The sequence below is a fragment of the Athene noctua genome, chromosome 5 (genome assembly GCF_965140245.1).
Source record: "Athene noctua chromosome 5, bAthNoc1.hap1.1, whole genome shotgun sequence".
Classification (NCBI taxonomy): Eukaryota; Metazoa; Chordata; class Aves; order Strigiformes; family Strigidae; genus Athene; species Athene noctua.
In genome coordinates this window covers 38,798,074-39,374,789 of record NC_134041.1, presented here as the reverse complement: position 1 = coordinate 39,374,789, position 576,716 = coordinate 38,798,074, and the positions used below count along the sequence as shown (strand labels likewise).

Genomic DNA, 576,716 nt, shown 5'->3' with positions numbered 1-576,716 from the left:
TCTTGAAGATGATGATTTTATTAATTGTATGTGGTATTCTTTTTATCATTCTTTTTGTTTTTATTATTATGATCTCTACTTCTGACCACACAAATCAATGTGAAATGGCTTGGTACATATATAGGGCAGCTGTTAACTTCACATTGTTTTGAATGTGCGTGTACATTGTTGGCATATCCACATAGTACTCATCCAAGTCAGAAAGATGCTTTTTGGTTCACTTGAGCACCTTAAGGCTTTGTGCCATGATATTGTGATTTTTTTGAATAACAATATCAGTACTATTCCACATTGTGTCTCTAGAGTAATGTAATCTGTACCAGTGGTGTGTTCTCCACTTTACGTTTAGGAATCCAAAATCAGATGTCTGCTCTGTATTTAAATATTTAATTTTTAACCAAACTGTGACCTGGACACTATGAACATATTGCATTGAGTACCACATTTAACCTATTTGAATATTATATTTTTCTGCTAAGAATAAGGGCATTTCAAAAAGTTTTTTACCTGCATCACAGAAAATAGCTTCCTTTAATTGACATTTAAAAATAAAAAATAATAGAATAGAAAGCAGTTTCACTTTTTCTTTAATGTACTATGATCCTGACAAATAGACTGTTGACTACCATAATTAAAGAGAAATCAAATAACTATTCAGCTTCCAATATAAATAGGCCACAATTATCTAGTAAGTTTATGAGATCTGACAATTAATATTAAAGCAAATGTTCTGGATCTGTGGTTTGTAGTTCTGAGGTTGTAATGTTAGTGTCGATTAAAATTGTCTTGATCTTTAAGTGATTAAGGATTGGTTTTATAAGTCTAAGCTTTCAAATATGCCTTACAAATAGCAGAGTAGGAAGAAAGAAGGATAAGCTAATGAGATTTCAAAATCTAGTTTAAAAGTATTGTAGATGATGAAATGTGAAGGTAAAGTAACAGCTTGTAACTGTTTCAGCTCTGCACTGACTCTGTTCTATTACACGGCTTCTGGAAACTTTTAAATTTTAAGACTGACTCTGATCATGATTAGTGTTCACCTGCGGACAGATGCATTACCTCTCTTTGCATGTTTCTGTCTATGAACAGTGAGGATGCAGACTTGGAAGTTGGGAGGCACAGTATGGTTACCATGTGGAAAAAGAAATGCCCACCTCTCCCCTACAGTTTTGTCCATGCATACCACCACCAAGCACTGCTCTCAGTAAAATACGGGTGGTTTTCTCGGTCTTTTATTTTCTTTAGTAGTTACTGCTTGGGCAGATACTTATTAGAATGTTTAATATATTGCCACTCTTAATCCCTGTTTCTAAGGCCAGCTTTAAGTGAGAAAGGATGAGTCTCAATCTCCCAGTGACCTCAGCCTGTACTCTACAGAAATCATTCCCATTTGTCAGAGCATGGTACTTGGATATGGGCATTTTCCAGATTCCCTGGTATTCCTTTCCCACCCGATTCATGGTTTGGAAATTACCTTTGCTACTTATCAGAGCTTATTGGCAATTTTGAGAGAGAATTGAAAAAAGACATAAACTCAAATCCAGCAGAATGAATGGAAGGATTTGTATTGCCTTTGATAGAATTCTGGGTGAAACTGCAAGTTGCTGCAAATCAACCTTATCTGTCCCCCCACAAGACAGGGAGCAACATACATGCTGGTTTTCTCTGATGAGGACAACACACCTCACTCTGCACTGTGCCATTTTACCAGGGAACCTGAAAATGAAAGCAGAGACTGAGAGCTGCCAATCACCTTCCTGTTCTCCCACATCACTGTGTCATGACTTAAAGAATAAAGTGCAGAACAAAGCAGCTCTTGAGAGTTTCCAGCAAGGTGCCAGAGTTACTGCAAGCAGCATGCAGCTCCACGTGCAGTAAATCCACTTGCACGTGCCCCTGTCTGCAGCAGTCAGCCTGCTCCTGGGGGCCCAGCTGACAGCTCCACCTTATGCACATCTATAAATTATTCCAGAAACAATTTCCAAGTCACCTCCATTTTCATTTGGGACATACTGACTATTCAAAATGTTGTTTATTTGATATTTTTCTCTTCCATCTTGTTCACTTTGCATATATAAAGGTAAATTAAGAAGTTTCAGCTCTAGCTAGCCTAAAGCATGTAGTTTTCCATTTGAGGCGCTGCCTGTGATGAGTGAAATCCAGATTGCTTGTTGGTACTGAAGCTTGAACTTCAGAGGAAACAGTTACCCTTGTTAAAAGAACTCTGTTTAATGTACAGTGCATAATGAGAGGACAACAGGGAGGATCATTTCACCACTTAATGAACTACAATTAAACTTAATGCCAACTTTTGTCCTCACTTCAACCATTGTAACACAGGATGGGATTTTCCTCTTACAAGTGAACGAAATGTGAAAGGTACAGTTCTGCAGCTGCTTTATTTTCACGAAAGGTTTCCTGACAGTGAACTACTATGCAAGAAGCAGCTGCAGAATCAGGCCCCTTGTGCACATGCGCTTGCAGTAATCTTAAAAGAAATAGAATGGGACCAGCAAAATGGCACTTCAGCTCAAAGAAAAATCCCGCGTCTTCCATCTGTTCCCTGCTCTTGCAGCTGCAGTGAATTATGATGTGCTGTCACATTTATAGGGTGATTTAATCAACTGATTTATTTAATTAATTTAGATTTAACATTGTACAAAGGGTGATAAAGTGGTGTAACTCTTTCCTCAGCCACTGCACCAGCCAAGATTTATTTTAAGTGTCCTCTGCCTCACTGTGTCCTCCCTTGTTCTTCTCAAGCAGCAGCTAAGAGGGAGTTTGAAATAGCTGATCAGACTTAAAGCTTCTTAACTAACGGTGCTGCCATGGAGCAATTCTGGCAACTTTAATCTTGTGTTATGATGCTAGAGTTAAAATAGCCATATATTCTCTCCACCAAAAAAATGTCTCTTATACTGATGCATCCCTAGTGACTCTTGAATCTGTACAATGCTTCATGTAGAAGTATAGATGCACCTGTGGTCAGATTTTTACCTGGGGTGTTAACAATTTTAAGAATATGAATGTTGAATAACCTTTTTGGATGTGATCTTGAAACAGCATAGAACACACTCTTTTATGTGGTTTGTGTGGAACAATGAAGTCTATGGGTGCTAATAAATAAAATCAGTAGCAGTACAAATCCACACTTATCTTGTGATTTGGTGTCATGCTGGTTGCAAAAATATGGGATTCTTTCCAGGTGATGCTTTCAATAATAATAGTACATTTATAATATGTTAATATATAGTGCTGAAACAGGAAAATTAGGGCACAGTTTTTGGTGACAGCTATATGGAGACAGGAAGTAATGATTTCTGTGCTGAAAAACTTCATATAAAAGAGGTAAGGGAAGTTAATAGAACAGAAGTATTCCAAATTTAATATATTCTGATATGCCTATATATGTGTGCACATGAGAAAGAAACCAAGAGAAAGATGTTTAGTTATGCTTCTTGGGTAGACATAACTCTCAGAATCCAGGGGAAGTTGCAGCTGCAAAATTTTTTCTCTTAATGTATCTCTAGTGCTTGCTTAAAATGGGGGAAAGGGTTATGCTGAGTAAATCCCAGTAAAATACCAAACTAATTAAATGTAAAATAGCTACATTTATAACACTTATTTTGTAGTATTGGTCATGCTGCAGTGGTGAGCTATAAGAATTTGATTATTCTCATTGATGAGGAAATATAAACAATTACTTTTGGGGAAGAGAGAATGCAAGCAGTCAGATTTATTACAATGAGCACATAGAAGTGGTCTGAGCATCTTTTCTGTGCCCCTGAATAATGGACTAGGCTTTAAGATGGTGGAAATATTTTCTGTTTCATTTTCATTTGTCTTGCTGTGTTTTTCATAGTCCTGAAAGACATTCAATCTTCTGAACTGTATTTTGTTGATTTATTTTTCCATAAATCAATATTTGCTAAAATCACAGCATATTTCTACAGAGCAAGACCACAGAAATAAAAGGTTTTTCAAGAGTAGCAAAGCTGTATAATAAAAGCTCTGTTAAAAATAGTATGTGCTTCATCTGAAAAGCTTCAATGTTCTTTATTGTTGGCTGTTCTGATTTCACAATATTGGGTAAAATCCGTACAAAGGGAAAAAGTTATTACAAAAGCTAGGTTTGTTTGCAGAGTGCTAGAATTATGATTGTGTCCCTATAATTCTGGGCACCATACAAAAAATAAAACTGAAGCAAAACCTGATGATTTAATGTGTTAGATAATCATAAAAGGAGTCATCACATGGTAGTTTGGAAAAAAAATGAGTCAAAAAAGTGTAGGAACTGGATTTTAATTTTAGAAGCGACCTGGGTAATTAGGAGTTTAAAATGTCATTGAAATACAGACTTGCTTAGTCTCTTTGGAAGTTTCTTAATTTCATAATCAAAAGGTAGAGATGAAAGGGAAAAACAGCCTAGACTGTTCAGTAGTACAGAATCATGAGCTAAGATTAAATTACACAGAAGACCTATTTTTGTAATAATACCCATTTCTAAATATTTTTTTACCTAATGTCTACAGCTAAATGTACATACTTGTGCCACATCAAATTAGATTTGCTTTCTATATCAGTGTAGTTGTTTATCTGAGTTAATAAAATTCCCCCCCATAAAGAGTTTTTGTAATTCTCCTGTTGCAAAAGAACCATGTCTAAAACCAGAGATGCTTCCCTGTCACTACTTCATAGGTTAACTGCTGTTTTTATTGAGCAATTCACCTTTTGATTATCCAATCAATAAGAACACTTACTGCTTGGTATGGATGCTAATGCCTTCCTTCTTCTCTCACTTTCTCTCATTTTCTGTAATTTCTTCACTAGATATTGCTTGTCATGGACCCATGTCCTGGTTTTTCTCTCTAAGGGGATTATTTTGGCTGCCCTAGCTGAGTGCATGTGAAGCCAAGTATTTAGTCTTGCCAAAAAAAAGTCTCTGGTAAGTGCTTTCAAATCTAAAGCAGCATGCAAGTTGATAGTTAAGGAGAAATATAGTAGAAAATATTATGTTTAGCCAGAAATTGTATCTACTAGTGTTGAATGGGGGGTTAATTCTATCACGTTTGGCAGATCCCTTCAGGGCTGCGTTTAGTCTTTTTACAGTTTCACTCTTTTTTCTTCTCTTCTTCCTGCTAATGTTAAAGTTGAAAACTAGCACCACGCACATCACTTCCAGATCAAACTGTGATTTGCCTAGGAAGTGAAAATGAAATCCTTCTGAATCAGAAGTCTGATCTCCATATGGATTCTCTCAACATTACTAAGAAGTTCACAAAAAATTATCCCTTCCTGTCAAACTCAGAATGTTTGACTTTCATATCCACTTTTTAACTAGAGAAACATGTATGAACCTGTGAGATCAAGCAATTCATAGAATTCAAGCTAATCCATCAGAAGTTAACCTTTCAAAATAGTCTCAATGTTATCCTTTAGTCCTTAACAAACATTGTATTATTGTTACTTTATTATTAATGTGCTTTTACTAGTAGCAATAGTAGTCATCTGAGATGTTTTCATCAAAGTGGACATGATTTGGTTATTAAAGTAATGGTTGGAAATATATTATTGCCCCTAGACAGCAGAAGAGAGAAATGGATAAGAAAAAATGGATTTACTTATCTTTACTTACAATGTACAAAATGATCATGAGACATTTTTGTGAACAAATCAAAATGTTCTCTGTTAGACATGTTTACAGATTCCAATCTTTTTACACTAAACCACTGGAGGAGCTTATGGAGAAAAAAACACCTCCTTCGAAGTTTTCTCTATAAGGTTCATTACTTTGCTCTTTGATGGGAAAGGAATAGTAAATTGCTTCCACTTCAAGCCAGAATATTAGTGTAGCCGTTCCAGCAGAAGACTATACATATACATAGGTAAGAAAAATATCTAGAATCACTGCAGTGAATATCACTGTCAACCAGAACATATTTGAAACCATGGCTCATTCATGAGAACTAGCACTTAAATAGGTGGCAAATTAAGACCTTGGTCACAGTAAGATCTTCTAAATTGAAGTAATGATGTGGTGTGTGCCTACTATGCAAATTCTTGCCAGCCTCCTCTAAACTGCACTTTGAAGACAAGGTTGTTGTGGATCACTGTTTGAGCCCTCTAGTTTGCCCTTTCCAGCAGTACATATCTCTTTATAGTCATCATTTGTGATCATCCTCACCAACTCAGGTTAGACTCCTTTTTCTACTCCTAGAATTTTCCTACCTCATATACTCTTTGATTGTCTTTCTACTCCTCCTGCATTTTATGCCCTATAGACTCTTCAGTGTTTGCCTCTGCTCTGTGTAATCACTCCATTTTCTTTCTGCCCTCAGAAATCTCATCTCCTGTGTCATGTGTTTTAATTCCATGGCTCGTTATGTATCACAGTGAAGGGGCCATCATCTTCCCTGAAAAAAAGTACAGCTTTAATGCTCTGTAGCCATCTGAAATAGTAATGCCCTTCTGTGCTCTTGTCTAGGCTGCAAGCACGCTGCACTTAAGCAGAAGGAGTCTGTGCATCACATTGATAACAGAAGCATTCAGTGACTGTTTTGGTCATTTGAAGCAGATGAACAGGAGACCATGAGCTAAAACACCCTCTAACCAAAATCAAGAGTAAATGCCATGAAAATTGCAAACTACATAGTATTGGCAAGTCTTGAGTATTCCAGCTGTGTAAATCCTTCTACTTGTTTATCAAGAAAGGCAAAAATACCCCTTTGTTTCCAGAGTTTCATACAGTCTTTTGTCTCTTTTTACTTTCCCTGGATTTCCTTTGACTTTCATGTTTGAACCTTTGGAAGAGTACAGAACAAAAGTCATCCAAAATTACTAAGATTTGCCTGGTTTCACATTAAATGATACAAAACCTCTGAGTTCAGCATCATTTCCACCCCAAATCATAAATCTGCTCACAGTCACTCAGCCTGGGATCATGGAGAAAGTTTTTAAAGGACCCAAATGTAGGTTTCATAATAAAACCTGTCAGCAGGTTTGGATATCATTACAAACAATTTGTACAGTGCTTTTTCAAAAGCATGCACAAAACTGAGGAACTAACCAAAAGTCAAATCACAACTGAATCATGCACTCACCAGAATAAGGACCTGAATTTTGCTTACTGATCATGGAATAAAATGCTGGTAATGTTCAACACTGGTCTTTTTTTGTACAGAGCAAGTCATATTGCGGTGTTCAAGATTAGAATTTTGGCAGTCTATATAGTCTACCAACACAAAAAAAGGAGCCAGATTAAAAGCATTCAGAAAGTTACGAAACACAGCATGTATCTCATAATGTAGAAAGGTGCCTAGTCTACCAGAAGGCAATAAATGCACCATAAGATACCAAATCAGGAGCAGTTGTCTGATAACTGAAAGAAGACAGTAGTTTAATGTTGTATGTTGGAGAAATGCTCACCTATAGAATTTTCAGAAGCCATAAAGGCTGGAATTCATCTGTACAAATGTTCATGTCTTTTTGATCAGTATTAGGATGAATATTAAAGAAAACATTTCTGTCTAAAGATTTCTGTCTGGTAAAAGCCATGCTGCCATTTAAAAAAATTAACTTTTTAATAAAATGACAGGATTCTGAAGGCCAAAATAGCTGATATCTTTTTAAAATGGGGAAATTATTAAACCCATGAATAGAATTTGAGAAACTGTCATGAAACTACAGCATTCTTGCAGACATATTGTCCATGCTCAAGATATATGACAGGACTCTGGGCACCTATGTGTAATATATCTTAACTGACTTGATAGAAAGGTCTTTCTAAAAACACTGCTGTCTGTCTTCATAATTGAATGGTTCTAATATGTGCCTTTTAAAAATCTTATGTCTAGAAATTGTAGTAAGGATACCGTAGAAGTTCTAGAAGTTCCTTAAATGTGAAAAAAAAATTTCAACTATTTTTATGTGATATTGATTAGAACATGGTATATTAATTCACAATGTCCTTCTGAATTTTAACTTCTTCAGTGAGTAAAGGGGATTTCATTTAAGAAATTGAATTAATTTTATATTCTTCATGAAACACAAAGAAATGCATTTCTCTCAATGGAGAGTTAAGACTCCAGTCTTAAAGACTTCACAAGTTTCTTTGAAAAACTGTGTGTCTATCTACTATCTTCCAATCCTTTACACTGGGTGTTTAAGAAAAATACTAGAAGAAACCATGGTGGTTTTAAAGGAGAAGCAAAAATCAATAGGCATCTACTTAGAGTATTGCAGTATGCAGATAAGCAGCTTTGCTAAGTCTGAACTTTACACAGCAACATCAATACAACTTGTAGAACAATGAACTTCAATATGAATGCTGTGGAGGGAGAGAGGAAAAATGCCTCTTATAAACAAAGCAGTAAAAGGTCTTAATGCATGTTGACAAGAGCCTGCTTGAGTTATTTACTGTGTTCAAATACTTTGTGAACGAATTCCAAGCAATAACTGCTTTAGAGAAAAAGGCATGGAATTGATGTGGCCTATTTGGGTGAAATGCAGCCTTCTACCAGTACAAAACTAATATGTTGAGAAAGGCTTAATTTTCACAGGCTGTATGCAGAGAATAATAGATGTATTTCTTTTTAATTGCATGGAATTTAAATGTCTGTATACAAAGAAGCATTTTACATGTGATAAATAATATTTCAATGAGAAAGATTTGAAATATTTTGTGAATCATAGCTTCTTAAGTGTATGCTATAAGGATTATATTGGCATGTGTCCTGGATAACTGCATTACACTTATGAATGGTGAAGGCATGAATAAGTTATTGGTTATATTAAAGAAAGGATGTGGTGAGGCATAAGAGTTTTAAGTACCCACTCTTTATGCCTCATGAAAATAATTCATTGCATACCTGGCTATTTATTCAGCTTTTAAAAATGGAGTAGTGACAATGGTGTAGCCTTTCCAAGCACTGAGTGGGGCTGAAATAGTAATTCCAGATGTAAAAGACAAAAGCCTCTGTGAAAATTCTAGCTTTGCTGGGAAGGCTGGCTTCAAGGAAGTTCTTAGGCAATCCTTTGAAGAACTTCAAGGGATCATCTGTCCTTATGCCCGTGTCTGGAAGGTCTAATAGTCTGCCAAACTTCTGGTTTCTTATTTTTGGGGAGCATCTGATAGCTGTCTTACTGAATTCCTCCTGTCTCTTAATATGTATACTGGAATGAATGTAATGCTAGAAACTGTCTGGTTTGAGTTAGTCAAAACAGTTATTAACATAACCACTGGCCTCTGAACTAGTTGTTAGAAATTGCTATCAGAAAGTTCTCGGGGTCCTTGTAGCTGCTTGCCCCACTTCTCTGTAACTTAAACTCCATGTATGTTGTTAGGTGGGTGATTGCTCTTTCCCTGCCCCTGCACACCCAAGCCTGTGAACCTTGGTCCCATGGATCCCACTCCACACTGGATCTAGCCGTGGCCCCACTGCCGGAGTTGTTGGTTTGATCTTCCTTAATGTGTACATTGAGGATTTCTAAAAATTGTTTTGTTTATTGTAAAAGTTGCTTACAAAGGTTTAGGTCCAGAAACTGAATCATCTCCACTGTTTTCGGCTAGCTGCCTGAATTTTGGTACTTATGCTTGCCTCACACATAAGAAGGCTTGACTGGTTCTTTGTTAATGGCACAGGTTAAAGCTAACAGCATATTTCTTCCTAAAGCTGAAGCATTCAGTTCCAAAGAAAACTCCTTAGCAAGTGTGATAACACAACTCTATTTACTTAACTGCAGCAATGGTACCTCTGCTTGAAGATCCAAGTCCATGCACTTTTTTGATCTTTTTAACATCAGTGCAATGAGATATTGCTACTGTGTGCTTTGATGGTTTTCCACACTTTTTTCTCCTGCAGTGGGAAAAGTAAATCTAAATTTTCAGTGTAAAGGGTGGTGGCTTATCAGCATTCTCTGCTTTCAATCTGATGTGGTTTTTTTGTTTGTCACATCTCTGCCCTCTGTGACTACAATGATTTGTTTCTTTTCTGTCCTTCTGAGACTGATGTTATGTGATGCTGATTTGAAAAACTGGTAGAGTGGCCAGCCTTTCATTTATCTCGTGGAGGACGCTGGAACTAAATCATTGCTCTGTTGCTGAAGTAAAGGGAATTATGCAGGAGTTGTTCAGCAGTGAGGACCCTAAGCTTGTTCCCAGAACAGCTTGACTTACTGAAAAATAAGTGCTGTGTGAATAAACCCCTGTTCCTCATCTAATATGCCACAATATCCATCCAAATAACTGAAAGGGCTGTTCTTTGATGTATTTTAAGTGCTTATTAATGTGAACCACTTAGAAAATAGGGTCTGTACTTCCAAGGGAAGTCAGGGATAAATCACGCATCATTTTTTGCTTAATCCAAAATCTCCTCTGGACACATTTGGAAAAACTCAGCTGTGTATTTTTTCAGGGATATCAGTTTGTAATTTATGAAGCTGTGATACCGAATGTATTGTTTCTGCAGTAGGTCATAATTCAACACTCCAAATACACAGCAGCATACTCTTGGTGCTCAGCCCCAAGAGGGGGGTGGGCAAAACATTTGAAAATCTGATTTCCAGGACTGATTTCAACAGAGAAATTTAAATAATCTACCAGTTTTCATGTCTTTCACAACAAGAATTTCTTCCGTTTTAATTCCTATTTTTTTATATGAGCTATTGCTGCATGCCATCCTTCCATGTTTTAAATTACAAGATTTTTTTCTTTCAGATTTTTCATATATGAAGTTTGTATATGAAAGATTATTTAATGCTAAGGAAGAGCAAAGTGGTTGATTTTCATAGTTTTAAGGTATGAATGCTGTCATTTCAGGGCATCTACCTCCCTTTTGACTAGAAAACGAAATTTCCAAACTTTACATGCGCAGCTTTTCTTTTCAAACCTACCAGGCCCATCTCTGTCAGATGCAGTTATATTTTGAAGAACTACTTCTTCCTATGTAGAAGAATAAACAGCACATAGCCAATGATTTATTTTGTCTCTTAGATTTCAGTGTTTGAAAACATTTGTTATATGGAAACAATGACTCAGGTAATGTAACAGGAATTTTTACCTGTTAAGCTCTTTTTAGTCCATATTAATAAGAAATCAAATGACCTATAAGGCCTTTAAAAAGATATATAAACACAAGTTTAATGCTCTAAACTTCATGATGAGTAGCCATTCACATTTGACATATGAGGAAAACAGTGAAACTGGGGTTTCCAGTGTCAGAAGATTAAAAATACTGCTTTTAATAATGGAATATCACCTCGACAGTTTGGAACATGGAAATGTAAATATATTAAACATATTTAAAAGATGTGGTTGGCAAAGTTTTATAATGAAATACAAACTGAATTCACAAACCTGGTTTACCAATATTGTTTTTTGCATGTATTAGCAAGCTGAGTCAGATTTTTGAGAGATTTAACTAATTTATGCTTACTTATTTGAGGTTTTGAGGGATGGTTTGAAGGAAAGAGTCAGAATATACTATCTGTTTATGTTTTTTAAATGTGGTCTGAATACTTTATTTTTTTTTTAGGGTATAGGGCAAGTGATTTTAATTTTACTGTCCAGATTGCACTAAATAGCCTTTTCCATACTCTATTTGCTACACAAACTATCTTTGATAAACGTAAGCAATGTGGAATGGAAAAATGCTCCGAATTTGAAACCCCTTCTGCAATGATTTCCCACTCAATTACCATTAAGTTTTTTTGTGAACTGTCTCTGAAATTGAACTCCCTATGTAGACAGTCACTTATATCCATTACTGACTCATATGTTACTTGATTTCTGTGAGTTTTCTGAGATAAGCAATTGGGGAACGGACATTGCTGCTTGAATATTATTCAAACTAATCAATCAGGATGGAAAATGAAAGCATTGTTAACATTCAAACTTCATTTTTCACTTCCCACAGAGATGTTTTTTATCATTATGTCTAACTGTGTCAGCATTCAGACTAGACATAGACTCATTGTCAATTAATATAAAAAATCTTTTCTTTCATTTACTAGGAGAGACTGAGGGGACAGAATTGTTTTATTTTATTTCATGCATTTCCTTTCCCCAGGCTTCACCTGATTGAGGTATTGGCTCTCTGTGGGTCAGTGTACTTTAAAGTTATTAATTACTTCACTTCAATCTGTAATACTTAATTAAAGCTTGAAACAAAAATAAATTGGTTATGTTTGGTGAAAATGTTGTCAGTCAGATGGGATTTTAGCAATATAATAGAGCTGATAGGTTTGTTTTGTTTATAGCGATACTGGATGACCTTGAAGTGTCCATCTGGCCAATGTGGACTCTTTAAGATAAGAACCCAATTTCTTTTCTTCTCTTTACCTGGGTTAGGATTAACAGTTTGCATTATCAAAGGGATATTAGTACATGACAAGCCTACAGATATTTCATATGTTATTTTGCTTGCTGTCACTTGGAGCCAGCATGAAGGCACTGTGAGCAGAACTCATATATGTTTGACTGCAGCTCTGACTGTACAGAGAAGAAAGTAGCTTTAATATTCACCTCCAAGATTTGCTATTGCATTTCTTAAAGTCTCATTTTGTGATTGAGCAGAAGAATGCTGTTGTTTTGTTGCTATGAGAGACAGAATTTAGAAATGGAAAAGTTCTTAGATTTAAACAGCCATTTCCCTGCATCCTTGGAACAGAGAGTGACTGCAGTTAGGTATTAAACTCTTCTAACCCTTCTCTCTTTTGCTGGGATGATTAAAGCCCAAAGCACTTTGTATTTGGTATCATGTAAAACAGATTGGGCAAGAAAAGCCTTTTCAAAATGCCACACAATATATATACATCAGTGATAGCTGCTCTGCTATTTCTATACTTTTGAATTGCCAGTCAGGACTAGCAGCACATGTTCTTTCCATAATAAAAACAAAAACCTTTTCAGTAATCATCTTTATTAAACTCTTACATTTTTTTATCCCAAATTCAATATGTATGCAAGATACCATGATGCCCTAGTTTACATGCAGCTATTTCTTTAAGATTAATTCTTTGTGAAAAGAATGTGCAGCTGATATTCTAGAGATATTTTATACCTTTTAAATGACATAGAAACTCTTTTGTTTCGAATAACAACTATGGCTCCATGAGCTGCTTCCATCTTCTTCCCTTCTGCAGTACAATGCACTCCTTCAAAGGCAGTATCTGCGCCAAAGTTTTCTCCCAGTTATATAAAAACAAATGTTAAAAAGGAATTTTTAAAAGGTCATTGTATAGGCTATGAGTGCCAATCTGATATGGATGTTACTCAAAACTGAATATAGGCAAGTGCTCTTTTGGCTAAGATCAAGTTTAGCTCTGGTTTAATACCTGATATATCTAGCATTTTCAAGGGTCATGCTTTAAAAAAAATGGTATGTAATATCCACTAACATTTTTTTCCTATTGTATGCCCTTAAAGATCTGTCATCCAGCGTTTGAAATGTCTTTAAGTGTGCGTATTCACTGGAAGTTGAACACTTTTACAATATATTTAAAAATTTGGCCCCCAACTAGTCCAGCACTCACTAGTCTGTAAACAAGTGCATGATAATATAGGTTACTATCCTGCTGATCCTGAAAGGTAAACCTTCTCCTTCTACCCTGCTATTTTCAGTGTGTATAATCTTCACACTTGGAATGCTGTGAAGATTTGGATTCTCAATATGTACCTTGCTGGTTGGAAAATGCTGTCTCCTGCCTCCTGGGACTACTAACACTCAGGAAGCAGGCTGAGCTGAGGTGCTAACAGACACAGAGGAAATAAAAGGAAATAACAGGAGTTTAAAGAGAAAATGTACAGAGACAGAAAATTCATTAAAATCTCTTCTCACCCTCCAAGTCTTATCTTTCTGTCATGTGGAGCCTTTGCTGTGTGGATTTGGCAGGTCCTTTAGTGGAACCCCTAACTATTGGGCAAGAGTAGGGGCATAATGTCAATTTATCTGAGCCAGAGTTTACTGAAGCATGTTACTGAAGCATATTCCCATTGCATAAGAGAGATTTTCACAGAGATTTTCTCTACAAACAGTACTACATTCAGCAGAGATTCTTAACACAAAAAAAACTTACACAAGGTATGCAAGTCCATGCCTTCCTTTAATACCTGGCTAAGTTACTGAGTATTAACTCTTGTGTGTGTACTAGGAAGCACTGAGAGAAGATGCACAGAGGAACATAAACCTAGGTACATATTTTTTACATCTGCAAATTTTTCTTTGTGTCTGAGTATGTAGTCAGCTTCATTCTTCTAGAAAACACAAAGTTGGGAAATGATATAAATATCATACATGAGTGAAAGGCAAACAGCATGCATCCATACCAGAAAAATTAAAGTCCTGACTGTGATAATTTTTTAAAATGGTGAGATATTGGTGGTGGTTTAGTCTGTGCAATATAGGTTAGTAAATCAAAAAGTTGTTGTTCAGACAAAGCTTAATCACTTAAGGTTCGCATTTGTCTTTTGACCCAATAATTACATAACTCTGAATCCTTTCTACCTGTCACATCCTCTTACAATTACTTTATTTCCTTTTAGTTTCAATATGTCATATCTTAAATTAGTTGAAAATGACTTTGGTAGTGTCGTATCTTGCATTTTATAATTGGTTACCAATTTTGCATCTCGAGTGTGGACCTTATGGTACTGTGTAATGTTAATAAATTCACTTTGAATTTAGAATCTCTAAGTGTTTAATACTTGGCTTAGATAAAAGAGGAATTACTGATCTATTGGTTGTTTACGAGTGTAACCTGAGTCATCAGGCAACAGGAAAACACACACTGAAGCTGTAAAAAAGTTGGTTTCATTAAACATCTTAGACATCATTGGGTTGTTTTTTTTATTTTGTTATTTGGGGTTTGTTGTGGTGTTTTTGGTTTTTTTTTTTTTTTTTTTTATTGGATGCAAGATCCTTCTGACAGCTTACTTTAAAATGTGCATAGGTAAATTTTCTTAGTTATATTCATTTCTCCATGCCCACGCAGACAGTGTTTTAACTTTTAAAGACTCCTAAACCGGGGAAAGAATGATCAGCTTGGGAAGAATACTATCCTCAGCACATCTGAGAGAGTCACATGCAGAGGGCTTTAGTTATTTTAAGCCAAAATTTTTGTCTAGAAATAGCAAACCTACTGTGAGAAAGTTGATTATTATAGCAACTGGATGCTGGCACAGTGGACGGCAATGTGGATAAAGGTGTCCAGCAGAGCTGCACAGTCATTTTTTTCCTGCATGCCCAGAGCCTAGTAGCAGTGCTACAGCTGACCAAAGGCTCTGGCTAACACTCTGATGTTACTCATATTCTTATTCCTGGTGTTATAAATCACACTGTATTGACAGAGGGGTCAGTCCTCTGAAGCTGTTGTCATATGATAGGGGATGCTGATATTACCAGTGTTCCCCTAGCAGAAGGCAATATGTGGGTGTGAAGTAGGCTCACAGAACATAAGCTTTGTACAAACATTGTGCTCTTTCTGCAGGTTAATCAGGTCTTTTAATAAAAGACCATGGAAATGTCAGCAGTCTGAACAAATAAACCAGAATTGTAACTGAATGTTCATTCAAACGAAATATAAACCCCTTTTTTATTAATGTTCTTCACACAGAGTGAAGATGGATTAGAATTATAATTAGGAAATATATATTTTCTAAATATTATCTATAAACTTCAGTACATACTTGAATATGCATTACACATTAATCTTACAGACATGATCACACTTTAAGGCCTGCAGTCCAAATTTTTGTAATGAAAAATGTTGCTTGCTAAATGGATTAAATAAATTGAAGAATTAACTAATTAAGCAACCCTTTGTATTGGGTTTATTAAGAGATGATAATGATAGGAGGAAAGAAAAGGTAGTTTTTGTATCAAGGCAAAAAGCCAATCAAGGTAAAAAGTCAATCACATATCTTGTTGGCCAGTGATATAAAATGCTCTTTAGCCAACCTTTGCTTGCAGGTAGTGCTCTTAAAATACTACAGTAAATTTTTCTCTTCTTTGTTTACCTGAAAAATAAGGTCAAAATAATGACATATCTCCTAACCAGTGGAATGTAGATAGAAAGACAGGAAAACTATACTTTTTGTCTACTGCGGATAGATAGGAATCCAGTTGGTAAAGCAAGATAGATTAAATTGCAGCAAGGAAATTTTACATTTGGTATAAGGAAAAATATTTTCTATGCTCTAATATTGAGGGTATAAAGCATTGGAACAAAAAGCTTAGTCAGGCTCCTGGATTTGCATTTTTTTAAAGAAATAGACAAATAGGAATGACAGCCATCTTTGATCTTTCTCTGGAACAGGGGTTAGACTGTGTAACCTTTGTAGAAGAATGAGGGTAGAAGGAATCATGCATTACCTGTCTAAAAAGACTGATGAGAAAGTCAGTATGCACCTCATCATTTTTCACCATATGGAATGGTTTCTGCTTTTTTTTTTTTTTTTTTCTCTTTCTTCTCATAGTTCCCAGATTAAATGGAATAGGTTTACCTAAAAGCATACCATGGACCTTGCTGAAGTTTGATCATACCTCCAGAACCATGACCATAGCCTCTGGATCCTCCCTGTATGCAGATTTGTCTCTGTTTGTGTTGCCCAGCTGGAGAGAAGGTTAAAATGAAGATTTATACTTAACGATGCAAGGTAAATCCTAACTGACATTTAGTTTTGGTGAGGCTTCTCCTTTTTTATATGTTGAGCTCTAAACTCTGATGTTTGGGCAGTTTTTGACACAGATGTGGTGTAGTCCCATCGTGTGGATTCAAGATGGGCAGAGGCAAGAGACAGGCTTGATAGATAAAAGTAGGTGTGGGGCAGCTGTGCAGATAGTTTGAATCATCACAGCCAAAGAAATCAAAGTCTTATTCTAGATGATCAGGTTCTGAATAGCCAGTCTTCCAACATTTCTTGGATACTGTGCATCATTTAATCCAGTAAATTGCAGAAGCAGTAAAAATATTTAATTGTCTTCCAGAATTTGTTTATCACAAGCAACACAATACATAACATTTTTTGACAGTATCCTTCTCCTTTTTTTCTTGTGTATCTATCATGCCTATTGCAAAAGTCAATGCAAGTTGGTCTGCTTGCAAGAAATTTTTTGGTCTAACCATAATAGCCACCTAAAGTCAGTAGCATAGATAGTGTTGATGATGTCAGGACAGTAGAATCCAGAACAAGACAGCAAAAAGAGATACACAGAACAGACTGTAGTATGAATACAGATATAGTAGTAGACTATAAATTGTATATACGGAAGCAACTAAGGCTGAAATGGGGCTTTTCAAGGAATCTTCCAAACCAGATCGTATTTTGGAGATGCTGTTAAAGAGAAATACATAGATGAGATCACCAAGTGGGATGTGAATTAAAATATGATGTGATGCATTGTGTTGCAATTGGCTGTGGAAGACAAATGCTTTATTGTTTGCTATGTATAGAATAGTATTGCATACTCTGAAACTTTGTAATGAGTTAAAATAATAGTCTGGAATTCATGCAATAACAGATTAAAAACTTGCAATGGTTACATTGTTAGCTGGGTATTCTGCTATTGGGTATCTATCTAACTTACTGTTTTTAGGCCAAAGCTTGTTGAGCAGCATAAGAAAGTTTTCATCATCATTAGTCTTTGCAGAAAGGTGCCTAAGTGTCTAACAGTTCCTGTTGGGTACTGTCCAGTCACTGAACGTATTATCCAGATATTAATGTGGATAGCTTTGCCAGTGTGTTTATGAGAAAGGCCAAAATCTGAAGACACCCAGACTAAACTAAATACTTCCTTCCTTTCTTTTCAAGGTCTTGATACTATACGTGGACAGAAAACCTAATATTACCTCTGCAGTGCCTGTCTCATGGATTAATAGCAGAATTTAGTCTCTCTGCATGTTAACATGCACTACTCTCTCAGCAGCAATAAATTCACACAAAAGTACCAGCAGTTCACCAAAAACATTGAGTCCTGTGCTCTTTTGATTCACCTCAGATGCACTATGCCTGAGATTTCATATGAGTGAGTCTTCTTGATGACTAGTTCATGAGAAGAACCATATTACTGCTTTAATTACTTATAATGAAGTATCATGGGATGATGATGTCATCATTTTAAGACTTGCTATGTCTAAGTGTACTGCTGGGAAAAGGAAAGATGAATGATGATTTATGTACCTTGGACAAAATTCAGATAAAAACCACTTCAAAATATTAATTATTTGAGATCATTTTCTATTACATAGGATCTGTTGTTTAGAATTTCTTACAGGTTAATAGAGATGATTCAGGAGTGTTCAGCCTGGGTTGGTTTGACGACAAAAAGCAGCAACTGTGTGGGGGAGGGAAAAGAAAAGAGACAAAGGGTGTGATTTATCGATGTGCACTTTGCTGTTTGTGACTAACAAAGAGATAGTTCACAAATGTCTCAGACTCAAAGCTGTGATCGGTCAGAATTGCTGAGCTGGGGAAATACTACTACTAAGTAAAAATAGATTAGTCGGCAGTTGCAGACTTATCTGTAAGCAGGCCACCCCATACTATCTATATGCGCAGCAGGCAGATCATTTTGCTGGGTTAGAAGTAAGAAAACTTTGTTCCAGTGTTGTCTGTTATCAGTCAAAGGTTTTAATTAGTTATGTGATTGACTAATAAAAATCATCACTGTTTTTTTTTTTTTTTTTGATCTGGCTAACACTTGCTTTATTATGAGGTGATTTTTTATTTGAACTAAATACTTTATTACTAAAATACAATTTTTTTTATCATTTCTGAGGGAGTGAACAAGTAAAATGATGCAGAGGGGAAAGAATACTAACATCTGTCAGGAAAAAAAAGATATTAAAGCTGCTACTGATCAGTGTTAGTCTGACGAAAATTATTTGGAGGCTCTGTGAAATAGTTGTGAGGGTCCAAACATACTTTTTTGAAATCTACTGCCATTGCCACAAACCTACATTCTGTAATGATAATAGTATTATAACACTTCTGTGTTTTGTAATAATGCTGATTGCATCATCATCTGTGGATACTCTTATATTTACTAAATAGCAATTCTAATCTTATTTACAGTTTTCTTAGTACTTCAACTCAAAGACAGATATATATATATATACATACACAAACTATCTGCCTGCTCTGAATAGACAAGCTGTGTTACAGTGGGTAGTTACACAAATGTGAATTTGCTCATAAATCTAAGGCAGGCTTTGCTGCAGCAAGCAGGACCTATCACAGTAAACAAGTGATGACATTGACTTGGCTCATAAGATCCTAATTCTCCACACATGTATGTCATTATATCTTGTGGTAGTATCTATGGAGTGGCAAATATCTTATACATATCCCAGAAATGCATTTGCAGGCTGCCTGGAAGTACTGAAAGAGTAACAACCCATTTTGCACCAAGCAGTTAAGTTGCATTAGCAACCTAAATGCATAGTTGGAAAGTAAGCTGTTCAACTAAGTCTTCCAGGGGAAATGGGCTGAGCTATACTACATGTAGGGTTGTAGCACTTTTGGATGCTAGCTTTAAAGTGTGAGTCTTGCATAAAGCAGAGTATAAGCAAAGCAGTTTTTCATGGTGTATGGAACAGGATTCAATTTTATTTTTCTTCATCTCATTGGCTTATGCTGTTCTAGCATTGAATACCTTTTTATTGTATGTTTCAGTAACCGTCACTGACCACGTTGGCTGTTTCTCTTGATTAAGAAAATGTTCGTGCTTACTTATTTCTGTCTTGAGACATGCATTTTATTAGACTAGTGACCCAGAACATTAACACAGTAATGTGATTGAAGTCCTCCAAAGACTACTGTCAGTTCATCCACAGGCCTAGAGATCTGACTAACCCCTGCAGGATCAGAATGAATTACACCTTTATAATTTTCAAGGGATGGAGGCTTAAGGAGAAAACATCAAACTGACTCAAGATGAAGCAGCCTGGTAACTGATTTTCAATCATGTTAAGTAGTGGGTGCTTTGTGAGCACTGTAAATCACAGGGAATGAGGAATGTACACAGCAAAGCTTACCTGGGGCTCCCTGTCAGCTTCCAGCAGTCAGCTGAAACTTTCCTTTGTCTCCTTCTCCCTGCCAAATACTGTGGTCCACTGAACAGGTCTGTAGATATTGGCTCTGACCTCTGTTCCTAGCTATGCTACTGACTCTGGGCAACTCACTTTATATCACAGTCCACCTCTGTGGTCTGTAGTGGTAAATGTGTTTTTCATTTAATCGCTTTGGAGACAGGAAATATAATTCTGAGAAAACAGAGCATGTGGTTAATGTTCATGCAACACTAAAAGCAATGGACACATGAATTATTTCCATGAACAGTGTTGTAATTTTTGTTACAGAGAGATAAATTATAAGCTTTTTTGCACAGTAGTAACAAAAGCAAAACATGTTCTGTTACTCGCAGGGAGGCCTTTTTATGTCATCTAGATAGGATAGTAGTAATATCATTGCCACAGCAACTATATAAATGAGAAATACTCCACCCCTGCTAAGGCATAGTAGCTCTTTTCCACCTGGTGGTTTAAATGCCTGTTGTTAGCTGTAGTTTCTCAAGCCATTCAGCTATTTTGGGTAGCTAATCAATGAGCTGCTTTCTGCAAACGAAGAGTATTACTGTAATTACATTGCACGTGTAATATTTCCAGCTACAAGTGTTTGCTAAGCTTTAGATCACCCTTATGCAAAAGCAGTGAAGCAGATAATGTGCAAAAGGGTTACGCCAGATCCAGTATTTCAGAGCGTGTCCACTCACACAGCAGAGATGCAGTGCAGCTGCTTCAGCCAGGCTCTGAGTCTCAATTGGCTGGCAACAAACTCACTGGGTTTATTCACTAGAGCCCAGTGCAGCTGGTGAAGCTGCCCTACTCCTAGCTGTGGAGTCAAGGTCTCTGTGCTGTGCTGGGGGATAAACATGTGAACAGGTGAAACATCCTGTTTGGGAAAGAAATTTCCTGACTCTGTTTCCTTTGCCTTTAAACTCGATCATCACTCTTGTCCCAAGTGTTGCAGGCTTTAACAGCTGGGCCTAGCTTTAGATGCTGACTATGTAGATTGCAGACTGATGTGAGCCATATGTGAGCTGCTTGCCAATTTGTACTGGGTCAGGGGTGGCAGCAAAACCACTTTTCCAGGCTTGCTGAGAAGCTTGGAGCAACAAGGATACTCTTTTGAGCTCTGTCAGTGGGCTCTGGGACATTTTACCATTGCTCTGTGACTTGCAGCTGGCCAGCAGCCACCTAGTACCAAAGTCTAGGAGATAACCAGGACCAGGGACCCTAACTTCATCAGGAAGCTGATCCTCATGGGCCCTCTACAGGTAACAAGTCTTAAGTCAGTTCCTGATGTTTTACTCAATATTGGTGCTTGGAAGGTGGCTGTTGGACAGGACATTGACAAGGACTGAGCTTGTCCTGCCTGAGGGTGTCCTGCTGGATGACATTCACTGCTCCATTATGCAACGATACATGTCTTTAGTTCAGGTCCCTTCACGGTGCTTCATATTAGCCTTAATGGCCTTGTGTCTGTAGCAGACAATCTTTAGGGAAGCACCTGAACAGTTAGCAGAAGACTCCTATAGCAGAGAGAGGAGTTATATAGAGAAGTACAATAGAATGTAGATGAGCAGAAAGAGTACCTCAGAGGTCACGGAGGAAGCTGGAAGTACAAACAAGAAAAGTTCAGGGGACAAATTTTTAGTGTGATCACACAGTGGAGATATTTTGAATTCCTATTCATGTAGTATTTTGTAGCAACGTTAGGTCACCTTGTCTAAGCTAAGCTCTGAATCATTTTTATGAAATCCCTGCAGGTTTCTTATGGCAATAATCAATAGAAACTTCTTTTCAGCCTTATTTCAAGCATTTCCTGGAGGAAAAACTATTCTCAGGCATTCTATTTTATGGGTAATCACAGGAAGTTTAAAGGGATAGATGTGTTGCTGACCCAGGTACAATGGCATTTCAGGATATATTTAGAAAGACTGGATTGTATTCACAGTGAACACAGAGCAAAATAATGTTGAAAACATCCAGCAAATAGTTTGATTCATATTTTAGAGCAAGACTCCTAACCTAACACCATCAAATTCAGAATCAGTGGGACACTTAGGTGATGTTACAGCCTTGAAATCCAAGATGGAAGATGTTGAAGGCAGTAGGTCCTTTAAGATGTTTTCTAGGTTGTGATTTTCATTTTTATTTAATATCTTAAAAGAAGTTATTAAACAGAAACTTAGCAGCACTTGAATATTATGGACTTCATGCTCTAATAGTGTGGTTTCTGTTGGTTTGGGCTAGATCCTCTCATCATTTCCTATCTATTTAAACTTCAAGTCCCCAGTGACTTGGAAATTAGTTCTGACAGAGCAGGTAATTTTTTCTGTGTGTCATCAATACATATTTTTTTGGTTGTTTAATTTGGTTTAACATTAAGCAACTGTTAAATGTAGACGTAGAGCACTCCTTGAAAAAAGCAAGTACAACACTTCTACAGTATTTTTCCAATAGAGCTGGGATTATGATCGGCAGAGTGCAATTAAAATTCTCTCCAGAATAATATATAAATAGTTACTATTATATAGGGAGTCAAACTGTATTATACAGGGCATCCTTATCAGTTCAGGCTGCTTCTGTGGCCCCACCACATCTTGGGGCACCTTCAGGAGAACCAGCTTGCCAGCGTGACAGGGGACTGCAATCCTTGCCTGCTGAAGTCAACATCTTTTATGTCAACATCCCTACAACTCTGTGCTGTAGGATTTTATGTCTTACAGTCTCCATCATCAGTAGTTTAAGGGATTGCAGCTTTTTTACAAACCAGACATCCCTTTCACTCAGAGATGCCTTATGCAAAGCATTTGCTGAAGAACCAACATAAAAAAATAAGACAAAACCACCCTCCCCATGGGAGCACTTCCTTGGTGCATGTTGATGAGACATGTCATGACTCTCTAAATTGACTTCTTAGGTTCACTGCACAGTTTCTCTTTCGATCACAATCTTTTGTCCTGTCTGTGCCTTACTTGTATATATTTTGTGACTCTGTCAACAGCTGATTTATTGGTGGAGAGACCAGCTGTGCCTAGTTTATATGAGATGTATTATAGGAGGGCTGAAAAGGTCTGGTTTAACTTAGAAATATTTGAGCTGTAAAAATGTTAATTGCAAGCTGATAGAGCATTGATTTACCTGATTTCTGTTTACCTGGATCAGTCAAACCATTTTCTCCCAGGTGTTAAGTGAGTAATGCTCCAGTGTAGTAAGTGTAATGAAGAAAAAGATAATTTTGGGTTGTATCTCATGAATTTGGTTTGTCAGAGTCTAAGGGACAACATCCAACATTACAAAACTTTCTCTTCCAAATAATGAGCAGTGTACCTGCTCTGTAACTATTGCCCCTCATCAAACACAACCTGTGTGGCCTTGCTTGTATTCACTGAGCTCTTAGTTTTGGTTAAATGTTGCCGTACCTGCTAACAAAACTAAACAGCTGTGTTGAATTGCTTTGAGTTACTGTGTAGCTGCAAGTTCGAAACAAGAAACTGTTTTCTTCATATATGCTGCTTCAGAAAAATTCCAAGCAAGACAAATTTCCCTGAGCTAAAATGTAGGATGCTCCACAGCCCAGACAAATAGAAATAGGCTGTAAATAGCTGAACTGTTTGTGCTAACATAAAGGGACACTGCCTAGCCATTGATAATAGGAGACATATATGTGACTGTCATCTTGTCTTGTAATGTGCATAAATTAAAAATATGACAGTAACCTACTTTTGGTTATCTGCTTTAGGCATTTAAAGTTCCTCTTGTCTTTCTCCCCTGTGCTCTGCTTCCTACTCTTTAAGTTCATGGCAGTCAAGACACAAAGGAATAGTAGAATGAACTTCTAAGGGCTTATATTCTTTCAATGCATGAGTGTAAAGGTAGGCATAATTTCACTAAAACTATTTTCTTCTATCTGAAAACATGAAGAATAAACGTGAAACTGTCCTCAGGGTGATCTGATTTGCAACACCAAGACTAAAAATACTTATTTTTATAATATATGTGTTACAGGCAGAGTCTAGTTTAAAGTTATCTCATCCTGTTGTTGCTGTTTGTACTACAGAAACTGCAGTCAGAGCCTTGTTGTGCAAAATAATGGGTAACTGTGACAAAGCCTGTCTCCTCTCCCCAAAATACAATTTCTACAGTATTTTGCACTTTATATAGGTAAGTGTATCTTCTAAGAGAAATGGTAGGAAATGCACTTTAAATGTATACTTTGAAAACCTGTCATGACCTGTCATTTTGAACAGGGACCTAAGAGAGGACTGGGTTTTACCCATGTCCTTGAAAATCAACCCACATCTGCCTGTGTGTTAAGCTTCTAACTAAAGGAACTTGCACACCTAGCACTTTCTGAAGACTTTCTGCTAAAATCCCTGAGTGGTCCATTCGTCTGTAATGTGTTCTCCGCTCTACAGAGCCTCAGGGGCATGAAAGATATTAAAGGGTCAGGGACCTCTTGTCTTGGGGAGAATCTCTATGGGGCTGGCCATGACTTAGCATCCATTTCTCCTTTTACTGGTCATGATGATTCTGAGAAATTTCTAGTTCTTGTCAAGCTCAAATTATGACCAGATTCCAAAGTTAAGGGACAGACATGAATCATGGCACTTCTTTGTTTGTTTTATGGTGGTGGTTGTTGGTTTGGATTTTGTTTTGTTTTTAAGGAAAGACAGGTTATACTAATATGCTTGGAATCTTGTATATAATATATCGAGTCGACCTGCAGTAACTGGTCCAACAGACTGCTCTTTTCCATTGAAATGGTTGGTTTCAGCCATTTAAACTCTTGTGGTAATGTATGCAGCACTCAGTGTGGCTGCATATGATGCAGTCCTGAAATTTTGATTATAAAAAAGATGTTAGGAAATGGCATACTTAAAAAGCTTACATTCAAGAACAGTGTTATAGTATCAAGCACTCAAAATAGGAACAAAATTTAACTTTCAATCCGAGTGTCACGTCCTGCCTGCCCCCCGCCCCCCTCCCCGTGACATGTGCAGAGTATTTTTTAGAGTATATGTAATTGTATATTCTTGCATTTACAGGACTCAGGCCTTACTCGATGGACAGGAAGAACAAAGCAGAGTCCTCTGTTAGTGCCAGGTATGTTATTTTGAGGTTAGATCATTGAGTTGGACCCCAGGAATTTACAGGTTCTGACACTAGTTCTGACACTGACTTCTCACTGTTCCTGAGTGAGATGTAGAAGACATATTAACAAGCAAATAAAAAATGTATGGGGTGATCTCCCTTCTCACATTTCTTCATAGGCAAGCTCTTGATTTCATTTTTAATGTAATGTTCTTTAAATGTAGAGACTGTGTGCATGTATAATAGAAAAAACACATCCTATTAGATTGATAGAATGCAGGGGCAAATGTGCCTCTATAAACCATAGTGTGAATGAAGATGTGTGACATGACTGAGTGCTTTCTTTTATGACCATGATACCATATATTTAAAGATACATTTTAGTGTGAATCTAGATCTCTTGAATGAGCCTAGAATCATATTTTGTGGTTTCTAATGATTACAATTCAGTAACATATGGTGCTGAAAGTAAATCAGATTATGTAGATCATTTAACCCAATACAGGTTAACTTAGAGGTGAAGTCCCTTATAAGTCCTGAATCTGATATTTTTATACTAATTCCTATAGTGACAAAATTAATTGTTATTCCACTGAATGTGATCTTCATTAACTTTAGTGTGCCTTCATGCTTATGTTCATAACTGCAAAATGCTCACGATTTCGTCAGCTCTTCCCTGGCAGAATTTGACCTGATGATTTAGGAGATTGAAAACTACCAGATCACTGTTTCTCCTTATGGTATTGGGGCAAATCCTCCAGTAGCATAAGTTAATGTACCTCTGTTCTGAACCTCAAAGTTTACAATAACTGAGGACCCTACCTCTTTTACTATAAAGTTACAAAGAAGGTACAGAAAATGTGTCTTTTTTGTTATTTAATTCTGGTACTAGATCATACATAAGAGTAGCAGGGTCTAGCACTTCTACTTCCAGTGGCTTCTTTTATGGCTGACAGAATGATTTGAGAGTTCATGCCCAGCACCCTTGGCCTTGGACTCTGCAGAAACTCTGTCATGGATTTTGTTTGATCTGTATGGGAACTCTGTAAGGTGGTGACTCAGCAGCTATTATGCTTTTCCAACCACCTGGTTCCTACCACAGTATCCCATTAGAACTGAAGACTGCTGACTCTGGTAGAACCCCACCTGTGATTCTGGGTGATGTTGCCAATGGCTCTATGGCATGTACTGAATGGATTGCACGAAGTGTAGCATGGCTGGAAAGTCTCTCTTAGCTCCCCTCATACAGAAACGTCTGTGCAAGGAGAGTGAGACCACTTCCCAGTAACAATGTGGCAAAGGAAAAGCTGAAAAGATTTCAGAGCTTAGCTGCTGAGCTTAAAGTGACTCAGATTTTATACTGCTGAAAGAAGATACAGCTTTGTCAGTCCAGTTTCATTATGTTTCATATTGAACCCCAAGCATTTGTATATATTTTTTGAGTTAGCTTCTCTACATTTTTTTTTTTTTTTTTTATTATCGTATTTGAAACTCCTTAGATTTGCTCTTCAGGTATGAAACCTCTAGGGTATGCTGTGGTCATGTTTTCAAGTTCTCTGCAGCCAAGAGTACTATTCAAGGAAGAAATAAAATGAAAGTTGAGATTCACAGACATTTGCTGGGCATTTAGAGAGTACCCCAGCTTTATCTGGTTGTTAGTATTTTTAGTAGAGTTAGTAAGGGAGCATTTTTAGGGTCATCTACATACTTAAAAAATGGCTTTGAGTTATAAAACATGGTGGGTAGATCTGACTGAACAGAATCACTCTCTAACAAACTCGCCTCCTGCAGGTCACTGTAGGGGTACTTTAGACAGGCAGTGAGCAGGAAGCTTGCCATGGCCATAGCCTGGTCTGTAAGTACTTTATGAATAAGGAGGGAATTGAGTTTCCACATCTCTCAGGTGGGCTGTTTTATTTGATACCAGATCTTAAGAAACAAGGATGACAATAACCTTTTTATCGTTATGATCATAGTAGCACATTATCTACTAGAAACAGACCTGTAGAAGAGTCAACAAAGAATGTTTTATGTTTTGTTAGCTGTTTTTAGTTTATTAGCTGCAAGTTTCAATATATTTCTCTAACTACTTGTCCTGTAACTTCTGGAAAAATATCTACCCTCTACCATTCAAATTCTGATGGGAGATGTGTGTGTTCATAATGTTTCCAGACAGATTCGAAATGTTTGTTTAAAAGGTAGAAAAATCCGGTCTTCAAAGTTTGGAAGAACTTTACTGCTTATACTGCTTATGATGTGGAGAGATTTATCATACTAATGTCTGTTAATACCTCAGGGAAATTAATGCCTCTTGAGTAATGGAATCAATGTTGCGCCTCAATGCCAAGGTGCCTGTGGGTTACAACTATTGGGATTATGTTATAGTATGGTTCCGGGCAAAAAGGATCGTCTGTGCAAATGAGATAATTGCGAGTCATCAGCCTCTTGCTGTCCCTGATACTAGCTGGGGTATATTCCTGTGGCAATGGAATGGCAGCCGCTGGTGCAGCTCTGCTGGGTGCCCTGCGACATGCGCATCAGCCTTGCGACAATGCTGTGGGCTCTCTTGAATGGGGAGGGCACATCACTGCAGCGAGAAGCTTACATCCTCTTTTAATCACACTCTGGTAATCCTGCTGGTCCACAACAGTATACAAAATGCAGATCTGGATTTGACTCTGAGTTTTGAAACTTATGCTACTGAAAGCACTGCAGTTGAGTGTTGGTGTGCATCACACTCTGTATGCCTTTTAATTGATTTAAGAGGTAGCATTCGTGGCAATCCCAGGAATATTCTTAGAACAATGGTATGAAAACTGAGCTATAGTTTTCTGTAAATTTTCAGGGCTAAATTGACCAGATAAGTGCAAGACAAGGTGAGATTCTTAGTGGAAATAAAACAAGAAAACACCTGTTGTTTGCAAGTATTGGGAGGACTTGTTTCCTCTTTGCATGGAAACATTCTAGCATAGTCCATCCTGTGCTTCACATAAACCTGCAGCAATAAAGTCAAGCAGGTGAAAATTGCAGATAAATCAATGGTTTGAGAACTGTTTTAACTATTGACTTCTGATGGCATCAGGCACTGAGGTCTGTTTTTCCCAAGAAAACAGATGGCTATGGTTTATGATTTCATGATGGTTTTGATAGTTAAATTCATGCTTTTGGTGAAACAATCAGACATTGTTGTGAATTCAGTATTTTCAAAAGCTCTATATTGTATTTACAGTGACACAAACTACCCTTTGTTGGAGGAATTTACAATCTTACTCCTTTCTCTGGGTGATGTGATGGAGACATCCCTTAGAATAGGTCTGCTGGTTTCTCATGGTGTTTCTGACCATTTCATAGCACTTTTGGGTGTGTAGTCTGTGAAAACATGCTGCTCTTAGCTCTTGCAGTGATTTCAGATGGTCAAAAATTAAATAGAAGGTGTGGATATTGTGTAGTTTAAATGTCAGCTGTATATAACAAGTGGGGAAGAAAGGGCTAGCCAGAAGGATGAGAAAATAAAGCCCAGGGATTGTGGAAAAACATGTGTATAACAACTTGAATTAACTATGCCATGTAGATAAATTCTTTGTCAATGTTAGGATCAAAATTTGTTAGCTGTTTTTAGTTTATCAGCTGCAAGTTTCAATATATTTCTCTAACTACTTGTCCTGTAACTTCTGGAAAAATATCTACCCTCTACCATTCAAATTCTGATGGGAAGAACACCTGTTCAGTGCCATCCTAGTTGTAGCTGTATGACAAATTTGATGGTTTGATCACAAAGTAGTGTTAAGTGTTAATAAGTAATTTTTATAATTTTTTTTTTTTTCTAACATGATCAACAATAGCACTTCAGACTCTGAGACTCCACAACAACCAGCCTCATAACATGGGGAAAAAAAGTGTTTAAATCCTGAACTGATCAAGAACTGGATTTCAGACACAGCATTCTTGGAGATTTGTCTGTGAAAATATTTTGGTTTACATGTATGAATGTTTGGGAAACATGGAAAGGTGAAACAGTCTCAAGTATCCTGTCCTAATGCTAAACAAGTATGACCTAAGACTTCTGATGAATCCAAGAAACAGTTATCAATTAGCATCAGTTTCAGGAAACATTATCATATCAAGACATCTCAGGGTGCCTTTATAAAAGAAAAAAACCAATAATTTAATAGCAGCTTAGTCTTCTGTGCCAAATGAATGACTCAAAGCAGGGGGGGTGTGTGTGGGGGTGTGTGTTGTGTAAAAAAAAAAAAAAAAAAAAAAAAAAAAAAAGAGCATGAGCCACAGTTTCACAATTGCACCAGCCCGCAGGAAAGTGTTAATTTATTTCCAAAGAGTTTTTGCTAGGAGAGTAATGGAATATATCACTATAAAGCTTGAGCTTCTCTGGAGAGTTGAGAACACCTAGCTTTTTATTCCCCATTTACTAGCACTGATTTTAGTTCAGTTTTCAAAAGGCCTTCAGACAAAGAAACCCAGTGAATGACATGAATGTGTATTTTATGCATATCAGAGCAGAAGTTAGCTTTTGGAAGGAGATGGTTGTTTTAAGCTTGTATTCCTCTAGTAAACTCAAGGGCAGATGCTTCATCGTCTGTGTTTGGCCTCTTTAGCAGTGTGGAAACAAGGCTGGGCAGGCAGGGTTCCGGATTTTGCCCCTAAATTTTGAATTCTGAGTGAAAATTCAAAATGCCTCCATTTTGATAGGCTTTTGCAGGGTTTCGTGAGATTCTGCAGTGAAGATATTTTTGTCTTCCGTATGGTAGGCTATGTTTCCTGGATGAACTACATTTCCTCAATATACCATCACTTTTCCTTGTTGAAGGTTTGCAGTGTACTGGAGACCATAAAGGAGAACAACTTCCAGAAGGATGGTGACTACATTAACATTGGAGCAATGATCACAGTAGCTGGAACACCAAAGATACCAGCATTTAGCCCCTTTCTCATCCAACTTGGCAACCTTTCCCCATGTGTGCTGTGCATAAGCTATGATCCTCTGAAAACGTATAAATCTGCTTAACTTAAAAGATTGGAAATCAAATTAAAGAATTATTCTGGTGACCTTACTTCTACTCCTTGTATGATGAACACAATGGCATCTAAAACCAGTTTTAATGCTCTGGAGCAGAGCCTGAAGTTGGCAGAAGAGTACAGCTTTGGCTTCAGTTGCTGAGATGCCAGAAGAGATTGGAAGTCCTTGAAATTCTTCCAAGAAGTCACTTTGTCCTGGATGGAAACTGGCATTTATCAGTGCAGATGATAGTGGTGTATTTTAGATGGCATCAATATTGATTTGTATACTGCATGAGCTTTTAAATATGATTCAAGATAAAGCTCAGCTTAACGTAAGACATTTCTCCACAAGCATTGATTTAATGTTAATGTTTTCTATGTTGATTTCTTTGCTATAGCCTTTCCCTTGGTTGATGGAGACATCCCAAATATGTTTTTCAGTTCCCCCTTTCAGGCCTTTGAGAAAGCCTCACAGACGCTTGCACATGTGAGTATTCAAAAGTTGAATATATGTTATCTGCCAGGTAGCTTCAAATGCAGTTAATTTATGGTGGTCACTAGCGTTGATCTCAGATTCATTACTACCCCTTCAGGCACTTGCACTTGGCCTATTGTTCTCCCAAGCCTGGTGAAGACCATGGGAATGCTTGATGAAGGTCTAACAGAAAAGTTTAAAAAGGCTCATTCTTTCTCAGTTCTAGAGGGTAACTTGCATTTTTCCTCTGGGTATTTTAAGCAGAGTCCTTCCTAGGCTAGAGAGCGCATTTCTCATTCGATCTGTATTTAAGTAGCCTATAGCAGTTCTTGCTAGGTGAAGTGGCACAAGTATCATTCTACTGTGTGCGTCTCCATGCTCTTGCTTGGGCGTCTGGAAGTGTGAAGGCTGGGAAAGATCAGAGCTGCAGCTGCTGAGATCTGGGTCTGAATCCCGACGTCCAGATCTCTAGAGCAGCGCGGCTGTGTCGAGGCAACGGGGAGAGGGGGCAGAAAATATTTCCCCAGCAGGCTGAAATGGCCTGGGAGAAGTGTTGGGGAAGGGGAAGGTTTTTCCTTCAGACTAGAGATCGACGTGGTCCCTCCGGGCGGGCGGGGGCTGCTGGTTGGCGCAGGGGAGCGCGGAGCCTGCGTGGGCGCGGTGGCGGCGGCCGGTGCGGGTCTGTACCCGTCCCGTCTCGGGGCTTCCCGGCGGGCCCGCGGCGAGCGGCGGGGCTTCTGCCGGGCAGAGGCAGGTGGAGCGGCGGTGCGCGTTACCGGCAGCTGTGCCGGGCTGCTTTCCTCGGGCCGCCCGCCCTGTTAAAGCGTATTTCTGGCCCGGCTTGGTTAGGTCGGGTTTTCTGGTTTGGGGGGTTTTGTTTTGGTTTTGTGTGGGGTTTTTTGTCCCCCCCCCCGCGCGCGCTTGCAGTTAAAAAGTGGCGTTTCGCCGCTAAGCGGGATGCTGGCGTTCCGTGTTACTTTGGTTGCCTGCCAGGTAGAGCTCAGCTCTTGCAGCATCCTCCGACCATCAAGCAAAAACTGTCTCCTCTCCCAAGGATTAATTATTCAACACGTTTAATGTGCTCGGGGCGGGAGGGAGGCGGCCGCTGGGATCCATCCTGGTGCCGCAGCGCCTGTCCCCGCTTTGTCTCGCACCTGGTGTGTTTGCGCGGCTCGCGAGTCTGTCTTCCCCCGACTGCCCCCCCTTCATCTTCCTCCTCCTGCCCGCGCCCCGCTACCCCCCCCCCCCCCCGCGAGGGCCGGTGCACCGGGAGCCCGCGGGGGCAGCCCCGAGCCGCCCCGGCCCCCAGCACCTTGCCCGCGGGGATGCTCGGGGCGGAGCCGCCGCCGCGCCCTCGCCGCTGCCCTTCGCGGCGGCTTCGCGGGCGGGGCGGGGCGGCGCGGAGCGGCGCGGAGAGGAGAGGGGGCTGCCCGTCGGGCTGGGCGGCCGGGGGCGGCCCGGGTAGCGCGGCTCGGGCGCGGAGGAGGGGCCAGGGGCTGTCCGAACCGGGCGGTGCCGCCGCCCGGGCAGCGCGGGCGGCTCAGCGGCAGGCGCGGCGGAGCGGGGCTTCGCCGGTGACTTCGGCTTCTCCCCACAGAGCCCGAGAGGCGCCGGCGCCGCTGAGGGGACGCGGGCGCTTTTTCCCGGCCGGTGGCCGCTGGGCGGGCCCTAGGAGGACCGAGGGAAGGAGCCGGCAGAGAGGCATCGCGGAGAAGCGTCCCGGCGCCGTCCGCCCCGTCCCTGCCCGGCTTGGTGCGTCCTATCGCGGCCCGCTGCCGCCGCCCCGGGCCATGGGCCGGCCCGACTGAGGGCCCGCAGGGACCCGCCCGGTGCTGCCCGGAGCGCCGCGGCCGAGGCGGGGTCGCAGGAGTCCTGGCGCGGGGGAAGATGCCCTCCGCCGGGCGGACGGCGGGCTGCCGCTGCCTTCTCCTCTTCCTCCTCCTCTGCGGGGGTAAGTACCGCGGAGCCCGGCCCCGCGGGAAGTTTGCGGGGCGTGGGTGATCGATGCCACCGGCGGCTGGGTCCGGCTCCGAAAATCTTTCCCAAAAGACGCACAAGATATAAATAACCCTAATACATTTTCTTTGCTTTTTAAGCTCGAAGGCTAAGTTAGAACAGATGTGAGTTTCCTTGTTCTTTAAATTTATGATGTGAAAGGGAAGAATATTCAAGTGTATTCCTATTTTAAGTTTCTAAAACGTTATTCCTTCTCTGTTGTTCCCCTGTTGGAGCTTTTTGTATCATCAGATTAGATGGGGTTTGGACTGATAAATGAAAATGACCAAAATATCAAAAGTTATTGGATCATAACTTAGATGGTGCTATCCACAGATATCAAGTTTCTAAAGCAAACAGAAAATCCATTATATCTCTCTTTCTTCCATATGGCTTTGTTTGCTGATGCATTTCTGATGTTTACATGAATAAATCAAAGTTGTTGTTTGCTGGAGAATGCAGTACAACCTTGCACACCAAAAATGCATTTATGAAAAAAAGCGAACCCCCAACCAGCCTAGTAGTTTACTAGGTGGCATCACAGAGAGTAAAGTGGAATATTAATTCTATATTTGTGATTCTCTGTGAAATGTACATCTTGTTCCTTCTCGCTATTGTTTAAAATTAATTGTATTAGTTCACACCATCTTAAACCATTCTCTGTAACTTGCAGAGATTATAAAGCCTCTACTTGATTGCATTTTTTCATTAGTATGCTAAAATACTTCATGTTGCCCTTACTCTTTCTCTTCTTAGTACATTGTTGTTAAGGCCTGATCTTCATAAAAACTCAGTGGTACTCTCAAACCTAGGACATGGTGTATGCCACGTATAAACGCTTATTTAAAAAAAATAAAATGGGTTGTATCCCAAGTCATTTCACTACCAGGAAGAATAAGCCATACTTGTATTGCTAATGGATGATCTATCGCGCCTACTTTGCTTTTATCTTTGTCAGATCCATTTTCTTTAATGTTTTTGGCAGGAATAGAAGAAATGTAATTTACCTAAATTCTTCAATTTGAGGGGTATGTTTTCATTAGCCAAAATGAGTCAGATGCATTTGCTTGACAATCATTTTCAATGATTTCTGTTTAAACTGGACAGATGAACTTGCTCCTATTCATGCTGTGATGCCCCAGAATATTGTACATACTGAACTAACTGGTGCTTGGAATTCCCAAGTTGCTTTTTTGTACAGGGTCCTTTTTTCCTTTGTTGTTTTCCTCTCAGTTGGACTGTCATTTGATTTTACTTTCAGATGTATAACTTCAAATTAATTTCATCTGAAAGTCACAGGTGGGAAAGGGAGTTGTCTCTGTGTGCTCTCCCCACTCAAGACAGGTATCTACACCCTCATTTTTTAAGTATCAGATCTAAGCAGCTGGAAATCAGTTTGAAATATTAAATGTGACCATAAATTGTTAACTCTTGGATCTGTTCATAACTTGGAGGAATATTATGTGAGTTAATTTATTAAGCAGGACAGACTGCCAAGTAGAGTCTTTTTTTTTTTTTTAATAACCACTTGCTTATACTTGCAATTGCAAATATTAATTTTGTTTATGCTCTTAGTTTTGACTTGTGAGGCTTAATACTTGATTCCCCTTAATTTTTACTAAAACTATGGGGAAGAAAAGTTATATACATTTAGGATCACACTTTAGGGTAATTGTATTCATAGTTATTTCAAGAAGTCTGGCATATTAGCAACATTCGTATGGGTGTCTGGTGCTGAAGAAGCACTGTTTTACATTGTTTAGATGTGTGATGCTAATTCCTATTTATATAATAAAAGATGAGTTGACAAAAGGGGTAAAATGAGTGGTTATGTCTTGGAGGTATTTGCAAAATCCCTGTGTGCATAGAGTTTAGAAACAGAGCTGTCTTGCTGTGATGCTGCGGTTCCCTGGCAGGAGGAGGAATGCAGTGAAACCAGTGGGATCCATCGTAGGGGAAAGTCAGAGATTCTCCACTCATTCTGTGAGGGAATTCCTCTCACCTGGGCAAGACATAGTCATAGAGGATTCTCACCCAAAGTTAAGGTGCATCCACACCCTTGTACTCATGTCCTGTTGGTACACATTTGGTTTATCTAACTGTGGGGTTTTGGAAAGCTTAAAACTGCAGTAGTTCTTGAAATATGTGTTCACAACTAACCCAAAGGTTTCCTCTAACTTGGAACAAGATTGCATTTTACCAAGTGAGCTGAATTAATCAGTTTGCTGAGCATGCTGTTAGTTGAAAGGATTACATCGGGTTCTTTTGTATTAGCGGGCTTTAAAAAGCACACTGGACCATTTGTTCTGAAGCAGAAAGGATGCAGCCTTGCTGCTTTTGCACCATAAGCAATGCGTGAGTCTCCTGCTGGCACTGGTATTAACATGCAGCAGCCTAGCAATAGAGAAAATAAAAGAAATGTTTCTTCTCAGATTAAAACTTTTGTCTCTTTCATCAGTATCAATTTAAAAAAATGCAGATTTTTATTATGGAGTGTGCATGTGTATTTTTCAAGTTTTGCATCTTGTCAGTTGTAGGACTTCAGGGTATTTACTTGCACACAGTGCTGTGTTGCTGTTTGGCACTGGAGTTTTGATTCAATTCTGAAAGTTCATTGATATAAGAGAAGGACCTTGTTCAGTTAAGTGTAGAAAAGAGTGCCTGTGGGAAAGACTTGGTAGGATTGTCTTGCCTGGAAAGTAATTTTTGTTATTAAAGGGAATACTTCTGAAGAGATAATGAATTTTCAGTGAATGAAATAAAGTTTATAAGCATTACACCATGCAAGTTTTGTAAAATTGGAAGGGAAACCTGCTTCTACATGAAAATAATAGAGATGCTACTTCAACAAATGTGCTCTTGAATACAGATTATTCAAACTTTTTTCTATTTTTTTGTCTGTGATATGAAACCACTGATGAATGTATTCTGATATTCATTTAAGCACTGTACAGGATCGATTCTTACAGTGCATTTTTATGCTGTTAGGGTTGCTGTTAATGTTTTATTTTGACTGGTTACAACTTACAAGTCCTGGCTCAACTCAGGCATCCAGATCAAGGACAGACTTTAGAAACCAGTTGTGCAACTATTGACATTCTTTTCCCAAAGGATCCAAAGTTTAGAGATTTTGTGTAATATTTGTATTTCATGATAGAAAACGGATGTTTTCCCTAGGAAAAGAACACCTGTGTGATTCTTAAAAAAAAAATTAAAATTGCCTGTGCACTAACATATTTAGATCAAAACAGCGCTAATCACATCAAATGGTGGAGCACAGACCATTGACTTGAGTCAGGGGCCAGGCTAAAGAGAGACACAAATTTGGTTGTGTGCCTGTCACTTCTGCAGTGATCTGGTCAGACAATATGTGATTTTTTTATTTTACTTTGTTTAAATTATAACCCTGACTGTAGGGCAGGGCAAAGGGAATCTGTGGAGAAAACTGAGAGGTACTTCGTTAGATCTTACATGTCTTACTTGCAGAGGGTCTAAGAGTTATGAGGAAATTTCAAACCTTGCTGCTCTTTTTGATAGGAAAAAGAGTATAAATTATGATACTTTTCTTCATTCCTACTTTGTCATTTTCCTCTGCCAAGAGGTTCAGCATCCCATACGCTGGCTCTTCCCCAGGCACCTCACAGCCCGCTGGTGGGGCCAGCGCTTCCCCTCACTCCCGTCACCTGCTTCTGCCCACATGGGCCCTGACACTGCTGCTTCACTCACACAGGACTGATGGTAGGGCTCATTCCAGTGCTCCTGTTAATTTCCAGGGAAGGCGCCTGGGCCCTCTGTGGCCCTCTAGGCTTAGTCTCTCCCCTTACTTTATCCCTATTTCCAGGTCCTTCACCTTCCCCAAATGAAATTTTGCACTGAAGCACACAACCTGCAGCATTCTCCATTTCACAAAAAGTAACGTATTGGGGTTTTTTTGCTCATGCTAATAGGATCCATATTTGTGCTATATTTAATTCTCTTTACTTCTCACTGTTATTTCTGCTGTACCTTCTGTCCCTTAGATGGCTGTTATTTGCCTATCTGCCTGGCTTCTCAGGGTGCATGTCAGGGCAACATGCAGGATTGGCTTGACTAGTTCTGTCAGACAGTTTGTTGGAGTCTTGGTCTTTGGGTGCATTCATGGGTTTTGTTACTACCATAAAGACAGTATAAAGGAAATTAATATGAAGATTATTAAAAGTCAACATTTTAATGCTAAAAACCTTATTCTTTAGGCTTTGAATAGCAGACAAGATTTCCTGTAGTAACATAGGCAGTTTGTATGACAATGTTCAAGCACCTGAACACAAGATGCGCATTCAGTAGCATACCACGTTCAGTTTTCCACTCATATGTCATTATAGTATTTTAAAATTTGTATTTTTATTATTTATTTTACCAAAACAACATAAATGACTGGTGAGAAAACATTTATTTTGTTAATCTCCATTTCTTCCACTTTCCACTTTGGCCCCTGGCAGGAGAGAAAGGATTTGTTCACTTGTTGCTGTACTTGCATTCTTGGCACCGAGGTTGGTAATGAGGCAAGTACTATTTCTAGTCTTTTTAGGATTTGAACTGAGGTAACTGGTTTGAGGGAAACAAATAGTAGCCCTTGTTTGGCAACTGTACTCTTTTATGCATACTGTGTATTTAAAGGACACTTACTAAGAGTAAACAAGAATTCATAGCTTTTGCTCCTCCTGAGCTGCCATCTCCCCCATAAGGCAAATTAGTGAACACAAATATGCCATGGCTTGAAAAAAATCCATGCTATAGGAGCTCGGTATTTTCTAGAGAGCCTTTTTGTATAAAGGTCTGTCTGCGATGAGGTTTGCTTTATTCACACATTGGCATCCTTCAGCTTTCCAGCAGAGCCAAAAGTGGTGACAGCTGGTTATTGACTGGAATTGTCTCTTAGTTTTGAAAAGTAACAAATTGCCTGATACTGCTTATTGGGTGCGAGTGTGTGTAATATTAGTAACGTTGCAAAACTTACTCTAACACAGATGGTGATTCCCTACGTGAGCAAGGAGTTATGTTAAGAGCAGGCGCTTTCAGGGTTGAGGCACGTTCATTGTGCACAGTCTATTCTTAGCTCTTACTTTCTACTTTGGTTTGGCAGAAGGAGAGCTTAAAAATTCACCAAATTATTCAGAAGAAACTGTGGGATTGTTTATTCTTCAAATGTTTTGGTTTTTAACTCTCTTATATTTTGGAAAGCAAACAACTGAAGCACTGCAAGGATAAATAAAGCAAATACTGTAGGAGAAGGACAGATTTGAGGTTTGTATATTAGTTTGTCTAGATCAGGATTCAAGTTCAGTTAACAGCTGTGCTACAGATTTGCTCATCATCTCACACTCTCTCTTAGTTTTCTGTAAAATACCACCATTAATAACTTCTCCTTTGCATGTCAGATGCATAGTTGATTGCCTGTCACATAGCCCCATACTGGGCCATACTGGAGCTGACACAAACTACAGAAAATACACTGGAAAACTTGACAGAATCTCTAGTGATCGTGCATCAATAAAAAACATCATCAGAGAAGCTGTAGGATAAAATCTGTTCAGAGGTCTTATTTTTACAATGGGATCTTGTCTTTAATCAGTGAGATATGTTGGCCACTTCCATAATGTTTTGGTGAAGTCATCATGAGCCTTTTGACAAGTTTTCTTGTAGATATGTTGCTAGTTAATAAAGTTAAGAAAGTTTTTTGTTAAGAAAATAGTAATTCAGCGAAGGTGGCTTTTGCTTCTTTTGTAGCTCAGGGGTTTTTTGGTATCTAGAGCTATCTTATTCAGATATTTTGGGGGTTTTTCCCCACAATAAGGAGAATACAAAACTGTTTTTTTTTTTAAAGATTACTTCATAAAAATAGCTGAATAGTTTCAGATTTCTGGATCTTGAAATGGAACCATAAACATACCAGGCACATCTTTACCTAGAAGAGATGCTTTGTAAATTTGCTGGAAGAAAGATGATCATCAGCGCTTTAGAGCTTAAAGAAAAATTGTTGCGATTGCAGTCAAAAAAAGGGAATTGGAGACTTTACTGGGATAATAGTACCAAAAATGTTGCTTGGTTGAATTACTTAAGAAGTTTGGCTAACAAAAATCAGGTGATTGTAAAAAGAAAATGGATATATTATGCCTAATGGCTGTCTAATGGGTTTTCAGTGTATGCATTTAGAAAACTAATTAAACATTATGTTTAACTGAAAAAGTTGCTTGTGTTGCTGTAATGGGTGGGGGTTTTTTTTAGTGTCCACTTTGGCTTTCTTCCAACTGAGACAGATTTCACTCCCAGGTAATAAAATTAAATCTAGGTTTTTATCCTAGTTCAGAGACACCAAATTTTCTGTTACGGACAATTCCATTATCTGCTCTTTTCAGGTGCAAAATGGCAAAATTCATCCTGACATCAATAGACCAGAATTCCACATATCTCTGAAGCCCCTTAAAGACTAGTTTTGCCACTGAATTGGAGCAGGCAACCATTAGTCCTGTCAGTGCCATCCAAAGCTGACTTGGAGATGAGACTTAAATCTCCCAGTGGCTTAAAGACACAGAGAAGTTTCTCTGGTTTTGTGAAGAGTAGATGCATGATTTTGATAGTTCTTTACCACACTGTTCCTATATCAAGAGCTGAGACTTTCAGATTGGATTCTAACAAGGAATTGCAGAGCAGCTCCCTTTGACTCCCTTAAGAGGATACTTCTACACTGCTTGGCTTCTGGAGTTTTTTGCCTTTAGTGTAATGTGGCCTTTCTATATCCTATTATCTAAAGCAGACACTGAGAAATATTTCTGTGCAGAGTAATGAGGATGTAAGAAATATGAATGGTTTACAATATGTTAGTAAGAATAGATTTGATTCTCTAGGTTACCTTCTCCAACCCCTGCCACTGTGTTCCTCAAAAATTACCCATCAGGCTGAAGTCTTTGTGTTGCTGTTGTGCTTTTGGGAGGAAGATACTGACCACCAGTGTTCCTGCTGTTTTTCATGGAATGGGGAGAGGGGAGAAAGAATTCAGATTAATACAAATCAAATGGAATATAACGTCAAAGAAAAATTATGTCTTACTGAAATTTAGCCTGAAACAGTCATCTATGGCTTTAAACAGCTGATTTTTATATATATATAAAATGATTTGTGTCTATTTGGATGGGAATACCCAGTATAGAATGATCAATACATACATTTATGATATTCAGTCATCTCGAAGTAGGAAAGGGTTTGAAGTGTGCATGTACTCTAGGGCTACAATCAGACTTTCTTTTACAAAAAATAAAACCAGACACTGGCAAATTATATGAAAATATTTCTAAATTATATTGCCATTGCTTTGTGGTCTGCAAGACTGTAAGAGAGAAGTTAATGAAATCTAAATAGCAGGGAGGGGAAAGGAAAGGATACAGAAACTCTCATCAGGAAAAGGCTTAACGTTTTGATTTTACTAGGAAAATAAGTTGTTTATTTTCAAAAAAAAAAATTAAAATTGGGAGTAGAGGAATGAGAATGGATTTGGGTAGAGGGCGTTGGCTGTTTTGATACTGTCATGTGAAATTGCACGGTGATAACTGGGGAGTTCTGACAGGACATTTGGAGAAATGCTCATTATTAAAAACAAAACCAAAGTGCTGCTCTAGCACCTGCAGTATGATGAACAACATTTGTAAAACACTTAAGCAGAGCCTTCTCACATCTCTGAAGTACTTAGGCATATGCTTAGGTTTATCCTATATCAGTAAAGCATTTTAGACTGGGACTGCTGAATCAAAGCCTGTTGAAGAATTGCACAGAAGTTCCCAAAGTTAAAACTGTGGTGGTATATTCAGGTGCCAAATTTCTCTTTGCTACCATTTGCTGTAAAGTTCACCTCTCCTGGTGTGTACTTAGACTAATAATTGTGAAATACAGGTTTTTCCTGTTGTGTGAGTTAACACATTACAAGTAAATGTAACATCCCAAACTTCTTTTGCGACCTGCAGAATACAAAGATCCAGCTAGTTTGGAAGCAGCACATGTTATTACTCAGGAGCATAGGTGAGGTCAGCTTGCACTGACCTCCATGTTGCCTTTGTTTACAGTATCTAGGGTAGTATGTTTAGAGATACTTTGGGTGTCTTTGTCATACCTTGTCATCCGAGGGTTAGATACCAGTGCTCCTGACCACTTTCTCAAGGTGACTAAAATACACATTTGAGATACTTTTCACTGACAGCATAAATAAAGTTCTCTCTATGCTTTTATTTATTTAGTTAGTTAACTGGATAGTTTTTCTGAGTAGCCTTCTAATAGTCTAACCTCCCTGAGTTAGACCAGGTAACATCTGTACTCAAACCTTTCTATATGCCTTTTGTTTTCTTGAGCTGTAGAGATTTGGCAATGGTTTCTGTTGCTCTGCTACCTGAGATCATTTGTGCTGCTTTTGAACTGTAATGTACTAGGTACCCCATTTGTATTTTGATAACCACAGTGTCTTTGGAAAGAAATACAGAAACAAATAAAAAGAAATCATGATTGCCTGTTACTGCTTTTGAGCAATTCAGGGTAGAGGTTTCTCTAGTTGAGCCTGTGTATGTCATTGAAATTAAAAGGACAGAGGGAGATGGTTTCTGTACAATGGCTTATCCTAATTCCAATTATGAAACAAAGCAGTGGGAGCGTTTGAATTTTAGGTTTGAACATATAAATTTTAAAGTAATGAGAGGGGAACAATATGGCTGTAATATAAATTTTATTGCACATTTCAATTCAGCTTTGCTGACATGCTCTGAATGAGAAAGCATTCTAAACAGTTTTATGGCTTTGATAAACTTTTGCCTTTGTGAAGATCAGAAGAGTTTTCCTCAATTGCTTTGCTAAGGACTTTCTGGATAGCAAGAGAGTTTATAACATACACTTTCCAGATTCTTAGTATTTTTAAAAAAGAGAGAAAGAGACACAATAACACAAACATTTAAAACTTAGTTTCTGTAAATTCAACAACAAGCAGAATTATTTTAAGAAACCACGATAGATTACCCACAAAACCTCTGTAAAAAAGGGAAATGTTTATAAAATTACTTTCTTCGTATAATATTGAGGCATTTAAGTGAGCCTGTTGGGGAAAGGGCCTTTATTTAACTCTTCTTAAATTTTAGTCTAATAATATTTGAAATGGACCAAAAGTTTCTGGGCAGTTAATGCCTAAAGAAGATAAGTAAGATAGAAAGCCCAAGGTTCTATTTCTTGCTTTTTTTTGCCCCACCTTTTTTTTTTTTTTTTTTCTAAATCTGGCTGCCACAGACTCTGTATTTTTATAATTTTTCCAATAATGTATTAAAGCCTTGTCTCCTGGCATCATGCAGTTAGGTGGGAGTTATTCACTTTATCGAAAAAATTCTGTTCTTCAACTCTGCACAGGAAATCTTGCCTCATGGCACACACTTCCTGACAATTAGAAAGCAAATTAGAAGAATCTATAAAGTCTCTACTTTATCCTTTCAGAATTTGTCCGCAACACAACTTCTAGGAGACAATAAAGGAAGGGCATGTTATTTAAGTATTTAGGTTGGTAATCACAAACACAGTTTAGATTGAATATAGTAGTTACATGTGTCAGAGTAATAAGGAGACTGGTAACAACTTTCACTTATTCTTATAAAATATTCTATTGCTAAAAAATCCCTCTGACAGCAGATTCCCCCCCCCACCTCCCCCGCCCCTCCCGTTAATCCTTGCTGGTGGTGATAATGTGAGAATTACCACATGGAGTCAGACTAAAACTCCATCTGTCCCATTAGCCTATTTCCTGATGATGGCTGGCAGTATCCAGTCTTGAATATTTTGGCCTTCATACTACTTGGAATGCGAAGGGTACTAAGTAGTTTAGGAAATACTGGTTTTGAAGAAAAATAGCAAAGATTAGTAATATTTATTCACAAAGACAACTGAGAAAGCACAGAGGTCAAATTCTTCAATTTATGCAGACATATTATAAAGATGGATGAGTTTATATCATACCAAGATTCAGGAAGTATTTTGGTCATGGAGAGCTACAGGAATCAGTTGTCCACAGTCACTGTGGGATTTCTATCACTGGGAGTATCTTAAGAACAGGTGGGACAGCAATATGTTGACGTTTATGTATAATTGGTCCTACCTTGGGTGAGTTAGATGACCTCTGTTGGAAACTTCTGGTTTTGTGCTTAGGGTGTAAGAAATAGGACAAATGCAGCCTTTGTATGTCTGCTGAAGTTAATGCCTGGTGTTTGATTGATCAAGGATCTTTTAGAGATCATGATAACTTGAATCTGTGCTCAGTGCAATTTGAGAGTTGATATCAAAATACATCGTTAATCATCAGCAGCTGAACAGACAGGTGCCTTTGATGTCAAGATGAGCTTCTGGAGTTTCTGATTTGCAGAATATCCCCAGGGATATATTTGATACGTGGTGGTCTTTTTTCTTTTTAAAAATCAAATTATAATACCATGCTCAGGGTTCTCAAATCCCGGGCAATGAGTTGGGGACCTCACTCTGGCACTAAGCATTTCCAATTAGGGCCTTAAAAAAGTCTATATTTGTGTGGCCTAACCTTGTCACCCAGAAGAATAGAGAGAGTGATGTTTTCTTCAGACAGAAAGCAAATGTATTGGAGTGATAATATTTGTTGAGGCTCCATTTTCTTAAGAGTTAAACTGGATTTATGGTTTGGTAGGCAGTTCTTATTAAATGAGAATTTAATGGTAGCAGAAAGACTATGAAAAAATCAGCACTGGGATTATAACTCTGCTGTCAATATTTTCCACTCTGAATCCTAAATTGCAACTGCCAGGACCATTTATCTGTCTTTGACTTCAGCTGATGAGAACTCTCTTATAGTTTTCTGGTTTATCAATGCAGTGCTTTGCTAGATTTTAATCTTTGAAGAACCGCAGCTTGTATTTTTCTATTGTTGGTTCTGTTTCACAGTTAGTATTTTTCACTGCATTGTAATTCCACAACATTTTCAAATTAGGTGTTTTTGTTTAAATGTGCTGAATTTAAATTGGGGTTTGGGGCAAGAGATACTTAATTGCTGTTGATTGCCTATACTGGCCTTATGGAAGGAACTGATAAGGTGTTTTACAAAATAAAACTATGGGGAAATATGGTGCAATCCTATAATGTTATCCTATTTCCCATTTTGGGAAGATTGTTGTTTATCCTGTATGTGCCAGCATGGCATAACAATAGGTTGTATCCAATTCTGAATGCAAGATAGAGGCAAGAAATCACTGTGAAGAAAGGAGAGATTATTTCTTCTTTCCAAGGACTGAATTCAATCCTAATTAGTCTTGATTTAAAGCAGAATTTTTACCTTGTCCCCTTTTCTGGCATTTGGACAGAAATCTACAAATGTGTGGCACTGCTGTTGAAAATGAAATTGCACTGGTCTATCTGATTACCTTTCAAAATGTCCTGATAAAGAGTGCAGACACTGTCACACCATCTGATTTTTTAGATGTGTGATTTTTGTCTGGGAGGAATGTTTTGTTTGGATTTTTTTGTTTTTTTATATCTAACTTTTGAGTAGCTTGTGAGTATCATCAGTCTCACAATAGAATGAGCCTTAACTCTTTTTTCTTTAATTAAAAAGATAAGAAGGGGCATTATTTTCAGAGTTGACTTGGCAAAACTGTGTACACCTAATTTTCCCCTTTTCACAACAGACACCTCCTTTTAGCAACTTTATTTACAACTGCCCTTAGATATCACTAGATAATAGATGCAGATACACCTATGTATCATGGAGTATGATGCCTAAACTGATAACAACACTGAAGTTTTTTGTGCAAAGACCTGCCTGTATCTTTTTTTTTGTTAGAAGTACATATGTAGTTATGGTTAACCAGAGCCCCAAAATGTAGCCCTGCTTAGAAAGAATGAGCTTAAAAAAAAGATGTCAATGAGAGAAGAAAATAAAAAAACCCACAACAAATTAATTCAGGTACTACACTCCAGCTTCTGTGCCTATCTTACTTGCTTAGGGAAATTCCAGCAAAGCTGTGTTAAAATGCATGTTTCTTTTCTGTTGCTAACATCAGATCTGTTTAACAAGGGAAAATAAATCAAAGTGTAGGTGAAATCAGGAAACTGTCAATGCAGAAAGTACTGTCAAAAGCGGAATGGGCAAGATTTTTATAAAATGGTTTGCTGGTGGGCTCATAGTCTTTTCTAGCTTCACCTAATGAAGGTTGGGTTTTCTCCTAGATTTCGATTTTAAAGATGCTATACTTTCTTCTGGAGAGCACATTGAGACTCGTTTCCATTCCTTCTGCCACGGTAACTTTTCCCAACATGAAGTAATGAAAGCCAAATTTAGTTTCAACTTCCATAATTTGCAAATTACTTTGGAATAAAAGCTGTAAAAGGGTTAGATTGCTCCATTTATCTCAATGAGGCATCAACACTGAAGTCTTACAAAGTCATTCAAATATGGCTATTAGCAACATTCTCATTGATGATCATTTTAGTAGAGCTGTCTGGATAAACAAGTTATCCATTTGGATTCCTGTGGGAACCAAATGGTCAGTGATGGACATCATGATCTCTGCCAGAGTTAGGTGAATATTTAACAAGGTTATCAAGCCCTTGGCAAAGACCATCTAGAAATCCTACCGATGGAGTAAGATACAGAGATTTTGCAGTGGCTCTCTATTTTAAATTATCTCCAGACATAAAATTAATATCCTAGAAATTAAATATGCCATATAGACTGTTTTGCTGATTTTATCCCAATAAATAATGTTATTGTTTTGAAAATGCTGGAGGAGAATCAGGTGCATTTAAGGTGCTTTGCATTTGCAGGAGTCTGGATTTCTCATTATAAAATTAAGACTCAATGTGTCAAGCAGATAAATATGTGCAAGTCTTATTTGGTTTTACTCTCTCTGGAGTGGTGGTACTGAAATTATGGTTTAGTTCAATATGTCGTCCAGAGATACTGGTGGTCTTTCCCTCAATGTCAGTGTTTCTGTATTGTGCCTCTGGCAGCTGACTGTCCATGGGAAAATGTATTATATTTTGATCACTAGTTCTTGAAGTGTGGGCTTCATACTACTAATGGTCTGTCAGCCGTAGAAAAGAACGGAGAAGCCATATTAAACAGATATTTCAATAGTGCTTGTAGTTAAAACCTTGATGATAAACATGAATATTGTCATAAAAGGATGAGGATTGAGGGACATATAGTGATATAAAATTCTGGGAACCCCTGTTGTGACAATGTGACAATATTTCATAGCAAAATTTTTGTTAAACAATTTTGAATATACAGCTGACCCTCCTCTTTTTCTTTGGGAGGGGGTTGGTTTTGTGTGGAAAAAACTTAAGTGCACATATGTATAAGAATAACAAGCTGATCAAAGAAAAAAGTCAAAGCAGACAAAAACTTTTGTCAAATGACTTGAGGGCATTTGTTTGCTGCTATCCTTAAGGCACTCAAAAATTACTGTAAAGTAACTTTATGAATCAACGGGCATTTTCATTATAGGAGGCTTAAGAATATGTTTTAAAAAATTTAGAATCAAGCCTTCTTCTGAATACTTAAAGTTTGTCTGGTCTGTCTGCAGCTATCAGGTTACTTGGTTTGTTTAAATAAAAAAATCTGTAAAGTAATGATTCATCTGCTTGATCTGTAAGGTAAGGATTCCCTCTTCATATACATACACCTGTCAGATCTGGTCCTGGACAGTTCTGGGCACTGATGTCATACTTTATATTTTAGCAACATTTGATTAACACCTATTCCTGTCAGCAAAGCTGGAAACATTTGTCGAGTGAGAAACCACCATTTCTTGTCATACTGTCACATCTCCCAAAGTTCTGGTATTAAGCCCTGCTTCCCTCACACTCAGTATGCAGAATGAATAAGGGTGTTTTAGTATGACTTCTGGTTTTATAGTTAACTAAGCTTTGAAATTGTCTCCTAAATCATTCTTGCCAACAGCATTAACTACCCGTTTGCTGGTAGTCAGAGACTATTCTACAGTAAGTTAAAGGGTAACTCATCTTCTTTTGTGATGACATTAAACATGGAGGGATGTAAAAGATAATGGCTAATTCAAAGCAGATCTCTCTGCTTCTGGAAATCTATCAACTCCAAACAGAGATCTGAAATTTTGCAACAAACTTTGAGAGCCCTTTCCCTTTGGATTCTTCAGTAAAATGTTATCTGGGGGAGGATGATGCAGATGTGCTTGAATTATGATGCCTTTCATTACAAAGGGGTGAATTGCACATTAGCCTGGCATTCAGAAGCCTGAAGAACTCAACCATTGTGTGTTTGCTGCTTCAAAAAAGGTAAGAGAGAGAGATGCAAAGTAGATAAGTGATGTGGTATTAAAGTAAGGTCTTTATCCTTCCCTCTCCTTTTGCAGAAACAAACCCCTGAAAATACATCACTTAAAAATGTACTTATGCAGAGATGAGTCATCCCAGCTGTACGGCTGGACCAGGTAGTGAGGCAACAGGAGCAGATGGAGCAGTGGAACAGCAGGTGAACTGATTCTTGAGTAAACATCTGTGTTTGTTTTTTTAAAATTTTCTTTTTAAAGACAGCTGCAGCAAAGGAACAACAAAATTCAATGTAATAACAAGCCATAGAAGGATATTTCAGAGAGGTAATTTTTTTTTAGAAACAGGCCGTATCTAGCTCTCTTCATATGGCAATTCCATTCATACTTCCTTGTTCATCACCTGGTGTTGCTTCTGATAGGCAAAAGCTAGTTATTTTGTTTGACAGCCAAATTGTTGCTGCTGTCATTAGCTGCTTCATAGAAATGTTGTTATTTGCTGTGGATGTGGGGGTGGGATCAAGAAAACATTCTTACTAAGTTTGCCTTGGTCTAGATCAAGAGCATTACTCCTTGATTTAATGTATTCATCTGGAGCAAGGCATCTTGCAAGACCTCAAGCTAAGCACATGAAAATTCAGGATCAGACTGCTTACTTATGAGGAAACTGGACAGTAAAAAGACTGGTTTGAGACTGGAGCAACCCACTCTTTAAACAGTCCAAAAACCCATAGAAAACACTGTGTCCAGGACAAATTTAGACAGCCACCTGTTCTGAGAGGCTCTCTTTGAAGATGGGGGCAAAGACCAGATTCTTCTGTTATAGACGCTCTTAAGCTTTGAGTGGAGAAGTAATTTACTTAGGCAGTATTTAGGTATGACAGTCACAAACACAATAAAAAGTTATATAGTAGATTGGTTTTGCCAGGCTACGATTATAATTACTCACAACTCTTGATGACTATCATGTACTGTGAACCATTTTTAATTTCCTGAGAACAATGTCTAACCTAAGATACCTTTCTTCATCAGGCTGTTTGATTTATTAGAAAACTGCTAGATCCATGTATTGAAAACCCTGTTAATGACTGTTGTGTATCATTCCTACTGTGGAAAAGTGAGAAACATGCTAACTTGTGTGTATTAAAATGTGAACATACATTTTAACATGCTATACATCTCTATATAAACTCTGTCAAAGATAAATAAAACACATATTCAATGGCATTCCTCCACAGTCATTGTAAAGCAGAGTAGGAGTTGCCTTATTCAAGTGGTCTGTCTTTCTATGCTACCACATACAAAAGAGGTTTTCTGAAAATAGAGAAAAAAAGATTATAAAGTAAACAGATTTACAGTGAAAACCATTATCACAGTATAGCTACACTGTTTAACAAACCCTTTACAGAAAACAATACAATATGCCAGCAAGGCTGCTTTTATTTCCCAGTATTTCTAATTGGCAGTGTGCAAAATTAATCTTATGACAGATGTATTTTCATTACAAGTAAATTTTACTGAGTTAATTTGTTTCACTTACTCCTTAAAAAGTCAATATGTTACTTGAGAATCAAGCAATTCTTTGATGCTAGTATATTAAATAATTAAGGAAGAAAAAAAGTAAGGAAGTAAATGAACTATTAGGGAAATAATAGCCATCCATCAAAAAGAGTTTAAGTTTTTTCCAAACATTGTGACAAGTTTTGCTGCCTTCAGAGGGCTTGGATCAATCCTTATGACACACTCTAAAAAAAAAAATAAAAAAATCCTAGATGTTTCCATCCACAAACTTATTATCGATGATAAATCAGGGAAGAATATTTTGCACAAAGTTGGCAATTGTCTGAAAAGTTTTATAGCTGTTTAATAAAACAAGGAATTGGTTTATTTTTTGTTGGAAAGGTGTACTTGTGTTTTCCAGATAATATGCCTGCATGCTTCTGACTTGTAGTATGGTTCAGATATTTTTTATTGGCATCTTTCATGATTGATGGTTTGCTGGTGACATTTTATTTCTTATTCAATGTAACAGCTCAGATTCTTCAATTAATCACTTTTGTAAGTAAAACTGATGCACTGGATATTTGTAGAGGAATTTTCAGGCCAGGGTCTTTGAGATATTAAAATTACCAAGAAAACCATGTGGACAAACACAACTTGGTGTGTGCAGATATATATGAGTTGGAGGAGATTAAAGGAGGCAGTAGCTGTAATGTCTAGACTAGCATTTGTGACTTGTAATACACTGCTAATATGTTTTTTCAAAGGGAGCTTAAGGTCTATTATGAATTTTCCTCTTGTGATAGAAGTGAAATAACTTTGGATAGGATCTAGCTTTGTGGATTTCAGCTGCAAAACTCTCATTAAATTCAATTTCACCTTTTGTGTTGGTTTTGAGACCCTGTCAGAATTTCATTTGGCACAGAGAGCAGTAAATTCACTGAGGAAATAGAGTTTTAAAAACCATGATTGCTTTTATAGTCCTGTGGTATGTAACCTGGCAGGACAAGGGTCTATGCCCAAAGTTACTGAAGTTCATATCACTGTGTTCATGCTTAGATTTAATTTCTTAATAAAAATACTGTGTGGTTTAGGAAAAACACTGCAGTGTCAAATGATTAGTGGTGGAATGAAAAGATGCTCTTACCGGAAATCAAGTGCTTCCCTCTGATTTTTAAGGCATACAATGATGAATATGATGCTGCTAATGTGCATATTTTGCTCTTAGAAGTAGAAGAAAACTTAAGAGCCATGTGAATATAAATGCCTTAAAAGAAAACTCATGTACGTGTCTGAAGGGAAAAAAGTAAACAGGGAAAATAATAAGAACTTGAACAAACAGGTTATTTTCACAGCTTTTGCATATCAGGATTCTTTATGTGGAAAAGAATAACCAACATGATCTCCTGGGATTGTGACTGCTGAGAGGGCATCGCACTGGCTTGTCAAGAAGTGCTTGACAGGCTGCAGAGGACAAAATGTCACATGAGGAGTTAGGAAAAATGGTTTCCTTGTCATTTCATTTATTGGCCAAATCTCTTTCATTTCACCCTTTATTTCCTCCTCCAGTTTATGGCAGTGGAGGTCCAATATTGTAAAAGCTCTTTGTGGTCTGTGAATGGAAAAGTACTCTCGGTTCTAGTAACTAAATATTACAGTTTTCTTGTTTGCTATATTCAAGCATTGCTGTAATATTTTAACCATTTCAGTATACAGTTTAGTGGAAAAACTTGTCTTTATTTGTTTCTCTTCTAGAGATGTTTCTTATTAATTCATCACAGGAGACACTGCAACATTGTGGCAAATGTGGATAAATGCTGTGAATTTACTCTTTTGGTGGTTTAAGTAGGATTCTCTCTTGGGTATTTCTTCTATTTGGAAGAATCAGTCAGGACTTGTGCCTGTTGTAATATAGTGTTTGTTTAGAGGCAGAATTCCAAATTCATTTGCTGGCTTTTCTCCTGAAACATGACTGTAACAGGGACATGGATACCTTAGAGAGCTAAATATCCTGCAGTCTGGTTTGCTACTGATGTGCATACATAATTTCCACTGACAGTAATGGGAGTTACATGTGTATAGAAAGTAAAACAGACCCTTACAAAATGTTGGTTAAGTAATAAAAGGTAGTCTAAAGAGAGTGTGGAAGTAGGGAGGGGGAGGGTGACTTTGTTTTTTTCTTGTCTTCCCTTTAACTTATCCTCACTCCACGAATGTTAGCTTAATATTAATTTTATGGATCCACTCCTGATTTATTATGTCATGAGAGGTAAGATGAGATCCATGTGGAATAGGTAAGCAGAAGATGACTTTAAAATATACTTACTCTAAAGAGAATGAGAGAGAAAACTGAAGAGGCTGAAAAGGTTTCCCCTTCCCTGCTCCCAAAAGAATTAGAAGTTTTCCCATGTAGCAGTTGTATGGTTGAAGAGTCTGCCATACCGATGTGCTGCTAAATATCTTTTGCACAGTAGCAAATAGCAGTGCTGAGCCTGTACGGCCAAGGCTCTGAGCGTAGCTGCCCCCCCTGCAGTACTGGCTGGGCTGCATGGAACCCCCGTGCAACAGAGCTGCCACACCAGTGTGTGGCGTGTGGACCACAGGGCAAGAGATTGGGCATCCTTATCTCTGCCATGACCCGGGACTGGGCTTTGTGCCTGCTCCAGGCCAGGGCACTGCTCTGCCTGTGTAAGATGCAGATGAAAACTTAAAAATTCTCTTCAGCAAAACAAGCAGTCCTGCATCCAAAATGTAAAACTGTCTATTGCAGTGTATTTATTGGGAACTTTACTGTCCTTTGTACAATATGGGTTATTTTGAACTCTAAAAATTAAGAAACTTAACTGCTTTGGATGCCATCAGGATTTTGAGTGTTTTCCTCGAGCTTCAAATGAGAAGGGAGAAGCAAATTCCTGGATAGTTAGACCTGGCAATCTGTAGTCTATCCCCTAATTAAATTCTCTGCAACCACTGTGTTTTCATTGTTAATCAATGGACATTTGTCCTCAGAAGAAACTAACTCTGGGGAGTGTAAGAAAGGATAAAACTGTTAAGAAATCCAAATATTACACAAAAGGCATAAAAATTAAATTGTCCTTTTTCAAAATAGCTGAATATCGTGGCATCTTAATAAAGGGAGTGCTAGAATATGTTCTAATAAACCTCGGTAAAAACTCTAAAAATAACTACACAGATATATTCTAAGTTGATTAGCAGTAATTGGACTGACTTAATGTAGTTGGATGATGTCATGTATAATATTCCTCTAAAGTAATTTCTGTAGACAAGCCATTTGAAGTCCTCCTGCAGCCAGCATAAACATCTTCATGTTGCGAAACTGAGCACTCAGACTAAAGCACTCAGTGGGAGAGCTCTGACATCTGACTGTTTTATCTTGTTTGTTTGAGCTACTGTGGCTTCCCTGTTAGAAGCAGCTTTGAAATGACAAACATCCTTGTTTTAGTGAAAATGTGGAAACTATACAATTATGTAACAATTCAGACCTCTTAGTTGTAGAATAATAATAGATTAATAAACGTTAAAGATGGAAAGAACCTTTGAAAGTGTCTGGTTTCAAAGTTTCCCTGCAGTATGCATTTCCAGTATTCTGTCCAACTTGGTTCAATCTGTCCCAAGCAATGGGGACTGTTCCATGCTGTAATTCATCTCACTAGAAGGAAGTTTGGAAAACAATTTTCCTATATTTTAGTCTTGTTTTTGCATCTTCTTATACATCTCCTGTATAACTGCTCTTCTATTTTTACAGCCTTTAAAAGCTTCTAGTTGGTTAATACAGGTGGAATCTTCTTACAAAATTTTTGGAGCTGGGATTGTTGGGTTTGTGGAGATGGTTTCGTAGGGTTGTGTGGGTTCGTATTTGTTTTGTTTTGTTTTCTGAGGGCCAAGGCACCCATAACTGATTTAAGTATTCAGAGTGTGGTACAGGGTGTAAATGTGGTTTCTACAGAAAGAAATTGCTGTGTCATTGCTCTGAGATTTTCCTGTTTACTGACCTAGATCGCTTTAATCTAGAAGCACTTCTAAGTTTTTCTTCATCAGCTCTCCGTGATATCGACAGTTTCCTTTTTTGTGCCATGGGGTACTGGGGTATCAGTCATTCTTGAACGGTTTCTGATTGGGTCACCACTATATCAATTACTGAATATTCATTTTGCTGATACAGTGGAGAAATTCACCTGTCCAAGATTTGCAGCTGCTGCCCTGCTTTTTACCACTTCTAAAGGTCAGGAGCAATACCTTGTGAGAAAATTACATAATTTTACTGATTTATTTCTGAAACCACAGGATTTTATTTTTTTTTCTCCAGAATGGTTGTTCATTGATTCAGTAAAGCACTGATGTGCAAATCCTGTCAGAAATTTTCACTAATCTCCTGAAACTGTCAAAGTGCCAAAGGCACTGTTAGTTACAATGCTGCCCTTAATCAAGAGGCCCGGCAAGGCCAGGACTGTAGCTTCTGTTCCTGTATTATTAAATATCAACAGCTAATAGCATGCTTAGTTAGTACTAGTTAATTCTTTAAATGATAGATTATTGGGGGAGAACACATCCTGTGGACAAGTCATTAACTTCCTTTTGGAGTAATGACATTTAGGAGCAGGCTTCAACATGCCCATATTTTGCCCCTTTCTCTGTTAGCCTTTGAGATTTCCTCTTTCTCTGATGCATTTTGCCAACTGTACTGGATTGCCTGCCTGGAGCATTTAGCAGTTCAGTTTTCCCAGAGGGCTTACAACATGATTTTCTGGCTCCTGCTGGAGCATGGACCTAACTGACTGAACTGGTATCATCTTTAAAATCTCTGTTCTCTCTTCACTTAAGTGACATGTCAATTGTGACCTGCAGAATCAGATGCATGTCTTACAGGTTTGAGAGTTGCTGGTGAAAACTTACTGTCTTCCTAGGAGTGGAATGCCAGTAGGACAAGGACTGACAGATTTTTGGAGTCTTTCTGTCTCTAAAAGACAAGTCTTAGTCAGTCAAATCAGTGTTGAACCTATAGTGTTTTCAGAGAGGCTGACTGCCATTTTTATGTGCAACAGTGCACTCTCTATTCATCAAGGAAATGACCACATAAATGTGTACCCAGCTGTCTCCATATCAGTAGCATCTATGCATAGCAGCTGCTGATGTTTGTGATGATCATTTCCTATTAGACCCTTCTTATTTTGGTGGATAAGCATTAAAAAAATTAGTTAAAATCTTGTAACTCAAGAACACCTAAGAGCCAAATTCAAAACTACTTTAGTACCACCATTGTTGTGTTTCCTTAATCCATTAAAGCCAACATCGGATGATGTTCCCTGTATGATAGGGAGATGTGCAGTGTGCTCTGCAGTCCTTGTCCTTGAATATCCCCTGGTGCAGCCCTGGTCTCAGGTCACTTAGACCAGAGGAGCCTCTGGGGCCCTGCAGCACCCTGCAGACTCCAGGTTACTTCCACAGGCTGTGTGGGAGCAGGATGCTCACAATTCTTCCAGCTGCTCAGGAGATGCCTGAGGTGCTCACTGCAGAGCGTGCCTTGGCCGTTAGCAGATATCATCTGCTACGGCTTTGATTTTTTGTTGTTATTTTTAAATCTTTGTATCTGCTTTCATAAAGAGACTTTTCTTTAAAAAAAAATTTGAAAGTCCTTTTTGTACCATTTACAAGAATCACAGCAAGAGATGAGATGATATAATGGCCAGGGCTTTAATCTATTATTTATTAGACCTCAGTTAAATGAGGTGCCTGTGACAAAGCAGGGTGTGTGGTTTTGGTTAAGTCCCCTGGGTCTGCTGGTATGCAGTGTATTAGGACTATCAGTGCAAAGCACTGAGACTAACTTTGTATTTGGATCATAACACACACACCCCACACACCCCCCTACACCCCCTACTTCCAACTCATCTTTGCAAAGGAAATTATGTCCTTAAAGGCACAGATTGTAGATGGATTAGGTCTGTACTGAAGACATATTTGTGTTAGAGATTTTTACCCCGTGGACATAGTTTTGCCAGCAAAACCCATTTAGATGTGGTCCTTAACCTTTTTGTGCCCCAGTTCTCTGGGTGTAAAATAGGGATAAGATTCTTGACAACTCAAAGAGGAAGTGGGAATACATTAAAACATGGTGAGGCCACTTAGTGCTACAGTGTTGGGGAGGGATTCTGTAACGAGGAGGTATTATTTCACATTTATGTTTTTAAGAGCTTGGGAACTCTAATCCACACCATGTAATTTGTGTTCATTATTCTATGAAAATGCTTTGCAAGGAGGAAACCTTTCACATCTTAGCATAGTTTATAGCTGTTGTAGAACTGCAATTCAAACTGTCCTGTGCTTTTCTGATTGGGCGGGTAAATATTTATCAACCTACTTGTTGGAAATGCTTTTTCTTCTCCTAGGTCAGATATTGTGAAAAGAGCATAAGATCTGTGAAAAGGGATGAAAGCAATACATTGGGGATTAAAAAAACTTTGTTTATACTACCAAACAAAGATGAATATGTAAACAAACATGACTACTTTTTTTGTTACTGTTCATATGTTGTTAAACCATATTACTCATCCAGTCAGCATGAAAAATATTCAATCATTTTATGCTGTTGGGATTTGGGCAGGAAGAAGTGTAGACTGGGAGACCTTGGACAGTGAGAATCTCTGTGTGTATTTTTGTTTTCAAAGTAGCAGTACCCCATCAGACACATATCAGAAACCTTATTTTTTCAGTAACCTTAAAGCCATCTTTCAATAAATGTTACATTTTTGAGAACAGAAGTAACATACTCAATACTTACAGGGGATTCTCAGGGCAGGACCAGCATTTAAGCTCAGATTTGTCCTTTTTCCAACCACGTGACAATGTATACAACTAAAGGAAACTGAAATATCTAGCCAACAGTGCAGGATGATCCAGGGGGCCACTCTAAGCAGGTATTTTTTCAAGCAGGTGTTAAAGCTCCTAGTCCAGGCTTTGCTTCCCCCAAACTATTGAAGCCTTCTGTGTTAGATCAGTGACTTGGAACAGTGATCAGTGCAGTGGGCTTCTCATCTGCACTGTTTCCTGACAGGAATGAGACTTCCTTTATTTCTAAGTGCCGATAAAATCAGGACTCAGTTGCTATGCTCCCAGCCTACATCCGTGTCAGCTGTGTATTAGGATACCTTCATTTTCTATGGTGTCTAGGCTGATACTAGAATGTCTCCAGCGCACTTCACATATCTTCTTGACAAAAATTCTAATGAACTCATTTACTTTGACCCTCTTTTTTTCTATTAACAATATCTAACCAATAGCAACAAATTATCTTCAGTTTCACTGTTGATTGGTTTTGTTGTTTTGTTTTGATGTTTTCTCCCCCAGTTGTGTGAACAGCGGTAGAGTTGTCCTTATATGGAGCACTGGAAAAGTTGTAGTTATTACAAATGATCAAAACCTAAAAAAGGAGAAGAGTTCAGCAGTATGCTTCCTGTGTTTTTAAGAATGTATAGGAAAATACTGACAGAAAATTTGGGAAACAGTTATACTGAAGTAGTGTATGCTGGTTAGACACAGAGACACTTTTCTATTAAGGCATATTAATTGACGATTTGTATTTGTGGTCATGCAGAACACAGTGCTTGCCTGCTCAATCTGGTGTTGTAGTATCAATTAAGATGGATTTAATAGTATTTTCCTCATAAGAAGTGTTCAGGAAAGCAATTTTCCATTTTTTCCTAGTATGTTGTCCAGGAAAACAAAATTGGAATGAATTCTGTTAAAGTTATTGGAAAAAATCATGGCTGCTCTCCTCCTGGAAAGAATAATGGCAAATTTCATTGGGACATCTGTTTGCTTATTTGGAAAAAAAAAAAAAAAAAAAAAGTCATAAGCTTAACTTGATTCTTTTTCACAGTAGTTATTTAAAATATTATTTGATTGAAAATAAATATTTTTGATTTAATTAAAAGCACATCCAGTGCTTTTCTGGATGTATGTGTTTAGACACATGTAGGATAATAAAAGGTTATTGTTGTCTTACTTAGCTGCTCCTTTGTGCCACAGTTTTATTCCATTCATGGGAGAATAAATAGAGAAAATGTAATAATATATCAAACTTTATTGTGGTTAATGCCTTAAACATTGGAAATCATCTGGAATCCGTGATCAAATTACCAAACGACTATTATCATATTTTTAGTACCCATGCTGTTTCCATGTAAATAATGATGAACAATATGGAACCGCTATGTTACTTAGCACGTTTATTAGCAATTTTTCCTTTTGCTGGGACTAAATAAAAAATGAGGTGGGGAGGAGCTGAGTGTCTGGAGGTAATACTGAGTTGGATTAAGTTAATAATGTTATTTCCATTTGGAATGTTCGGAGGAGTGAAGTACAGACCTGAATTAAGCTATATGTTAATTAAGCCTTTTAAGGCTGAAGCAAAACAGGGGTTAAGATTCATGTTTTTCTCTTGAATTGTGGTAATTTAATGAAATTTCTCTGCAGCTGGTCTGGGCAAGAAACCAAACCTTTCAGTCTGAAGTCTGATCCAGATCTGTAACTCTGACAGCAAATTTGTATACATGGAACTTGGTATCACCTCTTCACTCATTCAAAAAATTTTTAATTAAGGCATATTTCTTAGCTCGCTTGTAATTTCAGAAGCTTATTCCCACTAGTTTGCTAATCTGCCTGTCTTTTGCCTTTACCACACTTATGTAGCAAATTACAATCAATATAAAAATACATTAAATCATTTGAAGCATTATAAATTGCACATGATCTGACCAGCCAGAATAATTTTTAGATGCTTAGAACATGTTTTCAAAGACTACTTTACAAAAATAACCTAACAATCTCCAAACTCACTTTCAGGAGGAGGTCTCTGTATATTGTGGAGTCAATGTTATTGGGCTATAATGTAGATAAATCATTGGAAATTTTAAGAGGGCAGTCAGCCTACTAAAATATTCTCTGTATTCCTCCTTGGATGTTTGCTGAATGCTTCTACTCTAAGGTGAGAAAGGTGCACAGTAGCTGTGTACCCTGACCTTTGAACAGCCCGTGGTTGCAGTTTCCCTGAATGAACTTCTGCTTTTCAAGGTCTGCTGTCGTGGTTGAGTTTGTTTTAGAACAGCTAGTTTAGATGTTAAAAAAGTCATGATGGAGAATCTGCATTATATCCAGATGTTTGCCGTTGTTATTTTTGTGCTAAAAACTTTACTCCTATGTCTCTAGCTGTGCACACCCAGTTGTTAGAAGTTCTTAATCTTTATTAGTTTCTAGTATCTTGTTTTACTAGTTCACTAGTTTCCAGTATCTTGTTTTGTCTTGTAGCTTCTGATAGTTTCTGTTATCCATTAATACATCTTTGACATAAAAGTACATTCATAGTTTTTAGTGCAACTGCACAATTAAATATTGCATTTCTACCATGTGCTATTTTGTAGGTATCCAAACAGACTTTAGAGAGTTTTGATGTTTTGTCTGTTGTTTGAAGTACAAAAGCTGTAGTTCGTTCATTAGGAGCATGGGGATCAGGGCTGCAGATTAACCAGCTGCACTGCCTGCATTCATGTGGTCACAACCTTCCAAATTTACCCCATCATGAGAGGAAGAATTAATTATAGTCCTAATTGACTGTTTCCTTGGATATAAGCAGGAAGGAACTGCTAGGAGGCAAAGTGATTAATCAGTTAAGCTAGTTTCATCATTCAAATGTGTGAGAAAGTTCATCCCAAAGGCAGAGTAAAGTAATGTCAAAATACAAGAGCCATCAACTCTTTCATTGGGCTTTCTGCTGTGTTTCTTTTGTCAGTTTTCAGAGGCATTGCAAAAAATAAAAATAAAAATACATGCAGTTGAGCCAGTCTGTGCTTGACAATCTGTCTGGATTATCATGGAAGAGATAATACAGCAATCTGTTCTCTTATCAGACATTGCATGCAGTCCTCATTAAAAGACCTTAGCATATGTTTTTCATGCAGATGGACAAGTCACATGTATCTCCCAAACAAATAACTCGGTGCTGCTATCTCATCAATCCTGTCAGTTGTGCCAATGAACTGGAGTTGCTTGGTTGCAGCCTCGGTGAATTACTACCCAGAGAGTAGTGAAATCATAAAGTTTTAGCTAGCAACGGACAGTGCCTTGTAGTGCTCCCCCTACTTCCCCCAGCTGCTGGCCCTTCCTCTACCAGGGAACGTGGGAGGGCAAGTGAAAAACTTCTGGAAAAAACCCTGAACTGTGATTATCTTCAGCTCAGGACATTCTGGCTTATTGTAGTAGACTGGCATGTAAACAGCAGCTTTTACAGAACAGTTAAGTTTTCCTAGCTTTGGCTGGCAATGTCTGTCAGAGAGAAAGAGAGAAGAGAAAGGATGAGTAACTCTTTTCACTTGCACTGGAGTACCTTTGTACAGGACTAGGCACCACAGATCTGGGTTGTCCATACAACTGTTCTGGGCAGAGCTGATTTAAACCCAGCTTGCTGCTTTAGTCATGCACAGTTCTGCAATGTGTTGGCACAGCTGAGGTGGCGGTGCAGGAGCGGAAAAGGTGAAATGTAGGTGAGAAGTGCTTTTGCTGGTATTGCCAATAATGGCAAAGGTCTGTGGCACTAATGTCCCAGAGCCTTGAGGCACAAGCTCAACACAGAGCGTATGAGTAACTTCCTTTGCTTCAGGGGAAGCACTCATGTGCTTATATTTAGCCTCATGAACTATGTTTCCAGGACTGGAAACTTCATTGTGGTATGTTATTTTAGGAAACAGTCCAGTTTCACTCACTTTTATCTGTCGATAACTAGAAGTCCATTCCAGATAGAAATAGAAGACTTTGTTTGCCTGAGCTCTGGAGTGCTGAAGGTGTCAGTCTTGTGACAAATGAAAGAAAACTTGGGAAATAAATCTGTGCAGGAGGTTAGGAGGTGTGTGAAACTATAGGAAAAATATAAGTTCTGTAAAGTTAACATTAGAAAAACTAATAACAATTTTATAAGATCAACTGGATGTAGTCATGTGTTCAGATTTGTACACACTAACTGAATACGAGCAATTATGCTAAGCAGTTCTTGATTAGGGTACAAAGTCTGTTTGTGTGTATCTGTATTACTACTTTTGTTTGATTTTCCCAGATGTGTATTCATGCTTATGAATGAGCATGTACTAATACATTGTCTAGTCTGTGGATAACCAATATAAAAATTGTGTTGAGTTGTAAATTGTTTAAATCAGAATAGAAATATGAGCAGTATTAATATTGTCCTTGCTTTGTTTCTGTATTTTTAACATTGGACTCTCTAATGATGATATGCTGAATGTTAGCTAGCAGCTTCACGTTTGAGCTTTCCAGGGTAAATTAATTGTTTTAGAAAACAGGGTATTCCGCATACTTAAGAAGAGACACATTTAATCCAAATTGCTCCAGAAGAAACATGATTACAGTTTAAAGATGCAATTAAATTTTTTTCTGATTATAATTAAGAGCTATGCAGTGTACTTTGTATTAGTATATATATTTAAGTGTGGATTTTATTTATATATGCCTGCTTTTATAAATATTAAATCCATAGCTTTCATTCAAAATTTGCCACTTTTATTCTTTTAGCATGATGTTATATCTTTGGCAGATGATTCTCATTTTGTAAAACGAAACATTTTTAGCAAGGTCATCTTTAATTTGTGTATAACTTTATTTTCTTGAATCAGAGATAAAATCTAGGAAATAATATTGGGACATAATAGTGTGATCAAAATGTCTTTTGGACAGCATTCTTTTGGGCTCAGCGTAAAAGGGGTTGTCTCAAGTAGTAGGGCAAGTGGCTCTAGGTGGCCTTGCTTGAGTAGGGGCACCTCCAGAGGTGCTTGCCAACCTCAGGCATTTAGTGATTCTGTGATGTGCTGGTTTTAATAAGTCTATAGCACAAGACAATGGTTTCTGAACAAATGCCATCTGTTTGTGCATTCTCAATTTTCCTTTAATAAAAGTGGAAAAGATATTGATATCTGGATATGCTTGAGAGATAGACAAGGTCTCTCAAAAATAAACCAACCTACCAGGAATAGGGTAATGCTGGAAAAACAGAAGTACAGTCTGCAGGTGAGCAAGATGCTTTACTCTGGATCCGAGCCATATTGCCATGGAGGTTGCTCATTCTATTCTGGACCTCAGCCTTATGACTATGGAGGTCTGCTGTATAACTCTACTCTCTGTCTCTTGCTCCAGAAGAGAGTTATATTTTGCTCATACAGTTGTATAAATTGATTTACTCTGCTTTTATTCAGAGAAAAGTGAATTAAACCCATAATGAATAAATCTAATTTTAAAATTACATCGTTGATCATCACTGCAGCAACATGCAAGATACTTTTCTGAGGTTCACCAATAAAATGTATAAAGTACCATGCAAAATAAAATATATGCAGCTAGGCATTCCCATTTTGAGAGTCAGAGCAACGTGATCTTTGTAAAAAGTGGTATTTTAGCAAAACTGGGTCAGCCAAAGAGCTTTGAGTTGAGTAGATCCACAAAGGCCTTATAGTGTCCAATAAAAAGTAGTGGGTTTGATGATATGTAGACTGACTGACTCCACTGGTTTTTTTGGTAAAGTAACGCTCATTCAGATGGATGGGGATCACTGAAGAATTACAATCAATGTGCTATATTAATTTTGGTTTAAAAGGGAATATTGTCAACTTGAAAACCAAAATATTACTTTTGGTAATAGAAGAGAAAGACATTAGACATATTAAGCTCTTAGAATAATGCAAATAGTCCAAATACCATTTTGAACCTAAATTCTAGACAAAATGATTTAAAACAACATATATCGTTACCCAGGGAGTGGGAGCTGAGACTTTTATGTTTTCCTTAGCACAAGTTCTTGAAACAGAATTTTCTCATTCTTTTTGAATGAACATTTTTATGCAACAGTTCCCAGGCATGCATCTTTCACTCCTTAGGTGTAACCCATACTATCACACATTTATGTCATTGTGGATACTCTAAACTTTCAAGTATGTACAAAGTGTTGCCTGTAGTCTCAAACCTGGTGAAGTATATAGGGTTCTTGACCTCTGCAAGTTTGGATGAGGCCAGTGATTGTATTAAAAATAGAAATTTTCATTAGGTGTGCCTGTACTGTCATTTGATCTGAGTCTGTAATCTGGGACAGGCTCAGCATTATTTACACAGTAGCATGAATTCACATGTGCATTGAACCTGTGGTCTCAGAGGAGGAGACCTGAAGTGCTGTATGTCCAGGCTCTCCTTTGTGAAGTTTGGACAGGCTTGGCATGGTAGTTCCAACTGTGATATCTACCGGCCAGTTAGCTTCCACCTCCCACTCAGCTCTCCTCAAACTATTTCCAATCTAAGAGCCAAGACTGTTGATGAAAAACACCTGATCCTTAAAACATGAAGCATTTAAGTTAGGAAACTTTTGAGCCCACTGTGCATCCTTTAAATGGAGACATAGTTGTCAGTCTGTGGTTTTCAAGATTCTGCTCTTCCAGCGAGACCAGGCAGATGGTGAGCTTGAAAATTAGTCAAAAATGTTGGCAAAAAATAGGTCTACTCCTGTGAATCTCACCCTTATATATTGCTACCCAAATTTCCATCCTGAGTTCAGCACTAACTATAATACATGTAACTAAGCATCTGATGCCTATTAGTTTTCCATCTTTCTGAAGCACTCAGTTTTGTATGTAAGTGCATGTGGAAGTCAGTCAGTCACACAGTCAGTAAGGGAGATATATTGTGTTTGCATCACAGGAAATGGGACTACAGGCTGAGTGCTTTGAGTGCTCTTGACATTTTTTTTTTTTTATACTATATAAATGTTGTGTGAGTGATGTTATCCCTAAAAATGTTAGTGAGGAGGACACCTTTGCAGGGATCAGATACTTTCATCTTAATTGCTTCCCACAATTGTCTCATCTCTCAGTGGACTAGTGTATGTGCAGCTTTAAATGGAACTGGTATGCTGAAGTACTTGGAGACGGATGCAGAGTACTTCCAGAGGAATGGGCAGAGTGGTGTGAGGGTGCCAGTCTTCACTGGGCAGTTCCTCTGTACCAGGAACCAAGGGGTTTTTTAATTCTACACTGTATACAAAATTCACAAGTTAATTGGGTTAGCTAGCTGAGCAAAGTCTTCTCCACTGTACGGAAAAATATGGGAGGTCAGACCTTTCTCATAACATATAAAAACTAGGGAATAGTCATTGTCAACAGCAGTGCCTTTGGACAAATTCATGCAAGCCTAAAGCCAGAATCTTACTTCTTCATTGAAATCAATGTTTTTTAAATTGGTAATTGCTTTAAAAGTGGAGAAATATGCAAGAAACTGACACATACTTATTTATTTTCCTTCTGACTGCTTTTATCTTTGCCAGCCGGTGTGTGGGAACTCCCAGCTAGTGCCAGCAGAACTTGTCAATGTTCATTCCAGAGTAGAGCAACAGGAAAGCCACAAAATTCCTTTAAACAACTCTGCCATCATCTTCCTCACAGCGAAGTCTCATTAGAAAAGTGAGCAGTTGTCCAGCACATTTTGCTGTCCTTCATTCAGAAAAATATTAGCCCATCAGCAAAAGAAATGTGCACCAAATATATATATAACACCTGTGGTTGGTTAATGCTCTGGGAAATAGAATTAATCGGGGAACCTCTGAGACATGAAGATTATACACTGGACCTTTTATTCTGCAGCCTGAAACCAGGAGAATATTATTCAAGAATGTTCCTAGGTATCTGCCTGAGTTGACTGTTGTATGAATTTTGCATCATACATGGAGAGGTAGTGTTTAGAATCAGTGTGGATCCACATTAAAACCGAAATGGAGTTTCTTATTTTCAGTAAGGCCTGGGTTACCAAACAATGCTTTTGGTCAATTTTTTTTCCCCAGAAGAATCACCTCTGGTGTTCTGCTCAAGTTTTGAATAAAAAGAAATACAGATAATATTTTGTTATGAATATTTCATTATGTTACAAAGATCATGGTGTATTTTGTTCTTCCTTATCTCCATTTTTTTTTAATCGCAGATGCAAATTAGACCTTTGATCTGAAAGTTCCCATTCCAGCATTTTTAAATCCCATGTAGCCTAAAAATCCCAGGAGTTTAGTCCAGAAGGTTGTTTTTTTCCCATTTCTTTTCTTTCTGTCACACTGACTTCACAAATTTTAGGAAAGTTTAGCTTCAGTCTTGAGCCCTGAATCTGTCAACAGAGCAGATTTATGAAAGGAAGAGTACGCTGCAAGCATTTTATTGATAGCTGTAGCATAGAAAGAAATCTGAAAGTTATAAAGGTTTGTATGTTGAGGTCTCTTTTTGGCATGAAATGTAGTAGTTTATAGTTAATTATAAAATAGGAATAAATAAGTGTATGCCCTAAGTTTGAGCTCTTTTAAGTTTTTACAACAAAAAGCATCAAGCCAAGCAGCTATTTATTTCTGATCCAGGGAAACTCTGTTTCATAAACAAGCATTCACGGAAAAGCCAATGCACTTGAGTCTTAGCCACTACATAAAATCCTGCTTGGTTTGTTGATGCCAATGTGTCTGTGGTGGTGCTTTTTATTTAAGGCACAGGTCAGACTATCTGAACAGAGAGACTAAACCTGCAATTTTGAATTTACATTTCTGTGGTATTCAGTTGAAATCTGAACTTCTACTTTCATTACGTATTATGTCTTTTGGCCTGTGAATATTACTGCTTTGATAAGGAAAGAGGGGAGGGCAGAGGAAATGAGGATTTTTGCTGACACTTAAATTTAAAACATGAGCTTTGCTGAAATGGTGCAGCAAGCATCTTTGCAGAGTTGAAAAATCAAAATGCCTTGGTGAGATGTGCATGGAGATACTGTGCTGGAACAAGACCTAGTTACTTCTTTGTAACTGGAGATGCTTTCAGCTCATAAACAGAGCAGAAAACATCAATTTCGCCACCTGAGAAAAATGTAAATGTATAAACTTTGTGCTTCAATATTCTTTTTGGGATAGGTTGCCCAGGGGGCTAGTCGCTGAACAACAAGAGTACTTCCTTTGACTCTGGGACTGTCACACTTTTTTTATACATCAGAATGACTGCTCTGGTAGTCTTACAGTTCAGAATAAATGTCAGCATCAAGGACTATCTATGTGCATCAGTGCAACCCAGGACTCGGTACAGACCTCGATGTAGTAGAAATCGCTTATAATTAAAGACAGTAAGGGATCAGAAATTATGCAGGAGAAATGCTGCTGCTTTCTGCGTAGAGAAATCTTTATCAAAAGTGACTGTATGAGAAATATAAAGGAATTACCTTCACTTCTATTGGCACTGGAGGATTAGGATACATACATAGAGTAAAAATTTAACTTTATAGTAAAAAACCTTTTTTAAGTAAAAAAAGCATTGAAATAGCTATGAAATACAGTAAGTAAATTCAGTCTTTAATAATCAGAGGAGGATTGTTTTGTATCTGTGATTGTTTGGCAGTCTGTGGTTGTCATGCCCTGTAGCAAGGGACTGGGCTAGAACCCAGAAGTTCACTTAAAGGAAAATAAAGCTTTTGTAAACTCCTGGAAAGGCCCCTGCTATTCCGGGTTTTACTGCTGCCTTTATTACTGTTTCTTTTAGTCTTCTATAGTTGATTGCTATAACTTGTCAGGAATACAATGTAGTTCTTATCTGTCTTAAAGCTAGTTGAGAAGAGCTGTCTAGAAAAGCCATTGGTGTCAAATGCATATCATTACTGTTATGTCAGCCCACTTCCAAGCCTTGTCAATACAATTTCTGCCCTTTGCTGACAACACTTATGCTTTAAGACAACAGCATAATGACTAGCTACTGTGCAGTAATGACTAAAAGTCCCCAAAGGAAAAATTATTCTGTTTAATACAACAGTGATGTTCACAGCTGGGATGGGGGGGGGTTTCTTGTCTTTTTTTTTTTTTTTAATGATAGCAGGTATAATATTTATTTTTATGAAACTATTTTAAAAGCAAGTCTCTATTGTAAGAGCACTTAAGAAAATGTATTCTCTGCCAGAGTGTCTTAAGGATTTAGAGGATCAAATGCATCTTTGTCATAACAGTATTTTAGGTCTTCTCATATTTTTGTTTGAAGCATATATGTATATTTCTTAGAAGGAGAAAATATAAATTAAAAATCTAAAAATTCCAAAATGACAAGACCTTATCTTCTGCACTTCATCCCATAGATCACCGAAAATATAATAATCTAAACCAAAATGCTCTGTTAATTCATGACAAAACTTTAAATAAATAAATAAGATCACCATTGCACTGAGATTTCACTTCCTGGATTGAAAAATTGAATTGCAGGCTCATAGCTCCCTTGAGTGTTTGGAAAGAGAATAGCAGCTCTTAATAACAGAGCACTTTCCTATGAGAGGTGGATGTTCATGTCATTACCATTTTTCTGGCAAATTTTCAACCACCAAGCAGCAAAAGTTTTCAATGATTGCCTCCTACTGTAATGCAGTAATGATAATGCTGTCTCTTTCTTTCATGAACTGCAGGAATTGGAGAAAATGAGGGAAGGTAGAGATATTAGATATGGATAAAAACCAATTCAAGGTGAGCTATTTCCTATATCACTACATAAGGTCTAGCAGGCTAATTTTTACACATCTACACTAATAAAAAGCTGGGTTTCCAATGCAAAAATCAATCAAAGTGCTACAAAGTCATCCATTCCCTAGAAAACGAGAAGGTGCCACATGCACCTTTCCTCTGAAAAACAGACCCCTCTTGCCATGACTTGGGTAGAAGGGCCACTGTTGTTGATCAAGAAGAATTAGACATTGTGCAATTATCCTAAACTAATACTGTTACCATTTGATCAAGAGTTACCATTTTGTTAATTGTTGCAATCCAGTGACAGTGTGAGGGAGAATACTATTTGTGAGAAATATTGGTACATATTTCACTTGAGTGTATTTGCCCTATGAAGATGGCTTACGCATAAGAAAGAGATGGAGGTGTTTGTGGTCATTAGCATCAGAATTGCACTGAGCTGTCAGAAAGTGATCCCTGATGTCTGACTGTCTATTTATAACTGTCAGGAAGACTCATGTTCATTTTGATGATGCAGAATCAAGTGCAGCTGGAGGAAAGGAAATGGGGAAACTTGAGCTATAGTAGTAATGGAACGCAGGAGTTTGTGCATGTACAAATCTTTGTCATATATCAACAGTTAATTGTTTTTCATTCATTTTCATGACTTGCTATAATGAAAATTTAGTACTCTATTAAGGAAGCAGGACAGTGATCTAAATCTGTATCTTAACTTAGGAAATGCATTGTGATACTGATGTTTTTTTGACTAAGATAATGAATTTAAGCTTATTTGTCTTTACCTTTAAGGATCTTTTAATCTTATCAAGTATGCTGAACAATTTTCACAGATAAGAGTATCTTGTGATTTTTTTGTGAAAAAAAATATATTTAGTTGTTTAGTTGTCAGTACATTGTTCTCCAGATCACTGCTATAATGTTTACCTTGCTTAGCACTGGTGAAATAAATATATGTGAAAGCTAATTAAAGCATAACAAGAGTTTAGGGCTCTTGCATGTCGCTACATTATTAATTGAGGATTTTATGGGTTTGAGATTTACAACTGGTGTGTCAGTTTTAGCACAGAACAGTGATACATCACTGGTCTTCTCTAGCTTCTCATTGTCACAATCTCTGTATATACATAATACATAAACACATTCTAAAAGGCATATAGTGTGAACAGCGGGTGAATAGAAAAACAGGTCTTTATTTTAAAAATAAAACAGCAAATTGAGTCCACCTTCTTGTTTTTGGCATCTCTTGTCATATAATGCAGAGTGATTCCACTTGCCAGAAATATCAGCAACATGAATGATCCCCATATGTGTTAGGTTGTCAGGGTTAATTGAAACTGATGAAAACAAAATAAAATTGCTAAAAAGAAGTGGTAGATAAGGGTGACCTAGTGGTAACAGAGCAGGGAGCTTTATAAAGGTGGTATTAAAATACTTTCAGTTTTGCCTTCTTGATAATCTCATCCCCTTTCTGCAAACCAACATAATGCAGAAAAGAGAGGTCCATTTAAAATATTAAATGAATCTTTGATTGCTTGTATCTCTTATATGTATGTCTTGAGCAGTGCTAGGTTAACCCCTAGACCTATCCAGTTCCTGCTGGGGACGAATATGTTGAGAGAATGAACCATTATTATTCCAATTTATATTTAACAAAAAAGGGTACATAGGATTGTACAAGATGTTTCCAGTGATAGGGAAGTAATTACAGCAATCACAGTAGAGATGCTTCCTGGTTTCTGATGCTGAAACTGCTGAAACCTTTGTCTACCTCCAAAGATTGAACTACTATTTTTTAAAAGTAATTTCTTTTCTTAGCGTTCCTCTTTAGACAGATTCACACTGAATAAGGTGCTATTTGGTTACAAAAATATGACTTGTATTTTCTCATGCAAAAATGAAAGAAACATTGTTTAGAATATTCCCAATTAACCTTCCATATTAAAGTTGGAAAAGGATATATAGTTTGTGCACAGGGGCACAATTTGAACCTATCATTAATCCTGTTTCTTTTATTGTTTGTATACTTGTTAGACACAGATACTACTTCAGCATCAGGTAATACAAGAAATAATTTTTTGACATTGTGGATTAATATTTCTTTTCTGTTTACCACCATGGGCTTTATGATCCTGCAGATCACCGTTGAGCTGAAATGTATGGAAAGCCTCTTATATGGACGTTGTAGTGTAATTGTTTCCTTTTGCTTCTGTATAAACAGACTGAGACACCTCCAAGTAGCCCTCCCTGATGGTTGTTTTAGCTAAAGAAAACAAACGGTTGAAAATAAAGCTCTAAGTACATATGCATGTATATTTTCACAAATTCTTAATCCAACTAATATTTTTTAGGATCTTATTTTAATCTTGATACATACATAACTATGTACATGTACACACACGTTCTACCTTCACGTTTCAAGTAAAGATTTTTACCTGTCATTTACTTTAAGCAAGACCAAACAAACCCTCAAGCTTTACAGCTTTTAGCATGGGCTCTCTTTGTGAGAGCATTTCTCTGATGCTTGTAAGCTCAGGATTAGTTATCCAAGAGAAATACAGAGACGTCCTTGGAAATACAGAAATATGGAATGTGATAAATCGAGTCCATATAGAGCTGAATTAGAGTGGTATAAAAATGAAATATGTCATAGAATCATAGAATACCAGGTTGGAAGGGACCGCAAGTATCATCTGGTCAAATCTTTCTTGGCAAAAGCACGGTCTAGGCAAGATGGCCCACTATCCTGTCCAGCTGAATCTTAAAGGGTCCAATGTTGGGGAATCCACTGCTTCCCTGGGGAGATTATTCCAGTGGCTGATTGTTCATATTGTGAAAAAATTTTCTCTTGGGACCAAGTGGACTCTCCCCAGAAGTAACTTGTACCCATTACCCCTCATCTTTTCCATGTGACTCCTTGTAAAAAGGGAGTCTTCACCTTCTTTGTAGCCACCCTTTAAACACTGGAACATGGTGATAATATCTCCCCTAAGCCTTCTTTTCTCAAGGCTGAACAAACCCCATTCTCTCAGCCTTTCCTCATACATCAAGCTTCCCAGGACTTTAATCATTTTATGACCCTCCTCTGGACCCTCTCCAGCCTGTCCATATCTTTTTTGTATAGCTGTTTTGTATATGTCATCTTAATTTTTTTTATGCTGCCTTGTAAGCACCCTAAATTTGACACAGATATAAATAAATTTTATTAAATATTTATTAATGTAATTTGAGCTGAAATACAAATAGTTTCCTTGTCTTACATTTCAGCACTGTCCTCCTACAGAGCAAAATTATATCCAGCTATTCTCAAAGGATTAAGCTATACTTTTAAAAAACGGGATTTAATCACACAAATATGGAAGAATGACAGAATCTGGATCTGAAGAATTTTCAAAAACCCCTGCAATCTCTTGCAAAAGTTTTCTGTGAACATTAATTTCTGTGAGGGATGGTTTAAGTTTTAGTAACACTGGTATTTAGAACAATGAAGCATCAAAAACTTGCCTTCTTGCTGAAGTAAAAAAAAAAAAAAAAAAAAAATCCAAACAACAAGTCATAAGAAAGCAAGAGAAAGGAAGCTTTTAGCCTTTTTTTGCACTTAGAGAAGTTCAAAAGTGAGTTTCTAAAATTTACCTAGAAGTACAGGCTCTGAAAGGAAAGTGTAGGTACAGGTTTGACCTTGGTCTGAACTGGGCGTCAGTGAGAGCTTTATTAGAAGCATTGTCCCATTCTTTGGTAGATACTGTGCTGCACAGATTTTCCATTCTTGAATTGAGACAAAATGAAAATCTTGACTGTTCTCATAAATCCTATTGAAGTATTTTCTTTTTGACAAATTTAAGGTCTGTCTTTGATCTTGACACTTTAAAATTTTATGCTAAAAATGCCTGATACAGGGAGCAATCTTTCTTTTTGTCTGAGCCATCTTTCAGCTTTACCACGTCTACCTTATTAATGTTTTGTGGAATGCATTCTCATTTTCCATAGTAGCAGGTTAATACGGGTGGTTGGCTGAGCTCTTTATCTAATATTTGTATCTACTTAATTTCTATGTTTTCAGTATAAAATTCAGGGTTGTTTTCAATATGAGCATGGGAATCTGGTGAGGAAAACCACAGGAGAGGCGATTAACTTAAACCAGACCAGTTTAACAGGTCTGGAACATATTCTAGTAGTATTGTTTCTGTTTACTCTCACTTTGTAAGGACCTGTTCCCTCTGGAGGTATCATTTTCTGTAAAACACATTATTTCACTAGTTCTGCTGCTATTGAAATTCATTCCATCATTCTCTAATAATTGTGCTGCATTTAAATGTACATAACAGGTGAAACTTGGCGATTACACAGCTCCATAAAGTTTGAGCATACTTTCAGAAAATCCTTGTACAAAGCATGATCTTACCCAACCACTCTAACCAAATGAGCAGCTTTGTAAAAAAGTAATGAATTTCATTTTCACTTTAGTACAGTTTCTTATGTTCTCTGGTTCTTATCGCATCCGTTACAATTTCTGTAATGATCAGCTTAAAAATAACACACCTAAAAATAAATAACATGCTGCTGAGCTGCATTAATGGCTTGCTAGTTAATTAAGTGTATGCCCGTTCTTTTATTTGTCACTGTTCTAGTGACTCTTGGATGTACTTGGAGTTACACCTAGGCACTAATGCTGCAGCTTAAACTCAATGAGCTGATGACAGAATTTGTCTGGGCTTCTCTGTATAAAACCAGCAGAAATTTTTAATAATTGTGTTTGTGCAAGATGGTCTCCCCTGAGCAGTGATTGTACATCTGCGATGGCCAGGGAGGCTGGCCTACCCTGGCACCTCGCCATGCAGGCACATATCACAAGAAGCAGAGCAGACCTGGGGTCCCTCCAGCCCCAGTGCTGTGTACCCATCTGGCACAGGCTGTCTTGTGCCATGATTGAGTGGTCGGCCAAGGAGCTCAGAGAGTTGAGGAGTGAGTGGTGATGCATGGTGCAAGCTCTTTCCCAGCCTGCCGGCTCTGACACTCAGTCTCACCATGACTTAAGTAAAGGAAATGGTCAGCTTGTGCTCTGCCATGAACTGCAGGTATGAGCTGAGCTCCAGAGCTGTTCCTTGTTGATGGGTCCCTTTCAGAGATGTTCAAGTAGCTTTTCAGGGTTCTTTGTTTAAACCATAGTTATGTTTTGCCCAGGTGAATATTAGTTCTCTGAGTGGTTATCTCTGGTGATGTGCAGCCAGGTCTATAAGAAATAGTTCTTCTGTGATTACCTTGTAAATGAGTCCCAGTGTAATGATGCATAGTGCAGTGAGGAGTGCTTTATTTAAAATCCTGCTACCGAAACCAAGGAAAGGTTGGAGTGATTCCCTGTGTAATGTGGAGATTGTTCTCTCTGTTAAACCATCTCTGACTGAAGAAACATTCATCTAAAAGCTGGCAAAAACATTTTTATTCTTTCAGTATAGATCAACTTGTGTTAAATGGTGGATATTGTCTTGAATACCTTGCGGGGTGTTCAATCCATATAGCGCTGTTTCCAGCTATACTGTTTCGTGCTACCTTTCCATTGTGATGGTGTTTTTTTCTAAATTACTGACTTTTTGGTTTATAAGGGCAAGTTTGTTTATTAATTCTGTAGCAGCTAGGAGGGTATTAAGTGGGCAAGTCCTTTAATTTAAAATATGACAAGTGCATTGCTGCTCTTGTTCTCTGATGAATCGAACACTGGGTTTATTAATACTAGTAATGGAACATAATGGCTACTCATCGAAAGTCAAGATAATTATTTCAGGAACACAAAACTAACCTTGCCAGATAATTGCTTGTTGAAATCTGATGCTGCGCAACAAATAGAGGTTTATTAACAACAGATGCCCATGTTCACCTGTTATATCATTAAATCCTGTATGTTACAATGATAGGGTTATCATAGGGTGAAAAGCATACCCCATTTCTCGGAGATGCATGTCAATTCTTGATTAATGATTTTGATTACGAGGATTGTTTTATTCTTAATAAATTGTTGTGTTGTCCTCCAAAATGCTGGGGAGCTCTTAGGTTCTCAACCCTGGGTTCAAGAGCAAGCTAGCTACTACGTTTTAGTGACTGGCAGTTCACTGGTTGCTACAACCTGCACCAGTTTCTCTTCAGAAGAGGATGGTGTGGATGGGTCACACAATGCTTCTGACCAGTGGTCCTGCCCTGTGCTGGTTGCCCTCTCTTCTCATCATCTCTAACATGCTTTGAGACTCTGCAAGTGATCCACACAGACTTGTGATGGTTTTCCAGTTATCTAAGTGCATCCTTTCCCAGAGCATATCTTGTGACTGGGATAATTTGCTTCAAAACAGGTTTTCTGAAATCATCAATTGTACCCTGAACCATGGTTACAAACATTGTTTGGGAGAATGTCTTACAGTGAAGTCTTCCTCTGTGCTAATAAAAAACTTCAGGCCGCTTCATTTGTGACTAAAAAGTTAAATTGTTTTTCATCATTGTGGTTCATGGTAAGAGTATAATGTTGCTGTAGATAGTTCAACAACTTTCATCAGAAGTAGTCCACCAATGCTAATCAAGACTACAGTGACAAGCTTAAAAAGCACTAAAAACATGTAAAGTTTTTTACAACAAATTTTGTACAAAAAAAAAATCAGTAAAAGTTATTATTTACCTAATCATTCATGACTGAAAAAAGCCACATGAAAAATTGCCCCATTTCAAAAGGCAATGATGAAGGCTTCAAAGTATATATAATCTCATAATCTGACTTCTCCACTCTCAATTTATCTGCTTTCTCTCTCTGAATTGGAAAACTGCTGTCATAACTATCTCTATTTCCTGTAGGAGCTATTAGTCAGTAGTATTACATCTGCTTAAACATGATAGCTTTTCTGTATGTTACTGATATGCTATTATCACGTAATATTGCTCATCCGCCTGAGGTTGCTGTGTTTTTTGAGTTTATTGTAGAATAGAGGAGAGCTGAAGCATCACCTAAAAAAAAGTACAGAGATTCCAAAATATTTCAATAACTATCTCTCACGTGTTCTCTCTCTCTCATGTTACTCATGTATGTTACAGAGCACAAGCTTCTCATGGTATATATCAGTGTTGTAATGTGAAATGTTTCTCTGCTTTTAACTCCTAAGCAAAAGCACTTTAACCATCACTTTTGAGTGTAGCCATCTCAATTCCTCTTTATTTAAATGGCAGATTCAATAAAAATTCCATCTAGTTTCCAGAGGAAATTTGCACAAGTCCTTGGAAATCGATTTTTTTTTTTCTTTTTTTTTTCCTCAGGACACAAGGAACTGTGGCCAGGATTAGAACCTCTTCCTCCTGCAGCATATTTGCCAGATGGCAAGTTTATTGAATCTGGTTTTAACTTACTAGGGCTTAAAGGAATGAATGCAGCTCAGAGAAGTGGGTGCTACATTTCTACTTCAAAGGTCTCCTTCCAAATCAGTTTCCAAAGATTTATATGCAGAGTGTGGTTGTGACCTGTGCACTCTGTTGCATACCCCTCATCTCCTTCAGTGTTTGAAAATGGAGTTAGAGAGGGTCACAAACCACTTTATAATCCAAGTAATTTCAAGATAAGCAGCATTGGGTGAATCTTGTTACATGGCTAAATCAACAATATATTTTTTTTAATTTTACCATCTAAATTTCTACATTGTTGTAGTGTCTTCACTTGAAATACTTGTTTGCTAAGTAAAACATGAAAATATGTAATCTCCACTGGTGTCAAAACTATTAAGTGTGGTCCTTATATAGAAGTATGTTCTGTACTAAAAACGAAAACTTTTGATGGCAAGGATTTAGTTTTATCAGCTTTTAGGTTTGAATTGGGGAGAAAAAAAACATGCTTCAAACTTGAATTTCTTACAATGGCTTTTCCTAATTTCTTAGTGGCTTTTATATTTGTGAAAAACATTTCTGGTTAATTAGTGGTGCAAATTCTAACTTGTTTTATGAAGGAATCTTCCTCTCTTTTCAAAATACAAAGCATTGTTTTGCCTTCTTGTTATCTACAGAAATCAAATTTTTATATTACAGGATTTTTTCCCCTTTTTTTCTGGGAATGGAGAAAACTGCTGCTGTGAACTGACAGTGAAGAATTTCAGAGAGTCTGCAGCATAAATACTAACAATTTCTTTCAGATGCAGAGCAGTCAGGATGACTTCTGCTGAGATGTAGTTGCATGCAAAGTTTTAGACGTTTAAGGGGCAATGTCTGTCATAATTATTCATGTGCTTTGTTAAACATGACTGTGTACATACTAGGATGCAGTGTGGGCCCAGATTTGTAGAGCAAAGCATGTAAAGATTAATACACTTGTTTAAGACAAGGAAATAAATAATTACAAATCAAAATATCATGGGTTTCACTTTTCCAATTTCATACTTTACACATCCATACTGTTTATATATGCTTTTTATACGCTCCTTGCATTTATACGCCCTGTCTGCTGTGGTGCCAGTTCTTGCACCACATGATGTGTTTGTGATGCTGAGCACACAGCATCACTCTCATTAGCACTGTTCATTCCAGTCTTAAAAATAAAGAAATAAAGTAAATATTCCGATGTCCTGTAGCTAATGTTGTACAGGTCTCATTTATATGCATCAGTGGGTTAAAAGTCATTCTGAGCAGTGAATTTTCAGTGATTCTGAGCAGTGAATTTTCAGTGCTGAATTTCTTGTGAGGAAGTTTTCATAATTCTAGAATTGAGGTTTTGTAGAAAATGCCTCACAGAAATCTGCTTGCACTGGGACTGGTCTTGCTACTGGGATATCACCTTATGCCTCTTGTTAACAAACCAGTTTGTTAGGACTTCAAGCTGTGCATATTCACCTGGATTTCCTGCACTTCACAAAAGACAGAGGGACTGGAAAAATATTTTAAATTTATTATGAATGTTCAGTAATCTCATTTACAAAAAAGATGGTGATAGCACCAGAATCAGAAGTAATAGTTTTCTTCCAGACAGAGGATGTCAGGAGTTAATGATTTTCTAAAACTCTCAAAAAGATTATTGTTGTCTTCACTTTGAATTCATTACTTTGGAGTGAATTCACCTACCACTTACTACTTTCTTCCTATATTGCAAAGTATAGGTAGAAAAAATAATGGGTCTCTGTAAATCTCATGGATGTAATTGCATCCATGGATACTGATGATGTCATGAGTCATTGCAAGGTACAAGTGGTTTCTGTGGTATTTCCAAGTGAAATTAGAGGTCTCTTGTTTACAGTTTGTTTGAGGTCCTCTCCATTCAGTAGAACAGTGTATGGATCCAATAGTAATAAAAAATAAATAGGTGCTATAGCCTGATTCTATTTTAAAGATGTTTTGGCATTATATCTCTAATTTTACTTCTGTATTATCATTGTTTCCAGCTGTATCTGGCTTGATTTAAGTTAAGATAGTCTTGTATTAGAAACATATGGAAATTATTATTTTAATTTGTTCAGCAGATGTGTGAGCCTGCTATATGCCTTACTCCTTATCAAATCAGATTAAATGATGCAAAATTCTGCAATATGCAAATATTTTTTTTGTATGGGGGCAAGTACTGACGATCAGTGCAGGTGAAGTACAAGAGTGACAGTTCCAGTGTTTCAGTGTGCATAAGAGCAGTGAGCATCCCTTTGTACCCTCCTTGTTTATCGAGCGTTCCACTGTGATCACATTTGTAAGCAGTAGAACTGGAAGGGAAGCATTTGAAAGGAATAGAGAGGCCATTGCAATGTGACCTGGTAGGATGAGATCAGTTGAAGAAACAGGCATCAAGGGGCAGTTGAGCTCTACTGGATGTAAATGTCTGCAATGTCAGAGGCAGGGGGAGAAATTGGAGTACAGTGGGTCAGTCACAGCCGTTACATTAAAAATAAATGTACATTTCCCTCCCCATTTTCAGGCAAGTCAGTTCTCAGCTTTCCCATCTGTCATAGTTAAAATACTTATAAGACTTTCATATAAATTTTATTTAAACAACTCCCATTTTCTAAACCAGAAGTATCATGCTAGACTGTTTAGAAAGGGATGGATCCACAAAAGGACTGCTATGTCAGAGTGGTTTTATGTGATTCAAGGAAAAGCGTGCTAGCCATTGATACATTTCTGTGTTTTCTCTTAACAGAGTGTGTTTAGGTTTTTAAAGTGTGTGATTTCATGAAAGGTTTTTTCCTTCTTTGAATGTAATCTGTGAGATAATGGAATTATAGCTGAGAGCTCCAGCTTAAGTAAAATTTGGCAAGCAGAGCTTCATTAAGTGTTCTGCTTAAACTGGGTTGTGTTTACAGCAAAGCAGTTTTGCTTTCAAAAAGCAGATGATTTTTTAACTTGAACATAAACTATAGGCCAAATTTTTGATGGCTATGTCCCTGACTTGCGTGCAGTAAAGCTGTATTTATTTACACCAGATGAGGATCTGCTTTTTTCCACATTTTTTTTTGTTTCTTTAATCCTTAGAGAGTGAAGCTTTTGGTTCTTTGGAAATGCATCTCTTAACAAAATGCCAGTGCAAAAATTATTTAACTGGGAACACCTCTCCTCTTGTGTGCCTTCCTTTGCAGCTGCCTTTGGTCTCTACTTCCCCAGGAAAGAGTATTCAGAGAATGTCTACATTGACCAGCCAGCAGGTACACCACTCCTGCGCATCCATGCCTTGAGGGATTCACATGGGGAAGTGGCCCACTTTCATCTGTGCCAGAACCTCATAATTTCTCGAGCAAGATCCCATGAAAATCATTGGTTTCAAATCAGAGAAAAAACAGGACTTCTCTACCTCAGCAAAAGCCTGGATAGAGAAGATTTTAACATGCTATGTAAGTATGAGAAGACTAGCTTTTCTTGTTGAAGTATCTGTTGTTAAATCAATGTACATTCAGATCGTGAGATTTACCCATCATCATATGAGCAACAAATTAAAAAAAACTACATCTGTCCTTCTAAACTGAGGAACCAGATGCAATGAAACCCACAGCAAATGCAGGGAACCATATGCTAAAGCAAATGCTGACCTGGGACAGATCTAGTTGCTCCAACTGCGGACTCCAATACGGTGGGAAAGTTGCACTATTTTAAAGATTATTTTCTGCATTTCACAGCTGTATAAGTTACAGCTTTACATTGAGATTTGCGGTTTGTTCATCTTCCAATGCAAATTAAGCATCCACTGTGTTAATGCTGGGCACTTAGTGCCCATATCAATGCAGTTAGATTAGTTCAAACTCTTAAATAAAAGGTCCTTGAACTCTCGTTATATGGATTCACAAAGTACATTTACATGTGACACCAACAGCTCTTGGAAGAAATGGTTAAGTGTACCCCTCTTCCTCTCTTGAGATTTGACTTCGTTAGAGAAGCTTACTGTTGAACTACAGAAATGAATTACCTCATTTTTTTCCCCTTTTATGGTCTAGCAGTAAATTGGTTTTGGTGATTTTGATCGATGAGGAAATTAGTTATCATTAGATGGTGGAGGAGGAAATGGGTGAGGAGTTAATGGCAAACTGCTGTGATCAGTTGCAGAAATTCTGCTGTTGGAGAGAGTCTGTAGTAACAGTCTTGAGTTTGTAAGAGCCATATATCAACGCTGCCCTTTGACTTAGGTGCCTTGATGTTGAAATGTTCAACTTCAGACACTGCTTTATTTTATAAGTGCTGAGTGCTTGATATCTCACCACTTTTTCACTGCATTTTTAGTACTTAGTGTTCATGAATATCAGATAGTTATTTGTAACTGAACAAAGGAAGAACAGTTATACAGAACTTGAGAGCCTTGTTTTGTTCATATGGATCAAAGTGACCTAGAGCATCTTTTCAAGTGAATTAGATCTGCTACAGAGATACTGTCATTCTGTCTGTAGTCAAGCCAAGGTAATAAAAATAGTTAAGGCTTGAGGGGTGTATTAATAGATGACACAGGTTGGTTTTAGCTTCTATGTTATCTTTTAACCCTCTCTTTATATTTTGAAATGATGAAGCAATTTGTCCTGTAAACATAAACAATTTGACCCATATCCTCAACTGGTATAAACTACCAGAATGCTGTTACTTAAATGATAGTAGTTATGGGTCTGTCCTGAATATCTGTTGCCATTTCATGCACTCTTTTTCCCTGATGCCACCCCACTCTGTTATATTCCCTCCAAAAACCAGTCTTATCAAAAAGCTTATTACTAATAGTGACCTGTTTTATGTCAGTGTCTTACAGAATGCTGATATCTTTCTGTGAGGTTCTACAATGTAAAGTTGGTGTTAACGCCTGTAGTTTTTTGGCTTAATGGAATGATTAAGATTTTAAGGTCTTCCCACCAGCAGATGATGTATTGATGAATTGTTTTATTACATAATAGGACTTATATGATTGTTTGTGGAATAATGGACTAGAGTACAAAATGAGTAAAAGAAATGTTGGATTGTCTTCTGTAAAATATTTCTTCTGGTGGTTGTTTTTTTTTTTACTGAAGCTGTAGGAAACTGGATGCCATTATCAAAGGTGATGCTGTATGTCTTCCTTTCATCCCACCCTTTTCAAGAGAAGGAATGTGACTCTGCTATGCGTACCACGGTTTTCCTGTCCTTGGTCAATGCTACTGCACCAGCTTGCAGTTCCCTGACAGCAAGGCAGCTTTGCTTCGCAGAAATGGATCTCTCCTTTCACATCAAGGAGAATAAACCACCTGGCACATTTTATCAGCTCCAGTTACCCTCAGTTCATCATCTGTGTCAGAATCTCAGCATTTCCTACAAACTGCTGGCAGGTAAAACTGGAAGTGAGCCACTCACATACCAGTAATAGATGTAAACAGCTGCACTGTTAAGATTTCTGTAGTAGTAGATCCTCTAGGTTGATTCTATAAAGGAAATTCTGTTGCAAATGTGAACTGAGACTGAAGACTTTTGCCTTTGAGATATACAGAGGGATGAGAAGGACTAGTATCCCCTTCCCTAAAGAAAAGATTGCTTTTAGAAGTTTGCACCTGCTAAGGGCAGACTGGGAATATCCTGAGCTTTAAATTGTGCTGTTTCTAGACCATAGGATCTTCCTATCTCTTCCATATTTTCCACCTGCTCTAATATAACCCCACAACTTCCTTCTGTTTCACTTCTGAGTGTGCCTTTTATCATGCAGTCATGATGTTCAAATGTATTTACTGGATTGCAAGAGAGTGATAAAGAAGAAAGCTATCAGAGCCCTATAATGGGAAGTGATTGTCCCTATTTATACTATGTTTTTCAGCTGAAGGTATGCCCTTTCGATACAATGAGAACACCACTGGTGTGAGTGTCACACATCGCCTAGATCGAGAAGAGAGGGAGAGATATGAGCTGATTGCTAAATGTACCATGAGAGAGGGCTTCAGGGAAATGCAAGTTGAAGTGCCCTTCCTGGTGAATGTGTTAGATGAAGATGACTCTCCTCCCTTCCTTCCCAATGGCACTAATACAGCAGATGCTGTCGTGGAGTTCAACAGGAAAGAGGTAATGTTCTCCTTTATCTAGTCTCTGAAGTAGGAGTGCAGCAGTGGGAGACCTAATTGGTGGGAAACACCATGCTCTGGATAATGGATCTCAGCAAAGAGCACGTCACCATGACATACTCTGCAAACCTGTTATTGTAAAATGCTGAGTTTGTAGGATTCCTGTTCAAGTTATATCTTATTCAGACCCTAAAAAAGGAAGAATTTGGGTGAGAATTTTAACAGTGTAAAGGAATGTGAGCAGTTCCTGAGGCCACAATGGACCATTGCTGAGACTGTTGTCAGGATTCTGTATCTCCCCATATTGAGCTCTGCTCTGTATCTGTTACAGGCTTGCTTCCCCCCCAGGTGACTAAAACTGAGTGTTGTTAGAGCAAGTATATGTGTGTATCCTTCCCATATATGCAAATCTATATAAGACACCGGAACTACATTCAGAACATTTATCAGGAGGCTCTACCAGTAACAGAAAGTTGTAAGAAGCAGTTGCTTTCTGCAGACTAACACTGCATCTGCAAAGGTGTTAAAAGTTTCAGTGTCAGGCTGTTAAGGGAGAGCTCCAGGATCTTGCTTTAACGGTGCCCTTCCACCTTCACTTACCACGCCAAGGTGATTTTTCAAGAGGTCTGAACTCCTAGGTGTCTTAGTGTGTGTCCCCTGGCCACGTACACCCGTTGCTTCAGTGAAGTATACAGGTGGCCTCTGGCTCTTCCACCAGAGCAAGAGCCCTTTGTAAATCAGTGGTATAGACAAGGCACTTTTGGGGCCTTAAATGATGCATTTTGCGTGAGAGGACTTCTGTTTCCTAACAGCAACATATTTTTTTTTTGTAGTGAAATTCCACTTCAAAGTACATTTTGCTCTTATTTGTCTGAAAGGGAAAAGAATTATTTTGGGAGTTTGCTGCCACCTCCTGACTAGAACAAGTATTGACAAGACTCCTATGAACACATCACATTTGCTTGGGCATAAAGTAATTCCTTTTTACTTTTGAAAATTTTAAGATTTGTGAGGTTCATTTAGCTCTGGATGACAGAAAGTGAACGTCTCATAAAACTGTTATAACGTAAAATATTCTCTTTGAAATTACATGCCTGCAAAGTGCTCAGAACATAGTAAACTTCACTGGCATTTTGCAGTGGAAAAAAGGCATTATATTTGGAAACATTTAATCTTTTCTAGTAACTAAATAAACTTGAAAAAACAGAAATTCTAATAAAAATCTTAAAGACCTTGTGGCATCAGTGTCCAGGTGGAGAACAGCAATCTAGTAAACTAAGCAGAAGACAGACAACCCAGGCCACTTTGGACATTTGGGTAACGAATTTGCCCTGTGTTAATGTATTTCATGGCTTTTGAGTGCACCTATTACTTACATGCCTTTTTTGGTAGCATTGTAGAATAACATTGTTTTTAAAAAATGAAAAAATCAAGAGCTGTGCATGTACACTCATTTTCTACTTCAAAAGTTTGGCACTGTGTTTAGACATAGACTCCAATGATTATATGATAAATCCTTTCTCACTGCCATCTTCTTCTGAGCTTCTAACTCAGATCCAAATAGGTGTGAAATAGTGGTAACCTGAAGCTTAAAGTGAATTTGAATGAAAGTGAGCTTGAAAGAAAATTGTAAGGTTTTATTTGACCAATATTTCAATCTCCCAAACCTGTATTGGAGGAAGAAAGCTTCAGGTCATTCAGCAATGTCATTTATTGTTTCCTTCTAGGGAACTGTTCTTGCAACGCTAACTGTATATGATGCAGACACCACACCTATTTATCCCCTTGAAAGCAGCAGAAAGAAATACACAGGAACCATTGTTACTGATGATCCCTGGATAAGTGAAACATTTCGGGTAGAGCACATCTTTGATGAAATCCACTTCAGCCCAAATGGCAGCCAAGTGAGGGGAACTCGACATGAATACAGTAAGGTCTCTTTCTTCAAATAAAGGAGAAGTTACTTGTTAATAATTGACCAATAAGCTCTCGAACCTTTCAAAGCGTATTGTAAATACTGAACCAAAGAAAGCTGAGTAATTTCATGTTAAGCAAATGCTGAGTTTTAAACATTTAGTGAAAAAATGGAGTTTGTGCATCTCTGGGATAAGGGAGCGTATGGATGATGTTGTGTATACTGATAAGCAAGAGGTTCTGATTGTAGGGTTCTCTGCATGGTAGGTAGAAGGGAAGAGGAATTTTCCAAACACTTTGAATGGCACAGAGCAGAACTCCATTAGGAGCATATTTCCATACTTAACTCACCTTCTGTTTTAAGTTTGGAATAACTTTGATATGTATAATTTTGATATGTATAATTCTGTTGAGATTGCAGTATCAAAATATACATTTGCAGATATTGTGGTTTGGTAATAGACTAATCTCTTCTTTGCAGAACTGGTACTGAATAAAAGTATTTCAGTCACAGAACATCGTTCCTTCCAGTTGGATGTCTTGGTGAATGACACAGAATTTCATGGCCCAGAAAGATCAGTGATGCTTCATTTCAATGTCTCCATCCTCCCTGTCAGCATTCAGTTTCCAAACATGACTTACCAGTTCCCAGTCAACAGAAATGCTGAACGCTTTGCACAAGTAAGAACTATGTTAATTATACTTTCACTTTCTATTAGAGACAGAGCTTAGTAGCTAGATCACTGGGGTGAGATGCTTTAAAGCTTTGGGTTTATCTCTTTTAAGCAGAATCAATGAAAAATGTGGTATCAATATGATACCACATTTGCTGGATGCAGTGGGTAGCAGGTAGACTTGACACTAGCTCTCCCATCACATAAAAACAGAGGAGGGGCCACACAAGGAAGTATTAAAAGAGAGAAATAACATGTATTACAGACAGGAGGACTTGCAGCCATGAGTGGCTTAGGCATAAATAACTGGAAAAATATCAAGGGTGAAAAAAGAAATTTATCCCAGGTATTGAAGTCCCAGCTCTACATATTCCAGTATGTTAATGGCTTTTCTCTAGATAATGGCTACTTAGTAATTAATGTGTTTCCTAATTTAACCCTCATTTTAGCTTAATCACCACTATTGCCATTGATAATGCCTTCCAGAAACAGTTTCTAACAGGTTGACATTAATCAGGTGAAAATTACAATGTAATTCCTATGGAACATGTACATTAATAAGGAACCAGTTCAATGTAATTTATGTTATGAAAGTGAATATTAAAAACATCAGTGATGAGCCATTTTGGGAGAGCTGTTGGAAAATATACTTCATAACTAAATAAAGCTATAAAACTGCCACTGTATTTGTAGCAGAGAGGAGGACTGAGAGTAAAATATGATCATCCAAATTGCAGAGAAAACCAATTCATTGGAAGAATTATAAGGAAGAATTCAGATTGCATGTTCTTATCTCCAATCTGATAAAATGCACTATGGCTTGATAGTTCTTCAAAGTATGGAACAGGTCTTGGAAGTATATTCTAGTTACAGAATGCAAAATTTAAAAAAAGCAACCCACCAGTTAACATTTAAAGCTTCTGGTTTTACATGTTGTTAGGACAGTCAAACATCTGAAAGGGAATTTTAGGGTGTCTGGTAACAATGATGCTTCCCACAAACTGTGCCGTGTCCCTGGGTGGCAGTAGTAGCAGGGAAGACTGTTCCAGTCAAGAACAACTCCAGGTTGGTGGAGGAGATGTTTCTTTGTGCTGCCTAAACACATATCCACAAAGAGATTTTGTTCTGATTCGCAACAAGCAAAGTGTAAAACTCATCCTGGCTTTGGAAACGATGTTCTCAATCAGTTGAAGTGACATCCACTTACTTCCAAGACTGGGTTTGAATTTACAGTGTGCTCAGCTTGGAGCACAAGTCAATGTAAGCAGCTTAGTCCCCAGCACTTCACATTATTAAAGTCGTCTGCATAATTAGCTGTGATGTGCCAGAGAAACCAAGGAAAAGTACTGGACCAAATCAATATGAAGGCTGAAGTGTCTCTTGCCCTAAGGAAAACACAAGAGCGTGAAGAAATGATAAAGAGCTGGGCTGATGCCATTTGTCTATTTGAACAGCTAAATGAATTGAATAACAGAAGCATGGCCTGATGGTACAGGCTTGCCCAGTGGCATTAACTTACCAAAAGACTTAAAGCCCTATTGATATTTACTGAGGCAAATGATGAATAACGTTGGCTGAGATTTTTAGAGAGGTTATATGTCCAAATGTCCCTCAAATTCAGTGAAGAGGAACATTATCATTATCCAGACTTTATTAAACTCTGGAGCTCAAAAGATGGATTTTTCTGTTCCTATTTCTGATAATGGTATTTCTGTGTTAACTATTGAGAGTCTTGCAAAATGCACCTTTGTAGGTCCCTCCTCTGTATGTTGGTGTTAATCCTTACCAGGCTATTTTTCACCTCCTCATGAGAAAGAGGATCTGGCTGCTTCTGCCTCCTTCCCCTGGGGCTGTGCTATGCTGCATCTGGGAGCTGTGCTGACTCCAGAACCTACAGTGCAGAGCAAAGTAGCAAGCTTGAGCTTTCCCTAGTGGAATCGGGCAAAAAGAGGAAGGCTGTCTTTCTAGTAGAAATTTTTTGAGGGGGGGCATTTTTAGCTTCTCCTCAAATTATATGGAGAAAGCCAAACTGTCTCATGCTGTATTCTAAGGATAATCTGCTCTTCAGGGACCCTGAATTTATGGGGTCAACTCCATCCCCTTTGAAGGAAATTTCAGTTGATCAAAAAAGTGCCTGGAAGAAGCAGTTATGAGAAAGCAGGCAGAAAGGTTAATGCAATGGAACATCATTATGTTCTGCCACTGCCCCAAAGAAACAGCATCTAAGCAGCTGCAAAACACTGACAGTTATAATGCAGCACCAAAGATAAGATGACGTGGTTCTGGAAAGGACCTGTCTAGACCTTGTGTCTAGACAGAATTTATGAACAGATGAAGTCTTGTCTTTACTTATTTTCCTTCTTGCCAGTCCCAGCATGCTGTGGAGAGGAGATGGAGTGGAAGAAATGGCCTAGCTTCTGGTTGCTTTAATAGTCTTTGTACTTTATACTGCCACCATAAAAATCCAAGAAAAGAGGTGCTAAATGACCAGTCAGTGATGTAAATGGGAATAAGTTAGATGAATTGGGACTATCCTATGACAAAGTCTGCTTCTAGGACTGCAAAAGCTCTTCTCTTACTTTAAATAGTCCAAGTTCATAGGAAAAGGTTTTACTACAAAACCTTTTTTTTTTTTTTACATTCTTTAATAAGAATGCTTAAATACAGATATGCTTTTACCAGCAGTGGTGTTACTTGAAAACACATCTTAACTGCATCATTTTTAAAGAATCCATCACCAAGTTCCCTTCAACAACACCCCATCCTTCACATTGTGGTTTTCCCTGCAAGGAAAGCCAATGCCTCTGGGCCTGATCCGAATCCCACTCTTGTAAATGGAAAAACCAAAGTGAGCATTGGATCAGTTCCTATAGGAGTTGGACAGGAGACAGGGCTTTACATTCCTGTGCTTTTTAGATAAATTATTTCAGACTGAAGAGTGCTCTAGCATAGATGTTCTGGCAGGCAGAAGTTAAAATATGGCAAACCAACATATTTTCATTTTTAGATTATAATGTTTTAAAAATTGCATATGGGAAACAATGAGGTTCTTATTCCTTTTAAGGCTTTCAGAGAACTCTGCTGGCCAGAAGCTTTTTGACTATAATATTATGAAAATTATATATTATCAATTTCTATCTTATTTGAAAAGAGGCTGAGCTTTGTTCACGCTGAGCTCTTTGCTTTCTCAAGCAAGACCAATGTCCTTCTCACTGATCTTCTGGGGCAGAGCAGGGACTGAACTCAGAGTTTCCCAAATTACAGGGTCTTCACTGAACACTACTGACCATCAGTGAATATTGCTGAATCTCTAGGTCAAGGCTTTTTGCATTTCCACTGCTGCCCTGAAGATGCTTTGCCTCTCATTTTTACTAAGAATAAATCATATCTGAAGCATTCATGTACTGCATTGGTAGTAAAATATCAAATCTGTAAACACAAGATAAATGCTGAACTCTGCAAGGTATACTATGCTCAATTTTCTTTCAGGTATTTTTGGGAAGCACAGAATATTTTTGATGTATAGTTTTGTTTCTGTTGTCTGTGATTTCTTTGTTGGTCTTTGAGCCTAGATAGGAAAAATCTGCATTGAAAACTGTATGAAATTCCGTGGTGTGAACATCACCTACAAGTTACTATCCCCCAATGGAAGCTGCTATCCTGTCAGCATACTTCAAGGTCGAGAAGACAAATATGGAAGCCTTTATGTGAATGATTCCTCTGTGCTGCACAGACCCGAATGCAAGGAAATACAATACACTATTCAAGCTACAGACAAGCAGAGCAGGAAACATACTAAAACCTTTCTCACTATTGTATTGGAAGGAACTTGTAAGTGCCTGAGTCATTTAGAACTATTTACTTATTTACAAGTGTTACTGGTATTAGATGATGCTTTTGTAGGGTGATTTATAAACTGATGGCATTAGGAATGAAAATGAGTCTGAGCTACAAGATACAGATCGCAAAGTTTGCATTTTGAGTTCTAAATCAGACCTGCCTGTAGCAGATATTTGTTTAAACTAATGCACAGAAAGGTGGTGTATCCTATGCAATTTCTAATGTTCATGATGACATTTTATTTAGAAGAATCTGTTTTGCGTGTCTGTGTGACCTTTATTTTATTTTTCACATATTCCTACAGAAGAAAAAAAAAAAAAGTGTGAGAAATCACACACTCTGGCTTCAGTGTATTTATTCAATCATCTTTCTCTCCCCTTCTCTCCCCAACTTTTCCTTTTTTTAAAAAAATTTTTGCTTAACATTCAAGTAGCAATTTCACTGACTTCATTTCACTGAAAAGTTGATAAGAATGTTCTTCTATAACAGCCACAGCAGAGGACGATGACACTGGAAACATAATCATTTCTCTCCAAACCATGTCACACGTTATGCAAAACCTTACAATTCTTCCTGATAATTGCCTCTGTTCCCTTCTATCATATCAGAACTCCCATGCCAAGAGTGAATGTGTTGAGGAAGAAGAAACAAAAGCCTGCAGTGAACTTTTCTTTTTTGTAAGAACCTTGTGCTGTCTGAAACCACACATTTCTAGCTGGTGCTCTTTGGGCTACTACTGCATTAGCCCAAGTACTAAGTGTTTTGCCTTAATTAAAAGTTTTGTATGAAGCTATAAGTATTTATGATCTCCATTTTTCTGTTATCAGTATGTTAGCACATTTCTACAGTTATAGGCATTGACAGTGTGCTATCGAGCAAAGATAACCATGCATCATGATCTTGCTGTTTACCATTTACTTCACAGAAGGTAAACACCTGGAATGTAATTGTGATCTAAGTTTACAACCCAAGTGTTCAGTCTTTCCCTTCTTTCTCCATCTTTCTTTCTTTTCTATCTACCCCTAAGAATGGAGGTTTTTTTTCTGATTTGAGCTGACTTTCTTGTGTATTCATCTCCCTTGTCCTGAACTGACAGCAAATACTTTTCTCAACAGTTTTAAAAAAAGAAGAGGACTGCCCTGACTCTTGTGCTGTGAGTAAGCACCGTGCTGAATGTGAAGAGTGTGGTGGCCTGGGAGTCCTAACAGGAAGATGCCAGTGGAGACAGGGGAGTGGAAAAGGTACATTTCTGTTGTGAGAAATCAAGCTTCTGTTTAGTTGTAATTGTGCATTTGTTTTCAATAGATATAAACTGATTTATTCTGGTTGGACAACATGGTACAGTAAACTACACAAAAAACAGGGCTAAGAAAATTAATCATAATACTCAAATGAAACATGCACTAGGAAGGACAATGAGGTTAACCTGGAATGGTCATTCCTGATCCTGTCCCTGGTGATGATGAACACGATACATAAAACAACAGGTAGTTAACTGGGTTTGCAGCAGTGTAACTGGAACAGGTGACTTATGGCTTGCAAGATAATCTCTGTGACCATGAATTGAGTTTGGAACATACCAATGAGCCTCTGAGCAGGCAAGCCCCAGCAGACAGTAAGCACAGCAGCAATGTCTCTGTTGTCTCTGTTTTCTGTGATCTGATGGCTGACAGTACTCTTGACCCTACCAGAACAATGCTGCTGTGCCGATGCTTTACACCTTCAGACTGCATGAGTATCACAAATTCTCTTCGACTACTTGTAATTTTCATGTTCAAGTATGTGTGAAATTGTGTGGAGACATCCTTAGTTGTGAAAGCCACTCTTCAGTCTCAAAATGGTCAACTAGCCCTTTTTCAAGTAACTGTAACTGCAAATGATGTGCACAAAGGGCTGTCAAAAGCAGAAGACATGGTGAAAAATGTATTTCTCCAGTTGCTTTTAGCTGTTTGTTGTCTTGCCTGTTACTTTAACAGATTATATTTATATTCATAGATGTTTATTTTAAGAACTGAAGTAACCTGTGCTTTGGTGTGTCAGTGTGCACTGAGATGATGCAATAAGCTTTCCTTCAAAGTCTCATAGTATTGGTGCGGCTGTCTGTTTCTTTGTTTGCAGGGATCACCACAAACTATTCCACATGCACCCCAAGTATCAAGACTTGTCCGGATGGCATCTGTGATGTGATTGAGAGCAAAGATCCAGCTGTGTGCCCCCAAGACTGCACAAGTATGGAAAGTTCCACTTTCTTGATCCCAGATACCTTTACAAGCTGAACATATTTAGCATCTCTGCATTGTCATACCCACATTGGAATTATACAAGAGTTCTTTCTTAAGCCTTTAGACAAGCTTAAGATAGAAAGATAAGGTTTTCTCAGTAATTCTTATTCTGTTAAATCACAGATAGTGTTTTTCGCTATCTGCTGAAACAGGTACACTTTTTAGGCAAGTTAACGCCCTACTTCTAAACTTCAGCACAATATGATAGAAACCATGCCTATTTGAACTCCAATTTAAATAAGTAAGAAAAAACAAATTTAAAATAAACATGTTTATAGAGGATTATTTGGGGAAATGTACTTGGCCTTATTTGACAGGGGATCATCAAAATGATCCAATGTCTTACCTATTTGAAGATACAGACAGAGATTCATATGAACATCATTTATGAGGGAAGAATTGAAATGTATTTGGTTTCTCTTAAACACATCTTTCTACATTCCACTCATATACCTGCTTATACCTGCAAGTTCACAAATCACCCTGAAGATATAAGAAAAATAGTGTATTGCACTTGAGCGATTTCAGTCTTCTATGAGATGATAATTTTTAAGTGGAACTTTTTATCTATCAATATCTAATTCAGGAATAAAGACATAGTTGTTTCTTGAATAATATTCTTCTGGCTCAGACATTTTTTTGTATACTTGAAGTTTATATTTTAAAATGGAGTCTTAGAGGAATTAGCATTTTTTTACATGAATGAGGCATCTTTGTGTTTCATACATGCAAGAATGGGATTGTGTATTGTAAATGACTTCTATTGTAAAGATAATTATTTCACTAGAGTTCATAAAAACAATCCTTAAAGGGGCAGAAATGCTTGAAGTGAATGCAAGTAACTTCTCTAATCATCTGAAAAGAATTCTTTATTGGAAGTAACTGCAATCAGTTGTCATTCTAAAAGTGGAAATATTTGTGCCAGAGGCTGCAATGCTAAAACATGTAATGTGCAACATATGCAGCATCAGATGTTTTGCTCGACAGAAGCCTGAAAGAATAATGTCTTATTAGGTAATAGAAGCAGGCTAGTAAGACAAGCTTTCAGGATGTTATGTATGCCTTTTTAATGCCTGAGTTGGATAATTTTATACGTGATTTGATGCAATTCAGAACCTGGGCTGGTGCTCAAAAGCAGTATATTTACAGACAAAGAAATGAGTGTGTGTTGAGAGCTCAGAAGTGTAGGAGTATCGTTATATCAGCTTCTCCTGGCAGGGGACATTTCTTTAGGAATGGCAAGCAATAAATAGAAAGCTCCAGATGTGTTAAGATCAATAATATTTAAGTACAGAGAGTTACTAAAATACTTATTTTTCTGTTTCTTTGTGATGGTTATGTACTTGAGTCCCAAAACTGCTTTTTCACACTCACACTAGGAATAATACATTCAGGGGTACTCAGCTGAAACAACTGCTGCTGTGACTGTGGCTGTCAAATAGAGGCAACATAATTGCATTCTAAGCAAGAGACTTTCTTGTAGTAACTACTTCAAGGCTGGTTGCAGTGTGTGAATATGTCTAAACATAAATGTTCAGTAGATCAGTAAATGACTGATCTTTGTAAGTTCCTCTGAACTTGTCTTTGTGATAATGAAAAAAAAAAAAATAGTGCTTAGGCTTCTCCCCTGATTTGGACGTCTTTGTTTTCAGTGGTAGTCTTTGGTTTTGTCCAACAACCAGTGTTTTTACTTTCTGAATTTCTGGAGTTTTCTACATGGTGTGGGATAGGGCCACAGTTTTTCCTTTTTCCAGATGACCTTGAAGTAGGGAAAGCTCTCTCCCATCACAGGGCAATGGAAACGCCTGATGATTTAAAACAGGAGCATGTGAAACACCACAATTCAATATTGATAACTCTTGGAATTTCTCTACCAGGAATCCATTGGTAAAAAATACATTTTTGGGTCTCTGGAATGCATATAGGAAGCTCCATGTTTTCAATGTACACCTGCAGTGACAATATACTCCTTCTTTCCTTAGTGTGTAAAAACTCTTTGTCTTCAACCCTTGCTTGAGAACAGTTTAGATAGGACCTGTTCATCCCCTGCTTCCCCCTTCTTCCAGGTCCTCAAACATAGACAGATATAGGTAAATACATATGATTTTTTTGAGACTAATGGAAACTTTACTTCATCACCTCTTCACAATTCAAGAACTTGGCTGGTGGGAGGATAATCAAGAATTTTTGGGAACACTGATGCTTCTTCAAACAAGAAGTATCAGCTCAGAGAGCAGTAACTCAGCACAGCCTCTTCCAAAAATGAACCAACTGAGCTGCATACAATTCAGTAAGTGTGGCTTCTCTAGAAAGATGGACAAATTCTATTTTGCTTAAATACTCAGGTCCCCATTTCACTCCTTATAAAAAAGAATGTTTTCATTTATGTTGCCAAAAAATATTCTTTTCCTCAATTCATGTTACACATCCAAAGCACTGGAAAACAAACATTCACTCTACTGTCAACTTAGATGGGATGGAGGAAAATGAGTTGAAATAAAAAGAAGGCTGTGCTGAAAAAAACTTGTTCATCTTTTGAATCCCTTTATGGTTTAGGCAATTTTTCTGAAAGGCAGCTAAACTTGCAAAACTTGATTGGTTTCTGTCTATACAATGCTGTTTGTGATTAAAGGAAGTTTATAAATGAAAAATGTCACAACTCATGGTCATTTTCATAATATATGCAGAAAGAAGTTATTTATTTGGAAGCATAGTTGCAATTACTCTACATGAAGAACTATTGCTTAAAATCAAGAGTAGCTCTCTATCAGTTTCTGCACTTTTTTCCTAATGATAAACAGTGTATTTTTAGGTAATGAAAGATTCATTTTTTTATCAGTTACATTTGGCACTTACTCTTAGTGCTTTCACCAGACTATCCTGTGGCCTTTTACAGATGTGATTAAGTACTGTTATCTGCATTTAACAGTGGAACAAATAATATCTAGAACAGTATGCTGACTTTTCCAAGGTTAGAGGAAATGGGCATCAGAGACAGGAATGGAACTCAAGTCTGTAGACTGCTGGTCTGTACCACTGGACTGTACATCAACTCATGAGTAAAAAAATACCTAAGACAATGATGGAGAGAAACTAAAATAAGTAGACTAGAGAAGATATTTTAGGAAGAATTTTAAAATGTGAGGTGACCTCACTGATATGAAACTGTAACGCTTTATGAGGAAACTAAGTCAGGGCAGCCATGAGATGATCGTTTGAGATAGATGTTTGGCATATATAAGGTTTTAAGGGGTACATGAAATTAGGAAAGTGTCCCAACTATGCAATTCAAAGAGATCTATTATATTTTTATAACGGCTAATCAGGGCTAATGTTCAAGCAGTCCAAGGTCCCCTCATTTCTGGATCGCAAACATTTCAGAATTTAGAATTCCCCTAACTCTCAGAAATCACTTTATCTTTGCACTGTGCTGCTCTGTCAAATTTGAGATGCATACTAGGATAAACTAATGGAAAACTTTGAGCCTTGGTTTTTTTAACTACGTATGAGAGTCTTAGCTTGTGTCTGTATTTGATTAGGTGGAAACATTATTGGTGGTCATGGGAAAGGCATTGGAAATCTTGGAATTAAGTCGGGACATGGTATTTGTTACTGCTTCCCAAGACAGAACTGTTATTGTGAGAAAGATGATATCAAGGGTGAGTCTACACATTATCTTCTGTTCTCATATTAATCTTTTCCTCTGTTTGTATCTACCATTTGTGTGTATATATATATGTGTATATATATATATATATATACACAATGATCTAAACTTGTGGGCATGTTAACAAGCTGTTTGGACAGAGACTGCTAATATAAAATTAATTAAGAACTGGCACCTCAAAATTTCCAGAAGGGGTTGTTTCTAGCCATGGCTAAAGGTTCTTTTTTATCCTTTACTATGTGACAAACAGGTTGGTTGTCCTTTGATTTCCAGCAGCATTTGCATTTCTGTGAGACTCACCTGGTATTTGCAAAAACATCTAGGAGAATTAGAATAATGACTTCTATTACTTTCAAGTAATTCCAGCTTTCTAATAATTCCTGAAAATCTTGGCTTTGAAACGTCACAGATAGACAGCACTCATTGTGTTAGGAGGAGGAGATTACTTTTTTAATTGACCTTTGCTTCAACAGAAAAGCTCTGCAGTTTGAAACTGATGGGGATTAAATAATGTTCTTTTAAATAATTTTTATTATTTAAAGAAACTTAGTTTCCAAAGTAAGACACTAAAAGGGCTTCTGCAAAAGGAGAAGTAGTAAATGCGGATTAAAAAAAAATCCATATTACTTTAGAAGTAGTGGCAACATTAGGCAATGTTTTCAGAAATAATTATTTTGTTAAATACAAAGCAGAAATATTCTAAGTGTACCTATAATCTAAAAAGATGAAAAGAAACATTGTTTGATATCTAACAATTGATGTAATGAATTAAATTCACATTTGGAGAAGATTTTATTTGATGGGTTGAACAGCTCTAACATAAACGTCCACAAGCAAAATCCAGTCATAGGTCTTCAGAGAGGTAAGTGGTATCAGAAGATCAATATATGGTAAACTGGGTCTTAAAAAAGAGTCAGGAGTAGCCTATATCTGTAAAGATAAGGAACAGGGGGTCAAGCGAGCCATCTTTACATTTATACATGCAGTTAGACCAACAATTACCTGCTGATGTCCAAAAAAAAAAAAAATTGGTATGTGCAGTGGGCATATTTGCAAGTTCTCAAATTCCATTGAGAATTAGCTAAGTTTTCCTCTAGTTTTTAAATGATTTTGAGTTCTGGTTTTGTCACACCTGTGTGCGTTATATGCACTGCCAAATCAGAAGTAGGAGACAACAAAGCAAAGTTCTAAGAAGCTCTTCTCGGTCCACAGAGCAACTATGTGATGATGTGTGCAAGACTGTGATAGCAGGGGCAGTGCTGCTGTCCTTCATCATCTCCGTGCTGCTTTCTTCCTATTTCATCCATCGTTATCACAAGAATTCTCCAAAGCCACCTATTGCCTCTGCAGAAATGACATTCCGGCGCCCAGCCCAGTCCTACCCCATCAGTTATTCTTCCACTAATGTCCGCCGGCCTTCTTTAGATTCCATGGAGAACCAGGTGTCTGCAGACACCTTTAAAATACCAGTAAGCCTGATGTCATTTTGCATGCTCTTTTTTGATGTCTGTCTTGTTTCTAAAGAATGTTGTTTATGCATACAGAAAATGTTACAGAAATGCAATCTATTCATAGAAATGCCAGCTCAAATAACTAAATCAGAAATCATATGTACAGGCAAGAACTCAAGACACTTAATGGGGAATTGGATAAAGTATATAATTTATAAGGCCAGTATATTCTTCCACTTTTGTTACATTTTAATGTACTGTAACATCTTAGGTATAATCTGAGCTGATTTATTTTCTAAATGTAGCTCTGCATCTGACAGTAGTGTGGTTTTACTTTAACATTGTCCAGTTAAATACTAATAATCAGCAGGTTTGTAGTCTCTGTTATGAGCCATAGTACTGCAACAAGGGTAAGTTTAAGACAAAACTGCTGAAATCTGTTCCTGATTTCCGATATACAGACTGTAGGTGTCAGGTGGATTGGGACTTTTACCCCCATTTTAAGGATTTTTGCCTACTCATACTATCATACCTTTAACCTAGCTTCTTCTGTGTTGAATCACATACTACCCAGGATGGCTGCCTGCTGGAACATTTTCATGGACCAACATGGTAGAGAAACACTGTGACTTTATATGACATGTGGCAACATCAAATCTATTTGACTGTTCTATATTGAGGTCTTCACAGATCTCGTGTTCTTTTTGCTTTAATTTCTTGTCTGGTTTGTACATCTGTCATCATTTGGCAATCTTAGGGCCCAATAACACTAATTTCATAAGAGGATTGTTGTCTCTGATAAATTCTTAAGGAAAAGCCTTATTCCATGAGTAAAACTGATTTACTTCTCTGTGAAGTCCAAGGTCACATATTCAGTTATTCTGAAAGCAAGTATTTATCCTGTATCACTTCATTTTTCATTTGTACCCAATTTTCCAGACCTGTAAATATCATCCATTATCCATAGACTACATGTACAGCCTGTTTTGGAGGTGTTTTCAAGGTAACAGAAAAAACACTTGCAAAATACCTAGAGATTCAGAAGCTTTTATAGGACTACACTGATCTTGATAGAAAGAGCAACTAAATGTTGTACAGTAAAGTGTAGTTATTTCTGAAGAATAGTCTCCTATTGAATATTAATGCTTCTGGTGTAGCTAGCCACTCCTTTTCTTGTTTCAGCTCACAGGGTTCCTTTTCTCTCCTGCAGGAAGATCCAAAGTGGGAATTCCCTCGGAAGAACCTAGTTCTGGGCAAGACTCTGGGAGAAGGAGAATTTGGAAAGGTTGTCAAGGCAACAGCGTTCCGACTCAAGGGAAGGGCTGGTTATACCACTGTAGCGGTGAAAATGTTAAAAGGTACATTTCCATCTGGGTCTGAAATGACTTGAAAACTATTTGTTGTAAGGTCTTAATGGATTTTAAGAGAGACTAGGACTAAAGCAAAAGGTCAGCTAAAAACAACCAGTGTCACAGCTTCTATTTCTTCCAGCATTCTGTTATCTTCTAACGGATATTTGACTTTAGGAGCTAGCATCACATTGATCCAGATAAGTTATTCCCATAACTAATTCTAGTTCATGATGTGCAAGGGGCCTCTGTCTTAAGATAGCAAATGTATTTAATTATTTTTGGCATTCATGGAAATATTGCAAGGGTTTGTTAAACCTGTCTGATTTTTTTCCTCTACTCAGTTTTCTTTGACAGAGCTTTTTAAATAAAGCATGTTATAATCAGAGCAAGAGACAGAATAGATCTATTAAGTTACTTTTCCAATTGAGAATTCCATCTACTTTTATAGTTTCTGATCTGCTTTTCAATTACTAGGAGCTCTGCCAAACTGGCTTGAATAGCCCAGTGCTGTTTCTTGGTGTCTTTAATTTTCCTTAAGACTTTAAAGATGGGGAAAACAAAGTATGCCTAGATAATGTTAAGATGATAACATAAGACCTTGAGCTCAGCCATTCACTGCTGCTTATAACTAAAAACATGTCATTATAGGAAAATGTTATTACCATTTCTATTACATGCAAGTTGTTTTTTAAAAAACTGTATCTTCTGCTGCTTGAGAGCAAAGAAGCTGCATATTCCATCATTTTACCAAAGAAAGAAATGCATTATGAGATGCATGCCTGCACAGCAAGAGTTCAGTGGAGAATAGGTCATATGGAGGAGGTCTAGGAACTTTTTTCAGAAGTGAAGACTAGTTAACCATTACTTGTAATACTCAAAGAACAACTTGTATATCATTCTCAATAGAATAGTCAGCCATTATTTCATCTCATGTTTGTTTGTGCACTCAATATCACTGCTTTTTCTAGCACATTTTCATCAACAGCATGTGACTGAGTTAAGATTCCAAGACATAGTGGTAAAAATATTGCTTTTACTTGCAGATAATTTAACATTCAGCTTTCCCAAGTTATTGTGAAGGAAAGAATTGACAGAATTGATAATGTGATGGAGTAAGCCTTTATTTTAAGCACCTTATTTTAACCAATTGATCTGACATTTTACAGCAATACTTCAGGCTCTAATGAATCCCTTTTTAATGTAAATTACATTGCATATAGTCACCTGAAATTCCATTTTCCAACTTGATTGTGGAGAACATTTGTAATTCTGCAAATATTTACCTGTTGTTACCGGTTTAACTTTACTAGTTAACACATGACATCTCAAGTATAAGAAATATTGTATTAGTCCACAGTGGTCTTTATAATGCTGTCAGGAAGTATAAGGGACAGTTCTTTTGGATCAGGCCAATGTCACCCATTCTTTCCCTGTAACAGATGCAAAGGGGGTAATTTGTCCAAGTATTAGGGAATAAACTGCTTGATCTTTAAAAGGGAATGATATGTATACCAATATAGTAGAGTTTATAGTATAATGGATAAAGCCTCTTGCTTACTGCATAAAAGATACCTCTTCCCTGAGCTGTGCAGCTGTGCACAATGTGTGGTTAAGAACAGACCACGGTAGGACTCCCCCTACTTTGCCAAATGGAGTTATGTACTGGGGAGGGAACAAGGAGCAGTTAGTAATTAGCTGAGCCAAAATAGTTTTGGAGGTATGGATGGAGGTTTAAAGGAACAGAGATGTAATTTTTTCAGCTCATTATTACCACTTTTTTCATATGAATTACATCTGACCTCCTGCATGATAAAAATGTTCTCATTATAATGAAATTAAAGGGGAAACCACCCAATATGTAAACAGACATTATTTGCCATTTGTAAAAACAAGGGGCATCAGGTTTCAGAGCTAATTGTCTCCATTTGTGCACAATCAAAGTTAGTTTTTCCAGCAGACATGTACGTGGGGAACCTTGTTCCGTTCTTGCACTTGCTACACAGTTCCAGAGCCTGAAAAACAGGAATTTCTCACAGGCCTTGTTGATGTTCATTTTTGTTTAACATATATACATATTTTTTGTAGTCTCAATCAGTAGTGAGAGACCATCCAATATTGTATTCCCTAGTGTAGAAGTCTGAGTGGAAGTTCAGACTATAATATATCGCACATACAAACATATAGTACTGATACAAACATACAGTAGAACAGAATAAAAAATCATCATGCAGGGCAAAGTATTAGCACTCCTATTTTAAATGGATATGTGAATAAATCCTTTGGTGCTTACAGCCCATATGGAAGAACATACAGTATGGTACCAAAGAGCAGAAGCTGAGCTTGTTTGTTATTAGCCTTAAGTAAAGGTGACTACCTACTTGTCAACTGCCCAGTAATGACACTCTGTAGGAACTATCCAGGGAGGTTCTGTGTGTCAGAGAGATTAAGCATGAGGTAGAAAAAGGGTTATCTATGACCTATGGTGTCTGTATAACTAGCGATCTCCTTCAAGCCCCAGTGTGTTCAAAGAGGAAGTCAGTCAGAAGAATTCTGCAACCCAAAATGCTTGAAAGGCTAAGAAGGCTTCTAGGAGCTACTGTCATATGATTCTCACTGAAATTAGCAAAGTCTGTCAGTAAAACCAACCTGTACTGTACATTTCGCTTCTGAACTCTTAAACTGGATGTGTGCTACAAATGTAAAACAATAGGTTAGTGGATTTTTACTCCATCAGAAAATGTATTCAGGAGAAGAAGGGATATATCGTGGAAGTTAACTGAGTCTTTTTTTGTTTCATCAACATAAAATCTTGGCATTCCTATGCTTCTGAAGCTTCAGTTCCACTGATTCACCCTAAAAAGTTGCTTTAGAACACTAGAAAAGGTCTGTAATAATTTCATAGCATCTGCAAGACATTACAGACTCTGGTCCTGATTCTTGGCTGATCTACTCTTTCTTTATCAGGGAAGAGGGATGATTACAGCAGGTTACCAAGCCACAACAGCAGCTGTCCGTTAGTTCAGATGTGAATGACTGCAGGACAGTGGAGATGGGGAAATTCTCTCCTGTGGGGAAGTACGGAGTTTTCCGACGTCTCACTAATTCCAGGAGAAATGGTTGATCTCATACTTCAGACAGTACATAGAGAACTTTTGAGTACTGCTTTCCTAACCACAACTGTGTTTGGACACTTTCTGCAGAAAATGCTTCCCAGAGTGAGCTGCGAGATCTACTTTCAGAGTTCAACCTTTTGAAACAGGTGAACCATCCTCATGTCATCAAACTGTATGGAGCCTGCAGTCAAGATGGTAACTATTAGAAACTCATTATTAAGATGAAAATGTCAAGCAAGGAAATAAAGAGCAGTTCATTGATGGGTTTGGACCACTGTTTAATAATTGCTGAGCACCTTTTAAATTTGCTTCTGGCTGAAAAATGAGGGACATGTAAGAAAAGCAGTGTTTGAAGGGAAGGGGAAATGCTAATTCAGTTTAACTAAGCATTCTTCATGTGGTTTTCTTCAATACACCTTTTGATTCTGAAGCTTTTTTAACTTAAACCAATCTACTACCAATTCTCTTCCAATTAATATATATTTTCATATAATGTTGACGCTCAGTAAGTGTTTTCAAATATGGGTTCTATTTAAAGTTCAATGGAGTTTTTATTATTGTTATTATTCATATTAAAATGATTCTTTGAGGCCTGAGCCAGGGAGTGAGATCTCCCTTTTTTAAAACAAAACCAAAAAAATATCCAAACTATAAAAAGACAACAACAGATACTTTTGTTAAAATATAGCTGGATAGTTAGATTGATACTCAGTTTTCCTCCTCTGCCACAAAACTACTGTCTCTGTCTTGTGAAATAGCTGCTAAAAGGCACAGTCACTGAAAGGTATATTTCAAGGGGGAAAATTTTCAGACACATGTATTATAAACTGCCAGTGAAGAGTATTTTCATTGTTGTGCATCAGGAAATGATCTAAATAATTTCTTTCTGTTCATTTTAAATAAAGTTGCATAGCAATATCGTCTTCCTTTTGCATCTGTAATTATGCAGCCTAAAAACACAGTATGCATGTTGCAACCCTGGCCAAAGGCCTGCCTTCTTTGCCCACCCAGTTCTGTTGCAAGTGGCACTTTTAGTTGTAGACAGAGAATATAATTCAGGACTGAGTCATCTCTGAGTCTTAGTAAGGCAACAAACCAGAGGAGCAGGATTTTTTTTTTTCTTTTCAGTACAATATATTTTTGCATCCCAAAGGAAATTAATTGTTTCTGAGTCACAGGCTTTTAATAAATATCAAGTTAATTCATTAGCGTATGAGGTGGGAGGACTTTGATACAGCAGACAAATGTATCTAGCATTAAATGGGGAGGAGAAACTAATGGATTGAAATGTCAGAATACTTCTAAGTGCTCTGTAGAGGCACCTTAAACACAACACTGGAATTAGCAGATTATTTGTGAGCTCAGTATCACACACTACAGAAAATAATTTTGATTTTAATATTTTTAAAAAAGTTTTTCTGAGTTAGGCTGTTTTTACAGATCTGATTTGTGAGAAAGTTGCCTCTTTTTTAGTCTCAAATTATCTAGATGAGGGAATATAGGCAAGAGCCCGAATTCTGCTTTGATTTAGGCTGAAACTTACTCACTTTGCATAGAGGATGTAAGCTAAAAATATTATATGATTCCATGTCTGATTCAGTGCCTTTTACATAAAGTCCAGAGGTATCTGGAGCTGCTGACCGTTCAAAACAATGTGTTAATTAGAAGAGACTTTTTTTTTTTTAAAAAAAATGCTATCTATTGATTGTTCACTTATCAGTGTGTTTGTTTATTTTAGGTCCGCTGTATTTAATTGTGGAATATGCTAAATATGGCTCCTTGCGCAGTTTTCTCAGGGAAAGTCGAAAAGTAGGACCAAGCTATGTGGGTAGCGATGGCAACAGAAATTCAAGTTATTTGGATAACCCTGATGAAAGAGCCTTAACAATGGGAGATTTGATATCGTTTGCATGGCAGATATCACGAGGAATGCAGTACCTTGCAGAAATGAAGGTAGGGCAGTGTAATAGCCATCTGAGCATGTCCTTGTGATAAATGGACATGACAGTTGTTAGTTCATCCACAAGAAGCATAAACACTATTGTTGGTTTCTTCCAAAAGCTTGTTCATCGTGATTTAGCAGCCAGAAATGTATTGGTGGCAGAAGGACGCAAAATGAAGATTTCTGATTTTGGCCTTTCCCGTGATGTATATGAAGAAGATTCGTATGTCAAGAGGAGCAAGGTACAGTGCATATTAAAAACAGTAATGGAAATGATTACCTAATCAAGAGAATGAATTTATACTTGAGCACAGAAGAAAAAAAATAGTAGATATATTTTATTAACTTAAAATAATTCTCTATTTTAAAGAAATAAAAAAGAAACAAAATTATGAGCTTAATCAGTGGGGCAGTAATCTTTTCACAGAATCTTTTCACAGAATCATCTAGGTTGGAAAAGAAGATAATCTATCCAACTATTAACCTAACACTGACCGTTCCCAACTACACCATATCCCTCAGCGCTATGTCAACTCCACTCTTAAACACCTCCAGGGATGGGGACTCCACCACTGCCCTGGGCAGCCCATTCCAACACCTAGCATAATATACATACATGTGTAAAAGATGTATCACATTTAATTCACCACTGTCTCCTCCACCCCTTTTTGTTGACTCATCAACAGAAGCAATTTATTTCTAATATATAAAAGTTAATAAAAGTAAAAGAAGGGTCACTATGATGATTAAGGCCTTGGCGACGTGCAAGGAGAGGCTAACAGAGCTGTGTTTGTTTAGCCTGGAGAAAAGAGGCCTCAGAGGGATCTTACTGATGTGTATAAATACCTGATAGGAGGAAATAAAGCCAACAGAGCCAGGCTCTTCTCACTGTGGCCCAGTGACAGCACAAGAGGCAATGGGAGCTATTTTAAATATAAGAAATTCCATTTAAAGAAAATAATTTTTTTTTTTTACCATAACAATGATTAAACCCAGGATCAGGCTGCCCACAGAATCTCAGTCCCTGGAGATACTCAAAACCTGTCTGGAAATGGTCTCAAGAAGCATGCTGTGGCTGACCCTGCTTTAAGCAGAGGAGTAAAGTCCCTGCCCACCTCAACGGTTCTCTGATCCTATGAAAAGTTACAAGACAATACGTAAAAAGCAGGAGTTTGCTGCTTTTTAAAAACAATGTGCCAAATAGTCTGTAATAAATTATTTCTTTTTCTTAAGGATAGAGAGTTCACACAGGATGCTTCAAAATAGCATGTGTTTTGTTAACGTAAATACAGAATGACACCTTTTTTCATTGCAGAAGCTTTTAACTATTAACCTTTTTACAGGTAGAGGGCAGCCCATTTTTAAATGAGGTGGGTCCTCTCATTTATCCAGTTCCTCATCATGCCCTCCTACAAATACTTCCCAATGTATGAAAGATATCAAGTCTTAATCAAAATGGTACATCATAGGTTGGCATAGATTAGAAGCTAATGCTACCTGCCAGAGGCTATTTAAGGTAATTCTATTTCGCCTGCCACAGTAAGTTATTGTCAGGTGCCTAGATGCAGTTCTGTCTGCTCACAGTGCTCACGGCAGGATTCAGCATACTGTAACGTTTCACTTCTACAACTGTGCAAAGGAAATTTGATGGAAAGACAAGCTGTTGAGTCACATCACTACTTACCTGAAATGCAACATTTGAGCAAAATAACTTCGAGACTAAGAAGTAACGGCTTGTCATTTATTTATTCTTGTAAAAAATACTGTCAAATACAGCAAGCCAAATCCTGTGTTCTGCTTGTTTGCATCCACCTGTCACTGACATCAGCAGAACTTTTATAGTCAATCCCAGGCCAGACTGTGACATTTGCTAACACTACTTTCTACTGGCTCTTTCTAAGATGTTGGTTCAGTTTGCTCTATGACTTAATATGAAACAGTTGCCAACAGAATTTTTTGCATGTGAAAATTTTAGAATTTTATGAAATGATTTCCATAAATACTGTGAATTTTCAGTTTAGCTTTCCTGTTTTTTTCAGGCTAGTTTGTGTGAATGTTTCCTAAGTCAAAATAAGTTGTGAAGAAAAAAAACCTTTCAGAAAACATGATCATATGTAAAAGGGCTTTACCATGTTCATTTAGCTATCTTCTGATGTATGTGTTGTACATTGATCTATACCAGTTGCTCTGTATTTTAAGAATGATGCATTTACATAAAGGCATTTTCATTTTATTTGGTGGGGTGTTAATGTTCTGTATGGATATTTTCTCTTTATTTCTGTGACACTTATCACCGTAGCATTATTCAGAGCCTAACAAGCATCTGTTTGCTTGCATAGGGAAACAGGGAAAAGAAAATCTGAGGAAGGAAGAAGGATAAGTTTCAAATCCTACTGAAACAGTTGATGCATATATGTATATATATGAATTTCATGATAACAAGAAGTAAAGCATATGAATGCTAGTGATATTGTGAACGTTATGAAATATCTTGGAAATTTGGCAAGGCTAGATTTTCATGAATATCTGGGGCGGATTTCTCAGATTTTATCAGTAAATTTCTGCCAGTGGAAAGTAGCAGCTTGTAGATTCCATTTAGTAACCAGTAACTGAATATAATTGTCCAGGTACAGTTCTGAAACCAAAGGTATCTTAACATCTAGGTGCTTCCATTAATGCATCGTGCTTGATATAAATGAGATAGCTCTTCCTTTTTAATCATCATTCCCCAGCATTTTTGCATTCGCACATTTCCCAAAAGCAATGGGAAGACAGAAACTCATGTTTCAAGAATATAACTCTTTGGATGAAGCTCTCTGTTAAGCGGAGAGTTGAGTTTATCCAACTTGAACTGGTGACCATCTGGAAAAAACACCTTATTGCACATAATTATATTACTGAAGTGTGTGGAATGAAACAAATGGGTGACTTTAAAATCTCTTACAATTGTTCTCCTCACTGTTTTTCGTAGGCAATGCAAACCATTCAGTCCACTGGAAATTACTTTTCCAATGGACTGGAGTATGGATAGAGTATCTGTTATAGTTTTGAAGATATATACCGTGGTTTTCCACTTGAAAACTTATTTTTCTGACCAGTAATTGCATTGTTGCTTTTTTTTCCTCCTAGGGTCGGATACCTGTTAAATGGATGGCCATAGAATCCCTATTTGATCATATCTATACAACACAAAGCGATGTGTAAGTGTAGTTTCTTATGTTCTTTATGGCTTCTGTGCCTGTTTAAGGAGATGAGGGGATGAAGCACAGCAAGGTACATAGTAGCCATACTATGGTAAGGTACATAGTAGCCATACTACTAAGGAACACAGCCTGGGTGACACCATCCACTGGCAATGATACATAAGAGTTTTGCTGTTGAATTAAATGTCAAGAAGATATTATCAGAGGTATTTAGGTACATAACTCCTGTTAAAATCAAGAAGGGTTGGATCTGTTCATGTGACACGGTTGCCTTTGAATATAGACACAAATTACTAGTCTTTGCTAAAGATAATGGTCATGCCCAAACTTCCCAGTTCTGTTTGTCACTTGTCTGTGGCAAAAAAGGGAGAGGAATTTAATGCCTGGCCTCAGTTCTATTGAAACCAATGACAAAACTCCAATTAATTTTAATGACAGCCAGCTGAGACCTTAGGAGAATAGTCTGGTTCCGCTTCAAGATGCAAGTTCATTTGCATGATTAGGGAGACAGATCCTGAAGATGGATACGCTCCTATCTCCAACTGATGATTAGGTGGCAAAGCAACCACAGGTAAACCATTTTCATGTCTGATATGCGAGGAGCCAGGCAGAGGAGTGTTTATTATACAATTTAACTCAGGATCAGATACTTCTGTTTCTTTTTCTGTGGCATGAAAGATGCTTGTGACTAGTCACCAGGCAGATACTATAAAACTAAGTATTATTTTTTTAGGAGAAAAACCTCTAAGGGATTGCAAAAGCAGAAGTACTTACATCTGATTTTCTGCTAGGTAGCATTTTGGGTAGCATTTTGGTATCTTCCAAGTTTCCCTTGAAAGAAGATCTGGCTAAAGTAACACTTTCATTAAACTCAAATGGAGTAAAACATATCCATCACAATGACATTTCACTTTGGGGGAAAACACTGATAACAGCAGTATGTGCAAATAGGAACCTTGTGATTTGCACTTCTAAAATTATTTACATTCACTTTTTACTCTTCTCTCTGCAGGTGAGAGCAGTTTTAGTGAAACAAAATAATTTGCTTACCATGGAAACTCCTTACATAATGAATTTCCAAAATATTTTTATTTACTGTTTCGCCTGGAGTAAGAAAAGAAAAAAGATTGGGGTAATAATTCTTGGGACAGTGTCACTTTTACTTAGGTCTACTTACAGGTTTTTCAGAGTCTCTTTTTATCCTCCTCAGAGTATCAGTTGTGCTGACCTGCTCCTCTACAGACTTTTCCCAGAGAATTGTTTAAATTCTATTAAAAAATTCTTGGTGCATTTTTAATTTCTTCATTTTCTGCAAAACAGATTTGTCACTATAGTTTGAGGCCAGAACATATTGTGTTGCCATGTAACTGCCTCTTCTTTGATTGTTGATTGATCTTCTGGATCCAATACCATTCCTCCCTGTTTGTTTTCCTGATGGGCTGCTATTAAGCCCAGGAGCCCATCTCTTGTACATGTGATACAACACCACACAGAGATTATCAAGCTGGCGTCAAGCAAGGTAGCTCAGAGTGCTGGGCAGCACGCTGGTGCTGTGCAGTTTTTCTGCTTCCCATATTGGGATTAATATCTCTGTGTAAAGCCACACTGATTTAACAGCCTTCTTGGAGATGGATCAGGTGTTCTTAGCAGAGCGCACTGCACTATGCTTTGTAGGTCCACTTCAATACAGTGGCATAAAAGGTCTAAATGTCTGCCACATACCGTACCTTTGACTCACTGGTGAGGGTCACCTTCACTATTCATATAATTATTCATGACATAATCTAAGTGTTATATAGCAGCTTCTAATTTAGCCAAGTCCCTACAGAACAGTACTGAGACACACACAGTTGCAAAACAAATCTTCTCCAGAGCTAAATTCCACAAACACCATTCCTACAGCTGCAAACCAATAAAGTACTTTTTTGCATCATTGATTGTTATTTTAGATAATTACACTCACCGCAAATATTTCATGAATATTCTTTGTGGTTTGTGGTGTTGCAAGTATATTTTAGTGAACATATATTAATATACTCAAGAATATTCCAACATGGTCTTTTTTATGATACTCCATGTCTCTGCTTTCTGGACTCTTCCTTCTGAAGTAATTCTGTATAGTTAGTGGTTAGCAGTGATTAACAGCAGTACCACTTGCCAGTAAATGCTTCCCAGCATTTACAAATTCCTGGTTTTGCTTCAGAGGTCAATGACATCAGTAGAAAGCCAGCTCACTGTCTTCCTCTTCACATGTTTTTCTTTCTTGGCTTTTTCTGATCACATTTTTATTCAGCAGCAAACATAGCACAATGGGAAATTTTTCATCTCCCATCTCATCATGATTTGAAAGCCTTGCAGCATTCTATTCTAATATGCCTATTTACTAAACAACTTTAATTAAAAAATTATTCATCTGATCCCTCCTTTCCACGTTCTGTAAAATTCCTCTTAAGCAGAAGAGGTGGATTTTAAAAATAAAACCTGTCACACTACGAAATTTATTCAAATTAATCATAGAATTATAACATGATGGCAGAGCATAATTGGCTTCAAAAAGGGTATGAGGAGGTATATTAATAAAGTAAACGAAAATGCTATAAATAATCAGCTTTCAAGAATGTGCAGAGTGATTAAAAAATAATTCAATGAATTGAGATTAGGAAGAAAAATGGCAGGATACCACTTAGGACTGTGTGATACTCACTTTGGCTTCTCTGCCCATTTTTGAAGTTTTATTGCTGTACTTTCGGGGTTACCGTTGTTTTTTAAAATGTGAGAAGCGAAGGTGGAATGTAGTCAGACAAGAGGTGAGGTTTGTGGCTAACATTTTGAGATGGAATTTTCAGTGGGAATTAGACACTGCTGTTTGGTTTGGCATTAGGTGTGTAAAACTTCCTAAAAATCTTCTTAAAAGTGGAGTTTTCACAGAATTTACCCAATTATGAGGGCACAGAAGCTAACATTTGTCATAAATTGTATGTAATTTTCTTCCAGATGCATCCCATTGAGTATACCTTTTCTGTAAAACTGTGTTGGCTGGTTTCCTTTGTTTTGAACATCCAAATTTCGGCAGCTCTGTCAGTTGAGCAGATTCAGAGTGATTTGTAACTTCTTTGTGTCTCAAAAAAGCCTTCCACTAAGGAAAGAAAAACACTTTTGCCTCTCTTTTCCTGGCCTGCCCTCCAAAAATGGACTATTTTAATCTGTCTAAATATTTTCAACCTATTGAGCAAGAGAGTCTTTTTGCTTGAGCTTGTTGATAATGTAGGTTTAAAAAAGTCACCATTTCTTCTGTTAATTTCAGAAAACAGTTTCTTCTGTCTTCTGTTCTACATTAAACTATATTTTAGGCATTTGGTATTTCCAGAATAAATTCTTTCCTCTTCTTTCATTAACTGTAAGAAGAAAATTAAGTCCTGAATCACTGAAATGACCCAACAGAACAGCTGAAATCAAAGGTGTTGCTTACAATTGAAATAAACACATTGTGCATATAAACACCACCTCATAGTCAAGACAGCAAACTCATCCCTTGATAACTGGTTGACCCAGCCTGTGAAAATGTAGACAATTATTTCTGAATAGGAATATAACAGCCAATTAGGGAGGTTAGACTCCCCCTGTTGCCCAAGGAAAAAGCGAGGCATCTCCAGGAGCACTGTACAGAAGAGGAACAAGCCTTTGAGTCGGGCCACCGTGGGATGGACTTTATTTTTCTGCTGTCTAGAGAAGATGGGCCTTCCCAGGATATAGTTAGCTTCTGTCAGTGGATAAGAGGGGTATCCCTTATCTCTACTGTCTTTTTAATGAACGGTATTTGGGAACAAGGATGGCTCTATGTGCATCTGTACAGCCCCTCTTGCTCAGCAACATCTTGCATTTGGTTGGTTTCTCAAAACACTAGAAAGAGATTTGTTGGGTGAAAGCCACACATAGCTCTTGAAACCCACCACTCTAAATAAAAACAAATTTTCTGTTTTTCAGATGGTCATTTGGAGTTCTGCTATGGGAAATTGTAACTTTGGGAGGCAATCCCTACCCAGGTATTGCTCCTGAAAGACTCTTTAACCTCCTAAAAACGGGCTACAGAATGGAGAGACCAGAAAACTGCAGTGAAGAAATGTAAGTAGCTCTTGATCTGATTAGATTCACAAAACATCTCTTGAATAAATATGTTTTAAAAAATGTTTAAATAAATACCACATAAATACTGTCCTGTATATCTCAGAGGTATAATCAAAATATGTACTGCTCAAAAGAATGTAATGAAATTAGTGAACAGTAAAGTGCAGGAAAAGAATTGCCGACAGAATGCTTGCAGATACATCCAGAATACTTGGAGAATATTGAATAACACACTTGCCAAACAATTAAAAGAGTTTGAATATGCAAAACTTTTGAGAATGGGGGGGAGGAGGAGAATTTCATAAAACTACAGCAGTAGTTGAAATATTCAAGAAAATGTTTCAGCACTTTTCTGCAAATGAGATTGATGTCCCATCCACTTAGTCATTGTGTATTAGTTGTCCTGGCATTACACAAGAGAAATTATACCTTGACCCAGAAATCTATACTCTAGAAGACATGACATTTCTGAGACTTGATAAACTCATGGCAATTTCTTTTCTGTTTGGAGATGGTTCATATTTTATTGGCTGATTTATTAAAACACTGTCAATGTGAAGTGACTTCTTTCTGTGGTTCTTCCATGTCATTTGGAGATGAGGCATGATTTTATGTTCATCCTGCAAATCTGGTCATGGCCAGGTTTCTTTAAAATGTTACCAGGCTATAATCACTATGACATCTCTTTTGACTAATTTTCAATATGAAAGGATACTTTGGCCACAGCCAGGCTGAGAAAATATAGTATAAATAATACAATTTGTATTGTTTTAATACCACATACAGAGAAAAAACATTAATGGTTTCTGAATTTAGGGCAGGGTAGAAGCTTGCAAGTGTCACTGGCAAATATCCTCTAGCAAATAATTTTTTGTTTGTTTCATATCAACAGGGACTTTATTCCTCAAACACGTTATATCATTGATAATTAGTAGGTTAGGCAAGCTGCCCATGTCTGAGATTCTTTTTTTATTCAAGCCACATCGTGGTTTTCTGACTGGTTCAGGTTTTTTCTGTTTTACTCTGAAATTTTTCTGACAGACTTTGAGAACCCACTCTAAGGACCATTTTTCTTAAATTGCATTCTCTGCTTTGCCCAGTCGAGAGAGAGATCGTGGATGAGGGCAAAAAATGCAATGCTTTTCAAAAGCTTGCTGTAGTTCTTATAGCCAACTGTTTCCACAATTTGATCACTTTTGTCACTGGATCACTTAGTCCTGAAAACACTTGAGCTAGAAAAATAACATGAATGATACAGGTTGGAAAGTTACACATCCAGAACTTGGCCAATGTCTGTCTGACACTCACTCAACTGTAAAACTTTAATTCTGCTCCCTTTTTTTTTTTCCAAACTGTATGCTATAGAAAGCAGTTAAAGACAGAATAAGAACAGATGTAATAAAAATAATAGAAATAATGAAAAGAATGTTAGTTTGTGCAAATAGTCTTAGGTTGGGCTTCACTTTGAATAAAAGTTTACAGAAACTTTTCAGAACTTAAACAAATGAAAAACAAAATTCTAATTTCAGATATAACAGAAGAGTTTTTCAGGTTGGAGAGGCACATCAGTGGTGCCTACACATGAGGTGGTCCTTTGAGAAAGTGAAAATAATGAAAGAAACCTAAGATTACAGTCCTTCAAGGACAGCCACATGCATCATCATTTAAACTCATACAGACTCGTGAAAATAAAAGCCCATTCTTGTGAATATCAGTTGTTGATTCAAGGGAATGTTTAACAGAACACACAAGAAAGATTGATGTACTTGTGGATGGCCTTCACACCACAGTTCAACTTCATATATAAATTATTTGAGCAGAAGCATGACCCACTTCTAACAATTTTGGGGTTTTTTTCACCTTATGGTGGGTCACAGGTACAACCTGATGTTGCGTTGTTGGAAGCAAGAACCTGATAAGAGACCAACATTTGCTGAGATCAGCAAGGAACTAGAGAAAATGATGGTGAAGAGTAGGGTAAGTGTGGGAAAGCATGAGTTTTTGAAAGTTTTTGTGATCATCTGAGTTTGAATATACAGAAATAATGATTTTTTTTTTTTTTTAAATGAAAGTAATTTACTTTTCATCAAATTCTGAAGCATTTATAGATCTAGTTTCTTCCAAACGCATCCAGCTTTTTTGAAAGTCATATAGTGGCTTTGGTGACCTCAACCCTAAATGCAGATGAGTTATCCTTAATTTGTCTAGCTTCGTTAAATAAAAAACTAAAAAAAAATTAAAGTTACTGGGAAAAGTTACTCCTGAATAAAAAACCCTAGGAAGCCTGGAACTAGAAGAATGTAGTATGTCCTTGAATCTGATTTAGTTATATGATGATAGCAACAGAGATAAAAAAGCTGTATGATTCCACCATTCTGAGTTATTTTAAAACTACTGTAATCCTGCATATTTTCTTTGAATGAATGGATGTCGAGATTTAAAAATAAGACACATTGCATATATTTATAAAATGTCTACATACCTACTTGCCCATAAACACATTTTAGGTTTTTTTTAATCTAATTATGGGAAAAGGTTACTTACAAATGAAAAACAGAGGAAATACAGTGACTATTATCAGATTTAAGAATGTGTTGGTATTGACACTTGGTCAAAAAGGACTAATAAACAAATGGGAACAATTTTGTTCAGGATGTGAATGTAAAAATAAGCTCTAAATAAATAATGGCAAAGTGAAAGGTCTAGGTTGTACATTAAATCACTATGACTTGTCAGCCACTAACTTCTAGCTGCTGAGAATCAGTATGCAAACAATCTGCATGTTCAGTGACAGGTTTATAATACAGAGGCTGGCAAGTTTTCTGAAATTTTCATCATAATTAAAACCAAAGACAATCCAAAATAGAGTTCAACAAATTAGTAATTTTTCTTCTTGCCTTTCTTCATGAAAAATTCTGAAGATTTTTTAATTTATAAAATTGGATAACTTTTATCTTTTTAAGTTTAATTTCAGTAAATTTTCAAAGGAAAAGCCATTTTGAAAGGAAAAAATATCTTTTAGATTAGTTGAAAATGCTTCACATCTGTTTTTTACATCAAAGCAATTCAGTAGCATAGATGAAAACCTATGCATTCTTATGGCTAAACTAAATAGTTTTAGACCAACAGCAGAAAAAGCTTTATCTGGCAATATTTACGCAACTAATTTTATACATGCTTATGTAATAGCTTCTGTAAAATTATGACAAGATCTGAGTACCTTCTCCTTTAAGTGTGCATATGTATCTATAAATACATATTTCAGTCATACATATGTATCAGGCATAGCCAAACTGAAGGTCAAACAAATCAGCACAGCACTTTAACTTCTTGGTTATTTTAGTGATGTGTAGAATTAAGTAGGGGAATTATTAATATGTCTCTAGCATGTCTAGTGTTCTGGCAAATCAGATACTTCCAAAGATGCTATGGTTGCAGAAAAGGAAAGCCTACACCGGTGCCAGAGGTACTATCAGGAGATAAATGCAGTAGGGTTATGTATTTACTTGTTGTAAAGGAACCAGATGCACATTTAGCCTTTATTACCCAGCCGACAACACTGCCACATATGTTAACCCAGCTTTTCCTGTGTTCACTTCTTAGGACTACTTAGATCTTGCAGCTTCTACACCTTCTGATTCCTTACTTTATGATGATGGGCTCTCAGAAGAGGAGACACCACTCGTGGACTGTAATAATGCTCCCCTCCCTCGAACCCTCCCTTCCACATGGATTGAAAACAAACTCTATGGTAGAATTTCACATGCATTTACTAGATTCTAGCAACACAAAAAAAAAATTTTTTCTTCTGCACTGTTCTCAGACTCTGTAACCCCATTACAGTGTTTCTTGTCTGAATGAAGCCAATCAAAATTTGCTTGGAAGCTTCTTTTCATTTTTGTTTGTTTGTTTGTTTTTTCTTTTGGTAAATGTCAAAGTTTGCATCAGGATCATCCTTTAGTCATTTTGCAGCTGTGTTTAAAACAAACATTTTAAACAAACATTAAAAGGATGTGAAAATAAGTAAAATGACTAGATATGATATAGTAAAAGAAAAAAAAATATCAGGGAAGCATTCTCAGGGGAAATATAAAATACTAATGAGTATCTAATTCAACTATCCTGTTGGGGGAGGCTAGGAACATTTAAAGTATGTTAGATTCTGCACCTCTAATTTAAGCAATAGACTTTTTTTAAAAAAAAATACTGGGTTTTGCCATAGCTCAATGATAGGACCCATCTGCAACATTTTTCATTTATCAAGGTGGATCTTTAAATTTCAGCTGCTGTTAATGCATTCTAGATCCATAAACTGAAATGTCTATTTAATGTATCATAGAATGAAACCAGAGTATCCTATACAGAAGGTAGAAATATTGTATATAAGTATTATATACAAACTAAATCAATAGATAAAGTCCTTTGAAAACCGAATTAATAACTAACAATGGGCATTTTGAAAATACACTCCGCTGTTTTCACATCCTTTGATTTATTATGAAAATGTCAGTACTAAACCTTGATTGAATGATGTAGCAAATGTTTTTAAAAAGAACATATGCTTTCACATTGTGATGGTGAGATGGACAGTAAAAACGGTTCTTGCCAAAACTCCTACATTTTGTCTCCTGATTAAATATTCTACACGTTTTTAGGTATTTACTAACACCACAGATATTTTTTTCATTCTTCAAGCAGTACGACTTTTGAAAAGTTGAATAATTTAGCATAAAAGTTGCCATTAATACATGGCTTTGGGTCTATTTTTGATCTGTACCCTAGCTATAATTTTCCTTAATAGGTTCCTCCAACTCATGTTCACTTTGGGGCACTTAGTGGCCAGATTGTTAAAAAAATGCAGTAACAGAAAAAGTTGCCACCAAGGTTGATGGCAGATGCTGAATGCTTAATAAGCAACACAATCAGATTTCTCTTTTTGAAAATCTTGACCCCGGTGTGGTTCTCTGCTTGTACAGCTGGATCAACATGGTGCTAAGCACTCTGCTTCCATTTTGGTGTGATCACTTGTGCCTAAACTGGATTCAATGCAAATAATTACATGCCTGAAAGACACGTTTAAGTGCTGAAACAAGACAAGAGTGCTCAGGACTTTGTTGGACTTCACTCAGTTGTGCTCCTGGAGTTTCCTAAAATTAAGCAGGGGATCCCTGGTGAGGGTGTGAGTGTCCCCAAAAACCTCACTGAAGCCAAAGGGAAGGCACCTGTTTAAGTAAATGGAAATATTCTCAGTCATTGGAATGAACTTTGGATCCTGTCCCAAATAGGTTTATTAATTCTTGGAGCACTTCCTGTACAGCAAGAACTTCCTCTTGCAAAGCAATATATTGCTACATAATTGTTAAAGAAAAAATTATGGAAAGTTGGAGGGTCATCAGAAGAAAAATTATTAGCTTTTTATTATGCACATGTGCATGTGTGCACACAATTTTTTATCAAGTAAGCACTTTATTTTTTCAGGGTTTTTGCCTACTTCTGAATTTGTGCTTCACGGAGTTCAAAACATCTTTTATATGAATTGATTTGGGACAAAATCCAGTGGACTGGCTTAAAATATTGAAGGGAGTTTTGCCAAGGGCCTTACTGTCTGCACATGAAGTTATGGTTCTTCAGTGCAGAAAAAATTATCTGTTTTCATTTTTAGGCATGTCATACCCGAACTGGCCTGAGGAGAGCCCCGTTCCACTCACAAGATTCGATGGTACTAACTCTGTGTTTTCAAGATATGCAAATGATAGTGTATATGCTAACTGGATGGTTTCACACTCAGCGGCAAAATTTATGGACAAGTTTGATAGCTAAAATTTTCTTTGTGAAAGGTAATGGACTCCTGAGGGGAACAAAGATGCAAAGAATGCAAAGTCCATTGGCTCATTCTTTGTACAATCAATAACTAACTTTAAACTGGCAAACCCTTTTATTGGTAGTTTCTAAAGTGTGTTATTCATGCTGAAGACTAGAATTAGTGATTTCCCCTTTCAAAAAACATATCAAGCTGGATAAGAGTTGTAGTTCCAGTACTTCTTTCTAGATTGCCATTTTGCATATGGTTCCATTTGGCAACTTTTTACTGCAAATGGCCTCGCACTTCATTCTTGCTGTTTTTTAGACTAACCATCCTTTGCTACAGTTTTTTTGGATGGGAAAATGTACTTGAACTGCTACTTTTATAGTGGCTGTTAGCATACAACCACTTGATCTAAGCAGGAAGCACAAACAATATATGGAAGGGAGGGGGGAAATAGGCTCCCAAATGAGGGAGCAAACTGAGCAAACTGAGCTTGCTATCAAATGAGAAGCATTACAATGATGTTGGCACTAACAAAGCCTGTATCTTGGTTTGGAAGCAAACATTAAGTAACTCAATAGAGGACCTGAGATTCAACATTTGAAGTCTTATAAAATGTATTGTCTTAATGAGGAGAGATTTTGTTTTATTTAGTCGGAACTTCTCTTACCTTTAGCACAATGGAGATAAATTTGATACAAGATAAGCTGTATAGACTGATGGCAATCAAGAGTGTTCATCTGACACAATTTACTTTCCATCATCTACATCTTACTAATGTTAAAATGTACAATCTTGTACAATCGTAATTCCTCTTATGAGTTCAAAATAGACTGTACAGGGTTTTTAGATGGAATACAAGTAAAGAGATTTTGTCTGCAGTCATGTTCAGTGGGTTGGAGTCCTTCTCTTAGTTCCAGATTGAATACACTGCCATGCACAGGACACTACCATGATACAACTCCAAATAAACCTATTACCTTGAAAGTCATGATAAACTACACTTGCACAGCAAAATTAGTCTAAAACTCTACTGTTAATGCAGCTATACAAGGAAAATGTCATCAGAATTTGTTAAAGTGAAATATAAAACTGTTGTGCTTACAACACTGACTTGATATTTGGGAGAACGATCAGACTGTGGGTCGTGTTCTGTGTGGAAGAGTAAATGATCAGCACTACTTTTGTCTTTATTTGTAATCTAATGTGGTTAAAGATAATTTTTTGTTTGCTACAAATGTTGGGACATAAATCCCAAGTGAGTTGTTAACCTTCTGATGGTTATTCTAAATAATCCGATTCCACCAAAGTTTGCTCCTGTCACTTACAATCCAATTTAGCTGTTTTAAAATGTTTTGTGTATCAACTTTATGTTTCCATTAAAGTCCATGATTTCAGAAACAAGAGAGTCAGACTGCCACAACCAAACACAGATTTTCTTTTTACAAAAAGTGGGATATAAAATGCTATGTTGGAATTTAAGCACCTTCACTGTTGGATATCATACTTGATCCTGTCCTGGTTTCAGGCAAGCACTAACCAGAGTGACTTTTTCGTACAAAAATTAGCTGTGTTGTGTAATGTTTAAGTAGAGTAAAGAGACATAGCTAGGTATACAGAAGGGGTTCAATTGTGATATAATGTGATCTTCACTGGCATAACACAGCTGTCAAAATGCACACTTTTAAAATAAATTACACTGAAAACTAAGCCCATTATATTTCTATTGAGAGATCTATGAAAAAAGGAGAGAAAAATAGCACTGTGGTAACTTGTTTTCTCCAGTCCTTTTCCTGTATTTTCTGTCTGTAAATGGGAATTCTTTATTTGCCATGAGCAATCAAGGCATCAAGATTTTTTTTTTTTTTAATTCTTCCTTAAATTAAGAATTTCTTTTTATCAGCTATCTTCACTATTCAACCAGGAGGAGTGAAGCGCCTAGTTTCTAACCTGAAAAGCCCTGCAAACAACTTTGCTGTACAGTAGGTGTGTGGGATAGTAAGCGATGCTGAAATAACCAGTGGCTGCAGAAAGTATTTTGTATTTTAGATTTCTAGCATGAGTAAATGCTGTTTCAACCACTAATTCCTGTGAAAAATTTCTCTAATATTGTCACCTATTTTAGCAGGCATAGATTCTGCATATAAAATACATACACAGCTCATAATTATAGTTGCCATACACAATTACTTGCATTAAGTGAAGCTTGATGAAAAGTTCTTAACAAGTGTTTCTTAATCCAACCAATTTTGCCACCCTTCCTACTCATGAATATTGGTAAGCAATAGATTATTGCTTTCAAGTATTCACTCATAATATAAAAACGTCTTATGTCTTCTATGTATGCTATTTTTGTAAATATTTCCCTTGAAGTGTTTCCTATTTGTTCCATGTTGCCATTAGTCAGAATGGTGACAATCTTGTTTCAGTTCCCCATTAGAGAGTCAATGTACTTCCCATGTGGGAAAGAAGTGATGTTGCAGATTATTATTTCCAACGGTGCCAGAAACAGTTATGCACTTGACTGCCCTTAGCAAAGTGAATTCAAAGGGAACAAATGACTCACCTAAATGTACAGGTTGGAGGGAATAACTTTCTAAAAATTTCTACCAGCCTTTTCTAAATATCTGCAGAGATTACATGGTTTATGTGGTGTGTGCTTTGAGTTGTGACGGATGGGGGAGAGAGTGAATCTGATGTGTCTTTCCAGTCATTACAGCAGCACAAGGAAGCTATTGTAATACCCATTTCTACAAACTTTTCCAGAGCTGTGATACTCATAAAATCTACTGTGAGTTTGCAGATTTTAATCTGCAGGCATTAGACTGTTTAATATAATAGAAATTTTTTTTTAAAATCTTGTCCCTTAAATATGAGGTACATAATATTTAAATCATGTGGTTTTATCTACAATTTGTCATGCAAAATGTGCATGAATCTCTATGGTACCCTCAACTGGACCTAAGTAATTTTCAAAAATGTAAAATAAAAGCAAGTTTCTATTCCTTGATGTTTTATAATCAATTTTATATTAATAATAGAAGCCTCAAAATATATCTAAAAATGATATTTCTACTTATAATTTTGAAATGCTATGTTTCAAAACTCAGCCCCACTGAAGCTACAATGGTAAATTTATAACAAAATGCTAGAGATAACATTCAACAGCATCAGCTCCTAGGTAGCACCCAGCAAACGCTCCCCATAAACAAGGTGCAGATTGTCCATAGTGAGATGAATGGTTTGACTTTTTCAGCATTAACTATCTTTCTCAAGAACCCTATGATTCACTAAAGATGTATAAAAGTATGTAAAATCTTAATAAGGAAACCTAAGCTGTTCAGGTCCACTGCATCTGACTTCATATAATTTAAGTAGCCCCTCTGAAGTTAGTAGGATCATTCATGAATAAATTATTCATAAACATTTACTGGTCTAAAATCAAATAAACTAATAGTCTGATAGCAAAAGTACAAAAGGTATTATCAGAATACGGGCAAAATAGCAATAGCATGGATCTATCCGTCCCTAGCACAGTATTGTAACTTGTCTATCTAGTAGCAGTATTTAGAAGCAGACACTAGAAGACAGGTAAGCACAAATATATCTCTAATGTATATCTAGAGGAGACAGTGAATTAAATATTTTTCAGTATTTATCAAGTTCTTCAGTAAAGATACATTGTTAGTGTAAGGTGCGTTTCATATTCAATTCTCATTTCCAATTCTTTGGGACAGAAACCTGTGCCTTCCAATTATGATAGAGATATATACTCTTAATGTATTTTGAGAAGATGAATAGTTCCTCTCTTTTCATGGTGTGTTTTTTGGTTTTACCTGGTTTTATAAAGGGTTGCATGGTACCCCAACACAACAGATTTCTTGCTAAAAACATAGTTTTTTGAGCTGTTATGAAAGTTCATTTTGCGATAACGTTCTGAAATTAAGTAAAAAAGGTTTTGCCTACCTAAGTACAGACAAGTACATCACCCCTTAAGGTCATATGAAATAATTAGCTCCTTACATTTGGCTAATAAAGTACATTCATAAAAATCCAAGTTCATCTCATCTGGAAGCTGTTTCATAGGGATTACAGGCCAGTCCAAAATGGTATGAACAATTTAAGAGTATTTCAGTTTTACTTGACATGTCAAGAAATAACATTCCAAGTTTCTCCATTAAAAAAGAATAACAGAGAAGTGTGTTCATTTCCAAGACAAAGAAATTAGTAACTTCTGAAATCAACGACAATGTAATGACTGTTGCCATCAGGTATCAGACCAAGAGTATGATTCTATCCTTGCTGATATTAGCAGATGTATACTAACATATAAGATAACTGGGTTTAGAGCATTTTTACATTGCCAAGAGAAAAGCTTTCCATTTAATCAGATAAGCACAGAAGTTTGTAGAAGTTCAAATCATTACACTAATAGCAAGTAATGTGCATATTTTGAATAAATAGTGATGTTTACAGTAGGTGTTTCTGCTTGATTTGTTTTTATGGACTCTCAAATATAAAAATGGATTGGGTTTTCACAAAGCACTCAGCTTTGACCTAGGTCACCTGTCGTTATGTCCCTGATAAACCTCCACTGATTTTAATGGAGAGAAAGTACAGCCAATGGGTAAATCTTGACTTAAAATACAAAATATAAAAATATGCTTATTTTATCACAATATTGATGTGGTGGAAAGAACCACTAGTTGCATGGTCAGAATTACTGAACATGTCTGCGCATAGATACAGTGTGTTAAAATGTGAATAGGGTATGAAGGTAAAAATAGTCACTGTTCCCACCTAGTCTATAGTTAAAGGGTAGGTCCAATCAGCCTGGTACATGCAGAAGTCCCCATAGGAAGTTAGTTTAGCTCAGCATTTTGTGTAAATTTCCCTCTTGTGCTTACAAATAAAACATCAAGTTAGAGACTTGGGGAAGGAAAAAATAAGCTAATACATCAGCTTTTCTCACCCTCTCTGCAAGACATTGTTAACAGAACCAGAGATTATGATTATTTCTTAGCTTCAGAAATGTGTTGGCACGTCCCTAAAAAGAAATAGAGGTCCCCTGCTGGAAAGCATGTCCATTGTAGCAGGACTCGGTTTTTATGTATTTCTCAATCTCCCCTAAGCAGAGGACAGAAGAAGTAAACCAACACATCTAGGGCCTTAGTTTTAGAATAATGTTTGCAAAATAATTTATTATTGAATACTGCAGGGACATATGATTTTAGTCTTTCACAAAATGGGAGCTGAAAGTAGTGGTGGAATTACTACATACCATGCTATCACTACATCTGTTGGACAAGGAGTCAACAGATGACTGCAAAGAGCAGATGTGTGGTCTCCTCCTTCTCTGCTATCACCCCACTATTCTCTTACTCCCCATTTGATCTGATCTGGCTAGGAACACAGATTTGCCCATAGAAGACTTTTCTATATGCTGAAGTCTGCAGGGACAGGAGGACAAGAGATGGGGACCCCTTCTATTCATATTCTGCAGGATGGGGTTCCCTACCTTCTCATGCTTGAATCTTGTGGACAAACTACTGAGTGGACAGAATGGGCAGAAGACAAATGTCCTACCTCCCATGCACAGGCCACGCAGAAAGTATCATGTGAGGACTCGGAGGGAGGCTTGCTGGGCAGCGCAGGTCATCTCACACAGGTTCATAAACCCTGGAATGTAAGAAAAGCAAACTGAAGTTAAAGAACTTAAAGAAGTTAAAGTTCACCTTAAAAGTAGAGTCCTGATCTGAACTGAGAACTTAACATACATGGTACCCTCTCACATTAAAAGAGGTTTGGTACCTAAAAACCTCGTGTGGTTTGTGATTGTATGTGCCCAGAACGCTGAGGTAGTTATGAAAAGTTATCCTTACATGGAATCATAAAATCATAGTATCATTTAGGTTGGACAAGACCTTAAAGATCATCACATGGGGTTGTAGCTAACACATCTCTTCCCACAGAAAGTTGTAGCTGTTAAAACCCCTTGGTACTTCCAACACTGGGTTCTCATTGTTAATAATCTGTTTATATGATTCTTTCTAAATGTGTAGCAATGATCACTAGACAAAAATGTTTAGATTTTTAATTCCAACAAATTAAAGCCAGAAACAAGAGGAGGGTTTAGAAATGCCAAAATAAACCTTCAGCATCTTCAGGGGCTTCAGAGGTGTGAAACAGATCCAGTCTGCGTTCAGATGCAAACAAAGCACGTTTGGTTGGAGCACATATGCATTTCCCTGAGTTTTTGCTTTTAGACATCTCATTTAGAACAGCTCAAGAAACTTTGGACTGCCAAACTTGACTTTTTTATCCCATGATATAGCCACAGATTTGAGTTCCTGTAGAAACTCAACCTAGATCTGGGTATCAATCAAATATTGCAGTTTCCAGTCTGATTTTTTTTCTGCATTCTGCAGGTCACATAACTTGTGAAACCCCTTATATAATTTTTCAGCTGTTCAGGGCTTTCCCTCATGACATGACAGTAGTTGAAAAAGTTTGATATGAGCACTGATTTTCATTTGCAACGTGCTATTTTCATAGCTCCCTGCCAATGCAATTTCCTGTGTGAATTTACTATGCTTAAGGATGGAAGTATTTCAAATATTTAATAAAAATAAATCAAATGAACCTGTATTATAAGCATTTGGTTTGCTAAGAATCTTGCTTGCCTATATTTAGATAAATTTGAAGATTATTTGGGGGGAAAAAACCAACAATTCCACTTCCTTTTTCAGACTTTGTGAAGAAGATATAGCCCAATACAAATCAATAAAATAGTAGGATACACTGATCCTACTCATTTACCAAATTGCCACCAATAACAAGAATAATATTCATTTATGCAAGAGTATTTCACAAAAAAGGAAGAGATCTGGAATAACTTCATTACAACCTTACATTTGTTGGGAAGGAAAACATCAAAAGGGTGGAATCCCAAGTGGTGGCTGATAAGACAGACAAGGAGGTTGCTCAAGAGGGCCACTCTTGTTCCCCAAGAAAGCTGGTAAAGGGTTCATCTTCTTAAGATGACTGCAAAGTTTGGAAGAGTGTTGTAACAATGGAGATGTGGGAAAAGCGTATGGGAAATATCCAGGAGATAAATACCAGATTTATAGTATATATTTTTAAAATATGTATACAGCTTCAAGAATCATCCAGAAAGAAGCAAGCAGAGTTCACTGTTCTCCAAGATAGTTTCTGTCTAGTCAGGACTGTCAGTGATTCTTTCTGCTACAGGGTATAAATACAGGGTATAAATAATTGAGAGAGATTTTAGCCTTGAGTCAGGAAATCATTCAAACACTTACTAACTGGTTTTCCCGTGCAGAGAGGCTTTCTGAACAGTGGCCTGGTCCAGACACAGCAAATAGAAAGGCATTAAGTTTATGCTGATGATAAGGTTTTTTATTTTAAAAGACAATAGTTGGAAGTCTCACCCTGTGTTGCTCTTCCAGGACCATTTGTTGAAATGAGCTGTGACAAATTGTTAAATACTGAGCAGAAAGATGATGTGGGTTTTGTAAAAACACGACTGAGAATATTTCAATTTATACTTAAAGGCATTTATCGCCATTTTTACATGCACAAAGATAAAAATAAGCAATCAAATTAGATTGCAACAAGTTGTCATCAGAGACAACTTTTTAACCAAACAGAAATAATGTTTATTGAATCATTTTAGCTTGCTTAACTGAGTCTCTGTTATGCTTTACTAATGTTATGAAATGTGAAATATTTTGAAATGCTAGGCCTCGAACTAGGGATCACCTATAACAGTTACCATTTCAAATGATAATCGTATATTTATTAGGCAACACGTAACACAACATTATTCATGCTATTAGACCTTGAAATGCAGTAATATGAATAACACATTATCTTAATTGCTATAAAAGGCATCAAAATTACAGTGAAGACCTTATTATACAGGATTTGAGCATAGCTCAGGGGAGCAGAGGGAGAAGGTACAGTACTGTACCCTGCATATTGACCCTATAATCCACATTTCAACAGAAAGTGCACAAAAATATGACATTCCCCACAGCAATTAAGAAGCACCTTCTCACATGTCACAGGTAACCAAGAGTCCCTAGCTAATCTGAGTACTAGAGTTAAATTTAAAAACCAAGACTAGAGCTTTTAGCCTCCTGGCTTATTCCAAGCAGTCCCTCAGTGGCTCTCCATCCCCATTGTTAGGTTTACTGTGCCCCGACCTACCTCCACAGCAGGGAGGTTGCTGCTGGCCTGGGAAGCTGGGGCAGACAGTTGTGCCAGTTCATGCCGGGAGGCTGCTGGCAGTCAGCCATCTCAGGCAAGGGTTGCCCAAGGACCCCTTCCTTTTGGCACCACCTCAACTTTCCAGAGCCTCAGCCCCGCTGGGTTTTCCTCACATAAACAGCCTATATGCAGAAGCACAAGCAAGCACCATCCTCATCACTAGTTCTGCCTCATGTCCTGTTATTAGCTGGAGGATTCAGGACACGCTGCTTGTGTTTAGTCCAAGTCTTATCAAACCTTACAGCCAGCCTGTACCAACTGCAGCTACTAAACATTAGGCTTGTGACTGAGACTGCAAAACTGTAGACATCTGTCCCACACAAACATGCACAAAATAATCAGTAGCCTGTTAGCATTCACAGGTTAAGCTATTTTTTTTTCACCTGCTATACATGGCCAAATGTAATAAACCAGCCTGCATTTGTAATGAAGATCCTCATGTTCCGAGTAAACTTCAGTAACTTTAACACAGCCTGCACACAGTTTGTAAGATGCGTGAGTTGCAGAAAATGTCAGTTTTAAAAACTTTTTGTCTCTGTGCTTATACTGACATATATATGATTTATTTTTAAAAGCAGTACAAATTGTTGTTGCCTAGCTCAAAGAACTGGTAACTGACATTCCTGAAATGTAAAAAAAAAAAAAAAAAAAAAAGGAATAGAAATGTCATTTGCAACCGTTCAATTCCTTCTAGTTAATGCTTCTGACCTCTGATATTCCTTAATTTAAATTGAGTGCAGGCTGCCAGATCAGGACTTTTTCATTCTAGTTCTAAAAATAGGAACAGGAAAGGAGAAGCAGGAACAAATTTTCCTTGCTCTTGAGGAGAAGTGGGAAGAAATTCAAGTGAATTTCAAAGCATCTTGCTATTCAGTTGTCCTATGATTGTCTTTATGCACTGTAGGAACAGGTGCCAATTTTCATATAAATCTAACCACAATGTTTTCAACTGCTCAAATGAGGTATGTTATTTTTTTCTGGTTGTCTGTTGATATTCTATGGTACCCAGGAGAGTTCTCTCTTGACAAGGGAACAGTGTACATCCTATCTTCCTTCAGCCCTGTCTTACTCATTTTTCAGTCCTTGATAGTAAATATCATTTTATGGGAGTCATTAATATCATTTTATGGGAGAATAGTTTACAAATACAGAAACTGTTGCACTTAGAAACATTTCAATGATGTATATGCAACGAGTGATACCAGAAACAAGAGAAACAAACAAACAAACAATTTTATGAACTACCTGACTGGAGTTTGGACTCAAAGTGAGACCTTCTTTGGGCAGTTACAGACAAGCCTGTAGCTAATACTGTCAAAAAACCCCAACAAAACTGGAGTGCAGTAGATATATACTGCCAAAAATGGGCCAGCACAGTACAGAGAATGAACACATGAGAAGTTTCTTTATTCCCTGGTCCTGTCTACCGTACGAACACCGCCTTTGTACTAACTGTTTGCCAGTTTGTCACCATGGATGATCACCTCTGTATTATACCTCCCTTTGTCTTTATTTTGTGTGGAAGATGGTGGTGGTTTTTTTGACTGCTGGGAAGGCCCAGTGGGTACAACAGATTATGCAGTAAGACATATTAAATACTGATATACTGAATATTTTGTATAAAACATGAAACACCTCAGATTAAGGAAGCTCAAATATTTCCCTCCATAAAGATACTGTACCTAATGTAGATATTATCTGAGTAACTTGAGCTTTGGTGCATGAGGTTTTCAAGTACAAAAAGGAACCCAACCAGATAACCAATCAAAAGATCTTGATAATTTGTACTTTTATCTTCTCAGACAAGGAGTGCTCATGAAAGACTGTCTGGCTTAAAACTCCTATATCAAATGACCTAACTTATTTCTCTTTCTGCATCCTAGATAGTGAAATCTAGAGTTTTAAAAAGTAATAGGATTGATTTAAAATATATTACTTTACAGTTTTAACAGGTTACTGTTCTACAATACTGGAGAAGGCAAAAAAAAATGTATGTGCCATTTTTTTGTATGTTTTGCATAGTGTTGAGTCCTCTAGTCAAAGTCCTCCTAATTTGTTTTCCATTCTTGGTACAGAACACAGAATCTGCTTGAACTTTGTTTCAGAGCCGCTTTATAGTCAATATACTTGTGATAAAATTGTCTTCTATTTTTGGAAAGATGCCCAAAGCACTTCTTGGCATCATTAGACAGAAGCTATATAGTGAAGGTGTCTTGGAATAGTCAGAAATAAATCAATATACAATTCCAGCACTACAAATGTGGATTACTTTCCATACACGTTGTTACTTGTTAGTCTGGTGAGACACCCTTGTGCAGTTGCAAGTGAGCAGCTGAGCCCTGGGCACAGGACCCATTGTGCCTGCTGGAAGAAATAATGGCCAGGAAAAATGATCAACTACAGCTGCAGAATATTGCCTGCTGCTCTCAGCTGGAGCAGGCAGCAGAGTTAACACAGCTTCCTGCAACCCCCATTCTGCATTCCCACTCCTCTGCAGCACAAACCAAAGTGACACCTGTACTTCTTGTGCAGTAATCTTTCTAGGATCCATTTGTTACAATCAAAGAGCTCAGCAAATACTTGTTGCTAACAGTGATTATATATTGATTGCTAAAAGGAGAATTTATTTTAAAAGATTGTGTCTGAGCAATTCCGATATATCCTTCAATACGCTTTTCCAGATACTAGTATCATTGATAAAGTTACACAAAATTATCACTATTCAAAGGAAAAAAATGGACTATAATAAGCATTTTTGTTACCAGAAGAAAGCTTTTTCAGATAGTAGAAAAAATTAAAACTTGTTTACATTCACTTACAGTTGTGATTGTATTATATTTTCCGATAATGAGTGTTTTCTGTTTTCAAGAATGAGTTTAAACATTACTGAGTCTGCTTTAATGTATGAAAGGACTCTATATAAATTTAGAGTCAGTTAATACTGTGGTTGATACAGACTGTATAGACTGTTTTCTAACGGGAATTTCTGAAAGGAAGTAATTTAGCAACTGTGATCCCAATACTGCAGGAAAAAACAATCTATAGCAGTTAATTTCCCAAACATTATATAATTATATGCTTCTAGGACTAAAATTTAGTGCATTATAATACCAAAGAATTAGTATTTATTTGATACCAAACTGCTACATAAATAAATGCAACCCTTCAACATTCAAAGACATAGAGGCCATAATCTTAGCATTGACAAAAGCAAAATGTCACTACAAGGCAAAATAAAGGGAACAATAACAATAAATAGAGGTAGATTACTGCATGGTAGAGTTGCTCTGGTGTGTTGGTACAAAGTAAGTTTATATATGCACTGTCTCTCCTAAACATGTTGTAAATCAAGAGATTTTTTTCAGCCTCTAAAGCAGTGAAGTAAAATATCCAGACCTTCCAAGCACCTTTAATAGTCATCATAGATGCCCCACAATGATGGTAAGACAGTAATGGTGTCCTGTTTAGATTGGGAGGTGCAAGCAAAGCGAGCCCTAGGTTAACTTTTCGGTGACCTGGTTGATGCTCACACTACAGTGTGGACAGCAGAGCGTGAGGTTGAGGTTGGCATTCCCCAAGCCAGACGCAAGTTAATTCTGCTGTAGTGCACCACCTCTCCTATGACCCCTTATTTCATAGCCCATAGCAACAAGATGTATTTGGACAGGACCAGTGACAAAGGGTTATGGAATATAACTTAGAATAACAGTTCAAAATTAGGATTATAAGGGAAGAAAATATAAACCAAGATGATTAAAAAAGTGTAGTATGGTTTATTTAAGGCTATTAAAAAATCTTTATACTTTTGGTTGCATTATAAATAATTTGCAACAATTAAAACATGGGTAAAGAAAGCAGCTTCAGATAGAATTGTGTTGTAATTATGCTATCAGTAACACTGAATTGTGGTATTTGACAAAAAGTCATGTGTCAAAGCAAACTAATGACTATTGTTTGGGAATTAAAGCTCTGAATTTTCAGGCAAAATAACAGACCATTTTGATTATTCCACATGCACATTACGTTTTGGCATGAGAGGACAAGAGAACAAAAATATCCACTGTTGAAGGATTGCTTTTCTTTCTTTTCTCCTTTGGTCTCATTTACATTACTCCACTTTGGCATCATGTTCTCAGATCAGCTCCTCTCTCTTTCTTTCTATTGTTTCTTCCCCTCCAGCTCACACATATGCTTTAAAAAAAGAAAAGAGAAAAGAAAAGAAAAGAAAAGAAAAGAAAAGAAAAGAAAAGAAAAGAAAAGAAAAGAAAAGAAAAGAAAAGAAAAGAAAAGAAAAGAAAAGAAAAGAAAAGAAAAGAGACCCAAAACCCACTAGAGGCTGGAGCTAATGCTGTTCTGGAAAAACTCTTTTGAATTAGCTATTGCCAGCCACTTCCTTTCCCCTAACTCCACCAATTTAAGAACAGCATTTACCAAAGTTTAGCAAAACATTTTTTAAAGTCTGTCTCTATGTCTCTAAAATAATCATGCTATCATAATATTTTAATAAAATTCAAAGCTCTGTCACCTATACATATATACACTTACTGCTTTCAGATGCTGGAAGGTCTGCAAGTACCTCTCTAAGAAGAATCCCCAGGCTGAAATTAATAGCATCTTAAAACACAGACATTTGCTAAATGTTGTATTGCCTGCTTTATTCACAAACAAAATGGGAGTTCCTCTGTAGGCCTGTAAGACTAACACCAAATAGGAACTACAACATCTGTCAGCATAAATCTAAGTCTGAGCTATGAAGAGGTCTCTAATTTTGGAATAGCTCATTCTGATAGAAGAGTCAGGAAGTTATACACAACAACACTGCAAAAACATTGTTTTTCCTGTCGTGGTAGACTCCTTATACAGAGATGACTATGAATCCCCAAACTGTTATCACTAGAGTTTAAGAAACCTTTTCTTCTCTCAATCTTAAAAAAAAAAAAATCTTTCTGGAAATGAAGGAACACTCATAAATAGCTCAAACTGGCACTTCAGAAGAAAAAGTATTCAGTGTACAATCTCCTGTAAGGCACTGTAGAGATCTCCACATACAGTGGCAACTAGCTCTTACGCAGAAGAGAGGTACCTGGGAAGCCTGAGGAAAATATTCAGTGCCTGGTTGCTCTCTGTAGACCAACCAGTGGGTAATGCAGGGCTGTCAGAGTTTGTCTGAGATCTACATTGTAGCGTTAGTTAATTAAATCAGTAATTTCAGTTTTTTCCATTCTGTTATATTCTCGTACTTCCAAATAATATTATGTCTAGAATATTGCGGTCTCCAGTATCAGCAAAATAACACAGGTGTCTAGTAAACTCCTACCCATTTACCACAACACAGAAGACAAGCAGGAGCTGAGAGATACTCAACAGTCATCTGTAATATGCAACACTGAAACTCTGCATGAAGTTTGGTTTAAAATGGTAGTATATTTACCTAGTGTTTAAAAAAAGAATGAACCCCCATTTAGCTAGTTTCAAGAGTGCATATGTGAAAATCTAAATCCTTCTGATAACCCTCTTCTCCATTAGCCTCTTCAAATATATTTTTTGATGGACACTTAACTCATGATAAGCCTCATGATAAGTTTCAAGGGATAGGAAAGTGCCCGCATGGGCAGCTGGTCACACCAGCCAAGTGTGCCTTCCCTGCATATGGAGCAGAGCAGTGAAGCCTGACAGCAAAGAGTAGTAAGAGGGTTTCCAGTCCATGTGGAAAACCCCTGTCTGCTTAAAATCACTGTTTAAGGTATTCCCTGGAAAGGCCTTTGAGGGCTTGAAGTCTAGACTGATCCGACCAGGTCCTTGGAGACGCAGCCCATACAAGCTGTGCGGTGTAGCTACTGATGAATGAATGGGTTTCCATCTGCCTGAAGACACAGGGCTGCTCTGTGCTAAACGGGTGCAGACCTTGACAGAGCAATGATGTGACAGGGGAGGGGGCTGCTGCTGCAAAAAGCATTGGGGGCTGCACTCCGGAATGCACTTAGTGCCCACCTTTTGGGCAGGTGAGCAGATACTGGCAAACCAGCAGTAATGTCAAGTGGGGAGTGCAGGTCTTTACAGAGTAAGCCTTTACTTGCTTTTCAGCATGTATGACTCATGGTTTGGATGAGCGGGGCCAGAAACATTTAATATTGTGATCGTTTGACTTTGGCTAAATGCCAGGTATCCACCAAGTCGCTCTATCACTCCCCCCCCCCCCCCCCTTTTCCCTTGTTTTCTCAACAGGGCAAAGAGGGGAAAGAAGATAAACTAACCCTTGTGGGTGAAACAAAAACAGTTTTAATATAAGCAAAATGAAGCAAAGGTCCGCGCGCGGAAGCAAAAGCAAACAGATTTATTCTCTACTTCCCATGGACAGGCGATGTCGGGCCTTCTCAGGAAGCAGGGCTCCAATACGCGTAGTGGTTGCCTCGAAAGACCAAGGGTGCCCCCACCCCCTTCCTCCTTTCTCCCAGCTTTATACTGAGCAGACGTCATATGGTATGGAATAACCCTTTGGTCGGTTTGGGTCAGCTGTCCTGGTTGTGTCCCCTCCCAAGATCTTGCCCACCCCATCCCACTAAGGGAAATGTCAGAAAGAGCCTTGGTGCTGTGTAAGCACTGCTCAGCAGTAGCCACAACACCAGGGTGCTATCAACACCCTGCCGGCTCCCAGCATAAACCACAGCACCGTGAGGGCTGCTATAGGGGAAAACCAATTCCAGTCCAGCCAGACCCAGTACAAACACATGGTTAAGAAAGCGCATCGCCCTCATCCACTTCCTGAGCTGTTCTTGGCCTCACCCTTTTGAACTGCTACAGGCCACCCACCCTTCACGCAGATAGCTGAAAAGTGCACGAGATCTTAAGCCTGAGTTCCTTTCAAGTCAAGCCCTGCAGAAAAATAATAATAAAAAATAACATAATGAAATGTTCTTCTGGAAATACAGAACTGTAAATGTCTGGGTAAGTAGAAAATACATAACAGGAAGTTCTGCTTGTTGTAGACCCTGCGCCTGCAGCACAAAGGCACAAAGGCTACATCGCAGTTCGAGGGTTTGGTTCACATTTCAAGCACTGCCGTCACTGTGCTGCTGCTGGGCCCCGCCAGCCGCCAGTGCCCACGGGCGGCACCGCAGCGCCCGCCGCCCGCGGCAGCTGCGCCGGGGGAAGCGCCCCGGGGCGGGCCCGGCCGAGGGCAGCGCGGCTGCGGGCGCCGCCGCCGGGGCACCGAGCGCGCAGCGATGGGGGCCAGCCCAGGGCCCGGCGCAGCCCGACAGCTCGCTCCGGGGCTGGGCTCGCCGCGTCCTGCTCGCCCCCTGCGCGGAAGACCCGCGGTGCGCGGAGCGCGCCTGCCCCGGCGGCGCTCCCCGGCAGCCCCGCGCCTTGCCAGCCACCCGCGGCGCGCGGGGACGCGTCTCGCGCCCCACCGCGAGCGCTCAGGAGCGCGCTTCCCGCCTGCCCGCGGCGCCCCGCGGCCCAATGCGCCGTCAGCCGGGGGGGGCCGGCACGGGGCCCCCCGCCGCGCCAACGGCTGCTCCACGCCGGCCCCAGCCCCTCGCGGGTCGCCGCCACGTGCGAGGGGTGGGGGCCGCTCCCACAGCGCGGCGGCCGGTGCCGGTGCCGGGCCCGCCCCGGAGGCGGTCGGGGGCGGCCGGTGCCGTCCCCTTTAAGGGCCGCGGCGAAGGCGCCCCGCCCGCTCATTTCCGAGCGCACAGGAAGTGGGACCGCGGCTCCGCGGCGGGGCCCGCGCGGTGAGTACGGGCCGCGCCGCACCCCCTCCCCGGCCCTCCCGCTGCCCCTGCGCGGCGCCTCCCTCCCACCGCTCCGCGCCTCGCCCGGCTTCTCCTTCACTCACCTGCTCGCCGGCCTCGGCCAGCTGAGGGGGGCTGGCCCGCCGCCGCGGGAGGGAGCCCGGCCGGCGGCATCGCGGCGGGTCCGTCCCCGTTTCCTGGCGGGGCAGGGGGCAGCCCGAGCGGACGGGCCGCGGACGGGCGTGGGGGAGCGGGGGGTGCGCCCGCGGGCCGGCCGGTGGCCCCCGCTCCGCTACGCGGGGGCGGCGGTGCCTGGGGGAGAAGCGGCTGGGACCGCTCATCTGGGCTGCGCCTAATCGTCCTGGCGTCGGGGGCCTTGCAGACCGAATTCGGTGTTTATCCTGGCGCTATCTCTACAATAAAATTAATCTCTCTTCCTCCTCACGGATGCGTTTCCATTGCGTGAACCAGCCTGAAATGCGTTGGGGAGTGCGTTTTGTGGAGGTGCCGGCGCCTGGAGGCAGCGCTGAAGTGCGCAGAGGCTGAACCTCTCCGCGGAAAGTAGCGCTGCTGCGCTCCCCCCTCCTTGCGCCCGGGAGCTGCGGGGGATAGCGCGGAGCCGGAGCCCTCCTTCCCCGCTTCCAGCCCTGGGCCGCTTGCGCGTTGCGTTTGAACGTGTTCGGACCGCTAGAAACCCGAGTTCCTTCCACCGGCACACACACCCCACGCCCCGAAATAGGGGAGTGATGATAAGAGGACACTTTAATTATTTTCGGTGGTATATTTGGGCTTGTTTAACTGTGGTTTACATCTGCTTTTTGTCAGTCAGGTTCTTTCTCAGTAAATTCTGTGCTCTTGTAAACTCTGAAAGTTGGAACGTTTTGATATTGGACATCAAAAATAAAATTGTATCATTGTTTCCAGCCTATTAATACTGAAATTAACGCATTTATAGGAGGAATGCTAAAGCAGAAACAGGGGAATTGCAATTTTCAAGACAGTTTTTAAAGCTGGGTGTATTTTTTCAGTGAAATATAATCCAGATCTGCTTGATTAACTGTGTTCTATGGTTTTGTAGTTTGTGGGGTTTTTCTTTTCAAGGACCTCTATCAGGCGGAAATTGAGATGCTGATCTCTTCTGCTAAGCTTCTAGATGATGGATAAGGACTAAGTGTGTTCTGTTGCTCTGATGGGTAACTCAGAAGAGCTGGAAGAGTGAGGCTGTTTTAGCACAGAGTAAATATCCCTCAAGCTAAGGTCATACAGTGAATTATTTTTTTTCTTGGAGACTGTAAATGCCAGGGCCTGTGAGTAAAGCAATTTCTTCTTTTTCAGCGTGCACTAACTGAAAGATCCTATCCTGCTTCAGTGTGTTTGAAGGAAACTTCTGACTTCCTTCTATTTATTAGCTATATAGGGAGTCCCCAAACACTGTCGAGGACAGCGGCTTGGAAGCATTCCCAGTAGCTGTCAGTGGAGGTAGATGGGTTTTGTGGATGGGGTGTTAGCTGTGGACCTCAGTTATACCCTGAGGCTTTTAAGAGAGATTATTTGCCACTAAGTCCTCATCATAAGTATCAGGAGACCCATGCTGAGTGTTGCTATAGCACCACTGTCCCAAACCATCAGTAGGCTGAAAATTGAGTCAATAACAATGATTTTTGAAGTACGGGACTATATGGCACAAATGGAAATTGTTTAGCTTTTGTGTTCCTGGAGGAAACCCATGAAAACTTCAGTGTGATTAAGGTTAGTTGACTGTGAATAGTTCTTTCCCTTCCTGATCTTTGAATTTGTTTCAGTGTCTTCCTCAGGCTTAAAGTGGAAAGAAAAAAAAGAAATAGAGAACCCCAAACCTGTCATTAAGGCTGCTGCATCGTAGTAGAAGTTGCACCAGGTTATTTTTGAATTTAAGTTATTTGCTTTTAAATTCCAGCTTTGGGATATGGGTCTTCCATAGTCAGTGAGAAATGTTATATGAGGGCATAGTTAAATGGAAGTAGCTGCTGTCTGCTGCCAAAAAACCCCCAAAGCATCTCTGCTACAACAATTTCTACCCCTGCACCAAATCTGCTACTTTCATGCTTGCCTGAAGTGTTTGATGGACTTCTTTGTTAAAAGGGTCACCAGAATGACCTGAAGAGAGATAAAACTAAACTTGGGGGAGGCAGGGTATGAGAAATAATGAGGCTAGGGTTTTTTTTTACTGCAGAAAACAAATTGCACAATATTTTTCTTAACTCTGAAACAGTCTCATTATGAAGCAAGCTTCATGACTTGCAGTATTTTCTCTTTAAATAGGGCTGAAGCAAGATCGTAGAGGTGGGATGAAACTCAGGCTTTGAATAAGGATTTGGCTGGCACTGGAACTGATGATGTGCTTGGCTTTCAGTTAGCTCATCTGTCTTCTACCCTCTTAGAAGACCAGTCTTCCAGAATAAAAGTATGGGAAGAGAACATAATTTGCTTCTGGAAAAATAAAATAACCAATAGACAGGGATTTCAAGTACATTACTTTCTTTTTTTAAAAAAAAAAAAGTCTTCAAAAAGAGTTCTCAAATGGCACAATGGAAAGAAAAAGTTTCAGAAGCTTTATCTGTGCAACTAATTATGTTCTTGTAAGTTCAGTGATGGAAATGGGGAAAATGAAATTGTAACTCACAAGATGTTCAGGAATGTAATGTTTTAGTGAGGAAATGGGAAAATAGTTTTACTTCTGAATTATAGCTACAGCTTGTAAGAAGAATTTGCAGAAGGGCACTTCTCATTGTCTGCCAGAGCAGTTTCATTTTGAGTGATGTTTAGAAAAGACCAGCACATATTTTTATTATAAAAATCTGAAAGTGTGCGATGACTGTAATACTCTTAATTTCTTCTTTATGAAGCTCTTTAAAAAAACCTAAAAAAACAACCAACCAACCAAAACCCAAACCCCCCACATTTCTGAAAGCAGGAACAGTACTCCCAAGTTGCAGTCCTCCTTGTGACTGTCTTCTGGTGCAAAAGGAGTGGGACAGGGTACTGTCAGAGGCCTTTTTTAGGTGAATTTAGCTGCTGCTTTCATCTAAGCCTGCTAAAATTTTTATAGTAAGGCTGTGGGTATCTTATACCTAAAAATGTAGACAGACAGGTTAGACAACTTCATAGTTCTTGGGTATTTTACACCTTGTGTGTCTAATCTAAATCAGTGGTTCTGATGGTCACTGCTATCTGAGAAACCTTTTCTTTTAAAGTAAGAGTAAGTAGATAATCATTGCAAGTTATATGTAGTCACTAAAAATCAGTTTTGAGGGGAGGATGATTTCCTAATCTGAAAGATTTTGCTGTATGTGAGAATACGGCATGCTAAAATACATGTGAGAAGCTTGTACTCTTTCTGTGCTGGCACTAAGTTGCCTGTACTGCTTTTCTGTGTATGGCAAGGCTAGCAGGAGACACTTGCTCCACAATTATTTTGGAGTGGAGTATGGTGGGAAGAGTATCTTGAAATGATCTCTGCATTACCTTACTTGTATTTAAAGGCTTTTCCCATTCACAAACAAAATGCTCTGAAACTTATTAGTAAGTTGGTAAAGATGGCAAGCCATTGCAGGTGCTGTGAGTGCAAATGTGAGTGTTGGAAAGAGCATCAATGGAGTGTCAGCATTTCAAAGCAAAGTTCAGAGCATCCAAATATGACTTGAGGCGAGGAAGCTGTTGTGTGAGGAAATCTTGCATGTACTTTTTTTATCTAACCATTTCCTGCCATTCTTAATCATCTCCAACTGTAATCAGCTATAGCAATTGACCTGTTTACTCATTAGCATCTGCCTGCAGCACTTGTGCCTTCCAGCACCATGTTCCTCTTGGGTGTAATTGCTTCCTTTAGCCTCCACCGTGCTTGTGGGGAATTCTTGGTCTGAACACCATCTGCCTCCTGGGTTATGGTGATGGCTGGGCATGTCTCCTCAATAGGTGCATTTGAGGATCTTGTTGCTGGCGGCAGTGTTGGTGGATGACAGAAAGGGCAGGTCTGCCAGTGTTTTTCTTTCACCTTCCTCCTTCATATTAAATCTTCTGTCTCACTGTTTTTCTTGCCCTGTCTTCCTCCTCTGTATTAAGCAGTACTGTTACACTGGTGAAACAACTTCTGGAAGAGGATCCTTCTCCTTTATGGTACTGAGCTTTTTGTTAGGGATGTCACTTAAGGCAGCTGTCTGGAAAGCCTGGATCAGCACCTGAGAGCCAGCATACGTGTCATTCTGGTGTCAAAAGCGAGTCTTCCCCTTAGCTTCTCTGCTATGCCCAGAAATGACTTAAGTTGTCAACTAATACATTACTTCAGTAGATGGAGGGGTAAAAACGTTTACCTGTGGGAGTTTGAGTACAAGTACACGGTAGGTGACTAAAGAAAAAATGTGCAGAACTGAAGTAGTGCAGCTGTCTTAGCAATGTAGGGATGGCTGGACTACTGTGGGAGAGGGTTGGGCAGGCAGACACATTTGGCACTTGTTCTCCCAAAAACTAGGGGAACTCATTTTACTCTTCTCAGGCATGCTGCAGAGAATTTCTGTTAAAGGAAACTGATATTCCATTTGTAGAACAGAAGTAAAATTCTTTCATGTCTGCTGAACCCTCTGGAGATGGGTCCTGCCACATACTTAGTGGCTGTTACGGGCAACAATCATCTCACTGAGCTGAACATAACTCAAGACTGGTTCTCTTCTGTTCAAAGGCAAAATAATACAATGCAGAACAGTTAGTAGTTAAAGGTAGACTTAGAAATATAATACATGTACATATTAAATATTTCCAAGTAAAATTGCTAAACAGCAATTTTATTCCTATATAGATATCTGCTGCTCATATTTAACTTTGACAAGTGAACATCAACCACAAAAGGAAGTTAATGTGTCTGCACTGTTAATCATGATTTTTGTCAAGATGGTAGATCAGTGCTTACATAAAAGATTGAAGTTGTAGGACGCTGTGCTGGTTTTGTCTGGGATAGAGTTAATTTTCTTCATAGTAGCTGGTATGGGGCTACATTTTGGATTTGTGCTAAAAACAGTGTTGATAACACCAGGATGTTTTCCTTACTGTTGAGCAGAGCTTACACAGCTCAAGGCCTTTCCTGCCTCTCACCCCACCCCACCAGTGAGGAGGCTGGGGGTGCACGAGAAGCTGGGAGGGGACACAGCCAGGACAGCTGACCCCAGCTGAGCACAGGGATCTCCCAGACCATACAGCATCATGCTCAGCAGATAAAGCTGGGGGAAGAAGAAGAAAGAGGGGAAATTCAGAGTGTTGGCATTTGTCTTCCCAAGTCACTGTTACATGTGATGGAGCCTGGCTTTCCTGGAGATGGCTGAACCCCTGCCTGCTGGTGGGAAGTGGTGAATTAATTCCTTGGTTTGCTTTGCTTGCGTGTGCGGCTTTTGCTTTTTTCTATTATACTATCTTTATCTCAACCCATGAGTTTTCTCTTTTACCCTTCCTAATCTTTCCCCCATCCCACCAGGGGGGAGTGAGCAAGTGGCTGGGTGGTGCTTAGTTGCCAGCTGGGGTTAAACCACAAGAGCCATTGGAATTCTCCAGAAAGTTGTATACAAAGCTAGGCTAGTTTTGTATTCATGTATTAGGATTTGGAAATCAGGGTGACTAGTCCCGGATAATCTTAAGGAAAAATGGCCCTAATAATTTTTCACTTGCCAATTACAAGAGAGACATGGAAGGACAGTTTCTAGCTTGCAGGTGTGTAGTTACAGGAAGCTGTGAGATTTTAAAGCTGATAGCCGAGGTCCTGCTGTACAGAGGTGCTATAGATATTTCTGTCTGTAGATGCTGTGGGTATATTCTATGACCTTTAACATGTGATAGTTAATAGTAGCAAGGTAACTGCAGAGTTTCTGCTCCTCCATATCTGTATCTTCTCTGTAGAAACAGTATCAATAATATTTAAACAGTTCTTCTAGGTTGAGTGTGTTGTTGAAAGGGCAGGTGCTGAGCAAGTGATGCATGGGGAACACTGCTGCATTAAAGCAGTGGAAATGGATTAAAGCAGAGGAAATGAGGTAAACAAACTTGTGTTTCGAAGCACACTGAAAATGCTAGCCTTGAGCACAGTTTAGAGTCTCTGGAATTATATGGAGGGCTAAGTCATCAGTTCCTATGAAATCAAATCTGTCCAGGAAGAGTGTTTTGGGTGATAGTTTTCAGATGACTTGTGGTAGCACTTCTGCTGTCTCTTAAAGGTTTCCCCAAGCAGTGGTGTCAAAAATAAAACACTTGTCAGCACTGTTGATACTACTCACAGCCCTGGGGTAGCAGGTGGCTTGTGTGTCTTTCTAGAGCTCTGGTAGAGTGGAAGTTAAGCCTGCTGAGTGATAGTAGTTTAGTCCATATTTTGTGTGATCTGAGAGCTTCTGATATGGATAGGAGTCTTCTGAAACAGACATACAATTTGAAAAGTAGGAGGATGAGTACTGGTTGCAGTTGGTGCTGATTGGACAGAGTCTGGCATGACTGGTGTGCCTGCCTCTTCCCGGCACAGTCTGGAATCAGTATCCAGTAAAATCTGTGCAGCGCAAACTGACCCAGCCCTCCCAACGTTTGCAACAGGACTGAGTTTTAACATCCAAAATCTGTATTAGATTCTGCTATTAAGTGCTACTAAGGATGTTTCTTTAAATTGGGTTGGTTTTTTTTTTTAGTTTCCAGACATAATCCAGTGACTCTGAATTTTTTATGTTTAATCATTCAGAGTTGCTCCTTAGTTGTGTAAGGTCCTGAACTTCTATTAGTTTTACTAGCTAGGTGGAGAAGTGTAAGTGATAGGGACGTAAGTCGACTGTCTGAAGGGACAAGAGGAGAAGGCAACAGAATTTTAAATCAGTGTTTGTATAGTGTAATAGAAGTTGCTGCCAGTAGGACCATGTGTCAAATGTGATACTTTGAATAGCTTGCAACAAGTGTCTGTAGTAGCAACCTGTATGTCCCTGCTGTGAAGCAAAACTAGGGAAAAAATAATTGTGGAATATGAGCACAGTGGCACAAGGAACCTGCAAAAACTCCACAGAGGTTTAGAGAAACACCTGACTTCTCTCCAAATCATGATCTCTTCCTGAGGAGCAGAGGAGGAAAGATCATCCAAGTGGTCCAAACACTGACTTCAGGGACTTGAAAAACAAAGAGAGATGGAGCAGGGTAATGCAAAATGCTGTTTGGTGTTTCTATTTTTCATATTGATGTCTTTTTCAGTGCAAGGCAACTTTACAAAAAAACTAAAAAAAATCAAGATAGTTCGGACAAACTGCTAGCTTCTCTGCTTTCAGTGAAGCCTGGTATTGCTAGTGCTTTAAGAGTAAGTTAATGTTCAGTTATAATGTCAAACTGAAAAATTACAGATGACATAAATGCATCTAGCTGTGCTTCTGGAACGTACCAGATGTTTCTTAACCGTTTGGCATCCAACTTTCACGTCTGATGACATATTGATAGCTGATTTGTACTGAAAGCAGAACCAAAACTACTACGCTGAGTTTTAGCCATTCTAAAAATATTTGTAGGTTCTGTTCTTCTTTTAATCTTAGATTGATGGACTGAGGAATAGTGAAGTGAGCCCAGTTTTGGATGCTACATCTGAACTTAAGCTAGCTGATTCAGTTGACTTAAGAAAAACTTTAGGGTGATTGATTTTTCAAGGCAGCATTTTTCTCAGGATTTCTGTATCAAATTGTATTTTAAACTGGTTTTAAATATTTTAAAGCTTTCAAGCTAAACTACCATTTGGACAAAATGCACAGAAATGTCTTCCAGTGATCACTTCAGGAGTTTTATTTCTCTTTATACTTGCAATGAAGAGACTTCTATGCAAATATTACTTGGTCCAGGGTACCCCACACAAAATTTGGCAAAAATCATAACTTTAATGAGAACATTGTTGTGGTAGTATTTGGTGCACAGCTGTCTAGTGAAACTTTCTGGAAATTTAAATCAATTGCCTGTATATGTTTCTGCTTTTAAGGTAGATATTAATAGAAGTCTGAAAGTCTTTTTAAGAAAGCTGGGTGCCCTTGAGAATTTAACTTCTCATTATTTTCACTTCAGCTGCTACAGATTCATCATAACCTGGATTTTTACCTCCTTGAAAACAGTATAGTTCTTACCATAGAAAAGTTACAGAAAATGAAAAAAACCTAACTCCTCCACAGGATTAAGTCTCTAACTGTTTTTTAAATTGTGGCTAATTAGCTGTACAACTGTTAGAATGCCCTGACTAAGAACTGTCCTTTTCCATCTTTTTCATAGTGTAAAAGAAAAAATCTGTATGCAACAACCACCTCTTAGGTACCTTTGAGACCCTCAAAGGGAATCTGGTTTGCTCTATAGCATTTTCAGATTTGCTTTACAAGTGTAAGGAAACTGGATGCATGACTTCTCTCCTTACCTCCTACAGTGGGAAATCTTCCACTAGGTTTGTGTATGAACTTGGATGACAGCTATCTCTTAAAAATAAAAGAGTTTACATATATTGGCATATATATTTTTGCTGTGCTCAGGGTACAGTAACTACGTTGTCTCAATCTCCATGAATAGAGAACTAGATGATAATCAGAGAGATGTGAGAAAATGGAAGACAACTTGATTCTGAGAAAGCAGTTAGATGTGGTACTGAGGTGAAGCAATTTCGAGAGATGCATTATTCTTGGCTCTTTGTTTTTCCTTTCTACTGTTCCCACAATCGACAATTTCAGTCATTCTCAGTGTTTGGGTTTTTAATGAATAGAAAATGGCATCAGCGAAAAATGTAGGTAACGTTGTGCAAATGCTATGTGCCTGAGCTAGGATCACTAGTTTTTACTGTTCTGTTGCATTTGCTGGAGTGTGTTCATCATGTCTGGGCTAAAGGTTTAGCTGGGGCCTTTTAAGATGTTTAGAAACTTTGGGTGTCTAAGGAGAATTTTAACTTTCTTCATTCACTATAAGGTGATGCACCTTTAAATGTAACTGGTTTTCCTGTCGTAAAACCTCTCCTACAGCATTACCTTTTTGAACACTACAGGGCATCATAAGTTTTATTTCTACTTCTTGCTGCAGCTCTTGCTCTAATATACTGAAAGTATAAAGATTTCACTGCATGTACTCTAGCAGAGACTACTATGCATCTTTAAAGATAAACTGAAGTTGCCATAAGAACTGTGATTTAGTTTTGCTTAAGCTATGCACCACAGTAATGCAGCTTTCCTTTTACCCTTGATCAAGTGTGCAATGTCATATGCACTGTTTCGAGGTTCTGTCAGCCTTCAATGCACAGACCTGAGTACTGCCGTCAATTGGGTGGTGTGGTCTGGACCCGGAACCCACCTCACTGTCATGTTACGATGGTCCGTATAACTTAGGCAGTTCCTCATGGATAGTATGTTAATAAGGTTATTGTAAAGCGCATGATAAAAGTAGGTCAGATTCTTGCCTAGTGCTAATGTAAGATATTACATTGTTTGAGATGTTAGCAATACCAGTAGAAAGTGCTTCTGTGATTAACTGTACTAAGGTAGCTGCTTGTTCTTTTGTTCCCATTTCTAGGATTGAACTTTAACAACCTATAGGGTAGGCAAAATAAGGGGAAGAAGGCTTGCTTCTGTAAGTCTGGAGCTCGTGGATGTTTTGCCAAAATTAAAAAGGGGAATAGTGCCTACAGCAGCTGAGCAGTATAAACTATAGGAAAAGCTGTGTAAACACAAAAGTTATTTATCTTATGGAACCTGAAGGTAGTGAGTCTTTCAGGATAACTATTAAATAATAATTTAAAAATAAGCAAGCAAGAAACTAAACTCATTCAGCTAGTCTTACCTAGGATATTTTACCTAGCTTCTTTCTTGTCAAACAGGTAACCTCTTCATTAAAACACTAAAGTGACTACAGTTGACTTTTATTTCCTGGCCTTATCTGAAATAGGATAATACTGACCAGCGTAGTTACAGTGTAGCTGGTTGGGTTTCAAGTTCCAATTTTGATTCAGCAGTTTCCAGACAAATGAGTTTGCTCTGGCTTCACTGAAGCCAAAGCAGGGCTCCTATTCATAAGCTCATTGCTTACTTTGGATTAGGTATGAAATAATGTGAATAATGTTGTTCTTTCATTTGTCCACTTAACTATGTAATGGATTTGGTTTTATGTAGGAACAACAAGTGCTAGAACAGACAATAATTTATTTGCTTCTCTAACTTATGGGAGATAAAAACCACTTCAGCAAAAGACCTTTTTTTTCCCCCTTGTCATTTCACAGTAGATTATGCAAGAACTGCATTTAAGCCATTTCAGAACAGTTAACATTTCTTTCATTTGAGGGTGACATCATGAGTGCTTTTTCCAGGGACTTCTGTGGTAAAAAAATCACCATTTCTAGGTTGTTGGATATCACCATCTGCTTGCTTTCTCTATCACATTAGCTGTAGCACTGAGAATGGAGACAGTAAAACCCATATTATTATCTGTTGGCTTGGCATGCTGATTTATCTTTTGGTCGTGTATGCAGGGTGAGGAAGGGGCATGTGGTGCAGGGGCAGGACAGGTCCTTTGCACTCTCCTATGGTCTGTGTTGTGAACTTGTTGAAACTGAGGCAGAAATTTCAAGGGAGGTTTGGGAAGGGTGTAAAGATCAATACCTGCTTGATTGTCCTTCATAGTCTAACCCTAGGTAGACTCAATCTTACTTCACTATTAAAATGAAACCCTACTCTTTTCTATGTTTTCTTCTTAAATAAGGTTAGTATGAAGTATGCTGCTTCAATTGCACATCCTGAAGATATGCAATTTGTAAACAAGATCAGAGCCTGGAAAAAGGCAGAATTTCTTACCAATAAAGTCTCTCTAGTGTTGAAACAAGGGAGATAAGAAGCTCTGTATATCTTTCCTGAGTACCGGAGTCTCTAATATGACAGTGGAAACTTATAGAGTTAGTCTTAATTTTATTTTGGAGCAAAGCATTTCTGCTGACAAAAACACGATGTTACTTTGTAAAATAAACCATTTGCATAGGGAATGTTATTTTTTGAGTAATAAATCCTGTGATTGTTGTCACCCATCACTGAAGTTGCTTTTTCCGACAGGTTCCCATGCCTGAACTACTAGTCCCTGGTGTACTATGAGTACTACTATGATCCTTGTGCCAAAGTCATGAATTGCTTTCCTTCCTGATTAGAAACTAAACAAATGTCTGAAGTTATCTATTGCAGATATGATTGAGCACTTAATAGTTAATCACAGGCTGTTCATAATCATAGAATCGTTTAGGTTGGAATAGACCTCTAAGATCAAGTCCAACCATAAACCTAACACTGCCAAGTCCCACTAAACCATGTCCCTAAGCACCATATCTACATGTCTCTTAAATACCTTCAGGGATGCTGACTCAACCACTTCCCTGGCAAGCCTGTTCCAATGCTTCATAACCCTTTTGGTGAATAAATGTTTCCTAATACCCAATCTAAACCTCCTCTTGTGCAACTTGAGGCTGTTTCCTCTTGTCCTATCACTTATTACTTGGGAGAGGAGACCAGCACTCACCTTGCTGCAACTCCTTTCAGGTAGTTGTAGAGAGTGTCTAATGTATGCAGTAGTTCTTTTTTTGACTGTGTGGTGGGGTTTTTTCTGTCTTTAATTAAAAATGAGCTAAGATGTTCAGTGATCATTGTCCCCCTGCCCCTCCCTATGGAACTCTGGTTTTGGCAGTGTTTACCAATGCGAGTTTGTAACAGAGAATGTGGAGGGAGACAAAAAAAATTCAGTGTGAGTGAGTAGGAGAAGCACTAAACTGATAGCTGAGTGTCACCTTGGGTTGTTAGTGATGAGCAGCCAGGTGAGGCTGGCTGCAGTAACTAGATGATGGCATGTCTCATACTGCTTGGGAGTCTGCTGTATGACTGATGGACAGGAGATGAATGCAACCATTTCTCATATTTATCAAGTAGTTTGAGCTGATAAATTTATAAGAATTAAGATCACAGATTTTGTGGGGTTGAGTTAGATCTGATGGAGAGCTGATTCTGTCACCTGGTCTCTCAGGGCAGATGTTTTGTTGTGGGTTCTTTTTTTAACTCTTAGACTTCTGGTTTAGATCTGCAATGTGTGGAGAAACAACTTTCTTGTAGAAACTGCTCTGTCCTGTTTGAGGAGTGCTGGTGTGTGCTCTTACAGGTTTTGTCTTACACAGGTTCATCCATGTGAGTATGCCAAGGTAGTATGCCATGGAAGGAATGCTGGGAAGGTGCAGAAGAGGACTTGAGGAAATTTTGATGAAAATCATAAAAGGTAGCTGGAAGAAAAATTCACTTTAGTATCAGATAATCTGAGTAACAAAGCTACAGTTCTGTGCTTACAAACTAGACTGCATGTTATGATGAATTGGAAGAGTATATTATGCTCTGAACTTTTGAAAAGCTGAAAATAAGCTGCTGCTTGTGCCTGATGTGATTGATTACAGTGGTTATGATGTGTATAAGCACAACTTTCAAATTATTTAGGGTTTATTATTAAACTAGTATGGTCTAAAGTATTTTGCAATTATTCTCACTTTCCTACTGGCTTTCTTGAAGGTATATCTTCTTTCCATAAACTAATAGACTTTCAACTTCTCTCCCATCCAGCACTGCATGTGTGCTGAGGAGGCAGAACTGTAGTTGAAAGCAAATCAGATGGTGAAAGAGTGGTAAAAACATGTAATTTACAGTCAGTCCAGTGAAGCTGAGGTACTAGACTAAAGATTCATTTTCTATGGAAAGTGAGAACTATGGCCCCTAACTCTCCTTGGATATTTTCCCTCTTCTTTGCTTTTCCCTTTCTAATAACATTCTGAACAGTAGAAGAAACTGACTTTGGTACTCATTTGACTAGAACTGTATAATAAAGCCCTGAACAAATTTCTCTGTGCCTTTTCTGGAGCAATTATATGTCAGCAGACTGGCTAAACAGAGATGATGTGTTTCTGTGTACCTAAGGTATTGTTTATGCAAAGATTATCCACAGCAGCAGCTTGCTTTGGTGTTGGTTTCAGCAAGCAAGAAAATAACTGTGTGCACAATGTGTCTCTAACATTCACAAGCAATTCTGTTTTCAGTGACACTCTTCAGAGTACGATGGAATATTCAGGGGATGATATTGGACCTTATGTTTTCATTGTATAATTTGCCAAGGAGAAAAGTACGTGTGTGTGGAGGGGGTTTGAGACAGTGCTTATCTGTGGCATCTGGGTGAAATTATGAACAATATAATAACTATGGAAATCAGCTGGAATTTCATAAGTAGCTAAACTATGACCATCTAGGGCATGCTGAATGAAAAGGGTGTATCTAAAGTAGAACATGCTAAAGTGAGGAATGTCCATACAGTCTGGCATGAAGCCAAGTGCATACTGAATTAGGTCACTGCTTTAAGTGTGAATGTTTCCCTCTTTAGAAAGACATACTCATCCTCTGCAACAAGGAACCAAAACAGAATGCTAATATAATAAAACCAAATTTAAATACATTTTCAATTATTATGCTGGTTTATTCCTGTGTGCTTAGGGAATCAATGAGCTCTTTTGTAAGGAACAGAAACATTTCCATAGTTGAATATACATAAGCCCCTGGAAATGCAGAAAGAATAACAACCAGTTGCTTTTGGAAAACTTGCAAATCTTCATAAGCTTTGTATAAGCCTCACATGTCTCATTCTTTGGAGGTTATAGGGAATATTGCAAATAGACTTGTTTCGAAGGACTGAGATAAAGTGAAATATCAGAATGTGCAATTTAAAGATTTGGAACTTAAGCTTTAAACACTGAAATGCTGATCCCAGGGACTTCTTCATGATTACTTATTTCCAGACAATCTTGTTGTTCTTTTTATAAACTTCAGAATGTATCATGTGACACTGAATTAATTTTCCTATTGTGATTCTTGGGATCCTGTGTGCTTTTGCTAATTCTAGGGCTTCACAGCCTACTTTCTCTTGCAGTCGTCATCTACAGTCTGGGAGTAGTTACTGAAATTACTAAAATAGTGCTGTGCCAGACCTAATACATATCAAATTTAGGTTGTAAATATGCAAAACTAGTGCTTTCCTGAAAAGAGCATAGTGAGATAGAGGGCTTGTAAACCCTTCATTTCTGATGGGATGAGAATTAAGATTCTTACTGGCTTCATTCACTTCTTGAAGGATGCAAGATGAAATCTGTAGTTGACTCCTTTCTGATGACTCTTCTCAGCAGAAGTAATACTGGGAAAAAAGAAAGATGTTCAGATTGGCTCAGTCCCCACTGCTTTAGCAAACTAACTTAGCCCTTCAGCTCTCCATGTGGAATTTAAAATTTTAATGTTTAACATTACTGGTTGCACAAACATTCCTTGCCTTTAAAGGCCACAGGGAAGCTGTAGTGGGAAAAATGCTTTTTTTTTCTGGTGTCACATAAAAACTGTTGAAGATAAATAGGCAAGGCCTATCTCTGTGCTGAAAGGCTGCTTTGTTAATAAGATTGTCACTAGCTCACTGGAAAAAGGTTTCAACTAATCAGGGAATAATTAGAGCCTAGAAGGAAAAGAACCAGGGACCTCTCTGCAGCCCACCATGTGTGGTTTCTGTTGCTTCAGAAGCAGCTTATTGTTTCCCTTCCCTAAACACCCCTTAAGGCAGTGCTCCACAAAACAGCCCTCCGGCGTAAATAGGTGAAATGCCAGCAGGAAGGCTCAAAAATCTACAGTTATTCATAATATTTTGGTCTTGCAATGGTGATGCAATGCAAGCGCCGAGTCCCTGTGGAGGCGTGCTGACTTTCTTAATCCATGTTTACCATAACGATGTACATTTGGCCACAGTTAAAGTTAAGAACAGACTTGTTCTTTCACTGCTCCCTGCTGTTGTCTGGGGGGATCTTAATCTCCCAGTACATTGTGTCCTCTTGACACCACATCAGGAAATCTGTTGTCACTTGCTTCTAAGACATGAATGAGACCTACAGAAATTTAGTGACTCATCGAACACAGGGCAATTTATTGGTAGATCTAGAATTGAATAAAGGCCTACTAGGCTAATGTCCCAGCTTCAGGGGTGTATATTGCATAACAACAGTTACTGATTGTTTAAAGCTCAAGGTGCGAAAAGGTTATGTGACTCAGGTGGCTTAAAGTTAGAGATGCAGTGATTAACCGAATCTGGCCATGGTTTGCAGCTTCCTGCACTGCCCATTGACAGACTGTAACATGGTAGCCCAAATAATCTCTTAAAACAGTCTTAACTAGAAATATTAGCTCCTGCTTTCTAGTATATGCTTGCATTTTCTTTAATTGTCCTGTGAAAGTGAGGAGAAAGATAAAGGAAAAACACAAAGCTCTGTTCTTCATGTCCTGCTGAGCTGTAAGACTCAGTCTACCCTGTTGCCAGTACCAAAAGCATTTCTTCATAACTTGAAAAGCTGATTTCTGTAGTGGTACAGTAGTTGTGTTTGTGTATACAGCGATGCAAAACCACTGCTGATCTTGACAACAGTAATCATGCTGTGCAGTGAAAAATAGTTGGGGCTGGATTTGTCCATTTATGCAAGTCAGGTAGTTTGATCATTTTTCAGTATGCCTTGACTGGTCCAAGACGTGCCAGCTTCTGCATGGAGTGGCTTTAGTACAGTCTAGCATGTATCTAGGTTTAAAGAAACATATGGTTCTTTGCTATTAATCATGACTTTACCTCTTGCTGTCTAACAACAAGAATTCAGGAAGAAATGTGAAAAAACATCATATAGGAAAGTTTGCACTAAAGAAAACTTGGGATGATATTACATAATTTCTGTGAACTGGTTTTATCCTGTAGATTGCTTTTTCTTCAGTCTTCCTTGATTCACCACATCTGGACCCTGGTCAATAGTCTGAGGATACAGCTGGTGTTGATCACTCTTTATAGATGTTTAACTCACATTTATATAACATTGTGTTTGTGCAGTGAACAGTGACTAAATTCTATCTTATTTGGATCTTAAAAGGATGTCATCTAGAATTCAGTTGATAAAACTTACTTAGTTTGTACCAGTGTCCAGTAGCTTTACATGAGTACAGCAAGCTTCTATTTTCAGATAACCATTGCCTTTAAGCTCTGCTGTATTAAAAATTTATATGTAATGGCTCGGATTTATTCATGAACAGCACTAGAAATACTAATAACTGCTTCAAGCAGTCCTGTAGGCTTCAGCTGAACAACTCCAAGGTGTGCAGCTCTTGCAAAACTTAGTGTGACATGCATGCAAACTTTGGATCAGCTGTTGGCAGGCTTTGGTGTTGGTGGTATGAATAATTTACTTAATCTTTCAGGCCTTGTTATTGGAGCTTTCTTGAAAGTGAGGATGCTGAATATCATGGTACCACTGACACATGGTACCTGATTCTCACTAAAGGAATATCCTGATGCTGGAAGCTGAATGGAAAGGGAGAAATATTGCAAGGTGTTTGTTGTAAACACATGGAGTGCATTGTGGCACCGTGACTTATTTGCAAGGACAGAAGAGGATGGGGTTTGTGACTGCTGGCAGTGTTAGATAACAATCTGTCCAACCCATATAAAAGAGAATTGGAGTGGGAAATTTTTTTCTAGGCTTATAAACATACCAAAACTAAACTGAAGTTACTCAAGTCCCAGAACTTCTCCCAAATAATAATTGTCCAACACAGTTAAAATGGATGTAGAGCTAATAGATTTTGGGATAAATCTTAATGAGCTTCATTTATTTTACACAACCAGTTTTACATGAAAGTATTTTATTGATGTTAGAAAGTAGACTAACATGCATTGAACTTACCACTTAGCTCTTTATGCTGTCATTGAAGAGGCCTATAAACTGTTTAGCTGACTGTTGCTGAGTAGGATTTTCGGTATCTCCTTCTTGCATAACAGTGGTCTCTCTGCACCGTCTTTACTTCCAAGACAGTTTAGTCAGTGGTTTAAGAGGGTGACCCAAGCAAACGGTCAATGCCTCTTCATGCTAGCCTAACCAAATGAAGAGGTGAAAATGTTAGTGAATGGATAGTCTGAGGCTCCCCATGAATTTGAATTTCTGTTGAATTTGACCTATTCTGAAATGCTGTTTCTGTGCACTTTGATATTTAAAGCTGTAATACTTTATTCATGAGTGAATAATTATTCCCTAAAATATCAAGTCAAAGCAAATGGAAACGCAAGCTTCTGCTGCTGCTTCAAAATAGTTATTGGAATTTTTTTTACTTTAGAGAAGGGCATGGGTTTTGTTGGTGTTTATTTCCTCCCATAGAGGAAGTCAAAACAAAAAAAAAAAAAACAAGAAGGAATGGGGGAGTTAAACCCAATCAAACTTGATGAGAGTAGAAAAACCCTTACTGCTTTAGCCAGCTATGTGAAAAATGTATTTCATTAGACTGTCCATATTGCTGTTTCCCAGACACTGTGTCAAAGGGAATCACTGATGGGTAATGCAATGGAAATAATGTTTTCTAATTCTCCTTTTCCCACCACTTCCCACAGACATCCTTTGCATCCATGCGTTACAGCTTTGTTCGTGTGTTTTTCAAATGACTGGCTGCTTTGTAGTTCTAATATGCACCTTTCCTTTAATTTTAGGTTCTGTCTTCATTTTGCTGACTCAAACCACAGATTCCAAGGAAAGGAGGGGAAGTGGAATAAAATACTCAAGTGCCAGAGGAAAAGCCAGGCTAGCAAATGCAAATGACTGTTGCTAAACTGTAGACGGCTCTCACACATAGTGGGAGAAGAAATTGGTATTCCTTCAAAGGTTATTTACAGACTTTCCTTACTGAACTTCAAATAGGCTAAAACCCTTCAACTACAGTTGAATTAGGAAATGGGAATATGCTGGTGTCCTCCATCTCCCTCCTGCTCTGCAGGGCTTCTTGTTTGGGGTAGGAAATACTGAACAAATTGAATGGCATCAACCAAACTTACAGTTGATGGTTATGGATAATACAGGAACCTCAGATTTGTCTCTGCAATGACACCTGATTAAGACAAAGGTTGGAAACTGCTCGCCAGCTACTTTCTCAAAACTTATAGTAACTATTATGGTCATGCTTTCTCTCTCTTTCTAAGATTTGAACTCTTGGGTGATGTTCCCTGGAAGGCACAAGCAGATAAGTCATCTTTTTGGACTGGAAACGGAAAAAATATGAAAATGCCCAGAAGAGGCTTAGTAATTCAAGCCAGGACTCGTTGGCTATTAGTGGGCCTTGCTTTACTGTTCAGTTTAGTCTTACTCATGTATTTGCTTGAGTGTGCTCCACAAACAGATGGTAATGGATCTCTACCCGGTGTTGTAGGTGAAAACATGGGTAAAGAATACTATCAAGCTCTCTTGCAGGAACAAGAAGAGCATTATCAAAACCGAGCTACCAGTCTGAAACGTCAGATTGCCCAGTTAAAGCAAGAGCTTCAGGAAATGAGTGATAAATTGAAATCCCTGCAGGAAAAAAAGAGCCCCAAGGTCAATGGTATGAACTCCCAGGGCACCAAAGAACAAGCATCCAATGATCTCCTAGAGTTTCTTCATTCCCAAATTGACAAAGCTGAGGTGAGCATGGGGGCTAAACTGCCTAGTGAATATGGTGTCATTCCTTTTGAAAGCTTTACATCCATGAAAGTGTTCCAGCTGGAGATGGGGCTCACTCGGCATCCAGAAGAGAAACCTGTTAGAAAGGATAAACGAGATGAATTGGTGGAAGTTATTGAGGCTGGCCTAGAGGTTATCAATAATCCAGATGAAGAAGATGGACAAGATGAAGATGATGGAGTAGGAGAGAGGCAGCTGTATAGTGAAAATGATTTCATAGAAGGTATGTTTATTAGATGCTTTCCAGCCCATTAACAACAGAATGTCACAACAGGCATTTAATGGTGTTTGTATTTTGGGAGATTTTACCTACTTGAATATAGTCTTGTACAGTAATTACACAGTAAGAACCTTTCTTTCTAATGATGAGAATATTGCTGCTTCATTATCTTGTTTTGAGTAGGGAGCAAGAAATCCGTTTCAGAAGGGCTTACCACAAGAAGTGTGTGGGGAAGCTGTATCCACTTAAAATACCCAGGCAATTCAAAAATAATTGTAGCTGAAGTCAGTGTAACACAAGAGCTTATGATACTAACTGAAAGACTTCCAGTGAAACTGGGGGAGGTGGAAGTGAGAAATTGATTCATTTCTCTTGTTCCAGCATAGTTAAACAATTCAGTATGAAGCTACAGGGTTTTTCTTCATCTCTATTCCACTTTTAGTTAATATTCAGGCTTTTGACTCTCTTAGAGGTGGCATGCTCATATCAGAGGGAAAACTTTGGTAGACTAACATGTTCTGGTCACGTCAGCTGAAGAATTTGGTGTCCTGAATAGTTATGGGGTCCACTAAGCTGTGCAACCTTGAACTGTTCTCTTGTTCCCTCTTCAGTGCTCTCTCAGTGCTTTTAAGCTTAATTACAGAACACCTATTATTATAAAAACAAATATAGCAGTTATGCTTTCAACACCTAGTGACCCCTTTAAAAGATGTGTTAGTGGTAATTCCTATAGAAGTTGGCTTTCAAGGTACAGTGCAATGCTGATGAAGATAAGTATTCTCAAAAACTGCCCTAGTACCCCTTTTTTTGTTTACAGTATTAAATACAATTCATTACACCATTAAGAAAAGAAAAATCAGAACAAAACAAAAGACCATGTTATAAGAGCATTACTGTAAAAGGGATTCTGGATCTCAGCAGTATTGATGTCTGCACTGTACATGTTGGAGAAGGGTACTGTTGGCCTTGAAATAATCAGTTCTTTCAGTCTAAGATGATGTAATTGGTCTGTAGCTCAAAAAGTCTCTGCTTTTAACAGCTACTGTGTTTAAAGTTTAATGCAAGTACTCTTGGTTCCAGAAGGTGGGGCAGGGTGTGAAATCCACTTGAACTGTGTTGGTGTTAGGCTCTTTGTACACTTAAAACCATGTTATTTTGTCTGGAGGTAGTCATTCTTGCAGTCTTTTAATTTTTTTTCGTTGGTTGTTTTTTTTTTAAATATTAAGTCTGCAGCTGCTTTTCCTTTGCTGTTTTAGATAGTTCTTATACTCTGGTAGATGGGGTTTTTTTAACATTACTGAAATAGCTGTTTATTTTTCTTAGTGTACTGCCTTTAATGACTATAGACCTCCAGGAAAGCAAGTAGATTTAGGACCTCAGAATTGTACTTCATACTTCTGCCTCTAGTTGCACCAGTATATTGATAATTGGCTTTGGAAATCAGATTAATTTCATTTTCCTGTAAAGGCAGTCTCTTCAAGCATAGGGTTACAGGAACTATAGAAAAAGAAAAGTATTTTTATGCTGTAGCTCATGTGAGTGTGTTAGCAACTGGCTGTAGTGATATGTATCTCTGTTCTTTCAGACAGAAGTTGTGGGTTGTGGGAATATTCTATGGTTTTGTATGTGCAAATATTAGACACTGGGCCAGCAAAAAAAAGGCTACTTCTGAATATTAACAACTTTTTTTTCCCTATTGTTCCAAAATTTAGAGGTGAGAAATGGAACTAGTCAGTAGTGGTCCCTGCAGGTCCCTTGCCCTGCAACCCTGTGACTGGGCTCTAGCGTGCTACCTCTGTTGTCAGTTTGTGCATCCTTGTTTGATGAAAGTCCAGCTGGAAAGCTGATGCCTTTCTAATTAGAAAATACTGTTCCCTTAAGCTATCATAAACTGATGGATTCAAGTTTCATAGTGAATTTGGTGTGTTTACTGAAGTAACAACAGTTCCTGTAACTGTCCTAAAAGCACAATTTAAATTGTTCCTGAATTGGCTTTGCTCATTTAGAGGAGCAGTTTGTTAAAGTCAGTTTGAGTTAAAACAGTTTAAATTCTGTATCCTTTTCAATTGCTAATAGATTATTTTGTGATAAGTGATTTAGGACTAAGACTAGAGTCTTATGCAATTTGAAACGGGAGACAGAGAAATTTGATGTGTGGATTTTTTGGTAGAGAGAAAACATGATACTGCATTAGTTAATACATAACTGTCATGTTTTATGTTTAATACAGATTTTGCTTTTGTTCTGACTTGCAGGAATTTTTTCTCAAAACTAATGCATATCTATCTACAAAAACTTATCCACAAAACTGTGCCACATGTACAAGCTAAACTAGAAACAAGCATTTTATTCCAGAAGTGTTCTAGTTGCCTACCTTAATGGGCTAAATTTTCATGTGGGTATATGTTTGGTTCTGGGAATTATTTCAGCTTTTTTTTCTTAGACTTGCAAAGTACCAGATTAAACCTTGAGCTATGTAATCTTTTGTGGTATGTAATTCAGGTATATCAGTAAATCTCTAGAGAATTTGGTGCTGTTTAAACAAGTTTAGAATCTCTTTTCTTATAGACAGTTTTACCTAATGGCATCTCTTCATTTCCACTGAATATGTCTGAAGTTCTTTCCCAGCATTTGCATTGCCTCTGATGCCTGGTCAGTGAAATCACTGTTTTGATTTGTAAAAATATCAATAATTTTTTCTTATTGTATTTTAGGCTTTACCTATATTGAAGTAACTTGTGACAATAAAGACTGACAGGAATTTTAATCTGCCTATTTAAATTTTTTTTGTAAATAGTAATTTCAGAAATAAACTTTTCTGGAAAAGTACACTTAATTACTCAATAATACATAGTAGTCTGAATCTATTAATTCTTAATACTCTGACACCAGGTAGGCTAAAAAACTTCAAAATACATGCTAATGAATGCAAACTTTCTTGTTGCTGCTCTGTTTTTTTCTCTGTGCCCTAAATTTAACTGTTCATTCAGCTCCTTTGTTACATGCTCAGCCACTGCAGTCGCTACGTGAAGATACTCTGACTTCTACCAGTGGTGCAAGGAGGTTGTATCCACAATAGGGAGCAACCTGGTCAAGTGTTACCCGACTGATGTTATTTTTCTGGTGTTGCAAAACAAAGTAATAATCCAAATCTGTTTTGGCAATGGATTGAGCAGAGGGGCTACAGCCACATCATGGTTATTGACAGGCTTTGAGCAGTAACACCAAGTAAAAACACAAGATTTGCAAGCATGCATTACAACTACAAAGATAGTGTCTGAAAGCTTCAAATGTCTTTTCACAAGGCTCAACTGAATTGTCCTGCTGATGAAGAGAAAACCAGCAGGTTTCTCAGCTCTGTAGGACTTGTTTTGCCACATTGTTACCATTTCTGCTTTGCTGCAACACAGACGGAAACTTCCAGAATTCTAATTTTAACAGAACAAAAATCTGACCTTAAAGTCTTGTTCTGCAGTTGCTGTTTGAAAAACACTTTGAAGTTTTTTTCATAATATTTCCACTAGATCTAAGCATATGAGAAACGGGAATGTACTATTGCCCTTGGATGAAGAGTATTCCTAGAGAGGGTAAAAGCTGCAGTATTAGGTATTTTCACAAACAATGAACCTAATTGCTGAATTGGGCATTCTAAGATAGTCCTGGATTAAAAATAGATTACTTTGAGATCAGTATTTGATAATTTCAAGAAACAGAGGATAAGATGGGAAGAGCATAATAGTGTTACCTCTGTCCATCCCCTTTCTTCAGAAGCCTGTGACATTGTCTTGAATAATGAATTAAAACTCATTGAGGAACCTTCATGGACATCTGTACTTTACCGTCAACATAACCAGTTTTATATGGGATGCATTTATCAGTGTAATGGGTTTATTTTATCAAGAGATTAAAAGCTTTTCCATTGGATAGACATTTAAAATTAACATTTGGAAAACAGAAACATTAGCATATTTTCAGAAGTTAATTATGAGTTAGCTAATATCTAATAAAGGTCTTGTTACTGAATGTCTACCAGAATTTGAGTGCTGCTGTTTGGGTCCAGTTCTCTTCTGTGTTTCCAGTTGGAACTGGGCAAAGGGGAGAAACTGGATTTAGGTCTGAATCTCAAGGGAAGACTCCCCACCCATCCTTGGCATGTAAAAATTGTTTATTCCAGTGCTGCAAGCTCAAAGTCAAAACTCTTCCAGAGTCCTTGCCATCAGTGTAGATTCTGTCATGCAGATACTCCCCTTAGTATGTCCTCTATAAGACCAGAAACTGACCAGTGTCCTGGGAACTTCAAAGGAGAATATTAATATACATTTAAAAAAGCATGTATGTGTTGAATTCCACAGACCAAACACTTCCTTGGTAGCTTTCTTGGTAACTGTAAAACAAGAAATAGTATTCAAGGCAATAGATGAGTAGCTTTTTGCTTTGTTAGTAATTGATCCCCAGTATTCCTAGACTTAATTTGTTTGGTAAGAAACAGAACTTCTGCAAAGGGAATAAAGCTTCAAGGACCAGGAATAACAGCTGTTAAATTATTTCTGCTGCTTTTTACCACTTTGCTTATAGAGCTCTATTTTGGATGGCAGCCAGTGTATGCTAGTTGGAAGGTGAGATAGCAGGTTTTATTACATGAGTCAGTCCCAAGTGTTAAAAACCTGAATACACTAAGAAGTAAAACAGATGTGGGGGCTTTTTTCTAACTGTTCTCAGTTCTGGCTTCTGTGTATAGAAGCTTTAATACCATAAAAGTATTCAAATTAGCAGATTACCTATGGAGGTTAGCTCATAGCAAGGCGAATAATTTGACGACCACATACATACTATTTAAAAGAAGCGTGGTGCTGGTAGGATGTTGAGATCCAAAAGTCTGGAACCTTATAGTCCAACAATTGATCACTGGCAAGGCACTATTCAGATTTGCATATTAAGGTCTTCATGAAGTTACAGCAGCATGTTTATTTCTTTAAAGTTAGTTGCATCTAGAAATTTTTATTCTGCACTATAGCCTTCTGTTGTAGATCAACATCTATTGGCAACTGTGACATGCTTTTTAGAAACTTCACTTATGTTGTAAATGGCATTTTCATCTGTAAACAGCTATTAGATAGTAGAGAAGGGACTATAATATACAATACTGAATTAATTTATGAAGGAGTACTGGTGCAAAGTATTTGCCATACATTGCCTGAGAGCGTGGTGTGCAAACCAGTGGTACATCGGCTGCTCCAACAACCAAGAAGCTGTTTACAAGCTACAGTGATACAAAGGGTTAGAGTGGAAAAGGATTGAGAAGGATTTAAGACCTTTTTCTGCTTCTGCAGTCAACACTGAACTTTTTTCAGTACTTGTAATTAATACTGATTTGAAATTGTCATGCTTTTCCTGAGCATTAAAATGTGCATATTTTACGCAGCTCCATGTTCACAAAGGAATAAATGTGGATTTCTATCTCTTAAATGAGTGCATTGCAAAACTTCTTGTTTAAAGGGTAAAAAGTATTCAACTCGAAAAGTTAGATTGTCATCATTAACTTTCAGTGTGATGGCACTAGCTTGTTCTGCTACACCCCATTTCCCACAGATCCTGTGTGGTGATCATCCACATTTGCTATTGGGTTTGCAGTGCACCCTTGCCTGCAAGAAAGACTACATTATAGAGCTGAATATTGGAGGGGAATAGGAAGCTTGCTGTAAAAGAGAGGCTGTTGGGCAGATATAGGACAGAAGCAGAAGGAATGTCAATGAATGAAACCAGGTTTGGTTTGAGGAGGGAAGTAAGTAGGTTTAGGGAAAGGAAGGACTCTGCCAAGGGAGCCTGCAATATAGAGGAAAAAAGTTGGGGCCAGGTGATTTATGCATTCCTTTGCTTCTTGTATTGAATGAGAAGGTAATGGATGGAAGGGAACATGGAGGAATTCTTTCTAAATCCTGAAATAAAAAAACCTAAGCTGCTCTAAGTTTGAGGGCTGCTCCCTTCACGTACCCTAACCCTTATTGATTTCTGTTGCAAAGAAGACAGTAGCAACAATAAGGACAGTATCAGTACTGAGCACAAAAGACAACCCTTTGTGTCACCAAAACAGTTCCATCCATCCTGTGCCCTGCCACCTTCTTTCTGGATGGGAGGATAGGAGAGGATTTCAGCTGCTCTGGAGGCTGACTTGCAGGAGAAGCAGCAGTTCAGGCCTGCCAGGTGAATGGAAATGCACTGGTTGCGTGGTGTAAAGGCAGCTGCATCCATCACAGTTGGGGATATGCAGCTTTTCATAACTTTCTCAGTGGTCTGTTTGGCCAGCTCAACTGAAAGTTGTTTTGTTCATAGTGTAGCTTATGTTTCTTCTCTATAACTTTCCTTGTGGCTGAGAGGAGAGCAGAGATAGGATGAATGTAAGGCAATTTTGTTGGAGGATTTTTCCTATCATTGCTCCTTACTCTCAGGTTAGTATAGATACAGAATTAAGAATGCAGAGCTCAGTTCAGTCAAAGCCACAGATGAGTCTTGGTCTTTTTGTGGTATAAAATTAGAGACACTGTTGTCTTAACTTGTGTTCTTGACTGTTCTTAAATGAAAGGACCATGTTCTGAATGGGATGGATTGTCCTATCCATTAGGAGTAAAATATCTCTAAATAGGTAATCCTGTTTGTAGAGGACTGGCATTGTTTTCTCAAAGTGTTACAGCTATATAGAAAACTAATTCTGCATATGTCCTTAGAGGACCACGTCTTTACTGGATAGAAATCACTGTAGCTAGTCGTCAGCAGTGAAAACTATTTTAAAGCATTCCAGCATTTATCACACAATTTATTTTTTTTTTTTTAGGTACCACATTTCAGATTTTTCAGGCTTTGTCAAGTGAGTTACTGTGTCATTTGTTCTGCCCACAGCTTGTGTTGTGTTGATTGCTGGTCAGGTGATTTCAGCTTTTACTGTGCACTAGTTCAGGGGAAGATCCTTGGTGAAGGTCTTAAGCACAGGCAATGTTAGATTTCAGCCATCCTTTTCCATAGCAAATAGCTGAATTCCCTTTTAGTTGGGTCTTCCCAACAAATACTGCCCAAGAAGTTGATGTAGCACTGTAAAACTTGTCAATCTCTAAGAAGCAGGGGAAGCTGGAGTTTGTGTGGGATTTTTTTTTCAGATCTGGTCAAAGAGGTTAAGAGGGTGATTGTGCTTGGTGATGGTTTGTGGGTTTTTTTGTTTGTTTTTGGGAAAAACCCAGAAACTTTGACCCCTTTATTTTTCTCTTCTTTATAGTACTTAGGGAAAACAGTGTTTCTGAAATACAGTTGCTGGGATCTTTGACTTTACAAATTACTTGTGTGACTTATTCTTCAGGTTACTATCGTACAGAAAGAGATAAGGGGACACATTATGAGCTGTTTTATAAGAAGATGGATGGCATGGAATACAGGCATGTCACCTTGTTCCGACCTTTTGGACCCCTCATGAAAGTGAAGAGTGAAACAGTCGATATTTCTAGATCAATCATTAACATTATTGTCCCTCTTGCTGGAAGAACTGAGGCATTTGCACAATTTATGCAAAACTTTAGGTAGGTGCATGAGATTATATAGCGAGCTATATAATCTCATATATTTTCAGTATTTTGTTTCCGTTTTGAAATGAATTTCTGTTCTGGTGGATTTGCAGTAGAACTAATGATTCCAACATTGTGTGCAACTGCCTTGGGATGTTTGTAGTTGAATCTATTGTATGGAGAAAACATTCCTTCTAAGAGGATTTAAGAGATTCTCAAATTGTACCAAAACCCCTTTTAGACCAAATGCCAGGGTCGTCAACCTGGATGCAGATGGTCTTGAACATCATTTTTGTATTTACATCAGCTTTTGAGCTCCTGATTATAAAATAAGGTGTTGGAATGAGACACACGGTATTGGAACCTTCTGATTCAAATGAGAGAGATGGGGAAAGAAGAGGAAAACCATCTTTCCTTGTTTTCTTTGGACGCTAGTTGAAGTCTGACCAGAATACTTAAATCTGCTAATGCAATAGCTTTTAAGTACCTGAAGCTTCTGTTGTGTTCCAAGTAATTGTTAATATCAGCTTATCTTTGTGCTTATAGGGATGTGTGTATTCATCAGGATAAACATATTCACCTCACAGTGGTGTATTTTGGACAAGATGGGCTATCAGAAGTAAAAAGCATCCTAGATTCCGTTGCTAGGTAAGTGTGTTGATCAAATGTCAGTCAATACAAGCAATATTGATTGGTGTTTAAAATGGTTCTTAAAAAAAAAAACCTATAAAAATAAGTTTATAGCCCATTACAGGTTATAGGAAAAGTAAGCTTTATTTACAGTACACTATGGTTGCCATGTTAGAGCTTAAGTTGCAAAAGTCTCCTGAAGACTACTAAAAATCAAGTTATAGACCAAAAAAGGCTAACAGATCTTCACTCTGTTCTCTGCAAGCATAGCACTCTGTAGTGTCTCTGAAGTAGACACATAACTTTGCTTGAAGATATTCCCCAGGTGTATTTCCAGTCTCCCTTTGCTGCTCCTTCTCTCTTCTGCAATGAGTACAGGCATGTGTGCTACTGGTATGAAATAGCAAGGAGAAGAAAACTGACTGGGTCAGGGTAGCACTACCACCCAGACGGCCTCTTGCCTCATTAGTTTGGTGATGCCAGGACTCTGGCTTTCCATTTGCTGTCCTCTCTGATGTAGTGAAGATAGATATTGCCTTATTAGTCAGGGCTTCTTAGTTTGTGGGGACAAATTTTAGATGGAATTTCAGAGAATGTTTTAATTCACATCAGTTGTCAAAAGGACTTTTTAATCTGTCTGATTAAATGCAAAGTGAAGTAAGACTGAGGTCCATCTTTTTACAGTGTCTAAACTCTGGCACTTAAAATAGACAACTATGTGGAACAGTTACTTTTTTTTTTCTCATCCTGATGGTATAACTGTTTTTTTTTTAAATTTCCAGAATGAAATTACTGTAAAATGCTGAAAAAAGTGTAAATGACTATTCTGCCACATACATGCATATGTTTTGGGTTTGGCTCTGTTTTTCTTCTAGAGAAACTAACTTCCACAATTACACGCTTGTGTCTCTGACTGAGGAATTTAACCGAGGCCGAGGACTTGACATGGGTGCCAGAGCCTGGGAAAAGGGCGAAGTCCTGATGTTCTTCTGTGATGTTGATGTTTATTTCACAGTCGAGTTCCTTAACAGTTGTCGCTTAAATGCTGAGCCTGGTATGTTCCTTTACAGTTGCTGTAACCAAGTCTTGTTGACTTGTTTGGCTTAGTTACCTGTGTTGAGCTTATAGAAAACTAACTTGAGTGGTGGATATTATTCAATGCCATGCACCTAGGAAAATGAAAACTACTCTGTGCACAAAAGACAATAGTATTTAGACTGAGAAATAACTTCTGCCTTAGGGTAGCTTGTTTTAAGAACATGTCTTATTTTGTACAGTAAGTACAATTTTCACATTTTCTTAAGATTTGGCTGTCTGAAAGAAAGCTGGACAGTGTACTTGCTTTAACAATTAGGCTGCATATAAACTTATATAACAGAACTCAGTGTAGCACTTACAGTAGAAGATGATTTTTGTTATACTGAGATCTCAGATAAGTTTGGTTTATGTCTTCTCACACTTGTATGGCCAAGACACATCACATGAACAGTTTTCAGTAGAGCTACACAATGTGCTTCTTACAGAGAATGAGCTAATGTTCCACATTTACATCCCAAGCTCTAAATTTTTCTGACCATTTTTCTCAGTCTGTATGAAGCTTACTTGTTCTACAAGCTTCTGTCAAGAAGGATAAAGCTTTCTTGAGTTAACAAGTGTGCTACTTAAGACCTTCTCCCGTCAAACATGTGTTTGGGTTCTTTTTTTAATGCTTACTTTTGTTGCAGATTTGTTGCAGCCAGAAACCATTTTCTCCAAATGTCAGTTTGGAATGCAATACTTCATATAATAAACAGTCAAGAAATTCTGCTATAAACCAGATATTTGGATTCTCTTTCTTGCTTTTTCTATCATTTCTGTCTGTCTCTGCACTTTATGAAACAAGTTGTATAAATAATTGAAAAAACTTTGGAGAGGAGTGTCTTGTGAGGTTTCACAAGGAAGGGAGTTTGAGAGACTGCTTGACAATTCATACTGACAGTTCGTCACCTTTGCTTCAAGTGAGATCTGAAAATGCTTCTCATGTTCAGAGTTCATGCTCAAATCAGGGTACTGAGTATTCTCATGGGCTGTTGTCAATGCCTTTGCAGCACTGGCAATGCAAGAGATCCTTGAAAAATATTTGTCTGGCTTCTGTAATAGGCACAGAGCTGGTGTCACAGCAGGATCAGGATACTCATGATGCCTAATGCTCTTGCAGGACATTCTGGGATGTACACGCTTTTAAATGCTTGTGGAAAGAGGCAAGCTCATAAAACTCTAGCTATGCAAGATGTTACTTGGAGTTGATTATTTTTTAGCATTGCTGCATACTGTTATTGAAGGGATTTTTCACTGTCATCTCATGATACAGTGATACATAATATATTTTATATATGTATAAATAAGTATAACTGTATATAAATGTATACCTATAGAGTATGTATGTGTACATATACTTTTTTAATCCTGTGGGCTCTGCCCTGCTGGATGTTATGGGCTACCTAAATGGGAAATCCTAGCAGTTAGACCTTAAATTTATTTGTTTTCACTAGCTGGCTAATAGCTAATATTTTACATAAAGAGAATATTTCTGGTTTCCTCTTGCCTTCAGAAGGTATGCCCACAGTGAGTAACAACTACCTTTTGACTTCCAGGGAAAAAGGTTTTTTATCCGGTGGTATTCAGTCTTTATAATCCTGCTATTGTCTATGCCAACCAAGATATAGCACCCCCTGTGGAGCAACAATTGGTAAGCAGAGTGATTTATTCCGGATAGAATTAGTTGTGCTTTCTATTAAAACAAAGTTAAGTGTAACTAAATAGTCTGTTTGGAATCTCTTATGACCTTTGACAGTGTGTATCTAAACACTGTTCTCCAGTATGGGCAAAAGGTTATCAAACAGTGCAAAATGCATTCTTAGATAAACTTGGAGTTCTACCTAGATTTAAAAAAAAAAAAGGGGGGGGGGTGTTAGTCAAATGAGGTTGCTAGTTTTGATTTATTGTTTAAATCTGGCTTGGGAAGCCAGTATTTTTGGAGGATAGTGGCATAACATGGCAGCAAATTTTGTCTTACTTTCCAGCAAATGGAGAAGTGGTGAAAAGACAAAAAAAATATGAACAGTGCTTGATAAGCTTCCCTCGGTATTGACTCTTTCTGCTAACTACCAAATCGTAGTTGCAGGAAGTACGCCATGTAACTTGAGGTGGGCTAAGATGTTCAGTCAGTTGCTGGTTTTGTGCTGTGGACAGCTTTACGCTCTTTATCTTTGCCATCCAACATCTTCCAGAACTGTTACACTGCTGATTACATCTTACTTTTCATATGAGAAACACTGCTTCTAGGGAAGCCTGTAGTCAAAATAATAGACAAACCCCACAAACATTCAAGGGAATAGGTTTAAGAATAATTTGGGATTCAGCAGAAAGAAGGAAGTACTGTGTTTCTGTGTTGCCTGAAGATTGGATGGCCATGGTCAATGCCCAGCCTGACTCTCTTTAAAGAGACTGCTTAAATGAAACCGGGTTTTGCAGCTGGGACTTCTGAGGTGCGTTTAGTGGCCAGAAAGGAGAGTGCAACACAACCTTACTAAATGGAAAATAACCCTGAACTCCTTGTTGTTTGCAGGGATCCTATTGAAAGTAGGAGGGAAGCTTTTGCAAATGGCCCTAGGTAGTCACAGCTGAGAGGGGAGTGAGCTCCTGCCTGACAACTCTGCTGTTTACTTTTTTGAATCAAACAACTTTATGGTTGCTGACTTCAATCACAAAATTTACTTTTCGTGTCATATCGTAATGAGAGACAAATGTGGCCTTAGAAACTAAGTAGGAATTAGAGTATCAGGAACAGAAAATTTGGCAATAGACTACCAAAAAATTTACTGCTTAGTGTGAGGAGATATATAGAAAATAGAGGTGGTGTATCAGAAAGGTAAACATGGAAACTGCAATGAGAGTAAGTATTTGGATTTGGATGGCAAAGAGTGAAGTAACAGCAGGTAATTAGGAAGCCCACATCTGTGCATGACCCAGAAGTACTAGAAGTGTTATATGCTGTATCCTGCACTTAGCAAATGATTGGAAGAGCTTAACTTTCTACAAAAACAAGTGCAGTGTACGTCCTTTGATGTATTTCACATTTCAAAATGATACTGTTTTAAAATTGCAGGTACACAAGAAAGATTCTGGTTTCTGGCGGGATTTTGGCTTTGGGATGACTTGTCAATATCGGACAGACTTTCTTACTGTTGGTAAGATGAAACTGTAAAACCAAAATATCTGTGTTTTTAAAAATTTATTCTGTTCTTATCTAATGCCAGGAAAGTAATTCATTTAGTTCTTTTATTATTTTCTCAAGTCCAGCAGTCAGAATTGCTTGACAAGTTTGACCAATGAGATAAATTAGTTTTTCTAGATTTTGATGTCCCATCTGATGAGTGTTTGTTAGAAGTCACAATATTTTTTAGTAACAACACTTCATGCTAGAACTTCTGCGAATCTTTCATTTTTATGTACTTTGTGACTGTCTGAAGAAAATTAATCAAGTTTAAGAAGCACATCCCTAAAGTAAACCACTAACATAGAGAAGAAGCATTAAAATTCTTTCTTTTAAATAACCTTGAGTAGTTGAATATAGTTATTTGAGGCTTTAGAAATATGCTTTGGCACCCTCTTGTGTCATGCTGCTAAAACTGAGAACAGCTTGGCGTGCTTAAATTTGGAAGACTTGAAGTTAGTCTGCCAGAAGGTGTAATGATATATGCTGTTTAATGGCTTGAAAGCAGGCTGATTTCTCATAGCAGACATACTGCCATGTATATGGTATATGCTAAATGAAGACTTTGTAATTCTAGAGTTTTGAAATTGTGCATGAGTCTGGGTCGATTTTCATTATGGTCCTGCAAAGGCAAGAGAACTTAAAACAGTGGAACCGAGTTCCTTTCCTTAATCCAGCTTTTTGAATTGTGACCTATGGAGTAATTGCTGGCATTTTTAGAGGGCTTTTCATATGGTGCATGACTGCTTCATTTCCCAGCTGCTAAAATCTATTATGACTGCTAAAAATAACCCAAAAGCATAGCCAGTGAGGTTTGCCTAGTTTTCTACAGCTGTTGCATGGGATGTCATGCATAATGTAATTTGGAGACACTGTTCTAAGAGGCTTTCTGAAGCCAGCAGTGCATGATCCTGTGTCCTGGGCAGTTTCCACTGCGAAGGATGTGGTATGCTTGAAAGTCCTCTCTGTCAATTTGTCATGTTTTGGCATGGAGAACTTAGTTAATTGCTCCAGGATTTCTGGTATGTCGTACCAGATTTGGTAATATGTTACACAAGGACTGTTGCTCTTTTTGCCTTACATCTAGGATGTGTGCCAAAATAATGTTTTCTGATATTGTTTTTATAGGGGGTTTTGACTTGGAAGTGAAAGGCTGGGGTGGTGAGGATGTTCACCTTTACAGAAAGTACTTGCACGGTGACCTTATTGTGATCAGGACACCGGTCCCTGGTCTCTTTCACCTCTGGCATGAGAAACATTGTGCCGACGAACTCACTCCAGAGCAGTATCGCATGTGTATCCAGTCCAAAGCCATGAATGAGGCCTCTCACTCGCACCTTGGGATGCTGGTCTTCAGGGAGGAGATCGAGACTCACCTCCGTAAGCAGGCTTACAGGACTAATAGCGAATCAGTGGGTTAAATGTCACCCCTGTGACATTTGATGACTTCAAATTCACAATGAACCAGCATCATTTTACAGCCTTAATTCAGCTTAAAAATACAGTGCCTCTCCTTTTCAGTGAAGAAGAGTTTAGAGGGATTTTGGTTCTTGTATTTGTTTTCCGAGTAATTCTTTGACTGATATGCTATTACCTACATATCTTGTAAGTTCAAGCACCTCAAATAAATTGGAAAGCGTATGTAGTTCAAGGAAAGTGTCTTTAGTATAGATTGGAAAAATCAGTGGAATGTACAACTCAACATTTTTCCACATGGTACATTTCAATTCTTATATTTGCATTATTTTAAGAATTAAATTAAGTAATCTTTTGTGTTGCCTTGAGTATTTTCAGTCTGTTTGGCTCACTGCACTGTGACTTTAGAAGTACTTACACTCCATTGTAGAAACAAGAGAAAGGTGTGAAAAAGAATGTCACTGGGAAAGGTATACGGGACATGCTGACTGGTACACCAACTGTTCAGGTTGCTGATTTCACAGCAAAGACTTGGTGCCACATTTGCTTCATTCTTGCTTGCCACATCCACATGGTTGAATACAGAGTAATTTGTGTGAAAGGGGGGGAATGAAAATCTAAGTGAAATTTTAGAGCATATAAATGTAATTTCACACTGCGAAAGAGACACCACCTTCTTATCTTGGTGATGGATCAGACAAGTTGGGAATGTTCCAGTTGGGCGTTTCTGGGTCTGGCCTTTTCCCACAGTAGATATCAGATCACAGAATCCCTTTTATAAACCGAACTACGTTATTAAACTCATTTGTTTAAAAATTTTTAGCCACACTCTTCCTTATTAAAAGCCCTTCCCATACATCTCTTCCTTTAAGTTAAGGAACCATCTTTTCATTCCCATAAAAATTTATTAGAGGCCCATTTGCTATTATGCCAATATTGTCCTTTTGCTTTCTTTTTCTTTCTGGCATTGTTCTGACATGTTTTTGGAAGGCAGTCAGATACTCTTAGCTGTTTCAGTGACTGAAAAAGCAAGTGCTCTTACAGTCTTTCTTTATACAGTGCTCTCCATTCCACTGATTATCCTAGTAGCCTTATTCTTCACTTTTTGAGTTTGAGGGGGTTTTAGGTTTGTTTGTGGGTTGTTGGGTTTTTTTTTATCTGTTTGGTTTTTTTTTTGTGTGTGTAGGTTTTTTGAGCATGCATAAGCAGAATTATCCAGTGGTCTCATTAGTGCCTTGTACAATGGCACTGCTACTTTACTACTTCCCTTTTGGGTATTTTGGGATGCATAAACAGTTTAAATGCAGGCAGGTCATTTTTTTCCGTGTTGTCTTATATGCTACCATATGGCATGCCTCACTTTTAATGATTTCTTTATAGAATGAATGCTGAGAATGCTAATTCAGTGGTTAAACCATTTGCATGGTCTCCACTGAATTTAGAAATTGGTTGAAAACCCTTCTCAAACCAGGTAATTAAGATCTGATTATGAATTGTTTGCTTCAAGAATTCTGAAGGCAACTAAAGATTTAAATGCTTGATTTCTGAATAGCAGATATGCTGTGCAATTAGTTCTGGGCACTGATCCTTTTTATATGTACATAAAATTTGCCTTTATGTAACTTATTGTGGAGAAGAGTGTACTGTATTGTACTTAGAGTGAAGAGAATGCATTGCAAGACTTCTTGCAGTTGATATTCTCAATATAATAAATGGAATTTCTGCATTTTATAAATTGTTTTAAGCTGTTTCTTTGAAATATGTTTTTACAAGTCAGATGACATGCCAGATGCAAGTAATAGTATTCGCAGTGAGAAGTTCACCCAGCTCATTTTTGCATCTCAAGTGAGTATCTACCCTGACAAGATACAAAAGTGCAGATTTAGTTCCCCAGCTAACTTATACTAGATGTCATTGAACTTTAAGATATCTTGGTGGTTCCTAACAAAAATGGTAAGGTACCAGCGAGGAAAAGATTAAATAATGTAGGTGTGATGATTTGGGGTAACATATATGTGGGACCTTCTGCTGAGGCTCCAACCCTTAAGACTTCAGCTGCTACTGCTGTCCTGGCTCTGCTGCACAAGAATAAGCATCACAAATGCCTCTCACTGACAGCACCGCTGCTTGGCATGACCCGGAATGGATACTGTGGTAATGCAGATGTGTTAAGCACTGGTGCAGGTCAGCTCTTATCACTCAGTCACTACCCCAGAAGGATCTAGTTGTCCTAGTTTCCATGGTTTGGAAACAGCAGACTGCTGATAGCCAGATCTCTTACCTTACACTGTTTTCCACTGGGTGGTTATGCTTATCAGTAATGGCAAGGAAGGAGAACAGTATAAACTGTTTGCATCTCTGTGATAAAAAACGGTCTATGGTGTCAATGCTGGAAGGCAGTCAAGCAAGTATGAAGCTGAATGCAGTCAACAGGAACCCCTTTTGAAAACTTTTTTTCCATTCATCATCCCAAATGTGAAAGTGAATGCATTGGAGTTAAAGGGAAGTCAAACTCTTAGAAAGAGTTAATGTAATGGCTGGTTATTGGTAGAAGTAGTCAGAATGACTGATTCTTTGAGGACTCCTGAACTTTCAGGGGTCCCTGGCAGGCCTGATCTTTCTCTTGCGTTAGTTCAGCTCTCTGCAGTAACTGCCTGCGTAAGCATGTTGCTATGGCACAGAGCAGCTGGGCAGCTCATTAGGAGCCTAGGCTACCATCACCTATAGCATTAATTAAAAAAGCCACAGATACTGGTATGGGCCATATGCTGTGTTAAGTCAATGCAAGGTACTTGCAGCCCAGTGGTAGGAACAAGAGTAATTTTAAGCATGTAGTCTCCTCGGATGCATTTTATTGCTGTGTGGTACTGGATTCGGTACACACACCTCACTGTGTGCATGTGTGGGGAAGGTGGTTGTACTACTAATAGGTTGTACTACTGTAGAACACTTACAGCAGGAAAATAGTTGGCTCTAATAGTACTTTACGGGTTGTGGGGTAGCTTATTACCAACTTTGACACTGGAAATGAAATCAGTTACTTAAAAGCTGTTATTCATGATTTAAAATCTGCACTTCTAGAGAATTATTACTAATCATGCGCAGTTCATGTTCCCTAATGACTACCTACTCAATTGTCTCTATTATAGAATTAAATTAAAAATTATAAATAACCACCTTAAACTCAGAGCTTTTAATTCTTAAAATAGGTTTTATAATTCTCAAGTATTTTAACTTTTGATTTTGGGCTACGCTACAGGCTTTGACTATTTAGTAAAAAGAAAGGTATCTGAAATTCTTACATTGGGTACTGATTGTCCCTCAATGCGTTAATAGGCATTTTTTCAAAATAAGATGAATGTTCTCCTGTAAGAAAGGCCCTCACTGAACTGAGTTAACCAATGAATATTACATGGATGGATTATTTTGTCTATTTTTACTGAGATTCTGCAGAAGAAGACAGAATGCTTTATATGTCCCTTTTAACCGCAAAATAGAGAAAAGGTTGAGACCTATGAATTGCAGAGAGAATTATTCTGTTCAGTGCAATACTCCAGAAGTTATTCTGATTTATACAGAAACATCGTAAGATCACTATGTGGCGACTGCTTTCCTGGTCTTGTTCTGCTTTTCATCATTCTTTGGGAGTTTTTCTGGTAAAAAAGTCCTCTGGAAGTGCTTTGCTTTTTTTTGCTCCTCCACTGTAGTCTTGGGGAAAGGCATGGATAGACCCCATTTCAGGACTCGGCTTTTTCAGTTGTTATCAGTTACTGCTGTATTACCCCAAGATAAAGTATATTCTGATCAAGTGTCTTCTCTATGTGGCTGTGGATGACAGTGACACTTTAATTATGCTCCTGAGCAGCTAACACAAAACTGGGTCACTACTAGTATTGGTCAGAAAAATATATGAATCTGGAGAGTAGTTTGTTTTCCCAAAGTCCTTAGCATACTTAAAAGAAATGATGTAAAAAGAAATATCCTGAAAACTTGTATGGCTCTTCACCTTTTTAAATCTCACATCATGTTTCTTGTACTATGTTCCATCCCTCTCTAGTGCTACCTTACTTATTAACCCAGTCTATTTTTTGTTTGGCATGTCTCCTCTCTTACATCTTCCAACTCTGTGCGTTCAAGCCTTTCAGCCTTTTATAAGCTCTTGTCCCACCTTGTTGGCAATGCAGGAGCTGTCAGGGGTTCCAGCTGACTGAGCAGCAGAGGGGCTGGGCGGTGGTGCCTGGCAAGGGAAAGGCAGCGGCTGGCCAGACTCTGCGAGCAGGCTGGGAGCTCCCAGGCGGCGCAGGAACTGCTCTCTGCCATTTACCAGCCATGAGAACTGGCTTTAAACCACAAAGGTCTCCATTTATGAGCTCTGTACTACGGATTAGGCTTTTTTCTTACTTCTGTATTTGTCGTAATATTTCATTCTGAAATACAGGAAACTCTTACAGCAGCATGAAGTTCATGGCAAAGAGCGCTAATTTAAGACCATTACTCACACCAGTGTTTGATTGCACACCATTGCTTCTGCTCTAATGGAACTAGAACGGGAATAGTAGGATATGCCTTCATTATAAAGTGAGTTTACAAGTGATTTCAGTTACCTGAGTGTGTTGAACTTCCGATTGTTTTTTGGCACAGCCACGTTGTGATACGAGCACATGTCTTTGTATATAGCTGTATTGCTGTTTTCTGATTACTGCTGCATGCTATAATACGGGGTAGGTTTGCTCTTTCCAAGTTAAATGTGTGACTCTTCCTTGGAGGTGTTTCCTAACCTCATCCAAGAAAGGGAGGAAATTAGTCATGTTTCAAATATGAAAATCTCTCGCTTGAATAATAAAATCTCTTCTGTGTGTTGCTTTAGGCATAGATCTGGCTAAATGGCTGGAAAATGTTAGCTAAGTGTCTAGTCTCAGGCTTGTAACGGCTGGCGGGGGACTGCAGAGATAACGTTACGACTGTGTGGATCTGGAGCCACGTGTGCGTCTTGGGCATGGCCTGTGCAGAGCACAGCTGCTGCCTCAGATGGGGGCCGGGGCAGTGGGAGGCTGCAGATGTGGCGTTGCTGCCCTCACTGCTAGTGAGAAGCTCCCCGTGGCCAGAGCTGCTGGCTGTCCAGCCTTCTTGTGAGTCTTAGTCGGGATTTGCGGTCTATTGTAGCCACAAACATGGAATTGAGTTAATTGAGGGGGAAGTTAAGCCTCAGAGGTGTCTCTGTCCACAGAACAAGTTCAGTAACTTAGTTATTAATGCTTCAGTGTTGATACTGAGTTCAGATTATTGCCAGTCACCTCCAGCCTGAGACAGTGCAAACATAGATACCCATCAGCTTGATGGACCAAGGCCCTTTGGTTGGAGCCACAGGCAATTTCTGGAGAAAGGAAAGAGCATCAAGGTTTTGAGTGGTGCACTTAGGTCACTGTCAGTTAGCTCTGACTTGCCCTGCTTCAGGGTGTCAGAAATAGGTGCTTGCCACCCATGGACCATCCTGAGCTCAGCAGAGGAGATCTGCTCTTGGCTTTCCCAAGACATGCTTTGCCTGCAGAGAGAGAGTAAACCCCACACTATTCAGTTTGGGCTGCCTGCTGCTGGGGCATTGCAAAATGAAAATATTGTGCTTTGGAGTCAAGTTCAACTGTCTGCCCAGGGTCAGAGCTCAGATTACATGGCTGGGTGTTGGGCCATGTCCTTGTGTTTTGACAGATGCTGTTTGTATAATGCACCATTTCCCTTTTTTAAGCTGTGGTCCAACTGTAAAATGCCAGCTGTGTTTTCCTGGTGGAGTCACTGCATTTTAGTGTTAAAGTAGTAAATATAGTAACATTTGTTTAAATAGGTACATGCTCCACTGGGTTGAGAGGTTTTTTGTGTTTTTTTTTTTTTGCTGTTGTATGCTAGCTGCATTAATTGTAACCTTTTCCAAGGAACTTGCAATCTGGGGAGGCAAAGGGAAGTGTTCTTGATTAAGGGAAGTCAAAACAAGATTAGCTCAGGGCACACTTTTATGTTAGACCCGTTAGAAGAACGAATTCAGGTTGTGCTTTTGAATTTGCAGACGTGAATTTGAAAATATGTCATTCAGTGGGACTGGTAGATACTGGTTTGGAGAATCAGAAAATACAGATGGAAAAGTACAGGGAAATACTCAGTCCTGGGTCTGTTGCATCCAGAAGAAAATACTTTGTGACTTTTTTTATTTCATAAAAGCCCATAAACCTTTGGGCTTTGAGATGCACACACCTATGAAACTCAAAACTTCTTTGTAAACTGTATTTAAGACTGGAGAGTTGCATAAGGGAAAAAAGAGAAGTGGTGGTTAAGCCCTAACTGCTTGTATCTGAATTCAGAAATACATTTGTAATTGTAACATACTGGAATATAAACTCCAGAATAAAATGAAACAGATTTTTGCATTGACAGATCAGTGAATCAAAAGGAAAGAACTTCAAATAGCCTTTCAAATGATGATTCACCATAAATGTAGTAACTCATTGTCTACTGCATGGGTGTAATTATAAAATCTTTCTGTACATCCAAGGCAGGCTTAGCTTTCATTTGCCTGAGGTGTCCTTGCTGTGTGTGACCCCCAACTATATCTTGACCCATGTCCTCTCATTTTCAACTCCCAACTTCTGTAAAAACCCTTCGCTGATGCAGGTTAACTTAAAGGCTTTATGATTTTCTTCCATAAGTAGAATGCTTTGCAGTATGTATGGAATTATATGTAAAAGAGGATGTTAACCCATTCCTGACATTTGCAATGCCAGTGGCTTACCAAACTCTTTTCAAAACAATCTTGTGTTTATGACTGTGGTGCTGTCTGATCTTAATTTTTTTTTATTATTATTATTTTTTATTTGCAATTCTTTGGTATTTGCATGTCCATGAGGGGCACACATGTTTTTTGCTAGCACCTGTGTTCTCAGAGTGCTGCTAAAAATGCTCTTAAAAAAAAAATAATCTCTGAAGTAAAATAAAATTTCACATAGAGGCTATAAAGCACTGTTCACAGATACAGTGTATGGCCTAGCTGGCTCCTGCTGAAGTCGATGGCAAGCGTGCCCAGGCAGCAGAGTCACAGTTGTGAAACAAACAGGGAGTTTCTCCTGTGAGAAGTAGCAGTGTGTATTTGCACAGCACAATGAATGTGGAGGAGACAAGAGGTTCACGAAGCTGTATAGAGCTACAGAAGGGGCACAGTGGTGTCTTTGGGCCTGGGAGAGTCAGAGCTCTTGCATGGATTTCCTGCAGCCTTATGCAAACTAAGTGGCTTCTTTCTGACTTTGTTACAAGCCATGAGGAAAATGATCATATTGAAGGGATAGTTTGAAGGAAAAGAAAAACCTTTGAGACTGCTTAGTGCTCAGGTACACTCTGAAAGGGAGTTTGGGGACAGATCAAAGTTTAGGCTACTCTCAGCATACGAGTTGCATGTTTTCCTGGGCTGACCAGTTATTGGGGAGCCGCTGGGATGGTGTTCTGACCTGCAAATGCAATCCACATAGAGTAGTTGTTGGGATTTTTTTGTATTGGTTTGCTTTTAAAATATTGTCTAAGTGACTTTTTAGCTGCTGGGTTCTTGTGCTTAGGATACTTGGATACCATGAAATTTCTGAGAAGGTGTATAGGAAAAAAAATTGGATTCATGGATTTATTTGTTACTTGCTTGGATTTCATGTTCTTGAAGATTCTTGAAGGAGTGGTTTTGTTTTTAATTCAGACAAGTTCTTTAGTGCTGAGCTATAATATCCATAGACATGAATAGTTCAATGTTTCATTAAATTTTGCTAGTGCTGTGTTAAAAGCTTCAGTCAAATGCATCATTTACAGCTGTGCTTGCTGAATCCCCAAGTGTTCTGTTGATGCAATTGATGATGTGTTGCACTTTATTTCTCTATTTTAATAGATATTTGGGGAGGTGGAGTGTTGTTAGTAATATCTTCTTTGAATTTAATGTCATGTTGTTTAAATTTTAAAAGGAAACTTTCAATGCTGACACTGATGGATTGAAAGTCTTTGAACTTACTACCTTCCAGGATCAGAAGAGGTCTTAGTGTGCTCATGTGACAGTGATTAAAAAGATGTTAAATACTTTTCTGTCAGTGTAATGAGATTATGATGGATCTCATTGGACTTCTGCTTCCAAACAGGATTATATTAATTTTAAGATACCTGCTTAATCTGAAGAAGCTAGATTAGAAATATTAGAAGTAATTTTCCACTAAATTTTAAGTTTCTTCTTTCCTGCCCCAGATCAGGCAGTGATGTTTGGAACTGGTGCTTTGGTTTGCCTTCACTTTCAGTTTTCATTCAACCCTGGGAAATGAGTCTCCACATGTGGCATTGAGTTAGAGTTGTTAGGAGGAATCTTCTGCATGGCAACAGCCCTGGAGTTTGGGGTTTTTGTTTGTGGTTTGGGGAGGCATTTGTTTGTTTTTCTTCTGGTCGGTGTTACTAATAGTTCCAAGTAACTATATACTGGTTTTGCAAAGCACTGTTTCTTACAGACCTTTCTATATAGAAGTGCTTTTATTATTAGTTGTTAGAAGCTTAACTATTCTTAATTTTGTAATTAAGAATTATGAAGAAATATTCATAAGGTATGCACCCTAGTAAATCAGAAATTGGTTTTTTTGGCTTAGTATTTTTAAATTAATGTTGCATTTCCTGGTGGTTTGAATTTCTTGCTCGAAGAGAAGGCAAAATATCTGTCTTGAGACAGTATCAGCACTCTGTGCATGACATAGAACTTGACTGCTTCTTAATATTTCATGATGAAAATAAACTAATATCCCAAAGTAATTTTGCAGCGATCAACTGCATCTGTTTTTTGTGCAAGAGCTGAATGTGGTATCAAGAAGCCCCAAAAATGCTGATGTTAGAAATTGCTTACAACGTTGGAAATATCAGACACATTTGAATTCTTTACTGTTATGAACAATGTTGTGGGAATGGTTACAGTTTACGTTGTACCTCCTGAATGTCGTTCCTCTCTCTTGCAAAGCCCAAGGATCACCCTGGGTTGCGGTGAAGGAAGGGAAACCGCTACAGTGTCAGGGAATCGCTGAAGGAGGCCCGTGGAGATGTGCTGAAACCTCAAAGTGTGCCCAGTTACCTCTGTCCTTCTAGGGACAAGCGTGGAAAGAATAATTTGAAAACAACTATTGCTAATATTCGCATGCTTACCAGTCTGGAAACTTCCTTGATAGCATGCACTAATGTTTTAGGATGAAGTCTTTCTGCAACTTGATTTTTTTGATTTTTTTTTTTTTTAAATTTTATTTAAAGTATCTCTGTCCACACAGCCCTATTTAATGTCTGCAGAGACCCATAAGACAAAACTGTGCTTCCATACGCTGTCTGCAGGCTTTTATGGGAAGCTGGGGTTGCTCTGATAAAATTATATACGTTGCAGACTGAAGAGGAAAGATGTGTCTGCATGTCCTCAGAAGAATTATTAATTTCTCTCCAAAAGATGTACTAGTATCAGTTGTCAGCTGAATTTTGCTACATGAGTTACTGGGTAAAAGAAAGCTGTTTCTTGGCAACTATTAACTTGAAAAATCAAGTTGCTGCTACCATAGATACCTTACTGGCATTGAGTTACTGCTTGTCATACTGAGCTGTGCTCTAATGGCAGTAGTCTGGAAAGTGTCTGGAAAGCAATTTTATTGACTTTTATGTCTGTGTAAATAGTTATTTTATTGTAATGACTGGATGGGACATAATTGGAAGTGAGTTTTCAAGGATATAATATGCATATTAATTATGAGTCTGAACTGGCCATCAGGAAGACTTGTCTGCTTGATCCTCTTAATGCTGGTAAACTTCATTATATTTTCTAATGAGCTGCGATGACTGGAAGTAGTACTGTTCTACTCTGGGAGTCTGTTGAGGATGTCTGGTTACCAAAATAATTTTCTGAGTTTTCAACAGGTTAAAAATGCTTACAGGACTTCTAGAGCTCCTGCACTTGCAAGATCTAACTTTTCTTTTTAAGGCTCATATTCCTGAGGAAGGAGGTAGTGTGGGAATCACTGGGGCAGAGCATCAGGAAGCTGGATTGTCCTTGCAGCTCTGTGCTTGTCTAGTCCCTGTGTGAACCTGGAGAAGTTGCTTTGCTTCTGTAAATTAGGGCATGAAAAAGGGTAGCTGGTTGCAACCAAAGGTCCTGGAGTGTTGAAATGTCAACACAATCTTGCTACAGGAAACTCTGCAGTGTGCTGCAGCCCTCAAATGTTTCTGTGCTTTCCTGTTAAAAGGGTAAGTATGTGGAAGGAAAAAAAATTAAATTAAACTCTTGGGTCACATGTAATGCTTTTACACAGTGGAACTGTTAATCACTTTCACATCAAGAATGAAAATATTTCGTAGCAGACACTGTATCAAATCTATAAAATGCTATCATAGAAAGCATGTTAGAGGTGGCAGCATATTGTGGGCTTAGTGTTGCTTTTGTCTTTGGTGGAAGATACTTAAATATTTCATAATGTATCTTTCTAAGTCAGAAAGAAGAAAGAAACCAGTTGGTTCATTGTAACTCTATTGCCTTCCAGGTGTGGTTCATCTCAGTCAGCTGATAGTTTGTGGCTTGATCAGTTTGCAAGTGAAAAATAACCATGGGAAAAGCAAAGCCTGGTTGAAGCAAGTTGGTTTTGTTTATTTATGCAAGCACATCCAGTCAAACACAGAATATCCTGCTTTATGGTACAGCTTTATATTTAGCATTTCAGCTCAGAATAGCTAAACACGGTATTTAAGGAATGTATCAAACTGAGGGAGGAAAAATAGGAAGGAACCAATGTGGATACTGCATTGATTTCAAGTATATACTACGACTGATTGACCAGTGAAGTGCACATTCATGTGAAAGCTTTTTTTATACATTTACAGAAAGTGTTCTAAAATTGCATTTCAAATATATATTTTTTTCTTAAATTTTAAGCATCCCTTTTAAATTTCAATTACATAAACAAAGCTGATATACAATCACTCTTATAGTGTCTGACAATGTTACTAACTAAAACATCTCTGAAAGTGCAAAACACTGTAATAATACAGTATAAATATTCTTACTCTAATCCAGGGCTGAAGGTCAGTACTTCAGCACAGGAAAAATAGCAGCAGATCATAAGAATTATCCCTTCCCCTTTTCTGGGCTGTTCTTATTAACAGTTACTATTCTACCTCCTTCTTCATGGCATAACTTGTGGGGGTTTTTTTCTCTTTAATGTCAATGCTATAGGAATAGAAAACGTTGATTTCTCTCTCTTCCTTACTCCAACTTACTCTTCTAATTTTAAGTCCTTGTCAAGGAGGGAGTGGAACAGGGAGAGAGGGAAGGCTCTTTAATTTTTCACCGTACTACAGGGCCAATACAGCAAATAATTTCTATTAAGTGACTGCAGATGCTTCATGAAACAGTGGCACTGCTCTTGGTTGTAGACACACAGCAAGAAGAGTCTGCTGGACTGGAATAAACCGGACCCTCAGTCCAGCAAGTCTTGCCCCTTTTTCAACAGAAGGCAGAATAAGATAAAACCAATCTACTTAAGAGTTGATCATTTTTGAAGAAGCTTGTGCAGGGGTCCTCTGCATGGCTCTGTGAGGGAGGCTGTAAACTCTGAGAGCCTTGTTTAAAAAAAAAAAAAAAGCGTCTAATTGTCTGTCTCAAATCATTACCTTTGCAATATCCAGCCCTCAAGCCTTAAGAGAACAATTACTGGAAAGGACAGTATATATTAATGGATAATAATGTATTCATTAGACAAAATTTTATTTTGAGCCTATTTTTTTCTCTCAATTCAGAAATCAGGTGAGAAAGCAAGTCCTGTTTTTTCCTGAAAATTAATACCTTGAATCTTTAGATTCAGGTGCTCATTTGGATAAGTGTAAACTCAAGACTAAACAGAGAAATTAGAAATGGTAAGCATCAGTGGGTTAACAGATCACCTCTAATTCTGATCCTGACCTGGGTTCTAAGGTTTGACCAATTTCTTATGGTGTTTTCCCTCAATTTCAATGGGTTCTGGCCCAGATACTTAATCATGGTTTGCAAAATACTAGAAAGACTAGCAATTTTCAAAGGAACTGAGGGAATTAAATGACCAGTTCAGTGGTGATCAACTCTTCTCAAGCTTCTTTGGGAATTTTAGCCTTAACTTCAAACTGGACATCAGAGTTTACTTCCCTCTCCCTAGCTCATGTATGATTTTTATTTTCCAAAACTGTTTTCAAATAAAAAATATCGAGCCTGTTTTGCAGAGATTATCTAGGTTAGACATCCTTCGCTTAAACAAAAAAAATCCCTGATTTTTAAAAAGGAAAACACAAAGGATTCTGACAGCCCAAATTTAAAGGATAGTTCCCAGTAGTATTAAAACTTAGACATGTGTGCATCTTCACACATGCACGCATACATACTCACACACAAACACACATCCCCCAGCAGTTACCCCATCTTATCTCTTTAAATCATGTAACAAAAATATGTTCGCTGCACCATCAGTGTTACAGGCAGGTATACTCTACTTCATGTGCCATATTCTCCATTTTATTTAAAAAGTACATTGTAGCTGGTTTCAAGACATCCATATTTTTATTTTCTCTACTTCCACTCCACCGTTATAGAAGGTACACTAAACGATATCAGTACCTTGTAAGGCACTATTTTCTGATGTAGGAGAGGAACATGCTTACTCCAGATGTCTAAGGCCTTGACTCTACAAACACTTACTAACACATATGAATGGTATCGCTGATTTGAAGGAGACCCTTCACTTCAAAGATAGAGAGACAGGTTGAGTGTTCTGTAGGATACTGGTCCAATGGAGTATTTAATCTGAACACTGGCTTTAGCTGGGATGTGTGTTTTAATTTTTATTTATTTTGGTGGAAGTAATAAAAAATAAAAATTTGGATGCTGATAGAATAAGATCTCCCCAGGGATACCATCTCCCATGTTACATTTCATCTCTGAGAACAGGGCCCTGCCCTTATATTTAAAATAAAAACCCAAAACCCTCCACTTAAGTGCCTTAAGGTTGACATGTGAAATATTTGCCATGTTTTATTTCATAAAAGTTACTGTATTTACAAAACAGACCTCAGCCAGTGAGGTCTTTCTTAGCTCAGTCCAAGTCTTTCGAGTTGTAAAAACACATTTGTTCCATGTGCTTCAAAGTCTGGAGATCAGATCCAAAAATCTCAGGCTCTATTAAGCAGAGTGGTCCTAGAAGAAGAGGTAATAAAAAAAATAATATTTTTTCTATCACGACAAAAAGTTTTACAGTTTTAGTAAAGCTTGGCAATAGGTCTATCTTGCATCATTAGCCTTTCTTCGAGGGGTAGGTTTTCAACTGCTATAAACTGGAATACATCTATGAATTCCAATAAAGATGCTGACTTGAAATTAAATGAAAATTTAACTTTTGTAATGTTACTTCAGGCCCTGAAAATGTGCTCAGGCAAATTACATAAATTCCTCTGTCATCCTAAATTACTGCTTGCTGAACAGCATCAGATTTAATGCAAGGCACATTGTACGGGTGTCATAAGTGAAAAGTTTATGCAGACTTCCTAAGAAACATTGGGATCACTGGGAAACAGTGTCTTGTGTAGGACAATACAGTCGTAAAGTAGCCCAACTGCAGCTCAGAACATATAGGCTTCTTCATTCTTTATCTGGTACAGATATGTCAAATCTACATGTTAAACATGATCTATGGGTCTAAATCTCTCTTCCTGTCTTGGCCCTCAGTATTAGAAGAAATCTCATCTAAATTAACTGATCTCATCATGTATATGGAAGAGGTGCTTCCCTCTCTGAGGGAGGAGGAGTCATTGAGAATTTCTCCCTTAAGAGTAGGCTGAAAATCAGAGTATTCATATAAAATTTCCTCCTTTTATAAGTTTTGTAAGTGCACAGGTATAATAAATGATAGCACCTTCTTAGTTTCTCTATGTATTTGTTCCCCTGAGAAAATCACATCTGAAAACTGCTACAAATGTAAATTCTTTTAATGTTTTTGATAGCCTAGGAAAAGCATATTTTCTTTCATAGTCCCAGCAGTGATCTTGCAGCCTGAACTGGTCTGGCTGGAAAAGCTGTATGAAAATTCAAGCCCCACTGAATTTTTCATATTTGAATTTTGAAGAAAAAATAATTTATATTTGGGCTAAAATGGTCTTAAGCTGGATATGCAAATAGGAGGGAGGAAGCTGATGATCACGTGTCTGCAAAAAACCTCCTGTTCTGAGGAAGCTTCATACCTGAGGCTTTTCCAGCTGTCTTTTTCCATGTGGTTTTCTGGACCTTCACTTTCAAAGGATGCAATGAACAGAGCTAGTAAATAAAATAACAATCAGATACATGCGTTCTTTAACTGGAAAAAAAAATTAAAGTTACAATATAGCATGTGTAACTTAGCAGACTTCATAATGAAGTTTATTCTCATTAGAAGCCAATATAGAAGTGATAATAAATACTTATAAAATATTTTTTAGCATGTTATTTTTTTTGTCTGCATTTCAACAAGTAGGAAGTCATTGTAGGAAATATTATGTTCAGTAAAGGATTTTACCTTCTTCACTATAAATGGGTGCTGTGAGTAGATAGCTCTGGATCTTCTTATCTTTTTCAAAAGGGCACTCAACCTGCTTCCATGTCAGGAAATCATTAATCTGTCTTGAAATTTCCCAGAATTTCTGCATGAGGTAATTAAATTAATATTATTAAAATAACATTTGGTTTTTTTCAAATATTAGTTGTTTTCTTTCAGTTTTAGAGCCTCTCAGTCTTGTTCTTATTCATGCTGCCTATTATCCCTTACTCAATCTTCTTGTTATCCTTTCTTCTTATTCTTCATCTCCCCCTCTTGCTCCTTAGTTCCTCATCTGTTGTAAGCCTCGCAAGTTTAGAATAGTGTATGCCTGCTAACTGCCTGGTCTTTTGCATTTAATTCTTTTCATCAGCAGCCTTTTCTTAATATGTAAGAAAGTGCTATTGGCCTGTTTTCTGCATCATTCTCTAAATTAGCTCGATCAGTAAATGGTTTTACTTAGTTTTTTACATTTCTAACCTTCAACTTAAATTAAATGACGTACCTGATTTTTTCCTAAAGCACTTCTTAAATTTAAAAAATAATCAAAATAACATATAGAAACTATAGATATCCTTTCTAGGATCATAATCTGTTCAAGAAATGCATAATTACTTAGGGTTTGTCTTGAATATTCTGTGTGCCCCCCTATCACTTATCCAGCCTTAATGGCAAAACAGCTTCAAAAGTACTTTTGTGTCTTTTGGATGTGTATGTTTATTAGTCAGGGAGAGAGAATCCAGAACGTGTTAGAAGCTCCCTTGAAGACCTGCTAAATAATGTTTGCTGGTTGTGTGTAGCATTTATAGCTAGCTAATCTGATGACGTTAAATTGGCTAATGATGATTTAGGGTGAAGTTACCTATTACAATTTGATCAGATATTATGGCTTGCTACCACAGAAAAGCTTATTTTCCATTCCTTACTGCCTTCTACTTCCTCTAATCCCTTTTGAACAAAAGCGCTGAGGAGTGGCAAACTTTTGTCTTGCCGTGGTATACTAAGATTCTTACACTTCTTAATTTCATGTTCTTTCTTTTATCTTGAATGTTGCACAAATACAACATTCCTTGAAGAAATTTCCCTTTCCAATTATCTAATGTTAGACTATTTCTTATATTATTTAAGAGAGTTTTAATGCTGAGACTTTGGCTTCTGAAATTCTCATTTTCCTCTCAATCTTTTCATGCATCAGTTTTGTTAACAAATGTTATTCCAATCAGTTCTGCTTATGTAAATTTTATGTTTTGCAGTTCATCTGTCCCATTTCATATAAAAATAACAAAATATAATCTCTCAGTACATTTTAAAACTAATCTTTTAACTGAAGGCAATTACATTCCAGCAGTTTTATGGATTCGCTTCTGTAGATGCAATTGTGGATTTGCTGGATACATAATATAAACATGGCAACTGCAAATGTTAGCTTTCACAAAGGTTTGGTGAGATCATTTCCCCTAGATAATGATATTGCTTTATGTCTAGATCATAGAAATGCTGAAGGAATTGGTAATATAATGAACTAGAAGTTCAAAACTGGCAATGTACAATGTTTAACTAGCATTACCGTTTCTATAATAGCAAAGTCCTACCTTGAAGTTTATCTGCCCATTGGGCAAGCGGTTCGTGTGTATTTTGTGAAGAAAGTAGATATCTTTAATAAACAGGTTGAAAACTGGGATGACTATTTTCTCTCGATTGCTGTTGGCAGTCTGAGATCGCTGTGCTGCTCCTTGCAGGGCTGTGCGGTAATTACAAAAGTTGCTGGATGGATCCATGTGATGCTGTTTTTATGGGGGGCGAAAAGGCAGTCAAGTAATATAACTTTCCTAAAAATAAAAAGCTTTGATCTAACCATCAGAAAGTTCATTCTTTATGAATTTGTTGGGCCCCTTTTTAAGCTTTCAAGATAGAGTACCTTATACTGATCAGGTCTGGGTTCAGGTTTTTCTATCTTGTTTAAAAGGAGAGTTCTGTACTGGCTTTACATCTATGCTTTGCTTCAGTGGTTAATGGAAGACTGAAAGCAAATGGTAAATGACTATCAGAAAAAAACAAAATTGTAACTTGCTCTCACCAATCTTTCTGATGATGATTTCAGTTAAGTTTTGTTTTCATTTAGATCTCCACTAGATGGAGTACTCTAATTAGTTTTAGGGGTAGCAAAATAGCATTGTATGAAAACTACCTTAATGTTAAATTGGAAAAAAATGGTAGGAAGAAATAGCCTCAAGAAAACTTGCATCCACTTCTCTTTGCATGTAAGCAGGGAGTCTGAAATTCAGGAAATTATCTCCCTAATGCTTGTATGCTAGTGACCAATGCAAGAAGTGAATCTGTGATCCCTGACTTCATAATTCCACAGCAGAGGTTTGGATGAAACTATTTGGCAGATTTCTGTATGAAGTCTAAACTTTATACATACCTCTAAAACATCAAATTTGGCTGTTTTGACCTTGGACCAAGTTTTCTTTAGCCGCGCTACAGGACTCAAGTTCATGCCAGCTGAATGGAGAGAGACAAGACAAAGAAACAAACAATAGAGTTGAAAAAATATAGGGCTAACATAACTCTTTATGTATCAGCACCACACATTCTGAAAGGCATTTCATCTTAACAAACAGAAGTTGTAGCTAATGCTTTCCCACCCACCCATTAATCTGTCCCTGCAGAAGTGTGCATGCTGACATGGTCAGCCAATTTACAGCCAGTACGAACATATCTTGCCAGTCAGGTTGTAAAATGGAGTGCCTTTTGTCATCTGTGTTAAGGATACTCACAGATAATAGCCATCATTGAGTTGAAGTTTCCAATATTGAAGCACTCTCTTGCCACATCAATGAAAAATTCTACTATTCTTGTGCGCTGCTTTTTCTTTACAACCTGACAAAAAACAAGGTCTGTTAAGAGGGAAGTGGTGGCCTGAATTTTGGATGGGATGTTCAGTCAAAGGCATTTTAACAGGTTGATTGAATAGACATTTCAAGACTTTATCCAGCTAAATCTTATGATGATATAGGCCTGGGGGTATTTTGCCAAGATTAATTTTTAATAAAATAGCAGAAGTATTTGGCACTACTATCAATTATTTGTCTAGTTGTGGGGAAGTGTAAATTTTTGTTTATACATAAAGTTCAATGACTGAGAGAATCCTCTATATACAACCTAGAGACTTTGAGCAATTTCCTGTTACTGGAAAAGGGAGGTAACATGAAGCTGCTATCAGGAAGAATATATGAAAAAAAGTTAAACCTCTGAAGAACGGAGGAAAGCAGTGGACTTAAGACCAGGGACATGTAACCTGAACGAGAGAGGGAACAATCGCCATGTCCTGATTTTCTCATTTTACTGTGTATACTCTTAAATGACCTCTAGAGAACCAGGTAGTGATAATGATCAAATATACAGATTCTACAGATTCCCACTCAAGCAAACATGGAAAGGATCTAGCAAGTGGTGTTGAACATCTGCTTTGCAGATTCTTTTATAAATGGCAAAGTAAAATTAATATATAGCACTGTCTCCAAAACTTGTTTTCAAAAGCTATCAGTCTTTCTCTCTCTTTTTTTTTTTTTTTTTTTTTTTGTTTTAGCTAGTACTTTTGCCTAGATTACATTCATTCATCAAAATCTTTCCCACACTTAGAAGTTTGGTCTGTCTTATGCAAAAATGGCTCCTGAGTAGTGAATGCAGGGAATTCACCAGGAAATTGCCTTTTTTTTAAAAAAAAAAAACCAAACAACAAACCAAACCCTCTGGCCTAAGTACTTGAATTTCTGTGTTGTATCAGAAGAAAATGGTTCAGTAGTCAATGGCTTAGCTTAGCCTTTGGTATGCTAAAACCTTTTGCTTGACCCGTTTACCAGTATTAGCCACACCAGACAGCTCAGGAAGATGTCTTAGTGTATTTTTGAAATAAGATGTCCTGCTCTTGCAGAAATTTAAAAAAGATCAATATATCTGACTTCATGAAACTGCAGTAGGCATCTGGATTTCCACTGAAGGACTACTGACCCAGCAGGAATAGAAAGAAAATTTTCCATTTGCTAGAACAGGGGCATATTAATACGAATCTAAAAAGACAGAAAATACACATAAAAAAAAAAAAAAAAGTGTTTCCTGCACAGTATACCTTCCATTTCTTTGCTTATTATACAATAGAAGTTACTTTAACTTCTAATACAGCTGTTCTCTCTTTTTTTTTCAACCTCTCCAGTAGTCCACTTTCTTACCAGACTGAAGGAAGCTTATTCACGATTTTTCTGCAGCAAAAATAAATATATGACAGTGCTAATGATATCTAAATGCAGCGGAAGGACGGCTGTTTATTAGTAGATCTGCATTTAAAGATGAGTATCTTTGAGACTTTATGGATGTATTAAAAAAAAAAAAATCCAAAAGAGCTCCTAACTCAAACTCCACACAAGCTCCATATCACTGCATGTCTAATGTTACTGTGGAAGCTATACAAAACTAGAGAATATATGCAAAGTCAAACATAGCCATGAACCTTAAGCATATAAGCATGCAACAAATTTAATGCTTGAGTAATGCCATTTTCTTTAATTGCACTGCTAATGTTTAAATGTCTATTAGACCACTGCCTGCCTCTTGTCCTTAAGTCCAGGATCACTTTGTTATCTTGTTTTCTGCAAATACTTACCCGACAAATCTCTGTAGCCACCAGCATGCTGAGACAATTGAACCAATTGTCATAGGCCTCCAAATTGTAGGTTTTGGTCACATCACCTCGGCACTGCAAGACAACAGGCTACGTGTTAATTCTATCCTATATCAACTCATCATACCAAAGGATAAGCTTCCTTTTCATATCTTGATAAAATCTTGCTGTATATTTTTTAAGGCATGAGCTTAAAGAAGGTTAGAAAATTGTTTCTTTTTCCCTCCATACCCTTCTTGTACCTTGTGATTATCCAGGGAGTCCATGTGGCTGACAATCTGCATCAGATCCTCTGGGTAAATGTTGCTCACCCTTTCCTGTGTTTAGAGAGATGAGAGATAGTCACTGTACAGACAAACAGGGAATTCAGTGAAAAATACATCAATAAAGCCAAAGTTAGAAGAATGTTTTGGTAACCTTCATCTTCCTACAATGTAGCTGTGTGTGATGGTTATTATCAGTGTACCTAATTGTTCTTGTTCATTACTTGGTATTTTTTGATTCAAAATACTGAAGGCTTTCAGTGAAGCCAGAGCAAAATTCATATTCATGAGCATATTAATATTTAGTAAATGGAAAATGAAATAATTCACACAAATGAGTGTCTCACCAGTTCAATGTAAGTCAGCTGCTGTGCCAAGATCAGAGGGTCACAGCACACACTCAGGATGTCCTTTTGAGTTGACTGTGGCTTGGTTTTGAGGATGGTGCCTTTGTCGGTAACAGGTTGCCGGAATTTCTCTCTGATTTCCTGGTACTGGCTCCGTGTAGAGAGGGCCATGAGGAGATTCTGTGTCATCTGGCTAATGATCTTTTTCATTGTTCCATTTTCCTAAGCAAAAGGCAGAAACAATGACTGCTAAAATCTTTAGCTCTTGCAGACACAGATCACCAAAGAATTTCTGACTGAGAAAAATAAATGCCTATTATCCATTTTCTTTCATCTTACCTGATCTGATCATCCTGTGACAAATGAACTTGTCCTAGCTGCCCACAAAGCTTCATAATGACATTGTTATGCCTGCCTGCACTGTCAGCTGTTTCACTTGCTTGGCTGGTCTGTCCTTGAGGCAATTTTTGGCTAGTACCCCATTTCAAAGGTATCCATGTAAACAGCTTAAAAGTGGGTACAGTGAAAGGTGGTTGCATTTCTTGCACAAAGCATCTTGGACTCTCTTGTGTACCAAGTGCCAAAAAGCTCCTTCTCATTCTGATCAGACCCAATGATGATCAAGTCTGTCTAGCGCAGGCAGAATCCAGGGAAATCACACTATGCCCAGGAATATATCCCTAAAATACCCTGGCTTGGCTCTGAACAACTACAGCATCCAAAGATTTAGGTATAAGCAAAATATACAACATGTTCTTGAACAACCAAAATACCTTTCTGTTCATCAGGTAACTATAATATCTATAAGGATACATAGATCTTCCATGGTAAAGCCACAGAAATAAAGATAATCTCAGTGTTTTGAAAACTAAGGCATGCTGAATTTTGCCATTGATTGTTTGTATCCTACAGACATTTTTCTGAGATCAACTGGAAAAAGCTAACTTGATCACTTTCCTACTCCTCTATTCCTCTTCCTGCTTTAAATATCCCAAGTTCTCTGACCCTGTTCTTCCTGCTGCTGGAAAAAATAATTCTACCAAAGACAGTCCTTCTCCTCTTTCCTACACAACTATTCTCTTGTTTCCATGCAAATTATTTGTCTTGAAGTTAGCCACAAGGTTTAACTGTTAGTTTACAACCTCAGGTGTTCGTTTCTGCCAGTCAGCTAGATATACTAGAAAGAACCGCAATGAATCTGTGATCATTCAATGAAGCCACTAATGTGCAGTGATGACTGAAATTATGTAGCAGGTGTGAGAGACGATGACTACCAAATACTTGTATACTGCATGCTATAATTAAGCAGTAATAGTGTCAGAATGTTGCTTTATAAGGCAATAATCTGACTCCCAAGTGAAATAAAATGAAAAGATGAAGGCAGCGTAGCTCATCTTGAGGCAACTGGATTACGGCTGAACAGCAGCTGGCTGGTGCCATTTCTGATATTGTGCTACAAGTGTTCAGAAATGCCAGAGGAGCATGGTGGGGGGACTAAAATAAAGTGCTAATTCTCCTCTCTGGTATGTTGAGCTTTCCATTGTAAATCATTTTACTTCAGCCGCTATGCCTGACACCCATGTGTCTGGGGGGAAGAAGACTTTCTAGATATGGATCACAGAGAACCAAACTTGAAGGCAGGTGAGACTATCACAGGTATTTTGTGAAAGTGAACAAAGAAACTGCAGTGACATGGAAAACTATGGCTTGCTGAAGTTATTGTGAATTTATTAGCATCTTAATACTTAGACAAATGCCCTTTAGAGTTTTAGCAGTTTCTTTTCATTACTAGCCTTACCCTAAATTTTCTTACAACTCTGGCAAATAAGTCAGTGAGTGTACAATAATCTGTCCTTGTTTGAGTTCAAACAAGATATCTGTACTTCCTCTGGGGCGCAACCCTCGCTGTAGCTATAGCTGTTTTGTAGCTGATATCACTAGGACAGGCACCTGACTGCTTTGTGCGAGTTCTCAGTTGACTTTATATCCTATGTATGGAGAATATTGTCCTAAAGGAATTTGGAAGATTTAAAATACAAAATAAAACCCTAAAACATTACTATAATCCCTTGTTGAAGCACAGTATGGGTAATTTCTTGTGGTAACAAATACTGAGAGCAGGAGGTGTTTTTTGCCAGTGTCAGATTATGTTTCCTATAGGTCAGATGTGGCATAGCTCTCCACTGATGAAACTTGACTTGTAGCCTTATTAAGGTGATAAACGTGGTGATATGGAATTAATGGATGTCATCAGATGCCTCAGACACCAGAGCACTGAGCCATTCCATGAAGATGTGTTTTTCTCAAATGATAATTTATTCATATATAATAGAGTGGGGGGGAAGGGGAAGAGGAAGAAAGGACACAACTTCTTTCTAGTTCAAAGTAATAGACAAATTAAATACTAAGATACACATGCTGAATAAAACCTCTGCCAAGTCCCCTTTCACACTACCTTCTCTACCAACATACACCTCTTCACCCTTGTCTACAATAGGAATAAAAGGCATATTATAATCCTGTTTCTTTTTTCCTCTCCTACTAAGGCACTAATGTTTCATAGTAGCATCCAGGTAAATTTGTTGCTGATGCAACAAAACTGATATACTTCCTTTTGACTTGGTAAAACCTAATTGTATTGTGTCCTATCACTGATTTAGCAGTGCTGTCAAACCTGTTGTTTTTCATTTTCTCTGACTTGAATCAACACAAACACACAATACAATTGTTTTTCCATTTCCTGCTACTTGTTCTCAAAAATATCTTGAAGTTGTGGCTTTAAAAACAAGGAGAAGCTTCTATATAAGTAAGCCTTGACGTTCGTACAAACACTTTACAATTAATTCCTTTGCAGTTCTTGATTATATCCTTCCTTCTGTCTATTGGTAGTTACAGTGACTTCCCAATGAGAAAAAAAGTGTAGGCTTTGTGTGTGTTGGGGAAAAAAACCCCACAAAACCAAACCAATAACCAATTGAACAGAAAAGTAACAGCTCTTGTTTTATTTGAATTTGATTTATCTGCTTGCTTTAAAAAAGCTTTTATGAGGTCTTGTTTCTTCGGAGGCAGGAAACTCACAGCTGTTCAGACTGCTGATTGACTAGCTAGTAGAGCTCAAATATAACTTTCTTTATGGAAATATTGTGCATGTCACCTGAAGCATGGCAACAAAATAGTTGCTTAGTATTGTTAGTAACTATCAAATAATACGCATCTTCACCTTGAGCAAGAGTACATTTGATACAACTGGTTGATATGAATCGCAGGACTTAAGACATACAGAGTAGTAACAAAGGATGGTACATAATTCATATGAAAGTTAACTGTACTGTGCCATTACAGTCACTGTTTTTTCTTTTCTCCTTCTGCACCACATCCCTTTTTCATATTGTCATGACTGTTTTGCCTCTTTTACACTTGGTGACTATACATAGACAGTTTCTGCTATTGGGCCATCAAGTTAATCTCTCAGTCTGTGTCCTGTAGTTACACTGACAGCTTAGCAACTGCTGCCATAGTCCATTTAGAAAATACTGCATGCAGGTTTGTATATAATATGATAAACTGTATATAAAGGTTGACAAATATTGCTTTACCACTTCATGGGGTTTTTTCCTCCCCCACCCCTACCTCATCACATTGTGTGATCCGATGAGCAATCTCTTTCAACTCTTTCATGGATTTTTCATCTTGGAAATCATAGGGGAAAGTTTCAGTCCATTCCTTCAGGAGCTGAATGATTTTGGCAGCGAAGGACTTTAGCTTTGCCTAGAAAGAAACAATGAGTTGATTACTGACTGTAGACCTTTCTGACTGCAGAGTAAATTAGCTGATGAAGGTTCACATCAAACTAGAGACACCCTTGAAAATACTTTGCACTACAAGCATGTAAAGGGGATAAAAAAGAACATATTTAACTCTGAGCCAGTTTCCTAAATAGTATGATTTTGCCTCCTTTCATGATAGCTTGGTAACATCTCTTACCAAACACTTTGAAGATATTTTCAAGGTTAGTTGTATAAAGCCAGGAAGATGACAGAATAATTTGTGACTTATTTGACTGAAGTCAATGGGGCTTAAGCTGATTTATGCCATCTGAGGAAGCAGCACCTTAGTGTTTGAATTCAAATGCATACAGACCGCAGCACTCTACCAAGCATCTTTCATGAGAAATGTTCACAAAGACATTTTTGTTCTACAGAATTTATCAGACCCTCCAGATTGAGCTGTATATTAAAATAAATGACAGGAAAGATGTGTGTGTTCTCTCCATGACACCTAAATCAAAATGGACTTTGAAATAAAAAGTACTGGCTCTTATTCAAAAAGCTATCAACCACAGAAAGGGGAAGGAGAGCTATTTTCTAAGTTCTTCTGTTACCCGTGAATCTTCTAAGGCTTTTCACCGATTAGACCTGAATTGGATGCCAATTACTCCACTGTCATAGCAATAGAGAGCAGCATCAGTAAATCAAAGGAAGCACTATTAGAAAATTGGGAGTGTGAGTGCTAAGAATGCTTTTAATGAACAAGAAGAATCAAAACGTGATTCAGGCTCTATTTATCCTCCACCCCAACTTGTGATGCACTGAGGAAAAAGGATGTTTTCATTTGTATTTACCTCCCTACTTGTCCCACTAGTCCCACTACACGGCAGTTCCTTCTCCCCATGCGCAAGGCACTTTCCTCATTGCACTCTCAGCCTCTTAGGGGCTACAGAAGATGACTTAGCATGTGTCACTACAGGAAATTGCTGTATTTTATTTTAAGACAAATAGAGAATGTCTTCCAAGAATTGATAGGAACTTCTGCCAAAACTTCATCTGATCATAGTACATCCCAATTTATTTAATCAAAACCAAAAGCCAACCAAACTAAGCTATTTTAACTTTTTTTACATCTCACTGGTATATAATCAGTGGGAACATTAATACTGATTAATAAGAAATTCAAAGTTAAACAATGCACCCTTGAATCCTCAATTGGAAAATGAGCCAGTGTTCCTTGTAAGTCTGAAGGGAATTTTCTTGCTGTTTTTTCAGAACTGCAAATTGTGCTCTGCTAGCACGCTTTTCCTAGCTGTGTTTATTGATAGCATTTAATTGATCCTGCTAGTGAGAGAAGCACAGAAAAGTTGGACAGTGAGGGCAAAAAGAAAACATCACTATTCTCTTTGCCAGCAGCAGGCATTCCTGCAAAGCCATTTCTGCCAATGCTGCTTCTGTGGACTCCCAGGTTCAAGGTATTTCTAAGCAATGTAGGACAGAGTTCCAGATTATAGCTGTCTATCCTCCAAACTTCCATTTTTGTCTGCCTTGGGGAAAAGACAATTTATACTTCTTAGTTAAGAAATGCACAGAGCCTGACATTATTAAAAGAATAATCTGTAGGTGATGATAGAGAATTAATTAGCCAGCCAGTGTGCTTCCATTCAATTAAGGTTAATAGATACATGCCTTCTCCTCTTCTGTCTATCAAAAGTTGCTATGGAACTGGTTTTTGGTATTAATTATCCTGACTATCCTTTCTTTTTAACTATTGAAACTGAAAAAGGAGGGATGGGGGCAGGAAGGTTCCAAAATCCTTTCTTTGGCCATGACAATTATCTCCGTATGAAGACTTACTTTCCATCTCATGTATCTACTCATGAGTTGCTAGGGTTTGCTTCCTTCACAATAGAAAGCTAGGCATCTGTTGCAACACAAATTGTAAACCATATTACTCCTCATGTAATTACTCTTCAGGCGTGGAAAAAGCTTAATGTTTTAGCAAATGTTTTTAATGCTCCTGAAAATACAGTACGTTTTCTGATAGCAACACTAAAAAACCATCAGTATAGCAAACCATGAGATTCCTGTTTCACGTGCACTGTGATGAAACCCAAGGCAGCATGACAGGCTTGATGCACATAATTTGTGATAACCTAGATAGAAATCACACAGATATGTGGGTAGCAGTACATATTTTTCTTTTTGTCATGGTTGCAATAAACCTACCAACCTACTTCTTCTGTAGTCCTACTCCAAATGTCGGGCTCCCCCTGTGAGGCCTGACACAGAGTTCTCTGGAATCTATCGGAATACTTCTCCCATAAATATTTATTTGAGAAGCAAAATACTTCTATTGATTTAAGTACTGTGGATCAGCACTGTTCTGCAAGAGACAAGACAGACAGGACTGAGAAACAGCTATCAATTAGAAAGGAGGGCAATGGCAGTACTGTACTTGTAGGAAGAGAGTGAATACTATTTTGATTTTTGGTTTTTAGGAGGAGAACTTAGTGGCAACAAAAAATAGGGAAATCATAATTTTTGAAGGGACTGATATATTCCAAGACAGACAAGACAAGCTTTAGTAGAAATTAACTTCTCTTTTTATTTCTTACTACTTGAAATTTTGATTTAAAAAATACCCTCAAGCTGCAGAAATAATGCACCACAGTTTTAACAACAGGTTTTTCCACTTGAATAACACTATACAAGTACTTTTTTCTGTGACAATCTTGCTTAGGTCCTTCCAATCTCTAATACGCCTATAGAGTTAAATTTTATCCTTTATGGTCAAGCTTAACTACTGACTTGTATATTATAATTGATGTCTTAAACTGTGAAACCCGTCCTTGTTATGAGTGGCCAGAAAGACTCTAAGCAGGCTCCAAGACATCCCAGAGCGTTTTTCTTATTAATCCACTTTTCTCCGAGTTGTTTTCTATAGGACTCTTTGGCTAGTCAGGACTGTCAAAAACAAAGGAATTCTATGTATTGTGGTGCATAACCTCAAAACCTGGCTCCTTGCCACTTTTTCAGTTCAGACACTATCCAGGCTACGAGTCAGCCACCTTCTTGTCTGAAGAGATTTGCATAAGCAAACTATCAGAAATGATCAGAGCTGCTTTAACTACTTTTGCCACCAGCTATTTCCTGTTACAGACCCACTTAATTAGAAGGTACTGGTAGCTGATCATACATTAATGGGTTACAACTGTAAATACTGAGAGTGTCTTGAGTCAAGAATTTCTATGCTGCAAGTGAAATGAGCTTTTATTTGTTGCAAGACAGAAAAAACAAATGCTTGCAAATGCTAGTGGCCAAAATTATTCTGTAAAACATATAGGTGCTTGCAGTAGAGAACAGTAAAGTACTCATTTGAGAAGGATGTCAGAATTTCATGTAGTGCTTTTCAAGAATTTTGTGTTTAGTGGGCAGGAAAAAAAACACAGATTATATCAAGGGGGTAGGAAGGGATCAAGGCCATAACAGAAAAAGCAACCAGCAAAGCATGTAAATTAAAAGCAGCCTCCCAAACACTCATGTTGTATTGTCACCCTGATGTTTGTTGGTTTTCCTGTAGGCCCATTTCCAAATTGTCAGCAGAAGGTGTAAGAGTGTGGGTGTTTGGAATATGAGCTGCTCTATTTTACATCCTGTTGTTAGGGTGTAATGCTATTTCATTTCAGTGTGGAAGCATGATTTTTTTTTAGTACATCTGCTGAAAAGATAGAACGATACTATTTTATCTTAATACTACTAATATATTAAACAGCCAGGTGATTTAGTCCCCAGATACTGTTTTAATTTTAAAATCTCCTAAGTGCGTTGTTATTTGCAAATGTTCCATTTTATATCCCATTATTTTTAAATCCAAGTATTTCATATATATTCTGACACTAGCTACTGACAGCAGTCTTCCTCTTCATATATCTACAGGTCAGTTTTACTCATTCCACATTTCAGATGGTCCCAGCATCTCTTACAAGTTCCTACTCTCTTGTTTACTTACATGTTGCTGAGGAACCACTACAATTTACAGAGTATCAGTCTGAAGTTGCTTAGTCATCACCTAGTTTGGCAGTGGCAATAGAAACAGATATCACCTTCTGTGTACAAAGCTGGATGCAGTGGTCCTTGCACCTTCTCTCCCCAACCCCCTGAATTCCCCAGCACCTATATGATGAGCTACATGCTATTTGGCAAGTAGATCAGAAGACATGAATGAAAGTCATTTTGCACCAAGTGGTTAGTTTTTCCTGTGGAGTAATTTTGTGATGTAATATGACTGCACCCCAGGAATAATAAAGGAGAACAGAGCCCTTAAGTCAGTATTGCTGTGAAAAGCTCTGTATTGCCAAAACACAGGGTTAAGTTTTGTGCTCCCCACTCGGAGTTCTGATATACCAGGGAGAAAACAAAATGGGACCATCAACATGCTGAAGATTAGGAATGTGAGCATGTAATTTCTCACCATAGAATAATGGATCAAAAACATGCCAAGGATTTGAACAATTTAGGTCTTTAAATACTTGCTGATTTAATCTTGTTTCTGTCACTCTTATGTGCATTGCAGCTTGGACTATTCTGGTACTTCAATTTCAGTCAGAAGCCCTTCAATATACACTTTCCATAACGGTGAGACTTAGATGGATTTAAGTGTTATCATAAACTGACCCAGCTTGGTTTAATCAGTTGTAGTAAAACTGCATAGTCACATGTGTCAGCACAGGATACCATTTTAAGTAGTGCATCCCTTAATTTTCATGAGAGGTAATTTTCTGATTCAATGTTACACCAACTTAAAACACCCCACCAATAACCTCCAGTGGAGCACTCAACTCTAACAGGATGGCAAGGGTGATTGGAGAAAGGGCAATCAGATTTGAGAAAGACCTAACTTGGTGAAAGCTCGAAAGTGCAAAGCAACTTGCTGGGCAGGTCTCACAGCAGATACACAGTGCACAGTGCTTCAGTACACAGCACCTACTTGTAGCTCATGAGCAAAGTTGTATTTCCAGCCACTGTATCTGACTGGTAAGGTAGCACATAATCTATGTTTGTGGCTATCAAATAGGCAACAGTACTTAAAGGAAAAGGACCCAAATAAAAATGCATCCAATGCTGCCAATTACAATTTATCCTTTATCCTCTATTTAGCTTTACAATGAGAAGGAGAAAGTGGAAAACAAATGACAGTAGCACAGCTAACAGAAGGACATAATGATTCATTTACCTTTTCTGCCTCAGTCCCCGTTTCCAGCTGCTGCTTCTGTTTAATGCAGATCTGCCCCACTTTAGCCAGGAGCTCGTGTGGGTGAATGAAGACTCGTGAGCTCAATAGGAAAGTGAAGATGTAAGTCCTCTGTGGAAGAAAAAAAAAAAAAGTTTAGTAACTTAAGCAGAAATAATCTGTCTTCCTTGAAAAAACTATTCCATAAACTACAAATGTAACTCTCCTTCATTTAAACTTTTTATATTTTTTCCTGTCTCTGAAGACGTGGTGGACTTTTCTAGCTGTTAAAAGGAAATGCTGTAGGCTTCAAGGCTGTTAACTGTGGTGTTTTCAGATTCCCAAATTATTTCCCTTTAAAATACCAATCTTAATATGCCTAACTAGTCATCACTCAACAAAAAGACAGATGAAATATGTCCAGTGTAGGCTGTTATAGCTCTTGAACAACACTATTTCTGCTGCTTTCTTTCTTTAAGAGTGATTGTTTTTCATTGAGCTGCAGAAAACTGATTCATGTGTATTCCACACCAGAGCTGTAATTTCTACACGTATGGGGGTTTTTTGTTCCTTTTTCCCCACAATCACTGAACAGAAGCTTTAGCTTGGATTGTGGCCATACGACGATAATTTAGTTTTAAGATTGACTTCACTTATATGGGGCCTGTTTCAGAGTTGCTTGAGTATGAACGCTGCTAATAAATGTCAAGCTCATTAGAATATAGCCTCTCCATTTGTCATTTAAAAGCTCTAATGCACTGTATTCTGAATTGTACTCTGGACAGTTTAGTTGGGCATGAAGGCATTCTCACTTCTAGTCTTGCTTCAGTGTTTGAAACTTGGCTTCTATATTTTAATGTAATTGCCTGAGTAATGACAGCAGCATCTCATAAGCACTTCTGTTTTTCCTTTAGGCTTTTTCACAAAATTTGGAGTCAGGAAATTACAGGGGATCTCCATGACAATAGATTTCAATTAACCTTTGTTATGTTTGCAGTGTGTACTCTTACTTGCACCCTGTTTTTAGAAATGTGATTTGGGAGGCCACAGCCAAGTGTGCATATAAATAATCAGTGTGTGCATATACCACCTTGGACTAGGCAAGTAAATTGAGACATCTAAAAACTTAAGACAAGTTGTCTAAAATATGACATCTCTACTATTAGCTACCGAATTCTGCTGCCTGCAGTCTCTGAAACGCACTTGTTAAACAGTAATGATATCTTTAGGACTCCAAAAAGGTTATGGGGTTTATCTCTCTAATCACAGTAAAGCATGCTATTAATGAAAAATGTTTCCACTTTTTTAGTACTCAGTGTGCTCTGTAATATAAATTTAGCACTAAAAACCTCCAGATATCAGAAGGGGAAAAATGAATGTTTGGTGTTTTTTTTTTTAACGTAATAAACAAAGTTAACTAAAAGTCACAGTGTTCTGGGACCAAACAGTATAATAGATTAAGCATATATCTATTAAACACCCGACTCTGTCCTGAGCTTGTGGACAAAGCTAATGAAAGAACAGAGTGGAGTGTGACACAGCAGAGGCATTTAAAATGCTCATTCTGATTTGAAGATCCTATTATCACTGGGGTTCATGTATTAAATCAAGAATAACATTAATTCTGTACAATCAAAACTGGAGTTAATCCATAGTCTTTGCCTTGTCTATTGTTTATGAATCGAGGAAGAGAGGAGAAGGGTTAACTGGATGGACAGTTTGGGCCAGGTTCTTGAGTAGTGCTTCCGCTGATACCTACAGAGGATGGACAGCTGGGCCACCTAACAATCAGGCTCTTGGTGACTTTGAGCAGGTGGTCAGACCAGTGGCTGGACACTGACAACATGGTGTCCCTTCTTGATGGCATGGTTGCAAACTTACCACGCAAATGTACATTGAGAAAAATTAAGAAACTGGGCTTCTGTTTGGTATTTTTTTATGTCTCTCTCCAGAATTTTCGAGTTTATTTTTACATTTACAATGACAAAAAAACTGAAGTTTGTTATTTTTAAAAATAAATTCAAAGTAGCTCTTATACTTGTATCTGGAAACAGTTGATGACATTGTGTAAGCTTTGGAGAAGCTTTATAAAAATCTATAGTAGTGTATGAGGTGTGTTATGATCACTAAAATTTGGCTGAAGAGCTAACCTCATTCACAAAAGGGGGCTTAGTTGTGTTATGGGACAAGGTGTCAGACCTTTAATTCTTATGTATGTGAGAATGATCCCTAAACTGATACAGTCCCCACTCAGAATGAAAGCAAGAGAAAGAACAGTGTTGGGATGTGAGATTTCTTGGAGGGGGGGGGGGGGGCTTGTGGTAGGGTATTTTTTGTTTGTGTTTTAGACTATACCTGGTTATCCTCTGTTGTTTTTTGTAGCCAACTTCTTTGTTCATTTCTATCAGTGTTGTCCCTAAACTTAAAACTGTGAGTCTGGAATATCTGCGAAAGGAATTTAGCTGTTGGCTGTGTCAGTTGTCACTGAGTTGTATGAAAATTTTTGTTCTGGAAGTACGAAGCAGCCCCCACTTTTACCATATTTTGTATTTGAGATACATGGGGAATAAAAAAAAAACCACTTTGATATTTTCAACTCTTCCCCACATCCTTGTTTTGGGAGTTTAGAAGCCTGTCTGAAAGATGCCTGTATGTTTAAGTAGCAGGGAACCGCAACTTAAGCCATGTTGCCCTGCCAGTGACCTTCGCTCTGATGAGCTGGAACACATTATTCTAAGAAAAGATACAATTTTGCTTCTCATACTAATTCTAGTGTTGGTCTCCTTGGTGGAAGTTTGTGTGATGTGGGACAGTGTACATCCAGAGTGACTCTGAGAAAGGCCCATTCGAAGTATCATTTCCCTATTATTACACTGCAAGATGAGTGTGACCCACTTTATTTGTTTTCTTTGACAATGTTTTATATGCTGTTCTAATAAAGTGACAAACTGGCAAGATGCAGGAAGACACATGGCCATAGAAGTGCATACTTTCCATTTTATGTTTGCTGATGTCTCTCTGTAATCAGTAATATCTGTACTGGACCCATGCAATGCTTTTCCAAACACATGACTAGGTTTTAGAAACAAATTATTATTACTGCTGGAACCCATCTGCTGTATTTTTATTAAATTTTTTAAATCACTTAACTGAAACTAGGTTCAGTACTTTGGAAAACAAATTGTTCCATTATGGTCAATCAAGACATGCAGTTTTACAATATACTGGCACCTAATTGTGGGGGGGGGGGTGTGTGTGTGTGATACTTTTATTGCTTATGCTGGCATAGACAGGGAGTAACTGCAATTAAAATTAAAAATTGATAGGTCTGACAGCAGTATTGACCCCCATCTCATTGCCTCTCTGCTAATAGCTACTCCCTATCCAATAAAGAAAACTGAGGTTGAACCAAGCCGTACCCTTCAGCTTAGTGGTAGGTCCTGGGGGTTAGAAACACAGGTGTTTTGGACAGGAAATAGTTCATACTAATGTCATATGCTTTATCTAGATCAAGGATTTCTGTGATTTGTTGCACCTGTACTACTATACATATATAAGCTCAATGTGACCGCTCTCTCATAGGCAGTCCCCTAATCATGAAGATCACAGTTTGGAGAAAGAAATTCAGCTATGAAGCTAGCTGATTTGACAAAGGATGATTAAAAAATGTTTCCATAAGCTATGAGATTGAAAGTTAAGCTCCATTTATCCTACAAAAGCGACAGGTATTTGGGAGGAGTGGCAAAAAAACCCCACCTTTCTATGCTTGGAACAACATAAGCTGATACAAAAGGGACTTGTGCTTTACAAGAGAATAAGAAGCCAGATTCCTTTAGTGCCTAAAGTTGCTGCTAAGAGATGAGCTGAATTATATTTGGGGGGAAAAAAAAAAAAGAGAGAGCACGTGAGTGCACAAGACTAAAGAAGGAATTGTTACTCTCTGACCCAAGAATGCACTGATGTCGTCTTGAGGAGAAAAAAAACCCTTTTCTTTGTGTGCTCGTTGCTCATTCTGGAACTTCTTGTTTGTGAAAGATTTTCTTGAAACATTTTCTTGCTTGGGCACAAGGGTTGCAGACTGGTACATTCCATTCCTAACCTCCCGAACTCCTCCGTCTCATGAGCATACATTTTTTTATGTGCTGAACAAATCCCTGCACACAAACAAACCTCGAAAGAGCAGTACACAAATGTAGGCCCTTATCTTTCCCATCCTCCCTTGCCTGTGTCGTGTTCTGCCAACATGGCAAATAACATTTTTGTTTTGCCTCTGTAGCCAGCACAGAAAGATACTCTGTGTTTGCTCTCCTCCCCACACCCATCCAAAAATTTGGATGAGTACTGCAATTTACAGATATGTCACTCTGAAACTAAGGTAATCTCTGCTAATGTTACCAATAGCTTCTCTTGGGGCCAATTAGTTAGTGATGCCTTGCTGCCTTTCTTTGTATGTGTAGTCAGAGACATGAGACTGAGCTGTGTTATACCTTTCTCTTGAACGCACAGCATTGGCTGCTCTTTTGACAGGATACCAGGGTAAATGGCTATCACTAATCCCTCTGGCAACTTCCCTAAAAATAGAATGGAGCATGAAATTAAGTATAAACATGCAACTAAACTGAAACAGAAAACTTGAATATGACTTAAATACAGCTCCTTTTTTTATGTTGTTCAAAGCTTATTTATCTACTCATTTTATAATTGATCCTTTCAGCTAAATTGGGTGATCTAACTAAAAGAATGTGTCCTGCTGTAGAGGAGATGAATTTGGTTTAATGTCTTCCATCTCTGTTTCCCTGGAGTTCACTTGATTTGCTTCTGTTCTCTCTCAGCTGTCAGCTTGCTGTCTATTTAAACTGCAGCCTCCCATGGTGGAGGCTTGTAACCCTGGTTAGCAGTGTTCCCTTGCACAGGTTATGGGACAGCACCATGGAAACTAGATGCATTCCAAAATAAGTTGTAGACCCCTTAAGTAATGCTCACTTTATTGAACCATTTTTAGAGTAGCTGTGTTATAAATACAAGTGTTTAAAAGTTACAATAAAGGATGTGTATTAGCAGCTACTTAAACTTAGCTACAGTTCAGAAATCCAAGCAGCAAGTAACTGTATTCTAGTATCACACAAAAGACAAGAAACTGACTCCTTGGAAGGCTTAACTACAGCAGCCTAAAGGTATTCACTGGTATACCATTATCAGCTCTACCTGCTACTTTTTTCTGCATGTCTGTTCTACAATACGTATTGGGGGTAGGGAGCAGAGATTTAATGTCTAACAATGGTTATCCCTCTATGTCTTATAAAAGACTTGATACTAAATCAGCATCAGTCAAAAGTAGTGCAATGGTATGTTAGCATATTTAAATGCAAGCTTTAGGATTACTTTGGAACTGGACTATTAAAACATCCTGCATTTGCTTCGTTAAATCATTTATTGATGATTGCTGCTGGCAGTTCTACTATGTTTACACCCACTGAACTCTCCATATGGGGAGTCCCTTTCTTGTGTATGCTGATTGTCAAGATGGGTGGTATACGTGGGAGCTTGGAGGGACTTTATCATGACTGATGTGAAACCACAGTAAAAAGATCTACATGAATTAGACTGAGAAACATACAAGAAGATGCAGCATGGCCCACTACTGCAAGCGTTAAGTTCAGCATACAAGTTGACAGCGATTGTAATTTCCTACACCCTTGTCAGTCTTTACAAAGAACTGGGATGCTTCTGCCATAGATGCCACTTTGAAAGAGCTCAAAGGGAATACATGCTATATATCCCCTCTGATCTTTGGCAGCTTGTTTAGGTAACATTTTTCATTAATGGGTACAAGGCATAATTTTAAGTGATAAACCGATCTCTCAAATATCCTAGGTTTAGAATCTTATTACATGCCCCTGAGTTATAGTATAAGTAGTATTTACTTCAGGGGACTGCACTGAGGATGTTTAATCAGTTGCAAAATCATTTTCAGGCTCAGGAACATACATTATTACAGTGCTGGCCCATTAAAATGTCTTGAGAAAGAGAGTGTTTTAATTAAAATCTATTTTTTTTTTTTTTTATGATGGTTTAACTAGGAGATGCATAGAAAATTAAGGAAAAAAAAATACTAGAGCTGATTTCAGGTCTGCTTCCCTAGGTAGTATCTGGTTAGTAGTTAATCTTGGCTGCATTAGAGCTAAAGCAGCTTAGAGAGATTGGAAATTCTGTGGCTAATGCTGCTTTTAATTGGTTCTTAAGGCAGCCATTTGGGTTCAACAGGGCTTTATCTTTCTAACAAGTGTTCCCATTTAAAAGCAGAAAGGAGAGTATCCCCACTGAGAAACATCTTTAGTGAATGAATATCATGAGTAAAATAGATGTGTCTTTAGCCTACTTCTTAATCTTGAATCAGATGGAGGTAGAATTTCTTGAGGAAGCACTAATGCAGGAAAACTATGGGAAGAAAAAAAAGCCCTTCAGTGGCTACTTACATCTGGATAATAGTCCATGGTGGGCACCAGGTGCTCTATCAAGGCCTCCAGTGATCCAGAAACAAGGTTCCCATCCTGATATACAGGGTCAACACACCTCTCTCCCATATCTGGCTGCACTTGTCCACTACAACTGGAACCAAGCATGCTGGAAAATATTGGCGTCTGGGGCATAGTTTCCTGCAGAAGCAGCAAAAACCAGAGTGTTAAGCTTTCTTTCAGGACGTCTTACATGTGGGTTTTACAGAGGCATACATTAAACACAATTACATATTTGACTGAATGCAGCCTGGGCATTTGAGCTAAATTCTGAATCCAAGCTGTCAGACATCTGTAAGCTGGCTTTGGGGTTTGAAATGCACCTTAAAATATGTCACGAAGGTTGCAGATGAAGAAGCTCTAAGAATTTTCTTCACTGTACTGAATTTCTCCTTTCTCCCCAGTCTCTTTATGCATAAAACTATAGAGGGATGAAAATGCAAAATGCTTTCTGAATTTCAAAGATATTGAAGTAGTGCCTTACTAAACAAACAAACAATACTGTGCCTTAATGTACATATTTTTACTCTTTTTTGAAGTCAGATCTTTGGCTAAAATACTTGACTTGTGGTATAAATTCTCCACCACTTACGTAGCTAGATGTAATCCAGGTCTTGACAGAATGCATGTTCTCCTGCACACAGATATCACTGGAAACAGTGGGGAACATACCATCTGAACAAAATTGCCTTTCTTTTTTTTCTGGTACATGAAACCATGAACTAGATGGAACTGAACGCTGTGACATATACTGTAATATATAACTCTAATTAGAGTCTCTTTGGAGATTTTTGTTTAGGAAACAAACCTGCTGTTGCAATAGAAAAACCACAGGAAGGTTTGGGGTTTCCACCTCCCTCTCCTTTGCGAAAGCTCTATCAGTATACAGTAGTTACCAACTGTGATTAAACTAGGGGTTTTTTTGTTTGTTTGTTTTAAACTGGCTACAGCTTAAATATATGTGGAAGGCTAAACAAAACATCCTGCTACTGTATGCAAAGGCTGCAAACACTATTCAGCATCAGTATCAAAACACTTCCCCCTGTCTGCTGCAATAGTTAAGACTGTTTAGAACATAAAGTGAAAGAAGGCAGCGTTAACTCCTTAGCTGCTGTCTCATCATCTATGACACAAACATGTATTTTCACAGTCTGAGAAGCACTTACATAGATGAAAAGGATTAGGCCACTTCCAGTACCTTTAAACTGACAGCTGTTTCTAACCACAATCGTGTCTTCCATGTAATTTCTCTCTTTAGCCATTTTTCAAAAACCAGTTTAAGACCTGAAAACCTTAAATGCTGTAAGGGTGGGTGGGGTTTTTTTGGTTGTTTTTGTTGTTGTTGTTTTTTGGGTGGGTTTTTTTTTTTTTTAGGTAGCACTTTAAACAACTGCAGAGCACAACTGCACTTTGTATTCTTTTAATGCAAGGCACATTCTTCCTCCCAAATGCTCCAAAGTGATCATTCACGTTTACAACCTAGGATACAAAACATTTGTCTGTTTTTAAGCTCAGATGAATGTATTAACAATACTTGCTCATCAAGGTGACAGATTTATTTATATATCAGGCTGATAAGTAGAATTGTTCTGTGGCATTAACCAGAAGACCTTTCTGTATTCATACATGATACAGATAAAAGGGAAGTGTAATTCCTTTTAAGTTAAAATATGTCATCTGTTTAATAGCAACGAGGAAGATTACTCTGAGGAATGAAGTTCAGTTTCAGAAGTTCAGGACATACAGTCAAATAAAAAGAAAATGCAGGATCTAGTGCCATATCAAAAGAGATGACAAATTACAATTCTGCACCAACAGGCATTAAGGTTACTCAGTATTTCACAATTTGTTAGGCCTAAGCTTTGCAGTACACAACAATCTGACAAATCGCTGGAGCATATGATGAAGACGACAGCTCTGCTATGCGTACTATGTAACTCGCCAGTAATTATTTTTTTTTTTCCCTTTTAAGGTCCAAGCAATAGAGCTGAAAGCTACTTCTGAGGCTGGACAGACTGTGATGGGTACTTCTGGCTAATAATATCAAGTTGCACAGGGTCTTAAGGAAATTTAACCACCAATTAAGCACCCACTGAAAAGATGCTTTAGGAGGAAACACGTTCCGGTTTTGCCATCAAGTGTTTTAAACTCCTTTAAGGCGTTCGTTGTTGCATCGGTTTTGTTTTTAAAGATCCTTTGCAAGAGCAGCCTGTACCGATCCTGCCGGATTGCCCTGGCCCCCCCGGCGGGGCTGGCCGCTGACGCCCGCACTCCCGCGACAGCCCGAGCCCGCGCTCCGCCGGGTGCCGCCGCCGCGGGGAGGGCAGTTCGTACCTCCGACAGCAGCCCCGGCGCTCCCAGCCCCCGTCATCCGCCGTCTCTCCGGAACGCGCCGTTTTGCCCCCGCACAAGCTCCCGGCTCTGCGAGGGCAGGTGTTGGCGGCCGCAGCCGGCGCCCTCAGGCAGCACCTGCCGCGCGCCCTCCCGACGGCGCTCAGCCGCCCGCGGGACACCCCCCCCCGCACGCAGCACGGCCGCTCCGCCGCGGGGGAAGCTCTAAGGCGAACCCGCCCCTCCGGCCGTTACGGGGATTTTCCCCCGCCGCCCTCGGCACCCCCGAGCCGCCCGCCCGGGGCTCTGCCGGGGGGTCACGGCGGGGGGGGTCACTGCGGCAGCGACCGACCCGGCGCGCGCTTACCCTCATTTTCCTGGGCGACGTGTACATGCGACGGGCAGGGGCGGCCCCGCGGCTGACAGCGCTGACAGCTCTGCCCGCCCGCACGGCCCCGCTCCCGCCGCCCGTGACGTCAGGGCCCGGCGCGGCGCCCTGTTGGCTGCACGCGAGCGTGGCCTGTTCAAACGGAGCCGATCAGGGCGGTCGGGGCGCGGAGTCACGGGGACTGACACCCTTCCTTACCGGGCCTGGCTGCTTGTGTTTGCCTCAACCGTACTTTGTTTTAAAAATTTTTCTTGGGAGTTTTTGGGGTGTGGGGTTTTTTTTGTTGTTGTTTGGTTGGTTTTTCCCCTCTTTGGTTGGTTTTGGTTTGTTTTTTTTTGTTTTTTTTTTTTTTTCGCACACCCGCACACATACCCCTTCCTCCCAGAAGAAGCTTCTTGAACCACCAGGCCGCTCGTTTTTTATACCCCAAGCCCCGTGTGGATTTTTGAAAGCTCCTCGCCTGGGTGTGCTACCCCACCTACGGTGGGGAGGCCTCGAGGGGTGTTGCGGTCCCGGTCCACCGCAGCTGCGGTGTGGCGAGGGCCACGTGCTCCTCACGTGGCACGGCCTCGTGCCAGCTGTGCAGGACAGGATGCTCCCGGTTAAGCTGTTTACGCCCGCACATACAGTAGCACCCTCTGCAATTACTGCAGCATGAGGGATGCCACCCAACCCTCCCTGCTAATAATTGTTTTTATCCTTCTTTCTGCTAGAGTTGTTTCTCTTTCAGCTTGCCTGAGCTAGTCATCTGGTTGTTTTGGGCTGCTCACCGACCGACCGACCAGCCCCTGTTGTTTCACAGGCAGGTTTGGGTGCATATCTAGAACCTGATCTCCCATGGAAACACTCAGTGGGTGAAGCCAGCAGCACCACAGACTCCCCCACCTAAATGCAGGAGCAACTGAGGGTTGCTATCTTTGCAGCCTTCCACCACTTAAACACATTTTTCCCAACCTGTTTCTCATTTTACTTGAATTGGGATGTTTTAGTAATTGCCCCATTGTCTCCAGGCATTATTTAATTTTATTTTTATTATTTAATGTATTTTTTAATGGCTCTGAATATGTAATAGAAGACTTTACAGGTTTTCACAGTGATTAATGTGAGAAAAGCCTTTTTAGAACTAAGCATGCTAGTCTAGGTAGGTGGGCAGGGCAAACAAATTTGGGAACATATGCATACTCAAGAGTATAAGGAACATATTCATGTTTGCTTGCCATTTGATGACAAGCACCGTCATCCATTCTAAACACGCAATAATTTGAAAAAGATCTGTGGCTATCATCATCTTTACTGCTTGCCTACTGAATTCCTTCTTGGTTTCCAAATCTTAAAAGATCAGCTATCGCATTTATTTTCCTTATTTAAAATGAACTTTTAAATGACAACTTGAAAAGTCAGTCCTTTTCCTCCCTGCCAAGTCTGCTTTGCTCTTAGTCTCCCTCTAGTATCCTAGCTGTACTCCACAACCTTTAGAGCATGCAGGGCGTTGTAGCGGATCTGATCCCTGTTTCCTCTGAGGCTTCCCTCAGTTACAGCACACCGTCTGCCTCAGACTCCATGGTAGTCCCAGGCAGGGTTGAGCTTTGAATCCAGCAGTCTGACCTGCTGCAGTACCGCATTAGGATATTAGTGTAGAATGCTAAAGGAGGGTGAGCGACGAGTTTTGTCAATTATGATTAAAAGATCTTTAAGATATTTATAAACAGTTATCAAAAGCATGAGGTAGGAATTCATAGGCTAACACTGTATAATAAATATGATAACATTCCCTTCTGAAGGCTATGAATGCTCCTTAATAACTCATCTAATACTTACAGCAAAGAACACCACCACACCCCCAAATAAGTATGCATGAAAACAAGCATCAGATATTCTGTTTCTGTACTAATCTGTTTTCCCATTTCACTCAAATATTTGCTGAGACTTATAGAAGTATACATCCATTAATCTTAGTAAAACGTACACAGTTAATTGAGCTCTAGTCACAAATTCAATCTGTTGTAAAAACAAAACCTGATCTTTTGGGTTTTGAGGTTTTTGACATCAGAAATTAGATCCATACTGTCATTATAACTAAGAGGTGTAGGAATTTAGAAACGTTCTAATAGAATTAAGGAAAATTATACTAGCTAGGCACGCTGTCTCTTATCTGAGAGTCATGTATCTGTACTCTGGTCTGTAGGCAAAGGTCTGTTATACCACCATGCAATAAGCACCCTAAAGAGCACCTACAGTTTCTACTGAGATTTGGAATACGTGACAGACTGTGCCTCTTTCCCAGATTGCATAGGAGCTGCTTCTTGCCATAATTGGACAAAATTCAAAGTAATATATGTAGGGACAAATGGCCGACTTATTATGTTCTCCACAGTTTCTTAGATTGTGCTTATTGGCACCATATCAAAGTGTTTTTCATACCACTCCAATTCAGCAGATTCTGTTAGATTTTTTTTTTACATATACATAAAGGGGTGTGTGTATGTGTGGGTATATTTCTTGTTTATATACATACCTATGTATGCATATACAAATGTTGGGGGGTGTGTTGGAGAATGCAAATTCAGGGAAATGTATTTTTTTTTCCTTTTCTAGCATTCATAATGCTTAGTTGTGGGGACACTGTATTGTGTAGTCTTGCAATATTGTTGGAAGGGTAGTTTTTATAAATCAGAGGAGGTGAAGACCTAAATTCAGCTTGTATAGCATGTAACAGATGAATCATGTTATCTTTTTATTTCCATTTTTCCTTCTGTAAAGTGTGGATAATGACCTTTAGCTATCTATATTTTGAATGTTGAAATCTGTCGATACAGAAACCCTCTAAGGTCTAATTGTTTCTGTAGTTATATAAGTTCTGTTCCTCAACAAATGTTTTCATTAGGTATTGCCTCATGTTACTGGTGGGTGGACCCTAGAGCAAGTTTAATCAGGAGAGCCTGTACTTGTTCTGTAGCTTACTGTGGAGGCAACGCTGCTGTGGTTCATCCAGCTTGTCAGAGGAGTATCTCACTGCAGAGTGAGTCAGCAGCAGTCATGCCAAGACTGTCTCAACCTTGAAGGTTGCTTCAGCCTCCCATATATATATATATATATATATATATATATATATATATGTGTGTGTGTCTTATATATATATATATATAACATATTCTGTTATCTTACAACTAATGAACTGGTTTGGCATTTGCAGTATGCATTTGGGTTCTATTCCTGCTCGTGCTACAGACTTGCTGGACAAATTGTTTAATCCCACTGTGCCTCAGTATTCATCTGTGAGATGCTGATAAGGACATTTTCACTGTTGCACTTACTTTGTATGTTTTTATATTTGTGCAGTAAAATTTTGCTTTACTGTGTTTGAATACAATTTCCTAGTACAGTTACATCTCCTTAAATTGAAAGCTTCCAGTCAATAACTTCGTAAAATTAAGGAATATTAGCAAGGAAAAATGGGTGAAAGTGAAGGAGAAATCGATTTGGGAGTGAAGATTATGAAGTTAAATGTGAGAGTCAGAGAAGAAACTTGAGGATTTTCCACTGGTCTTAGAAAAAAGCATTTTGGAAACAACTTACTCAAATGTACTTGTGTGTATATTTGAAACATAACTGTGCTTAAGAAAAGCAAGTAACTACAAATTTTGTTACTGCTGATCTGAGGCTATAACCTTAAGTGTAAAGGTACTGTCCTAGAAATGCTGTCTTTGGAGTTTTCATTGTCAAGCTACCCAAGTCACTTGTTGGTCACCTTCTACACAGATCTGGCTATTATTAACCTTTGGTTTCATTTAACAGAGTTATGTCAACATGATTTAAAGCCCCAGCATCTACGGTGAAGGAAGCAAAGAGGGACAAAACCAGAGGAGTCAGCATGGAAAGCAAACTTGTGTATGGCATTCCTCATAGTGTTGATTAAATAACAAAATGGGATCAACTTCATCTGTCTGTTCCCACCCTTTTATGTACACAGTAGGATGAATACAGCACGTTGCTTTGGTCTTTGAAGCACAACTGGGTTTAGTGCATAACCTTGTTCTTACTCTGAGGCTGAGTCTGAACTGTTACCCTGAGATCTACAGGTCTTGAAAGTGGCGGGGTATAGAGGGTCACCGTTCCAGTAGTACATTATACCCACAGAGCAGTATGATTCCAGAAACCATTTTGTATGCCCATCACCTTAATAAGTATAGTTATAGCAGTATATTCTGGTTCTTGCAGTTTGGAAGGCTTGAAGGCATATAGCCTAATATTGTCATTTGGAACATGAAAAAAGAATGGTAAATTAAAAAATGCATATTATATTCATGGCTTTGATTGATTGATGACCTTGGTTATAGACTGAACTGTTTTATCTGGACCTGAAATAAAGAGTTTGTCCATGAAATGCCACTAAACTCCACAAGTAGTAGCAATAGCCTCAGGTGGGGCTTTTGTATGAACACAAGCTAGTATGGACCATTTGTAAGAATTTATAATTTAAGGAGTAGAATGTACCTAGAGTTTCAAAGCCTCAGGTGAACGTCTGTAGGGAACACTAGGGTTTTGGTCTTATCTGTAGGGCAGCACAGATGTTTAAGATTTCCTTGTTGCATACAAATTTTAAGCTTTGAAAGCCACTTTTAGATGAATTTAAAGATTTCTGAATTTTGGAGATTCATGCTGCAGAATAACTTGATGGCACATCAATAACTTGGCAGAAGATGGGAGTGGGAGAAAAGAGTTCCAAATCATGGTTCTGAACTGAGCAAACCTTTTTAAGCTTGATGCTTGAAGTGAGGTTGAACACTCTGTCAGTCTGTGGTTATTATTGACCGTGCCTTTGACTCTCTCTCTGACCTGAGACATGATGAATTTGTCAGGGCCAATGAATGTTGTTTGAAAATGGCGTTTTCCATTTCTAAAATGTTTTGCTGAAGGGGTCTTGACCAGCTCTACCCCTGAGATACCCAGCAATTTTCAGAACAAACCAAGCTGAAAATATACAAAGAACTTAAGATGTAGTTCACCACTATGTCTGTTTTCATTTCTACCTGAAAGGGAAAACTAGTTGTGAAAACTCAGTTACATATCTGTGGAGCAAACTGTTTTCACTGGCATAAGGTCAGCCCTGTGACACCATTGAGAATAACTGTTTGCTGAGCAGTGTGAAAACTGATTTTTCACTGATGCTCAGTACTGTAGCTCCCCCTTGGAGCGAAAGGAAAGCTCTTCCCCAGAATTTAGGGAGGATATGGTGCTAATCCACAGTTTTTTGTGCGTCTGCCAAAACAGGACGTTTAATGTAATTGACACAAATAGGCTATGATACTGGTGTGTGGCTGTTAATTAGTGACAGAGTTTTTAATAGTTGTTTTGGCAGAGCTGCCTGAAGAAGTTCACTAGTACTCAGTTTGGTTCCTGATTTTTGTAGATGCTCTGGTTATAGAATTCTATAGTTTTTAGGAATTATCTTGCCTGCTAATCAAGATTTAAGGTACATCCAGTTGGGAAACAACGTATCATGGATGTTCTTAATACATTCTTGCTTGGTGTGGATGAATCAGCTTTGGTTAAAAAAAAAAAAAAAAAAAAAGGCAAAAAGGGCTGATCCTCCTTTGGATCAGTGATGTAGCAAGAGAAAACATCTTACAGGGGTCTGAGGACCTCAGGTCATTTAAATGCATAGGAGAGCTGCTCAGAGAGTGAATGAAAAGATTTCAGAAAACGTCTGCTATTGTTAAGTTCTGCTTAAAGGAGCTGCTACAACTTGTCATGGAGAAATGATAATTTAGGCAATCAGGGTGTAGTTGAACAGCTGCTTCCACTATAGTTGTAGATTTATTCTGTTCTTATTCATGTTATGTTTTCTGAAGATTATGGGGTCTGCTCACTGTTTCTCATGTCTTGTTTTCCAAGAGAGGGCAGAAAAAGCATTAAAAAAACTGGTTTTAATGTTTGTCAGTGAGTCTGATTTTGACTATAATGTGAAAGAACAGAAGTATGTTAATGTAATATGCATTCTTTTTATTTTATTTAGGGTCTTTTTAAACTGAATGTTTAAAACCAACTGATATTCTCTTTTACATTGAGTTCAAGCTTGGGTTCAAGATGAAGGAGTTCTGGTCTTATCCTAGCTAGTATGTCCTTCACTTGCATATTCATGCTTGCTTCGACACCAGCTATTCCAAGAATGTGCCACTGTGCAGAAAGTGAAAATCAATTATGCCAAGAAGGGAGCATGTACATACATCAGCAATTTGATGCCTAGGGGAAGAAAAATCTGCATGTCTGCTGATGTCAATCTTGTTGATACGGTATTTTTGTAAGTGCACGTGGGTTGCTATTTCTTTTAACCAGCTCAACAAAAAAGTTTATTTTTAGTGTTATAAGCTTCAGGGCATCACAATTAGCAGATCAAAATTGCCAGTCTGACTAGCCAACCTTCTGTTTCCTTTAGCAGAAACTATGACAGCAACATTGTTAGCATTCTTACAGGTATTTTGGAAGATTCATTAAGGTCAGAGATGGGATGAATATCTGCTTTTTCTTTCTGTTTTCAATCTCTTTGGTTTTACAAATCTTATTTTACAGATGATGGTGAGAAATACAGGGCTGATGCACTCTCTTGCAGCTGTACTAGTATACAAATGAATTTCTGTAACACATGTGATATCTCTGTCTTACCTGAATTACTGCAAGTAATTCAGTTCCTGTACACCTCTATTGCTAGGATTATTTTGCTGACACAGCCAAGAAGTTTAGCAGCAATTATTAGGGAACTTTTAGAGTGGATTAAAATCTACTCAGTTTACAGGGCAGTTAATGGCTGTTGGTTTAATTCTAATTTGGAATAGAATCAAGATATGACAGTCTTAACAGTAACTTGAGCAAAAGATATGGAGAAGTACTGAGAAAACAAAGTTAAATATGGTTTAATTTTAGCAAGAAGTTGTCACCAAATTAAGTATTCAAAAATTAATTTATTTTTAAGAAAGCATTTAGATGAATAACGAGCTAGCGAACAGATGGATAAGCCCCCAAGCCTACTTAGAAATGTACATATAGATGAGACTAACAGCTACAGTGTGTTTCAGCACAGTTTGATCTACTTGGGAAGGACTTGCACTATCATATCACAAACAGTGAATAAACAAATGTATATTGAGTTGATGCTGAGTAGTACAGAATATAAGATATTGTCTCATATATATGTATCTTCATCCTAAAACACAGCCTCAGACTATCCAAGCATAAACCACTGAACATGAAACACTAAAGTATGATGATCCTGTATAGTCTGATTTGCACTGGATTAAGCTAAGGTGAACAAATTCCCTCCTATATATGTATTAATGTTGAAAGTTAAAAATAATAATAATTCAGGGCTACCTGTGTAGGCTAGTGAAATTAACTGAACAATTACTTAGTCTTCTGTTTTGCTAAAGTGTCTTGACATAAATCAAAGAATTAACATGACTGAGCTACTTTGGCCCAGCCCTTTATGACAATATCTGTACAAGGAAATAAATGTAAATGAACTACAAATAAAAAAGATTTAGTGTCTTCCTGGAGCTTTTATTTTCCCTGTGCTCTGTATTGATCAAGTCATAAATAACCACTGATGAAAAAACAATGTGTACTTTGAACCTGTTTGGCTTTGCCATTTAGGACTGGGACTCATTTGAGAGCTAGCTATATCCTAGGATACCAAATTTCGATAATTTCTATTTGAATATATTTTTTCTGAACACTTAGTTACTTTGTCAGGAGAATAACAATTATTGAATTTGTCACCCTTTTCTTTGCCTTTTTCAGGTTTACTGTGCCAATATTACAAATCACTGTTTTATTATTTTACTTACATATTATAATTGATATTATTTGCCCCCCTGCTCACCAGAAGAAGAATCAAACAGTATAAAATATCGTGAATTCGAGAGCCCTGTAATTTTTGATATGTCTGGGTTTCAACCTTACTGCTGCAGTTTGCCTCGCTCCAGTGGCATGAAACAGGTATCAGGTCAGCTAGCAACTTCAGAGGGGATTCTCCAGGCACAAACATGTGCGAAACTTAAAGCTGATATTGTTTCACCAGGGGAAGCTTGTTCCTTCTGGTGCTCACTTGTGTTCCCCATTAGACTAGGATCTTGGGTCTGAAAAAGCTGTGCATACAATGTGCAGCGCCTGTTTTACTCTTAGCCCAGGTTTGGAGACTTTTTTTAAACTTATCTGTGTTTTGGGTTTTTTTTTTTAATTATTGTTTTTATTTGTGCAGGAATGCCAAAGATCCCTAAAATAAACAGTCATGCCGGTAAAAGATTTTTGGAACTAGAGCTCAGAAGACTCTGTAATCTCTGTAGAATTCACAGAGTGCTCCCATGGTTGATGCTATTTTCCCTTTATTTCCTGCTTTCCTAACTACCTTTTTTCTCCAGAGTTAGACAAGATAGAATTTAGTCCAGATTGTGGAAATATCTGAGGAGAGAAACTATAGAGAAATATAGGCTGGGTTTGTGAAACAGATAGCTATCTGTAAGAAATGGCTGAAGTAAAAATAAATGTAATGAATTATTAAGTGGTGTTCAGAAGATCGGCCTCCACTTGTTCAGGAAAATATAGGTAACTCTGCTATTTAGTCTTCTCTCTGTAAACTTTTGAAACTGGCATCACTGTACATGCAAAATGTAAAATGTTACATAAATCTTGTGCCTATATATATATACACATATATATTACATAATAATTAAAACATAAAAAAACCCAAAACAATTCCTTTGAATAACAGTGAAAGCATGGGGTGAGTTGGTTGGTTGGTTGGTTGGTTGGTTGGTTGGATTTTTCCCTTCTATGTCCCTCTCTGGTGCTCCTGTGTGTCCTGAACTCATACACAGTTACCTACTGTCTGAGTGAGATTTGAGCTGGTGGTTTAAACATAAAAGCTTTCTATGTCATGGCAGATTTCCTGGGCAGTCTATTCATATTTCCCTTGACTTCCCTATGTATATGGGAGTTTTGATCAGGTAGTATTCCTGCACTTCTGTAAGATCTATACGCAGGAAAATAATTTCAAAGTGCCTTGCCTTCAAATGTAGCCATTTAATAGTAATGACTTAACAGTGTTGCAGTACTGATTCATAATTTGAGAACATTCACTAAAAACTGGATTTTTTTTCTTGTATAGGAGCCTAATTCCTTATGAGCATTTTATAATTTTCTCTTTTCTCATTAGTGGCCCCCACAGAGTATGTGCATAGCAAAGATGAGCTAGAAATCCTAAATTTACAAGACATCCCACTGTGAGTTAGTTGCGCAATAGATTTAACTAAAAGGAAATCAGGCAGCCTAATCTTGAAGTAAAAAATACAGCTTGGTGTGTGTGAAGTGTTGCAAAGGCATTAAGTTACCTAAATAACTACATTTCCAAATTCATTAATGAAGTCTAGCCTAATTTTAATCAGCAAGATTTAGAAATGGTTTATTGTGTGTTTTCAACGTAAGTGTTTTATAGAGGTACATTAATCAGGAGAGTTCTCTACCTAACTGGAGATACTACATTCTATCATTTTATGTTGTTCCAGGAATGATTTTAGCATAGCATTTAACATTAGAGACAAAATTCTCCCATGATTACACACCAGTCTGCATCATATCGCTGAGATAAGTAGGCTGAGGAATTTCTTGTCATATTCGACTTTGTGCAAGACTCATCCAGAAAAGGGGAAAAATCACATTGTTTCTACTTCAGAGTTTCTTATAAGATCTGCTCTTTCACTGGCATAAAATTTGGGTGACGCAGGAGAAATTTGAGACTATAGAGGCACTCAAGTATTGGCAGTTTACATGTCTCTGTTTTATGTTGAGCACAATCCTGCTGTATGCCCTTGGTAAATGAAGTCAAATGCCTATGACCTCTCACACCTACGTCTACTGAAGTAAAGAAGGGTTTGTTCAGGTGGAGCTGTTGGTTTTAAGAAACGAATTGTTATTTTAAAACAAAATATGAAAATCGTATATCCTAATGCTTTTTCTGGCAGTTATTTTCTAAGGTAAATGACAGCCTAGAATTACCCTAGCATTGCATGATATAGAAGATAATAATAATTCATAACAGCTGGTACATTAATTAACTCTTATAACAGATGTTCTATGAATTTGTGCTTTATTGTTTTATAGTTTCCAGTGAGTCTATTGAATGATACAATTTTTTTGTTGTTGCTAAAGCTTGTTTACTGCTACTAAAAATCTAGAGGCTATTGGATTGTTTTATGTAGACACTTTATTTTTAGGGTTTGCAAAATACTAGCAAACAAACTGAAATGAGTGAAGGAAGGCAACACAAGATTTCAAAAAGGGCATCTAGAAATGTAGTACAGATGTAGTATCTGAAGTACAGATAACTTCATGCAGAAACCATGAAAAATCATCTCTGTCCTGTTGTCAGCTACCCTTCTCAAAACTGTCAATAGCATGGCACTGAGCCTAAGTGCCCAAACAGAAAGGCTTACTTCAGATGGCCTATAGTTACAAAGAACTATGAAGATACAAGGTAGATAATGGAAAACAGGTCTCTGATAAGAGTGCAAAAACCAAAGTAGACATGTATCTTATCATTCTTACAATCTGCACTATCACAATTATCTTTTGAGATTTAATCTTTTTCACAAAATCCACAAAGTAAAGTAGAATTGCAGCAATATAAGGCAATGGTGGAATACCCACTGGACATCTTTATCTAGAATGTAGCATAGACATCCAACCAAGAAGAGCTTATCCAACTAGAAGCATTACTACCTGGAAGTCATTTATTCATTCCTTAATTAAAATACTAGATTTTCAGGAAATTGGTAATCTTTCTGAAATGAGTGGAAATAGACTGCTTAGCATACTTAAAGGATCTGGGCTCGTATGTTGACCTATATGTTGGCTAATGAACCTTCCAGGATTCATCTTTTGACCCTGGAACCAACTCCTAGGCTACTATAGTAAACGACAAGGGTTTTGACATGGTTATTTCTTCTAAAAAGCCCCATAAAGAAGTTAGAGGAAGTTTCGCAAAAGACTTCAGCTTCTAATATTATCCTGAAAACATCAGAATTGCATCTGAAGGCGATTTATAATATGTCACAAAACTGTTTTGACATATGTTTTGTTAATTGAACTTCTGAAGATGTGCAATTCCAATGTGTCTGTTTAAGGAAGCAGAGTTGCTTACCTGTTTCACATACAGCTAAGCTAAACTTTCATCTTTATTCTGCTCAGCATTGCTGTTTCTACTAAAACTTAATACATTATTCATAAGTGCTTCTAATTTTGGCCTAACTTTGAACTGAGGATAATGGGAATGTCTCCAAGTCAGCACTGTTCTTGTGGTATATGTATGTGTGTGTTTTAAGGAGTGAGGAAATACTGTTTTGCTAGTGATATTGGGACCCTCCCCATATTTATTTAAAAAATAATAAATTTATAATATAGATCTGGGTCTTAGTAGAAAACTCATTGGAGGCAACATAACTCATCTAAGTGATTTCAGTAGGTTTTAGATAAAGCCCCAAGTAAAGGTTGATATTTTTCAGTTACCTAATCACTCCCCTTCAGTGTTGCAAGACTGTTACGCAGAAATTATCAACACTTCCAGGTATCCTAGGTATCCTTTATTTGCTTTTCCTTCTTTTCCCCTCCAAATTCAACCAAAAATCAAGTGAAACTGGTAAGGAGTACAATGAGAATCGGGAGTGTCCTGGTTCAGCTAGGATAGGGTTAAGTTTCTCTAGCAGAGAGGGGGAAGGGATCTCCAGCCGGGTTATTCATACCATGCTGACGTCAGGTCCGGGCGTGGGAGCGCGGGAACTTTTTCCTTTGTGGCTTTGGTGACAGGGAGCATGCGAGTGAGCTGTCTGTAACCATTGCGGTATTTCTCTGTATGTCTTTTGTCTTGTTCACTGTTATTACTGTTTAATGTTGTTATCATTGCTACTGTTTTTGTTCAGATTACTTATGACACTGTTGTATTAAATTTCTTCTTATTTTAACCCGGGGTTTGTGCCCTACTTGTGTCTGAGGGTGGGGGAGGGACAACAGCAACGTGGTCTCTGGTCCCGACAGGGCTTAAACCAACACAGCCTTTTTTGGCGCACCAACATGGGGCACAAGAGTTCTGAAATAAGAATCAAAAAGGGACAGATCCTGACCAGAGTGTGTTAGAGCAATCTGTTAGGTGTAATTTTTCTGTTTGTATTTGTACTGTTTGATAAGAAAATGTTTGCAATGCTGGCCCACTTGCTTGCGTGGTGGGGCTGGATTATTCCTTATATCCAGTATATGATCCCAGTGCTGGTGTTTGTTATCGGTGGAAAACGTGTAAAGGGTCTTATTGTGTTCTACTGGCTACTGACTGCTTATAATGTTTTTGTACCGTGATTTGTGGGGGCGGGCCGGTACCTGTTTGCTGCCTGGGCTTTTGTTGGTCTCACCCCCACTATGGGTGAGCCAGGGGAAGAGATCCTCTTATCCTTGGAGCCTGCAGGCCAGTGTATTTGCGGCACAGTGCTTTCTGAATGCCTGCCTGATTTTGGTTTTGGCCATGCGGCACTTCTCTAACAATAGCGGTGCCCAGAAACCTGCCCCGAGGTCAGATAATAGTGAGGGGCAAGGGGTGTGGGAAAAGATGGGCAAATGCCTGGGTCATTGATCACCTCCAATGCTTTGGAATTTCACTCCCGAACAAATGCAGAGCCCTGATAAGCTGATGGAGTGCTGAGAAAGGGTGTGTTACCAAGCGGGCAAAACCCAGGAGACACAACTTGCTGCAATGTGTTGGGGACTTGCCCATGCCTACCGTGTCCTCTTTAATACCACCCACTGCCCTCAAGGGGGGGAAAGGGCTGCAGGATCTGAGAATGAATTTAGTGGTACAGTATCTGGGCCAGGGGAACAGGCAGAGTGAGTCTCAATTGCCTCCAACAGCACAGCAACTGAGCCAGAGAGCCAGCCAGTGCCGGTATCAGTCACCCCAATACAGAAAACAAAATATACCAGAAAGTCAGCTCGCAAAGTGGGGGATGGGGATGAGCCAGGCCCATCACAGGAACAAGAGGTAGGACCAGAGGTGATTGTCCGATCTCTATCCCCAACTGAGTTGCAAGATATGCAGAGAGATTTTGGCTGCCTGGGAGACGAGCAGATTTGCACCTGGCTGCTCCGATGCTGGAACAATGGAGCCAGTGCTTTTGAAATGGAGGGGAGAGAGGCCAAGCAGCTGGGATCTTTGGCCAAGGATGCTGGCATTGACAGGGCAATAGGGAAACAGACTCAAACCCTCAGCCTTTGGAGGCAACTCCTGCTCAGTGTAAGGGAGAGGCACCCCTACAAGGATGATATCCTATGTCAGCCAAGCAAATGGACCAGCACTGAGAAAGGAATTCAGAACCTCAGGGAACTGTGTTTGAGATGATCTATGGTGATCTGAATGATGAGCAGTCACCCATGCATGGACCCAGATCAGGCCCCTTGCACACACCTGATGTGGCAAAAGTTCCTGAAGAGTGCACCAGAAGCACACTCGAAAGCATTGCCAATAGTGTCCTGGTGGACAGACACACAGACTCTAACAGTGGATGGAGTGGTGGTTGGCAAGCTCCGGAAACATGAGGGAAATCACCATCTCAACATTCCCTGGTCTCAGCTGTGGAGGAACTGTCTCAGAGGGTCCAGAAAATGGAAGAGGACATGTCCTACATTCCACCTGCACGGGCTGATGTCTCAGCCATTAGAAGTAAACGTTTCCCCACCCAAGAGAAAGGCAGCAGAAGGTAAACACCACGAGGCACCCTGTGGTTTTTCCTCCGCGACCATGGAGAAAACATGAGGAGGTGGGATGGACAGCCCACTGCCGCCCTAGCTGCACGAGTAGAGCAGCTGAAAGGGAAGACCATCACAAAAGGGGAGTCCTCCAAGAAAAGCGCAGCTCCAGTGTCCAGTCAGAAATCCCCCAGACAGAATAGAATGGTGAACGTTATGTCTGGCGCTCTTGAGGGGACCAGTAAATCATTCTTACAAGAAGTGAGTGATGCTGAGCAGGATTAGAGGGGCCCTGCCTCCAGCCAGGTGGAGGAAAGGCATAATCGGATTTACTGGACAGTGTGGATCCGATGGCCTGGCACATCAGACTCACAAGAATATAAGGCTTTGGTGGACACTGGCGCACAGTGCACCTTGATGCCATCAAGCTACAGTGGGGTTGAATCCATCTGCATCTCCGGAGTGACGGGGGGATCCCAACAGCTGACCCTATTGGAAAATGAAGTGAGCCTGACTGGGAAGGACTGGCATAAGCACCCCATTGTGACTGGCCCAGATGCCCCATGCATCCTGGGCATAGACTATCTCAGGAGAGGGTACTTCAAAGACCCAAAAAGGTACCGGTGGGCTTTTGGTGTAGCTGCACTGGAGGAGGCTAAACAGTTGTCCACCTTACCCGGCCTCTCAGAGGATCCCCCAGTGGTGGGGCGGCTTAAGGTTGAGGAGCAGCGAGTGCCGATTGCTACCAGGATGGTGCACCGGCGACAGTACCGCACCAACCGAGATTCCCTGGTCCCCATCCATCAGCTGATCCGCCAACTAAAAAGCCAGAAGGTGATCAGCAAACTCACTCATCCTTCAACAGCCCTCTATGGCCAGTGAGAAAGCCTAATGGTGAATGGAGGCTAACTGTGGACTACCGTGGCCTGAATGAAGTTACGCCAGCAATGGGTGCTGCAGTGCCGGACATGCTAGAGCTCCAGTATGAACTGGAGTCGAAGGCAGCCAAGTGGTACGCCACGATTGACATTGCTAACGTGTTCTTCTCCATTCCGATAGCGCCAGAGTGCAGGCCACAGTTTGCGTTCACTTGGAGAGGCATCCAGTACACCTGGAATCGATTGCCCCAGGGGTGGAACCACAGCTCCACCATTTGCCATGGACTGGTCCATACTGCACTGGAGAAAGGTGGAGCTCCAGAACACCTGCAGTACACTGATGACATCATTGTATGGGGGGACACAGCCGAGGAGGTCTTTAAGAAAGGAAAGAAGATCATTGAGATCCTCCTGAAGGCAGGCTTTGCCATTAAGCAAGAGAAAGTTAAGGGGCCTGCAAGGGAAATTCAATTCCTAGGAACAAAACGGCAAGATGGGCGTCGCCACATCCCAATGGAGGTGATAAACAAAATAACATCCATGGCCCCACCAACCTCTAAAAAGGAGACTCAGTCTTTCCTGGGCGCTGTGGAGTTCTGGAGGATGCACATCCCGAACTATAGCCTGATTGTGAGCCCTCTCTACCACGTAACCCGTAAGAAGAACGATTTTGAATGGGGCCCTGAGCAACAACAATCTTTTGAACAAATTAAGCAGGAGACTGCCCAAGCAGTAGCCCTCGGGCCAGTCCGGGAAGGGCAGAAGGTTAAGAACATGCTCTACACTGCAGCCGGGGAGAATGGCCCTACCTGGAGCCTCTGGCAGAGAGCACCTGGGGAAATCGGAGGCCGACCTCTAGGCTTTTGGAGCCGGGGATACAAAGTCTCTGAAGCTAATTATACGCCAAATGAGAAGGAGATACTGGCAGCATACAAAGGAGTTTGGGCTGCCTCAGAAGTGGTCGGCACTGAAACACAACTCCTCCTGGCACCCCGACTGCCGGTGCTGGGGTGGATGTTCAAAGGAAAAGCCTCCTCCACACATCATGCAACCGATGCCACGTGGAGTAAATGGGTTGCGTTGATAACACAACAGGCTCGAATAGGGAACCCCAGCTGCCCAGGGATACTAGAGGTGATTACGAACTGACCATAGAGCAAAGATTCCAGGATGTCATCAGAACAGGAGGTGACATGTGCTAAGGAGGCCCCACCATATAACGAGCTGCCGGATGAGGAGAAGCGATATGCCCTGTTCACTGATGGGTCTTGTTGCATTGTGGGAAAACATTGACGATGGAAGGCTGCTGTATGGAGTCCCACACGACGGGTCACTGGAGCTGCTGAGGGACAGGGTGAATCCAGCCAGTTTGCAGAGGTGAAAGCCGTCCAGCTTGCCTTGGATATTGCTGAGCAGGAAAAGTGGCCAAGGCTCTACCTCTACACCGACTCGTGGGCAGTGGCGAATACCCTGCGGAAATGGCTGCAGCAATGGAAGCAGAACAACTGGCAACGTAAGGGTAAAACCGTCTGGGCTGCTGAAGTATGGCAGGACATTGCAGCCTGAGTGGAAAACATCGTTGTGAATGTGCGCCATGTGGATGCCCATGTACCCAAGAGTCGGGCCACTGATGAACATCGACACAACCAGCCGGCAGACCAAGCTGCTAAGATTAGAGTGGCTCAGGTGGACTTGGACTGGCAGCGCAAAGGCGAACTGTTCATAGCCCGGTGGACCCATGAGACCTCGGGCCACCAAGGTAGAGATGCAACATACAGGTGGGCTCGAGATCAAGGGGTGGACCTCACCATTGACACCATTGCAGAGATCATCCATGGATGTGAGACATGTAGTGCAATCAAACATGCCAAGCGGGTGAAGCCCCAGCGGAATGGAGAGCGATGGCTGAAATATAGATATGGAGAGGCCTGGCAGATGGACTACATGACACTGCCACAGACCCGCCACAGGAAGGGCCACATGCTCGCAATGGTGGGAGTAACCACTGGATGGCTGGAAACTTACCCAGCACCCCACGCCACCGCCCAGAACACCATCCTGGGCCTTGAAACCCAAGTCCTGTGACGACACAGCACACCAGAGAGAATTGAGTCAGAGAGTGGGACCCACTTCTGAAACAACCTCATAAATGCCTGGGCAGAAGAACCCATCGAGTGGGTCTACCATATGCCCTACCACGCACCAGCCTCTGGGAAGATCAAGCGCTACAATGGACTGTTAAAAACCACATTGAAAGCACTGGGAGGTGGGACCTTCAAAGACTGGGACATGCATCTAGCAAAGGCCACCTGGCTAGTCAACACAAGAGGATCTGCCAGTTGAGCTGGCCCGGCTCGGTCAAAACCTCCACGTGCTGTAGATGGGGATAAAGTCGCTGTGGTGCGCATGAGGAATATATTGGGAAAAATGGTCTGGTTTAGTCCTGCGCCAGGCAAAGGTAAAGGCAAACCCATCCACGGGATTACTTTTGCTCAAGGCCCTGTGTGTACCTGGTGGGTGATGCTGGACAGTGGAGAGGTCCGATGCGTACCACAGGGGGACTTGATTCTGGGTGAGAACATGCCGTGAATTATGCTGTGCCTTTGTAAATTGTTATTTTGTTATTGTTAACTGCTAAATGGCAGCTGAACACGATGCAGATGGTATAGAATAAAGGGGTGAATTATGTCCTGGTTCAGCCTGGATAGGGATGAGTTTCCCCAGCAGTGAGAGAGGGGGAAAGGATCTCCAGCCGGGTTATTCATACCATACTGACATCAGGTCCGGGCGTAGGAGCGCGGGAACTTTTTCCTTTGTGGCTTTGGTCACGGGGAGCACGGGGCTGTCTGTAACCATTGCGGTATTTCTCTGTATGTCTTTTGTCTTGTTCACTGTTATTACTGTTTATTGTTATCATTGCTACTGTTGTTGTTTGGATTGCTTATGACACTGTTGTATTAAATTTCTTCTTATTTTAACCCAGGGTTTGTGCTCTACTTGTGTCTGAGGGTGGGGGAGGGGCAACGGCAACATGGTCCCCGGTCCCGGCAGGGCTTAAACCAACACAAGGAAATACTTGCAGTTGAAGTAGTGGGATTTGCTGGGTATTTTCATTGGGTATTGCTTGGGTGGATGCAGTGTGCAAGGTCCTGCTTTGCTGATTTAGCCTCTGATGCACAGCAGGTTTGTGGCTTGAAATGGCACATTTCCTAAGAAACTGAGAATGTAATAAGACACATGGGCCCTCCTGCAGAAATAGGAGATATGCTGGGTATCTGAGACTTTGATGAGCAGGGTTTAGATCTGGGCTATAGAGTGCTGCTTGATATGCTTTGCATTGCAGCTGGTTTGAATCTGACCACATCAAATGATGGAAACTCGCAGAGGCCCAAGTGCACCCTGTGCCTAATTCCTGTTAGAAATTTTGCAAATATCCCATAATAACTACAGCTGGCTAAACCTTCATGCAACCTCACAAATGTTAGTGCCTTTTTCTCCCTGCAAGCTAGATGCAGTTACAAAGAGCCTCTCACTAGCATATGCTTATAGACATTTGCAGTGTATGAAATTATGAATACTGTTTTTTGGGGATTAACATGTTAAGCACTGAAGTGCTTTACTGTATAATCTACAGTAAACTATATTACTTTTTTCTGCAGTCACAAGTCACCGTTTTCATTACTGAATTAAATGGCATCATCTTTTTTTATTAATGTTTTTCCTTATAATCCCTCCATATCGTGATAATACACTTGACTTTCAAAGTCAACTTCTGCATGTATTTTGTGTTTTAAACAAAGATAGAGATTGTATAATTAACATGCTTAGCAAGAGCAAAAAATTAAACATCTTGCTAATTTATTTATTTTTTTAAGTCTGGATATACTCTGTCAAAGTGACTGTTAATATCTTACACATCTAGGAGCTCCACCAAATCGAGATCATAGCACTCCAAATGTTACTGAAGTTACACCCCGAGTCAATACACATAGGTAGTAACTAGATTTATCTTGAAGTTGCCCATTCAGTTTCCTATCAAGATCCCTGCTCAGTTTAGAAGATAACCAAAGTTATTACAGACTGCAAATGGTTGCTCTATCTTCCTTGGCAACAGAAAAAAACCAGCAAAATACAGTTTGAACTGGATTCAGGCATCCATAGATACCAGAAAGATTAGTACCTATAACTGAAAATCTAGTCCCTTGCTTTATAAATAGATCACAGTTCTTTTCTACACCTTTCAATTTTTATTTTCATATTGTTGATGGCTAAATAGTAGAAGATGTTGATTAAAAAAATAATAATTTCTCCGTCCCAAAGAATAATTTATACTATGCCTGTCGGGCAGTCAGGTAGTTGACTTAAAAGTCACCTACTTGTTTTTAGAAAGTAGTTATTAGGTGGGTTTAGGACTTTGGTTTCATATTTTGATCCAAGTGAGTTCTTCTGAAATTGATTTTTGAAAAAATGAAGTAGTTGAAAAGGAAAGATGTTTAATAAGTCCATTATGCTCAAATGCTCCCAAGTATAGCTTTGAAGGTGATAGCTTCAATTTTTCTGTGATATTGTTTGCATTTGTATAAATTAGGTGTCATCTTGGGTTTTATCAGACTTTGAATTTTATCAGACTTTGGGCTATATCCTGAACACACATGCATCTGTATGGCCAGAAAGCTCCAGTAGTTACTAGTTTGGATTTTATTTGAAAGTCTTGTCTGAGAGGATGCTATAAATTAGTGCACTGTTACATGCTAACTGAGGAGCTTACAGGTAGACCTATGCCTCCTTTTTTGAGAACAAATAAAATTGTACCCTTGGTTGTGTGAACTCTGGTCCAAGAATTGGTCTGGAATGTTACAGTAGGATAAAATAATTGAGTTTGCCTTTGAGGAACAAAATAGCCATTCCCCGAAATTACAGCTGTATATTGGTCCAAACACTGAAATAGCTGAAGCCTTGTTGCTTCAAAAGGTTTGGCTACAAGTGAGTGAGTTTAAAGAATTTTTTGTAACTACGTTGCTTCTGAAAGATTTAAATACTAATTCAACTACTAATAATATTCTGTGTTTTAAAACCATCAATCAGGTCTTTAAAATTTGATAGTTTACAACTCACACTACAAAGGACATGCATTTATACTGCTGCCATAATAATTATAACTATATTTCACATTATTTTTTATTTAAGCTTTTTTTTAAATGCTTAAATATCTTAAAATTCACTGAAGGCATCAATGCCCAAATTATTTGAATGGGAGTTTAGATTCTGCCCCTTTAAAGTACCTGTCAAGGCTTAGACGCACAGTTGCTGTGTTGCCCGTTACCTACAAGCAAGTACTATCATGGGCATTTGTAATATGTGAGGATTTCTTTCAAGTGTATTTTTGTTGTCTTTTTGCCTTTTTTATTTTCATATCAAAAGAGTAACCTTTAACAGAAACAGCTAGCTGTCAATTCAGTCCTCAAATCTGAGCTAGCTAAGTAATCTGCTCACATTCCTGATGGCTTTGAGAAGTGTTCCTGTATAGTTATGGCAAACGTCCCAACATCATCTTTCACATCCTTTTAGTGATAATCTATGTTCAGCTTTCAGCTGCAAAGGACTAAAAGAACATTTCAAGCCCACACAAAGTCTGATGAGAGCTCACGGCTGTGTACAGTTTAGAACAGCAAACTGCATGCTCCCTGTTGCAGCAGTGAAGATGGTCAGAATTTTAGTTACTTAGTATTTTTGAGCATTATTCAAATACAGCTGATATTCCACCAGAAAAAAACCTGAAAAGCAGCAATGTTTTTAGTTCCATGATAGCAGAATAAATAATTTGATAAGACTATGAGAAAGTAGGGGGGTAAGGGTGGATTGAAGATGTAGTTTTCTTTTTAACATGTTGGTGAACAATAAGACAAGAAAAATCAGCCCAGGAAAGGCATGATTTTACCTTACCTTGCTTACCTTGCGAGCTTTTAACCTTTCTTCAAAGTCCTGTCCTGCAAACCCCTTGAAGTCCCATGTTCAGCTACCAGCATTTTTTGCTACCTATCTTTTCTTTCCCCTCCCCCAACCATCTTCTTCCCCTTTCCCCCAACTTCCTATTAAAAGGAAAGCTACCAAGAGCTCATAAGTAACAGGCTCATGCTTTCAATCAAAGGAGAGAGCTGAATAGCCTTCCACTCGGACTGAGTGCAGCGGATCTAGTCAGAGCCCCTTCATTAATGAGATAGGTATCTGTTCACCTTCTGCAATCTTTCAGCACTCCCTGAAACTCCCTGAACCACACAACTTGCATTTCTCATAAATTTCCCCACCATGGCCAGAGTTTCATTTCTCTCTCTCCTTCCTTCATCTCTTGAAAACCAGATATGTAAAGCTAATTGCCCTGCTCTTACACAGGTAGATCCTGAGATTCCTGATCTTTATTTGCTCATTAGGAGATGCCATTTCAAATTAATTCCCTCCCTTCCCTAGCCCCCAAACCCTTGGTTTCAGTGAAAAATTTAGTCTTAGAATTTCAGTGAAAAACTGGTCTTAGAATTATATGCAAGGAAAACTAACATTGGTGTCAGGCTTGCCAGGCATGTATGTGTGCAGGGCAGGTCCAAACATCAGTTTTGATTCTCAAGCTCAGTGGTTTCCACTCACAGCTTTTTCACTCAACCCTTTTGTTTCAGTTCACACCAGCTGAGTTTTGGTTTGAGTTTATAGGGGTTAGAACAAACCTTGGAAATTCAAATACAAAGGTCCACCGGAACAGCTACTGTTCTCTCTTTTAGTTCAAACTATGTTACCACCTAAAATGCTAAACCCATGCTTAGCTCAGATTTAGTGAAAACCTCATTAACCTAGCAATGATACCTGCTTGGTCTGAGAGATCTTATTAGCTGATTTTTTTGCACTACTTCTATATCATAAATATTAATATGACCTCAACATCTCACCACGTTGGCATTGTATATCTTCATTCCATAGGTTGTCAGAAATAGACATTCTTTGTCATTATTTCAAAATAAATATTTTACTATGTCTGTATCTATTCTATGTCTATAATGTTAAAGGAATAGTTACTGTCAATAAGAGAATTAATAAACCAGTGAGGAAAGATATCATATGTCACTTCAGTCAAATGTGTCCCAAGATTGCACAGACCAAGTATCCGGTTTTTATTCTATGGACGGTCTCATATATAATACTTGGGTCTCGGGAACAGTGTTTTGGTAGCACGCCTGCTATGATCACATATGTAAACATAAATGTCTTGGCTTGTGACAAGTATGGGGGAAGATGCTTGTGTCTGAGAATGTGAATTGAAAAGGAATGGAAATTGATAAGAAATGCATGCTTTATAGATTCAGTGTAGCTGAATACTGGTTTAGGTTTTGATAGTGCCTTTGACCTCAGGCAGTTTTGGTTTTCATTATAATATACAAACACATATGGTCAAAATTCAGACTGAATTGGTCAAATTCAGACTTCTGTTGATCTTTAGATCCATTCCACTTCAAGACTTATCTTTTTCTATTCATACATCACTGATAGTGAAAACTTTTTTTGTTAATTTCCCTGGTGGAATCAGGAGAAAAAGTTCTAATAACTAAGAAAGAGGAAACAAATTTTTGATTGTTGAGCTCTGTTCGTTATTTTATGTTGGTAGTACATACACCTCAAGGATGTAGTGACTAACTGAAACAAAAATCTAAGTGAAAACTACCTAGAATTCTGGAATAAAAAAGAGATAACTTGTCAAAACAAGGCCTGTGAAATAAAGATTTCCATGGGAGAAAAGAACAACTAGAGAATGCACAGCTGGAGTACTGTGTATGTGATGTTAATTGCTGTTGGTGCTGATTGCTTGCTAATTTAAATAGATATTGTGAGTGCTCAGAACCAGGGTATGAAGTACTGGCAGTAGCTTTCTCTGCCTGACAATCATATAAAAGAATAATTTGTGATTAGAATTACAGATATAGCTGTAAGATTATAGACACAACCAACTATGTTTCCCTCTTCTCCCCTTCCAGTTATTTTTTTTCCATGCCTAAAGTAACGTAACTGAGGATTGAAAAATAATTGGATCATAACATAAGGATGAAGGTATCCCAAGTAGAGGTCGGTAGTATTGTAGCTGTAAGTTAAGATGCTGGTGTATTATTGCAAAGTACATCACTGCAGCAAGCAACTGTAAAATCTGCCAAACGGAGTGCCAGTTTGTGTGAGTCAGTCACTGGCACACAAACAGCAGATCAGTTGTTCCTGGTGTCAGTGGTAAATATCCTTAAGGGCACACACTTGTGCTCCTGACAGTGCCTACTCCTCCAGCTGTTCAGGGCAGTGCCAGCTGGCACACTCCATAGCAGCCTACACAGCAGAGGGGAAGCGTTCACTTCTGCTCTCCAGGCTTGTTTTTATACTAGCAAGCATTTTTTTCCTTGCCACCATTTCAAATCAGGGAAGGGAGCTGCAGCTTGCCAGGACTGTGCTTGGGCTGTGACCTCCAACTGCTCCCACAACCAGGCTCCCAGGGCAGCTGCTGTGCTCCTCTCTCCTGCCTGGGGAGCTCGGCCTCCCTGCCGAACCTCCTGCCCTAACACATCCCAGCTGGCCTGTGCAGCCTCACAGTCCTACTTGCTATGCTCTGCCCTTTGAAAAAATCAAGAAATCAAAGATTTTAAAGCATAAAATTTCTCCTCTGTCATTGCTTGACACTAGTGTTGCTTTGAAATGTAGCTAGTATTCTCTTGTACTTCAAACAAGCCACTAAAACTCCAGGTTAATTCTCACAACACACCTGTCACCAGCTGAGCTCTGTGTGTGCACGTGAGCAGCAGGAGTGCCTTGTGTCCTGCAGCTGGGCCAAAACCAGGCAGCAAGGAGGTGTCCTCTCCCCTGTCCCCAGCTTCTCTGTGTTGTTATGTGGGAAAACTGAGGAAAGCAGAGTGGGAAAGCTGGCCTAGGTCACACACTACATGAATCATGGGGCTGGAAGGAGAGCCTGGGTGGCCTTGACCTTTCACCAGCCACCTCCTTCTTCTTCCCAAGCCCCAGGTGTCATCTGAACATCTGACTTCCATTTTGCAGCCTTGCTTAGCTTCCCCCTTCTGGAAGCATGGGAATCATTAGAGCCCCTATGGTGCAGTGATCTGCTTTTTTTCAGGGTTTTTCCAGTTAGACTCACCATCAAGAACAAAACTCCTAGGCATAGCTGAAGCTCCATTCAATGATTAAAACTGCACTGCACCCACAGCAAACAGTACAAAAATATTTCAAGGACTGCTTGATCATGAACCCGCTCCCTGCAGCTGTGCCCAGAAGAAGTTTATTTAAAACTTGTGTTCCTATTTCAGCTGAGAGAAGCATTGAGGCTCTTTTAAATTCTGCCCAAACAAACTAAATTGAATCTTAACTGTCATCTATCTTTTATATTCTTGCTATTTTAGAATCTATTAAAAGCTCGTTTACTGTTACATGGGCTGCTCTGTTTTTTCAAATAGGCAAAGAATGTGATCCTTTGAGTTATTTAAGGTTGTTTTGGAACAGTTACCTATTTACTTTTCTGTTGCTACTAAAATTCTGAAAAGGCTAAGGGGGTAAAATAGGCCTGTGTTTAGTCATGCGAACAACTCTGCAACTCCTATCATTGCCACACGGGAAGGTCTGTCCTTAAACCAATTTAAAATTTGGGGCTGTGAGCCTTTGCTTTCTGTTTTGTTACTGCTAAGGTTAACGAGTCAAGGGTCAGGGCATTAATCAGTGACTATGGTGTAGAAAAGAGTTGCTAAACTTGTGGTGAAATATGAGCTTGCTGTCATGGGAACGGAGTAGGAAAGGCAGCCTTTGGGAAGAGCCAGCCTTACCAAGCCACCAGCAAGGGGGAGAGCCTCGTAAGGGCACCTCTGCCTGGAGCACTGGTTTAGTGCTGATGTACATCTGTGCATGTATGTACTCTGCATTTAATCTTCATTTTTATGGATTTTCCTGTACCCTTCAACAAGTCAGTAGCCTGCCAGAGTCTGTTCCCTAAAAATTAATGTCAGTCATCAAATGCCTGATTATTGTTGCTTAGTCTGAATGGCGGGAGAGTACCAAGTAGTTACGGTGAACTCTGCAATCCCCAAAGTTTCTGAGGTTTTATCTTTGCCCAACAGTAACTGAAGCTCTGAATCCTTCTTTACTCAGTCTGTTGTCAAGTTTCCTTTAGCATAAACAACCCTTTAAGAAAGGAGCTGTTAGCTGTGTGTACAGCTTTCACAGTACAGTTCTGAGTCACAATACTGAAAGGTCCTGAGGAGATTAATGCCCATCAATTTGTTGTTATTAATTATGAGAGGATTGCTTCATGCAGATTATCCCTTTCTTTCATGCACTCAGCCTTCTTTATTTACTTTTTGCTTGTTTAATTTGTGAACAAAACAGGAAGATGTTATTTTATAAAGAGATCTATCTAAATTAAGAGATTATTATTTCTTTAGAATATGCAAATAAAATTTCATGTTCTCATTCAAAGCAGAGACTCTTTTTCTCCTGGGTATCATCAGTATACAGGGAAAGTTATTGCACTTTAATATAATTCCTGAACCATTAATCACACTGACTATAATTTTGCAAGAGGAAAACCTTTAGTTGCTTACAGTCCATTCTTTAAACTTAAGCTACTTATTTACTGTGCATCCTCTCTCCTCCCTTAAGTCTTTCAGAAATGAAAAATATAAGGGGATACCAGTTCCTTCTCTCATTTAAGTATGCAAACACTATTTTCAGAGTTTTTTTTCTGTGGCAAAAGCAAGGTCAAAAGATGTGGCAGAATATAAAATAATGTGTCCAAATTAAATTCTGGTTATAATTTAGAAGCATTCAGTACTGTCATTTGTTTTGTAGTCCTGAAACACATATGAACGCCCCATAGCACAAGTCAGAGAAACCTGTCAATTGCTTTAATTTGTCCATAGCCTCTGTAGCTCCCAGGGACCTGGACACAATGCAGAGATAACTGGGGTCTGCTGAGGTCTGGTCATACCCCACTGCAGTTTACTGTATTCGGCTGCTGCTTTGCTATCCTAACTTGCTCGTCTTTCTTCTCTACAAGTAGTGCAGACTTACTCTTCTCATTTCAAGTGATCATCAAAGGTGGTGATAGATGTTATTCAATGTTACCTCTGCAGACATCATCAGCATGTGATGTAAATAATGTTACCCTCGATGTGTTATGGCTATTCTAGTTTATTCTCAAAAATCCAGTTTGGCTAAAATAGTTGCATGTATTACTGAGAGACTTGCAGTACCAGCTTTAGGATTCAGTTACTCTGTGTTGTAAGACAGTCTATTACTGGCATTGAAAAAAGAAGTAAAGTTCATTTCTGTTATTGCTTAGTGGCAAAAACTGTAATGGGATGCCTATTGCTGATGATTAATGTGTACAGTCCTGAAAACAAATGAAATTTTGGACGGACTACTCCTGGCCTAACTTCTTGCCCTTTGGGGGCTAAACTGTATTGGTATTGCTTTTTTCAGATTATTTTTATTTCATTCTAAGACCTCATTCTCATTTTTAAAAAAGAAAATTAAAACATATCAGAAAATCAGACTTATTTTCAATCTGTTATTTTTCACTGTCAGTTTTCTAACCTATTTCCTTCCTCAGGGGACTTAAATATATGAATTTCTAAATACAGAGATAGGCAGTATTTCTCCTTCTTCTATTAATTTTCTTTTCTAAGGGTTTTGTTGTTTGTTTGTTTTTTAATGCCTGTGAGGCTGGAGCCCTGGAGATTTCAAGCTTCTTTCATTCTCCAGAATGTCAGCAATTTCAGAGAAGTGGGTTTCTGTACATGTCTTTTTACAAGCTCTACAGTACTCTTCAAACTTGACTTGCAAGCTCTTTCTCTGCAGATGAGAAGGGAGTGCGGACAGGGGATGCATTTATACCTTTGACTCTGGCTGAAACAGTCACCAGGGAGAGGAAAGTACCCTGGCACAAGCAAGCTGTGCATAGTCCAAAAGAATGACATTGCTTTTTGCATCTCTTTTTGTGGCCTACTTCTGAAGTTTGCAAAGTAGCAAACTCATGCAGCTGAGACCCAGCCTTAGGTTATCTTGGTATTCTGTTCTTGTAATGGAAAGAGATTTTAGAAACCATCAAACAAAACCAGCTGTGTCAAGTCCATTTCTTTTGCAGTCTGTGATCTACACACTGCAAGAACTCTCCGCCTTCAGCTAATGTTTCTTCTTTCTGGACAGAGCTGGAGATTAAGGCTTGTGTGTGTGGCTCTAGCACATCTCTTCATTTAGACCAGAAGATGATGGGGGCTAAAGGGAAGCAGGGAATGAGAATAAATCCTATTCCTGGTAACCAAACTTGGCAGTGATAATGAAGAAGCCAGAAACTGATAGGAGAGGGATGTAATTAAGAATGCTACAAAAACCAGCTGGGCCAGATTAGTACAGAGAAGGGAACAAGGCAGAAAGCAAGTATGTGCTGGGGGGAGCAGCAGGAGAGGTGGATGAACTGGGAAAGTAGTACGTGTAAGGAGGGAATATAGAAAAGAGGATGAAGAGATAGGAATGAAGAAGTGGGACAAGGCCAAGTAGAGTGTGCAATAATCTTTGACCTTAAAGCGTAAAAGACATTTAAAAGTTGTCAAAAGTTATTTTCTCCACAGGTGCATATTAGATGAATCTCTTTCATTTTAAGTATCCTAGAGCATATTTAAGACAAGTTTAATTAAACTGAATCCATAATCAATTATTGTTCTTTCCCTGTTCTCTCTTCATTTTTAAAGTCTTTTTCAATGGAACTTTAATTGCCCTGTCAAATCTTTCACTAATATACAAAAATTTTCTATTGGAAAAAAGCTAGGATTATATTAAGAGGAACTCTACTCTTTTTTTTTTTCCTGAGTGAAAAAAAACATGACCAATTTAAGAACAGGGTGAAAGAATTTCTTATACTTAATTTTGAAGAAAGTTTGAAGTTGTGAAAAGGATCAAAGTAGCAACCTAAAATTTGTATTTTCATGGGTATATCTAGAAGAAAATCCCAGATTTTTCTTTTATTTTTCCCCTTGATAGGGTTTTTCATAAGAGCTTGTGGTTCCCAGGCTATCACAGTGTGTGTCATCTTGTCTCAGGTGGTGTTACTGAGTGTGACAGATGTACTACAATTTCCCTGCTGCAAATAGAAATGTTTATTTTACTTATAGGATGCTAATTGCTTAGCTGTTGTATTTTTCAAAGCTGTGTGAAGATAAGGAGGAGGAGGGAACACTTGGAAGAAATTAAAAATCAAACCATAGTTTTCATGATGTTAGAGGAGTGGGTGTTATACGTGGGAGGTAAAGGTGTAGGGAAAATGAGTGACATTTACCGAACTTAGTTCTCGGGCTCTTTGTAATTCAGATGTGCCTACTGATGGTATTTGTAGAGTAGCTCATGTGTGAAAGAGGAAAAAATGATCTTATACTTGGAAAAAAAAAAATCTGTAGCCTCTATTCAGTCCAAATCAAAAAACATATTTAGCAATTCAGAGTAGTTCTTTATGCCTTCAGAACTGTCAAATCTGTCACATACAAAGGCTACATCAATGAAGAACATGTACTATATTAGAAGTGTTTAATGCCAGTAAGTAAAGCCTATTGAAAATGCAAGAACAGGTATAGGAGTCTTTAGCTATTGACCGCTATGATTAGCTGAATGCCATATAGTTCAGTTACACAGTTCTCTGACATGAAATATCATCAGCTATCTTGCATGAGTGTAATATCTAAAACTAAACATACTGCAGAAGACAGTTGATATAAGGATTCACAGAGAGCAAACCTACTGGCTCTTTATTTACTCTTTGGGTACTCTGTGGGTGAAATGAGCTAGGCAGCACTTCAACCATGTTATTTACTCCAGTGAAAGAAATAAAAATATTTAATGTGATATTTTCATGCTATTAAGATCCCAAAGGCTAACTACTGTGAAGAAGATAATGTAATATTTAGTTGTCAAGTTTGGGATTAATGGATTAGGATGCATAGTTAGTAAAAATCAGCATTTGTCACAACTATGCAAGTCCCATGAGCTACAGCCATCTTAAACATCTCTATTGTTCCAGTCATTTTCAATTTTGTTCCCTACACTGCAGAATTTCCCAGGAGGTGGGAGGGGTCAGTATCAGGCCAAAGAAGAACTTCAGACCTAATCTAATCAATATTGTGACAAATGTAATGAAAGAAGCTATGTCTCCTTGGAATCCCAGCACATTTTATCAGCTTTGCTCCTAATGGGATGTGATAGCGAGGTTGATCTCTGTCTCCTTAGGAACAGGAGAGAAATTGTGCAAGGGCTTGTGCAAGGGTGGCTGTGTGACAAAGGGTAATCTAACTCCATGAAGATTGCAGCTACAGGTTGAAACTAGAGCTCCTTACTTACACATCAAACATTAAATAGTTATTTTAATAACCTTCATTTTCCAGTGAATTGTTTATGCATTTATTGTATTTTCAGCTACTCTGACGTTAATTCTATTAAAAGTGATGGTAAGTTTTTCTGTTTCAGTGGAAAGGTCCTGAAATTGGTTTCACAAATTACAAAGCAGTAATCACTGGCTTTAATATGTATTCCAAACAAAGCACTTTCACTTCAGTCCTCTGTAATGGTTTTATATTTTATTTTCAGTTGCTCCCTTTTGCAATCACATACAACTAGATTACTTGTGCATCCAGTACATGCAATTTCTATGACGGTGAAGTTTACTTCTTTTGTCTTGTAATTTGCTCCTTTAGTACTTCTTTATCCTAAATTTAGCTTCGATGATTCATTCTGGTATGTAATCTCAAATTTTTGTGCCATTCTAGTTTTGAGGTGGCAGCTTTGCTAAAGATTGTTTTTGTGATACCCTCATTTTCTGTGCTCAGGATTGTACATATCATTACCAAACCTGACAATTTCTGTCTTTAATTATTCTGCTTTCTCTGACCAGCTAGGTTTATCAAGACCCTCTGTGTTTTGACTCATCTTGTCTGTTGTCTTTATCGTTTCTCTGTTCTTAAGTGCTGTCCACATACTGTGATGCTACCTCTATCAGGTTATTCTCAAGGCATTTGCTTGCTCTGTCCCTTTACCCTTAACTTTCTGCCTCAGGATGAATGGTAATTACCTTCAAAATGTTCTCATGCATGGAAATCCTGTGAACAAGTAGACTATTGTTTGGATATCTGGAAACTTGCAGAGATATTACTATCATAACTATCAATGGTGGTCAAGAAGCTCTCATATCTTATTCCTTCTCCTTGGGAAGATAACCTTTAAAGTATCTTGTGAAAATTTACCAGATTTCCATAAATTGTCTTGATATGTAAATAGTGGAGCAAAGCTCCCTTATACTTTTTACTAATCCTGCAATTACATTCCATAGAGCCTTTTTACTTTCCTTAATATGAAACTAAACCCCCCCTCTCACCTGCTCCTTTACATAACCAATGTGCTAAGAATTATGGACACGACAGCTAAATCCAGCCTTTAAATCCTAGGCATAGTAGCTACGTGCTATTGCTGCTGTTTCTTTCTAATAAGCTGTAAGCAGTGCAATATCTTATTAGGTAATTTGAAAATCGTTTCTCAAGGGATTGCATGGCTTATGTGCATCAGGTCCCTTCCAATCCACTTAAAGCTTAAATTCACCAGACTGAGAAACTCAGTGCAGGATTGCATCTCAGTTGCTGCAGCAGAAACATTCATTTTCCTGTAAGGTATTTCTGATCTAGCAGAAGTTATATTGAAAACACTTCTGAACCACATTTTCTGGAGATGGTAAATCCCATTGTGCCTGAAAATAAGAGCTCTCACTTTCTAATTGTAATATACCAAAACCTACTATTCTTTTGATCTTACAGAAAATATTTTTAATTCTGTTTCATAAACTATCAGAAGGCCTATATTATTGCAATTCAAGTGTACTGTTACTTTTGAAATTTCAGTGTGGTTATTGCTGTTGTTATTAATTAACTTGAAAAAAATGTACTGAGAATGAAATCTTTGAGACAAAATATCTATCTTTGACTCAAATATCTGAAACTTGATTATTGATGTTCTGGCACTACCTGAGTTTGGGATGGGCTGACCCCAAAAGGCAAATTCAAACATCCCTGGAAAGCTGAACTTTGATTCTGTGCTTAGGGCTTCTCAGTGTACAGCATCACTTTAAAGTTGCCTGCACAATACTGAAACCATCCCACTTGGTGAATATTCATTCAAATCAATGTTTCTGTCTTTTCTGGTATTCCACTTGAGGGGAAAAAAAAATTAATGTACCACAATAACATGAAATATCAACCTCTGCCTCCATTTCTTCACAACAGCATTGTATAAAGCCACCAACATATTATCTTCCTTATGGATGGTATCAATTCATTACATACAATCTAAGTATAAACAGTGAATTTGTAAACAGCACCACAATTTTAAATGTGCTTTCTCTGTAACATAGTATTAAATTACTTTGACTAAATCATGCCTGGCTAGATGTCTTCCGATAGCTGAACTCTGCCACCACTGCAGTAGCAATACTTAGCAGAGAGGTGCATATACCTCCTAAAACACCGACAGCACAAGGAAACAGATAGTATAGAGCACAGCACTGTGCAAAACTTACCGTGGTCTCAAGGACCATGTCTTCTCACAGCTGGGGCACCCCACAGGCTGGAGTCTGTCCCTGCTTTATGCTGTCATGGAAGCAAAGAGCTGCTTCACTGCTCCCCTTTCACCTATATGTTCAGGCAAAGCGTACTGGGGACTGTGGTGAGCCCTGTGTTTTCCATGATACTTGTAGCAGAGAAAACTGAAAGTACTATGGAAGGTAATACACGAGAGGAAATTCTGAGTCTCAGCCTTCCACTACGTAGGGGTCATGTGCTGGGCTGGTGGGTAGTCACTGGGAACTTCCATTCCTGTCCTTCTTGAGCTATAGTGAAACCAAGGCTGTTTTGCTGTTTTCTCTACATAGATATTTATAGGAATTGACATGCTAGTTCAGACCAGTGTACAGATTTTGTGAAAGAAAGGAAGTAGGGTTTGGGCAGACATTTCTAACTGACTGCTTTCTTGTATCATTGCTGCTAAAATTTCTCCAAACTTCTGGTTTTGGTTTGGTATGATTTTAGAACAGCATCTCTCAAATGTCTTCATTTGATTATCTTTTTTGGAAAAATATAAAATTCCTACAAAGCTGCCTGGTAATTGTTTACAGTGTTTTCTACAGAAATCTGGCAGCTAGGAACCAACATTCTGGAATTAAACCTGTTGAGCTGGGTTTTTTAAAATCAGTTTTCATTTGACAATTCTTTGGACTTGATTTTTGCTCAGTAATGTTTACAGTATACCAAACATTCTTCAGAAGCTCAGTTAAATCATACAGAAAAAATACTAGATGTATTCTGGTTCGAAACCTGAATTGATTTCCCAAATGATATTGGATAAGTCAAAGAATAAGAAGGAAGGAATTCTAATTCATATTTCTACAGTGTGAAATCTTCCAAGCAGAGGCAAATCAGGAAATAGCAAAAGGAATTCTCTCTGTAGGTAATGTTAGTTTGCAGTTAATAAAGACAACATGTCAGCGGTGAGGTGGTTTTTGTTTTGTATAAAGGTATAGAAATTTAAATAAGGATGTAGAACTAAGGAGACTAGGGAAACTGGGCAACTGGCAAAGAAAATGAGGAAGAAAGCACAAAGGTGATTGTGAAAAACAATGACATACCTTTAGGGAAATGGAGCTGGCATTTCCACAGAGGAAATGTGGCAGAATAGTTTAGAAAGGGAAGGTAACAAGATAGGGATGTGATTATGATGGTAGAATAATTTGAAATAGGTTAGTGGAATACATTTAATCTTTCATGGGGCATAGTATCTGAATTGAACAATAGTAATGGATAAGAAGGATTTGACTTTTACAAGTGATGTGTGTTTAGATGAGATCTGAGAACTGGATGTTGGAGAAATGGATAACTGAGGAGCACATAATGAGTCAGTTAACCAGAGATTTGTCTGAAGTGATGGAAGGATGGGGAAGGGGCAGTGGAAGAGCAAGGGGGTTTTGAAAGGAAATGTCAGTAATACTGAATTTTCCAAGATTCATTCTTCTGCACTTGCTTAGAGAATCATTTAATGTCTGAACTAATTTTTATTCAAGTCTAAGGCTGCCCAGTGTGATTTCTAAACAATATAAATCTCTAACTATAAATTATCCTACACCCGTGCTTTCAAGTAAAAAATAAACTTTTATGTAAGAATCATAAAAAGTAAAACAATACTTACTTTGCATTTCTTTACAGCAACATTGCACAGTGGTTCTGCCATCCAGCCTTTCCCAGTAGGTGGACTTCCAGCTATTTCACTCTATGATTTTTGTCATGTGTCTTGCCTCTTTCCCCTTAAAATGAGTGGTGCAACGGATTACTATTCAGAACACACTGTTATTTTCCACTGAAAATGCATTGTAGTAACAAAACAAAATTTGACATGCATAGATTGGGGGGGGGGGGGGGAAAGGTCATAATAATAATAAGGAAATAGCACAAATTATAGTATTACAAAAAAGGGGAAAAGGCAGAATTTTTAATACTTTTTAATAACTTTTAATGCCAAGAGATGGACAATGGGAAAGGAGTTGGAAGGGTTAAACCCCCCCACTCCAATCTCCCAGTGACAACAGTTTTCTAATAGTCATTAAGAAACCATATCTAGTAAAATACCAATAATATTTACATTGCTAATTTGACTGGTTATTCAACTCCATGCTGAAAACTGCTTAACAAAAGCCTTGGGATTTAGAATTTTATTCCTTAGTGCAGTTATGGTGATAGAAAAATAATAATTTTATTTTCTTCTTGAGAAGTATTGCAGCAGCATGAAGGAAAGTGATAGCACAATCATCTCTCATCAGAATGATGGATAAATCATTAACTATATATGCTTAATATCTACTAAACTATCTTAAATGTGACACAAAAATAAAGAATATAGAGAAACTGCCAACCATTCTGTTGACAACTAAGATAAAATGGACTGAAGAAAATCCAGCTCTGAGCTGTTTCAAGACACTGTAGTTATGATAAACACAGCAATAACTCACCACAGACCAACTTCAAAACAGACTCATAGGTTTTTTAGTAGGACTTGGGTTTTTTTCTATTTTTTTTTTTTTTTCCCTACAGGAAACTCACTGTTGCTGTGTTACTAAGCTGAACATTAAATTGTGATTAGTACCACCGAGTTGGGTGCAGGTATTTGTAGTTTCAAGGTGCTTTTTTTTTTTTTTTTCCTCCTAAATAGGAAATTAAAGTAAAGCTGCAAATGTGCTGGCTGGCATTAGCCACACTGATCTGTTACAGCTGAAGCTGTTTTCCTTCGGTGATGGCACTTACCTGAGTTGTTCTTCTCTTAGCAAGAATTTCTGTAGCATTCCAAATTTGAATTACTCACTGGAATTAGATATTGGGAAATCTTGACAGACAAGCAGAATAATCACACAAAACTCATTTCCCTTGAAAGACTAAAAAATAGCACTTATTTGAACAAAAATTGTTATGTGACTAAATGTATAAATATTTTATAATATTTTACACCAAGTAGGCTACAGTCAGTTATGAGAGTGATAATGACTTCATGTCCACGAGGAATCAAGGACTAAATCATCATATTACTTTGTACCTTCAAGTCTGAGTTTTCCGAAGTGGTTCAATGTCATCAATGAATTTTGTTTTCAGTTAGTGCTTGATCAATCTCTTAGTTTAAACTATCTTTCAAAAACCTTCTAGGACTCCTGTGGTCTCAATTGGGTTATTTTAAATCAAAGTAACTTTGCAAAGCAAAATCTGATTTATTTGATTTTTCATTACACAAACAGAAGGAAATATAAAAAATAAGCAAGAAACATGAAAAATGCCATTCTCAGTTGGCTGTAGACTGTTCTGTTACTTTCATGTAAAGCAAAGTTTTTCCTGTGTTAGTGATATCAGTGAAGAAATGCTGTTTCACTTCCACGCTAACAGCTGCAGATTTTGCCTGGAACTGGCGTGAAAATATTGTTTTGTTTGTATTTTTTTTTTTTAAATCCATAAACACACCCCTGATTCAGCAGAGATTGTGCAATGGCTTTGATGATGAGAATGACTTCCCTATAAATAATTCAAAGACCTTCTGGCAGGCCTTCTAAGCTCTGCTGCAGATGCCATCAGAACTTAATGCTGTAGGAGCATACAATTGTGTTTAGATTGTGTTATTAGTAAACACAGTTACTGGGAAGCGAGCTATGTTTATGCAACTTCCTTGTAAAGATTTCTTTTTTCAGTAAAGCCTAAAATGCTCTAATACCAAGATACTGACTTCCCATTGTAGGGTATCTTCGTTTGATTTTCCTGCCTACTCATGAGGAGGACAAATGAATGGGACATACATCATCTTGGCCAAGAGTCAGAAAAAGCCTCTTAATGCCGTAGCCTAAATGTGATGCCTGTGCAGTTACCAGGCAAAGTTTGTCTTGACCTTCAGCTTTAGCAAGACGTGACCTTTTGTAGTTGCTGCATTATGAGTTAGGCATACACATGAGTGCAATCAACACTTACTCTGCCATTTCTTATTCTGCTTCTCACAACCGCATATCACACTTGAAAAGACTGAATGGGCTTGGCTTCAGTGGAAGGTGGATGTGCCCATATAGGGTTAAACTAGGCTGTGACTTCAAAAAACTGCAGGCAGACAGCTTCCCTTTTTGTGAAGAGAGCAGTTTCCTGCCACCACTGATACTGCAATATACCACTGTGTACATAAAGTGGAACCCCCCATCCCCCTCAAGACTTTATGCAGTGGAAACTACAGCAAGTGTAAAAACATAATGGTATGTTTATTTTTGGAGAAGTGGTAAACTACTGTAGGAGTAAAAAGTTCTCATGGTTTTTTTCACCATCTGCCCGGTTACTTGTATACCATGGTTTGGAGGAAAAGACCAAAAAAGCTAATTTCTTCCCAAAGAAATCACTGAATCTTGGGGGATATTTTTGCAGAATTCAATATTAGAGAATATATACTTGGAATTAAAGGCATACTTGGAATTAGAGAATAAAGTGGTGATGTCTCTTCTGCTGCATCTTCTTTAAGATATTATGATAATATTAAAATAACGCCCCAAATATAGTTTTTAAATGTGTAAATGCTGTTTATTGTCGAATGCAAACAGTTGTGATTTTTCCTAATATGAAAGACCAATGTATGCTGCAGGCTTAAAATTAAGGGCACTACGGAAGAAAATTGTAAAGTGCAGCTGAACAGAAGATGTGTCTTATGTGGATAGATTATGATTACTATTTCAAATTGTGAACACAGACACAGTCTTCTTGTGTCATTGGAAGTCATTGACTTTAGAAAGAGACACTTTTTCCTCCATTTTTGGTATGTGAAGATTGGCTCCAAGTGTTTGGCAACAGAGTCCATTTCTGAACGTTACTACTGCAGTTTAGTTTTGATGGAATATTATTTCTAAGCAATGCCAAGGTTACTGCAACATATGAATATGGATTTCATTTTAATTTTTTTGTACCTGTGTAATGCCTATATTTTGACTTGCACTTCATTATGATGCTAAAATTTACCTATCTTGGTGTCTATCTTGGTTGGTACTGGTTTGTTATTATCATTCATCAGTACCATTGATTCTGCTGTTAGCAAAATGAAACTTTAGAGGACGAAGTTGGGAAATCCAGAGAATTTAACAGTTTATTTCTAATTAGTTGAGGACCATGAGCAGTTGGGTAGCAAAAGATATATTGTTTGCTGCATAGGAAGTTGTGTCATAGTGTAGGTTCTTGCAAGCCCAGCAGGTTGACTGACATCTGAGAGATGGAGTAGTCATAGAAGATAGTGCTGAGACCTTTTCAGTTGGCTGCTTCTTGGGGCTACTTGCTGTGTTTTAGTCTAAGGCCACAGATGAGTAACCTCAGCAGTGTCAGTGCTGTTGTGCCAATGGAGAAGTTAGACTTCTCTGGCAACCTGCTGCATCAGCGGTATTTCCCAGACATTGGAGACTGCTGCAATGGCTGTTATAGGACCCTCTGGCAGACCCATGTGTAGTGACTGCTTTGGGGAAATACTGACCTAGAACAAGCTGTTACTAGATTTTCATTGCTTTTTGTCAAAGGGGAGAAGATGCTAGTCATGAGAGTGGAAAAGCCAAACAGCGTGGTCTGATACGAGATGGGTAGCAACTTGGTATGGAAAAGATGGTTGTTAATTCATTACTCTATTGCTCTACTATTACTTTTGGAAGGGATTTGTAAGGATTGGAGGAACTAAGCATATTTTGATGTTGAAACTTTTATTTTTTAATGTGAATTTGGAATAGTTAAAAAAATAGTTATGATTTTTCAATATGCAGGAATTCTTACATTCTATATTTTAAATCATTTATCGAGTAGCCAAGATTTTGAGGAAATAGTTCTTTGAACTGTTTCTCATACATTGTGAATAAAACTGTTCCCTTTCAGATTTATTTAAAGTAGCAAAGAGGAAGCATTTTTTAAAAAAAGATCCAGAATATCATTATATGATGTCTGATTTGAGGTTTTCTGAACAATGTCTTTGATTGTCCAATGCAACTTGTTGTTTAAGAGACTGTTGGTGAGAAAGAGAAACTTTGTGCTTCTAACCAGCTTCAATATTTGAAAGAGAGCCTCTTTTTTCTGATAATCCTGACAACAGGATGGAAACTAGGTTTGATTATGTTTGTCAGTTACACTCTGAAAATAAAACAAACCTGGAAATGTATCAGGAAAACATACAGATTATGACTGATACTATCTCAAGTTTTTCCTTTAAAATGGAGATAAATTTCTCTTTAGGTATCCCTGGCACACTGCTTATAGGTTAATGGCTAGCAAAGGAAGTGAAAATTGGTAATTCCTTACAAGTCTCCAAGAGCACATCTTCACTGTGCAGTGGAGAATCACACAGATACCCCAGGTTGTGCTACCTGGAGTTGCTGCCTGCATGCAGAGCAGATCAATGCTGTCAGAAGCACTTACTTACATGTGGAAGTAGTACAGCAGCATTAGCCCAATATTGTGCCAAGGTTTTACACCAGAGAGTGGACTTAGGTTTGTAGAGCTAACTGCAACATTTAGACCCTTAAAAAAACCGACAAAATGTTCTGGACAAATCTCATTTTGACAGTTATTTTATATGCTTGCAAGAAGATGGAGTTATCCTACTTCTTCTGATGGTGCTTTGGAAAGTGATCCTGGGATGTTGTATTTCAACCTCAGGCTTTACCTATAATTCTCATTTCATGCAAAAAGTTGCTCTTGGACTGCCAACCCTTGTTCCTCCCTGTGACACCTGTTCAATTACATAGTCAATTTTTAAAAAGCTTGGAGAGACACAGGCTGAAATAGAATGTTTTCCTCCAAGCTGATTTCTAAGGTCTTTTCTTTTGTTGTTAAGCAAAGACACTGTGAGTAATGTAATTCCTGTAGGGTTTTCTGCAATTTGTTGAAGAGATTCTTGTCATACTGATCTAGATGGTATTAAATGTTTTTACTGCAGTGAGAATACTTCTCAGAAGTACATCATGTAAAATACAGATGTGACCTTAGGCCACAACCTGCATGGCCCCATCTCTGCCAGGGCCCATCAGGTATGAGCCAAGCACCACTATACTGTAAATAATAGCTAAAGAGATGCTATTTGTGAAGACCTTTTAGGGTGGCAATGAATGTTTTGGCCCCCTGAGTAGGGAACAGCTGTGTGCTATCAGTGGCAGAGTTTTGGCCATAATGTCAGGGCTGCAAAGACTACAATCCCCTGTTCTCTGTGTAACAGATTAGAGTAGAATGTTGATCCTTTACAAAGAAATTTAATGTTTTGCTACCCTTAATAATTATGGAACATACAGTAAGGCATATATTCACACTGTCGGTTTAACTACATACTGCTCCTATAAATCTGATTAAAACAAGGTATTCTTGGGAGTGTCTGAAGACACAAGTTGAGACCAAGTCTATTTTCTGCTTCTGCTGTAGATTCCTTTGTGAGTTGTGTGTTAACTCTCTTGTCTCTGGTTTGATATTCACATGGCTATATTGGCATTGACTCTTCTTATATTTGTGAAGTATTCATGGAGAAGTGGAGGATGGAATTTATATTATTACATTAAGAAAATTCAAGTTTCATCTCTACCCATGTCCTAATGAACACTTTAATTTCAGTACTTAAAACTGGAAATGGGCAACTAATTGGCAAGACTGTGCTATGCCTCACTGTTTCATTGTGTAGAACTCTTTTATAATGCTGAATACAGTGCTTAAATTACTTATACTAAGTCTGCTTCTTTTTTTTTTTTTTTTGTTTTGTTTAAAAGCATTTCGATTTGCAAGTCAGAAGGGGAAGTCTGGCTGTAGAATTGCTGTAGATTTTTCAGGAAATAGGCTATTTACTGGGGATTTCCTTGGTGAAGCAGATTGCTTGGCAGGGACTCAATGTTTGCAAGTTTTGAGCCAAATTTTCAGTGGCCTATCTCTATTCCTGGACGCCATCTCCATTTCTGATCATTTTTCTTAGCACAAATATTTATACTCAGATCACACTGGAACATTGATTTCCTCTAAAAGCAAGTGTAATCTCTGGTGAATCTCTTTATATCTGCATTAATGATGAACCATCCTTTGTTTCTTACTAAACGCTCAGGTTGAAAATTTGTGTTAAAATGTAGGGGTGGTTTTTTCTTTTGTCTTATTGTGAGGGCTGTGTTTTGCTTTATTTATGTTCAGGTGGTTCACTACAGCTTGACTACTCACTGAGAGCAATCAGTCTATGAGCTTGTGCTTTCAGCTATTATCTGTTGCCACAGTTTTTTGTTTTCTGATGTCCCTCAGTGTGAGTCCCAGAATAGAATGAGGATCCTCCAGAGAGCGTGAGGCCTCAGGTGGTCACCACATGTGACCAAAGCAGAAGCTGTGAAAAAAGCAGCTATCCCTAATTCTGAAAGGAAAAACCCAGCAGCTCAAGTGAAAAAATTCCAGCCTGGAAAGCACCGAACAATTTCTCATGTCAATCTTCAGCATTTTTCTTGTTTATAGGCAACTCCAAACTTTTGATCTCAAAATGGTTTGTACGGCCACAATATGAGAATTGCTATTAAAAGTGTTTGAAAGTGATAATGTGGAAGAGGGTGAACAGGTTTGAGAAGCAAGAAATATTCCAAGAAAAGAAGCAATATGAAAGAGAGTGCCAGCATATTTCTGAAAAGAAGCAGGGCTGGTGTTGCAGCCAGGATTTATTTTATTGGATTGAAGTGAAAAGGAAGTGAAGAACAACTTGGGACTTTGCACACATTATAAAGCCATGAAAAGCCAGGCATACATTAAGAGTTTGAAATTCTCTGCTAATAAAATATTGATATTATGGTAATGCAGGCTTACAAAATAAGTGTGGCCATTTCAGGATCTGGGCTGAGGGCCAGCAGACAGTGAACTCTGCTTCTAGCATGAACCACAATGTTGTTTCTCTCAGTTACATGTTGTTTTCCTGGTAGATGAAAAAGGCCACTCTATGGAAGACTGACTTGAAACTTGCTGTGACAAATGAGACAAAAAACAAAAGCCACAACTTGGTCACCATTCCACAGCACTCTATAGAAAATTCACCAGGAAAGCCTCAGCTGACAGATTCTTATCCTATGGCTGTATACTACGTACAGGAGAGAGACCACAGTTCTCAAATATCAGAATAAGGTGGTAAAAGCAAATGCAAGGCACTTGGCTTCAAAATACTAAGCAGTTCATTTTGTTGGTCATATTCTTCCTTTTCGTAGCATTTGCTTGAGCACTGTGTGCTTCGGCATTCCTTTGTCACACAGTTTTGGTGAAAATATCCCCTGACTCTTAAGAGTTTATGTTTCTGGATGGAGTTTTCTTTGCTAAAGCTCAAGCTGCATCTCCTTCTTTGGATTTTTTTAGTATGCCACACTGTACTGTGGTGCTTTTATCTATCTATTTATGTATTTATTTCAGACAGTGAGTGTTAGGCTGTGTGCTAGTGCTTTGGGAGTGAAGAATCATGCAGAATGAAGAAACAGAGAGAATTAGAAACTGTGTCCCATGATATTACACCCCTCATTAGGCTGGATAAAAGTACAGGAAAAACATTAGAAACCAGTGCTGTACTGAGTCTGCATCTCATGAGAACTCTATCATGTAGTGTAGCATCATTGATAATGTGTAGCTGATTCAGGGTATTATGAAGTTACTGATTCCTACTCATTGGGCAATGTCTTCTATTTACTGTGTTTATATTAAAATGCATTTAAATTATTTTTTCTTCTCATGTTTGAAAGTATAATGCATAATGTCACAGGCAACTATAAACAGTATAGGGATTTTACTGACAAATTATAAGCAATAATTTAGAAAAGTTATGTTCAAAAAAACCCAAACAGAAAAAAGTCACCTTTCCTTCAAGCAACTCTGCAGCTGTTTACCCTCATTTTCTCATTACCAGTGCTGAGACTTTCTCACAACAGAAATGTCTCCATTCTAGTTTACAGTTTGAAAAACTGTCAGTGTATATTTCTATTTCTTAGAAACTTCTCATTAACACTCCACGCTTGCTGTGATGAGAAAAACATGAGCAAGAAAGACACCCTGGATAATTACAGAAATTAAACAGTCATCACAGCGAAGAGACACAAGGAATAAAAAAAAAAAAAAAAAAAAAATCACTAGTGGTTTCTGAAAATTATTATTAAGACTTGTACTTCCAAGTCCCTCCTCTGTTGTAGCAATTACTTTGTGCATCAGTTGCCAGCACCTGTTAGCAGTTCTTTGCATGCAGGTTTCCCCACTGTGCAAGGTAATACCTTCCTGGGTTTTGTTTTGTTTTGGGGTTATTTTTGTTTTGCCTTTATTCTTTTTCTTTTATCTTTTCGTTTTGGACATGTTTTCCCTGCCACTGATGATGTGGATGGTGCAAGTCAGGCATGGTGAGCACTTGGGTACCTAGGAGTTGTTTTCCCCACAGCAGCAACACAAGGAAAAGGCTCCTGAGGGCCAAGCTAGGTCCTGGTGTGCCCACTGCAGCACTGTGGGCCACTTCCATGCAGATAACACCCCTCCTGCCCTTCATCCTTTGGTTTTATCCTTTGCTCAAGAGAATCAGCCTCAATCTGTCAGTAACGTGGTGAAGTTCAGAGGTGAACAGGCATCCTGATAGCTGTCTATGAGCTTGTTTAGCAGAGCATAATATCTACTCTTTGTCATATGTCCATCCATGCTTCAGGAGAAAGACATGCGCAAGTGTAACAAGAGCAAATACAAGCTGAACTGACCAGGAATAAAGGTGAGAAATGCAATTTCTCTCCCACCTGATTATGTTAGGCATTTGTTTTCATAAGTCCATGTGTTGGTTTATGCTTGGTTATTATAGCATAAGGTTTATGACAGTAGTATGTGTGTTCTGATCACACTGCTTTGAAAGCCAGCACTGGTATTTAGTGGAAATTTAACATGATCAGCTAATTTTGGTGGCCACAGTGAGCTGACCACCAAAAAGGCATCATCCGATGATTTATTAATGCATGAGCTGATGTACCAAGTGTATATAATGTAGTTCTGGCCACTGCTGTAGTCCCTGAAAAGTGTCAGTGCCTAAAGCGTATCTAAATAACAGATTTAATAAGAGTAAACTTCAAAGATACCATTAGAAATAACATTTTGTTTTAACTTTCAGGTCCAAGAAGGTGACAGTGTGTGAGATTCTCAGCTGAATTAATTATTAATTCCATTAAAATAATTATGTCAGTTGAAAACGAGGCTCAGTGCCATACAAGGCAATGTATGTAAATAGATGACTTCAGAGTCATGTCTCATGCTCCTGCCTGCCACAAACCTGCAGCTTGATTCTTGTTCAGGCACTGGAAATATGTTTCCATGGATGAGCACAGAAATTTGCTGCCAGTGGCTGGGTTTGGTAATTCATAGAAAGTGCAAGCTGAGAACCCTAGAAGGATTTTGACCTACAGGTACGCCCACAGAGGGACAGATCATATAGGCCAAGCATCATGTTGTTCTAACATTTTTGCTTAGCAGATTCCAGGTGGCAGCTGCCATATACCCAGCCAGTTAAGAGACACTTTGCTGGTTCTGCCCCGCTCGAACAGATACAGGCTGTTTTTATCCCAGCCCTCTGTCATATCCTCAAGGATTTGACCAATCATTCTATTTGCATGCATTCACCTTTTTTCTTATGTGCCAAAACAAAGGCTTTGTGTAAACCCTATTGTTTCTGAAATCAGTTTTAACTATTTGTGCGACATCTTTGGTTTACGGACTCTGAAGCATGCTACAAACAACAACCAATTAATCTTTACTGTGGGGAGAAGGACTTAGATTATTTTTGACCAGCTAGGTTTGCTGGCTACAAGATGTTCAATGAATTAATTAAAACAGGGCACAAAGACTCAGAGTGCTCTTTGCTTTTCAGGATAACAATAATTTAGGACTCTTCCTTCATAGACCAAGAAGCATTCCAAAGACATAAGCAGTACCAGTGACTTTATTTTTTAAATAAGGCAATGGGTTCTCTGTTTAGTTATTTTTGTCTGATGCCATTCTGAGTAAACAGCAAAGCCAGGTAAACAATCCAGCTCCCAGGACATCCTATGACCCACTCAGCTCATTTATTGGTACAAAACTCACAAAGGAACCCATAGCAATACTGTCTCTCTTTGTTTGACCTTTCATTGCTCCTTTGTAGGTACAGGTGGGAGAACTCTTTTTCATGCAGGTTTCCAGTAGAGATAATGTATCGTTTGTACAAGTGAAGTCATTTTAAGCACCTCTTAGCTTTCACTGAACTGAAAAGAGATTTCATAAAAAAAAGAAAAAAAAAGTTTTGTAAAACTTACTCATAATTAATCATAGACCTATGAAAGTGAATTTCAATTTCTTATAGATAGTTAATGTAGGCATATGTTCTACTGTGGAGGCCTTTAACAAGCCTGGTGCAATTTCATCCACTGAGGTCAGTATCAGAGTGCCAAAATATTTTAAAATATTTTTTCTGAATCTTCTTAAGTCCTTCCTTGCCATCATTATGGGATACTAAATACATCTTAGCTGATTTGGGAGACAGGATTTTTTTTTTTTTTTTCTGCAGCTGATAAAGGAGCTTTTCCCCAATTAGTGGATGTTTAATCTGAATGAAGAGTAGAATTCTTTCCTCATTTTTTTCATTTCACTGATTACTGTTGCATGTAGGGTCACTAGGAATGATTCTACACTAAAAGTGTGGAAGTTATTTGAATATTTTTTTTCTTTATTTTATTATCTTTTCATGGTGTGTGCTTTTCTTGAGAAGAATGGTTATATAGTTTAATTTTAGGTTAGGTATGGATTAAATAGGTTTTTCAGTTTTTACTTCTGAATTATATGGATTACTTCATTAAACTGTTATTGTTTGTAAGTCTGTTGTCTAAATCGTTCTGCTTTTGTATCTATTTTATACAATGAAGACTTTCAGTGGTGGGGTTTGTTTTGTCTTGGACATATTTCTGGAAAAGTATCATAGAAGTGAGCCCTAGAAGTCACCTGAGACATCACTTAAAATCCACCCAAGATAAGGTACAGAGTATTCCTGACACATGGATTTGAAATGGCTCTTTAGAGGCTTTAATGAAAGATTTGTTGTGTGTGTTGTAAACAAAACAATTGCAGTCTTTCCTCATAGGATATTTTCCAGCATTTTTCATTTTTCTTGCTTTTCTATGGATGCTTCATGGATTTCTATAGTTTGGAGCTCAAATTTGAGTGCTGCATTACAGCTGGAGAGACATCAACACTGAAAAGACCAGAATAGTTACCACTACTGCTTGCATATAACATTCCTCTCATCTCTTAAAATTATTTTTTAGCAATCACACTGAGTTATGTTACTGGCTCATATTGTGAGCTGCTACACCTCCTGCTTACTGAGTTCCTCTGTATGAGTGCATTGCCTATCAGTTCTCTTGGCTCATCATGCATATGTCTAATTTGAACTTTGTCCTGTTATTTTTAAATTCTAGTTTGCTAGGAACACTTTGAATTTAAATTCTGTTTTCCCAAGTACATCTCCTCCCACTTTGATAACATGCCTAAATTTCTCATGTGTAATTTATATCATTGTTGATGATATTAAAAAAATACTGAATAGACTGGGCAGAATACAGTGTAGACCCCATATAATCCCTGTGGAGACAGCTTGCTAACACAGCAAGCCAGTGGTAACTATGGCTCCATTATAATTTTCCAGCTGATTGTGGATCCTGCTTATGCTGATTCCCTGTGGAGGCAACTTTCTTAGTCTCCATTTAAGAATGACCTCTGTCCAGACCAGATAGTTTGAGCATTATTATGTCGCTCCTACTGCTGTATCGTAGTTGCTAGGCCAGTTATCCTGCCACAGAAGGAAGTTAGACTGGTTTGACATCATCTGTTCTTGACAAGTTCATATTGGCTATTTCTCATCACTTTATTGTGCTCTAGGGAGCTTACAAATGGATTGTTTTTCTTCCTGGGTCGTCCTCAGCACTACAGTTAGTGTCCTTGTATGTAATACGATGAGGCCCTCCTGCTTCCATCATTTAAAATGATGCATTTGTCTTTCTCCAGTAATCTAGCATCTCCCCTTCTGTGCTCTTTGCTGGTTACAAAATAGAACGTTATGGAATTGGCACAAATAGAATATTGGAAAACTAATTACATATCTATTCTCATGAGCTTTGCATCTGAATACTGCAGCTCTTAGAGGATTAATTAGCTTGAACAAACATCAAATATTTACAGCTAACTGATTTTTCAGCTTTACATCATGCACAATACTATTAAGCTAAATTTGGTGTAATTTTTGCACACAAACTTCAACAACAGCTACTCCTTGGTACAGTACAGTTAGTTAGTTTTCAGGTCAACTTTTGCTGTTTTTTTACCAACACATTAACTGCCATGCTAAGCTTCCCTGTTCCAGCCCTGTTCCAAATAATATACACTTCAGCTATTCAGCAGCTCCTGATAGAAGCATGTCTGTGATCCACTTTAACAGCTGCTGCTCAAATATGTCCAAGTATATTTGACAAAAATGATTAACAATGAAAACTATTGCTGATCTATTTACATTTCTCAGACCTAAACATACACAAAAAATAGAGTAAAATGAGTGCAACTGAAATGTCAGAAAAGGTTTCCTTTTCCATATTTGCATAATCTGTGCAAAGCCTACTTTGCTGTATTCCACATCCTTCTTCAAGTCCTTATTTATAAAGAATGCGTGTAACCATTTAAAATCTGTTGTTTCATTCAAGTTGAAGAGTTTATTCTCAGGCTTACTAGTAAGCATGCCTGCAAGCAGTTGCAGGAATGTGCTTCCAGGAAATCTGCTACATTTCTTCCAAGCATTATCATAAATTCAATTGATGGCATTTGAAAGAACAAAACACTTTGAGTCTTCTTTTTGTACCCATTCATGGTGTCCTGTTTCATGAACTGATAGGTCCTCTTGTTGCCTCCTGTAACTCTCACCTGCACTCTTCAACCCACAAAATTACCAGTTTGTTTATTTTAGGAACACAGATTATGATAAATGACCCTATGACTTCATTAGTTCTAGTAAAAACATTAAGATAAGATATTCTTTGGATGCAAACTGCTTATGTTATATTTGTAGAAAGAAATCATCAGTGTCATTTAATGTCAACTGTATTTCAGAATTTAATTTGTAGACAGTTGCTATCGGTGTTCTTCCTTGCACCTTACAAGCCTGCTGTGAAAAAGTTTGTCCTGAATAAAGACAAGTACAATTTATCATTTAGAACTTGTATTTTTAAGGAGTCTGTCAGCCAAGAAGACAAGGTCTTTTGTTTCCGGAGCTGAATATAACAAAGCATGACAATGAAGCCTCTCATTCAGAAATATTAGGGAGTTCTGAGCTTTTGTATCTTGGGTTTGGATTTGGCTTTCCTGGACTTGACCTCTTTTTGAAGTTGGTAGGGAGATTTCCATTGATATCAAGGGAAAATTGATAAGATCTCCCATGAACAGATCCTGTTAAAAGTCACAAATTTAGCAGGATTGTTGCTGGCTAAAGATCACCTAAATTTCATCAGCCTGCTATAAATGGGTCTACTGGTGCGGTTTAATCATGGACAATCTTCATTCTGTTGATGAGAGTTTTCCTATGCAATGATAATGACCAGAACCATTAATAATATGTGTGATGACTTGTGTGTAGAGATTTTATACCATAATTCCAATTTCTGGAGAGCAGAGTGTCGCAATTAAGGAAGCTTACTAGGCTACTAATTTATTTTTCAGTATTAACAGAAAAATACAGATTGTTAATCAGACTGCTCTGAAAATAACTATGAGCATGCTGGGAGCCAAAAATACCACTATGGGTTACTCCCCAACACATTTCTAAGAAGGACCTTCACAAAATGTTCAAAGTAGGGTAGCCTGTAGAAGCTTGCAGAACTTGCAGAGCTACTACTTAAAATATTGTGTGTAAAGGAAAGAATTGTGCTTGGTGTCTTTTATGTTTTGTCTTTTAGAGTGTAAATTCATATTCTCTGACCTTTTGGAGCATTTCTTTAATTCACGCAATCAATTCTGAGTATACCTTTCCGTATTTTCAGATTCAGATTTATTCTTTGTGTTCTAAAGTTTTTTTTAATTACATAGTTAAATGTCTCTTCTCTCTTTTTGTCAGTTTAGAAAAGAAGCATTCTTTATTTGGAGAGGCTTGCTATCTCTTTTTTCCCATTTATTTAAATGTTATTCTTGCTGGAAATTGCCTTTATATTTTGTTTCCGAAAAGTTTATTTGACAGTTATGAGTTTTCAGTTTCCTAAATCAACTGTAAACTTTACTCTCTGTGCTGTAGTAATGATGCTCTTTAAAGGTAAAAGTGATTAGCTCAATAAACAGATCTTTAATTTCATTTTAGATTAATGGTTTGATATCACCCACCAAGACAGTTTTGGGTTGTTTGGGTTTGTTTGTTTTTGGGATTTCTGACATATGCATAATAATATTTTTCCTGGTCACTATCAGCAATTTTGTTGGTTTTGTATTGTTCATGACTTGCTAAAGAAATAAAAAGGAAAGAACTAATTTCTGAAATAGTTTGTACTTTAGAAAACAGGAGGTGACATGAATACATTACTCTCACTTAGGTCTCAATTCATAAACTCCTCTATAGCACTTGCACCCACTGAGTTTAGGCATGTACTGATCTGAACTGGGATACTGGGTTTATCCAAAATAATATCTTAACTGATAGTAAGAGTGCCGTGACACTTAGTGATATGGTCTATGAGATTTAGAAAGGACTTTGAATGGGAAGCACTATTGTTAAAGTACTATGTTCAGTGTGTTAAGCAAAATGTGTAATATTTCAGTTCATTGTATTTCCTTAATATATATACTTGTGGTAGAATAGTAATTGAAAATAACACTGCTACAAACTATAAAGTAGTGTCTCTATTCACATACCATCAGCTAGTGTCTTGATTCCAACTTTACTATTTAACCAGAGGTTGACCAGGCCATTGAATAGGGACAATGCATGATTGTGTGTGATGTGTTGGTGCTAGAGTCTAGATGGTTTTGTTAAAACTGTATGGCTATTGGGGTGGGGGGTGTGTGTGTATATGCATGTATATATAAAACTGCATTATTTAAAAAACTTCATAGTGCTTGCCATAATTTCATTTGGATTAATTAATTGTACTTGAGTAGTTTTATGTATGAAATGCTCATGGTGATCACAATATAGGCAGAGAAAAGAGTGAGATGCAGTAGCTATCAAAAAGTAGTTCATATTCCCATAGTCACTCAGAAATATAACTTGAGATGAACATAATAGCAACTGTACAGACATCTAGCAATAAATTCATCCTATAGGACTGTACACAGTTTGAGCACTTCAGATAAACATCAGCTTTTTGTTGACTTGATTTTTCCCAGTAGGCCTTTGATTATTGTAAGGGAGGACAGACTACAGACCTATCTCTCAGTCACAGCCTGTCTGTGGGAAAAAGTACAGCAATGTTGCAGGCTAGGGAGTATAAAAAGTTACAGAGCAGGGAAAGATAAGAAGTGCCTTGGAAGCTAATCTTATTTGCCTTTTGAGGACTATCATACTGTGGTGCTGTTAGGAGTCTCTGATTGTAAGATTTCTGTCATGTAAATATGAAATTGAATATATGAAATCTCTTTTTCTGCTACACATAGCAATTCAAAGGATCAATGAATTCTCCTAATGGTACAGAGAAAAAAATCTGCATCCAGAATTTGAGCTGAGACCGTCAAGAACAGGGCTAATCATATTTGCATTAAAGGAATGTTCTTTTTTTCCCCCTTTTAAAAAATTATTCCTATCTGACTTGGTAAACTCTTATTCCCCCCAAATATGGGGTTTGTTTCGAGAATGGTGGTTGTTTGTCCACAAGACTTGTTCTTTCTCTAATCTTCCAAAGCAAAATTGATACTCTGTGCATTTAACACATAGGGTACAAACTCAGTATTCTTTGTTAGTCTGTGCATTTCAGTAGTAAAGCTAAAAATCGCATGCTTTTCTCTCGCAATATATCAAGGAAAAGTGCTTTCTCTTTTTGGTTTGAGAGTATTTTTGTTCTTTAAAATGTATTGATACAAATCTTATTTTGATATTTTGTAATGAATGACAAATGGTAGATACTGCTGGATGTGCATTGAGTTGCTCTTGGTTGGCTGACTCGGGAAATAAAATTGGTAAAAGTAGACTGTTTTGGTTTTACAGTTCATATTCTTGGTAACACCAAAGGAGAAACCTTCACTCCTACATTGTCTTCACATCCTAAATGACTCCAGTTAGGGCGACTTCCAAAAGTAAGTACAATTTCAGCCTCTTTCCTTAGGTCCCCGTTCTACCGGGTGCGCAGGGGAGAGGAAATCCCCAGAAGCAATTCCAGTCCTTATTGCCACCTATGCAGCATTCATTGTCCATAAATGTTGCCCATCCAGCAACTAAGCACCATGCAGCTGCTCTTTCACATATCCCTCCTTCCAGTTGTGATGGGGAGAAGAATCAAATAAAACTCGTGGGTTGATATAAGACCAGTTTAATAATTAAACTAAACTAAAAAAAAGATATTTTAAAATATATAAAATAAGTAGTGACAACAGCAATAATAAAATATAATAATAATAATAGTAATGAAAAGAAATATTTTTAAAAAGAGAAAAATAAACCCCAAGAAAAGACAAGTGATGCACAATGCAGTTGCTCACCACCCACTGACCAATGCCCAAGCAGTGATCCCCTCCTCCTGGCCAGCTCCCTTGTGTATATACTGAGCACGACATCCTATTGTATGGAATATCCCTTTGGCTGGTTCAGGTCAGCTGTCCTGGCTACACTTAATCCCAGCTTCTTGTGCACCTGCTTGCTGGTAGAGCATGGAAACTGAAAAAGCCTTAATATAGGTTAAGCACTACTTAGCAACAACTAAAACATCAGCAGCCTGTTATCAACATTATTCTCACACTGAATCCAAAATACAGCACCGTACCAGCTACTAGGAAGAAAATTAACTGTACCAACCAAAACCAGGACAGGTAGTTTGACGAGCCTCCTACTGACTGTGTGTGTTGAAATGGCTTGGTGAAAAACACAATCAGTGGTGGGAATCTATGAGAAAGGAATGTGCAAATTATATGGCCAGGAGCAAGTGGGTGCAGAGGCTGGACTGGAGGGGCCAGCAATCAGGCAGGCTTGGTCTGCTGTGGGACTGCAGCCTCAGTGGCTGCCCCAGGTATTCACCTCTTTGGAATTTGGTTTCCAAAATGAACTAACACCTTTATTCCTTGTCACTTAAATTCATAGACCTCTACATGTTTTGGCCCAGGAGGCTCAATTAAAGATTTACTGGAAAGCTGTAAAAGAACTGTAAGCAGAAATCGGTCTGTAAGCTCCAAGAGATGTGCTGTGGCTTTCTTTCTGTCTTGCTCCCATTAAAAAAATTCCAAAGAACTAGAAACAATCTGTCCTGGATTTATTTTGTTTCTAGATGAGATATTTTTTGTCTTCAACTAGCAAAGAAATATAAAAAAATTGTATTAATGAATATGCTAGCAGCTGAGCATCTCGCATAAAAATGCATTTTGACAACCTTCATATTGCAAGGCTTGCTAAAAAATTTGGTATTCCTTAAAATCTACCAGTTCAGTATGTGTCTGATAACCAACGATCTTCAAGTGTCTTTCCTCAGAGTTTCTTTTTTTTTGTTCATCATCTGTCACTGCTTGTGATAAAATAGTTTTGGGATTTAACGATGTATCTCAAATCCCAAACTTGCCCAAATATTCAGTACTGTCTCTGTACGTGTTCATCTAGATGTAACTTTTGGCGCAGTGAAACTGTAGTATATTTCTAATTATTTCCTAATGTTCCATTCAGTTTTTAATCCTCAACAATTTTCCCTAGATACACCTAGTTACACCCATGGAATTCACAGATACGTGTAATAATCCTAACAGATTATTGATTTGCTTTTATAGCTGCCTTTCTCACTTGTTAACTGTCACTGAAAGGATATTTTACTTGGAAACACGAAAGTAAAATATCTGACTTTGCTGTTATTGATAGTTGATTTTTGGATGCCTACTAGAATTGGCTGTGGTATGAAGTATATTTTTCCTTCATGTCAGCCTGTTGAATTAGACATTGTTGCTTAGCATATTAAAAGAAGAAACTAAGAAATGTAGATTGATTCAAATTTATACACCTATTTTCAAATACAAAAATTGTCTAGCTGCCATTTTGCACAAAACCAAAGGAAAATATACTATTTTGCAGTGAGGTGGTTTTACATCCTGTGTTATAAAGCCTATTTGTTACTTGAGATGCATTTCTACATGCCTTTTCTATCTGAGCAGACTGGGTTGACGAGTAATGGATCCAGTCACCTGTGGGTGGAAAGATATCCCTATCATGAAGAACAGGAGAAGACCTTTGCTCATAGCCATAGCAGAAAGGACAAGGATTAATTCTGCATAGACTAGGATACCCTTTCATATTTTGAAATCAACAGGAGGGCAGCATGTGTAAGGGAAACTTGTCCTGAGGGTGCCTGTGCCATGTCTATTATTTGGATAAACACACTGCCTTATTCACAGTATCCATCAGTTTGTCATTTCCCATACATATTGAAATTCACCTTGAAATATAATGAAGAGTTTTTCTTATCAGCTCTGGAAAAGCCATAGATGCAAAAGAAAGAGAAGTCTAATAACATCTTATATGTTATACTTGTATTAAGGGATGTCATAGAACCACTTCTGATAATTTTATGTACTGCATTTTATGAAAATTTCTAGCTAATACAAAGTAAACTCTGACAAAAGTCCTCATGATCATTGTTGGTGGTTGTTGCTCCACAAAGGCATACACACGGTCATCTTAAAAGAATTTTGTACAGAGCTGATAAGATCCTAGTCTGTAAATGGTCACTTACTGGAAACAACATTATACTCAGCTTTTATTCATTATTACTTTCCCATAAACAGTATCTGTGGTTTTAATATTAAGCTCTGTGAAGGGAGCCATAAAACTTGTTGCACAATGATGGTGTGTGGATAGTTTAACCCTTTGTTCTTCCAGAACTTCTACTGCCAGCATCATCATAAGATACTGCCAATTATTATAAATTATGTTTGCAATTTGAAGGAGCTGTGTTTTGCCAAGTTGTGTGAATATGTACCGAAAACATAATGTGCTGGTTCAATCAAGTGCTGCTCAGTGTATAATTTTAGCTGGGTGAATCATTATATTGTGCTAAAAGCTTGCTACAACCTTATTGCTGTAAAGCATTAGCACAGAGCCTGTAGGCCTCCATCTCCATTAAGTGAAATTCTTTTATAAATGCATTGCTAATGAAATGTATTTTGCTGTGGACTAGTAAATGCTTTTTCTCCACCAAGTATTTCACTTCTACATGCGAGGCACTCTGTGGTACATAAAAGTTTTGTGAATTAGTGAGATGTGGGAGATGCTTAAAAATCTATAACTGAATCTTTCATGTTACTCCCAACACCAATGTTTTGATTGGAAACCTTACAGATTAATTCATTGAACCCAGAACCATATGGCAGTGATAAAGCATAGCACAGACCCTACGAGTTGCACACACAGCAGTAATTGGGAATGGTAGATAATGCAGAAGTCATAAATCTCAAAAGCATAATCAGCTAAATATCTACATAAAATTACTGACTGTCTGTATTTCAGGGTTCTGTTTTAAACATTTTTTTCTTTTGAAAAGAAAACCAAAATGTAAAGGTGTGAAATATGTGTTAAACCTAATACTGTTTAAGTAAATATGTAAAAGCTGCATGAAAACAGATGCTCACAGAAATTTCTGCAGTGATCTATTTAAAAATACCTGTCACCGAGTAAAGTACCTACAATAACACACAGTGCTTGATGCTTCCCATGATAAAAGATACAAGGGAGAGAACTGCCATCGGTATGTGCAGTTGTTACAATTTTTAGTGTCACAGTGTATTAGAAAACTGTTTCAAACACCCACAGGAGGCAGCAGGTTGGTAGTGAGTTGCTGAAAGTTGTACAAGACTGCTCATATTGGGTACTCTCAGGTAGACCAAATAGTAGCATTATTGCTGGCATACTTATTCCTCTCACAGCTTAATCAAATCATTGCCAAAGTGTTTTTCTGGAAAAAAAAAAAAAAAAAAAAAAAATAGGATGCCATCCATTCATTCGTTGGAATGGAAAAAAAGAGCCATTTCAGGAAGATATAAGAGACAGCAATAGCTAATTTACCCATTCAATCTAGGGGTCCTACATAGGAAATGAGAGAATGCACCATATCCAGATTCACACTGTAGAGGTATTTTAAAGTAGTGAAGGTGCAACTAGTTAATTTAGAAGCTGAAGTAAACAATATGGATTAGTAGCCAGGAGCAAGTGCTCTGCTTCTCCAATTGCCCAAACCTGTAAAGACATTAGACAGAAAGCCATCAAAGGTCACTGAAATACTGGCCATCACTTACTCTATTGAGGCAACAAGGCCGTGGCTATGCATTACTGTAATAATTATAATGGGATTTGATTGTTATGGCTCTGAATTGCTGCACAGCATGAGGCAGTCCTTAGGGAACACACCTGCTGGGAAACAACTGAAATGCAACCTGTTTGGGATCTCCTGGTATTTCTGTACTCAGAAATTATTGGGAATTTGGAAAAATTCTACATTTTCCTGCAAACCCAGATTAAGCTAATAATCTAGCTCTCTTTTGATTTAAATACTTTAGATGATTGTTTTTGTTCAAGCTAAGGAGTAAAATTTAAACTATACAAAAAGACAATAGATATGTTAACCATAGCTGCTGCTTGACTGTCTAATCTCTGAAATACTTTGACTTGTTTTCTTCTGAAAAATAATGTAATCTAAACCCACATTAAGTTCTTCATGTTACAGCAAGTTTCATTAGGATTTGAGCCTCATTACTGTCTTCCTAATAATCTCAGTTAAAGCTGTGGTTTACATCCTATAATTTTCTTTCAAAAATATATTCTTTTTCCTGCATCTAATAATAGAATAATAGATAGGAAGGGTTCTTTCTCCTAAAGAGATTACCTAGTTTAGCACCCTACACTGAGAAAGATCAGATTTACCTGCAAATTTCCTAGTGGATATTTTTTCTGAACTATTTGCAAATATTAAGAAGGAGTTGTACTAAGAAATTGGTTTAAAATTTTCATGTAACTTGGGAGTATTTTCTATAAGGAGACTCTAACATTCCTTACTCCTCTTTCCCCTTTGTAATGTCCAGTGGTGAGTTTATTTATCTGTATTCTGCAAAACTTGCACTCTTTTGTCAGACCAGGACTGCACCAATACCTGCCCTGTTCAAGTGATTCAGTAAGAACAGGTCAATATTTTCACAATATATAACTTTAATACTTGCTGCAAATACAGATCTTTTCTTTGTGGTCTCCTTTTTCCTCGCCTTCCTCACCCCCAATGTACATGTGACCATTGAGAACGATTCATACTTTATGGCAATTTTTTACTTATCAGAAAATGAAGTTTGGTCCAGTTGCATTTCTCAAAATGTATTTTAATTTCTGTTTCTCTCTCCTCTGCACTGTGTGTTGTCTACATCCTTTGCACTGTGAAGAACTCCAGTTTGAGCCCAGTATCCCATTTGAACATGTTGACAAGGCAGGCATGATTACTTATCTTGCATATAGCATATAATATTCCTGTCATTACATCTAGGACTGCTTTTATTTTCTTCTTCAGTGTTACATAATTGACTCAACTATGATTCATGTCAGCACTCTGGTAGTTTTCAGCAGTGCTGCAGTGTAGGCTGACAAGTTCTCCTCCTTCACATTTCAGAAAATGTTATTATGTCCTTTCTTCCAAAGGATTTAAGTCGTGCTCTCTGCATTCCAAGTTATCATTTGGAAAACTCAGACATTAAAGAAGCATCTAATGGTACATGCTAGTCTTTCAAGAGAAACTGCTTACAAATACTAATGCTGAAGGTGGTTAGTTTTAAACTGTTATGTAAAAGAAATGAAACAGATTTTCTTGCTGTTCAAGTCAAGGGTATATGTGAATGAGGTCAAATGAGTTGCTTTTAAGCACCAGTTGTGGCTGAGGAAATACATTTTTCACATGCAAAGCGCTTGTTTGTAGGCCAAGTGTAGAAGTGACTAATTCTTACTGCTGTAAAGTAAATTAATGGCTGTGTCAACTCAATCTGAAAGGTTAGGAGTTCCATAGATTACCAAAAGTGTCATCTTTATCATAAGATTAGTGGGAGGAAGCAAAGATTATGCTGACCTTGAAACAGAGTTCTGTTATTGTTTACAAGATGATCCATTCAAGCTCAGTCTCATTTGTTTAACGAAGTACCTCACATGTATGTCAGTTTCTGCCCAAATATGTCTGGCCTTTTGCTTTCTATAGGAAATTGTCTTAGGAATTAGCAAGTGTCCTTTTTTAACTTTTGTTTCTTATTTTCTAATATATACAACTTCTGCTTCACTGGAATTGTAGAAAAAAATGGGCTAATAAGTTTTTTTAAATTCTTGCTTGGAGGTTTATAAGCTATTGCTAATGTGAGTATATAGCATTAGCAACCAATTGACTAATTTTGCTGCTTAACTTGCTATGAAAATTGTCCTAATATGTTTAATCTTGTTGCTTGCTTTCTCTTGAAATACCCAGTTGCCCAAATGTTATATGGCATCATGTATCAGCAAGTGACTTTGTGTAATACTGTTTGTTTGAGAAATATATTCCTTAGTGTCTGTCTACATTAGAAAAACATAATTTATCTTGATTAGAGTACTAGTATTTCCTGCCCAAGGGATAAAACCTCTTGAATCATTGTACACTAGAGAAATTCGTATCCTTTCACAATTTTGTCTGTGTAAACATCTTCTCTGAGTTTCCAGTATCTAAATATTTTCAAAGAAGTTTTGTGATTACAATAAACAAAGGAAAGAACTACATAAGTTGTGCTGCCTTAAAGACAACTAGCAGCAGTCTAGGACTGGACGGAGACCTCCAAATAATTGTTCTAGTCTGAGGGACTCAGCTTCTGTCTTTATTATAAATGCTTTTTTGGCTCATGTTACAGATACTTCTGCTGCCCTGGCTATTCTGTTTTTATTCTCTCTATAGTCAGCACATACCAGAGAAATACACATCTTAATGTGTCAAATCATCCCTGAGAGAAAAGCCTGAATTTGTGAAGTCCTCCAAGATCAGGGAAAACCTGGTAGGAAAACAGCCTACTTACGTTTCTGTCCCAGGTTCAGGAACACTAAGACACATACATCCAGCCTAAACTATTATAATGTGTACTAAGCAAAGAGAAGTCAATGCTTACATAAATTAAGTATCCGTGTCAGCTGAATGGCCTGGTTACAACCCAGTACCAAAACATAATTGTTTCAACTAGTCACTTGGTTAAATAGGTGGAATCCCTATATCACTTTTATAAAGCATCAGACTAAGCCTGTACAGGTGTTCTGCCCGAACATTTTCTCCCCGAGAAATCCATACCTGGTTAAAACAAAATATTTCAGAATATTTTTTTTCTCTGTGTTATTCATTTGAACAATATGACTTTCCTTTAACAATGAATGAATGCATAAGCAAGCTGTTTTTACAGTTCTTTTGAGTTAGAAAAGTTAAGGCATGTTGCATTGTGTCCCTGAAAAGCAGGAATAGATGTCAGAAGAGGGGTGTTTGTGTTTCTCAAAGGGATTTTACCTTTTTTTCTGTTTAGAAAGTTTTTTCTTTTCCTATTTCTTTTTATGAAATAATTCAATGGTTTCTGAAACAAAACACTGAAAATGTGCTGAGTAAGCTGTTGCATTCCTCTTAGTCTCTCAACAATACCCTGGATGTTTGGGGCCGCACAGTGTAGTTCTCTAAAAGGGCTGGGGTATTTTTCTTTAAAGAAGTCTTGTGCCATTCTCCTTCAGTTTCTTTAATCTGGTATTGACTTGTCAGTTTTGATTTGGTGTCACAGGGAGTAGTTATTTCTATTTTAAAGAAATGCCAAACCCATTTGATTGAAATATTTGGCAGAAGAAGGAATTCAAACTAGTGCCTTCAAAAGCTTATATAATGGGCTGATGTTTTCTTTCTTCCCTTGACTCCTGCTTCATTAATAGCAATGTGAAAAATATGCAAACATAACAAAACCTTTCAGAATGGAAGAGGAGAGAATAAAAGCTGCTCAAAACCTATTGGGAAATTCAGATATCCACCAAGACCAATATGGTCTTTTTAACTCCAACCCAGAAAGAAGAGGAGCAGCTTTGAAGAAAATGGTTGAGATACAATTTTAAGAGAGAATTCTAGGATTTATTGGGTCATGCACGTTCCAACTGATTTCAGTGTCTCTAATTCTACAAAGGCTCTGTAAAAAGTTAGGGATGAAATTGCTTGTTTTTAGAACAGAACAGCACCAATTAAGACATGCTTTTTATTTAGAAGGTGTTTTAGTTGGATGCTACTTGTGTAATGGAAACAGGCTTAAGAGATTTCTACATTGGATCTCAAACTTGCAATCCAAAGTTTGATGCCAAGTAAGAAACTTCAGGGCTGCAAAGAGGAGATAATAGTACCTTCTCCCATAGCAGGGTGTAGTAAAGACTCTTGGTGAAGCACTTGGACACTAAAGTGATGGTCACTGAGGGAAAGCTCTGTTGGAAAGGTTCCTGTCTTAAAGCAGTTTCTGATTAGTATGCAATTTGTCATTATGTCTTATGTCACTATGTGGTAGTTTACACTGAACAGAGAGACTAAACCAAATGTTAACTGATGTCTGGTTCACTGAGCGCTGCCTATTGTGTACACATAGCAAGCAAATACAGTTATGTCACTTGAAGACTGGATCACAACACTCCAGAGGGTGAAGTCAAGATTATACAGACTTCTCTAATCATGACCTATTTTTGTAATGCTTTACTTGTACATGCAATGATTACTACAATAATTTTGCAGCCTTAATAACCTTCTCCTTAGCACACTCTTTTGATAATGATTTTGTATTCCATCTCTTCTTTACACATAACATAGAAAGATATATGTTCTATTTCTGCTCAGTAGCACTTTGTTGTTCCAGATTCCCCAGTCTAATTAAATGAGAAAGATAGGTGATCCGGCAATCATGACCCACAATACACAAAAATTATAGTAGAAGACTCAAAGTATGTGTACATATTTTATGTTTTTGTGATTCAGGTCTGTGTTTGCATGCATAATTGTTCAAGAAAGTACCTCTTTAATATGTATTATTTCAGTCTTTGCATTTAGTCATCTGTCTTCTCCCTTCTCTCTTCCTCCAACAATTTCTGATCACTATGGAATGAAAAATGTCACTGAACCATATGTAAACCCTTGAAGCTATCAATGCAAATTCCTCACGTTTTTCAGGGGAGGAGAGTTTTTGGCATGCATCACCAGTTTATGCAATATCTTTATCTTCCATAATGCTGCAATGTGTTTAATGGTTTATGTTGTTTGACATTGCCCATCAAAAAAAAAAAAAAAAAAAAAACCAAACACGCATGATAACAGTGCTTACTGATGCAGTGTTACTCTTCCAGCAATTTAACAGAGAGACTTTTAACATTAAGTCAATCACTATATAAAATCTGCTATGGAAACAGCTCATCTGAACAGCTTGAATATTAGGATGCTCTAGCTGTCACACTAAAGCACTGTAAATTGAATGTGAGATTGTAAGCTTAGTCTTACTATTTCCTTAAATTTCCAATTTCTGGATTGGGGTTTCTTTATTAACTGATAACAAGAAAATATTTCACATGCAGTCATGTGTAGGTAGGAGTAAGGGGACTCAGTTGCCTGTGTGATGTTCTGAAAAGGCAATTTCTTTGGGGGAGAAGTAATAGTTGATTCTTATTTTGGAGCTGCAATGTGCTGCAATGAAGTTGCATTTCTGTTCTTAGTTCTGTGTCTTCTGAGGTACTAAGAAAATATATGAGAGTGTGTAGATGCAGAAGAGATCGGAGGCTTTCCTCACTGGCTATTACTGCTGGTCTGTTGAAGACCACCACTGGAAAGAAGCTTCTTTTAAGAAAGGAGAGAAAAATAGTACTGCATTATGCTCCTTAAAAATCCTGAGTGAAGCAAGGGACAAGAGAAGCTTTCTAGCTCTTACTGTGTAGTGTTGCAGTCAGAGTATTGGTATATGGGCATATATTTATGGAAGGAAGCTGAGAAATCTCTGTGTTAGTACTGATCAGTATGTGCACAATTTGGCATCACATAAAGTGGTTGTTGCTGCCTGATTTAGATTGTGTCTATAGTCACTCCTCCCCTTCCTCACTCACTGAGCAGCTATCATATTTTCTCAGCAAGACTTCGCTTAGAGCCATGACTGTTCTTGAATGACGTTGCAAAGCTTGAAATGGTAATTTAGCAGCAAGGCTGAGCCAGTTCTCAGTGCAGTGCTATTTAGAATGGCTCTGGCGCACGGCGTTCCTGCATTACTCAGTAGGGGCATTTCAGTATCAGTATCAATACTTAATGCAGTACTGCAATGCCAAATCACAGAACTTTTTCTTTAGACTAGACATTTCTTTTATAGGAGCTGTTATTTAGAGTGGATCAGAATTTTAATTTCACTTTATGCAATTTAGATTCTACTCTGGTTGATTCCAACCTGTTCCTGAGGCACTTAATCCATTAACTACTCATTTTTCAGGGAATGGTATGTCTTTCCAGATTAAGACAAAATCAGTCTTTTCCTCAGATTTAACTGTTGCTTGCACATAAGCAATCATCCATCCTTCTTTCTACTAAATTAACAATATTGTTGTTAAATGAGTAGCAGGCCTAGTCAGTCATCTTTGACGACAATGTCCATTGCTGATAATACAGTTGAGTTGCTGTTATCCTCCTGAAGTGAAACGTGAAGAGGAAAGCAGCAGATCAATGCCGCTTTCTGGTCTTGCTGAGGAAAATAATTTTAGCCTGGAAAAGAAAGTTCAATTTCTTTGATCAGTTCCATGTGCCTGAGTTTATGGCTTTTGTGTTCCCTCTTAGCTCGATCAGATTGAAAGTGGGATAATTATCAGTGAGGGTTAGAAATAAAATAATCAGTTTGCTATGTCAAAATATCTTCATTTTCATGTCAATCATGCTGTCTTTCTGATATAGTGAAAATCAACTCTGGGTTTAACAGCAACAGCACAATAATTGAACTTCAACCCTTTCTTTGCAATTAGTTGTGGAAGTCACCAGTTGTTTTGCCTTGTGGACAGGGTAATAGCATACATTTCTAATGGCTGGTATTAAGGTTGAAAGGTTTGTATTGGTAAAAATTATAAGCATAGTCCCCCCTTTCCTCCAAATCAGAGAATAATCAGAGTATAAATATTCCTTTCTTATTCATCTCCATTTTTTTCCCAGTAAGATTCGAATATGTATCATCTGCACTACAGAGTTTGATCAGAATTGTTATTTCACTGTTAATTTTGAATGAACAGATACAATAGCTTAAATTGACTTTGACAGTTGCATGTTTTGGAGAGATATCAGTGAGTCTGCAGTGAGTTTATTGCCATTTATCTATACTGATGTAATGACATTTATAAAGGTAAGTAAAAAGTACAAGCAAGTAGTGCTACTGCATGTGCTTCACACACCCTGTGGATATAAAAAAAAGAAAGATAGTAATTTAACTGGTTTTGAAACAGTAAAAATTTTGCATTACAGTATTTGCAAAAAAAGTAAGAACAAACATTTGGCCTTGTAGCTATGGTCATCCACTCCTTGTGACTCATTAAGCGTTTGTCTGGTTGAGTTTGTCTCTGGAAATGTGTGCCAACATTGTGTATACCTGTCTAATTTAAGAACTTCTAATTGCTTAAGAAATGTTAAGACCTAAAGGCTGTTATAAAACCAAGAAAATACAAGATGCTTAAGGGAAGCACTAAAGCTTCTAGTGAGACTGTGTTCTTTGTACTGTATTTTATTATATAATTTTAAGCAAAGCTCCAGCAGTCGTAGGTGTAGATGATAAGAGATTGTTGCTATAGATGACTTGTATTGCCATGTAAATACTGTTCTTCAGAAGTAATAAGCCTCCTCCCTATTGTGCATTATGGACTGCTAATAAAGCATATTAAAAAAAGAAAAAGCAAAAAACCCCAGTAAATTAACTTACTTGAGAAACAGGCAATAATAAGTTAGGATAAGGAAACAAGATACAAGGTCGGATAGCAAAACTGCATTTGTTTTACAAGGGCAGTAACACAATTATCAGATGATTAGTATTTGAACATTTTCCAAAATTAGGTTGGTACAGACAAATAAAATTTGGTTTTTTGGTTTTGGCACATTCTGATTCATTTCATAAAATCAGTATGCGAGAAATCTGCTTTCAATACTGTCTGGCAAGTCTTTTTTCACCCTGGATTTCAATTGTGCATATATTATCTGATAGGATAATATAATAACTGTTGGTAACTAAAGAATGTGTCATGATTTGTATAGAAATGGGATATTTGTTCTTCACTCTGGTTTTAATTTGCATAAGAGTAGATAACTGTTGTTCTTCTGCAAAGGGATAATAGAAACAATACAAGTGTGAAAGTGTTTGAGAAGTGTTTATTAGTGGAAGCATTCATTATTTTTTGTTCTTGGAAATTTCATTTATTAATTAATAATAATCAATATTTATTAATATTGAGAATTCCCTGATCTACTGTCACACTTCTGGGAAAGTCTAAAAACTATTATCTAGACAGTTCTTAAGAGGTTTATTTATTTCCATTTCACTATCCTTTTATTTAAAAAAAAAAAAAATCTAAAAATACTGAAAGAAGGATGAGAGGAGACACATGCTGTGTCTTATTCTTGTCTGCTGAAGCCACTGAAAGTCTGTTGGTTTTGGACTTCTCAAAATGGGGAAAGAGATTTCAGCCTTCCCATTTTCTGAGCTCTTCAGCATGGGGATAAAAGAATATGAAAACAAGTATACATAAACAATTTAGAGTAGAAAAGTGTTACTACAGCTAACTGGTTGAAAGTACTGATATGACATTACCTAAGGCAAATAATTTATCTTTATTCAAATAAGTATAATAGAGACAATTCTGTTGCCTCAACAAGGATAACAAGAGAAAGTGAAGACAGTTCTTGCTAATGGAGTATCTTCTTTTTATGGAAAACAATCTGATTTTGAAAACTCTTTTTAAAGAATTGTTGAACTGGAGAAGTTCATCATTACCATTGCATGCCTACTGACTGTGTCACAATCTCAACAGGCATATAAATCTTGTAATGGCACAGTAATAATTTCAGCTGGTTTAGGAATGAGAAAATCTCCAGCTTCATTGTGATTGGGATAAATGCTACAGACTTGATCCTTACCTGGGTTAAAGGAGTCATTCACCTATCAGTTCTCTCTCTCCACAAATACAGAGCGTTTGAGGTATGTCAGTTTTCCCCTCTATATTTTCTAGTACAACTGAGGAAAGGCATCACCTACTGCCACACAGATAAGATATGCAGAAGCAGGATTCTGAATTTTGAGCATTGACAAAAAAGGGAAACCTAAATAAATGCATTTCCCCAAATCCTCACAGAGCTGGTATTTTTTGACAGTTCTTTTAGGTGGCTGGGTCCTGGTTTGCAGTCTTTGCCCTTTATTAGAATTCTGGAGCTCTAATTCTATGAAGTGTAGACTATATCCACATCCTTTTATTAAAGCAGGCAGAAAAAAATGTGCTGCGTAGGTTTTGTTTTTTCGACCAATTTTTCTAAAAGAGCTTTAAAAATGCTCAACTTATTATAAAAAAGAAACAAGTCAAACGTGCTGCAAGCATTTTATATAGTGAGGCACTGTCTTCCTCTAAGTACTTCAATACCCTGGTTGCCATGGCAAGAGAGAAAAAGAATAAAAAATTCCTGCAGCGAATACCTCTGTAACTCCACAATCATCACTCAGCAGGGCTGTGTGCTTAATAACTCATAAAAAATACTGTGGATTTTTCAAAAGGTCGGGAGGGAATTTCTCCACTGATTTGTGTCGTTCTGTTCAGATTATTTCACATGCTGCTAAAGAGCAGAGGTGACCAGGAGGGGTAGCTATATGATGGTGCGATTTTTAGCTTTGACGTGGGTGTGAGCGTGTTCAAACCTTCAGGCAAAGAGAGCCTGGTTCCCTGGTAAAGCATAGAGGAAGGTGGGATGGAGCAGTGCCGCTCCAAGCAGCGTGAGTGGCGTGGGACTGCTAGTGTCTCTTGTGCCTCCTCCTATATGAAGAGGAGGAGAGACTGGGCAGCACGTTTTTCAGCCCGAGGATGTTTTTGTTAGCTGATAAAGTTGAAAGACTATGCCTGTGCAGCCTCACAATCAGCAAAGGGTCCCTGAACCCATGTGCCTTGTAGCTCCAAAGAAGGCCACTTACAGCTGTCAGTTGACACCTTTCACAGCTGTGAGCTATACCCTCTGTGCCAGGCCCCGGCTGGCTCACACTCCTGGCATGCTAACAGGCTTGAGTACCTCTATGTTATGCCATGTACAAATGCTTAAGATTTCCAAAAGCTCTGTGCTTTATGCTGGAAGTGGGGGAACATTTTTTCTCGGAATACAGGGTAGAGATCTCCAATGTCCTGGTTATTTTAAAAACATCCCAAGTCCTCCTAAGCCACAAGAATGTAATTTTTGAAGCTTTTCCAAAGAAGCCTGACCCGGGGGCACTTGATACCCAATAAATCATGTTAGTACTCAGAGCATTTCACAGAGTTCAGGTTGAGACTTTCAGTAGGGTGATGGTATTTTGAGACTTTTGGTGATAGATGAGACTGCCCACAGTCATAACAACTTGATGCACCTGATGCAGCATCCTACTGTTAGCACCTTCTCCTACAATTTTTAAATATAGAAGGGGATTTTTCTTAGTCAGCATGTTTCTGTCAGAACTAGCTCTTCATAGACCTAATCTGAATGTCTCCGCACAGCTTCAAACTTCCATCAGCTTTCTAATGGAATAACACAACAGAGTCTAGTATTTTCAAATATTAGACTTTGATTTGCCTTTTCTTAACAAATGGAATAAATTTTTACTCTTCACTGATTTCTGTGGCTGTGTCTGCACTTATGTCTAAAATGTTTCCTGTCTTTGCACTATCATTTGTATTTCTATCAAGAATGATTTTAGGGTTTGAGAAGCCATCAACTACTGAAATATGCAAAGAGTTGCTTTTTTTTTTTTTTTTAAACATTACTACCATAAAGCAAAATCTATGGTAACACCATCAGACAGCTACTGACCTTATTTAGCTTCATCTCAGTCCCAAGTTTTATTTAATGTATGTCTCAAAAATGTGTATGAAAGCAATGCCAAATGAAAGCCATGTCAACTCTTTGCAAAACGCCAGATAACTTCTAAGATTGTTTAAGCATCTGTCAGCTAGGAATCATGATGGTTAAACATCTTTATAAAACATTCTGAAAGCCACTGTGCAGGTTTAGCTCCTGCCGGAATCAGAGAGCACGTTGCCGTTGCCCCTCCCCCACCCGCGGCCGGTCGGGCTGGAAGTTAGGCACAGACCCAGGCTAAAGTAACAAGGAATTTAATACGACAGAGTGATAGAACAATCTGAACAACAACAGTAGCAATGATAACAACAATGAACAGCAATAACAGTGAACAAGACAAGAGATATACAGAGAAATACCGCTAAATGGTCAAGGAGCAAGCCCGCCGCGTGTTAAGCAACCCCCAAAACCAAAAGCGAAAGTAAAAAGGCTCCGCCCCTGGACCTGACGTCAGCATGGTATGAATAACCCGGCTGGAGATCCCTTCCCCCTCTCTCTCTGCTGAGGAAAAAACATGACTCTATCCTAGCTGAACCAGGACAGCCACAGACAAAAATACCTAGTTTTATGGTATTGCCTGTTGGTAGTTAAGATAGCTCTGTGCAGGTACTGATCCCAGCACTGCAGGTAGCTCCCTCTCTGCTTATTGTGTCAGTGAAGCTTCCTGGCATCTAAACTTTGCATCACTCACACTGTCTAATATGAGGACAAACACACTCAGAGGCAACAGCAATCCATACTGCAGGAAAATCTTTTTCCTGAGCTAATAGAAGGCTTAGGCCTATATAAGCCATCAAACAAGCTAATCCTATCCACTGGCAGTATTTCCCCTTCCCTCCCCAGGAGACAAAACTGTTTTGTTCCCTGCTGAAACTTTTTATACACTGCTGCAGGCTCAGGCAATGGCCAGGGTGAGGTGTGATGATGACTGGTTGTTCTCCCAAATCTGTAAGACACACATGGTTGTTCAAGGAGTCCACAACTTGTCCTCACCTTCAGAGGCCCTTCCCCCCCCCCCCCCCCTCCCCTTATGTCCCTTGGACCCCAAAGAAGATGTGACATGATAGGGATGTCCCTCGGGATTGATACCTGCAGGCCACTTCTTCCTCTGATTGTTTCCCCATGTTCCTGCAAACATTTCCTTCCCTTGCTGCCCCTAAATAGCAGCTCAAGAAACTAAACAGACAATGAATTGCCAACAGTGTAAATAAAATAGAATTTTACATATGTATGTTGTGCTTGCAAATCTTAGGACTTTAGCCTAGTCTACTTAAGAAAGATTTTACATTTGGTGTTTGTCAGGATCTTGCTAAACAGTTGGCCGTTTTGCAGAGGTGTGGGCCTGTCTGTCTTCTCAAAATATTTTATAATATGGTTATACTATATGGACCTGAAATTCATCAATAATTTTAACAAGTAAATAGATGATTTAGAAATGCTCATTTATTTATGTAACAGTTCATAATGTCACATTCTGAGGCTGTTTGTCCTGCAATTACATACATCATTTAGTTGCTGAACTGAGAATATATGTGTGTATTAGTTAAAGATCCTCTTGAAAAACAGCTACAATAATCATTCTTCATAGCTACATATCATATCTAACATATAAAATGGAAGAACAAAGTCACTAGCTGAAGCCTTGGGCAGCAAATGAAATGTATGACTAATAAAGCCTGAAAACCAAGAGTGGTGTAAACATGATTATCCTGGCCAATGTGAGTTTAAGAAGCCTGAGATTATTTTGCCTGAATAGTCTTAATGAGAAAGAGTGAGAATTGTGTGCTAGCAGAGCAACGTGGGGTAGCTACTCTTTGGAGTGGGGTTGTCAGCCCTCCAGATTGTTGCTTCAATGTTGCTTTCTCTCTGAATAGCACATTTACAAAATACAAATAACAAGTTATTTTTTTCTGCATCTGCCATTCATCAAATCTGTCTGTATATGCTTTTTGTCTTTTTTTTTACACTTGTGAATTAGCACAGCAAGCCTCAGCCTTCACTGACCTAAGTAAGTGCTGCAGTAAGATGCAAGTAAAAGACCCCAAAGGAAGGGACTATACCGTGAAGTGTAATGACAGCAAGTGTGGATGTCAGGGCTGTTCCCTGAGATTTTGTCCGTCTTTTGAAATTTGAATTCAGCACATGACTGAGAAGTAAGGCTCAGTATCTATTTTCACAAGAAGTCTGCAGTTAGGTTTCCTATAATGGCATTTTACCTATGCACAGGACAAGTACAAATGGGCAGAGTGCAGGAGACTAGGAATGATGGATTCATGGGATTATAGGATAGTCGTGATAAAAGGGACCTCAGGCAACCATCTAGTCCAGCCTCCCGCTCACTTGTTTTATTTCTTTGCCAGGATTTTTGTCTGGTTTCAAGTAGATGGTTCAAATTTTCTGTGCTTTATATTTCAACAGAGGAATAATATAAAATTATCAAATGCATCGTCTGAATGGTAGCCAACTTCATGAAGTCTTGTGAGAGCTAAAATAAGCAATATTTTTAAAAATCTGAATACTATTGTTGTTCTATCTAAATCATATATGGCACCAAACAATTAGCTGAGTAATCAGAACCAACTTACGTAAGCCTACATGGTAATAGCTACAGTTAGTGACAAAAGCAGAATATCTGACTCAGGTGATCTGACACTTTCGATGATGATTCCCCTTTAAGAATTGTTGTAGTTAACTGCTCAAATGACTTAATAAGTACAAAGTACATTTTGTCCATCTCTGAAGCAGATTGCATTTCCAGTCTAGCCTTCTGTGCAAGTTTAGCTCCTGCTGGAATCAGAGAGCACGTTGCCGTTGCCCCTCCCCCACCTGCGGCCGGTCGGGCTGGAAGTTAGGCACAGACCCGGGCTAAAGTAACAAGGAGTTTAATACAACAGAGTGATAGAACAATCTGAACAACAACAGTAACAATGATAATAACAATGAACAGCAATAACAGTGAACAAGACAAAAGATATACAGAGAAATACCGCTAGATGGTCAAGGAGCAAGCCCGCCGCGTGTAAGCAATCCCAAAAACCAGAAGCGAAAGTAAAAGGCTCCACCCCTGGACCTGATGTCAGCATGGTATGAATAACCCGGCTGGAGATCCTTTCCCCCTCTCTCTCTGCTGGAGGAAAAAAAAACTTGACTCTATCTTGGCTAAACCAGGACACCTTCCTATTCACATTGTTAAATTTGGTAAGAGACGTTTATTCTATTTGAGAGATGTTGAGCTCTGGTAAGGTTGCAATGAATGTTGAAGCCTCAAGGAGCCCACAGATGATCTAAGAACACCCATGGGCTTCACTGACTTGCTCTCTGACTTCCAGAGCAATTAGTACATAGCCTGTACTGGTGTCTTTTGGAATCTCCATCAATCCTGGCCTACCTCAGGCAGTTGAATGGCAGACAGGAAACATATTGCAGGAGTGAGTACTGGAGTCCGAGTTGACGCTGGCTGACATGGATGATCAAATTCTAAAATTGCAGGTGATATATAGTACAAAATTTACAACTCTGCCTGCTTTGAAATGTTTTGGGGAAGCTGAAATTCTCTAAACAACCTCGGGAAGCAAATATTTCTAAAGCTACAGAACTGATGGAGACATGATAATATATCAGTTCCACATAACTTATCAGTAAATTATAGCTATAAGAAAGTTACTAGGAAAACAATGCTGAACTCTGAAGGATTCCTATTTTTAAAGCAATTTTCACAAAACTGACAGCTAATGTACCATCTATCTTGATAGATTTTCCTTTACTAGATGATACAAAGATAAATCCACGAGGGGGAAAAACCTCTTATGCTTGTGTATTGTTAGGCATCAGCAAATGCTCTTTTGAATAGTGTGTGACCTGAATTTCTGGAGAATGTAATATTCTGTAATGCATAGCTTGTGATTTCATTTACTTCTGTATTTATTTGTTTGTTTTATATCTCTATGTTGTATTTTGCATCTACTGTCCATAATATACACGAGTTCAGTGCTCTAATTTCAGACTTCAAATACATATCATCTTCCTATGTAGTTTTTTTCAGATTCAAATTAAGACTACTAGAATTGTTGTAAATCACATTTAAGGGAAAAGTGAAAAGTTGGTCACTGAAAGTTCTTACCTCCTGAGTACATTTTAAGTTCTGAAATCCCTAAGATTTATATCAACTTACTAAGAAGGCAAGTGATGACTAAAATTTTCAGGTGTTCAACTTTGATGATAACTGTACACATTTATTTGGGTAAGGGCTCCAAAATGCAGATACTTCATTAAGCTTTACACAACTTTACACTTTATTTCATTAAACTACACATAGTTGACTAGAAGGCTCTCCATGTTCCTGCCTTGAGCAGAGAGCTTCTTCTCTTATTTCTTCCCCAAGTTTAGCTTGTGCTCTGAGGTGGAAACTTAAATTAGTTCACAGAAGAGTGTATTTGTTCTTTCTTAGCTGATGTGCCAGTTTATTGTTTGGGTAATGATTGTTAGCAGGAGAAGTAATTTTTATATGGTAGATCTCTATACTATATTTTTTTAATAGAAACTTCTGAAGCATTAAAATTGTCATCTTGGTTTTACCTTATGACCTCCAATAGAGTTGAATTAAGAGCACTTAATTCTTTTTTAATCTGTTATTTGATAATAGCATGTCCATTCATCAGACTTGTCTCCTAAAGCCACCAGGGTGATTGACAGACCATGCTCCCTTGGAACTCATCTGCACTTTACAAATCTTTTCATGAATGCTTATCTATTGCCAACAGATATAATGAATCTTTCGCCTGCTATTCAAGATCCTATTATTCATACCCACTTTCTTATGACCAGTAATATTAAAACTGACCTTTTCAGTTTAAAATTTCTATACCCAGATAATCACAATATAATGAGGAAGCATCAAGTCTATAAAAAGATGACAGAAAATTTGGTGTTTTTTTTTTTCCTTTTAATTTGCTGTTAAAAATGGACAAAGAATGGAATTGTATTGGGTTCATGACAATTTTCTTAATATAATTCTACTTACGATGACATCAAAAACTCAACACTTGTCAAGAAGAGTTTTTAAAACTGTTTTCTGTGCACTTACTGATGGACAGTTTCCCAGCTTGTGATAGTTGTTAAGGACAGCATTCATATGCAAGATGGTTAACAGTATTGAATTACTAAAATTTACAGACACTTCCCTTTACAAGATGGGGTGTGTGTGTGTGTTTGTGGATTTTTTGTGTTACTATTTTTGTAGGTTGTTTTATTTTAATTTCAGCTATTTCTGATAAAAAAATTCAGAAACAGAAATATTTGCAGTAAGAAGAAAGTTGTCATATTTCTGGTGGATTTGCCAAATGGAAGTATATGTGTCTGGGCTTCATAGCCTGCACTCAGTGAGTTCAATAAATCCAGGAAGCACTGAGCTTATTAGGCAGGTGCTGCACCTGCCTAGTGACAGGGTGACTTTTGTGCGCTGCAGAGCAGCTTTGTGGGAGCACAGTGGCATGTCCGGGTGGCTGCAGCTGGGCTGTGGGATGCACACAATGTACAAAATTTTCTACTTCTGCCTGTGCAAAATGGGGAAGATAAATGTGTGTTGGGCATGTCCTAATCCAAATGATCCATACACAATTCCAACCTGCTTGGTGCCACATATGAGACTAGCTAAGCATAATTTTATTTCCTAGAAAGAATGACAGCAGCTATAGATGTCTTTTTCAGATAAAATGATCTGGTTTTGATTAAAATCAAAAAGGTTTATTCACAGTTGGGTGTTTGGTTTGCTTTCTTCGTTATAAATTGTGGTCTAAAAAATGAACTTTGGAGAAAGAAAATTCATCTTACTGAAATGCATCCTGGGGAATTTTTTTTTTTTTTTTAAGTGAATGAGATGTTGGAATTGGTATATTTCTATAGAGTTTTACAGTGTAAGTTACCAAATTTTCAACAAAATAGTTGATTGCTGCTGACTCATAGGGGGTGTGAGCTAAAACTTTTGGGTTTTTTCCAATTGTCCATTTGTACAGAATAAAGGCTGTATTTTACATATTATTAGACTTGCAGTGTCAAGTATTAATAATTTCAGGTCTTAAATTTTGTTGTCACTTTTAGAACTTAACAGCTTTTACAACTTCTGCTTCTTTTATGTGTTTGTTATTTTTTACTTTAATTACTGTAGTGGGCTTTTTTCTATGCGTTCTTTGATTCATTTTAGTATAGAATAGCTCTCCTTTGCAAGCATGACTGTTTTGTCAAACCTATGTATCGTGTTGTACAAACAGGAAGAGTTACACTTTTGGAGACAGAAATGCATGAAGAAATGCAACATTTTAAGCTGTTGAATGCTAGCTTGGAAAAATCGGCTTTCTCACAGTCTTGATCACATGCAGACACTGTCATGACATATGTGTACAAAAGGAGTAGATGAAAGTTTTGTAGGACTTTTTTGTTATTTGTTTTGTACAATGTTCCAATGTATAACTGTTTGACTTGGCAACTTTACTGAAGTTTTCCTAATGTACTTCTTCCTTTGTTCCCTATAATGCATGACTGAATGACTGTACTTAGAAAAATTTATATTTCCTCCTTTTTTTGTTCCCACTCAAATCTCATTTACCGTTCGTCTTGGTTACACTGAGGAAATTCTTTCCATTTTGAAATAAAGTCAGAGGATGAGAGTGTGTGCTCTGACAATATTCTTTTATTAACCTGAGTAGCTTACATTACATACAATATTGTACGTCTTATTTTTTCTGTTGCTTATTGCTTGAAAAAGTTTTAGGAACATTGATTTCCTATATGTGCTTTGTTCAAGAAGCTATGCAAGTAATTCCCCTGCCTGAAAGTGATATAAAATCTGCTGGAGCCCATGTAGAGTAGAAATAAATTCCTACAGGTCAGACAGGTCTTTGGGGTGGTGATGATCTATGACAAGCATGGTAGAGTCCTGTCTGCTACAAAATTTCCCAAAACTATCAACTGATTCTACAAAGGTCCAGGATTTTTAGACTGTTTATGGTCTTAGATCTTAGGGGAAATTAATTCAGCGATGTTGAGATACATGTGAATTCTTTCAGAATTAGAATTAAAATTAAAATTAGTCATTATGAACATATAGGGTGGTTTGAGATGCAAATACCCTAAATAAAAATGATGAGTGTTTCAAATATATATATATATATATCTGTCAGCAAACAAATCCCCATCTCTCTTCTGTTATACTGTTTCTTAGCAACTGCTGTATATCTCTTTGAGCTAGTGTTTCCTTGACAATACTTGTGGCATATTGTATGTGTGTATAAGGCACTTAATTCAAAGGCCTTTACAGTCCAAGAATCTATTTGTAAAACATCATTGAAATGCAGCTATTGTTTGGCAAAAAGAAGTAAGCTATTGCTTGGCAAAAAGTATCCAGCACTGTTGCAGGATTTGGTAGAAGGAATAAAATAGGAAACAGCAGTTTGGGCTAAATGTGACAGGGATCCCTTCAGATATAACAAAGAAAAAGTCTCTGGCTAAAACCCACCATTTCTGTCTTCAAGTTAGCAAGGTGTCTCTTAAGACTGGTGAAGAAAAGCGAATAAATAGTTGACCTTGTTAGGGCATCATTTGAGCGGAACAGTGAAGTTCAGCTAAGTTACTCGCTTTGTTCCTGGAATTTTACAAACCTTTAGTCCTTCTGTAGTCTAAGCCTCTTTACATAATATGTTGAAATTATTAATCCCCTTCCCTACATCCTGTCTTCACCCTGATTGCCCAAGGTTTCTGGACCTAGGTTTCTGCACTGTTAAATAGTTGGACCTCTCTGTGGCAAACTGTCCAACTAGCTATGTCTAACTGCACATCTCTCACTGGCCTTGTCAGCTCCCACATCATGAGTAAGCAACTATGTAATCCAGCTGCCTGTGATTTGGTTATAAAACACAGACAAGGTGCTACCTTTCTTGAGATCTAAATATATCAGCAAAAATCTTGGTTTTAGGGGATTTTGCCAGGCAAGTTGTTCTAAGTTCCAGTATTTCTGTATTCTAATAGTAAGAAATGAACATTCTTACTATTACCTAAGAATCTTGTTAAAGATTTGCAACCATTTCCCAACTCAGGGAAATCAGAATTTTTGTTCCGGGTAACTATCAGTTCCAAACAGAGAAACACTGTTATTTTTCAGCTCCCTTATTATGATTCTTTGTTAACAGTATCTACCTAGTTTTCCAGACAGTCTGTTCTTAAGAGGTCGTAAAGGACATGAACTCTGATATACTTTTACTTGTATGTTTCTTTCAATTTTTCATGTTTGCAGCTTTTGTTGCTTTCCATTTCCATTTGTCTCCTTTAATTTTGTGAACAGAAAGAATTTGAAAGCTTAAGGCTATTGGTCTGGAACTGCTCATCAGCTAGACAAATTTGTCATGGATTGTGATTTAACATTTTGCTTCATCTATTTTCTTCAGAGAATGATTGCAGTTTAATGTTATTTTCATGCCAAGTAGTTGTAGATTCCCTGTCTTTTATCAGCCCATATGACTTCTTTCTGAGCTCTCAAAAAGTCCTTCAGTAGTTCTCAAACCTGTCAAAGCAGGTTGAAATTTTAATGGTAATTTGTTACAAAGAAATCCATGAAATTTGAATAAATCAGCAAATTCCTCTTTCCATCACCAACCCATTTTAATAACATGAGCATTGTTAAAAGTTTAGTTTATGCATCTATTACTGATTGCAAGTTATTTTAGCACATACCCTAGAAATACTGTCTTGAAAATCAGATCAAGAGCTGCAAATTGGTGTGCAATAAAGATTTTAATAGAAAATTAAGTGACTACAATTGGCTGTTATCTGATTAAGCTACATGAAATGGATATCAGTTTGGGGCTGCATCCATATGTTTACATTATTTAAATGTGTTTCCACCTTTGGGGAAAACAAAACAACCAAAACCAACCCTAGTTGATATACTTTGGCATATCAGCTGAGAAGACAAAGCAAGAAAACAATTTCTTGGGGAATCTCTAATGGCTCAGATGCAGGACAGTAAGAAAAGAACTACTGCAGCTGACTCTGTAATCTGCTCTGCTAACTTTTGTGCTGAACTGTTTCCATCCTGTGATTAATGGTGAAATTTATTTTATGGAGCTGTCATTTTGGCATCTTTCACTAATACAGCAATCACTTTAAGGAAGAAAAAACCACACCACCACCACCCCCCAAAAAAGGGGGGCACACACTTAAATTGGCCCCTTTATTTTTGTAATCAAGAACAGGATGTACCAGCTTTTAGCTCTAACTGGCCCATTATGTACACCTGAGAAATGAGTCAGAATCTTATAGAATAGGTTCTTATTGGTGGGAAGACAGACAGACTCAAATTCCCAGATATGAACATGCTTCAGTGTTTTTATATGGTAGTGAGATCCAAAGCAGCAAGGGAAGTACTTTGAAGTCCTCGGTTTGGAGTTCATAGGTATGCTAAAGTGATGATAACTTTATCTAAGACACGTTTGTAATGACATGGTGACACTATTAGATGTGTCAGTTAATGTAGCATGTTGAGTGCTTAGCTACTGAGTAAAAGTAAGTCTCTAGTGCATTCCATTTACATTTTCAGAACATTCTTTTCAGAGCTTGATAGTTTCACTCCATTCTTTTCCTCAGAATCTGTTATCTTTGTTTCATATATTACTGAATAACAATGTTTCTGGTTTTGGAGTATGTGTTTAATCAAATTACATGATCTTCTGTTTTGTGTGTATTTTCTCTTAAGTGAGAGTCTCAGTGCTCATGCAAGGGTTTCAGTCTTTTTTTTTTTTTTTTTTCATCTTTCTGATTTCTCACTAATTCTGTGTGTATGCTGTATTTGAAATGCTCTGCCCTCCAGAGTGAGGAACTAATGAGTAGCTATGGGTTAGATAATGTGTATCTTCCTGCTCCTATTCATGACTGACCCTGATGTTTTATTTTGTGTTCTTTGCCACTCGGAATGCTATTTCCATGTCTGCATTTCTGCCTTCCTATCTAAAATTTCCACTTCTAAATAGAGGTTACACCCTCCACTGAGCAAAAACTGAACGTTTAGCTCAGTCAAAAGACTGTCAATAACGAGGTATAGGCCTTATTTGCCCACATGAATGATTCTGTGTAAAATTGAAGAGATATAGAATTTAGTTCCCTAATTAAAATTTGCCTTCTCCATTTGCCCTGAATCATTTTTGAATCTGTTATTGAATTTGAGAAATATCTACCAAAAGAAGCTACTTATAGGAGCAAATGTTCTATCACAGATTTCTGCTTTCATTGCTTTTGATTTTCCAAAAGGAAAATGCTTCTTGGGTACAAATTTAAAAGATGAATTGCAAAGAACTTATTCTTGATTTAGAGCAATCTGTTACATTAGCTATGTGAAGTACAGGGGTTTCTGCCGCCTCCTGTTGTACACCAGTGACACTATCATTTGCCACTCACTGCAATGATCTACAGCCTGGGTAGAAAAAGAAATGCACTCCAATGCATTAAAAAAAAATTAAAACCATACTATTACCATTTCAGCTTCTTTTTCCCTTAAATCTTGTTGTATTTTAGTCATCTCACTCAGTGGGATGATAAAGATAGTCTTGCTTATAGCATTTTTTTTGAACCCCCCAAGCAGATACCAATTAGTTTCTAAGTGCTTATCCAAAAGTATGGTCTTTTGGAAAGGATGGTCTCTGGGACAAAATATTTGAAAGCAGCTTTTTATAACTCAGCTTATAGTTTACGGTGTATGTCAAACTGGTGTTTATGTGTGGCAGTGTTTGGATGTGCAAAGACACGTTCTTTTATGCTTGCATTTTGCCCCTTGTCATCAGTGCCTTCATAACCTTCAGAATCAGTCAGGATTTGATCATTTTGTTTAAGTTGCAGTTTTGGCTAGCAATAGTTTTTAATTAAGTGTCAGCAAAACTAAACCAACCAACCAAAAAACCCATGTGAAATGGTCAGATATGAACCAGCCTTTGGCTTTCTGAAGCAACTACACAAGCACCTGTGCTAGCACAAGAAGGATTAGCAGGTAGGTGGGGTGCAAGGGAAAGAACAATGCCAAACTCTGATAGCTTAAAGTGTAGTTCAGTTTTTGGCTTTAGCCTGCCTTCTTCAGGAGGCATTTGATTCAATGAAGGACCAGATTTTCCATCTGTTCTGGCATTTATTTGGGTATAATTCACTAAATCCTATAACCCTTGAACTGGTGTGAAACTTTCCTTTAGAGGGTCATATATATGTAGCAGGTCTGGTCTAAACTCCTGCTCCTGTGGTTGTGCTCATAATTTTTTTTCTCCTGGCTTTTAGAGCTGCAGGTTTTTAATTGTTTGAAAACAGGCAAGGTAAACTCTCTAATCTTGGAAACTGAAGGAACTTGCATGATTGTGACTTGTTTGGCAGGCTATTTAAGTATGGAAGTACTTTTCAAAATTGTCTTTTATTGCTGCACAAAGTAAAGGAGTCACCTGTTTGAGTACAAAGAAGTTTAGCAGAACTAGACTTGCCTTCTGGCAATTTTTATTTGCCTACATACTTTCCAACATATTACATAGTTTGGGTCTTTTTTAAATGTACATCTATTTTTTAAAATGCTTTGAAACTTACAGATCAAAACACAATGTACATATAAGTGTTATGATTATGAAGTCATACAATATGTAAAGGGTTGTGTCCTGGTTCAACTAGGATAGGGATGAGTTTCCCCAGCAGAGAGAGAGGGGGAAGGGATCTTCAGACGGGTTATTCATACCATGCTGACGTCAGGGCCAGGAGTGGAACCTCTTTTTACTTTCTCTTTTGGTTTTGGGGTTGTGGCACACACACGCAGCGGGTTTATTCCCTGACCATTTAGCGGTATTTCTCTGTATATCTTTGTTTTGTTCACTGTGATTGCTGTTTATTGTTGTTATCATTGCCACTGTTGTTGTTCAGATTGTTTTATCACACTGTTGTATTAAATTTCTTCTTATTTCAGCCCGGGGTCTGTGCTTAACTTCCAGCCCGACCGGCTGAGGGTGGGGGAAGGGCAACAGCAACGTGCTCTCCGGTCCCGGCAGGGCTTAAACCAGCACACCCTTTATTGGTGCCCAATGTGGGGCTCGAAGGGCTGAAACAAGAATAAAAAGGGACAGACCCTGACCAGAGTGAGAGATGAGGATAAGCCAGGCCCATAATGGGAACAGGAGGAAGGGCCAGAGGTGATCGTCCGATCTCTGTCCCCAACTGAGCTGCAAGATATGCGGAGAGATTTTGGCCACCTGGGAGGTGAGCAGATTTGCAACTGGCTGCTCCGATGCCGGGACAATGGACCCAATGCTTTTGAAATGGAGGGGAGAGAGGCCAAGCAGCTGGGGTCTTTGGCCAAGGATGCTGGCATTGATAGGGAAATAGGGAAATAGACTCAAACCCGCAGCATTTGGAGGCAACTCCTGCTCAGTGTAAGGGAGAGGCACCCGTACAAGGATGATATTCTGTGTCAGCCAAGCAAATGGACCAGCATTGAGAAAGGAATTCAGAACCTCAGGGAACTGGCTGTGTTTGAGATGATCTATGGTGATCTGAATGATGTGCAGTCACCCATGGACCCAGATCAGGCCCCTTGCACACACCTGATGTGGCGAAAGTTCCTGAAGACCGCACCAGAAGAACACTCGAAAGCACTGGCAATAGTGTCCTGGTGGACAGACACCCACACTCTAACAGTGGATGGAGTGGTTGGCAAGCTCCGGCAACATGATGGAAATCTCCCTTCATCTCACCATTCCTGGGTCTCAGCTGTGGAGGAACTGTCTCAGAGGGTCCAGAAAATGGAAGAGGACATGTCCTACGTTCCACCTGCACGGGCTGATGTCTCAGCCACTAGAAGTAAACGTTTCCCCACTCAAGAGAAAGGCAGCAGAAGGTAAACACCACGAGGCACCCTGTGGTTTTTCCTCTGCGACCATGGAGAAAACATGAGGAGGTGGGATGGACAGCCCACTGCCGCCCTAGCTGCACGAGTAGAGCAGCTGAAAGGGAAGACCATCACAAAAGGGGAGTCCTCCAAGAAAAGCGCAGCTCCAGTGTCCAGTCAGAAATCCCCCAGGCAGAATAGAATGGCCAACATTATGTCTGGCGCTCTTGAGGGGACCAGTAAATCATTCTTACAAGAAGTGAGTGATGATAAGCAGGATTAGAGGGGCCCTGCCTCCAGCAAGGTGGAGGAAAGGCATAATCGGATTTACTGGACAGGGTGGATCCGATGGCCTGGCACATCAGACTCACAAGAATATAAGGCTTTGGTGGACACTGGCACACAGTGCACCCTGATGCCATCAAGCTACAGTGGGGTTGAATCCATCTGCATCTCCGGAGTGACAGGGGGATCCCAACAGCTGACCCTATTGGAAGCTGAAGTGAGCCTGACTGGGAAGGACTGGCATAAGCACCCCATTGTGACTGGCCCAGATGCCCCGTGCATCCTGGGCATAGACAATCTCAGGAGAGGGTACTTCAGAGACCCAAATGGGTACCGGTGGGCTTTTGGTGTAGCTGCCCTGGAGGAGGCTGAACAGTTGTCCACCTTACCCGGCCTCTCAGAGGATCCCTCAGTGGTGGGGCGGCTTAAGGTTGAGGAGCAGCGAGTGCCGATTGCTACCAGGACGGTGCACTGGCGGCAGTACCGCACCAACCGAGATTCCCTGGTCCCCATCCATCAGCTGATCCGCCCACTAGAAAGCCAGAAGGTGATCAGCAAAACTCCCTCACCCTTCAACAGCCCTCTATGGCCAGTGAGAAAGCCTAATGGTGAATGGAGGCTAACTGTGGACTACCGTGGCCTGAATGAAGTTACGCCAGCAATGGGTGCTGCAGTGCCGGACATGCTAGAGCTCCAATATGAACTGGAGTCGAAGGCAGCCAAGTGGTACGCCACGACTGACATTGCTAACGCGTTCTTCTCCATTACGATAGCGCCAGAGTGCAGGCCACAGTTTGCGTTCACTTGGAGAGGCATCCAGTACACCTGGAATCGGTTGCCCCAGGGGTGGAACCACAGCTCCACCATTTGCCATGGACTGGTCCATACTGCACTGGAGAAAGGTGGGGCTCCAGAACACCTGCAGTACATTGATGACATCATTGTATGGGGGAACACAGCCGAGGAAGTCTTTGAGAAAGGGAAGAAAATAATTTAAATCCTCCTGAAGACCGGCTTTGCCATTAAGCAAAAGAAAGTTAAGGGGCCTGCAAGGGAAATTCAATTCCTAGGGATAAAATGGCAAGATGGGCGTCGCCACATCCCAGTGGAGGTGATAAACAAGATAACATCCATGGCCCCACCAACCTCTAAAAAGGAGACTCAGTCTTCCCTGGGCGCTGTGGGGTTCTGGAGGATGCACATCCCGAACTTCAGCATGATTGTGAGCCCTCTCTACCATGTAACCCGTAAGAAGAACAATTTTGAATGGGGCCCTGAGCAACAACAATCCTTTGAACAAATTAAACGGGAGATTGCCCAAGCAGTAGCCCTCGGGCCAGTCCAGGAAGGGCAGGAGGTTAAGAACATGCTCTACACCGCAGCCAGGGAGAATGGCCCTACCTGGAGCCTCTGGCAGAGAGCACCTGGGGAAACCCGAGGCCGACCTCTAGGCTTTTAGAGCCGTGGACACAAAGGCTCTGAAGCTAATTATACACCAACTGAGAAGGAGATACTGGCAGCGTACGAAGGAGTTCGGGCTGCCTCAGAAGTGGTCGGCACTGAAACACAGCTCCTCCTGGCACCCCGACTGCCAGTGCTGGGGTGGATGTTCAAAGGAAAGGCCTCCTCCACACATCATGCAACCGATGCCACGTGGAGTAAATGGGTTGCACTGATAACACAACGGGCTCGAATAGGGAACCCCAGCTGCCCAGGGATACTAGAGGTGATTACGAATTGGCCAGAGAGCAAAGATTCCGGGATGCCACCAGAACAGGAGGTGACACGTGCTAAGGAGGCCCCACCATATAACAAGCTGCCGGATGAGGAGAAGCGATATGCCCTGTTCACTGATGGGTCTTGTCGCATTGTGGGAAAACATCAACGATGGAAGGCTGCTGTATGGAGTCCCACACGACGGGTCACTGAAGCTGCTGAGGGACAGGGTGAATCAAGCCAGTTTGCAGAGGTGAAAGCCGTCCAGCTTGCTTTGGATATTGCTGAGCGGGAAAAGTGGACGAGGCTCTACCTCTACACCGACTTGCGGGCGGTGGCAAATACCCTGTGGAAATGGTTGCAGCAATGGAATCAGAACAACTGGCAACGTAAGGGTAAAACCGTCTGGACTGCTTAAGTATGGAAGGACATTGCAGCCTGTGTGGAAAACCTTGTTGTGAAGGTGCGCCATGTGGATGCCCATGTACCCAAGACTCGGGCCGCTGATGAACATCGACAAAACCAGCAGGCGAACCGAGCTGCTAAGATTAGAGTGGCTCAGGTGGACTTGGACTGGCAGCGCAAAGGTGAACTGTTCATAGCCCGGTGGGCCCATGAGACCTCGGGCCACCAAGGTAGAGATGCAACATACAGGTGGGCTCAAGATTGAGGGGTGTACCTTACTATTGACACCATTGCCGAGATCATCCACGGATGTGAGACGTGTGCTGCAATCAAACATGCCAAGCAGGTGAAGCCCCAGCGGAATGGAGAGCGATGGCTGAAATACAGATATGGAGAGGCCTGGCAGATTGACTACATCACACTGCCACAGACCCGCCACAGGAAGCGCCACATGCTCACAGTGGTGGGCGTAACAACTGGATAGCTGGAAACTTACCCAGCACCCCACGCCACCACCCAAAACACCATCCTGGGCCTTGAAACCCAAGTCCTGTGACGACACGGCACACCAGAGAGAATTGAGTCAGAGAGTGGGACCCACTTCTGAAACAACCTCATAAATGCCTGGGCAGAAGAACCCATCGAGTGGGTCTACCATATGCCCTACCACGCACCAGCCTCTGGGAAGATCGAGCGCTACAATGGACTGTTAAAAACCACATTGAAAGCACTGGGAGGTGGGACCTTCAAAGACTGGGACATGCATCTAGCAAAGGCTACCTGGCTCGTCAACACAAGAGGATCTGCTAGTTGAGCTGGCCTGGCTCAGTCAAAACCTCCACGTGCTCTAGATGGGGATAAAGTCCCTGTGGTGCGCATGAGGAATATATTGGGAAAAATGGTCTGGTTTAGTCCTGCACCAGGCAAAGGTAAAGGCAAACCCATCCACAGGATTGCTTTTGCTCAAGGACCTGGGTGTACCTGGTGGGTGATGCAGGACAATGGAGAGGTCCGATGCGTACCACAGGGGGACTTGATTCTGGGCGAGAACATGCTGTAAATTATGCTGTGCCTTTGTAAATTATTTTTGTGTTATTGTTGACTGCTAAATGGCAGCTGGACATGACGCAGATGGTATAGAATAAAGGGGTGGATTATGTCCTGGTTCAGCTAGGATAGGGATGAGTTTCCCCAGCAGAGAGAGAGGGAGAAGGGATCTCCAGCCGGGTTATTCATACCATGCTGATGTCAGGTCCAGGGGTGGAACCTCTTTTTACTTTCTCTTTTGGTTTTGGGGTTGCAGCACACACACACGGTGGGTTTATTCCCTGACCATTTTGCGGTATTTCTCTGTATATCGTTTGTCTTGTTTACTGTGATTGCTGTTTATTGTTGTTATCATTGCCACTGTTGTTGTTCAGATTGTTTTATCACACTGTTGTATTAAATTTCTTATTTTAACCCGGGGTTTGTGCCTAACTTCCAGCCCAACCAGCTGAGGGTGGGGGAGGGGCAACAGCAACGTGCTCTCCGGTCCCGGCAGGTCCTAAACCAATACAGGTTGGAACTAAGTGTTTGCTAAAGACTTTCTGTCCAGGATGAAAAATTTATTCAAAGAAAGGTGTAACAGAAATCAGTTGCTCTCTTTAGTCAATATCAATAATGCTAGAGATTATGGAATGGGAAAAGGCATTAATATGTCAACAGATGATGAGGAATAATGATACAAATCATGTTTTTTGATTTTGTCACTATGCATGCATTCGGCAACTTGACACTTTATCAAGAATAGTATTAGCAAAGAGATTATCTTGCCCATTGACAGTGTTAACTGGAATAGAACGAGTCTTAAAGGAGATTTTATGCAAGAGGGACATAAAGTTAGGAGACTATAGGCAGATTGACAAGAAATGAGCCTATACTCTTAAATGTCCATAAAAGGAAACAAAATGGATTTTCATTGACTGGTTTCACTAACAAATATAGAAAAATCAAACTCTAAGTAAAAGCAGGAAAATTCAAATTAAATTCACCATCCAGATAGAAACTGAGGATGTGCTAATAACTAGAAAAGAGATAATGCTGAAGCAGTCCTGAAGAGCTAAATACTAAACTGAATATTAGGAAGAAAATTCTCTATGTTAAAGGCATACTGTATTTACATGGCAACAGTAAGTACAAGTTTCAGAAGAAGGAATCCTAAAGCAAATAAAAATCTCAGAAAAAACCCACAAATCCTCTCATAATGCTATTTTTAATGAACCAAAATCAGGAAGTGACTTCTCTAGTAAGAAGCAAAGCTTGAATAAAAATATCTGGATGAACTGCAGCAGTCCAGTAGGATTTATGAAATTGATGACGAATGAACCCTAATTCTGATTCCAACATTTGTAACTAAATATTAGACTTACTGTTCTGTATGTTTTAACATTTTCTTTTGCATTAATTTTTGTTTAGGGAAGATTTAGACTGCTAGAGAGATAGCAGTTAAAAAATCTTACTGACATGTAGGTAAGGCTCCACTTCTGTTCCCATAATCATATATCCAGATCTTCAGTGTGATTGAAGAGTGGGCAGGGAAATATGTCTATATGTGTTAGATTGTTTGACGTAAATAATACAGACATCTCTGCTAACTACACAACTCTGCCAAAATAGTTCAATGTCATACTACTATGTTACCTTAGATTAAAATTAATGCACAACACTGTGCATGGTTTCCTTGTGCTCTCTGAAGAAATAAACGTCTTGAGGAACATTAAATATAAATATGTCTTTTTCTACGGCAGGAGATTTTCAAAGCCTGGTCTTGGAGTTGATTTTTGAAAGGATGTTATAACTGTATATAAAACTGAACCTTTTGGGAAGAATGTAGGATACTATAATAATGGGATTACATGTTTTAAGAACAAAAACCACATTAAAATAATAGCATAAAACTTGCTTTTAAATTTTACTTAAAGATTTTAATCTTAGTCCAGAGGGTTAAAGGCTAATATATAAAGGAGGCCTAAGTCTGAAGAGTTATTAAAATGCTCACGAATGCTTGGTTCAGATCTGACTTTGTGAAAGCTCAACTCTGACTCATCATGGCCTTTGACTGAGGCTGAAGCATTCAATGGCTTTTCTTTCTACTAACTGTGATCAGATACTTCATGTAATCGGTGGGTATACTAGGGAAGACAGCACATTGGAATAGCACATTAAAGCTAGCAATAAATAAATAAAAACTAGTGTTATATAATACACGAGTTCTGAGTTAGTTACTTCCAGATTGTGTGAAGAACGAACTACAACAGTATTGCTGAAATGTTAGTAACCATTTTTGTGATGGAGGGTGGATGGTATCCCAACAAATCAGAGTGAAAATGCAGGCTCGGACAGTTGAACAGGAGGAAAACACATAAATAAATCTCAACTGTATTAGTCTGTTGTATGAGTTAGCAGTTAGCGATGCTTGAAAAAAACCCCATGAGAGCAAATGTTTCAACAGTCAGTTTTTGGGGCCTGGTGGGCACTCACAGGTCTCACTGGCCCTGACCCCTTTCCCCTGGAGTCTTCCCCGCACCCTGCCTATGGCTCAGGACTCCGCTTCAGCCCAGCACAGTACCATCAGCTCCCCACAGCCCTGCCCAGCTGCAGGCTCCACTGAACTGGGCTCACCCATGTCCCTTGGCTGGGGCAGCAGTTGGGCCCTGACCCCAGGCCCTTCCTGCTGCACCATGGGGAGCTCCCAGAGCATTTTGTTTTGTTTGCAACTAAAGTATAGCAGAAAATCCATGGGGAATCAATCCTGTAAATCCCTATGTTACTTGCCAGTGTTTCCTGACACTGAGTACTGGAGAAACTCAAAGTATTAGTCAAGATTAATTACTCCTCACTTCTTGTACTGAAAAAGTATTTACAGCAGAAATACCTGCTATAAAAGCTTGTCATGGCCAATAACACAAAATAAAGATAACTTCTTGCATTTGGGAATGGCCAGTATTTGCCATAAAATGCTGTATATGAAGTTCTGGTTTGAATGAAGATTCCTTTGTCTTTGGAGCACACCATAATATTTAAAATGCAGATAAAGTAAGTGATTTAAAGTAAAATTTAAAGTAAGTAAGTAAATGATTAAGAATTGCTAACCATACTGTCATCTCAAATTCTTAGACTGAACAAAACCAAGGTGTCTGGTCATACTTGTGGCAATTAGAGAAACTGAGAATTCACACTGTAAGTGATGTCTTAACATTTTTTGTTGTGTCTAATCTTTGAAGTTGCTTAAATAGTGCAATTCACAACCACACCAATCTCACAGTGTTTATATTTCAGCTGCATACTTTTGAAAACAAACTGAAGTGACCAACCTGAATTCAGACAGAGTGAGCTTTACCTGTGTGACCCATTTAGGCTGACTGGAGCTGTAGTTGGCCTGTAATTTGTCTTTTCAAACTGCTAAGTCACTGACTATGGATTTTCAATTTATTTATTTTCTTGATTAAATTGGCAGTTTCAGAGTATAGCTGGTGAATGTATGCAATTTGTTTCCAGCGTGTTTTCACATTAAGCATATAACCTTTGGTAAGTGCATTGTAAGTTGTTCAAATGCTGCCTTGGGGTCTACCCTCAGCTAATACTTCTGGAGTTTTAATAGCTTAGTCTGAATTGTTTAAAATTTACCCAAGGATGGGAAAAAAATATCATTAGCAAAGGTGAACCACTTGCGCTGCTGCTCCCCTGCCTATTAGCAGATTCTAGCTATTGTGGATTAGTTATCATCCGTCAGATTCTATAAAAATTAAATCTCCTTCCTTTCTCAGCTATTGTTTAGATCAACCATCCCCATCTCTCCTTTTCTGTAATATGTCATGGTATAGCTCTTGTACTCTTGTGGATTGTTTATAATATTTCCCTTATTGTACTTAGTTCTTTTCAAAGGTTCTGACTTTCACTGTATATTTACTTATGTTAGTATGCCCTTCCCTTTTTCTCAAATTTCCCATATTTCAGTAATCTCTCCATTTAAATAATGGCAACTCTTTGCTACCTAGATAGAGAGGAGACTTGTAATTTATTTGGTTGATTCCTACAGGGAAGCAATCACTGTGAAGACTAATAAGACTGAGGGGAGAAAAAGATGGCACCGCTCTGCAGGTAGATTATAATAATATATAGATTGTTACAAAGATTAAATCATGTAATCTTCTCACTCAAAGTACAAACACACATATTTCAACATTTCAGTTCCAAAATTATGGCTAAGTTTTACAAATTTGGAGGAAAATTAGTTTGTGTCAGAATTAATGATTGTCTTCCTTATCCAGGAGAAGGAATCTGTAGCACCATCTTCATTTTCCTCAGAAAGGATTTTGTCTTTGTTATTTTAGGTCTTTACTGGGTGTCAGTTCTTGAATAAGGACAGAAGAGAGAAAGGTACAAATATGCTGCTCTTCCATTTTCAAAATAAAGTAGTGGAAGTTTGTGGCATCCACTTGTAGACGCTTGTAGACAACAAGTGGTTTATGATAATTTACACTAACAGTTCAGAAAAAAAAGATATTCATTACTGTAAGATTTTTAATGATGTTGCCCTCTTGACAGCAACCCCAATTTTCTGTCCTCATTACTACATACTCTTGCAAGTGGACTTTACTGTGGTTGTTAGCTATATACAAAACTTGGTTTATGTTTTCTATCAAATTTAGAGTTTTGTGCACAGGATTGGATTTGCTTAAGATTTAAACCTTTGCAGGCATGGTCATATTGCAAGGCAAGGAAGCAGACTTTTACTTAAGTAGAAAAGCAATGCACATTTATGAAGTAAATTTTTTTTAAAGTTAATAATAAAACTCACTATGTGAGAAGATGCATCAGGAACCCTTTATCTATTGTATTAAATGTCAGAAAAAGCCTCGATTATTAGCAGAAAAATCCTATCCATGCCTGTTAATTTGGAATCTCGTAGAAATATCCTGCTGGTTAGCTCATGTTGATGGCCGAAGGTAGCGTAGCACTGACACTGATTTAACAAACACTGGATGCATGACAGTCAAATGTTAAAGAAGGTGCATTGGTGGTGCCTCTAAAACTAAAATCAACAAGGCTCTGGGGGAAAATGTTGAGGGTTATTTTAAGACCTGAAAGTACACCAATACTTTCTGGAATGGTAATGTAAATTAATCCTCATGACTATCTTCTTTCAAATTTACTAACATTGCTAAGAGCTAAACTAGGAGCTTAGTCTTACAAGTTTTTCTGTGTTTCTGTGCTTCCCAAGCACTGTGCTTTCAGTCTGCCCTGCTGCACAGTGATTCAAGAAAACACAAAATGTATTAGGTTAAAAATGGTTTTGCTATTATTTCCTCGTGTTACTACCTACTTTCTATCAAATTGGTTGTTTTAGCATAATCAAGTCAAACTAAAAGTATAATTAATTGCAGCTGGTACTTAAAAGTTACTGCTTCAGTTTCAGACTGAGGGAGAACTTGTGGGGACAAAATTTGTCTGTTTTTCTCAGCAATATCCATTGGTCTATTTTAAAATAAATTTTTGCACAAATTATATGGTAGCACAAAATATATACTAAATGAGACAACCTTATTGCAATAGAGATTTTTCTTTATTACACCTACTTGGATTCTTTCAGCTGTAATAACACTGATGACTTCTAGTGGAGTAGCAGACTGTTTACTTCACTCTAATCAAACAGAGATGAAGGAAATGCCCATTATAGACAGGTTTTTCAAATGCATAATCATTTCCTTTTGTGGATAACCACACTGAAATCCCTAATTCTCAAGGGTCGGAGGACATGGCACATTCTCATAGGGAGGCCTCTCCATCTGAGCTGACATCTTAGGCTAGGTTTGGAAAAAGAAGACTGCATTTCTTATACTCTTTCTTCCATACTCTGTGCCTCCTAACTGTCTCTCTAAGTTTTTTCCAAAAATTAATATTCACCATACCCCCTGTGGAATACCAGACTCACCCATTTTACCATAAAGTAAGCATTATAGTAGTGTCCTAGAGATCCCCCGCTTTACATCATTCAATGAAGATGATGCCTTTGTCACAAAGTGCTGTTGAAGCTTTCTTGCTGAAAACAAATGTACAGTCAGAAAGATGTAGGAGTTAGTTAAGTATTAGCTTTGTCACTTTTCCCCACAGATTTAATAACATAATTGTGAGATTGCTATTATCCTGATTAGGTTTCCATAACAATGAATGTTGTTCTTATCTTTGGTCTTTAAATGGGCCCTGCCATTCATGAACTTAAAAAAAAAAAAAAAAATTAAAAAAACCCAAACTAACCTGAACTATGAGGCACTATGCTGTTGAAATACCATTTAATTTGCAATAAGTAGAAGGCAATCTTGTATAAATGCAAAAGGCATTCCTGCAAAAGTTCAATGACACCGGTAAAATTAAAAATATGTTCTTTCCTCATGGTGTTATAGTAATGTGAATTAAAAAGCATAGCTTATTTCGCTGATTGGGGTATGATGATATAATACCATTTTGTTAAGTGAGACAGGGTTTGTGTCAGGGCTTTGAAGTAGGTTACTGAGAAATATTAGAGGCAGGAAAAATTGCAAAATATGTTGAAATGTTACATAACAGTTGGCCAAACGATTTGAAATTACTGTGTGAGTTGAGAACATCAGCCTGGAGTGCCTAGTAGCCATTAACTAAGACACTTGTGAACATGCTTGGGAAGAGCTCTAATGCTTCCACTGTAGCCTACTACAGTAGAAAAAGAACTCTGTAATGGACGTGGGCTGCAGTGGCATTTTCAACAATTTTTCTTTTGTGGGTGAAAGGTGTAGTTACAAACTTTTTTTCTGTAAAACATGGAGAAAGCATAAAGGATCTGTGCAAAGAAACCATTTGATTCCCTGCACCCACACAATGCACAAAGACTGCAGTTCTACAATTGTTATTAATGTTCTTCATTCGTGCACACTGGTCATTTGAAGTGCTTGTCTAAATTCATTCTTTGTAATTTGGTACTATTTTGCTAATTTCTTTTTTCATGTCTACAAACTGACACTGATGGATGACATTTTCCCCAGATGTATTTCACAGAGAATTTATTAAATAATTTCATCAGCTCATTAACAAGAAATTATGAATATTGGTTATAGGAAAACTGGCTGAATGTTCTGTCCGAGCTGTGCATGGTCCTAGATCCTGTGCTGACATAGGAGGTGTTTCATTAACTTCCATCACATTTTATTCCTTTGCACTTATTATTCTTGTTATTTCACTGGAAGAGCTCCTTGTTGAATTGGGTTTGGTGTGAATGCTTGCAAGAAGTAAATTCTGTTTACATGAATTGTGCTGCCAGTAACTTTATTCATTTAGAAATGCTGCCAGTAAATAGACTATTCAGAGAAACTAAACACAGATGCTCATACATACAATGGCAGATTAATTGAAAATTTCAACTAGTATTCATAGAAAATTGTTTTTTGTGTTTTCACAGACCTATTTGGAGTAGTAAAATAAAAATTATTGTCCTTGTTCATGAAATTATGATTGGGTGCAATGTACGTGGTGTGTATGCTCTTGGCCACTGTTAAAGAGCAACTAACCAATGTCAGGGATTTATTTTCACTATAGTTTGCTAGTTTTTTGAAGAAAAGCTGTAATACCAGCTATTTTAGAAAATAGATTTAAAATGGTACAAAGACCTTCAAACAGCTTGAGGCCCAAAAAGCACCAAAAAAAGGGCATTTTTTAACATACATTTTAAATTTGTCTGTGGCTAGGCATTTAACTATCAGATAATTTCTTTGAACTTTTAAAAAAGTAAGTTTCTCCTTTGTGGGTATTCGCATTTGGTAAAGTGATGATTATAAAATGGCTGCTATTATCTGATGTGAGCTTTTGCTGTTACTAAACAAGCATAGGAAATACGGTAGAAAAGAAATTGGGTGAAGATCATTCCAACATTGCTCTTTGTCTTTTGTACCTTGATACATAAATCTTTTCCATATATGAAGTAACCTTAGTCATCTAAATTTGAGACAAAGAAATAGTGCCTAAAACTGCAGATCACTTGAGACTTCTTTGGTGCTAATTAACTTACTTAGCTCAATTGGTTGGCAGATTTTAATCACTATAAAAGCTCCTGTGGATATTTAAATTTGTTTTCATTTTAAAGGCAGAAACATATGGTTCTTTAAAAGATGTGTGATTTTCTGTACTCATTTGAGAAATCATAATTAATGTTTTCATGTGCAGACATACATTTAGTTTCATAATTGTGCATTTTCAAACTTAACCCCTTGCAAACATTGACAGTTACTGTGCTGGGAACAGTCAGCCTATAACTTCATTTCCTGAAGACCTTGCTTTTTTAGTCTCAACCAGAAAAAAAATGGGTGTGTGCAAGTATTTCTACCAAAATTACCCAGATAATAGCAGTATTCTCTAAAACTATTATAATTTTTTAGTTGATGTAGTCCAATCCCAGTCTTATGAGATTGCAAGCCTAGGTATCATATAGTGCCTCCCGAGTAGTAAAAAAAGGCGACTATGAGGCAAAGAAGTGAAATCCTCCTGGGTGTGATTTGGCTGTCCATTAGTCAAACTATTAATGAACCATTAATGAGTAATTTAAAAAGCAATCTTAATATGCAGGCTTTTGTGAAACATATGTAAAAGCATTATATTGCATATTCTGCATGTGTATCAAAGGCTTAACAAATTGGAATGCTTGCTTCCCAGTTATTCCACTGTTTTTCTGATTTAATTTCTAGCTTTGTCCTACAAGGCAAGTGTGGGAGTCTCAAAGTTATGGCTATTTTTCCCTATGAATTCTATGAAGTCAGGTTAATGATAAATTATCAGTCATCACTGATGATACCAGGGTCACATCTTAGAGCTTACAAATGCTGACAGATAAATAAGATTCAAAATACAGTGTCCACGTCTCATTTACCAAGTGATATTCATTTATAAGGTGATAATTCCAAGTGCAAAAGATGGATTTAACAATGTTTTAATACACTTGGGCTAGATTTTGAAATTTTGTGATAAGAGCAAATAAGGTGCAGTTTTATAATTTTGACTGTGTCATTTTGATTCACTTGTCTCACTATTACTATTCACTATCACTGTTATCATTCAATGTAGTTTTAATTTTCTATAAATTCTTGAATGAAACAAGTCAAAGAAAGCTCACAGAAAATTTATGTGGAGTGCATTTAATCTCATTTCATGTGTTGCTTGAAAAGAAGTGTTTAGCAAAATACTTCATATTAATTAGAAGATACACCACCCTCCCCCCAAGCCCTGTAACACTGATATAACATAACCTGCAATATTCTGCTCCAAAAAAATTCCTTCACATGACAGAAACAGTAGGAGGGGAACCCAGAAAAGAGCACATCCTTACTAGCTTTCCCCTGAGTCAATGCTGTTTGCTTGAAAATATATAAAGAGGCATCCACAGAGTCATTTTTCTCAGAGCCCCTGTGATAGCTCTGGAGCATACCAAGAAGAACTTTCCTGAAATTTGGCCACAGCAGCAGTGCAGTATCAGTTTGTGGTACGTTTTCTACCTCTGCTGGAGGGATTGATTTTTCTGCCAATATAACCTGGCTTGCTGATATGCTAGTCATTGTCATTTGGTGGAAGGAACATGTGGGACAGAAATGGTGCCTTGGTTGTGGTTGCTTTCTGGAGCAACTACATCTGTGCCCAGATCCTGAAGAGAAAGGGAAGAGAGGATTTCCACCCATTGTATTTAGGAAATGTCTTCACTGATTATGAAGGCTCTTAAGCAGAAGTCCTTTCCTGCACTTTCAGTTAAAATCTAGTTTTATTGCATTTCCACTGGGGGATCATCTCCGTTAAGTCAGTATCAGCTCAGCATATGTTTCTGTGATGCTAAAAAGAGCAGAACTCTGCTCTCCACAAGCATTGCATCAGAAAATACAGTTATAGCTATGACAAAATGAGGATGCTGTACCACCTTCTGTGACAAAATAAGTCTGAATGTGACTGAAGAGAGTGAATATATGTGAACGTACTGTTCATTCCTTTGCATTTTACAAAATTGCCTCTTCTTGTATTAGTGCTGTATCAACATATTAGCTACATTTGCATTGGATTTCCTTTTTGCAGCAGTCATCAAAAATGTTTCTGTGTTCACATTTAATCAGTATTACACACCTGGGAATTAATATAGTAAGATTAAAATTACTTTTCTGGCTGATAATTAAAATATAAGAACTTCACACATCAGTAAAAATCCATATTGACTGGGAAGTTATGGAGTAAATATATCTAAAAAAAAAAGGTAGGTGTAGCACACAGGTTATGTTTGTGCAGTGTTGCCATATGAGGATGGTAGAGGACAAAGACAGGTTGGCCTGCAGAGAACAGCTGCATTGAGGCAGACTTCAGCAGAGCCTAATAAACCTTTAATTTCATCTCAGAGTGCCTGACTAGTGAGGTGTTGTCACTTCAGAAAACCCAGGTCGAATCCCTCCGGGAACACGCTTCGGTGACTACCTAGTGGACATCCCCTTTTCTCACCTGTCCACCTCTGCTTTTCCGGGATGTACCAGAGGAGGCAGGGAAAATCGCCATCTCCTCCGACTACTTTAAAATAGGGCTGTCCAAATTCTCACAGCGCTGCGTCTCACGTCTACTGAGTTTCCTTCCCCTCTTCCTGAGGCTTGCAAGGGGATATTGCCCTTGTCCTTCAAGCACTTCCAGGCCAGAGCAATTCCCGTGGCTGGCTGGGGGGTTTTCACTGCTTCACAGATCAGCTATGCTGTGGTTCTTCAGGAGTGGGGAAGCCTGTCCCTGGTTTTGATGCTGCAGTAGTGCTGACAGCAGTAATGCCATGCAAAAAACCCAAGTATTAAAGGCAGCACGCTTTTGCTTTTTGGATGTAAATTGATCCTCTCTGCAATGTTTCAGATTTATGGCACAGCTGGGGAAGCTCGGTATTCAGCATTATCTCTCTGAGGCAATAGAATTAAGGGCAGATGCTGGACTTGGTTCAGGTTAGGATATCTTGGCTTACCCTGCTTTTTGTGACATTCAAGTGATGTAATTGATATGGCAGCAATAGTATACGAAATGAATGCTCTATTAATAACTTCCCTTTAACAGCCACTTAACCCAGAACCTTAGCTTGGTATTGAAACGTTCCCTGATAGTGCTTTGCAGCAATTGTACTGACACCGTGTCTTGAAAGTTAATGGGATGCCTAGGAACAAACGTTTGTCAAGACTGACAGCTTTTAGTTTCAGGTACAGTTTGTCTTCATGTAAGAGACTTGAAAAATCTGTCCCCAGTGTATTCTGGTTCTTTTTCATCCCTTCTCTCAGTTCTGTGCATGGAGTGATTTCCCTACAAAATTTTGCAAAGGTATTATTTTTTCCTCATTCTGTATCTTCTTTAATAACTTTCTTCATTTGTAACACTAGTAGAAGGCCAGTTAGTTTTATACAAATAAATATATACAAATACAAAACATTTACATTAAATACATTTGTTAGCTATGTATGGAGAAAAATGCATGTTGTTTGTAATTTCCATTTTCCTATTCTTTTATTTCTCTGTATTCAACAAGCAGTGCGTATGTTATCAGTGCTATAGATGCAGTCTGTACCAAGGTATTCTAAAAAGTAGTAATACAGATATAAAATGTTAAAAACCAAGAAAAATACTATTTGCCAATCCCGGAATAAAATGAGGGCAAAGTTATGCTTTTGAACTTCGGGAATTTTAGTAATTTTGATCCTGTTAGAATAAAGTGTCCATCCCTTATTTTTTTTAATCTGTTGGTCAGGCCTTAATTATACTTGGACATATGTTTTCCTGCATTTATATTTACAACTGAGGGATGAGAGAAGAATACATCAAGACCAAATATTTACCAAAAAGCATTCAGAAAGTTATACATAAAGCATCCTTGAACAATGAAAATCTGCTTTAGAATTTAAATTAATTCATACTAGCTAAATCAGGGAAGGTATCCAAGAATTTTAAAAATTGCCACAATATTTGTAGTCAGCCTGTCTTAGGGACAGGGACAGTTGAGTCAATTTTAGATTTAAAGAGAAGCAACCTACACCTTCAGCCAGACTTAGATTTAAATAGCATCTGAATTTAGTAGTGATGACTGTAGTTGTAAAAGATGTGTGTACCTGGGCAGGCACCCTGCTGACCTTGTAATGCATTTTTGCAAAAGCCCCATCTTGTATCCAGCACAGAGAGACATGTAGAAAAATTTGAGGTCTAAGGGAGTGGAATATCCACACCTAAGAAACTGGTTGAATTCTCTCCTCATTTGCACTTGAACCAAACATGTCTAATTTTAATTAATGTTACAGCATTTACATTAATATGCAAATGTATGTAAAATTGCTTGTCATTTTTATCTGGTCAAAAGACCTAATCTTAGAGGTGTTTTTTATAATATTTTTGAGTTAAGCCGTTTCTACTTTATAACATTGTACGTGGTTTTTGCAACACACGTACTTGTGTACATTTTTACCAGTTGTAATCCTCTGTGACATAGTGGACAGTGTTTTCTGTCATTTGATTCATAGTGCTTTGTAGTCTAAATAAATCTTAGTGTAAATAAAGTTACTCTCATATAAAGTCCTGTTTCAGTCAAAGAAATATCTGATGAGATGGAAGCTGGAATGAACCTTGTTACACTTTGAGCAACAGACCTGTGGCTTTTTGCTAAATCTTCTATTTTTTGAAATATTTTCTGAGATAAATTACCTAATTGTTATGTTAAAGACAATCTACCATAGGAAGGAAATTTTATGTATTCAGTTTTCATTTATTTATAGATGTGACATGTTACAGATATTTAATTCTTATTTCGCATACTGGGTCAGAGTATGGTGAAACACTCTTATCAAGCAGTTTGCTCACAAGGGTAATACAACTGATCACTTACATTTAAAGCTTATCTATCTATTGAAAAGTAAGAAAAGTTATGGCTAAGATCTGCAGAAAAGAAATCATTATACTGAACAAATCTTACATAAGCAAGTTGCTCAAAAGATGCAGCTGAAAATGTGATGAATAACACTTCAACTGTGTGATGGAATATACATTCTGGAAATGAACGATACCAGTCTAAAATGGGTGCACTTAATACATACGAGATAAAGGCAAATGCCAGTTTATGTCTGGTTTGGAAAGGATTGTAATGTAGAGGGCTTCAGGATTTTTTTGCCATTCAGGACATCTCTGCTACACTAGTGTTGCAGTATGACCTTGGAAAGATCGCACAGTTGCTATGATTTTCTTTCTCTAGAATGGAAAAATATATGACCTTTCTTGTAAATGTTTCCAGATCCTTTAATGGATACCACATAATTCTAGAATGACTCAACTGAAGACCTGCAATATTTTTCAGTCACAAAGATACATGTGTTACAAAAGATTTCCCTTCATTTTTTATTAACTGTTGTATTATTTTTTTAATATAATGTTACAGTAAGAAGCTGTGTGTATGTGTTAGTATTTGTGGTGGTTAGTATTTGTGTGTGTCTTGCTCTTGCTCTGCATACCTCAGGAGAAAAGAGAAATTAGAAATGCTGAACATCACCAACTTTTAACAGGTAAGCTAGAGAAATGACTGATCAGCTGAGGCCAGTAGTAAAGTGCTGTATACTGGTGTTTAACACAGTACTTTGTATGTAATATAAATCAGGAAAAAAGTGCTATTATGATTATTTCATTTCAAGTTTTTTTTGATGCAGAAGGCCTTGAACTCTCTATCTGGGCTTTCTCATACTGCATGCAAAATCACACTCTACGATTTTTCTTTTTAAGGATATGGATTGCCTTTGGTGCAAGGAAGGGATAATAGAAGGTTTCCTTGATGGAGTGGACAAAAAACTGATGAGTTAAATGCATATCTCCATCTGAACTATGTAGTAGCTTGTTTGAAACAGTGCAGGCAGATGACAGTCTGGCTCTGACAACTCCAATTCTGCAAGTACTTATGTGTGTCTAAACTGCTTTAAAATCAGTGCAACTTAAGCATACGCTTAATGTTAATTACATGCTTAAGTGCTTTTCAGAACTGATGCTTTAAGTAATTCAGTAGATCATATATTGGAAGCAGCTCTTGCCAACACTGCAAATATTGTAGTACAGTTTTATAGTCCTCAGGTCTTTGCAATGCTGTTGCAGAACTGAATTATAACCTAGGTCACAGCCTGCAGTTTTATTCTTATCCTGGGATTTTTCCACCTTTTGTTTGCATTTTCTGTTACATAACTAGCATATTAGTTCTTAAAATTTCCAGGCTTTTTTCTCACCACTTTACACTCAGAAGTAAAGTAGATGCCTGTGGGGAGAGGAAAAAGGAAGGGGGAGTGGAAGAGGTAAAATGAATCATGCCTGCGCACGAACAGGGATGTGGTAGCTATTTATACTGTGGTATAAATACCAGATTAGTAGGATTTAAAATGTTATTGCTCTGTAGGTCTTAAAAGGCATTATAAACTCTTAGGTTAGTTCTGCTTCACTACTTTCAAGGTAGCCTTATTTAAGAAGACAGACATTTTCTTACATTTTTAAGATTTCTAGCACATAATGGATTTCCCGGACTCATGAACTATTTCCCCACCTGCTGCTTGCTCTTTGAAAGAGCGGCTGTTTTATGCTTGCCAAGGAGAACTGCCCACTGATAACCTCGCTCCTAATCTTACTAGCTCTCCAATGATTCATTGCAGATTGGTGGACACTGTTACCATGAATCCTAAACACATTTGGCAACATGTCTGTATTATGCAGTCAGCACTGGCTATGGATTTGCCATTCCTTAAGGAGGAGGGTACTCTGCTTGTCCTGTTACCCCCAAACCACTTGTATTATGCGGGGGAAATACTTTTGTTATTTCTTGCTAAGTAAGATATGCAACAAATTCCTGAAAGAAGAAACAAAAGGTGTTGTCAAGATGTATCGAAACATGCCTTTATATTTCTTAGCAAAGCTCTTTCCTGTCAGAGCAAATAACACAATCCCAAAGTACACAATGCCATTCTGAAAGTTATTTCTTATACTTAATCCCTTTCCTTGATCAATGACACCAATGGGCACACCTCATTTATGGGTAACTACTAAAAGCAAATTATCTACAAAGCAGTCTCCGAAGCAGAGTTGTCTTTTCTGATTATTCCTTTCAGACTTCTAGCCCAGTGTGGCAGTAAAAAATGCAAACAAGGCTTTTCTAGTCTTGTTTAGCATATGGCCAGTTCTGGTATATCGGGGATGCTCTGCTATGTATAAGTTTATTTCCATATTATATCCTAGTTTAGGAAGTTTGTAATTCAGTTGATACTAGGTTTCTCTTGCAGATGTCTTAGGAAGAAAAACCATCTCTGTCTCTCTCAACATTTTGGCATACAATTCATCCTTCACTTGACATTATTTATTTTATCTGTTCTACATCAGACACATTTTTTGCCTTGATGATTTTCTTGCCTGTGAGTTCAGAGCTGAATGTCAGTCATTGTGCATGACAAATTACTTTTCTCTTGTGCAGATTACCTTGAAAATGCTAAAGGTGCTGTCGGCAGTAGACTGATAACAGGGTTCAGGAGCGGATTCTTGTTTCAACAGTAGCCAAGGATGGTGAGAACTGACTGCAGGCTTGCTCCAGAGAGGAGGCTCAAAAAACAGTCTGGGCTATTCATGGTGCATGCTGAGAGATGTTATAATAGTAAAAGGAAGCTTTTCTTAGTGAAAATTATTGAGGAAATGAGTAGGAAACGAACAAGAATTCTTTAAAACTCATGTACAGACAACACTTGCAGACCCTCTCATTTCAGTCATTTATTAATGTCTGGAACCATAAGCTGCTGCATGTTGGAACCTGGCTAGACTGAAGGATGGTGGTCTTAAGGTAGCAATGTCCTCAGATTCCTCTGAGGATGAACATGGTGTTGATATCAGTGCCATTACAGAATCACAGAACTGTCTAGGTTGGAAAAGACCTTGAAGATCATCCAGTCCAACCACCAACCTAACATCGACAATTCCCAACTACACCATATCCCTCAGCGCTATGTCGACCCTAGTCTTAAACACCTTCAGGGATGGGGACTCCACCACCTTCCTGGGCAGCCCATTCCAACGCCCAACAACTTGTTCTGTAAAGAAATGCTTCCCAATATCTAGTCTAAACCTTCCCTGGTGCAACTTGAGGCCATTACCTCTTGTCCTATCGCTTATTACTTGGTTAAAAAAACTCATCCCCAGTTCTCTGCAACCTCCTTTCAGGAAGTTGTAGAGGGCAATGAGGTCTCCCCTCAGCCTCCTCTTCTCCAGACTAAACAACCCCAGTTCCCTCAGCCGCTCCTCGTACGACATGTGCTCCAGACCCTTCACCAGCTTCGTTGCCCTTCTCTGGACACGCTCAAGGCATTCAGTGTCCTTTTTGTAGGGAGTGGCCCAAAACTGAACACAGTCATCGAGGTGCAGCCTCACCAGTGCCAAGTACAGGGGGAAGATCCCTTCCCTGTCCCTGCTGGCCACACTAATCCTGATACAAGCCAGGATGCCATTTGCCTTCTTGGCCACCTGGGCACACTGCTGGCTCCTGTTCGGCCGGCTGTCAATCAACACCCCCAGGTCCCTCTCAGACTGGCAGCTCTCCAGCCACTCCTCCCCAAGCCTGTAGCACTGCTGGGGGTTGTTGTGGCCCAAGGGCAGCCCCCGGCATTTGGCCTTATTGAAACTCCTCCAGTTGGCCTCAGCCCATGGCTCCAGCCTGTCCAGGTCTCTCTGCAGAGCCTCCCTACCCTCGAGCAGATCAACACTCCCACTCAACTTGGTGTCATCTGCAAACTGACTGAGGGTGCACTCGATCCCCTCGTCTAGATCATCAATAAAGATGTTAAACAGGAGTGGCCCCAAAACCAAGCCCTGGGGGACACCACTCATGATGGGCTGCCAACTGGATTTAACTCCATTCACCACAACTCTTTGGGCCCAGCCATCCGACAGTTTTTTACCCAGCGAAGTGTGTGCCCATCCAAGCCTCAAGCAGCCGGTTTCACCAGGAGAATGCTGTGGGAAACGGTGTCAAAGGCCTTGCTGAAGTCAAGGTAAACAACATCCACAGCCTTTCCTTCATCCAATAAGCAGGTCATCTTGTCGTAGAAGTTCAGGTTTGTCAAGCAGGACCTGCCTTTCATAAACCCATGCTGACTGGGCCTGATCCCCTGGCTGTCCACTATATGACTCTTAATGGCACCCGAGATGACCTGCTCCTTGAACTTCCCCGGCACCGAGGTCAGACTGACAGGTCTATAGTTTCCTGGATCATCCTTTCTGCCTCTCTTGTAGATGGGTGTCACATTTGCCACCCTCCAGTCCAACAAGGCCTCCCCAGTTAGCCAGGATTTCAGGTAAATCATGGAAAGCATCTTGGCGAGCACATCTGCCAACTCCCTCAGCACCCTTGGGTGTAACCCATCTGTTCCAACAGACTTGTGTGCATCCAAGCGGTGTAGCAGGTCTCTGACCACCTCCTCTTCAACTGTGCTGATCTCATTCTGCTTCCCCTCCCCATCTCCCAGCTCACGAGGCTGGTGTCCAGGGAACAGACAGTTCCACTGCTAAACACTGAGGCAAAATAGGTGTTGAGCACCTCAGCCTTTTCCTCATCCTTAGTTACCATGTTTCCCTCTGCATCTAGTAAAGGAGGGAGATTTTCCCTAATCCTCCTTTTGCTATTAACAAATTTATAGAAATTTTTTTTATTATCCTTAACAACCTGTAGCCAGGTTGAGCTCTAGCTGAGCTTTGGCTCTCCTAATGTTCTCCCTGCATAGCTTCACTACATCTTTACAGTTTTCATGGGAGACCTGGCCCCTCTTCCAAAGGTCATAGATTCTCCTTTTTGTTCTTGAGGACCAGCCAAAGGTCCCTGTTTAGCTAGGAAGGTCTCCTTCCCTGCCTGCTTATTTTTTGGCTTGTGGGAACAGCCTGCTCCTGGATTGTTTCCTCTCTGCTGTGTTGTGTTCCCAGCAGCTATCTGGGAAGTTGAAGTCCCCCACAAGAACAACGGCAAGTGATCCCAAGATTTCTCCCAACGGTTTATAGAAAACTTCATCCACCTCACCACTTTGTGAGGTGTTTAACCGCATTGTTAAATCATCCCATTGAAATGGATTTGGGACTGGAGGTAATGCAAAGCATTTTTAATCGTCCCAATGGAAAGTTCACAAAAGTAGAGGAATCAACAAGTCAAGCTATTTAGGAAATCTACTGTCCTTGGGAAAAAGGACATCTTTTTTTCACTGCTGTAGGTGTCAGGTAAAGACAGGTGTCAAGGTATGTAAACCATATGTGGGATATGAGCTGCTGGTATGACAAATCCCTGGAATACAGAGTAGCAAGGCTGGGGGCAACTGAATCTTTTATCAGGCTAATTAGTGGTTAAACAAAACAATTATGTCGGGATTAGCTTTCTGGTAGAATTGCTGTGCACTTAAGAGGTGTTAAGCACTTGCCACACAATATTTTAAAGAATTCATGCAAGTGGTTTTGTCTATTGGAACTAATTATCTTTGCCCATAATCATCTGTAGTCATGGTACGATTCTAGTCACCTGAGAATACCTACAGTTTATTTTGCTGTAGTGCCATGATTTCTTTTAGGGGAAAAACAAAAAGCAAAAAAACACCACAGATATGCTGGGATATACATGTATTTAATATGTAAGAGGTCTAAGTATTGTCGTTATCAAAAAATAGCAATGGCTTTTTTCTTTTTTAGACTGGGTAAGAGCATGACATGGATGATTGGTCAGATCTTTGTAGAGTTCAGGTTTTGATTGTAGAGCTCTGCTAGTCTAGGGTTTGAAAGACAGGAATGTAATTCCTCATAGACTCTGTGAGTTCCCTGTGTTGTTTATGGATGTTTTAGAATGGGACTGTAATTAATTCTGTAGCTCTCAGGGAATGAATACTTGAAAATGTTGTGCTGGTACCCCACTGGATGGAGTCACACACAGACAAAATGAATGCGAATGAAGAACAATGCTAAGAATTCCATACAGTATTTTATTTCTTTATTCTGCTTCTCTCTTGCTCAGGAGTCAGAAAAGTGCTCTCCTTGAAGCAATGTGCATGGAATGCTAAGTATACCATTCCTCTCCCTTTTTCAGCTAACTGTTAAGAACAGTGGATTAATGTTTTCAAATCAAAATTGCTGCTCTGAAGTGTTATTTTACTATGTGAGGTACATGTTCGAGTGTGCATAATTTCACAGATTAAACCCACAGGCTATTGCTTTACTGTGCCTAAAAACATGATCTATAAAGAACTGATTTTGCTTGACCTGTTGCAATATGTAAATACATTTTCACCTTGTGATAGGTGGTAAACCGTCTGTTCATCAAATTCAGCGAACTGTAATATGAACTATTGCATATTGTGTAATACTAACAGCAAATGCTTAATTGAACTAACATGATAGTGTAAAAAAAAAAAAAAAGTGACAGGAAGGGTGGGGGAACAACAAGAGAGGAAGCATCTGTATGTCAGAAGATGTGGAGAATTGCAGACGCATAATTGAATAAAACAGGAGGATGTTCACGGCCATGAATCTCATTATGCAAAGAGATTACTGGGCCTAGACTGATAAGAACTCTGCAAACTCAGAGGATCATCACATTCCAAGCCAAAGGTGAAACGTACACTGTGAGGAGGACCTACAGCCTTCCTCCCAGAAGACCGCCCCCCACAATTTGAAGACCCCTGACCGTAGTTTTAACAACTTCTGCGCAAGCGTAAAAGACTGATAAGCTAATTACCATACGAAGCGGGAGTAGGCGGGTTCAAGTAATGAATATGTATAGGTGTATAATGACTATGTAATACTTTGTAGTATAAGATTGAAACAGAGTGCCCTGGAGGGTGCGGTCCGTTGTTGGAGTACGAGACTCCCCGGCCGCCCAGTGCTGTTTTGCTTGTTGCTGCTTGCTAAATAAAGAAATTGGAAACTCTGACTCAGCCAAATTTAAGAAGTCAGTTTATAACACACCTTACTTACTAAAAAGTATATTTGAGATCTATATCATCAAAATTAATCTTCAGACTCAGTATATTTGTAGGGAAAGGTGAAGAAGAGATGAAAATCCATCAAAGTGGCTTAATTTCCAGTTGGACTAAATACAGTTTTGGTGAGCTCAATCATAACAAAGAGTGCCAGTTTTTAGAAGTATTGGCATAGTCAAATGAGAGAATTTTTTTAGATAGCCTTTTAAATTCACCAGCTGTAAATTATTATGTAATAACAGCATTATAAGGAAAAATCAATGTCTCTGGAGACAAGGACTGGGACACCAGGGCTTTCATTTTAAACACCTTGTTCAACTCCAGCATGGGGCCATGCTGTCCCCTTTCTGGAAGGCTGTAACAGAAAGACATGTTTCCTCCCTGGATGGATGGTTCAGCACTGGAAGAATCTGCCTTCGGGGGCTCTGGACTCTTATCCCTGGAGGTATTCAAGGCTCAAATGGGCAGAGATGCAGCTGATCCAACGTCGTTAACAGCCTTGAGTTGAACAGGAGGTTACATCTGATGGCCACCAGCAGTCTTTTCCAAAAAACTTTTCTAAGGTTCTGTGATAAACTTTATTGTTCAGAAGTGTTGCATTTACATGGATGGACAACTTGGAATAAATTTACTAAGTTGCAGGGTTTAGGAGACAGAGGGGACAAAACCAGGCCTCCTGTTACAGAGGAGACAAAAACTTTGCTCCCCCTACCCCCAGCTGTCATGACACTGATGGAAAACAGGTATCCTGCTATCAGTGCCATTTTCTCCCCTGCCTGGTTCTGTCAGGAGCCACATTTTCAGCCCACTGCCATTGTTGTGTCCTTTCTGACTGCATGCTGAAATTAAGCTCTGAGCTGCCATTACTTAAGAAATTGACAGTCAGGGTTGTTTCATGGCAAAGAATTCCCTTTGGTATAAATGTGAGATGTGCACGTGTGTAGTATCCATATGACATTAGTTACGGGTCAGAATATGGGTCTTGATGTAGTGTGCACCAGCACTCATTTTCACTAGAGTTATTCCTCCCCTGAGCAGACAATTTGCAAGAAAGTGCTGGTTGCCTGAGAGAAAGAAACCAAATTGTACCTGACTTCCTGTGGTTGCTCTGTTTCTCTTGGAAGGCATTTCTACAGCCCCTAACTGTGTTCAATAGCTCAGTCACCTTACTGATTTGAGCTGCCTGATCCATGTCATCTTTTAATGAGCTACTTCTAAAACATCTGCAGGAGACCTTTTTGGGAAGTCACATGTGTGCTGCTGCACACCAGTATGGGTGTACCTGTTACATGCCTCAGGGCCACCTGTCAGCAAGCTTAGCTCAGGGCATACAAGTCCTAGGAGCCGTTTGGGAGAGGGCAGTTTGCAATATTTGCAAAAATTTCTTTTATGTGTTTGTGTTTGCTTTACCTACTCCTAATTCACATGCACAATGATATATTTTGGTTGCCTGGCAACCAGCTGGAGGCATATGGGATGGAAAATGCGACTTAAGTATAAGGATTTGGTTTTCCTTTCAGTCAGTGTCAGAATAGGTGATACTATGTTCAGACTGATTAATATTTGGTGTGCATGGATTATTGCATCACTATTTTGAATACTGATAAGGAATGATATTAACTGCCTTGGTTGCTTGGACAAGAAAGCAGTGTACTTGCTGGAGTCCATGCTAGGCAATCTCTGTGAAAGTCGCCCCCCAAGAAGCTCTGCCACTGCGGCTTTGTCCTGTCTCAAGCACTCCTGTCCTGCCCCCAAGCAAATGCTAGTGGTAACCAGAAGCTGAGTGGTCTCTGGAGAGGGAACAAAAATACCCCACCCACTGAAAATGAACAGATAAAAGAGAAAATTTCCAAAATGCTGTGTTTCTCTTGGGATAGGGTTTTAGTTTCTTTCCTGCCTGTGAAAATGAAATATTAATAGCACTAGCTTTCTAACCAGGGGCTAGTCAGAACCAATATTTGTGTCAGTATACATTTCAGTTTTCCAAAGTCTAATTCTTTCATTCAGGTACAAAATAAAACACTTGAATCATTAAAATATAATCTGTATATAGCCATTGTCATTAATTTTTATAGAAAATGAAAGAAAGGTGAAATATATCCAGTGTCATACCATGGTAACTGATGTCCTTTCTGACATGTCATATGATGCACTGCTACTGTGCAATGTAATAAAGAGGTAGTAACATTTGAAACTCTTTTTTTAAAACAAAGTAGAGAGGAAATGGATTTTAACTGCGGGATAAGGAAAAGTGTCTGAGAATCCTGATTTGCTTCCACGTGACCTAAAAAGTAGTTCTGAATTGTTAGAATTTCCATGAAAAAAAAGACATTCAGAGTTCTTTTTGGCTCTAAATCTTAATTGTTTTGATTTTTCAAATGCCTCAAGCAATCAGTGTGATACCAAGTGCCACCAAGGTCAGTGAGGTTGCTTACAGTGTCATGTACTGCCCAGGGGTTGATAGGCTGCCAACCCTGCAGTTACGCACTGTGAGTATGATTCCATTTTCTGGAGTAGAGGCCAGCTGTTGTTACTTGCACAAATGGGTATCTGAATAAGATTATTAAGGGTTTTTGCTGTTGAATTTTTTTTTCCTTCTCCTGGAAAAATAAGACAGTATTAGATACAGGCAGAGGCATCTTACCATTTTCCTTCTCTCTCAAAATGTTCTTTTACACTTCTAATTTGTGAAAATACTTTTGGACTCCAAGAAGTATAAAAATACGTCTGTGTTAGTCAGTAAAAGACCCAGGGATACAAAGCAGTAATTAAGATAGCACATCAAGATGCATCAGACTACTTCACTACTTTCTAAATTCAATGTGATAATTACAGAGATGGATTGTCAAGGATCCTCTGGGCTAGTACTTAAAAGAAATACAAAGTTTAGATTGCTATCTGTGAGAGAGAATATAAAGTCCAGGCCTTTATACTGCTGGCCTTTAATCCAGCAGATGCTGACCTACCACATTTGCTGACAACTGACACTGTAAGATAGGTGGGGCAGTGTATATGCTGCCTGACCAACAGCCAGCACTTTGCAGCAGTGTCACTAAGGGTTGGTGCCAGTTGCATGCTGACACCTCAAAAACTCTTTGACCTGCAGAGATTCCAATAGTTTTGCTGCCAAACTGATTGATGCCAATGTCAAGCTTACTAAGGTCATCAAACAAAGCGCTAACTCTGGCAGGTATTTTGCTTCACACACATTTCCCTGGTAGGGCAAGGGAACAGGAGAGTGGAGGCTGCGGTGTGCAAGCCAGCTATACTTAAACTCTTTTGCAAGCAGTACTTGTCTACCTGCACCACAGCAGTCATTCTCCAACCTGAGTTTCTAGCTTTGGAGGGTTCCTACCAATGCTGATGGTGAATTCTGCAGCAGTGAGTTAACATATATTTATGCTGTAACATATGTTTATAACTCTCCCTCCTTCTTGGTTTTTAATTTGGGGCATGTGTTTGGTTCTTGCATGTCCACATTCTAGTAATAAGTGAAAAATTTAATTTGTAAACATAAGGGGATAATTTGAAATTGATTTCTGTACTTTTGGTTGCTGTTGGCTGTTTCCATGCTGATAAATAGGAACTATAAGACTGCTACATGTCTTACAAAGTAATTTTATACCATATGCTCTGTGCTTGAAGATAAAATTGCTGTAACCAGTGGTAGCAGTGTATTACTTTGCGTAACATCAATTTGAGTTCTAACTGATGCCTAGCAGTTTGGAAACAGCTCTTATCAAGAACGTACAAAGATTATAGCACAATCATTGGTGGTTCAAATAGTCTCACAGAGATTGTCTGGTGCTTCCTATTGGGTATCTTTCTTTGACAGCTCTTAACATATGTAGGTTGATACTTTTGTTACAAAGCAAACTTCAGTTACTCATTTCTAAAAATGTGTTCAAAACCATTAAGTGTTTGTCTTCAGCACAATCAAGACCATGTCATTCATTCAGGGGCTTGTTAAAGGAATGCAAGCATTCAAAATAGAAAATTCATTCTGAAGGCTGCTGCAGCTGTGTACACTACTCCATCCCTTATACACTTGGTAGAAAAGGAATTTAATATTATTATTTTATGTGTATGTTCCTGTTACCATATCTTCCCTTTTTGCCACCAGTGGCTGCTCATATCTGTATTCATTTAATGTGTTATCATAGTGATGTACTGCATAAGCTCTTTGGTGCTTGTCTCTACTCCTGCCCGTTTTCTTTGTGTCTGGGATCTTAGGGCTGAACCTCATACTGACTCTTAAGAAACCTGGCCTGGAAACCCTAACCAGAGTCTAGGTCAGTGGGTTTGGCCAAATGTTGGTATATACATATTAAAATCTCTAAAAGAGATTATTTATTACATGGATAAATGGAATGGGATAAGAAAAATTAAAAGATAGGAAAAAAGCTAGTATTATGTCCTATTTGCAGAGGGAGCACCAAGACCCATCTTGGAGAGTATGTGACAGAGGTAGGAATTACAGCTGTGTACCAAAGTTAGTAGACCGGTGCCCACAGTCCTATCATCTTTTTTTAATAATTATAATGGATCATTAACCAAGCCTGGATGTGTTTGATACCCTAATTTGGGAAGGACCTATGGTTTATGAGCCATGGCTTTGACTGTGTCTCGTGTGCTTGTCAAACACTACATGAGGACATGTGACAATGCTATGTCAGGGATTAGGCAGTGGCTGCTAAAGGTGCTTTAGGAGCAAGTCACATGCCCTTAATATTCCTGCTCTGAGCTGGAACAAAGGAGCCCCAGGAGTTGTGTCTTCTCCTGAGTTGATGACACCTGTCACCTTGAGTTGCAAAGGTCTAGCCAACCTAGAAATCAAAGCCTCTCCCAAGAGGACACTTCTGTTTTACTTTAAGCTCTTTTCTCTTTCCTTTCCTCTTAGAATCACTTCATTTTTTCATTTTATGTTTCCTTGTCTGTAGTTCTCATTTATTTCAACTTTCTATGTCTTTGCCTCTTTTGGTGGCTCGTTTGATATATATGATTAGTTATATAGATCATGTATTTTCCCCTTCCTGATTATTTATGGAATGTTTTCAGACTTGAACATCAATAATTTTTTTAAACTAAACATTATTCTAAATCCTAATTAATTTAATAAAAATCTGACAATTCCTGGATGTTTTAGTAAATAACTAGGGTTTACTATGATAATTGTGTATAACAGCAAATAATATAACTACACAGAAAAGTGTCATTTTGTAGGAATACTGTTATTTTTGTGAAGCTAGATATGTGATTAATTTTTGGAGCTAGAATAGCTAATTGTTAACTGGATGTAACATGACTTCTTTTTTCTTCATTCATCAGAAGTGCTTTTAGAATATGCATTTCTGTCACTTACCTTATAAAGTATATAAAACTGTTAACAATATTTTCTTCCAGCAGAGTATCGCTATTCAACAAGATGTTAAGGCCAAATGCTTGTTCAATTTTTATTCAGAGTTTAGTGAGGCAGAATTGTAATTTATGTCAGTATAAGATTTTTTGGTTTTGTTTTTCAGTTAAGCAGTTTAGCTAAAGACTTGTTCTACATTGCAGATATTTTCCCCTAGTTACCAAGTTTTGGTTCTATCCTCTCACTAGAGAGCCTATACTTCACAGAAAACCAAGCATAATAATTGTTTCTTGACTCTTCAGAGGCAATTTAGCACTGCTTTTCTACAGTACTTCTGGATGTGAAGTGAAAGAACATTTAATTTGCCTGACATGCACCTCTGCCATTCTAGATGGACGCAATCAGCTGAGCAGCTGACATGATGCAGTCCTACATTAGTACTTACGATTTTTTAATCTAAAGACTCTAGGTTTTGAAAAAGTGGCTTGGTTCCCTTTGAAACCTACTGGCTAATTAATCATGGTTACAGAGTGCTGTTGCAGGCAGCTTCTTACAACATTTGATTAATAATAAGTGCGGAAATGGGGAATGTGTTACAGAGAGCAGGCTCACATCTGGCAAGTCATCATGGCTACTTGCTGCTCTGCACTGTAAGCAGTTTTTCTCCCCAAAATGTGTTGACCTGACTCTATGCTGTTAAATCACTGAGTTATAGTTACTACCTTGTAGTGTACATCATATGTCCAATTCACAGTTTGAGACTGTGAGAAGCAGACATAAGCTGAGTGCTGTGCAAGCATTTAGAGATCTCTCAGCTCACCAACTTTTTTTTTTTTTTTTCTTTTTTAAGCAAAATGTTTTAAGTATCAGATGGGCAAATTTGTCAGTGACTACAAATTTTGTCCACATATAATCGGCAGTGCAATTATTTTTGAACAAATGCTTCTGAATTTAAAAGAAGATTCTGAATTCTGAATTTTATGTTATTTAAGGAAAAAGTTGAGCTAAAATAGGTAATTGAATTAGAGTGCCAGAACACTGCTCTCAGGGAAAATGTCGTCCCATTTTTTTCTCGGCTGAGAGAGGTTAAGTACTTCCACAAGCAAATAGTCCTTTTGTGGATCCATCATCTTTTTATTTCCCTAGACTTCCAATCAAGCTCTTCTTGTGTGGATCTCCCACATTTTTAATGTGTGAACCGTTTCTCTCTGTGTATCATATAGCAAACCAAGTTCTTGCAGAACATATACATTCCTTAAAAAAAAAAAAAAAAAGTCAACAAAGAAAACCCCAAAACCACCACACCAGAACAAAAAATTTTTTTTTTTTTTTTTTTTTTGTGAGTCCTTTCTACATCTACACTAAGGCAAAACTAGGAATGGCAAGTGACTAGCATTAAAGAAAAATATTTTAATAATACCTGAAAGGCAGCTGTGTAACAGTTAGATCACAGAAAATTATAATACAAAAATAAATAATCTCCTGAAACAACTAAGCAAGGACTAAATACATCATAATTTCAAGCGTAAACTTTATGAGACTATCTTTCGGGTGTTTAAAGACTACACTACAGGTCCTTTAGACTGCTTGATGGATGTACTTTTGATACATTAAAAGTTTAATTTCTTATTATAGATTGAATTGCTTGCAAAGTACAATTGAATATATTCCAGATTACTAAGGGGGGGTTTGTTGCTTTGAGAGAGGAGAAGATTATACTTGATATGCCTTTAAATTAGGGCTGAGACTTAGCCTGCCAGAGCATGTTACTTCATTTTCAGTAGCTAAGTTTTCACCTAATGAAAAGTGGAAGGAAGGTGTCATGGGTACCACAACAGCAGACTATCTGTTTGTATAACGTGCTGTGATAAACTTTGAAATCTGTCACTATTTATGTGTGTGCATATTAATTGTTAATTATGCCAATATTAATGATGGTAAACTTGTTACCCATTTTACCATCTGTGCTTCTTATTGTTTGTTTCTTTTTTTCCCCCATAATATTGCTACAATAAGGAAAACTTGACTTGGAGTTAACAGAAAAGAATTTGTACCACCTTTCTCTCTGAGCCATGGAGGGAAGGTTTGGCATGATATCAATATAAGTGCTGGTAATCAATTGTGAGTCATTTCATGATATATACTGAGAGTTTTCCTTTTCCTCAATTCAGAGATATTTTCAGTACTAACTCAGAATGGGATAACACCAAGATTTATTATCAGCTTTCATCCTTTCCTGTTGTTTCCATTGGGATATATTATCTTGACCATAAAATCAGTAAACCAGTCATTTGTAAAAGCAAAGCTATCCTGGTAATCATGCTGAATTGTTCTGATAGCCCATGTCAATGGAAGGAAAACATGTGACTGAACAGTACTGCAGCACTGTAAAAATTAGGTCTCCGGCAAGATTAATAGGATGCTTATAGCAAAGGTGGTGCCTTCAGATGGGTCAGACCAAACAGCATTAAAAGACATTTTATACTTGCTCTATCTTGACAACTCAACCCTGATAGCACAGTTTTAAAATTTAATGAATGTAAATGTTACTATCTATTCAAGTGTATATAGTCTAAAATGGTGAAGGCTTTCTTACCACCCCACCTTCCATGAACCAACACTTTAATGACTGAGATATGTCTGTCTATATGACATAACAGGACTTGGACTATATTTTTATATGATAAAAGATATCTCCTCTTAGGCAGAAACAATATAAAGTCTAAATATGCAAGACAGGGAGTGAAGTATAGGAAGGGGTAAATTGTTCTTTATCACAATAGAAGAGTCTTGGAAAAGCTACTGCAGCCTTTGTCTCTGGAGTGCCCTGTCCTTGAAACATAGCCTGCAAAAGGTGCTTTTAATTTCCTGAATTGGGCTAATAAGAACTGGGCTAATAAGAACTGAGCAACAATATAAAAGAAGTAAAACATATTAGCAGAACTCATGAAATTAGTACAATAAGCATATATGCAAGCTTATATACATCTCTGCCACCATATTCAGTATCTAGCTGTATCTGCAAATATTTCAGAACTAAGATACTCACAGACAGAAGCTGCTGGTGCTTAAAGGTGCAGGATGTAAAATCCCTGCTAGCGCTGAACAGCCTCCCTGGGATCAAGAAGTGTATGTAATCCAATCATGTAATAGGATTGATATAAATATAAACCTATTAGTAATCCATGTGCTTGCATGTCAGAATGAACAGTGAATAAAGGCTGGAAGATGTCTGGGTCATGTTGCTCTTTCAAAACAGATAATCGATGTGCACCATTGTAATATACACTGATTTAAAAGGTGAATTTTGGTGTAGGGAGCAATTTCATGCTATAAATTAATTCTGCTAAAGGTTCTGAGCTGTCAGTTGTTGGGGTTTATTTTCCCTCTCTCCTCCAGCAATGTTAAAAAGGAAGGCTGAAATGATTGTTTTCAATAAACTTCATCGTCCATGATAGATGCAAAACAACAAATGATAATCATATAAAGTAAACCCCCATATTGTTTCAGAAGGGAGAAATCATCTATATGTAAAGAATATAGCATTGTATGCAGCTGATAAGAATAAAGCTGAATGGCTCATGTCATGTAATTAGCACAGTTATAGTATATTAATCCCTTAACAATGTAAAAGCCATGAAACCATTTGTTGAAAGCCAAGTATATATATGGTGAATGACCGGGACTGATGAGTCTCTTGAATTGCAGTCATGAAGAGGTTGGCAAATTAAGTGCCTTTGACCTTTCCCGACACATTATCTTGCAAAGAAGACACTGCAAACATTTTAAGCAAATATCATGCCAAAGAAGTGCCGGGCTCACCTTATTGTCATCAGTCTTGAGGTAGGAGACACACAAAAAAGGAAATGCACTCCACAATTTTTCTAGTTTTGAACCCTGAACCAAGATCAAAATATTACAGTAGGCCAACAAATTTCCTTTTCATTACTCAAAACACACCAGGTATCACATTCCTTCATGTATCTGACTTTGTTTCAGAAGTAGGGCTAAATGCATTTTTTCATACAGTGTAATGTAGGAAGTTTTGTTCTGTTTGTCTATGTGGTATAGCTATCAACTATGTTAATCTGACTTCGGTGAACAGATTTATAAACTATGCCCTCATAAGTGAGCATGTATGCAAACATATTTGTATATGCAAATGTTATTTTAATTATAATTAAATAAGTAGGAAGTTAGACTGGATTATCTGCTCATCCCTTGACATGGTGTTTCCAGTTCAGGATCTGCAAAGCCTTGTGGGTAATCTTTAAGTTACTGCCACCCACAAGATACCTCAGTGGTGTCTTCAGGAGGCAATGCATATTCCAAGTGGGAGAAGATTTAAATTACTATCAATATCTGATAAACCAGGAGCAAAAATAACTGTAAAAAAAAATCAAGGTGTGTGGGACTTGAACATATAGAAGTGTATCAGTCTGTACTCTGTTGACTAGAACAGTTTTTTCCAGCTTTGGTCTAAGTAGTGAGATACTCTGCAAAGATTGCTAGTTGGGAATGTTCATTAGTTATGTTGCTATCTGGGGTTACTGTGATTTTGGTATATATCTTCTCTACTCAGATTTAATACAGTAGAAAGAGACAATCCCTCATTACAAAAGGTCAATAGTCTAAGTAGACAAACAATTTATATTCTTTCTAAAGGTAATATTGGGAAAAGAGGCAGAGAAATGCTTGGAATTTAGTCCATGTCTTTTGAATCCCAAACAAATACTTATGATTTCAAGACTCTCAGGTCTCTAGAATTTGATTTCTCTAGAAAAAATTCATTTAGTATGTTCTCATTTTATACTTTAATCCTGAAGCAGCCTATTTTGCATCATTACAGTCTGGACATAGAGAAATTAATTTTGTGTGTGGTCTATTGGAGAAAATGGTTGTCTGTCTTTAAGTATGATTTATGTTAAAGGATGATATTAGGTCAATATGCAGTATTTCACAAATCTCACACCTTGTCTAAACCTAGTTGAGGAACTCACTGTGGTTTGTCTTCATCATTCTTGAATTATCTTCTGATATAAATATACGATCTATCAGTGGTGACAGATGCTGCCTTGGCTTTGCAGTTCCTGTTATGTTAATGGGTCATAGTCTGGTGGAAAACAGCTTTTCTCAAATGGCCTGTCCTTGTTCGACAGCACTGAATTATTGTTTCACTAGCTTTAGTTTCTTCTAATAATTAACTATCAAATGTGCTGTAGGAACATAAGGAGCAAACAAACTAATTTTACAGCAACCTGTAAATGAAACAATTTCCAAAACAAAACTGACAGTTAACACCAAGCAGTATGCAACTTGCTGACACTAGAGAGTCATGTAATGAATTACCCATGAACATGAAATATTGATTAATAACTAACATTACCTCACTTCATTCTTTTCATATATACTGTGCACAAAAGCATCTAGAATAAGGGCAGAAGAAGGGAACAGAACAGCTTTCAAAGTTTACTGACGAAGTTTACTTTCTTATCTCCTTTAACTATTTTCTTGTGTTTCCTGATCAGTCACGCAGGTTACTTATCAGTGCCTGATTACTACTTTTATGTAGTTTACCACTTTTTTGATGATGTGATCTATTCTAAGATCTGTTCTAATTAATCTTTTAAAAATAACAGTGCTCAACATCTCCATGCTCCCAATCCAAGTCTTTATACACATTACTAGTGAAGGTCTACGTTATGTGGTGTATCACAAAGTAACTAATTTAAAAGTCCATTTTTTTTAAAGTAGCAATGAGTGGTACTGGAAAAAAAAAGTTCCTATTAAGCTCCTTAATTGATTATAAAAATCAAACTGTATGGATAACTATAATATAGTACTGAACCGTATGCTTACATTATATTTACTTGTGTTGCAAAATGTTCAGCCTTTAGTGCTTTAAGAAAAATTATTCATGCAGGTCAGAGCTACAAAAATCTTGGCTTTTAACCTCAAGTTTATTTAGAGCATCTATCCTTGTAAATGTGGCTAGATAACAACTGTTTCCTACCAAGCAAAATTGTTATTTTAACTCCTATTTTAAAAAATCTTTAGGGTAAAGCTATTTTGTAACCATAAAGTAATCTTTTTAGTTAAACACTGAGGATGTACTAGTGTATCTGAGATTAAAACCATACATTTTGCAACATGCCATAATTTTTTATGCATAAATGTTGGCTGTACAAATACAGGAAAGTATCATAATTTTAATAACTGAAATACAGAATTTAGCTTATGAGTAGAGCTCTTGAAATCCATGAAGTTATACATTTTCCTTTCTATTAAAACTGAGATGTCTGAGGCACAGAGAAGCATGGCTTGTTCCAGGTGGTCTATCAATGCAGTGACAGAACTAATTGAGCCCTATGCTCTGGAGACCCAGTGTGTTAATGCTTCCATGATTTGGGTAACAGATATTTATCAGAAAAGGAAAATTGAAAGAAGATACATTTTTACAGTGTTTATCACTTTATTTTCTAGAATTATGAGCTTTATGATGCTCCCATGAAGGTCATTGTGTAGGGGCATCTGGGAAAACCTTGGGATTAGAGGCAATGATGGATAGTAGGGCTTCTTACAGTAAACAGTTGCAAAGACTTTTTAGAGTGTTTTTTGGAGAAAAGCAAAAGAGAAACCATACAAGGACAAATCTTGCCTTAAAAAACCCCCAAACCAAACCAACCAACCTTACAATACACCAGACAAAGAAAAAACCCCACAAGGCAGCAGGACCTGGATATTGCAAAGAAATCTTGGCTCCATCAACAAGACAAGAAAAACACTAAACCTGAGGAAGCCCTTCCATAATAATAGAAGTATTTATGACTTAGGATGATTCTTCTAGAAGGAAAAATGATCCCACAAGCATGTGTTATTGTTTGTGATCACACACAGAGTTTCTGTATGATGCCAGTTCTCTTTTCTAGATACTATGCTACACACAAATTGGCAGCTATTTTTAATGAGGTTCAAGCAAGTGTGGCGTTAAGACTAGAAATAAAAGAAGTGAGAAGAATATCAGAGATCAGGAAGAAACACATTTGATCAATTATAGTGTTAATTTTTCTGCATTAGCAAGACTCAACTTTTCACTGCTGGATAGGAACATGGTGTAAAACTGCTAAATGATTAAGGCTGTGCTGGATTATGGTTACCATTATTGGTGGCTTTATGTGAGGGTTGGGTTTGAGGTTTTTCTTTTTCTTTCTTTTGGTTTACTATTTCAAAGGAGGGAATTATTGTATTAGTGTTTCCTATTTTATTGATGTCAAAATGTTCTTTCTGATCCAGCAAGCTTTTACACTTTAAGAAACCAGCAGGTCTGAAAACTCTATTCCTTGAACAAATTACGCTGAGGTTTTCCTCTACTGCCACTGATAGCAGTTGTTTAAAAAATAAGTAGAGATAAATAAAAAGCCCTTTGACCAAATCAGTGCTTAGATAAGAGATGTTTATGCACCTTTTAATTTAATTTACACAGGGACAGATTTATCTTCCTTGAGAAACCAAGCCTATGTTTAGAAGAAGGCGGCCTGTAAGCATATGGTGCTCTGCTAACTGTGCTGGACACAGGATTTAGCTTCATGTTTCAAAACCATGTCCATATAATTACAGGTCAGCTCTACAGAGAGTAACATTGTAATTAAAATTTCAAAAAGATCAGGCCTACCTAAATCCTAAAATTAATGATCTTGTTTGACAAAAGATAAAACAGAAAGGCTAGGGTAATCTGTGCTCTAGCCTAAACTCTACCCACTGCAGTAGAAGGAATAGGAAAAGGCTTTGTAGAAAAGGGGAAATATTACCTCACTATTTAGAAACAGATGATTGGGTTGATTTGTTGCAATTTTATTACACTGTCACACTGTTGATTTTTTACCTATAAAGATCTGGAGGAAAAGTTAAGTCCTACTAACAGGAACACAAATACCATCTGATAGCTAGTTCAGTCGTGTTAACTGAGAATTGTTTTTAAAGCTGCTTGACCCTTTGAGTTGCTGAATGGTCGAAATTCCCATGAACTGTACCGAAAACATTTATGTCTAATCAACTTCAATCATGTGGGGGTCTCAATAACTGCTTACTGTGACTGTGTAACCTGTGTTCATGATTGATTTCAACCAGGAGTTGAATTTACTCAACATCCCTTTTCACTGATGAATGTGTAGCAACCCCCCAAATCACTTCTAATAAAATGCCCTTTGAATGTCAATTATAAACCATGGGATTGTGAAACACAGCGAAACAGCTGGTCAAAGACAAACGATTTGGGAACATTACAGAAATGTTTTACTGATTTTATTTATATTTTTTTTTTAATCTTCTCAGTATTCATCTGTATACAATGGAAGTTTTGAATGTGTTTTAGACATCTTATTTAAAATCCTTTGCTTTTGCCTTTTTTATTCCATCTTTTTATACGTGCACACTGGCTCGCTTCCCTCTAGAATGGACTCCTGCATCAAATTGCTGAAGCCGTATCTCCACTAAATGCATAGAAACTAGTAAATCCAGACATCCTTACAGTATCTTCAAAATATGGTAAAATAGCTATCTTCACAATATGTCTAGCTTTTGTCCCATTTGTGTTATGGTTATGATAGTGAACTCTGCTTGAGAAGCTTGGTTGGTTTTGGCTTGTTACTTCAGATAACTTGTGCACTCTGTGCTGACAGATAGAAACAAGTTGTTAGTACTGAAGTTGCATGTATGCAGTAAAAAAAAAAAAAAAAAAAAAATCCCCTTTATATGTTTGATGGTTTTTTCCCCCCACTTAAGAGGTTAACACCCAGAGATTAATTTAATACTTTGTGGCATGTCAATGTGACTAGATTGTGAGGAGTGAAGTAATTTAGAAAAGTTCTTTGTGAAAGTAATTTTTCAAACCTGAGATTCATAACTACAGAGTGAGCTATTTTTCGATTTAGATCATGACATAATTTGGTAACAATCTGGGGGTTTTTTGTGACTGATTCAGCTAAAATGAAATAAAAGATGAACCTATGCAATTAATTCACAGCAATTATTTCACTGATAATCTATGCAATACTAGAAATTAAATCTGTTTAATTTAATTGTACCTGTTTATTCTTCTCTCCCCCTCCCACCAGCTCCAAATCCCTCTTATCCATTATGCAGCCTAAAAATCTTATCATATCTCAGGGTTGTACTCCCAATTCAGACCTGGTATGATGGTTCTTTGCAACTTTCCACTCAGTTTCTCTCTTTTGTCAGTCTCTCACAGATTCTCAAGCATTTAAAAAGTAATAGCTAGTGAAATTCCCCAAGAACTTTTAATAGAGGTCATAGATACCTGGCATCTCAAAAAAAAAAGGATTTTTCCTTGTGCTGCTAGTTAAATCAGTATTTGCTGAATACATACCAAAGATAAGTAGTATGTTTGCTACTTTTTTTTTAACATGTCAACAAAAGGTGCTTTAAATTCTCTATTTTACTTCACTCTGTTTCCACTGGGTATTTCCAATGGGGATTGCCTGACCACTTACATAATTATGTTATGCATGTAAATGACAGCCTGATTATTTGTAGAAGAGGTACTAGAAAAATCAGAGATAACAGGTACCATTTTTATACCAAGGAAAAGCTGATTTCCTGTTGTCACAGAGAAGCCTGGACCTGATAAGGATGTTATGTGCTGGTAGCTGAGTAGTTCTTGGGCATTAAGACATATGTGATACTGATGGTGAATTAAAACCTGTGCGGAAGCTCGCTTAATTTGATTACATAGTTAGGCATTCTCCAATCTTTTTAGACAATAGATGAAGAAAATATTTTTTAATACGTAAATTGATTTTAAAGTATCTTTCCTGTCTTTCACTGATGCTTTTTGTATAGCTGAAGGATTACAGATTAAATGAAATAAAAATTTACAAAATTAATCTGATACCTTTTATTTGGGAAATTAATAATTTATAAAAACATTAAGATATTAATTAACTAAATAGCAACACACATCTCTGAAAAGGTATGACTGAACCATGCAACAGCTGGCTATCAAAAGTTACAATGAGGTTTTGACATACCCAAATCATAATCAATTGTAGTTAACATAATTACATCTGGATTTTCTACAGATTTTGATATGCAAAGCTGTTTTAGTTAATGGTTGGTAGTTCTTTAGAGGAAAGTACCTATCACTGGCTTTACCTTCTGTCAAAACATACTTCTCACGGGCTAGATATTTATGAGACTCTAAGGTGTGCAGCATATTCTGTCTTTAATCCATTGCAATTCATGCATATCATTGATGCTCAATGTCATGATTCTATGGGAATGTAAAATCATGTATTAAGTGATGAAGTAGTGGTCAATTAAGAATATATTCGAATTGAGTTTAGGCTAAGTTTGTGTTTAGAATTTACAGTCATGTAATTAGTAATCAAAACCTTTGCCTTCAAATTAAGCCTGTGTTTCAAGGTGGTTTCTGGTGAGCTCTCTTCAGACACCTTTAACAATAAGCAGCAAATTGTCTTTCCAGCTGATGTGTTTTAAGTTAGGGCAGAGTAACACTCATCTGTCATTTATGGTGGTTTGATCAAAGTATGTTTTAGAGAGCAATACAGAGAAACCTTAATTGTTGTGTTACATGTTCATTACTGTGGTGGTGGTGAGTATGGTGACACATTAGTCAAGCTGTGTTTGGTTCCACTTTGCTGTGGAACAGGGATTTCAGGAATGTCTTTCTAGTAAGGAAAAATTAATATATAGTGTGCTGTTAGCACAGCATACTGTTACCCAGCTATCACTGTTTGGGAGCTGACTACATGCAAAGCGGCCTTTGATTGGAGGATTCAGAAAAATAGCCATGAATTGGGGAAGTTTTCCAGTGATCAAACTGACATGAGTTAACAACAGTGGCAGATTGCAGAAGAATGAGTCTATAACTTTAGTTTTTCCATGTAAGCTGTTTTTCTCTATTCAGTCTGACTCAAAATATACAAGATTAAATTCAACAGACAAAAGATTCTGTCAGGTTACTTAGTCTTTTGACTGAAAATGGGAAATATTTTCAGAACTGTGATGGAATCTTTTGCCAAAAGAAGTATAAAGTTTTCAGAAAATGCCAGTGCCTTGACTTAAAACTTTACCATTTTCATTAAAGTTTGTCTTTCATTTATATCCATCATCCAATTGTCAGAATTATAAGCATTTGCACCACTGACCCCACCCTGCTTCTCTAATGGCTGATAGGGAGAAACAGTAACACCCAATTTGAATGTCAAAGATACAGATTCAAATCCCCACTCTGCCCATTCTGAAGCAAAGACTAAGCTTGGGTGTTCTGTATCTGATTAAGAAAATATAATTAACCTTAATATTATTATATTGATATCTCATCTTCCTGACAAATTTTAATGAAATTTTTCCTATCGGTGCCCTAAAGCTTGTAAAGATTTTTCCACAAAACTTTTTTTCCCTTGAAGAAAATGCTGATTTGTTTTTTCAGTAACAAAAGCAGCTTACAGCAAATTTTAAAATTACTGTTCCTAGTATTTTTAATCTGCTGAAACACTTAACGTTGACCTTGTTTTTCAGATTGAAACATGTGAAAATTTTTCTGAATAAAATTAGGTGTTTCACATCTCTCATTTACTATTTACCATAGTAAATTCCTTGTGTAGGGTTGTCTTAGACGGCTCTTTATAAGCACTGAGATTTTGCACTGTAATTGATTAGACCTTTATGTAATATTGTCTGGTATATGTATTTTTCAAACCAGTACAATAATTCTACTGATACTAAAAGGACAACTTTTAAGAGATACGTAAGAAAAACAAGATGTTTTGGGGCATAGATCAAAGGTATATTCACTAGCTTCTACCTAGGTTACAGAAGGTTTTACTTTCTCTAGAACAATTGTAACCAAATCCCTAGATTAGACAACTCACATCATCATGTTGAATAGCCACTCTCCTGTCATTAGAGTTGCCTGCACTGTGCTGGGTTGGCTTTACACTGTACACCCTACTTTATTTTACTCATCGATATCTTGCCACAGCCATCACTCTCAAGGAAGTTTGACACATATTTAGAGGATTGCTAAAGTGCCAATAAACCTTAAATTCCCTCACTGCTAAAATTCCCCCAATTAAAAAAAAAAAAAGTTATTTCCTTTAACATTTGAAAAGGCAAACCCAGTTCCGAAATATAAGATATCCTTGATCATCCAGTCTTGTGAAAAAGCTGCATTGCATTTACTTTTGCATAAACTCAGTGTCTGCAGGTTCCTGTAAGAACTATCTATGCTGTACTGCTGCTTAAGAAGATACTCTCAGTGTTCAGAATCTGATGGGAAATGTGAAAAAAGCAATGCTAACATTTTCTCACAAGATTTTCTGCCAAGTTCTGCAGACTTAGAAAACTTGGAGAAACATCCGATTTTTAATTTTTTAAAAAATACTTATTCCAAACATCTGTCAACTCATGATCTGTTTAAGATACTCCCATCACTGGTCTAAACTCCACACACAGAGTTAAGCACACACAGTTAAGCACACACAGTCATCTAGTTTTTCTAACCAGAAATCCCACCAAGGAGATAGCAAGCTTTGTCATCTAATCTGAAAGTTCATCTTTTTTCAATCAATATCAATCCTGTAGTGTAAACAAAAAAATTTTGTGCCTGAAATCTAGAACAGGAGGCCTTGATATTGCTACCAGTCATTGTGTGGGGGCAGATAGGTCATTGGGGAGTGGCCTGTGTAAAACAGCCTGGAGGACTGATCTGCGAAAACATGGCTGAGGGTGTAAATTAGGGATATGTGGTTATTTATCAAAGTACATTCTTGTAATGCTACTGCGTGAGAGTGCAGAGGAACAAGAAGGACGTCTGGGGCAGTAGTGTTTTAACCTGTTACGGTAGGATGTGCTACAGCTTGCATGTTATAGCCCTTGATTTTTGGGAGCGTGTTCTGAAGATGATGAAGCTAGTGCCTGGGTGCACTATACAGTTTCTTCAGGTGTCATCCCTGAAGTATGAGGCGTTGGGCAAGAACTGTCTGGCAGTGCAATGCTTTTGAGCCATTTCATGACAGAATATTTGGATCTTTTATGCTGTTGCACTGAGTTTCAAGTTATGCTTCTATCTGTGTGCTTGGACTCCTAGTAAGAGCATTGTCCTGTAAGCTTTTTCTGCCTGTCCTGCAGCATTTAATGCACCGAGCAGAACAGAATCTGTCTCATGGTGAATAAGCTATTTAAGAATGAAAAGAAAACAAACTCTCCAAGTGCATAACCTTAAAGAAATTTTAATTAATGTCAGCAGGGAAATCTCTGTGGGGAAAAAAATGGAATTGTAAAGTGTTTGTTCTGGTTTCACAAAGTCTTTCTGCCTCTCCCCTCCCCAGCTGGTTTCCTGCACAGATAAAAACCACAGTCTCCAAATGTAGAGAGATAAATATTGGCAGCTCTCAGGTTTGCTTTTCATCTCATGCCTGATGGGAGAATACCAGTCAGTTTTCAAGCTTTTCCAAGTGAGCGTTTAGGGGCTTATTCACCAGACTTTGAACTTCTGGTAAACTGTTCCCTGCAGCTTTGGTTGTGAGACACAAAATTCATTTGTATCCCATTTTCAGTTTTTGATTTGCTGCCTAAATTATCATGAGTAGATTCTTAGAGGGATTTTTTGGTTTGGGGTTGGTTTTGTTCCTTTTTCTTTAAATTCTTCTGAGCTTTACTCAAATTATTGCAGGCAGACTTCTTAAGGCATACCCTCTAACATGGTTTTAGTTACTGACAAACCTCATCTTTTTGATTCTGTAATGTTTCCATAACAATATCCGTAAGTGTTTCTAAAATGTTTGCTAATGAGAAATTATTTTTGCTGTATTTTATGGACCATGCAAAATTATTCCAATGAATCACCATTGCTGCCAGGCCAAAAAGGTGCATTTTTTATCGCTAGTATGACTATAAAACAGGATAGGTGGAAAGGTATTGCCCAAATAAACACCAGAAAGGCTCTAACTCAGAAGAAATTTCAGCCAATGTTTAATGTGCTTGTTTATAGCAACAAATTTAGGTAATCTAAGCGGTGGTGGTTTTCATGAAAGCCACATATGCATATTGCTTCTAAGGTAGGGCAGCCCCTGAAAAGAACCATTTCCATGATAGGGACAGTTAAAACATTTAATAATAAAAAAAATACAGTGTAAGGAAATTAAGTTCTATTTGCCTGATTTCACTGCACTACACATACCATGCTTAAATGACTCTATAGTAGGAACCATGCTCCATTTTTAACTGATTAACTTTTTTTTCCCTCAAGGGAAAGCTTTGTGCTCCTGTCATGTTTACTAATTTGGGATTTTTAATCTATGTAATTCAGTGGGATAAAGTTCAGACATGCAAATAAGTGACTGGAGAGAGCTGATGCCTGATAGTTGGTCATGTATTTGCTCTTAACCCAAGGTGAATGAAGGAGTTGGAGTTAAATTAACTCTGGTTTACTAATGACTAATCTAGCATGGTTGGCTTTACTTTATCTAAGAGCACTCACACAGCCCATTGCTGTTCACATGTTTATGCATGGTGATTTGGGGTAACTTGTTCCTGTCAGAGCCCTGAGTTATATGGGCTGCTGGTTTACCAGAGAAAAAATGATGATGGTGATTTTAAAATACTGATTTAATTCCAAGTGCTTTAGAGTCTTGGATGGATAGTGTGTGTTGTTTTCTTTAATTGTAAAAACTGTTTTGTAGTCAGACATGAAAAGAGTTTTTTTCTTATTATTTTCATTGTAATTTAGGTCCTTAGCTTATACAAAGAGACTCATTCTTTCCTAGTCTTGCAGAGACTATTAGAAAGATAGATCTGTTTGTTTCAAAGGGGGATTATTTCTTCCATTTAAGATTTTGATTATATGTAATATTATTAATATAGTACTGTGAACTAACCCTCTAAAGTAACAGAACAAAAATAGTAAAGAATATTTATTTTCATGTCAGAATGGAGAAACTTCCTTAATATAAGCACAGGATTATTAACTGTATGTCATAGTCCTGTGGGCTGTTAGGAAGCTGGTGCTGTAAATGGGGCTGATATATATTTGATGGGAAAAAAACTGGATATGAACATACAGCAAGATCACACAATACTGCAGTCCTGCTTGCTTTAATCTTTCTTTTTACTCTCCTTTTTTTCCCCTTTCTGTTCATAATTTTTCCCTTTTCCTTTTATTTTAATAGGTGTTTTCAGCAAGTGACAGATTTGCAGCTAATTCCTAAATCTGTGCATGGGGAACAGCCATTAAACTAATTATTTTCTCCTCCGTAGTGTCAGATCATAATTCCCCAGCTCCTGTTAGGCAAAAAACCTGAAATGAATGACACCATCAAGCAGATGCAGGAACAAAACTGCATCTTTACTTACAAATGACTCTCCTTCAAGAAACGATCTCCCAGCCTGATGGTAGCTGAGGCTCCTCCACATGCTTATATCCAGTTCCCTTACATTATATTGATCTAAAGGCCTTGATCCAGCTCACTAGTGTGTACTATATGGTACTTCTGATTTATTTACAATCACAATTTTATTTAATTTAAATTATTTAAATTCCAAATGTTTAAAATGGTAGGGCTATAGGCCTGCCAGAGTGCTGATTTTGTTACCTGAAGTTGAGGGTACATGGTTTATGCCTCAGGGCACAAGGTTATGTAAAGTCTGCAAGGTTTAAAGGACATGTCTGGAGGACTGTATAAGTTAGAAAGAATGAAAAGCTGGCTTGGTCTGGCCCATGATTTCTGCTGAGAGTGTTCTGCAGTGAATTATGCTTCAAGAGAACTGGTATTATTCTCGCGGAAGTAATGGGTATTTTTGTGAACAGGCAGATATTAGAGGAAATCTATTTTTGAGCTTAGTGACCAAACTGGAACTTTGTTATTCCTCTCAGAAGGTGTTTTGTCCATTTCTACAAGGCTGTGCTGCTATTTCGAATGAACAATTTTGCAGGAACCTGAGTATCTTCACTCTGAAAGTCCCACAATTTTTGTTGTATTAAAAATGCTATAGGGATGAGGTGCATTACAGATAACCTTGCAACACTGTACAAGAAGAGAATGGAGACACTGGCATCATAGCAGTGAATTCTGCACATCTTGATTTCAGAATTTTGTAGTATAGTTAATAACAACATGCATTGGTAGGGTGCTACAGAAATCAGAAAATATATCAATAGGTGCTATATAATTTCCAAAGATAGATAATAAATTACGACATTTTTTAAGAACCTGTATTTTCCCTTATACGTGTGCTTTTTCTCTTTGATCAGAGGGAGATTCAAATTGCTTAGGAACATTGTAGTCTCGTTGCTCCAATAATTTGGTTTGAAAACATGTTTCAGTTTTATATCTTCTACATATCTTCTAAAGATATCATAATAAAATGGCCAACTATACTTTAGTGGGGCTGAAAGATGACTTTTTTCATTGGATGGTAACTCCATCTAAGAAGAAAAGATGTACTCTCTGAAATAATTGAATGGGAACAATCATGGATTAACTGAAAATCTGATAAAGACAACTCAACACCTAATTAGTCTGTTGTCTTTGTTCCATGTTTTGAAGCTTGAGGTTCATTATTAATGAAAGTAATTAAGTGAACAAGTATTTTGTCACCAACAGCATTCTAAGAGAAGGGCACAGGTTGGCAGTAAAGGGATGGGACAAAGGCATGGGTGGATAAATAACATGAAGGTCTGCCTTTCCTAATGACAAGTGCTTCCAGTTATAATTGCTTTGATAGCACCCAGAGAATCTAAGGTGAATTGTGCAGAGATAAATTAAGATGCAGGATTTATGCAATAATCTTGTGAAGGTGGCCACCGTACTTTGAATTGACATTTTTTTTGTTGCTTAGAGAACTTATTAATCAGTCATGTAACTTATGAGAGCTTGTCCAAAGGACAGACGGAATAGGCTCTGCTTAGCAACTCATAATATAGCTCTGATTTTCTCTTGACAGCCAAGGTTAAGTTGCAAATTTGTACTGCAACTCATTACTATCTGCAAAGGATTAACCTTTATACTGTCATTCTTTTTTCATTATATTAAAGGTCATTTGCCAATTGTCACTCTTTCAAAATGAAAAGAATCTAAACTTTACTTAAAAACCCAATTGTACAAGAAAACATGCTGATAAAGACAAAATATTTGCCAAAGCTAGTATTAAGATATTGGACTGACCTCTGCAGCATTTGATAGTCAAAACACTTAATAGATAGGATTAAAGTAAGCAAAGGTATTTTGATATATATTACATTTTGAACATGAAACAGCTATGAGAAATTCTGTATCTCATAGACTTAAAAACAAAGAAGGATTCTCTTGGGCAGATCTGTATGACAAGACTAAAATTGAATATTTAGTGCCCACTGAGCTTGGATCATGCAGAAAGACCAGGAAATTCACAGTATAATTAGAATGAGGAAATACAAAAAGTGTGATTTAGTATTGCAGAAACTTACTGCATAGAAAGAGATAACTCCCAAATAGCACATAGTGTCTTATGTCCTAACAAAAGGATTAATTTGCATTGAAGGGATGATGGAAATAAATGGAGCTGCACAGTTGCCTTACTGTTAATGTATGCATTAGAAGTGCATGACAGTTTTTCATGAAGGTCTGACTGTAAATGTCCATGTAGGAACTGAAGAGCAAGGAACATTTCTGAAAAATTCTGAACCTTGTTTGAGGTACCCGTTAGCATCAAAAGGTACTTGGGGAAAGGGGTTGTTTTTAATCTAACAGTCTATATTTGAATTTGTCTTCCATAAGATCTGTGTAGAGAAGAGAATAGAAGAGCAAAAAAAATAAAGACAATAGTTTCATGGGACAGGAGCTGTGGAGCTCAACTTGATAGAAAATAATAGGAAAAGGGGACACTTTCAGAATCCAGACATAACTGGGATATGTAATTTGCAATTGGGAGACAAACACTTGAGTCATTCCTAGCAAGCTGGAAACTCCCTCTAGTAGTGTGACTCAGAAATGAATGCATTTGTAAGTATTTCCATGGTAATTTGCTCCTCCACAATTTTTATTCATATCTGGCAGCAGTGTACAACATTCCTCAGAAAGGCATAGGCTGTGGCAAAGAACAGGTATCTTTGTCAGCTCTGTTGCTAATGTCTGTAATACAGGAGCATTTGGTGTCAAAGACCTTTTTTTCCTTTTTTTGGGGTACAGGCTCTTGATTAAGTTGGTAGAAAGGCCTGGGCTTGGAAGCAAGTTGACCTTTCAAATATTATCTATAATGGCATTTTTTAAAAAGCTGGGGGAATATTTAGGAAAGGGATGTAAATAAATGGCAAATAGAGAAGAGCAAATGATTATCAAGTTCATCTATTGTAGCTGACACAGAGACTCCTGCCCATCAATTTTGGGCCATTAATGAGCGATATATCAGAAGGAAAATAAATAAAACAAGAAAAGGAAAGGATCAGCTTACAGGTGACTGAAAAATAAAGGTGTTGCAGCAATGTGAGAGTTATAGCTCACTGATCCTTAAACTATTTTTGACACTCCAGTGGCATATTGATTCAAAAGGTTGTTACATGAGAAGGAAGATGTATAGACCTACAGAGTGGTTGGTAAATTGTTGAATAAAAGAGTTATCATGGGTTCAGGGGCTTTTGGGGACTTCTAGCTATGTTGTAAAATGAGATTATTTTACCAGAAAATTCTTGTTAAAAGTTCAGTTGTTATTGCCAAAATCTATGGTCTGTCACAGCAGTTAGATGCCTGTATAATGGTACTGGTAGGTGATCACTGAATTGAACTGGAGTTATCCTAGACTTCAAACCACCTGACATGCCTGTGCTATCTGGGAGAAAACAGAACTAAAGCAAAGAGGTTTTGAAACCATTCCAGCAGGTATACTGTTGTATGTGCTGTCTCAGAAGCCGTGAATATTCTGAATCATTCTTCTTACACTAATGACATAATTTAGAAACCACATGCCATTCTTTACCTCCCCTTTACCACTTCTTTAGCGGGCAATTTTATCACTAAGTGAAAAACGTGTTTCTCTCTTGTACTGAAAACTTCTGTTTTTTCTGATAGCAGAGGCGAATATGGGACTCTAAAGTCTAGTGAGCCATGAAGAATAAAAGTGAGGATCAGAAATGATTTTAGCACATAGACTTCTCTACAGTGTGGGGTTTGCAAAGGAAGGAAAAAAAAAAAAGGTACCAGCATAGCTCTGCGGAATCTGCTGCAGGGATGAATGAGGGGTGTTAAGCTCAAGTCTGGTGTGTTTAGATTCTGTGAAGTTACTCCGGCAAATTTAGCCAAGGTTGTCTCAAATGATCGCTTCAGAAAACATTACAGAGTTAACATGTGGGACTTTTTTAAAGGTCCCAGATGTACTTTACAGATGGAATTGTGGTTGGGTATGTATGCATGATCAAGGATGATGATTTACCACTCTGGGTGACACACTCTGTGCTGGCTGTTGGCTGCCTTCAGACAGGCTTCTGCAGTTCTTTACTGCGCTCTCTCTGTAACCTGTTCAGTGCTTCAGGTAAAAGATAAATAGGGATTTTTTAGTAATTATAGTGATAGGAAATCCATTCATGCTAACTGTAGTAATGACTACTAGCGGTTACGGCCAGTACGTGATCTGGAGAAACTTAGTGTGCATTTAGCTCGTGCCACATGGTTCAGTGGAAGTAAACTGGGTATTACAGAGGTAAAATATTAAACACATATTTCTTAGCACACCAGTTGCCAAATGAAGACTAGATACATGTAAAATATATATACACAAATTACATACATATAGAATATAAAGAATTTTTTATAACTTCTTATTTATAGTTGCCCATATGCAAACCCTTCTATGTGGCTGTTACTAAACCATATTTTGAACCTGCACTTATACTTGGTGCATCTGTGCATTTCAGAATCTAAAAATCAGAACTTTCCATTATAAAGTCTAACTATATAGTTTAACATACCCTAAAGTAAGGCTGACAGTATTAAACTTTTTATGTGGATACTTTCAGCAGTAACAACTAGAAAGAGTGAGTTTCAGCAATGAGCAGAAGGGAATTCAGTCTGACAATTAGGTGTCTGACAGTTTTGTCCTTAATTCAAGAAAAGGAAGATGATTCTGTTAATGACATAATAAAAGCATGTGACCTTGTTAGTTTAAAATGTTTGTAAATTTGATAATAACTTGAGTGTCTTCATAAAACATCAGTGGAGGCAAGCTAGTTTTTTTTCCACATACTTGCTAAAATTCAGGTCAGTTAAATGATTGATATTGTAACTTTAACAATATCATAATAAAAGTATATGCATTTTGACTTAATCAACAGCATAAAATAGTTAAACTGATATCAGTTAACAGTGTTGTACAAGTTGAATACATTAGGGAAGACCATGTTGAAATGAGAGAGAGAGGATGGGGCAATTGATTCCCTAAGATGTTTCACGCATGTTAGAAAATTTTATTTGTTTTCTCTTAAGTTATCTTTGGGAATTCCTAATATATTTAAAATTTAAGGCTTTCTTCATATCCTTTCCGACATTTGACTCCATTTTTGTAGTCTTGCACATGTTTAAATGTGTGGTTCTTAACCTGCACATAGTCTGTATAAAATTGAAAATCACACATTTACACCCAGGAATCTTAGCAACCAAATGTACTTTGTTAAAATATTTTAGAATTATTTCTAAGCATGTTATAATTATTTTCTTTAAGGGATGTGAAAGAGAATATGAATTTGACCTTTTGTGAACACTTTCCCACCACTCCAAACTAATGAGTGTTTGATATGCAAATTCTCATTACAGAGGGAGCTGTGGATGATTTTCTGATAAAACCTTGCTGCATGCTGAGAAAGTATTAGCCTTTTTAAATTTCCAGAATAGGTTATATCAGTGCAATAACTCATTATATTTTGTCTGCTAGTTGGGCCTTTTAATTTCATTGCAGTGCAGCAGAATAGTATCAGAGAAAACAATAAAAATAAAATGAGCAACAGGTTTCTTGAATAAATGAGAACAAACCCACTGCATTTCTGTTTTAGCATCCAATCAACTTCTGTAATTGTTTATAACTGACTAGCATCTCTCTAAATCCACCATTAGGGCAGAAAGTGCAAAGATATAGTAATCTAATAGCTTGAAATCTTGCAATGTTCCATGACCATAACTTTTTTGTTCAAAAAGTTTGATTTTTTTTTTAAAAAAAAAGAGGGAAAAAGCACATCTATGCAGTTACAATACAATTCTCCCAGAAGATGCTCTGTATCTCGTAGCCCCGCTTTTGCCTCTGTTCACCATTTTATACATTGGTGATAAGAGTTCTTTCATAAGACCCACTGTGACAATAAAGACATTTTTGAGAAGCTCTCAAAAACATGCCAAAAAATGCTTGTGGCTTAGACACGTCTTAGCACACAACAAAATATAGATTCTTGCAAAAAAACTGTAAGTGCAATTGTGAGATTTTGTGATGTGATAATAATTAGCTGTTAGTAGAGAAATTTAATCGCTGTGAAGGAAAATGGTTTTATATAAGAAATTGATATTTGGTATTTTGTTCTCTATGTCTGCACTGTCATAGTGACTGAATACAATATAGAAATCACAGTAAGAAGAACTGAGCTCCAGATTTATAATGTATTTTTACTTATGGTAAATTTTAGGTGGGTGGTTTTTGTAGCCCCCCTGCTGACATAAGCTTCCTGTGATGACTTGTGAGCTTATTAAACAAAAGATAAAAGCAACAGTATTTTTTTTAAACTACAATTATTTTTACGGTCACCCCAGATGGTACCTGTTTTCAAAAGGGAAGAAATAGTTTTCATTTGATCATGACTGGTCTCCAGAATAGACAGAAACATGTTTACTTGAATGTAATAATTTGTATAAAAAACTGCAGGTTAGAAAATACAGCTCATCTAAAAGATGCTGAAAATTAAAAAGGCTCCCTTAAGCCCTTTGGCTTCAGTGAGTTTTGGATTAAGTCTGTGGGTAAGCGCAAAGCAAAAGTGTGTGCTGAACATGCATGATGAATTAGGTAGCTGAAGACCGTCACACGTCTGGATGACTGATGTGTTATGGTGTTTAGCAAAAGAAGACACCACTTTGAAATGAACTTATGTGACCTGAGAAATTTATTTGTGGGAAGAACAAATGAATGTGAAGAATAAGGTCATTCTGATGCTGTCAGGTAATCTAGAGCAACTATGAACCTGAAAATAATGATGAACATAACTCAGAATGTTTTGTACAGATAAGCATTCAAGTGACTAGAAAGCAATGCAGAGGTGCACTCAAATTTAATGGAACCTATTTCAAAATTCAGAAATTCATTCAGGTTGTGCTGGATTTTCTAGAGTTCAAGACTGGTTAACATGAAAGAGTTGTTTCATCCTTCCCTATAAAGAAGGCATCCAATTTCGAATGCAATGCTACTTTACAAACTTTGAGGACTTAACTATGTGTTTAGATCTAACTGAAATAAAGGGGAATCGAATGTATACTGAAGTGCTCTGTTGAATACAATACAGTGCAGCCAAAGAGTATTGATGGTAGGTCAATATCCTTGTAGGGGCCCATACTTGTACAAATATTTCTACCCTGTGCAGTCTGGCACATGGAATTTATTAAGATTTTCCTCTGTTAAGTGTTGAGGTACAACTTACAGATTCTTTGATCCCAAATTTGAACCCCTAACCATGCACCAGCTGACTAAAACTGGGCATGATGAATGCAAGAGTTAATTTTAATTAGCTGAGACAAGCCTTAGTCTTAATGAGATCTTGGGCTCATATAGATGACTGGGCTTTATCTGGACGAAAGAATAGGCTGGTCATCATATTCTGTATACTCTTAATAAGAGGAATTTGCAGTAAGCATTTTTGCTGTTGTCTCGGTTACTGTCATGCTCTTGCCATAAACCACAGAGCTAGCGTGATCTCATCTGCACATGTGGACTGTGATCTGAAAAGCTTTGAAAGACCCTTCTTTATTATTACTGCAGTTTCAGATTGTACTATGAACTTTGCATAGCCAAATTTCACCGTTAACATTCGAAAGTTGTTGCTCTGTCATTTTGTTCTCTCTAGGCAGACGTATGCCCTTTAATAAAAGATTAAATACATACATCTTTTAGTTCAAAGGGAAATTATTTTTGTATCTAGTTAATATTCGTATTAATAGATCTTCCTATCTATTAGGGAAGATACTATTTTCTGCCTAGACAAATGTCACTAAGACAATTACCTGGTTTCTGTTATAACAGTATCTGAGCAGCCCATACCATAACTGCAGTTACCTCCTGCATGCTTATGTTGTTTGCCTTTTCCCTGAGTCACAGAAGAAAAGTACAACCCATGGCAGCAACAGGTTGTTGACTCTGTAGCTGCAGAGTGCCAGTGTGTGACTCTAATGAGATGTTTCCTTCTTTAGAAAATTGACAATACAATACTTGGTCATCCTTGCCTGTATCATTTTCTGTAAGGAGCTTGTTGCCATAGTGGGGAATGTTGTGATTATTTCTAATTATTATTACTGGTGCCTGATTTTTTTTTTTTTTTCCATACTCTCTGCTATAGAAGTAAAAGAATTAATTCATTCCTGAAGGAGACCTGCATGAAGGTGGCAATGACAGTATCATAACTGAAAGTGATGAATGAACAGCAAACTCTTTTGTAGAAGTGTACTTCTGTCCTCTATACCTTTATTGATGAACTAATCAGATTGGGCAGGCTCCGAGCTCCCAGAACAGACAAAGAAACTTTGAAAAGAATGAAACAGTGCCTGTGAGCTCCGAGGAATGCACACTGATTAAATCAGGTTAAGACAAAGGCTTCTGGACAGCCATTCCATCTGTTCTCAGTTATGGTAGGTTCTTGGAACAAGTGGACTTCCCAAAACTTGCAAGGAAAACTTGCAGATAGGTCCTAGGCACTTCTTTTTTTTACCCTTTTCCTCTTGTCTTATGTTTGCTCGAACAAATAGCTTTTTGTTTTGAAGAGTTCCTTCATACTTCAATAGAAATCAATAAGAGAGATCAAAGTACAATTACTTAATGATAGAACATAGGTGATAATTGGATGGTTGTGACCTAGGGACTCCATTTATATATGGAGTCGTGCACAGGCATATGATGGTTGCATCATTATTTTAATGAGTGGAAGTGTTCAGACTACCAAGAGAGAGACAATTTCTAATTGACAGCTGAAAGTACTGAAAATTTCATGGGGGCCATTCCTCCAAGCCAATTTTATGGATTCAGGGTTCTCAACTGTGCATTAACTGATCAATCCAACTCATATTTTACAAAATCAGTCCTTTTTCATAATAGAATATAATTATGCTCATCGATCTACTAATTAAGATGAACTTACTTTTTCTAGTGGGACATTTTCTACTGAGAGACATACTAGTTACTCAAGAAAGCCTTCTATGGTGTTAAAGATTTGTTCACCATCCTTTCATCTGAAGAATTCTCTTGCTTTTGATTTGCTACATTATAATCTCTATACAATGAATAGAGGTGAAATAAGCAGTAAAATCAAAACCAGCAATCATTATAATTTGTCCTTTGCTGTAGCTGTGTCCAAACACATAACCTAGAATGGCATTAAAAGCCTAGCTTTAATGTTGATGCATAGTGAAGGATGTACATAGTCAGCTAATCATGTTAAATGCAATTACTCTCTATAGATTGCCTGTATGTTCCATGTCTTTAGAGAAAGAAAATGTTGCCTCTCTTTGTAAACACACTTTTTGATGATCTGTATTGAGGGTGTTGAAGATAAAAATGTTCAGTAATGAAGAAACATTTAGTAACCTTAATCTGCAAGGAGATGTACTTACCAATACAAGAAGATTTATCCTTATCAATAAGGATAATATTTTCCTTAGTGCATGCAGAGAAGATATGCCTTGACTTTTGTAAGAATAAAAAAAAAAGTTTGTCTGTTAGAATTTTGTCAGGTCTGTGTGCTGCTGTAAAGTGGAATCTTCCACTTTAAAATATTTTTCATTTAATTTGATGGTCATAAAAATGCTTGGCTGAAAGTTATGGGTAATGTATCTTCTGTGTTCCCAGAGCTAAGGGAGAAATGTTAGAGAGGTATTTCCTTTGAATATGCATTTAAATCTTTAAATGAGGTTGCTCTGGTAATGGACATACCCCCTTTGAGGTTTTTTTAGCACCAATGTTTGTGCAATGAGACATAAATGTTCATACTTTTGGCTTTAATGGTTTTTAAGCATTCTTATTGACAATGTTCTAGAAAAAAAGTTGGAATTCAATGAGTAAAAGATGAGCAAAAATAAATACACCTTCATGAATATTCTGGTGCACTATAGTTTGAGAGTATCTAAATATTGATTAGACCGGCAATGTGTGTATGTGGGGATGACCCATGGTTACTTCTCTCTACAAATGCACATCCTAGTTTATATTTGTGTCTGTTGCTATAACTCTCATTAAATCTATTTTCCTAAAGTTATTCATTAATAAAATTAGAGTATCTTTACATATTGGAGAACTTTGGGAGTGTGCTATACACTAGCCTCTGGATGGTATCCAGCTTTTAATTACCATGACATGACACCTAGGCTTACTGTGAGGTGGGTTAGACAACATGGTACTTCAGAACATCTGCAGCCATATGGTGTTCCTCATAGGTCAGCATTCCCAATATTGCAGTTTCTGGTAAAGTAACGGGTGATGTAAGTACTGTTGGGAAACTACAGGGCTTGACATAAGTTAGGAAGCAGTTGGCTTAAAAAACAAATGTGGCTTTACTTGGAAAGGTAAAACAAAATTGGGTAGAGGATGACAGAGGTAACCAAACTGCAGTCTAAGCAGGACACTGTCTGATCTGAGGCTCTTGACCTACACTTGTGAAATTGTTCAGGGACTTTGGTAGCCAGGAGACACCATACTATTGATTCATTATCTTCTCAAATGACAATCTCCTTGAATATGGGGATTGGTTTCCTGCTTTTTATATAATGCCGAGTCAATTTTACTTTAGCTATTTTGAAAGTGTGATACTATGAAAGTGCAGTGTGGTATAGTTGCAGGCAGAGGCAGGTAAATTAGGCAACTGAATAAAAGTATAAACCTTTGTAGGTTAGCTTTTTTGGGATAGCATGCCTTGCTGGAAACATGGTGCATGATTCACTTTGCTGAATTTAATTGTGACCAAATTCAAGTGCTACTACAAGTTTTAGAGTCCTGGATTCATGCAGCCCTTCCTGACATCATAAATAACATCTGTTGGTACTTCCTGGAACAGCGAATATGCAGATGTGAAGCCTTGGGCATACAAAATCTGTTGTAGGCCCTTTGGGTTTTGGATTGAAAAATATAAATTTACTACCTGTCTGTAAATGTATCTTCTCTAAACATTTTTTTTCCATGTACAATTAACAGTATGCAGATGCATTTGTAATGAAGTGTTATATGAATGAAACTCCTGAAAAACATAAAGGAAATAATTCCTTGTCAAGTATATCTCATTGGAACACACTGCTTACACTGAAATGTAGAGCTCAATGTGTATGAACAAGATTTTTACTTATTCTCATAACACATTCGACAGCTATAAAATGCTTCCATGGAAAGACATTAAAATAGCAGTAATGAAAAGCTGGCAGTGGCCTGGCATCAAATTACACTTTACTAGTCAATATTATAGCATTTGGAGAAAAGTTGGGTGTAACACCTCTCTATCAAAGGTCTATTTGTGTATCTTCATCTGTACGTTCTGTTCTTTCCAGTGACAGTTTAGTGTCTGTGCAGAGATGTTGCTTTTATTATTAGGCATTGTCTGAGATAAAATGCTACTTGCTAATATGCCTGAAATATTCTAGGCTTTACAGATCAGTTCTATCACTAATAAAAGTAATTTAAAAACAAGTTTAACAGAGGAATTTTTCCTTTTTTAAGAGGAAATAAGAAAAGATTATAGGTGATGTGTGTTCTCTCCAAGGTCTTCTCTTAGGCTGGCCATGTGCATTTTCTGTCTTTTGTCATTGCTTGTTCTGTCTGGTATGTACAGCTGCTCACTGGGCCACTGACAAGGAGAAGGATGGCTACAAGATAGTATTATCCTATTTCTGTTACACAAAGTCACAAATAAAAAGCTTCTGTATGGTGCAGTCATGTCTGCTGTTAGTTGAGTATAATTTTTTTTCCTCTAATGTGCCTTGGGTGGATTTACTTAATGAGGTCCTACCTCTTTCTGGCTGTCCACAAGGACAGCAACAGGTGGTATGCAAAGCAAGCTGAGTCAGATCTCTAAACTGTTTTTCCTACTTTTGAGCAGCTTTGTTTCGGGTGGAAAACAACAGCTATTTTAATGATTTGCAAATGAGCTGGCTGGAAAATGTCAAAGATTGTCACAATAAATTACCCAGCAGCCCACAGAAAAAATAATAATTTTGAAACCAATACCTAAGCTTAGCTGTCAAATACCATTCCCAGACTTCAGTGAGTCAAACTATATGAAAAATGGAGTCTTCTAAGGAGAAATTAAATTTCTGTCACTGATTAATTCAATAGGCTTTGCTTGCAGACTAGAGGAATATGCAAAAAAGTTTTTCAGCTATATTTAGTTTATGAGAGAGTCTTCCTCTTCTGTGGTCAGTGCTCTGAGAAACCATGTGCTTTGATGGGTTTGGTTTCAAAGTCTAAGTAACACATTTGACAGAAAACTACACTGTATTATAATAATACTGGTCAGATGAGAGTTGTGCTGGTTTTGGCTGGGGTAGTGCTAATGTTAATTTTCATCCTAGTAGATGGTACGGGGCAATGTTTTGGATTTGTGCTGAAAGCAGTGCTGGTAAGACAGAGATGTTTTCATTATTGATGAGCAGAGCTTACACAGCTCAAGGCCTTTTCTGCCTCTCACCCCACCCCACCAGTGAGGAGGCTGGGGGTGCACGAGAAGCTGAGAGGGGACACAGCCAAGACAGCTGACCCCAGCTGAGCACAGGGATCTCCCAGACCATACAGCATCATGCTCAGCAACAAAATGAGGAGGAAGGTTGGTCGGGGGGGCCTCTGCTCAGGGACTGACTGAGCATCAGTTTGTTGGTGGTGAGCAATTGTTTTCATTTGCATCACATGTCTTGGATTTTATTTATCTCTCTTTGTTATTTTCCTTTTCACCACAAATTTTATTGTTATTGTTATTATTTTATTTAAATTATTAAACTGTTCTTATCTCAGCCCATGAGTTTTCTCACTTTTACCTTTCCAATTCTCTTTCCCCCCCAGCAGGATGGGGGTGGGGGGAGTGAGTGAGCGGTTATGTGGTGCTTAGCTGCTGGCTGGGGTTAAAGCATAACGAACACAGATGGGAGTCCTTAGAGAAATGTATGTGGCTCTGCCAGGCTTTCCTGAAAAAAGGTATGAATTGAAAAGTTGTTTGTAGAAGCACAGTTTATACTTTTTAATATGATTTTTTGTGTATGTTTCCATTTGCACCTTATACTTTCTTCCAATTACCAATTCAAGACGGTCTAGTTCTAGAATGTACACTCGATGATTAAAAACAAAGAGCAAATAAATGCCACATACTGTGACTTTGCAACCTTCTGCAGTTAAGTCATTCATGCTATGTGTTTATGTTTGTTTCTTTGCCTCAGAGCTTACATATTCATGTGTGTGTGAAGGATCTGATTGCTTTGCACAACTGTGCAATATAGAGGGATGTTGGATATCAGAAATGTGTCCTGAGGAAATGTTACCCAACATGCCTATTAGACAACACGGTTATGTGTTCAGAAAGCGAGTATTGTTTTTGCCACAAGGCTAATACATCTTCCATGAATGAACATTTCTTAGAAAATGTCATGTTTTAAAATTATGTATGCATTGGTAATAATGCTTTTGGATTGCATGTAAACATAGAAGGGAAATGATTGGCTGTTATTCCTGTTTCTCTATCTTATGTGGCACACAGCTGAACAATAAAAATGGTGGATGTGACCTCAAAAAAATTTATTTCAATAATACAGGTTTTGCATCGCATTTACAAATAATTTTTTCTACTTGTTCAGTCAGGCCAGAATGGAGGGGGTGACACGTATTCAAAGTGGGTCAGCCAAATAAAAATACTCCTTGATTGCCACATTCTGTGTCAGTGAATTTCAGTCTAGATATGTTAAATGAAATACCTGGTTTTGTTTGTTTTTAACCTCCTACCTAGTAATTTAATCTGATGCACTCTACTTGTATTTTCACATTGAGAATAGAACTAACAACTTTATTCTTCCTGTTGCTTATTCTTTTAGAGACTCCTGCAAGATCATCCCTTGATCATACCTTATATCTCTAAACCAGATGGCACAATCTTAGTCTGCTTAGTTTCCTTCTATTAAATATATTCTCGAACTTCTACTGGTTCCAAAAAGTGTTTAGAGAAGCATTTTTTTCTTTTCCTTACTAATTCAATGCTTGTAAAACTACTGTTAGAGCAGAGGTGCTTGTTTGTACATAAAATAGGTGATTCAAGGTTATATCAATGCCAATATTCTTACATTCTTCCTGCCCGTTTGGCCTATTTTCCTCTCGCAAAGTGCCAGTTCACATAGGTGTGAATAACATTAGTGTCACATGTTTTTCCATGACACCTACTGAATCAATCCATCACACACACACACACACACACATGTAAATTTGGCAGTTTCTTGTGATATGGTAGCCTTGATGCACAGATTATACTTTGGTTTCAAGCCAAAAAATATTGCTGGCAACCATTTTATTCCATTTAAAAAGTTGTTCAATACTGAAGTGACTAGCTACTTGCCTGTTAAAATTTTGTTTGATTCATCAGTTCTTTATCTGCTTGATTATTATCTACATTCCCACTATAACTTTTATCTGGGTGCCATTGCATGCAATTACATTTCCAGAACAGGGAATATTCTTCTGTTACTTGTGATGATGGATTTTCATTGGATACTATGAATAAACCTTTTGATAACCTAAAATATTCAGTCTTCTGTACATTGGATTTCTGTGATTTGTTGTAGATTTAGCATGAAAGCATGGAAAAAAATCCATGCTTTTCTGAAACTACTCTTTCGAGTATTTTGTTGCTACGATCAATAGATGTATTACTAGGGATCATACTATAAGAAATTATCACTACATGTTTGAAAAGGCTTCTCTGCAGAATCAGACTTATCATTTAAGTAGACCTATTTCATTAGAGGTTAGTGAATCTTTTAATAAGGTCAAGTATGCAGTTTTTTAATGCTATTCAAATAATGCTTATATTATTCTTTCTTCTGTCCTGTTATGCCATCTTTCATTAGTGCCTTGGCTTTTCCTACTGTATACTCACTCCCCAGTCTCCTTCATATTACCTTTTTGCACTGCTCCTTCATTATCAACAATATTCATACTCTAAATTTCCCATGTAAACTTCTCTATAGGAGATAACTTTGTATCAACTGGGATTTTAACCTAACCCCGATAATGAAACCATCATTTCTCGTGGTGTGTAATGCTAGATATTTTACTGCAGTAGGTATGCATTTGTGTTTATGCATATCTTTTATATGTTCATATTGTCCTGTTTTGAGTATAATTATCATTTTCTAGGCTGAAATGTTCTACTATGCGGTATGCATTTAATTTATTATTTATTTTAAGGAAACTGTGTGTAAATTGATTAAAATGTCTGAAGTAGGTGTGGAGGGTTAAGTGAACTAGGTTGTTGAGAAGTTGCATAATTGAAGAATGAGTGAATCAGTGGCACATAGGTTATATCTAACAACACATATTTCCAGAATTTGGGGTTTATTTTCAGAAAATTTTTATGAAGTCAGAATAGATTTTGCATTTACATTTTTTGCTACAGAGAGGCTGGTATATATTAGCTGTAGAATTACAAGGAGCAACTCTGAACTCTATTTCATAGGCAGTTGTCCAAGAACTAAACACCTAAGTGAAAGTGAGCATTTCCTTTACAAATTCATTATGTATTCCTGTTATTTGTTTGTAGTTTTCACAGCCCTCATTGAATTTGCTTCCTGGTGAAACTGATACTTACTGTACAAGAAATTTAGTAGTGGTATTATTTGTGAAACCTCAGGGGCTCAGAAGGACCTACTCCAAGAACCACAAGCAAATGATAATGCTGTAACTTGAGATAAACAAAGTTTTCTAATAGAATTAGCACAGAGCACAAACACAGAGGAGGAAAGAATGAGATATTTTAATGTGCATCTTGACCTCTGGAAACCAAGAAGAGCTAATGTACAAAGATCTTTAAACCCACCAGTGATAAGTAGTTACAAATGGGGTGTAAACCACAGCATCTGTTTAACACAGTAGAACACTGCCAAACTGTTGAGGACAAATAACTTCCCTGCTCTAGTCTGGAATATATTGAACAGCTTGAGCCAAAGAACAATCAGTTTATTGGCAGGAGGTGGAAAAATGTACTTGGCTTTCCCCTCATATAAGTAAATAGTTGAGAGGAATATAGAGACATAGATAAAGAAAAACAAACAAAAACCTCACTGTATTAAAAGATGCATTGATTTATATACTGAGATTGAGAGTAGTTTAATCTCTCTAATATCTAATGTTGTCTAAAAATGAGACAGATTCTGAATATGTAAACAGAAAGAAACCAAACAACTCTTTGAATAGGTTAGTTTAGTTGCAGTTGCTACCCACACTTGGATGCAATGAAAAAACTGGAAATGATGTACACATGGCCACCCAGTGAATATGCTAGAAAATTGCCAACTCTGACATCAAGTGAGAGGAAGATGGTGATTAACACCACATGTCATACTAAAAGGGTAGTTTTGCATTCAGGATGAATCATGGGACAACAACGTGGAACTTGCCTTTTACTCACTGAATGAGAAAGATTAAAGGAGTAAGAGAAAGTGAAGACAAGAGCTGGTGAATACTGCGAAGACAAAGAATAGCTGCTGAACTTTTGAGAAGTGAAATGGACACTCTTCTTAGTTTTTATTCCTTGCTGACATAGGGTGAAGACTTCTAGTGTTCATTTGGTTTAGTCTTGAAACTTGTTAATTTTCCCTGAAAAATAAATAAATAAATGCAGTTGTCTTGAGAAAGTAGTAAAAATGGTCTTGGTAATACATTCATCATAAATGCTCTACTTGTAAGGAGGTTATTGTACTAGCACAATTTTGATGATAGAGTTATAGTAATTTCACTTCTTCACAAATATGGTGACATTTCTTCTCTAAATAAAAACCTTTATACATTGCAAAAGCAAAATTAATATGTCTTCATATGCATCTGAAAGGTTTACGTGTAAAATCCTCCTCTCCCTTTTATATATGTCTTCTTCCCTTTAAATGAATTATTCATTGATCTTTCCTATGCATGGAATGTTCTTCTACAAATTTCTCTGGGTTATTTTTGGCACATCCTAGGATCATAGGATAAATCATGTTGGAAGGGACCTTAGAAGGGCTCTAGTTCAATCTCCTATGAGGTCAAACCAGGTTGCTCAGAGCTTTCTCTGGTCTTGAAAACCTCCAAGAATGGTGATGGAAAACCTCTCTGGGAAACTTTTTCCACCGCTTGGTTGTCTTCATGACAAAAAATTTCTTTATATCCAGTCTGAACCTCTTTACCATTGTTTTAATTTATAATCCAGTCTGAACCTCTTTTCTGTTTTTTTAACTTATACCCATTGTTTCCTATCAAGTACTACTGTAAAAAGGTTTGCTCCATCCTCTTGACAACCTTCTCAAGGAATATTCCATATCTTAATATTGTTTGTTCTCCAGATTTACAAAACAGCAATTGGGGCTCTTCTGACCTAGCCCTAGATTATAGCTGTTATACCTCTCTCCTGTGTTGAGCAACTGACTTTTCTACTGTTCATCACTTTTAGTAAGCATGAATCTTAAAACCAGTCACCTTTACTGCATTATGCTTCCTTCTTTTAGTCTTTTTTTAAATATCTGGCACTTTGCAGGCACTACAAAAAAATCCAAAACGTTGTAGCCTGGACAGGTTGTAATAACTTCTAGACTGCTCTTCTACCTGCATTGTCTTTCTGACCAGTGACTCAAGTTGGCTACATTGATGCTTGTAAAGTGGTACCTGATTTTAGCTTTAAGCTTAAAGAAGAGCATTTGAGTGTTTGTCAGGCTTTGCTCAGGCATGTTTTCAATCGGACAGTTACTATTATTTACTTTTGTGTTAGCTGTTGAACCTACCCTAAGCTTGTGATGAACATTGTGTAATAGCAGGGCAAACAAGCTCTAGACAAAAAGATATTAACTGATAGTAAAGACATTTATGTTTTGATATGTTTCCACATAAACGAGGGAAATAGTCATAGAAATGTCTTGCCCAAGGTCATGCAGGTGGGAATTGAACCTAGCTCTTCAGACAGTGATGCAAATACTGCAGCCATTCTATGTTGTCCTTGTATCCTTCTCCCCTCTGTTCAGGCTGCTTCCTGCTGGTAAGCATGAGGATGTTTTTCAGGGTGTGACTCTCAGCAGAGTTTTGTCTGCATGCCTGTGTGAGAGAGATTGAGACTGGTGGGGTGGTATAGCTGCCTTTCCTTTCAACTTTTACTTCTGAATCTTCCCAAATGACTGCACTATTTCATGGCTTCCAGTGAGGGTCTTAAAATCACTGTTTAAAAACCTCAAAAAGGATCCATCAGCAAAATACCTGTTGTATGGAAAATGATCTGGTATGGCAAAGAATCTAGTATTTCTTTTTCCTCTCTGTTGTCATATTATTGCTGTCCCCTTCAAAAGGTCTTGTATTCTGTGCATGATGAGATAGCAGGAAGTCATGCAATATTGATGGTTATTTCCTTTTTCTTAGCATAGAAATTAAGAATAGTATAAATCGGGCAGTAGCAATTTTCCAATGGGGTCATGTCTTTTAAACATTCCCAACAGCAAACTATAGCGCTAAAGTTAGGGCTATACATGATTCAATAACATGCTGCTTTCCATGTATGGATCACAACTGAAATAAAGAAACTATGAAAGTGGAGGTCAGGATATCTCTTAGGGGTGTCTGTTAAAATAATGAACACAAGGGTGGATCACAAGATTAATAATAATAAATATTAAATAATAATACATAATATTTTTTTCTCTGGTTATTATGACAAAAAATTGTTACTATCTCACAGCTGCTTGACTCTTCGTGTCCAATAAACTGGTGGGTCTGGCTGGTGACTTGTGGGCAGCTGTCCACACCGTGCAGCTGGCACTCCCTGACAATCGTTCAGTAAGGCCAGTTTTGTATGGGTGTGGATGTGCAGTGCTACCCTTACTCTTAAATCTGTCCCCTCATGGACATGATTGATATAATTTGGCTCTCAGAGCTGTGGAGGCAGCTTGCACTTCTGCTATGCATGCTATACTTGCCTCTGCTTTAATGGAGTGGTTCAATTTCTGTGGCTGTATAAGCCTGGCATCTATCTCAAGCCACATGTGCACTTTTCTTTAATTACCAAAAGAGTATTTCTCAATTTAAAAAAAAAAATGGTCACAAAAGCTAAAGGGCTGCTTTTTTGGTTTGCTTGTTTGTTTTGTGGTTTTTCTGTTTACCTGAAATCTGCCAAACTGTCTACCTCTCTAAATCTTTGGCACCTAATGTAGACTCATGCAGAGATGCCTATACTTGCTTTGCCTCTCAAAAGGATTAATGAACCTGGATGGAGGAGAATATTAAGGCAGGTCTGTTACTTTACTGGCTGGCATGCTTAGGGTATCTCTGTGCAGCATTACATTAGGTGGTACTGACAGAGCACAATGATACATCAGAAGAATAACTTTTTGTCAGACCATACTCTTAGTCCTCTTTGTGGTTCAGCTTGGTTTGATGTTCTACTCCAAGAGATCAGTTACTCAATATATGATAATTTGCTTGAACTTTGGAAATCTGAATGTTTGTATCTTGCTTGCCACCCTGGCATCAGACCATCTGCATGTGATCAGCCAGATATGGAAGAAAGATCGCTTCAGAAAGTTCTTTTTCTTATATATGTTGAATGTGTTTGGCCTCCCTGCCCTTGTAAGTTTTTATTTCAGACATTTGCCTTACAATTTCAATATGTCTAAAGTAAACAGAGGGGAAAAACTTCAGCCATAACACCCCAAAATTATCTCAGCCCTTCTCCAAACCAGACTGTGTAGCACCTACAAGAACTCTTAGGAAACCCGGAGAAAGCGTTGCATGTAGTGACACTGCTGTTAAATCTGAACCACGCAGCAGACAATCACTGGCAATAAACATCTCTCACTTGTCATAAAGAGAACTTTCCTGAAAACAGGAAAAGTAGTTTCAAAAAACAGTTCTTTGAGTTCTGAAATAGGGACTTGCCTATCCCACACAGGAACCCTGGGCTACAAATACTGTGGAGCCTCTTCTGTTTTAAATCACAATGTTAATTCTCGGCTGGAAAAAGCTCAACCTTTTCCAATTAAATGTCTTACAAAACCCAACAATTTCCTTAAAGAAATAAAATTTTTGAAAAAAATCTTATAATACTGCTGGTGAAGCATGCTGGTCTGTGAAAACTACTGTTAATAAGATGTAAAATCAATGCTGCATAAGCCAATGGACATTTAATATCCATTTGATAGTTTTTACACCCTTGGTAGTTTTTAATCCTAGAGTCACATACTATGCAGTTATGGCATAATATATATCTGTCTAAATTCTCCCTGAAGTGTTATGTGGACATATTTCTTCCTTCACAGCAATCCTGAAAATGTAGATTGTGGTAATGTTGAGAGCTGTCAAACTGCTATTCAGTCTGCCTGGGGTAGGTGAAGTAAATCTGCTCTACGGTATATTAGGCTTGTGAGCTATTTTTAAAATGGGAGCTGTTCTATAAATGTTTTAGGCATAATTAGAATATACTGGGAGAGAACTCCCCATGGAAATAAGCACAAAGTCTGGTTGGCTGGTGCAGGGTCTCCAAGGTGTTACTTGCAGCAGACACATAAAAGGTATAAAGAGCTCAGTCAGTTTTAAAGGTAGGTGAAATTAGCAGCTGTAAGGTGATATGGCTTGCAAAGAAGGAAAGAAAGGAAATTTGCCCTGGTAGCGCATTTTCTATTTGACGGCAATGAATATTTGATGGTAAAATTGTCAACATGTTAAAGCTAATCTTTCTAACCCTTTACAAAGGCTTGGGAAGCTAACAGGGAAGGGAAGGAGAAAACAGAAATAACTCTTTCTAGCAGCACCTATTTCAACTTGGTTTTGCAGTATTTCTGGAAAAGGAAGATTGGGCTCAAATAGCTGAACCCAACTTTATCTATGGCTTTGTTAGCTTTATCAAACCAACCAGATATGGATGAAAGATGCCCAGTGGAAACAGGATTTACTGCAGAGGTAAAGAGAAATTGTAGGTAGAAAGACTAGTGCCTTACCCTCTTTCCAGATAATAGTAGTCTGTTTTTAGCTAAAGAGTAAGTACATTTGTTTGATAGAAAATAAGGGAAAACAGGACTTAATTTAATTTACCTGCTGTAAGAATCTTCTGTACAATTTTATCTTAGGATTCTAGTATCTTCCTCGGGTATGAATGGACAGTGGAGTGGAAATGTGTAATTGTAGCAACCTGAAATGTTGGCTGCCAGGTGTCATGAGAGTGCACTTCTGTTGAACATTTTTTGACATGCACTAGTTAAGAGTTTGGAAGACAGCTATTTTTTGAGCTAGTATAATACCTACGTGAAGTGGAAAGCAAATTTAGTGCAAGAGGTAAGTCACTCCTTTGGCTAAGAAGATGAGATATGAATTCAAAATGATTCTTCAGCCAGCTAAGGTGTTGGGTTTGGGTTTTTTTCTTTAAGCAAGTGTCCATACACATATGCCGTGGTTGTATTTAAACAGGTCCATAAATTCTTTGCCTATTATATGACATTTTTTGAGAAACTTCATCTCTCTTACTCAGCTGAGCAAATGCTTAAGTGTTGAGAATAGTTGATCACCTCCTCATGTTTACTATGGTCTGTGGGTGATCATGCCCCAGACTTCTCCTGTCCCTTTGAGATGGGATCTTAGTTTTTTATCCGTTAAACATGGCCATATTTCAAACTAATAGTTTTGACTGATATCTGAAGTGCTGTGAAGGAAGTATGAAGATGGAAGGGACTACAGAAGTACAAACTGTTATTACTATTATACTTCAGCTAAAATTAAATTTTGCTCTCTCTAGAAAGAAAATCTGTCAAAGTTAATATTTAATCCAGTATCAGTAATTTATTTAAGAAACGCATATGAACCACAAAAATCATGCAGCAGAAATGTTCAGGTGTTGAAGTCTGCATAATTTAGCCTTTAGAAATCTTTACATTTTAAAGGAACCAACAGATTCATCATTAATTTTTGAATGATGTACAGAACATTCTCTCCCCCTTTCCATCTGTCTCAGAAGATTATCTTTTTCCTTGCCTTTTTTTCCCCTTCAGAGCAAAAATGCTAAGTAATCCTGAAGACAGGAACTGTATTTATAGTCCCCAAGCTAACTCACTGAGAGAAGCATTAATGCAATTCAGTTTATGCCTTTTAAAGAATGCTGCAGCCATGTGATGCATTTCTCAGGCATGAAAGTATACCAGATTTAGAGTATATTGATATAGGTATATCCTCTTCAACAAAAACCTTCGCAGTTATGAAATGAGAACTATGCAGTAAGGAAAAACAAAAGTGGTGGATTTATGTTAGCTAATAAGCATATATTTTAGGGGAGGGAAAAAAGCTAATAAACCTGTTAGACTATCCCCAACTCCTGATAATCACATCATTTCTGTAAAGTCTATGCTGCTATTTGTTAATATGGTTGCTATGGCAACTGAAACCTTACATGTCTTCGAGGTAAAATCAGAAGTGCAGTGAATGTGGAAACACAAGAACCTACTTTTCACATACACAAATGCATGCTTTGTCTATTCTGCCTCTTTTCACAATAGGCAATGACTAAAGCTTTTCTCTTCGTTTTCTTTTCCATTTTGGCAGTGGGAAGTGTAATTGTGAGTACCGAGTGGTAAACTGTGAAACCCACTGGGGGACTGAGAGACTACTACCTGCTGGACTGCCAGCGATTTCTTCGACAGATGGTATCAGGTCTCAAAAGGGTCTAATTGGCTTATCATAGCCAATGCACATGTTACAAGTGCTTAGATAAAGCCAGCAAATACACATTAGCTTGATGACTTGATTTTGAAGCTGTGCTTTTAAAGAAAAATTATAAGGCAATACAGTACAACCCCATTTGCAAGAGCTGGATTTGAGCCTTTCTGAGCCTGAAATCCTTTGCTAGAGTCCTAGTGCAAATTACTGAAAATGGTCAATCTTACTATCAAACTATGGTCAGTCTTACAAGCTGACACAACCTGTGCATTTGCATGGGAAACTCCGTGCTGTCCCTACTATAGGCGTTAGCCTGCTGCATCACTGGTAAACTGCCAAAGTCTAGGTGACTTCATAGGAGCTGTCTTAAAAGATCCCTCTGAGGTAAATGCGTCTTTTATGGGTATTTCTAAGAGGCCTCCATTTGAAGATCTTAGCATATGTAACATTTAAGTACAAGTTCTCTGGTCCTCTGGCACGTGTACAAGCAAAGACTGGACTGCTGAGCTGGCTAAGGAAGGGACAGGTGAAAAGCAGCTTCTAGCAGGGTCTGGACTGGGGAATCAATAGGATCAGTTTTCTCTAGTTCATCAAGGAATTTAGTTCAATATATCAGAATTAAAATATCTGTTTGAAAATACCGGATTTGTTTTGCTCCTATCCAATTGTTTTCTATTTCAAAAGATGTTCTGAAGTTAGGCATCTGAGGACTCTCGGGGGTTGTTCTGAGGGTCAAAGAACTTCAGAAGTCCAAAGGACAGAGAGTGGCTGATCTGAAGGTGCTTTTGGTCAGGGCATAATGCAGATGTATGAAGGATATAGCAGATAAAACTCATCCTACGGTTCCAGTCTGCTGTACCAACTGGCAGAGCCAAATAATTTATTGCATATAAGGGGTTTTGGTTTTGTTTTTGTTTTTAATTGAGTTTAAAAAATATATTGTCTACTGTGCCATCATGAAGCTTCCTGTAGGTCCACAATGTTACCTCAAAAGTAAGAGCTATCGGATCCTCACGCTGATATGTACTAGATGCCTTCTTTGTTATCAGTCTAAGTGAAGATGCTAAGGAGATGCTGGTCGATGGCCCATCTGTGTGAATACAAAATGGGACCTATGTAAGGCAGGTTGGCATATCACATTGCCTCATTATGCTTCCTTACTAAATTCCCATATATATATATATATATATATGAAATATATATTCAGATATAAATATATAAAATGGGCTAATTAACATTCAATCACTTGGACTTTTTTTTTTAAACTAAATTCAGACACAGAGGCACATATCTCATGGGAGTTGTCAGGGAAGATCAGCTAATGTTTCTAAATCATTGTCATGTTGTCATGATATGTAAAATATTCATGATTCATATACTGTAGTTTAAGGAAAGTTTGGAAAATTACAATTTTGTGGGAGGTGGTATAGTCTCATTAATGAGCTACATCTGTCAGTTTTAATGAGCACAAGGACTTGTCCCTCTTTTTTTCCATAGGACTTATCAACAAAATAAGTCCATTGCTAAGAAAAATAACTAAAACTGTCTCTACTTAAAATGGGGGGGTGGGGTGGGGTGGGGTGTGTTTCCTTTTTTTTTTTCTTTTGTTCATTTACCTGTGGTTCTCTAGATAGCAGAGGTGGTTCTCTAGATGCTAGATGAAGCCATTCAGTGCCTGTGAAACAGCACTGACTTCGCAGCTTGTCAGTACTCCTTCTGGACCTTTCACCCACTATGATTTGCCAGAAGGTGATTCTGGCAAATTTTTCATGCAGCTGCTTAGTTAAGCTGGTTAGCAAAGCCTGCCTTAGCCATAATAATACGCCATTCATTTATGTGTTGAGTAGTCTTCAACTTTCCAAAAATCTTCATTCTCCTGGACTGAAACTACTTTTTTCTACTTCAGAAGTTCCAGAATGTGTGTGTCCTCAGTGGGCAGCTTAACTTAAAAACAGTAACAAGAACAAACAAACAAAAACCGTCAGAGAAGATTATTGTCTCTGACATATAATATGCCACCCAGGAAAAAGTAGCAAACATTAAAACCAAAAAAACCTCCAAGACTCTTGTCAGTTTTTACAAACTTGCAAATGCAGGAGGATAAAATCATGAATTGGAAAGAATCTATGGGCTTGTTGTGTGCAGACCATATAGGGAAAATAATTCTGAATCTAAAACCAAAATTAAAAGACTTTTTTCCCTGTGCAGTTTTTGCAAGATTTTTGCAACATTTTAAAGCCGGAAACCTTCAAATGAGCCTTGGCACAGAGATGCTGCATCAAATGGCAAAAGGAAACTATTTTGTGGATAATGACTTTCAGAGATTCACTGTATTCACGTAGTTACTATTAGCATACTGCAAACAGGGGCACAGAAGCTGCTTTTGTTGATTTACACAACGAGATTATGGAAGAGTGGAGATTATAGAAAGGGAGAAGACCCAGGAACCCTCAGAGTATTATTTGTTGAGCATGATACTGAAACAGAACAGCTTTCAAATCCTTATTCAGTTCCATGGTTCCTTGTAGGGTTAGGCACAGATTCACACATCTTCTGTAACATTTGTTTGACTGCTTGTGGGATAGGATTATTTGTGGCTCTCCAGGACCTGGTCAGCAGTCTATATGACAAGTAATATTCTGATTTTTGTCATGCTTGGATTTTGTGTTATGTTTCAGTTTACAAGTTGTTTTCAATTTGAACTTTGTTTTTCCAGTTGCTACTATGTTAGAAAGTTACAAAAATATCCACATATATCAATTAGCTGCACTGTTCTTAAATTACTTCTTGTATGAAACTGTGAGGTTTGTGGTTGTGCAGGTCCACTCTTCTGGAAAGAAAGAGGTATGCCAAAAGGTCTCTCTGAACTATTTATATATAGGGCAAGTAAACAGTCTACAGAAACCAATATAGTGGCATCCTGTGTCTCCAAATTATCAAGCAACTAGAGTTTGATTAAAATTGATACTGGATTCAGCAAGTCAGAGAGTTCTCAGCTAACACAATCTATAAAATTAATCAGCCACAAAATACCACATGCAGATTCGCAAGCTCTTCATCCAAGAAGTTTTAGAAAATAAGCACAACTGGCACTTCAGATCCCCAGTACATATGAAAACAATATACTTCACGGCAGTTTGCCACAAAATAGCATGCATATTAACAATTCATTACTCATTAAGACTGCCACATGTGCAATAAATGCACATACATATGATGCTATTCCTAGGAGTGCTGCTTCATTGTATGGATTGGTTATGGTGTCCATTGTCACTTAGAGTCCCCTCTATAAGTAAATGCTTGTTTCCGGGTTCACAGATGCTATTTGAAGTGGAGCAGGGTATAAGTCTGCATAAGAAGTTTGTTGTGATAGTTTAAAGGCATCAGCATTGCAAGCGCCCGTTGTTTCACCCCTGGAGAACTCAAAGGAAAGTAATGTGATAATTTGTTTGGTTTTTAAGTTGTATGGTAAAACCTTAAAACCTATGGCAGGACAGACTAGATGAGTTTCTCCATAGCTCTGCATCCCAGTAGAGACCTGGTTGAGAATAAAGCTCCTAGTCAGTGATTCTATGAAAATAAGGTACACGTTTTTCTAGTTGCAAAATGCTGTATCTCTTCAAAGCACTGTTCTTAGGTCTCTCATTAGTGCTTCCCACACTGGTGTTCATAAACCATCTTCTGATGTGCTGTACAAGCTCTGCAGGAGGGAGTGTAGTACTTCTTGCAATTTTCAGCTCCAGGTAAAGTCTTCACAATAGTATTAAAAATCTCCATCCCAGGTTGCTCCAGGCCAGTAGTCCAGGAGCTTATTTCCCAACCTCTCATTTACTAACCATGAACCAGTACCAATGTTAGATGGCCTGGGGAAGATGATTTACAGACTTTTATATTGGATAAGGCTTTCTGTCGCCATACTGTGATGCTGAAGGAATGGGGCAATTTTTTTGTCCAGGTCTGTGATTATTCCATGCCAAGCTTCTGGAGTAACTATGTCTGCAAACCAACAAAATTCTACATTGCACTAATTGGCGTGCTCCCTGGTACACAGGGAATTTCTGTCCCAGAGTTGTCAAATATGTTTTATAACCTTCTTAGCAGTTTCCAACATCCTTACACATTGCTGCAATCTCCAAAAGGGCTTTCCTGGACTGTTTGTGCAGTAAATGCTTCTCTGGATACCCTTCTGAATTGCTCCATGTGCTGGCTGCAGTCAGCAGGATCTGCCTTAAGTCAGTCTATACACCCAGCCCTCTGGAGAGGGATCTACAGGCAATGTGACCTCAGTGAGACTGAACAGTGGGGTGGATAGGTATACAGTTTACTGCAATTCAGAATGATACTTATTGTTGTTCACACAAGTTTATAATAAAATATTTTTAAATAGTCCTGTAACACTGAGAACGTAGTAATGAGTGTTGTTTTTTCTGAAGCCCTCTTTCTCATTGCTCCAGACCAGTCCTTTTGCTCAGATGATTTTTTACATCAAGGTCAGTTCATTCATGATTAGAAAGTGACATTTCCTTCTCCCTAGAATTTAGTTTCTAAGCCTCAGATATACTGCACTGTAAGAGAGTAGATGGTTAGAAATGATTTTAGAATATCATTGTTCATGATCATTGTTTAGTATGTTCCAAGGTTGCGACATCATACTTTTTTATAATTACCATCTCCTCCACCAACGTATTTTGAATGTTTGGGTGATTTGAACAGAAGACGGGTTTGGTTTCATGTGTTGTTGTTTTTTCCTTTCTTTCTGCCTCCCCGTCCTTTCCCCCTGCAAACAAAAACTATTTAATCTGGAAATTTAATTTAGAAATCAAATACAGTAGATAACTCTTATACTCAATGCCCCTTAAGTACAGAGTGTAATTATTTGACTATACAGTGCTGCATGATTTGACTTTGAACAATTTGGCCCTCATAGTTAATTTATATGTTCTCATTTGTGCTTGGGCTTCAAATGAGTGTTAGCAGATGTTGGCAAGAGGAAGGAGCTAACCACTATGCAAGTTTGTGGCCCATACTTGGTGACTTCCAGCAAGATATATCATTACCTTCAAGAATTCTTGATTAAAAATCACTCCTCTTTTCGGTTCAGTCAGCAGAACACTGAATCTAATTTGATACTAGTGCTGACCTAATTTTAGGAAACTAAGTTCCTGTGGGGCCTGTATTACTGCCTAGCCTATTTTCTGCAAGCACCTCTTACAAGGGAATAGCTGAGGCTTGTCTTGGAGACTAAAAACCATAACCAAAGGCCACACTTAAAGATATTTTCATCTAGGCTCTTCTTGCTTGCATGAGAAGTACCCTGCTGTAACCTTTCCTTTAAGTTTTTGTTTAGGCAGCAGTTATTATGGTTTATTGGGTCACAGTAAGGGACGGAGCACAAAGGGAAATCAAATAATCTGAATTCCTTTCAATCAAATACATTTCCCAGTCATGCTTATTTTGAATGCTAGTATTCAAGCCCGTTTGAGTATTTCTGATTCTGATGTGAAAGTTTAGGCCTATAAATAATAAATTAAATACATCATAGCTAACTAAACAAATTATTTCTAGGAAAGGCAAGTGATTTTGTTCATTCACATCCTTATTTATTGCACAAATATTTATATAAATGCAGGGGGTTATCTTCAGCCATTTTTCTTGGATCACAGGCAATCCCTTTTTTTAAAAAAAACAGTGATGATTTTTAGAGCAACACCTGGAGAACAGAGTGAGCTGAAAGAAGGTGTTCCTTTAAGGGAAGCTAAGCACACACCATTCCTGCTTCCCTTTGACACAGGGAAATACCGTGATTCGGCTATTGCTTACACACTTTTCCTGTTTTAAGGTACCTGACTTGTCTCTCTTGAATAGGATCCATTGTTAGTGATAAACTGTGAATAGGCAATGATGAAGTGGTGGCTTCCTGGAAAGGAACAGAATTAATCTTCACAATTCCCCATCCCTTATAAAAAGCCTTCTGACAATTTGAAAACTGACAAGTGTGAGCATTGTTAAAATTCACGCGGCTTGGAAAAAAGCCCTGTCGGATTGGCCATTTAAGCTCATTTTTAGGCTGGAAGCTTTTACTAGCTAGTTACAAATATACTTATTTTTAAAAAGAAATTATTGACCTTTAAAACCCTGGAGCTGGCTGCTGCCTGGCTTATTGGAGACTTGGTTATCTATATTCACAGAGGCCTGGGTAAGAGCTGGCAGTTTAGAGTCAGAGCCTAAGCAATGATCAGAGGGGTGGGTGACGAAAACACTGTATTTACATGAAATATAATTAAACATGACTGACTGCAGAAGGCTGAGATACCACTTCAGGACATTAGTCTACATTCCAGAGTGGGGGACCTTAAACTTTGTTTCCTCGCTTCTTCCACGCCACCTCTGGGACAATTCTCATACATCTGCAATTTCAGAAATTTGCTTTATTCTTCTCTTCTGTACCTGTCCCACATGTGCTGTCATAACAGTAATATCTGGGAGGCATCAGCCTTACACAGCCTCTGACAAACAGTCAAGCTCTGAGGTTTATTAGAAAAACAAGTCCTTATATATTCTTGTGACAGCAAATCCATGTGTTGCTCTGGTGCTTGCTCATTTCAAAAACTTGTTCCTCTCAGCACTTTCAACAAGTGCTACTAAGCGTGCACAACCGGTAGATAAATTTCTGCTTTGTTATTCTAAAGATTCCCTTCTTATCTGTTTCTTCCCTAATGAGCATAAATTCTTTTGCTTTTAGCCGTCATTAATCTAGACGCCATTAGTCTTCTAACACAAGTGCGTAATTAATTTAGACATCGTTAATCTTCTAACTTGAATGCTGATGACACTTTTACATTGTCAGTGACGCAGATGGTTCACGACCCAGCATACGCACCCACAATTTGAGAGCTTGACTGTTAACCATATTGGTGTGTGTCTTGCCTCTCACTCTCATCCTGCAAAGATAAGGCCTCCTGCTACAGTAATAACTTTTTAAAGTAATATTAGGCCCTACTCTATAAGCAGTTTAGTACTCACAGAAATGTGTGTGATTGTGGGTTACTGAATGAGGGCTGAATGTAAGTATCACTAATTGTTGTATTTACCAGAGGAGGACTTGGCTATTTCTGCTGTGTCTTTTTGTATTTATATTTTCACCACAGAAAATAGTTTCCTAAAGTTCAGGCAGAGGAACAATTTTCTGTCTATCAAAACATAACAAGAAGCAGTATATGAGTGGGATATTAGTTACTCTGAGTTAACAGCACAGATCTGAGCATAAAAACAGTGTTGTTACTTAGCAGCTATAGATTGATGATAGATTAAATAATACATATTGGGTTGTTTTCCTATTGATTATTCTTTTGGTTTTCTTTACTTAAAATGCTTAGTTATTATCACAGAATTTCCCATCCCAGCAGGTTAACTGGCATAGAAGGCTTGGCTCTGGCATATTGAAGATGTTCAGTGAAAAGAGGTTGTCATGATTTAGCATGGTTCTGCGTTATAACAGGTGAAAATCAAACACCTACTTAGTTCTACAGCTTTCCATTTTTGTACTAGTGATATACTAGCACCCACATTTCTTCCCTTCATTATTTCTTTCTTCAGCAGACCACAGATGTTTACTACTTCAGTATTTTTAAGGAGATGTTCACACCATATTCTTTATATTTCAGTGGCGGTTCCTAGGTCTTGTCTTTTCTGCATCACAACATCCCTTGTCCCATACCTCCACCATCTACAAGATTCTGCTCCTTCTGGATGCCCCCCTTGTGTACTGGCAGTGGGAGACTAAAATGCAGTGTGGATTCTGCTGTTTGACAATTTATGGATACTGAACTGTCCAACAGAAGGATCAGAATTCATGTTCCCTATTCCACTGCCACAGAGAAAATCCATTTGTCCTGCAGTGCTTCAGAACAGTGACTGACAGGACTACAAAAGATGTTGAATTGATTTTGTAATGTACTATAAAGTAATGTCATAACCATCTTTTGCTCTGGTATCTGTTCTCTAACACCACCAACCCCCACCCCAGCAGGTATTATCCCTGCTTTCATTGCACAAGGACTGTGAGCTGAAGGTGCAGATGCTGTGTCACAAGGCCTGCATCTAAAGATGTTTTAGTTCCTACCCACAGTATGGACCATAGGACAGCTACAGGTTTGGGGGAGATGACATCTGTAACATCACCTATATATTCTATTTGCCACTTTATTTCTTTCCATTCTTATTTGTTTTCTTTTTCTTTTGTATTCATTTGTAACTTAATCCTTAATTCTTTACTGAATCTTTCTTAAAACCAGTGTTAAGTCTGGGAAATGTCGAGAGTAAAAGAGAGGAGCAAGTACTTTTTCGTTTCCCCTTTTCCTTCCCTCTCATTTCTTTCCTTCATTTTCCAGTGAAGTCTATCTCTCCCTTTCTCCCTCAGCTGTAGTTATTTTATTCATTAGCAGAACAATGCTGCAAATGGATATTTCAAGTGGCAGTTTTCTCTGTCAGTAGATCTAACCATGATGCTGCACAGGGATATTAGTCTCTCCTGGTCCTGTTCTCTCCTACTGCATAAAAGCCAACCTTTCATTTTCTGAATCCTTTATGGTATGTATGCATTTGGTTCCAAGAACTTTATAGACTCCCTTTGCAAGAAAGTGCACAAAGAGAATTAACATTTGCATTTACCTTCTGAGGTACAGCACTGATAAACTTCTGATTAATGTTAAACCTAGCAGTTTTTTCTCCTTCCCCATTATGGTATCTAGGAACAATATGCTAAAAAAAAAAAAAAAGTACATTATTCAGGGAGGGCAGAAAAAAAGTAATAATGTGATATTGTTGCAATTCTCCTGAGACTTCTACAATTATTAATAACTTTTTTTAAAAAGGAAGTGGTAGAAGTGGCTGTCATCTGTGTTGAATTCTAGCTCATGTTCTCTAATCACTTTCCCTTTCTTTTTAATGTTTCTCTTAGCTTTCTGTGAGAAATGCATTTTGAGATTAAATTATCATGCTTAGACAGGGTGAATGTGTTGCAAAGTAGGGGGCTTTAGATTAGCTGGCTCGAGGTATGTGCAGGGAGCACAAGGGAATGATTCCACTCTGATCTGATCAGTACTTGTAAGGTCCTGCACTTGCAGCCTGTATTACCATTTTCAAGTTCTGAAACTATTGTTATAACAATGGATTTATCTATTCAAGATACTAGGCTTGACACAGGTAAAATTGTATGAAATTACAGGGTTACTGTGGTATGTTGGAAGTCAGACTCTATTTTTCAGTGGTCCCATTTGGCTTTAATATTTATGGATCTTTCCATTAGTTTTTCTTTTTTCATCTAATATCAAACTTCATTGCAAGTAAAAATATTCTACTTAATTATTTTCAACTCCTGAGGTTTCAAACCCATTAAACAGCAGAGAGGCTCAGTAATTGTTTTATTACTAATACTGAAAGTGTAATAATACTAGTGGCAACAGAGGACAGTGAGCAAAGCAATGAGAAAAATTTAAAGGCATAAATGGCATCATTAAAGCTGTTTCATAAAAGATAAACACAACAGTCAGGTTAATATTTCAGACCACAGACAGAAGTTTTAATTAACTCTTTCTTCCATTTCCCTGGTGAAGAAACTAGCTGTAGAATTGTCTGGCTTTCTTAGAAGTCTAAGGCTTTCTGTATTGTTTCCTTTCCTTTCAAGTCAACTACCAGCTATAATGAAGTAAACTACTATAACATAGTAGATGCTTTCTGCAGTTCCTGGTAACATAGAGGTTGTCTTTTTTTAGCCTGATATTTTTGTTGGTTCCAGATCTGTTCTGTCCTGGCCTCCAAGGGCAGCAGATGGGGTACACACTGTTCCTGGTGCATCCTGGTGAGATATGGCATTGCTCTGCTGCACACCACTGTAGTGGTGTCCCCAAGAAGGAAGCCTGAACTGTGTCCTGGTATTGCAGGTTCTTACGTGTTTTATGACCTTAACAGTGTCCTTGAGTTTTATGGGATAATTTCTAGTTTACTATACATTCAGTATAGTAGACATGACATAGTGGTGATGATAAAGTTGTGAGGATGTGGTTGTAAGCAAGGCAGAGTTTGTTGGTACTTTAGCAACTGAAGAAAGGCTAGTCTGCTCAAAGCTTCCATGTTCTTTTCTGTTTACCTGAGAATGCCCATAGAAATTTATTATTTCTGCCTACAACCTTACCTCAAAGATGATCAGATGTGATTTGTGAAGCTGCAGTTGTATTTCTGGTTTTTTGCTTCTTTAGCATCCGGAACTGTTCATGGTGTTATACATGCACATGTATGTACACACAGCACAAAGGTTCATATGATTTTTGAGAGTTTTATCTTTTAAAATTTCATGATAGCACTTTTAATGTTTAGAACCTAGAAAAAAACTTGAGTCTTTTCACTGGAAAGATGGAATGAAGTCTCTAATATATATATATCTCAGTTGCTGTTTCCATCACACACTTTGTTTGTGCCCTTGTACATCTTGATGCACTGGTCTTGTCCTGTAAAATTCCAGTGTTATCTGCAGCATGCAAATTCGTCCTTTGCTATATGGTTTCAAGTACTGTGTGGCTACAGGTTTCTTTATAAATCAACAACCTCAGTAATTTTGTTAGTAAAACCTGCTCCTGGATGGCTTTTACACTGGTTGCTTCACCCTGTGGATCATGGTATTGTTCTTTGTGTAACCTATGCATCACTCAGATGGTACACGCTTCGCTAAATGTTACCCAACATTGCTGGTGCCCTCAGGAATAAGAACATTTTTTCTCATATACACACCATTAACATGACAAGGTTAGGAAAGACATAAGTAGAAATAGGAAGAAAAAGCTACAGAGAGCTTGCTGAGTATAGCCAAAAGTTCAGACTGCATCTAAGATCAATTTCAGATGTGTTGTCCACTGGAACTGCTTTAGAGAATGTACTCTTTGCTTTCAGAACTGTTTCCCTTTGAACTGTTATTCATTTATTCACACAGATTGTCTTTAATGCAGCATTCCTAAATTAGCCAATAATTCAATAATGAAATCGCCTCAAAACCTAAAGATAATACATGCCTAGCATACTTAGTTTCCTTGTAATTTTGGAAATTTGAGTTACAGTCAAAGGAAAAGAAACAAGCTGATATGAAGTTAAAAGACTTTTTACATGTTAATGAAATGAACAAGGAGAAAATTTTTTCTATTGTTTCATTTGTTGAAAGACAGTTTTGAGAAGCCCGAATTATATGACAAAGTTCAAAAGTATGGGAAAAGCTATTTGTGGTGAACACAGTATTGTTTTTATTTTGCTTGAGCAAGAAAGAACTAAAATGGTGCCTTGGAAACTGCACAATCTGTGTTTTATCTGGGAGAAAATACAGAGCACTGTTTAAAATAAATAAACACTACAGTTTTTAATGAAAAAGGCATTAGTCCTAACAAAATAATCAAATAGAAACTGAAAATTGCTGACATTATTTTAAAGAAGAGTCTGTAAAAATTCAGTTGTGATTGAAGTGGATATATTACCTTGTATTTACATTAGGTTCTGACACTACTTTCACACATGTATCCTGAGATACACCACACATTTCTTACTTCTTTATGCTTCAGTTAGTTGTACTCTTCACTGGTGTGGTTGGTCAAAGGTTCAAATTCTACAAGAGTGTGGTCAAGTTTGTTGAGCAATACAAAAATTGAAGGCAAAGAAAGCAATAGTACCTCTTGAACAGATTCATTTAACCCTAACTTAACGGATGTTTGAAACCAAGACTTCTTTACTCTGAGGAAAGAAAAATGCTCTCATCAAAAAGTAATGTCTAATTGTAATGGTTAGATGCCTATTTTGTATATCATACGTGCTTTACTTTCATCCCTATGAACATCCTTGATCTTAGACTAAGATTAGGTTTGATCTTAATTGATAGACTATGATACAAGAAGTTTCTGGAAAGCAATATAGCAAGTGTGAGAAATGTCCCTTGTTCTAAAACTAGCGCCTGTGTATAGTTCAACTTAAAATACCATTTTAGTGAAGATTAACAAAACTGTTCAAAATGTTACCTGTAGGTACTGTTTACCTTTTAACAAAGTACTGTGCAATGAGGAGGAGGTAATCTGGACTCTGTCCAGTGTGCAATGAATAGAGCTACAGCTGCCTGAGTTACAGTGACATTAATAGTGAACCATGAAAGTGGCTAAGCGTGCTTGCTGCAATGGAGAATGAGATTTTAGCCATCTTTGCATGCCTATGTGGAGGAGAGTATGTTTTATCAAGAGCTGGTATGTTCCTGATGTGTAAAAGCTTGTTGATTTGTTTAGAGCTCTTCATCTCTGGATGGAGCTTTACTTTCAAATGAAATTTACAGAAATAAGTAAGAACTGAAGCAAAGCAGCTTCTATTTAAGCTGATTTTTTGAGCTGAAGAACTGGGCTGAACCTTCACCATTTCTGAATGAAATAATTTATAAGACAAAATCCACTTAACTAACCACAGCAAAACTTCTGCCTTTCCTGACTTCAGTTTGTGGAGGTGAACTGCCGAGAGGGATGTGAAACTCAGGGCTGAGGGGATCTGTGGCCACTCATTAAAGCAGCTGCCTGACTCCAGTTAGCTAGTCTGTGGCTAGTCTAATCTTTTTAGGCTCAATCAGAGCTCCAGAGTTGAGCATCTCTGTGTCTTAGGGATGTTTCCTACTGATTTCAGTACAGCAGCTATGTGTCTTATGCCCCTTGAACATGTAGTTACATTGACAGTGGATTCTCTATTTGGACTAAGATAGGTAGGACAGTAGGTAGAACTGTACTAGCTGCTCTTTAGTAGTGAGACTAATTTCCCTCTTGCTGTCCTTCCATCTCACCAGTAAATGAATGACCCAAGAGCCTGATCATAGCTAAATAGTACTGGAAGTGCTTGCTTGTTTATTTTGATGAAAATACTACACCAGAAATTAAGCTTCCCAGGAAGGTCAGCAATAAACCTATAAAACCCATACAACTCATCTGGACCGTAGCAGACCGTTTTTTGACAGTGATATTAAATGCCATACTTTTCCTTAATAATTCATGTTGCAACCAAGAAGCCTCAAAGCATGTGTTTCTGCTTTACAAACAGCTCCTTGCACATGTGCTGACTTCACAGCTGCTTCCTGCAGTCTTTGACTTCTGTAATTAGAACAACCAGAGAGCCCAGCTAATGATATTAAGCTGACTGGTCCACAAGTCTAGAATGTCATTTATCTCAAGGGTTTAATTTGCTGAGTATGGGGCAGCAAGATACAAGGTTTGCAGGCATGATGGATGTAACGATTTTTTTAGCTCTTGTTGTTAAGTTACAATAAACTGTTACCACAGTACATTGTCTGCATTTAAATGGATGAAGATTCCACCTGAAAAGAGCCATACTGATGAAAACTGATAATATACTCATGTCTCTCACAGACAAGAAAATAAAATGGAAAAACCCAAATTGTGAACAGAATAATTTTGTATTCTAGACATTAGCCAGACAGGCTCAAAAATAACTGTTCAGATCCCAGAGACTATGACATGTGCTACAGCAGCAAGTGACTAAGAGCTTGCATAGAATAAATAGCTACTAATTTAAAAATAAGATGCATGAATATTATCATGTTCTTAAAGACATAATCACAATGACCTGCTGTTTGAATTGCACTTTCGAGTTATACTCCCTGGAAATAATCTGATACCCTTGCAGTCAGATATCATATCTAAATGCTAAGAAAAAAAAGGTAAATTTAAAAACAAAGAAGTACTGAACTCTCTGCAGTTGTCCAAATGATTAGAAATAATCTGAAAGCATAATACTGATAAAAGCTTTCCACTTTTAGTGGAATAATATACCATATTCTGATGGAAAATGAAGTAGAATCTATGTTGACAAGCCAAGCCATTGTCCTACCTCTTCATGAAGATCCGTACCAAAGTCCTTTAAGTTCTCTGAAATAAGAATCTGTTTTCCCCTAATCTATTTAAAAGATTGCATGGAGGTGCAGTAACTAAGGGGAGTGTTTACTACCGCCATCTTTAAGTTCATGCCAAAAATATTCATGCTGGTCAACAGAGTGTGGGTCTTGGTGACTATGTGGAAGCTAAACAGTGTTCAATGTTAACTGCTGCTACCTGTTTGGTCATCTCCATCGATGTGATCGATGTGGGACCTGTCATCGTCTTTGAGTAGAGATTCCATTTCATAGCAATAATGTCAGAGCAGTTCTTTGTGGGTTTAACAGTCAGCACTCAATTAACTGATACACAGGAGGTCTGCACAACTAAAACATGTAAAACATTGCAGAAAAATACTGTATAAAGAAACATAGGTACATCCAGCTACAATTGCAACACTTGCCACAGTACAGAGAACATGTAAATCAAACGAAATGTCTTCACTGCAGTTAAACCACTAAAGATCCAAAGGTAAGATTGTGCGATTCTGCAACGGGCACTAGCTAGTCTGATACTCTGTTTTATAGATTTAGAAAACCATGATGCTGGGTTCATTTTAAATGTGTCACCGTGTGAAGTAAGCCATTTGGTAAAACCATTGGATTGACTGAAATTAAGCTGTAGACATTCAGTGAAACCTTTTCATTAAAATCACAACTAAAAACTGTCAATCAGCCCCAGCAGATACCTATCAAGGAGATAACTCTGCTTGATATCCTGTACCTCCTTCGAAAATGGAAGAAGAGAATTTTGCCAGGATTTCAGAACTGGGAGAAGCAGCTTCTCCCTTTAAATTGCTGTGCCAGAGACACGAACCGTCCTTGCAAAACCCCTCCTGCAACACTGAATTTTTGATTCACAGCAGAAAAACTAGAGAGGAACACAACCAGAATACACAGAGCAGCGCTGCGTGTGCTCCCGCTGACTTGTTCTGGTGGTTTCAGCGGGCACTACTTTTGAAAAGCCTGCACATGGATCATATCTCTCTGATCCTACGAGAATCCCTGAGAGGGAGGGGAAATGACAGGGAAGCGTTTCCGCGGACTGTGGAATTTCAACTCGTTCAAGCGATGAAAAAACTGCCGTGGGAACGAACCCGCACGGAGTCCATGGCGGGCGCCCGGTACGCTGTATTCCCAGCGGCGGAACACAAAAGCCCGATCGTTGAGCAATACCGAGAAGCTTCTTTTACTCCCGGAAGCAGGTGGTGCTGCTGCCGTAGAAGTTGCATTAAGGGGAGAAAATGCCGTCTCCAGGCTCTGTTTTGACCTGCCGCTCCTCCGGGCGAGCGCAACCGGGAGGCGCGCACAGGGTTAAGGCCGGGCAGGCAGAGGCCCACGGCACGGCCGCCCGCCGCGCCGGGGCCAGAGCCGGCGCCAGCTCGGGTGGGTGCCCAGCGCGGCCCCCGCCGGGCGTCGGGCAGCTTCTGGGCAAAAAAAGACTTCTAAAGCTCTTACCTTGGTCTAGTCCAGTGTAGCTTTTTGGTTGTTGTCCGTCCGCTGCCAGAAAGAGAGAAATGAGTGCCAGATTCCAGTGAGTCATCCTAAACGGCAGAGCGGGCTCCTCTCCGCACCGGCTGCTGGCTGCCTCCGCCGTCTGACAGCTGCCGCCTGGCGCGGGGACGAGCGCGGCCCATTCCGCGGGGCGGGGGGCGCGGGGGCGACGGAGCCGGCGCCGAGGGGCGGCGGGAGAAGCAGAGGCAGGAACATACCATGTGGCTGCTGCCCCCAGCCTCCGCCCGCGGCTCAGCCTCGCAGCGCGCTGCCGGAAAGTTACTTTTCAGTACATGATGCGCGCTCTGGTGCGGAGCCTCTCCGCTCTGCCCTCTTCGCAGTCGATGTGCACAGGAACTTCTCAGCATTTCGGCGATTCCATTACCATCACTCTCTTCTGGAGGCCGGCTTGGATGCTGTACGCAGAGCGTGTTCAGTAAAGGAAGGCTGTTTTGAGGCTGTGTGAAAAGCAGCTCTTGGTCTCTTGCAGCGGATTTATAGGCGTTTATCTGAAGTGGGAAACCAAGGGCAAGGGCAGTAATTCTGGCATCAGAGGGAAGAAATGGGAAAAAGATGTTGGGAAGCACAAAATCGTACACGGGGTTGTTGGGAGGGAGACGTTTCTTGGTGACTCCTAATAGAAAGGAAGGTTGGGATAATTCCTGAACCTCTGGTTTATCATGCTTGGATGTGCCTCTGCAGACCAGAAGTCAGTGCTAGAGACAGGACCCTTCCTGAGGATTCCTGAAATAATTCTCAAGAGGAAAAGGCAAGCTCTTGGAGTGGGTAATACTGCACTAAATGTCAGAAATTTCTCTGGGGAAATACTTCCAGTTTCTAATCACTCTAAGTCTCCAAAGTACAGTTTAATAATTCCATTACACTCATACCCCTTGTATCCATATGTTCATCTATACAAATATTTTCTTAGGAAGCTAGTGCAGGACAGCTTCACAGAAGCTGGTGATTTCTGTAAATACTTTAGTGTCCCTAGGAAAGAGGAAGAAGTATTTAGGTTCCCACAGTTTGCTGACTAGTTCTTAGCCTGTACCAAAGGGTAAGTCTGGAAGGCTTTTGTGGGCTTTTGAAGGCTCTTTATTAAAATATTTGTACCAGAATCTTAAGAAAATCGAAAGAGCTACTACTCTGTGTCAAGCTATGTCCAGATGTTCTGAATATTTGTTAAATTCATTTGCATCTAAAAAAGGGTGGTGGTTTGTTGGAGAACGGCTTGCAGAGAGCAAGGCCATGGGTCTCTGCAGAAGCTGATTGCAGCCATCTGAGGTAAACAAAGGGAAAAAAACAGGGAACAGTTATGCTAACAACGGACTGTTATGTTAACAAAGAGAGACTTGAGGTACACAAAGGTCTTGAGTATGATGGTAAACAACCTTGGGAAAGAGGGCAGGCCAGAAGAGGGAAGATGTTGTGACATACCTGAAATGCCACAAGGGGCTGGGATATTATAATGTAGCCTTTTACATGTATCCAATAGATTTGTGAGTAGTATGCATGATTATTGTAGAGTGATTATATAAGTTGTGATTTCTTTCAATAAAGTTGAAGCTTGCTCTATCATTCACATTGAATCGGCTGCTTGCTTCCTCCGTCCTCCGCAAGTGGCGCACCGAACAGGGTTACCCGAACTCTGCTTTTCCACCGAACAGAACCCAGGAAGCGGCGGAACGGATTTCGGAGCAGGAAGGCAATAAGGTCGCTGCCGGCGGCAGTAGATGTGTGCCATCTCCTAAAGCGTCGGGATTTGTAAGTCTGACATCGGAGCAGCTGATCCAAACTACAGCTTCAGGAGATTTTGCAATCCGAGAAGGGCTACCCCGGAATAGGCCGCAATAGGGATTTACCCAGGAAAGGCCACAAGGAATAAAAGGCTGAATAGGGATTACCCAGGAAAAGCCTTCACTGGTTGTTGGCTACTTGATCGCACTTTAAGGAAGGTTGTCAAGCTGCACCAGGAATTTAAGGAATTTTTGCCCGGGCAGGAACAAGGAACAAGAGGTAGCCCTTAAACTTTTTGCTTTTTAGAAAAGCAGGGAGTAGGTCCGTTAAAAGACTTAGCCGCGCTGATTGGTCTGGACAAGGCTAAGGGACACTTTAAAGAGCCAAATCTATTGTTTAAAGAAGCAGAATGGTGTGATAATCTTTTAGACCCTGATGCTGTAAATCCTGAAAAAGAATCTGGACTGTCTGGTCTGTATCCTCCCTTAATTGGGGATGATCCATAGATAAAAGTGAGGCGAAAAAAAAGGTAAAAGTGAGGTGAAAAAACCTTGGCGCAAGGGAATATGGACATGGCAAGAAAAATTCTTACTCCTGTAAGCTATGAGCCGAGTCATCAGCCACGTTAGGAAAAACGGCATTTTTCTGTTATTAAAGATTTAGAGAAAAGCATTAATAAGAACGGGCTGCAAAATCTCACATTACAACAGCTGTACTGGAGGCAATGGCTCAGGGATATCAACTGGCCCCATAAAAATTGGCTAACACTTTTAAGAAAAAAACGGCATTCATGCCGGCACAGTACTCTATCTGAAAAAACGAGCGTGTACATCTCTGTGCTCGGCGTTCGGAGCTAGCGGCGGCGGCCCGGGGCCTCCCCGAGCTCCCCAGCCGCGGAGCGGCCGCCTGCGGCTGAACCCGGCACTGCGCTCTCGGCACCCCCCCGCCAAAAGCGGCAGGGTTATGCAGCACAGGCTTTAGATGTTCTTAATGGAATCTTTGTATTTGTAATATTTGTCATTTTATGTTGTGAGTGATGAGTGTCAGGAGCTCCTTTGTGTGGTTGTGTGATTGTGTGTGTATGTGTGAGACGCGGCCCACTGCAGCTGCGGAGTTCTCCGGCCAGGGAAGCGGCCGGCGAGGAACTACAGGGTCCTAGTGCCCGCCCTCTGGGGCATCGGTGCTGTGGTTTGTTTGGGCTCAGTGTTCTCGGTAAAATACCTCCTCTAGCAGGAGGAAGTAATTCGGTCTCGATTGTTGTCTTGAATGTAGGTGCATACTCTGTGGAGAGAGTGCACTTCTGAACTGTCTGCCTAATGAAAATATTGTTAAAAAATAATCTGCAACCTTACAGGGGTTGTTTGTTTTACCAGGGGTTGTAGATGCTGATTATGAAGAGAAAAATCAATATTATGGTCTGTACCCCTATGTTCAGTAACAACAAAGTAAAAAATTGTTCAGCTTGTTAAAGAAGCTGCAATTACTCAGGATTTGGATCAGCAGGTACCCCCTAAATATTTTTGGACTTAAACGTGACACAAGGTTAACTTCTGGTAAATTGTACTCTCGTTAAAACTAAAAAAATCTGTTGAGCTGACAGGCATTTTAGATACTGGTGCAGATGTGACCATAATATCTGTGAGCAGATTGGCTGTTAGCTCCGGTAACTCAAATGCTTTTCAGGGTTGGTTGTCACGCTGTAACAATTTAAAGCAAAGATCTCATTCATGTAAGGGGCCCAAAAAAACTGGGTAGCAAATATTCATCCATTTATACTGGAAAACCCCTATTGCATTTTGGGGTCATAACTGTATGACTCAATGAGGAACTCAAATTGGATTAAATTTGTCTTAATCACCACTGTAGCACAACCCACCCTGAAACCCACCCTGACATTAACCTTGTAAACCAAATCACCTGTGTGTATTGTCCTGCAACAACTTAAAACTGTTATTAAGACTTTAAAAGATTTATAGACACTGTTAAGAACCATAAATTAGATACAGCCATTGTGGGCCTAACTCATGATGATCTGCATAGCTTATTTGATATTTTATTAAAAGATCCTTCACTGACATCACCCAAAGTACTTACAGAGAAGGCAAAACAATATCTTCACTGCATAGTTTACACCACCTCAGACAGACAAGCATTACAAGTATACTGCATTCCCTCACAGGACAAACCATCGTAGAAAGAGCACACCAGACCTTGAAAGCGCTTTTGCAAAAACAAAAGGAGGGAGAGATTTTGGCTCCAGGTCAACAATTTGCTCTGCTGTAAAACGCATGCATTTTTTTTTTCCACCAGAATGCCAGAGCAATACAAAAACATTTTTCTTTATCAAGCTAAAGACATCACTGCAACTTGCCCTGAATACCAGAAAGACTCCATCTCTTCAAACCTTTTAAACATCTCCCCTGTCTCACAGGTGTCACCAATATTGTGTCGTCTTTCATCACAGATACCAGATCAACAAGAAGTCCAAAGCAAAGCTCAAGTGTTAACAAAAAACTTAGAAAGTGGTAACTGGGAAGGACCATTTCTTTTAATAACCTGGGGTAGAGGTTATGCTTGTGTCTCCACAGGTCTCAGTCTCCAATGGTCACCGGCAAGGTGTGTGCAACCACACCTGAGGGTGAGAGGCAGCCAGCACTCAGGATCCAGCTGTGGGTGCTGTGAGTGCCCCTGTGCTGACAGTTTGCGGTCTCTTCGACTGATCATTTAAACAGAATGTCTGAGTAATGTTTGCTACTGCAGCAGAACAAACTACACTATAGTTGCCAATTCTTTTAAGAGAAAATGCTAACAGTAATTGCAACTCCTTGATGCAATATATAGGCTTACTAGTCACGTGCAAGATGTAGTTTAGATAAAATGTAGTTATTAATAAGGATGAAATGCTGTAAGAATATGTGTATTCAACTTTCTTTGTTTAGTAATATTAAGAACTAAGAGCTTAAGTGTTTAACCTTATTTAGAAACTCCCTTGGTTTTCCTCCTGGAGTACTGGCCAGGCTCCAGGTGGAACCCAACAGGAGGATGAAATCAGATGTTTCCTCTCACAGAAAGTTGCCAGTTATTTTGGCCTGTTGATTTAAAGGCTGGACCTGCTTGCAGCAACTTTGGATGCCTCACCTATGGATGGATGCATCACGTAGGGTTTCCAGTTTGTGAGGAATGGCACTCTAAATTCTCACTGTATCCAGGGTTCCCTAGCAATTACGGATCTGAATGTTAGTACTGTACTTTCCTTACTGTTTATTTTTGTAGCATTTAGTCATATCCCTTAAATATGGGTAGTTTGGGATGCTTTGTATTTGATAGGATACCTTTGACAGTTTATTGCGGTGATTAGGAATAGTATTATTGATTGTAGTAATTATTAAAATAGCATATAGCTGTATAATGAGAAATATTAGTAAATTTATGCTTGTGCAGCCTGCACAAAAAGAAAAAGGGGGAATTGTTTGAGAATGGCTTGCAGAGAGCAAGGCCATGGGTCTCTGCAGGAGCTGATTGCAGCCATCTGAGGTAAACAAAGGAAAAAACCCAGGGTACAGCTATGCTAACAACGGACTGTTATGTTAACAAAGAGAGAAACTGAGGTACACAACAGCTTGAGTATGATGGTAAACAACCTTGGGAAAGAGGGCAGGCCAGAAGAGGGAAGATGTTGTGACATACCTGAAATGCCGCAAGGGGCTGGGATATTATAATGTAGCCTTTTACATGTATCCAATAGATTTGTGAGTAGTATGCATGATTATTGTAGAGTGCTTATATAAGATGTGATTTCTTTCAATAAAGTTGAAGCTTGCTCTATCATTCACATTGAATCGGCTGCTTGCTCCCTCCACCCGCCGCAGTGGTTCATATTTTGTATTCCTGCAGCGTGAATGTGAGTGGATGGTCTGAATCCTGATTGTCACATAATTCCCAAAGAAAACGAGGGAAAGAAATAAAACATGACAGCATAAAGGTGGAAGAGCTAAAATACATATGCATTCTTGATTAGAAAACTGAATGTATGATAGCTTCACATCTACTCCAAATGATCGCATTGGTTAAATATCCATTAGGTGTTCTGCCTGTGTTTCCCTCAGCAGAGTACAGAATGATGTTTTCTTTTACTCTGGTGTTATTGGATAGGGATGATCCTGTGAGAATGAGTTATGAGGTCTTCAGATCTTTTTTTTTTTTTTTTTTTTAACATTTGGTTTAATTCTATAGATAACTCTGACTTTGCTAAAGGTACTAGGGATTTACCAGCCTCATAATTCATAATGAAGCAGAACAGCAGCCCATATCCAAGAGTTTCAGAAATGTTTCCTTAGGCTGATTGCAGGCAATCTCATACTTTGGGGTTTATTCAGTGTAAATTTGAACCACCACAGCAACCTTTTTTTCTTTTTTTTTTTTATCCCATAAATTTCCACATCTAAAGCTGCGTGGTGGCATGAACAGTGTATATCTGCAAGCTGTGTGCTGGTGTAGAGTATAAGGAGCTTTCTCCTTCAGGCTGTGAGTGAACGGCATGAAGAATATCCACAAAAGTGTTTAAACTGAACTCCCTGTGGACATAAATTCATCAGGAGAAATAGGTCTTTGGTACCATTGGGTAGTGACCAATGAAATGTTGACCCACAAGAAGTGTGTCATCAGGGATCATTATCTGTCTGTAAGATGTCTATCCAGGGTCCATCCAGGCCTCTTAGAAGTCAGACAGAATTGTGTGTGAATTCAGGATTAGCTGCATAGTAGACCTCAACAGAAAAATGGTTGGATGGGCGAAGAAAAAGACTTTGTGACATGGAGTACATCTGTTGTAACAAGGACGATGCTTCAGACACCCTATATGGTACTGGAGTTGTCCCTTATGATCCTGTACTGTTGGGAAGACTCGGTGGAGAGAGGAAATATGGGGACAGGTATCAATGACATGGTACCACAAGATAATTAAACACATTTTTCTGAAGTGACAGCCAGTGGCAGCTGAAGCTGGGTATCCTCCATGGTAGAGTAGGAGTGCATAGAGATGTCCAGATATGTCTGGAGCCAGATCTGAAGGTGCGCTGTGAGTCTGGGGTGCTGACACCTAACAACAAACAGGCTGAGGAGCAACAGGGTGATAGAAGGATGCTTGTCCTTGGATACAAAACTAAACTTGGATTAATTATCTGCTGATGTAGACTAATAATTTGTAAGAGTATTCTCCTAAACTTTAATTAAAATTCTATTAAAATTGTTGCAATTTCTTCCATGCTGGTTGTTTCCCTTCTGTCTACTTGATATTGTGTAGAGGATGCTCAGTAACCATGTCAACTCTGTCTGCAGATGTGAACCTGAGCTGTATGTTTTGAAGAGATCTTTAGTTAATTGAACTAATTTCTTATTGTTGCTAGTATCACCTGACAAAACAATAACATACATATATGTTTCTGCCCACATAACTGATGTTTCTGTAGTCAGAAGTTGGCAGCTTACTCAGGCATTTACTGATGGAGAAGAAATGAAGCAGATGGATATAATCAATTGTTGCCTTTTTTGGAGCAATTTAAGTGACTGTAATTGACATTCATGCATGTTTAGAGAACAACAAACTTGGTAGATTATTCTGTAGTACAGTTCATTCTACCTTTCACACTGATAGAAATGTCCCTATATTGCCAACTCATGTTCCTGTCAAAAAGACATGAAAATTAATATCAAAATGATCACAAAAAAGGTTTTAAAAGTAGGAAGAACTCGCTTGAAAACAACCAACCTTCCTTCCTTCCTTCCTTCCTTCCTTCCTTCCTTCCTTCCTTCCTTCCTTCCTTCCTTCCTTCCTTCCTTCCGAGAGGTTAAGGAATAGTAGACCCAGTTTGTCTCCAGTTTGGCTGGGAAGATTACTGCTATTATCTTGACAATTAATGTTTGTAATGGAGTAACAATATGAAGTAAATTCTAATTCCAATTACACTAAAACAGCTTTATATTACAAGAGCTGCATGAATAAGACATTTCTCAGATGTCTATTTTTTTTAGCGGTACCCACAAGCTTTTGTAAAAGCACTAGCTGATGACATGGAATGGTATTTTCTGGGGAGTTTGCATGACATCTTGGGAGCTGATAGTGACTATTTGGGTAAACCAGAATAGTCCTTAGGATACCAGTTGCCAGAATAATTGGAAGTCTTTGCTCCAGAGATAATGAGCAGGTCAAAAATTAAGTTAATTTGTAAGTCAGAAGTCAACAGGGCTGCATACAAAAACTTGTAGTGCAAATGCATTTGACTGTAGCTGCTGTAAAGTCCAGGCTGCTTGGGAAAGCTGTGACATCTGTATCATTGCAGTATTCAAAACTAGTTCAGGCAAAACAGGAAGACAAGAAGGCATCCGGAACAGAACATATTTTACTCTGAATATGGCTGCTGTGATTTTCTTTCCTTCACATGTGCAAAACAGTCACTGAATATACAAATGGAATGAGGTCAGAGCAGGTCCTTTTCCTTGACTTATTGTTGAATGCAACAAAATCACTCGATTGTCGAATCACATTTTGGACTGTTTAAATTTATCTTTGGAGTAGCTAGGTACCTTCCAAGAAATTACTGAAATCTCTGGAAACCAGTGGTTTTACTGAGTTCTTCTTAGGCAGTATAAGCCATGTGCTTGATTCTTACTCTTCCTCATCCAAGTTGTTATTGCTTTTCAATTTCATTCCTTCACACCTCTTTGTCTTTAGTTGCAAACAGAGAAAAAAGCATTTTTTTAAAAAAAAAAATTGCCTCTTTCTTCCAAAGGCATATGTTTTTGTGTTTAGTTGCACTTAAGACTCCAGCTGAAGTTACACTTAAGTCAAAATTTTGCATTTCAATCTAGGTGCTGAAAAAATTATTTTCAACTCCAATAACAAATTCCAAGCATTGGTTCTGCTATATCTCTTCTCACAGACATTATTTTGAGGTTGAAATAATGGAATTTGAGTTCTGGAAAGTAATATAGACTTGAGAGAAACTTTAACCTTAACTGTTAAGGGCCAGCCTACTCAAGTGATGATCTGCTAGGTACAGAAATCATTGATTTACAAAGTACAATTCCAGAGTGCAAAACTATTACAAAAGTTGTAAATTTTGTCAATACTCAGTTTTGCAGATTGGAGCATTATATTTAATGTTAGAAATGTATTTATACTGAAGAATCTGAACTTACTGTAGCATCGGTATTTTTTGAATGACAGCTATTATGTCCATATTATTCATATGAAAAAAATATGCCTTTTAAACCAATGAAATAAATGTGTGAATAAGTGTTTCAGCTGAGAAGATGGCTGTAGACAGCTGCCATTGGCTATGCGTAGATATCTATGTTACTGTTTACTTTTTTAAATATTAGGAATGGCATTGAGGGAGAACATGAGGGCTGTGTAAAAAAGAGAAAGGACTTTTGTCTGTAGATTAAGTAAGATGGAATATTTACTGGTGAGAATATTTCATGATTACTGAAGCTGACTGAAAGCTGAAATTTTAATTTCTTACAAAACTAGTAAGATTAAAAAAAAAAATCTCCATTCTGTCAAAAGATGGACATTTTTAAAAATCGCAATTTAGAAAAAAGACACTGCATTGGGTCGCTTTCACTCCTATACCACAATGCAGCTATCCTATGTCAATTTTGATTTTGCCTGCACTGTCTCTGAATACTACTGTGGTATGGATTTTTCGGTTGCCCCCGGCAACCTATTCCCGTAGGTCATTATTTTTGTTATTAGAAAGCTTGGGTTTTTCTTTTTTTCCTGGTGTCTAATGCAATGCTTCATCAAAATACATTGACCATCACTTTTTGTCCTAATTCTACAGAAGGGAATCTGACTAATCCTTTCCTTTTCTGTATCAGCTTTTTAAGCAATTGTGTCCACCCACATCTCATCTTCGTGAGGTGAACAACCCATCTCTGAAAATATTTGCCTCTCACTATATTGTCACATGAGGGGATACTTTAGAAAACACATGGATGGTCTTCCTGCAGAGTATTCAAGTGAACTTAATTCTGTAGTGCTGTATCAGTGAATCAATAGCCCTGAGCATCAAGGAGATGATCTCAGGTTTCTAAAGCAGTAGCCTTGATATATAACATGCACTATTTAATTTTACATGGATGCTGAGCCCTTGAAAATAGATTCTATAACATGTTTCTAACACTGTAGCTCAATTCAGTTGCAGTTTCCATTGTGAAACCATATTTCAGTGTCTGAAAAAATCCTGAAAAAAAATCCCTTTGGTTCATTTTTTTATGGACTTGAGCCCTAATTTTTTTTTTTTTTTTTTCTCTATAAAACTGTGACAAAAAATATTTTGGTCATTTTAGAAGATTTTTGCAGCCTACTTCATGCATGATTATAGACCAAAACTCTCAACATCTACCTCTCTCATAGAAAGATGCAAAACTCAATGGCTGAAAATTCTTTAGCAAAATAATTTTCACACTGGAAAATCAACAGTCTATTCAAGTGCTAGGCTATCAGGACTTTTTTCCACTTCTTTCCTCCCCCTTTTCCACTGGAAATGTGTCTGTTTTGGTATAACTTCTGGACTAGTTCATCCAGATGAATGAAAGTTCACCTCAGATTCAGATCTGGCCAGTATTTATGGTTAAGACTCTTCTCAGAAACCAAATTTATGTCTTAAATTGAACGACAAAGGGACTGTCCATGACTCAGAGGAGTTGGGAGGTGTGCCATACCAAGTGTTATTCCAGATTACTAAAATGTCTTAATTTTAGATTGCCATGGAACCCAAATAAATTTGTTGTTTAAAAAAAATCCCAAAGCCCCAAGAAGTAGCTGTCAAGGGAACAGATAGTTGAATAAGGAGTATTTATTCAGGTTCTGAGGTAAATTGAATGCCTTTTCTCACTAGCACACTACGGTTTTATTCTTCTTAGAGGCTTGGCATGAGTGATTGTCTGCTGTTTATTCAAAAGCTTTAAAAGTGCCCCCGTGGCAAGTGCACTCATACTGAGGTATACTCAGATAGATATTTGGGTAGTGCTAATTGTTCCAGAAACTTGGGGTATCTGAAGTTAGGGGTCCAAAATTGGAAAATGTACATCTCAGTTCCTTTTTATATCACAGTTCTACATACAAAGACCCTTCTCTAAAAATCTTAGTGCTTTCCCTAAAACATTGTGGAAACATCTTTTTCAACCTTAGATTAGCATTTTTCACTTTGAATATTTTTCAATTGTTGCAGTGTGGAAAAAGATGCAGAAGGAATTAAATTGCTTTGGGTTTTGTTCTGTTAATGAAATCAGTTTGTTTCAAAGAGAGGAATATAGTTATATTTTAGAATAAATTGTTCAGAGCCTTGAAATTATGAGTAATTGGTATCTGCTGTTAGCAAAATATTTACGTACCTATACCCCAGAAAAATTACTTAATTGTCATTTCTTATCTCCTCGATGGGTAAAGCTTAGAAAATGCAGCTTGCTTCACTGAACTGGCTTTTGTTGCTGGCAGAATTGGTACTTGATGCCACTCCAGTTTGCTTTTGTAGGGGAAAGTAGTAACACAGTCTTGCCTGGCACAGTAGCTATTTTGGGCTCTAGAGGTAATGAGAGGTTAAAAAGTGTGAAGAAGAGTTCCAGTTACCTGGTTTTGATGGCCCATGCATCCCGGAAATTTAATTACATATTAATGGCTCTTTTCTGTGCTATTAATGTTGTGAAATGGCCTGTGAGGGAGATGGTCTCAATTAGCCCTTGCATTAACTTTTTGTCATTAATGTCATTAATGTGTGACAGTACTGATGCTTTTAATTGCATGAGACTTGTGGAGAGCTCTGAGAAATCACACAGAGATGCCCAGTTTGACTGAAGTCTAGCCTCTGAGGTCATAGCAATAAAGAACAATTTGGTTTGATTTTTAAAAACATCCAGAAATAGGGCAAGTGGAAAGAGATATTCTATTTTTACCACACTAGGAGTGTTTTGGAGCCAGTTATTTTGAAGTAAACCTTTCCCTTTTAATGATAGAGAAACTATCTGTGACTTGGTTTTAAAATCTTAGGAAACTTCAACTTGGTTTCCTTGCCTGCTCTTCATTTCTCTCTTCCAGTGGCTCAGCCTTTTTATTAAAGATTTCCTGCCTTCCTGTTGGATACCCAATCTGTTATGCAACATAGTGACAGAATAGCCTAGTCACCATGACATCACACTCAAGGGTCAATATTTTTAAAGCAGATAGAATTTAAGGGAAAATCTTTAATTCTATGATATCCCATAAACCAAGCAGATCTTTTTCACAGTCCTGTTCCTCCTGTTGCAAAAATCAGGATATTTTAAGCAGATAAAAATAGAATAATTTAGCATTAGTTTCATGTATTCATTAAAGGTGTGATTTTTTTCTTCAACCTTACTGAATAGATTTATTGAAGGTTTTTGGTTTTAAGGAAAGTATTAGTTTGGAATATTTCACCCCCTGAAATTATATCTAATTTACCCCCTTTTTACCCACTGTTTTCCCTTGGAGATTATATATTACTGAGGCCAGACTATGTAGTTTGCAGTTTCTTAACATGTTCTTTATTAAATGCAGTTTATTTTGTTTTCTCTTCTCTTGCCATGCAATACCATACCAGGTCAGTTAACATTATTAGAAAACCTGGCTTATGTATTTACCGTGTCACATTTACAATACTAGTTCCTTTGCAGCCTGAGCTGGAGGTCAGTCCCTACTTACTCTGATGCTTCTTTTCTGAATTTTGCTTCCAATCAATGTGGATGTTTCAATTTCAATACACAAATGCTTCAATTTCTGTTTTATCAGTCTTGTATGGAAGACAAGCAAAGGATTTATTTGATTTTTCCTGGTCATCTTCCAAACGTGTGAACACTGCTATTTGTTTCAATATAATTTCCAAATTTTAACTAGCTTGACTTTCTACAATTCTTACGTCTACTACAGCAATTTTTAAAATATATTTTATTCATCTCTACTTTTTTTGACATGAGGTATACCATTCTTCCTTTTCGTCTGAAGCAACTTGCTATTGCTCCACCCAATAATATTTTCCAGCCTAAGACTGCTCTTCACTAACATCAGTCTAACAAAAAGCAAATAAATTTGTCAGCTACAGCATTGATAGATATCTGGATTATCATTATTAACCACTTCCACCCCCACGCCCCCCCCCCGCCCCTCCACCTGGTACCTGGAAAATTAGTCTTCCAGAATAACACAAATCCTGGTTCTTTTTGTCTCTGTAGTAAGAGTACAAAGATTTCTATCTGCTTATATTCAGCCCTGATGATATGTAATACTATCTCAATTTTCCTCCAGAACCACTTCTTTATAATCACTCCCTAAAGGGATATTATATAAATTGACACTGTTTAATCCATACAGTGGTTTTACCAGCAGAAATGTTACTCATTCTTAATGTACAGATCAGTTACACTTACTTAATCTTTTCTTGCATGCAACACATGTTTGTTAAACCTATATTTGTTTGGTCCTTCAGAACTTTTTCTCAGTCCTCTGTTTTTGTTGCTGTCCTGGTTCAACTAGGATAAGGTCAAATTTCCCCATCAAAGAGAGAGGGGAAGGGATCTCCAGCCGGGTTATTCATACCATGCTGACGTCAGGTCCAGGGGCGGAGCCTTTTTACTTTCGCTTTTGGTTTTGGGGTTGCGCACACACACGCGGCAGGATTGTTCCCTGACCATTTAGCGGTATTTCTCTGTATATCGTTTCTCTTGCTTACTGTTATTGCTGTTTATTGTTGTTATCATTGCCACTGTTGTTGTTCAGATTGTTTTATCACACTGTTGTATTAAATTTCTTCTTATTTTAGCCCGGGGTCTGTGCTTAACTTCCAGCCCGACAGGCTGAGGGTGGGGGAGGCGCAACAGCAACGTGCTCTCCAGTCCCGGCAGGGCTTAAACCAACACAATCTTAATTGGCGCACCAACGTGGGGCTCGAGGGCTGAAATAGGAATAAAAATGGACAGACCCTGACCGGAGTGTGATACAGCAATCCGTTGGGTGTAATCTTTCTGTTTGTATTGGTGCTTGTTTGATAAGAAAATGTTTGCAATGCTGGCCCACTTGCTTGTGTGGTGGGGCTGGATTAATCCTTATATCCACTGTATAATCCAAGTGGTGGCGTTTGTTATCGGTGGAAAATGTATAAAGGGTTTTATGTTGTTATATGGTCTATTGAATGCTTATGCTGCCTTTGTATCGCTGTGTGGCGGGGTGGACTGGTACCTGTTTGCCGTTTGGGTTTTGTTAGAGGTCTCACCCCATCTATGGGTGAGCCAGGGGAAGAGATCCTCTTGGCTTTGGGGAGTTTCAGTTATCCTTGGAGACTGCAGGCCAGTGTGTTTGTGGCACAGTGCCTTCTGAATGTCTGCCTGATTTCGATTTTGGCCATGCGGCATTTCTCTAACAGTAGCAGTGCCCGGAAACCTGCCCCGAGGTCAGATAATAGTGAGTGGCAAGGGGTGTGGGAAAAGATGGGCAAAGGCCTGAGTCGGTGGGAACCTCCAGTGCTTTGGAATTTCACTCCTGAGCAAGCTCTGATAAACTGATGGAGTTCTTAGAAAGGGTGTGTTACCAGGCTGACAAAACACAGGAGACACAAATCACTGCGATGTGTTGGGGATTTGCCCATGCATACCGTGTCCTCCTTAATACCACCCACTGCCCTCAAGGGGAAGAAAAGGCTACAGAACCTGAGAGTGAACTCACTGAAACTGCCTGTCCCTCCGGTCCAGATACTGAGCCAGTCTCAGTCGCCTCCACCAGCACAGCGACTGAGCCAGAGAGCCAGCCAGTACCGGTATCAGTTGCCCTGATACAGAAAACAAAATATACCAGAAAGTCAGTTCGCAGAGTGAGGGATGGGGAAGAGCCAGGCCCATCACTAGAACAAGAGGAAGGACCAGAAGTGATGGTGCGATCTCTATCCCCGACTGAGCTGCGAGATATGCGGAGAGATTTTGGCCACCTGGGAGGCGAGCAGATTTGCACCTGGCTGCTCCGATGCTGGGACAATGGAGCCAGTGCTTTTGAAATGGAGGGGAGAGAGGCCAAGCAGTTGGGATCTTTGGCCAAGGATGCTGGCATTGACAGGGCAATAGGGAAACAGACTCAACCCCTCAGCATTTGGAAGCGACTCCTGCTCAGTATAAGGGAGAGGCACCCCTACAAGGATGATATCCTATGTCAGCTAAGCAAATGGACCAGCACTGAGAAAGGCATCCAGAACCTCAGGGAACTGACTTTGTTTGAGATGATCTATGGTGATCTGAATAATGAGCAGTCACCCATGGACGCAGATCAGGCCCCTTGCACACACCTGATGCGGCGAAAGTTCCTGAAGAGCGCACCAGAAGCACATTTGAAAGCATTGGCAATAGTGTCCTGGTGGACAGACACCCACACTCTAACAGTGGATGGAGTGGTGTGAGAGACGAGAAACCAGGCCTGTGAGAAACTAAGACAAACAACCTGGGAAAGCAAAAGTTGAGGCTGATTGAAGAAATGCCTCAAACACTCGCAAGACAAAACTCTGAGTCACAGGGTGCATGCTGTGGAGGCCGAAGCTGATAACGCTGCCCGATGTAGCTGGGGGAGAGAGCCCTGTGGAGACAGGACGGCTCTGCCCTGGGGCACCTGGGCAAATTTCAAGGGCCATGTGTCCGGTGAATGAACTTTGCTTCATTATCCACAAAATGCATATTAAAGTTGACACCCCTCAATATGCTAACGAGGGCTGTCATGATCATGCTAATGACATCATCCCATGAAACACCTTACCCCTCCCTGTACATGGGATACGTAGCTATGTGGGTCGATCTAGGGGACGGACCCAAGGAAAATGGGTATAAATCAAAGGGGGGAAGAAAGGGCTCTCTCTCTCTCCCCCTCTCCCTGCCCCCCCGACCGTCTGGAGAAAGCAGTGAAGCGTAGAAGACGAATGCCAGCGGAGAAGACGGCCGCCTCCTGGAACCCTCGCCGGCGGGATCAGCGCAGGAACCCAGACCGGTGATCTGTATTCCCCCATTCCCTCTATCTCCCTCTTTTCCTTTTTCTATTAAGAAATGCAAAGCATATTATATTGCTCACCACAACTTGCTCTGTACTTGGCCAATTATCATGTGTTCAATTAGTGCATTGTAGGTAGTTAATAAATGCTTAAACTTGGAGACTTGTTGTCCGCTCCAATTGGGGATTTGCGAATCTGAATCACTTGTCCCCCTCATCGGAGCGGGACGTGACAAGTGGTTGGCAAGCTCCGGCAATATGAGGGAAATCTCCCTTCATCTCACCATTCCCTGGTCTCAGCTGTGGAGGAACTGTCTCAGAGGATCCAAAAAATGGAAGAGGACATGTCCTACATTCCACCTGCACGGGCTGATGTCTCAGCCACTAGAAGTAAACGTTTCCCCACCCAAGAGAAAGGCAGCAGAAGGCACACACCACGAGGCACCCTGTGGTTTTTCGTCCGCGACCATGGAGAAAACATGAGGAGGTGGGATGGACAGCCCACTGCCGCCCTAGCTGCACGAGTAGAGCAGCTGAAAGGGAAGACCATCACAAAAGGGGAGTCCTCCAAGAAGAGTGCAGCTCCAGTGTCCAGTCAGAAATCCCCCAGGCAGAATAGAATGGCCAACGTTATGTCTGACACTCTTGAGGGGACCAGTAAATCATTCTCACAAGAAGTGAATGGTGATGAGCAGGATTGGAGGGGCCCTGCTTCCAGCCAGGTGGAGGAAAGGGATAATCGGATTTACTGGACAGAGTGGATCCGATGGCCTGGCCCATCAGACCCACAAGAATATAAGGCTTTGGTGGACACTGGCACACAGTGCACCCTGATGCCCTCAAGATACAGTGGGGTTGAATCCATTTGCATCTCCGGAGTGACAGGGGGATCCCAACAGCTGACCCTATTGGAAGCTGAAGTGAGCCTGACTGGGAAGGAATGGCATAAGCACCCCATTGTACCTGGTCCAGATGTCCCGTGCATCCTGGGCATAGACTATGTCAGGAGAGGGTACTTCAAAGACCCAAATGGGTACCGGTGGGCTTTTGGTGTAGCTGCCCTGGAGGAGGTTGAACAGTTGTCCACCTTACCCGGCCTCTCAGAGGATCCCTCAGTGGTGGGGCGGCTTAAGGTTGAGGAGCAGCGAGTGCCGATTGCTACCAAGACGGTGCACCGGCGGCAGTACCGCACCAACCGAGATTCCCTGGTCCCCATCCATCAGCTGATCCGCCAACTAGAAAGCCAGAAGGTGATCAGCAAAACTCACTCACCCTTCAACAGCCCTCTATGGCCAGTGAGAAAGCCTAATGGCGAATGGAGGCTAACTGTGGACTACCGTGGCCTGAATGAAGTTACGCCACCAATGAGTGCTGCAGTGCCGGACATGCTAGAGCTCCAGCATGAACTGGAGTCGAAGGCAGCCAAGTGGTACGCCACGACTGACATTGCTAACGCGTTCTTCTCCATTCCGATAGCGCCAGAGTGCAGGCCACAGTTTGCATTCACTTGGAGAGGCATCCAGTACACCTGGAATCGATTGCCCCAGGGGTGGAACCACAGCTCCACCATTTGCCATGGACTGGTCCATACTGCACCGGAGAAGGGTGGAGCTCCAGAACACCTGCAGTACATTGATGACATCATTGTATGGGGGGACACAGCCGAGGAGGTCTTTGAGAAAGGGAAAGAAGATAATTGAAATCCTCCTGAAGGCTGGCTTAGCCATTAAGCAAAAAAAGTTAAGGGGCCTGCAAGGGAAATTAAATTCCTAGGAACAAAATGGCAAGATGGGCGTTGCCACATCCCAATGGAGGTGATAAACAACATAACAGCCATGGCCCCACCAACCTCTAAAAAGGAGACTCAGTCTTTCCTGGGCGCTGTGTGGTTCTGGAGGATGCACATCCCGAAGTATAGCCTGATTGTGAGCCCTCTCTACCACGTAACCCGTAAGAAGAACGATTTTGAATGGGGCCCTGAGCAACAACAATCCTTTGAACAAATTAAGCGGGAGATTGCCCAAGCAGTAGCCCTCGGGCCAGTCTGGGAAGGGCAGGAGGTTAAGAACATGCTCTACACCACAGCCAGGGAGAATGGCCCTACCTGGAGCTTCTGGCAGAGAGCACCTGGGGAAACCCGAGGCCAACCTCTAGGCTTTTGGAGCCGGGGATATAAAGTCTCTGAAGCTAATTATACGCCAAAAGAGAAGGAGATACTGGCAGCATACGAAGGAGTTCAGGTTGCCTCAGAAGTGGTCGGCAATGAAACACAGCTCCTCCTGGCACCCCGACTGCCGGTGCTGGAGTGGTTGCTCAAAGGAAAGGCCTCCTCCACACATCATGCAACTGATGCCACGTGGAGTAAATGGGTTGCATTGATAACACAACGGGCTCGAATAGGGAACCCCAGCTGCCCAGGGATACTAGAGGTGATTACGAACTGGCCAGAGAGCAAAGATTCTGGGATGTCACCAGAACAGGAGGTGACACGTGCTAAGGAGGCCCCACCATATAACGAGCTGCCTGATGAGGAGAAGCGATATGCCCTGTTCACTGATGGGTCTTGTCGCATTGTGGGAAAACATCGACGGTGGAAGGCTGCTGTGTGGAGTCCCACACGACGGGTCACTGTAGCTGCTGAGGGACAGGGTGAATCGAGCCAGTTTGCAGAGGTGAAAGCCGTCCAGCTTGCTGTGGATATTGCTGAGCGGGAAAAGTGGACAAGGCTCTACCTCTACACCGACTCGTGGGCTGTGGCGAATACCCTGTGGAAATGGCTGAAGCAATGGAAGCAGAACAACTGGCAACGTAAGGGTAAAACCGTCTGGGCTGCTGAATTATGGCAGGACATTGCAGCCCGTGTGGAAAACTTTGTTGTGAATGTGCACCATGTGGATGCCCATGTACCCAAGAGTCGGGCCACTGATGGACATCGACACAACCAGCTGGCAGACCATGCTGCTAAGATTAGAGTGGCTCAGGTGGACTTGGACTGGCAGTGCAAAGGTGAACTCTTCATAGCTCGGTGGGCCCACGAGACCTCGGGCCACCAAGTTAGGGATGCAACATACAGGTGGGCTCAAGGTCGAGGGGTGGACCTCACCATTGACACCATTGCAGAGATCATCCACAGATGTGACATGTGCTACAATCAAACATGTCAAGCAGGTGAAGCCCCAGCGGAATGGAGAGCGATGGCTGAAATATAGATATGGAGAGGCCTGGCAGATTGACTACATGACACTGCCACAGACCCGCCACAGGAAGCCCGACGTGCTCACAATGGTGGAAGTAACCATTGGATGGCTGGAAGCTTACCCAGCGCCCCACGCCACCGCCCGGAACACCATCCTGGGCCTTGAGACCCAAGTCCTGTGGCGACACGGCACCCCAGAGAGAATTGAGTCATACAACGGTACCCACTTCCAAAGCAACCTCATAGATGCCTGGGCAGAAGAACCCATCGAGTGGGTCTACCATATCCCCTACCATGCTCCAGCCTCTGGGAAGATCGAGCGCTACAATGGACTGTTAAAAACCACATTGAAAGCATTGGGAGGTGGGACCTTCAAAGACTGGGACATGCATCTAGCAAAGGCCACCTGGCTAGTCAACACAAGAGGGTCTGCCAGTTGAGCTGGCCCGGCTTAGTCGAAACCTCCACATGCTGTAGATGGGGATAAAGTCCCTGTGGTGCGCATGAGGAATATCTTGGGAAAATTGGTCTGGTTTAGTCCAGCGCCAGGCAAAGGTAAAGGCAAACCCATTCACGGGATTGCTTTTGCTCAAGGACCCGGGTGTACCTGGTGGGTGATGCAGGACAATGGAGAGGTCCGATGTGAACCACAGGGGGACTTGATTCTGGGTGAGAACATGCCGTGAACTATGCTGTGCCTTTGTAAATTATTATTTTGTTATTGTTAACTGCTAAATGGCAGCTGGGCTATGACGCAGATGGTATAGAATAAAGGGGTGGATTATGTCCTGGTTCAACTAGGATAGGGTCAAGTTTCCCCAGCAGAGAGAGAGGGGGAAGGGATCTCCAGCCGGGTTATTCATACCATGCTGACGTCAGGTCCAGCGGCGGAGCCTTTTTACTTTCGCTTCTGGTTCTGGGGGTTGCCAGACACGCTGCGGGCTTGCTTCTTGACCATTTAGCGGTATTTCTCTGTATATCTTTTGTCTTGTTCACTGTTATTGCTGTTTATTGTTATTATCATTGCTACTGTTGTTGTTCACATTGTTCTATCACTCTGTTGTATTAAATTCCTTGTTACTTTAGCCCGGGTCTGTGCCTAACTTCCAGCCCGACCGGCTGCGGGTGGGGGAGCAGCAACAGCAACGTGCTCTCCAGTCCCAGCGGGACTTTAACTTGCACAGTTGCCTTGCTCCCTGTTCTCACACATGGTATTTCAGTGTGCCTTAGTCCCTTTCAGTAGTGAGCACTCTGTTCTCACCAGTGTTCATTACCATCAACCTTCATTGCCATGCACAACGTGCCTAGGCATAAGTCTCAGTGTACCTAAAGGTCCTATGGTTAGATATTAACCCTTGATCTCTTTAATGCCACATTTTAAATCGTACATCTATGAGATCTTGCTATCCCTATATACATGTGTAATCCAGCAGTAATTTTAGAAAGTAGGTATGGAGCATCACATTTTACTTGCTAAAATATTTTTTAGTTTTGTCTAGATGATGTGAAATAATGTTGCATCAATTTGTAGAAGTATTAATTAAAAGTAACTCCCAAATAAAGTGTAGATGCCTGTTTTAACAAATAAAGAATCCATTTAATGAATGTTAGGAGTATCAGTAGCAGTCTAGACAGGCTACTTACCAAGGACAGGCAATCTTCCTTGACACATTAAGGCTATGGGCGTGGAAAAAGGTTCATTTATTGAATTTTAAAGCTGAAGAGCTATAGAGAGACATTAGTGAAAAATGCCAGTAGATTTTTTTTTTAAGCAAAGTTTACTTTCAGCAAATTTCCAAGAAGTTCTTATTATTAAAACAATTATTGCTTAGTTGAGAAAAGTTTCACAGTAGCTGAATGGATGGTTGGTGTAGGTATTCTTGCATTAAAAAAGAAAAAATATCTGTATAAATCCTGAGGCAGTGGTTGTCTGACCTCTTCCCCTGTTGAAACATTAGAGTCAATAAAAGGCTGATTTTTTTTTTTTTTTACTATATGCATGAATTGAATTAGATATGTTCTATTTTACATTCATTTATTTTTCTGTATTTATATTTATGTCAAAATCACTTCATATCTTTATTCATTGTAAATTCACCATTTTGTACCATGTAGTGCAACTTCAATTTTAAGTCCTCAGTAGTTTTGAAATTAGTGGTGGCAAATTAAGCACTTTCATTTATCAACCCCTAATGAAGTCAGGCTTTTGCAGTGTATATTATGTTTTTGTAAATGTCACTGGCCCAAGGTTGCACCACATTCTGCCACACCCTCAAACCCATGTAGTAATTTAACATTTGGCTTTGACTGTAGAAACCATCACTGGTTTTCCTTTAATTTTTCATCTTATTTACTGCTGTTTTGATTAGGCTTTATTATTACCATGCAGAAACCTATAGAAAACACAGAAAATGGACTGGTCATGTTACCGAAAACTCGGAATATAGAACTTGTCGACACCAATGTTATGTAGATAAGCAGACACTTCTTTATTAATGGCCGAGTGCGCATGGGAGTCATCTCACCAACAATGCACACCAAGCACCAAAATCTTACATCTTATATAGAACTTACTGATGCATATTCATTAAATAATCTCACATAAACATACTATTTCCTAGAAATCATTAGTATATTCTCCTCCTATGTCTGATTCTGCACAGTAAAGGTTAGAAACTTCTAGAAATGGGTCTGGAGTGTAATATGAGTAGGTGGTCCATGAGTCAGTGGTCACAATCTCCCCCTGCTGGAATTACCTTCTGCTTAAATTCACGGTTTCTTGGCAGGTACCTACAAGCTGTTTACGGTCGGCTTTCCTCAGTTCCCATAATTCTGGGTCCTGACATCTCTATGCATTCTTCTAGGTTATACAATACTCCTGTAAGTAAACACTATACCTACTTCAAACAAATTATCTTAAATCTTAGACCTATTGTCTAAGTTTCTAAATGTTCCTACTAGATAATTTTGACCAATTCTTTGTCCTTGGTACAGAGCTGTATAGAGGAGTTCATAGTAACATTCAGTTGCTGGTGCAAAGTGCAATAAATGTGAACGTATAATTTCTACTAAAATACCTTTCCTAACTCTATATTCATATTAGAATCAAACACAATTAGTTCTAATTAATGACAGTAACAGTGAACATCAAAGGTAAATACACTGGGAACACAGGAAGACCGTTCTCTACTTTGCCAGACTATTACTGACAATCTTCAGGGAATGTCACTTGCAAAACTGAACTGAGCTGTGTTAACTGAAAAACTGCAAAGTTTATAGAGGGTTGATTTTTATGGAGTTATTAACCAAAGCAGCATATTCCCTACCGAACAAAAAATATAACTCACTAATGTAAATCATGGGTCTGCTAGAATATGTTTGTGTCAGAATTATATTACCTTTTATAAGTGAAAAGAAAAATATTTTTTCCTTTTTTTTTTTTTTTTTTTTTTTATGTGAACGTGCATGAGCACACACAAATCTAATTCTGTATCAGAAGGGTGCTCAGCATAGAAAATCACAGCTGACCTGTTTAGAATTTGGCAAAGTAGAAAAAGAGTCTTATGATGGGGGAATTTGGCAGAAAGCTTTCTTTCTGTATTTCTAATATTTTTTCCTCTTACATATGCTATAATAATCAATGACTGTTGTAAATATGAATAACAGTGAAAATGAATAACACACTATGCGATTAACTGTCTAAACCAAAGGCAATGCAGCCATTTTTACTGTGATTTAGGAAATCTTGTGGAAAGGTTTCATACTAGACTGTTACATCTACTAGTCAGAAATGGTTTGTAGTATCAGGGATATAATCATGTATAATGGCAGAAATGGAGAGAGAAGTAAAGAGAGTGACAATATGATTAATAATGACATTCTGAGTGTGCTGTTTCTAAGCCTTGCCCAATTATGACATTTAGATGTCATTTTTAATTTTCACAAATTTGAGCCAGTAGAAATGGTAGTGTTACACTTTCCAAATTCATGAAGACCACACCTCTACATCTGTTAGACAAACCATGGCTGGCTGTTTCAGTAACCTTTCTAATTGAATGGTGGGTGAGATTTAAGTGCAACTGTATTCCTGTCATGCATCTTCACATGCGAGATAGAAATATTTTCTCCTGACTGCTGAGTAAGTTTGCATCTATTTTTTCACTGCAGAAGCTAAAATCCATATTTTAATAAGTATGGTAAGGTTTTAAAATTTAAAAAGAAATAATCTGAGTAATTTCACTAGAAGGAGAAACTTGGAGAGTTTCCTCTGGTGGTGTGTTAACTTTGATAGCAGAACTTGAAATCTGAACATCTATGTTCTTGATATAATTTTTAAAATGCATCTTTTTATTAGTATTGATATAGTTGGTGCAGATAAACCACAACAAACAAAAAGAACTTTTCTCAGGTGTGGCATCTGCTAGTTTTAATTCTGCCCTCATCTTGTCCTTCATAAATTGAGGTGATCAAACAAATAAAGATCAGAAAAATAATCTGGACATTGTGTGTAGGGCCAGAAGTACATGCTGATAATTTATATAAGCCTAGGTAATTCAGAAGTTTAATGCAAACATCCGAATCATCTGTTATTTCTGCAACACCATTGTATTTTCTTTCCAAAATAGTTTAATTCAGCCACAGTTCAAGTAGTGGAAAAAGAACCATAATGTTCTTAACTGTGAGGAGCTGTTCTTATATCCAAGGTTTGCAGTGGAGGCATAAGATTCCCATTTCCTCTTACTATTCTGGTCAGGAGGAAACAATACCTAAAACTGAGTATTTAACATTCCATCCAGCAGTGGGAGCTAATTGAGGAGTCTTTCTGGCTGGCCAGCCTGGAGGTCTTACCAGATGATTGACTTTACTCTGGATTCGATTCTATTCTTGCCTTGCAAGAAGATAATTCTTGCAAAATTTACCACCTCTTTCCTACATCTGCCCCAGAACCTGAATTTGTCACATAACTGCATCTGTGCAAAATACCGGGTACATGAATGAGTATAACTTGTTCTTAATGGTGGTAATTTATATTAGATTTGTAATCTTTTTAATTTCACACATAATTCAGAAATAATAGTTAATAATTTGACCAGTCTACAGCTGAAAATTTATTGCTTTTCGAGGGGATGAGATCAGTTCTCAGCAGGTCTTTTAGTTTCAGGGAATGAACAGCAGATACTCAGGAGAACTGGAGTATAAAAAGAGCTACACCAAGGAAACCTTTTGAACCAAACCAACTTTTATTAGCCATAGACAAAATGTATCACGACTAAGAAGCCTTTATTAGCACAGGTTTTAATACTGCTACGAAAAATATCTGTACACAGAGCAACTGAAAACATCCCAATTTGTACGACTGGCTTGTAGCAGTCTGTCCTGGTTCAGCTAGGATAGAGTCAAGTTTTTCCCCAGCAGAGAGAGAGGGGGAAGGGATCCCCAGCCGGGTTATTCATACCATGCTGAGTCAGGTCCAGGGGCGGAGCCTTTTTACTTTCGCTTCTGGTTTTGGGGGTTGCTTAACACGCAGCGGGCTTGCTCCTTGACCATTTAGCGGTATTTCTCTGTATATCGTTTCTCTTGCTTACTGTTATTGCTGTTTATTGTTATTATCATTGCTACTGTTGTTGTTCAGATTGTTCTATCACTCTGTTGTATTAAATTCCTTGTTAATTTAGCCCGGGTCTGTGCCTAACTTCCAGCCCGACCGGCCGCGGGTGGGGGAGGGGCAACGGCAACGTGCTCTCCGATTCCGTCAGGGGTTAAACCTGTACATTAAAAATTGACCCACCAACGTGGGGCAGACCCTGACCAGAGTGTGATAGAGCAATCTGTTGGGTGTAATCTTTCTGTTTGTATTTGTATTTATTTGATAAGGAAATGTTTGCAATGCTGGCCCATTTGCTTGCGTGGTGGGGCTGGATTAATCCTTATATCCAGTGTATAATCCCAGTGGTGGTGTTTGTTATCAGTGGAAGATGTGCAAAGGGTCTTATGTTGTTATACTGGCTATTGAATGCTTATGCTGCCTTTGCATCACTGTGTGTGGGGGCGGGCCGGTACCTGTTTGCCGTTTGGGCTTTTCTTAGGGGTCTCACCCCATCTATGGGTGAGCCAGGGGAAGGGATCCTCTCAGCTTTGGGGAGTTTCAGTTATCCTTGGAGACTGCAGGCCAGTGTGTTTGTGGCACAATGCTTTCTGAATGCCTGCCAGATCTTGTTTTGGGCCATGCGGCACTTCTCTAACAGTAGCAGTGCCCGGAAACCTGCCCCGAGGTCAGATAATAGTGAGTGGCAAGGGGTGTGGGAAAAGATGGGCAAAGGCCTGAGTCAGTGGGCACCCCTAATGCTTTGGAACTTCACTCTTCAGCAAATGCAGAGCCCTGATAAGCTGATGGAGTGCTTAGAAAGGGTGTGTTACCAAACTGGCAAAACCCAGGAGACACAAATCGCTGCAATGTGTTGGGGACTTGCCCATGCCTACCGTGTCCTCCTTAATACCACCCGCTGCCCTCAAAGGGAAGAAAAGGCCACACAAACAATATCTGAACTGGGGGCGCAGGCAGAGCCAGACTCAGTCGCCTCCACCAGCACACAGACTGAGCCAGAGAGCCAGGCAGTGCCAGTGTCAGTCGCCCCAATACAGAAAACAAAATATACCAGAAAGTCAGTTCGCAGAGTGAGGGATGAGGATGAGCCAGGCCCATCAGGGGAACAGGAGGAAGGACCAGAAGTGACTGTCAGATCTCTGTCCCTGACTGAGCTGTGAGATATGCGGAGAGATTTTGGCCACCTGGGAGGTGAGCAGATTTGCACCTGGCTGCTCCGATGCCGGGACAATGGAGCCAGTGCTTTTGAGATGGAGGGGAGAGAGGCCAAGCAGCTGGGATCTTTGGCCAAGGATGCTGGCATTGATAGGGAAATAGGGAAATAGACTCAAATCCTCAGCCTTTGGAAGCGACTCCTGCTCAGTGTAAGGGAGAGGCACCCCTACAAGGATAATATCCTATGTCAGCTAAGCAAATGGACCAGCACTGAGAAAGGCATCCAGAACCTCAGGGAACTGGCTGTGTTTGAGATGATCAATGGTGATCTGAATAATGAGCAGTCACCCATGGACCCAGATCAGGCCCCTTGCACACACCTGATGTGGCGAAAGTTCCTGAAGAGTGCACCAGAAGCGCACTCAAAAGCATTGGCAATAGTGTCCTGGTGGACAGACACCGACACTCTAACAGTGGATGGAGTGGTTGGCAAGCTCCGGCAATATGAGGGAAATCTCCCTTCATCTCACCATTCCCTGGTCTCAGCTGTGGAGGAACTGTCTCACAGGATCCAAAAAATGGAAGAGGACATGTCCTACATTCCACCTGCACGGGCTGATGTCTCAGCCACTAGAAGTAAACGTTTCCCCACCCAAGAGAAAGGCAGCAGAAGGCACATACCACGAGGCACCCTGTGGTTTTTCCTCCGCGACCATGGAGAAAACATGAGGAGGTGGGATGGACAGCCCACTGCCGCCCTAGCTGCACGAGTAGAGCAGCTGAAAGGGAAGACCATCACAAAAGGGGAGTGCTCCAAGAAGAGTGCAGCTCCAGTGTCCAGTCAGAAATCCCCCAGGCAGAACAGAATGGTGAACGTTATGTCTGGCGCTCTTGAGGGGACCAGTAAATCATTCTTACAAGAAGTGAATGGTGATGAGCTGGATTGGAGGGGCCCTGCTTCCAGCCAGGTGGAGGAAAGGGATAATCGGATTTACTGGACAGGGTGGATCCGATGGCCCTGGCCCATCAGACCCACAAGAGTATAAGGCTTTGGTGGACACTGGCACACAGTGCACCCTGATGCCATCGAGCTACAGTGGGGTTGAATCCATCTGCATCTCCGGAGTGACAGGGGGATCCCAACAGCTGACCCTATTGGAAGCTGAAGTGAGCCTGACTGGGAAGGAATGGCATAAGCACCCCATTGTACCTGGCCCAGATGTCCCGTGCATCCTGGGCATAGACTATGTCAGGAGAGGGTACTTCAGAGACCCAAAAGGGTACCGGTGGGCTTTTGGTGCAGCTGCCCTGGAGGAGGTTGAACAGTTGTCCACCTTACCCGGCCTCTCAGAGGATCCCTCAGTGGTGGGGCGGCTTAAGGTTGAGGAGCAGCGAGTGCCGATTGCTACCAGGACGGTGCACCGGCGGCAGTACCGCACCAACCGAGATTCCCTGGTCCCCATCCATCAGCTGATCCGCCAACTAGAAAGCCAGAAGGTGATCAGCAAAACTCACTCACCCTTCAACAGCCCTCTATGGCCAGTGAGAAAGCCTAATGGCGAATGGAGGCTAACTGTGGACTACCGTGGCCTGAATGAAGTTACGCCAGCAATGAGTGCTGCAGTGCCGGACATGCTAGAGCTCCAGCATGAACTGGAGTCGAAGGCAGCCAAGTGGTACGCCACGACTGACATTGCTAACGCGTCCTTCTCCATTACGATAGCGCCAGAGTGCAGGTCAGTTTGCGTTCATTTGGAGAGGCATCCAATACACCTGGAATCGGTTGCCCCAGGGGTGGAACCACAGCTCCACAATTTGCCATGGACTAGTCCATATTGCACTGGAGAAAGGTGGGGCTCCAGAACACCTGCAGTACATTGATGACATCATTGTATGGGGGAACACAGCCGAGGAGGTCTTTGAGAAAGGGAAGAAAATCATTGAAATCCTCCTGAAGGCCAGCTTTGCCATCAAGCAAAAGAAAGTTAAGGGGCCTGCAAGGGAAATTCAATTCCTAGGAATAAAATGGCAAGATGGGTGTCGCCACATCCCAATGGAGGTGATAAACAACATAACAGCCCTGGCCCCACCAACCTCTAAGAAGGAGACTCAGACTTTCCTGGGCGCTGTGTGGTTCTGGAGGATGCACATCCCGAACTACAGCATGATTGTGAGCCCTCTCTACCATGTAACCCGCAAGAAAAACTATTTTGAATGGGGCCCTGAGCAACAACAATCCTTTGAACAAATTAAGCGGGAGATTGCCCAAGCAGTAGCCCTCGGGCCTGTCTGGGAAGGGCAGGAGGTTAAGAACATGCTCTACACCGCAGCCAGGGAGAATGACCCTACCTGGAGCCTTTGGCAGGGAGCACCTGGGGAAACCCAAGGCCAACCTCTAGGCTTTTGGAGCCTGGGATACAAAGGTTCTGAAGCTAATTATACACCAACTGAGAAGGAGATACTGGCAGCGTACAAAGGAGTTCGGGCTGCCTCAGAAGTGGTTGGCACTGAAACACAGCTCCTCCTGGCACCCTGACTGCCGGTGCTGGGTTGGATGTTCAAAGGAAAAGCCTCCTCCACACATCATGCAACAAATGCCACGTGGTGTAAATGGGTTGTGTTGATAACACAACGGGCTCGAATAGGGAACCCCAGCCGCCCAGGGATACTAGAGGTGATTACGAACTGGCCAGAGAGCAAAGATTCTGGGATGTCACCAGAACAGGAGGTGACACGTGCTAAGGAGGCCCCACCATATAACGAGCTGCCGGATGAGGAGAAGTGATATGCCCTGTTCACTGATGGGTCTTGTCGCATTGTAGGAAAACATCGACGATGGAAGGCTGCTGTGTGGAGTCCCACACAACGGGTCACTGAAGCTGCTGAGGGACAGGGTGAATCGAGTCAGTTCGCAGAGGTGAAAGCCGTCCAGCTTGCTGTGGATATTGCTGAGCAGGAAAAGTGGACAAGGCTCTACCTCTACACCGACTCGTGGGCTGTGGCGAATACCCTGTGGAAATGGCTGAAGCAATGGAAGCAGAACAACTGGCAACGTAAGGGTAAAACCGTCTGGGCTACTGAAGTATGGCAGGACATTGCAGCCCGTGTGGAAAACATCGTTGTGAATGTGCGCCATGTGGATGCCCATGTACCCAAGAGTTGGGCCACTGATGAACATCGACACAACCAGCAGGCAGACCAAGCTGCTAAGATTAGAGTGGCTCAGGTGGACTTGGACTGGCAGCGCAAAGGTGAACTGTTCATAGCGCGGTGGGCCCATGAGACCTCGGGCCACCAAGGTAGAGATGCAACATACAGGTGGGCTCGAGATCGAGGGGTGGACCTTACTATTGACACCATTGCAGAGATCATCCATGGAGTGAGACATGTGCCACAATCAAACATGCCAAGCTGGTGAAGCCCCAGTGAAATGGAGAGCGATGGCTGAAATATAGATATGGAGAGGCCTGGCAGATCGACTACATCACACTGCCACAGACCTGCCACAGGAAGCGCCACGTGCTCACAATGGTGGAAGTAACCACTGGATGGCTGGAAGCTTACCTAGCACCCCACACCACCGCCCGGAACACCATCCTGGGCCTTGAGACCCAAGTCCTGTGGCAACACGGCACCCCAGAGAGAACTGAGTTAGACAACGGGACCCACTTCCGAAACAACCTCATAAATGCCTGGGCAGAAGAACACAGCATCAAGTGGGTCTACCATACCCCTACCACGCACCAGCCTCTGGGAAGATCGAGCGCTACAGTGGACTGTTAAAAACCACATTGAAAGCATTGGGAGGTGGGACCTTCAAAGACTGGGACATGCATCTAGCAAAGGCCACCTGGCTAGTCAACACAAGAGGATCTGCCAGTCGAGCTGGCCCGGCTCAGTCGAAACCTCCATGTGCTGTAGATGGGGATAAAGTCCCTGTGGTGCGCATGAGGAATATATTGGGAAAAATGGTCTGGTTCAATCCTGCGCCAGGCAAAGGTAAAGGCAAACCCATTCACGGGATTGCTTTTGCCCCAAGGACCTGGGTGTACCTGGTGGGTGATGCAGGACAATGGAGAGGTCCTATGCGTACCACAGGGGGACTTGATTCTGGGTGAGAACATGCCATAAATTATGCTGTGCTTGTGTAAATTATTACCTTGTTATTGTTAACTGCTAAATGGCAGCTGGACATGACGCAGATGGTATAGAATAAAGGGGTGGATTATGTCCTGGTTCAGCTAGGATAGAGTCAAGTTTTTCGCCAGCAGAGAGAGAGGGGGAAGGGATCTCCAGCCGGGTTATTCATACCATGCTGACGTCAGGTCCAGGGGCGGAGTCTTTTTACTTTCGCTTCTGGTTCTGGGGGTTGCCAGACACGCTGCGGGCTTGCTTCTTGACCATTTAGCGGTATTTCTCTGTATATCTTTTGTCTTGTTCACTGTTATTGCTGTTTATTGTTATTATCATTGCTACTGTTGTTGTTCACATTGTTCTATCACTCTGTTGTATTAAATTCCTTGTTCCTTTAGCCCGGGTCTGTGCCTAACTTCCAGCCCGACCGGCTGCGGGTGGGGGAGGGGCAACCGCAACGTGCTCTCCGATTCCAGCAGGGGTTAAACCTGTACACAGTGTCAATGAATTTTGACTGTGTGGCTGGGTGGACAGAAGAGGTTATAGCACCAGTCACCTCTGTGGCAGATGTAACAACCTACTTTTCTATTTTTTGCTAACTCCACGCCACAGTACTCAACGTGCCTTTGGGAATACGACACACAGTATCTGTGTCTTACTTTATTAAGTAAATTTATTTAATAAAAGAAGTTAATTAAACATCTTTGATGTGTAATCTCTTTCAGTGTAGGCTTTTGGAGAATTCATTGCTTTTCCTTTTCATTTCTTTTCTTTAACTGATACTTTTGTTTCACTGAAGCTGAAATTAAAAAAAAAAAGAATAGTACAAGAAAAATTTAAAAAATTATACATTAACGGAAAAAGACGAGCAACAGATAAATCCTAAAGTCTGGTATACAAAAGGAGAGATTGGAAAGCTTAAATTAAAGCCTATTAAAATTGATATAATTGATCCGGAAACACCAATTCAGATAAAACAATACCCCATTCCCCTAAAGGGTCGAGAGGGGCTGAAACCAATTATAGATGAATTATTAAGTAAAGGCTCATTGGAACCTTGTATGTCTCCATATAATACATCTATTTTACCGGTTTTAAAATCAGACAGAGCTTACAGATTGGTGCAAGATTTAAGGGCTGTAAATCAGCAAACTGTGGCTCGTTTCCCTGTGGTAGCAAACCCCTATATGCTGCTTGACGAAATACCCCTAACTATATTTGGTACAGTGTAATTGACTTAAAGGATGCATTTTGGTCCTGCCCTGCCTGGACAAGGGGAACAGAGACTATTTTGCATTTGAATGGGAAGATCCATCTAATAATAGAAAACAACAACTCAGATGGACAGTGCTTCCCCAAGGGTTTACGGAATCGTCTAACCTTTTTGGGCAGGCATTAAAAAAAAAAGTTACTGCAGATATTCAAGCAATCCTCAAAAATAAAGCTTTTACAATATGTAGATGATTTATTAATAGCTGGACAAACTGAGAATGATGTCAGGATGGGGACGATAGAACTGCTGAACTTTGTAAGAAAAAAAAAAAAAAAAAGGATTAAAGGTTTCAAAATCTAAACTACAAATTGTAAAAAATGAAGTCCTTGGGGCACTAAGGCTTTGAGTGATCATTTCTTGAGATATTTTGGCTGCATTGGAATACATGAAATTGCAAAACAAACTACATACAGTTGTTTAACATGTTAAAAGATTAATAAAAGAACTATGAGACAGACCGCAGCTGGTGGAAGGAAAACAGCTTATCAACCTTTTGAGAGAGTCCAGATAGATTTCACAGAACCACCAAAAGTTGGGAGATATAAATATTTGCTGGTAATGGTAGATCAATTAACTCACTGGGTAGAAGCCTTTCCTACCACCAGAGCGATTGCTCAATCAGTAACTAAAATAGTACTGGCACAAATTATACCACGATTTGGAATTATAAGAGCATTTAATTCGGATTATATTAGCCCAGACAACTCCTTTAGGATTTGCAGTACACAAAATACAACCTGGAGGTGAAGTAATGATTAAAACCTGGAAGGAGGAGAGCTTATCTCATAGATAAGAAGGACCATTCCTAGTACTATTAACCACAAAAACTGCTATAAGAACTGCTGAGAGAGGGTGGACTCAAGTTTCCAGGGTAAAAGGACCTGTTACAGAAAAGCCTCAGTGGAAGATTGAATCAACGCCGGGAGACCTATAGCTTCAAATGCAGCGGAATCAACAAAGGGATGGACTCATTAAGACTAACTGAATAATTAGAAGGACTCTATATTAGTAACAAGAAAAATTTAAGGTATTTGTTATGAAGTTTTGTAAAATCCTGAATGTTTGTTATAATAAGTTGTGGTGTCTGCTTTATAAATAAGTGTATAAGCCATTGTATATAGTTGAATAAGAAATTGAATAAGAGTAACAAAAAGGAGAAGACGACTAAAAATAAATTCAAAGTGAGGGCAAGACCAGGCTGGCCTCCATTTTTGCTGTTAAGAAGATACACCCGACCGTTGGCAGCAACCCAATGGGTCTAGGGACAAACAGAAAAATGTGCCATACCAGACCTCACTATAGTGGTTTCCTTTTTCTCCTAATTATATGTATCAGCCCTGTAATGAATATAGAAAGTCGAAGTACTCCATATGATTCCCTTGAAGATAATAAATTTGTTTTATTAGCCAAGACAATAAGCAGAACTTTCAATCTAAGCCACTGTTGGGTCTGTGGAGGACCTGTAGGACTCTTCAGCTGGCCGTGGGTCTCTGTACCCCTTACTCCATTGCAGATTGTGAGTAATTACAGTGATATTAACAATACTACCTGGGAAGAAAACGGAACATGGCCAATCCAGTTTCCAAATCAGGGCAGATTTTGTGTGAACCGAACTCAGAAAGGAGGAATTGATATAGGGGAGAGTAAATGCCAGTGGACACTTACACATAAATCGATCAACAAAGATAGAGGTATTTATATGTGGTTATGGCTTAATGAACAGGGACATAGCAAAGGATTCAAGGGATTTTGGTCAGATAAAAATAAAACTGAATATGCTAAATGATATGGAAACAGCTTTTATAATCGAACCTGTGTATAGAGAAATGATATGGGATCCTGGTATTGCAATATACAGATAAATGATAATTTGAACTAAGCTTTCCATCCTTTAGGAGATAAAAAACAACCTTAACTGGATACCTGATTTTTTTGTTATTAATTCTCACTTTTGGACCTTGTATCTTGAACAAATTAATTAACCTTGTTAAGAACAGGATTGAAGCTGTCCAACTCAGGACGTTAAGGCAACAGTATACTGATTTAACCCAACAAGAAGAACACCAACTAGAGACTGAATTAGAAGATACCACCTTTTTAGGGGCTGCTAGAGAAGCTATTTTTAAGCTTAACTAGCAAATTAGGGTATAGAAAAAAAAAAAGGGGGGGATGACACACTGTAATAAACTATTGTAACTAACTTGCTAAGCAAGACAGGTGCTGTAATAAACTATTATAACTAATTTATTAGTTTGGGCAAGGCGGGTAGGTACACTTGAATGATCTGTAAATGTTAAACAATTAAATGTAAAGTGGGCCATTCAGATTGGAACAATGTAACCGTGTCTCAGAAACCCCACCTAGAGCTGACATGTAACTGCTGTTTGAAGAAAAGCCCCCCAAAAGGATGAGATCATGAGGCTTTTAAGAGATCCAATAGGAGAAAAGCGCGCCAGGAGACCAAGGCTTCGAGACTTTCAAAAGAACCCATAGGAGGAGGACATGCACCCCAGCAACCCAAATGACCCAATGGAAAAGAGCAGGACATCTGTCGGCGGGAGGAGATTGGTTAAAGACAATGGCACAAGAGTATAAAAAACGCTGCTTTTTGGAACTCGGGGTGCGTGTGGCAGAGCTGCGGCTCTCCATGCACCCAGCGCTGCTTTGCCTATTGCTTCCCACCCTAAATCGATTGAACCCAAATAAAAATATATATTTTTATAAAAATTGGCTTGTTTCTGATTATAACACTCCCACCCACGAGTCCTATAGGATCCGCTTCGGTCCTTCACTGGCCACATCTCTCACGGGAGTTTGGAACCGCGGTTAGAAGACCTCCACACTCGATTCGGAACTCAAATCCTGGCTCCAAAACTACTTTCATTTCCAGAATGAGGTTTTGTCTCAATCACACTCTCACACACAAGCAACCAAATCCCACCCGACCGAACGGTATCCCTTATACTCACGACTCCGTCGTCTTCGTTCGGATCTTCATGCACCAGAATTACAGGTATTTTATACTGCAGTCTTCCCTTTGGAGTTCCAATTCCTTTGACTATTGCTTCTCTTTTGTCCGTTGATCTCTGGAGACTGACCCAGACTGCTACTTTCGAGCCACAATCTGTGGGGCGCCCCTCGAGAAGCCACAGTCCAGGAAAGCACACTGAGATCAAGTCAGGGTCACCAAATTGTTATAATCAGACAAAGCCAATTTTTATAAAAATATATTTTAATTTGGGTTCTATCGATTTAGGGTAAGAAGCAATAGGCAAAGCAGCGCTGGGTGCATGGAGAGCTGCAACTCTGCCGCACGCACCCCGAGTTCCAAAAAGCAGTGTTTTTTATACTCTTGTGCCATTGTCTTTAACCAATCTCCTCCCGCCGACAGTTGTCCTGCTCTTTTCCATTGGGTCATTTGGGCTGCTGGGGTGCATGTCCTCCTCCTATTGGGTCTTTTGAAAGTCTCGAAGCCTTGGTCTCCTGGCGCGCTTTTCTCCTATTGGATCTTTTAAAAGCCTCATGATCTCATCCTTTTGGGGGGCTTTTCTTCAAACAGCAGTTACATGTCAGCTCTAGGTGGGGTTTCTGAGACACGGTTACATTGTTCCAATCTGAATGGCCCACTTTACATTTAATTGTTTAACATTTACAGATCATTCTAGTGTACCTACCTGCCTTGCCCAACCTAATAAATTAGTTATAATAGTTTATTACAGCACCTGCCTTGCTTAACTTAGCAAATTAGTTATAATATTTTATTACAAGAGGAACACAGAACTTTAAAATCCGCACTGCAACTCTCACTATAAACTCTGGCAGAGTTGCTTTAATCTCAGAGATGGATGTTTGAATGTGTGTAACTTCACAGATTAAATCTATAGTCTATCACTTTCCCTGTATCTAATCAACATGTTCTATGCAGAATTGATTTTTCTTGGATAGTTTCAACATGAAAACATATTTTTATCTACTTTTCTGAAGTGTTTCTTGAGGTCATTTCACATACTGCAGCAGGAGGGGTGAATGTTCAGTGTTTTCATGAGATAGATGAGAAGCAAGATGATAAAATCTTACTCAAATGAGTTGGCCTGCACCAAATTAATCCAATTTCAATGAAAAACTGAGACTGAAAAAAAAATATGTGCAAGAAAGGCAAGCACAAAGCCCAACTTTTTTCATAATCCCCATGTAACATTTTGGGTTTTTTCTTCCATTTTGGATATCATTCTGTAACATGCATTGCACTTCCATCAAATGTTGGGGTAGAGGCAAGTCAGATCCTTTTATCTCCACCACCCCACCCCACCCCACCCCCCACCGCTGCCCTTCTCTTTTTTAATGCTACTCAGAGTCCCTCTGTATTGTTCCTTCCCCTTTAGCTGCACAGACACCAAATGCACATGAAGAAGCCAAACAGTTTGTTGATTCTGTACAAGTTATGTGAGCAATGATTGTAAGCGATTTAACTGGTCATCTAGGGCGTGCCTCCTATCACAACCTCTGGTGAAACTGCTCTTATCAGTCATTTGGTTTTGTTCCTCCTTCTGACTAGATCACTCCAACCAGCAAAAGAGACTCTGCAATAATGGGGGTTTTGAACAATATTTTCCAATTATTACTTAAAGATGTATTGTAAAGGCTGTAAAGATTGTCTAACATTGATCCAGAACATGGTTTTACACAAACTTTCACCATATTTTTTGCAATATTTTCTGCCCTCCTATTTATTCAAAGGTGTCAAAGATTTTCTATTTCTATAATAAATGTCTGAAATACAGAATTTGTGAAACTTGGTGAGATGTTTGCTGCATCCATGCTGATCCATTTTCCAGTCAGTCTCTGATTGAAAGAGTAGGAAGAATCCAAAGAGCAAAAGAGAAGTTTCTCTCAGTTGTAGACTGACTTTTCCAAGAGGAGCTAGAAGGAAGTCCTGTCTCTGATACTTCATACAGCTTTTCTTGCTTTTTATGTCAAAAATTTGGATGCATGCATTCAATAGAAAAAACTATGCTATTAAGATATCGAGTCATTAAATTAACATGTTAGTTCCAAACCACATTTTTAAGAAGCAAAATAAATGCTTCCAGTGAGAAAGAGACTCCACTGGAAACTTTATAAATGCATTCTGCCTTTTCACTTCATCATGAACTTGACTGAGTGAAGCTGCATTACTTGATTTTGAACCTGATGCTTAATCTATTCTTTAAAAGTGTGTTTGGACTACATTAGTATTTGAGCTACCTAAATAATAATTTTCATTGTGTGTCCATGTGGGAAAGAGGGAGTGTTAATGCATTTTTTCAATATCTATAGTTATTGGTATATGTAAATCTGGAATGGGGGGAGGGAAACAAGTTGTTTAGTGACCTAGGGCACCTTTTTCAGATATGTCTGTGCTGATAGAGACTGGAGGAAAAAGGGTAATTCTAGACAATTTTCAGCAATGTATAAAGAGCTGAAGATTTTTACAGCTCTGTTACAAATATATAATTGATTTTCCTTTAGATTCTTTTCTGGGTGAATAATACAGAAAAATGAGGAAGCACATAAAGATGCGTTTTAATGATGAAGATTTTTCCACTTGTTCACACACACTAAATAAACTTTAAGCATTTAGAATATAAATATGAGCTCTCATTGTGTTATACTACAGATCAAAATACCTGCACATACATCTTTTGTGGTAATTTAGCACATATAACATTTTCTTTCCAAGATGTCCATGTGTTTACTTGATCTATTTACCACTGTTTAAATTATTACATAATTTATAGTACCAGTAGCAATTTTGCCCAAGCAGGGATGAGTTATTATAAGGGAATTTCAGATTTCTCCACTCTTGAGTACTTGCTTTCTCAATTAACAGGGTTTTTATTAGGGGAGCTAGATATATATATGATGACCTAGTAGAGAATCAGGATTTCTGTTTATCTATGAGTTCATCGTGCTTCTCTATCTACTAAGAGAAGCTACTAGGAAAAAAGCAGTACTTCACTATTAGCTAATCAGAAATAATATAGGTAGATACAGAATAAACATGTTTAGGTAAGTCCCATGCATATATCTTAATAAATATATATTTAAACTTAATTTTAAGCCCAATACCTTTTATTTGATATGGCATCAATCTAATTCCATAACAAAATTGTTGTAAGACAGCAATCTTATGTGTAACTTTCTTATCAAATCTGGCATGTGATTTAAACGGACCATGAGTCCTTATTTTTTTATTTAAAAAGCAAGAAAAAATCATGTCATTGTAAATATAACTGTAGAGGTTCCTAAAACATGGCAGTAAATTTTCCTCTTTGTTCTTACAGCTTGAGTCATCAGTAGGGTTAAAAAGAGAAGTGGTTGTCTAGCAACACTAACATCTGTATTTTTTGTTTTGGTAGTACTAACCTAGCAGCATCAGCTATTGGGAACACATAGTTTGGAGGTTTTTCTTACAGCTCCTTATATGAAGCATAATGCATTTTTAGTGGTAGGCAAGAAACCAAGTATGACCTTTGTTTTAAAAAGATTGTGTTGTAATTTTAATATTTAGTAATGCATATAAAAAGTAATTTTTAAAAGGTAATTTTTTTTTTTTTTTAAATTGTATTCCTCAGAAATAATTCCTGGCTGTAGATTGAATAATTCAAATTCATAAATTACAGTAGGTGTCCTTTGGATTAATTTGTGTATCACTGAAAATATAAGGTATTTTTTATCAAGTGACAACTAGATTTATATGATGATATTTTCTGCTGAATTATTCTTTGCACTTCTTATCCTCAATAGACTGAGGTATCTAGTGACCAAATTTCTTTAAAGCAGAGAACAGCAGGCTAAAAGAATAAGGGAGAAAATTGACTGAACTTGGGAAAAGATTGATTTCAAGATATTAAGTGTAAACAAAAGACAAATTGTTAAATGTGGAAAGGGTTCAGAGGATGATAAGAAAGGAGGAAGATGGTGCATCAAAGAAGAACTACTAGGCAGATGCAATCAAAATCTAAGAGGAAGGAACAAGAAGTAGAGAGGTCTTGGAAATAGTAATGTAGTTCTGAATTGGATTCTGGTGTGAATTCAGGTGTGGAAGGAAAATGTAGTTAATGTGGTCCCGTGTGACTAAGGTAAGTTAATAGCTCATTGGTGTTATGCTTGCATAGGGAAGACATCAGGGAAATGCTATTACTGAAGCTGCTCAAAAATAGGCTGAATACAGTTGTTGTGTTTGTTAATTAGTAGTTTAGTATTTGTACAATAAAAAACTTCAATTCCCAGGATAGAGGTGGGTTTATTTTTGATGCAATGGAGTGATAGTAAAGTTTTCTTTAAACCAAGTATTTCTAAATCTCAAGTATAGAATTTTGAAAACAAAACAACCCAACCAAACAACGTAAGAACTGGGATACTAGATTTGATTAAAAGTTCTCCTGGCTCAGTATCTTGCTTATGACAGGTAAAAAAAGTTGCACATAAAGAAAAACCTGCCTTTGGTATATCTTTCTCTCTTCTGGGAAGTAGTTTTGGGATATTTCAAATTAGAGGCTGCATGTGAATCATTGTTTTTATGGGTACTGTTGGATGTGTTGTCCATTAATTTTTCTCCTTGCATTGTGGATCAATTCATATTTTGGGTCTATCTGAATAGGAAGCTTCAAAACATTCTTGTTTTGTAATTTCTTCTGCTTGTTTTAGCTAGCTGCTTCATAACAACACTGATTTGCCTACGTATCTTGTATGATAAGAAATAGTAAATATTCATTTCCCACTCACTTTGTACTATTCATGATTTTGTAGCTTTCTATGATAGTTCTTCTCAGTCATTAATTCACTGAAAAATACCTCTCTTGGGTGGCAAGCACAGTGCTATGAAGCCTAGGATAGCTGTCTGCCTCACCCCAGCAGGTAGGGCATGGTGCATCCATTTACATTGAGTCCAGAGAACAGCTGGCCAAGGAATATTTCTGTGGGGAGCCTTTAAAAAACGTAAATTACAACCTGGGACATTATTTATGCCATATATGGTGAGCAAGTTAATCAGAAGTACTTTACATCTCATTAAGAGGACTTGTTACTTGCAGTTGCTAACATTATAAAAATTCTTGGAGTAATATAAGGGTTTTAATAATCTTATAAGAAAAAGAAATCTCTCCTCTTTCTGAAAATACTGGCATTCATTTATTTTCTCAGATACTGCATTTAAGTCTCCCAGAAATTTTTGTAAATCTTATCAAATATTATCAAGCCCAGATAGATTTTTCAATAAACTGAAGTATTTTAGAATATTCCCTGCAAGATATATGTGTAAATTCAGTGGATTCTTATCTGACGCTTAGAAAGTTGATATCATACTTTGAGAATGATAATCAGATGTACACAGAAAACCATTAAGTGTGAGCATGACTGAAAAGTTGAAATATTGTAGTGTAATATCAGATGTTTAAGTTGAGCAGCCTTGGTACATTTAATTACATGTCTGATTAAGGTTTCATGGAATAGTTATCTCTCCTAGTTTTGCTATGAGTTGATTAAAGGTTTAACAGAGGAGTTATAAATACATAGTTGTACTATATTTGCACTGTTTTCTCGGGTTAGCTATATGGACAACACTAAGCAATCTGTTGTAAGAAATCTCCTTGTCACAGTGGTTGCAGATGACACTGTACACAGCTGCCATCTCTCATCTACAGGTGGGTTAATCGGACACACTGATCTGATGTTTCCTCTTTTGGAGATAGGAAAACGTTGAGGTCCTGCTTGCATATGGTTATGGAAAAACTTATCACATTTGGATGTGACTAAAGTTCCCATACGGAAGTTTGCTCTGCAGTTTCAACAGAATGAAATTTGAGTAGGTAGGGGCTAACCCTCCACCTCACCCCACACCATAGAGATGGTGTCAAGCTTTGGGAATTTGTAAGCAAAGGAGATGAGGGAGAGTGAAATAACTCAAGGCAGGACTGAAGATGTAAGATGATGTTTGAGGAATGAGGTGGGAACCATAATGGTGGGAGTTTGAGGAAAGAGGGCTTCCTTTGCTTTCCTTCCCAAAGCTCTGCTTGTTGTATCATTGTCCTGAGAGTAACAGGACCTGGCTCAGTCCTCTGCCAGAGCAGTCCATGTAATCTTCAGGTCTTTCTGTGGTTTTATTACTATTCATAAATAGTCAATAACAGCAGTACTTCCCCATCTACTCCCTGTATAAATAGGTACATTTGAAGCTGTGAAACACACAAAAAACACTGTGATGACTGATACAAACCCCTAAATGGAAAGGGACAAGAATTATAGTGAGGTTTCACACGTGCTTGATAAGGTTCCACACCTGATCTTGTTAGCAGCAAAAATTTTCAATTTACATAGCTGAAGTAGGTATAGCACCATATTTCTTAGACAAGAAACTGATGAAGTACATTACAAGGAAATACAGTCAGCATCAGCAAAGCAAGTGTAGGTGCTTACTGGAGGGTGAAAAAAAAAAAAAAAAGAAAAAAATACAATCCTGAAATATTTTCTCTAGAGATCATATGGATTTCTTTCCTTCCCTTCAATCACCTTGCCATCTCACAGTTGTCTTTCCCTTGCTCATAGTTCTTTAAGCTTGTGCTGGTTAGAACTAGAACTTGATTTGCTGCTATAGGAGTCATGTGGCTCTTTGAAGGAAAGCATGCTTTTCAGTTGCTGTTAATGCATTTACTTTTCACAGCTTCAGATCATTGGGTTATTCTTTTGTATAGAGCCAATTGCAAGGGCTTTTTTTTTTCATATTTCAGAAGAACATGTCAGCTTATAGCTCAAGGAAGATAGAGTTTGTAGGACTGTAGGTTATGACTACAAGTAATAGTTTAACTGGCGTAATTTCTGCAATGTTTATAATACTCATCTCTGAGCAGGCAAATAGATTTATTCTTCTGAGTACTTCCCTGAGTCTAGAATCTTCCCTGCACATTAAGGCTACTGTGGACAGTCATATTTAAGCAAATACCTGTCCTGTATGATCCATAGAACCATACTGTAACGTAATAATTGGCATATCACAGCACAATCTCCACAGCTCAGTACAAATTAGCAAAGCTGTGCTAAATATGTTGGTGCTACTGGAGGATGTCTTGTTGCCAGAATTTTCTCTAGACTCATTTTAAACTTCCCTTACACTGAGAATCATGCTGTTCTTCCTGTAAGACCATTCATTGCACAGTGTTGCTCTTACTGCCTTACTGAGTATCAGTCTAGGCCTCCATGTTTAAACTTGTACTAGAACTCAATCCCATGTGCCAGCATATTGCAGACATAGGCATGCATAATTCGTCTTCTATTTTCATTGTTAATATCCTTTCAGGTATTTGCAGGCTGTTATGTCTTCCCATCCTGTCTCCATTTTTAGCTAGTCAGATTTAATTATATAAATTTTCCATCATAAATCAGTTCTTCCATGCTCTAATCTGTTCTGCTGTCTTTTTTCTTAACTCACTGCAATTTGTCAGTCTTACAGCTAACATTATGTCCTGCACTGGATTCATTCTTTATAGTGTGCTCACACTAAAAAGTGTCCAAAGGTCAGGCAGTTATAATTTCTGCACTCCATGCTGAGTTGTCTTCAAGGATTTTAGCCTGCAACTGGACTAAGCCTGTATTGGTTTTTGGTATTGCTGCAACATGGGAGTATCTGTCGCCCATGCTTCTCTTTTGCTGTTGGTATTTCCTAGATTTCTTCCACTCAGTGAATAGCCAACTACACGTTGATTTCTATCTCCCTAGGTGTTTTTTATGTGCATTTTTAAAAATTGAAACTCCTGATGTCATTTTCTGCCTACTAATGCCCCTGGCTCTGTCACTAACATTTCTCAGCTCTGACTGATATTCACAACTCTTGCTGATTTAGTATTGTCTGCAAATTACATCAGAGCGTTATAAAGATATTAAAAGAAAGGCAGAGCTTGTTAAAGGATTCTAGCAGACATCTTTTCCAAAACCAAGTATGTACTCATCAACCATCTCATTTGTTGTTTCCAGAGGATTTGCCATAGAAGAAATCAAAGCTCATGCTTAAAAGAATAATAATCTTCACTTTCTGATTGGTATATTTTTTTAGTATTCTTCCCTGGTCTTTATATTACAAAGCTGAATAAATACATGGTGTGCGGGAGATCTGAGCACGCACACGACCAATGTGATCAAGCAATGCCTGTTTATTACAACTAAGAAAGCCCTTTTATAATGTTCTCTCGCACACGTGAGTAACATGCAGTACAAGTCCTCAGGATTGGACAGTTAACTTAGCCCGTGCCTTAAACCTTCTTATGACTGGATAAAAAGTGCCACATCAGCCTTGCCAGGCTTCCTGCCTTGTGTAACTTCCTCTTCTGTCCCAACCCCTTCCGGGGGTTGTTTGTCTTGTCGAGTTTCTCCCTCCTCATTCAGGGTTACGTCCTTATCACATTCTTGCTCAGGCTGAGGCTCTTACCAGTCTTGTTCTCACGCAGGATTGCTCACATGTCCATTCTCTCATAGAAAGTCCTCTTGAATCCCAACATATCCCTCATTTTGTTTTTGAGCAATCCAGATTTCTTGCAGGCCCTTTTGTACCGAATGTCTAATACAAGAAACTAAGCATGGCAAAATAACAGCAAGCATGATAACTACAATAATTACAACAATTCCCCTTTGTAACAACTCTTTCAACCATCCTGTGATTCCCAATGAAGCAAACCATTCTGATAAGGGTGATGTTACAACAGTTAACTTCTTCATGTTATCTTCTAGTTTTCTTAGATTCTTATAGATAGATACCGAATGACCAGATAAATTCATACAGCACATTCTTTCAAACTCTTCACACCCATGCCCTTGTGTTAAAAGCAAAATCAATGGCAGCCCTATCTTGAAGTACAGCATGTCTAAGACTCTCAACATCCATAGCCAAATCACCTATTATATTTGATGTCAAGTTCATTTCTTTAGCAGTCCAAAATGCAAGACGAGTGACTAGTTGTAATGCCTTTTTGGTCCCAACTGGAGACACTAGGGAAGCAATAATGTTTGTAGGGTTATTCCAAAATTGCACTCGATCATTACATCCAGATCCTAGCTGGAACAATTGTTGTTTGGACCGATGGTGTTTTGTATAATTAAACAACGTTCTGTTAAAAAGATTAATCGTGGTTGGCTTAAACATAGTTAGCTTTCCCAAATAACATGGGCCCCCTGTTGGTTTGGAAGGAATTCCAGGGCACACTCTGTCCCCACAGATCAAGAAAGCGTGGTCGGGTGAACGTAATCCCACTGTGTTATTACCCCAAACATTGGAATACCGACATTTTGGGGGACAGTAATTGCCAGGTTGGTTCCCAGTATATGAAGGGTTGCTTGGTGACACTGACCGGCTGACAGTCAGGGGTATATCAGAATTAACAAGGCAGCTATTTTCCCACTCCCTTTAAACACTACTGCACCAAAGCTGGGTGGCATAGAGCCTAACAAATCTAACTCTTGTGGTTCAATCATGGTTTTGTTAAGACTCATAATGAACTGACCTTGCCAAAAGGTTGTGGTGTCCACACGCCATTCTCCTGCTAAGCAAACATCTTGTTTTCAACAGTTCAGCTTCCTTATCTTCTTGCTACTCATGCAGTTTCTCAGCCCCTTGGCTTTGCATGTGTTCTTCACACCAGCTACAGCCTGTTGTTACAGTGAGGCCACTCGCTCTGGATTGCTCCTAACATGTCCATTGTTTTCTAACCATTCCACGAATCCCTCTTTTTGTTTTTGAGCGATCTGGATCCCTTTTAATGTTTGGTCCATTGTTTTCACAAAACACTTCCACACACAGCTTAACATCATTGAAAGATTACAATGACAATCAAAACTGTTATTCCATATAAAACCAAATCCTTTAACCATCTAGTAATTGGTAACCTTTTAGCCGAATCATTATTAAATATTCTTCCTTCTTCAAGATGTAAACCCATTGTGTAAGCATCACTACAAAACCAAGTGTCATTTACTGGTACTGCTGAAGGAGTCACGTTTTGCCATCCTAGCTAGACTGTCTGATTATACCAACCATGTGTCAGAGGTTGTATAAGGCTGATGCCTCCCAGATCTTCCCTTTCTTTGTTTTGCAGAGGCACCTGCAAGACTTGTTTGAGAGCTGTATCAATCAAGGGTTAGACAAACTTCAAAAACACAGCGTACTTAGAATAGTTCCACAGAAGGCTAAAACAATAGAGCAGTTACAATTACTAGTTAAAAAGAGTAGGCTAATTTCACTACCTATAATTAAGGGATATGACTAAATACTACAAAAATAAACAGTAAGGAAAATACGGAGTAGCACACAATTAATAGGAGTACTAACATTCAGATCCGCAATTGCTAGGGAACCCTGGATGCAGCGAGAATTCAGAGTACCCTTCCTCGTGAACTGGAAACCCTACGCGATCCGTCCGTCCATAGGTGAGGTATCCAACATCGCTGTAAGCAGGTCCAGCCTCTAAATCAACAGGCCAAAATAACTGGCAATTTTCTTTGAGCGGCAACATCTGATTTCATCCTCCTGTTGGGTTCCACCCAGAGACTGGGCAGCACTCAAGGGGGAAAACCAAGGGAGTTTCTAATAAGGTTAAACACTTGAGTTCTTAATTCTTAATATTGCTAAACAAAGAAAGTTGAATACACACATTCTTACAGCATTTCATCCTTATTAATAACTACATTTTATCTAAACTATATCTTTCACTAGTGACTAGTAAGCCTATATATCTCATTAAGGAGTTGCAATTACTGTTAGCATTTTCTCTTAAAAGAATTGGCAACTGTAGTGTAGTTTGTTCTGTTGCAGTAGCACATATTACCCAGACATTCTGCTTAAATTATCAGTCAAAGAGATGGCAAACTGTTGGTACAGGGGCATCCACAGCACTCACAGCTGGCTCCTGAGTGCTGGCTGCCTCTCATGGCTCAGGTATGGTTGCACACACCTTGCCAGTAATCACCAGGGACTGTGACCTGTGAAGACACAAGCATAATCTCTTCCCCAGGTTATTAAAGGAAATGGTCCTTCCCAGTTACCCCTTTCTAGGTTTTTTGTTAATGTTTGAGCTTTGCTTTGGACTTCTTGTTGATCTGGTATCTGTGATGAGAAATGACACAATATTGGTGACACCTGTGAGACAGGGGAATGTTTAAAAGTTCATGATATATAATGCCTTATTTAGCCTTTTGTGAGGTGTAGATTGATACTGTGCATCTCCCCCTTTTTGTTGTCCTAACAGATGCTTTAGCTTGCCAGGTATCACAATGGCCAATGTCCAGTCAGTGAGTGGGGAATACCAGTCAGATCACTGCATAGCAGGATGCAAACAGTGCTCCAGAAAAGGTGTTAACAGACACATGTACGTATTTTAACATTTCAAATGCAGCTAAGTGAGTGACAACAGATTGCTATCATTAGAGGAGGTGAGTCCCCAAGGGTTGACACCACTTCACTGGTGAAGAGATAGAGTTTTTCTGGTATTCAGGGCAAGTTGTAATTATGTCTTTAGATAGATACCTTGATAAAGAAAACAGTTTTTGTATTGCCCTAGCATTCTGGTGGAAAAAATGCATGTGAAAGCTGTGCTTGCTTGAAGACATTTGTATTAGCTGCTGTAACATGTGCATAGTAACCGGAACAATGATAGACACAGGTTCCTGACCAGCAAGTAATAGTAGGCGCTGTCTACCTTTCATGATCAGTTTGGCAAACATTTCTGGACAAGTAGTGACCTTCTTGTGCAGTTGATGTGACAAAAAAGGTCCATTCAATAATAACAAGAGGTTCACTAAGTGTTTCCTCCCACTGAAACAGCAGAGCATATGGCTGCCCTGGAGCCAGGATCTCTACCCCTTTTTGTTCTTTACAAAAGCGCTTTCAAGTTTTGGTGTGCTCTTTCTACGATGGCTTGTCCCGTGGAGGAATGCAGTATACCTGTGATGCTTGTCTGTTTGAGATGGTGTTAGCTATGAGGTGGAAATCTTGTTTCGCTTTCTCTGTAAGTACTCTGGGTGATGTCAGTGAGGGATCTCTTCATAAAATATCAAACAAGCTATGCAGATCATTATCAGCCAGGCTCAAAACCAGCCATATCCAACTTATGGTTCCTAACAGTTTCTGTAGATCTTTTAAAGTCTTAACATCAGTTTTAAGTTTAACCTGTTGCAGGACAATAGTCTGTCCAGAAATTCTCCAGCCCAGGTACTGCCTGGTGATGATATCTGTACCTTTTCAAGTGCTATTTGCAACTCCATTTGAGATAGTGAGTCTTTGATTAAAGCAAGAGCCTTTTGCATGATCTCCTGTGTTTCTGCTGCATTAGGGATGTCATCTATATAATGATATATAATAGCCTGGGCGACCCGGTGGGACTTTTTTATGTCTTATGGTAAAACAGACCAGTGGTACCATTTTGCAGGTTCACTAACATTAATAGTGGCAACAGAAAAGGCAAATTCAGGTGCATCATCCGGATGCAAGGGAATGGTAAAAAGCAATCCTTCAGATCAGTTATTACAAGGTGCCAGTTTCAGGTAATCATTGTTGGAGAGGGCATTCATGGTTGTAAAGTACTCTTATCCTCCATGGCATCATTAATGTGTCAGAGATCATGTAAAAGTCACTATTTACCACTTTTCTTTAAAATAAGAAACATTGGAGAGTTCTAAAGAGTGGTAGTAGTTATGCTATGTCCTGTAGTTAACTGTTCCTGAGCTAAATCATTAAGGTGGAACAATTTTTTCCTTGGCAAGGGCCACTGACCCACCCACACAGGTGATTCTGTTTTCCTGGTTAGTTTCAGGGTGGGTTGTGCTGCAGTGGTGATTAAGACAAATTAGATCCAATTTGAGTTCCTCATTGAGCCATACAGTCACAACCCCAAAATGTAATAGGGGTTTCCAATATAAATGGATGAATATTTGCTACCCGGTTTTCTGGGCCCCTTACATGAATGAGATCTTTGCTTTAAATTGCTACAGCGTGATCACCAACCCTGAAAAGCACTTAAGTTATCTAAGCTAACAGCCAATCTGCTCACAGATATTACAGTTACATCCGCACTAGTATCTAAAATGCCTGTCAGTTCAACAGATTCTTTAGCTTTAGTGAGAGTACATTTTACTAGAAGTCAATCTTGCGTCACTGTCTGAGCCCAAAATATTTAAGGGGTACCTGCTGATCCAAATCCTGAGTCATCACGGCTTCTCGGCATGCTATTAGGGGGAGCCGCAGTAAAATAAGCAAGCTGAACAATTTTTGACCCTTTTGTTACTGGACACAGGGGTTCAGGCCATAATTCTGATTTTCCTCTTCGTAACCAGCATCTATGACCCATGTAAGATTGTAGATGATCTTTTGACAATATTTCCGTCAGGCAGATTGTTCAGAGGTGCACTCTCCCCGCAGAGCATGCACCTAAATTCAAGACAACAATTAACACAGAATTACTGCCTCCCGTTAGAGGAAGTATTTTACATGTAACACTTAAAACACTGAGCCCAAACAGACAGCAGCACCGATGACTCGCTGCAGCTGCAGCTGGGCTGCGTCTCACACATGCAAAACAATCACACAACCACACAAAGAGGCTCCTTACACTTATTACTGACACAACATAAAATGACAAATACTACAAACATGAAAACATCATTAAGAATATTTAAAGCCATTGCTGCATGACAGCGTCAGCACCTTCTCTGTGAAAAAAAGTTGCCGCTTTGTTTGGGGGGGCGGCGGTCCGAGCGCGCGGTGCCGGGCTGGGCCGCAGGCGGTCACTCCGCGGCGGGGGGGGCTTGGGGAGGCCCCGGGCCGCCGCTGCCAACTCCATACTCCGCACCCCGCCCACTGCTGGACCCCGCGGACTCCTCCGATGCCTCCTCATTCTTCTTCCTGACGGCATCAGGTGCCCTTCTGGTGTTCTCAGCTCCTGACCGCGCAGCTTTTGGTTTAGCCCCCGCTGCCCGCCACGGTCCCGACTGCGCAATGGATGAAACGAATCGATTTTTTCTCTGACCGAACGCGATGGGAGCCGCTAGGGGCGCCGGCATCGGAGGCGGATTGTCAGAACCGGATGCCGCTCCAATCCCTCAAGTCTCTCGGATTTGTTTCCAGAGTGTGCTATAGCTGCTCACTTCTTTTGCTGACTTTCCTCCATCACTGATCGAATCCCAAAGCTGTTTCCCTATAGATTCCCAGGTAGATATAAGTCCCTTTTCTTGGCTCCATCGTAACCTTCCAGAGTGAACTTATATTTTTTCCCCCTCATAGAGAGGATACACGGGAGGAGTTTCACCACTACCTGTTCGTCCTTGGCAAGGTAGCCCCCATTCCTCCCCAGCTGCCGCCTTTTGCGGATCTTTTATCTTCTATCTCTCCTTCTATCTCTCCCTTTTAAAGTTACAGCGCGTTGCTTCTCACCTTCAGACATCGGGGCAGTGCCTGGATATGTCGACCAGCTTTCTTCCCCTCAGATTGCACTCCGACGAGTCCCCCTTAGCTAAGACTTTGTGCCAATCCTGAGGGCCCTACCCAGGGACGCCACTTGCGGGAGAGCTGAGCACGCACAGAACCAATGTGATCAAGCAATGCCCGTTTATTACAACTAAGAAAGCACTTTTATAATGTTCTCCCGCACATGTGAGTAACATGCAGTACAAGTTGTCAAGATTGGACAGTTAACTTAGCCTGCGCTTTAAACCTTCTTATGACTGGATAAAAAGTGCCACATCAGCCTTGCCAGGCTTCCTCTGTTGGGATTCTAGAGGGCTTTCTGCGAGAGAATGGCCATGTGAGCAATCCTGTATGAGAACAAGACTGATAAGAGCCTCAGCCGAGCAAGAATGCGATAAGGATGTGACCCTGAATGAGGGGGGAGAAACTCGACGAGACAAACAACCCCCGAAAGAGGGGTTGGGACGGAAGAGTAAGTTCCACAAGGCAGGAAGCCTGGCAAGGCTGATGTGGCACTTTTTATCCAGTCATAAGAAGGTTTAAGGCACGGGCTAAGTTAACTGTCCAATCTTGAGGACTTGTACTGCATGTTACTCACGTGTGCGGGAGAACATTATAAAAGGACTTACTTAGTTGTAATAAACGGGAATTGCTTGATCACATTGGTCATGTGCGTGCTCAGCTCTCCCACATTCCTCTTCTGTCCCAACCCCTTCCAGGGTTTGTCTCGTCGAGTTTCTCCCCCTCATTCAGGGTTACGTCCTTATCACATTCTTGCTCAGGCTGAGGCTCTTATCAGTCTTGTTCTCATGCAGGATTGCTCACATGTCCATTCTCTCACAGAAAGTCCTCTTGAATCCCAACAATGGTGTATATAAGAAGGCCTGTCAAGAGATTTGTCTCATTGCAAAATTAAGGTTAGAAGTCAGCTTATTTCAGGGAGCCACCCTATTTAAAAGAAAATGGGAGAATTCTTCAACAGGAAAAGATGAAGTCTCCAGAGTTCTTTATGCTCAGAAAACTATAACATGTTGTCCCTAGACATGTTTTAGAGTATTGCTGTAATCCTTGGTCCTATTCCTGTACAGTTCTAGTAATTTTTGGCTGGTTTTCCCTGGCTGTCCTTCTAGGTGTCATGGGAAAATAAAATAGAAAATGAGAGACTGTGAGACTTCTCAGCTTGGTGCTTTGAGTGAGAGTACAGCAAGTGGTGGGTGAAAGTTAGCTGACTTGATCAGGAATTGTGTTCACAAATCTAGCAGGATGGCTGTGTCTGCTGTGGTGATATGTAATTTACTGCAAAGATACTAGTTGGATGTATTAGGTGTCCCTGCTGATGAGATCCTCTAGATGTGACAAACAGAAGATAGTTACTGGCTTTTTGGATGGGGCACTGAATGCTGGAGAGGATTATGGTAATAATACTGAGGAATAATAGCAAGGAACAAAAGGAGCAGTGGGCAGCCTTGCCACACCACTTGAAATTTCTCTGCATGTTCCAAGTCAGTGCGTTTCAGTTCCCCAAGGGCAGCTGCACACACTTTTGTTAGGACGGCAAGGTACATCGAAGAGCACCTGGCACTGTAGGATTCTCCCAATGCTAAATCTCTCACCTACATGCCAATTTGCTATATGGCTCAAATGATAACTGGAAAAGGTGAGAAAAGCCACAGGCTTGCAGGGTAGCTGCTCTAACATGGACACATGGTAACACAGTGAGGAAGTTGGCATAATCAAATGAATTACCACAGACCCCTGCAAGGAATCCAAGATGATGAAAGGGATCCAGACTCAGGGACAGAGTCAGATGTGAACAAATGCTTCCAATTTTCAGTATGTCATTAAAGACACAAACTGAATCCAACAGTAAAAGGATCAGTCATAGAGGAAATTTCTTTATAACAATAAAAGGCTGTTAAGTCCTCTAGGTTCCTGCTTGCAGTCATGCTTTACTGAAGCCTAAATGGGAGGTACATGGATCTATAAAAAAAGTTTCTTTTAATATGCAGTACATGTCACGTAAAACTCCAAATATACTATCCACAAATTTAAGAAATCCCAAATTAAGAAACTGATTTTCTGATGTGGAAAATTGTACCCTACAGTAAATTGAAATAAGATCAGATAGAGTAGGAAACTGAAAAAAGAGAGACACCCTTTCATGAGCCTTCAGGATCCCCTCTCCTAGAACACAGTCTTGCTTTTTAATTGTTTCCTTACTAGTTTTTATTCCTTCAGGTTCTCCTGCTGCCTTCTCTACCTTTGCAAGGTCATTTCTAACAAAGAGCAAGCACAGCCAATGGAACAGCTTGTGCAGTTATTGCTACTGAGGCACTTAAATTCTTGGACTTTTCCCCTTTTCCTGGGGCAGCCATTTAAAAGACAGGTCCCCCACTAGGTGCACAAAATGCTCTTCTAAAGAAATGGGAGATAATTGCTATCATTTTGCTTTTGAACCTCAGAGCCTGTGAACTAATAATGGTCTGTTAGACTGAACATGAAAAACCACAGTACTGTTGGCAGTTCGCTTTGATATGCGCAGGAATTAGGAACAAGCTTAATAAAATAACAAGTGTTTATGAAGCTTAATTTCTTTAGTTTTAGTTTAAATATTGTGTCCTGGTTCACTAGGATAGGGTTAAGTTTCCCCAGCAGGGGGAATGGATCTCCAGCCGGGTTATTCATGCCATGCTGAGGTCAGGTCTGGTGCGGCAGTGTGGGAAGGTTTCCTTTGTGGCTGTGGTCGTGGGAAGCACGCACAGCAGGGTGGCTGTTCACTGTGGTATTTATCTGTATATCTTTTGTCTTGTTTACTGTTATTACTGTTTGTTGTTGTTATTATTGCTATTGTTGTTCAGATTGTTTATTACATTGTTGTATTAAATCTTGTCTTATTTCAAACCTGAGGTTTGTGCCTCACTTCCAACACTGACGGCTGAGGGTGGGGGAGGGACAATGGCAACGTGGTCTCCGGTCCCGCAGGGCCTAAACCACCACAACCTTCTTTGGTGCACCAACGTGGGGCACGAGAAGGTTGAAATAAGGCTCAAAAAGGGACAGACCCTGACCAGAGTGTGTTGGAGCAATCTGTTGGGTGCAATTTTCTCTGTTTGTATTTTTACTGTTTGATAAGAAAATGTTTGCAATGCTGGCCCACTTGCTTGCGTGGTGGGGCTGGATTATTCCTTATATCCACTGTGTATTCCCAGTGCTGATGTTTGTTGTTGGTGGAAAATGTATAAAGGGGATTGTTTTGTTATACGGGCTACTGACTGCTTATAATGCACTTGTATCGCTGGGGGGGAAGGAGGGGCGGGCCGGTACCTGTTTGCCGTTTGGGCTTTTGTTAGGGGTCTCGCCCCCTCTATGGATGAGCCAGGGGGAGAGATCCTCTGGGTCTTTGAGAGTTTCAGTTATCATTGGAACATGCAGGCCAGTGCATTTGAGGCACAATGCTTTCTGAATGCCTGCCTGATTTCGGTTTTGGCCATGCGGCACTTCTCTAACAATAGCAGCACCCAGAAACCTGCCCTGAGGTCAGATAATAGTGAGTGGCAAGGGGTGTGGGAAAAGATGGGCAAATGCCTGGGTCATTGATCACCTCCAATGCTTTGGAATTTCACTCCCAAACAAATGCAGAGCCCTGATAAACTGGCGGAGTGCTTAGAAAGGGTGTGTTACCAAGCTGGCAAAACCCAGGAGACACAAATCGCTGCAATGTGTTGGGGACTTGCCCATGCATACCGTGTCCTCTTTAATACCACCCACTGCCCTCAAGGGGGAGAAAGGGCTGCAGGACCTGAGAGTGAAATTACTGGTACAGCAGCTGGGCTGGGGAACAGACAGAGCCAGTATCAGTTGCCTCCACCAGCACAGCAGCTGAGCCAGAGACAGCCAGTGCCAGTATCAGTCGACACGATACAGAAAACAAAATATACCAGAAAGTCAGCTCACAAAGTGGGGGATGGGGATGAGCCAGGCCCATCATGGGAACGGGAGAAAGGGCCAGTGGTGATCGTCCGATCTCTATCCCCGACTGAGTTGTGAGATATGCGGCAAGATTTCGGCCACATGGAAGGAAAGCAGATTTGCACCGGGCTACTCCAATGCTGGGACAATGGAGCCAGTGCTTTTGAAATGGAGGGGAGAGAGGCCAAGCAGCTGGGATCTTTGGCCAAGGATGCTGGCATTGACAGGGCAATAGGGAAATAGACTCAAACCTTCAGTCTTTGGAGGTGACTCCTGCTCAGTGTAAGGGAGAGGTACCCCTGCAAGGATGATATTCTGTGTCAGCTAAGCAAATGGACCAGCACTGAGAAAGGCATTCAGAATCTCAGGGAAATGGCTGTGTTTGAGATGATTTACGGTGATCTGCATGATGAGCAGTCACCCATGGACCCAGATGAGTCCCCTTGCACACACCTGATGTGGCAAAAGTTCCTGAAGAGTGCACCAGAAGCAAAATCAAAAGCATTGGCAATAGTGTCCTGGTGGACAGACACCCACACTCTAACAGTGGATGGAGTGGTTGGCAAGCTCCGGCAATATGAGGGAAATCTCCCTTCATCTCACCATTCCCTGGTCTCAGCTGTGGAGGAACTGTCTCAGAGGCTCCAGAAAGTGGAAGAGGACATGTCCTACATTCCACCTGCACAGGCTGATGTCTCAGCCGTTGGAAGTAAATGTTTCCCCACCCAAGAGAAAGGCAGCAGAAGGTACACACCACGAGGCACCCTGTGGTTTTTCTTCTGCGACCATGAGAAAACATGAGGAGGTGGGATGGACAGCCCACTGCCGCCCTAGCTGCACGAGTAGAGTAGCTGAGAGGGAAGACCATCACAAAAGGGGAGTCCTCCAAGAAAAGCACAGCTCCAGTGTCCAGTCAGAAATCCCCTAGGCAGAAAAGAATGGTGAACGTTATGTCTGAACCCCTTGAGAGGATTAGTAAATCATTCTTACAAGAAGTGAGTGATGCTGAGCAGGATTAGAGGGGCCCTGCCTCCAGCCAGGTGGAGGAAAGGCATAATCGGGTTTACTGGACAGTGTGGATCCGATGGCCTGGCACATCAGACCCATAAGAGTATAAGGCTTTGGTGGACACTGGCGCACAGTGCACCCTGACGCCATTGAGCTACAGTGGGGTTGAATCCATTTGCATCTCCGGAGTGACAGGGGCATCCAAACAGTGGGATCCCAACAGGGGGATCCCAACTGGAAGCTGAAGTGAGCCTGACTGGGAAGGACTGGCATAAGCACCCCATTGTGACTGGCCCAGATGCCCCGTGCATCCTGGGCATAGACAATCTCAGGAGAGGGTACTTCAGAGACCCAAAAGGTTAATGGTGGGCGTTTGGTGTAGCTGCCCTGGAGGAGGTTGAACAGTTGTCCACCTTACCCGGCCTCTCAGAGGATCCCTCAGTGGTGGGGCGGCTTAAAGTTGAGGAGCAGCGAGTGCCGATTGCTACCAGGACGGTGCACCGGCAACAGTACCGCACCAACCAAGATTCCCTGGTCCCCATCCATCAGCTGATCCGTCAACTAGAAAGCCAGAAGGTGATCAGCAAAACTCACTCACCCTTCAACAGCTCTCTATGGCCAGTGAGAAAGCCTAATGGCGAATGGAGGCTAACTGTGGACTACCGTGGCCTGAATGAAGTTACGCCAGCAATGAGTGCTGCAGTGCCGGACATGCTCAAGCTCCAGTATGAACTGGAGTCGAAGGCAGCCAAGTGGTACGCCACGACTGACATTGCTAACGCGTTCTTCTCCATTACGATAGGGCCAGAGTGCAGGCCACAGTTTGCGTTCACTTGGAGAGGCATCCAGTACACCTGGAATCGATTGCCCCCAGGGTGGAATGACGGCTCCACCATTTGCCATGGACTGGTCCATACTACACTGGAGAAAGGTGGGGCTTCAGAACACCTGCAGTACATTGATGACATCATTGTATGGGGGAACACAGCCGAGGAGGTCTTTGAGAAAGGGAAAGAAGATAATTGAAATCCTCCTGAAGGCCGGCTTTGCCATTAAGCAAAAGAAAGTTAAGGGGCCTGCAAGGGAAATTCAATTCCTAGGAACAAAATTGCAAGATGGGCTTCGCCACATCCCAGTGGAGGTGATAAACAAGATAACAGCCATGGCCCCACCGACCTCTAAAAAGAAGACTCAGTCTTTCCTGGGCACTGTGGGGTTCTGGAGGATGCACATCCCGAACTACAGCATGATTGTGAGCCCTCTCTACCACGTAACCCGTAAGAAGAACGATTTTGAATGGGGCCCTGAGCAACAACAATCCTTTGAACAAATTAAGCGGGAGATTGCCCAAGCAGTAGCCCTCGGGCCAGTCTGGGAAGGGCAGGAGGTTAAGAACATGCTCTACACCACAGCCAGGGAGAATGACCCTACCTGGAGCCTCTGGCAGAGAGCACCTGGCGAAACCCGAGGCCGACCTCTAGGCTTTTGGAGCCGGGGATACAAAGGTTCTGAAGCTAATTATACACTAATTTAAAAGGAGATACTGGCAGCGTACGAAGGAGTTCGGGCTGCCTCAGAAGTGGCCGACACTGAAACACAGCTCCTCCTGGCACCCCGACTACCGGTGCTGGGGTGGATGTTCAAAGGAAAGGCTTCCTCCACACATGCAACAGATGCCACGTGGAGAAAATGGGTTGCATTGATAACACAATAGGCTCAAACAGGCAACCCCAGCCACTCAGGGATACTAGAGGTGATTGCGAACTGGCCAGAGAGCAAAGATTCCGGGATGTCACCAGAACAGGAGGTGACACTTGCCAAGGAGGCCCCACCATATAACGAGCTGCCAGATGAGGAGAAGTGATATGCCCTGTTCACTGATGATTCTTGTCACATTGTGGGAAAACATCGACGATGGAAGGCTGCTGTATGGAGTCCCACACGACGGGTCACTGAAGCTGCTGAGGGACAGGGTGAATCGAGTCAGTTCACAGAGGTGAAAGCCGTCCAGCTTGCTTTGGATATTGTTGAGCGGGAAAAGTGGCCAAGGCTCTACCTCTACACTGACTCGTGGGCAGTGGTGAATACCCTGTGGAAATGGTTGCAACAATGGAAGCAGAGCAACTGGCAACGTAAGGGTAAAACCGTCTGGGCTGCTTAAATATGGCAGGACATTGCAGCCTGTGTGGTAAACCTCATTGTGAAAGTGCGCCATGTGGATGCCCATGTACCCAAGAGTCGGGTCACTGATGAACATCGACAAAACCAGCAGGCAATTCGAGCTACTAAGATTAGAGTGGTTCAGGTGGACTTGGACTGGCAGTGCAAATGTGAACTGTTCATAGCCCGGTGGGCCCACGAGACCTCGGGCCACCAACGTAGGGATGCAACATAAAGGTGGGCTTGAGATCGAGGGGTGGACCTCACCATTGACACCATTACAGAGATCATCCACGGATGTGAGACATGTGCTACAATCAAACATGTCAAGCGGGTGAAGCCCCAGCAGAATGGAGAGCGATGGCTGAAATATAGATATGGAGAGGCCTGGCAGATTGACTACATCACACTGCCACAGACCCGCCACAGGAAGCCCCACGTACTCGCAATGGTGGAAGTAACCATTGGATGGCTGGAAACTTACCCAGTGCCCCACGCCACTGCCCAAAACACCATCCTGGGCCTTGAAACCCAAGTCCTGTTGTGATACGGCACCCCAGAGAGAATTGAGTCAAACAATGGGACCCACTTCCAAAACAACCTCATAGATGCCTGGGCAGAAGAACACGGCATCGAGTGGGTCTACGATATCCCCTACCACGCACCAGCCTCTGGGAAGATCGAGCGCTACACATTGAAAGCTTTGGGAGGTGGGACCTTCAAAGACTGGGACATGCATCTAGCAAAGACCACCTGGCTAGTCAACACAAGAGGATCTGCCAGTCGATCTGGCCCAGCTCAGTCAAAACCTCCATGTGCTATAGATGGGGATAAAGTCCCTGTGGTGCGCGTGAGGAATATCTTGGGAAAATTGGTCTGGTTTAGTCCTGCACCAGGTAAAGGTAAAGGCAAACCCATCCATGGGATTGCTTTTTCTCAAGGACCTGGGTGTACCTGGTGGGTGATGCAGGACAATGGAGAGGTCCGATGTGAACCACAGGGGGACTTGATTTTGGGTGAGAACACACCGTGAATATTGCTGTGCCCTTGTTAATTGTTGTTTTGTTATTGTTATCTGCTAAATGGCAGCTGATCATGATGCAGATGATATAGAATAAAGGGGTGGATCATGTCCTGGTTCAGCTAGGATAGGGTTAAGTTTCCCCAGCAAGGGGAAGGTATCTCCAGCTGGGTTATTCATACCATGCTGAAGTCAGGTCCGGCGTGGCAGCGCAGGAAGCTTTCCTTTGTGGCTTTTGTTGCGGGAAGCACGCACAGCGGGGTGGCTGTGTTCACTGTGGTATTTCTCTGTAAATCTTTTGTCTTGTTTACTGTTATTACTCTTTATTGTTGCTATCATTGCTACTGTTGTTGTTCAGATTGTTTATCACACTGTTGTATTCAATTTCTTCTTATTTTAACCCAGGGTTTGTGACTCACTTCCAACCCTGACCGGCTGAGGGTGGGGGAGGACAACGACAACATGGTCTCCGGTCCCGTCAGGGCTTAAACCAGAACAATATTGTTTAAGCTTATGCCTCAAGGTAGCTAAATAAAGAAGCAGATGTATGGGAATCCTGCAGTTTGAAATCTGTCCACTGTGGTTTAAGATATTGGATCTGCTTTTCATAAATGTGTCCTGGGTCTTAATGAAATGTCTGCTGTAAGTGGAAGAGAAATGATGTTCTCATTGGTCTCAGTTTTCTAAGTATGGTCTCAGCTTATTAACTTTTTGGAGACCCTTCACTGCCATCAATTTCTGTCGTGGCTTTTTGTCAAGATAGGACAGTGCCTTTGTTAAACCACTGCCATACTACCTTGGAAAGAATTGTTGTAGATTTAAGGAGTTGTAGCATCAGGAGGTCTTATTGCATTTGGAATCTTGGAAGTGTTGTGAATTTTTGTAGGATTGTTGTATATTAGTTATTGTTAAATAGCTTGAGAGTATATCAATTAAGGATGAGGATGCAATGGCCAGTCTGAAAGAAATAAGAGATATATAACATGAAATTCTTTGTTCATGCTTTGGAATAAAAAGATAAATTTAAATGTTTTAGTAAAACTATGAATTAAGATAACAAGATTAGCTCAGACTCCTGAAATTTGCCATGTTTTCAGTGTTACAGTAGGCTGGATGTAACATACAGATAAACATTATATATTTCAGTATAGTTTTAAAATACTAAACTTAATCCCCCTAAGTTTTTGGTACTCTAAACCTCTGGACCATTATCTTGGAGAAGCAATCTGACCTTTGTTTAGAATGAAATAAATCATCTTGTATTGTAAAGCATAATGTTGGCTTTTAACTTGGATGTTCAATGAAATGTAATACAACCATTCAGAGTCAGGAAATGACCAATTATGAGATATTTATTGGTTGACATGAATAAATTCTGTTTCTCTCCCATTCTGCTTGGAGAAATTCTGTCTGTTGATGTATGCAGGAAATAAAGACTACACTGTGTAAGATTATTCACTAAGTAAGTTTCCAGTTCTGTGGAGTTGGCACCAAACTTTCAAGTCAGCTTCTTTCCAGGTCCTTTTCTAACATCACTTTTAGGGTTACCTTGGTTTGTTCACACAGTCCACACAGAAAATAGACATAAAATCTAAACAGCTCTTATCCCCTCCTCAGTAGTCTTGTTTTGGGTTTTTTTTTGGTTTTTTTCCATTTCAGAAGTTTTAATAGCACAGTCCTGATAGTCTCTTGAGTTCCACAGAGAAATTTACATAAGATGTAAAAAGGTATAACAGAGGAAAAAAAGTTATCATTCCTTTTCTCCTCCCTCCCCCCTATTTTCTTTTGTTTTGTTAGCAGTTTCCCCAAAATCTCACCCTTTTAAGAAGATAATTACTGCTCTTCCCTGGCATGCATTAGCATTATCCTGTTGTCAGTCTGTCAGGTGCACTTAGTCAGGGTTTAATAGGCTTGCAGTGAGCTACAATTAAACTCTAGAATTAACATTTAAAGAGTGTTTACATGGCTTCCTCTTCTCTTCCTCTGCCGTAGCAGTTTGCTTAAAGATGCAAGCAGTCTTCTGTTTTAATTGTTATATGAGGAAAATACTGAAGAAATCAAGGAAGTTGACTTTCATCTAAAAATTAAGTATTTTTTGCAGCTAATGGTAAACAAAATGTTGTTGTTTTTCAAAAGACAAATAACAATTTAAAACCATGTGGTCAAATGCAATCCTTGTAACCACATAACAAAAGTTATCAATTAAAAAGAGGAGAAGCTGTTGCTCATTCTGAAGCAGTTTTGTTTTCCACTAAGTTCTGAGTGGAGTGAGAGATGTCCTGGCCTGTTCTAGTTCAAATGCAGAGGAGACTTGCTTCTGTGGGAACTACTGCTTTCTCTGTAGGCCCCATGATTTTCGCTTTGCTGTCTGCAGATCTTAGCCCTTTCCATGGTGTGGTGGTGCAATTCCTACCCCTCCCTGCCGTCCTTGTTGGGCTGCTTGGTGCCAGGTGTGATTCCATCCACATTCCCCCGAGCCATACACCAATCTACGGAGATAAGGACTGAATAACCTTGAGGAGCCTGGCTCCTGCCCCCCTCTGATTGCTCGGAAAAGGTTATAATGGCCCATCATCTCCTGATGGCCTGACACACCTGTGCCTGGGATGTGGTCAGATGGAACAATAACAGGGTTGCATATTATTCAAATTCTTGTGCAACTGCCGGAAGGCACCAGATAGCATTTGACAAAAGTCAATCATCTTGGACCCTATAAACTGCGACCACCAGAGAGGCCCTTTGAGCTCTCCTGGATCGCAGCGGCCTGTGACCAGCATCTCCCCTGAGTTGGGACGCCTCTCAGGTATCGTCTGCTCCAGACGGAAGGCCAGGGCGAAGTCCTCCTGCTCGAGTCTCAATTATCGCCCGTTGAGGAATGCCAAGGCATTGTGAGTATTTGCTCTAAACTCGAGAGGGAAATTTTCTTTGAGCTAGCTTCTATTTCACCTGTTTACTGGGGTGTGTGTGTGTGTGTGCGGGTACGTACCCTTACCCTTGTTCCTGTGTGCTTGTCCCTTTTGTGTTCATTTTACCGAATCCAAACCCCTTTGTTTCTGTATGTATATGTCTGGTTTGTGTATGCGCATGTACATATGTGTATAAATTAAGGTACCGTTAAGTAAGTTAGAGTGAATCTTGTCATTTTAGAACCTGAATAAGTCGCTTTTCTGTCTGAGTTATTTTGTATTGACAAATAGTTGTTAGTTATTAATAAATCTAAATTATTTTTCTAAATCATTACCGTGTCAATACTTTCATCCACGACAAATTGGCGTAGTTGGCAGGATGACAAGCAAAATCACCGAATACTTACAAAAACATGGTATCCAACCAAATCCCACCTTCCCAGAGGATTGGGCTTATAATAATTGGCACAACTGGGAAGAGGCAGAAAAACAGTTAACTAATGCCAGAGGCGCAACTAAATTTGGAAAAAATAAAGGTATGATTTGTAAAATGTTGGGAGTGTGCCTGGAAGCTGCCTGTCATGAACGACAGAAGTTTAATCGTAAAATACAAAATTTACAAAATGAGATTACAGAGCAGAAATCCACCCATCTGCTGTTGTCAATTAAAATAGAACAGCTGCAAGGGCAACTTAAGGAATCACAATTGAAACAACAAAAACTGGGGGAACGCGTTGAAATGATGCTAATGCAGTGTCCGACCCCCCCTGATATCGTTCAAATCAGAAAATTGATTGTGTCCCCTGAAGATTGGGATGGTAATATTTGGAGCGATACACATAATGACGACTCAGACAAAAATAATTTTCAACCGCCTGAGTCTCCTCCACTTGCAGTCAGACCAATTATTAAAACAGAAGTAACAACAGGATCTCGGGGTGGTGTGAGAAGCCACATCAGCAAAACAACCCCTTCTGATCCAATTCAAATAGCCAATTTACAAGATCGTTTCGGCCGTAATCCGGGAGAAACTGAAACTGAGTACCTATGGAGAGTGTCTCTAAACGGGGGAGATAGAATTTTACTAGATGGCAGTGAAGCCAGTGGTTATTGGGGTCCTAGTGTCTTCTTGGATGCTGGTCCCAACCCCCCGACTGACCCCCACTCACTAACAAGCAGAGTGGCCTATTGGGCTGGTGGCATTGATGTGTTAGAGAGAGGAGAACCTCTGTTGATACCTGTCAAATCTCTAAATGACCTCTCTGCAGCTTTTACAAAAGCTGCCTGTATCCAAGCCATGAATCAGTGTAATCCTACTGATGTTCCTCTTTCGGCACCTGTAGCTCCTGCTATACTCAAACTACTGATAAAAGGAGCCCCTGCCATGCTCAAACCTTTCCTCATTGCAAAATGGGATGAGATCCAGAGAGACTTAAATTATAACGAATTGATAAATCTACCACTAACTGTTGATAATGGTGAGGAAGTAGACTTAGAATTAAAAGGATTACCCACTTGGGCAACATTAGTTCATGAAACTATAAACCATGCCCGAGAAATGGGATGGAATGAAATTCCCAATGAAACAAAAAATACAGGTCGCACTGTCAGGCAAATTGAACAATCACATCAAAATAATTCTCAGGAACAAAACCCCCCTGACCGACAATCCAGGGGCCAGGAATGGAGAAATGAGCTATGGAAGCAAGCATTGTCACTAGGAATTCCTAGAGCCGCCATTCAGAGGCAGCCTACTGGCATCATTCGGAGCCTAATTCAGGCATTTCAAAGATGTAACGCTCCAAATACTCCAACTTCCCCATCGCCAGCCCCCAGGAAAAAAGATAATCCTTTCCTTCCTCAAGAGGATCAGTTGCAAAACACAAGATCAAAAAACTGATAAGGTCGGAAGGCAATTGGGCCTGCCAGTCCGGCAAGTAAAAGCTTATCAGTGGATAAATGAGAACGGCCCTTACATTCTAATTCCAGTTGGTCCTCAACAACAGTTAATAAAATTTTTAATTGATACTGGTGCACAAATTTCAATAATTACAAAGCGACATGCCGACAAGCTAGGCATACGACTAGCCGGCGAAAGGTTAAAATCACCGGAGTTACAGGAACTAGCACTGTGTGCCAGACAGCAAAACTTAATTTGCGGCTCCCTGGCGAAAAACGTGTAACTCCGCTTTGCGATGAAGGAGCACTATGAAAACATCCTGGGTTTTGACGCATTGAACGGCCGAACCTGGCATTTGCCAGACGGCAGCCTGTGGTCCTTTGGTTCAATTGCCAACCCTCACCCTAACAAAAATCTACAAACGGCCACAGTGCGTGTGCTCCGTGCAGCTCCAGCACTTCCCGAATCAAAAATTACTAACGTCCCACAGTATCCTATTTCTGCTGCAGCACGAACTGGGATTTCTAAAGTAATTGCAGATCTAGAAAAACGACAGATTATTTCCCGAACTCACTCCCCATACAATTCTCCTGTTTGGCCAGTCCGTAAACCAGACGGGAGGTGGCGGTTAACAGTCGATTATCGGCGTTTAAATGCTAATACAGCCCCATTGACAGAGGCAGTCCCCAACATTGCAACTTTAACCGCTACAACTGCAAGCCGCCGCACATCCTTGGATGGCAGTGCTAGATGTAAAAGACATGTTCTTCATGGTCCCCTTAAGGGAAGAAGATAAAGAAAAATTTGCCTTTACGTGGGAAGGTATCCAATATACCTTTAACAGACTCCCACAGGGATATAAACACACCCACAATTGCTCATGCTGCACTTGCTGAACTTTTACAGACAGTTTCACTCCCTGAAGAGGTAAAACTGTATCAGTACATAGACGATATTCTAATCAGAGGAACCTCTCCTAACAAGGTGGGGGAGGTGGCAGCAGCAATTTGGCAAGCACTGCATGAGGCACAAATTGAAATTCCACCCGAAAAATGTCAGGGACCAAGTAAAGAAGTGAAATTCCTGGACACTTGGTGGATTGCTGGAAGTGCGGCAATCCCACCAGATACTCTAAATAAAATAGAACAATCAGAAATGCCACAATCTAGAAAAGAATCACAACAGCTAATGGGTACTTTAGGGTATTGGAGAAAACATGTACCTGGATTCTCCATCATTGCCCATCCACTGTATTCACTTTTACGAAAAGGAAAATCATGGAGATGGGACTCAGAACACGAAGAAGCAATTAAAACTCTGCTACTAGAATTAAAAACATATCAATCTCTAGGACCTGTTCATCCTGATGATCCTATTATAGCGGAATGGGTTTTTGCAGAACATGGTACCTACTGTAACTTATTTCAAATGGGCCCTGAGGGGCCAAAGAGACCCTTACTGTTTAGCTCAACTGCATTTAAAGAGACAGAGCAAAGATATTCAGAGTGGGAAAAGGGTCTTTTGTCTTTAGTCCGTGCAGTTAAACAAGTTGAGAAAATTCGTCAAGAACAAGCTGTTCAGACCAGAGGTCCTTTTAATTTATTGGACACAATCCTAAAAGGGACTGCTCCCCCAGAGGGAATTGCACAAAAACCTACAATTAGGAAATGGTATGCCTATCTAGTGGGCGTGGCAGATGAAATGCAATTAACTGAAGGACACACAAAAGTTTCTAAATTACAAATGCCTGTTAATACTGACCCGCTAGCATTACAACAACCATTTAAGCCTTCACCAATTTTAGACGCACCCCCCTTCACTGAAGATTCACCAACAGAGGGTGTCTGGTTTACCGATGCCTCAGCAAAAAGAGTGGATAGTAAATGGCAATATAAAGCTGTTGCATTAGAAATCAAAACAGGCAAACAAGTTATTGAAGAGGGTGAAGGCAGTGCTCAAGTAGGAGAGTTAAGAGCAGTTGTTTTGGCAGCACAAAATGAAGCAAAAACCATTTATGTAGACTCTTATGCTGTCTCGGCAGGTGCCACACAGTGGCTTTGTCAGTGGGAAGCCCTAAACTGGGAGATAAATAAATCACCAATCTGGAGGACTGCAGACTGGCAATTACTATTAACCATGGCCAGAAAAATGCCATTCCAAATAGGATGGGTAAAAGCCCATGCTAATGACAATAAACCAGCTACAAATTGGAACCAAAGGGTGGATGAATTGACAAAAATTAGGAAAACAGGCATTGAAAATTCCTCAAACTCCACATGGTATCGATTAGGAGAATGGTTACATCAAAAATTAGGCCACACAGGTCGAGAAGCACTTTACTTTTCAGCTCAAAGCCGGGGATGGCCCCTCAGTAGAAAAACATGTGAAACCATACTCACTGAGTGTCCCCAGTGTAAATTAAAATTGCAGATGGACCATCCTGCCAATGCACCACCTTTACACATTAAAGAGGGGAAAACTTTGTGGTCCACTTAGCAAATTGATTACATTGGTCCTTTAAAATCCTCTGCTGGGTACAAATATATTTTAACAGGTGTAGAGATACTATCTGGACTTCTTGCAGCTACCAAGTGCCAAAAGGCTAATGGACAGAATACTATTCGAGGCCTTTCCTCGTGGTTCTCAATTTTACCTGTCCCTGATTCCATCCAGAGCGACAATGGCTTGTACTTTACCAGTAAAGAAGTACAAGAATGGGCAAAGCAAAGAGAAATAAAGTGGGTATTTCATACACCTTATTACCCACAATCTAATGGTATAGTTGAACGAGCCAATGGACTGCTAAAAAAATATCTTAAACCACATGAAGGACAATGGGACAGCCGTCTTTCTGAAATTATACAGCAGTTAAATAATCGGTATGGTCCCTATGGAAGTCCAATTACTCGAGCCTTCTTAACACCTTCTTCAGAAAAATCCCTGAACAATGAGCACACCTGGTCCTCAATGAAAGCAGGACAGCCTGTGGTGGCAAAAATCCCATCTGTAGGAACAATACCAGTAACCCTGGTCAAGCCACGAGGATTTCTAGCATGGGATGCTATTGATGATAATGGAATAAAACATAAAATCAGTACTAGATGGATTTATCCAGCATCCTAAGGGATAACCTGAAGTGCTAAGGCTTGGGCAATAGGCCCAAGTCAGAGCTGATCTGTAGATGAATTCTGTATATTTTATAACTGATAACCAACATGCTAACAGGTATTATAAACCACCTATCCTGATGTAAAGGGTGGAAGTGTTGAAGCCTGAGCAACAGGCCCTGAACCAAAACTGTTATCTTAAAATGTAATCCTTAATGATGCATGCATAGAGGATGTCTGGAATGTATCTTTCCTTCCCTTTGTATGCGAATAGAGCAACAGAGTCATGGAGGCAGGTGTCTGTCACAGAAACCTGATGTGAGACCTTGCACATAATCCCATCAGATGAGCAGAGAAACTCCTTTGGCTTCTTCCTTGAGCCCTGGCCAGGCTCTGGGGGGAACCTAATGTGAGATTGAAACCAGATGTTTCCGCTTGGGTGTACCAAGGCTGGACCCGCTCACAGTGACTTTGGCAGCCTCACCTATGGGTGGACGCACCACGTAGGACTTCCCATTTGCAGGGAAAGGCTCCCCAAATCCTCACTGTGACTGGGGCTACCCAGCAACTGCGGATCTGGATGATAGTAAAGTAGGTGATATATCTTTCTTAATCACTATTCTCTCCCTGGCAGTAACGATTTGATGCATTACCCTGTATGTTCCTAATTGTTTAAGTGCACTATTCTGTCTTATCGTATATTTTCTATATTATATTATTATTATTATATTATTATTATTATGAGTAGATACACCTACTTTTTCACTCTGGGGTCCGAGTCTAATTGATATCCCTAATCAACAAAACATAACCTGTCCAGTCTTCCCCCCCGCGCCGAGAGTTCTCTTTTCTTTCCTTTTCAGAAATAACCAACTCCACCAACGACATCGTGGAAACAACCCTCATCTTCAATATAAGAACCTCTGCAGCATTGTGCCTACCCATTTACATAATATGTGCACAGAAAACTGGACAAAAGACTCTTATCATGGTCCAGCATGATACAGAAGAAATACATCAGGTGCTAACAAGAGTCAAAAGGGATGGAGAACATCGATGGTGGGAAAGCTTATTTGGATGGTCACCAACCACAACAAGACTGTTTAATTCCATGTTCTACCTGGTCATGATTTTCTTAATTCTAATTTTAGTATGTTTACTGCTCATAATTGTGTTGTATATTAAGGTTTGGAGAATGGTTAAACAAATTGCTCAGTTACAAAAGTATCCCCGTGTGTATACTATCCCAAAATAATTTTTTTTTTTAAGCTAATCAAACACAAAATTTCCTTCAATTATAACTAGATTATGGCATCCTCAGTTTATAGGCATAGAGGCAAGAGGCAACCACACTGCCACTCTATGGACAAGATAAATTGACTTTAGTCACGGGGTGGATGGTGGTGGTGCAATTCCTACCCCTCCCTGCCGTCCTTGTTGGGCTGCTTGGTGCCAGGTGTGATTCCATCCACATTCCCCCGAGCCATACACCAATCTATGGAGATAAGGACTGAATAACCTTGAGGAGCCTGGCTCCTGCCCCCCTCTGATTGCTCGGAAAAGGTTATAATGGCCCATCATCTCCTGATGGCCTGACACACCTGTGCCTGGGATGTGATCAGGTGGAACAATAACAGGGTTGCATATTATTCAAATTCTTCTGCAACTGCCGGAAGGCACCAGATAGCATTTGACAAAAGTCAATCATCTTGGACCCTATAAACTGCGACCACCAGAGAGGCCCTTTGAGCTCTCCTGGATCGCAGCGGCCTGTGACCAGCATCTCCCCTGAGCTGGGATGCCTCTCAGGTATCGTCTGCTCCAGACGGAAGGCCAGGGCGAAGTCCCCCTGCTCGAGCCTCAGTTATCGCCCGTTGAGGAATGCCAAGGCATTGTGGGTATTTGCTCTAAACTCAAGAGGGAAATTTTCTTTGAGCTAGCTTCTATTTCACCTGTTTACTGGGGTGTGTGTGTGTGTGTGCGGGTACGTACCCTTACCCTTGTTCCTGTGTGTTTGTCCCTTTTGGGTTCATTTTACCGAATCCAAACCCCTTTGTTTCTGTATGTATATGTCTGGTTTGTGTATGCGCATGTACATATGTGTATAAATTAAGGTACCGTTAAGTAAGTTAGAGTGAATATTGTCATCTTAGAACCTGAATAAGTCGCTTTTCTTTCTGAGTTATTTTGTATTGACAAATAGTTGTTAGTTATTAATAAATCTAAATTATTTTTCTAAATCATTACCGTGTCAATACTTTCATCCGCGACACATGGACACTCAGAAACTGCGAAATAAAAAGACAGACATGTGGACTCTCAAAAAGTTAAGAAAGACCTTGTCTGTTTGTATGGATTTAGAAATGCTTTATGTAGTTGAGGATATGCTTCTGTCCTAGTCAGGGAAGGATCCTTTGTGCCAGGTGACTCCAGGCAGGATCCTCTTGGCATTCACTTAGACCAGTTCTGTTTCTTCAGCTCTATCAAAAGACCTCTAGACTCACAAAATCCGTGCACACCCCTGTCTGTCTTGCAGAAGTCACCTGTGGGCTGAAAGAACTTTTGGAATGAAATAATAAATATATATTTGGTGCTGTGAATGCTGCATAGAGCACTGTTTGGAAACCTCTTGGTAATGGATAGAGGACTGAGTTTTGAGGATTCAAAATCCTTAATGGGGAAAAATTATAATTATATTAGATGTGTGTCAGTGTCCACTAGCTATATTATTTTACTACAGCTGAGGATATGCCCTAGGGTGTTGGGGTTTTCTTCTTAGCTTAGGCATTGAATGTAAAAGAAGAATCTGTTGCTTTTTCTTGTATATGATGACTTTACAATTTAGTTCTGAAGAATTTATTGGATATCGCTGCTTTTCAAATAAAACACACAAGTTTGAGTTTCCGCATTTGGTAAGTTTATTGTTATTTTTTTGTTAAAGATTATTATCCATATCATCTTTATGCAAACCAGTTGTAACTCCCTAATTTTACTTGTGGAAAATGAGAGCAGCAATACCTCAGCTTGAGAATTTTCAGAATTTTGTGTCACAAAAGCCATGTAGATTAATGGTCTGCAGGTGATATAAGTCTAAACAGTCTCCCTTATTTCCATGTGCAGAGAATATATCTTTTCTATCCTAAATTCCCTTTTAATTAAGAAGCCATTCATCTCTTTTTATTTTGTTACTTGTGAAGCTATAGGTTGGTAGTTGCGGGAAGTGTGAAAGTTTTAAATTAAACAGCTGATATTGTTTGTCCTTCAATATCAAATTAAATTTTCTTTTAGGTAGGCATGCAGGAACTTTATGGAAAGAAACCTTGAACTCTCAACGTAACTCACAGATCAACACTAATGCAGTCATATTACTGTTAATTGCTGCATAAACCTATTGGCCACAAGTGACAAGACTAAATTAATGTTCACCTTCAGTTCTTCTTTCTCCGTTTCTCTGTAACTTCAAAACTTGTCCTATTTCTCTCTCAGCACAGCTATCAGAGGACTTTATGATGGTTTCTGATGATGAATCCTATTAAACCTGTGGGAAACTACTAGCTTTGAAGACTGTTTTAAAGGTGTTGCAAAACCAGTGTTTGGACAGATGTAGTGAAGCCTGTATTGAAACAGAGGATTTTAAAATAATGTTACTGGGGTCGTTTTCTTTCTCACCATAGGATGAGAGCAAAACACAAATGTTCATAGGTGTCAAAACCCTTCATGATACACCATTAGTGTTAATAACTGATTCATAAGTGGTTTTGCTATCCAGCTGGTGACTGGTCTCTATTAGCTAGTTTATTGCTTAGGTTATGTAAATGGTGCCATTAATATCTGTATTTCACATTACACAAATCTTTCCATTCAGATTTTTAATGGCTTAATCTCTCAGATCAGTTCAATTTCCTACACTATAGTGGTGTCTGAAGGAAACAGTTTGTTTTGCAATACTAAAAGATGACACTTGGAGCAGGAAATGCTCAGAATCAAATAATCTGGGTGAGAGACATAAGGTTTATTTAGTCAATATCTCTCCACACTGAAGACAGAGATCCTGTAACACAGGAGCCTTTTCATTTCTAATCTACATTGTTTGCAGAAAAAACAAAAAAACATTTTCTTTGTATAATGGGCTCTTTGGACCATCAACTAGTGTGCTACTAGTGTGTAACAATAGAGAGGAGTTGACTTTCCTGTTCTTAGCACAGGCTCATCCAAAGCATTGTAGCTATGTAATTGTCTTAGCAGCAACAGGAAAACATAGACTGCAGAGTGCTATGTGAGTCATGCTAAAGCCAGACACTGTACAATTTGGCTGGAAAAAATTGCTGAGAATACTACTTTATTTTAGATGAAACACTCTTTCTGACTCCTTAACTTGAGGGCACGTTATCAGGTTACAGGGCAAATATGCTCTAGGATGGGTGATGTTCCAAAAAGAAATGGACAACTGAAGATGTTGTGCTGCAGGCCAGATGAATTTTTTTTTAAATTTCAGGAAAAAACAATCCTATTATAATACTATGCCAATCTTTGAATAGTTCCACTTTGCTTAGACAGGAGAGATGCATCTTTTTTATTTGTGTTTTACCTTATAAAAGATGTAAGGTTTATGGTATTGGAAATCTAGTCATACCTCTTAATTCAATAACAATATGCAATAGCAATGACAGCAGGCTTCCTACTCTGTCTTATTTATGTTGCTGAGCTTTGAGATGGAAGCTAGCAATCTAGCAGGACTGAGCTTTGCAGTTTTCGTATGGCACTCTGCATATCTTTGGGAAGTCCCATTTATATTGCTTTGTAAAGTCCTTCCAATAGACAATTGCTTTCATTAGAAATTGGACCAAATTAGTTGCTATAGTGTTGGCAGAGGGCATCCCTGTCTTTGTGAGTCGAGTTGTTTACCTAGCTGTATCCAGGCTAGAGGATAGGTGCTTTTTGCTTCAGGAGTTGCTTTTGCAGAGTACTCTTAGTATGCCTGAACTCTGATTAAGACTGGTAGGGGAAACTTCAATGGAGCTAATTGACAAAGCTATTAACTTCACCTCTGTGCTGAAGATTCACCCAGGCCCTAAATCTTTCCCTGCATGGGGACTGAGGAAGGATTTGCATGCACTGAGTCTTTACAGATCTAAGGGCAAGAATTTCAAAAACGTTTGGTGAACATGGTTGCTTTCAACTCATGTGTTCAATAAAAGAGTGTTTTAAAGGAACAAAGTTTTTGGAAAGTGCTGCATATTTTTTGCTCCTTGCGGAGACTCAAACTGATTTCTCAAAACAGATGTGTCCAATATCTTTTTTGAGACTAACTAAAACTAAACTTTTTTGAGCAAACTAAATTTGCTACCCATTGAAAGGGAGGGAATCTGGGCTGAATTTAGAGTGGGAGGCTGAGAGACTATCCTTCAGCAGTTGATGTTTTATACCTATAGCTGTTGAAATCACACTGTGAAGGGTCTTTTGATGTTAGTGATACTCTGTGTTCATTTAAAAAAAGTCTGTCTTTGCAGTTAACATTTCAAAATGAACATGGCCAGTAGTTTTGGAAGTTATTTTTGCTGTGAGCATGTTTCTTCAATCACTAGACAGAAATAGGAATAAACCTGGGTTTGTTACTCAAATGATCTAAAACATTACATCAGTGAGATGCTAGAATATTTTAATAAAAGGAGCCTACAGCCTTCTTTGAGAGTGTTTAGACATGTTTGTAGCAGTAGGAAAGATATTGGGGATGATTGCAAATGCTAGTTGCGTGCAGCTGATCTCACTACGCTACCAGTGTGAAAATGGGTAAGACATTAAAATGGTGGATGATTAACAGCAAGAAGGATTTGTGTTGGTATATTGCACTTATATCATCTTACTACATCTTGGCGTACTTTTACTAAGTGAAGTATCAGTGTTTGCCACTAAAGAGTTACATGAATGTAAAGAGTAGCCTGCATGTTAAGAAGTTATTAACCATCCAGATTTCTCTATGTTCATTGTATTATCTCTTCCGCAGTGTGGATCTTAAGTTACACTAATGTAATAATGGAGAAACTGAGCCCAAGGATGTAGGCAAAAATTATGCAGAAAAACACTTTCTCATCAGTAGAACAGGACTGTGATCACTTAGGAAGCAGAAAGAATTGGTTGGACTATTGAGGACAGACATGGAATAATAGTGGTTTATCTTTCCTTTTTGATTTTGCAAGGAAGAAGTTGTACATAATCTTGTGGAGGAATTTAACTGCTTGTTTCTCTCCTTAAGAATATTACACATTTTTAAAAGAACTTTATGAAAAAAAAAATTTAAAGAGGTTTGTTGCTGACTGAAACATGTTGAAACAGAACTGTGTATGTTGATAAAAGAAAATTCTGTTTTTTCATCAGTATAATCTCTTTATGTGCAGTTCTCTGATAAATTTTTTAGCAGGGGAATGAGTTTATTGAAGTTTCAGAAATCAAAATGAGATTTATAATATTCACAGACTTTCACCTTTAATAAAATTTCTACATTGATGCACCAGCAATAACTCTTGAAGCTATGAGATATATAGGAGTTAATAAAAAGCCTATCAATTTTAATTCAAAATGACAGAAATAGATCCCAATTTATTATGATGTAAAAACATGATCTCCTCTGTGATGTGATATTATCACCCTGAAGAATGTCCTAATTTAATCATAAGTCCCTTATATTTCTAGTAATTAAAGAACATCCATTCAGTTACAAATAAAGTGCTTTATGCACCAGATTTTCATTGCTTTACGTCTCTTTCTGAGCAGTTACAGTTATAGTGCAATATGGTAAGGCCTGATAGTTCACTAAAGCTGGAATATTGTAACAAAAAGCAAATGTATTTTCAAGAATACTGTGATTTAAGATAGTATACGGTGTATAGCATAAATTCAATAACTTGTATTAGGCAGAGAAGGATGCTTTTCTGCTTTCTTTGAAGACCCTGGGAGGTCTTAATATGAAAAATTGGAATTCTACCCCAAAGATGATGCAATTCTTATTATTAGCACTGAAAAGGGACTATGATAACAGGCCTAAGAACTTGTGACACTGTTGGTACACAGAATATTTTAAGGTTTTTGCAGGTTTTTATCATTTCCTCTAAGCCCTGTACCAGAGGAATATAGCACCTCTATCTACAGGAGGTAGAACAGAAAGCCAATTCCAGTGCCTTTTTAAAAAACCCTTTTAAATATTTGTGAATTTCTTTCTGCAAATTATGTAATACAAACTGAATGCTGTTCATTAACATAGAGCATTATAAAGATTTTACTGGTGCTCCTCTGAGGAAACCCAAGTAGTCACTTTGGCCTTCATGACTCTTGAATAATGCAACTGTGTTGAGCATACACCAATGAAGTCTCTATACTATATGTTTCTGCAGTCTGTGCATGGAAGATACTAAGTATAGCCTGTAGGACAAGTGAAATGTTGTTTCTGTATCCTTTTGATGCAAATGTGTTAAAAATATATTTTCAATTATTATTTTCTCAATGAAATGCAGAAATGAATGTATTTACATGTAAGAATCCAGTAAAATACAATTGAATTAAACTGAGAGGACAAAACAAAAACATTTTAAGGATTTACGATCCTCCCTGTCTAAGTCACATCTTATGTTTTGAGACTTAGCGTAGAGAAAAGATGGGAAAAGGTCTGATGACTTCCAGTTCTTATACTATTGAAAATTTTTGTGAGTCTCATAGCATTTAAAAAAAAAAAAAAATCAAAGGGTGGAGCAGCAGCAATGAATGGGTATTACAGCAGCTGTGTAGCTGCAGAAGCCTTACATACTCTTAGAAGGAGAATAAGATTTTTATGGTTTGCTATAAATACTTCCTGGAGAAGGCTTTTCTCCATGGCTTGATGAAAGTTGGAAGATTTTTGTTACTATTAAGTGCAAGCATTGTGGTAGAAAAGATTCACCTTGGAAAGAGGAGAATCCTGAATACCTGTGAAGTCAGCTAGTGCTGTTATCCTCTCAGTCTATTATTATACACCCTAATTTAAAATAATTAAAATAATTAAAAATAAACATGACTGTCAGCTCTGCATAAATAGGCCTTGTGTAAGGTGAACTAGAGTGGCCTTGGTGATCATGATTTACCAGTTCAGCTGTTAATAATGCTTCAATACAAAGCCTACTTGATAGAACATTAATGTATTCAAATTATAAGCTTAGTAATGCTGTGGCAGTTTACTGCCAGCAGAATAGAAGGCCATGGCAACAGCAAGGTACACACTAAGGGCAGCTCTGTTGGAGAGCTAAAACTTAGAACTGTAATTTGTTTTTCAGAAGCTTTACATCTGCTGTTGATAGTGAAGGAATTGAGAATCCAATTTGGCTTTCTGCTCTAATATTGAGCTGGTATTTGCAGAAAGAAATATACATATGCATGTGTCTCTGTCTTCTATACTGGAGAGATCATAAATACAGAATAAAAACAAAACTGTATGAAGATAGCTAGGGTGGTTTTATTTTTTGAGCTCTCACAGCCTTTTAAACTATATTAAATTCCATTCACTAATTCATATGTAGTCTTCTGTTCCTCTTCAGCTAATGTGGTTCTGAAAGTACTCTGTTCTATGTTGGACCACTCCTTCAGGTCATACAGTCATACAGTCATATCCCCCCTCCCATGATAAAATCAGTTGCCCTTGGGACTTCTGGGGTGAGAAGAATTGATGCATTGTCTATTTTGATTGATAGGTCTTTCTTAGTGCAATATTCCTGAAACTTAATCAGTAGCTGATAGTGAATCAAGATATTACTGTGGCTTCCAACTGGTATGTGAATATTGTAACTTTAAATAATCATCTGTGGATTGGTGTGATTTAATGGAGCGGAGAACATATTCTATTCTTGTCTAACACATTCATCCTCACTTGCTAACTTTTAGAGCCTGTCCAAGTCTACATTTTATGTTTCTTCCCTTCTTCACTTTACAGGGAAGTGATTTTGTGACTTTGCATTTGCTTGTATGACATTACTGCCAGGTCAGTGCTTGCGGGAGAGATGAACACGCATACGACCAATGGGATCAAGCAGTGCCTATCTTGAGGGTCCCTGTTCGGGCGCCAGGTGTGGGAGAGATGGACACACACATGACCAATGTGATCAAGCAGTGCCCGTTTATTGTAGCTAGGAAAGCCCTTTTATAGTGTTCTCTTGCACATGTGAATAACATGCAATACAAATCCTCAAGATTGGACAGTTAACTTAGCCCGCGCTTTAAACCTTCTTATGATTGGATCAGAAGTGCCACATCAGCCTTGCCAGGCTTCCTGCCTTGTGTAACTTCCTCTTCTGTCCTAACCCCTTCTGGGAGTTGTCTCGTCAAGTTTCTCCTCCCCCATTCAGGGTTATGTAGTTATCGCATTCTTGCTCGGCTGAGGCTCTTATCAGTCTTGTTCTCACACAGGATTGCTCACATGTCCATTGAAAATGTCACATTTTCCACAGAAAGTCCTCTGGAATCCCAACAAGTGCTGTCACTGGGAAATGCTAAACGCTACAGCTATTCACTGTGCCACCTCTGATAAGTACAGGCGGAAGAGGTGGAAAGGGCTGTCTTGAACAATACATTTTGAAGTGATCCCCTATGTAAGACATCCTTCCAGAACTGCCTGCATTCCCATGGATAGGGTAACTCACCAGCACCAGATTTTTCAATGGGGTCCTTTACATTTTTACATGCTTAGTTTGTTTCTATTTATATTTGCAGGCTTTTGCTGGAAGTGTTTTCCACCACTAAATCTCCTTCTCTCAACCTAGTCTATTCATCTAGATGCTCAGATGTCCTTCCATGCCTGTCTGGTTGGCACTTCTTTCTTGTTGTCTGAAATATAGCTTACTCTAAAAAATAAGGTTTGTTCTTTTTATTGACAACATATTAAATGTGTATCATTTGTGTTAGTGGAGGATTTGCCAGTGTTGCAACATCTCAGTTGTTTTTTTCTTCCCTCTCTCCTCGAGTTTTGTTTCTTTTCCCTAGGAATAAAGTGGAAGTTTAGCCTTAAAAATTATTTCTGATCAGAGAGTATGCTGAAAAAAGTCTCACACGAGTGTAAATAGACAGCTTGGAAATAGTTTAAAACTATAAAATTTTAGGATTTTCTAGCAATTCCTTCTTAGCACATGTGTTAAGGTTTAAGCCCTGCCGGGACTGGAGAGCACATTGCTGTTGCCCCTCCCCCACCATCAGCTGGTCGGGCTGGAAGTTAAGCACAGACCCCGGGCTAAAATAAGAAGAAATTTAATACAACAGTGTGATACAACAATCTGAACAACAACAGTAGGAATGATAACAAAAATAAACAACAATAATAGCGAACAAGACAAACGATATACAGAGAAATACCGCAAAATGGTCAGGGAACAAGCCCGCCGCGTGTGTGTGCGCAACCCCAAACGCAAAAGTAAAAAGGCTCCACCCCTGGACCTGACGTCAGCATGGTATGAATAACCCGGCTGGAGATCCCTTCCCACTCGCTCTCTGCTGGGGAAACTCATCCCTATCCTAGCTGAACCAGGACATAATCCACCCCTTTATTCTATACCATCTGCGTCATGTCCAGCTGCCATTTAGCAGTTAACAATAACAAAATAACAATTTACAAAGGCACAGGATAATTCATGGCATGTTCTCACGCAGAATCAAGTCCCCCTGTGGTTCACATTGGACCTCTCCATTGTCCTGCATCACCCACCAGGTGCACCCAGATCCTTGGGCAAAATCAATCCCATGGATGGGTTTGCCTTTACCTTTGCCTGGTGAAGGACTAAACCAGACCAATTTTCCCAAGATATTCCTCATGCACACCACAGGGATTTTATCCCCATCTACAGCATGTGGAGGTTTCGACTGAGCCGGGCCAGCTCAACTGGCAGATCCTCTTGTGTTGACTAGCCAGGTGGCCTTTGCTAGATGCATGTCCCAGTCTTTGAAGGTCCCACCTCCCAATGCTTTCAATGTGGTTTTTAACAGTCCATTGTAGCGCTCGATCTTCCCAGAGGCTGGTGCATGGTAGGAGACATGGTAGACCCACTCGATGCCGTGTTCTTCTGCCCAGGCATCTATGAGGTTGTTTTGGAATTGGGTCCCGTTGTTTGACTCAGTTCTGTCTGGGGTGCCATGTCGCCACAGGACTTGTGTCTCAAGGTCCAGGATGGTGTTCCGGGCGGTGGTGTGGGGCGCTGGGTAAGCTTCCAGCCATCCAATGATTACTTCCACCATTGTGAGCATGTCGGGCTTCCTGTGGCGGGTCTGTGGCAGTGTGATGTAGTCAATCTGCCAGGCCTCTCCATATCTATATTTCAGCCATCGCTCTCCATTTCACTGGGGCTTCACCCGCTTGGCATGTTTGATTGTAGAACACGTCTCACATCTGTGGATGATCTCTGCAATGGTGTCAGTAGTAAGGTCCACCCCTCGATCTCGAGCCCACCTGTATGTTGCATCTCTACCTTGGTGGCCCGAGGTCTCATGGGACCACCAGGCTACGAACAGTTCACCTTTGCACTGCCAGTCCACGTCCACCTGAGCCATTCTAATCTTAGCAGCTTGGTCTGCCTGCTGGTTGTGTCAATGTTCATCAGTGGTCCGAGTCTTGGGTACATGGGCATCCACATGGCGCACTTTCACAACGAGATTTTCCACAAGGGCTGCAATGTCCTGCCATACTTAAGAAGCCCAGACGGTTTTACCCTTACGTTGCCAGTTGCGCTGTTTCCATTGCTGCAACCATTTCCACAGGGTATTCTCCACAGCCCACGAGTCGGTGTAGAGGTAGAGCCTCAGCCACTTTTCCTGTTCAGCAATATCCAAAGCAAGCTGGACGGCTTTCACCTCTGCAAACTGGCTCGATTCACCCTGTCCCTCAGCAGCTTCAGTGACCCATCGTGTAGGACTCCATACAGCAGCCTTCCATCGTCGATGTTTTCCCACAATGCGACAAGACCCATCAGTGAACAGGGCATATCGCTTCTCCTCATCCGGCAGCTCGTTATATGGTGGGGCATCCTTGGCAAGTGTCACCTCCTATTCTGGTGACATCCCGGAATCTTTGCTCTCTGGCCAGTTCGTAACCACCTCTAGTATCCCTGGGCAGCTGGGGTTCCCTATTTGAGCCCATTGTGTTATCAACGCAACCCATTTACTTCACGTGGCATTCGGTGCATGATGTGTGGAGGAGGCTTTTCCTTTGAACATCCAACCCAGCACCGGCAGTCAGGGTGCCAGGAGGAGCTGTGTTTCAGTGCCGGCCACTTCTGAGGCAGCCCGAACTCCTTTGTATGCTGCCAGTATCTCCTTCTCAGTTGGTGTATAATTAGCTTCAGAGACTTTGTGTCCACGGCTCCAAAAGCCTAGAGGTCGGCCTTGGGTTTCCCCAGGTGCTCTCTGCCAGAGGCTCCAGGTAGGGCCATTTTCCCCAGCTGCGGTGTAGAGCATGTTCTTAACCTCCTGCCCTTCCCGAACTGGCCCGAGGGCTACTGCTTGGGCAATCTCCCGTTTAATTTGTTCAAAGGATTGTTGTTGCTCAGGGCCCCATTCAAAATCATTCTTCATACAGGTTATGTGGTAGAGAGGGCTCACAATCAGGCTGTAGTTCGGGATGTGCATCCTCCAGAACCCCACAGCGCCCAGAAAAGACTGAGTCTCCTTTTTAGAGGTTGGTGGGGCCATGGCTGTTATCTTGTTTATCACCTCCACTGGGATGTGGCGACGCCCATCTTGCAATTTTGTTCCTAGGAATTGAATTTCCCTTGCAGGCTCCTTAACTTTCTTTTGCTTGATGGCAAAGCCGGCCTTCAGGAGGATTTCAATGATTTTCTTCCCTTTCTCAAAGACTTCCTCGGCTGTGTTCCCCCATACAATGATGTCATCAATGTACTGCAGGTGTTCTGGAGCCCCACCTTTCTTCAGTGCAATATGGACCAGTCCATGGCAAATGGTGGAGCTGTGGTTCCACCCCGGGGGCACCCGATTCCAGGTGTACTGGATGCCTCTCCAAGGGAACGCGAACTGTGGCCTGCACTCTGGTGCTATCGGAATGGAGAAGAACGCGTTAGCAATGTCAATCGTGGCGTACCACTTGGCTGCCTTCGACTCCAGTTCATACTGGAGCTCTAGCATGTCCGGCACTGCAGCACTCATTGCTGGCGTAACTTCATTCAGGCCACGGTAGTCCACAGTTAGCCTCCATTCGCCATTAGGCTTTCTCACTGGCCATAGAGGGCTGTTGAAGGGTGAGTGAGTTTTGCTGATCACCTTCTGGCTTTTTAGTTGGCGGATCAGCTGATGGATGGGGACCAGGGAATCTTGGTTGGTGCGGTACTGTTGCCGGTGCACCGTCCTGGTAGCAATCGGCACTCGCTGCTCCTCAACCTTAAGCCGCCCCACCACTGAGGGATCCTCTGAGAGGCTGGGTAAGGTGAACAACTGTTCAACCTCCTCCACGGCAGCTACACCAAAAGCCCACCGGTACCCATTTGGGTCTCTGAAGTACCCTCTCCTGAGATTGTCTATGCCCAGGATGCACGGGGCATCTGGGCCAGTCACAATGGGGTGCTTATGCCAGTCCTTCCCAGTCAGGCTCACTTCAGCTTCCAATAGGGTCAGCTGTTGGGATCCCCCTGTCACTCCGGAGATGCAGATGGATTCAACCCCACTGTAGCTCGATGGCATCAGGGTGCACTGTGCGCCAGTGTCCACCAAAGCCTTATACTCTTGTGGGTCTGATGGGCCAGGCCATCGGATCCACCCTGTCCAGTAAATCCGATTATCCCTTTCCTCCACCTGGCTGGAGGCAGGGCGCCTCTAATCCTACTCAGCATCACTCACTTCTTGTAAGAATGATTTACTGATTTCCTCAAGAGGGTCAGACATAATTTTGGCCATTCTATTCTGTCTGGGGGATTTCTGACTGCACACTGGAGCTGCGCTTTTTTTGGAGGACTCCCCTTTTGTGATGGTCTTCCCTTTCAGCTGCTCTACTCGTGCAGCTAGGGCGGCAGTGGGCTGTCCATCCCACCTCCTCATATTTTCTCCATCGTCGCGGAGGAAAAACCACAGGGTGCCTCGTGGTGTGTACCTTCTGCCGCCTTTCTTTTGGGTGGGGAAACATTTACTTTTAATGGCTGAGACATCAGCCCGTGCAGGTGGAATGTAGGAGATGTCCTCTTCCATTTTTTGGATCTTCTAAGACAGTTCCTCCACAGCTGAGACCAGGGAATGGTGAAATGAAGGGAGATTTCCCTCAGATTGCCGGAGCTTGCCAACTACCACTCCATCCACTGTTAGAGTGTGGGTGTCTGTCCACCAGGACACTATTGCCAATGCTTTTGATTTTGCTTCTGGTGCACTCTTCAGGAACTTTCGCCACATCAGGTGTGTGCAAGTGGCCTGATCTGGGTCCATGGGTGACTGCTCATTATTCAGATCACCATAGATCATCTCAAACACAGCCAGTTCCCTGAGGTTCTGGATGCCTTTCTCAATGCTGGTCCATTTGCTTAGCTGACATAGGTTACCATCCTTGTAGGGGTGCCTCTCCCTTACACTGAACAGGAGTCGCTTCCAAATGCTGAGGGTTTGAGTCTGTTTCCCTATTTCCCTATCAATGCCAGCATCCTTGGCCAAAGATCCCAGCTGCTTGGCCTCTCTCCCCTCCATTTCAAAAGCACTGGCTCCACTGTCCCAGCATCGGAGCAGCCAGGTGCAAATCTCCTCACCTTCCAGGCGGCCGAAATTTCTCCGCATATCTTGCAACTCAGTTGGGGATAGAGATCGGACGATCACCACTGGCTCTTCTTCCTGTTCCCGTGATGGGCCTGGCTCTTCCCCATTCCTCACTCTGCGAACTGACTTTCTGGTATATTTTGTTTTCTGTATCTGGGCAACTGATACCGGCACTGGCTGGCTCTCTGGCTCAGTTGCTGTGCTGTTGGAGGCGACTGAGACTGGCTCAGTATCTGGACTGGGGGGACAGGCAGTTTCAGTGGGTTCACTCTCAGGTTCTGCGGCCTTTTCTTCCCCTTGAGGGCAGTGGGTGGTATTAAGGAGGACACGGTATGCATGGGCAAGTCCCCAGCACATCGCAGCGATTTGTGTCTCCTGCGTTTTGCCAGATAGGTAGCACACCCTTTCTAAGCACTCCATCAGCTTATCAGGGCTCTGCACTTGCTCAGGAGTGAAATTCCAAAGCACTGGGGGTGCCCACCGACTCAGGCCTTTGCCCATCTTTTCTCACACCCCTTGCCACTCACTATTATCTGACCTCGGGGCAGGTTTCTGGGCACTGCTACTGTTAGAGAAATGCCGCATGGCCACAATTGAAATCAGGCAGACATTCAGAAAGCATTGTGCCACAATCACACAGGCCTGCAGTCTCCAAGGATAACTGAAACTCCCCAAAGCCGAGAGGATCCCTTCCCCTGGCTCACCCATAGAGGGGGTGAGACCCCTAACAAAAGCCCAAACGGCAAACAGGTACCGGCCCGCCCCCACACACAGCGATACAAAGGCAGCATAAGCATTCAATAGCCCGTATAACAACATAAGACCCTTTATATATTTTCCACCGATAACAAACGCCACCACTTGGATTATACAGTGGATATAAGGAATAATCCAGCCCCACCACGCAAGCAAGTGGGCCAGCATTGCAAACATTTTCTTATCAAACAAGCACCAATACAAACAGAAAGATTACACCCAACAGATTGCTGTATCACACTCCGGTCAGGGTCTGTCCATTTTTATTCCTATTTCAGCCCTCGAGCCCCATGTTGGTGCGCCAATTAAGATTGTGTTGGTTTAAGCCCTGCTAGGACCGGAGAGCACGTTGCTGTTGCCCCTCCCCCACCCTCAGCCTGTCGGGCTGGAAGTTAAGGACAGACCCGGGCTAAAATAAGAAGAAATTTAATACAACAGTGTGATAAAACAATCTGAACCACAACAGTGGCAATGATAACAACAATAAACAGCAATCACAGTGAACAAGACAAACGATATACAGAGAAATACCGCAAAATGGGAACAAGCCCACCACGTGTGTGCGCGCAACCCCAAAACCAAAAGCGAAAGTAAAAAGTCTCCGCCCCTGGACCTGACGTCAGCATGGTATGAATAACCCGGCTGGAGATCCCTTCCCCCTCTCTCTCTGCTGGGGAAACTTGACTCTATCCTAGTTGACCCAGGACAGCACATTTTGGCTTTGCTTTGAGCATGATCTCTAGTTTTTCTCTGGAACACACTTCTTCCCCCTAACCCCACTTTTAAATGAAGCTGAGATAGCCTTGCACTTACTTTTATCTGGATTTTACAACTTTAACTAAAGCAACACATACCAGAAAATATTAAAATCACAATAGTTAACATTATTACTGAAGTGAGCTAATAAAATGTTTACTAATAAAATTAGTATTTGAAAAGCAGGAATAGCAACAACTGGTACTAGTTGTACCTGGTTGGTATGAGTAATTGAACTGGAATAAAGAATTAATCGTGATGTTTAATACAATATATTAGAGGCTGTGTATGGTGGAAAAGCCCATCTGGTGTGATCTGTCTATATTGATAACTGCTATCATCCTGTATTGTTGTAAAAGTCTGTTACTGTTTATTCATAAACTGAAAAAATCACTCTTTCAGGTTAGGTGATTTGCAACTAATAATTGTACCTTTTTTGCCATATAGCAAAATCATCTGTCAGTGGAACTTATAAAGTGTGCCTGTAAAAGACCAGGGATCTTATTGCTGATTTAAAAGATCATTCTGTTCTAACCTGCCTTTATCTGACTCTTTTCTGTCCCATTACCAGGATGTATTAGAACAAAGGAAATGTCCTCCTAGTATACATTCAATTACTAGGCTTGCAATGTACTGCAATTTGGTTATGCATTCTGTGCTTGCTGGATTTATAGGGTAATAAGCTGGTGTGTACTGACGAACCTCGCCTGGAGACGGAGGTGTTTGTAGTGTGTTGTTTGCATTAAGACAGCTAATACTTGGGAATAGATACAGAGGGGAAAGCAGGCTTGTTTTTATTGTTCTAAATGTTGCAGTAAAGATTGTGCCCATTTTTTTTTCTGCCATCCTGCTGTGTATCTTTTTAAGCACTTCATAGTTCAAATCAATCACACTGCAGGAAGTTGGATTTTATTTAAAAATGTAATTGGATTGGTTTTATGTGAATTGGTATTAGAAAAAGTCTTTTATCTGGTAAATGTTCAAAAATTTAGGAATATTAAAATCTAATTTTTTTGCAAACTGCTTAACTGGTGAAAATGTAAATTTTGCCCATGGAAGTTTACAACCCCTTTTTTGATGCTGTTTGAATAAACGGAATTTCTTCGAGTAAGTGACTATAATGCAGTTGTTTCTGTACATTTTACTTTCTGACTATTATTACATTAATAACATTTCTAGCTTTGCTGAATTATGATGGATTAAGTTTTGTTGCTCTGATTCCTCATTTAAGATCCATGATTAGTTCATCTGAGGGATGGGGAATTTTATTAACCAGTGCAAGCCAATGATATGACAGATTAAAATGCAATCAATTAATTGATTACAGAATAGCTGCTTGTAAGTAAATAGCTACATATTATGACAAAAGAGTGGAGATTGTCTCTTGTATTAGTATTGCAGGAATTATGAATTTAAAGTTCTTACGTAATTAAATATCTCAGTGACTCTCTTGAAGAGAGGTACAAAAGAAAACATACTGCATATGAAAAGAACAATTCATATTTCATGCTACATTAATACTAGATGGAATCCTCAGGAATTGTTCCCTGGGTGGGTAATTGACTGTACTACAGATTTTAATTTATGCCTTGCCATTCCTTTTTCCTGTTTCAAAACTTGAGCTTGCTGTCCTTTTTTTCTTCAGGTTTCTTTATAGCCAGTAGAGAAACTGATAATTTTCTGAATAAAAAGCCGTAACTATGTATGGTTTTGCTCATGTGTTCCTCATCTGAATACATTTGCATATGTAGCATGGTCCCTGAACACTCCGCCTCTGCAGCCCCATGTGGATTAGCCTCCTTTTTCTCACTGTTTTTGTCACAGGTTGCTGTGGCACTGACTGGCTACTTGCTGGCTTCAGCCATAACATGAGATAACTGTGCAACAGTGTTTGGTTCAGGTGGTAGTGAATTCATGCAATGAATTGACAGCTTCTACAGATTTTTAAATGTCTGTGGTTAGAACGCCTTTCTCTTAATTTTTCTTAATGTGGAGCATGAAATGATGCAATTCTGTAAGACAGCAAAACAGTCTCAGGACTTGCCTCAATGAGCTGAGCAACTTGATCCTCCGAAAAAAGCGTGTGTTTGCTACTCTCAGGCAGGGCTAACATATATGGTGTCCTGTAGACGTGCTTGTGCACATGCACACTACTGTGGGGAAGGTGTCCTCTCTTGAGGATGTTGCCTTCACCTATAGGTTTCTTAGTTTTGCCAGCTACTGTGGTGATTCACAATTATATGCCAGGTAAAACATTAATAGCAGATTCTAGTGAAAACAGGTCGTCAAAATTTTCCATTAAAGTATCAGATGCAGGAGCAGTTTAGAAGGCCTTAAAAAAAATGTACCACACAAATTGGTGGGGTTTTTTTGTTTCTTGGTTGGTTTCAAGAGTGAGGGAAAGCGGCACAAGCTGTCTTCTCTGTCAGTTGGGCTGCTAACATTCTTGATTACTTTGGGAAGCAAACTCTGGGAAACTTGCATTATATGTAGCACCATAACAAACAAAGCCACATATGTGGAATGGGAAGCAAAGGAAACCAGAGGGTGTGTATTCTAGCCGGAAAAAAAAAAAAATTCAAATTACTGTTTATCTCTAAAAAGCCCTTCTCATGAGAATTTGTAATGAGTTAATCCTGGACTCTGCCTTCAGCTGAGATTCCCTTAAAACAGCTTCAATTCCAACAGTACTTTTTATGCCAATACAAAAATACAGAATGTTTAATAAACAGTGCTGACCTTTCCCAGATCAGAAAGGATCTTTGGGGTCTGGTTTTGCAAATTCTTTTAGTACTGAATGACGTAAATCACGTCCTTTCAGGCACAGACATTAAGCAAGCTCTTTGATAGATACTTAATTGCTGGATGAAATATTTTATAATTTCTTCAGCAAGGCTTTTCACAGTTGTAGGTATTTTGGTGGTGTTACTGATTTCTTGGTGTTGTGAAACATGAAATAAACTTTTAGAATTGTTCCTACAGATTTTTTTAAGTTTTCATGACAGGTCTTGAAGAGTTTATATGTTTTGTTCAGTTCAATATAATTTCACATAAGGATTTTTAAGGCCAATGAGGACTTCGGTATTTCTGATTTTAGGCTATGATTAGTCTTGCTGAACTAATAGGTTCCATGGTAAAAATAAAACTACTCAAATGGTATGCAAGCTCACATAAAATGTTTTCTTGAAATAGTCTGAGGTATCGTAAGTGGAACAACAGTTCAGAACCAAAAGATTTTGTATTTCCAGATGCTTTCAGAGTATCATACAAATCTGCTGCTTTCCCTGAATAAAGCCTGCAAGTTTCTTAGTGAAGTCTAGGAGTTCCAGCTAGAGAAATAGTTGGAACATGAAAGCAGCTCAGCAAACCACAGTGAAAGCTCCTAGAAGCTGGGGCCTGAGAGGTTTCTCCCATTATAACATTTTTTTGGGGTCCAAATCCATGATTTCTCATTAAAAGTTTAAGATTTCAACAAATTGACAATTCCTGATTTTTTTTTTGTTTTGTTTTTTTTTAAGTAATTTCAGCTGAAAAAGCTCTCAGCTAGCTCTTACATTGATGTATTTTTTGTGTTTCTGGGCTATCCAGATGCTGCTCTCTGGCTCCTTATTTTTCAGTTGCTGAAGGAATTGGAAAGCAATGAAGTTACTGGAAGGCAATGAAGTTACCTGATTTGATATGAACTCCAAGCTTTCTTCTTAATTTGTAGGACTTTTTAACAGATTTATTTCACTGGCAATAGTTACACTTCTAGGTCATACCTTAGGTTGAGGAAGCTGCTTTCGAGAGCAAAGCTATGTGAGTTGACAGAGAGCCCTGATGTATTCCACATGCCCTGCACAGTGGGGTTTCTAAGGGCTCATCCAGAATGTGGTGCATGAAGCACAGTGCATCCAGCTTGAAACTAGTTTGGTTGAGGGAAGCAATAGTTCAGGCATGCTGTTGGTGATAAAACCCACTTGAGAAACTGAACAAACATTCAGAAAATTACTATGAGGTTCAGGTTCCTGTGGGTACACAAGATAAATAGGATTACATGGGTATGGCAGTGTAAGGGAAGTACTGCAGCAAAGCCTTATTTTAAAATACTTAAATGAAGCAAACATCCTCTTTGTTCATGCTCAGCTGGCATTGGCAGCCCCTTCACCACCACCAATGTTCTCTAGCAAGAAGACCTTACTGCTGCTCCCAGGACAGCTTTGCTCCATCTTCACCTGCATTCATCTGTTGTTTCAAATATGTGTTGTGAGAAAGCATTTTTCCCCCTATATCTTGTTTTCTGTTCACTTTCTCCTGAAATTCTGATACATGACTAGAACAGTTGGAAACAACATCTTGAAAAGCCAAGAAGTACAGTAATGTCTAATTTTTTAATATGAGTCTGTGGAACTCTTCTGCAAAATAAATCAAATCAAATCAAATCTGTAAAATTCAAAGGCAGAAAAAAGGAAGGGGGGCAAGATCTGTAGAGGGCCGTAAGAAAGGGAGAGGGTCTAGAGGTACGTCTGACTTGGATTCCAGAATTTCACACCTGGAATCTAAATTTTATTGTGTACTTTTTTGACTTCTGATCACATCTGCAGCATAGCTCTGGTGATTTGTAGCATACAGTATTTCCTTGACAACATATTTCATGCACCTATATGGCTTTGTCATTATAACAACAATTTTGCTTTGTCCTCTACATTGTATATTTACTATATATGACTGTATATTTATGCAAAGCATTATCACTTCAGTGAAATCCAGATGTTTTCTTTATGGCTATATCCGATACAAAGTGGTCTGAGAGGCTCAGAAGCCCGCGACAATGAAACATTCCTGGGGTGGTATAAAATCAACAGAAAAACAACTTTAAAGAAGCCTCTCCATAAAACTGGTCATCGTTTCTCAGGCAACATTTTCCAAATGGGGCAAGCCTTGACTCTGCCTCAAGCTGCTGAATATCTTGCTTTTCCAGTTCATTCCATAAAAACTTCCCAAATATAGTAAAACCCTTGGACTCCTATTTTTCCCTCTTTTTGTTTTGTCTTTTTTGGATGGAAAATCTCTGCTAGCTCTCATGTAGCTGTTGTCTATATTCCACCCCTAGTAAGATTAAGATGTCTCAGTATAACTCTTTTATTCTTAATAATGATCACAGATTTGATTAGGACTGGTGTTGTATGTAATAGCAAGCAGTGGAATACAGATTGGGCAATCCCATGGGAATTGTCTTACAGATAAGGTTGTTTCTTTAGCCTCAAGTTTTTGTTTGATAAAGAAACCTGTCCCAACATAAGGGAAATTCCTCATTTCTACAGACACCTTATTCAGTTCTACTGTTGCATGCTGAAATTAAGGAAGCAATAAGGGCTTATACTTGTTGTACGAGTAAGGCTTCTTTATTCCTGTTTCCCAAGAAGTGCAAGCGTAACACTTTTCTTTTTCGGGGGAGGAATGAAAATATTTTCACTATGTAAACTTTTTTTTTCCCTGCATTTTTGCAATAAATCCTATGAAAAATTACAACATTTCTTTAGTGCAAGACATCTGTATATACACTTTTGCCTTATAAAAAGTGAAGTCTGAAAAAGTGAGATTGTAAAATGGAACAGCATTTCTGTGGCAAAAGTTTTGGGAGGATACTTTCTCTTTATGTGTGCCGTATATCCAACTCTCTGGTGTCAAAGCTTAATGCTCTGTGAAGAACTCTCATTACTATCCATATCACAAGATCACAATGTGTATCAGTGCCTAAAATTTTAAAAAAATAGAAATGCATATGTATAGGGACTTGAGTTGATATGAAAAGATGCATTTGAAGATTGTGAAGAAATGAGTTTTATTAGTAGAGTATATACATATCCTGATCTTTGAAAAATATCTTTCACTTGTTTCATTTACACATTCTAAAGAACCTTTATAAATCAACAGAAGTAGTTTTAACAACTAAAGCTAAAATCTCATGAGATAAACCCACAAAACTATTAAAAAACTATTCTAAACTTAATTTCTTTTTCGTGTTTCAGGTTTTGAAACATGAATGTCTCACATTTTTGAGATTTCATCCATAGCAATTAAAATTAAAATTTTCGTCTGATGAAAGCTAAGTTTCTCAATAATGAATAAATTATTCTTGTTATTTAAAAAAGAAAAACAAAAACAATACAACCTCAAGATTTCACAAGAAAAAAAAAAACCACTGTGATTCTGAATGCTAAGTTGAATGTTTCATTTTCTGTTGCCATTGGTAAAGGTAAAGAAGGCATTGAAAAAAATTTATTTTGGCACTTTTTTCATATATTCCTTGGAGAAGAATTATGAAGACTCTTGTTTCTCCTTGTCATCTTTCTTTGTATTTAAAAAGAATATATAAATTCTGGGCTAATGTGTTATTGTTAAAATTGCCCAGCTGTATTCAGTAAAGGTAGTAAGTGGATCAATCTGTGAGGCAGAATAGCTCTGAGACTTTACCATAGAAAAATGTCATTTAATAATAGTGATTTTTTTACTTTCATGGAGTGACTCTGGGCCAAGTATCCTTGCATAAACCATTTATATGAAAGCAACACTACAAGTGGCCTAAGACTTCCTATTTCTGTGTTGTTTGTATGAAAGGTTATAAGAACAAAATTTCAGCTTTCAATAGTGCTTATGGAGGTTAGGAAAAGAAACTGCAGTGCATCTCACCTGGCACACTGTAACTGGCTGTAATCTCTATAGCAAAGGTGCATTAGGAATCCCTATCCCAGATTCCTGGTACAGGTGGTAAAGAAAGAAGAAATAAATTTGCATTTTTGTATACCAACAGTAGGGAATTTCTGAAAATACTTGATGTAATCAAGGTGCACAGTGTCTTTCAGGGACTGTCTTGCCAGGTCTGCAAAAAGACAGAAGTGTTTACAAGGGGTATGGATGAAACCCACAGTGCCATTCACGTATATTTTTATGTGGCTTGTCAGGGATTTATGCTGGCTGGCATCTTTTCAACACAGGATGCCTTTCTGTTTTAAGATCTGGGTAGTAGTGCAGAACAGTAGTGCCTTCTGGTCTATTTTTAGCCATATTATATCTCAAGCAATAATTCAAAATTAAGAATGGATGGAAATGGTTTTGCTTCCAAGTTTCTTACTCTTCCTTCCTGTTCCACTTCTCTCATCCTTCACCTCCTCCCCACTCAAATGCTTGATATCAGCATTTTTAGAGCCCAGTTAATTGGTGTTTGGTGAATGTAGCCAGAGTTGGCATTGCACAATTTTACATTAAGAATTTCCTTGAGATATTTTTTTTTCTTGCTATTGCCAATTCATAAAATGGTCCCAAATGTTGCAATCCTTTTGCTCTCCTCTCCAAATTGTTCTGTGTAATGTGTGCAGAACAAAACTTTCACTGTTTTCTAAGTGGATACTCAGCACTTTTAAGCTTAGTTATCACATCAAAAGCAGGTAAGGCACTAGAGCATGTGAAAATAATTTCAAGGAAGGATGCCATTCTGTTCAGTGGTTTGTCTAAATTATAGATGAAATTTTCCCTTCGAGAGAAAGAAGTATGTCTCAAAAATTTTAAGCTACATTTTTTTCTCCTCTTTTCCCTCCAACAGTAATGATTTTATATTGATTATTTTCTGCCTGAGGTAAACAGACTCTGCTGAAATACATGAAAAGTGTGCTTTGGTCTTAGCAAGCCCTCTAATTTTATCAGGATAAACAGTCATCATATTTATAAATCCCCTAGTATTCAAGGACAGGGAGTACTTGTGCAGCCAAGGGCACTTTGCACAGATTTGAACTGTACACTCTATGTTGTCATGTCCCCTGCAATGACAGTGAGAGTACCACAATAGGAAAAAGATCTAAAACCAAAAGGGAAGCAAACAGTGCTGGTCAAATGGACACTTCTGAACAGAGGCTATGCTTTCCTGAACACCAGTGATAATGCAATAGCAAGCAGCATATGTAAAGCACGATCAATGGGTTTGGAATTTCACTACATCTTTTTGGAAAGATGTTAATGGTGTGTTGCCACCTTGAAAGCAAAGCAAATCAGTTAACACTCTGAAAAAGGAGCATCCCCTCTGACTTAGGTTTTAGCATGTTATATGTTTTCTCAAGCACTTCCTAAAGTAGGTTGAGATGTACAGCTGATTGAATTATGCTTTTTTGATCAATAAAGATGAGTTCTTTAAGGGACTGTGTTGGACTGTATGTCTCAACATTGCTATCACACCACCACTATTTCCTGGCTTTGGAGTCCTGTGGACAGGGAGAAGTACACTCAGGAGAAGAGGAACTGTCCCAGACGAAACCACGACATCTGCCCAAAGTTAAATCGGGATGAAGAAGACGTGCAGAATGACATGACCACCGTGAACACCTGGGCATGCACGCTTGAAGGACCATGAGATAATAGTCCCGTGGAAATGGGTGGACTGTTTGGAGAAATCTGGGACCATAAAAGGACTGTGTACTTCTCTCCACATCTTCATATCTCTGCACTTCTGAAGCTTGGAGCACCATCATCTGCACAAGGATCAGGCCAACGGTACATCGCTGGATTCGTGGTGGTGGTAACTAGCCTTGCTGCATCTCTGCTGTTTTTATTGCTTAGGGATTCTGACTTTTCCTTCCTTTTCCTCTCTGTCCTATCACTATTACCAGTTGTATGCTAAATAAAGTTCACAAGGTTGTATGGCATCTGACCTCGTTTGTGTCTTAATCTCGCCCTTGGGATCATTTAAGAACCCTCCCTGATATTGGATCAGGACATTTTAAATAGGCATCATGGACAGGATCCCTTGAGACGAGAGTGCTGTAATACCTTCTTGTCTTGGATGCAAACCTCTCAGGGTGAAATAGTTCTCTGTGTGTTATATTAAGTTGTGATCTCCTGAGGGTGAACAGGGAGATCGTGGACAGTGATATTGAATTTGTGCTTGGGTAAGGTATGAACTCTTGAGAGTGAACAGGGGAAAGTTGAGTATCAAGTTCTGGCCCTCTCAGGACGAAAAACCCTTTCTGTGTTGCCTTTTTGTGAGATTTAGATCTGGTCTCCTGGGAGACAATAGGGGAAATCTGACATTACGGTTTGACCCTCTCAGGACGATAATCCCCTTTGCATTAGGAAAAGGAAAAAGGAATGGGTTGTGACGATGTGTCCTCAGGGGCTGAAGAGATAGATAAATTATATGATCTTTTGGAAGCACACCAATGTTCGTCCCTCAGTCCAGGGGTGAGACTGGGCGAAAAACCACTGGTTTCAACCACAGAGTGTGGTGGATCGGATAAAGGTATTGCAGAAGGAAGCTAAGGTTAAGAAAGGAAAAGGAAAAGCTATAATTTGTGCAGTGTTAGGAGAGAGTCTGGCAGCTGCAATGGAAGAGAAAAAGGATAAGTCTAGTCAAGCTGACACTTTAATAGACTCACTGTGGATGGTCATACAGACCCTGCAGAACCAATTGAGAGACACCAAAGAATTATTAGAGGAAAGGAATCAAAATAGAATATTGAAAGATGAGTTGAGGGAATACGTTTTGGTGGAGATGGATACACATGCCAAGGCAGAAGTGAAACTTTTGGAGAAGGGGATACGTCAAATCTATCCCCAAGGAGATTTGCAGAAGGCAAAGGAAACTGTAGAAAAGAAAGTCTCCCCCATATGTATCCGCTGGTTAAAACAGAGTATCTATATGAGGATGATAGTGGTAACCATCCTCAGGTTATCACCAAGGAAGTCCCATTTACAGCTTTTTCAAGGGCTGTAAAAGAATCAGAGACAGAGTATGTGGATAGTGTCTTTGTCAGGAGGGGATGGAATTTTGATGTCAGAGAAAGAAGCAGAAGGATATTGGGGCCCTGGTGTGTTTCTAACTACTGGTGACCGGCGAGCTCCATGGTCATTGACTCAGAGAGCTGCATACTAGGCCGGAGAGCTGAACCCCTTGGAGAGGGGAGATCCCCTTGCCATAACAGGCACAATGGATCAGTTAGTGGAAAATGCAGAAGGCAGCCTGTCTGCAGATGATGTATGATCGGGAGCTCAAGCCCGACCAAGGCTCCCCGATGATGATGCCTGTGGACACAGAGAGGATGACTCTCCCGATACGAGGACTCCCTGACTCCATGAAACCCATTGCTATTCAATTGCAAGGGAAGATTCAAAACACTCCTAATGGAGAAAGAATAACGGCCGCTCTGGAGGGGATAGTGACCCCTGACCATCAACGGCCAGGGAGGAAAGTATGGACATGGGGAGATGTAGTCCAGGGATTGATTAATTTTGGGAGAAAATATGGCCCCATTGGGGGATTGTCCCAAAGAACTGAGACCAGGGTCATATGGGCTGCAAAGCGAATTAGTGGGCAACAATCATCCATGAGGAAGGGACAAGGCTTCCGATCACCCCGATTTCAGAATCCTGGGAGAGAGAGGCTCCTAACTAGATTGGGATTGTGGCAACTAGGGCTTCAGAAAGGCATTCCTCGGAAATTGATGGATGGACTCACGACTCAAAAATTAGAACAACATGTGGAGAAATGGCCAGAGTGAAGGGTCACTTACAAACCAACCCCTAGTGCTCCACCCTTAATAGATCTTGGGGAGTAGTTGACTGGAGAAAAGAAGGTAATGGGAAACTAGACTCTCCGCTCCCCAAAAGTGAGGGGGGATGCAGAGGATGGATGTTTGTAAGACAACTCACCTGCAACACAAAAGGAGACTTACTGATTACTGTTGCTGTAGGACCAAAGAAAAGACTGGTAACATTTTTAATTGATACTGGGGCACAAATTACATTGCTAACATGGACTGAAGCAGAACAATGTGGAATTGCAATTCCGTCCAAAAATCTAATTGTCCTAAATGCCCTGGGGAAAACACAGTCAGTACCTATGACTCCAGTGAAACTATGGTTACCAAGAGAGGAAAACCCAATCAACACTATGGTGGCCATAGGATCTTTTCATATGAATCTCTTAGGCATAGATGTTTTGAAGGGTAGGCAGTGGAGGGACACCCAGGGGAACTAGTGGTCTTTTGGTGTCTCCGAGATCAGGCAATTGACTGAAAAATCAGACATCGAGGTGCATTTATTGCAAGCAGCACCTACCCTGCCTCCCTCTAAATTAACAAATGTTAAACAGTACCCATTGCCTTTAGGAGAAAGGGAGAGAATTGCACCAGTTCTGGAGGATCTGAAAAAACAAGGAGTTGTAGTTCCCACTCACCCCTCCTTCAATTCTCCAGCATGGCCAGTCAAAAAACCTAACGGCAAATGGAGAATGACAACAGATTACAGGAGACGCAATGCCAATACAGGTCCACTAACAGCTGCTGTACCAAACATTACTGAATTGATAGCAACCATTCAGGAACAATCATACCCTGTCATGGCAACAATTGATGTTAAAGATATGTTTTTCATGGTCCCTTTACAACCTGAGGACCAGGATTACTTTGTCTTCACCTGGGAAGGACAACAGTACACTTTTACACAACTCCCTCAGGGATACAAGCACTCCCCCACACTAGCTCACCACAGTCTAGCGCAAGAGCTGGAAACAATCCCCAGAAAAGCAGAGGTGAAGATTTATCAATACATAGATGATGTACTCCTAGGAGGGAGTCAGGTAGAGGAAGTTAGAGAAACTCAGAAGGACATCATCACCCATCTAGAAAGTATAGGGTTGACAATCCCACCTGAGAAAATACAGACCCCTTCAAGTGAGGTAAAATTTTTAGGGATCTGGTGGAAAGGAGGCATGACATGTATCCCACCGGATACTCTCTCCTCTCTCAATCAGATCAAAATGCCAGGGTCAAAGAAAGACTTGCAACATGCACTAGGGTTGCTTGTGTTTTGGAGGAAACACATTCCCGACTTTTCAATTATTGCTAGGCCCTTGTATGACTTATTAAGAAAGAAAGCTCAGTGGGAATGGACTCAGGTCCATGATGAAGCTTTACAGCTGTTGGTGTTTGAAGTGACTGCTTATCAAGCACTGGGTCCAATTCACCCGACAGATCCGGTTCAAATTGAGTGCGGGTTTGCCAAGACTGGACTGTCCATCCACTTATGGCAGAAGGGTCCAGAGGGTCCTGTTAGGCCCATTGGTTTTTATTCTCGTAGTTTTAAAGATGCTGAAAAAAGGTACACAACTTGGGAAAAAGGTCTACTTGTAGTCAGTCTAGATTTAAGAGAAGCCGAACGCACCATCCGGTAACAATCTATAATTCTCAGAGGCCCATTTAAAGTGATCAAAGCAGTTTTGGCAGGAACTCCACCCCGTGACGGGGTGGCCCAGAGAGCCTCCATGCAAAAATGGTATGCACAAATAGAACACTATTGTGAAATCTTTTCTGTTACTGAATGAGCCACAAAAGTGTTAAATATACAGGATGAAGCAGACCCGAGTAGGGAAACACCTGAGCTTTTGCCTGTAATACAAGTAGTTCCTCCATTTTCTGAACAATTGCAAAATGTCTGGTTTACTGATGCCTCATCAAAGCGAGAGGGACAAATTTGGAAATACCGAGCTGTGGCACTTCAGGTAGACACCAAGGAACAGGTCATTACCAAAGGAGAAGGTAGTGCACAAGTAGGAGAATTAATTGCTGTGTGGAGTGTTTTCCAGCATGAGGCTCAGTCTGCTTCTTCTGTCTATATCTATACTGACTCTTATGCTGTGTTCAAAGGTTGTGCTGAGTGGCTTCCATTCTGGGAACACAACAGGTGGAAGGTCAATAAAATACCTGTGTAGCAAAAGGAAAAATGGCAAGATATCCTTACCATTGCCAGACAAGGGAAATTTGCAGTAGCACAGGTAGCATCTCATCAGCAGGATGACACCCCCGTGAGCTGATGGAATGCTGAGGTGGATGAATTAGCCCAGCTGGCTTCCCTACAAAGCACCCAAATAGCAGAAAGTTGGGAATGTCTGTTAGAAAGGCTACATGTAAAACGGAAACATTCAGGAATTAAAGACCTGTATTGTGAGGCACAAGCCCGAGAGTGGCCAGTTATCAGGGAAGAGTGTAAAACTTGTGTATCTTCTTGTGAACAATGCTGCGTCCATCTGGACAGACACCCGCTGGAGAGTGACCCCCTGCACTTAAGAGAGGGAAAAGGCCTATGGGAGGCCTGGCAGATTGATTACATTGGCCCCTTTCAAAAATCAGAAGGAAAATAGTATATATTGATAGGCATAGAGATAGTTATCTGGGCTAGTGCAAGCTAAAGCATGTGCTAAGGCAACAGGAGAAAACACTATAAAAGCTTTGAAAGAATGGTTTGGAATTTTCCCTAAACCACAGTCAATCCAATCAGATAATGGCTCACGTTTCACAGCCAAGTGGTCCAAGAGTGGGCAGCCCAGGAGGGAATTTTGTGGTGTTTCATCCTCTGTATTACCCACAAGCGAATGGAACTGTGGAAAGAACAAATGGTCTACTAAAACGCTTCCTCAAACCGCATAAGCCAGGATGGGCTGAGCGAGTGTGGGATGCAGTGACCAGCATCAATAGTCGCTGGGGGGTAAATGGGTGCCCAAAGATCACAGCATTCTGTCCTAAACCTCCAGCAATCATGCCAGACCCACATGGTCCTGACCACTCCAGCAACTCATCCCATTTCCCAGGACAACTTGTCTTGGTTGAACTCCCCACAGTGGGCAAAGTGCCACTGGTGTTGGACACCCCTCTTAATAAATACACCTGGAAAGCAAAAGATGCCTGTGGGAAAACTCACAAGATTCACACTAGATGGATTGTTCCTTCTTTCTAACCCGAGAAGCGAATTTGTCTTTTGTTTCACTTTCAGGAGGAAGCAGGTGACACAGACACACCCACAGAAGAAGTGAAGCAGACTTAGTGTAATTTGGTTAGGATGTATATGCTATCTTTTATTATAGTATTTTGTGGTTTTACCTATGAGAGTGAAGGGAAACCAACTCCCCCATTTATGGTCTTGGTTACCCGGAGCACCATGGGTAAAACAGATTTTATTTTATCGGTTATGTGCATTTGCTGCCTTGATGTTTTTGCCCTGTATCATTCCTTGCTTTGTTCAGTTAATCCAACATGTTGTATCCAACATGCAATTTACCTCTGCGGCCTCACCTGATGGTGAAAACAGGTCTGTGTTGTTCACCAATCAAAGTCTGCCTCTGTATCAATTATTTAAAACTTTAAAAAAATATATATATGTCTTTGTTTATATTTAGGAGAGGTGCTTTTAGGCCTAAACAACACATGCGCTTTGGGCTGGGAGCGTGGAAATCCTTTTTCTTGCTGTGTAGATGGACCCCTAACTCAGGCGAGTTGAACCACCATTTTGGAGCTTTGGAGTTTATTGCAATCATGTACATGGATTGCATTTCTGCATTAGCCTTAATTCTTGTTTTGTCAGCTATTGCCTTATTTGTTACCATAATGTTTCTTTTTTGTCGCTGTGAATGTCAGTTTTGTAAATTACCTTTGCGTTCCTCTGCTGCTTCACCTGAACCTTCCTCTGCTGTTTCACCTGAGCAACAACCACTGCATTCTTCTGCTGATTCCCGAGTCTCCTCAACAACCATCATCTTTTTCCACTGCTTTACCTGAACCTCAACTGCCCTCATGTTCTTCTGTTGATTCTTCTGAATCTCAAGTTTAGTTTGTAAGATGTCTTTGTTTTATAAAGTTAATTAGTTTTAATATTGTTATAAATAATAGTATTGTTTACTTGTTTTGGTTTGAATTTAGAATAGAATTTTCTAGGCTCACATGACACATGCGCTTTAGGACCAAGACGGGGGGTGGAAAGCCATTTTTCCCTCTGCGCATGCTGATCCCAATCCCAGAAGACCGGAGCAGCTGACCGTGTGGACTTGCAGGGCTCCAACCATTTTGTGGTATTTTCTGTTTACGATTGCAGAAAAATGGATTGCGTTTTAATATTAGTTTTAATCCATGTTGCCTTTTCTGCCCTGTTGGTTATTATCTTGCTTATTATTGTTATACTTTTGTTCTGTCCCTGTAAATGCCTTCCATGGAGACAGTCTCAGTGTCCCTCTGCTGATTCATCTGAGCCTCAAAATTAGTTCATAAAATGTTCTGGTTTTATGAAGTCAGTTTTAAACATGTTAAAATTGGTTTTTGTTATATGTTTGTTAGATAGAAATGTTTAAATACTGTTAAGGTTATATGTTTGCTAAATAAAAATGTTTCTAGTTGTTAATATTGTTAAGAATATATACTTGTTACACAAAAATATGCATTGTTGTTAAGAATACGGTTAAAAGATGTTTATTAATGAAGAGTTTGACAAAAATTTTATTTGTTATTGTATTGAGCACTTTTTCTAGTCTTTCTCTCTCTCTCTCTCTGCACTGTTATCTTTCACACCACTATGAAGACAGCAATGTTGAGCCACGGGGTGGTGTAAGGGACTGTGTTGGACTGTATGTCTCAACATTGCTATCACACCACCACTATTTCCTGGCTTTGGAGTCCCGTGGACAGGGAGAAGTACACTCAGGAGAAGAGGAACTGTCCCAGATGAAACCACGACATCTGCCCAAAGTTAAATCGGGATGAAGAAGATGTGCAGGCCAGTACAACCACCATGAACACCTGGGCATGCACGCTTGAAGGACCATGAGATAACAGTCCTGTGGAAATGGGTGGACTGTTTGGAGAAATCTGGGACCATAAAAGGACTATGTACTTCTCTCCACATTCTTATCTCTCTCTGGACATCTCTCCACATCTCTTCACATCTCTGCACTTCCGAAGCTTGGAGCACCATCATCTGCACAAGGATCAGGCCAACGGTACATCGCTGGATTCGTGGTGGTGGTAACTAGCCTTGCTGCATCTCTGCTGTTTTTATTGCTTAGGGATTCTGACTTTTCCTTCCTTTTCCTCTCTGTCCTATCACTATTACCAGTTGTATGCTAAATAAAGTTCACAAGGTTGTACGGCATCTGACCTCGTTTGTGTCTTAATCTCACCCTTGGGATCATCTAAGAACCCTCCCCGATATTGGATCAGGACAAGTTCTTTAATGCAACAATTAAAAGAAGCACCTCTGAGTGGGATGAGTAAAGAAGATCAAGGATATCTTGTCTCCTTTCCCTTCGTGTTAGGTGCTCATTAAAAAAAAGAAGAGCAGTTGCCAAGAAAGATACTTACAGTAGAAGTTTGCATTGCAGAAAAACCTTATGCTTCACTTTGAATAATATTTACATTCCCAGCAGAAGTTCATATGACAGAAAAACTGTGCTTCATTTTAATTGATTGTGTTCCCAGCAGAGCAGCAGTTCCCCACCAGTATGTGAATGCTTAGAGAGACAAAAGAATAGGTTTTTAAACCAAAACCTTTTCTAAATTTTCATAACAGAAGTAAATTGTTTGTTCTGCCTGTATATTTAACATTCCACAGCATCATGTTTTACCATGCAAACCAAGGATGTGGATGAATAAGCACTGACTGCGGTTGTAGAAACAATTCACTTTCTAACTGCAGCAGCTTTTTCCTTCTACTCTCGTGTTAGTTAACACAAAGTGAGTAGTTAATACAAACAGTAATGGGGAGAGCTGTGCATAGGAGAGGGATGCTGCATATCCATACTTCTTACACAGTACTTGTATGACTAGGACATAGGAATCCACTGTGCACAAACTGAGTAGGTTTTCTGTGTCCCCAGTATGTCCTGTAGTAAATCTGTCCTAGTACAAGCCATCTAAAAGGGACTGTAAGCAGTGCCCCATGCCTGTAGTTCACAAAAAGTAGTGTCTACTCCTACCCTCCGATTAAGCCTTAATTTATCAGAGGTTCTCACAACACTGAGTGATAGAGAACAGACAGCATCTCATGAGATAGAAATCTTAATTTATTATTGTTTTCTCTCCATAAAGCATCAGTGTGTGCATAAATGATCAAATAATACCCACCCAACTGGGAAAAGGCAGAAGGAGGGAAGGGAAACAGGCAGAGTATGCACATGGCATCTCTGCAGTGACAATGGTGGGAGAGTGTAACAAATAAACCCCATGCCTGTGAATACATCATTCCTTCTCCAGGCCTGTAGTAGGTTGAGAGGCAGAATGAGAAACAATGTGTCCTGAATCACTTCATAGCATTGCAAACTACTACTTTGGAATGAAGATTTCTTAGCAACTCTGTTTTAGCAAACACCACAAGCAAAGATGAGTTGAGCTTTATTTACAAGGAATTTGTAAGCTCATTACAAACTCATTTACAAGGAAATTGCATGAAATTCTAGTCTGACCAGCATAGAAACTGTTCATGAAAGTATACTAAATGCTGAGGACTGTAAATCTGCGTCAAAACCAAAACTTCTTGCATTACGGAGAGACAAGCATGACACAGTTGTTAATAGTGTGGAGAGGCAGGAAAATTGGAAAACTAGGACACCCTGCTCAAGGTGTGAAAATTACGTGTAAGTATAAATACCGTCTACTGCTTGTAAAGTGAATATAACTGTTTTCTTGTCACTTTGCTAATAGCTTTAGAGGACCATTGATGTTGCAGCTGTGGCAGAAAGTAAATACATGCTTGTTAGTACCTTAGAATGAATCTTAATTCTTTTAACAAGAAAGAAATTAATTTGGCTGTGTTTGCTGTTCATTTTATATGGTGAACTCTATATTGTATCAACAAGTTACTGTTCGCAGGCTATATATTTATCAAGATGTTTAGGGTTCATTAAGTCTATAAACGTACGGTCAGAAGCTAAAATAGCTTTATATTTTACCTGCTTGTGCATTTTCAATCTTTTGTCCCATCCCAGATGAAATGGATTAATAGCAGTCGACACGCTGGGAAAGTACCATCTTTCCTTTTTAGATAGATTTTTGAGCCATGTGTTTCTTATTGGAGCCTGAAAGTGTTAAATTCACTGCAGGGGGACAAAACAGACTATATTTTTAATGTTGATCCCCCGTACTAATTTACATCTAAAACCTTATAGTCTTATCGAGAAACTGTCACTTCTGCTAATGTTAGCGGGCCTTTACACAAATATATTGCAGAGATGTTGTGGGTACATCTATGCAACAATTACTTGCATTGCATAAATATATAGTTGTCACTTAGCACTAAGAGTTTTAAATGTCTTCATCATTTGTTTGGTTTCTTCTGGTATAATATAGTGGTATCCGCTGCAGCTTCCCTATCATGGTCCATCTTTCTTTATTTCATTTTCATTTCCCTGCCTAAAATATTTCTTCTTCTTTCTGTATCTCCTACTATCTCACAGCCTTACCCATCCTTCCCTAACCAGTCAGAAATTAATTAATGCTTATATTAAGTTTGAATGCTTTTTTAAATTACTTTTTTCTTATTTTATTACTACTTACTAACGTGTATTAGGACATAGCTGAGGATGACAGTGAGCAGAGCTTGTTTTTATGTACCAAGAAAATTATTTTGCTCTGGATTTTACTAATCTCACATTTAAAATCCTCATGGCAAAAGAGTTAGAAACTAATTTCAGACAAAGCAAAATTACTTACTTTCACACTTGTAAATCTGTGATGCCTTTTTGATATCTGCTTGGTGATTTAACAGCTGTGAAAATTAGCTCGTGGTAGGCAGGAGCTGATGCACTGGATTAGGCTATTTAAAAATTTTGGGTTTGGGAGGCAGGGCCAGGAGCAGTTGTAACCTAGCTGCCTTTTTGGCAAGAGGAGCTAGGAGCTGTGATCTGCTTCCTCCATGGCCCACAGGTAAAAACTGCAGGTCTTCAGTCCCCAACAGCAGATTAGTTGAGTATGTGACACTTAACATTTGTGTTCTGATGAGCTTTTTAAAAAGGATTGTCCAGGTATGAAAAGAAAACCTAAACAGAATTCACAACAAGGAAGAATTGTTTTTCAGATGCAATCTGGGGATAGTTGTATAGCCCCATATCTGTCTATAAATAAGACCTCATTTTTCACTTAATCTAGCACATACTGTCAGGTATTAAAATTTATTGCAGAAAATGATTTTGTGGCTGGCTTTTATTTTTCTTCTCCTAGTCATACTGATTAAACTCTGCACTCTAACTATTACACGGTTGTTAAACCTTCAGTAAAAAGTATTTTGAGAGAGTAACATACAATAATTGTCATACTTAATTTAAACTAAAATTTGAATTTAGGATTTTTAAAAAAACAGATTAACAAAGGAATAATTACTGAAACTATTAAAAAAAAAAAAAAAAAAAAAAAAGGGACAAGTGGAAGAAAAGTAGGCTTCCAATTTCCCTTGCAAGGCACTGGCAGTCTGTTTTTGCAGGTCACTCAAGCCCCAATACTGGAGAGCATTTTGCTTCAGACAAGAAGTGTGTATACCTCCATAAGTTATGTACCCCCATGTGAGACAGGGAGTCTAAACAATCTTAGATTGATAGTGCAACGTCTGCACAAAAACAAGGGGAGGCGTATGGGACTGTTCGAACAAGACAACATTGCTAGGCGACTGTCTCCTAGCCCAAAGAGAAGTCCCCCCTAGTCCTTGAAGCAACAGACTACCCAAACATCAGTATAAACTGGCCTGGAAAAAAGCCAGAGAACAACTGAGGCTGCGCAGAGCGACAAGGTGAAAAGTTCATCAGCGAGGAAGAAGAGGTACTTCATCTTTACGACCCCTCCCCAGGAGGTTGCGACCCCAGCCCGGAGCTTGAAGAGCTCATCCCGCAGGCGCAAGAGGAGGAGACTTGATTACCATGAGAAGCGAGGGGAGGCGGGGGTAGACTATGTATATGTATAGGCGTTTTATGAATATGCACTATTCTGTAACATATAAGCCGGACGGGAGCTGCAAACGATGCACATGCTTGTGGTGGAGCGATCCCCCATGCGCCCAGCACTGAATAAACATACCCACTTTATAACTCCAAAAGTTAAAGAGTAATTTCTCCGCAAAACATCTTGGCACCCCAGATGGGACTCTATCTCTGCTCGGCTGCCGGGACACTGCTGACGGGTGGACTTCCTAGGTGCCCCCTGAGCTCTTCTCGGAGGAACTCCGCTCCCAGCTGTCCACTGCGGGAGCAGACAAGGACCATCTGGTTCGCAGACAGAGGTATGTTTATAAGGGTAACGGGCTGCTGCTAAGACGCGCAGAGACATCTGGCGCACGGCTCAGTCCCGAGGAGGGGATATACCCGTTTGGTTTTGGTTTTGGGAATCCGTGGGAAAGTAAGATCTTTTGGGGCAAACTACCGATGACTGGTATATAAGAGGCAGTTTGCATTTTGGGCAGGGTACTGGTAATTACCGTCACCTGCAGGATCTTGCTTCAGGTCATTGTATAGTGCATTAATTGTGGATATACTGGCTTTGAACTGACTGCTAATTGTTAATGGTTTATGATATATGTTACAAACGGATTTGGTGATTGTTTAAACTCAGTATATTTTGTGGTATGAGTGAAAAGTGTGATGGGCCCTTTAAGTGTCTGTGTGCCTGCATGCCTGCGTGAGTGAGACGCTGCTGTGTGCCTGCGTGCCTGCAGGGGCAGGGTGTGAGTGAGACGCTGATGCCGCTGTGTGAGTGAGAGGCAGCTGCTGCAAGATAAATGAGAAGTTTATGTTTGTTTAAATAATACACTGTCCTTGTATGTCTTGTGAAAACATTGTATGAATTGGAGATGGGAAAGTGAATCCCTTCTCTGTCGGTTTGAGTTAGATTTGGTCGAATTATTTGTGTAGAAGGAATGAATGGTCGGCACGGGGAAATGATTTATACCTGCTAGAAGGATTGTACACACTCCTTCTGGGCAACTAGTAGTACCAGATTGGGTTCGTGGGAGAATCCCCTGCTTTCCCTGTGCTCCTATGCTCCTACCTTTAGTAATTTTCATCAAGCTTGGGTATTAGCAGAGTGCGTATATTGTCAATGTAAGTGGTATTATGCGTCTGATAAGAGGAGGTCGAGGTGTGCAGAGTGCTGGGAAGAAGCGGTGTCGTTAGACCTCTTGGTCAAAAGACGGGAGTCGATAATTATTGTGTAGAAGAAGTCATAAGATAAAGGAACTTTGGGAAGTGAAGGAGGAAGAGTGAGAGAAGGTTAAAAGACAGTGTAGAAACTGCTATAAGTGGAGAGAAAGGATTTTGGGAAGAAGGGATAATAATGGGAAATAAGCAGGGAAAAATTGTAAAAAAATGGCCATTGGATTGCATACTCACGAACTGGAAAGATATAGCGGGGAGAGGAAGCATGGAAAGCAAGAAAATCCTGATTAAATATTGTAATCAGTGGTGGCCACTTTACAAACTAGAAGAAGCAGCTAAATGGCCACTAAATGGGACCTTAGACTATAACACGCTTTTGCAATTAATGTTATTTTTACAGAGGGAAGGGAAGTAGGATGAGGTGTCTTATAACGCAGACATGTTCTTTACCCTCCGAAATCACCCGGGGTGGCAGAGGGACTGTGGACTAGTTCCACCATAAGATCCTTTAGTGCTTGCCCTGGAAAAGATTATAAGTGAGCTACTAGCCAAAGTGAAAAGGCTTATTTTTGCAAACCTTTGAAATATAAACTGGGAAAGCAGTTAGGCATACACAAATTTCTGTATATGCCTAACTCCACAAAAGTGCTCCTAGGAAGACACCTACTAGAACAATTAGGAGCAACCATTACCTTTAACAATGGAGAGATTACTCTGGAGGTAAATAACCAAGAACTTATACAAATCATGACCTTGTCCCTAACTAGTATCCCCACAGGAGGAGAAATCAGTGAGGAAATTATCAATCAAGTGTATCCCGGAGTGTGGGCCACTGACACGCCTGGAAGGGCAAAGAATGCCTCACCTGTAGAGGTAAAACTTAAGGAAGGACAACAACCGGTAAGAATTAAGCAATACCCTTTAAAAGGAAGATCGGGAAGGGATCCAGCCAGTTATAGAAAAATTTTTACAAATAGGATTAATAAATAGATCTCCACCCAGTGGTGGCAAACTCATGCACTTTGTAAACACAATTTACTCCTGAGCTAATCTGATTTACTGTTTTAGACCTCAAGGATGCTTTCTTTTGCCTCTCTCTCCTCGAAGCCAGTCAGAAAATATTTGCATTTGAATGGGAAAATCCTAGGAGTGGGCGGAAGACCCAGTTAACCTGGACAGTGCTGCCACAATGATTTAAGAACAGCCCCACTATATTCGGTAACCAGCTAGCAAAAGACCTTGAAACCCCAACTCCACCTGAAGAGGGAAAGGTGCTGCAGCATGTAGACGACATCCTAATTGCCACCAAGACAAAAGAGGCCTGTGTGACCTAGACGGTAAGCCTTTTAAATTTTTGAGGACTTCAGGGCTACCGAGTATCCAAGAAAAAGGCCCAGGTGATGCAACGCGAAGTGATTTATCTGGGCTATGAAATCAGTGCTGGAAAAAGAACTCTAGGACGAGCTCAGAAGGAGACGATCTGCCAGACTCCGAGGCCACAGACAGTGAAAGAACTGCGAACCTTCCTGGGAATGACTGGGTGGTGCAGACTACCGATTTATAATTATGGATTGCTTGTTAAACCTTTATATACACTAACCACCACTCAACAGAAAAATCTCCAATGGAATAAGGAGGCTATACGAGCCTTTGACCTGTTAAAAAAGGCTCTGATGTCAGCTCTGGCTTTGGGACTCCTAGATGTAAGTAAGCCATTCTTTCTCTTTTCACATGAGAAACAGGGAATTGCATTGGGAATACTGGCACAAGACTTAGGCCCGTATCATCAGGCAGTCGCCTATTTCTCCAAGCAACTAGATACAACCGCTAAAGGTTGGCCTGGATGCCTACGAGCGGTTGCAGCCGTGATCCTAAATATACAAGAGGCACGAAAATTCACTTTAGGCCAGAAAATGACTGTATTTGTATCTCACACAGTGGCTGCAGTATTGGAAATTAAAGGGGGACATTGGCTTTCGCCCCAAAGGTTCTTAAAAATTAGGCGGAATTAGTAGAACAAGATGATGTGGAGATTGTAGTAACTAACATTATTAACCCAGCTTCTTTCCTAAGTGGAAACACAGGAGAACCAGTGCAACATGATTGCCTGGAGACCATCGAGGCAACATACTCAAGCCGCACAGATCTGAAGGATGCCCCTCTGGAAAATGCTGAGAACTGGCTTACAGATGGGAGCAGCTATGTTTTGAACGGCAAGAGGTATGCTGGGTATGCTATTAGTACCACCCAAGAAATACTGGAATCAGGACCACTGTCTGCGAATACCTCTGCACAAAAGGCAGAGATAATTGCACTGACTTGTGCTTTAGGACTAGCCCAAGGTAAGACAGTGATTTACACAGACTCGAAGTATGCCTTTGGGGTAGTCCACGCTCATGGAGCAATTTGGAAGGAAAGAGGACTGTTGAACTCACAAGGGAAACACATCAAACATGGGAAGGAAATTCTGAAACTACTAGAAGCTGTACAACTTCCAGGAAAAGTGGCAATCATGCATATTAAGGCCCACAAAAGGTGAACTCGGATTTGGAAAAAGGAAATGAACTGGCAGACAGAGAGGCAAAACAAGAAGCCAAAAGAGAGGTAAAAATAGAGGGAGTTTTAGTTCCTGATGGGCAAATCATCCCAGAAGGTAAGCCTAATTATACTAAAGAAGATCAAAAGTTAATTACAGACCTGGAAGGATCATATAATGAAGAAGGTTGGGCCATCACTCCCCAAGGGAAGGTAGTAATTCCCTCTTATTTAGCTAGACACCTGGTACGAGAGGAACACAGGAAAGGGCATTGGGGAGCGGAGGCCCTATACCGATATTTAGTCAAGAGTATTAGAGCTAGAAATCTGTATATCATAGTAAGACAGGTGACTCAACAGTGTGACCTTTATCTCCAGACTAATCCTAAGAATACCCCTATTCTAGAAGTAGGCCAGATTGGAAAAAGAAATGGACCGGGACAACAATGGCAAATTGATTTTTGAGAACTTCCAAGAAAAGGCGGGTATCGATATTTACTGGTATTAACGGATGCCTTTTCAGGTTGGCCAGAAGCATTCCCCACTAGATCTGCCAAAGCCTGGGAAGTGACAAAATATTAGTACAAGAAATAATTCCACACTTTGGGGTCCCAGCGACTATATCCTCAGATAGAGGACCGCACTTTATCTCGAAAGTAGTTCAGCAAATCAGTTGTCGTCTGGGTATAGACTGGCAACTTCACACTCCTTATCATCCCCAATCTAGTGGCCAAGTAGAAAAGATGAACCATTGTGAAGCTCGGGCAGAAGTCAAACCTGACCTGGCTCCAGACTCTCCCTCTGGCACTTTTGCACATATGAGCAAAACCGAGGGCCAGTGAAGGGTTGAGCCCTTTTGAAATGTTATATAGCAGACCTTACGTGGTACAGAAGGGAACATCGATGCAAATTGGGGAGGAAACTATGACTTCATACATAATAGCATTAAGTAAACAACTCAATTAAATTAGGAAACATGTATTTGGAACTCGCGGTAGAGGGTTAGATGAGCCTGTAAATAACATTCAGCCTGGAGACTATGTGTATGTTAAGTCTCTCACAGAAAAGACATTGGAACCACAATGGGAAGGGCCGTTTCAAGTGCTACTCACAACTTTTATGGCCGTCAAGATTAAAGAATACTCAGCCTGGATTCATCACTCCCGAGTAAAGAGGGCCCACAAATCCCCATGGAAGGTTACACAAACTCAGCTGGGAAGACTACACTTCTCACGATAGGTCTAATAATCTCCTTTCCCCAAATGCCTGGTCAAAGGTTCGCTGAATGGCCATGGTCCCAAGCGTACATTGGGTATACTGGAAGCATGGGTATAACCAATACTAACTCAACCTTGAGTTTAAATACTGTAGTGATGCAGGGAACAGAGGTGTATACAAAAACTGAATGGAAAGACGTCAATGGAGTACCGCAATTATGGGGAACGGTAGGGCAAAAGATTAGAGTAGGGTGTTGAGTAATGAATGAAATCACCCATTGGTCAGTGAGTCATATTACAGTGTCTGAGATCAAGATATTAAATCCCAAATATATTGTGTCAAATATTGGTCATATATGTGATCCAAAAGATCTAGAATGCTAGTATAATTTTGCTTTGACTCAATCTGCTGTTTCTGTGAGATGTCTCTGGGCCAAGGATAAACTAGGGCTATCCTTTAAGTTTAACATGGTGACTACCCTAGTGACAACCACACAAATCACTGTAAATCTTACACCCAACATATACGAGGTCGGCCCGTATGTGATCAGATACATAGACCAACAGCAAGTGCTGATCAATCCAAAATGGTCTCTAAAAAGATAGAATTACAGATGCAAGTTAACATTTCTAATATAGACCCACGTTGTTCCCCCTTCTTATGAACCTCAGACGAAGGATGGACAACTTGGCTAAGGAAAAAGAGAAATACCTACCGGAAAAGACCACAGAGGGACCTAACTGGAGTATTAGGAACCGAATTGGGAGTGTTAAATTCAATAGATTCAGAAGTAACCATGAACAAATTAGCAGCTACTACAAGGGATATATCAAAACTACAACAGCCATTGAGGTCTTCACTATCAGCATTAGGGGTTCATCTATGGGCAATGTCAAAAGTAATGCCTGATTGGGAGCAAGAAGAAACAAAGGACTACACACTTATTGCTGAAACCCTGGGAGCGTTACAAGGTGATATCGCCATAGCTCTAAGTTGCATACAAGCCCAGTTATGGATGCAAACAGTAGCAGAATCTGTAAGAAGGAAAGGAGAGGAGGGTGCACTTCCCACTGAAATTCGAAAAATAGTTTGGGATAGTGCCACAGAGACAAAGTTACAATCATGGTGGAACGTGGTCAACTTCACCTATAGGCCTGACACACATACAGTAACAACTTTTGTGTTAACCATATATGATGCAAAATTAATCACCATACACCCCATTGTAAGTCTCGGAGTCAATTACAACGGGACTCTACTGTACCCCTTTGAACATAAGACCTGGGCTATGAATACTGATAATAAATGGCAAGCAGTAGATCTCGAACCCTGTATCATGAAAGAACAACAAGGATTTATATGTGAAAGTAATACCTTAATAACCCAGGATACCTTCTTAGATACTAACCAAAAGATTTGCCACTTTGAAGCATGCCCCAACGTAAATTTGAGGACCATTATTGTTTATACCGGAAAGGGATGTGCATGTTTAAGGACACTGTGTGACACAATAATCATAGATGGGCAAGAGAAGAAATTGATACAGCATCTAAATTATTGTATTTGTAATTTCACCATCATCCTGGGGTGTGATTTCACTTATTCTGCCCCGGTGGTTACACATTCCCTCTTGAAAAGCAGCCTCATGGTAAAGGTACTTCCTGTCCCCATAGGGTTAAATGTAAGTCGTATAGAAAACCTATTAAAACACCCAGACTTACACCGGATACTGGAAGAAGTTAAGGAAAAAGGGCAAGAAACTTTACTCACAACCTTTCATGATGGGGAAAGGATAAAAAAAGTCTTAAAGATGGTTGAGTAGGAAGGGAAACATAATTAGTGGGATATACTCTCCGGATGGTCGCCGACAACTACTGGCATCTTAAACACAGCCCTTCACCCAGTGATTGCTTTATTAATATCTGTAGCAATTTTGTTGATCCTTACTGTAGCTATATATGTATGGATCTGGAGACTTACAAAACGCTTGCAAGCTATGTATGACGCATTATATCACAATCCGAGCTTTTAGCAATAAACTAACTAATTTGTAGGATAGTACTAACATATTATAGGACAAGGGAAATAGGTTAAGAAGTAGATAAATAGGTAGTAAAAGAATTTACTAAGTAAGAAGAAAAGGGGGGAATGAGACAGGGAGTCTAAACAATCTTAGATTGATAGTGCAACGTCTGCACAAAAACAAGGGGAGGCGTATGGGACTGTTCGAACAAGACATACCAGGTGTTGATAATGTTGCTAGGCGACTGTCTCCTAGCTCAAAGAGAAGTGTCCCGTAGTCCTCGAAGCAACAGACTACCCAAAACATCAGTATAAACTGGCCTGGAAAAAAGCCAGAGAACAACTGAGGCTGCGCAGAGCGACAAGGTGAAAAGTTCATCAGCGAGGAAGAAGAGGTACTTCATCTTTACGACCCCTCCCCAGGAGGTTGCGACCCCAGCCCAGAGCTTGAAGAGCTCATCCCGCAGGCGCAAGAGGAGGAGACCTGATTACCATGAGAAGCGAGGGGAGGCGGGGGTAGACTATGTATATGTATAGGTGTTTTATGAATATGCACTATTCTGTAACATATAAGCCAGACGGGAGCTGCAAACGATGCGCATGCTTGTGGTGGAGTGATCCCCCATGCGCCCAGCACTGAATAAACATACCCACTTTATAACTCCAAAAGTTATAGAGTAATTTCTCTGCAAAACACATGGAACATGAGTATTTGCTGTAAGGGTAAGTGCATACTTAGTGCTTTCCTGGGGACTCAGTATTTTGAAATGGAATTAAATTGGCCACATTGTCTGTCTGTCTGTTCATCTCCTAGGCCCACATGTTTTCTGTCCACTTGCCTAATATCAGCATTTACATGAAGATTGAGTTAAGCTGATGAGGATCAGTCATCTGTAAGTGATGGCTAAGTTTGATTATGCTGCTTCTGACAAAATTATTTCTTTAAAGATGTCAAATTTGTGACATAAGCTTCAAGTGGATTACGACTGCCTTTGTTTAATGGCGGTTGTTAGCCTGTTTGCCTGTTAGCTGCTGTTTAAGAAATACTTCTGTTGTAAGACTGAGCCTTGCAGGCAAAAGTGGATTGTTGTTCTAAGAATTTAGAGTATATCTGAGAGAGCATTACATGTCCAGCATTATAAGGAATATATAGCACTTTGAGAATTTAGAGTGTCGTATGTGATCCATAGATGTTATGGTAAAGTAGTAGCCACAGTTCATCTGGCAGATTTAGTAAGCAAAGAACCCCACTGTAGAAATAGGATCATTTTTCATACCACATTTCTTTCCCCTTTGGGGCCTACTCAGACCTCATGCTGTCTCTAAATTATTAAATTAGGTCTTCCTTGATCATCCAAAGGTCATGGTGCCTAATGTGTTTTAATGTGATGAAAGTGTCAGACACAATTAGTTTCAGTAACATGGCTTTATAGCCCTAAATGTAATAAATTATAAATTGTGCTGTAGACTGCTGTAGTCAGGGAAATTTCTGCACCATTAACGTTTGGTGAGGAAGTTCATGTCCTCTTTAGGTAGGAATGGGAAGCACTGGGCTGAAGGTGGTATGATATGCCCCACCTCCATGATTGTTATTACTTCTCATTTGAGAAATTAGATATGAAATGGATGTACAACCTCAAAATTCCACTTTCCCTCTCAGGAAAAGCCAGGCAATATCATCTTTGCTGGTATCTTTATGCTGAGAAAATTTCAAGGCACATTTTAGGCATCAAAACATCTTTAATCTTGATTCTGAGAAGGGTGCATACTGTCAGAAAGAGATCTGTTTCTATACAGTTTGTTACTGAAATTTCAGATTTCTGCCATGAAAAATATAAATAGCTGTGGATGATAGAAGTGGGTAACCCAGGAGGGAGTAATAAAACTGACTAAATTGACATGTTCTGTAATCTGTCTAATGGAGCAAGATTTTACAATTAACTGTGCTTGTATCTGTTTCCTGTCTGTAAGCAGGAAAAAAAAAAAAAAACACAACCAAAAAACACCAAACCCAACTAACCAGACAATAGCAGGTAAACAGAAAAGAGATGGATCAATTTTAGTTCTGGTAACTTTGCTCTTAAAAGACAAAAAGCAATGCCTAGCTGTGGTAAATATTATTGATAAACCAAAGACCGACCTGTACAAGACCATTTACATTTGCAGCATATAATGAATTGTTACAAACTTAGCTGACATATACAGAAGCAAGTACTTCCAGTAGCAAGGAAATAAACAATTTACGCCTGTGAAAAGTGATCCTTCTTGGAAAGATATTGCCCCTTAAGTGGCAATTCAGTGTTTTTAGTAGTCCTGGATTATTCATGGGGAATCATTTCTCATGGATTGCAGTTTCAGAATAGAAAAAGAGGCTTGTTGGAGAATGGCTTGTGGAACAAGGCCATAGGTCCATGCAGGAGCTGATTGCAGCCACCTGAGGTAAACAAAGGAAAAAACCCAGGGTACAGTTATGCTAACAAGGAAGGAGATTCAGGGCTCAGTTATGCTAACAAGGACTGTTATGATAACAAAGAGAGAAATTGAGGTACATAATGGCCTTGAGTGTGATTGAAAAACAGCCTTGGGAAAGAAAGCAAGTCCGAGGAAGAAAGATGTTGATGCATACCTGAAATACCACAAGGGGGTGGGATATTATAATGTAACCTTTTAGATGTACCCAATGGCTGAGATATTATAATGCAACCTTTTTAATGTATCCAATAGATTTGTGAGTAGTGTATTGTAGAGTGCTTATATAAGGTGTGATTTCTTTCAATAAAATCGAAGCTTGCTTCATCATTCACATTGAATCAACTGCTTGCTTCCTCCGTCCTCTGCAAGTGGTGCACCGAACAGAGTTACCCGATCCCTGCTTCTCCACCCAATGGAACCTGGGAAGTGGTGAACGGACTCAGAGTAGGAAGGTGACGTTGCCACCTCCTCAGCGCCAACTGCAGGTGTTCAGTCCGAGAAAGGCTACCCTGGAAAGGCTGGAGTAGGGGACTTACCCAGGAAAGGCCAAGGAATTAAGGAATAAGGAATTAAGGAACCTGGTCATTGGCTACTTGATTGGATGTTAAAGAAGGTCGTCAAGCTACACGATCCAGCATTTTAAGGAATCTAAGGAATTTTCGCCCGGGAAGGAATATGGAACGAGAGGTAGCCCTAAAACTTTTACAACGCTTTTTAGAAAAGTGGGGGGTAGGTCTGTTAAAAGACTTAGCCGCGCTGATTGCTCTAGGCAAGGCTAAGGGGCACTTTAACGAGCCAGATTTGTTGTTTGAGGAGTCAGAATGGCGCGATTTTGGGGATACATTATGGAATATGGTGATAGATGAGGATAAAGCGGGAAAAAAGTTAATGAAGACATGGTGGAGGTGGCTAATGCTATTAAACAACATAAAGCAGAACTGAAAATAGCTGCGGCCGCTACTGTAAGGTTGAAGGGAACAGATAAAAATGCAGGGAGTGTTACAGCAGCCACAGACTATTTCTCGCCCCCCCCCCATCCGGTATTCCTGTGCTGGTGGTGCAGCCAAAACATCTGCCGCAAGCGGCGCCGGAGCCTCTGGAGCTGTTGGAGCCACAAATTCCGCGGATGGCCCCCTCGGCTCCTATAGCCCCCCTGGCAACGGAGCCGCTGGAGCTGCCGGGGCCGTGGGCAGCCCCCTCGGTTCCGATGGTACCGGAACAGAATTGTGAGAAAGGAAATGGGGAGGTTGCACTGCCGGATGCAGAGCCAATAGCCGAAAGAAAAACTCCTCTCTCGTCCATGCGAATAAATTGGGATGAAATTGCTCACCATGCATTATCAGAAAATCAGTTTGATGTACTTAGAGATCTTGATCCAGCTCATGCCCTTCCTGTGATGTGTGACATGGATGGTGCGGGAAGTATAGCTGGTCATCATGAACCCCTTGATTGGAAACTTTTAAGTCAGTTATGTAATACGGTTAATGAGTCGGGACTTCACGGTGAACCAACTAGACAAATGTTAAATTATATTTGGGGTTGCGGGTTGTTGTGTCCTGAAGATATAAAAGGTGTTATGCGGCTGATTTTAACTCAGTCACAGTTGCTATTATGGCAGGCTCACTGGCAGCATGCCTGTGAAATATTCACACACCAGCCGCAACCACCAAACGATCCCTTGGCTCAAGTTACTGTGGAACAATTAATGGGTACAGGTCAATTTTTTTCAGTGGAATTACAGATGCAAACAGGACCTCGAGTTTTGTTGAAGTCTATGAGACTTGCTAGGGAAGCACTGAATCGCACAAAAGTTAAGCCTCCATCTCCATCATACATATCAATTAAACAGGGGCGAGATGAATCTTTTAGTGCCTTTGTAGATCGAATTACAGCAGCTATTAATCAGGCAGATGTCCCAGAATGGGTGAAGGGCACATTATTATGCCAGTGTGCACTGGAAAATTGTAATTCGTCCACAAAGGGGATTCTAGCTAGTTACTTTGCCAGCGGATGTTGGCATAGAAGACATGCTAGAGCATATGGTCCAGGTCCCTACTGGGCCCCAGGCATTTTTGGTGGATGCCATAAACGACCTGGGAAAAAACTTGATTGAGTCTAACAAGCAGGCTTTTGATGCGCTTGCGCCTTTAAGGCTAGGTGAGTCCCCTCACGGTAAACTCACAGATTATAAATTCAGATGTCATAGATGTGGCCGGCAGGGTCATTTTAGATGTCAGTGTAGGGCACGCGTCTGGTGTCAGATCTGCCAGGAGAACAATCATGCCATTGCCGTTTGCGATCGCTTGGGAAACGGGAAGATGAGTGCCCCGAGCCGCAGCACACAGACCCCAATGGTGGCTCCTGCAACCTACGTGCAGCCAGCGATCATCGATAAATACCAACCCAGCTGCAACCAGCCACCAGAGGGAGTCTCGGCCTGGACCTGGCAACAGCAGTAGACATCGCTCTGCTTGATAGTCGACCACAGAAGGTAGCCACAGGAGTTATGGGACCGCTCCTGATAAGTGGGCAACCATCTGGAGCCCTCTTATTAGGACGATCGTCTACTGGACTTGAAGGACTGTTTGTATTACCTGGAGTTATTGATAAAGACTATGTTGGGGAAATCAGCATAATACTGCAAACATCGTTTCCACCTATGCATGTTCCTAAGGGCAGCCGTGTTGCACAATTAGTACCACTGCAGCAGATTATGGATGATCGATCCACATTGGTAGAAGACCGTGGGTCCGGAGGTTTTGGATCCACAAGCACTTATTGGACGAGATGTGTTAAATCAATTTGGAGTAGTGTTAACCACAGATAAAACTTTTCAGTGACAGTCACTGCAGGATGGACTTTCCCACTGACCTGGTTATCTGATTCTCCATTGTGGATTGAGCAGTGGCCATTGAAAAAGGAATGTCTGCAACAAGCACATTCGTTGGTACAGGAACAGCTGGTCCAAGGGCATCTAAGACCATCGGTGAGCCCTTGGAATACACCGATCTTTGTTATTAAAAAGAAATCAGGCAAGTATCCCTACTGCATGATCTCAGAGCATTTAACAACCAGATGCAGGCAATGGGAGCATTACAACCAGGTCTTCCTAACCCAGCAGTGATTCCTGTGGGATGGCATTTGTTAATTATTGATTTGAAGGACTGTTTTTTCACAATTAAGTTACATGAAAAAGATACTCAACGATTTGCCTTCACGTTGCTTGCAATTAATAGAGAAGCACCTGCCATGCGCTTTGAATGGACTGTATTGCCACAGGGAATGAAAAATAGTCCAACACTATGTCAGTTATTTGTGGATTTTGCCCTTCAAGAAGTGCGCAATGCCTGGACCAATACAATTATTTATCATTACATGGATGATATTTTATTTGCCCAGCAGACACCCTTTTCTGTACAGCAGGAACAGTTTTTGCAACAACTAGAACAGCATCCTTTAGTTATTGCAACAGACAAAATACAGCATTCTCCAGCGTGGAAATACTTAGGTTGGACAATAAATGAAACACAGATTAGCCCTCAAAAACTGGTCATTCATACGGACATCACGACGCTTGCAGATGCCCAGAAACTATTAGGAGACTTACAGTGGCTTCGACCAATTGTAGGTATTGATAATGATCAACTCGAATGACTGCGTCCTCTATTAAAAGGGACCGATCCTGCCCAACTGGTACAATTGTCTACAGACCAGCAACGTACCATTCAAGAAATTGCAGAACATGTCACAACAAGGGCAGTCGATTGGATTGATCCAGATTATCCTATAGACCTTACTATTTTATCAGGTGTACGTCAATTCATAGGTGCATTGACCCAATGCAAAAAGAAAAAGGGGGAGAATCAGATAGCTGTTTTGGAATGGGTATTTACAATGATACAACCAGCGATGACGCTGCAGAAGAAAATTTCTAATTTAGCTGAATTAATACAAAAGGGTAGATCAAGATTAGTGCAAATCACAGGAAAGGAGCCATGAACAATATATGTTCCGATTCAGAAGAAGGATTTGGACTGGTATTTACAACACTCACCAGAATTACAACTGAGCTTGCTGTTTAGCTCAGCAGACGTAAAACTTGAAACTTTGAAAGCCCCAATATTAAAATGGGTGAGTCTTCATGCCTGGATGGAAAAGCCAAAAATAAGTGAGAGACCACTTCAGGATGCTATTACAGTTTACACTGACGCTGGAAGACGCTCGCGACGTGCGGCAGCCACTTGGATCGAGAATGGACAATGCAAACATCGATTATTGGAGGCACAGCCAGAAAACTCTCTGCAGACATTGGAACTAGCTGCAGTAGTCTGGGCTTGCAGTCAATGGATTGATAAGAAACTGAATATTGTTACAGACTGTATGTTGCAGGCATTGTAAGCCGTATAGAGGGAGCAAGGATATGAGACATAAATAATAGAAGGCTCTTTGGTTTATTACAGCAATTACAATCTGCAATTGTGCAGTGAGCAGAACCATACTGTGTAATTCATATAAGGAGTCACAAATGGACTGATGGGCTCGGGGAAGGTAATGACCGGGCTGATCGGCTGGTCTCTGTAGCAGCCCCTGTTAGTGACTTTGTCAAGGCAAGAGAATCGCATGTGATGTTTCACCAGAATGCTCGAGGGCTACACCAACAATTTAACATCACTATGGAGGAAGCTCGGGGCATTGTTCGCACATGTGCTACATGTAGCCATCATGGCCCAGGACTTGGAATTGGTGTAAATCCGCAAGATTTAGGTCCTTGTGAATTACGGCAAATGGACGTGACACATGTTAATGAGCTTGGACGATTAAAGTATGTGCATGTTACTATAGATACTTATAGCAAATATATATGGGCAACTCCCCAAACAGGAGAGAAAGCATTGCATGTAACACGTCACCTTACTAGTTGCTTTGCTGTTATGGGAGTTCCCACCACAATTAAAACTGATAATGGGCCTGCATATTGCAGTGAAAGGGTTAGAAAATTTTGTCAGATGTGGGGAATAAAGCATATAACAGGAATATCACACTCGCCAACTGGTCAAGCTATTGTAGAACGAGCAAATCAAACATTGAAACAGTATTTACAAAAGTTTAAGGATATTACTGATGTAACAGAAAGGTTGTTGAGAACTGTTTTTGTTTTAAATCACCTGTGTGTTTTTTCTGATCAAGGGCTCCCTCCTGCAATGATTCATGGAGGAGCAGTGGGAAAACAAGAGAGGGAACCTATGTATGTAATGTATAGAGAACTAGAAACAGGAATATGGAAGGGTCCAGCAGAAGTTAAATATGTGGGCAGAGGTTATATGTGTATCGTTACTCCTACAGGTATTCAATGGATTCCCAGACGATGGACGAGACTGGCTCAGAAAGCTACTAATGTTCCTGGTAATGATACCAATAATACAAACTGTCCCGATGATGTTGCCGAAAACAAATGTTTGGATCACTTGGGCGAATAAGACAGGACAAAAAGACTTCTGTCTATCCTTGGCTTCTCCTTCTGACCCCTTTAGGACTTGTCTCTTCGGGGTACCCATTGGCAATCCAAAGGTAATCTGTCAAACATTCAATGTTTTTGCTTGTAAGTTTAACAGTACCTCTCAGGCTGTTGCTGCAATTATTAATAATCTGACCACTTCCTTGCCATGGGACCCTCAGGAGCTGGACCTACTGGGATCTGTAGCAATTTGAAACAGCTCAGAAAATTGGACTCGGACATGTTTTTTGTTGGGTAATTTTAAACAGGGCATTCATAATTACAAGCAGTATAATTTGTCAGGCTGGATCAATGTAACTTTTCATACCAAGGGATTTGGTTACCAGAATAAGGGAGATTATTGTGGAACTAATAGTACTTTGGGTAGCGGTTTAGGAGTATTAGAATCAGAAGTTAATGGAAGATTTTCAACATGGAACAATGGAACTCCTAAGGCTTTTCCTGATGGAGTGTTTTTGATTTGTGGGGATCGAGCATGGGGAGGTATACCTCGATGGGCATTTGGTGGTCCTTGTTACATAGGTCACCTGACTCTCATGGCCCCAGCATTACATCAGTGGGCAAAGCATATAAATTCACGTAATAAAAGCAGTCTTTCAGCCCTTACTGGGAATTGTGATGATTCAGTTGAACTATGGGGAGTGACTGCCAGTGTTTTTACCTCTATAATCCCCTTAATAGGTACTGCCCAGGCACTGGCTAGTGTTAAGAAGCTGGCTTGCTGGGCAGTGAAACAGTCTAATGTCACCTCAAGAATTATTCAAGAAATGGCTAGTGATGTGGACAGTCTGAGGCATGCTGTGTTACAAAATCAAGCTGCCATAGACTTTCGTTTGCTTGCCCAGGGACATGGATGTTGGGATTTTGATGGAATGTGTTGCTTTAACCTATCTGACCGTAGCCAGTAGAATCAAGGTCAATTACAATGGATGAAGCAGCACTTGCAAAAAGTACGGGTAGTTGAAAATCCCTGGGACCAATGGTTACACTCTGTGTTTGGACTGTCCTCCTGGCTACAAAGTATCTTACAAGAGGGTTTGCGGTGGTAGGGAATAGTAATATTAGTCATTGTAATCAGTAGGACAGCTTGTAGTTGCATGATGAAAAATGTTAGTAAGGTTATGCTTGTGCAAGCTGCACAAAAAGAAAAAGGGGGAATTGTTGGAGAATGGCTTGTGGAACAAGGCCATAGGTCCATGCAGGAGCTGATTGCAGCCACCTGAGGTAAACAAAGGAAAAAACCCAGGGTACAGTTATGCTAACAAGGAAGGAGATTCAGGGCTCAGTTATGCTAACAAGGACTGTTATGATAACAAAGAGAGAAATTGAGGTACACAATGGCCTTGAGTGTGATTGAAAAACAGCCTTGGGAAAGAAAGCAAGTCCGAGGAAGAAAGATGTTGATGCATACCTGAAATACCACAAGGGGGTGGGATATTATAATGTAACCTTTTAGATGTACCCAATGGCTGAGATATTATAATGCAACCTTTTTAATGTATCCAATAGATTTGTGAGTAGTGTATTGTAGAGTGCTTATATAAGGTGTGATTTCTTTCAATAAAATCGAAGCTTGCTTCATCATTCACACTGAATCGACTGCTTGCTTCCTCCATCCTCCGCAGAGGCTTCCTGTTCTCTGAGTAGAAGGAAGAGACTGTGCAAATTAGTTTGCACATAAGAGAAGTTGGCCAAATTTGGATGTCTGGCTTCCTCTGACCGAGGAATCCTCATGAGTGCAAAAATTGAAAGCCTCGAATCAAAGCCCTCAAATCTGGCAGAGTTGGTGAGGAGAAGTGAGCAAAGTTCTCTCCACTGTTCAATGGTTCTTACCTGAGAGTCATGCAGTTTTCAAGGGAAATCTGTTGAAATATACTGATAACATAAATAATGGGAGGCATATTTAATTCTGAGGCAAAGACATATAGAAAAAAGTAGAGAGCAGTAGACAAATCAGAACAGTGAGGCTTGTAATAAACTATGGTAACTAATTTGCTAAATTAAGCAAGGCGGGTGCTGTAACAAACTATTGTAACTAGTTTGCTAGGCTGGGCAAGGTGGGTAGGTACATGTGAATGATCTGTAAATGTTAAACAATTAAATGTAAAGTGGGCCATTCAGATTGGAACAATGTAACCGTGTCTCAGAAACCCCACCTAGAGCTGACATGTAACTGCTGTTTGAAGAAAAGCCCCCCAAAAGGATGAGATCATGAGGCTTTTAAGAGATCCAATAGGAGAAAAGCGTGCCAGGAGACCAAGGCTTCGAGACTTTCAAAAGACCCAATAGGAGGAGGACATGCACCCCAGCAGCCCAAATGACCCAGTGGAAAAGAGCAGGACAACTGTTTGACGGGAGGAGATTGGTTAAAGACAATGGCACAAGAGTATATAAAACGCTGCTTTTTGGAACTCGGGGTCGTGTGGCAGAGTTGCGGCTCTCCATGCACCCAGCGCTGCTTTGCCTATTGCTTCCCACCCTAAATCGATTGAACCTAAATAAAAATATATATTTTTATAAAAATTGGCTTTGTCTGATTATAACAATTTGGTGACCCTGACTTGATCTCAGTGTGCTTTCCTGGACTGTGGCTTCTTGAGGGGCGCCCCACAGTTTGTGGCTCGAAAGTAGCAGTCTGGGTCAGTCTCCAGAGATCAACGGACAAAACAGAAGCAATAGTCAAAGGAACTGGAGCTCCAAAGGGAAGACTGCAGTATAAAATACCTGTAAATCTGGTGCACGAAGATCCGAACGTAGACGACGGAGTCGTGAGTATAAGGCATACCGTTCGGTTGGGTGGCATCCGGTTGCTTGTGTGTGAGAGTGTGATTGAGACAAAACCTCATTCTGGAAACGAAAGTAGTTTTGGAGCCAGGATTTGAGTTCCGAATCGAGTGTGGAGGTCTTCTAACCGCAGTTCCAAACTCCCGCGAGGGATTTGGCCGGTGAAGGACCGAAGCGGATCCTATAGGACTCGTGGGTGGGAGCACGGGTTCTAGGGGTACATGGGTGGGTAAAGGGTTCAGCCGCCCGCAGGACACTCTCACTGGTAACCAAGGGTGAGAGGAATTGCCGTAGAAAATTTTCAAGGCGAGAGGAATTGCCATAGAAAATTCCCAAAGGATACATGGATGGGTAAGAGGCCCAACTCCCCGGATCCAACCCCCTACAAGGGCTGTAGGAGTTGCCACAGTAAAACCCCTAGATGAGTCAAAAGGAATCAAAAACCCGGGAACAGAAAAAATGAGTAAATTACCGGATATACCACCAGATAATCCATTAGGCATAATGATTAGAAATTGGTATGAAAGTGGTCCTCGAAAAGGAAAAAGTAAATTAAAATTAGTCCAATATTGTATGGTTGAATGGCCGAAGAAACCTTTAAAACCACATGTCTTCTGACCTACTTTTGGATCTTTTGAAGACTGGATTTGCCAGGCTTTCAGTACATATGTTTACTCAAGAAAACCTTTTAGTTGAGAAGAAAGCGATTATGCAAAATTGTGGATCAGGACTTCATGTCCTTATCCAGCTTTAATACTTACACTAAAAAAAGGATGAAAAATCTCAAGAAAAAGGGAATAAGAACAAGGAAGGGATAGAGAAAGATGATGAATGGGAACCACTAGATAACTGGCCGCCTCCATACTTTAATTATCTGGCCCTGGCAGCTTTGACGGCCCCGGCCCCGGTGGCCTTAACAACTCCGGCTGTTTTAACTGCTCCAGCAGCTTTAACAGCTCCGGCAGTTTTGATGGCCCCGACCCCGGAGGCCTTAACTGCTCCGGCGGCTTTAACAACCCCAGCGGTTCCCCTTCTACCTCCGGCTGCATGTACAAGAAGTAAAACTGCCGTAACTGAGGGAGCTGCTTTATATCCCTTACAGGAGGTACCCCTCGGAGGCAATCAAGGAGGCATCGGATTTGTGTCAGTCCCGTTAAACACCTCCGATGTACGAAATTTAAAGAAAAAAAAGGGAAAAAAAAAGAAATGGGGACTCTATTAGATGATCCTCTTGGAGTAGCTGAGAGGTTAGACCAATTTTTAGGTCCCAATACTTACACCTGGGAAGAAGTACAGTCCATTTTAAGCATTTTATTTACAACCAAGGAAAGGCAAATGATTAGACCAGCCAGAATGTGTTTGTGGGAACTGCAAAATCAAGCAGGGCCGCCAGCAGATGAGAAATGGCCTAGTGTCCACCCTAATTAGGGTCATCAAGAACAGGGCCGACAGAATATGAGGGACCGTAGAAATTTAACAGTGGCCGGCATTAGAGAAGCAGTTCCTCGGGGGCAAAACATTAATAAAGTCTTTAGCAAACATCAAGGGAGAGATAAACCACCCACTGATTGGCTGGAAAGATTAAGAAAGATTTTACAAATGTATTCGGGGGTAGACCCCACACGCCTGGTGGGAGAGGCTTTTTTTTAAACAAACAAACAAACAAACAAACACACACACGCACACACCACCACCACCCCTCAATTCGTAGCCAATTCGTGAGGTGCCATCAGGAAAAAGTATACAATTGGCAAGACTGGAGTCTGCAGGAGCTATTAAAAGAAACACAGAAAGTGTATGTTAGGAGAGACGAAGAAAAGCAGAAAGCAAAGGCGAAAATATTTGCACAGAGAAACCTCAGAGATCTCATTCTAATGGATTTACCTGCAGCTTTGGGTGGTGAAAAGAAAGGGGAAGTAATTAGAGGAAACGAATTAGCATGCTATTATTGTGGAAAGAAGGGACATTTACAGCAGAACTGTAGAAAACAGGAGCAGGATAAAAGGATGTTTAAAGAAAAATGAGGGAGTCGGGAGCTCTATTTTCTGGGGACAAAGACGTAAAAGGCGTGCTTGATAAAAATAAAATTAAGCCCCAAAGAGAAGAGTTTGGATTTTTAGCAAATAGGGGTGCGGAAAAAAATCAACTCTAAAAAAATATTCCGAGGGGATTTATTATTGTTACCAGAAGCTGAAATTAAATAAATAATAGTACAAGAAAAATAAGAAAATTTATACATTAACGGAAAAAGACAAGCAACAGATAAATCCTAAAGTCTGATATACAAAAGGAGAGATTGGAAAGCTTAAAATAAAGCCTATTAAAATTGATATAATTGATCCGGAAACACCAATTCAGATAAAACAATACCCCATTCCCCTAAAAGGTCGAGAGGGGCTGAAACCAATTATAGATGAATTATTAAGTAAAGGCTCATTGGAACCTTGTATGTCTCCATATAATACATCTATTTTACCGGTTTTAAAATCAGACAGAGCTTACAGATCGGTGCAAGATTTAAGGGCTGTAAATCAGCAAACTGTGGCTCGTTTCCCTGTGGTAGCAAACCCCTATATGCTGCTTGACGAAATACCCCTAACTATATTTGGTACAGTGTAATTGACTTAAAGGATGCATTTTGGTCCTGCCCTGCCTGGACAAGGGGAACAGAGACTATTTTGCATTTGAATGGGAAGATCCATCTAATAATAGAAAACAACAACTCAGATGGACAGTGCTTCCCCAAGGGTTTACGGAATCGTCTAACCTTTTTGGGCAGGCATTAAAAAAAAAGTTACTGCAGATATTCAAGCAATCCTCAAAAATAAAGCTTTTACAATATGTAGATGATTTATTAATAGCTGGACAAACTGAGAATGATGTCAGGATGGGGACGATAGAACTGCTGAACTTTGTAAGAAAAAAAAAAAAAAGGATTAAAGGTTTCAAAATCTAAACTACAAATTGTAGAAAATGAAGTCCTTGGGGCACTAAGGCTTTGAGTGATCATTTCTTGAGATATTTTGGCTGCATTGGAATATATGAAATTGCAAAACAAACTACATACAGTTGTTTAACATGTTAAAAGATTAATAAAAGAACTATGAGACAGACCGCAGCTGGTGGAAGGAAAACAGCTTATCAACCTTTTGAGAGAGTCCAGATAGATTTCACAGAACCACCAAAAGTTGGGAGATATAAATATTTGCTGGTAATGGTAGATCAATTAACTCACTGGGTAGAAGCCTTTCCTACCACCAGAGCGATTGCTCAATCAGTAACTAAAATAGTACTGGCACAAATTATACCACGATTTGGAATTATAAGAGCATTTAATTCGGATTATATTAGCCCAGACAACTCCTTTAGGATTTGCAGTACACAAAATACAACCTGGAGGTGAAGTAATGATTAAAACCTGGAAGGAGGAGAGCTTATCTCATAGATAAGAAGGACCATTCCTAGTACTATTAACCACAAAAACTGCTATAAGAACTGCTGAGAGAGGGTGGACTCAAGTTTCCAGGGTAAAAGGACCTGTTACAGAAAAGCCTCAGTGGAAGATTGAATCAACGCCGGGAGACCTATAGCTTCAAATGCAGCGGAATCAACAAAGGGATGGACTCATTAAGACTAACTGAATAATTAGAAGGACTCTATATTAGTAACAAGAAAAATTTAAGGTATTTGTTATGAAGTTTTGTAAAATCCTGAATGTTTGTTATAATAAGTTGTGGTGTCTGCTTTATAAATAAGTGTATAAGCCATTGTATATAGTTGAATAAGAAATTGAATAAGAGTAACAAAAAGGAGAAGACGACTAAAAATAAATTCAAAGTGAGGGCAAGACCAGGCTGGCCTCCATTTTTGCTGTTAAGAAGATACACCCGACCGTTGGCAGCAACCCAATGGGTCTAGGGACAAACAGAAAAATGTGCCATACCAGACCTCACTATAGTGGTTTCCTTTTTCTCCTAATTATATGTATCAGCCCTGTAATGATTATAGAAAGTCGAAGTACTCCATATGATTCCCTTGAAGATAATAAATTTGTTTTATTAGCCAAGACAATAAGCAGAACTTTCAATCTAAGCCACTGTTGGGTCTGTGGAGGACCTGTAGGACTCTTCAGCTGGCCGTGGGTCTCTGTACCCCTTACTCCATTGCAGATTGTGAGTAATTACAGTGATATTAACAATACTACCTGGGAAGAAAACGGAACATGGCCAATCCAGTTTCCAAATCAGGGCAGATTTTGTGTGAACCGAACTCAGAAAGGAGGAATTGATGTAGGGGAGAGTAAATGCCAGTGGACACTTACACATAAATCGATCAACAAAGATAGAGGTATTTATATGTGGTTATGGCTTAATGAACAGGGACATAGCAAAGGATTCAAGGGATTTTGGTCAGATAAAAATAAAACTGAATATGCTAAATGATATGGAAACAGCTTTTATAATCGAACCTGTGTATAGAGAAATGATATGGGATCCTGGTATTGCAATATACAGATAAATGATAATTTGAACTAAGCTTTCCATCCTTTAGGAGATAAAAAACAACCTTAACTGGATACCTGATTTTTTTGTTATTAATTCTCACTTTTGGACCTTGTATCTTGAACAAATTAATTAACCTTGTTAAGAACAGGATTGAAGCTGTCCAACTCAGGACGTTAAGGCAACAGTATACTGATTTAACCCAACAAGAAGAACACCGACTAGAGACTGAATTAGAAGATACCACCTTTTTAGGGGCTGCTAGAGAAGCTATTTTTAAGCTTAACTAGCAAATTAGGGTATAGAAAAAAAAAAGGGGGGGGACGACACACTGTAATAAACTATTGTAACTAACTTGCTAAGCAAGACAGGTGCTGTAATAAACTATTATAACTAATTTATTAGTTTGGGCAAGGCGGGTAGGTACACTTGAATGATCTGTAAATGTTAAACAATTAAATGTAAAGTGGGCCATTCAGATTGGAACAATGTAACCGTGTCTCAGAAACCCCACCTAGAGCTGACATGTAACTGCTGTTTGAAGAAAAGCCCCCCAAAAGGATGAGATCATGAGGCTTTTAAGAGATCCAATAGGAGAAAAGCGCGCCAGGAGACCAAGGCTTCGAGACTTTCAAAAGAACCCATAGGAGGAGGACATGCACCCCAGCAACCCAAATGATCCAATGGAAAAGAGCAGGACAACTGTTTGACGGGAGGAAATTGGTTAAAGACGATGGCACAAGAGTATATAAAACGCTGCTTTTTGGAACTCGGTGTGCGTGTGGCAGAGTTGTGGCTCTCCATGCACCCAGTGCTGCTTTGCCTATTGCTTCCCACCCTAGATCGATTGAACCTAAATAAAAATATATATTTTTATAAAAATTGGCTTTGTCTGATTATAACAGGCTGAAACAGAGTAAATGCCATAGTGGTTCCTTTGGGAGCAGATAATCAAATGTATAAATGTAAGTTTAATATCAGTATAAGAGTGATGATTAGGAGATGGAAGTGGAGAAATGATGTAAGGGAAGATATAATTTGTGAGTGAGCATCTAATTGAACTTGACTGTATAATTCACTACTGCCGTCAACTGCAGTGCTCTAACATATGGACAGAGAACTGGGTGTAGGAGAGCTGTTCCACAGTGGTTAAAGTACACCTGGAAAACATCTGCTTTGGTCTCTGCACTTCTATAAATAAGACATGTGACTGTTGCAACAAGATGGAAAATCAGACCTGAAAGATGTAATCAAAATAACAAAAGTTCTTTTCCTCACTTATGTAAAGCGTGCCTGTCACACTACTGCCACCATAAAGAGTTAGAAGACATGTAAAGTCAACCAGTAATCTGAGTTCACGTTCAATGTTTAAAAAAACCACCATTGTTGTTTTATTTTTCATTCAAAAAGGAATGAAGTTCCAGAAATAGTGGAGAAACCCAGTGCTATCCTTGAAGCTTTTAGCATATTTAGTTGTAACTTTTAGCTTTTAGTTACAATAGAAAAGCAATCTGAATACAGAAAAAGGTCCCACTATGCTGACAACAAAGATGTTAACCAAGCCTTCCAAAAGCAATCAGTAACAGCAGATGTTGGTGGCAAATACTGTGTAATTTTAACAACGATCCATATTTTAACAAAATCAGAATTTGCAAAAATTTAGTTTCTTTTCAAGACATCTCTAATTATTTATTTATAGATGGAATATTTGCTGCAGAAAACTTTGGTCCTTTATTTTGACTGAGAAATACAGAATACTAGTCCTGGAAGGATATTTATCTCCAAACTGTATGGTAGACCTCACTAGGCTTCTTCTGTTTTGTGGATATTATTTTTTTCCTGTGAAGGAGGATGTTAAGCCCAAATGCTACATGTGGAATTATACTTTTTTTTTTTTTTTTTTAAATATTGATACTAAATGTGTTTTAAAAAATTAAAAGTGAAGACCTATGCAAATCACAGTAAAGCCCTTAGTGTACCAAAGTTCTTCAGCAAGTAAAAATCTCATCAGCTTTAATATGATAATTCTGGGGTTTAAAGTTAAATATATGAACAAGGGATTTGATAAAGTCAAGTCATGTTAGAGATGCTATCTGAATTGATTTGTTGTTAGAGTGATTTCATTTCTGGTGGTTGTGGGGGTTTTGCCATGTTTTTTAGGTTTTTTTTTTTTTTTTAAACTGTGAAATACCTAGTAAAGAAAGGATTAGTAGCTATGGAATAGAAAACTTATTATGGTTGTGCTCTGTTTATGACAGGAGGAGTTATGGGCAGTACTTCCTGCACACTTCAGTGGAGTTTGCTTTGCTACTGAGTCAGCACATATTCTCATCATCCCTGTTTTACTAGGCAGAGAAATCAAGGCACAGAGTGTATGAACAATTTATCCACATCCTGGGCAATGACACTGATGGGCCTAGGAATGCAGTCCACTGTCTTAATCTGACCTGCACACAATCAGCCCTGCTGCATCTTCCCTATATCTCATCGAAATATCCTCACTAAACCAGTGACAAATCAATTATAATGCTGTTATCTGCAGTTCCAGGAATAGCTGTTGTTCTGATGGGATTCAAAGATTGAGATCATTACTTAGTAGGGACAAGCTTTGATGATTTGAGAGATTGCCCCAGCTTCAAGCAGCTGAATGTGTAGTCCCTGAGATCAGCAACCTCACATTCAGATATGCCCTATGTCATAAATCTGCATTTTTAAGATCACTATTCTATTAATCTTTCCTCCCAAATAATTTCCCACATAAAAAGTATATTGATTAAAAAACATGAACATCTGACAACATTCTAACATGGCTGTTGAAAAAGTCCTCTGAGAAAAAATTATATCCTGTATCCATGCAAAGGAACCATTAATGCCATCCTGTTTAGGGTATTGGCACCCTTTTGTAAAGTTCTTTACTCTGTAGTGTTTTGTATAATTTTATATGTACTGTGATAGGTGATAAACTGTCTGTTCATCAAATTCAGCGAACTGTAATATGAACTATTGCATATTGTGTAATACTAACAGCAAATGCTTAATTGAACTAACATGATAGTGTAAAAAAAAAAAGTGACAGGAAAGGAGGGTGGGGGAACAACAAGAGAGGAAGCATCTGTACGTCAGAAGATGTGGAGAATTGCGGGCACATAATTGAATAAAACAGGAGGATGTTCAAGACCATGAATCTCATTATGCAAAGAGATTACTGGGCCTAGACTGATAAGAACTCTGCAAACTCAGAGGATCATCACATTCCAAGCCAAAGGTGAAACGTACACTGTGAGGAGGACCTACGACCTTCCTCCCAGAAGACCACCCCCCATGATTTGAAGACCCCTGACCGTAGTTTTAACAACTTCTGCGCAAGCGTAAAGGACTGATAAGCTAATTACCATACGAAGCGGGAGTAGGCGGGTTCAAGTAATGAATATGTATATGTGTATAATGACTATGTAATACTTTGTAGTATAAGATTGAAACAGAGTGCCCTGGAGGGTGCGGTCCGTTGTTGGAGCAGGAGACTCCCCGGCCGCCCAGTGCTGTTTTGCTTGTTGCCGCTTGCTAAATAAAGAAATTGTGAACTCTGACTCAGCCAAATTTAAGAAGTCAGTTTATAACATGTACCAGATGAAATGTCTGCCAAGTCACATTGTAAAGTACCCCAACTGAGTCACCTTTTCAGTTCTAAGACCAGATTCCTGATGATTTATGCCTCCTCTTTGCATTTTTGTTTTGAGATGCTTTGCTACCTTCTCAGGAGATAAAAGTTTGTTTTTTGCTTATGGCATTTTTGATCTTAACTTGCAGTTTCCTTTCAGATCCACAGACTATTTCTAAGAGGCCAATGAAAAGTAAAGGAAAAAGTAAAGCTTACTGTCTGTAGGTTGTCATGCAGAAGTCCAGCATAACTGAACATGTTAGGGAATCTATGTATCAAAAGAAGTTGACATCTGTTGGCCTAAAACCCTGACCTTATGTCACGGATGAAAGTATTGAAACGGTAATGATTTAGAAAAATAATCTAGATTTATTAATAACTAACAACTATTTGTCAATACAAAATAACTCAGAAAGAAAAGTGACTTATTCAGGTTCTAAAATGACAATATTCACTCTAATTTACTTAATGGTACCTTAATTTATACACATATGTACATGCACATACACAAACCAGACCTATACATACAGAAACAAAGGGGTTTGGATTCGGTAAAATGAACACAAAAGGGACAAGCACACAGGAACAAGGGTAAGGGTACGTACCCGCACACACACACCAGTAAACAGGTGAAATAGAAGCTAGCTCAAAGAAAATTTCCCTCTTGAGTTTAGAGCAAATACTCACAATGCCTTGGCATTCCTCAACGGGCGATAATTGAGATTCTAGCTGGGGGACTTTGCCCTGGCCTTCCGTCTGGAGCAGATGACACCTGAGAGGCATCCCAGCTCAGGGGAGATGCTGGTCACAGGCCGCTGCGATCCAGGAGAGCTCAAAGGGTCTCTCTGGTGGTCACAGTTTATGGGATCCAAGATAATTGACTTTTGTCAAATACTATCTGGTGCCTTCGGGCAGTTGCACAAGAATTTGAATAACACGCAACCCTGTTATTGTTCCACCTGATCACATCCCAGGCACAGGTGTGTCAGGCCATCAGGAGATGATGGGCCATTATAACCTATTCCAAGCAATTGGGAGGGGCAGGAGTCAGGCTCATTATCAGTCCTTATCTCCATAGATTGGTGTATGGCTTGGAGGAATGTGGATGGAATCACACCTGGCACCAAGCAGCCCAACAAGGAGGGCAGGGAGGGGTAAGAATTGCACCACCACACCTTGTTCTTGAAGCTTCATATGAAATGGATTCCTTCAGCAATTTCAATTTAATATGAATGTCACAGAAAAATTTGCAGTCTGATGGTGCTTTTATTTACTCAGAGGAAGCTTTTCTAGTAAAAGTCTACATCATTCTAAAAGTACTGTGTATTTCCAATCCCAGGCTACAGGCTGGCCTCAGGATGTTCAAAACTTGGCTAAAATCTGTTCCAAATGTCAAAAAAAAAAAAAAAACAAACAAACCTTTCTAGGAAATCTGCCTAGATTTCATGAAAAATGCTCCTGTGTCCATGTTACTATCTTGACTTTCATCTTTTTGTGATGAAAGTTGAATTCAAACAACCTTATGATCTGTATAGTTCATTAAGTAAGGTTTGTTGGTTTGCCCTCTCTGTGGCCAAATGGGACATTATTTTTGGTAGTAGGTGTCTTTAAACCTCTCCAGCTGTTCATATGGCACAGCAGATTGAGCTCTCTGTTTGTAGCCTTCCCATTCCCCTCACCCATGTGTGCTGCACAACCTTACTATTCTTTTTACTTCTTGTAAGAAACCAGGATTGCAAAGGTGAATTTAAAACTGCAAGGGAAAAACAAACTGGAGTTTTGAATGAGGCACAGCAAGGATTTTTAAGTCGGCTCCTCTTAGGGCTGCATTTTGGCACTGACTCTTGGCCAGCATATGTCCCTGTTCAGCAGAAGGAATCATTCAAGCTATCTGTGCTAAGACTTATCAAAGCCTAAATTAAAATGCAGCTATCTTATCTTGGTTTTATGCTAGGCTTTTACAGTGTATTTCCTGCTAGTAAACTGGGGATGAAGGGGGATGGGGGTGAAGGATATTTATTTTGGCAATAATTGAGATTATTGATTATATATTTTACATCCTCTACATATGTTCATCTACAAAATTAACTTTTTATGTCATTTATGTGTCAAGAAAAAAAGAAACTGGTGATGACTTCTGCAAAAGGAGAGTCCCCATAGCATGATTGTCTTTTGAGACAATATAAGTGTAGTTTTCTTTTTAACTAGTTGCATTTATGATCATGTTTTGGTGTGTGTCTCTTAATCTGCAGAATCTCCATAGAATGTTATTAGACTTTTGTCCCATGGATCCTAGCTGCACTTCATTTTATGACAATCATCTTCATTATAAGAAAACCTCTTAATTATGCTCAAAATGCTTTGAAGTTGAGAACAGTGCTGTAATGAGTCGAAATGTATGTATGGTGTTTTCCCAAATGGCACAGAAAAGAAAATGTACAGGGTGGTGCAGGAACGTATAATTCTATGTAACTTGAAGAGTTTAGTTATTTCAGGGAGCCAGAACCATTGACTAGAATTCAGATCCTGTAAATTAAACTCCCTGTGCTGCAGCTGACTGGCCAAGTCACCTTAGGGAATATCCTTATTTTTTTTGTACATTTTCCCTTTGATAAAATAAGAATGTGACCGCAGAGAGGAACAGTGAGGCTTAAATCATATTTTCACAAAGTGCTTGGGGATCCTCTAAGGAAGCGTGTGTATAAATGTGATTATTTATTATTATATCATGTTAATCTTTTGAAGTGCATGAGGGTTGCTAGATTCTGACAGCTTGGATGCATACAGATGTAATAAAATTACAGACATTTTTGTAATTAGCAACAATATTGATGTTTTGAACCTGATGTTTTGAATCAGTTGGTCAAAATTTAGGGTTGCAGGTGTAGTGATAGCTGCCACAGAAGCATAAGTCTCAAATATTGTCCCTGAGGGGAGATTCACAGGATCATCAAAAAGATTTAGCAATGGATGTAACAAGCTGGTCTGCTTTCTTTAACTGGTTTCTTATCTGTGTTCTTCAACCTTTTGATATGCAAGGATTGGTATTTTACTCTTAAATGTACTTTGGATTATATTTTATTTTTTAGCTTGAAAAGTAATTATTTGAAAGAAAGCTTGTGTTTTTGTTGGTTTGGGGGGAAAAGAGCGGATGAGAGAAGGAAACTGACTTCTGAGAACTGTTTTCAAGAAATACTTGTAAGATGTTACAAGGCTGACCATTTCAAAAATCCTCATATAAATTTAGCAAGAAGTGCTCCCTGTTGTTCAGGGATTGCAACTATTTAAAAGCACTCTGGCCTCAGAAAGCAATCATAATAGCCAATACTGACAGATGGTATTAAAGACACAGACAGGGAACCAACAAGGTTTTGATACTTTCCTCCCATTACAAGCTCTCTCAGTGCATGCCTCGTGGATTAATTACTTGAGCTCTCACAGAAGGAATCCTGGCTTCTGGTGCAACAGCTTGTTGCCAGATATGGTAAGAAATCATTCACCATTTTCAGCTTGTATCCTCCGAATGTGTGTCACCCTGGTAACCGTTTGCACCTGCAAGCATGAGTCGGAAGAGCTGAGGAACTGTAGGGTGATTTTTTTTTTTTTTGGTAGTCTTCTGAGCATCAAAAATTCGTCATAGACAAAGCCACATAGAATAGAAAAGAGCTTTATTTGGACATTCTGGTTGTTTGGTGGTCATGACCAGGGCACCTACCCCAGTCTTCTCCATCCCACTGGAGTGCACATAGACTCTTAGCCAGCGTACATCTTCTTTATTTAATTTAAGCTGGTTTAGATGGTGATCATTATATCTGTACTTGATATATAGGAAAACAAGACCGAATTTGTCAGTACCTACAGCACTTCATTTTTAGGGTTGCCAAACCTTTGCTAAAAAATGTAAAGAAATAACCTTCTCATAGCTTAAGAAAGGCACTTGTCAGAAGTAAAACATGTCTTAAAATTCAGTCAGTGTAGGGACCATGCCGATAAACTAGTGCTTTATTCTGCAGGTATCTTTCTAATAAGAATGGTATTTGTCCTCTTACAAAACCCATTTGATTTGAGGAGCAGGTTCTTATAAATTGGATAGCTTCAGTGACTTTAGAGGGGAACTGACAATTAACACCAGCTGAGGATCTGTTTTTGAGAGTTTTACCAATGAGATATTGCTGGTTTGTAGCACCTTTCATCCCTGTGTCTCACAATGATTTGCAAACATTAATTAAGTTTCATAGCACCCCTCTGATGTATGTGTTGTTAGTCTTAGAGATGTGTGAAATATTCATTACCAAATTGGAGGCATTCAAAGCTTACCCCCCTCACAAGCTCAAGGATGTTAAGAAAATGCAAAATTTTTTGAGATGATCTGTATCAGAGAATTTGTCTGTCTTTTCCTTTCTTTAGATGTTCACAGCCAAAGTGTCTGTAATGTTTGTGTGTAGCCTTCTTGCTATTGTTCCAATTTTCAACAGGAATGATTGAAGTTCCTTCACATAATTGTTGTATTTTAACTCTTTGTACTTCCCAATTAGCCAAATCTAAGGCAAGTGACTCCCTGTGTACTCAAGAAAACTGCAACTTTAGGTAGAATTTATCTGGGCAAAGATTTATTATGAAACTGTAATGGGAGAGGGAAGCTGTAAAACAAGAAAACTTGTTATTGTTTGATTGCATCATAACTATAAAGGAATTTTTTCATCTTCATACCACTGTGGGTGTTTCTATGTTAGTACTTCAGATTAATATTGGGGTTTTGAAGTGAATCTCTGCTTCCCATGCTTTAATTCATATCACAGAGAGGTCTTGTAGTTCATGAACTCTATTTCTTTTGAATGAAATTGAACTAAAAGATGTACCCCAGCCTCAAGTGGGCCATCAGTTCATGGGTCCAGATTAGACTTCACTGAGACCTAGCAGCAGCTGTTTCATTTCCTGGATCCAGTCCTCTTACTCTGCACTAATGGGGAATTAAACTGAGTCCCAAATACACCATTCTTTAACAAACTTTCTAAGTCTCAGCAATCTGATATTTATGCTGACCAGAGTTTAAAGAACCAATATGCTCTTGTTTTGGGTCTCCTTCACCCCATGTGGTAGGGAGGGTGACTTGAGTGACCCCATCTATTTTCTGCGCTATGCTTTTTTGTTAGAGTATGCTTTACCTTATGTGGGAGTCTGTTTTGTTTACTCTCTGTGTTGTTTAACCTTTGATATGTATGGGTTTTTTGGTAAGTAATTAAGTTTGTTTTCCTTAAAACTGGTTTGCATGGTGTTGAGCAGCAATAAAAGAGTTACTTTGGGTTTGGCTGGTCTAACCTTGGGGTGATTAAGCTGCACGTATTTTCCAGATTGTTAATAGTCTCTAGTTTTGATATATAGTTTGTCAGTATAATTGAGCAAGCAGTTGGAAGGGGAAGCTATGGCTATTGAAAAAAGTTTTTATTGGAATATTAGAACTGTCTGCGTGATCCACTGGACTGGGTTCTCACAAGTATGCAGCAAAGAGGCCTACAGTGAAACTAATATACAAGATACTGGATGATTCACTGCTTCTGATGTCTACTATAATCTACATAATTTATCACCACTATGCGATCTTTGTTCACTGTATTAGAGTCACAAAAGTCTAAACTTCCCCTTTCAGAAAGTAGGTGAAGTACTTCAGAAAGGTGTTGAAGTACTTTGGGGACTTTTCTTTAGGAACAGTTGGCTTTCCTAATGAAAATCGTTTAAGAAAAAAGAAGCCATGACCATTCCTATTTTTCAGGTCATTTTGCCCTATGTAAGCATTTTAAGCTAGGGGATGTCCCTTTAATATGCTGTTTTATTCAACTGGTCTGATAAAGCTCTAAAGGTGGGAAGCAGAACTGGTGTACAGAATGCTGAAACAGAACTCAAAAAGACCAGAAGAAAGTACGCTATTTTTAATAGTCTATCCTACTGTGTAGCTCAGTGACAAAAGGAACCCCCTGCCCACACGCATACATCACAAAGTAATTAGTCTGATTGTTATTTCAATCTGCTTTTGGTTAGTGGTTTGTGATAAGGAATTTTCATATCATCAGGTAGTTTTACCAAAGCTGGGTTGGCAGGGGAAGAAAGGAGTCTTTAGGACTCTAGCACCAGGAGAAGGCTTATTTGAACTATGAATGGTTGTAAGATGCATTGTCTAGTTCTAGAGATGAGCTCAGAGTGTTAGCCACCAAGTACTTCAGGATTCTGGCTTGGACCCATATCTCTGTAAGGGCCCGTATAATGACGAGTGCCATTTTCCCATCTTGGAACTGTCAGGTGATTCTGCTGAGAAAGAAATACATCAGAGTTCATATTACAGACTTAGGGACTTGCTGCAGAAATGTTCTGATGAGTCACCCTAGTAACCAGCCCAAGTGCAAATCATAGCTCTGTGAAGGAAAATAAAAGGCAGGACAGAAGGGCAGGTGGTTCTCTAACGAGAAGGGAAACCAAACTATTGAGCCCAGCAGGCTACAGTGGCAGCTTTGTGTGGGAGAGAAGAAGGAACAAAATAGGGTGCTTTGCCACTGTATTTTTTTGGAAGTGGAAGACTTGAACCAATCTTAGAGCACCGCAGTCTTTCAGCTCCCTAGTATACTGAAGAGGCTGACACCTAAGTAAATATTGGGTAGAAAAGGGCAAATCAAATATATTTTGTGGTTTGACTTTAAACATCAAAAAGATGGAAAATCTGAATTTCTAGTCAGGTACACATGATAGGCATAATGTTGTGGCTTGCAATAACATTAATTTGAAAAAGAAGATTGTTGTGTTTGTATTTAATCTAATTAGGATCAGCTCCCTTTTTAGTTACTGTTGTATTTTAAGAAGGCAATTTTTCAACTCTGCTAATGTAATTTATCACCTACATTCAAGGCTCTGACAAGATACCAAGTCTTGTGTTACGCATAATAATTGCTGCTGCCCTCTTTGTATTTACTCTCTGTGTTCTTTCTATAGCTGGAGTACTTCTCCCAGAACAGCTTTTCTGGCAAGGATATTATAATGAAATAAAAATGTCATAATTTCTCATCACATGCAATATAGACAGTCTGTGATTATCCTTTTTATAAAATGAGGCATATAGAGACTTAGTCTAAAGTGTTTTACATCCTCAAAATGAAAAAGGTACATGTGATGCATTAACTGGCTAGAAGAATGACATGTAACAGGGTAATTCATTAGGGATTGGGTACAAAGAAGTTGGCAATCAAGTCTCTGATTAAAAGCTACTTACCTACCAGTGACTGCTCGATGCATAATTAAGACAGATTCTTTACAGACTTCAGTTTATGCATAATGATTACAAATAGTGTTTGAGGAGTTCGTTCACATGACACTTCATTATAGGCTTCTTCAGCCCTTTCATGATCTAAAGGATATAGAAGGCATAGCACTAACATAATTTAGCCACAGTTAGAGTTCTAAGCTCAATTTTTCAACCTGAGACTCTCAGTCTAATAAATTATTCAAATTTCAATATTTACCAGTTATAATTTCTACTTACACTTAAATTTGAGAGGTCTAAAAATTAAAACACAGCTTGATTTTGATACATTAGTGACCTAAAAGCAATCAGCTAGAGTAAATGTAGGATATTTGCTATCCTTTTGCCTCTAGGATTTACTGTAACAATACTGTCAGAGCAGCCTTGTCTCACTGCCACCCAGGCAACTTCCATGTTGCAGAAATTTCATTGGAAAGCAATACTCATGCAAAATATTCCATGCAAGGTGTTGTATATAGGAAAGTTCTTCATCTTAATATTTCTATTAATTATAAAAACCCTGAGAAATCCTGTGTGGATTCTTAAAATACATCTTTTAGAAGTGAATGCAGAGTTCTTCTGGATTGTATGGGTGATGGATAATTAAAATTCTTTTGGATTCTTGCTATCTCAGATGCTCACACATAGAGAATTCACAACCTCTCTGCCTTATTGCTGAAAGTGAAGTTCTCATGTTAGTACAATATAGATGCAGAAATAATTGCAGTCTCATCATGAATATGAACATCCAGCTGGGATTTAAATCCTGGCAATGGTGCGCAAAGGCTAATGCATTAAAGCTGCATTCTGATTAGTGTATTGAACCTCCACATTGTGGTAGGTACAAAATGTCTATGCTAGTTGGAAACTGAAGGAGCAAGAGAAGACAGAAATCAGCAATGCTTCTGAGAATGTTGCCTGGAAAATTATAAATGTGTTTGTTCAGGAAGATATTTTTAATTAAGTGCCTAATACCCTAGTCATACCATATAATTTTCTTGAGCTTGGATAATCAAGGTTAGAACTACTCTAATCTCATATCCTCCTCTTGAATCTGATGGCATAGATACAAATGTTGGCCTGAAGACGGTTCTGTTTCATAGCACCTTCTAGTCTTCTGACATTTATCAGTTTTGTGCTGCAACAGAAACAAAATTGTACACAGGTTTGCATAATAAAATTTTATCTAAACAAGAGTGCAGTTTGAATTTCTTCTATCAGCTGAGTCTACAGAGCTGTGGCCATAAATACCTTCCTAATTAATGTGTTGTAAAAATGCATATATTTCCATGAAGTAGGTGTATGTGCATAGGTCAGCCCACACTGTATATTGTGAATGGGGAAGGTTTTGAAGACCACCTTCTTTATCAGCGCATTTACTTCATCTGTCTGTGTTGTCAGCTAGGACCGCTGATTTCTGTTAACTGGGTTCAAAGCAATTGCTCACTTGGTAACTACAACCACTCCTCATCATCCAACAAGGCAGTCAAACCTGACATCTTGGCCATCTAAAGGAAGGAGAAAAAATGAAAAGTGGTAGGCTCTGGGAAGTCTCTCTTGTAATGCAGTTCAGCTCAGCAAATATGTAGTTCCACAGATAGAAAAAAAGTATTTGGTGATCAAAGCGTATTAAATGCATTTGAGATTTCACAGGGAGAAAGAACATTCAGTCCCAATAAGTAGTTTTAGGAAAACTTTACATTTTATACAATTCTTCTCTAGTCAGATTCGTTTTCCATTTTTCAAGCAACAAAAACCCCTCTCTAATAACAGGACATTGACAAAACCTCTCTTACTTCATCTCTCACTACCTGTGAATTTCATTGAGAATGTATGTTTTAACCAGCCCTTCCTGTCACATGCTTGTTGGATTCGACTTTTTGATTTATTTCTGTTAATTTCTGCAACCTCAGTTTCTGCAGAGTCAAACTCATCTGGAGTTGACATGAAGACATCTGGCTCCTAAGATCTGTTCTGACCCTAGACCAAGTATAATTTTAAATTAATGATATTTAAAATACTAAATCCACAACTTAAGGGAAGAAATGACCTTGTGGAAGTTCTTATATTAATTATGCTGTGTTACCTTCAATAGTAACCATGAATGCAAATGATCTCCTAGCATATACAGAGAATGTGGATTTTGTTAATCAGTAGCTACTAATCCAAATGAGGATGATATCTCCACTGAGAAAAAGAAAGATTCCAAACAGCTGTGCTTGAAATAGTAAATCTAGAAACACAGGTGAGAGTTGATATCTATGCATTGATCACAGTGTACAGTCAAGTGCTGGCCTGTTTTCACGTGTGGCTAATAGCTTTTAGGAGCAAGTGGAAAAAAGAAAACCTCATACATAACTGATCTCTCACAACATTAATTAGTGTGTAATTCGCATACTATGTGCAGCTCTTGAAAGTGGGAAGCTTTTCCTCAAAATCTCTTCTGATGGAGAATGCAGTGTTGTCCATAGACACGGTGCAAGAAAGTACCAATAGAATTCAACCCTTTTAATCTTTGAAGACTTCTGTCATGATGATCTGTAAGTAGCTAAAAGGATTCTGTTGTCAGGTCGCCTTTCTACATGTTGACACAGCAGAGTTTTTAAGGATTTATGCTAATATAAAATAAAGCTTTTCTCAATGTTAATTTTTCTTATGGCTAGGACTGTGAAGTAGCATTTGGATTCCCATCTTTTCAGAATGAACATCTCCATCCTACAGGAAGGTAATTCAGATGGATTTTTTTGTTCAATGAATAATCAATTAGTGATCCATAAACCAGGTCATGACCACTTGTACCATTGTCTTTCATATGTAGTGTCAAACCAAGAAACAATGGGTAACTGAGGACTGTATAACACACTTAGCAAAAGTAGTCTTGTATTGATAATGGTGGCATCATTATTTTCAGCATCCAATGTTGGGGGAGGTTTCGATACGATCCCAAGAGCAAGATTAAGACACAAACAAGGTCAAATGACATGTACCCAAACCAGGTTTTTATTATTAAAAAGGTGAAGAGGGGTAGTGATAGGACAGAATGGAAGGAAAGTCAGAAATAAATCAAGGATGGGGGATAGGACTTCAAGAGTAGTCACCACCATGGATCCAGAGGCGTCCCGTTGGTCCTCAGTCTTCAGTTCTTCAGTGGTGGGTGCACACGGATCTGGCTTTGATGGTGGATGCACCCTAAGCAAGATTTTCTGCTGCCTTTTTAAGACCATCATACCTGCTAATCAGCATATCTGCTCGCCTTTAGGTTTTGTTTTTTTTTCTCTGGTCCCACAGGTTTTGTTGCATCCATCTTCAAGGGCAGGAACGTTTGCCTCTTATCAGTTCATTGGCAATGCAGGCATGGGGTCTGGCCTGCACAATAGAGCCACAAACGGCTCCAGGATGGGGCCAGCTCAGCACACGTCTGCCCCTTTCAAGCTTATCTAAAGAGTCTGGACAATGCAATTGCAAGGAAGTGGGGGGTGCATCCTTCAATACACTCCCGCTTCTCTGGGCAGCATCCCCCAGACCAATTCACAGGCCACAGCAGCTTCTCTTGGAGGTTTGCACAGACACAAGTAAGCTTTGAGACAGTCATGTGACATTTCAGTCTCTCACACCATCTTGTAAAATTACTGTTGAAGTTATAATTGATGCTGTGTTATTGTGTTAATTATTTTTTTTAATATTATGCACCTAATGTATTGCACTTCATTCTGGAGTATCAGAAAAAATTTAGGAAGAGGAAGAGTATCATCTTCATTTAACAAGGAATTTAAGTTGGAGGTTAGTTTCGTTATATATCTAAGTACTGAGCTTTACAACTATATCTAGTGTTGTCTTTGGTAGATCACATCACAGGGGAAAGAAGTCAATATATTTTGATGAGGAACTTGTACCTCTGAACAAGATTTTGAGTGTGGGTATGGCGGCACAAAATTAGTTAAATGGAGTTGCTCTGGATTTCACCAGAGTGAATGAGATAAAATCTGGCCCAGAGCCCGACAAATGTCCCAGAACTGCTTGCTTCCTATCAGATGTGATACTGTTTTCACTATGTATTTGATGAATGTGTTCTATAGTAAACTTCCTCCTTCAGAGACATATTTTTTGAGCTTTCCTTTATGAAGTGCAAAGGCATTCTCCTGCCTTGTTATCTAGGTCCCATTCAGAGCACATAAAATTATGACATTTTATTCTTTATGCAAATGTATTATAGGGAAGTAAAGCAAATAAAAAGTAATGAGAAGATGAGCTTTCATGGTACTGTAGAAGGAATGCAGTATTCCAGCGAAGCAAGTGACAGCCAATAACGCTGTCCTGTTTTATCTTTTTGAACACATTTTACATTTCGTTCTAGTGCTCTGCATTAATTCACATACTTGCTGATAAGAGATTTAAAACTCATTAAAAGTTATAGAAAAATTAGATTTGTATAGAAAAAAAATGTCTTTGGAACTTTCTGCATTTCTCCCTTCTTCCTTTGTCCAAACTGAATGGACCCAGCAAAACTCTAATATGGCAGACATCAATCAAACTTCTGTTGGCATTACTTGTCAGTATTTCTTAAAAACCTTCATGTAAAGGAAGAAGGCATAGGATCCAGGCTTGCCAAACTCATGAAGGCTGTGAGCCTAAGGCAGTCCTAGATGCCATTACTGGGAATTAGGAACGACTTAAAAGTGCTCCAACACGATAGAGAGTCTTTGTGGTCCAGTGATTCTTATTTCTGACCATGTGAGTTTGGTGTTTGTTGGAGGTGCCAGGCGAGCTCTGGAGGGAGCAACTGTCAGCTGATGTGCAGAGCAACACCTGCTCTGCTCCTTCATCATGGCTCACCCGAGTACCCAGGTGCCCTTGTGCATTTCTGGATCCCCTCCAGCAGTACAAATGTAGCTTTTTTTTTTTTTTCCTGCTCATTTAGTTCTTGGCTGTATTCATAATTCTGCCCATGAGGAGGCATATAAGTAGCAATTGTTAAGAATTTGGGGATGTGGATACCTACCCATTGGAAACTGAGGACAAAAAGCATGTATAAACCATCGAGTACATTAGTCAAGCCTCAGTATCTAATAGCCTTTTCACTGTAGCTGCCCTACAGGAAATCTTCCATTGTTCATTGTGTTATTTACACTCTAGTATATATATTTATGCTGTAGTATGGAACTGTTTCATAGGTGGCATCTGAGCAGATGTCACTCTCACCTCTGTTACTCTGAATGCACTGTAACCTCTTTAACCCGTTTGCCTTATCTATCACATTTATTTAGCGTTTTTCTGTGACACAGTGTGAAGTAATGGTTGCCACAGGAACTGCCACAGTTGTGAACAAGCAGCCCATAGCTGTCGCTATACCATGCAAGGGCAGAGGGACAGCACAGGCAGCTCCACAAGGGACAAGAGTCATATTGTACCTGCAGTCTAGCTACACCATGTTTTGGGAGGAATCTTTGCAGCATGCTTTCTGGAAGTCAAAGCATTAGATGCTGCCAGCTGGCTGCAAGGAATAAATAAAGATGTTTTGCTTTTGAAATGACTAGACAGAAAATTGTTAGCTCTCTACTGGCAGCAGAGGTGCTTTGAGTATGTTGTCTTCAGCCTAACTGGCACAGCATTCTGGGACCTTTCAGTAGGTCAGATGTAAAAAGTCAGGCTTATTAAGGAGCACAGAGAAGTACATTTCTCTCACTCTTGGAATCCAGCTATTGACATCAGTGTTTCACTGAATTATGAAGCAACCTAGTCCTGGGCTTTTGGCATTTAACTAGTAAACACCTTCCATGGGCTGCAAGAGGAGAGGTCAGTATGAGGAAGCCATGTGCTGTGAAAGTTCTTTCCTCTTCCTGGGAAACCATTTTCTGTATTACCTGTGGAATTCACTTCCCTTCCTTCTCCATTTCCATAATTTGGTGTGATCACAACTCCCTCAGTGCTCCTGCTTCTACCGTTTGTTACCCAATGAAGGAGCCAGGAGAGAGGTGGCTTTTCTGCAGTAACATATGCTGGAAGTACAGCTGGGGACTCCACTTCCTAAATCCATCTGTGCATTCTCCTTGACTTGCTGCCAGAAATAAATGATTCCTCACCATTCTGAAGAGGGGGAGGCCCCGTTATCGCTTCATTTTCCTCAGTAGCACATGGATCTCAATGAAGAAATAAATCAATCCTCAGCTCTTTTCTCCCCTCTATAGCAGTCCATAGTGGCCAGAATGAAAGAGGGATTATTTTAGGAGAGAACAAAGCTGGGAAGGATAGGAATGAATTGCGGGGACAGAAATCTTTTTCTGTTATGAGTGAGTCAACTTATGTAAGGGCTTCATGACAGCTCTTTAGCACATGCCTGCTTTACTTGATATGTTGCAGTTTTTACCAGGACTTCCATATTTTTTTAACAATTTAGGTGCAACTAATTCTAACAGCTGCTTCTTTTCATTGTTTGGCTTGCAATGGAGAAACTATCAAATCAAAATAAATTATTGGATGATTTTTAAAAAATATTTTTAGGAAAAAAGTACTCTTTCATAAGGCAAACTAGTGGGGAAAAAATAAAGATATTACACAGTACTGAAGCAACCGCTGATGTACAAGCTGAATTATCAGCCCGAGAAAGTAGGGGTAATGAACTAAAGCTAATGAAAGGTCAAGACCAGTGCTATTTTATAGAACTCCTTCAGTGTGATAGTGCTTAAGAACAAGTATTGAACCCCTAAAGAAAGGACTAGGATAGCTTAATAAATTAAAGTATATTCTTGTCTAAAAGAACTTAGCTGAAGAACTGGGTGGATCTCAGTCAGCCAGTTGTTCCTATGTCATTGCTTTGGTATATTTCCATAATATTTGTGGCTTTATAATGTGTCAGGATATTCCAATGCTGGTTTTATCTTTTGTTGTGCAGGCTGACAGTCAGTTTTATTGCATGAAACTATTTTAATTGTCTACCCAGAAGAATAAAGGACAAATTAAAAAATAAAAAAAGAGCAGATACTTTTGAAATTAGATTGCTTTCACTTCTACAATCTCTGACCCACTGTCTGTCTTGTGAGGTGAAGCAATTGGCTAGATGCTAATGTAAAAGTGAGGGAAGGGAAAAGAATTATATCATACCATACATATCTATTAAATTACTGAAGATTCTGAATTACTTTCTCAGTGTTAATAGCATGATTAAACTCTCAAGCTCAACACTGTGCAGTAAGTCTTATGCAATCAGCAGCATTTTAAAACTAATATATTAAACTTAGAGGATGTGTATGCTCTTTTCAATACAATGTAAGATATCTCTTATTTTTAATACTATTCACTAGTAAATTTATTTCTTAAATTATGCATTTAGCTTTCAGCTCTGAAGAACCTCATGATAAGTGAATTATTATATAGTACAGCTAATATTCATATCTTGTAGCATACTTCATATTTTTCCTCTCTGGTAATTCAGGTTGTATGGCTTGCAGAAAATTACTCTACAGGTAATATACAGAGATTGGCTAGGCAAAGAACTCAAGCGCCTTTTGAACTAAGAGGAAGGAATAGAGGCAATATGCCAAAGAGTGACTGTACAAGGTCATGCTGAGAAAAGAAACTGATGGAAGAGGGTGCTGCTGAAGTTTGATAAGAATCTCAGGAGCCAGCCTCAGGAACCAGTGATGATACAGGAGATGAGTTGGAGTGAATGAAAGCGATGATGATGTGGAGACTGAGATAAATGCTTCAAAGAACTTTTGTCCTAGGACATAAATGATATTCGTTTCCTTTTTCCAAAGAAATATGGAAAGCTGAGATGGTTGGGTCTGCAATAAGGATCCCAGAAGAATCATGGTCTTGATGTCTGTCCTTCAGAACAAAAAGATGACACGGCACTAGAAAGTAATACCAAAGTAATGCCACCACACAAAATTTACACGAAGACAGAGCTTGTCAGACCTATTCTGTGGATGACCAAGTACACCTAGAAAATATTCACTAAATAACCCAAACCTGTCAATCCTAAAATAAGTGTTTCTTGTATCTCTTCAGAGAAATAAGGTAGTTTGTACACATGCCTCAGGCAGCCCTGCAAAACCATCAGTGCAAGGTGGAGGTAATGTATTTTTTATGAGAGTTAAAATATTCACAGATAAAAGCTGAGCTAGCTGGAAATAGAAAACTACTTTCAACTAGAAAACCTGATAGATAGGCAGGTTAAAAGTCCAGACCACTATGTTGTGTCAGCATGCATGCCATTCACAGATGTTAATGTCATCCACACATGTGCAGGTGGCTGCAACCAAGTTTCTAATTTACTGACAGACCTTTCTGTCAGAGTCCTTCAGCTGTTTTCTGTGTTGAATTGATTTATAACTACTTGATGTCAAGCCTAGCAGTATGTGTGCTTTTACGGGCTTCCAGTGGATGTGCCAGCAAATTTGCTAACAACATTTGTATTTAATTTTTTGTTCTTCAGCGTTGTCGTGTGGAGAAAGTGAATTCTGAATGATGGGATATGGCAAGAAATCTTTTGTTTCACTTTGATTTTAAGCAAGATAAATATTTTTGGTTTTAAATGAACTATTCAGTTTTTAGCTTTTTGTACACATCATTCACATGTACATAAGTTTTCATTGCTTTAGAAGTAATTCAGTTTTTGAGCTTGAAAATACGCACAGTTTTGGTGTGTGTTTTCATGTCATTGTACTACCTTGCTAATAAACATTTAAATTTAAGGGCTTATGCTAAATATGAAGTTAATTTTCTGAGCATCAGTTTCTGATGGATGGTTATATTGTTGCTGGTTAATTGGATACCATTAGAAGGAATCTGGGACAGAAATGGATTCAGTGATGCAGGTATTTTAGAAAGTAAACACAGATTTAAACCTAGTTCCCCTACCTGTGGCATAGATTAAAATAGATGGTTTTGTCCTTTGGCAGTACAAATAAGGAGGAACTCAGAAAGTAGCACCTGTGCATTTAAGGGGATTAATTCCTTTTGGTATGGTGCTGTAGGGGGAGGCGCTCGGAAGATCTCGTGATGTACGGGAAAAACAGAAGCACATGAAAACATCTTGTGATGCATGGAAAGAACAGGGAACTAAAGATCTCGCGATGTACAGAAAGGGGTATATAAAGCAATTGCGCAGTTAATAAACCGAACAGATAGCATCCACCATATTGGCGTTTGTGCTTTCTTTCCCGCAGAGGTTAATCTCCTGCAAGGGTTAGCTGTGATCTGAGCGCCACACCCCTGTGGCTAAGCAGATGGAAGAAAACAGCTAATGCCTTACCACAACATGTGGTGACCCCGGTGTACGGACGGTGGCTGTTGGCGGTACACGGCAGGAGGCAAAGGAGCTTCACGCAGGACGGGAGACTCCAGGGTGTGCCATGCAGGCCACAATAAAGGTAATAAAAATATGGGGCAGAAAATATAAGACTTCTATGAAGTCGAGAGCTTTAAAAGAGATGCTACAAAGATTATTAAAGCTCGGTATTCTGGCTGAGCCGATGGATTGTATGAAGCCTGAGCTGTGGCCCCTGATGAGAGCTGATTTAGAAGAGCAAGCAAAAAAGGGAAATCCACAAAACTTGATGACTTGGGATAAAGTAAATACATTGATGAAAATTGCCCAAGCCGAACAGCATGCATCTGAGGATGCACATAGCAGATTCCAGGGTTCCTCAGATAAAGTTACTCAGACAGAGGACCTTGAAGATATTTCCTCTGATGAGGAATTCATCAACCTAGGGGCGGCGTGGCCCATAGAATTTAAACCCTCTGAAGAAAACAAAGAGGGCGGAAGTGGCACTAGCCCTTCCGGTTCGCCTGCACCCTCCCCTGTATACCCTCGGGAAACATCACAAAAAGTAGAAGCAGCAATGCAATCGGCTGACTTAGAGGAGGAGGAGTGGAGAAAACAAATGCAAGAATGTAAACAAGAAATGCAAGCATTTCAAAAACAGCAGGAGAACAAAAAGGGGCGGCTTCGGCCGGATCCCCTGCTCGACTGGCTTCCGGGTCCACCCCCTCCTCCGGAGGAAGTGAAACCTTGGATTGTAGCGGAGCCTCCTGACCCCTACGATATAAAACAATCAGGCAGTCAGTTTGCTCACTGTCGACATCAAAAAACTCAGGCGGAGTCAGATGACGAATCAGACGACAGTGATCCTAAATCCAATCACATGGGAAAGGCAGGGGCGTTGCCGGAAAGGGAGGAGAAAAAACCGGAAGAGGAAATGACGAAATTGCTAGCGGAACTGACGGCGGCAGTACGTACACTGGCAGCCTTCACCCAGGAAAACAGACGTCTGATCCTGGGCGGGGCTGCTTCCTCTTGTTGACAAAAACACCCTACTGACTGGCAGCTCGTACCGAAAGACAGTATAATGTTAGGAGTAAAGCTTCACCCTACAATCGTAGATCTACAACACCCCTCACATGGAGACTGCTTTCGACTGCTTTACAGGACAGGGAGTATTTTCAACAACCCCTGCTCAGTTACAACTCAGACCCAGGGAATTTTCCGCCACTACTGAAGCTGGTAAAAAAAGCTTTCATGGATATAGCTAAGTTAGAAAAGACAGAACCCCTGTGGACCTCTATTAGGCAAGAACAAAATGAACCATTTTTAAAATTTGTTAATAGGCTCCACACTGCGGTCACCGAATCAGACTTACCTGATGGTGCTAAGGAAGCTGTAATAATAGAATGTATCTGACAGCAATCTAATCTAATGATCAAGGATATTATAAAGGATATTCCTTTGAATACACCTATTGCCACCCTCTTACAACAAGTGGTGCAAAAGGAGGCAATGATACATGCCCCAGGTGATGTCCACCTTGCAGAAAAAACCTGTACCATATAGAAAAAAACACCTCTCTGGTGTTCATAAAAGATCTCATCAGATGAAACGACAAGGACCACGTTCCTTGATAACTGCACCTTGCTGGGTATGTGGCAAAACAGGTCATTGGGCACGTGATTGCTGGTATAAGTATCAGGGAAACGAAAGGGGAGGAGCCAGGAATGGGGGCCGGGCTCCTCCAATGCCGCGCAAGCAACCCCCAAAAATCAGAGACAACTTCTCCTATACTCCCCAAGTGACAGTCAAGTATGCCCACAATTTTCCACAAGATGCCCCTCAGGGTCAGGAACCGTGGCTCTCATTTTAGATTGTAGCGATAAGCCCATGGTCACCATTTGGATGAGCCAACCTTGCCCAGGAAGAACAGAAGAAATAGTGCTGCAGGCCATGATTGATTCAGGAGCTGATATAACAGTAGTGGGCGAAAAATGGTGGCCAGGACAGTGGCAAACTACATATGGGGGATTTGTAGCAGGTGTCAGAGGAGAAAAACCGGTGTACAAAGCAATCACCGACACAACATTTAAAATCCAAGACCAGAAGAAAGGAGCCTTGATTGCAATACTCAAGCCTATAGTATTAGCAAATTTTCAGGGAGTTTTGTTGGGCCGTGACTGCATGCAACAAATGAAAATTGGCATTACAAATTTAGATTAGAGGCCACTGCCGAGCACATACCAGCCTTAAAACTTACATGGTTAACTTCTTCACCGGTGTGGGTCGAGCAGTGGCCGCTTAACTCAGTAAAACTAAGTGCATTTCAACAATTAGTAGAAAAAGAAATACAGGCGGGTCATTTGGAATCCTCTACAAGCCCTTGGAATACTCCTGTGTTCGTTATCCAAAAGAAAGATAAGACTAAGTGGCGCTTACTCCATGACCTCAGGGCTGTAAATCAACAGATGCAGGCAATGGGTGCCCTGCAACCTGGATTGCCCTGGGGTTCCGCCGTACCAAAAGATTGGTCCATTGTGATTATTGATATTAAAGATTGGTTTTTCAGCATCCTTTTACATCCCGCCGACAAAGATTTGCCTTTACCATGCCTTCTGTGAACCTTGCTCAACCAGCTCAGCGTTGGCAATGGACTGTACTACCTCAAGGTATGAAAAACTCACCTGTTATTTGTCAGCTGTATGTGGCCAAAGCCATCGCACCATTGAGAGAAGGTAAGACTGACCATTATGTGATACACTATATGGATGACATACTATTAGCAGCACCTACAGAACAGCAAGTGGAACACCTGTTCCAGAGTGCCAAAGCCTTGTTGCAACAACATAATTTGAATATCGCCGAGGCAAAGATCCAGTGAGGTACGCAATTGCAATATCTGGGTATGACTTTTGCAGGGAACGCTATAAGTCCACAACCAATAGCTCTTGCTCCACATATTGCCACTCTACATGATGTTCAGAAATTAGTAGGAGCCTTACAGTGGCTCCGCAGCTTTGTCTGTATTCCCTTGGGACTTATGCAACCCTTTTATGAATTGCTGAAAGGAGAACACTTGTGGGAACCAAGAAAACTCACAAAAGAATGCCAGGACAATTTAGCACTTATACAAGGTATTTTACAACAACAGAGACCTTTGCAGCGATGGGATTCAAAACAACCAATCACAGCAGGGTACTTTATTTCTGACCATGGCACAATAGGCATCCTATTCCAAGGCACGGATGGCAAGCCTGCACCTTTAGCCTGGGCTTACCAAAATACCAACAAGGCCGCCTTTGTTACCATAGTTGCTGTTATAGCAGACCTTATAGGACGCCTACGTAATATGACCCTTCAACACTTTGGAAAGGAACCTGACACAATACTCATCCCCTGGAAGCAACAAGTATGGGATGACATAGTTATGCGTTCGGAAGACTTACAATGTGCCATCTTTGACTTTCCGGGCACCATAGTAACTGGAAAGGGTCTACAATGGGTTTCACACTTGAAAACACTTCACCTACAACTTACACTACCTCTAGTCATGCGCCCTCTTATTGGCACCACATACATAGCTGCAGTCGTATGGAAGGCTGAGGGACGCGGGCAAAAGAAATTGTGGACTCAGATTGACAAATCAGTACAATGGTTGGAAGCCAAAGCGGTCCAGATGGCACTTCAACAGGAAACAGAGAATCCAATTAATATTGTTACAGACTCTTTATACGTTTATAAACTTGTACACAAAATGACAGCAGTAGGATTTGTACAGACAGAGGCATCAACTTTACTGTATGATGCTCTACAACAACGCATAGGGCAGGTCTTTCTTACACATGTGAACAGTCATCAATCCCTACCTGGTCCAATTGTAGAAGGCAATCACCATGCTGACCAGGCGGCTTAGGGCGTATGGTCACTAGATGCTGCAAAGCATTTGCATGCCTTTTTGCACCTCGGAGCAAAAGCCTTAGCAAAAACATGTCATATTTCTCTGTCACAAGCAAAAAACATAGTAGCACTTTGTCCCTACTGTCAAAAGGGCGCATTGTGGGAAGCAGGTGTCAATCCAAGAGGTCTCTCTTCCAATCAGATATAGCAAACTGACATAACAGAATGTGACCTATTAAAACCAAATAAATACCTCATAGTAACCATTGACACCTTTAGCTCTACAATATTAGCCACAATGGCTCGCAAACAAACAGCCAGACATGTTATTGCTCATTGGGAGGGCGTCATTGCCTTATTGGGGAAACCACAAGAAATCAAAACAGATAATGGCCCTTGCTTCATTGCTAAACGTACTAAAGAATGGTGTGCACTATGGGACATCAAGTTAGTAGAGGCCTCCCTTAAAACAGTCAAGGACAAGCAATAGTAGAACGTGCGCATCTCACCCTAAAAGCAAAACTACAACAGCTTGGGGAGGGGGAAGGTCATAAGGGGGCAATACCCATAGACTGACAGCAGACTCTTTTGTCCCGTGCCCTTTATGCTCTAAATCACTTTGTTAGAGGCAACGGGTCCACACCTCCCCTGTGGAAACACTTTATGCCAACCCAGGCAACAAGAAACTATCCTTTGGTTCAGATCAAGGAACCGGGAACGATGGCATGGGAATCGGGCTGGTCGCTGAGAGTATTCGGACGTGGGTATGCAGCAGTGGAAAAGGAGGGTTTAATTAAATGGATACCTGAGCGATGTATAAAACCTGAAATAACCACTTCTTCTTAAAAGTTTTGAAGATTTTCTGTGGCCTTTGGCTACTTAAATCCTTTGCGAGACAAATTATCTCGCCCAGACCTAACATATGGGTAACTATAGCAAATGAGATGGGAAAAGAACTCTTGTTTATCACAGGTCAACACCATTGCCCAAAATATTAATTTTGGTGGCAACACCACAAACACTTGGTAAGGTTAAATTAATGGATGGTGGAAAGGTGTGGTGCAAATAGAACTATTTTCTTTAATAACCTGGAGAAGAGGTTATGCTTGTGTCTCCACAGGTCACAGTCCCTGGTGATTACTGACAAGGTGTGTGCAACCACACCTGAGGCGTGAGAGGCAGCCAGCACTCAGGATCCAGCTGTGGGCGCTGTGGATGCCCCTGTACCAACTGTTTGTAATCTCTTCAACTTATCTTTTTAAGCAGAATGTCTGGGTAATGTTTGCTACTGCAACAGAACAAACTACACTACAGTTGCCTTAATGAAATATTTAGATTTATTAGTCAATAGTGGAAGATGTAGTTTAGATTAAATGTAGTTATTAATAAGGATGAAATGCTGTAAGAATGCATGTATTCAACTTTCTTTGCTTAGGAATATTAAGAATTAAGAACTCAAGTGTTTAACCTTATTTAGAAACTCCCTTGGTTTTCCCCCTGGAGTACTGGCCAGACTCTGGGTGGAACCCAAGAGGAGGATGAAATCAGATGTTTCCGCTCAAAGAAAACTGCCGGTTATTTTGGCCTGTTTATTTAGAGCGTGGACCTGCTTGCAGCGACGTTGGATGCCTCACCTACGGATGGACGCATCGCGTAGGATTTCCAGTTTGTGAGGAAGGGCACTCTAAATTCTCGCTGCATCCAGGGTTCCCTAGCAATTGCGGATCTGAACGTTAGTATTTTATTAATTAAGTGTGCTACTTCATATTTTCCTCACTGTTTAGGTTGTAGTAATTAGTCACATCCCTTAATTATAAATAGCGAACTTAGCTTATCTTTTAATTAGTAATCATAACTGCTGTATTGTTTTAGCCTTCTGTGGAATTATTCTAAGTGTGATCTGGTTTTGAAGTTTGACTAACCCTTGATTGAGACAACTCTCAGACAGGTCTTGCGGGCGCCGCTGCAGAACAGAGAAAGGGAAGATCCGGAAGGCATCGGTCTTATACAACTTCTGATGCATAGTCAATAAAGCATGGGGAGGGGGAACTGTAGGGGGAGGCGCTTGGAAGATCTTGCGATGTACGGGAAAAACAGAGGCACATGAAAAGATCTCGTGATGCACGGAAAGAACAGGGAACTAAAGATCTCGCAATGTACAGAAAGGGGTATATAAAGCAATTGCGCAGTTAATAAACCGAACAGATAGCATCCACCATATTGGCGTTTGTGCTTTCTTTCCCGCGGAGGTTAACCTCCTGCAAGCGTTAGCTGTGATCTGAGCGCCACACCCCTGTGGCTAAGCAGATGGAAAAAAACAGCTAATGCCTTACCACAACATGGTGCTATGTAAATAAATCAGTGTCTGCTACTGATTATCCTTCTCTTGCCATGCTCTGATGAAAATGTGGTTCTGTAGATGCTGGTGGCATTTTTTATTTTTTTTTTTTTTTTTGGGGGGGGGGGTTGCCTTGGTTTTTGGGGGTTTTTTGGTGTTTTTTTTTTTTGTTTTGTTTTGTTTGGGTTTTTTTTTTTTTTTAAGTGAATAAAAACCCCAACAATAGACCTCTGTCAAAAAGTCAAATTAGATTGGTGGATAAGACATGAAGTATTTTTGTTACTTTTTTCTTTAAAAGATAAGAAACAGGGCTTTGCTAAGACCAAGCCATTTCTCAGTGTCACACAGTATCAAGGAACTGAAACGTCCTCTCTGAGTTCCAACACCCTTCTGTCATAGGGCTCCAGCCAGTCCTTTCCTACATCCTTGTTTACCTAAAAACCTTTCCGTATACATGTGTATTCAGGGACATTCCTGAATGACCTCTAAGGAGACTAATGGTATTTGTATAAGCAAATTGCTGCACTGATAATATTGCTCTGTATTATAGGGATAAAGTGCTTCTAAATAAAATCATGCAAAGAGACTTTAAAATTCTCTTTTGCCATGATTTTAATTAATTGGCTTGCTCCCAATGTTGTGATATTGTCTCCAGAATAAATGGTATTAAGCCAATGTAAATAAGATAATTGCTAAGAGGGGTTTGCAACTGAAGAGAAAACTCATCTATGATTAAACCCCAACTTTCTGCGCATTTATCTGTTAGACATTAGTTTTAAATTTATTTTTTATTAATTTATTTTTTGCTTTAATTAGTACAACCTTATTTATCATTCATGTGCAGTGTCAAACATTTAGGAATGTATTTTAAAAAATTTAAAATGGTGTATGAGTAACTTTAGTCTTTGTGTTTATGAATTCCAAAGAGTAGTAGGAGAGGGAAGGTGCTTCAGGAAGTTTCAGCACAGAAACACAGAAATCTGACCAAACAGCAGCTGACTGAATGGCTTTAGTGTTTAGAATAACCAGCATCTTCTGAAATAAAAGCAAAAGCATCAATTTTGTGTTGACAGTAATTATGAAAATCCACTTTTTTTTTTTTTTTTTTTTTTTTTAAGCCTAAAATTTTGGTTTGGCTTTATTATGTCAACAGAAAGGTGAACTAACCCTGTGAGTGACTGAAAAAATATTGGTGGATAGCCCTGTGTCAGATGAATGGTCCCCTACTTTAAGACCAGATATTTTTCAAGGAAGTGGTTTCTGGTTACTCTGTTGAATGCAAATTACAAAAAAAGCTACAAACTATGCATAGTTACTTCAGCTTTCAAAGCATGTATTCAGTGTTCAGGGAAGACACTGGAATAGCAAATCTATAGGCTTTGTTGCAAAACCTGCTTTAAAACAGGAGCCAACATTTCAAGTTTTTCCTCTTTGTTCTGCCTTTGTTCTTTGCAAATCAATTTGAAAGAAAAGTTCAAAGATGAGAATAGTTGTTTCTCATTCCTATCCAATTATTGGCCTTTCTGCCAGCTCCAAACACATTGACTGGTTGCAGGTACTAATACGTGTGGTATACAGGTATGTATGCATGTAATCGACCCAACAAACAACTTCATTAAGATCATTGTCACCAAATTTCCATTAGTCCCTGTCATCTAGGTTTGTACTGATAGTTCAGCTGGAAAACAGAATAGTCTAGGTTGGGAAGATCATCCAGTCCAACCATTAACCTAGCACTGACAGTTCCCAACTACACCATATCCCTCAGTGCTATGTCAACCCGACTCTTAAACACCTCCAGGGATGGGGACTCCACCACCTCCCTGGGCAGCCCATTCCAACGCCTAACAACCCGGTCTGTAAAGAAATGCTTCCTAATATCGAGTCTGAACTTTCCCTGGCGCAACTTGAGGCCATTCCCTCTTGCCCTGTTGCTTTCTACTAGGCTAAAGAGGCTCAAACCCAGCTCTCTGCAGCTTCCTTTCAGGTAGCTGTAGAGGGCGATGAGGTCTCCCCTCAGCCTCCTCTTCTCCAGACTAAACACCCCCAGTTCCCTCAGCCGCTCCTAGTACGACCTGTGCTCCAGACCCTGCACCAGCTCTGTTGTCCTTCTCTGGACACGCTCGAGTCATTCAATGTCCTTTTTGTAGTGAGGGGCCCAAAATTGAACACAGTCATCAAGGTGCGGCCTCACCAGTGCCGAGTACAGGGGTAAGATCCCTTCCCTGTCCCTGCTGGCCACACTAATCCTGACACAAGCCAGGATGCCATTGGCCTTCTTGGCCACCTGAGCACACTGCTGGCTCCTGTTCAGCCGGCTGTCAATCAACACCCCCAGGTCCCTCTCTGACTGGCAGCTCTCCAGCCACTCCTCCCCAAGCCTGTAGCGCTGCTGGGGGTTGTTGTGGCCCAAGGGCAGCCCCCGGCATTTGGCCTTACTGAAACTCCTACAGTTGGCCTCAGTCCATGACTCCAGCCTGTCCAGGTCTCTCTGCGGAGCCTCCCTACCCTCGAGCAGATCAACACTCCCACCCAACTGGGTGTTGTCTGCAAACTTACTGAGGGTGCACTCGATCCCCTCGTCCAGATCATCAATAAAGATGTTAAACAGGAGTGGCCCCAAAACTGAACCCTGGGGGACACCAGTCGTGACCGGCCACCAACTAGATTTAAACCTATTCACCACAACTCTTTGGGCCTGGCCAAAATCTTCCAGTCTCTCTAGTTCCTGAAAGAAAATCTTGCTTGAAAACAGCAAGTACTTCCCCCTCAAAAGCACAATCCCTGGAGATGCTTTACTCGGAGACAGACATAAGGTTATTATGAGAAATGCAGGAAGTTGCAGCAGAGCAAACATCAAGCCCATGGTGCAGAATGATAAGATACAATGAGTTTTATATAAGTATTTTAAAGTCTGTTTCTTGTGTATCTCTGGTATCTGCAAAGCTCCTGTTGCAATTACATGTCTTAAGAAAGCATAATTTAAAAACAGTACTCTATTGGAGACAGCATTGTAACTGATGCTGATTTGGTCTGGTTTGTTCACTAAAGGCAATTCCCTGACTTGGGTCTGTCTTTCAAATTTATCTATCAATGAGCCGCTCAAAAGCTACTGCTGTAGAGTAAGGGGCCTCTTGTAACATTGGTTTCATTTAAAAGAGAAGAGGCTTTCTTTCTACTTTCATTTACCATAATTTCTGACTTGCTTCATGGTAACTTTCCTGTGTCCAAGTTATTTGTTGAGAGAAAGGGCGCACACACATCACACATGCCTGTTAATGGGGCAGCTGCAATGTTCTCTGTTTCTCTTGGAATTTCCATAGTGTTTAGTGTGTGTAAACTGACAGCGAGTGCTATTTCTGGAATCAATCACATTCAAATTATGTAATACTTTGATGTACAGTGCTCTTTAAAAAGAATGTGTAAACTTTAGCTTCAAAACAAGAAAGAAATGCAGATGCTTAACCCTTCAATCCATGTATACATGCAAATAGCTATATGCTGTATTTCTTATGCAAGTGGAGCGATGGTATTCAAAAGAAAAGAAGAAGGAGAGGTCATTTTAAAAAAAAACCCCAAGGAGATTAATAAATATCTTCATCTACTTTATTCCCCAGATTGTTACTTTGATTCACTTCTGTTTGGTTGTGGTTTTCATGCCACTGCACATATACTGCTGTTGCTGTTTTGATCATTGTGTTAATTTTTCTTAAAGATTTCTTTCTGGGCATATAAATGGAACCCTTTCAAAGCCCGAAATAGTGTTTAGTTAGTCAAGGGGTTAAATCAGAGTGCTTCAGACAGTGAAGGGGAGATGATCCAGAAGAACTACAGATGTCACTTTAAGAAAACCTCTGTTTATTTGTATTTATTTATCTTCTATATCTCTGCATGTGTGTAACCATTTTAAGCGTGTGTGTATTTATATATACTTTAGAGAAGAGCAACTAGCGTATAGCAATGTATCAACACATATCAGTGTATATTTTGTACAAATACATAAGTTTATGCTGGAGGAGGAATGCTCCTTGTTAGTATCAAAATATATCCTAATCAGCTTATTAGTCATAGAATTTATACCTCCAGTAATTTAAGCAGTTATGGTCAAAGATTTTCCTGTGAAATTCATGATCTTTCTCTCCTGGCAATTTGTTTATAAATACTGGTATTGTTATGTAATCAGTCCATTAAAAAAACAGTAAGGATTTCAGATATACTTTTATATCCCTGGGACTTACAAGGACTTTGTACTGAAAAGATTCAGAAGTGTCTAAAGGAAATTGATTCAACCTAAGACAAGGAGACCATTCATCCCTCAAGTCTGATCGATAAATTTTCATATGGGGCTTTGGGATGCTACTCTAGATCTCCCTCCAGCATATCAATTACATTAAGTAACTGATCTTGCTTAATGTAGAGGTATCAGTGTTTTTTCATGTGATCTATCACAATGAAGTTCACAGCTTCTAAGGGTTTATCTTGCAAGATCAGGCCCTCTACTAGTGCTAGATGAATCATGGAAATCAGGAAGAATTAATTTGCTACTTAGGCTAGTTCTACCTGCAATGGAGTGGAGGCTGTGTCTAATTTTTCCAGGACTAGGAAGCATAGTTGTGCCTAATATTTGTCTCAGAAGTCCCATTTATGAGTAAATCCTTTTTCCTGATCAGGCAGTCTGGCATGTACAAGCGCTTTCTGTCTATCCGCCCACACTTTGTCCTTTCTGACTTCATCTGAAATACACCACTCTGGGGCTCAGTAATACAAAATTGATGAACAAATAATATGCTACAAGTGGGAAAATACAATGCTGAGTAAATGAGTTGGTTGCAGCTGCTTTTCAAGTGCCTGAGCTTTAGTTAAAACAACTCATAAAAACAGAGATTTTCAGCATTGTTTTGTCATTTCCCAGCTCTTTATGTTAAACTATATGTACTGTCATTCAAGATGAATGTGGTGGTGTGGTAAAATACTTTTATTCCATTGAAGTAGAAAAATGGGAAAGCTATTATGAGTATATTATGAAAAATAAAGCACACACCTGACTTTTTCTGTAACTGTTCAGTTTTTACCATGTACACAGTATTCCTAATCTTAAAATATATTTGTATAATTTTTAAGGTTTAAAATATAATTTTTATTTTCTTGTCAATTACAAAAGATTAAAAGTTCCCATGGTATTAGATAGATTCTGAACATGAACTGAGATTTCTCTCTGTTTAAGGCACATGCTACTTGTGGGATGCAATGGCAGGATGCAATGACCTAGAGTATCAAGCATGAAAAATGTGGCTGTTATCGTTAATAGCGGTTATCAGAGCATGTTTATACTGCCTAGCTTGGGTGTACAAAGTTATTATCAGTGACATTAAAAACACATTTGCTACTCTATAATCTTTATTCAGCCAGTTTCCTGGTTCTGTAGGTACAGAATGTTGTGGTTTACTGCAGAAGAAGGACATGGTTGTTCACTTCAGGATAGATTTTGTTATGTCTTAGGTTCATGTGGTGAAAAGCATAGCCTTTTTTGGGCTCAGTAGTTTAACTGGAGTCTCTAGTGTGATGCAAAATGGAAATGGGAGGTAGAAGGGAGGTCAGGCCTCTGAGGCTACTAAGGGAGGCATGTTTTGGTGCAATGGAAAAAGTGAAAATGAGACAGTTCCAAGACTAAGGGACGAGTGTTAAGGAAGTCAGTGAGGAATAGGTTACTTCAATCAAAATGGAAAACAGACCTGGATGTGAGGAAATGTCAGAGAGAGAGATGAGATAATTTAAAATCGGGGTGATACAGAGTATTCTGAATACTGTGTTATTGAAAACAGCTTCCAAAATAACTCCAGAGAGTTTCTGACCCCCCATCTCCTTCCACTCCCGACTCATTAGTCTTCTCAAGTAATGCTGCTTGCTTAGCTGTTTTATTAGACCTCTTTCTTTCAGAATATTCCAGCATTCTCTAACTTCATTAATGCCTTTTTAAAGAAGAAAGATCTTATGCAAATACCCCACAGCACGTGGACCAGTTCTCCAAAGGCACTGTGAAGACCCAGTAAAAACCAGCTTGATTTCTTGTCTGTAGAATACTTCTTCCTGGAGTATAAAAGAGGTGAAAAGAAATTCTCCATGGGAGGTGAAAATTCTGCTTTCAGTTTACCTGTACAGTCCTGGTGTGATTACAGCTACTTTTCACATGGTGCTTTGAAAGGAAAATTTGTCCCTGTAGTTCTGAAGCTGAGAAAAGAGGAGAAATAAGACTTTGCCTAACTAGTGCTACTTTTTAAAGGTCTATTTTAGGCCATCTTCATTCAGCCTGAACCATTTGATAGTTTCCAAAAATGTAATTTAATCATATCTGATTGCTTGCTGGAATCTGCAATTAACTTAGGTGCAAGGGAATTAACAGTATTTGCCAGGTGCTGCATAATGTACCAGGAGCTGCTTATGCCACATATATGTAAAGTGTTGGCTGTTAAAATTTATTGGCCAGAATATTTTAAGCTTATGATTGACTAATTTTTATTGCTCCCTTTCTTTTCTGTCCCCATGATGACTCACATATGAAATACCATATAATTATATTCTCTGTACTACCAAACTATTCCTTGCAATTATGCCACATTGTAGTTGTTATTTCGAAAGATTTGAAACTACCTATCTAGAAAGTTATTTTGGGGATGCAATTGGTTGGTGTGAGGAAGCTAAATTTTCAAGTAATTCTAGACATGATATTGAATAAAAAGCTTAAATGAAATAATTGAAAAAGTAGTTGTCATCTCAGAAGACTTCTGAAATCCCGTTCTATCAAAAAGGGTAGAAGCAGTTCTAGAAAGCGTCTTATTCTGTTAGGACTAACATTTTTGTCCTATTTGGGAGTCAGTTCTTGCATCAGTTGCATAATTAAAAATAGCAAGACAACAACTCCCTGCAGGAAAAGTATTGGACTAAGTGTTCGGAGTGCCTTTCTGAGATCCAGATTTCTACCCTAATCCTACTCTGAAGCCTTCCTGCACTGTAAATTCCTGAACACCAGGCAATCTCAGGAGACTTTCATGTCATCTTGTACTTTATTTTTTCTACAGTTTCACAAAGGTAAAACTTTAGATTAAAGTAAACCTCAAGTCTTGGATCAGGACAATTGTTACAAGTTTTCATACTTCACGATCTGGCAGAAAGGTTTCTACAATATAACATCTCTCTTCTCTGTAAAACTTGTAAATCTGCACAGTCATTAGTATCTGAAATTCCCTGGAAAAATTATGCAGAAAATAAGTTGACAGGGCAAACATTTTAACTGGAGCACCTGCCTAATCAAAATATCAGCAACAATCTGAAACTTCAACAGGTCATATGTGCTCTGTGGTGGACAAGAGGTTATTAGAATCTATTGCTTTAGATCGCCATTTAGTTGGAAGTTATTACAGTAAACACAGGCACAAATGATAAAATTACTTTTGTTTCACGATTTTGTCAGTCAGATGCACAAGGCTATGCAACTTTCATTTCCCAAGTACAAAGCAGCAAGTGTGTGCCGACAACATAGCAATGTGGGGGTCTGCAATCAGTTCTGCATGTCTTATATTACATGTTATTTACATTGAAAACACAAGGCAAATTGCTCAGTTTCATGCTGCTGAATTAATTTGAATTAGAATCAGGGGGAAGGCCAACAGGGCAGATGTTGTAGTAGGAGTCTAGGCCACCCAATCAGGACAGAGAGATGAACGAGATATTTTATAGACACTTAGGTGAAATCTCATGATCACTTGCCCTTGTTCTTGTGGGCGACTTTAACTTCCCAGACATCTGCTGGAAATACAACACAGCAGAACGAGCAGTCCCAGAGATTCCTAGAATGTGTGGGAGACAACTTCCTGACGCAACTGGTGAGTAAAATGACCAGAGAAGGTGCCCTGCTGGATCTCCTCTTTGTGAACAGAGAAGGGCTGGTGTACGACGTGGAGGTTGGAGGCCGACTAGGGCACAGCAATCATGAAATAATAGAGTTCTTTATTCTTAGAGAGGTCAGGAGAGAGCTAAGCAGGACTGACATCCTGGACTTCAGAAAGGCTGACTTTGTCTTGTTCAGGCACCTGCTTGAAAGGGTCCCCTGGGAGACTCTCCTGAAGGGTATAGGGGCCCAGGAAGGCTGGGTGGTCTTTAAGAAGGAATGTTAATGGCTCAGGAGCAGGCGGTCCCCAGGTGCTCTAAGAGAAGCCAACGCCAGAGAAGACCACCCTGGCTGAACAGGGAGCTTTGGCTGCAACTCAGGGAGAAAAGGAGAGTTTACAGCCTTTGGAAGAAGGGGCTAACCACACACAGTGATTACAGAGAGGCCGTGAGGCTGTGCAGGGTGGAAATCAGAAGGGCTAAAGCCCAACTGGAAATTTATTTGGCTTCTGTGTGCAGGTTTAAGCCCTGCCGGGACCGGAGAGCAGTTGCTGTTGCCCCTCCCCCACCCTAAGCCGGTCGGGCTCAAAGTTAAGCACAGACCTCGGGCTAAAATAAGAAGAAATTTAATACAACACTGTGATACAACAATCTGAACAACAACAGTGGCAATGATAACAACAATAAACAGCAATCACAGTGAACAAGACAAAAGATATACAGAGAAATACTGCAAAATGGTCAGGGAACAAGCCCACCGTGTGTTAAGCAACCCCCAAAACCAGAAGCGAAAGTAAAAAGGCTCCGCCCCTGGACCTGATGTCAGCATGGTATGAATAACCCGTCTGGAGATCCCTTCCCCCTCTCTCTCTGCTGGGGAAAACTTGACCCTATCCTAGTTGAACCAGGACACTCTGCAACCAAGAATAACAAGAAAAGTTTCTATAAGTATGTCAGTAGCAAAAGAAAGTCCAGGGAGAGCCTCCATCCCCTGCTAGATGCAGGAGGAAATACGGTAACAAGTGATGAGGAGAAGGCTGAGGTGCTTAATGCCTTCTTTGCCTCAGTCTTTAATAGCAAGGTTAGTTGTATTGATGAAATCCAGCCTCCACAGCCAGAGACTGGGAGAATGACCCCCTGTAATCCAGGAGACAGTCAGTGACCTGCTGCATCACACAGACATACACAAGTCTATGGGACCAGACGGAATACACCCGAGAGTGCTGAAGGAGCTGGCTGGGGTGCTCACCAGGCCACTTTCCATCATTTACGAGCAGTCCTGGCTGACCGGGGAGGTCCCGACTGATTGGAAATTGGCCAATGTGATGCCCATCTATAAGAAGGGTCAGAAGGATGATCCGGGAAATTACAGCCCTGTCAGCTTGACTTCGGTGCCCGGGAAGCTGATGGAGCAGCTCATCCTAAACACCATCATGCAACACCTGAGGGACAACCAGATGCTCAGGCCCAGTCAGCATGGGTTTATGAAAGGCAGGTCCTGCTTGAAAACCTGATCTCCTTCTATGACAGAGTGACCCACTTATTGGATGAGGGAAAGGCTGTGGATGTAATTTACCTTGACTTTAGCAAAGCTTTTGACACTGTTTCCCACAGCATTCTCCTGGCAAAAATGGCTGCTCGAGGTTTGGACAATCGCACAATTTGCTGGGTAAAAAACTGGCTGGACGACCGGGCCCAGAGAGTTGTGGTAAATGGAGTTAAATCCAGCTGGCAGCCGGTCACGAGTGGTGTCCCCCAGGGCTCAGTTTTGGGGCCACTCCTGTTTAACATCTTTATTGATGATCTAGACGAGGGGATTGAGTGCACCCTCAGTCAGTTTGCAGATGACACCAAGTTGGGCGGGAGTGTTGATCTGCTCGAGGGTAGGGAGGCTCCGCAGAGAGACCTGGACAGGCTGGAGCCATGGACTGAGGCCAACTGTAGGAGTTTCAGTAAGGCCAAATGCCGGGGGCTGCCCTTGGGCCACAACAACCCCCAGCAGCGCTACAGGCTTGGGGAGGAGTGGCTGGAGAGCTGCCAGTCAGAGAGGGACCTGGGGGTGTTGATTGACAGCCGGCTGAACAGGAGCCAGCAGTGTGCTCAGGTGGCCAAGAAGGCCAATGGCATCCTGGCTTGTGTCAGGATTAGTGTGGCCAGCAGGGACAGGGAAGGGATCTTACCCCTGTACTCGGCACTGGTGAGGCCGCACCTTGATGACTGTGTTCAATTTTGGGCCCCTCACTACAAAAAGGATATTGAATGACTCGAGCGTGTCCAGAGAAGGACAACAGAGCTGGTGCAGGGTCTGGAGCACAGGTCGTACTAGGAGCGGCTGAGGGAACTGGGGGTGTTTAGTCTGGAGAAGAGGAGGCTGAGGGGAGACCTCATCGCCCTCTACAGCTACCTGAAAGGAAGCTGCAGAGAGCTGGGTTTGAGCCTCTTTAGCCTAGTAGAAAGCAACAGGGCAAGAGGGAATGGCCTCAAGTTGCGCCAGGGAAAGTTCAGACTCGATATTAGGAAGCATTTCTTTACAGACCGGGTTGTTAGGCGTTGGAATGGGCTGCCCAGGGAGGTGGTGGAGTCCCCATCCCTGGAGGTGTTCAAGAGTAGGGTCGATTTGGAGCTTAAGGATATGCTGTAGGTGGGAACTGTGCTAGGTGAATGGTTGGACTAGATGATCTCCAGGGTCCTTTCCAACCTAGATGATTCTGTGACTCTGTGATTCTGTAAGTTACAGCATTTTTTTACTGTTAATAAAACTGATGAATACTGTCTTTCATTGAAAAGACTGTGCAGATCTTAAATTTTCTGAGGAATAATGCATTCCCATAATGGTGTTGCAAACTCCAAAAAGTGAAAGGGGAAAACAGCACAAACCCAGCAGACTTGACAGTTCATTGCTGTGTGAACCAATCGCAATTGATGTAGCCATATCAGAGACTTGCAGGTGTTTTAGATTTTAAGATGACATTTGAGACTGTAAAAGTAATATTTTCAGCAACAGCTTTGATAAATACAATCCTGTCTGAAGCTCTGTGAGCTCCTGGTACAACTGGTACTTTAGAATAGGAGAAAAGGTTTGTTTATAATCACATACAGAGAAGTTAACAGAAGTTATTAACAGCTTTTTTGAGACTGAACGGCCAAAACCTGCCAAGTCTGCTAGCCAAAATGAACTGCCAAAATAGACTGCCAGATAATTTGCACAGTGTATGTGTGGAGATCCAGGAAGGTCAATCTAGAGAGTCAGTTTTAAGTATTTTTGGCTTTTTCTGCTAAAATCTACTCACTTCAGGGAGTGATTGACCATGGAAACCAGTGTCCCCTTCAGTCTGCAGACTTTCTGGAAGAGCCTGAGCCTGTCTTCTGAAGTGACTCTCCCAAAGACTAGAGAACAAGATACTGTACAGCAATCTGACATTTCTTTGTGTATAAATCTAGATTTAGATACTTGACATACTACTTCTCTGCTTATGGAGAAGCAAGAGGAGTAGTCATTTGTCCTACATTTGTCCCTGAGCTTTCTTCCCATTCTGCTACCTTCTACCTGGTTTTGCCTTCCCACTCTTTCTGTTCTATCCTATTTTCCTTCCTTCAAATCTTTGCATCATTACATGTTGTTCTTTTTTTCTTTTTAATTTCACCACTTTGTATATTTCTCATTATTATTCCTAAATCACTAAAATAGGCTTCTTTCCTGTCTTGCAGAGCCAGCTTGGTTGGAGACATTGCCTGTGATGAGTGATTTCCAGAAACACTGACTCAGTGGACTCATGGAACAATAATGAAGGTTAAATGTCCAAAGGTAATTAGAAACCTCTCCAATATTTTATTACCATGAAAGTCTTGTTCTGCCAAGGATGGTCTTGTTAAGAAGATGCCAAGTCTCAAGGAGACAATTCTGTAGTACAAATCATGCATTAGTAGACTCCTACAGAGAATGTAATGGATCACAAAAACAGACAACACTTAATGCCCTGCTTGAAATAGAATTGGAAGGCGTGATCATTCATTGCATGTAAAATATTAGAGAAGTGATCTTGCAACGATGATTCAATAAATCTTAAGTTAAATCTCTTTCTAGATTTGAAGATACCAAGCTGATGTTTTTATATATATATATATATATGAAAAGTTTACTTGAGGCAACAGATGCAGTGAAGTTTGCAGAAGCTTCTCTGAGCCAGTTAAAAAAAAAAAAAAAAAAGGCAAGCAGTTGATTTGCCAAGAGAAGCAAATACCACTAAAAAATAATTATATTCTATGCACAGTGAAAACCTAGAAAGTTGGGGGTTTTTTAAAGGCTTTTTAAAAGAAATTGAATTCAACTGGGTTTGCAGAACTGTTGATGCAGGACTCTGTCTGCCATTTTACTTAGCCAGTGCAACAAAGGATGAGAGCTGGCATTGTTAGAACACTGCAGGTGGTTGAATATACTGGGAAAGACACATTTCACTGGGAACTTTGAATTCAAGTTTTCCTGTGAATTGTCACAAATATGGTTCAAGTACTTCTGTGTGCTGATGCAGGTTTTTCAGTGTGTTTCAGAAAATTCCTTACCATTTATTGCTTCAGCTGAGTATGAGGAGGCTTAGCACCATTCTTTAATCTCTTCACAGGTTTTAAAAAAAAATCTTAATATATTGCTTCATTTTAAAAGTTGTCAGCACTACTGGCAAGCACTAAAGATGAACATGAAGGAGTTGTACTTTTCTGGATATGATTAATTTTGGCACAGTGCTTGTTCTCATGGCTAAGCCCTGTGTGTGCCGCTGTTCTTGTCAGGTTCGTTATGTGTGTTTTCTCAAATTTATTATGTCTTCCCTGTGAAATGTTCATCCAGAGTCAGATTCAGCAAACAGAATCTGAATCTAGCAGCATGCTGGTTTCCAGGAAAAAATAATTTTTTCCCTTGGAGTGAGGGAAGGGATTTAGATTTTAAGATCCTTCATTGTATTTTATAACACAAAACTCGCTTTACATTTCTGTATATAATATTTCACCAACAGTTGCTTAGAAGCGACCTTGATGATCACTGAGTAAATGATAGCATATTATTTGAAATCTCAAGTTCTGTTTTTAAATGTTAAATTCTGAGAGAGTAGTAATAGTTTCAGAAGTTCAATGCTCTTATCACTGTTGATAATATGTTTTTCTTTCCAGATGAGAGCAGTATATAATGTGAAATTTTCAAGCACATTTTTCCATCTAGGAAACTAGCCTTGAAATTATAACATGGCTGAGGAAACTGAGTAAAGATACAGGTATTGTACATAATCTCCCAAACTATCTGTGCAAGACTTAAGAGGAAACAGCAGTGGTTTAAAGCTTTTCTAAACTAGATTGTGTTTATACCAACAGAAATTCCTATGTGTGTTTAAACTGATGTTTCATCTAGTACACTCTTCTGTTTCTAACAGAGGCTACGTAGAAAAATTGAAGAATCTAATATTAAATGGGTGGGATTTAATCGCCTCCATATTTATCTTATTTCTGATCTCAATTTGATAATAAAGCATTGAGCTTACAATGAATATGACACAAATATTATGAGGTATTAGTATTTAATACAGTGCTAACAGTCAGTCTCCAGTCAGATATGGTACACAGAGTGAACAACATAAATAGCTTCTAAATATCAATAGATTTTTACTGCTGGGGCAAAAATACATTGAATGATCAGTGCTAATTCTTGAGGGAAGTGTTTACATTTGCACTGCAATGTAAGCAGTTCATTTATTGCCAGTTGTGTTTCAACTTCTGTAATACTTTAAGATGAATGGATGCTTATCTGCAAAAGCAAAATCCATCATGGCCAGAGCAGATTTGTGGTAAAATGGGACTAGCTCAGTAGTGAACTTTGAGGCTATAGGGACATATTTTCCAGGAATGGCTACTCATGGTTTCAGTATACCAATCCACATATATATACACATACATATACCAATCCTTGTTATCTTGGGCATAATCTATTTTTCATTACATAATACTGACATTCTGTGAAATTGTGCCTTCATGAAGGGCCTTTTAATGAAAATAATGAATAGCTGGGCATGGTTCTCTGGCAGTTTAAGAAACAAAAATTCATCCTCAAAAATACATATTTAAAGGACGACTTCATATTTTGTTGACTCCAGCATACTTTTCATTTAACACAGATGAAGGACACCATGTACACAGTCCAGGAGTCTGAAATTCTGCTTATTCCCAGATTATTTCAGGGAATGATTGCAGCAGTGATGCCCTCCCAGTTTCATTCTTAAGTATTAGGACTTGGGAACAGCTGTCTATTTTTCTCCGCAATATTTGCTGCTCTGAAGCTGCAAGCTTAGATGCCTGTTGTAGGATGAATGATTATCACTACCTGTTAGGTCTGAGGTGAAATTGGTTTCATAGAAAATAGAAAGCTGAGTATATTTCTTTAATAATTTTGAAATTAAAGTAATTCTTCTGTTTCTTGAAGTATTATTTCATCTGCTGACGAATAAGGAATTGCATATTGCAGTAGTTCTTATTTCAGTCAAATCTATGTGTACAGACTTCAAGCCAACAGGATATGTGTTTTAACATGTGAGTCATTATTATTAGATTATTATATTAATCAGTGTAATGAGTTTCTGAACTTTGTATGCAGCTTTCAGCCAATGTATTTCTAATCCAGTTATTGGTTAAAAAAAAAACCAAAAGTGCAGTTGTATGTTTTAACCTTCTACACTGCCTATACTGAAGGAAGTCTCCCTCATCTTTTTTCTCAGTGAGATAACCTGGGTGATAACCTTTATATAGTTCAGGGACTTACTTCGTTTCTTTCTAATAGAGTTTTTGGAGGGTGTAGGTCTAGATTACAATGCCGAATGGCCATAGTGCCTTGGGGAAATATGTTCTCATTAATAGGCTTGTTATGATTGTCATTGTAGAGACTCTAATAGTATCAGATGTAAATGTTGTCACAGCCTTCTATCTTTATCATGCAGATATGGAGATGCATCATTAATTCTCACAGACTGATTCTCAGAGCTGTGCAAATTGATGCAGTGTGATAATGTCTGAAGGAAATTAAAAGCTGTGTGTTATCAATTTAATATTTTAGCTTTCTATTTCCAATTAATATGGTCTAAGAGATAAGAGGAGTTGAACCATGACAGTAGTATGGGTCATTCAAAAGAGATCAAATTTGGACTATATCAGTTCCAGCTTCACTATGCTCCTTAGCATCCTCTTTGATAGGGATGTGACAAATACAAACATATCAGTGAAGTCTCCCAGCTGCGAAGTTAAAAACATATATGCTATACAAGCACTAAAATAAGTATGGCAGTATGAAATAGTTTACAGAATCTAGAATACTTTTAAGACAATTTCTTTATCAGGAGTTACTTACCTTTATTCAGGTATAGTAATATTTTATTCCTTTATCTTTTTGTACTGGGTCTGGCTGAGCTGGAATTGGTTTTCCCCTATAGCAGCCCTCACGGTGCTGTGGTTTATGCTGGGAGCTGGCAGGGTGTTGATAGCACCCTGGTGTTGTGGCTGTTGCTGAGCAGTGCTTACACAGCACCAAGGCTCTTTCTGACATTTCCCCCAGTGGGATGGGGTGGGCAAGATCTTGGGAGGGGACACAGCCAGGACAGCTGGCCCAAACCGACCAAAGGGATATTCCATACCATATGACGTCTGCTCAGTATAAAGCTGGGAGAAAGGAGGGAGGGGGTGGGGTCACCCTTGGTCCTCCGAGGCAACCACTACGCGTATTGGAGCCCTGCTTCCTGAGAAGGCCCGACATCGCCTGTCCATGGGAAGTAGAGAATAAATCTGTTTTCTTTTGCTTCTGTGAGCAGACCTTTGCTTCATTTTGCTTATATTAAAACTGCTTTTGTTTTACCCACAAGGGTTGGTTTATCTTCTTTCCCCTCTTTACCCTGTTGAGAAAACAAGGGGAAAGGGGGGGGAAGTGATAGAGCGACTTGGTGGATACCTGGCATTTAGCCAGAGTCAAACCATCACAGTCTATTTTTGCCCAACGTGGGGCAAAACAACGGCAGTTTTATATTAAATGTGCTGTAGCTGTAGTAGTTATTAAGCAACAAGCTCTTGTGCTGGTCGCGGGCTTGTTTATTGCGCTGCTTATCTTTTATTTTGTTAAGCTCGGGAACATGCTGCAAGGAATTGGGAACATCATGAGTGGTTTTATTTTGCAGGCTCCCGAGGTACTTAGTCATCCTTATGTTAGCTCTTTGATATTCTTCATTAATGCTGTTCGCCTGTTGTGGGTTGTGTGGAGCTCGGTATGCTTTTGGTGTAAGAGAAGGCAAATTTTGAGTGAATCAGTACCAAAATGTGCTCTGAGGCAGCCTGTTTCAGGGTGGCAGGGAGAGTGGAAGGAATTGGGCAGATTCCTAGGACGGTTATCACCTCCTGTAGCCTGGGATCTCACCCCTGAACAGGCAATCAACCCCACAAAATTGACACATCACCTGATAGACAGGTGCCTTGCCTATCCCAATGAGAATCAGCAACTTCTAGCACTTTACTGGGGCCTGGCCTGTGCTTACCGAGCTGCAGTTCAGCACTCTGAAAAGACTGTGATTGACATGGGAACTCAAACAATAACAACAGCAACAGAGATTGCCCCAGTAGTAAAAAAGAAACAATGGACAAGGAGAACAACAGGCCCATACCCTCGATTAATAAGGGAGGAGAAAGAAGAGGAAGAAGCTGGTCCTTCAGCAAAGATATCAGAAGAGGGAATAACAGAACTGAAACAGGAGGCAGAAACTACCCGGTCCCTGACGTCATCAGAACTGCGAGATCTGCGGAAAGACTATTGCTGCCAGCCGGGTGAGCAGATCGCTGCCTGGCTGCTGCGATGCTGGGATAATGGGGCAGATGCTCAACAGCTGGAAGGTAAGGAAGCCCAACAGCTGGGTTCCCTTGCTAGAAATCGAGGAATTGAAAGGGGAATTGTAAAAGAGACAGCAATTTGCAGTCTGTGGAGACGGCTCCTTTCAAGTGTTAAAGCAAGGTATCCTTTTAAGGAAGATCTTATGGACAACACCCCAGGGAAGTGGACTACTGCAGATGAAGGTGTCCAGTACCTGAGAGAATTAGCAGTGATGGAAGTCACCTATGGTGATCCAGATAATGATGAACCCCCTAAAAATCCAGAGGATGTCCCATGCACACGGGCCATGTGGAGGAAGGTGATTAAAGGTGCGCCATCCTCGTATTCTGCCGGCTTGGCCGCAATGTACTACCCAGAAATGGATGCGGGAGAAGGACTAAGATGTACGCCAACTGTGGAGGAAGTCTCTTCCTGGCTTCAGAACTTTGAAGAGAGTCTTGGTACCTCCTCATCTCTACGGGCGAGTGCCCTGGATGTTAGGAGCTCCCCAAGAAATCATTTCTATTCTGTCCCAGTCAGGGGGAAAGGGAAGCCAAGGCGCATGACAAGTGGCAAACTCTGGTTCTTCCTGCGCGACCAGGGGGACGACATGAGGAAGTGGGATAGTCAACCCACCTTTAAGTTGGAAGCACGTGTACATGAATTGCGAGGAAAGACCCCTTCCGAGAAGACATCCAAGAAGGTTGTTAATGTAGCTGGTATAAAACCACAAGAAAGTAACCAGCTATCTCCCAGATACAGGAAGACTGAGATCATTTCCCTTGACCCTGATGATGGAACCTCCGGCCTGGCACAGCAAGAGTCAGACAGTGAATACTCCGACCAAAAACGGGACTAGAGGGCCCCTGCCTCCAGCCAGGAGGAGGAAAGGGATGATCGGGTGTATTGGACAGTGTGGATTCGATGGCCTGGCACATCAAATCCACAGAAGTACCAAGCTTTAATTGACACCGGGGCACAGTGTACACTAATGCCGTCAAGTTATAGAGGGGCAGAACCTATCTGGATCTCAGGAGTGACAGGGGGCTGTCAAGAACTATCAGTACTGGAGGCCGAGGTTAGCTTGACCGGGGACAAGTGAGAAAAACATCCCATTGTAACTGGCCCAGAAGCCCCTTGCATCTTGGGCATTGACTATCTCAAGAGGGGATACCTCAAAGACCCAAAAGGATACTGATGGGCTTTTGGTGTGGCCAGTGTGAACACAGAAAAGGTATAACAGTTGTCTAATCTGCCTGGCCTCTCAGAAGATCCTTTTGTTGTGGGACTGTTGCAAGTTGAAGAACAACAGGTGCCAATTGCTATGAGGACCGTGCACCGACGGCAGTATCGTACAAACCGAGACTCTCTGGCTCCCATCCAAGAATTGATTCATCAACTGGAGAGCCAAGGTGTCATCAGTAAGACACATTCGCCTTTTAATAGCCCAATATGGCCAGTGCGAAAGTCTGACGGAGGGTGGAGGTTAACAGTAGACTATCGTGGCCTGAATGAAGTGACGCCACCACTGAGTGCTGCTGTCCCAGATATGTTAGAGCTCCAGTATGAACTGGAGTCAAAGGCAGCCAAGTGGTACACCACAATCGATATTGCCAATGCACTCTTTTCAATTCCTTTGGCAGAAGAGTGCAGGCCACAGTTTGCTTTCACGTGGAGGGGTGTCCAGTATACCTGGAATCGACTGCCCCAGGGGTGGAAGCACAGCCCCACTATTTGTCATGGACTAATTCAAACTGCACTGGAAAAGGGTGATGCCCCTGAACATCTACAATACCTTGATGACATCATTGTGTGGGGCAATGAGGCAGAAGAAGTGTTCAAGAAAGGACAAAGAGTAATTGAGATTCTTCTGAGAGCTGGGTTTGCCATAAAGAAAAGCAAGGTCAAGGGACCAGCACAAGAGATTCAGTTCTTGGGAATAAAATGGCAAGATGGATGCCGTCATGTGCCACTGGATGTTGTCAAGAAGATAGCAACTACGTCTCCACCGACCAACAAGAAGGAAACACAAGCTTTCCTACGACATGTGGGATTTTGGAGGATGCATATTCCAGGTTACAGTCAGCTTGTGAGCCCTCTCTATCAAGTGACCCGAAAGAAGAACAATTTTGAGTGGGGTCCTGAGCAGCAACAAGCCTTTGAGCACATCAAACAAGAGATAGCTCGGGCGGTAGCTCTTGGGCCTGTTCGGACAGGACCAGCTGTGCAAAATATACTTTACACATCAACTGGGGAGCACGGACTCACATGGAACCTCTGGCAGAAGATACCAGGTGAAACTCGAGGTCGACCGTTAGGATTTTGGAGCCGGGGATATCGAGGATCAGAAGCCCACTACACTCCGACTGAAAAGGAGATACTGGCAGCATATGAGGGGATTCGAGCTGCTTCAGAAGTTGTTGGTACAGAAGCACAGCTCCTCTTGGCACCATGGTTGCCTGTATTACATTGGATGTTCAAAGGAAACATCCCTTCCACACACCATGCAACCAGTGCTACCTGGAGTAAACGGGTAGCGTTAATCACGCAACAGGCTCTACTGGGGAAACCCAACCATCCAGGGATCCTGGAAGAGATCATGGACTGGCCAGAAGGTAGAGATTTTGGAGCGCTGCCTGAGGAGGTGGCTCGTGCCCAAGAGGCACCGCCATATAACGAGTTACCAGAAGATGAGAGGCGTTATGCTCTCTTTACTGATGGATCCTGTCATGTGGTAGGAAGCCATCGGAAGTGGAAAGCTGCTGTGTGGAGTCCCACAAGACAAGTCATTGAGGCCACTGAAGGAGAAGGTGAGTCAAGTCAGTTTGCAGAAGTAAAAGCAATCCAACTAGCCCTAAAGATTGCTGAACGGGAAAAGTGGCCAGTATTATATCTCTACACTGACTCCTGGATGGTGGCTAACACCCTGTGGGGGTGGCTACAGGAGTGGAAGAAGACCAATTGGCAGCGCAGAGGTAAACCCATCTGGGCTGCTGCATTGTGGCAGGACATCGCTGCCCAAGTGGAAAACGTGGCTCTAAAGGTACGTCATGTAGATGCTCATGTGCCCAAAAGACGTGCCACTGAAGAACATCAAAACAATGAGCAAGAAGACAAAGCTGCCAAAATTGAAGTAGCTCGGCTGGACCTGGACTGGGAGCGTAAGGGTGAGCTGTTTGTAGCTTGATGGGCCCATGAAACATGGCAGAGATGCAACGTACAGATGGGCTCGTGATCGAGGGGTGGACCTGACCATGGAGGCCATCTCACAGGTCACTCACGAATGTGAAACATGTGCTGCAATCAAGTGAGCCACATGAGTAAAGTCTCCCTGGAACAGAGGGCGATGGCTGAGTTTTCAATATGGTGAGGCCTGGCAGATTGACTATATTGGACCACTGCCAAGAACACGCCAAGGCAAACGCTACATACTCACCATGGTAGAAGCAACTACGGGTTGGCTAGAAACGTACCCTGTAAATCATGCCACTGCCCGAAATACCATCTTGGGTCTTGAAAGGCAAATTTTATGGCGACATGGTACTCCTGAAAGAATCAAGTCAGACAATGGGACCCATTTTCGAAATAATCTTATAAACTCCTGGGCAAAGAAACATGGCATTGAGTGGGTGTATCACATCCCTTATTACCCACAAGCATCTGGAAAGGTTGAAAGATATAATGGACTGTTGAAGACTATGTTGAGAGCACTGGACAATGGGGGATGGAAGCACTGGGATATAAATTTAGCAGAAGCCACTTGGCTAATTAATACCAGAGGATCTGTTAACCGTCCTGGTCCTGCCCAAACAAACCCCCTTCATACTGTGGGAGGAGATAAGGTCCCCGTAGTACACACAGGGAAATGGCTGGGGAAGGCAGTGTGGATTGCTCCTCCCTTGGGAAAAGGCAAGCCCACTCGTGGGATTGTCTTTGCTCAGGGACCTGGATGTACTTGGTGGGTAATGCGGGAGGATGGGACTACTCAGTGTGTGCCTCAAGAACATTTAACCTTGGGGGGAAAGTAATCTGTGGGATGAGTTGTATGTTGCAGGAAGTGATGGAGGAAGTAGGAACGACGAAGAGTGAACCAGACACGTGCAATGACGACCCAAACCTAGCCGGTGCTGGAGTCCAATGGTCAAGCATACTTCTGTCCTGAACATCTATCTTGACAGATGGAAGCCAAGTCACTGAACATCTGAAGGAGTGAAGAAAGCTTATGGAAGGGATAAATGAATATTATGTGGGACTTGGGCATAACGTAAATGGTATGGAATAAGGGGTGGAGACTGTATTGGGTCTGGTTGAACTGGAATAGGTTTTCCCCTATAGCAGCCCTCACGGTGCTGTGTTTTATGCTGGGAGCTGGCAGGGTGTTGATAGCACCCTGGTGTTGTGGCTGCTGCTGAGTGGTGCTTACACAGCACCAAGGCTCTTTCTGATATTTCCCCCAGTGGGGCGGGGTGGGCAAGATCTTGGGAGGGGACACAGCCAGGACAGCTGACCCAAACCGACCAAAGGGTTATTCCATACCATATGACGTCTGCTCAGTATAAAGCTGGGAGAAAGGAGGAAGGGGGTGGGGTCACCCTTGGTCCTCCGAGGCAACCACTACGCGTATTGGAGCCCTGCTTCCTGAGAAGGCCCGACATTGCCTCTTCATGGGAAGTAGAGAATAAATCTGTTTGCTTTTGCTTCCACGCGTGGACTTTTGCTTCGCTTTGCTTATATTAAAACTGCTTTTGTTTCACCCACAAGGGTTAGTTTATCTTCTTTCCCCTCTTTACCCTGTTGAGAAAAGAAAGAGAAGGGGGGGGGGGGGGGGGGGGGGGGCGGGGAAGTGATAGAGCGACTTGGTGGATACCTGGCATTTAGCCAGAGTCAAACCATCACACTTATCTCTAATGAAAACCTGCAGACATCTGAGATTGGTCCAGTGCTGCTATAAAATATCATTTTATTAAATTTCTTCTATAAGGAAAGAGAGGAATCAGTGCTCTTTTTCTGAAATCATACATATTCCTCTGGCATTACTCTTGCTGCAATACGCTGACTGAAGAATAGTGCTCTCTTGCTTCCTCCCAGTTGTTTTGACATTTTCCTTTGTAGGGGGCTGTCAAGCCTTGCAGATTTTTGACAATGTGGGGACTGTATGGTAAGATCTGTAATGATTACCTGGCTTGCTATGAAAATTTGGAGAACCGAAACATTAACATTTTTTTGTGCCATGTTAACTCTACTTTTCACAAAGGTAGTTCTCTCTCTCATCCATACTGATTTGATGTGGTATTTTCATTGCAGTCTGTGCAAAGTATTAAAGTTTCCACATATTCATCTCAGTCTCTCTGTCACACCTTTCACCTGCTTTCAATTTCCCCTTAGGAAGTCACTTTCTATCCCCATTGCAAGGTTCTAATTTTAATAATCCTAGTCCATCCAGAACTGTTTCCCCAAAGAAATATTTCACTGCACACATCATTTAGTGTGGTGATATTTCTTGTTAGTATGCAGTGTCAGGTTAGCATCTCTAGATAAAAATTGGCTAATCAATATTCAATCAACCTAACTCATTTATCCAAATGTCTGACTTCCTTTCTGTCAGAGATGAGCTAAAAAAGCACTGCAAAAGTAGATGGAATTAAAATTGTATATTTTCCTTTTAAACAGAAATTAAATCAGTCTGCTACTAATGTCACCTTAAAAACCATGGTTTAGCAACAGTGAAATAATATACAATGGCAGATATAATATCAGAAGATGTTAGTTTTCATTAGACAGTTTCTATTTGAATACAGTGAACATCTAATCAACACTTTATTAGGAAAATTTGGGAAAGGCAGGTCTGGTCTGCCCAGTTCTTTGTATTACTGTTGAGTCTTCTATGTCCTTTTTTTCTTTCTATGTCCTTTTTATGCTTATAAATTTATAGAGCTTTATATGTTCCAAAGGGCTAGGGGGCAGGTGGGGTGAGCGCCTCCTGAACTCATCTTCTTTTAGCATACTGACAGCTGCATAATTTTCCAAATTAGATCTCCCTTCATCTTGTGCTTCATTGCCTTTGCAGTTTAGAAATCCTCAAACACCCCTTTGTATTATTCGCACAATTGTTTTGCCATAGTTTTCTGTAGTGTGTTGGTTTAACCCCTGCCGGGATCGGAGAGCACGTTGCCGTTGCCCCTCCCCCACCCGTGGCCGGTCGGGCTGGAAGTTAGGCACAGACCCAGGCTAAAATAACAAGGAATTTAATACGACAGAGTGATAGAACAATCTGAACAACAACAGTAGCAATGATAATAACAATGAACAGCAATAACAGTGAACAAGACAAAAGATATACAGAGAAATACCGCTAGATGGTCAAGGAGAAAGCCCGCTGCGTGTTTAGCAACCCCCAAAACCAGAAGCGAAAGTAAAAAGGCTCCGCCCCTGGACCCGATGTCAGCATAGTATGAATAACCCGGCTGGAGATCCCTTCCCCCTCTCTCTCTGCTGGAAAAAAAAACTTGACTCTATCTTAGCTAAACCAGGACATGTAGGTGTTCCACTCAGTTAATCAAACTGCTTTTACTGCCTTGGGCCAGTCTTTGCATCTGCCCATCATCTTGGTTTTGCAATTTGCAGTATGTTGTTCAAGGGAAATGATAATGTAGTTTTAATGTTATAACAAAAATCTAACAGCCCATCATGTCGAAGGACAGGCTTAGAGAAATTCACCAGGACAGGGCTTTCAAAACTCATGGTGATTTTGGGGGCCTGTACTGTGATGCCATAAACAGATCTGTTTGTCGGTAGGCAGATAAGCAGCAGCATTGTTACTGAAGAGGCTTCTCATCTCTCTCTGTTTGAGAGTATCTTTCTTTGATGTTCTGGGTATGAGGCAGGGACCCTCAAGCTCCAGGATGTCCTGTGGTATATGTTCCTAAAAACATTCACGCACTCATTTCTCAGTGGCTTTCTGTTGATTAAAACTGTCTGCATTGTCAGTCAACAGAAGGCAAAAAGAAGCAAATCTCTTATCACAATACATAGACCTCATTGAGTTATATTATATAGCATGAACCCTGAAGGCCCTAACTCATAAAAACAAACTTTCCTGGGACTTTATCACCTAGGTTCATTTTGTATTGTATCAGCTGTCCTGGGAACAGAGGACTTCAGCAATTCTCTGATTTACTTCTGTTTTCAGTGATCTCTAATTTTGTGTTGATGATACATTCCTTATGAAGCTCCAAAATTATCTGGTTTTCTGGTTTTTGTTATTCCTGTTGCCAACTCAGAAATGCACTTTGCTGAGCACTGCTTGTTCTAGTAAAATTAATCTACATGGGGTTTTGATTACGATATTTAAAATTACTTCAGCCCTGCTAAATTAATAAAACCTAAGGCCAAGCAATTTTATTTTGAATTCATTTAAGCAAAACATTTAAACAAAATCTTGTGGGTTAAAAACCTAAAATTTAAAAGTAAAAATACTGTTTTAAAAGGAAAAATAAAACAATAATTAAAAATTACATACAATATTTTTGTATGTTTGTTTTACAAGGAATTTTATTCTCTAAATTTTGCATCTCTGTGAAAAAAATGAATTACTTGCACAGTTATAATGACTTAATTAACTGATCAACCCATTCAAGCATTCAAGTACATTTTGTATCCCTAGACTGCTTTCATGACATATCCTTATAACAGATGTCCAATAAAACTTGGAAGACAGAGTCAATGAAAAGTAATTTTCGGAAAAGTCCCTCCAAAGATTTGAAACTTTTCCTGGAAAATATGAAAAGGATCAGCATCTTATGCTTGAAAATGTCCTAGCAATTTAAAAAGGCGTACCTAGTAAATCAGTTTCTAAATTTTGCGATTGCCCAAGGATACAAATATTAGAAAATTTTAAGGCTATTTTCTTCATTCTTATGTTAGAACCTCCAAATTGGTGTTTAATAGCTCCTCAGAGAGTCTTTATACTCTCCCCCAGTTTGAATTTTATTAATGCCCTAGGACACTCATTGATTCTTCCTCCACCACAACACAAGGGTAGTTATTTTAAAATTAAATAAGTGTAAGATAGGTTTAATTAAATCCTGTCAAGATTCAAAGGTTCATTTCACTTTAAAAACTCAGTACAACTGTTGCTAGTTTTAAAGGAACAAAAAAAAAAAAAAAGAAGCTTCAGACAGTGTATATGCACAATGGGGGAAAGATAGAAGGGGAAAATGCAGGTGAGTTGTTGCAAATTTATACTAGATAAATATTTGTGTGTGTTTCCTCGTGGGATTGGCAGTGTATTTTTTAAAATGAGCCATTACAAAGCATATACAATAACAAAGATGCCATTCGATATAATCAAAATCTTGCTCTACTAGTTTCACTATATTCTATGTAGAAATGTAACATAGGAGTGACTTTATTATATGGTTTTTCATCAGTAACTTTGTAGTTTAGTCCATCCAGACATTTATCCTGGATTAAAACTGCCAACTTGAATTCTGTAAAACAATGGTCTGTTTTACTATCGAAATACTGCTGAGAAGTAACACTGTCCTGCTGCTAATGTTACTGTTCACCAAAGAGCTTTCTAGAAGCAGGAAGATGTGCCCATTTCAGAGTTGAGTATCTGTGTTTAAGGATGTCTGGTGTTTCTTTAAATCACTAGCCATATGAAATAGGTTTTGTACAGTTAGTCTGTACCTGTTCAGTATATCAGACTGCTCTGTTATGTAGTTCCTGCAGGGTAGACAAGAACCCTTGGGGATGTATGGCTGGAAGATGCTCCATGTCATCTGGTAACTCATTTCCTTTCACTACAAGAATCAGTTTTTCTGTAGGGTTTGGAATTATGGAGTAGGATGGAGTAAATGAAAGCACCTAAAATGAATAACAGGTGAGGAGGTGGTGCATCCTGGGACACTGGCCAGAGGCTGAAAGTCAAAGACTGTCCTAAAGGTACAAAATACTTCTGTGGTTGAGTTACAGCAAAGAAGAAAACAACCACAACTACCAGAAGCTTGAAATATCCAGACTGAAACACAATTTAGTGAGTAGGAAACTTTGGTAACCACAGAAACAGTAGGCAGCTTCAGCCTTCAAGTTATTCATCCTTGCAGCAGTAATTTAATAGAGTGGTGGAATTTGTGCTTGTCCCTTGGAAAAGATAAAACAGGCCCTAAGGATGATAGCATGGAGGAGAAAGCTCTTTCTGAGTTTGAATTTTAATAGAAAACCTAAAGTTTCCACACAGCTTACTGTCTTATATGTAACTCGTCAAAAGTCTGTCCAAGGAAGAACTAGGAGAAGAACTTCTTTGCTTTTATTTTGCAGCTTCGTGTTAGCTTAATTTCATGAAACACTGATTTTCATGATACTATACTGAAAGCTGTGCTTACTTGACTATCTGTATACCATGTTCCTTTTAAACATTTCCATTTCATAGTAATTCACATTTTGAAGTTAACATTAAAATCTGCAGATACTAGTTGCTCTTGCTACTTAAACAGTATTAACAACAGATCTGTGTAAAACTCTGTCTATATTGCTTTGATTTTTGCAATACCTGTGATGTACATTACAGTTTTAAATCAGAACCAAATTTTGTGGTTGGTTGAGAGCGAGGCATCTAAAGCTAAGAGAAGACTGTTGTCTAACAAAAGTCATGGTAGTTATGTACAGAGAGGGCTAACTGATGTCCTTATAACACACTATCTTCTTACCTAACAGATTATTACCTTCTTCCTAGGAGTCTGTCCTGGTTCAACTAGGATAGGGTCAAGTTTTCCCAGCAGAGAGAGAGTGGGAACGGATGTCCAGCCGGGTTATTCATACCATGCTGACGTCAGGCCCAGGGGCGGAGCCTTTTCACTTTCGCTTTTGGTTTTGGGGTTGCTAAACACACACGAGGTGGGCTTGTCCCCTGACCATTTTGCAGTATTTCTCTGTATATCTTTTGTCTTGTTCATTGTTATTGCTTTTTATTGTTGTTATCATTGCCACTGTTGTTGTTCAGATTGTTTTATCACACTGTTGTATTAAATTTCTTCTTATTTTAGCCCGAGGTTTGTGCTTAACTTCCACCCCGACTGGCTGAGGGTGGGAGGGTGGGGGAAGGTCAACAGACGTGCTCTCTGGTCCCGGCAGGACTTAAACCAGCACAGCCTTCATTGGCGCCCAACGTGGGGCTCGAGGGCTAGACCCTGACCGGAGTGTGATAGAGCAATCTGTTGGGTGTAATTTTTCTGTTTGTATGTATATTTGTTTGATAAGAAAATGTTTGCAATGCTGGCCCACTTGTTTGTGTGGTGGGGCTGGATTAATCCTTATATCCAGTGTATTATCCCAGTGGTGGCTTTTGTTATCGGTGGAAAATATATAAAGGGTCTTATGTTGTTATACGGGCTATTGAATGCTTATGCTGCCTTTATATAGCTGGGGGGGGGGGGGGGGGGGGGGGGGCGGGCCGGTACCTGTTTGCCGTTTGGGCTTTTGTTAGGGGTCTCACCCCCTCTATGGGTGAGCCAGGGGAAGAGATCCTCTCGGCTTTGGGGAGTTTCAATTATCCTTGGAGCCTGCAGGCCAGTGTGTTTGTGGCACAATGCTTTCTGAATGTCTGCCTGATTTCAATTTTGGCCATGCGGCATTTCTCTAACAGTAACAGTGCCCGGAAACCTGCCCCGAGGTCAGATAATAGTGAGTGGCAAGAGGTGTGGGAAAAGATGGGCAAAGGCCTGAGTCGGTGGGCACCTCCAGTGCTTTGGAATTTCACTCCTGAGCAAGTGCAGAGCCCTGATAAGCTGATGGAGTGCTTAGAAAGGGTGTGTTACCTATCTGGCAAAACCAAGGAGACACAAATCACTGCAATGTGTTGGGGACATGCCCATGCATACCACGTCCTCCTTAATACCACCCACTGCCCTCAAGGGGAAGAAAAGGCTACAGAACCTGAGAGTGAACTCACTGAAACTGCCTGTCCCCCTGGTCCAGATACTGAGCCAGTCTCATTTGCCTCCACCAGCACAGTGACTGAGCCGGAGAGCCAGCCAGTGCCGGTATCAGTCGCCCTGATACAGAAAACAAAATATACCAGAAAGTCAGTTCGCAGACTGAGGAATGGGGAAGAGCCAGGCCCATCACGGGTACAGGAAGAAGAGCCAGTGGTGATCATCCGATCTCTATCCCCGACTGAGCTGCAAGGTATGCGGAGAGATTTCAGCTGCATGGGAGGCGAGCAAATTTGTACCTGGCTGCTCCGATGCTGGGACAATGGAGCCAGTGCTTTTGAAATGGAGGGGAGAGAGGCCAAGCAGCTGGGATCTTTGGCCAAGGATGCTGGCATTGATAGGGAAATAGGGAAACAGACTCAAACCCTCAGCATTTGGAAGCGACTCCTGCTCAGTATAAGGGAGAGGTACCCCTACAAGGATGATATCCTATGTCAGCTAAGCAAATGGACCAGCACTGAGAAAGGCATCCAGAACCTCAGGGAACTGGCTGTGTTTGAGATGATCAATGGTGATCTGAATAATGAGCAGTCACCCATGGACCCAGATGAGTCCCCTTGCACACACCTGATGTGTCAAAAGTTCCTGAAGAGCGCACCAGAAGCACACTCGAAAGCATTGGCAATAGTGTCCTGGTGGACAGACACCCACATTCTAACAGTGGATGGAGTGGTTGGCAAGCTCCGGCAATATGAGGGAAATCTCCCTTCATCTCACCGTTCCTGGGTCTCAGCTGTGGAGGAACTGTCTCAGAGGATCCAAAAAATGGAACAGGACATGTCCCACGTTCCACCTGCATGGGCTAATGTCTCAGCCATTAGAAGTAAACGTTTCCCCACCCAAGAGAAAGGCAGCAGAAGGCACACACCACGAGGCACCCTGTGGTTTTTCGTCCGCGACCATGGAGAAAACATGAGGAGGTGGGATGGACAGCCCACTGCTGCCCTAGCTGTACAAGTAGAGCAAGTGAAAGAGAAGACCAACACAAAAGGGGAGTCCTCAAAGAAGAGCGCAGCTCCAGTGTCCAGTCAGAAATCCCCCAGACAGATTAGAATGGCCAACGTTATGTCTGGCCCTCTTGAGGGGACCAGTAAAACATTCTTACAAAAGTGAGTGATGGTGAGCAGGATTAGAGGGGCCCTGCCTCCAGCCAGGTGGAGGAAAGGGATAATCGGATTTACTGGACAGGGTGGATCCGATGGCCTGGCACATCAGACCCACAAGAATATAAGGCTTTGATGGACACTGGCGCACAGTGCACCCTGATGCCATCGAGCTACAGTGGGGCTGAATTCATCTGCATCTCCGGAGTGACAGGGGGATCCCAACAGCTGACCCTACTGGAAGCTGAAGTGAGCCTGACTGGGAAGGACTGGCATAAGCACCCCACTGTGACTGGCCCAGATGCCCCGTGCATCCTGGGCATAGACTATGTCAGGAGAGGGTACTTCAGAGACCCAAAAGGGTACCAGTGGGCTTTTGGTGTAGCTGCCGTGGAGGAGGTTGAACAGTTGTCCACCTTACCCGGCCTCTCAGAGGATCCCTCAGTGGTGGGGCAGCTTAAGGTTGAGGAGCAGCGAGTGCTAATTGCTACCAGGACGGTTCACCGGCAGCAGTACCGCACCAACCGAGATTCCCTGGTCTCCATCCATCAGCTGATCTGTCAACTAGAAAGCCAGAAGGTGATCAGCAAAACTCCCTCACCCTTCAACAGACCTCTATGGCCACTGAGAAAGCCTAATGGCAAATGGAGGCTAACTGTGGACTACCGTGGCCTGAATGAAGTTATGCCAGCAATGAGTGCTGCAGTGCCGGACATGCTAGAGCTCCAGTATGGAGTTGAAGGCAGCCAAGTGGTACGCCATGACTGACATTGCTAACGCGTTCTTCTCCATTCCGATAGCGCCAGAGTGCAGGCCACAGTTTGCGTTCACTTGGAGAGGCATCCAGTACACCTGGAATCGATTGCCCCACGGGTGGAACCACAGCTCCACCATTTGCCATGGACTGGTCCATACTGCACTGAAGAAAGGTGGGGCTCCAGAACACCTGCAGTACATTGATGACATCATTGTATGGGGGAACACAGCCAAGGAAGTCTTTGAGAAAGGGAAGAAAATCATTGAAATCCTCCTGAAGGCCGGCTTTGCCATCAAGCAAAAGAAAGTTAAGGGGCCTGCAAGGGAAATTCAATTCCTAGGGATAAAATAGCAAGACGGGCGTCGCCACATCCCAGCAGAGGTGATAAACAAGATAACAGCCATGGCCCCACCAACCTCTAAAAAGGAGACTCAGTCTTTCCTGGGCACTGTGGGGTTCTGGAGGATGCACATCCTGAACTACAGCCTGATTGTGATCCTTCTCTACCACATAACCCGTAAGAAGAATGATTTTGAATGGGGCCCTGGGGAACAACAATCCTTTGAACAAATTAAGTGGGAGATTGCCCAAGCAGTAGCCCTCGGGCCAGTCTGGGAAGGGCAGGAGGTTAAGAACATGCTCTACACTGCAGACAGGGAAAATCGCCCTACCTGGAGCCTCTGGCAGAGGAAACTGGAGGAAACTGGAGGAAACCCGAGGTCGACCTCTAGGCTTTTGGAGCCGGGGATACAAAGTCTCCGAAGCTAATTATACATCAACTGAGAAGGAGATACTGGCAGCGTACGAAGGAGTTTGGGCTGCCTCAGAAGTGGTCGGCACTGAAACACAGCTCCTCCTGGCACCCTGACTTCTGGTGCTGGGGTGGATGTTCAAAGGAAAGGTCTTTTCCAAGCATCCTGCAACAGATGCCACGTGGAGTAAATGGGCTGTACTGATAACACAACAGGCTCGAATAGGGAACCCCAGCTGCACAGGCATATTAGAGGTGATTACGAACTGACCATAGAGCAAAGATTCCGGGATGTCACCAGAACAGGAGGGGACACGTGCTAAGGAGGCCCCACCATATAACGAGCTGCCGGATGAAGAGAAGTGATATGCCCTGTTCACTGATGGGTCTTGTCGCAGTGTGGGAAAACGTTGACGATGGAATCTGCTCTATGGAGTCCCACACGACAGGTCAATGAAGCTGCTGAGGGACAGGGTGAATCGAGTCAGTTTGCAGAGGTGAAAACCGTCCAGCTTGCTTTGGATATTGCTGAGCAGGAAAAGTGGCCGAGGCTCTACCTCTACACCGACTCGTGGGCAGTGGCCAATACCCTGTGGAAATGGCTGCAGCAATGGAAACAGAACAACTGGCAACGTAAGGGTAAAACCGTCTGGGCTGCTGAGGTGTGGCAGGACATTGCAGCCCGTGTGGAAAACCTCGTTGTGAAGGTGCGCCATGTGGATGCCCATGTACCCAAGAGTCAGGCCACTGATGAACATCTACACAACCAGCAGGCAGACCAAGCTGCTAAGATTAGAGTGGCTCAGGTGGACTTGGACTGGCAGCGCAAAGGTGAACTGTTCATAGCTCGGTGGTCCCATGAAACCTCGGGCCACCAAGGAAGGGATGCAACATAAAAATGGGCTCGAGATCGAGGGGTGGACCTTACTATTGACACCATTGCAGAGATCATCCACGAATGTGAGATATGTGCTACAATCAAACATGCCAAGCAGGTGAAGCCCCAGCGAAATGAAGAGCGATGGCTGAAATATAGATATGGAGAGGCCTGGCAGATCGACTACATCACACTGCCACAGACCCGCCACAGGAAGCGCCACGTGCTCACAATGGTGGAAGTAACCACTGGATGGCTGGAAGCTTACGCAGTGCCCCATGTCACCGCGCGGAACACCATCCTGGGCCTTGAAACCCAAGTCCTGTGGTGACACAGCACCCCAGAGAGAATTGAGCCAGACAACGGGACCCACTTCCGAAACAACCTCATAAATGCCTGGGCAGAAGAACACGGCATCAAGTGGGTCTACCATATCCCCTACCACGCACCAGCCTCTGGGAAGATCGAGCACTACAATGGACTGCTAAAAACCACATTGAAAGCACTGGGAGGTGGGACCTTCAAAGACTGGGACATGCGTCTAGCAAAGTCCACTTGGCTAGTCAACACAAGAGGATCTGCCAGTCGAGCTGGCCTGGCTCAGTCGAAACCTCCATGTGCTGTAGATGGGGATAAAGTCCCTGTGGTGCCCATGAGGAATATATTGGGAAAATTGGTCTGGTTTAGTCCTGTGCCAGGCAAAGGTAAAGGCAAACACATCCATGGGATTGCTTTTGCCCAAGGACCTGGGTGCACCTGGTGGGTGATGCAGGACAATGGAGAGGTCCGATGTGTACCACAGGGGGACTTGATTCTGGGCGAGAACATGTCGTGAATTATGCTGTGCCTTTGTAAATTAGTGTTTTGTTATTGTTAACTGCTAAATGGCAGCTGGACATGACGCAGATGGTATAGAATAAAGGGGTGGATTATGTCCTGGTTCAACTGGGATAGGGTCAAATTTCCCCATCAGAGAGAGAGGGGTAAGGTATCTCCAGGTGGGTTATTCATACCATGCTGACATCAGGTCCAGTGGCAGAGCCTTTTCACTTTCGCTTTTGGTTTTAGGGTTGCGCACACACACACGGCGGGCTTGTCCCCTGACCATTTTGCGGTATTTCTCTGTATATCTTTTGTCTTGTTCATTGTTATTGCTTTTTATTGTTGTTATCATGGCCACTGTTGTTGTTCAGATTGTTTTATCACGCTGTTGTATTAAATTTCTTCTTATTTTAGCCTGGGGTCTGTGCTTAACTTCCAGCCCGACCGGCTGAGGGTGGGGGAGGGGCAACAGCAACGTGCTCTCCGGTCCTAGCAGGGCTTAAACCAGCACAGAGTCACTGAATGTCTGGCCTTAGCTTTACCTGTCTCTTCTTTGAACATCCTTTACCAGATGGTCCTAAGCACATATTGAATGTTGTTGTATAAGGAATGGTGCTTTGAGGTATGGAGTAGTGATGTAGCCTGTCAAATCAAAGAGGATGTCAGTGGCAAATTCCACAATGTCTTGTCTCCTCTTTCTCCTGCCCTTCACACAGAAAAGACTAAGAATTCCTTTGGGCAACTTCAGCTTAGGGAAGAAAGAGAAAAGGTATGAAAAATGAAACTAATTTTTAGTTTTATTAGTTTAGTTGTCAATAAAAATAATAAAACCAATCTTTTTTTTCTTATACAAAAAATGAAGATCAATTACCTCAAAATATCAAAACCTAAAATCTGAATTCAAAACTGTTTAGAAAGGGCTGGTCAGCTTATGTCCCATAAAATGTAAAATTGTAGAGTACTGGTTTTGTCTCTAATAATGGAAAGAAGGAATTGGACCTTTTGATGGGAATATGGAGATGGAAAACCAGTATGCTTTAGTAACTGAGTTTCACAGGAAGACTGGTGCATAAGTGAGAGATGCATGTCAGCCTAACCTCAGAAAAGGAAAACCAAGTCAGGGTTTGATAGGAAGATGAATCATATTATTTTGTGAATTTCTTTAAATGTTCCACTAAATCTGACAGAGAGCAATTTGGCCCAGATGTTAGCCATAAACCATTCACTTTCAAACGTCCTTTCCATTAGATAATGTTGATCAAAGAAATGAACTCACATAACGGATGCAAATTAACCTTTTTCTTAATCTCTGATTGTTAATGACTTGGTTCTATATTGACTACCGTACATGTTTGCAGGACTCCACCCTTGAATATTTACTGCTTTTGGAGGAGGTGGTTTCAATTTCTCCAATAGCTGGCTTGCTTGATAAGGCCATGTTGGGATAGATCTGCCATAATGGCTTTTCACAGGATTTTCAGAACCTCTTTGAAGACTTCAAAGGTGCTGAGCAAATTGTAAGCTTAGGAGCATTCTTGGTTTACTGTGAGACCCAAATATTTTTGTACTAGAGAAATAACTGGAGTGTTTGGATTTTATTAGTAGTACAGACTTATTAAAAAGTATTTAAGAATTTACAGTCTCCTTCTGCTGTAATTAGTGCTTATTTGTTTTAATAATTTCTTAAAACAGTCACTTACTCTCTATGAATTTTCCTCCATGAAGTAGAGCTTCTTCAATGTAAGTGATGATAATGGTGCCCTATTTTTCATCTTAGCCAATTACAGGTCTAATATCATATATTCTTTGTACAATTGCAATTTCTGTCCTATACTTCATGTTTAGATGAAGTAAAATTGCTCTTATTTTTTCTTTTTGTCATCTGACCTCATCGGAGAAGCAGAGAAAGAGCAAAATCATTTACTTAATTTTAATAACTAATAAAAATTCTAAGATTTATTTCAGCTAGGGTAAAACTTACAAAAAGATTTCAATGTAGCTTCTGAAGAAAATGGCTTGAGCTGCAGAGTTATTAATTTCTACTGTACTTCTAATTTCCTGTGGCATTTATGGAAAGCTGATTATTCTTAGAATTAATATGTGGCAACTGAGGCACAGACTCTCCATTGGAGTTCAAAAGGAAAGACCCTTTATTATGACAACAGTACATACTTATGCTCTCGACAAAGCTTACTTCATAATTAGCAAATCAGCAATTAGACCGTTATCAACCTTTTCTCCTATCAGCATAAGACCACTCTAACATGCGCTGTGCAGACCAATCACCTTCTCATTCACACGCTGTTCATGCAGTGGTAACTTCTTACAGTTTAGTACTTTTCCACAGTTCAGTGTTGCAGCTGTCGTTTTTTGCTGCCACCTTGGCACAATGCAGCAGTTTCTTATCTGTCTTCCAAGACCTGTTTTCCATCAAAGCCTAGCAGTTTCTCAAAGGCTGTGTAAGGCTGACAGGCCTATGCCTCCCACATTAATATCCAAAAATGGAATTACTAACACATGGAAAAAGCATATTTTGTATCCCTTCTCACAGACATATATACATTCACCATCAGGTAGGTAGATATATGTCCTTTACCTTAACAGACATGCAATGTTTGTAAATTATATCCTGGTTTATTTCTGTCTAAGTTGTCAAACATTTGGTCATCTTTCTGCTTTGTGATGGGTCTCTGACTTCTCAACTTATGAGAAGAAAAAGCTTGGCAGCCAACCATTTTGGTGGGTGGCCACATCAGCAAATGATACTAATTAATGAAGTTTTCTCATGTTTTGCAAGGAAAACTGATTTTACAGTTGCATTAACATTCTAACCCTCACTGAAGAAAGTACTGTCTAATGGGATAACTGGCATGGACTTCTTTCTGTAGGGAATATTGAAAAACCAACATAAGGTAAAGTCTTAATTTTTTTCCAGTATAACTAAATTAATACCTAAATGGACATGTTTCATCTGAAAGATATGCAAGTAAGAACACTGTATACACTGTTCTTCATTCCTGAAACTTGGAGGTTACGTTAGTAGCTTGAATGTCAGGCTTAACCGTGAGGATACCTACTAATGAACATGAAGTCAAGTACAACTTTGAATAAACTAAGAGAAAGGTAAATTTTGTTTTAACACCTTTGTTCTCATAAGTTTTCTTCATGAAGATCATGAAGATATTCATACATGAAAGAATTAATTTCCAGCTAATGATCTAAAATGCAGTCCTAGGAACATATGGGAACACACTAAGACTGCTGGGGAATGACCCAGTGTTTTGCTGATTAAAGATACCAATTAAACTCAGACACCAGAGTGAAAAGAGTAGGCGTATTTTACTAGTGATAACCAAGTAATGTAACAGTGTAATGCAGAAAACATGCAGTAAGAAAAAGTAGAATAGTGCACTTAAAGCAGCAAACAGGAAAAAACAGGGTAATGCATCAAATCATTACTACATGAGAGAGAGAATAGAGAATAAGAAAAATATATCACCACTTGCATATATTACCATCATCCACATCCGCAGTCGCTGGGCAGCCCCGGTTACAGCGAGGGTTTGGAGAGCCTGTCCCAGCAAGGGGGAAATTCTACGCGGTGCATCCACCCATAGGTGAGGCTTCCAAAGTCGCTGCAAACGGGCCCAGGCTTATATACCAGAGACTGACAGGCCAGAATAGCTGGCACCTTTGTTTGGAGTGGAAAATTTCTGGTTTCATTCTCCTGAATGAGCCAGGGCTCAGGGGGGGAAACCAAGGGAGTTTCTGACAAGGCCAGATACTTTCGGTTCTCAGCCTTGAACAAGGCTAAACAAGGAAAGGTGGATACATTCTCTCCTCACTGCTGATTATATTTTGTCTAAGCTGCATCTTTCACTAGTGAGTTTACATACTTTGTTAATGACTACATGCTAAGTTAGCAGCTTCGGCTTGGGGCCTGTTGTTCAGGCTTCAGTACTTCAACACTTTAGCACTTTTTACCTCAGCATAAGGGGGTTGTTATAACTTAGTACAATACCTACTAGCACAATGGTTTTCAGTTATAAAATATACAGGATTCATCTATAGGTCAACTCTGGCTTGGGCCGGTTGTCCAAGCCTTAGCACTTCACCCAGTCACTTCCAGAGTGGGATGGCAGCAGTCCTCCTGGCCTTCTCCTTCATCTCAGATCTCACGCTGTGTCTCTCCTTGCAAAGCACTGCTCTCCCTCAGCAGAGGCCTGCCTAGCAGGAGTGTATTTCTTTGGGCAGTTCAGTAGGAGATCTCTGCAGACCTGCCAGTTGGACTGGGTGCTGATGTGCTGAGGTTGGAGAGCCCCACTGTGTGTCCTGGGTACTCTGAGCTCCCTGGGGCATCCTTCAGTCTGCCTCTGTGTGTAGGGTGCAAGTAAACCCTCATCAATTTAAACGTTTTAAAGACTCATAGGTAAGTACTGAAAATGCTCTTTAGACAATTAAAATGCTTAGCTATTGGCTAAGCACCTGATGGTGACCAGCCAGTGCTGTCAAAGATTACTGGTGACTTTTATTTTAGAATGAGAAATCTAATAACTGAGACTTCTTGCTAGGATGAGAAAAACATTTCTTTGCCATAAAGTTTTACTGTACATGTTTTTCCACTTTAATGGTAAAGGGTAGCCAAAAAGCATGAAAAAAATCTGTAATTAGCTCCAGCTATGTAAGTACAAATCCATATGCTAGTTAGCCTTTAGAAAAGGAGCAATTTGTGTTAAATTCATTAAGACTTTCCTGTTAAAAAATGAGCACCCATGAATTAGTTTGACAGAGAAAATCTGCTGGAGCATTTGCCTGGATTTGGTTCGGTGTGCTCCCAGCCTTTGTCTTCACTGTGAGCGTTTCTGCCGGTTATTTCACCCAGCCTAGCTACAGCCTTGGAAACCAGAGTGATTTAATTAACAGATGATCAATTATGCTAACTTGAGCTGTGGCTTGTGGTTGAAGCCCCATTGCATTATTACTCTGATTCTGAGTAGAGATTGAATATTTTGCCACAGGTTGTGTTAGGTTGACTAGTTCAGATTTGAAGCATTTCTTAAAATTAAAATAGATATATCAGTGATTGGATGGGAGTTCACTTATATAAAATATATATGTGTATAGCTTTTGCTAATACTGCAGTGAAAGAAGGCTGAATAAAGTCACTCAAATGTGAGCAGCTCATCAGAAATATTCACAAAGTTGACAGCAGATTCAGCTTATGATATTGAAGTGTTTTCATTGTGAGGTCTCTGAGTAATCTTGAAACAAGCTGCTGGTTTGGGTTTTTTTTTCTGCTTACATTAGAAAAATCACCCCAAAAATCTACAAGTTTTTTTTCCTCTTAAAGCACAGACACTGAAAGGAGTGATGTGGCTGGTAAAGGAGAATGCTAAAATATGAGTAGAAGTTATAATTATAGCAGCCCCTATATGTTGAAGCAGAGTTCTCTGTATTATCATATTCTGTTATATCTATCTAAGCTCTGTTCAGAAGCTGCAATACTGAACCTAATTTTATTGTTTTCTTTGTTTTGAAATGATTAAGAGCATGACTTAAATTACGTGGTTAACTGAGTTACCTGCATGTTGAGTCCTCCCAGAGTTCAGGCTGGGAACTGCCTACTATATTTATCCATTTGAGGAGATATTCAGTTATTCTGCCTTTCTTTTTTAAAGGTAAGTGTGCAAAGAGGTTTGTTTTTTTTTAAAAAAAAAAGTTTTAACATTGAAAAAATACTTATGTTTGTGTTTTAGCAGTAGTTTCTGTCAACTTCTTGACTAATACTCCATGCATCTTTCACATGGTTAATTTTTCTTAGTGTTAACTAGTACACATTATTCTGCACTCTTTCCTCTAAAATGTAAATAAATTGAGGGAGAGCTCATGATTACTCTCCTGTTTGTTATCACCCAGGCTCAGCTTGACTGAGTCACAGGAGATGGGGAGGGTAGGCTGGAAAAAGAAGAAATACACACATAAAAAAGACATGATGGTATTGCCACAAATACCTTAAAAATGCTTATTGGAACACATAGAAATCAATTATGTTACAAAGAATATTGTGCTTCACAACTCATGGATACTGCAATTAAGCTCCTACTTTGCTTCCAAATCTATTTATAATTCCTAGATTATGTGAAGTGCTTATGAAATTTCATAAATTAACACATTCTAGTACTGTGATATATCAGCAATTTTTTGTCTTTTCTTAGCAGTAGTTTTCTCGTACATATCCTCACAGGTATAGATAAAATCCAAAAGCATGTCCTGTGTTTGCAGTAAGCTGTATTTAACATTACTGTTTCTGTGTGGCTTTACCATCAGCGTGGTAATGTGGCACTTTGGAAGCATACATAGTCTTGGCCTGCATTGTATTCCGATGAAAATTGACAGTCTTTAGGACATACCTTTTCTAAACAGATGAGAAAGAGCTGAAAAGCCTTCATGCCAAAATCTAAAATGGAAACTGCTCCTAAGTCACATAAAACTCCCTTTTTATTGTCCTTTTCTATTGAAAATATAAGCAGAGAGCAGCAACTGTTGCAGCTATAGCATTAGAGGTTCTGTGATATTTTCTTATTGTGGTGGGATCCACACTTTTTAAATGTTTTTTTCTTTTCTTCTGATGGTTCAGGAAACGTGTGAAATGGAGGTAGGGATGCTGTGTTTTATGGATTCTCTGTGAAATAAAGATAGGAGTATTCACCAGAGTTTTACAGCTATGAATGATCCCCTGCAAAGGGAAGAAAATGGACACAATTGGCATAATGCCGTGAAATTAAAGCTATTATTTCTTGATCCTATTGTTTGTTTTTTATCCTTTTTAATGCATTAGACCATTTTTTGTTTTCTTTGTCCCTCTTCTCTTTTGACACCTTTGATATGTATATCTCACACACACATACAAAAATTGTGTAATGTTAATTGAGTCATAACAGAAAAAAAATATTTACAAACTATTAGTTTTATCTACTCCTTTCCTGTTTTTCTCTAACAGTCCCTTCATATGTGCTATGTATATATCTAATTAAATCAAGTAGCAAAAGCCAACATGACACCCATATGTACGAGTAATTAGCAGGTACAGTCTGATTGCCATCAAAAGTGGGTAATGTTTTGGCACTAATGGGCCATTATAATAAGTGGGCATTATAGTCTCAGCACTTTTTTTGAGTAATAATGTTGTCCTGTTCATTTTCTGACTTTCTTGCTGACAACAGTTTGAAGTATAATCTCAGTTAAACCAGGTAATCCATCTGATACTAAGGCAAAACAGTGGGGAAAAGGGAGTATTTGGAGTAATGTTAGTATTTCAGAAGTATGTTTAAATCTATAGGGCTTCTATTGTTTTCCACTCTAATCATGATAAGTGCTTTTAAAAAAAAAGGTTACAGGAATCCATCCAACTCACAGGAGAGCTACAAAATTGTAATGCATATATTCATTCCTGTGAACTGTGTATTATATTATTGCAAATCGTCTACCCCTTTGGATATGTGTGTTATATGGCAAACACAAGAATTGGAAACATATCTGAAATGCCTATTACTCAAAATAGTTTTCTGGAAGGGAGGTGGGGTGGGGGGTGTGTGTGCAATAGTTTGTATGGAGCTTTCATTTTCTCATTCTCTCCTAAGCAGTAGATAGGAACTGGCAGGTGAAGTATTACTATTTATCAATGGATAAAAAATAACTTTCGGCTCACTTCTGTCAGCATTTATGCTGTCATTAGGGACTGGGAGACTGAGGCAAGCAGAGAGAGGTTCATGGCCTGACAGGAGGCAGTAGCTGCTTCTGCTCCTGGCTTGACTGTGTTCACAGCCTGCCATATGCTGAGCCTCACCAGCAGCAGCTTCTTCTCCGCCTTGCAGTGTCAGGCTGGACCCATGCGGGTTATTTTGCAAGGGCTATGCAGAGAACCTTACCATCAAGAACAACTAAACAAACACCCACTATGTGTGTATAGGGTTGTTAGGAAGGGAGAGACTACCTGATCATATGTTGCAAACCACATTATACCTGGAAAAAAAGCGAATTTTCCCTTCTCTTTTTAGCCTGGCTATGAAGCTTAACAAATTTGGCATAGCTAGAGCATGGAAAATCTGTCTGTGGGAGGAACATATCAGATGTCTTGAGATATAAAATGCCAATAGTTATAAGCCTCACTCCTCATTTTATACCCGCCTTGGGAACAGAGTGTGAGTGGACCAAAGCTGTTAATGTAAGTGAGCGTGAAATGCCTAAACAGAAAGCTGGTAGCTGTTCCTAAAGTGAAATGCACTGAAAATGGGTATGGTCAAATGACCATGTGATTGCACTGCATTCCTCACCCAGTCCTGGAGGAGCAGTAATATGAGAAACATTGGCATTTGACCCACTAAGCCTGTCGAAGAGGCTGCAGCGCGAGATGCCATGCGCTGGCTGAGGCAGGAAGGACTGGCTCCCTCCTCTGCTTCCCCAGGTGCAACTGTGAGCTGCCTTCGACTCATGTCAGTGCAGCTGGGTGCCCAAATTGCTGCTACCTCTGTCCCTGAGCCGGCCCAGCATGCTAACACAGTCTGTAACAGCTGACGCAGAGTTTAGGAAATTGCTTTTTCCTACCTCCTAGCTAAGGCTTGTTTCTTCATGAGTTCTTCATGAACCAGTTTTCCCAAACTGGTACATGTTTGAGCAAATGCTTAGGATATGTAAATCCAGGACCACTCTAAGGTGACAGTATTTGTGATCTGAGCCTCAGTATACTCTTGTCAAATCTGATCTCATCATCTGTTGTGTGAGATAATTGGTGTGTCTTGGCTTTGCCTCTAGTGTTAGGCTGAGCAGAAAGATGAACACACTGTGCAGATTAAGGTTAAACCAAGAACAACATTTCCATGAATGTCACAGAAAGTTTATCTACAGCATGGTCTTGTAAATATGATGTCTCCCCATGAATCGTTTACTCTTCCACACTATTCACAGTCTCTGGACACTGTTTTTTATTTAATGTCACTGTCATCTGGGCTATGTGATATCATTCCCATTATGGACTAAAATCACCAAACTCTTTTAACATATGTTATTTAATCTGTCTATCTAGAATGTGGCATGAGTAATTTTAACTACATTGTGTGAATAAAGCTATACCTAGAATCACAGAGCAGTAGAAGAATCAGCAGGGAAAACAGATAATTGATTAGAAGTGAATGATGCCCACTTTGAATATGAGATTTTGGATTTAGAGTTATTTATGGTTTAAAATCCATGTGGTTTTGATGTAACTTGCAAGTGAAAAAAATAGTAATTGATATTAAAGGCTTATCTGTGGACTCTAAGTTGTGCTATGAATAACAGCAGGAGCATCTCTATGTGCAGAAGTTATCACAGTGTACTGGGTCTGGCTGAGCTGGAATTGGTTTTCCCCTATAGCAGCCCTCACGGTGCTGTGGTTTATGCTGGGAGCTGGCAGGGTGTTGATAGCACCCTGGTGTTGTGGCTGCTGCTGAGCAGTGCTTACACAGCACCAAGGCTCTTTCTGACATTTCCCCCAGTGGGATGGGGTGGGCAAGATCTTGGGAGGGGACACAGCCAGGACAGCTGACCCAAACTGACCAAAAGGATGTTCCAGACCATATGACGTCTGCTCAGTATAAAGCTGGGAGAAAGGAGGAAGGGGGTGGGGTCACCCTTGGTCCTCCGAGGCAACCACTACGCATGTTGGAGCCCTGCTTCCTGAGAAGGCCCGACATCGCCTCTTCATGGCAAGTAGAGAATGAATCTGTTTTCTTTTTTTTTTCTTCTGTGCACAGACCTTTGCTTTGCTTTGCTTATATTAAAACTGCTTTTGTTTTACCCACAAGTGTTGGCCTATCTTATTTTCTTTCCCCCCTTTGCCCTGTTGAGAAAACAAGGGGAAAGGGAGGGAAGTGATAGAGCGACTTGGTGGGTACCTGGCATTTAGCCAAAGTCAAACCACCACACAGAGAAAACTTTATAACTGTAAGTTTTAATTGTAAGGGGTTTTATTTAATATGTCACTTTCTCTCTGTGAATTGTTGCTGTCCATGTCCAGATACTCATGAAGGCCAGTTCACTTTCAAATTGAGAGAATTTACCAAAACTCTGAAACTGAAAGTACTGGTGTCTCATTTAGCTTCTTACTTTTGCCTTGTCACAAGCAGTGAGATTATGGGCATCAATATCTGTTTATAAACTGAATATTTTAGCTTCAGATTTCAGCTTTTTGTGAAAGGAAGAATGCCTGCATTATTGTGATCTTCACAATTCTTAAATTTTTCTTGAGACACTTGTACTCAGATGCAGTTTCTACAGTGGTAACCATGGTTTTGTGAATTACTTGTGAACCTATCTGAAGCTCTTGAATCTTTTTTTTTTTTTTTTTTTTTTAATTGGTTGTAGTGATTATAGTGATTATTCTCCCTTCCTCTCCTCTCTCCTTTTTAATTTTTCTGCCCCCCCCCCCCCCAATTATTCAGAGGTAAATTAATCTTAAAGTCAAGTTTTCCCAGCTATATGTTGGGGAGGATGAACCCTAAAACACATACTAATTTAAAACCACTATCTACATTTTTTACTCAACTCACTGCAAAGCCCATGTTCAACAAAGGATACTCTGCATCAGCTATAACAGAATTCAGGTTGAGTAAGCATATTGTACTTTTTGGCACAATGCTGTTTCTACCTCTTCCTCTTTTCTCACTCTCTAGTCTCTCCATTTATTTATTTTATTTTTTAAAGTCTGAATGCTCTTTGCTTCACTTTTCCCCCCATTTTATTTTCTCCTCAGTGGGATTAGAAGCAGAATTTGATGGGGTTATGCATTAACTACATAAATACATTCATCTCTTATTAAATATTCACATATTTAAAGTTAAAATCTTAATTTTACTTTAGTAGGTACTACTAACACTTCCATAACTTCATTGTTTAATAAGGAAAACAACCTAGAAACTTGCTTTTTGACTGTATAGATCTAAACAGTTTCATACTGTAAATGATACTGCATAATATTACAATTTCACACTATAAATCTGTAAATCATAAATTATAAATGTAGCCGGTAGCTACATGACTGTGTGCAGTGATCACATTTTTCTAAGTTTTTCTGTAATATTTTAAGTCTGCTTTTAGATTATCTGATATTGGTACTACAGATTGTGTTGGTGATGTTTTAGCAAAATGCACTCTCTTTTCTGTTTTGAAACATGGTGCTACAGTTCAGTGATTAAAAGCAGAGCGGTACAAGTGGGCTGTGCTAACATAGGATGTATACGATGGTCTGTGGATGATGATAATGGCTTGATCCACTGTCATTGCAGGATTTATTTTATTTTTGCCTTTTACAGGATTTTTCAGTTAAAGAATTATGTGTGCCATTCCACTGGAACTGTTAAGTGATGACAAGTCAATGAAGTCTTGTAACCTCTGTGTGTGGCAGAGCATGATCTTGGATACCATCAGCAAAGACTGTGAGCTTCTCCCAAAAGAGAAGTAATTTTCTTTCCAGCCATGAAAATGCAAGCTTGGTAGTAAAAGAGAGGAACTATGAAAAAGCACCAAGCATGTAGGTGCATTGCAATAAAACCTGAGCAAACAGATGGGATCTTATTTCAATTCTGATTCTGATAGCACTGTTCATTTCTCTTCATCTGGCAGGACATACTTGGGGCACATCTTTTTAGTTTTATTACTAATTTTTAACCACTTTTAATTAAGATTAGACTGGATCATCCCAGTGAACACAGTGAAGATGCCCAAACTTCTATGAGCTGGAATTAATACTGGAGGAGTTGTCCTAATCCATTACCATTAATTTGCACTAAGAATAATTAAACAGTAAGGAATTTTCCTATGTCATTATGTGTGTATTTTATGAAATTGCTAGGTGAAATTAAGTTTGCTTTGGAATCTGCAGGAGGTTTGCTTTTGACTTTAATGGCAGTGGATTTCACTCATTACATTCTACAGCTTTTGAAATCAAAAGGGAAAACAATGAGCACAAACTCATTTTTTGTTACAACTTTTCCTCAGAAATTGCTGACCAGCATTATATTCCTTATGTATCTCTTAGAAGGGTAGCGGATGTATCTGCAGGTGCAGGTGCACTTAAAGTTTGTGCATCAGTTTTTAGTGCTCTCTGTGAAGACCAATTTCATTTTCCTTTTCTCTGGGGACTCAACGTGCCATTTATTAGACAAATTAGATCCTTATCTCCTTTTGGCAGAAGACGTCTTTTTTTTACTGCTCATCTAATACTAACTGTAACAACCTCCAGCATGCTCCTGAGACCATGTCCTCTTCTTACAGTTTTTCTAATGAGCTGATTTGAATGCTTTTAAAAAAAAAATTATATTTGTGTTTTCATCAGGTTAGTTAACCCCCTTCTCATTGTTGTCTGTACCACTGCAGTAATTTATTTTAAACAGTTCAGTTAATTCTACTATTTACACAAAGCTTCTGAAGAAATCATGTTGCAGTATAAGTAGGGTTTAATCCTCCATTTTGCAGTAGTTTTATCTATCTTTTTGATTTTATAATTCATGTAATCACTTTTGCAATAGGTTAGTTGCTATCCTAACGGAGTATTGTCTTGTCATTGTAAGTCTTTATGCTGTCAGATACTAATCTTCTTCCTGAAAGCTTCCCATCTGAGATATTAACTGCATGTTTTATGTTCCAGTTATCTTTATATTAACTATAATCTATATGTTGTTAAAGATCTAGACAAATATTTATCTGGCATGTCTTAGAGCCTACAGGAAGAAATATGGCAAAGAGAAAGTATTTCCATGACAACGAGTAAATGTTTCTTCTTAAATCAAATTTTTAGTAATTGTCATTAGCTGTCTCAGCACATGCAAAACTTTTTCTGAACAGAAAGTGTCCCTAAAGAAGGCTTCCTCACTTTGTTGCAGTCTCAACTCTTGTTCAACATGGGCTGTGTCTTCTATATTACACTGCGAAAATATTTGATAGCAGAAAGGTTTTTATTTCAATGTTTTATCTATTTCTGGCATAAAAGCATTCTTTAAGTGGTATCATCTAGCCATTACATGAAGCAGGTGTTTCCTCTATTACTATCCATGTGAGGTAATATAATATCAAATGCACTCAGTATTACCTAGGATAGAAACACAGATTGATATTAGGGGAGTTTGCTTATCAGACATAGGTTGCACATCTGGTTGTTGGTGGTTTCACAGCTCTAGTCTCAGAAGACTTGAGCAGTCAGTCTCTTGAATTGAGACAGATCGTTACAGCACCTTTTATAAGACCAGTCTTTTTGAATTGTAGACTTCAGTTGTTGATTTCTCTCCCTCTAATTGCCTGGTGTGTGATGATGAAGGTGCAAACCTTACATTTGTCTCTTAGTCAAGAGATGCCCTTCTACATAAATACAATTATACTGGGAAATTTCAGTATATACTCAATCAATATCAAAGTAATTTTAACTTACTGTGTCTTTTTTGTTTGACATGCCATATGGTCTTACAAGTGCCAGGGCTGTTTCTTAAGCAAAGACTGAAAGGAATTTAATCTCATTTTAAGTTGCAGTTCCACACAATATAAAAGTCTGTAGCAGTTCCTCATATTCCTATCCCCAGCCAGGGTTTTATCAGTATTTAATTCTAAAATGAAATTGAAAATAATTCTGAAATATTATTTCAGAGAGTTTATAGGGGTGTATGTATGTACATGCATGTGTGTGCATATGTATGTGTACATATATTTTATGTATAAAATAATGCTTTGTAGAATGGTGTCCCGATTCAATGTCAGGAGAGGTTTCAATATGATCCCAAGAGCAAGATTAAGACACAAACAAGGTCAAATGCCGTGTACCCCAAACAGGATTTATTATTAAAAAAGAGGGGTAGTGATAGGATAGAATGGAAGGAAAAGGCAGAAATAAATCAAAGATGGGGGATAGGCCTGCAAGAATAGTCACCACCATGGATCCAGAGGCGTCCCGTTGGTCCTCAGTCTTCAGTTCTTCAGTGGTGGGCGCACACTGAGCAGGATTTTCTGCTGCCTTTTTAAGACCATCATACCTGCTAATCAGCATATCTGCTCGCCTTTAGGTTTTGTTTTCTCTGGTCCCACAGGTTTTGTTGCATCCATCTTCAAGGGCAGGAACGTTTGCCTCTTATCAGTTCATTGGCAATGCAGGCATGGGGTCTGGCCTGCACAATAGAGCCACAAACGGCTCCAGGATGGGGCCAGCTCAGCACACGTCTGCCCCTTTCAAGCTTATCTAAAGAGTCTGGACAATGCAATTGCAAGGAAGTGGGGGGTGCATCCTTCAATACACTCCTGCTTCTCTGGGCAGCATCCCCCAGACCAATTCACAGGCCACAGCAGCTTCTCTTGGAGGTTTGCACAGACACAAGCAAGCATTGAGACAGTCATGTGACATTTCAGTCTCATACCACCCAGTGGCTCAAAAATTGCTTAAGGACCCATGGTGGCTTTAGGAAAGGAGAGTTGTTTAGAAAAGAGCATTTTATAATTCATAATTATATAAAATATGAATCCATCTAATGAAATAGTAATCAATTGTACAAAATATGAAAAAATATATAGCAAGAAGAAGAAGCATTAACATGACAAAATCACATGGCAAAATAAAACAGGGAAAAAACATCTGTCCATACAATTTTCACAACTGAAGGTTTTGGCTGGTACACCGCATGGACATATTTAACATTGTCCAGTGATGAGGTGACTATAAATTGCATGTTGGTCACACCACGTTGCATTAATTGAATAAAGCAGAGAATAATATGTGGGAAAAACAGTAATAAGGCCAAACTGTGAAACTAATGGAAGAATATTAATACTAACAATGGTTAACAATATTCTAACCAAACATATAACAAAGGTAACAATAACACTATTAATTAACTATATTTTAACCTAACATGTTTAACCAAAATGTGTCCTGGCTGGGCCTAAGGACATTCTCCCAGACCTTGGGGATTGGGTGGTTGTCCACAAAAACAAGTACAACTGTGAAACTGGTTACATGGACACTTACAAGACCAACACATACATATCACAAGAGAAAGCATAACAAGAGCTATCAGAGTAACCACCACAGAACAAAGTATCAAAAGGGTATGCTGTCAGTTGTGGAGCTAAAGATGGTGGTCTGGCTCGCTGGAGCCTGGGTCTGCCTACGCAGCAGGAAAATCTATTTCCACGCTCCCAGCCCAGAGTGCATGGGTAGTTTAGACCTGTACTTTCATTTTGCCTTCATGGGTAGCTCACTGCTATGCTTGTCCCCAGTAAGGTAGTGGGCTGTTATACCACTCCGTGACTGGAGTGGTGGCCTTTGTAAGTGAGAAAGAACACATGCATTTATATAATCTGTATGATAGATGGTGCCTTTTTACGTATGGCATGAATCTGTTTAATGCCATCGAGTGAAGCAGTAGAGACAAATTGCGTGTTTGATACAACGCTTTGAATCAATTGTACAAAACATGGAATCAAACAAGGTAAAAACACTACCGTAGCCAAACCACATAACATAAAACAAGATATGCTTAACCCACAGAGCACCTGTAAGCCATGAGAAGGAATAAAATTCCCAAATTTTCCAGGTCTGAACAGGGACATGGGCTAGTTTCCTAATCCCAGAAGTTATTTGTTTGACCACCTGACCATTGTAATCAATTTTTAAACAACAGTTTGAATCATTTAATTTACCACAAACACCCCCTTCTTCAGCTAACAGGTAATCGAGAACCATACGATGCTGAAGTATTGCAGTTCGCCTTTGTGTGGCCTGGTCTGCTAATAGATCCAGAGCATGAGCGGTCTCATTGGTGATAATTTCTAAACCAGCTTGTAATCGAATAATGCAACTCAAATTATTAATAGGTTCTCAAGCACCACTAATCACTTCATTGGGGTTCCAGGTGGCCCACTGAAACACCTGCACTATATGTTTTTTATCTGTACTATTGGCATGTAGACAATTTACAAACCATCTCCCTTGGTATTTAGAACAATCGTAGGGTCTGCAGTAGGGGTCATAACAACCAAAGCCTGGGGATAAAGCCCATTCACAAACACTCTCCCTGACTCGTACTTCTCTCTCTTTTGTCCGGTTAAGGTAATAAATACCTTTTCCAGGAAAATGGAGTTGCCAGGGATCAGCATCCTCGGTCCAGAACCTCGTCCCATTATAGACTGTACTCACCATTCTTGGTGAGCACTTAGGAGAGCCAAAGCCTCCCCAGGAACTGAGGGAGAGGAGAATGGTCACCCAAAGCAGTTTCTGCGATGATAGACAATACATCCCAAAAATTAATAAGACAATGAACATCAGTATCATACAAGAATTTAAATTTACATAAGGATCCCTTATTATGGCTCAGGATATTGTTCTCCATGGGGTTTTACCTGCAAGAAGAAAGAAAAGCATTCTCGGTTCATTTTGAGAACTGGAAGTGTGTTATAATTAGAAAGATGGAATAATCCACCTTGTATTAATTTTGCTCTCCTTTCCATGGGCATCTTTAGCTCTAATAGCTGAAATCTGAGCTCCAGTATCTACTAAAAATGTAATCGGGACTTGTTTTGGTCCCACAACCCCCGTTGATCAATAAATCACCCCAGCTGTTTTTGATGAGCTGTCTAATGTAAATCCAGATTTCATCCCTCCACTCACCATTGGAGGACAAAGGATCTTCCCACTGAGTCTCAGGAAGCATTTGTCCCTGATGATTCAATCCACGAGGGTGTGCTGGAAGTACAAACTTGTCTGCAGACAAGCTGCCTTCTGCACACTCTTCAGCAATTGATCAATAGTCCCTGTAATTGTAAGGGGATCCTCCCTTTTCAAGGGGCTCAGCCCTCCAGCCCAATACGCAGCTCTCTGAGTCAATGACTATGGGGCCCAGCAATTACTGGTGGTTAGAGACACACCCAGACCCCAATATCCTTCCTCTTCCTTCTCCGACAACAAAATTCCATCCCCCCCCCAACAAAGACACTATCCACACATACTCTGTCTCCAATTCCTTCGCAGTCCTTGTAAAATCTTTTCTCAACTTTGCTAATTCAGGTGCTGTAAATGGGACTTCTTTGGTGACAACCTGAGGATGGTCGCTATCATCATCATACACATACTCTGTTTTAACCAGTGGGTACATATGGGCGGGCTTTCCATAGTTTCCTTTGCCTTCTGCAAATCTCCTTGGGGATAGATTTGCTGTATCCCCCTCTCTGAAAGCTTCATCTCTACCTCCGCCTGTGTGTCTGCCTCCCTCAGAAGCTGATTCCTCAATCCCTCCTTTAATATCACATTTTGGTTCCTCTCCTCCTCCAGGAACTGTTTATTTTCTTTCAACTGTTCCTGCAGGGTCTTTATTACCATTTGCAGGGAGTAAGTTACAGTATCAGCCTGACAAAGCCTCCACTTTCTATCTTCTACTGCCACTGCCAGACTAGCTCCCAATACTGAACAAATTATAGATTTTCCTTTCCCTGATCCAACCTTAGTTACCTTCTGCAACACCTTTATACTATCCACTACACTCTGCGGTTGAAAGCAGTGTGTTTTCACCCAATCTTGTCCCTGGAGCGAGGGGCAAGATTGGTGCACCTCCAAAAAGTCATATAATTTATCTATCCCTTCCATTGGTGAGGGGATATAATCACAAGCATCGGCTGCCTTCTGGGTGGCCATTCTTTTTCCTTTCCTTTTTCCTAACACAGAGGGGTCATTGTCCTGAGAGGGCCACACATTAATATCCAAATTTCCCCTTGTCTCTCTCAGGAGGCCACACTTTAACCTAACACAAAAATAACACAAAGGGGCTATCATCCTGAGAGGGCCACACATTAATATCAAAGTTGCCCCTTTTCTCTCTCAGGAGGTCACACAGAAGTGGGGTGTGTGTGCATCCTTCAATACACTCCCGCTTCTCTGGGCAGCATCCTCCAGACCAATTCACAGGCTGCAGCAGCTTCTCTTGGAGGTTTGCACAGACACAAGCAAGCTTTGAGACAGTCATGTGACATTTCAGTTTCTCACAAATGGTCATGTTTTGTTTGTTTGGAAAGAAATTTTTCCTCTTGTACAAAATTATTTTCCTCTGTACTGACCTTTTGGTTCTTGGGATTTTACTACCATAAACCTAAACAATTTATACAGTTATTATTCCAAGGGCTTTTACACTCAGCATCTAGTGTCACACAGGACTGGATCCTTTTCCTTTTTGATTTGTTCTACAGAACAATTCTAAACTGCTGATTTTGTAAAATGGTGCTTGAATCCAGAGTAATGTTGCAAATACAGAATTACAACTTCATACCTGGCTTAGGCAGTAGAAGAAACTGGATTCAAGGGAACTATGTGTTTTCATACATGTCCAAATATCTAACATTGAACACAGAAAAAGCAAAGGAGAGGAATGTCCAAATTCATTTCTTTTTCTGTAAATGTCCTCTTCTCTTCTTGAAGCTTGTTGCAGTGAGAAGGCTCCACTTCAATTATAGTGAGCTGTAATATAGTTTCTAATGAGTCTGAAATGCATAAAGCATCTGACACACAGGGTGCACACAGGAAGCCAAGCAAGTGTCAAACTGAGGTTCCTCTTTAAGAGTTAAGGAGATTATATGCTGCTGTAGAAGCCCACTGTGCAATTACTTCACTTTCATAGTCACAAATTGCTACTGAAATCCTTCTATCTAATAGTATTTGATGAAGCACTTAACTTTTTGAATCACAGTGGACTAATATAGTTCAGAATGAATCCTGAATATTTTAACTGAATGAAATGCATCTGGAATTTTTTTGTGTCAATATGCCATGCTTTTTTACTTTAAGAAAATCTCGGGCACTTTATAGCATTGAATAGAGATGCTCTAAAACAATTTTTAAAACCCCCCCAAATTCCTTGGTGGCTCTGGCCATTCCTTTCTCATCATGAAGTATGTATTAGCTCTTTGAGGCAGTTCAGTAGTCCCATTCTCCTGGGCACTGAAAAACATAAAATCATAGGCAATCGCTTTGCATTTGTATTTGGAGGTTAAGAACAGGAGCTAACAAATGAGACAGACCTTGAGTCAGGAGATGAGGTAACATCAGATAATGCATCTAAACAGTACATCTAGCATAGATTATCTCTGAATTAATTCTCTCCCAGTCATCCCTTTGCCAACCTGTTTGCCCAGTTAAGGTCTTGATTTATCTTTCAGGTTGTATTGATTTTTATTTTTACTCTTGAATTGTTTTTTGTATTCGGTTTTAATTAAGATTTGTGATGATCTTGTATGCTTCCAGGAATGCGTAAAAAGCATACTGTGCATTATAAAACTCTACCTGGACACCTACTTCTGTGGTTGTTCTCTTTAGTCCCATCTTGCCACCTGAAGTACCTGATCCTGGCAGCACATATTTTTATCAATTTTCTAATGTAAAAAGCAGTCTGTAAGGATTTATGTGAAGGTCTTGAGATGACTCAACTATTGGCTTGCATCTCTTTAGCAGAAGGCTGTGGTTTCCATTTCCACCTCATGTACTAGGCTCATACCCAATGCTTGGCACTTTATTTCAGTGACAGGGGGTGTTTCATCGTGGAAGATGTCATCCTGAAGATGACATGATAAACTCAGCTCTATTGTTTCTCCATCTGGAAATGAAAACCCCAAGGAATACTTCAGAAAGATCAGGAGTTTAGCTTAAGGCCCTGCCAAACGTTCTTAGACTTTGGTGTGGCAGAGTATGTGTAAGATGTTCAGTTTGTGACAACTATGTTTCTGCCTGAAGAGATTTTGCAGCATCACTGTCTACACCATTTTCATCAGTGCACTACATCTGTTGTGCCATTTGTAAAACACTCAGATTTCTATTAGCAGAGCAGAAATTTTTCTTCTGTGCAAGTCAGCTTTGCTGCTGCTGCTTCCTCTTCCTACCTCTGGAGAGGTGTATTCTTCCTGTTGCTGCAGCTGCAGGGTGAAAGGCAGTTGTAGAAGTCAGTGTGTGGCAGCACTGGAGCATTTAAATGCATCTGCCAAGGGAAATGCTCTAGCTGATTGCATATCTTTCAGTGATATGGAGACAGAAATTCTTTAATTATGGTGCGTGATGGCGGCAGTCACAAGGGGACAATATAACAGGGGGACAAGTTTATAAATGTCTTCAGTAAAACAGCTTGATGTATGTAGGGAAAATAGATTATTTTTGGTTCATTAGGATATTTTCTGCTTTTACTCTGCACTTAAAAGAAATTCTTTATCTTCCTGAAGTCTAGAGAGTAGATGTCATCTTGTCTGTGCATCTAACTCTCTGTTAGACCAGCTTTTCTGTACTTCTCTCTAATCTTATTACACCTTTCTGCTCTTGTTTCCTTCCTCCCCTCTTCAGAGAAAGAAATAAGGAATAAATTTTAAGCCCTTCCTCCCTGTTTGCTGCTTTTTCCTTTGGTTTGAGAAACATGGAAAATTCTTGACCCTACCTATGAAAACTGTGATAGCCAAGGGCCAGATTTCAGCCCTGTGTTTTTGTGCTTTTTGATGGGGAACATGCTGATGAATCTGCACAGATGTAGTCATAGCCCATTAATGAGCTCGTTCTAACCCAGTGAATTGATAGTAGATTTCAGATAGATTTGGGGTTAGGTATAGACAAAGAAAATGCTTCTGTTTGTTCTGTTCATTTTAGACTGTACCATTGATATACTGTATATTATTTAGTGCGGTAGGTTTTCATGCATTGAGCACAGAATTTACTTCCCTTAATCCTGAAATTATTATGTGATCACTCCAAGGTAATCTTTTGCCAATGGCTTTGTCTCTCTCTACTTTCTTATAGTCTACATGCTAGTTAAGAGACCTTATTGCAAACTTTTTTCCTAGATGGCTGTAGGACCTAAAAAAACATCAAGTTTGCAATTTCTTGCATGTTGTGAAAGAATAAACCCATTTATGTTTTGGTTGGGTTTGGGTTTTTTAGTTGGGGGTTTTTTGTTTCCTTTAGAAGCCTGCTTAGGAACTATAGAAAATCAGAGCTGTAATTGTATGTGAAGCCAACATGACATGACTGGGCGATATTCAGAGTGCAATTTCAATGCTGATAGTGTTAAAAAAAAAAAAAAAAAAAAAAAAAAAAGCAAACAACAACAAACCAACCAACTAAAAAACCCCAAACCATCAAAGCCCCAAATTCAAACCCACAAAGCCCACAGATAGAAGGATTCTATCTCTCAGTTTTGAGTAATCTAAGGTAGTGTGACTTCTCTTAGAAAGTTATTTAAGCACTTAGCATATAAGATCTTCTCTAAATCCAAATCTGTCTTTTCTAAGACACAATTGAGCATGTTAACTAAAAGCAATAGTATCATTGTTCCATTGGTTCTTTCTGATTCTGCTTTTATCCTATAAGTATTCTTACTAGACTGTTTCTATTTTTACTTTATATCTAATAGGCAAGAATAAACACTTGTCTGTGAATGTGCATAAGTTTTATGTGAACAGCACTAAACTTTGCACCAATGAGTTCCTATAAGCTAGTCTTCTAAGTTTTTTAATATCTTTGCTTTCAGTGACTATGGAAATAACTAGCAAGCAACTATTTTTCTGGTGGTATGACAGATTCTTCCATTTACACTTGGAAGTATATGGGCACAGGCAGCTAAGAAAATACCAAGAAGAAAACGAGATGTCAGGATGTTCTCAGGTTAAAGCCCTGGTTATCATCTGGTATGATGAGTAACTAGAGTTTATCCCAAAAGTGTGCTACATATATTGATATATATGTAAAAATACAGATACTTTGTCAGTATTTGCTCTGTTTCTGACTGTTCAGTGTTCTAGGGTCACAATTATTACAGGCAGCATGAATTATTACAGACAGCACAAATTATTAATAAACCATCCTATTCCAGCATGTTTAGAAATGTAAAGAAAATAACTAGAAATTCTGGCCAAAAATACTGAGACAAACTTGAGCTTTGATAGCTTAAACAACTTTGCTAGTGTACAGAACTCCAAGTCTGTTCTATGTCAATGATCCCATTGGACTGAGGCACTGCAGAGTGCTGTCTGACCCTTCTTGCAACTACAGTTTTGCTGCTTCTTCAAGTCAAATATAATCATTGGTCCTGTTCAAAAACATGTATAGGGATCATAGTGGCACTGCATAATGGAAATAGTTTTGAGTGTAAGTCTCAGGCTGCTGGATACTGTCATGGATTTATACTGTAGCAAATGCAAATATTCTCAGCAAAGTATGGCATACTTCTAATAGCTACCTATAAAAAACCACAGAGGTTTTCCTGGGACTTATCTCAACCCACAGCTGAACAGCATGACAAATTTCTTCAGTTACTCTCTAGGTTTCATAAAAACTCAATTAAAAAATATTTTCTTGGTAAATTAGATATTAGGCAAAGCTACAGTCAGTAGTGATACTTCATTATACTATAGATATGCTGTGAATGGGTTGGTGAGGCTTTTTGGTCCATGGCACCTTTGCATATTACAGTGAGTTATGCCAGCGAATGGGACAAGGGGTGGCACACTGTGAAGTACCAGCCTTGCTGATATCAGTGGAAAACTTGCCTGCTCCTTCATTCACCATAAATCTGATTTTAAAGAGCAATTAAAAATGTAATATATCTTTAAAGATATATTACAGTGTCCTATAATCCCTAGGTAAGGGATACAAAGAACACACCCAGATTACCATAATGTATTCACAATCTCCTGGGAGGCACTTTGGAGAGCTAAATCCTTCTCTGTGTCTGAACTCAGAAATACCTCTTGATGGAAATTTGTGGAAAATCAGTTCTGAAAAGTATTGGCAAGTGAGAAAAAATGTGTATTTTAGTATCACAAAGAACATCTTGCATCTTTACAGGTAGCACGAATGTTCAAGTAGTACCTTTTTTGTCCCTGCAATTCTCATGACACAAAGCTCTGTTGAAGAGCCTAAATTAAATTTGTCTTACAGTCCACAGAAATAAGAGAGCAGGCATCTTCAAAGGAATCTCACGTGTGAGCAAAGTTGCATATAAAATAGGCTGATGTTAGGGAATCTAAATGGCTTTCTTCTTTAAGAAAAGTATTTGTTAGATGCTCTGCCAAACTTTTAGTGGGTTAAAACACGAAGATCTCTGCAGATATCTGGAAAAAGCCACTTTGGACCATGACTTTTGTCAACAGGGATTAGAAGGAATGATCAAAGCAAATTTGAAGTTTTAATAAAAAACTGAGTTTCCATCTTCATTGCTTATGTTGCTGTTTCCCTTTGTTAAGTTACACAGATATTACTGAATTGCAGGTAACAGATGGGATTCTTGTTCTTCATTAGACTTTAATATCACTTCATATATATTTAAAATTATAATAGATCTCATGAATTCAAATGAAATGTTATAGTCCACAGATACAACTGAAATACAGTTATACAGCTTTTAGAAAATAGCCAACCCCAGATGTTGACTCATTGATATCACACACACATCAGTCATCGTGGAAGCAAAATACAATTTGGACCTGATACTATTCCCAATAAAATGGATAAAACCCACCTAGAACTAGAAACAATCCTTTAAAAGACATCTGAGAAAAAATAGTAATATTTTTTCTGTATCCCCACGTGTTTCCCCCAAAAATGCGATGGGGGAAAGAGATCATAAAATGAAAACAGGACACAGTATTTTTTTTTTTTTTTAATTATTGTGAGGATACATATTGTTTCTAAATTTAGAATATATTTTTATTACTTAAGCAACTATTCTTTGCATGCTAAATTTTATGAATTAAAGTAATTTCTATGATGCCAGTGGAAATAAAAGCATACTTTTTTTAAAAAAAAAAAAAAAAAAAGTCCATAAAGATTTTATTCTAGTTTTATATACCTGGAATGCAGCCAAATGGATTTTTGTCACTTAAAAACCCACTCATTCAAACCTTGGAAGTTTCTATTCCAAAATATGATTTTTGGAATGTTCTAGGGGGAAAAAAAAAAAAAAAAAGAGTCTGTAATAGAAAGGAGAAAAAAAAAAATACCTAGCAAAGTATGAGCTGTAGGTCAGATTCTGATTTTATTTACACCCTTGGAGATACTAGAATACTTCCATAAAGTTAGTAACATTGTTAGAGATTTATCTCATGGCACTGAGATCAGTATCATGCACATGAAGGTCAGACAGAGCAGAGATGAGATGTAGGAATTCTTATCCATTGAGAAAGTGGGGCAAATAGATCAGGAAAATAGGATCAAAACCAGATTTTACATGGAACTTATATTTTCACTCTTTCCTCATTTCTATATTTCCCTCCTGAAAACAAAAATCCATAAACCAAGGAGGTTTATGGAAAAAAAGGACAGGAGAAAACGCTTGTGGCAATAGAAATGTATGAAACTGGATCAAAATAAACGAGCTACATTTTATATCCATTTAGAATGTATATAAAAGTGCATGAAACATGATTAATTGTTTAGAAAGGTCCAAATCTGTTCTTGTTTTTATAGTGACCATAGATGATGGGGGAAGTCATGCAGAACTGGTGACTGTATTCTACTTCTTTTCCCAGTAGTCCGTCATTTTCCTGCATTGGGAGCTCCCGAGCTGGGCGGCCCCGGCCCCGGCCGCGAACCGCTGGCTCTGCCGCACCCCCTCCTGGCTGAAAGTCCCGCAGCCTTCTCCGAACCTGCCTCAAGGGAACTGCAAACTGCCGGCATTCCCGTCCTGTTCCAAACGTACCAGAGAAAACCGAACGGTGGTGTCGGCACAGCCTATTCTCCCTTAATGAGCAGTAGGTTTATTTTCACCTTCTCTCCCAGCTGGTTTTCCGCGGGTCCTGCCTGACGGCAGCAGCAGAAAGTATGAAGAAAACCAAAGCAATGCTTTGCCGGGTTTACATGCAGTAATTAACCGTTAGGTGCTGAATAAACACTCTGAAGAGCTTAATAACTGCCCGGTCCCGTTCAGGGGGACGCTGCAGCCCAACAGGTCAGCAGTGCTTTCCTTAGCCACCTCATCGTCTACCACTGAAGACTCCTGCTTTAGGAGTGAACGTCTGCAAAGTGTTATGATGGCATCGGTCTGTTTTGATCACACCTATGTTAATCTGTTCTTCCAGCACCTTAGCAGGCATACAGCCTTTAGAGGCAATTTCAAACCGTTACCGTGTTAGATTGTGGAAACATACAAAAAGTGCAGTGGATCCAAGAGCATTGCAATAAGCATGGTAGACAAGCTTGTTGTCAAAACTTTCATCTGAAATAGTAGTTGTTATTTTGTACATTATTTAAATGTGTATTTAAATTCAAAGGGCAATCAGGTGCTTTTGGGGAAAAAAAAACAAATTTTGGGGGGAAAATAACAAACACCTCATAAACACCTTTATGCATACCCTAAATGCATATTAATTTAGCATGCATTCTTGTCTGTATTTTTGCTCCTCAAGTGGAAACTATGAGATAATTTGATTTAAAGGGGAAAAAGTGACAGATACATGATATTGATATTAATATTAAAGGTCAGACAGAAGAAGAGCACATAAAAGGCATACCAGGAGAGCATGGCAGCCTGCACAAGCCTGTGGGAAGGTAGAGAAGGAAAAGTTACAGAAAAATGTGGACAATACCTCAAGAGAGTATATCTGAAGAAACTGTGGAAAATAAAGGCAAGTCAAAGAAAAAAACACACACAAAGTTTAGGTGTTTTAGCTTTACTGTCAGCAGCTGATATTTACGTTATCTGGTACATAGAAATAATTTATCTGACCATTTATCCAGTTTATATCCCACCATGTTTTGATAAGAACTTTAGCTACTGCTGGTAAACAAAAGAAGAATATCAATATAATAACTTACTTTTGCTTTACAGATTTGATTTTCTCCTCTTTTCACAATGACCTGGAGCTAGTACTTTAAATATCCTTGGCCTCAAAATACAAGACAATTTATGGCAAGATAGTGAGGGATTTAGAAATTAAGTACTATATTTTTGTGTTTTACAGTTAATACCAGTTTTCTGTTTTTTCTTGATATCTTGATATCTCTTCTGCCCATGATCACCTCTGCATGCCAGTTAGAAAATACAGAAGCATCATAAAGACAATTTTTAAAGAACAATGGTATATTGGATAAAGAGGAAGCCACAAAACCACTGCCAAACTCTGAATGTCTCCCTCTAGAGCTGTTCTATGGTGCTGATTAAACTGATTGAGGCAATTCTAGGTCAGCAGATGAGAGATGTCTTCTGAGTGATATCAGACCCTTTCTCATATTTACAGCCACTCTATGTTTTTCTGTCCACATCATATGACTGTATATTTGTCCGCATATTTATTGTACTAAACACAAATGAAAGGATAGTTTCTGTAGAATATTAGCTAATGGTCTATAGGAGCAAGAAAATTTAAGTGGGTTTGGATGAGTGCCCTACTGTACCACTCCATTGTTGTTATCAGAATATTTTTATTCCTTAGTTGTCTTTTGAAACTATACAGTTCTCAGTAAAAAATCAAGAATGATGAAGAGAACAGATCAAAACAAGCATATTTCTCCAGAATAGTCATCCACACTTTTGCAGAGTTTTTTAGTACATGTGTATATGTAGTTTTGAATACAAAGGCATTCAGATGTGCTTCCCTTCAGTTTTATGAATACATTTTTTTTCTAGTTTAATTACTTTATTAAATACAACACACTTAGTAGATGATGTCTTTGTTACCTACGTGGCTAGAATAATGGCTAAAATTTGGCACCAGTACCATTTCTTTCCCTACCTATCCCAAATTCAATTAAAAATCTATTCTTGTGATACAAGTGACAATCTATGATAACTGCATTATAATAATTTAAATTACAATCTCTCCAATCTTATGTAATTTAGGTGCATCTAAGGAAGACAGTTTCAGTTAAAAATTTTGTTTTCTAATATTGGAAGTAACATATGTAGATGGAAACTAAACTATAGATGTTTGTTTCATATTACTTTTATGGACGTGTAATGCTCTCTTAGATAATGACTTGAACTGTGCTCAGAATTTACAAAATTGCCACTTAATGTATGATTAGCACTGTTGTTTGAGTCCTCATAATCTTAGAAGCCTGTGTTTAGGTTTTTATTTTGTCTGTCAATGAAAAAATAAGGGAACAAATATTAGGGAAAAGACCGCGTTTGCCATGAAAGCTCGCTAATAGTTTTATCAGTTTTATTTTCTCCTCCAGAATTTTGACCGGAAGACAGGTCTAGAGACTTGGGATAACCTCACAACTTAGTAGCTTTTGAAATGCTCAAGACTGAGGGAGAATGATATGCTTTCATTTTGGAAACTACAGTTTCCAAACAGCTATCTTGTTGCAAACCAAGACTAGGAGGAGAACATAGAAAACAAAGAACCATTTGAAACCTGAAGATACTATTTTTGTATTTAAACAAACACAGAATATTAGGGAATTATTAAGGGAACTACTACAAGAAGGGCAGGTAATTTGATCTTTTTGGCTTCTGCTAAATTGCATGCCCTTGGGTAGGATTTGAAGTAGAACATCAAAAGTACACAAGAAGTCTCCAAGGAGAGTTCAGGGTCCAACATTCCTCAATATAGGCACTGGCTACCTTTTAATGGACATAATTATTTTGTCAGCCAGGAAATTCTGCATAACAATAATGTCATAGCAGAGCAGATCTGTTGGATTTGGGTTTCAAGGAATGGATAAAAGTAATTATTTTGCTTAATTAGCTTCTCTACCCAGCAGGTTTCTCAGTTTTTATACAAATGTCATTCTGATCCGTTTGTGTCTCCTTACGCTTGAGCAACTGATGGAACTCTGATGCAAGGATACAGCCAGCACATTTTTGTTTATCTCAGTAGCACAAAACAGCTCTTGCTTTAGTTACTGGTCTTCCTCAGGGCATTTAGAGTCTGCAGCAGAGCTGTGAAGAGAGTTAGGGCTCCAGCCAGCAGCCTTCTGCTGTGCTCAGGCAGGACTGAGGATGTTGCTACCACATATTTCATTAGTGTTAAGATAAAGCAAGCAGGCAGTGTGTTGCTTTAAACAGAAGGTATTCTCTCCTGCCTGCTCTGGCTGCCTCTCTGAATTCTTCCTGATGCTTAACTGTCTTATTTGGATCCATTCACCCTCCCAAACTGGTTTTTTTCCCAATATTTCTTCTGTGTTGTGGTGCATGTAACTATGAAAACTGGATTTGAGAGCACTGTGGAGGTCCAAAGGGGTTTTTTTGTTTGTTTTGGGTTTAGAAAAATGTTTTAATTTTTAAGCTAATACCATGAGCTTCTGGGCATAAGTGATCCTTTTTAATGCAAAGAGGGAAAATAATGAACTGATTTGTGTACATAAAGGAAATATTTCTGTCTAGAAGTATATCCTGCATGAGGTACATAGCTAGATGTATGTCCAATGAGCCATTTATTTTAGATATACATATATTTTATGCTAATTATCTGCACAGATATTAATTCCATCCAAGACAAATTAACCAATAATCTCAAATAACTTATGCTCAATGTTCCTCATATTGTTAAATTAGATTTCATGTCAAAAGATGACTGTTCTGCTTTTTCATAAAGAAAAGTACTGTGAAAAAGAATCCTACGTAATGTAATCACAGGTGCTTAAGTCAAAATATCTCTTGTGCAGTATGACAGACACAGGAAGATCCTTGCTAATAGATAACTGTCTTGTTTCCTTTAGAGGTAGATCATTTATATCATGACATGAGTAGTGACTTGTTTCTTTTATTTGTCTGTCAGCTAAAAAATCCAGCTGATTTTAATTTTTTGATGCAAAATGGAAATACGTATTGTGACAAATATTCCAGCCTCTCACATTTTTGTACCAAAGCCCAAATCATTTTGATCTGGTTTTGAGATTAGGTTGTAACATGACCTTTCTTCCACTGGAGGAGTCAAAGGGTTCAAGGTGCCCTGCCTTTTGATCTGCCAACCATGCCTCAGAAAGTGTGGGAACCAAAGTTATTGTATTACCTTCTATGCAAGCCTTAGAAATGTGGAAAATGGTCCTCCCAATTCTCCTCATTCAGTCCTGCTTCAGTTGGTGAATGCAATGAATCAGCCTATGTCAATAAGCTATTATCTAATTGCTAATTGAAAAGAATACAGCAACACACCTGAACTATCTTTGGCTATTTAAATACTCACTTTTCTGAGGATAAAATGCTCTTGTAATGGCATAAGCCTCAGTCTGGGCTGCATGTGTCTTCCCAGCATTGGTTTTTTATGGGTGTGCCTAGTTCATCTCTTAAAGCTTCTCTGCATTTTGTACCAGACTAGGTAGGTTAAAATGAGGTTGAATTTATCTGCAACATGGTTGTAATGTGCATTGCCTAAGGTCAGAGTGGTCTCAGCCTGATCTGCTCCAGCTCCTTGGAAATGGTGCAGCTTACTGCTGTCTCCTTGGGATTGGTTTTAGAGACAACTGTATTTCTTGTATTGCTGTTATATATATTGAAAATGTAAAGACAAGTCAATAGATTTTAGAAATAATTTATTTTTCATTTCCCTTTCAGGTGTAAACTAAATTAATTCAATCCAAGTAATGTGATAAAGTAATCAGATTCCACATTAAATTTTCATTAAAGAATTCAGCGAGAGACTTAGTTTTAAGAGATCTAATTCAGTAGGTTTCTTCAGTAACTTCTAAGCAGAAATAGGATCACATCTCCATGACCAAGGAAATGCCTGACTAATCTTTGTGCATTTTTTCTTTTTAACCCTAATTATAAATATAAATATATAAATATTTAAAGCTAATTATAGCTTTAAATTGCAAGGATTGTGCATTTATATGCGTTTCATCATAGTTTCTTGAAGGTCAAAATAGCATGCAGACACTATACAGCTGAGATACTCTCTTTATCTTAAACATTTTGGGAACAAAACACTTATTAATGGTGGCTAGATCTATCAGGTAAGAATAAAAAGTGGAAAATTAGGGAAAAAATTGAAGTTGAGACAGTTTGGTTTGGTGTACCTCTTTCTCTTGCTAGTAAAAATGCATTTTTAAATACTTTCACAACTTTAACATCTCCTTATGTGATGTTAATTTAAATAAATACTTCTTGAGTATATCTAGCAATTTCCAGAGGCCAAGATGAGCATGGATGAGGACTGATTCATAGTCACATGGAACTTCTTTAAGCCTATACAAAGCTGAAGCAAGGGCACACCTCCATAGTGGTTATCTGGGAGAAGTCATTAAGAGTGAGTGAAAAGGAAGATATTTTAAATTAATAGTCTAATAATATTGTGGGAGACACTACAGAAGACCAGAAGTTCCCACTTTTCGATTCCAATGAATAAAGAACTGTAACTGAGAATATATTATATTACTATATTGTAATATAATATATTGAAGCTCCCCTACTGAGGATGACCACAACTGATACATAACATGCAGTTTAGAAAAGGGCTGATTATAAAATATTAGAATAGCCTAGTGTAAATAGCTGCCACAATGTGTTTTGCTGTTTTGCAGGTGTAAAGGGACAGAAGAATGAGGGTTCCTTCATTCACATGCTGTCTAATCTGGTTGCATAAATATAGCCTTAGCTTATGTGCATCTTTTCATTACCACCACTCATACCAATGGTACCTGTTACGCTCTGTATGGTTTTTATCCTCTGTAATCCTTTTATTCTCTCTGTGATTTTGCAAATGTACTCCATAATGCTTTAAGGATTAATCCCATAAAAAGGACATAGTTAAATAATGAAATTCTGGCTTGCATATACTGAAGTAGCATGTAAATACAAGTAACAATCTTCAACTATTAAAGTATATCTAAAAAGCATATTTCACTTGAAATAACAAAGTACCAGCTAATATTTTCAAAAGAAGGACTTACAGCTGCTAATTCATGACCCATCAGTTAAATATGAATACAGTATTGTATATTATGCTTTGGCTGGAATATAAACATTACGCCTTAAGTGAACTAATTATTGTTGTCATATGACAGTAGAAACACCAGTTTATTAAACAGAAAAGGCCTAATTTTACCAGTACTCCAGGGTAACAACCCACAATTGATTGAAGAGGCAGTGATATCTGCTGAATCAAAATCTAAATATCCTACAGCACAAATTACTCCAATTCCTATTCAGTGGTTTGTCTGACTATAGATAAGCAGGTCATAAGCTCATTCAAGTGGAGTCTTGTTTCTTCAGTTCTGATAGCTACCTCCATTTGAGAAAGCTGTCCCACATCTCCTGCCATAGCAAAGTCATCCTGCTGGCTGAACAGTAAGATACTAAGCAATCCTGCCTGCTGCCAGAATTCAGCAAGGCACAGGTAGACATTACTGTCATTAGATGTTTGAGCAGCAGAATATACTGCTTCTAGTCGTTTATACTGAAGTGTTTCACCTGGGGAATTACTTTATCCACTTGATCTCTTCAGTTTGGGCTTGAAATGGAATCCTGGTGATGACTTTTTATAGTTAATGGTCCACCAGATATCACTAGAACTTCCCTTAACTTGCAGCCATGAGAAAAAAAAAAAAAAAAAAACAACCGAAAGATCAAAATATTAATTCTGTGAGGGTTTTTTTAGATAAAAAGCAGCATCTGATGGAGTGTTATAGAAGTACTGAGCAAAATACTGTCTGTCCTGTGAGTAAAACCCTAAGACTAGAACTGACTGAATCATAACAAATGTTTCACTAACTGCCAAAGTACCTATAGAAAGCATGACCTTGTTGGGTAACTGAGCACATGTAATTTTCAATAAAGTCAGCAATATAATGTGCATTACTTGAAAAAGGTTGAACAAAATACTGTTATGTTATAATAATTATAATTATCCTCAATACAGCGTAGTGAGCCAACATCAGTGTGCTACTTCAGTAGAACAAACTGTCATCATTGGTATCACTGTCTTTCTTTGTCTCTCATTCTCTGCCTGGAAGAAAGAACACTCTTTCGGTTGCCCTATGTGATCTTCTTGCTTTTAGCAATCTATAAGGGAAAATAAAGAATCAAAAAGCAGTGTCCTTTCCATAGTAGCAACATGGCAGTGCCCCTTCCATAGGTAGCAACAATCCTGTAGTCTCTATTTAAAATCTATTGTTAAGTGGAAATAGGAATTTGATGGTCTTTCTCTTAGAGTTTAAGAAAAGGTGCTGGACTACCAAGAATAACTCTTGATACTAGTGTCTGTCCTCCTGAAATGGATTTTCTGAAAGAATTCCTGTTACTGTAAGCTGAACTTTCTCACTTTGTAATTACTACTCTTAGCAAGGTCAGGTTGTAGGTTGGTTTGTTATTTGGAAAGGTGTAGACTTGAGATTTCTTAAAGCCTGTCAGCAAATGAAAAGTGTAGAAACATTTGACCAGAACAGTGTTAGTCTGTTCTTAAGGGTCAGCCCTTGTGGTATCCCAAATTGAGATTCTGTCAAAGCTCAAGCCTTGTAGCAACTTAATTTAACATCTATATACACATATATATATTAATATATATACATACCTATGCATGATTTTAACCTTTTCTTAATCTTTAGAATGGAGCATGAAGGGAAGGAGGCAGGGGGGCACTCTGTTCAATCCCAGAGTAATCCATGTTTTACGCAGAAAGAGGGTAGCCACAAAAGAACTAGTTTGCATGGAGAGTAGCAGAACCACATCTATTGAAGTACATTGTACTGAGGACAATTTTTAGAAGATTCTGTGACCTTTGTAAATAATTGATCTTAATTACTGAAAAGCCAGGTGTGTACAGGTGACATAATGTGAATCATCAGGGCAACCTGCAGCAGCTGAGGCAGCAATTTAGTACGCTTTTTCCTTCTTTACTGTGTCAACACTGAACTTTCCATTGTTTGTGATCACTTTTGTGGTCGTAGCTTCAAGTATGATAGGTGCTATTCCTGCTTACTGTCAACTGGCACAACTGAGAAACCAAAGTTCCTTATCACTGAATCCATAGTGTACATATATACATGTGTATGTATAAAGTGCCAGATCCTAAGGGAAGGGTTCACGTTATGGATCTTCTAAAACACAATTTCAAAATGACACTTCTTTCATGTCTCTCTTAATTATGTTCTTTAAAGATGAAGCAGTACACAATTTGCCAAAGTTTTGTTTCCTTAAAGGATTTACAGTGTCAGTATTAAACATGGAGCTCATGCAGACATTGCAATATGTGCTCATATCTCATGTTGAACACCAGTGCTGGATTTTGATTCTTCTCCTTTCCTGACAACAGTATAAGGTGTAGCTCTAAATTTATGCTCTTAATACAGAACACTTGAGACATAAATGACTGTCAGGGCTGGTGCAAAATTATTGGTGTGACAAGCATGCAGTTGTGAATGTAGAGTGTAAATATTGCAAAAATGGTGGTTTTAAAGCATGTGCATGAAGCTGAAAATACAGCAATTCATTTTCTTAAAAATAGCTGCCTACTTACAGACTGTGGTTGCACAAATAGCTTTGTAGCATAGAAATCACGGGACGTGAGTAGAAGCATCCAGATGTTAAAAATGTGCAGCCATTTTACTACAAATTATAAATGCCTTAGATGTCAAGTTCAACAAAGTGACTCCAGACATGAAGTAAGGAATGTTCAAACATGAGGAAGTGTTCAGACATGTATGATTTAATGAGACCTGTCTGAAAGACCAAAGAATAAAAACATCTGTGTGAGTACTCAAGCTTTTGTATGTATGTATGCAAATAATGCCTATCATAGATGTTTAGCATGCCTTTAGGTTTTTTGTAGTACTGAAACAGATGTACCTTACTTTGCATCAGGATACCCTCATTGCACGTAAACAGTTGAATGATACTGCTACCACCAGTTTCACATCCTCCTGTCCTGGTGCAATCCCTAATTGGTAACTGGCACCTCTAATCCAACTCAGACTTTCCAAAAATAGGAACCAAATATTTGTGTACTAATTAAAAAATGAAGAAATGGGATGGATGGCCTTAAAAGAGAAAAGATAGATCAGGATGTGCATCAGGATTTAATGTTTATTCATGGCTCTAACTTTGGTTTAAGTTGATCCATCATGTTTTATACCATGTAGTGAAATAAACCTGTTTTAAATTTCTCAAGAATTAAAGATTTGGATATCCTTAAATTGTGATGCATATTAAACTCCTAGAACAAAAAGCAAAAGCAGCGTTCAGAGTCCACATAGAAACTAGGTACATTACAGGCCAGGATACCTGTGGTGTAGTGCTAGAGGTGGCTTAGGAGAAAGAGGTCTCCCGAGGTAGGAGTCCAGCAGAGCCCCACCCAGCCCAGGGAGCCTGGCTGGGTGCTGGGCTTGCCCAAAGGTCTGTAGCTGAAGATATTGTTGGAGAGGGTGATGGCAGGCGTTGGGTTAAAGGTAATATCACCAAGCATGCAATGAATACATGGGAAGGAGGCCTGAGGTTGACCTTTGTGCCAGACCAGGGAGTGGAACAAGTGTTCTGGTCGTCCTAGCTGTATGACATCCTCAAGTGAAGAGCTGGTTGCAGCTGCAACAGGATTTGGTGAGATAATGCTTCAGAAGCATCTCAGTGCTGTCATTTAGGCAGGAAAGGCAGTGACAATTGGAAGAAAATGTTGCTGAGCAAATTATAAAAGCAAAAAAAGTTGCTGCTTCTTGGAGTATTTCGATTAGGTGCAATGGCTCTTTTTTTTTGTTTGTTTTCTTCTGATATGCAACAAAAAGAAGAATCCAGAAGAAGAGAGATTCTGTATTGTCAAAATCAGATCAGTTAAACTTAATTGAACCATAAGCCAAACAAACACTAGGGAAAAAATGACAGTTTTGAATTGGACCATGAGAAGGATTAGAAGGGCCACATCAGAGTCAATCTAGCAGGTATAATATGTACAGATTAAAATACACAACTGACATATTTCTTTTCCATTGTCATAAACACTTTTTTTTGTGTTTGGAAATTTTTTGCAGACTTTTGTTTGAGAATCATTTCTCACTGATGTAAAGCTGGCTGACAGAGTTTTAGTGCCTGCCAACCTGCTGCAAAACTAAGGTAAGCACTAGACTTCAACCTTGACATGATGCTGGTGTTGTAGCTGCTTATATGCCAAAGTATACTTCTTTAGATTAGAGCCTTCTCAGTGTTTCTTTAATGACAGTGAATTTACAAGTGGCATAACATAGGTGACAAATTCAGAACATACTCAATTTTAACCTACATTAGAACACTAGCCTACACTTGCAAAGTGTCTTTCAACATTTTAAAACAGGATTAGAAACTCTCCAGGTTTCATTGAAAATACTATCCCTGAAAAGAAAATAATTTTAAATCTAAATCAGATGTGAGAGTAATATAAAGAAGGAACAAAAGGAGTTTAAGATCTGTTCTACACCTAAATCTAACAAACACGTTAAATATAAATTCAGGCTTGTCATTTAAATCAGATTTTAGAAGGTAGAAGGTATTGTATTTAGACTCTCCGTAACCAGATAAATGAACCTTTAAAGTGCTAGTTCCCCGGAGGTCACAGGGAACGGCTTGGGAGTCAATATTCTCCTCTGATAAATACTATGAGAAGAGCTGACATTTGAGTAGTTGAGTGACTCTGGCTTCATATAATGCCAAGATTTTTATTCCTTTAAGGACTGCTTTAAGTTTCTCTGTCACTTTTCAAAACCTAGATCTTAGGCCACATTATTACTGAAACTAAGTTAGTAACTTAGCATGTCCTGCTTTTGCTAATCACA

General features: G+C 39.4%; 3 protein-coding genes across 11 annotated transcripts; 2 read left to right on the top strand and 1 right to left on the bottom strand.

The window, feature by feature from the left end:
• The first annotated feature begins 32,073 nt into the window (after positions 1 to 32,073).
• On the top strand, positions 32,074 to 119,385 carry RET (ret proto-oncogene). Of its 2 annotated transcripts, XM_074907112.1 has the most exons (20): positions 32,074 to 32,597; positions 76,606 to 76,857; positions 78,505 to 78,798; positions 79,278 to 79,519; positions 81,246 to 81,447; positions 81,914 to 82,113; positions 85,679 to 85,937; positions 87,062 to 87,187; positions 88,065 to 88,175; positions 91,768 to 91,887; positions 93,108 to 93,364; positions 94,557 to 94,704; positions 97,899 to 98,006; positions 99,550 to 99,764; positions 99,873 to 99,995; positions 102,883 to 102,953; positions 106,941 to 107,078; positions 108,959 to 109,058; positions 110,685 to 110,832; positions 112,744 to 119,385. In XM_074907112.1, exons 1-20 carry the CDS (start codon positions 32,534 to 32,536, stop codon positions 112,899 to 112,901), a joined length of 3,336 nt encoding a protein of 1,111 aa, XP_074763213.1. In that variant the 5' UTR covers positions 32,074 to 32,533; the 3' UTR covers positions 112,902 to 119,385. The 2 variants fall into 2 exon arrangements, with proteins under 2 accessions (XP_074763213.1, XP_074763214.1); XM_074907113.1 differs by lacking the exon at positions 112,744 to 119,385 and having other exon boundaries at positions 110,685 to 111,698.
• Positions 119,386 to 128,827: 9,442 nt separating this feature from the next.
• Positions 128,828 to 163,297, top strand: CSGALNACT2 (chondroitin sulfate N-acetylgalactosaminyltransferase 2). Of its 4 annotated transcripts, none has more exons than XM_074907107.1 (10): positions 128,828 to 128,912; positions 141,106 to 141,203; positions 146,508 to 147,733; positions 154,560 to 154,592; positions 155,076 to 155,292; positions 155,824 to 155,925; positions 156,783 to 156,961; positions 158,541 to 158,635; positions 160,055 to 160,136; positions 161,291 to 163,297. In XM_074907107.1, exons 3-10 carry the CDS (start codon positions 147,070 to 147,072, stop codon positions 161,581 to 161,583), a joined length of 1,665 nt encoding a protein of 554 aa, XP_074763208.1. In that variant the 5' UTR covers positions 128,828 to 128,912; positions 141,106 to 141,203; positions 146,508 to 147,069; the 3' UTR covers positions 161,584 to 163,297. The 4 variants fall into 4 exon arrangements, with proteins under 4 accessions (XP_074763208.1, XP_074763211.1, XP_074763210.1 ...); XM_074907108.1 differs by having other exon boundaries at positions 128,874 to 128,912; positions 141,121 to 141,203; XM_074907110.1 differs by lacking the exon at positions 154,560 to 154,592.
• An 8,927-nt stretch (positions 163,298 to 172,224) lies between these two features.
• On the bottom strand, positions 172,225 to 359,721 carry RASGEF1A (RasGEF domain family member 1A). Of its 5 annotated transcripts, none has more exons than XM_074907102.1 (14): positions 359,549 to 359,721; positions 232,649 to 232,763; positions 196,949 to 197,128; positions 190,476 to 190,604; positions 185,103 to 185,240; positions 181,473 to 181,694; positions 181,105 to 181,179; positions 180,845 to 180,937; positions 178,962 to 179,064; positions 178,607 to 178,686; positions 177,774 to 177,965; positions 176,164 to 176,287; positions 175,853 to 175,925; positions 172,225 to 174,812 (listed from the first exon to the last, which is right to left on the bottom strand). In XM_074907102.1, exons 2-14 carry the CDS (start codon positions 232,688 to 232,690, stop codon positions 174,788 to 174,790), a joined length of 1,476 nt encoding a protein of 491 aa, XP_074763203.1. In that variant the 5' UTR covers positions 232,691 to 232,763; positions 359,549 to 359,721; the 3' UTR covers positions 172,225 to 174,787. The 5 variants fall into 5 exon arrangements, with proteins under 5 accessions (XP_074763203.1, XP_074763204.1, XP_074763207.1 ...); XM_074907103.1 differs by lacking the exon at positions 359,549 to 359,721 and adding an exon at positions 309,059 to 309,134; XM_074907106.1 differs by lacking the exon at positions 196,949 to 197,128.
• Between the last annotated feature and the right edge of the window lie 216,995 nt (positions 359,722 to 576,716).

Excerpts from the sequence above, each read along its gene's own strand:
- RET (XM_074907112.1), top strand. The coding sequence starts at position 32,534 with ATGCCCTCCGCCGGGCGGACGGCGGGCTGCCGCTGCCTTCTCCTCTTC. Across the intron at positions 32,598-76,605 it reads CTTCCTCCTCCTCTGCGGGG|CTGCCTTTGGTCTCTACTTC; the intron begins GTAAGTACCGCG and ends CTTCCTTTGCAG. Across the intron at positions 88,176-91,767 it reads GTGCCCCCAAGACTGCACAA|GTGGAAACATTATTGGTGGT; the intron begins GTATGGAAAGTT and ends GTATTTGATTAG.
- RASGEF1A (XM_074907102.1), bottom strand. The coding sequence starts at position 232,690 with ATGGCAGAACCACTGTGCAATGTTGCTGTAAAGAAATGCAAA. Across the intron at positions 178,687-178,961 it reads CTCAATGATGGCTATTATCT|CTGGCATGAACTTGAGTCCT; the intron begins GTGAGTATCCTT and ends CTCTCCATTCAG. Across the intron at positions 177,966-178,606 it reads CCAAATTTGATGTTTTAGAG|CATCACATGGATCCATCCAG; the intron begins GTATGTATAAAG and ends CCATAAAAACAG.
- CSGALNACT2 (XM_074907107.1), top strand. The coding sequence starts at position 147,070 with ATGAAAATGCCCAGAAGAGGCTTAGTAATTCAAGCCAGGACTCGTTGG. Across the intron at positions 156,962-158,540 it reads TCGCTTAAATGCTGAGCCTG|GGAAAAAGGTTTTTTATCCG; the intron begins GTATGTTCCTTT and ends TTTGACTTCCAG. Across the intron at positions 158,636-160,054 it reads CCCCTGTGGAGCAACAATTG|GTACACAAGAAAGATTCTGG; the intron begins GTAAGCAGAGTG and ends TTAAAATTGCAG.